The sequence below is a fragment of the Rattus norvegicus genome, chromosome 11 (assembly GCF_021556685.1).
Source record: "Rattus norvegicus strain SHRSP/BbbUtx chromosome 11, alternate assembly SHRSP_T2T, whole genome shotgun sequence".
NCBI lineage: Eukaryota > Metazoa > Chordata > Mammalia > Rodentia > Muridae > Rattus > Rattus norvegicus.
The window spans coordinates 56,609,524-57,185,730 of NC_141544.1; the positions used below are offsets into that span (position 1 = coordinate 56,609,524).

Sequence of the window (576,207 nt, forward strand, 5' to 3'; positions counted from 1 at the left end):
CCAGGCATGCAGGGATGGTTTAATATACGGAAAACCATCAACGTGATCCATTATATAAACAAACTGAAAGAACAGAACCACATGATCATTTCATTAGATGCTGAGAAAGCATTTGACAAAATTCAACACCCCTTCATGATAAAAGTCCTGGAAAGAATAGGAATTCAAGGCCCATACCTAAACATAGTAAAAGCCATATACAGCAAACCAGTTGCTAACATTAAACTAAATGGAGAGAAACTTGACGCAATCCCACTAAAATCAGGGACTAGACAAGGCTGCCCACTCTCTCCCTACTTATTCAATATAGTTCTTGAAGTTCTAGCCAGAGCAATCAGACAACAAAAGGAGATCAAGGGGATACAGATCGGAAAAGAAGAGGTCAAAATATCACTATTTGCAGATGATATGATAGTGTATTTAAGTGATCCCAAAAGTTCCACCAGAGAACTACTAAAGCTGATAAACAACTTCAGCAAAGTGGCTGGGTATAAAATTAACTCAAATAAATCAGTTGCCTTCCTCTATACAAAAGAGAAACAAGCCGAGAAAGAAATTAGGGAAACGACACCCTTCATAATAGACCCAAATAATATAAAGTACCTCGGTGTGACTTTAACCAAAAGAGTAAAAGATCTGTACAATAAGAACTTCAAGACACTGAGGAAAGAAATTGAAGAAGACCTCAGAAGATGGAAAGATCTCTCATGCTCATGGATTGGCAGGATTAATATAGTAAAAATGGCCATTTTACCAAAAGCGATCTACAGATTCAATGCAATCCCCATCAAAATACCAATCCAATTCTTCAAAGAGTTAGACAGAACAATTTGCAAATTCATCTGGAATAACAAAAAACCCAGGATAGCTAAAGCTATCCTCAACAATAAAAGGACTTCAGGGGGAATCACTATCCCTGAACTCAAGCAGTATTACAGAGCAATAGTGATAAAAACTGCATGGTATTGGTACAGAGACAGACAGATAGACCAATGGAACAGAATTGAAGACCCAGAAATGAACCCACACACCTATGGTCACTTGATTTTTGACAAAGGAGCCAAAACCATCCAATGGAAAAAAGATAGCATTTTCAGCAAATGGTGCTGGTTCAACTGGAGAGCAACATGTAGAAGAATGCAGATCGATCCATGCTTATCACCCTGTACAAAGCTTAAGTCCAAGTGGATCAAGGACCTCCACATCAAACCAGACACACTCAAACTAATAGAAGAAAAACTAGGGAAGCATCTGGAACACATGGGCACTGGAAAAAATTTCCTGAACAAAACACCAATGGCTTATGCTCTAAGATCAAGAATCGACAAATGGGATTTCATAAAACTGCAAAGCTTCTGTAAGGCAAAGGACACTGTGGTTAGGACAAAACGGCAACCAACAGATTGGGAAAAGATCTTTACCAATCCTACAACAGATAGAGGCCTTATAACCAAAATATACAAAGAACTCAAGAAGTTAGACCGCAGGGAAACAAATAACCCTATTAAAAAATGGGGTTCAGAGCTAAACAAAGAATTCACAGCTGAGGAATGCCGAATGGCTGAGAAACACCTAAAGAAATGTTCAACATCTTTAGTCATAAGGGAAATGCAAATCAAAACAACCCTGAGATTTCACCTCACACCAGTGAGAATGGCTAAGATCAAAAACTCAGGTGACAGCAGATGCTGGCGAGGATGTGGAGAAAGAGGAACACTCCTCCATTGTTGGTGGGATTGCAGACTGGTAAAACCATTCTGGAAATCAGTCTGGAGGTTCCTCAGAAAATTGGACATTGAACTGCCTGAGGATCCAGCTATACCTCTCTTGGGCATATACCCAAAAGATGCCTCAACATATAAAAGAGACACGTGCTCCACTATGTTCATCGCAGCCTTATTTACAATAGCCAGAAACTGGAAAGAACCCAGATGCCCTTCAACAGAGGAATGGATACAGAAAATGTGGTACATCTACACAATGGAATATTACTCAGCTATCAAAAACAACGAGTTTATGAAATTCGTAGGCAAATGGTTGTAACTGGAAAATATCATCCTGAGTGAGCTAACCCAATCACAGAAAGACATACATGGTATGCACTCATTGATAAGTGGCTATTAGCCCAAATGCTTGAATTACCCTAGATCCCTAGAACAAATGAAACTCAAGACGGATGATCAAAATGTGAATGCTTCACTCCTTCTTTAAATGAGGAAAAAGAATACCCTTGGCAGGGAAGGGAGAGGCAAAGATTAAAACAGACACAGAAGGAACACCCATTCAGAGCCTGCCCCACATGTGGCCCATACATATACAGCCACCCAATTAGACAAGATGGATGAAGCAAAGAAGTGCAGACCGACAGGAGCCGGATATAGATCGCTCCTGAGAGACACAGCCAGAATACAGCAAATACAGAGGCGAATGCCAGCAGCAAACCACTGAACTGAGAATAGGTCCCCCGTTGAAGGAATCAGAGAAAGAACTGGAAGAGCTTGAAGGGGCTCGAGACCCCATATGTACAACAATGGCAAGCAACCAGAGCTTCCAGGGACTAAGCCACTACCTAAAGACTATACATGGACTGACCCTGGACTCTGACCCCATAGGTAGCAATGAATATCCTAGTAAGAGCACCAGTGGAAGGGGAAGCCCTGGGTCCTGCTAAGACTGAACCCCCAGTGAACTAGACTATGGGGGGGAGGGTGGCAATGCGGGGAGGGTTGGGAGGGGAACACCCATAAGGAAGGGGAGGAGGGAGGGGGATGTTTGCCCGGAAACCGGGAAAGGGAATAACACTCGAAATGTATATAAGAAATACTCAAGTTAATAAAAAATAAAAAAAAAGGAAGCACTGGTCTAGAGCATAATAACACTACAAGCTGCCTCTACTTCACATGTGCCTTTAGTGGGAAGATGATAGGTGGAGTCATGAGTTTGGGAAGAGACCTACTGGCTTCTGGGACAAAAGGTAGAGAAGAGGCTGACTTGAAATTCTTAGAACCATTTAGAAGTGTAAATGATAAAAATGCTTTAAAATTTGATTCTTTCATCAAAGCTCCAGCAACAGTAGGCAGCATTACAGTCAGTGGGGAATTACAGTGAACTAAAACATACAAGGACAGTGGGATCAAACCAGTCATATTTACGACATTTGGAAGCCTTCCCTCAAAGGGACGGTGACTCTGAAAATGCAAATATTCATGCTTATTCCATATCATGAATAATTAAGAAGCCCGAATGCCTCTTTTAGCAGAATGGAAGTTCATGTTATTCTCTTCTATTGTTAAAATTAATTCATATCTCAAAGTACACTTTATTCTCAAACAAGCTTTATTATTTCAAAAGGCTATTAATGCATTATTATTACTATTATTATTAGAAAAAAGCATTATTAATTCCTAGAGATCGTATAATGAAATTTAAATTAAAATGGCCACGTCGTCCCATTTTACCAAGCAATTCAGAAGCTTCTGTGACACTAGAAAAGAAGTATATCTTGTCAACATTTTCCTCTGAGGCATCTAGAATTTTTCCAGACATTCTGCTTTCCTCTGGTATCTTACTTGAGGTAAGAACAGATTTTTATTAGAATCAAAAGTGCTTCCAATTAAAGCCCACACATCCCACAGGGAGGTATGTTTCACATGTCTTGTTAAAACTAAGACTAAAATTTGATTCTGTACTGGGCACCTCCAGATTAGTTCTCGGCTGTCAAGTGAGCAACTGACAGCAGTTTTCAGGTCTGTTCTCCATTCCCGGGATGAGAGAGACAAGCATGAACGCTAATGGAGCTTGTATAAGTCTTTGCCTTCTTGCTACCAATCACATTGCCTTTCTTCCCCCAAGACAATGATGTAATTGTCCTCTACTCCAGTGAGAGACAAACACAGAAAATATCGGAGGGCTCTGGGGTCAGCAGGACAGAGAACAAATCTCAAACCTCAGCGCCTCTGTTTCCCAGGCCTTGGGAATAACACCTTTCTAAGCTTCAGATAGCAGGGTGTGCGAGACAATGAGCTATCACTATCTCAGCATCAGATAAGAAAATGAAACTGCTTCAGTGGCCTTTATGCATTGACTAAACCAATCAGGGGTGCTCCTGGAGAAACCCAGCTTTACGATCTGGTATGTCAAGACCAAGGCTTTACTGTTGCTCTGGCTGGCTGTTTGCTGAAAGTACATCCAGCCCTGGGTTACAGTTCCATGCCTAGTCAGTTCCTCTCCAGCTTACCATTCTTACAGCGTTCAGATCACAAGGATGATAATCCTCATGATCAGCTTGGAATCCCACCCATCTCCCACTTATCATAAGAAGCAGTGAAGCTATCAGGGCTTTGTTGAGGCCCGTTGAGGGCAAGCTACTTCCTCCTAGTTAAAAGAATAAAATCTGAGTCCTACTCTTTTTCTTGTCCTTGGAGTAGACAAAACATCCCTGATCTGTCCCTCAGATTTGAACTTTGTGGCTATTGTCACTCCCTTACAAAGTTAGTCCAACTGACCCTGTCAATCAGTTGGCCAGAACATCCATTCTCAAGAAAGTTGATCCATCTGAAGATATGGTAAGCATATGGATGAAGGCATAAATTCTTTGAAACCTACTTTTAATAAGGGTTCAACCTCTCCTCTAGCACACCACCCAGCAGAGGTAGTAGAAGAGAAAAGTTATTAGGATACGGAGGAAGTGGACCTGTTCAGCAATAGTTCTTTGGAAGGCAATCTTGATCTTCTTTGGCAGCAGTTTGGTCCCATAGCTAGCACTAAATAGGACTTAGCAGCGGCAGACCAGTCCTATAGGCAGGCAGACACCAGGCATGAACCAGCAGCTACAGTCCAGTCCTATCAGCAAACCAGGCTGCCGCAGTTCACTCCTGAAACCACCAGGCTCGCCAACTGGCCCGAGGCCAGGCTGCAGAAGCAGCAACTGCTGCAGGAACTCAGGAGCAGTTCTTGGGCGAGTTTCTCCCAATAGTGGTGTTAATACACGTTGAGCTCAACAACACTATGTGTATCATTAGTGAAGAGTAAGGAAGCTGAGCAAACCAAGGCTCAGGGCTCATCTCCACTGTCTATGGGGTCATATTTATACTCCTTCATCAAGCATCCTGTCATGTGCCTGCTGTATCCAAACATCCTTTCACCTGTGTTTGCCTCAGAAAAACAGTTCGAGTGTTTGCTTTAGCAAGACAAACTTTCATCTGTGCGCCCCAGACAAACATTATTTACCATAACTGACTTTGCCAAAGAGCTAGAAGTTTCCACTTCATATGAAATGAACGATTTTTCTCTTAATTAAACAATGTACTTAACACATCCTAGGAGCTCCTCTAATTGGGGCAGTTGCTTCAGGGCTCCAATCGTAATCCTGACCACTTTTCGGAGTCTTATCTCAAAAAGCATAACTTCTTTTCTCCCTTTCTGTATCATTTTTTTGGACACAATTCAAAATCCTAAGCATGCTTGCTTTGACACTCTGAGTTTTCTGTTTTGTCTGAAGGCCATATCTCTTGCCCAATTCAGAAGGTGATACCTTTCTCCCTTCCAAGATTGACAGATTGCCTGCTCTGTTGTTTTTCTCTCAAAATCTAATGAAATGCTGTGGTGTGTGTGTGTGTGTGTGTGTGTTCTACTTCTTTTATCAATTAAAGTAAGAAATCACAAAAATAGAACCTACACTCCCCAGTAACATGTCCACTGTTCTCTATGTGTTTCTGGCATTCTTGAGGCCTTTCTGTCATAAAAATAGAATTTATCCTATCTTTTCTGACTCTTCTCCTTCACCAAGTTACACAAAAGAAGCTTCTAATTTACCTGGTCTGCAAGTCTGTGTATGTGAACTGAGATTCAATTCACCAATGATACTCACAGCAGAGGCCAAGATTTCATGTAAAGCTGTTTACAGAGTCCTGTGGTTCTGCTTGACCAAACACCTCCCTCTGGTGGCCAGAGAAATAATAGCAGTTCAGTAAATGGGCTTTGGGCAAGGTTGTTTTGGGTTTTTGTTTGGTTGGTTTTTGTTTATTTTTTGCCCCCATGTCCATCTCTTAAATTCTATGAGTCAGGACATGCTACTGGGGACTGTAGGTTCCATTTTTGTGATTTCAGAGGACAGAGATTGCTTGCCTTTGCTCTGTGTCTGGAGTTACAGATTGGGGTCAATCAATACTCACTACCTAGAATCATTTGGAGTTATCTTTATTTTACCCTGTCTTGTGAATGCTGACTGCTAGCAAAGACCTAAGCCAAACAGTGGGACAAGATACCCCCATGTTCTTTCCATGTGGTTACCTCTGCAGGCTTCTGTAGGTTTTGCAACAGCATGACACCTTGGATGCAAGTGAACATCCCAGGGGAACAAGATTAAACTGCTTAGAATTTCAGATTTCTAAACCTCAAAACTCACACACCATTTCCCTTGTGTTCTGCTGGTTGAGTGGTAATCTTCCACCAAGTTTAGGGAAGAGGAATAAAGACAGCACTAGTCAGTTAGAGAATCAGTTCTGACCAGTTGGGTGGGAAGTGAAGAGAAAGACGTCAGATGTTCTCCTTTGCCTTCCACATGTGCATATGTGGGTGCATACCTGCATACCTGCAGATTCGTGTGCATGCACCACAGACACATATACTGCCTACAACATCACACACACACACACACACACACACAAACACACACACACACACACACACACACACACACACACACCCCGCAGATTTATATACTTCTTAATGAACATGACATAATGGTAGAGAAAAGAGTCACATAATTGTAGGCCTAGCAATGGTAGCTGGTCATTACTGCCTCACAGTGTGAAGGAGCTGAGGCAGTAAATATTTACCAGTGCTCAAAATGTAGATACTGAGCAGGAACCATGGCTTTCAGAAGTAGAGTGGGGCCAGCAACAGGGTGAGGTAAGCAGGCATATAGGGGCATGTCTTACTTTGGATTTTATTGATGTGAAGAAACACCATGACCATAGCAACTCTTATAAAGGAAAACATTTAGTTGGGGCTGGCTTAAAGGTTCAGAGGTTTAGTCCATTAGTGTCATGATGGGAATCGTGGTGCAGGCCGCCATGGGGCTAGAGCAATACCTGAAGGTTCTACATCTGGATTGACAGGCAGCAGAGAGTGATACTAGGCCTGGCTTGAGTATTTGAAACCTGTGACATACTTCCTCCAACAAGGCCATACATACTCTGACAGGAACACTCCTAGTAGTACCACTCCCTATGAGCCTATTTGGGTGGCTTCCATTCAGACCCCGTGGCATGACACTTCAGATGCTTCTCCCTGTTTCATGCCAGTGCTGAGCAGAGAGTGGCATGATTTAGCCTCGATTTAGTCCTACCATTATATTAGACTGATAAGAATAAATACTGCACTTGATATTAGCCAAAAGGATGAAAACATCATAGCCAGGAGTCATCTTTCTCTTGCCCCTCTTACCAGTGCATCCAGTTCACAACCCCCCAAAATTAAGGCTAGAACTTGTGTCTCTCTTTTAGGGCATTGTCTTAGTTAGGATTTCACTGCTGTGAGCAGACACTATAACCAAGACAACTCTTTTTTCTTTCTTTCTTTCTTTTTTTATTAACATGAGTATTTCCTATATACATTTCGAGTGTTATTCCCTTTCCCGGTTTCTGGGCAAACATCCCCCTCCAACTCCCCTTCCTTATGGGTGTTCCCCTCCCCATCCTCCCCCCCATTGCCGCCCTCCCCCCCATAGTCTAGTTCACTGGGGGTTCAGTCTTAGCAGGACCCAGGGCTTCCCCTTCCACTGGTGCTCTTACTAGGATATTCATTGCTACCTATGGGGTCAGAGTCCAGGGTCAGTCCATGTATAGTCTTTAGGTAGTGGCTTAGTCCCTGGAAGCTCTGGTTGCTTGCCATTGTTGTACATATGGGGTCTCGAGCCCCTTCAAGCTCTTCCAGTTCTTTCTCTGATTCCTTCAACGGGGGTCCTGTTCTCAGTTCAGTGGTTTGCTGCTGGCATTCGCCTCTGTATTTGCTGTATTCTGGCTGTGTCTCTCAGGAGCGATCTATATCCGGCTCCTGTCGGCCTGCACTACTTTGCTTCATCCATCTTGTCTAATTGGATGGCTGTATATGTATGGGCCACATGTGGGGCAGGCTCTGAATGGGTGTTCCTTCACTCTCTGTTTTAATCTTTGCCTCTCTATTCCCTGCCAAGGGTATTCTTGTTCCCCTTTTAAAGAAGGAGTGAAGCATTCACATTTTGATTATCCGTCTTGAGTTTCATTTGTTCTAGGCATCTAGGGTAATTCAAGCATTTGGGCTAATAGCCACTTATGAATGAGTGCATACCATGTGTGTTTTTCTGTGATTGGGTTATCCCACTCAGGATGATATTTTCCAGTTCCAACCATTTGCCTACGAATTTCATAAAGTCATTGTTTTCGATAGCTGAGTAATATTCCATTGTGTAGATGTACCACATTTTCTGTATCCATTCCTCTGTTGAAGGGCATTCTTTCCAGCTTCTGGCTATTGTAAATAAGGCTGCGATGAACATAGTGGAGGATGTGTCTTTTTTATATGTTGGGGCATCTTTTGGGTATATGCCCAAGAGAGGTATAGCTGGATCCTCAGGCAGTTCAATGTCCAATTTTCTGAGGAACCTCCAGACTGATTTCCAGAATGGTTTTACCAGTCTGCAATCCCACCAACAATGGAGGAGTGTTCCTCTTTCTCCGCATCCTCGCCAGCATCTGCTGTCACCTGAGTTTTTGATCTTAGCCATTCTCACTGGTGTGAGGTGAAATCTCAGGGTTGTTTTGATTTGCATTTCCCTTATGACTAAAGATGTTGAACATTTCTTTAGGTGTTTCTCAGCCATTCGGCATTCTTCAGCTGTGAATTCTTTGTTTAGCTCTGAACCCCATTTTTAACAGGGTTATTTGTCTCCCTGCGGTCTAACTTCTTGAGTTCTTTGTATATTTTGGATATAAGGCCTCTATCTGTTGTAGGATTGGTAAAGATCTTTTCCCAATCTGTTGGTTGCCGTTTTGTCCTAACCACAGTGTCCTTTGCCTTACAGAAGCTTTGCAGTTTTATGAGATCCCATTTGTCGATTCTTGATCTTAGAGCATAAGCCATTGGTGTTTTGTTCAGGAAATTTTTTCCAGTGCCCATGTGTTCCAGATGCTTCCCTAGTTTTTCTTCTATTAGTTTGAGTGTATCTGGCTTGATGTGGAGGTCCTTGATCCACTTGGACTTAAGCTTTGTACAGGGTGATAAGCATGGATCGATCTGCATTCTTCTACATGTTGCTCTCCAGTTGAACCAGCACCATTTGCTGAAAATGCTATCTTTTTTCCATTGGATGGTTTTGGCTCCTTTGTCAAAAATCAAGTGACCATAGGTGTGTGGGTTCATTTCTGGGGCTTCAATTCTGTTCCATTGGTCTATCTGTCTGTCTCTGTACCAATACCATGCAGTTTTTATCACTATTGCTCTGTAATACTGCTTGAGTTCAGGGATAGTGATTCCCCCTGAAGTCCTTTTATTGTTGAGGATAGCTTTAGCTATCCTGGGTTTTTTGTTATTCCAGATGAATTTGCAAATTGTTCTGTCTAACTCTTTGAAGAATTGGATTGGTATTTTGATGGGGATTGCATTGAATCTGTAGATCGCTTTTGGTAAAATGGCCATTTTTATTATATTAATCCTGCCAATCCATGAGCATGGGAGATCTTTCCATCTTCTGAGGACTTCTTCAATTTCTTTCTTCAGAGTCCTGAAGTTCTTATTGTACAAACCTTTTACTTGCTTGGTTAAAGTCACACCGAGGTACTTTATATTATTTGGGTCTATTATGAAGGGTGTCGTTTCCCTAATTTCTTTCTCGGCTTGTTTCTCTTTTGTGTAGAGGAAGGCTACTGATTTATTTGAGTTAATTTTATACCCAGCCACTTTGCTGAAGTTGTTTATCAGCTTTAGTAGTTCTCTGGTAGAACTTTTGGGATCACTTAAATATACTATCATATCATCTGCAAATAGTGATATTTTGACTTCTTCTTTTCCGATCTGTATCCCCTTGACTTCCTTTTGTTGTCTGATTGCTCTGGCTAGAACTTCAAGAACTATATTGAATAAGTAGGGAGAGAGTGGGCAGCCTTGTCTAGTCCCTGATTTTAGTGGGATTGCTTCAAGTTTCTCTCCATTTAGTTTAATGTTAGCAACTGGTTTGCTGTATATGGCTTTTACTATGTTTAGGTATGGGCCTTGAATTCCTATTCTTTCCAGGACTTTTATCATGAAGGGGTGTTGAATTTTGTCAAATGCTTTCTCAGCATCTAATGAAATGATCATGTGGTTTTGTTCTTTCAGTTTGTTTACATAATGGATCACATTGATGGTTTTCCATATATTAAACCATCCCTGCATGCCTGGGATGAAGCCTACTTGATCATGGTGGATGATTGTTTTGATGTGCTCTTGGATTCGATTTGCCAGAATTTTATTGAGTATTTTTGCGTCGATATTCATAAGGGAAATTGGTCTGAAGTTCTCTTTCTTTGTTGGGTCTTTGTGTGGTTTAGGCATAAGAGTAATTTAGCTTCATAGAAGGAATTAGGTAGTGCTCCATCTGTTTCAATGTTGTGGAATAGTTTGGATAATATTGGTATGAGGTCTTCTATGAAGGTCTGATAGAATTCTGCACTACACCCGTCTGGACCTGGGCTCTTTTTGGTTGGGAGACCTTTAATGACTGCTTCTATTTCCTTAGGAGTTATGAGGTTGTTTAACTGGTTTATCTGTTCCTGATTTAACTTCGGTACCTGGTATCTGTCTAGGAAATTGTCCATTTCCTGAAGATTTTCAAGTTTTGTTGAATATAGGCTTTTATAGTAAGATCGGATGATTTTTTTAATTTCCTCTGAATCTGTAGTTATGTCTCCCTTTTCATTTCTGATTTTGTTAATTTGGACACACTCTCTGTGTCCTCTCGTTAGTCTGGCTAAGGGTTTATCTATCTTGTTGATTTTCTCAAAGAACCAACTTTTGGTTCTGTTGATTCTTTCTATGGTCCTTTTTGTTTCTACTTGGTTGATTTCAGCTCTGAGTTTGATCATTTCCTGCCTTCTACTCCTCCTGGGTGTATTTGCTTCTTTTTGTTCTAGAGCTTTTAGGTGTGCTGTCAAGCTGCTGACATATGCTCTTTCCTGTTTCTTTCTGCAGGCACTCAGCGCTATGAGTTTTCCTCTTAGCACAGCTTTCATTGTGTCCCATAAGTTTGGGTATGTTGTACCTTCATTTTCATTAAATTCTAAAAAGTCTTTAATTTCTTTCTTTATTTCTTCCTTGACCAGGTTATCATTGAGTAGAGCATTGTTCATTTTCCACGTATATGTGGGCACTCTTCCCTTATTGTTATTGAAGACCAGTTTTAGGCCGTGGTAGTCCGATAGCATGCATGGGATTATTTCTATCTTTCTGTACCTGTTGGGGCCCATTTTTTGACCAATTATAAGGTCAATTTTGGAGAAAGTACCATGAGGAGCTGAGAAGAAGGTATATCCTTTTGCTTTAGGATAGAACGTTCTATAAATATCTGTTAAGTCCATTTGGTTCATGACTTCTCTTAGTCTGTCTACGTCTCTGTTTAATTTCTGTTTCCATGATCTGTCCATTGATGAGAGTGGGGTGTTGAAATCTCCTACTATTATTGTGTGAGGTGCAATGTGTGTTTTGAGCTTTAGTAAGGTTTCTTTTACGTATGTAGGTGACCTTGTATTTGGGGCATAGATATTTAGGATTGAGAGTTCATCTTGGTGGATTTTTCCTTTGATGAATATGAAGTGTCCTTCCTTATCTTTTTTGATGACTTTTAGTTGAAAATTGATTTCATTTGATATTAGAATGGCTACTCCAGCTTGCTTCTTCCAACCAATTTGCTTGGAAAGTTGTTTTCCAGCCTTTCACTCTGAGGTAGTGTCTGTCTTTGTCTCTGAGGTGTGTTTCCTGTAGGCAGCAGAATGCAGGGTCCTCGTTGCGTATCCAGTTTGTTAATCTCTGCCTTTTTATTGGGGAGTTGAGGCCATTGATGTTGAGAGATATTAAGGAATAGTGATTATTGCTTCCTGTTATATTCATATTTGGATATGAGGTTATGTTTGTGTGCTTTTCTTCTCTTTGTTTTGTTGCCAAGAAGATTAGTTTCTTGCTTCTTCTAGGGTATAGCTTGCCTCCTTATGTTGGGCTTTACCATATATTATCCTTTGTAGTGCTGAATTTGTAGAAAGATATTGTGTAAATTTGGTTTTGTCATGGAATATCTTGGTTTCTCCATCTATGTTAATTGAGAGTTTTGCAGGATACAGTAACCTGGGCTGGCATTTGTGTTCTCTTAGGGTCTGTATGACATCTGTCTAGGATCTTCTGGCTTTCATAGTTTCTGGCGAAAAGTCTGGTGTGATTCTTATAGGTCTGCCTTTATATGTTACTTGACCTTTTTCCCTTACTGCTTTTAATATTCTTTCTTTATTTTGTGCGTTTGGTGTTTTGACTATTATGTGACGGGAGGAGTTTTTTTCTGGTCCAATCTATTTGGAGTTCTGTAGGCTTCTTGTATGCCTATGGGTATCTCTTTCTTTAGGTTAGGGAAGTTTTCTTCTATGATTTTGTTGAAGATATTTACTGGTCCTTTGAGCTGGGAGTCTTCACTCTCTTCTATACCTATTATCCTTAGGTTTGATCTTCTCATTGAGTCCTGGATTTCCTGTATGTTTTGGACCAGTAGCTTTTTCTGCTTTACATTATCTTTGACAGTTGAGTCAATGATTTCTATGGAATCTTCTGCTCCTGAGTTTCTCTCTTCCATCTCTTGTATTCTGTTGGTGAAGCTTGTATCTACAGCTCCTTGTCTCTTCTTTTGGTTTTCTATATCCAGGGTTGTTTCCATGTGTTCTTTCTTGATTGCTTCTATTTCCATTTTTAATTCTTTCTACTGTTTGATTGTGTTTTCCTGGAATTCTTTCAGGGATTTTTGTGACTCCTCTCTATGGGCTTCTACTTGTTTATTTATGTTTTCCTGGAATTCTTTCAGGGATTTTTGCAATTCCTCTCTGTAGGCTTCTACTTGTTTATTAATGTTTTCCTGTGTTTCTCTAAGGGAGTTCTTCACGTCTTTCTTGAAGTCCTCCAGCATCATGATCAAATATGATTTTGAAACTAGATCTTGCTTTTCTGGTGTGTTTGGATATTCCATGTTTTTTTTGGTGGGAGAATTGGGCTCCGATGATGCCATGTAGTCTTGGTTTCTGTTGCTTGGGTTCCTGAGCTTGCCTCTCACCATCAGATTATCTCTAGTGTTACTTTGTTCTGCTATTTCTGACAGTGGGTAGACTGTCCTATAGCCTGTGTGTCAGGAGTGCTGTAGACCTGTTTTCCTGTTTTCTTTCAGCCATTTATGGGGGCAGAGTGTTCTGCTTTCGGGCGTGTAGTTTTTCCTCTGTACAGGTCTTCAGCTGTTCCTGTGGGCCTGTGTCTGGAGTTCACCAGGCAGGTCACTTGCAGCAGAAAAGTTGGTCTTACCTGTGGTCCTGAGGCTCAAGTTTGCTCGTGGGGTGTTGCTTATGAGCTCTCCGATGCGGCAGCAACCAGGAAGATCTGCGCTGCCCTTTCCGGGAGCTTCAGTGCACCAGGGTTCCAGATGGCGTTTGGTGTTTTCCTCTGGCGTCAGAGATGTGTGCAGAGTGCAGTCTCTTCTTGTTTCCCAGACGTGTCTGCCTCTCTGAAGGTTTAGCTCTCCCTCCCACGGGATTTGGGTGCAGAGAACTGTTTATCCGGTAGGTCCCTTCAGGTTCTGGCGGTGTCTCAGACGCACCGGTCCTGCTGCTCCTGGGCCCTCTTCTACGGGAACCCAGAGGCCGTATACAGTTTCCTCTTGGGCCAGGGATGTGGGCAGGCGTGGGCAGTGTTGGTGGTCTCTTCCGATCTGCAGCCTCAGGAGTGCCCACCTGACCAGGCGGTGAGGTCTCTCTCCCACAGGGTTTGGGAGCAGAGAACTGCTGTGGGCCGGGATCCGTGGGTTTGGGACTCCTCGTAAACACCGGAAGTGCCCGGTCCTAGAGGAATTTTGCCTCTGTGTGTCCTGAGTTCACCAGGCAGGTCTCTTGCAGCAGAAAAGTTGGTCTTACCTGTGGTCCTGAGGCTCAAGTTTGCTCGTGGGGTGCTGCCTACGAGCTCTCCGTGGCGGCAGCAACCAGGAAGCAAGACAACTCTTATAAGGGCAACAGTTAATCGAGGCTGGCTTACAAGTTCGGAGGTTTAGTCCATTACCACCAAGGCAGGAGCATGGCAGCACCCAGCAGGCGTGGTACAGGAGGAGCTGAGAGTTCTACATCTTCATCTGAAGGCTGGTAGCAGAATACTGGCTTCCAGGCAGGATGAGGACCTTAAAGCTCACACCCACAGAGACACATCTACTGTAACAAGGCCATACCTACTGATAGTGCTGCTCCCTGGCCAGGCATATACAAACCATCACATTCCACTCTGTAGCCCCCCATAGGCTTGTCCAAACATATAAGTCTATGGAGGCCATACCTAAACATAACATAATGCAAAATACATTTAGTCCAACTTCAAAAGTCCCCATAGTCTATAGCAGTCTCAACAATGTTAAAAGTCCAAAGTTGAACGTCTCTTCTGAGATTCATTCAATCCCTTAACTGTCCCCAGATTAAGACAGGATACCAGCCGGGCAAACTCTGCATCTCCGTGGCTGACGTCAAAGCCGTCTTCAGATCTCTAACTCCTTTTTCATCTTTGCTGATTGTAACAAACTTCTTTATCCTGGACTGGTTCCACTCCCTGTTAGCAGCTTCCCTCACAAGATAGCCCATAGCTCTGGCATCTCACACATCTCCAAGGCAACTTCAGTGTTACAGCTTCTGGTTTCAATGTCTTGGATCTACACATGATCTTCTGAGCTCCTCCAAGGGCCTGGTGTGACTTCTCCAGCTCTGTCCTCTGTAGCACTCTAAGCTCAGATTGATCCACTCCACTGCTGCTGCTGTTCTTGGTGATCATCCCATGGTATTGTTTGCTGGGGCTGAAATATGGCCCCCTTGTTCTATTACATTATAACTAGCTTTCTGATTTCCAAATCCTTTACTGCCAAAGCTTGGCTGTATTGGATCTTGCTCTGTAGATTAACTTTAAATTCAGAAATCTGCATGCCTGTCTCCTGGGATTATCACCATGCCTGGATTGAAATTTTTCTTCACCTGGAACTTGTTCTATCATAGACTGCTCTTGAACTCGAGATCTGCTTGGCTTTATCTCCTGGGATTAAACAGCAACAAGGCCACACCTTCTAATAGTGTCACTCCTTGGGCCAAGCATATACAAACGATCACAGGCATAAAGGTAGAGAATGAAAACTGAAGCATCAAATCCAGAAGTGTGTTCTGTTCATATTGATTAAAACACACAATGCTTATAGGGACACATGGGACATGTTATTGGTTTCTTACTACTTTTATTGTGGATGTAGTGCAAACATTTAATACACTATCAAGGTACAGGGCTTTCCTGATTTTATTAATAGTGTTTACAGTATAGGAAGCCATGCTCCAAATAAGCCCCTGTCACTGTATTTATAGTGGGTGTCCTAGCTAGGGTTAATATTGCTTGTTGGGAACACAAAGGTCTTTGTACTCACAGGTATCCAGGGAAAACAGGAACGTTAATCCTGCAGGGATATATCCTCAATAGGGGAGATAAATATCTGCATTCCATCCAGAAAGCTGAGAGTGGATATTGTTAATAACCTGGTTGACCCTTTTGCTAACTGTAGAGGAAGACCTCAACCACCTTTTGCAATAGAGACAGACCTCATCTAAGTTTTCCAGAATGATTATCACAGACTCTCCCTCCCTACACCATTATCTTTAGCTTCTGGAGTTAATAGAACCTATCTTTAGAGGAGACGCCATATGTATTTTATGATGTACTGCTGATCTCTATGCTATCAGAGACCACATTAGAATAATCCTCATGGTCCCATGCACTTTGTAAAGGAGTTTCTAAGCAGTCACACCTTAAGCTTTACTGTGCACCTGGAATTGGAAGATTGTTGCCTGGAAACCTAGAATGAGAATTATTGTTGCTTGAGAACTTTCCCCCAAATTGCACTGCGTTTTAAATATGCTGACAATGAACCACCAGGCACTAGGCTCCCTGAAGTCTGATCCAGGTTGATTAGTTCCATCTGAACTGAATTTTCAATCTCATCTTTTCATGGGTTTGCTTACCTGCCCGGACACCTACAGAGTTCTGCTCAACCGGTGTGATGAAATACTGTGGCAAAACCAACTTGAGGAGGAAAAACTTTGTTTATCCTTCCATAGGATTGCTCATCATTAAAGTAAGTCAGGACAGAACTCATACAGGGCAGGAACCAGAAGGCAGGAGCTGACGCAGAAGCCATGGAGGGGTGCTGCTTACAGGTTTGCATGTCATGGTTTGCTCAGCTTGTTCTCTTGTAGAACAGACCAAAGTTGGCACCACCCACATTGGGCTGGGCCCAATCTTATGGAGGAGGCATTACCTCAGTCAAAGTTTCCTCCTATCAGATGACTGTAGCTTGAGTCAAGTTGACAATAAAACCAGCACCGTATGCCAACCTAGAACAGTCTCAACCCCTTTCCCTTTCACACCAATTTCTTCACATCATGGCATCCATAGGGAATCTTGACATTTGTACAATGTAAGGTACACAAAGCGAGATAAGGGTTGTTTCAACCTAAGGCAACAGGACAAGAGGCTCTGCTGGTTCCAAAGATGGGGAATCATTACCTTCCCCATGCTACATGGGAAGCTCTGCTCAAGTCTCTTATCTATTTTGAACAGTAACAATCATGCCATTAAGTTCTCCAACTGTAATAGTACTGTTCAGACTTCTTTGTATTGCACTTTAGATTTAGGAACCGAACTGAGAGAGCTCTCAGTGATCATCTAATTTATAGACCCAAGTCTAGTAAGGTTAAATAGTTTATTCAACTAAAATGACTTGTCATTTTAAGGCCAATTTAAATGACTTGTCTTCTATGATGGCTGCCCAGTTCAAACCCCTGAGAAGTGAAAGTTTCATACCTAAAATGTATAGCCTATTTGTTCATATGCTATACAGAAAGGGGACTCAGAAAAAGCTCCAGTAGTTGTTTCAGCCTTAGCTTCCCTGTGTTGATGAAGTGATCAGGTACTGGATACAGGGGTTTTAGGGTAGGCTGATTTATAAACGCAGATACCTACTTACTGGTAACAAACAGCTAAAGGAAAGACACAATTAGATTGTTTACTCAATATAGTTTGTAATTTTTTCTATAAAGGGTGATAGTAAATACATGAAGTATGAATGTTTAGATGTACCATAACAAAGCCACTCTCTGGTTAGTTTATTTTTCCAATGTGTTCTACTATAAAAGTAACTTATGAGCACCGGTACAAACAACCCAATGACTGCATTTGGTTGGTGGCCTTCCTGATCTCTAATACTTGTTGTCAGGCAAATGGCTGATGGAGCTGACAGAAATAAATGTACTGCTGAATAAAACATTATTATTGCTAGCATTCTGTCTGAGCTCCACAGCAACAGCCAGGCATGCCTGACACTATAAAAGGAACAGCTTGTCTCCTCCTCACTCTCTCTTGCTCTTACCCTCTTCCCCCTCTGTCCCTTCCCTCCCCATTCTCCTCCTCCCTTCTCTCCACATACTCTACGCTTCTCTTTCTCTACTTCTCTTCTTTTTCCTCTCTCTCCTCTCTCTTAACCCCCACCCCCCCCCCCCCCCCCCCCCGCCAATAAACCTCCTCCAAGTGAGACCCTGTTGGTCTGGTGTGTTTTGTCCAGACCCGAGATGCGATTTCCATTCCAACAATTATTACCATTACTACTACTACTACTGCTGCTGCTGCTGCTGCTGCTGCTGCTGCTGCTGCTACTACTACTACTACTACTACTACTACTGATAGGATCTCTGCAGAGCCTTGGGTGTCCTGGAACTCCCCTGTAGACCAGGCTGGCCTTTAACTCCAGAGATCCGCCTGCCTCTGCTTTCAAGAATGCTGTGATTAAAGGTGTGCGCCACCATGCCGGGGCCTACACCCGGTGTTCTATTCATGTTCCAAGGGTTATGGTGCTGAATGGGACAGATAACAATCCCAGTCCTCTACTAAAACCTGATTAAATATTTTAAATACGGAAGTGGTATGTTTCAGATCTCTAGGTCACTCGTCCCTCTTAAGTTGTACAAAAGAAGCAGCATCCACACGTACAACCAAGTTCTGATATTCTTCCTCAGAGACAAACTGCACGTGAGCCGGAACGCCAGAACACTGAGAACCTAGTGAAAACACACCCACGTGCTCGGGTCTCCTCCCGCGGTGCAAGTTCTTTGAAATTTAACAGAGAAAAGTTGTCTTAGCATCAGTTCTTGCACTTTCGACATCAGCTTTTCGGCCATAAACCAAAGTAAAATACTTAAAGATGTTAAAAGAAATGACCAAAACCGATAATAACATTTTGATTGTATGTTTTGTTTCGATAGAGCATTTATTTGGTGTTTCTAGGTCTATCTTGATCACCTGAGCCTGTGTGGAAACCGCGACACCCCTGGCTTCCGCAGCTGGAGGGGCGTGGCGTCTGTGACGTCATCTGCAGGGGGCGCAGAAGACCGCGTTCCTTGGTTTTTCCTCGTGCAGCGTTGCTAACGCGGACTCTGAAGCTGATCCCAGCGGTGCAGCGGGCCGCTTTGCATTCATCTGGTTGTCAGCTCGCGTCCGGGTCTCACGGAGATGGCAGACGATCTGGGAGACGAGTGGTGGGAGAACCAGCCGGCCACGGCCGGCAGCCCAGGTAAGCGTTCGCCCGCCTCCCTCGTTCCTCCTCCCTCGTTCCTCCTCCCCAGGTACTCGCCACGGCTCCCTTGCCGGTGAGTGGCAGTCGCGTTGATCCGCCGGGAGGTGGGACTCGGAGCCGAGGGTGCACCAGGCGGCGCGGGAACTGGGGAAGGACAACATCCTGTCACACGTGAAATGAGAGTGACTCCGTCGTTTGCTCCTTCCTAAGCTCTGATTTTTTTATTTTTGCCTTTTTCTTGAGACTAGATAGCCCGTTTTTGTACAGGGGCAGTTTGGCGTAGTGGTCACCAGTAATCCCTGAACTAGGTTTTCAAATCACAGACTCTGATACTCTGACACACTCTTCTTTTCCCCCACGTGTAAAAAGAGTAATTCTGACTGTTCAGAAATTTTAAGTTACGAACGGAACTTAAAATTGTATAGAACAGGGCTGGAGAGATGGCTCAGTGGTTAAGAGCACTGACTGCTCTTCCCGAGGTCCTGAGTTCAATTCCCAGCATCCACATGGTGGCTCACAACCATCTGTAATGAGATCTGATGCCCTCTTCTGGTGTGTATGAAGACAGCTACAATGTACACGTATAAATAAAATAAATAAATCTTTAAACAAAAATTGTATAGCACAGCGCAACTTTTGGCGTGTGGTACATGTACATTAATATAGCCTGTTCTTTATCACATGTAGTTTGAGCCAGCAAGGGGCTTAACTCTGCTTTTCAGATAAGGAATGTTAATGTTCATTAACATGTTTGTTCACTTAGCTAGTTTGTTTCAGAAACAAAACTAGAATTAAGTTAAAACAGCTCTAACAGTTTTTGTTATGGTCCCGCTATGTGTACCCATTCTGGGTGCAGTCCGCGTTTTATTTTCAAGTAAAGTAGCATTAAGTAACAACCCCAGAGTGGTCTTGAACATTCCAAGTCCCATAAGACTTAACATGCAATAGCTACTTCTATTGTCACCGTCTCAAGTCACCCTCCAAGGATCCACCGCCCACCTGTCAATAGTTTTTGATGATAGGGTCAAAGTCAAATTTCCATTTATTTTGACCTCAGAGCCATCACATGAAAATAAACACCGATGGAGTTGACAAGTTTAGGCGATTTCGGTGTGAAACTGAAAGTTACAGCATGTGTTTTGTAATTTAAGGGGAAAAGAAGAGTGGAGTGTCAATCCAGTGGAGTGTGGGAGTCTGGATCTAGTTGAAAGTAGATTAGAGCTATTGAATAACTGTAGGGATGACAGAAGTAGGAAACTAAAAGTAAAGTAAAAACATGAAATGGCTTGACCTTGGGAATCTGTAGCTCTCAGACTCCACATCGTTTGAGGAGTGTTTCTCAAACGATTCAGTAGCTCATTCTGAGTCTTAGATGCCTCTTCCCACCATACAAGTAAGAAGAATGTTCAGAAATACCAGGAGACAGTGGGTAGCAATGCCAGTTTCCATGTGTTGAACTTTTATTGTCATCTAAATTCTTAAACTCTTAATTCTCCTGCCTCAGTCTACCTATTATGTCATGTATTGTTTTTTGGTCGCTTTATGAGTGCTAGATTGTTATTTTGTCTTCCTAAGTGTACAGAGAAGTAGTTATTTCTTATCCCTGTTGTATACAGGAGGAAACAGAAGCACCGAGATCTATGAGATTAGCTTGGGATTCTCCTGTTGAGTGAGGTAGTTCTCCTTCGCAGTCAAATGATCCGAAATCAGTCCGTGCTCTTGCTCTTGTATCTTGCATGATAATTATTAAGATCAAAAATGAAAATCCCATCTCTAAACAAACCCATTATTGATTTTAAAAGTTACATGATATGGGCACATTATTATCGAACATTGTCTGTTGACTCTCAGTCTGATTTTGTTCAGAACTAAATAAGCAGTTTTAACCGTATGCTTTATCTTTTTGTCAGTAATTGAGATGTAATCCTAATATGTGATTTATTTTCAAAGTTCAAAGAACACTGGGATTGTAAGCTCTGCTTTTCTCATCCTCTGCTTTATCCTTGAGGCTCAGAGTAGTGATTTCATTCATAGAGGGCATTCATTCAGTCTTTATTAGTAAACTGCTAATATTTCATACCCTTATCTTGGCTGGAGACCTTATGCCTCTGAAGATGCTTACCTTCGTGGAAGAGTTGTCAAAATCCTGTGCTGTACAATAGTGTCTAATTAATCTTTATTAAGTTTATTTTATTAATTTTAAGATGGGATTTTCCTTTGTAGCCCAGACTGCTGGCCTGAAATTTGAGGTCTTCCTGCTTAGGTCTCCTTGCTGCTAGTTATAAGTACGCACTACCATGCTCAACTGGACTTGGTGTTATAAATTGTGTTGTAAGGGGAATAAGTAGACTCCTGACTCGGAAATGAGGCTGTAATTCACATAGGTGACAGCTTCTGTAGCCCAGAGTGAATGCTCAATTCTTCTCATGATTGCAGAGAGGAGCATTATAGGCATTGTTCAAATCATCTTGCTTTATCGATGATAAATCTCCTCTGGAATGACTTGGCTGGGAGCACTAAGGACCTTTAAGTGAATAGTTTGTTTGTCTTGTTGTTTACCTTTTTGACCAAAGTTAGACTGTTTAATGTACAGGCATTGTACAGCACTGTGAAGCATCATCTGTGCTGTATGACTCAGGCTTAGAATATTTCCTGGAGATGCTGGCCGTACGCAGAGAACCAATTCAGAGCATGATGTTTTCAGGGTTATTTATTGAGCTCAGCCCAAATGTTGACACAGAATTAGAGAGAGAAAAACACCATCAGTTTACATTATTGGATATGTGTATTGGTGTGTTTAGTGAAAATCCAAATAACATGACAGAATGTTTAAGGGCAAAATTCAGGATGAATAAACAGAAGGGAAAGAAAAGAAAAAGACTATATTGTCAATCACAGTCTGTACTTGAAAACAACTAGATGGACCATCAAATAACAGAGAAAACTTGGTAGAATTCCCACAATTTTTACAAATATTAAGATGAATAATTCTTGACGACAGTTTATGAAAGCTTGAAAGTACAGCTGTATAGATCTTCCTCCAAACCATACATACATGTCCTGCTATAATTTTACAAGGTATCCATGAGTTTTATGAAAAATACCCCTAATAAATATGGAAGATCTTTCATTTCCTCTCCTGTTTAACAGTAATACATATCATTACTTTGTACTACAAATCCTTGGTTTTGTCTTTGTCTTGAGTAAGGATCTCACAGTCTAGCCCAGGTTGGTTTTGAATTAGATGTTTTTTGCTTCAGCATGCCCATTGCAGGGGCTATAGTCATGGGGCACTTTACCTTCGACCTGTTGATGATCTAACCATTTGTCATTGAGTACTTAGATGTTATACATTTTCTAAACATTTTACAAACATCTTGAAATGTAGTTTTCTCATTTTCATCAGCCTTCATAGACTGCTGGATGGAATTCTTGAGTTGCAAGTGTTGCTTTGAGATATTAGATGACGGTGTGGTTAAACATTCTGTTCTGAGTTCCTTGCTAGTCTAGTTCATACGATCCCAGAGGTTAGCAGACTTCTTTCCTTATACTCCTATAAACACCAGAACTTTACAGATCCAATTGTCGTGTTTTAATTAATCAGCTTTGAACTTTTAGTGTAAAAGTAGATATAAACGATAAATATGTAGACAAAGAATGTAACTATGCTCCAGTAAAACTTTATTAACAATGAGATTTGAGTTTTATGTAATATTTTTGTCATAAAATGGTCTTATTTTCATTTCTTTCCACATATATAATTATCACAATTATGCATAACCTACTTGTCACATGAGCTGCACTATTAGGCCAAATTCTGGCCTACTTAGCTTGCAGATGCTGCTCCCACCCAAACGCAGGCTTTCAGCTATATATTTCTCCGGAAAGAATTTGAACTATAACTCAGAGAAAACTGGCTTTTATTAGTTACCCTAGTATGTGGCCCACAGTTGTGTCGATACCAGACCAGTTACATTCTGATTAGAATTAGTTAGTATGATTTCAAAAGTTAAGAGTAGTAAGCCAGAGATCACCAAAGCTGAATGAATAAACAAACAATAGGACTCTAACAAAACCTGTCAGTTTTTAGGAGTTTCATTATTCATTCACTGGGAATTTTATCTATTTCTCAAAATTTATTACAGTGACTCCAGAGTCTTAGAATCGTTTCCTTTCGGCATTTAAACATTTCTAACCATTTCACTTGTGTATTTGGTGTACTTTGTCCATGTCCACTTCACCCTCGTTGCCTTGCCGGCTCTCATTCCCTTCCACCCCTGTTAAACACATTCTTCCCAGTGAGCTGCCCTTCCACTTGCAGTATAGCTTCTTCTAGTTCTCATTTTTGACCCTTCAAGATGGCCAAGTTTCTTCAGAAGGGTCATGCTGGCATGGCAGGACTCTTTGTTTCAGTTGCTTTGCATGTCAAACACTGTGTTGTTGAAATCCACATCATGCTCAGTTCTTAGCTACATTCTATGTTTTGCCCCAGATTTATCTTGGAGTGAGCCTGTGTTGTAACTGATAAAAACCGATTCTTTTGTTAAAATGGAGCATTTTGTAAGGCTTTCGCCTTACTGAGAGAACTTGATTATCATCTGAAAGTGAATTACTGCTGGTGATCACAAAAATGTCCATAATTATTTTAGTGTAACAACTAATAGATGTATGCAGTAAATACAGCAGCTGTTTTTCTTTATTTTAGATAGTTCCCCAACAATGATATAGAAAGACCAAGATTTATTTATTTAATCAAGCTTTACCATAATACCTGGGCAGACATTGATCTATTTTAATCTTCTAAGCTAATCTGGCTACCTCCCTGCTAAAAGCCGTGAGATACTTACATTTTAGTATTGGTCTGGCTCTCTGGGCTTCAGATGTATTTTCCCATGATCTTTCCTCTTGTTCTTCCCCTGGCTCGGTCTGTCTTATCCGCTCTCTCTCCCCCTCCTCTGGCTGGCAGAAGTCCTGCCTTATTTTCTCTTCTCTCCTCCATTGGCTGATCATCTATCTCTTATTGACATGGCAGAGAGTCAATGGTAAGTACTGTTTACACAGACTTGAGACAGGAACCTTTTGACATAAGTGTTACAGTGCTGTGTGCAAATTGAAACAAGTCATGAAAGCAGAGGGGACATCATTTAAGTAACACAGGATCATCTATACACAGCAAACAAAACCGGTTTCATGTCCTTTTTTTTTTTTTTTTTTTTTTTTTTAAACTTACTCATGAAATTATGCCATCTTGACATAAAACTTACTTAGGAAAGTCCTAGCATGGTAGAAAATGTTAAAAACTTCAATATACAGTGTATTTTGTGTTACTTTTCAAAGTAAAACTTTCCTGGCACTTTGTTTTCTATTAATAGTATATGTTTATTTTTTTCCTATTCAAAAAATTCTAGTTTATGTTGTTTTTATGTGTATGGATGTTTTACCTATATGTGTATTTATTCAGCATGTGTGCAGTACCCATGGAGGCCAGAAGAGGGTGTCAAGATCTCCTGGAACTGGAATTCCAGATGGTTGTGAGCAGCCATATGGGTGCTGTGAATCTTCTGGAAGAATAACCTGTGGTCTTAACTGTGGGGCTACCTCTCCAGTTTGCTATTTCATGGGGTGTCTGTGTGTTGCTGGGAATTGAACCCAGGGCCTTGTGAATGCTAGACAAGTGTTCTCTCTCTCCCAAAGCTGTAGCCTCAGATCTGTGTTGGCTGTAGGGTTTGGGGAGACAGTTTAACAGCTCAGACTGGCCTCGCTCATAATCCTCCGCCTTTGCCTCAGAGTGGTCAGGTTATAGGCACATGCCCAGCTTCTTTTCTGATTCCATATGATCTTTATTGTTTTTTCACTCTAGGCATTCCAATATTTTATCTTTCCATTAGCGTAATGAACGGTACCCAAGCATAACTGCTTCTTCCATCCCTCCCTTACTTCACCGCTGTCTGTAAGCCTAGTTTCTCACCCATGTCTTGATTGACTGGCCCTTCTGTAGCTCTTTTCTCGCCCTGAATGTGGTTGAGATGTAGTGTCACAGGCATGCTGCTGTGCATGCTCTTTATGTGTCTTGCTTTCGGTGTTAGAGCTTCTTCACCTTCATTGTAGTCTCTTTTCTATTCACTTCCTGCTTTCCTTTAACTTTGACTTTCCTGTTTTCCTCCCATAACTTGTTGATCCTCCTCTATGTCTCCCTCTGCCACTTGCCTGATGCTGTACACAGTTCCTCCTTAGCTCGCATCACAGTGCTTCCCAACCTCCTCCTCCTCCTCTCTCTCTCCCCATCCCTCTCCTTATTAAATGGCCCCCAGGGTGCTCTGTACTGGCATCGGTGTACAAATTGAAACAGACGACCTGAGTATAAGGAAGGTCAGTTCCTTTGCGTCTGCTCAGGGGCTCATTGTAGAAAGCTAGCTGAAGTGTACTGTTCAGCCAGGAGGATTCTTCCAGGCCCACGCCTCTCATGTTCAGTGATGAGTCGAAGAAATCACTGATGCCCCTCAAACCCTGAGGATTTATGAAATTGTGAAATGTGTGTATTCAAATATGCCTCATCTACAAACTGTCATCGCGCCACTGTGTCCACACTGACTCCTTTCTCTTGATTCAGTGACACAGCTCTGAGTGAGATTAAAAAACAAAACAAAACCATGACTGCACGTTATTGCCAAGGTTCTGTATGCATCCTGTGCTGACTGAGTGCAGTGTTACTGCAGGAGTTAGTGTCATCCTCCTGGGCTCCTGAGCCAAGCTTTTGTTGAATCTGACAATTTTTTTTTGTGTAACATTGAGAAAGGGGATGTGAATAAAGATGCCCTATGAGATGATAACTTATTGCTCTTTTTTTAAGTACCCAGAACAACGATTTATATTTCCCTCTAAAGTCTTAGTAGTAGTGACCATTGGTTCTCATATGCTCTGACTACTATAGAAAGCCCCAATGCTAATCTAAAGACTCATCTTACATGCCAGCAGTATGATTCTGTGACTTCATCTTTAGGAGAGGAAAGCTGCTACAAAAGTAGGAGAAGGGCTAAATGTTAGTAGTCAAGTATGCACACATTAATGGTTGTTAGGGTAGGCCACACCAAGGACATAATCAGCAATTACTAATTCTGTTGTTCCTTCCTCCTTGTAGCTAAGAATTTCTTTTCTTTCTCATAGTCATAAAGAAGTGATTGTTTTTAGACCTTACACTTTTGATTTTGTTGATGCCACTTTGGTAGAACTCATCCCACTTTTATGAAGCAAGTTAGAAATTCTTTTTTTTTTTTTTTCTATTCTTTTTTTTCGGAGCTGGGGACCGAACCCAGGGCCTTGCACTTACTAGGCAAGTGCTCTACCACTGAGCCAAATCCCCAACCCCAGAAATTCTTGCTAGTACATTTCGTAGGCATTGTGATTATGTGGTGAAGTTCTATAGAACGAAGGATTACTTCTGTGCTCACAAAAAGCTCTTGAGCTGTCGTGGAGTCCAGTCTTGGGTTGATGCTACAGTCCAGCCTTGAGTTAGGTTAAGAATGTCATGGGGAGTCCAGTGGCTTGCAGGTGTGACACGGTGTGTATATATGCTCACAGAGAGTTGAAAATTGTGCATGTGCTGTTTGTTCCTTTGAGCATGGCCTTCAGCAGGTCCATCAACCTGTGAGCCATAGGATAGCTTGCTGCTTTGCTATTTCCTTGACAGTTGGCCATTCCTCTCTGGCCCTCCATAGTGGTGATTGTAGCTTACCAGACCCTTCTGGAGATAAATCTTCCTAGAGACTATCTAGGCATAACTTACCTTTTCCCTTTTATGTGGAGGAAAGTGTTAGAAGTGACAGTTCTTATGATGTGTAATTTCTCGCAGTCATTTTGATGACTAGCCTTATCCATCGATCCCAGGGGTGTGTTGGTGGAAAGTCTGCTGATGCCTGTAGATTTGGGTTTAGGGATCCTTGTTGGAACTCTCTGCTTGCATACTCCCTTGATCTTGAATCAGACAACAGCAACAACAACAAAGACAAAAGATAGTTATTGGTACACTTAGGAAATAAATGGGCATTTTTCAAGGCATGTAGTTATTTTTGGGGGGAGTGACTTTTGAAAATATTAAGTTCTGGGGATCTATCATATTTAAGATAGTCAGTTTGAGGGAAGATATTTCAGGAAACTTTCTGCAAACTCCATTGTGTAAATGTACATTTGATCATAGTGTATAAATGCAGAGTAAGCCTAGTTTTTCCTGCTGATCAGTGTGTGGTAAACAAAGGTAGTACTTCAACTATTGTTAGAGAGCTATGCAATTTCCAGAGAAAGATTTAATTTGAACTGTGCCTAAGAAAGTAGTATTTGACTTCAAATGTGAGCCTAGCCCAAAGACTTCCACTCGGAAACTGCTGTTGGTAATAAGACTGAATGCTTTTGCTTATGTCCCTCATGCAGGAAAACATCAAATATAGTTGGGAAATGGAGTGCTTCAGATGAGGCTGCTTATGAGAGGATGTAGAAGACAGTGAGTAGAGGTTGAAGATGGGTACACTGTAGAGGCAGAATTACCTGTTTGCTTATTGGTTAACATACGGAGGACTTTGGAAGGAGGTACATAACCGGAGTGATCTGTAGGCTGAAGGAGTAGATTAGCAGAGAGTTACATAGATTGCTAAGAACTATTTTTTTCCATTATTTTTAAGGGAGAAATGAGAATGTTTAAGAATACTTGCTGGCAATAGATGGGAAGTTTTCAACACTGGATCTCTTATAATCCAGTTGACTGTAAGATACATATTCTTTGTCATTTTTGTTTGTTTGCTTTCGTTGTTTGGTGGTGGTGGTGATGGTGAGTGTGTTGAGATTAGGTCTCACACTGTATCCCAGCCTGCTGTGAAGCTCACCATGTCCCCACTCAGGTTTGCTTTGAACTTGTGACAGTCTTCTGTCAGAGTTGATTATCCCCTCCCCCAGTTACATTATTCTTTTCTTGTTTTGAGTTCATAAATGTAAATATTGTTAAATATCTTAAAAGTTCATTGTATTCATTTGTTGTAAACTTCTAGTACTATTTTTGTGAGAGGCCATCTTAAAATTATTCTTCATCCTTTATTGTACTGACTGAATACATTGAAATTCCTTTGTGTATTTATGTTTATATTTACCCTAAAATATAGTATATATGATTCTCATCTTATTCCATTATCCCCAAAATATAGTCTGATACTATTGAGCTTTTTAACTTCTACATCACTGAGTATTTGATTTAAAAGTACATTAGATGTACCACTCCTTGTAAACATTTAAGTACAGTGAAGTAAAGAGTAGACTGGAATACCGAATGATATGACAAGTACTGTGTGATGAATATTGCCTCAGTGTGCGTGTGTGTGCGTGTGTGCGTGTGTGTGCGTGTGTGTGCGTGTGTGTGCGTGTGTGTGTGTATGTGTGTGTATGTGTGTGTGTATGTGTGTGTATGTGTGTGTGTATGTGTGCGTGTGTGTGTATGTATGTGTGTGTGCGTGTGTGTATGTGTGTGTATGTATGTGTGTGTATGTGTGTGTATGTGTGTGTATGTGTATGTGTGCCTGTGTGTGTGTATGTATGTGTGTGTGTGCGTGTGTGTGTGTATGTATGTGTGTGTGTGCGTGTGTGTGTATGTGTGTATGTATGTGTGTGTGCATGTGTGTGTATGTATGTGTGTGTGCGTGTGCGTGTGTGTGTGTGTGTGTGTGTGTGTGTGTGTGTTTGTGCACGCACTCAGTTACCAGCTGTAGCCTCTATTTGTTCTTAGGGCTGTGGATCATAACAGAGTTTGAGGCCTGCTAAACTAAAAGGGTGAAGGTGTTTGATGTGAAGCAGATTAGACATTTATTGCTGGAATTGCTAATGAAACTTAACACAGAGTTTTAGAACCGTTTTTTGTAAGGAAATACAAATATGGCCTTTAGATGCCAGTGTAAGCACTTAGAATGTAATTTAGTAGTAACGTGCACTCACGTAAGACAAACACATAGCACCATAAATAGAGTTCAAATACAAGTGCTGTGCAGATGTGGCTCCCGTCAGTGAAGGATAAACCATATTGGGATATACTTTTTCCTCTTTTTGCTATGTGTAGTCAAGTTTTTCTGTAAATGAGTACAGAAGGGTATTTGACTTTAATATTCTTACCACCTTTCTGGTGTTAATCCTAAACATGCCAGGTGAGATGGCAATAGTCCCATTCCAGCCTCACGGGTCCTGTCTTGGCTTCTTGGTCTCATCTAGCAAACATGCTGTGTCTACATTCTTGCCTCTCAGACAGGCAGGTGCTTGTTTATTTTAAATAACAACAACAATAATAATCAGTGTCCAAATGAGGGAAGGAACAACTTGGCACTGTGTATCAAGTACCTTAAAATTCATTCCCTAGGAAATAATCAGAGGGACAAGTAAAGGTAGTTGCTTTTGCATTAATCACAATGAAAAAGTGGACACAGATAACAATTCTTAATAATGAGGATGTAGGAAATGAATTAGAGTATTATTTTATAGACGCACTATGCTGTCGTTACATAGTAATGCTTTTGAAGTTAGAGAAATGCTTCCAAGAAAGTATAAGAAATGGATTTAAGACATGCACATTTAATATTTATGTGTGAAGAAAAAGAAGTATAGATTGACTTCCTTCTCTGAAACCCCAGGGATCAGAAGTATTTTTAATGTCTGAATTTTGGGGGACTTATCTGCATATACACAATGAGATCCACATCTAACTGCAAAAGCCATATATGTTTCACATATATAATTTATAAACAATAGAATGAATATAATTTTATACATTATTTTCAGTGTAACTGTGTAATGACCACAACGTGTCACATGAGGTCTGTGTGGAATTAAGACATTATTATGGCAGTAAAAACATTAGACTTAGGTTAGGGATGCACAACCTATCGATCAGTGTTTCTCAGCCTTCCTAGTGCTGCCTTCTCTTAATATAGTTAATAGTCGTGTTTTCATGACCCCCAAACATAAAGTTATTTCTGCTGCTACTTCATAAGTGGGACTTTGCTACTCTTGTGGGTCATAATGTAAACATCTGATATGCAGATGGCCTTAGGCGACCCCCGTGAAAGGGTTGCTCTACACCTGAGGGAATCGAGCCCCACAGGTTGGGAATCACTGCTGCAGGTGGACATGCGTCTGTGATATTTGTGGTCCACTCAGGTTAGTGGTATTAGTCATGTTCTTGGTCATTCTCAACACTTTGTAAATGCACACAGTTAAAAGATGCTATACTAAACTGTTAAGACATGAAAAAGAGAAATTCTCAGTGATAAGGACATTTCTATGAATGTCATCCCTAACGTCTAACCATGGACAATAGAAGCCTCAGTTGAAATCTGTTTCACCTTTTCCAGAATAGGTTTCTGTGAAGCCCCATAACTTTGTCAAGAATTACAGACATTTTCTGTAATTTAGTGCCCAGAGTCCTTGGTGAGAGGTCATTTAAGTTGTCCTGTAGCCATATGTAAGAATCCACATTTTTAATAAATTCTCAAGGGTAATTGGTTCTGATGCAGGTAAGGGTAGCCTGCCACTCTGAGAGAACAACTGCTGTAGCTGAAGCTACTATGGATATAAATGTCTCACTTCACTGGGCACGCGGACCTGCCAGGGCAGGGGAAGCCCCAGGAGGGTCCCGAGCATCCTAGGCAGGCTGCTCAGATCCTTTATGACTGTACTCGGCATGCCCAGAGACTATGTTAGAGCCGGACATGACTGTCTGAGAGCGGGCACACTTCATGAGCACCACAGGTCTCTGCAACACCCTCCTCACAGCAGCCATGGTGAGGGGGGGCTCAGCCGCAGCACTGATGGGTATTGTGAAGAAGAATGACAGCTTAACATGTTCAAAAGCTGGGCTCTCTTGGCTGATTTCACTACACAGTCTTTACCTCTAGGTGGCAGCAGAGACTAGTTGTTTTATTAGGCAAGCCAAATGTCATTCCTGCAACTGTGTTGGAGCAGAGGATAATTTCTTTTTTCTTCCTTGCGGTATGAATTTTATACTTGGACTGGTTTCTACAAATGAAATATGGAGCTGTGTCATCTCTTGGATCATTTTTATAGAATGTTACGTCAAATGGCTCCAAGAAATTTTCTTTCCAAATTTGAGTGCATATTGCAAGAGAGATTCATGTATGTGGCTCTTGTAAGACCACACAGGGACTGTTCTACTCGAAGGCTCCTGGGTTTCGTCAGAAAGCAGATGTCTGGGAGGGAATTAAGCAACTTGGAAAGTTCATTCATGGAAGAAAAAAGATTCTTTAAAAAACGTATTTAATCTTCAACTCAGCATGAAAGGCGCTCTTTGGATAACAAGTCTGAAAGATGATTGGCTCAGTGAAGAAAAGTTCTGTTTAGAAAGCAATAGAAAAGTATATTTATGAAGTAAATTCATTAAATTCTCAGAGAATTAGCTTGTTTTATCCGCTGCTTCTTGAGAAAGAAGCGTAGCACTCTGTAGACTCCGGTTCACCACCATCATTGAGACGGTTGTCTTAGTGACCAAAGAACTGCAAGTGCCTGTGATGTTTTCAGTTTGGTTCAGTCTGAGTCTCCAGCCACTTTCCTTATGAATTCTATTTTATTTTCTTCACAGAAAACAGACATCGGTCCATGGCAGACTATGGGGGTGCTGGTGGAGACAGCTGGAGTCGGGATGTTTCTCTTTCTCTCAAGGAAATTAGTGTTTAAGGGCTTTGAACTTTTTGGTGATGTATTGGCAGCATATTGTGTGAGGAGGGAGTGTTCCTTCGGTGGTGGGCTTGGTTCCAGGAACTGCAAAAGGCCCTTAATCATGCCGGTAGCTGTAGATACTGAGGACACTTGTAAAGATTTCAGGTCTGACCATCCTTAGGAGGTGGAAGATGAATTCACAGCATCCTTTCTCCCTGGAACCCAGCTCAGTATGCTTGGTCAAGGCTGTGTGTTTTCAAAGTGACTGTTTGCGCCTTGAAGTTTCTCTTTATTTTAGTGTTTGTTAGGAGCGTGCCTAAGTATTCTTGATAGATGTAGTGATGAAAAGAAGGAAACGCTGAGCCAGGACAAAGTGCCCTTGAAAAATGACTGCCTCCATTTCTTTTGTCTTATACTGCTTGGCAAATCACCACTAATTTGTGGGTGGAAGGAAGGCTAGAAATAACAGATAATAAATCTGGCAGATGGCCCAAATTTTCATATGCTGGTTTTTTTTTTTTTTTAATCTCTTGATTTTCTTAGAACTTTCCATTATTCAATGCAACTTTACCCTGTAAAGTTTTAGTTTTATATGGCAAGGGGCCCTTCATAGGGAGACTGTATAGCTTGGTTATCTCGTTTCCATTGACTTCCTATGAGAGAACATTTGTTTTTAAACAATGCCCCAGCACTGTGCTTTATACTGAAAGACTTGTTAGGTTTCTGAGGTGAGGGGTAAATTGGTACCTTTGTTCCATAATGTAATGTGGGTTTTGGTTGGACCTAGTCACTCCCAGTCCCTCTTTGTGGTAATTACATGTGGGCACAAGGGGTATTCCAAGAATAAGCATTGAAATATAGTTTTCAAATCTCTCCTAACCGAATTGCTCACACTTTGTGCCAAACACAGCATTACATTTAGAACTATGGTAGTAAAATAAACTATACGAACCTTAACTAGCTATCTTCATGTTTATCCTGTTCATTTGCTTTTCCTCTTGTCTCTGCTGTTTTATTTATATATTATTTATGTTTTCATTTTTGTTTGAGACAAGATGCCACTGTGTAGCCGTGGTTGGCCTGGAACCAGCTCAGTGGACAAGGCTGGTTTCAAACTCAGAGAGATCACTTGCGTCTGCAGTGCTGGGATTAAAGCCGTAGGTGTACTCCATTACCAACTTCTTTTTTCCTTTATCTTTTTTCTTTCGAATGTGTGAGAGTTTCGTGTACATGTATATGTGTGCTTGTGGTTTACTCAGGAGTAAAAAGAAGGCATCATCCTCAGGAGCTAGAATTCTGAGGTTGTGAACCACTTTGTGGGTGCTGGCAAGCAAATCTGGGTCTTTGCGAGTGCTCTTAACCACTAGGCTATCCCTCCAGCTCCTTCTTTTTTCTTTTTGATACCCTTTTGTTTCCCGTTTCCTTTTGAATTTCCTTATTTGCACTCCTTATATTAACTTTCAATACTTTTTTACTTGATCTGAGTTTCACATCGTTTAAAAGCTTTGGTTTTGTTATAGAGCCCAAGTCATTGAGCCAAACAGACTTGATTCTGTACTCTAGTTTTGGTACCAACTTCTCTTTCGTCCCTGAGCATTTGACCCATGCAGTCCTCATGTCCTGGCTTGTGTTGTTGTTGTCCAGTTCACACAGGCTGGAGTTATTGGAGAAGAGGAACCACAATTGAGACAAACGCCTCCGTTCAGAATGCCTATGGATAAGTCTGCAGGGCGTTTTCTAGGTTAATGATTGATGTGAGAGCTGCCAGGCCCTGGGCAGGTGTATAAGAAAGCAGCCAGAGCCAGTCATGAGGGAGAGCAAACCAGCAAGTAGCTTTCATCTGTGGCCTCTACTTCATTCAGTTTCTGCCTTTGGGATCCTGCTCTGAGTTCCTTCTGTGACTTCTCTCAGTGATACAGTTGTAAGCTGAAATAAATCATTTCCTACCCAAGTTGCTTTTGGTCATTGTGTTTTACCACAGTAGTAGAAACTTAAATTAACTGTAATCTTCAGATGGGGATTTACTTGCAAGGCTTCTTTGGGGAATAAAGATATAACGTAGGGTATGCCCTTATACAGCCAAAGTACCAGATACGCATTAGTTGTTAAAGTTGTTATTATCTTTGTCTTTTTTCTTATTTCTGTTCAAAAAGTACTTATTTCTTGGCCATAATCCCATAATATCTTCGCTCCATTTTTTTGTCTTTCCCTGATTTATCCTCTTGTTGTACTCAAATCTACCCTTATTTGTTGGAGGTAATGTTTTTAAATGGGAGTTAATGGAAACTGGATAATTAGTGACCATAACTGAGTTTTATTTCTTACCACCTTAGGCCCAGAGAAATGATTCTTTGTACATGTTCTTTCTTTACAATGCCACTTTATCTTGTTACTGTGGACCTTTCCTAGCCTCACGTGAAGGCATTCCCTATTCTTTACACCCTTTCCTAAAGCATTTGTGCCCTGTGGTTTGTAAAGTCCAGGTGTGTTGTTAGCCATGGCAACTTAGCTCAGCGCTTCCTGTGAGCAACATTTGAAATTGAATAGTGTGGGGCCTGGTTCTTAACAAGTGTGTGTGTGTGTGTGTGTGTGTGTGTGTGTGTGTAGCTGTGAGCACTGAAGTTTTGGAGATTTTAATAGAAAACCCTGGTAGAGAAATCATCATTCAAATGTGTAGGCAAGATTCATAATTTCTCACCACACTCTTTGTTCCCTCCTTTCTACTGTAAGTACTTCTGCATCACTTTCCTAGAATTAGAAATGAATTTTTGAGGAGCCCTATTTGTATCTGAATCTTTTCTACAAGTCTATACAACTTTATTGATAGTCAGTCCTGACAAGACCTTAAAAAAGCATTCTTCTCATTACTTGAATAATGTGCTGTGATTGAACCGTTATCCACACACTGATTGGCCTGCAGGAAAGGAAATCCTGCCCTCTCTGCCAGTGACCTTTCTGGCCACCCCCGCCATTGTGTCTGGACCAAGTAGACAGATTCCATAAACTTGGAGTCTGGGAAGATCTGCCATTTCTTGGCACTAAAGTATGCAGTGACGACAGGATGTTTGCCTCGAAGCAGATTTCCTTCCTCATTGGCAGTCTGAGAAAAGCCTGGAATGTGGCCATGGTTGATAGGTTTCACATGAAGGTAAAACAAAAACAAACAAACAAACAAACAAATCCATAAGTAACTGTCCATTGTTTCCCCAGGTTCTCATTGCTTTCTTTGAAGCTAAAATCAGCAGTCACAGAAGCATTCACATTTTCCAAAGTTTATGGAGTAAATTTATTATTCTAATACTCACAGAAGAACTTTATGTGAAGTACACGGACTGCTTATGAACGTGCCATGAGAGAAGTCCTCAGCATGATTGCTACCCTGCAGTGACTTCCTCCATTACCCCCTAAAGGAGGGTCATGGCCTGGATGTGTCGCAGTCTTTAGATGACATCCCTTTGACCTAAAACTTGTTTGTTTGTTTGCTTGCTTGTTTGTTGTTCCTAGGTGACAAAAATATCTGATACAATATATTTAGGCAAAAACGTCATCAAAAGACAAAACAGAAAAGGAAGTAACTTGCTTGTTTTCTTCCCTCCTCCGTCTTTAAAAAGAGAGAAAACCCACCAATAGAAAGGAATTCTTACGGAATTATTTCGAGTTGTTCGGAGGGTGGTTATGTGGAAAGGGGCTGTTAATTGTTATGAGGGGCACGGGAGGCCAAATTAGAAACAGAATTTAATGCTGATAGAATTGAACCATAGCATTTTCTCTGAGCTGGGAAAGTAGACAGGTTTTTTGTTTTTTTGTTGTTTTTTTAATGGCAGCATCAGTTTTGACACTGTTTGAAAAGTAGATTTCCTAATTTAGGGAATACAAACTAGGAATAACTTCTAGGCTCCTGCAAAGGCATTAAGTGTGGACTAAGTCTATGAGGCTTGTCTTTTTGGATGAGACCTTGAACCTTAATAGTCATTTCTATTTCCAAGGAAGTCTGGAAACAGCCACCTACTTCTAAATTCCAGTGTTTGTGGTTGTGATTCTTCTCCCATGGATGTGTTCACTCTTTTCCTTGCTATATTTGAAGCTTATGTAGTAAGTATGTTAATTCTCTACACCTATTGATGACCCAGCCAAACCTCATTCTTCATGCTTGGCATTTGTGTACTTTGCTTGCAGAATCATGCTTTAGGGTAGGATGGACACTGAGACAGCCCTGTGTTCTCTGAGGACCATCTCTAGATGATGATAACATGAGAGGTCACGTGGTCTTTCTCTGCCCCATAGAACATGCAGTCCTCCCACACCTGCTATTTGTGTGGGTCTTGACTTTTCACACTCACTGGCTATTGGCCTAACAGTAGCTTTAGGACTTAGGAAAAGTTGGAGGGAAAAGTAAATCACTATTGCCAGTAGCAGTCCTTGAATGTTTTATAAGAAATGGACTCTGGGCTAGGCCTCTCAGGGTAGATTGTTTCAACTGATGAAAATTGTATTATTCACATAGAACAGCGGTGAGGGAGCCCTTCCTGTGTTTACAGGGTGTTGGATGAAATAGTATATATCTGGGGTGGGACATCAAGGTCATGTTAGGCAACTGTGTCTGTCACCATAAGTAGTAGAATACAGTTTATACTGCCTCCCCTTGCATTAAGTAGTTTCACATTGTGTTGCCATGGAAAGCAAATGGGACAGTAAAAGGCATGTCTTCATGTCTTCACTATGTCAGTTTTGTCACATACTAATGAAAAACCAAGAAAATCTGTTCTAGTTTATCTCTAAGATTGACAGAATCACCCACCACCACCATTAGGGCTGTTACCAAAGGAAATGGACTCATTTCCTCTCAGTTCCCCTCCACTCCCCCATTACATGGCTTGATTGGCTAGAAGCCTTCTGTGGAGACACAGAGCACTTCCTGTTACTGTATTCAAGTCTCACAGTCTGACTGGTCTGTTCCCTTCCTGAGAACCTTCTCGGCCTGCACTACTTGTTGTACTTGAACAGTGGATGTCATCTTGCCCGTGTGCTCCATGTCTGCCAAGTGAGCATCTCCTAGGAACATCCCTGGGCCACCTCACCTCCTCATCCCTGGACATGTTCCACCTGTTCCTTAGCCCCAGCCCTCCAGTACCTGAAGTGCTTAATGTCGGTTCCTTCTCTGGAGCTGTGTCTACAATAGAGCTGACTTACAGAGTTGTTTCGTCTTTCGAATGTTAATAGCTTCTAGTGAGGGGCAGCTTTGGTCCCCATAGTCATTTAGCTATGACTAGAAATATTGGTTTCATGTGACATCTAATGAGTAAAAGCCAGAGGGTCCTAAACATCCTGTGATGGCAAAGAACAACCCTCGCAATTGTCCTCAGCAGAGAATTATTGGACTCATGCAGTCATCAGTCCTGAGGTCAAACACTGCTTCATTTGGAGACTTGGGGCTTATATAATGAAGGGTAAAGGAAAGTCATAGACTCTTAGGGAAGGAAACAGATGTGCAGAGGTCGCTGTCTACTAGGCCTCATGTGCCAATGAAAGAAGTCAGTTTTCTGAAGGAAAATAGTTGTCCAGTAGACTGTCTATATATCAACATTATTCCTAATAGCATTTTAAAAGGTTATAGAAATATGACAACTCTCAGATAATTCATCTAGTTTTAGAACTTAGAGCCACACGTGATTTTAAAATCTTAATCTCTTTTTCACAAAAGTTAAAAGACTTGTCCAAGGCCCTTACCACTAATTGACAAAGGCATGAGGTAGAATTTGGTCTTCCATTGAGTGCCTCTGGACTACCCTCTTCCTAGTTGTTCCACTTACTCATGCTTTACGAAGCCTGTTAGTCCACTGTAGTCCCCTTCCATTTCCGGTTTATTAGAAGTATTATATAATTTTCTACTCGTGAGTGCTGTGTGGTACTCATTCTTGTTCCATTTCCTTAGTAGGTTATCAGGGGATAAGCCTTACATGCAGTGTTGACTAGGATCCACACTGCATGTTTATTTGTCATGATCAGTGGGTTAAGATCACTTGTATCCATGCAGTGCTTGGAAGAAGAGATACCATATGCAAAGGCATTGTGTGTTACTGAGTCATATGAGTAACTTGTCTGTTAGTAAACCCATCTGCACCTATTCAGAGAATGTAGAAGACTTTGCGAGTCTTTAAGGCCTATGTTCGTCCATTTCTGTTTTTACTTAAACATGACTAGCCTGTATAAAAAACATAGCAAAACAGTCTAGGTGTGGTGGCACATAACAGTAACCTCAGTACTTAAGAGTAGAGGCAAGATCAGTTCAAGGTCATCCTCAGCTATTAATAGAGTGTGTTTTAGGCCAGACGTGAAATCCTGTGTCAACAAGCAAGCAAGACACACAGTCTGCAGGACTATGACCAGGGTTATTTCAGATGACTCCTCAGAGGTAATCATGCAGAATCATTTGCTAAGACGTCTTCCATGCTTCACCTTTCAATTTGAGTAATAATTTGAACAGAAATTTTAAAAAGAGGCTGTGAGTAAAGAGAATTTCCTTGAGATGGCTGATTGATGCCCAGAGTTAGCCAGGAGTACGTTCTTATGATAGCATTTTGCGTGTAAAGCCTGCTGTCTGATGAAATGTCAACAGATTTGTAAGTACTGCCATACCAACAGTGTTAATTCATTATCAAGTTATTACAGTACTCAGGTGTTACACAGTTCTCTCAGTTGGACTCTGAGGACTCTTTAGGATACCTGCTTCTCTGACGTATTTGACCACACAAAGGTACTTCTTAGCTTTGATAGTTTGAAGGGTACCTTAGAAAGGAAAGGGTTTGGTGTTTAATCTAAATAAAAATCAAATTAACAGAAGTTTTGTTTTGGGAACTTTATGGCAAGTCACTTGTCTGCCTTGTGTTTGCTAGGTTTTGTTTTTTCAGACTGCACTCTCAAGTGTGTGTTCTGGACCCAGGAAGTATAGGGATAAACTTGGGATTTGGGGAAGAAATGGAGCTTATTGGTGTCGGGCCATTTAATTATCTATACTTTACTAGTTATGAAACTGGGAACATTTCCACCTAATAAATAATAAACCTCGTGTTTCATTACAGGCTCTAGACGGCAAAATAGTCTTACTTCCTGGGACAGATATAAGATAGTCTGAGAGTAGGGGAGCACTTGCCAGTAGCAGCACACACATTTCTATAGCTGTGAAATTTCAACTTCAGGCTGCAAACCAAGCAGAGGATTTATTAGAATGTAGCTTAGGATAGATTCTTCGTTTTAGAAATCCAAATTTGGTACCATTTTGGGGTGGGGGCGGGGGTGGAAAACAGTGTTAACATTAGGAGACGCTCATAAGGATGTCTGGGATTTGACTTTGTTATATACAGGTCATAAGAAGGTTGCTGTGGTTAGGAGGGCACTAAGGTGGTAGAATGCGCCTTGTGTTTAGAGGGGACCTCCGCCACCACTAACGCCACAGGGGGAGAGAAGAAAAGAAAGGCATGTTTCAGTCCTCTATTTTTGCTATATGTGTTTTGTCCAATTATATTTTCTCTTGGCATTTCAAAATAAAAAATGACATTTTTAGAACATAAGATAGAAATAACAGAAATTAATGTAACTGGAACAAACATAGTCAGTCAGTATGAAAGAAGCTATAAAATGTTTGCAATTTAGAGTTATTTAGAGAAATAATAAGGATTATAAGGGTTTGAAAATAAAAATACCCTTCTAGAGGGAAACAAAATAGTTATAGGAGGCAGAGGCAGGAGGGCGCTGGGGGTAGAGAGGAGGGAGAGGGGAATGGGAGGCTGGATCAGGTTGGTGAGAGAAGTCCAGAGGGTCAGGAGAATGAATGAAAATCTGCCAGTGGGCTGGTGGGAAGGGAAAATCTTTAAAAAGTCCCTGAGAGCTTGGATAGGGGAGGTTCCCAGAAGGCAATGCTGGTGATCTTTGTCAGGATGCTTAACAGTGGGGATATAGAACCTGAAGAGGCCTCCTCCTGTAGCCAGGCAGAACCCCCAGTGGCAGGTTAGGGATACAAACCCACCCACAAAATTTTCGTTCGACCCAGAATTTGTCCCATTTGAAAGAAATGCAGGGATGGAGCAGAGGCCAAAGGAGAAGCCAACCAATAACTGCCCCAACTTGAAACCTATCCCCTGGGCAAGCACCAGTCCCTGACACTATTAATGATACTCTGTTATGCTTGCAGACAGGAGCCTAGCATGACTGTCCTCTGAGAGGCTCTACCCAGCAGGGACTGAAACAGATGCAGATACCCACATCCAAACATTAGACAGAGGTCAGCCATACGTCCGAAGAGATGAGGGAAGGATTGAAGGCCTAGAAATAGATGGGAGCCCCACAGGAAGACCTGCAGAGCCAACAAACCTAGACCCCTGGGAGCTCTCAGAGTCTTAGCCACCAACTAAAGCACATATACAGGCTGGAGCAAGGGTCCCTCTACTCCCACCCCATATGTACTTCTGTAGCTGACAGGCAGCTTAGTCTTCATGGCTGCCCAGGCTGGCCTCAGTGGAAGAGGATGAACCTAATCTGTCAGAGACTTGATGTAAGGGGATACGGGGAGGGACTCAAGGAGGGAGGGATGGGGAGCAGTGTTTGGGATGTAAATTAATAATACAAAAGTACCCTTTTAGGATCTCACAAACCTCATGCCTCGGCATTTCAGAATAGAATTGTGGGGAACCTTCCTATTAGAATTTATATAGTCCTATCATCATTTTGCACAGGCATAGGTTGAAACATCTCTAGTTGGAAAACTTGAAACCTGAAATACTCCAAAATAAAGAGCACTCGTAACACTACAAGTAAACAAACCCTTCATACTATACAAGTTCATTTTATGCATAAAATTATCTTAAAATAGTGTGTAAAAATTATCTTTAGGTTCAGTATATAAAAGGTGTTCATGAAGTATAAAGGAGTTAATGTTTTGACTTTGGCTCCATCTCCAAGCTGTCTTACATGTATGTGTGTCTGCATATCCTTAAGGAAAAAAAATCAAATCTGAAATCGGAAACACTTCAGGTTCCTTATTAGAAGTCCTTTTGAATATGTAAAGATGCATTCCTTATAATGTGATACCCTTTTAGTAAAGATGGTAATGGTATTTTTACCATTAAGAGCAGTGACATCATCTTGGGAAAGGTTTCGCCTTTACTTGCTTTTATGTTTCGTTAGGTGTGTTTGTTTGATTGAGACAGGCCTTTGTCATGTAGCCCTGGCTGGCCTGGGGCTCCTCCTGCCTCAGTCTGCTGACGGCTGGTGTTAAAGCTGTGTCACCCTCTGTTCTGTGTATTCAGCTTGCCATTACTTGCCGTTGCCTCACCATGGAAACGTTTTCTAAAGATGTGTTTACTTATTTTATGTATGAGTACACTGTTGCTGTCTTCAGACCCACCAGAAGAGGGCATCCGATCCTGTTACACATGTTACATGTGGTTGCTGAGAATTGAACTCAGGACCTCTGGAAGAGCAGTTGGTGTTCTTAACCATTGAGCCATATGTATTTGTTTTGTTTTGTTTGTTTTGTTTTGTTTTGTTTTAACTTAAGACTTTGCTACACCTTTTAAATGACAAACAGAACTTGCTAGGATATTTAAGTATGTGGCCAATTCTACAGCTTAGAAAGCTAACGAAATCAGTGGGACTGAATAAATGAAATTTGGCTTTGAAACAGGGACTCTGACCAATGAAAGGAAGTAGGAGCTTTTCATATCCTCTTGGGGCTGAGGAGATGCCTCAGGAGTTCTGAGCACCACAAGCACTTATCCATACAGAGACATGCATACGTACACACACTTAAGAAAATAACAATAAAAGTTACAAAAACAATCTTTAGCCAGCCATTCATGGATAGCACATCTCCTCCACATATTTCTTTTGAAGATTTCCCAGCATCACTTCCTTCGTCCTTCTGCCTTTGAGGGAAATTCTGTAATCTCACACACTCTCGCTTCCTCCCTCCTTCCCTCTCCACATGCACGCAAATGTATGCCTGTCACACATACGTACAGTTTATAAGGAAGTTAAAATTAAAGCCAGGAATCTATATTTATGTTTAATTTTATCGAAAAAGAATCCTTTGACTTTAGATAGTAGTGACACTTGTAATAAACTGTGTATGCTTTAGTAATGAGAAGCTTCCAAATTCATTTTGATGTTTATATGTTAATTATTGAACTCTTGTAAATGAGAGATAATCCTTAGAGTCTCTTCGAATTGCAGTTAATAGAGATTAACTCTCCAGGAAGCCTGGTTATAATTGAGGTCTGCAAGAGGTCATAAAATGATGATTTCTACCTTGTCACAGCAGAGCACATAGATAGAGCTTTCTAAAACCTTACTACAAAGAATTCTATAGATCTCAAAAATAAAAAAGCTAGAAGCCTCACCAACTAGTTGGGCTGATGGACAGCTCGTGCTTCCAAACTCTTCCTAGTTACTGTAGGCCAAGAGTGGACGCCCCTCCCCAGCGTGCTTAGGACATCCAGGTGGAAGCTGGGTGGTAAGAATCCCTCAGCTCATTCGCTCTGCTTGTTTCCCCGTTGCTATGAGAATATGTTTTCAGTCTGTGCTCTGATGTAACAAAGTGAGGAAGGTTCTCGAATTCTTCTAGTTCCCATTCATAATTTTGTGATTAGTTGGTTGGTACCATTCAAATATCACATGTGCCATCTCTGGTTTAGTGACTCTAAAAGGATCCCTTTTTCATTGTCGACTTTGAGAGGACTGCACTGAGCTGTGTGGTTCCTTTCAGAGTTCTATCCTAACAACTTAAAAATAACTTTGAAAACATTTAGACCATCATGTATTTTGTAATACAGTTGGGTCTCTGCCGATTCCCAACCTCAAGATAAATGTGTTTAAACAGAAGCTTTCTCCTTCATCATCTGCCTCAGCTTTTGTCCACATTTATTTAATCACGATGCAAGCCCACAGTCTTGGTCTTGCAGTTCATCACCATGGAAGTGTTTCTGTCAACAAATCCTTACTCCGCTATCATAAAATTGATTTTACAGGGGAAAGGAAGATACCTTTTACTTTTGAAAAGTCTTCACAGTTTGCCTGGATGTTGATGATGACGAACTGTATTTAAAACAATAACTGGCAATAAAAACTGGCTACACTAAATTTTAACAGTTAAGCGTGTGGAATGGGAATGAAAAAGGGAAAATGGCGAATTAGCTGTTCCAAAGTCATCCTTTTAGAATGTGACTTGGGGACTCGATGTGTAATTTAAAATGTTCCTTTAAAAGCTGTGCAGCGTGCTCGGGGGCTACGAAGAGTTTGGTGTCGATCTCTAGGAAGCTTTGGCCGAGATTTTTTCATGTACCCTATGAATGGCATAACGATCACAGAAGAAATCAGTCACTCAGTACCTCTGCTGCTGCGCTGCACGGTTATTTTTAAAAAGGTCTTTTAGCTTGTGTTCCTAACTATCTGCAGTTTTTATTTGCTTCTTGAGAATTCTTTCAGAAATATAAATTGTGTGCTTCTGATTGTAGCCTTACTCACAAGAAGGGTAAGAGATCAGTACCCACATTAAGTAATTTTGGGAACAAAATAACACAGAACAAGAATGATACTTTTGTTTTGAAGCTGAGTGTCCAGAAGTTTATGTCATAGTGGCTGATTCCAGATTTAGATGTAATATATGCTTTATGGGGATTTCAGTCTGCTGGAGAAACGTAATCACCCCTTAATAGGCAAGGGAACTTGTATTTCCAAATGTGCTTTCTGGCTTCCTGTCACATGTCAAAGCTTTTAATTTTTGCCATTAGTCTATTTGTGTGCTCACTAATAGCAAATTATTTAATATTATTTTATCCTGCTATCTGAAAACATTTTCTGGCTTCATAACTCTCTTTTGGGTTCTAAAAATATTAAGGTTCATATCAAGAACGGCATTAAGTTTGCCATAGTTATTTCCCTTCATTTTGAAGTTGTGGAGATTAAATTTTTATTTGAACCATTTTCCCCTCCTATAATATGTGACTAGGACTATATGACAAATAGGTCCTGCTTATTCTTTAGGAAGAAGTATTGGATCTTTTAAACAGGAAATAAAATGATATTGTACATGCAGATATATAACACAAAATGGTCAAATGAAAATTCAGCAAGCAGTGGCAAAAGTAACAAACTATTTACTGTTTTATAATGTTAAGTGATTCACCACGACAAGCTGCAGTCAAATTAAAGTGAGTTATGGAAAATGAAATACATAAAGATGTATTTATACAAGTGCAGACTAAATATTTTCCATACAGGTATGTAAATAAGGAGATATACAGTAAGTGCACACTCGATATGACTATGCAGGCAACACATAGTTAGTTCCAGATACTCTTGGACAGTCCATGCACCATCTTCCCAAAGTACAGGTTTAGTCATTCTTTTAAGGGCTTTGGAGGGGTGATTAAAAAGGGACTGAGTTCCTTGCAAGAATATCAGTATGAACTAGATGAGGGTGAGGGTGGTCAGTTATATATATTACTTACTGTAATTTGTGATTGTCGAGGAAGAGGTGTGGCTGTTGGTGTGATAGTAATACTGCTGGTGACTTTATTGGTTGTTTTGTTTAGTGCCCCATTAGTTAAGCCTTGAGTTCTGTTATCCTGCAGTGAAGGGCTGGCAGGTCTCACGGGGCCAGCCACAGCTTGCATGTAAGGACTTCCTAAGTGAATGTGGATTTTATTATCCTCAGTAGTTATCACACTTGAACTGTTACTGTTTGAACGTTGAAACTGCCATGATGACTGCCGGTCTGGTGAGACTCTGAAAATTGCATGCTTGGCACTGATCTCTATCGGCTCTGGAGAGCAGCCTTGCTCAGGAGAACTAGGTGAACCAGTCATAGCCAAAACCTGAATAGGTGACATTGTCCGTTCTGGGGTCACAGAACCACAGGACTCTGGGGTCTGTGCTCTGGCAAAGGTTGCCATGGTAACCGGGGGCATGCTTTGCTCTAAGTTCATAAGGCTTTCTGTAGAGCTTTTGGACTTAACTGGTGTGATAGAGGCATTTTGGAGAATGGTGATCCTTTGCTTTGGGGTGCCACAGTTTGGTATCACTGCTGTGCTGGTGTAGGAGTGAGGACTCTCTGTGGTTGGACTTGTGATCTCAAGAGTGGCCGTATTTTGCGTGTGGTCCGGAGTAACCTTTATGTGAAGTGGCTGCCCAGGTGTGTGACTTAGAACTAGATCTCCAGGTTGTACAAAGTTGCCATTGGACCTAGTTTGTATTTTTCCATTCTGAGGATGGCCCTCCTTGGATTTCATCCAAGGAATCCACAGTTTCCTGTTCATAGGAAGAGAAGTAGATGGGCTGCATCTGAAGGACAGCACGGCCTCCTCCTCGTTAGGGTCGTCATCCTGGTCCTCCTTCTCCTCATACAACTGACCGTTGATTACTGGTCTCTCCAGAGGAATGAGGCTCTTGTAGTCTGGAGGCTCACTGTCTGCTGCTTCCGTTTGAACTTCTTTAGAAAATACTTGTGGGTCACAGATTCTTCTTCCATTGGGACTAGGCCGGAGGCTCTTACTAAAATGCCGATACCTTTCTAACTCTTTAGTGAGGTTTTCAATCTCTCTTCCCAAATCTTTGTTCCTGTTTTCTTGTTGGTTTAGTTTCTTTTGCAGAACAGAGTGGTCTCCCTGGAGGTGACAAATGAGGTCCTCTGTTGCCATGTACTCGTGAATTTTCTCCTTTAATGCGTCCACTTCTCTTGACAGGTGGCCTGATTTCGCTTCTTCTTCCTGGAGCCTCCTGAAAAGCCACTGCTCATGGCTGGACTCTGTCTTTTCCGCTAACTTGTACTTGGCAAGTTCCATTTTAGCATGTTCCAGCTCTTGAGACAGAAACTGAGCCTTGTCTCTCTCGTTAGCATACCTCCGTTCTAAGGTCTCATACTCATCCTCTGTTTTCATGAGGTCATCCTCAATGGCTTTCATATCCTTTAGCTTCAGTTTTAGCTTTTCCACTTCTTGAGAGAGCTCCTTGATCTTATTGTTTTCTTGGTGTAATGCTGCTGTGGACTTACTGGAGTCTTGGTTTAATTTGTTTTTTACGAAATCTTTCTCAATTGCTTCCAGTGACTGAAGCCTGTTTTTCAGTACAGTAACTTTTGACAAGAGATCGTGTCCTTTCTCTTCTTCTGCTTTGAGTTTATTTCTGAGGTCATCTCTTTCCTTTGTTACACTGTACATCTTCTCTTCTGCATCACTTTTGGACTTGAGTGCTCTCTTGGTTTCCTCAATTAACTTCTCAGTCACTGTTGTCACTTTATTTTGCTCCGCTTGGAGCTGAGAGGCGGTGGTTTGTAACTTATCTTCTGTTTGCTTTAATTTTTCACTCATTGTTTTTCGTTCATCTACAAGCATTACAGTTAATGTTTTCAGTTTAGTTAAGTCATCCTTTAGTGTGATTTCTGTCTTTTCCAGCCGACTTTCGATGGCTTCTAGTTCTTTGATTCTGGCATTTAAACTCTCCAGCTCTTCAGACAACTGCTTTGTGGTCATCTTTTCTTTCTCTAAATTGCATTTCAGAGAGTAGCATTCTTGTTTGCTTTTGTCTAAAGCATCTTCTAATTTTTCCAGAGCCGTGATCCTTATACTAAGTTTGTCAACCTCTAGTTTGAAGTCTTTACTCTGTACTGTCTCTTTCTCAAGCCTCTTATTGAGGTCTCTGCACTGCTCCTCCATTTTTATGAGCTCCTCATCTTTCCCCTCCATATCCAGCACGCGCTTCCTGAGCTCATCCACTTCATCCATGATACCAGAGTCTCCATATTCTCCCTTGTTTATTTTTTCTTTTATATCTTGCAGCTCTTCCTCGGCTTTTCGTAAAGACCTGTTGGTCTCTTCTAACTCATCAATTTGCCGGCTGAGTGCTGCCAGCTTCTGTCGGAGTTGGCGGTTTTGACTGTCCTCGTTGGTGAGCTTTGCCATAATTTTGTCTTGGTTTTGCTGAAACTCTGTGGTCTGTGTTTGCAGTTCTTTTTCTAGCCTAGCTGCCTTCTGCTCTTCTTCCTGAGCTCTGGCTTCAGCAATGGCTAGTTTACCCTGTGTTTCCTTTGCACTTGTGGCCAGATCTTGGATTTTCTGTCTTTGAAGGGCGAGTTGAGCTGTAAGCCGTTGTTGTTCATCCACAACCATCAAAGCAAAAGACTTCAGCTTGGTCAGCTCCTCTTTCAGGGCCCTGATCCTCTTCTCCTTTTCTTGCTCCTTCTTTTCCTGGGACTCAGTTTCTTGGTCAATTAGTTTCTTTAATCTGAAAATACAAGAGCACAGATTGCAGTTGGTGCTTTAGGACTTCATAATCAATTTTGCCGTGTAAAGTAATCGCATTAGTTCATAGATAACATCCAGAGAGTTTCTGAATTTGAGGGAGGAAAATTCTTATTAAAAAAACAAAAAATAAAAAACACCAGATACCTTGCTAAGGTATCTTTTAAAATTTGTCTAATATTGATTAGTAACAGTTGAAATTCATCGTTAGTGTTAGAAGAGTATAGGCAAGAGTATTTGTTCTAAATTGTGTAGCATAACCACTGGAAATTCCAACCTGAAAGCTGTAAAGGGAGGTACAGACTTGAGATTTCGGTTAGACTTGGCTTTGAAACTACACCTGCCCTGAGCAGCTAATTAACCTTCATAGTTCTCCATTTCCTCACCTCAAATTATCTCAGGGGCTTTTTGTGAAAAGGAGGCAATTCATCTAACACTATCTCAGTCCTGGCATTTGGTAAACATTTGATAACTGTTGCTATGGTGCTTTATAAATTGCTAATTCTTGCCCTGTATTAAGTGGCTTGCTTGAACCATTACCTTTATGCTATATTACTAGTTACTGTTTAACTCCTTGGTTATTAGGTAAGATATATATTACTAGTTACTGTTTAACTCCTTGGTTATTAGTTAAGATAGCATTTTATTCAACTTGTTTAGAGGTTATGGAAGTTATAGACAGCACAGATCTGTGAATTCAAATGTTGGTTTGCTAGTTCACATGTTGTTTTGCACTAACAAGATAGTATGCTGAGAACCACTTCATGTATCTTATCTGTCTACTGATTGCCATGTAAGAGGGGAACTAAGAAGCAACTGAGTTAGGATGCTCCTAACATGTCCAAGGGCAAGGAGCTTGACAATAAAGAGCTTTCTGATAAAAAAAAAATTTCAGTGCTAGAAATGACGAAACCCTATTAGTAGGAACATAGTGAATCTCTCTTAAATGACTCTAACGCTATTTTTCTTCATTTAAAATTATCCATCATAACAGGAAGACATTTCCATGCAGAATATATGGCCTTTCCCATGCACTTGGACCTCTGTAGTGATAGTACAGTTTTAAACTTGTGAGTCTTTTAATTATACTGGGAATGGGCTAACTATAGAGTTGTAATTGCAACTCTGCGGTATGGTGCAGAAGCTAAAATAGAATGGAATTACTGAAAAGTAAAAGGACTAACAACTTGAAAATGAAAATATGTGCTTTCTAATCAAGCCTGCAGAGTTCATACTATGACAATAAGCCTATTTAAGCCTGCCCGTCCATCCATCCATCTTTTGTTCAAATGGGGACTCCCTGTGCAGCTTAGGCTGGCTTCTAACTTGTAGTTCTGCTGAGGCTGGCCTTGAACATGTGGTCCTTTGTGCCTCACTTAGGATTATAGTACTTTACCATGCCTGGCTTAATCAATCTTCTCTATTTGTTAGTCAATCTGTTGTCTTTTATCCTTGTTCCCTTTTATCCTTGTTCCAGAACACTTGTAAAATTAAGAATCTAAGAAAAAATTTTTAAAGGAAACGAATTTAGGGCAGTCTGGAGAAGAAAGACTTCTTTATGAGATCCTAGTCAGTTCTTTTTGTAATTATATTACACAAGAAAGGAAAAAAACATGTTTAAAATAACCACATAAGGTAAGCATTCTTAAGCTTTTTGGGTGATAGGATCTCGTTTTAGTTTGTCCTTTTGAGAACTTGACAAAAGGCTGACATGTAAAATTCAGAAGCTACTGGGCAGGATGCTGGGGTGTGGTTGCTGGTGACCTCATCTGTGGTCTTGGCAAGCGACTTCATGCCTCTCCCTGCTTGAGACACCTGGAAGCCTGAGAAACATGGCAGCTTCTTCCTGGTGGGTAGAGAGTTTTGCAGTTCACCGGAAGGGTCGGGGTAAACTGCCTGGGTGGTAGAACAGCTTCACAAACCTGAGCACTCTCTGCCCGCACCTTGGCTTTCTTTTCTTGTTTGATAGTGAGAACAAGGCATTGTGGCTCAGTCTCTTTCACAACTCTCAAGGATTTCTTCTCAGCTTTTCAAATAAGAGCACATGCTGTCACTTTTTCCCGAGAAGGGGCTAGGTTTTCTTAGTATGTAAGGAAGGGAAGATTTTTTTTTTTAAAGTATAATAAAAGACCCATAAAGTGGAGTAACTGAATCCTGTCCATATAGTAACCAACTTATTGTGCTCAGTGTTTTTGGCAGCAAGCGTGGTGCACTTTTTTTCACCATGATGCAAGTGTCAGTCACCTTTTTCTTAGTGTTATAATCTCGTTGATTTCCCTCCTTAACCTCTACCACAGACACACAGACCTGATGAGGCCAGGAAGTTTGCTCTGATCTGAATACATTTATATCTAGTGATACTATCCTCCCTGCTGACTTAATTTTTAATCTTTACACCTAATTTTTACATGATGCAGGTTCAAACCAGATTGCAGACCACATCCTGGGATTGATCCAGCCATATGGTATCTATCAGTGAAACTCTCTGAATTGGAAAAAGGAAAGATGTCACTTGTCATTGTTTGGAAATCTATAATATATATGTATACATATATACACACAACAGGTACAGAAGATACATTTTAATCTCTGCCATTCAATCTAAAAGTCCCCATTAATAAATTAGGCCATGAAATCATTCTTTGGGAAGAGAGTCTAATTTTTAAGTGATAGCGGTTTAGGAATGTGTCCTAAGGTGTCCCCAGTATTCCCAGGTGAGCTCAGATAAGTACTGCTTTCCATCCAGAGGCTGTTTCTTAAACTGCTATTGTTCCTGTGCTCTCTTGGGACTCTCTGTAGCTGTTCTAGAGGAGCTTTAAGCCTAGGAAAATTCCTTTGGTAAGATTTTGAAAGGGTTGTTGGAAAGGGAGAGCTCACTGGACACAAGCTTCTTAGGCAGATGAGATTTGGAGAGTATATAGGAATTGTGAGTATAAGCATTGATTTCCTTTAAGCTCCCTGTGGTCGCAGCTCTGCAAAGTTTGTGTACCTTGGGTGTACATGTACCTGTGCTTGAAGACTACGGTCTTGGAGGGCTCATGTTCATACTCCATACTGACATTACAGGATCACAGGAACATTGTGTCCAATAAAAATGGCTTGTAGAAGCTGATTTTATGGACACAAATGTGAGGTAAATAAAGACTTAAAGCAATGTCTTATAGTTTCTTTTATGGTTCAAAGTTGTCTTTAACTTACTGTGGTGTATCACTATTATTATGTGCAATGCCAGTTACTTGCTTTTTCAAAAATATCACACCTGTCAACTTGAGCAGTTTTTTTTTTTTTTTGTACCAACCATAATGCTGGCTTTTCAATATGAACGATACATTCAGAGGGTCAATATGCATCAGTCTGTATTTTATCTCCTCAGCGTGACATGGTTCATCATATGCAGCATTTAATGTACACACAAAACATATAGGGCTACATGCTAACGGGGCAGCCAGGCATACCCGCAGAATTTTACAGTTCTCGCCATGTTTGGTTTTATATTATTTATGTACATCATGACCAACCCCACTAAAATATTGACTTCTTGAGAATACAACATGCATGTAAGGGGTTCATTTATGTTTTTCACACTGGTTCCTGAGAAGTCCTAATGAAGGAAGCAAGTGAGTGAGTGTTTGAATGAATGACTAGAACAGTGAACAAATATGCCATCCTTTGGGGAATACGTTAGCATTGCCCTATGCAGGTGATTTCCAGTGTTTAACATGATGGGTTTTAGGTGTTCAAGTAGTATAACTGGTTTCCTCCTCAGTGTTTTCTAAATACGCCATTGTCTCGATTTCATAATTCCGGAGCCTCTAAAAACAAGAGCGCTAGAACCACCCCCTCCTTTCTTCTTCATGTCCTTGCACCCAGCTCTGTCTGGTCACTTGGTTAGGAGAGTTTAAATGGTCACATGCTAGCCCATCACGTTCCTTTGATCATTTCGCCTCTGCAAAAGTGGAGTAGAGGCTGCTTTGTCACCTTTTGTTGCTGAGCTGATGCAGTGATCGGAACACAGAATGCCGCACGCGCCACCCGCTTTACTCACTTTCGTGTCTGCTCTCCTGGTGATCAGCTCTGCTGTTTTGGTTGTGTTATACCCCATTTTATGTTTTTTTTAATTCTTGTTTTAATATGTCATTATAATTACTGTATTGTACTGATAACAAGTTCTAGCAATTTGAAAAGTAATACATGGAATTTGTTGGAAAGCTTCCTCCTTTTAAGATAATTTATGGTTCCTGCTCTGCTCCTGGCCTTTTCAATGGGACTTTTCACTGTTTAGTCTAATTTTTAGGAGCATTCATAAAAATACTTATGACCAGCCTTTTTTATTCTATGTATGCTACTTCCTTTTATTTATCTTACAAGTCAAAGGGTTGTTCTTTTTCCCTCTTTTAATTACAGTTACCGCATACCACAGCCATGGTGTAATGCTCAGTTCATCTGACTTGGTCAGCAAGATCTAGAAGAACAGTCAGAATTTTTTTTTTTTTTTGCATCTGCTAGCCAAGTATGAGTGTACATCTGTGTCTGCTTTCTGTCTTTGTTACCGAAGATCCTGTCATCATTGCTGAGATCATTTAGAGATACCATAAATGGGCCCAGATTCAGCAAGCTGGGTTACTATTTTCCTTCACTGTGAAGTAAGAATTAGAGTATGAAGTAAAGCAGGTTGTTTGGGTGTATATGAAAAAGTGAGCTAGGACAATCTTACTTTGTACCCCATTTGTCTGGGAGTGTGAAGTAACAGAACTTAGGAAATGTCATCAGATAAACAGGGTTCTGGGAGGATCTCAGAGAAGAAACTGGTATGGGTGAAATCCTTCTGTTTTAAAATTGACAAAAGAACAAAGTTGGACTGAAGTTTCCCTTAAAGAAAAATGCTAAAAGTTAGATTACAGAATTAATAGAAGGCCAAGTTCACAGAACTGGAAAGGAAAAGGCAGACAACTACAAAGAGAATATTTCATCTGGAAGCCAAAGGAGGTACCTGTGAAATCTGGGCTAGGAAAGGTACTCCCCCACCCCATTCCAAGTGGCCACTTGGAAACCTTGGGCTGGGCCTGGGAGAGGCAATGGGAACAGGGACAGAAGAATACCTTATTGAGTTTTATCAGCATGAGCCTGAATTGTGTGTTGTCTGCTTCTGAGCTATAGTATCAGGAAGTTAGAATATTTATGGTAATGAGTGTCTGCTTAATAACACTGATGTGGGCCTGGATGTAGCATTTGTCTAGCATGCCAGAAGTACTGGGCTTAAACCCCAGCACTATAACAAGAACAGGTATAAAACACAGGATTTTAAAGTGTCTCAAATCTTGTGACCCAGCCACCTTTCAGTTCAAAATTTTTATACTAAGAAATACTTAACCAGTTTTCCTTTTTGCTAGGGAAGGTAGCAGTAGCAAGAGGGAACTTAAAAAAAAGAAAAGCGTATACTACTGAACTTGTGTGGAGAACCTACTCACTCTGGGGGAAGAGGACAGCTTCATCTTTGCAATCTCTCTTCTGGAATGTGGTTCTTTGCTTTTTGGAAAAGACTCCTCAGATCAAAAGTGTTTTCCTCTTCCAGACTTTACATTTTGATTGCTATCATGTTCTCTGTCTTTCCAAGTGAACAGGTTTTTCAATCCTCCCCAGACCAAGTTTCAGGTAGATTTTTCCTTCAAGCTCCTACCTAGGTCTACTTGGGCCTGCCACAGCCATGACAGGACTGCTCTGTGGACTTCTCTTCCAGGGATAAGTGATCAGTTACTTGGCATGAGATGCTTTGGATTATCATAAGCATGTGCCTTCCCAACAGTGTTGTAGCACCTAGCAGAACTCTACACGTCGGGTGCGAGTGGTGTTCAGGTTTCTAACACTGTGACTGCTCATTCTCTCCCTTCCTACCCTCTTCCTGAGCCTCACTTTTTACCTTCTTTTATTCCTTCACATCTGCCTTCGTTTACTTAGGGCATGTTCTCTACTGTCCTTACTAGTATAGCAATAAGTAATGCAGGAGTTGAATGCCAGTGGCCTGTGCTCTGGTCAGCCCTGAAACATGCACTAGTGGTCTGTACCAACTATGTTGGCAGACATTATAGATGTTCCAATGCTTTGGGGTAGAGATGGAAAATTGTCTGGTTAAGAATTACCATTTAGGATGAGTTAATTTGTGGGAAAACTTTTGTAAAATATTCTTGTAGTAGTTATCTCTGTTATTCATAACTCTTCTTTATCCACTGCTCAAATGTGTTTGAGATCAGCCATTAGTTCTCATTTCTTTTTTAATCACAGTTCTACTCTTCAGCTCTTTTCCCTTCCCAGAAGAAAGCGAATGTACAATTTCCAGTGCAGTGCAGCGTACCAAATGGATGTCACTAGCCGACCTTCCCATAGCCTGTCTGACACTCAAGTCAAACTTACTCGCTGGGCTCACAACTCAGACTTGGTCTGTTTGGGCATGCAAAGGTGGCAGGGTAGGCCAGCTGACTTAGGACAGACCTGAAGGCACAGCCTTTTGGGTTTTTGTTTTTCTGTAAAATTTTGTAGACTTTGCGTCTTGAGTTAAAAAGAAATTGTTAAGATCACTAAGATTATTTGTTTTGTGATCTGTTAAAAGAAAAAAAAAACAGGTTTGGAGAATGAAGCTATAGAGAATGAAGCTATGCAAAGCTGCCTTCCTGCTGAGAACATAAGAGGTTGAAAGATATGCTGACTTTTCTTAGAAACTGATAATGTAAAGTTTTTATATTGGGAGATTTTTGACAGGATCTCCATAGAATAGTTCAAGCTGTACTTGACCTTGTAATCAATATCACTGTCTCAGCCTCCAAGTGACTGCATCATCATCAGTGGCAATATTGTTCCATTATTGAATTTGTAGTTGATTTTATATGCTTTTAATTCTTTGAGCAATATGGATTTTTAGTCTTTGTTTAGATTAATATTTACAATAAAAGTTGGCATTCCACTTTATTCTTTATCTTCCAAACTGTAACTACTGATACTAATTTCTTACTGTACCTTCAAGACTAGAGTGTCTAGAAACAGACAAGCAAATATAAGTTTCTCTCCTCCCACACAACATTCTCTCCTCTTACACAAATACTACTTAAGCCATCCTTTTTGTCATACAGTTGGTTTTCAGATTTGTTCATTAGATCACTGTCCTCAGGCAGGGGCAGAAAAAGTAAGTAGAAATTAATCTGATTATGAAATTAGTCTCAAAAGTTTTATGGCAAAATTTGCTAGAGTTTAAAAGACAAAATAATGGGTAAAGTTATGGGGATTGGAGACTTTCACCTTTGTAAGTTTTTAGTAGGAAAATAAATTCTAATAGTGAGATTATTGATTTAAAACAGCACCTGCCTGTAGATTCCTACCGTTGCAGCGCATAGCTGTTTGGTAGTCTTGGAACTGGACTCTAGTTCCCAGTGTGGTATGTGGTACCTGTACAGGACGACACAGACAGACTGAAGGTCTTTATTGTGCCACCTGATTTTACTTAGTTTTTTTTTTTTTTTTATTCATTTATTATATATAAGTACACTGTAGCTGTCTTCAGATACACCAGAAGAGGGCATCGGATCTCTTTACAGATGGTTGTGAGCCACCATGTGGTTGCTGGGAACTGAACTCATGACCTCTGGAAGAGCAGTCGGGTGCTCTTAACCGCTGAGCCATCTCTCCAGCCCCTTACTTAGTTCTTTTAACTGTATAAGCAAGCACGTATTTTTACAGGATGGGGAGGGACTAAACATCTAGAATTTCGAGCAGTTAACTTACTGAACAGCACTGATAACCAAAGCAGAATGAGAATATATTGGCAGCAAAACCTGTGCTTCACATAGTCACACACTCACTCCCACTTAGCCATGTCATATGTGAGAGAACCCACATAGACCGTAAAGAGCTTGCTGTTTCTCGCATCTGGCCTACTGGTCTCCCCTCTACTCAGTCTGCTCTAGTCATACCAGGTTTGGAGTTTCCCCTTGGGTGGTACAGGACTGTCACCTTATCCAGTCCCATTTACCATACCATCTATGACTTGTTTATGTCATTATTCCTTAGAATGTAAAATTCAGGGTCTGCAGGAGTAGCTTAGTGATTAAGTGCTTTGGCTGCTCTTGCAGAGGACGCAGGTTCAATTCCCAGCACCTATATGTTGGTTTACCTGGAGTTATCGGTACCGCCAGCTCTAGGGGCTTGGATACTCTTCTAACCTCTGTAGGCACAAGGCATGCGTGTAGTGCATAGACATACATGCCACAAAAAACTCCTTACAGTTAAAGTAAAACTAAAAACAGGACATAAACTTGAAGTGTGTGTGTGTGTGTGTGTGTGTGTGTGTGTGTGTGTGTGTGTGTGTGTGTGTGTGTGGTGTTCATGCATGTGCATTTTATTTAGTAAACTGTTATATTCAGAAACTGTTCATTTCTACCTTGAAAGCAGTTCATATTTGAACGAACAAATACCGGTTCTACTTTTGTATCATTTAAGATATTAGGGAGTTAGGGGATAAGTTTAAATAGCAGACACACAGTGGTCCCTTCCTTCTATAGTGTGGAAAGAATAGAAATGCTTGAGCAATTGTTTTATAGCATGTAGAATCATTACTCAGAAAAGTTTAGTAATTTGTCAGAAATCCAGCTTGGATTAGCCGAGGTAGAATGTCAATAGAACTGATGCTCTGACCTCTGTTCTCATCACTAAGTCTCATCCGTAAGACACGTTTACACCTATATCCTGTGCACCATCCTGCCTCTGACTCTGTGTGCTAGAATATTCTACCTCTCAGACAGGAAAGTCACTACTGCTGCCAGCCATCGGTTTGTTCTCTATTGGTCCGTGGCACTTTCAACAAATATTCTCTTCATCAGTGTAAAAATATAACACGTTTAGTCAGTCAGCATAAATTTGTAATTATTTTTGGATAGTTTTAATAATTGTGCCAGTAATATCTCACAGTCCCTAGAGGAGGTAAGTGTGTCATAAGTACCATTTCCATACAACATTTTGAGGAACTTTTAGGTTCTCGGAAAATATTTTTAACAGACAGTGTTTTCTCAGGCAGAAAGGGCATAATAACTGTATGCTCTTGGAAATGTTTGTATCATTTTAGCTTGTTTGTAATATTTATATGTATTTCTTTTAAGTAGGAATGAATTTTCTATTCTAACATTGGTGTTATTAAATTTTTTAAAATCTCATAGGTTACTCTTTTTTTTTAACTTTTCCAGACCTTAATATTTTCATTCAGACATTAGAAGTATATATTTGAAAGATGAGCATAATTCCTTTCAACACTCATTTATGGGTTGGCTTTGTTTCTTTTAGTCTCCGTTTAAAAAGTTGTAAGGAATATATTCTTCTTTGGGTGTTTTTGAGCATATTGCCAAAACCATAACCCCAATATCTTTTAGACATTTTTCCTCCCTCCCTCCCTCCTTTGTCTCTTCCTATTATCCTCTTCCTCAATTCTCTCTTTTCTTTGGCCTTCTTACATGAATTTATTGGCATTAAAACATCCAAGCAAGGACCAGGTCCGTGCCAGAGTGGATGAGTTCACTGGTTTTCACCTCCTAGTAAGGAGCCTGACTTTCCACAGAGGCAGTGGCTAACATGGTATGCTTGGGAAACCAAACATTTCCAAAGTTGTTAGAGGGAAATTCAGACTTCAGAAAATTTAAAACCACCACAACAGAGGCTTATGGTTTACTGCAACTACTGAAATCATACAGTTTGCCATGGAAACTGGTAGATAAGAATACTGAGTGTAAAATGAGAAACATTTTCATTCTTAGAGAGGACTTGGGGTTTTTGATTTGGTTTCATTCTTCATCTTAACTGTAATAAATGAAGGAAATGGGGCCATTTACTAGTATTTAGAGGGCAGAGTAGTTGAAGAATGAGTTGTTACTCTGTAACCTGTTTTCTTGTTAAACTAATTACAGACTAGAGTGGGCATCCTCTGTCCGCCCTTACCAACTTTTCTTAGCTTCTGAGGACCTTAGCATTGGCTTTTGACCTTGGAAAGCTGTAGTTTGAGGCCATGTGTAAAACCAAATTGCAGCCAGGCAGGAAACTGTGTTTTTTCTTAAAATATATTGGGACACAGGTAACTATTTTCTTGTGGTTCTGTTTGCATATCCTTTACACCCATTGCATAAATTAAAATGATGTTGCTTGGACCAAGAGTCCAGAGCAGTTTGTGCTGCGTTTTCATTTTCTATCATCTCTGAGCTCAGAAAACCCAACGGTATAAGCACTGTGTTGCAGGTGACGGCTCAGGCTCATGATATGAGTGTGTGCGAGCACTTCCGTCAAGATGTCAGTATCTGCAGTAGTTTTCCCACACACATGACCACAACTCGATACTTGACTTTTGGCTGACTCTGTATGTGAGTAAAATGTTAGTCACTTCAGTTATGTGTCTCTCTGTAAGGACTGGTCTATTTATGGCAGAATTAAAGAGAAGCCTCAAAGTGTATTTTATGTTTGCTGTATGAATACTCATCCATAAAACTACAGTTTACATTAAGTTTGAATTTTAAGAGCAGGCAAACTATTTCATGTTTTCATTAGCGGCAGGGGAAGCAAAACTAGACTTTGTAAACAGTTGGAAAACCAATTTCAAAAAAAAAAAGAAAAGAGAAAAGAATGCCTATAGACTTGCCCACAGCGCCCCGCCCCCAACAAAAAACTGTATACGGTTTGGGAATCAAAAGATGTGAGCTTATTCGATAAATCATGTGTTCATTAAAAAAGGAAAAGAAAAGAAAAAACAATTTTAAGGTCCCATTTCAATAGGCAGCGAATCTGGACCAGAATCCTCTCAAGATCTACTCCTCTCTTCTCTCACCTGCCTCCCACCTCACAGGAAGAAGGCAGTACAGCTCCATGACTAAGATCTGGATGCCTTGGTCAATCTTCAGACCTCCGCTCCATAAAACAAAAGCCTCCAGCAACCGTCAGAGTTTTCTTCCTTCCTTTCCTGTTTAATGTTGTACACAAGCTAATGTGTCAAGAGATGGCACAGGTCATCAAGCCTTAGTGGCTTGTAACTATATTGAGAACCTTATTTGGAACTTCATGACGCTCAGATTTTCGTTCCTTTCTATAGAAAACATTTGTAGTCAAAGTTACAGCTGTAGTTAAAAGGAAAGAAGTAAACCTTAATGTTCTGACACTTAAAATGTCATGCTAAATTGAAAATACATGAAACTGAGAAACTAACACCCAAGGGAGAGGCACTTAGACTGTTAGTTTCCTAAAAGAAAACGTAATTGTCTGTGTCTAAATCTGACCATAAGCCTTTAGCCCAAGTTTTACATTTCATTTCACAGACTTTTCATGTGTGTGTCTCTGAGGCTGAGGCTCAGTGAAGTTTCAAGATAAAACAGCTTCCAGGATAGTTTTTAAGCCTTGCTCTCTTCCATATATTGATAGCTCGGTAACTTGGGTCTTATTTTAAGCAATGAGACACCTTTAGGAGAGCTGTGGCTCTTTTCATGGAGTGAGATTGTTTCAGTAGGGGAATTGGGATCAAGGATAACTTCTCTCTCAGTAGCAGAGGTTAGGTCAGAAACAGACTTTCTCTATTAAGCTCAGTCCTTTGCTTTATTGCTTGTGTCAGAGAACCCAAGCTCCTCTGGGCTGCATCCTACAAAGCATTTCCTGGGTCTTGAGGCAACCCCTCTGTCCCAGCCTGGTGGAGGGTAACAGTAGGCCCAGGCAAGCAGGGAGCCTTGTAGGAAGACAGGCCTAACTTAGTCATAGGCAGCATTTACTGAATATCTACTCTAGGTGTGGAACTATGCAGTCACTCCACAGCACCCAGCTCCCTTCACCTTACACACTGAACTCTTTTAAGTTGCCTTCCTGTCAATGGAGGGCTAACTAGTGGGTTCAGTAATCACTCTGTGTGTCTTGACCAGATTTTAAACTTGTGTTTTTAAGTTTTACTTTAGGCTCTTCCTAGTAGACTTCCATGGAATAAAATATCTCTCTCTCTCTTTCTCTCTCTCTCTCTCTCTCTCTCTCTCTCTCTCTCTCTCTCTCTCTCTCATTTTTTTTACTCTTGTTCACTTCTATTTGACAGTCTTCATAGTCCTTAGTTTTATGTGATCTATTCAGTATTGTCTTTTACTGCTTTTTAATTTATTTTAATATATTGTTTGCTCTTAAAGGATTGATACTTCTATACCCTTCACTAGGTTTGAACTCCATATACCCAAAGGGGGAAAAACATTTTCTTGGATTATAATAACCCTCTTAGAATGGGTGGGCTAAAAGTTTCAATTTCCTTTTGTATTAGAACACAAGAAACAGGGTGCTCTTGTACCTGTCACTTCTCCGTTTACTGTGAGGTGAGGAACACTTAGAGGCAAAGCAGATGACGCCCAGGTAGGAGGATTTGGTCAGGAAGTCTTACCTTTGCCTTCGATTCCTTGTAGATAAGCTCTACCTAATGTGCTCAGTGAGACTGTAAGAAGACTCCTACAGAGTACAGTGTGGAGAGAGCTGAATGGGACCATAAATCCCTTGACAAAGTTGTCACCTTTATTTGATAGGTCCCCATATGTTATATAAACATGCGTGTGTATGTGTTTGTGTGTGTGTGTGTGTGTGTGTGTGTGTGTATACACACACTATAGGTGTTTACAATATAAACTTTTATGTATTATACATTTTCTTTATATTTCTATAATGCCTCCTACCTCCCTGAGGATGCTATGCCATTTCATACATCATGGATTGAGTGCTTATGTTAATACTGAAGAAGTGATACTATTTTTAAATGGTAATCTTCCCTTAGCTAATGTGGATTCATTTCCCACAAATTCCAGAATGATTCACCTCTTTTGCTGTTCCCAATTAGCAGACTTACAAGCTAAGGCTAAGCAACTTAGACAGCATCTCTGCATTCCTTTAGGTTCAGGAAAAAAAAAAAAAAAAAAAAAAAGGACATTTCCTAGCAGTTCCTTTCTTCAAGTTTAACAGTTGCAGACAGTCAGTCCAAATGCAATGACTATTGTACATTCCTCTTATGATCTGCGCAAGAGATTGTTTTTGTTTTGATTTGCATTTTTAAAAATTTCAGAGAGGGGGAAAAAAATCACCTTTAAACTTTTGTTCCCAGACTAGTGGGCTATGAAACACCATAAATCAGGCAGTTCTGCTTTTGTCAGAGCAGCCTATTTCAAAGACTTCCCTTATCCTGAGGCTGCTCCATAAATGATTAGCTCTTGCAGGGCTAATGCCCTTATGTTAGTCCGAGATGCACTAATCTATTTGTATTGACAGATCAATTTTTAAATAAATTCTCTACTTAATCAGAATTTCTATAAGAACTATTGCCCACTCTTCAGTCTTTCCCCAAATACTGAATACTCAGGTAGGTGACAAGGTATGAGGTTGGGGGAAACAAGGGTATAAGAGGCTGGCCAAGTGATTGATGGCAGAGCCTGTTATTCTTTAACTCTCTGGTCTCACCAGTGAGACAATACTATTTGTCTGTACCAGTAGCAGCACTAGCTACTCAGCAATGAACTATATTCTGTTGTTTAAGTTTTTTGGTGGGAAGGAGGTAGCCAAGGTAAGGGCTGTCCAGGTTGACTGTGAACTGGTTTTTAACCAAGGATGGTTGTAAATTTTTGACTTCCCTTCCTCTACCTCCTAAGTACTGGGATCAAAAGCATGTACCCGACCACACCAGACTCTGTTTTGTTTCTTTTTTTTAAATTCCTGTATTGTTTAATTTTTATAAACAACTAATCTCTGTGATCTACAGTCTTTCACCAAATTCCTTGAGAAGCAGAGATGGGACCAAGGACAACTGAAGCCTGTGTGTAAGAGGCTATTCTTCCTCATCAGTTCAAAGCTAGTCAGTGCTAGGAGGTTAGTGGCGTGGTGTGGTGTGTCACTTGTTTGCTGTCCCACCAGCCCATCTTATTCTTGGCAAGGTTTGCTTGCCGCTTCTGAAACAAGACGTAAGACCTACACTGGATTCCTAGTAGGCAGTTAGGTTGCCTAACTATGGAATCAGAACAATGCCTCCCATGGAAATTTGGATATAGGAAGTACACACAGAAACTCTAGAATCAAAGTAGGTTCCTTTCCAGTTACTTGGAGGGTTAGTTGTTTGACCACAGCCAAGGCACAGAGATCAGAGATTCAGAGGAATCCGAATCCCTTCTTCATTAAGGAGAAGCCACCGCACTACGCTGTGTTCTTTCATGCCCTACAGCCATTCACCTGGTGCTCTTTCACCACTTTCAATCTCATTATTTGGGGGAAGGAGTTAAAGGCGATAGAGGGACGGGCCAAGAGCTAGGAAGCAGTTGACTCAATCTGTGTACACAGTCTATCTGAGACAGTTCAAAGCAGTTTCACTGCCTTGACTCCATTGACTCTCGTTTGCTTTCTGGCCTTTTTATTTCTTAAGTCAATTTGTGGTTAATTCAAGTAGTGTCAGAGTGTGATCAGAAGGTAGAAGGGCCCCTCCTCAGCCCATCATTGGCACAGTACACCTTCTCCCCAAGTCAGAAGCTTCTGAGTTGTAGGTTGTAGAAGGGCCCCTCCTCAGCCCATCATTGGCACAGTACACCTTCTCCCCAAGTCAGAAGCTTCTGAGTTGTAGGTTGTAGAAGGGCCCCTCCTCAGCCCATCATTGGCACAGTACACCTTCTCCCCAAGTCAAAAGCTTCTGGGTTGTAGGATCATTTATTCATACGTTTATTCAATGTCCTTCTTGTCCTGGTGACACACCTAGTGACAATAGCTAGCTACTTCCCCAGATGCTGGGGAGAAAGCTGGTTGTAAAAGTGATAGTGAAGTACTTTATAATCCCAGATACAGACAATAAACTAGTTAATGTAGATATAATGTTAAAGTGTGTGGTGTGAGGGTGGAGGAAGCAAGGTGTCACCAGTCATAAATGGCCTTCAAAGGTGACTTTCCTGCATTTTATGGGGAGAGTTTTTTAAAGGTATCAAGTCTCTGGTTTTTGAAAGAGGGCTTCTTGACAGCCAAGGAGGTTGTTGTTTGATCCTAACAAGTCATTTGTCAAGTTAGTTCAATATGATGTCAGCACATACTCTGTCCACAGCATCTTTCACCTTCACATCAAATAAAGGGTGGGCCTTGCCATCCAGATGGGCTCATCTCACTCCTTTCCCTCTGGTCTCTTACTGTGTATTAGTGAGAACATAGCCTCCCGTCTTGTTAATGAATTTCATGTCCAAATTACCACAGACAGTGCGGAGGCTATTTCTGTGGCCTCTGTTTGCCTGTCTTTTGAGCACTAATTAACGGAGAACGCAATAGTGGGCTGCGGTCCAACAGTGGAGGAGCCTTGGCTCTCCTTGAGTTGCTCAGCAGCTATCAGTGTCTTCTCTAATGTCAGTCATCGGGATCAGATGATTCCTGCCACATGCAGCTGTGAGGGTCTGCTGGCATTCTTCACTGTGTTACTGGCAGCGCGCACACACACACACACACACACACACACACACACACACACACACACACGAGGTATCCTATTGTCCATTTAGAAACTACTAATGCCTGTCTTAAGTGCACCTCTGTGGTGTTGGATGTCTACTATTCTGTTGTCTATATTTTGTCATTTGCTGATAACTGGCCTTTGGACTAAAGTAAGTAATTCCAAATTGAAACAAGAAATTGGCTATGTCTGCACCTGTCTGTCCCAGTGATCACCTGCCTATCTCCTCTCTGACTTATTTAGGAACCGGATGAACATAGGAATGCGAGGATGGTTAGGTTAGAGAAAGAACATGACTACTGTGATCCTCACTGTTCTTGAACTCAGAAGTACAACTGCTTTGTGATCCTATCTTAATCTACTAAACCTTTGACACAAGCATGAAGGGGGAAGTTTTGTCTCATGGCTAAAAATGTTTGCTTGGCAAAGGCCCTTCACCTTTGTTGGCCTAGCTTTTCCATCAGAGGCACAGTTAATGCAGATTAATGAGGGAAAGAGAATCTTGAGCCTGTTTCTTAATGAAAAGGAAGGATGTGGAAGTGTTTACAGCTTATTGATGATGATCTATCAGTAATCACTTAACCTCATAGAAGGATGAGACAAATGTCACGCACACCTCACTTCGAATAAACAGCCAGAGGAGAACCTAATAGTCTTTGCAGTATATAGCAAACTCAAGTAATTGGGTTGGTGGCCCAGAAATGCTGTGATGATGACAGAAGCAGCCATAGGAATGCTGCTTTGAACATCTGTGAATCTCTTCTTTAAAGACCATTTAAACGTAGTTCACAGAAACTAGGTAATCAGTCGAAAGTGAAGCAGCACTCATAGTCCATCACAAATTACATAAACTTAAGTTCATTTGAAATTAATAATATGCCCAAGAGGATAAGGTGTAGGGTATGTTAGATAATTTTTCCAACATAATGATTGGATGTATGAACAGCAGGTGGCACCTTTCAGGTCCCCAAGGAGGCTGAGGCCAATGTTCTTTCTGTCCTGATCGGGACTCTGCCTGGCCCACCCTCCTTTTTCCTGTAAATGAGAGAGTTTGTGGTTTTGTTTGGTTTTTGTTTTCCTATTTACTTTGTAAAAACATACAATTAGTGAAAATTTATTCTTCCTCAATTCTCACATTTAAAACTTCAAACTCTGTTTATTACGAGAGGTACTTGTTTGGTGGGAACAGGTCAGAGAGAATCTTAAAATGAAGTCCAGAGAGAGAGAGAGAGAGAGAGAGAGAGAGAGAGGAGAGAGAGAGAGAGAGACAGACTCTCTCTCTCTCTCTCTCTCTCTCTCTCTCTCTCTCTGTGTGTGTGTGTGTGTGTGCGCGCGCGCGCGCGCGCATTATGGGAAATTAGTTGAAATCTCATCAAGACTGGAAAATGAGGAAAACAAGGACAAACCATTTGATTTATGTATCACAGCATTAAGAAAATACAATGAAAACTCACTGATTAACACTAGGTTAATTGCAATAACAGGGGAAATAAATTCACAAGCCTAAGACTGCAGTGTGCTCTATCTGAAGTGTAAAAAAGACAAAAAAAAAAAAAAAAAGGAAAAAAGAAAACAAGTCCCCATAGTGTAGATTGTCCTAAAAACTAAGAAATGCTCACCTAAATAGCCCACTTTGAGATTGTGTATCCATAAATGTGGTTTAACTTTCAGTTTTAAAAGAGGTCTTAACTTTTTAAAGCATGTTTAAAGTGTATATCTGAAAAAATGTAATGTTGTAAAAATGTTTGTATACTCAAAACCAAAGGCAGACTCTGGGACACAACCTCCAGGGCTTTGACAGAGGCTCCTGCTTTTCAACAGTTGAGCTATAGTTTGTTACAGATGGTATGATATAGCCGAAACAATAATTGATGGCTTCTGGTGTCCCTTCTAGTACTTTAGAGAATGCAAATACCTTTTCCCAAGGTAGTGATTTTTCAGCTACCAATCACTGTCCATACAACACAGACAGACAAACATCTTCCTCCTTCCTTTACATATCCCGAACATCTTCACTGTGACCTGGCTGCCGGCCACTCTCTCCATGATGAGAGACTTCCCTTGGACTGAAGTAAGGGTTTGGAGGAATCTATCTTCTTAGACTGCAGTTTATCTATCCTATCTTCAGACCTGATAACATGTAGTTTATTTTTGGAATAGAAAAAAAATCAGCCTTTTACTTCTCCAAATAAAAGTAACACAAAACAAAAAATCGTATAGGCAGCAAAAATGGTAGGTGTGTCATATTCTTTTAAAACTCAACTACAAGAACTAAAAAATTTCTCAATTTTTGATCACATTAAAAAACCTTTCATTTTAAAATCTCATATTTAACCCCCCCCCCCCCACTGACAAATACAAATAAAATATACCTTTGTGACTCAAAAATGGTTGTAGTTCGTCTCTGTAAAACATTTGAGCAGTAGCTGGTATGGTCTTTCTCATGCCAACAATATAAAAGCGTTTTCAGCTTTTCAGCCTAAGTCAATAGAAGTGGTAGCCCGTGGATTCTGAGCTTGTAATTGTGTAAATTTGGAAAACAGAGGCTTTTAAAAGGGGGAAGTGATTCTTTCAGTTCCTAAAGCTTTGTTTCACATTGCGTTCAGATCATATAAAGGTACAGAAGTTTCCCACCACCTTTAGTGTGCAAAAGTTGACATTTAAAAAAATTTCTCTGCTGATCTTTATTTTGAAAGGTACAGTAAAGTATGTAGCTTCTCAGTATCTGCCAACTGTTCATTTGTACTGTGAGCCTTTATTATTAGCTGTAGCCCTTTTAGGTTTAGGTGTAATTATTGATGGTTAAAAATGCCAGTGACTAAGATTATTTTGTAGGTGCTCCCCTCACGATTACTCTTTAGATCTAGTTAGAATCTTATTCTAGAGAGGAAAGCTTCGTCTTTTAAATGCAGATCGTCCTCCACAAAGTAGAGCTGAAGTAGAAAGAACTAGAACCGAACAAACTTCCTGGTCCAGATTGACACGCTTTTGAGCCAGAATAGTTAACGATTTTTTGTATCATCACAAAGTTATTTTAAAGGTTAGTTTCATTCCAATTCCAACCGTATTTCTGCTGTTTTAAAAACACCTTTATATTAATATTTTTAAGGAAAAAACTGGCGTTAACAAATCCAGCCCCATGTGGCAGGATTTCGCACTCTGCTCTTGGAAGAGCTGAAAGTTTTAAGTCCTGAGGAGATAAGATACTGGGCTAGAACTGTTACTGTGGAAATCCACAGTCTTTTAGATTTCTCAGTACCTGCAGCCATTTGAGAAGCCTTGGAATCCATACCCCACACCTCCCATTTAAACTTAAATCCAGTCTTCTTGCAGCCAAGAACTTTGAAGTCCTTTAATTAGGAAAGGGGTTGGTTGAGGTTGGCAATCGCAGAGCGTGCTCTGTGAAACCTGCCTGCTGCTCTGAAGCTGAGCGGGTGCTAGGCGCAACCCACACACTTGCCCCTGGCCCGGGGGCGGCGGCTGTGCGGGAGCCGGAGCGGCGGCTCTCTCGGGCTTACCTGAGCTGCAGGCGCCGGGCCGGGCCGGGCGGGGCGGCGAGCCGGGCCGCGGTTGCGCTGCGAGCGGCTGTGCGCGCTCCGGGAGCCTCCCGAACAATGCGAGCGGGACGCCGAGCGCGCCGGCCTTGGGGCGTTACGTCACCGCTCAGCCTTATAAGGCGCGCGGCATGTGCGGCTGGGCGGCGGGGCCACGACAGCCCAGACCCTCACGGCTCCGCAGACAGCGGCGTGGATGCCCTGTGGGTTCCCGGCTCGGGTCCCAGTGCTGGTCGGATGGGCCTGACCCGCACCCTCCTACCAGACTGCCCAAGGCCTTGGGGGTCAAGTTTGACCCTCCTCCTACTGGGTCTGGCAACTTTAAAGTTGCAGCTTTAAAGTCTTAAGTACACATCCTGATTCTTGTGTAAACTTTTGTAAATACATTTTGTTACATTTGTTTTGGGGTTTCTGGAGGAGGCAGGAGAGGAAAAGAAGTTGGGAGTTTTTGACATACAAACTTCAAACTTCTTTTCTCTTTGTAGAGAGTAAGGGTCCTGAGAGGATAGTATTTTATTTCCTGATGATGTAACTACCAAACAATTCTTCAAGTGATGATGGGAAGGCCAGATGAAGTCTTAGTTTTCTGTGTTTTTATGAAAAGACCTCCTCTCTTCTCATTTCTACGTGCCTGTGTTTTAACGAAAGCAGTTAAAACTAATCAGATATTTTGGCAGGGAAAGTATTTTTCAAGAGATTAAATGTTTTGTCCAGTACTTGCAGGACAATGTATAAAAATAAAACTTCAGAACTAATTTTAATCTGTCTTCTCCTACCGACCAAATAAGACAAAAAAGAAAACCCAAAAACTCAAGACACAAGAAGAAAAACATTGGCCAAATATGTTTGAATTAGATCTGTTACTCTTTGGTGTGAGACAGATTTCCTTGTATAGAAATCTTTATAAATGAGCGCTGACCTCCTAGTTACCTTTGAACATCAGTAAGAGAGCCTCCAAAGCCATATCCCAAATCTGTGAATCTGCTAAATAAAATTAGAGCTGTGGCAGGCTCATCTACAGGCTTCAGATGGGTAGCTTTAGTAGCTTAAGTCTATTTAAAACCTCTTTTTAAATCATGCTAAAATAGGATTGCTTCCTATTATGATGTACGTGTCTATGGAGTTATTGTTCCCATATGTCTGTCAAGCAGGAATCATGAAAATAGTCCTCTTGTTTCTTTTGGGGGTGGTGAGAGAGGATGGTTACAGAGTATCCAGTTAGCGAAGTGATGTGGGGAGCAGCCCCCACCCCAGTAAGCATGTGTCCTCTGCTTTACTGGGGCTCACTGGACAAGGATGTTTCTATTACAGCTCTTCCTGAGACAGCCTAACTGCCTTTCATGTAGCAATTTAAAGACAAGTGAATGAATATGCCCTTCTTCGGAATATTGAATTTAATACTTGCTTCGCAGGACTGTCTTGGTACTTTAGATGTTGGCTTGTTACCTTTACTGCTTTTCTGTTTTCTGTTTTTGAGAAGCACATTATGATCATTTTCGCGTACTGTATGCACCTCTGCTTATGAACTGTGATGGATATGCTTTTTATTTTACATGAGATTAAAGTGACCGATGAAAGCCGCACGCAGAATATGTTTATCCAGGACTGAGCCATTCCTAGTTTGCTGTGCTTTTTCCTGTTAAGAGTTTCCTAACGTTTGACACTGCCCCCTATTTCCTCCTTGCTCGCTGTTTTGTGCTCAGTCTCTCACTCTCACTCCCATATCGCTGTAAAATCATCCCTCCCTCTCTCTAGTTCTGTTGTGAACATGGAGGAGCTGAACAGATCCAACACTTGCCTACAGCTCCTGAAGCAAGTCGCAAGAGAAGGAAGGCTCCTTCCTGTTCCTTGTATGCCCTGTTGTTCTCTGAGGCACTGGTCTCTGGCCACTATGATTCAGCTTTCCAACTAAGGTCATGGTATTTAAGCACTTTCTGCAGTAGCCAATAAGAACCTCTTTTTTTGAGCTTTTACATCATGCCAGTGGCCATCCTTTGAGTTTTATGTGCATGTCATCATTTAATCTTATTTACAGAACATTTGAGATAGGATTATCCATAGTTTGCAGAAGAAGAAACACCTTCATTCTCTTGTCTGTGGTCACACAGTAATCAAAGTTTCGATCCAAGGACTTAAACAATTTTTTGGCATAATCTTGGACTTACTCTTCAGAGGCTTATTCAGTGATGTCTGTCATTGGCAAGGGACTACTGTGATTTACTTGAGAGACTCACAACTGTTTTTCCCAGACTAGGCAATGAACTGGGGGAGCTAAGACTCTCTCTTTGCACATTTCACATCAGTGCTACCCTAACTGCATTAACTAACTCTATGGGCATCATGGAACTGTGTAGCTGATGCTTTTCTAGGAGGTGACAGCAACTTGACATGTTCTAATACAATTTGAGCATCAGAGTGATTTTCTTATAGGTTTTGACCTATTGTGAGAAATGGGCTTTCTCTGACACAACAGCCACCTCCCTGCATTGTATCTGCAAACTCCAGCCAGCCATTTGTTGTGCTTCATTGATTCATGAGCTGATGAATAGAATTTTATCTTTCCTTCCTATGAAATCTCTTCTTGAACTGTAATTCTTCCCTTCTTACATATACTCATAAAATAGTAGAGCTAGGATTAGTGCACTTCAAAATTGGCTGAGGAAATTTCACTTTCTTGTCTAGTTCTGCCTAATTATCATATGCTTCTCCATCTATCATTGTGAGTTTCCTGTAAATAAACACGGCAGCAAATTAAGTTAAGGCCTTTTCTACAATTAGCAATCTGCATTTGTAATCTAAATAAGCACTTCGTTTAAGGTGTTATTTAGAAAAGGAACAGAAGAATTTTCCTGCAGTTAATTACTTTCTAATATGAGAAAAGAGGTTTCTAGATAAAAGGTCTGAAGGCCAGGAAGGATTAACTAAATTTTACCATAGATGATTACCTTTTCCTCTCCTCTTCTTCCTTCCTTCCTTCCTTCCTTCCTTCCTTCCTTCCTTCCTTAAACACTCTTCTGTAGTCTTGGCTCCAACTGCTATCTAGCTGCGAGTGGCTTGACTGGCCGGTCTCCTGACTCTCCCTGCCCAGGATTACAGCATGTACCGGCTTACACAGTTCTGAGGATCAAACTCTTGCAGCCTTCTGCATGCTAGGCAAGCATTTTACCACCTGAGCTATATTACCAGCCTGAAAATTACTTCTTATATAGTCACAAATAGTTTCCCATGCTTTAATTTCATGTAGTTCAAGCAAATGAATGCTATTGTGATAACCACAGCAACCCATGTCTTTGGTAAAGCCAGTCCTTGTAGCCATAGCAACAATACATCCTTCTTGATACAATAAATGGCTTAAGCATATCAAGCCAGTTCTCTCTGACCTGGTCATATTTCTCAGGTAATATTTCTCCTTGCCTCTGTTTCTTCTTTGTCATCCAAATATGTGCTGCAGAAACAGTGATTAGCAACCATTTTCAAATGCCCACAATTTTCAGTGATGGTTCTTTATCCTAAATGGGTAGTATACTTGGCTACCTATGAGCCTATCGTGTGGTAGTCACACCTCTGAATATAATGTGTTCCTTTTGCCCCAATATAATACATAGGAAAACACTACCCTTTCTTAACCACGGCTTTGGTGACCTTAAGTGGAAACAATCCCAAAGCCTTAAAAGGTTTTACTATATTATATTGGTGTACTTTTGCTATTTTATCTCCATTTGCTGTTAATCTCTTGCAATACCTAGTTGATGAATTGAAATCGATCAGAGATATATGTGCATATGAACAACATTTATGCAGAGTTCAGTATGACCCACTACCCTTGGCTCCAGGCATGAGCAGAACACATTGGAGCTGAATTCTCTGAAGATATGGAAAGATGAATGACAGGAACAAAGGAAAGCGGTCAGTTTATCTCATACCTGGTCCTGAACGGAAGGGATAGGCTTGGATGGCTCTGGGGGCAAAGCTCCATGGCCCTCTGATTGGTTTTGGTTGAATTTGGATTGGCAGCAAAACCACCCTCAGTCCCAATGTGTTATCCTCATGACGCCTTTGTGCAAAGCCCCCTTGCCCCTGAGCCTCAGGAAGCTGCCATGGATCTGGAGTGTGGTACGGGTCCCTCTTCTTGCTCCTACACAAAAGAGCCAAGGGACTGAATACTGTACAAGCAACCATAGACTCCCTTCACCCTTCTTTCTGTTCTCCGGCTGACACCTTCCTGGTTGGACCATGTAGATACCCTCAAAAGTACTTTTGTACTTTTTGTACTTTTGTACTGTGCTCCAAGAGCCTAATGGCAGAAGTTAACAGATTGAACCCAGATTTACATACACACTGTGGAGACTATATACATGCCTTCTTATGTACAGCCTGTATTTTAGTCCATGAAGTTTCCAGAAGCCCTTTGATTATTTCTTTCCTTCCCTTTCCATCTCACCCTCCCTCCTTTCTCCCTGCTCCACTTCCCTTTTCCTCCCTCCTTCCCTTCCTTTTCTTCCTGTCTGCCTGCCTGCCTTCCCCCGTCCCCTCTTTCTTTCTTTTCTTTTTTTCTGCTGTCCTGGAACTCCCTTTATAGACCAGGCTGGCCTTGAACTCTGATAGGCCTGTGTCTGCCTCCAGAGTCCCGGGATAAAGGTGTGCTCCACCACTTCCTGGCGCCCTTTGATCATAGTTATCTGGAACAGCAACCTATAGACCTTGAGAACTGTATGACACTGAGTGCTGCAGCAGTGAGGCTGTGGGGGAAAGGGCTTTGTTAGTGGGTGGGGTGGGCTGTTTGGTGAGGGAGAACTAGGTTTTAAGTAGTTCATGTTTACTTTCGTTTTAGGATTAATAGGTATCTTCACAATTTGAAAAGTCAAAAGAGTAATTGGACACGTAATTCTGCCAGATGAATATTTCCAATTGTTTAAAAATTTGATATTTTCATATTGTTTGTGTGTGTATATGCAAACTTAAACATTTTAATTGTGTTGGTCACAAAACCAGCTGCATCCTACTATCCCCTACCATTGCAAGGCTTCGTTCTTCACTTTATGAAGTATCTTGTGTGGAACAGAGATCTGTCCCTTTCCCCCATTCCTATGAGTAAGCATGCCAAGTAGGTGAGCAGACTGGCTGGAGAGAATGGAGAGGCATAAACACGATGCCACCACTGCATGGGAAGCAGGAAAAGCCTGCGACTTAGGGCCAACCCATTGGCTTATTTATTCTGACAAACATTTTGTTTCCTTGGCAACTAATAATAGTTTTGAGAAATTGTTGGACTCACAAGTCTTACTGTAGGAGCATAAAGCCCTCAAATCACAGAAATTAGAGACGGAAAAGACCTATTAGTCTTCCTGTCTCTTGCCCGTACAGCTTTCCTCAGTGTTTTATCTGGTCCATTCTTCTAAAGGACCTTGTCAAATACATGTCACTCTGTGTCTTAAGGGAGTGTGTTTTTAAAGAAACTACTTGACAGAGATTGTAGGTGTAGAACTTGTTATCAAGGAAAAATACTTACAGAGAAAGAATAGCCCTTTTCTTGTATACAGTTTGTACTTAATAATTAAGTTCTCAAAGAGGTTACTTTTTGTAAGAGTCGGAAAATACCAGTATCATTTGGATCTCACTAGTTTTTCTGCCATCTGCTCCACCTTTGCTGTGCATGAAGGATATATTTAAAACACATTACAGTGCAGGGACGTGGCCTGCACTTTTTTTTTTTTTTTGGAGCTGGGGACCGAACCCAGGGCCTTGCGGTTGCTAGGCAAGGGCTCTACCACTGAGCCAAATCCCCAACCCCTTGGCCTGCACCTTTAATCAGCACTTAAGGTGTAAGGCAGATCTCTGGCCCTGAAGGATTCATTTAAACTTCATTATAAATATATTACATATCTAAATATATTAGATTTAGTCGTTTTATTTTATGTGTTAAAAGTTTGCCTATGTGTGTACCGTGTGCATGCTTGGTGCCCAAGAAAGTCAGAAGAGGGCGTCATTCCCTGATGCTGGGAATTGAACCCTGGCCCTCTGCAAGATCAAGTACTGATAAATGATGCCTCTGGCCTCAAGGCAGTTATTTAAAAACAAAATCCAACGATTCTCATAAGTTAAGAATCTGCCCCCAAGTAAGAAACTAACCATGTTTCGTTTAAAAAGACTATATATATACTATTAGTGTTTGGGAGCCCAACAGGAAGGCAGGTATAGGGCTGTACTTCTGAAGTGTCAGCACTAGAGGAGTAGGAGAAGATGGAGAGTCCAAGGCCAGTTTGGGTTCAGTAGGAACACCCTGTATGCAAACCAAGTCAGAGCAAACAAAGGATCCAGCAGGCGAGCAGCCATGTTGTCTGTCTGGAGGATGTCTGCCTACTGGATGAGCAGGTACTTCCCAGGAAGCTGTCAATGCCTACCATTGCAAGTCTCTGTACTTCTGTTTATCTTCACAAATTTCTCATAGCCGTCAGTGGCTTCCTCCTTAGTGGGACATTTGCAGTTGGGAAAGGATCACTCAGGAATTATTATTTCAGTTTTTCATCTGGGATCAGTTTCTGTCAGCACTATGCCTTCTGAAGTTTTAAAAAGTTGAAGTCGGAGGGGTTGGGGATTTAGCTCAGTGGTAGAGCATTTGCCTAGCAAGTGCAAGGCCCTGGGTTCGGTCCCCAGCTCCGAAAAATAGAAAAAGAAAAAAAAAAAGTTGAAGTCGATTTCATCTTCTCTGACCTCTGGTGTTAGGGCTTCTCTGTGTGTAGGTGTCTTAGATGGCACTGGTTTTCTCTTAGCTCCTAGAGAGACTCTCATATCAGGTACTTCTGGCTTACCATGTTATCTATTGAATAGTTAGTCATCAATTTAATTGTTATTCCTTTAAACTTTTTTGGTTGCCTTTATGATCTTTACTGTTGTAGTTTCAGTGTGGTGTACTTAAGCACACATTTATTTTGTTCTCCCCAGTTTTCATTGGAAATTCACTGATTCTGCAGGTTGGTTTCTTTAGTTCTACAAAATTCTCAGCCAATATTAACTCTTCAAATATGGCTTCTGAAAAATGCTTACTCATTTCCCCTTAAAAACTTCCTTAGATTAGATGCGTGATTAGCGTTCTTTCCTGATCTTCACATGCCTTTACCGCTCTTTCCCTCTCCACTGTGCTCTGCCTTTCAGATTGTACTGTTAGCTCCTCCACAGGAGATTGGGCATGTTCCGGGTGTTACGTCTGTAGACTCAAGTGTCCTGTTTGCTCCTCCCATTGCTTGATTGACAGTTCATATACCCAAATTTCCAAAGGTCTCTCTTTTTCACCCCTAGGAAAGCAACTTTCGGAGGTCGCTTGTCTAGGCAGCTGCTATCCACTCCCTTGCTGTTCTTTAAACAGATGAAACATGGTTCCTGTGTTGCTTGCTACATGAGGACTTTATCGATCTACTCCTTGGGCTTCAATCATTCATATCATTTTCAAGTGTGTGTTTCTGATTTTTAAATGAGCTTATATTTGGAGAACTTTACATTTATGGATTCTTTGAACCTTACGTTGAAAGTATTGTCTACAGAGAAGAGTTCCACTTGTTCGTACCAAGGGCTATTTTTAGCCCCAAAGCTCTGTAAAAACTTCAACATGTGCTATTGTTGTTTTGTTCTTTTTTGTTTTGTCTATTTTCTGGTTTTAGTATTACATCAGCCAAATAAATATGAATTTGGCTGCAGATTCTCATGTGGGTGACATTGTTCATACCTACTTCACTGAGGTTACTAGGTCTTTACAACCCAGCCTCATGTTGAAATAGGAGGACTGTGGGATTTATCGAACTTGGCCTGTGTTATTGTCACACTGCAAGGTTAAAATTGAAGTTCCTATACTTTAAAAACTATTCTTAAAGAAAAAGTCACATTTGGTGTTTTGTTTGCCTTGCTAGGATTGTCCCATTACTCTTTGGTCACCCTTAGTAATTAATATATTTTAAATATTTGTTTTTAAATATTATAAGGTGTGTGTATGTGTGTGTGTGTGTGTGTGTGTGTGTGTGTGTGTGTGTGTGTGTGTCTTTGAGCATAGCTAGTCTGTCTCCCAATCAGCAATAGATATTAGACTCATAGAGTCCAATACTGAATATTCAGTCTGAAAACTATGGTAAGAAACATCCAAAAGTTAGTATCCTCAAGCCTTTTATATGGCCATAAGGAAGTGGACTTTAGGCTGCAATCTCCAGGGTTTGGCTCTCAGCTTTGTCATTCCTTATTCAGATTAGTAGTAGACAGTTAATCAGTGATTTTTTTTTCCTACATAGCATTGTCTCAGTTATAAGCCCATTGAATAGGATAACTTCTGTGTTTTAGTCTTTAACATAAAACGATGAGTTATGAGAGGCCAGGAAGCTTCTCCTGGACTTTGTGCTGAACCATCATGGATAGTAGGTTGTTAGAACTCCTTCCGAGCACTTCAGGGGGAACTTCTCATGTAACAGATGCTTCCTGCAGGAAGACACTTTGAGGTGGGCAGCTTTTCACAGAGCCCTAGATTGTCAGGCAAGTGTCTAGTTTTGTGTAAAGTATTATTTAGTGCAAAATGGCTTCCAGTCTCTGGAGAGTTCTAGGCTTTGGCCTCATGAGCCTGTTTCCCTCTCCTGAAACTATCCTAGGTATAGTTTACCCGATGCCTTGGTGTTCCACAATGTAAATGTCCAAACAAGGGGCAGCAGCAAGTATGCCTGCAGCCACAGTTAGCAGATTAGACAGGCTTCTAGTGGCTCAAACAATGGTGACCGTACTGTACCCCAGTCTGACACACACACGCACACACGTACACACACACACGGGAGAAAGAAAGAGATGGTCCCATGCTCCAGGTTTGCCAAGTTGTTCCTGGTTTTCTTGTCCGCATGGCTCTGGCCTTCTTCCTTGATGGTCTTAATGTCTCAATGTTGGCAAAATTTTCTCTGTAATTCCCAACATCTCATCCAATAGAAAGTACTCCACCTCTTTCTGTTATCTTAGGAGTCAGGAAACTACTGCCTTCATCTCATATTATCTAAAACCGCCAGAAGACAGGAGTGTAACTCGACTGACGTGTAGGTGAATTACATTTTATTTGCAACCTGCCTGGACACATGTGCATGTTTTTGCAAGTTCTGTGGGCCTAAAGCTATTCTAAATTCTCTTTTGTATAAGTTCTAAGTGTTAGATTGCTCTGTCACTTTCTTTATAAGGAGTATGGAGACCCTGTTGATGCTGACCACAGAGCTAAATTAGAGATGATAAAAAAGGGGAGGGGGAGAGGTGGGAAGGGACGGGAAGCTTTGTGGAGGGGTAACCTGGAAGGAAGATATCACTTGAAATATAAATGAATAAAATGATTAATAAAAAATAAATATGACTGACCGTGAAGGGTAGCAGTGCCTTTGTTGGGTGAAGAGCCCAGGATGCTCTGTCTGTTCCCTGATGTGTCCTGGAGGAGACCCGAGGCTGTTCAGACACTCCCCTTTGTAGTCAGCGGAAGTGTCTAATATCGCTAGTGGACAGTTTAGCATTGGACATTTTTTTAACCATAAACTAAAGAATATTGCTTTCTTTCTATAGAATTTTAACTTTTTTTTTTTTTTTTTTTTTTTTTGCCGACCTGAGTAAATAGATTTTACCTCTTTAAAGTATGAAGACTTTAGGATTTTTTCTATTGTAGTAGATCTCTAACAATTAAGTTGTTTGTCTAATGAAAGTAGATAGCTAATTATTGTGCTTATGCAAAATTCACTGCCTTCATAAAAGACTCTCCAGTTGTTTTAATCTCCACAAACACTTCTTGTCTCTAATTAGTTATTTTCATATTGAAGTAGAGTTCCGTGGTGAATGAGGATGATTTCTGTTTCATAGGATCCTCTTTATAATATATATATATATATATGTATATATACATATATATATATATTTAAAAATAAAATGAAATTTTACGGCTCACCAAGACACTTCAAAGGTAGAAAGAGCCCCACTCCTTCTTTACCAGGTTTACTAGTTGCTGTACAGATTTCTTCTTGAAGCTGGCTGACCAGGCACTAGGCATTCTTGTTTAGTGCATGCTGTAGGGACCAGTTTTAGGTGAAGAAAAGCCAAGTGTCCCACAGCCAGCGTGTCCCACAGTCAGCGCGTCCCACAGCCAGCGTGTCCCACAGCCAGCGTGTCCCACAGCCAGCGCGTCCCACAGCCAGCGTGTCCCACAGCCAGCCAGCGTGTCCCATAGCCAGCCTGTCCCACAGCCAGCGCGTCCTACAGCCAGCGTGTCGCACAGCCAGCCAGCGTGTCCCACAGCCAGCGTGTCCCACAGCCAGCGTGTCCCACAGCCGGCGTGTCGCACAGCCGGCGTGTCGCACAGCCGGCGTGTCGCACAGCCAGCCAGCGTGTCCCACAGCCAGCCAGCGTGTCCCACAGCCAGCGTGTCCCACAGCCGGCGTGTCGCACAGCCGGCGTGTCGCACAGCCGGCGTGTCGCACAGCCAGCGCGTCCCACGGCCAGCGTGTCCCACGGCCAGCGCGTCCCACGGCCAGCGCGTCCCACAGCCAGCGTGTCCCACCAGCGTGTCCCACGGCCAGCGCCGTCCCACAGCCGGCGTGTCCCAGGCTGAGCAAACTCAGCTCCTTGCATCCCTACACCTTTCATGTACTGTTGGTTTATAACGTACCGGAGTTCACTGTGTGGTAGAAAGTAAGACAGATCCCTAGTTTAAGACACTTACAAGCAGATATGGGCTGGAAAGGTGTGAATATAAAAACAACAGATTGGATCCAAACTAATTCAGTTACTCATCGCATGGAAACCATTTGATGTCTTCCATGACGAGGAAGAAGTTTTGTATCTGAAAAGTACAAAAGAGAGTGGCAGTGTGTTCCACAGGGTGTGTCAGCTGTTGTGGATGTGGGTGTGTGCTCATTCTGGGGTCAGATCTTGACAAAAGCATTATTGACCCCATTAATCTTGTGACCTGGTGAGCCATTCCCTCCTTCCCAGTCATGATTACTACGTCCCTTTGTTCCTTATTATTAATAATATAATCTCATGTCCTTAAAGGTTAGCCCCCCCACACACACACACTTTCTTTTGCTCATGGAAGAAACATAAGCAGTACTGAACTTAGTCTCACTTTAGATCTTAGGGCAGTTTGCTTTCTTATAGCAGGAGGCAAGTAAATCCTCTTCCAAACTTAGGAAGTTAACTGTTTTGCAAAAGACCATTAGAAAGGTTCACTTGCAAGGTATTTCCCCATGACAGCGGCACTGTTAAAGGGTAGAGTGGATTCTAATGCTAGTAGAAGACACATTCTAAGGCCATGTTAAAACGGAGACCTTATCCTTGGGTAACTGATCCTATGGTGACTTCGTAGCACAGCGATAGCCTAATTCAAGAGATTTATCCATACTGTGGCAATCACAACGTGCACGAGAGGACAGTATGCTTGTAGATGTAAATACAATGTAATACAGCTTTAAGCTGTATTTTGGGTAAGCAAACTCTTTGTGGACCAGCTGAGAGCCCACGTGCTTCATAAAATATGATATTTATTAGCAAATGTGTTCCAGGTTCCCTGTTTGGGTTCCAGGTGAATACCTCCCCGTCATTTCCACGGCAGCCCCAGGCCACCTAGGCCTGCAGAAAATTAGGTAGCTCTGGAAATGATCTTGCTCTTCAGCTGTCACCCTTTTGAATGGGGTTTCAGTGGGCTTTTTATGTAGAAGGAACATTCACAAGTCAGGTGTTCGGAACCCAGAGAATGTGTGTGTGAATAGTTTGCATGGCCAGGATGACGGAACTTAACTGTGTCTTCGTATTCGCTGTCTCAGGCAAAAGCATCAACTCAAGTCATGTTCTTCTCCACAACTTGCAGTCCCCAGTGCTCATAAACTAAAGCTGCTGCCTTTGTCTAAGGGATGACACGGGCTCAGTGGGTCTCACTCAGCAGGACTATTTCGTTCGTGTGTTGTACCCTATCTCTCTACATTGAAGCGGTGGTATCTGTGAACTGTCTGAGGCACTGCACTGTACTTGGATTTTCCTCATGAACAAAGCCTGATGTTTTGGCTGACAGTTTTTCTACCAGATCAAATTCTTGGTAGTGTCAGCTACTTATCACTGAAGGGTTGTGTTGTGTTATTAGTATAATAACATAGCAATGCTAGTGTTGCTTGTCCCCCTACTGATTTCAGTATGTCAAAATAGCACAATTGATGCATACAGAAATTAACATGTATTCCTTACTACTGTAGATGCAATACTGGACTTCTTTATTTTATCTCCTTAAATCCCCTCATCTTTGGGAAAAACCCCTTACTCTTATCTAATCTCTTCCCTATTTTCCCCACTGCTGCTTGAGCCCCTGCAGCAGGTGCCCGACTAAGGCCGTGAGTTAATATTGGGTGACTTAACTGTGTTGAGGCTGGTGGGGGATGGGCACAGGAGCCCGTCACCCATGTTTGATCACGCTCCTGTTCGATATGCTCCTTTTGTAGAAGAGGCTTGCTGCTTTCTAGCAGGAAGGAGCCATTTGCTTTTTCAGGAAATGACTGTGGTTCCATATTCTAAAGCATGAGTCACGGATGTTTTTAAGATTACATATCCCTCCTAGCATATGAGGAATAAACTAGAGAAAAGGAAGTTAAGAGAAAACAGAAGTGTGAATAACTGCTAACGGGGCTGTCTCTGGCTCCATTCCGTCTGCCATTTCATCATACATAAAGAGTAGGTCAGAGATTCCTTTCCTGGCAAGTAAGTGGCAACATGTGTTTGAAACAGCAAATGGAAACTATAGAGGGGAGATGGCGGGCATATGGCAACAGGAAGACCAGGGAAAATTTGTTGCCTGATGTTAGCCACCTAACCGCTATGCTTTTTCAGTGGTTCAGTTTTACTTTTAAAAGCCAACAGGTCCCAATAGTGTGACATTTTTGTATATAAAACTTGTACTTTCTTAGTCGGGCGGAGGTTGTTTACTTCTCTGTTCATGAGTCGCAGTCACCTTAAGCCTTAGGCATCTCCAGAGTCCTTGAGTAAAAGATTCCCAGAGGATAGAACCGAGTGAGGAATGCTCTGTCTGTACTCACAGATTCCTCATGTCAGGCCTAAGTTCTGCAGCCAACCCTCTTCCAGCTTTGTGTGGCCCACAACCTTTGAGTGAGATTGTGTGTGTGTGTGTGTGTGTGTGTGTGTGTGTGTGTGTGTGTGTGTGTTCCATCTCACTGGTGGGTAACTAGTCCTTCCAGTATTAGCGGATTCACTGATGATGGATTCCATACTCTCCCAATCAGCAGCTTGTGAAACAGGAACTGAAATGGAAAATCTTTGGTTACTGGTCAGAAAAGTGGGATCTGGGTCCTGGCTCTGGGTGAAGACATGGCATTCTAAATTATCTAAAAGGGCACAATAGATTGTCTAGTCTGAGGCTTTCTGTAAGGAATAAGGAGGTACCATTGTCTACTGTCTTACATGCTAATCCAAATGGGCCTTTAACCATATGGGCTGGAAAACCTCTCTCGGGAAAGCTGTCTGTTCTAGACACTTTAGAAAAACAGTACTGACCCTACTAAAATCTGTTTATCAGCACAATGGTCGCCTGGGTAATTGTGCACTCTCACCCTGTGAGTGTTTTGTATTCTTCTCTGAGGATCTCATCTGTCCTCTTAACTGCATTCTTGGTGCTGCTTTTGCATTCTTCCTGTGGCTCTCCAGAACAGGGGCTGGGGAAGATCCTGGAAACAGTGAAAACAGAGCAAGCGCTGGAGAACAGTCGTTTCAATCACTAGAACTGGTCCACAAATGCTCCATATTCAGGAAGGCTCTATGTAAATAGTATTTCTACAAAGACTTTATGGTTTCGTTTTATGACTGTCGTAGCAACTAAACCTTTGTTGTATAGAGATCCAGATTCTACAGTGTACTTAAGAAGAGAGGTTCCACATAGTAGCGCGCGCGCGCACACACACACACACACACACACACACACACACACACACACACACACCCGAATATACAAAAGGAAGCCAAGGCCCATTCCAGTCATCTGTCAGACATGGCAAGGAGAAAATGTTTCTAAATTTGATTGTAATTCATAAAGTGCTTAGCGCTAGAAACTTCTGAAAGGAGCTTTTTTTCTTTTTCTTTCAAGCAGAAGTGACCGTAGTAAAGACCATTAGTAAGTGTCCTATCTCTAAGATTTAATAATATTTAATTTTAGTTTTAATACAATTTAACTGCTTATCTAAAAACTTGCCAATTGTAGGAAAAAATTTACTAGGTATTACTGTTGATTAAGGTCTTATCTAAGATAATATTAGCATGATTGAAAGACTTGCTCATACTAATACTATGTGTATTTAATATGCATATACCTAAATTGTGATTTATGTCAATACTGTAGAACCTCAAAACTTTGCCTGCTGCTTTCTTCCCTGCCTTATTGTGGTTATTAGTATAAATAGCGTGTTCTAAATTTTCATTAGCATGCCTTAAAACTAAATGTGTAGCCATTAATTTATGAAGGCCTCACTAATTTCTATAGTTAGCCCACTGTCAACTATAGGGCCCAGAAGCTAAGAATAGGTTTTAAATTTGCAGATTAAGAAAACATTTTTCAGGGTTGGGAATTTAGCTCAGTGGTAGAGCGCTTAAGGCCCTGAGTTCGGTCCCCAGCTCCAAAAAAAAAAGAAAAAAAAAAAAAAGAAAGAAAGGAAACATTTTTCTCCCATTAAAAATGACCATTGTATAAAACATAGATTTCAAGGTCCAAAAATAAAGTACAGAGCCACACCCCTTTGTTTACATGTCATCTGGCCACTTCCTGCCGACCAGCAAAGTGGACAGCTGCACTAAAAACCATCTAGCTCACCAAACCTAAACTGGTTCCGACCTAACTCCTAACAGAACTTGGCTGGGCCGTTCTGAAGTTCAGATAATGAGTACAGAGTCATAGCAATACCTACAGTACATGGCCATCGGCAAGTGTCATTCAAAACAAAACATCAACAACTTAAAGTTTAGATTCATATATTTCAATGAATTTATATTTGTATACCTGACTTCAAAATTTGAATTTTCTGTTCCTTTTTTTTTTTTTTTTTAGTATTTCAGTAGTCTGTATTTTCTAAAGGTTGATACTGTTGCCAAAAATTGGATTTTTTTTTTTTTTGTGGTGTGCTGAGGTACTTTGTGTAATATAGGGAAAATCTTGCATAGTGAAAGCTGAAAACCAAACTTGTTGAAGACTTTCAGGAAGCAATCAGATTCTGAGCTGGGTTCTTTAGTTCCTCATTTCTTTGTTGTACCACTTTCCTCAGCCCCCTCAAGATGGGTTGTGACGAGTTTAGAGATCCCATGACAGAGGACCTGTAAAAGTTGAGCAAATACTCATGGATGTTTAGTGCTGATGCTTAACTAGTTGTTTGTCCTTCTGATCACCATGACTAATTAAAAACAGATTATACTTGCTTTTGTTTGAATGTGATTGGATGGTCATGTTAGACTGTCCAGAAAGGACTGGAGGGATGGCTCAGTTGGCATTTGCAAGCATGATGACCAAAGTTTGATGTCCAGCAGCCATGCGAGAGCTGAGCAAGGTGGCATGTGTCTAAGCCCAGCACCGCAAGGAGGGGAGACTGCCCGATACCCAGAGCTCACTGAGCTTTGAGTTCAGTGAGGGACCCTGTCTCATCAAATAGGATGGGGAGTGATTGAAGAAGACACTTAACTTCTGACCTCCACATGCTCACTGAGCACGTGATATCCACACTGAGATATCCACAGAAGGTGAAGGTAAAAGACACTGCTCTGTGAACAGAGTCTAACGAGCTCATAGACGTTTACGTGCACTTTGAGCTATTTTTGCTAGATAATTATTAATACTAATGTAAATCAGATTTCTACTGCAATTTCATGCCAACTAAGAGAGTCTGAACATTCATACTGAAAAAAGGTATACACTTCTTTTTTACGACAGCTCCAGTGAATATGCTTTTGATTATATTTGATAGGGATTTTTATGTGTTCATTTCTTTAGAGGCTGAAACTGAGAAGTCATTTCTTTTCATCTAAAAATATCTTTTAAAAGAAAATAATGTCTGATGTTTGTTAATCTTTATTTACATCACTTTTATTTTAAACAGAACATTTGGTTATGGTTTGAAAAGCTCATTTTTTGTTTCCTGTATCACATGATTATACTTTAGGGGTGTTTTGGTCATTTTGTAGCACATACTTTAACCTTAATAAGGATTATTAATACACTAGACTTAAAAGTAAAATTACATCTTTTAAAATCATTGGAAATAGTGCCCCTAATTCTTTTTACAAAGTTTTCCACAAATTAAATTGATTACACAATCTGAATGATCAAAAGCAATTGCATGTACAGAATTTGTGTTTGTGAAATCTGTGTGATCCATATTATGATTTTGGTCACTTTTCCCGTAGAAGTTCCCTCACTTCTTTAAGGCAAAGTGTGAGGACTTATATATGAAACGTAGTGTTTCTGGAACTGGAGGGCAGACATTTGGAGTCACACCTCATTCTTGACACTGATTCTGTTACAGTTTAGCTTCCACAAACCAAGGTAACTCCTTTGCTGTGGACAGAGACATCTTAAGTTCTTTGTAGTCCAGTTGTATAATGCCTTTATTTCTATTTTCCAGTTTATAAACTGAGGATACTGGGGAGTACTTTCCATACAGGTTGTTATATTAATTATATGAGGTATATAGCATATAGCTGCTTACAAAAATGTGTTTATAGGGTAAATATTCAGCTAGCTAGCCATCAGGAGTCTTTTCTCAGTGGTTATTTGTGGTGTTCAAATTGTGCTGGGGCTATGTAACCCTGGATTGTAAAGACAAATCAAGTTGTCAGAACTTTAGAATGAAATAAATGGAAAGCTACAGGAACACTTTGTTAAAAAAAAAAAAAACAAAACTAGACAACAGGTATAGAGTTATGTTGCACACATAAGTGCTTAGTAATTGTTTGTAGAATGAATAGATTAAATATTTTGTAAATAAAATCCAATATCTTAAACTTCTAGAAATCAAGACCTTTCAAGTGTCTTTAGTTTAACTCGTTTTAAAGAGGTGTGAAGCAAAAGATGGTAATAATGAGGATATTATCAAGTAACATAGTGGTCTTCTTGTGTGAAACACCATTCTTAACACTTTATGGTGTAGTGTGATGGAGCTTAATTCATTGAGTCTTTACAGCAACCCCAAAAAGTAAGTACTTTTATTACCCTCATTTGATCAGTTAAGAGACTTCAAGAAACCAAGTCTCTGACAACACTGAAGTTTGACTTCTGACTCTGTTTAAGTTTAGCCCTGTGTTATAAACTGTCATTTCCTAAGAGTTTAGTCAAACCTCGTCTTCCATCTCTTAGCTCTTGCCAAACATACATAGAGCATCGTCACTGCCCCACTCGTCCTCTCCGCCCTTCCATGCAAGTCTGAAGCGCCAGCACAGACTTTGCAGCACACTGGGATTGCAGAGAACTTGGCATTAGTCTCCTGACCGAATCTACAGATTCTGACCTGGTTGCTGGACACTGGACCTCTGGTGATCTTGGTGTACAGAGAAGTTTTAGAACCATGGTCCAGAGGAAAATAAAATGCCCTTGCTTAGGTCCTCCAGCATTTTTGAAGCATGAAGTGTGCAGATAAGGAGAATCTATCTGCAGTATCTAGGAGTTAAAATTCAAGTCAGTCTGGCCTTTTTGTTGGAAATTGTGAACACATGCAGGGAATAAGGGATAAAAATGCTGGATGACACTGGATTTGAAATTTACCAAAGATTTGGCTGTAGAGCATATAGGTACTGTGTAGTGACCATGTTGTAGGAAATAAACACCGTGATAAGCTTTAACATTGCTTTAGGGACAGGGCTTCAAATGACTACTAACATTTTCCTGGAAGGTGGTTTTAGGGGGGAAAATGGCTCCTAATTAGAGTAGGATAGGTAATGTTTTCTTTGGGACTGCATTCTTGCTGCTTCGTGAAAAGAGTGGCCTTATTTTACTAAACTGTTTAGGAAAAACTGCACTTATTCAAAATGTTTAGGTTCTCTTTCTCAGAAGATTAATACCAAATCCTCAAAAATGTAGTGACAAGCAGTGACTCACTTTAGCTCATGTCAAAACAATGTGCTTTTGTAATTTTCCTGTCCCTGGAGAAGCTATTAAACACTAAACAAAATGCCCTGGAAAGAAACTGATTGAGTGTTTTAAATTATGTACTTTTGCTTGGCTATTAGCCAGCCGTTCGTGGGGAAATCTCACTGCACATGGAGATCTATGATCTGAGCAGACAATAATAGGAGAGTTTACAAAGAGTAAATAACAGCAGTGTGTATTCTGAAGCCGAAGTCAAAGAGATCTCAGCTTTTTTATATAAACAATTTATATAACTCTGCTCTTTGAACATTTTTCTTTGTTAGCCGCTGGACAGTATGCACCTATTGAATTCGCTCCACTTTATCTTGTTGATGAATAGCACATATTCCAGCAAGGATAAGAAGACGCTTAAGACGTAAGGCATGTATTTGCTTCTGTATAAGTAGCAGTATGCATTATAGTACAGTACTGCTCAGCATAGTGTTGCACAAGTATGCAAAATATGTGTTGCTTATAATAGTGATAAAGTGGCTTTTGCACTAATTTCCTATGCATTGTTGACCTTTTGCCAACTATAATTAATATTCTAGGAACAAAATACTTAAGTGATTACACTACCTTCACTGACCTAAGCAATCAAGGGATACTTACGATGTTAGATTAGACTTTGTTTTCCAAAACAAGGTTTCTCTGTGTATCCCTGGCTGTCCTATGTATAGGTCGGCCTCATACTAAGAGGTCTGCCTGCCTCTGCTTCCAAAGTGCTGGGATTAAAACATGCATCACTACCTTCCTGCTTAGATTGGCCATTTTAAAAAGGTGCTTTTTATCAATGTAAGTGACTCAATGTCAGTTCCCAAGACATCTTTAGTACCCTGCAGTAGCATGTTCTTTGAATAGCACTTTGGGGCTTGGTCTCCTAAACATGGGCATTGCAAGGTTCCTCAACAGACTATACCATGCTCATCATGTAAGAAGAAATGGGAACCCCATAGATGGTTGCTGAATTGAACAGATAGACATTCTCACCTGCTCATTTCTGAAAGACTCAGTATAAAGAGAAGATGTGAAATTGGTAGTGAAAATGAGACGAACTGGGGGGACTCTGTGAAACGAAAGTATCCAGACACCAAAACGTGTGCTTGTCAACCATTCGGAGATGGCAGATAGTGTGGAAGGAAGTCACGTGAGACATCTGAGAACTTATTAGGTACAAGGAAGGAGTGTTGGACCCCATTGCACTGTCTAGGAGAAGTTAGCAACTGAAAGCAAGTCAACAAAAGTCAGGTCAGGATCTAGAGTTTCACACTAAATGACACTGTTTCGAGATATGTCACTTTCACATGTCAGTTATATTCTAGGTATCTGTTTTAACAGAATTTGGACTTTTCACACGTGTGTAAACAGAATGAAATAAGGAGACTTCCTTGGGAAGGTAGTTTAAGCCTTGGAAAAACTGGAGGTGGAAAAATGAGTATGATTAAAATCTATTGATTGCACGCATTGTGACGGGGAAACAAACCTGCTGGTGTAAGCCAAGATCAGCAAGAGTCTGATGGCTCCTAGTGGTACAATTGTTTCCATTTCCTCATCTAGGAAGGAAGGGCTTTTCCTCACAGACCAGACTCCTCTTAGAATTGAGGGCATTAATATGTGGTCAGCACACTCAGCCACACTGTGGTTCATTTCCCCTCCCTGCCCTTTTCTAGCTGACTTCCTAGGCAGCTCATGCATGTTCTCAGGCAGTAGTTTCTTAATCCATAACACTTTGCTGATAAACATACCTAGGATTATTTTGGGAAAAAAAAGGCAGTAAGCTGTGACCTCCCTCCCTTTCTCTCTCTGTGTGTACATACAAATATAAATCTGAACACATGTGCAATTTTAAAAGTATTAGGTTTAAAATATTAGGTTGGTAGGCGAAAAATAAAATTTAGAAAAATTTTAATTGATTGATAAATAATGGAAAATTTCCATGCATCTTCATAGGTTTCTATGTATAACATCCTTTGTAGATATCATGAGAAAAGTGTTCTTGCAAAAACAAAACAAAACAAAACAACAACAACAACAAAACCTAAGATGTTTCACTTGGATGTACTCTTTTCTCAGGTCAAAAGAATGCTGGAGTTAAGGTCTCCCACTGCTTCATTTACTTATACTAATTTTTCATAAATGAACAAATCTTCATTTGGTAATAGAAAAATATGACCTCCAGCAATAGAAAACAAGCCTGAGCTAATTGAGTTAAGCAAGACTCTTGGCTAGGAAAAGTAACTGGAGATATGCATCTTGTTTTCCTAAGCAAATGCTCATTTCAAAATCTAGCTGGCCCTTAATTTGCTTACCTGCCTTGAGCTGCCCAGCTTTCAGAGGAGGCTTACAGTGTTGGCAGCGCCGGCAAGAGTGGCAAACCGAATGCTTTTCTTATTATTGCTCCTAATGATAGGTGCCTGGCTTTTATTCCCACAGCAAACAGAGGTCTGCGGGGGCAGTAGACCTACTGCTTCAGCATTAGAATGTTTCTATTTTGTTATTTTCACCTTTTGTAGCATGGTACCTAATCTTAGAATGGATCTTTCAATGGGAATGGAAAGCCATTGTGTTTCAGTCCAGCATTGTAACCACTTTAGGGTAATTTTACCTGCATGGTAAGAGTCTTCTTTTGTTTGTTTCTTAGTTTTGTCTTTTGGTTTTTTGTTTTGTTTCTTTGAGGCAATATTTTAGGTTCTAGAATAGCTAAATTTAAATAGAACCTTTAAAATGTATTCAGTATGCTCCTACAAAATTGGATATTTATTAATATAACTAGCAGAACCTTCTGGATATTAATTTTTGTTAGCTGGCTATCTTCCTCCTATTCCAAACCTAGGCCCAGGCCTCAAGTTTCCTTCATATTTAAAGCTTTCTTTTTGTAGTTACTGGCTGATCTTTAGTCTCCTGCTTATCCTAACTCCCCTTCACTGCCATCACCCTCCACCACCGCCATCCCAAACCCCTAATTGGCCTCCGCCATGACATGGCTCCTGTGACATGTCTGGCTTCCACACTGCAGTCTGAACACCTCAGTCTCACTGATGACATTCTCCTCAGTTTCCCTGCTTCCACAGGTGACAGCCCCCTGCCTTTCTTTCCTGTCCAGATTTCCCCAGACTCTTCCGACAGAAGCCTGCTGTCACTGCTTACCATCCAGATGAGATCATTCACCGCAATGCGGTGGGTGCCTTCGTTATCGCGTCCAACAGGTTCTCTTTGGCATCCTTGTCACTTTCTGTGCCATTTACACAGTTGACTGACTGCCTTGTCCTTTAGGTTTTTCCTTTAGGCTTCCAAGACACCAGCCTCTCTTAATCACACATCTCATAGAGCAGTCCTTCCTTAGCATCAAACACTGGTCTCTTCAGACTCTGCCTCATGTGATACTCCTTCCTAAGTTCATGAGCACTGGCCTCTGAGCCTCTGTGCTGTGCACTCTTTTCTAAGTTGGTTTTCTCTGACTGTGCTCCTGCTGCCAGCACACGCACTCATCTATTCCCTGCCTGCTCCCCACTTCACGCCCGCATCCAGACTTGTAAGCTTGCCCCTTTGTGCTCAAACTCCCAAGTCGTTATCATTAGCCTTTGCTCCCCCAACTTCTATCTCACCTATGTGTGTACATACTCCCGGATAACTCACCAGTTCCTTCACCACAACAGTCCAGAGCTAAACTCATCTGCCCTCCATATTGTCCAGCTGCTGTCAGAACCGGACATGTCAGCAGTGCTCAAGATTGTGGGGTTCAGGCAATTCTTCATGCCCCCATCCTAGAGTGGGTGGTATAGACTCTTTTTAAACCCTCCAGTTTTTATCTTCTTTCCTTTTTTGGATGTAACCAGCATTTTGACCTTTGTTACCTTAGGTTATTTCTGTCTGTCTCAGATAGACCATCGGTGGACTCACAGTAATGGAATGATATGCCTATAAATAGAATTTACAGTCTCTAGAAATGCTTGCAATTCTCCTCGCTCTACTTTCTCTTATCATTTAGTAATGTCTCTTTTTAGTTCAAACTGACCTGGAATCCTCTAGCTCAGGTTAGTCTGATATTCTTGACAACTGAGCTTCCCGAGTACTCTGATTATAGGTATGAACCACACACCAGCATTACGGTGTTCTTCTGATTTAATCTTTTCTGTTAGGCTAAGTATGGATTGGGGTGTTTTGGTTTTTGGTGGTTTAAGTTAGGTTTGGTTTTTTCTGTTTTCAGTGCTAAGGTAAGGCCTAAGGCTTTGTTCATGCAAAGCAAGAACTCTAGCACTAGAGAGCTATTACCAGCCCATATTTTAATATTCATGCAGAGAATTAACAATACTGAGCTCACTGTTTACACTTTTAATTTCCTCTTTCATAAGGTACCTCTTCAAATCTTTGCCCTTTTATAGTGGGTTATTAGTCTTCTTGTGGTTGTTATTGCTCTGTGGGTGCTGTTTACATATTCTGAGTCTGTTTTTTTTTTTTAAGTTGTATATTTTCAAATAGATATTTTCTCCCAATCTGTCTTTTCATCCTATTATTTTTGCATTTTATCAAACAGAATTTACTAATTTAATGAAGTCCACTTTTTAATCTAAGTGATGGTCTTATGTCCTTTTAAATTGAATCCCTGGGCCTCACGTGGTAGAGAGAGCAGTGTCCAGAAGTTGATCTGCACCCATTAGACATTACACTATTGGAATCCACTTTGATCCGCACAGATCCCACCTCTACCAAAATAAATAAGTACATTGTAGTAGAACTCAGCTACAGAAAGCTTAGGATGCCCAGAGATTACAGTTGATTAGCTACACTTAAGCGTCAATTGTCTGCTTCCTGCTATGCCCAGAAGACATTGCCTGCCCTTCCTACTTTGTGAGATTGTTATTTTAATCTCAGTTAAAACAGTGGAATGTAGCAAGAGATAACAATTGCTAACTTGAAGACACAATACCTTTTGTGATCTTTGCCCTTTTTTTTATTTTATTTATTTATTTATTTATTTATTTATTTATTTATTTATTTATTTACATCCTAGTTGCAGCCCCCTCTCATCTCCTCCCAGCCCCACCCTTATATACCCCTCCCTCCATCACCCCCTTCACTGCTCCTCGGAGAAGAGGTATATAAGCCCACCCTGGCACATCAAGTTGTAGCAGGACTAGATGCATCCCCTCCCACTGAGGTCAGACAAGGCAGCCGAGCTATGGGAATGGAATTGAAAGGTAGGCAACAGAGTTAGAGAAACTCTCCCCTTCAATTGTTAGGGAAACTACAGGAAGACTAAGCTGCACATCTACTACAAATGTGTAGGGAGCCCTAGGTTCAGCCCACGAATGCCCTATGGTTGTTTGTTCAGTCTCTGTGAGCCCTCAAGAGCCTAGGTCAGTTGACTCTAGGTCTTCTTGTGGTTTTCTCATTTTCTATTCCTTACCTTAAAATCATTGTCTTCTCTGTCTTTTTAAATCTATTTTTCCTCCATCCAATACATCCTGACCACAGTTTCTTCTCTCTCTACTCCTCCCAGTTCCTCTAGATACCTCCCCTCTGCTCCAGATCCACTCCTCCATTTCCCCTCAGAAAAGAGCAGGCTTCCCAGGGATCTAAACCAAACTTCATAAAAAGATACAATCAGAGTAAGCACAAACCCTCACACCACGGCTGGGTGAACCAACCCAGTAGAAGGAAAAGGGTCCTAAGATGAGACAGAAGAGTGAGAGGCAGCCCTACTCCCACAGAGAGGGGTCACACACAACCAAGGTAGCAGCCATAAATTACAGAAATAATGTCTCCTAACACTGACAAAAATATAGGCACTTTAGTTTGCAGTGCAAGTGTTCCTTCGACTCAGACCTACTGTGCTCTCTCACTGTCTTTGTGCTTCTGAAGTGAATCTTCCTCACTCAGTCTCATAGTCACAGCTCTTTGTTCTTTGACCACTGTGACATAGCAAGGACTGATTCTATATCAGTCCATGTTACCCATACTTACTCCAAAGCATATGCCACTGCTTCCCGAATATGGCTGCACTTTTGTCTTAATCTCCTTCCTTTATGCCATCGAGCCCAACCATAATGCTTTCTGTTTCCCAGTCTCCTGTTTTTCTATTTGAACTGTGCCTGTCTTTGAAGATGCATCTCAAATGCTACCGTCTCACAGAGCCATTCCTGATCCTGTAATCAATGATTATGTCATTTTCCATTACCCAAACGCTTTGGGAGTGGAAGGCACTCAGTAAATATTTTGAAATAAATAGATAAATGAACTACAAGTATGAATTTTTTCAGAAGCGTAAACTTTATGTTGACTATTTACAGATGTTGACCTGGTCCTGCAGTGATCATTGTCAGGGATTTAAGCTCTATCCGCATTGGTCCCCATGCCTGCTGTCCCAGTAATGTTCTGTTGTGTGTGTCAAGTCTTCTGTAACATTGCTCCCGCAGAGGTGTGTTTTGTTACTGGCTGGATACTGGCTGCTGACATATTATGACCGTGACCTCATTTAGCCCCACACTAACAAGCCCGTTTGACCATTTGATAGTAAAGAGGTTTGTGTGCAGAGATTCTATTGCTATTCCAGGCAGATGATTTGACTTAGACAACTATTCGACAACTGGCCTCACTCATGTTTCTTGGCATTTTGAAAGAACATCTGACCCACAGTTGAAATGCCATTGTGCTGGCACCTCTGACCACCACCATGGGGAATCTGCTTGATCATGTTTTAGGAACTGCCCCAGAAATATGCCTTTCTTTATATCTTTCCTGGCAAACATGCTCACCTAGGTTGGGGAACCACTGCAGACAAAGGGTTAAAAGCACTTAGAATAGGAATTGCACCTTAGGTCTACTTTCCTTTACCATGGCTAGCAGTGTGACCTTGGGCTAGTGTCTTGTGGTCTTGAGAATGACTGAGTATTCAGCGGACAATAATAGCACCTACCTCATAGTTATGTTGACTAATGCAGACTAAATGAGGGAACTCAGCTCAGCACAGGAGTGTTTGAAGCTAACTGTAACTGTTGCTGTTACCACTGTTACAAGTTATCCGCTTCTTTTAAGGAATCTTTTTATTGATGATGTATAAAATATACAAAATGGAATTTACTAACTCTACAACAAACAAAAATAAATTCCATTATTTCTGCTTTTAACCCCCACTGAGATGAGATTTTACTGTTACTTAAGGGAACGTCCTGCCACAAGCCTCATGAGGTGTAGAAGCACAGTCAGGAGCTCTCAGTGCATCTGAACCTGTCCTCTTCCTGCGTGCTCAGACTGTAGGCATAAGGTACTGTGCAGTGCTTCACGTGGAGCCCAGGGCCTCACATGCTAAGCAAGCACTCCAGCAGCTGAGCTGTGTCCTAGCCCTTAACAGTCTGTGTGAAATACTCTGAACCTTTTCCCTCTACTCGTCAAAAGAATAATAATAGAAAACTATTTCTGTCTGCACTATTGCAGAAGAACTTAGAGAAAGCTCTCTCATTTCCAAAACAAGGTGATGGTTAAAGTGGCATACTATAGGCAAGTGAAAGTTCACAAGTATAAGATTGTGGACATCATGAATGTCTGATTCGGAACCTTTTAGCAGGAAGAAGCAAGGTGAACACAGGGAAATCCACCAGCATCAAAAAGTTTTAGGACCACTCAGTTGTATCCTAATTATGTGTTAAGCGTTTGCTCCTAAGGGTAACAATAAATGATGAAAAATCACTTTGGAGCAAAGGTGGGAACACACAGCTGGGGCAGTATTTGTTTTAGGTGAAGCAGACGTTCCCAATGGCAAGAGAAAAGAGGACAGGGTGGGAATATGGGAAGAGTTTCCTTTGTATAAAGAAGCAATAATATGGCTAGCAGTGGACTGTTAAAAGAGAAAGTGATCCATCCTGTCATTCCTCGTATAGGTTAAAAAGTCCCCCACACTGCACTTTTCAGTCAGCTTTTATGACCTACAGTTGCTATCAGGTCAGTTAGGGGGGCTCTTACCACATTTTTATTGCATTTGCATTCAGCTGCCCATTGGATTCTCAGGTTGCCTGCAAAGTAGGTGCTGAGAGTCTTGGTCTGCAACCCTTTTCCTGTTCTTTCACTGGAGTGAGCCCTTCAGACTCAAAGTTCATTTATCATTGTCAACAAGAGCTGTCGTCATCCAACAAGAGTGAATGAGAAATTTTACTTCTTTAGGCAAGAAGCCTGTTAAGAGCAGAGATTTTAATTAAGGAAAAGGTTGATTATTTAATAGTTAATAGTTTCAGTTTCGGATCAGTTTACCTTAATTGCTCTTTATAGTATTAAATAGTCGTAGCTATCCAAAATCCATGGAATTTTTAATAGTTTGTTTATATATAATTTCTGTTATTTAACTCAGATGAACTTAAATCTAGCAAAGCTCACAGAGAATTAAAGTCTATAAAAATTCAAATAACTTCATCTAGGGAGCATGTTTACCTTAACGTGTCATCAAACTTCTCAGTTTTCTGGTTAGAAAACTGGTTTGGAATAGACTGACTCACACTGTGGACTGATAGAATGCAAACACAGTTAGCATTGTCTCAGTAAACTCAGTGCAGACACAGTTTTCTGAGCTTTTGGGGGCGCCCAAATCGTTACCCAATAATAGTCCCAAATAAGCTTCAGGCAGGAAAGTAGAGCACAAGGCCATTTGTGTCCATTTTGCAGATGGAGAGTTTGTGTCACTCATTTTCCTCAGATCGTCCAACAAACATAGCGTTCAACTCAATGGATGGCCAAAGACAGGCTCTCTGAGGGAGATTAGCCGAGATGCTCTATTGAGGATGGGCGATGGAGACTGAAAAGCCTCAGTGGCAGAGCTCGGACATATTTAAAATAGATAGATGCTCCCAGCCCCGCTTGGTTTTCATTAGTCTAGATTTCATTGCCTTTTGCTCACATGTTGCTGTAATTAGCTAATTTTGGGTCAGGCAAAAAGGATTAGGTAGCATATTACAACAGCTCCCTTTTTATGATTTAGGATAAAATGAGATTTAATTTTCCATTTGCTTCAGCCAAATGGAAATGTATTTCTCCAGTCTCATTTGGCCGTAAAGTCGTTATCAGGAATTTGTACAGTAATGGGATGGCATACTTGGAACCCATTTTGAAAGAGCTCTGCTTGACTTTGTTCTGATTGCTAATCTTGTTGTTATGCTTAGTTTCTCTCCAACTTTGTGTTTAGACACTTAAAATGCAATTATTTGTATGTACTGTGGATTCTCTGACAAACTGGGGTGTCAGGTTGAGACTTTTGTGCACGGTATGAGTTCAGAATAAAGAGGAAAACCAAGTTTATGGCATACAACCTAATGTGTATCTGTCCTTAAGGGACACAGCATTTCACAATCTTCCTTCCTTTGTATCTGTAGATATAACGTCTGCAAGCTAAGTGCCTTCAAGCTAATTGCTGTGTGCCAGAAGGCCTTCCCTCACACTTACTCCTATGGAACTAATAATCATTCCTCTGAATCAGCCCCTCTCAGCCTTTCAGAGAGGTTGTCTAAGACCATCCACACATCAGATAGTTACGCTAAGGTGAAAGTAATTTATGGCTGGAGGTGAGCACAGCATGAGCATTGGGAAGGTTGAAACCCGCTGCTGTTAACTTTTAGAATTTTTCCCTCCTCTCTTCTCCTTTTCTTCCCTTCTCTTTATTCCTCTTCCCACCTTTCCTCTTTCTTGTCTTCCCTCTTCTCTTTTCCCTCCCTCTCCTCCTCCCTCTTTTATTTCCTTTCTTCCAACAGAGTCTCGTGAATACCAGGCTGATTGAGTTCACTGTACAACCAAAGGTCCTCCTGCATGCACCTACCTCCATGTGCCAAGATGTCGGTTTGTGTCACAGTGTCCTGTTTATTCAGTACTAGAGGACTGGACCTAAGGCCTCATGCAGGCTGGACAAAGAATTCTGCCAGCTGAGCTGCACTCCCAGCCCAGTAAGGGTTCTTTTAAAATACACACCCACAGAACTATTAACATATAAAATATTGGGAATAATTCTGTAGTATCACATATTTTGTATAATATCCAAATTTTCCTTCTCTCTCCCCCTACCTGAGTGTCCTCAAATCATGATTCAAGGCAGGTGCAGGGTATACTCGCCAGTAATCCTAGCTCTCAGACAGTATCTCAAGTCAAGGCCACTGCATTGGAAGACCTTGTCAGAACAGAAGAGAAAAGATGTAGGCAGTTCGTGCACTAAACTTGGTGGGAATGTCTAAATTTATTTAACATTGTATATTCGTCCCTTGTATTTGTTAAACAAGGTTGTCATGTAGAATCCTCACCATGTTGACTCTGCCCCTGTGATCTCATCTTGTTGTTTTGATTGTCAAACTCTTCACGCAGTAAGATTTTGGATATTTTATATTTATATCTCTTCAAATTGGAAGAAATGTAATGTTTCTGTATGCATACAGCTTCTTTTCTGCATTTTCCTTTATTTAAGTATATTCCCATGTTTATTAGAGTACAGCATGCCTTGACTATCGCTAGAACCCAAAGTATAAGTTATAAAATGCAAAACAAAGGTAGACATTCCTTATTTTTAAACAGAGATCACAGAAAACATCTGACTCTCATAAACTCTGGTCGTGTCACTTCTGAAACTGTTGCCTGCTTGTCAGGTAGCCCAGTTATTTCAGGGTATTTTTGAGACATTCAGGGAAGTAAGAAAGTGTATGAACATGATAAATATGAAGGGATAGCAGGAATACGCTGGCAGCAGAAATGGAGTTAGTTTCTTGAGGACTCACTCTCTCTTGGTCCTGTTTGGCTAATCCCTGTACTAACCAGAGCCCTTGATACCGCATTCCCATGGATAGACACTGAAAGCGTTTGGTTTCTCTCCTTGATTTCAGTGGTTGAAACAGGTGGCAGAACTGCATGAGCAATGTATAAGGCAGCGCTGGCTGGGAGCTCAGCCTGTGCTGGGCATCTTCTGACCTGTTTTCTTCATTACATGTGCCGTGTGTATCAACATCAGCTGAATTATTAGAGGAGGAATTTGATGATGTGCTCCTTAAATCTCATACTGGGAAACAAAGTAGGTTTGTTAGAAACATGTAAGGTCAGTACTAAGTATTGTTTACTATTGGCAAATATGTCACTTTCTAGGAAAAGTGAGCTGGGATCCTGGATTTGGCCTTAATGGCATGATATAGAATCTGTAAAATGTGAAGGCTTTCAGAGAAGGACCAACAGATGTGGCATCTTTCTATGGTTGCTAGATGTAAAACCTGAATTTGATGGAGAATGGGAGTGGGAATATACTGAAATCATACTAAGAAGATCAAAATACTCTTTACAGAAGAATGTTGTAATCCTTAAGTGTGTTTTTGATGATGTATCAGGGTTTTTCCTCAATAAATAACTTCAGAAATCAAAGCCCAAGTCAGTGGGAAAGTCTGATTCATCTTATTGACATTCAAATATAAGCATGTTTTCACATCACATGTTTAAATGAGGTCATAGTCAAGATTATTTCCAGATAAATTTATAAAGTATACAACGAGAAACTCTTTATTATTGTTGATAGTAGTATAAATATCTGCAGATGGCCATTCAGCTGCAAATTTCAAACCCCTAAAGTAGAAGAAGTTTAAAACTTTGACCCAGTAATCTGCACTAAGAATTTATACTAAAGCAACAGTGAGGAGTTAGCGTGACTTAATTGGAATGTGAAGCTATCACTGTTCTTTATAATAAAGTAAGAGGAATCTAAATGCTCACGAAGAGGACTCTTAAACTGTAATGTATCTGCATGCCATAGTTAGGGACTTAGAAATATGCTCTTGACATTTTTGTTACTGAAAAATTCTAAGGCACAAAAAGTGCATAGTATAACTCAAATGGCTTTTTTGTGGCTTTGTTAATTTTTGGTAGCTGCTGTTTTGGTGTGTGTGACTTGAGCGTGTCTCCTGGGGGCCATCCTTTCCTCTAGTTCCTTTATAAAGTGCCAACCTACTCTGCAGGTCTCACACTTATTCTGTTTTTCCCATCACAACTGATTGTCTTCTATTCTGTTCTCCTACAACTGTGCTAAGTGGCGGGGCTAGCCTATGAGACAACATCAATGGGAAATCATACATTTTTTTTTTAAAAGGCCCAGAAACAGGATTGCCTGTTATGTCTCCTGTGAATCGTAGTTTCTAACGTTAATATGTAAGAAGGGAATGAGAATGGGTATATGTGAAAGTAGAGGGCTATGGAATGGAATGGCTTGCGTTGATGAAGCAGATGCAATAGACGGACATGTGACATCATCAAAGTGGGAAGGAGGCTACAGGCTGGTTGAATTGGAGCAGAGTGGGGTCAAGGAGATAAAGAAGAAGAGGATGGAGGGCCAATATAAAGCTTCTTGAGAATGCCAAAATGAAGCCTAATGTTCTATATGGCTGTTAACTTTCTTAGTGAAATGTTTAAATGTTTTAATGCTTTAGAATATACATGAAAGGAACTATCTCCAGTATTTTGTGGTGTATCTGTGGTAACAGAAGTTACATTTGGAGCAGTAACCTGAGCAGAATGTCTGGCAGTCCCTAGCATTGGAGTACACCCTTGAGAGCAGAAAGGAGGAAGTTGAATTCTCTCACCTAAATCACTGAACTGATAGTTAATCATCAGCCTTCTGTGACCTGTGTCACTCCTGGTTTATAGTCCTGCAGATCTGGACTAGAATTTGAGTGATCTGCTCTCAAGTTTTCAGATTACATTGCTGCTTGTCCCCATCCAACAGTTTGCAAATAGAAGACCATGGGACAATATAGTGTTTATAATTATGTGAGTCAGCACATTGAAATAATTGTCTTTCTGGGTTCATAATATACATCTACATGTAATGTCATACTTGTCTGGAAAATGCTAGTCAACCCAGTGGCAATATTTCCTTAGTGATTTCTATATGGCAGTAGCTATTATCACACTCCCTGTACACAATATAACTTAATTATTACCTGTAAGATCCATAACTTTTCCCCCCTAAAGGAAATTCAAGGACAATTTTATTGGAGTTTTAGAGAAAAACAGCAGGGAAAGCAAGATGAAAATTTTGGCAGCGGCTAGGAAGAGGGGGATGGAAAGGAAGGAAGAGCTGGTCAGTGCTAGTCAGTGCTAGTCAGAGCTAGTCAGAGCTAGTCAGTGCTGGTCAGTGCTAGTCAGTGCTAGTCAGAGCTAGTCAGTGCTAGTCAGTGCTAGTCAGTGCTAGTCAGTGCTAGCCATTCCTTTGTACTAGGGTCTTAGAAGCAGGCAGGTTTAGCAGTGGAGGTGAAGAAGCAACCATGTAGCAGAGGGAGGTGGGTGAGCTTCAAAGAATACATACTAACCCAAACTGTCAAGGAAAGCATGCTTTAGTCAGCACATGAAAGAGAAAGCCACAGAAAGAAGAAAAGGTAGTCCTACACTTTAATGAGTAAACAGCTTTTAACATTAAACAGCTGCCTGGACAGAGGCTCCTTAATCAGCAGCTGGAGAGACATACCATTTATTTTCTTTAGAGATCAAGGTCAGATGAGACTGCACAGGACAACAGCATCCTCTGGTCCACAGGTATCCTAACCCAAGTGTCTACTGTTAACATTGCTCCCTTGGGCTTCAGTGAGCCTGTCTGTGCATTGAAACCTACTCACCACCATCCTGATGGCCAGAAGTTCATATTCACATCTCGGGTTAATATGCCTCCCTGGAAAGTTTACTTGCACATTATAGATTCAGGATACAGTTCAATTCCAACATACTACCTTGAAGTCTACGTTTGATGCCGTAATTGTCATTGTGGTATACTTTAATACTCCTTCCTCTTCGTATTTTATAGTCTGGGTGGAAGGGAAGTTTGAGGTGGACTTTATACATTCTGTCCTTGGCTTCCCTTTTTATAGGGCTGTTAAGCTGGTAACTGTGAGGGAGTTACTAGATGTATTTACCGGCACTCGCTGTATGTCCTGCACTCTCTTAGGACTCTGCTGGCTGTTGAATAGTCACAGTTCTGAATTTCTCCTTTGCCTGACCCTTTATAGTCCTACAGCTTTGGTTTCTATACCATAGAATTAGCAGGTAAGTTCTTCCTGAATTATTCACAAATTATTTTGTGACATTATGACATTGTAGTATTGTACTTAGAGCTTCAGTTTCTTCTGGCTCTCCTGTAACATCAAGCCCAAGGTTAGGCTGCCTGGTGATGATCCATGCATCTGGGAGCAGGGCATTGAGTATACTGTTAGCAGGCCTGGACCAGCTCTTGCTTTGGATTTATTCAGCAACAAGATTTTAACTTCTTAGCTGAAACTTGGCAGGTCCCCCCGCCCCGGTTTTTTTTTTTTTTTTTTTTTTTTTTTTTTTCTTCAGTTCAAAAATCTGAAGGTTGATCTCTAGGTCTGTCGTAGCTCAACCTTTAGGATTCTGAGATTTCTATAGCTTTTGGAATGTATCTGAATAGCAGCACTTTAATTGTATTGGCCCTATCAGGAGTAGAAAGATTCTGCATGGCCTGGATTTGCAGACATTAGGTTCAGTTATGAGTACATGATACTTGAGAAGAAGTGGAGTGCACCGAAACCTAGAAGGCCTTTAAGAAGGGAAACACAAATTTCCAACATTTGTGGCATCATCACTCTCACCAACCTCTTGAAGAAGTGAGTCACACTTCACATTGCAACTGATCTGATGGCAAACCCGAGTCCCCACTTCCCAAGCTCCTGGTTCATCTTCAAACCACACTCAATCCTTATGGCTTTTTTTTTTTTGCAGCCTTTTAATATTTCTAATCTTTTGAATAGGGTAAAGTTGCTAATCATTATACATCCAAATTGTGGTGGGTCTCTGTTTTGTTCTGACAAAGAACTAGATACCCATGACAAAGGTCAAGTGGAGCTCTGTCGTCCATGTTACTACGTGTTGGATATATACTAGAGAATATGTAATACAAATAACTCCTTGCCAGAAAGTTGAAATGATTGCATTTGCATGCAGTGTACTCTACAACAATAGTTTAGTGTGCATGGAATTTAAAACTTTCCAAATACTACTTTTTAAAAGTGGGTTTTAAAGCATTGTCATGGGGTGTTTTCCTTTGTGAGATGTTGGGAAAGCAAAGCTGATGTTTAAGACCAAAGATGCTAAAAATCCTCATGGTTCCAGTTGCAAGTTATAAAGTTCTCATATGAAGTTCTCTAGTTTAGTGAGCTGATTGGCTTCTCCCAAACAGTTGGTCCTTGTGAGCATCACACATTATTTTATTATATGGTGACTTATTCATATGTATTAAAATGACTTATAAGCAACATGAATCCAAGGCTGCTTTGTGTCTTTTTTTATGGTAGTCGTATCTGGGTTTTAATATAGATGAAGCTCTCCCTCAACCCCATCTAGCACAGGATTGCTTGTAGGTCTTATAGTTATGTGCTGTACAAGCTAAGCAGCTAGGTACACTTAACTCATTTACATAAAATTTATGTACTTGATATACTCATTCATTGGTGTATTTCAAGGGCCTGTATGCAAAGCCTCCAGTGAATTTGATGTTTTTGAAGAGGAGTTGAAAGCAGTCTAAGTTTCTATTGAATGAGTGAGTTAACAGTAAGATCAAATAGGACTCAACACATCAGTTGTCTTGCCTGAAGCAAATCTACTTGGTAGGCTTGTCATATTAGAGAAGGGGACCTAATGGACTTAAGTTGCTTCCTGTCAAAGGAAAAATGGAAGTGGTTTGCTCTTCACTGAACCGAACAGTGAAGGCCTAGTGCAGACTGATCAAAGCACCAGCCTTTGACTGTAGACCCCGGGTGACCTCCTCCAGTAGCGTGCACATCCCCCAGTCACTAGCTAGTCAAAACTGGGTGGAAAGGGGATAGAACTCAGTTCTTGTGATGCCTTCTTCCATGTAGCTTCTAAGAAGATAACGTGAGATTCTGCTCTATAAAGTAGGATTATCAGTGCTGAGTGTCTTGGCCAAGATATTTTGAAACCTAATTTAGGGCTTTAGAAACTTCTTGAGTTAAAATCACCTCTTCATGTAGTCACTATAACATTATCTGCTTCCTGACATAGTAGTCCTTTCAGAAGCATAAATCTAGTAATAGATGTGGTTTGATTTAGTCATAGAATGAATGGTTTTTAAAGAAGATTTTTTTTTCTTTTGAATCCCCCACTCCCCATTTACACTAAAGAATTCTGCAGGGTTTTTTGAAAGCATATATGCTTGGCATTTCACTCACAGGAAATTTTTGCAAAATTACACTGACTGAAAATGATTTTTGCTTGGCTCTCCTGTGACACAGTTCAGAAAGGCCAACAATTCCTGGCATTGCTTTAGTGTAAAACTTTCACATAGACTGCACTTTGATTCAGCCAAGTGTACAGAACCCAGGTCAGTGATACACATGCTCCCTGAGCCAAACCCATTGCTGAGCAAGAAGCTGTCATAAGACACGGTATGATAAGGTGGTGTGGACCCACCAAACCACACAGATTTCAGCAAGGGAACCTTTGTTAGTCAACAGGCTTGGGAGCATGCTCTTCACAACTGATTCCTGCCCCCACCCACCCTCAGCAGGGAAGCCAATTACTTACTGATTAGGACAGCGACATCACTTAGCAAACATTTTGGCCTGAACTCAATGTGTGACATCAGGCTCCTTTAGGCTTTTTCACATAAAATGAATTCTCCAAAGAAAACACAAAAATTGAGCCTTCATTTGAAATCCATTATTGTATCCTCTAAGGACTCATTAATTACTTAATTTTTTTCTCTGTAGATATTAACTGATACAATGAACGCTAACCCCTCACAGTGTTTTGTTTTTCCAGACTTTTTAATCAGATAGTACTCTCCCAGCCTGCTTTGAAGTAAGACTTATACCTTGTTTTACTATAGTATGAGAGCCCACAAATTCTGGACTGACTTACAGCACTTGGATCGAGGAAGTAAACACTATTCTTTGTTCCTGTAGAAAAAGTAGTCTTGCTTTTTTGTGAATGGGTGACTTTGTCACCACAGTGTAAAGGATTCAGTGATGGTATGTGCCTTTCCACGCCACTTGATGTCTCATTTTCTTCTTTGTAAACATTGTGTGTGTTGAACTGAAACCACTGGGGTTTCTCCCACTGGAGTTTCTCCCACTGGAGTTTCTCCCACTGGAGTTTCTCCTATGCTCTGTTCTGTCAGATTGCGTTCACTCATCATGTTCGTGTTCATGGCCTTAAAGTAGGTGCATGTCAGTCATGCTACAGGAAGCTTGCAGCCTTCCTTGCAGCAGAGTGGAGCAAGTGTTGTGGGGAATGTACCAACAGGGCCAAGAGTCAGGAATTATACAAACAGGAAAGCAAAGGAAGAAAGAAATTTCTGTGTTGTGTGAGTTGAGAGTAAGTTTGACATTCCCGCATCCAGATAGTTCCATCTGGAAGCTTTTCCTTCGCAGTGGAAACAGGTGACTGCTCACTTACCTGCCACACTGGCCTAGCAAGGAGAACGCCACGATCTAACCTGTTACCTTTTCTATTTATTTTCAATGCCCTGTTCAGTTTGGTTATCCTTTAAAAATTTGTATCCTGTACAACAAAAAGTAGTCCATTAAATTCTTCCTCTTGAGCTTATTTGTGACCAGTAGAAATGCCATCTGTAGCAAATTGATCCCAAGGTGTACACTTACCTCTGTTTCATACCCTCTAACCTGTGTCCTATTTCTACTGATCTTTAACTCACATTTCTGTGTTATTCCTCTTTGCTCTCCGGAATAAAAGAGCCAGGTACACCTACCTCCCGGTGTTAGTGTTATTCTGGATGGCTGCCCTAGCCTTGCTCCAGAAGATGAGAACAACTGTGAACACGAGAACCGTACCCTGTCAGCCCTTCACATTCTCAGCCCAATCTCTGTCCTCTTCTGTCTCATGTGGTCAGCCTCTGGATAGGGTCAGCCTACACCTCTTTGTTCTCTGCCCGGTAACTCTCTGACCATGCTCATGAATGTTCACAATACGGGGAGATGAAAGAAAGTGTCTGTTAGCAAGTCAATGCCAAGACAGTATGGGGCCAAATTAGGCCACTAGTGCCAAACCACAGGCCTTCAAAAATCATATTTAATATAACATTGTCTCATTGAATAACAAATTGTATATTTGTAATGTCTGAGTTGAATCTTCCCTTAGTGCCAGATTTCTTAAGCTTTTAAAAATCCGTTCTTGCAGATACCTCAAGAGTTCATAAGGTTCAGATTCTCCAGGATATGCCTCACTTTTCCTCCTATGTTTTAAATAAAGAACCTGGAAAGGACAAGAGTGTGTATAGGGCACAGGGATGCTTAAGTGAGTGTTTGTCAGGACATTCTCTAAAAAGAAATGAGACTTCACCATTAGCTAGGACACCGGAGAAAGCTTGGTTTCCTAACTAGAATACTAACTGATATCTTCCCAAACTAAAATAAATATGGAAATTTATTGGTTCAGTTTGGTAGTGTAAACCTTTAGTCCCAACACTCTGGAAAGTGAGCCAAGGAAGGTTGTCTCAAGCTGGAGGCCAGTCTGTGACATAGCAAGACCGTGTCTCAAAACCAACACAAAGCAAAACATTTTTTATGCAAAGCAGTTGAGATAGGGTTTTGATCCTTTTTTTTTTTTCTGCATTATTCTGTGGTTGTTAGACTTCAGTGACAACAGTACGACTCCTGCAAGTACATCTAGAAAGAAGTGAAGCAAGTGTCTGTAGAAGTAGACATTGCACACATCACCTGTTTTCCTCCTTTGCAGTTTCAGTGGAGTGGTTGAAGTTGACTGTCCTCTTGCGTAATGTGGACGCCGATGAGAGTAGGCCAGAGTAGAACAACTAACCTCCTCTGTGTACAGTGGTAAAAGATTTGCCAACCAAACCCCATTCTGTTAGGCATACGTCTGTTAGGCATCTCGTCTGCTCTTCAAAGCCCTGTACTGGATTTTGCCCCATCTCAGTTCCTGTGGTATCTTCATGTCTCTGAAACCTCGGGCATTTTCTGTCCTTTCCTGTATGCTTTTGACTGCCCTCTCCCTTTTGTTTCTTTAAGTTTTTCGTTGGTTGGCTTCATGAGCATTTTCTTCTGGTTCTCCCATCCCTCTGCTAATTTTTCCCAGCTTTCTTTTTCTGACTTCCCAGAAAACAGCGAAGCACTGACTCCAGGCTCCCATTGTCAACATTTTGTGTCCTGATGGCACCTATTCACACAGCGTCAACTGTACACATTGCAAATTCACACATGCGCCCATACTTCTGACCATAAATATTTATACATGTTCTTTCTACCAGATTTTGGAAGACACCAAGACCTTCAACGTGTAAGTCAGGCTTCACCTCCATGTATTAACCTTTCTCTTCAACTGAAATTCCACAACCAAGAGCTGTGCCCTTCTCCATATTTCACATCTTGGTGAATAACCAGAATGCCAGCTACCCTCACACAGCCAGTGCACATCTCTCTGGTCTCAGCAGTCACTAGGTAGACTGTCCATCCTAACTATTTCCTGTTTGCACCCCTCATCGCCCTTATCTGGGTAGTTGCCTCCACAGCAGGCTTCCTGCCTCCAGTCTACACTCTTCCAGACTTTCCTCCACGTGGCTTTCTTTGTTCTTTAAGAAAGCATACCTGGTGACCTCACTTTCCTCACAGGCTTGTTTTTTTTTTTTTTTTTTTTTTTTAATTGGCTCCTTCTTGCACACTGTATTGTGGGAGAGCTGGGTGCTCGTCTTTGCTTTTCTCCTCCTGAATTTGTACCCTCTTCTATAGCCGTGTAGAAGCCTCCACTTCCCTCAGTGGCACTCCCTGAGAGAATTGGGAACTCAGTATGTATAGTTCCATAATTATTATTGTGCTGAATTGATAATACTGTTAGATATAAGCTTCCCTCACCCTGTACCCTCAGATGGTTGAGACCAGAATATGTTTCGTATTAACCCTTGCAGGGCTTCCAGACCACGGTAACATTTATAACACTTTGCAGAAGGGGCCATTGTTTTCATCCCGTGCAGCTCTTACCTCTCACATTCCTGTTCCAATAAGTTTATGAATTCATCACTCCTCTCCATATATTCTTTGTGTTTTCTCTTTTCTTCCTCCATTTCCATTATGGTCTGCCGGTGGGACTTTTCTACCATTAAGAGTTGTTCCACGATTCGCCTGTCAGAGTCTTTATGCTTTTCTATGACTTTATCCAACTACAAGAGAAAATGTATTTATTGCTGTTAATTGCAGATTACTCACAGTGCTTTCTTCTTTCAGTTTAACCTATTTTTCAGCTTTTATTAATTAACATGATAGTTTTCTTTATTCCTTGGATAGTTTTGAAAACGTGATTTTACAGATTAAATGCAAGGTATAGCAACTGATAAAAATACTGATTTTTGCTTTGTTTTATCATGTAAGATTGAAAAATTGTGATTTGTGAATGTAATGCTATGTACCATTTTATGATGTTGAATGCACATCTTAAAAGGCATGCAATTAACTGAAAAAATCCAAAGCACAAAGTAACCAAGCGATTTAAGAAAAAAATAAGTGAAAGTAAGAAGTAGTTTAGAACCTGATGCATTCTCTCTGACATCTGAATTCTTACATTGGCTATTTAGTTTTCTTACTCTGGCTTATGATGGCAATTTATCAGATATTCTCAAAAGATTTGATTATGTCATTGTTGATGATTTTAATAATCCTGGCCAGTCATTTTGTTACTATTAAGTTGTAGTGCCTTGCTGATGTCTAGTTTCTGAGCAGGCAGTGCTGAGGGTTTTCTTAACCACTTACAGACATTTGAAAACTCCATGTTAGTGACGTGGAGGAACCAAGAAAGATTTGAATTGAATGTGCTGATATTTCCCTAGGAAGGTAAGATAAGCCTATGAACCAAATGGGAAGAGTGTAAGTGCTAAGACTAGCACACAATGACGCCTGCCCTCTCTTTTAATTGGCTTTGTAGACTGACACTGAGAATGAAAACGGTGATACTTGGTAGCCATTTCAGGGGCCAGCAGAAGTAGTGATGTCAAGCTTGCTTGCTTGCTTTGTTTGGTTATTTATTTATTGTATAGAAGATTTAAGTAAGCTGCTTTCAGAGTTTTTAAGAGTAAAATAATGATAAGATTAACCTAATTTAAAAATCAGTTGTTGGAAAAACATTCTATTAAATTTGGCTCTTGAATTAGTTCAATGAACAATTATAAGTATTTAATAAAGTGGAAGTGAATGTCGTAAAGAAATTCGCTAACTGCAAAAGAATAAAATAAAAATAAGTCTGTTCTTAGGTAGATGGTTGTAATTGTAATTGTCTGGATGTGTTTTAACTTTAGTCAGCTAGCATACAATATAGATTTATATGAAAATGTTCTTTGGTTGTACAGTACCATGTATAATGAATATATACTAGGAAAACTTTGCTTTATAGGAAAAATTATCATATAACGTATCATCATCTAGTTTGTAATGAACTAAAGTAAAAACCGTATTCATTGCAAAGAGGGGCTGAAGATGCATAAACTTGTGATTTCTGGTGCGCATCTTGGTCCACCTTGCGCAGTGATGTTCTGACTCGGGAGGAGGCTGGGAAGAGTCAGTGCCGTGCTTTGTTACACGGCCTCCCTCCACGTCTTCCCGTCCCACGGCCGACAGTGCCATCCTTCACCAGTAGGAATGCCCACTCAGTCTATCCCAGGAATGCCCACTCGGTCTATCCCAGGAATGCTCACTCAGTCTATCCCAGGAATGCCCACTCGGTCTATCCCAGGAATGCCCACTCGGTCTATCCCAGGAATGCCCACTCGGTCTATCCCAGGAATGCCCACTCGGTCTATCCCAGGAATGCCCACTCGGTCTATCCCAGCAATGCCCACTCGGTCTATCCCAGGAATGCCCACTTGGTCTATCCCAGGAATGCCCACTCGGTCTATCCCAGGAATGCCCACTCGGTCTATCCCAGGAATGCCCACTCGGTCTATCCCAGGAATGCCCACTCGGTCTGTCCCAGGAATGCTCACTCAGTCTATCCCAGTGGTTCTCGCCCTGTGGGCTTGGGACCGCTTGGAGGTCAAACCACCCTATCACAGAGGTCGCATATATTCTGCATATTAAATGTCTATATTATGACCATAACCAGCAAACTACAGTTATGAATAGCAACAAAAATAATTTTATGGTGGTGTCACAGCATGAGGATTAAAGGGTCCCAGCACTGGGAAGATCGAGAACCACTGCTATATTCAGAGTCAACTGTACCTGGTTTAACTTTTGTCTCATTTTCATTCCAGTCTCCATGTGGCCCACTCAACTTTGAACCACATTGGGTTCAGGGAGCTCTTAGAATACACAGTGATACAAGATTGCTTTATCATAATATTAAGACCTAGAAGCCTTCTGCGTGCCCGCCCACCCCTCGCAGACTTTTTTTATTCTCCCATTTGCTCTTTGACATAGCTGTTTGCATCTTCCTATCAAAGCCCAATTCCCTGAGATGTCCTTCCCTCACATCCTGTGACTCTAGAATGGTGTGCATCTACTGCATGCTTTTAATCACCAGACAGTTTGCATTTGTGACAGTGGGAATCAGAAAGCCATTGCATAATGCTCTCCTAGAGAAGATGCTCCCTGAAGAGGCTTGTTGATTCTGGACATGCTTTAGTTTGTGTCTGAAAGTTTATCCCATGACCTAATATGTTGGTATGTCTCTTAGAAAATATGCCAGTGCTTCTTGTGTCAGTCTCTTTGCACTCCTGACAGGTCACACAATGGACCTGAGCACATGGAATTCAGCAAAGTCACTTTTCTAGTTATACTTGAGATTCTTCATTTATAAAGTAAATGAACGGACTTGGTAATTTCTAAGATCAAATCTGGTGCCTTAATTTTTACAAGGTGACAAGTATTCAAGTGCTTTTTCTGCCATTTGAATGTCAAGTCCTTCTGCTTTCACTAGGAAGAGAAAACCAACTCTGGCATTACCAGGGACCGTGGTGAGGCACGGTGCCATTAAGTGCGGAAGGCATCAGAGACTGCTGCTTTCTTTGTTGTGTCCTTCTCTGTAGACTGAGGCTGGGTTGAAAACAGTAATACTTATTGGCCATTTGGGAGGGTAGAGAATTTAAGAACTGGCTTCCCATGTTTTATGTGCATTGAGAACTTCTAGTTATTAGTAAGCCTGACTCCTGCCCCTGGATCATCACAATCCTGCTGACCGGGTTGGAGTTCTCCTTTCCATGGTCAGAAAAATAGAACAGAGAGAGTTTTACTATGTTTTGTTTGTTTTTAGCTACTGCCTTTTAAGAAGGAAATAATGATGGTCTTTGTTTTAATATATACCAAGTAACAGACCACCCTGGTATGGGTTTGATGGATGGATGTGTGATTCTTCTTATTCTTTTCATTTGGCTCTTGGCGCATTGTCTTTTCTTTAATTGTCCTTCTTTTATTTATTCTAAATATACTAGTTATAGATAAAGCTATTTTAGACGGCATGGAAATTGTTTGTCCAGTTTAGTAAATTGAAGGTAACCAAGTCTACTATTCATAAAACAGTACCCTTCTTCCTTGTCTGGACTGATTTTCCTTCAGGACGCTGAGATTCATCGTCTCTGCAGTACAGACCCTGGTACTGGGCATGGCTCTCTGGCCTCCGTACTGCTACTCCCCGACGCCTCTGAAAGCTCTCCTTTGTTTCATTTTCTTCCCCCTCCGGCCATTGTCAAATAAAGTCAAAAGGTCACAGGTTATATTTCAAGTTGATTTTGTACTTTTATGACCAATGTGGGAAGTTTGTGGGTTATAGAAAAATATTCAAAATATACCAAATGAAGTGTCAGTCTATGGAAATTTTGCCCTTGGTTCTTACTTTCATTTTTATCTTTCTTTGATGTAGCTAACCCATGCATTTGGGAATGGTTTTATATTTCATCCAGCATTTTATTTTAATCTTTAATGGTGTAGTTTCATGATATAGTCTTCATTATTGCTGAGGATGGAACTGATTATGTTCTATCTGACTACTCATCCTTTGGATCTTGGCTTTCTTGGTCCATTTTATATTCTTCCTTCTGTTACAGCCCCTCACAGTACTCTGTTGTGCTACCCTGTGAGGTCATATGTCATCTGACCTCTTCTAGATAGGAAGCATCCTGAAGGCAGGAACCATGACAATCTTTATATATTAGCTTTTTAGTAAATATTAATTAAGCAAATGAGTAAAGTAGTAAGTTAAATACTGCAAAATACTTTAAGAATTATCTTAAGACAGATACTTTAATTGAAGTATCTTTGAGAGTCTAAATGTTAAATTTTCTGTGATGACTTGGAGAAGGACTAGCAATACATTAGGCATCAACTGAAATACTGACTTCTAATACAAAACTCCAAATTAAAAAGAAACAGGAAGTTTCAAAGTTTCTGGAATGAGTTCTGGTCCTTTCTGCCCTCTTATTCACACTGCACCACAAATCTGCTCTATCTTTTCTTCAGGCTCAAATGCCCTCCTGTTGTCATTTGGTATCAGTGTTCATTCCACTTCCTCTAAAGAGAGAAGTTGTTCTTCTATATTTTATTCTTTAAGAGTTAGATAAGCCGCTTCTAGATTATCTGACACATGTTTTTTGTTTGTTTTTTTTTATGCAGATTTCCTACTGTGTGACTAAAACTCAACTCCCTCTCTTCCTTTTCTTCAGCCTCATCTAATGAATTCGTGTCAGAACTCCCCTTTAGTTTCTGGATGTCTCTTCTCATCTTACCTATTATAAACAGAGGAGAGTTAGATAGCTGAGCCATGTAAGTAGTTATGTGGGCTTCAGGAAACTGATAGCCAAGGACAAAGAAACTTAGAAGGGTGAAGTAGAAAACATTAAAGAGAAAAATTGGCAGAACATGGAGGTGGCACTGTGTGACAAATTGTGTGTGGATGTTGGTAGGTAAAGGGATATCCATAGAAGTGGCCATTAAAGAATGTTGGATTGGTAAAGCAAGAAGAGATTAAGAGCAACATTCAGGGACACTTTACAGGGACAGGACTGCTAGTAGGATGAGTCCTATTCAGCATATTTTCACCAACCATGGATTTGCATTGTACCTCATGTAGTGTGGGCATGTTTGTCAAGCCTAGCAGAAGCATGTTGGGAGCCAGGATAGTTTAAACGTTGTTGACTTGCATGCAGCCTCAGTTCCTTTTGTTTAAAATTTGGATTAAGGCATAAATCAACAGACTTTGGGTGGTCTCATCCTCACCACTTAGAAAAGTACATTCACATGACCAAACTACTTCAGAATTTGGCAAGACAGTAGTCTTCTCTCATGAGATTCCCAAGACAAGAGCATTAGAGGTCAGTCCTGAGCTACATTGCCAGAGCAGCGGGGTGGGAGGGGGTAATGTGTCCAAAACTTGCTTTCCTTCTTCCTGCCTTGACTCATGTTCTTAGTTGTTTCCTTTTGTTAAAAATGAAAATATCTATTTAGGCCTCTGAGGAAAATAGAAGAGTAAGAAAGGATATCAGGGTTTTAGAAACTTCAACCAAAAAAAAAAAAAAAAAAAAAAAGAGGAAGAAGCATCTCCTCTGTAGGCAGCAAGGGCCAAGTTTGTGCTCCTTGCCCTTGCTACAACAGGATGCAGAGGGTGGGAAAGGTGTTCACTGTCAGTGTTTGAAGAACAGAGGTTCTAAAACTCTGTTTCTTGGATAGTTTAGATAATGTCTTCTTAATGATAACATTTTGTATGACACAATACTTCACTTTTTTAACCTTGATAATTGAACTGGACCTGCTTTTTATTATAGCCTGGATAGCCATCAAGGTCCCAAAGGAAATGCATATGCTTGCAGGGTTGGTGCATATGTGAGCTCGTCCATTTTATGTTTCAGTGTGATTGTAAGAAACAAGAAGCAAGCCAAGGTAGAAGTATCTTGGCTGTCGTTCACCTCTCTCCCCTAAGAACGTGTAGTGTTTATCTGTAGTATTCGGGTCGGTTTTGAGAGCATCAGGAAGTGGAACTGTGAAGACCTGAAAAGAGGCACACGTTATGATCACTCGCTAGGCCCAGGCTCTTGGCCGACAGTGTGCTGCCTTCTGAGTGCCCATGCCCGGTGTGATGCTTACCTCGTTCATGGGTTTCTCATAGATGTCCTCCTGCCACGGGGCGGATTTGACTTGAAAAGCATCTCTCTGGAGAGCCTCCAAAACCTTTTTTGGAGTGACAAACCCATAGTGAGCTTCCAGCAAAGCCAGGTCTATTTTTTCAGCCCGTAAAATGCCTATGACTTCATCTCGAGCCTAGAAGAACAAACAGAATTTCAGGAAGATTGCTTATCTACCCCCAGGCTCAGCATACAGTCTCTGTGACAGCTGATAGGATTTTGTGTGTGCTTTCAAATATAAGTGAGTGCTTTATTTGGTACCTTTTGGAGAAGGTGACCAATCATGTCCCTTCATTCTTCTTACTCTCCACTTACACGTTAACAGTATTTTACAACATGATCACTTTACTTACTACTCTGGGGGCCGTTTCATTGGTTTCCAACAGGAGATGAGAACCCTCAGTGGACTGTCATATGGGTTTTCACAAGTTAGGAAGTAAGATTCTTCTTATGTGTAGCAGCTGTTTTTAGATTTTTATATAAATGGTGTGATTAATGATGCAGAGGATCTGGTTTACTTGGGATGCAGGATGCTCATTGTTATGTAAACCAGTGTGGAAGGGATCTGGCATGATTACAGAGCTAAGCAGAAAATGTGCCCTTTCACAGCATGCATGCCCATTGTATGTCATGATGACAACCCCCTTTTAGAGGTGATTAATGGTAATTATCTTTTGAGTTGGTAGAAGAGAATTTTGTCTGTGTAGTCAGGCTATGAGTATGAACCATAGCTATCAATTTCTCTAGCAGCAAGCACGCCAAATTCATGAGCAGGCTTCCCCTTAGGTCGTGGTAGGGATGGCCCCAGCCCTGCTGACCTGCAGCTCTCCCTCCAGAATGCTGAGGAGAAATAGTAAGTCATCTCTTGAGAGGTCTTCTGTTTGGTGGCCTTTGCCAGAGCATGACTTCTCTGACACAGGACAGGGAAGGGCCTCTTCTGACTCACTAGAGGGGTCCCTTTTTTGTGCTCTGTGCTTCATGTCCTGGAAAGTGTCCTGGAATTTGCTACGTCTTGAGATTTGCTTTGGGGCTAAGCCCTCAGTGTTGCTGCTTCTGGAACGCATTCTTCAAGGACTGGAAAAAGAGAAGACAATTTGTAACTCTTACTAGACATAGAGTTTTATAAGTACCTATTACGCCTTAACAACACTACGTTCTTGTAATATTTACCACAGCCCCAAACTGGATCTTTCTAATATGTACACGAGAGAAGGGTATTACCAGATTCATAAATCATGGTCTTATTTACACTTCTCCCTTTAATGTCAACATTTTAAAAGCTTGTTCTGCTGTGATTAAAGCCACTTATGTCCATGGGTAAACAGACCGTGTTTGAACTTCATCCACCACACATTCCACCACAAGAACCCAGGTCATACCTCCAACTGTGGCTGAGTGCTTACTTACATGGAGACATACTTAACACAATTGTGAGAGGATGAGCGTGCTAATGATTTTTTCTTTAGCTTCCTATTACTTCCTTTTGAAGTTGTTGCTACTTATTATAAGTATGTTTTTGTCTCGTTAACTTTTTAACTTTCACTGAGAAAGGAAGGTCAGAACTTCTGCTAGAGCATACTTTAGGTTACTTTGTTCTTAAGGCAAACTTTAGCAATAAAAACCTCCAGGCTCATCTCCTTGACTGTATTCCTAACAGCCTACCAAACTTCCAAAAGTATCGCTGAGATCAGTAAGTCACAGCTCATATTTGGTGTTCTCAGTTGTTGAGCAACGGCATCTGAGCAAAATAACTGATTGGACATGGACTATATGAATTCCATAGCTGAGCATAAGGTAGCCAGATTATGGACAACAAGAAAAGCTATTTTCCCTTGGAGGTTTCTGACTAGATGGAAACTTATAGTGGGCTCTAGTAGCTCACATACAGGCCGATAACTTTCCGGTGTTCATTTTGTTCAGGAAGTATCCTCACTATATATAAAACTCACTATGTAGACCAGGCTGTCCTCAAACTTGTGGCAACCCTCCTGCCTCTGCCTCCTGGATACTGACTGAGATTGCAGTCATGTGCTACCACATCTAGTTGAATTCCCCTCTCTCAAATCATTAAATCACTGGTGCATACTCTCAGTATCCAATAATATCCTTTAAAATCTGAGGGGGAGGGGAACAGTGCAACGTTAACTGCTGCCATGTGCTACCATGGGTACTTGTGAAACGTTAGTAAGTTACTGTGCACAAGAGAACACAGTTCTGCATATAGTATTGTGGAAGCAGGAAGCCCCTGTGTGTCTCCTGTGTTTATCTGCTTTCCTGCCACTCTAGAAGTGGTTGTCATCTTAACTTGGTGTGTAACATCACTATATGTTTTATTTTAAAAAATATGTATGCGTTACTGAACAATATATAATATTGTTTTGCATGTGTTTAAGCCAATGCATGTAGCATGTTGATATGTTTCTGAAACTAATCCTATATTTTAAAAATTCATCTTTATTCCTTTTTCTGTAGTTTATATATTTTGCTTGGTATATAGAATTTCACTGTGTGAATAGTATATACCATTCACTCACCCATTTTCTCTTCATAGATTTTTAAAATAATTTACCCTTCCCCATCAAACAGACACTATTGGCAATATGCCACTTAGGACATTCTTGCTAATACTTTTTCTAATGTATATGCATTTTTTTCTTAGAAATATTTTAGGTCAAAAATATAAGAGTGGAATTTTGAGCTGTGAAGTGTAGGTGTCCTAAAGTGTCACTGGAGATGGCTCTTCCTCTACATGGTGCGTTATGAAGCATCTTTTATAGCTACCTCAAGACCCGTGGCAACACCGTGAAGAACAGAATAGAATCTTCATTGCGTAGTAAGAGTAGGGAAGTACAGGGGACTTTCTGAATATAGGAGTGAAAGCACACGTAGTCATTGAGCTCACATTTAAAAAAGAAAAAAGTAAAATCGATGCCAATGCCAATACGCTTTATCACTGAGACAAACACAGAACACCTGTCCAAAGATAAAAAGGGAGACGGAACACTTGCTGCCTGGCTATAGCGAGTTCCTAGCATAAATGCCCCATCGCTGAACAGTGATCTGTGGATGGTTCAGTTACTCGAGAAAAGCAGAAGTATAGAAGTGTGTGTGTGTGTGTGTGTGTGTGTGTGTGTGTGTGTGTGTGTGTGTGTGTAATAACATACATATAATATATTTGTTACTTTGTTACTTGAATTGGCTTCAAATACCTGGACTCTGACAAACCTTTGTCTCAGCCTCTGAAGTTACTGGAACTAAACTATACCAGGTAGACAGACATTATGATGAGTGGGAGCTGTGACTATGAATTATTCATAGTCATATATTAATTGTAAATTAATATATATAATATTCATATATTAATTGTAAATGATGTTCATGTACTCATATTAACATAGTATCGCCTTATGAAAATGTATTTAAAAATAAAAGGGGGAATGTAAACTGGGTTTCTAATAACTTTTCTCCAGTCCCTGTATTTTCTTGACTACCTTAATGACACCCTTCCTCCGCACTGTAGAAACAATGGAGAGCTATTGCATAGATGAGATACAGTCTGTTCTCTGAGTTACATTTGCACATGAAAGCTGAGGCCACCTTGCACCTTTTGCATGTTTTTATTTTACCATATAATGTATACATTGGTAGGGAGAGCTGCTGAGGCTAGTGCCAATTATTTGTTCTACTGGGCTGTGCCCAAGCCCTGATACTGTTTATCACTGTTGTCTCCTGGGATGGACCTTGCCTGATGCTCCGTTTCAAGTGAGTCTTCAACAGGGTGACCGATTTGCTCCTTGTCCTTTGCGGGCTTTCTGTCTCAGGTATATTCCATTGCTCTAAAGTATTCTAAAGTCCCAACAGTAATGGCCACCGTGACTCAGAACTCTGCAGTTCACTGTGAAGCTTCATCCGTCTTGCATTGGTCTAAGATGCACTATGTCACGTGCATCTAGCTATAGGCTATTTGGGATGCTGGGGCTTTAGCCAGATTGCTGTATGGAGTCTCTCTCTATAACAATAGTTCTGGTCTCATGCTGTAGTAGGCTAGTCCCAAATTCACCATTGTAGTGTCAGCGCAGCATGGTAACAGTGTGACAGCTGAAACTCCACTCTCCATTTATAGCTGATGTGCATCACAGGACCAGCCCCAGATACCAGAGTGAGAAAACAGATGCCTCTTGTGGTTGGAGGAAGATGCAGAGACAACAGAATCAGAGGCATTTAACAAAGTCCACCTTACCTACACAATAAAAAAAAATTCAATTTAAAAGTGATAAAATATTTACCTCTTTAGTTGTAGTTTTCTTAAAGGCTTTCTATGTTGTATTCTTATGATCTTGGATAACATACTCTTGTAGGGAATAATTGCCTGTGAATAAGAATCACCTTGCATTCTGTTATTAATCAATAAGTGTTCCTCTTCTCTTACCATTTTTTCCTAAGGTTGCCCTTCCATCATAGCAAAATAATGGAGGCTGCTTTTAACTGAGAGCTTGCTCAGTGCTGCTCATGAAAACGCTCTTTTCCTTGGGCCGCCCAGGCTGCAGCAGAATCTTCTGTGCCTGCTGTTCTTCCCTCACTCTAAGTGGCTAAGCCGAAATCTGCCAAAAGAGAGCCAGCGACAATGTGCAAATAGAAAAACAGCTCCAAAATTTTGAATAGCTTGTTTTGTTCTTTTAAACATGATTGTAGTGTATTTCTTGTTTTTCTTCCGAGACTACCAGGTCTGTTTGGGAACTAGGGTGCGTAGCTATATGATTGTTGATTAATGGAGCAGTACACACATTGATTGAGAACAGACCCAGCATTGCTGCATAGCTGCCCGGTCTACTCAGTGCATATGTCTCTACATGCTTACAGTGGTGGTGTTTCCTTCCCCCTCTGCCAACAACCACAGCACGATCAGTAATGAGAAGTAATTATGGAGAGGAAGAAAACAAAGGCCTGGATTTCATGACACTCATGCTCTGTGCTATCAGTGACTTCATTGTTTCTCTTGGCAGTTTTTTGATACATCTGTGCATGGCCCAGAGATACAGCCTGAGGTAAAGAAAGATGTATTTGCAGTGGTGGCTTAGGGTTTTTTAATGTCACTTCCCGAAGCCTGCAGGGAGTGGTGGATAACTGCTTTTTTTCTTTTAATACTGAATGCCATATAATGGTGACTTGCTTCTTTCAGAAAGCAACAATGGACACTACTTTAGCTGTCCTTCATATGATTGCAACCTGTGAGTACATAGACGGAGGATCAGGAAACTGACTTCTGCTTCCAGTTCTTCCCTTAATTAGGCAGGCCTGACTTCCCGCTTACAACATGAGAAATTTGAGTTATGTTGACCTATAAGATCATTCAAGATGGAGCAAGAACCAGGGCTTCTTCCCCTTGACCTCTCCTTTATTTCTTGCTCAATAATGGATCCCCTGACAGCAGGGCCAGGGCCTGAGACTGGATGAACTCTGAAGTCTTGGGGCTTCCCGCACTAAAGTTTTGTGATTCTCTGTTGTCTTGTATCTATGGATACAAATACCATGTAGTTGGCAGCGAGAAGTAGTTTGGATTGTGTTTTCCTATGTAGTGACCTCGGTCTGTTTTTCTTTGGTTTAAGCTAGTTGAAATTATGGCATATTTTGGTAAGAATGTATTAATGCAAGAGAACTACAGAGAATTCACAGGCTTTTTTTCTTAATTTAATTATAGGAAATAGACATTTAACCATAAAAGTCCTTACCCATAAAACTTTTTGAAGTTACTTTTTTAATCTTATATATCAAATGTTTATATAACTGAGTAGTTATTCAGAAATACATTTAGTATTAATGTATGATTAATTTCTCATGTGAATTATGGAAGAAATATGATGATAATATTTTATCTATATAAAGTAACTTGGGAAAGGCTCAAAAAATCAGTTTGGGTCTTTGTCATTTAATATAATATTGAGTAACCAATCGAAAGTACTTTGACTTAAAAAACAACAGTAGCAGTGATGACTGACATTTATTTAGTGCTTACCCTGCACCCTATTCAACATGGTTTTCATTACTAACTAACTTAATTATTTTTTTTTCCTCTCTCCATTTTGTAGGGAAGAAAACTAAAGTTTGGAATTGTTAAATAACTTGTCAAAGGTTATACTTCTAAAAAGTATAGTAGCAAAATTGAATTCTAATTTGACCATCTATGTCCAGTGCCCATAAACTCACCATCCTGTAGCTTCTTAGAAGTTCTAAAAGTAGAAAAGACAATAGCAAAGGAAAGTCCTGGTTCAATACTGTTAAGAGTCCATGGTGCCACCTGACTTGTTAATTCCCGAGGATCCGGACTTACACAAAACTCCATGTAACATAAATCCACAAGCCTTTGGCCTTGGAGCAGCTGGTGCGTTCAGTAAGGTTTGTTTTCCTTTGTGCATTTTGCATATGCAGAAACACATCTGAATGTACAGTTGTTCTTAAGTACGAGTTTTCCTTCCTACCACCTTGCTAACATTCTGTAATGGCAGGAAACATGCTTCAGCACAGAATACAAGGTTGGTAGAATTTGGTAGCTCTGGGACTAAACCTTTGCTCCAAGGGGATGATTCTGCAGCCTTGGATCTGAGTCCTCCCTATGAAATGAAGGTAGTGGTACCTTCTAGTGGATTTATGGTGCACTCCGTGAGCGCACAAGACTCCTACTGTTGATGCCTGTGTCCCCATATTTAGAGGGGTTGAACCTCAGCAGGATGTACTGGATGACTGAATCGTGCAGTTCTTCCTCAGCAGAGCTGGTTGGGTGAGAGCTGCTCCCTGGTAAAGATGACTCGTCCGTAAACCACTGGCCAAAAGTGCAGAAAGAGGTACTACGAATCTACGGAAGTGGCAGGTAGCCACTCTACATGCCAGGTACCAAGTTAAGTGTGCCATGTGTTATCTTAAATAAACTTAAAAGACTTGTAGCAAAAAGTAAAATAAAACTGAAGTAGGAAGAGGCTTGATGACGATGAAATGAAATTGTAAGCTCATGCCATCAAAGACAAAAGAGCATGCCTACCAGAAGTTGGGTAGTAGTCGTGTACACCTATGGTAATATGCTAGGTGGACGTGGCATTGAACCCTAAGTGCACACTACCAGTCTCCTTTTACTCTCCGTGAGTTTAGAAAACGTTGGTGCCACTTCCCCTGACCGTGGGGAACTGTCCTCCCTAGATACATAACATGGGCTGAATGTCCGCTATACTTTTTATTTGATCAGCATTAGCTTTGTTTTGGGGCATGTCCTATTTTATTAATAGTATGTTCTTTACACTGGATTTAAACATGGGAAACTTTATGTGAAGATTGTTTATTTTGATGACTAGACAACTGCATGTAATACAGAACAATTCTATGCTACCTCATTGCTGGGAATGACCCCAAGTTTTAGGTTTGGATATATTTAATAGCTCATATTTTGATGATTTTTATTATTAACATGTCTGATAGCTTTTTGATTTCCACCTTTCTGCATTGAGCCATTAAGGTAAAACTTTCCTCAAGGGAAAAGGGACAGAGCTGCAGCAAGAGTGCAGGGTCTCAGCAGAGCCTCTTAGGTTCTTAACATCATCTGTCTTATGGTAAATGTGATTCACGTATGAAAGGGCTTTCTATAAATAGATGTTAACAGTGCTAAGTCACAGAACAGCCAGGCCATGCTTGCATGGCCAGATTGGGGGAAAAATCCTGTTGGAATTTTATTTGGTCTCAAAAAAAAATTTTTTTTTAAAGTTTCTTTTTATTGCCCTAGTCACCATCATTGAAGACACTGAAGTCAGCCAGCTTTATTAAACCTATCTGACAGCTGCCAAGACAAATTGAAAATCAGATAACCTAATTTAGCACTCAGTTCTCTTTATCTTTTTCTCCCATTTTCAATTAAAAGAAAATCACCCACACATTCTCCTACTGGTGTTTTTTTTCCCTGTAGCACATGGACATGGTTCAGAGAAGGGAATGGAAGATGGAGTCTGTGGTTCCCAGCCATTCCTATCGATACAGAGTTCTAAGAGCAGACATAGACTCATGTGAGCAGTCCCACAGCACCAGGACCTCTGGTCTTCCATCACCACCTGCTCGGTGGCACAGGCAGAAAAGGGCAGATGCAGCCAGCCCCCAGTGTGGTGGGGTCATGTACCTGGTTCTTCCTCAGAACTAAAGCAGAAAGCTCCTTCCCCCATTACAGTGTCATGCTTCAATGGGAAGGATTACTCTCTATTCTAAATGCAGTTTCCAGCCTACTCCTTGCATCGTCGGGTTTCAGGCCCTGTCACCCAGCACACAGACATTATGATCATCCCTGATTAGGCCCATCACTCTTCATTAGTCCTGAGTCATTCTGAAGAAATGTATAGATGCTGGACAGTCTCTCAGATCTTAAACACCAACCCCCCAAAAGAACAACAGCAACAACAACAACCACACACACACACACCAACAACAACAGCCACACACATACACACACATACACACCATCACCAACAACAACAACAGCCAGCCACACACACACACACACACCCCACCAACACCACCAACACACACACCACCACCAACAACAACAACCACACACACACACCAACAACAACAGCCACACACACACACACACACACACACACACACACACACACCACCAACAACAACAACAACAACAACAACACCAGATTGCTGGGTTGTGTTTGTAGGAAGAGTTTAGCAGCTCTTCAGTTGTTAGCTCTCAGTTGGAATTTACATACAGACTCCAAAATTTAATAAGGGGCATTAATACTTTCTCTAGGTTAGCCTACCAAGTGATTACTTATAAATATCTTTTATGTGTACACTGTATGAACCATCAGATGACAGCTATTCATCCTATTGTGCCAACGAGGAATTTTAGATTTAGGAAGCTTAAAGAACTTTAGTCATCAAACACTGGGCCAGCAATAAAAACCTTAATACTCTCCTAAAACCCCCTCCCCCTGTCCGTCCATCCATCCATCCATCCGTTTCTCTGTCTGTGTCTGTGTCTCTGTCTCTGTCTGTCTCTGTCTCTCCATCTCTGTCCTTGCTTGCTTTTGCTAGACCCCCTGGCATTTACAGTCTCCATTTAACTTGAAGTTGCTCTGTGGTTCCTGTGTACTAACTGTTGCAGTCCCTGAAGCAGTGAGGCTGTAGGTACTGAATAAATAGCCCGCTGATGAGGTCTTACAGGGCAAACTTACATCATGGCTTTTCTTAGCTCTGTGTTATGGAGAAAGGACAAAAAGAAATATAAAAATCTCTTGAGTATAAATAGTTGATTTATCCAAGTTTTCCATTACAAATCAGTGGCTCTTTAAAGAGTCTTTTCTCATTTAAGGTTGAAACGGGGCTAAGAATCATTTCCAGATCCTGGTGGAATAAAGGAGAAAAAAGAAAATTGTTTTCATGTAATTCAAGTTAGCTTTAAATGCCATACTCCCAGGCCTAAATCAGGGCTCTCTTGAAAATCATAGGATTCTTTTAAGTTTTCAAACTACATCACTTATATATTTCTTCTTGCTCAAAGTTTTCTCAGGAGTGAGGTGATATCCTGACAGTCATTTAATCTTTCTCTTTGAATTTTTTTGTCTAGTCAGATCAACATGTCCAGTCTCCTTATCTCTGTAACTAAGGCCTTGTGAAGTTAGCAGATGTGCCTGAGGTCACACATAGCACCAACACCAGTACACAGGTCTCCTGCCCACAGCTCTGTTGCTCTGTCTGTCTTTTAAAATATTCCTGAGTCTATTAAAATGGTCCTTTCTCATAATCCAATCTACATTTCCAACTCTAAAAAGATAGAAATCCTCAAAAATAAAAACCTGTCTTTGAGAGTACTCAGAGTCTCCCACAAAGAACTGTTAGCTTTCTCAGCCATCTTCTTCATCCTTTACAAAGCTGGCCAGGTCACCACAGTGCCTTTGCGGTCAGATCAGCCCAGCGGAGCAGACATGTAGGGTGAACAGATTTAGTAGGCCTCAAGAGTTCCCATCAAGAGATTTCAACATGACAACATAGTGTCTTTCCTTTCTCCTATTTAATCTAAGGTAGTGTGACTACACAAGAAAAGAATGTATTACAGGGAAAATGTCACAACCCATAAGGCTGAGGAGCAACAGGAGGCCTGTGAACCGCTGACGGCCTCTTACCCAGCATTTCTGGTGCAACACAGCATTGTCTACCCTGTACCTGGGAGAGAACTGAAGAGGCCTGACTTTAGGCATGTGGGTCTAGTCTGAGATATTCTGATTCTGATTCTTATTTTCTTTATGAGTAGTAAAATAGCTTTGCAAAATTTCTCTTTTGTATCAGAGAGTGTAACTGATAGTCTCTGTTCTTTGTGCCTTTTAAAACACACACACACACACACACACACACACATATATATATTATTCCTTTTTGGCAAATGTAAAGATTGAAAAACTGGGGTGTTAAGAAACTCACAGTGTGGTAGAAATGTGGGCTCATGTTTGAATACAAAATGCTTAGAAACACAATAAGTAGTCTTCAGTATACAATGTAAGTGATTCGGGAGTATTGAAGAGGAAGAACTAACTCTACATGGGGACTTGGAGGGTAACTTTGGGTGCAAGCTGTTTTTTGAAGGATGAAGAAGAGTTTCCGGGTCAACTGTACAGGAAGAAGGTGGTGTCATCCCCTTTCACTGCATGTGTCTTTCTCTTCATAAGAAAATAGCTTTAGCATAATGAGGCAAATATATTTTCTCATCCTACTCCACCAAGTGGAATTTTTTAGGTCAAAGCTAAATAAGTATTTTAAGAGTATGTGTTTATGTAACACATATGCAGCTTGGTCTTATGTAGGTCCCTAACAACTGGAATGGGGGCTGTCCCAAAAGCTGTTGCCTGTAGGTGGTATATGTTCTTCTAGATGGGCTGCCTTGTCTGGCCTCAGTGGGAGAAGCAGCACCTAGCCTCACAGAGACTTGAAGAGACAGGGTGGGGGATACCCAGGGGGCGCCCACCCACTCAGAAGAGAAGAGATGGAGGATGAAGGATGAATTGTGTGTAGGGTTAACCTGGAGGGAGTCAGTGAGCAGGATGTGAAGTGCATAGGTTAAAAAAATGTAGTTTACATTTAAAAAAAAAGTGTTATTGTGTGCCTGTCAAACTGAAGGAACTGGGATTTGCCCAGGAACCAACTGCTGCTGTCCAAGAGAGAAGTAATAGTGAACTCTGTCCCTATAGAAGGGCTTGGCATGAAGTGACCCTGGGGTCCACACTGGCCAAACTCTAGACGTCTACTAAACAAGACAACGGAGGCCGCTGCCTTAAAACAGTGTGCTCACCAGACTCGATGCTTGGAGAAGACCTTCTGAATCATCATATGAGTAACACAGAGCTTACTAGCTCCAGGTGCCATGCTAGGACACCTGAAATGCATGGTTTCCCTGGAAAGAAACCCTGTGAGGTCATGTTATGATTAATTTGTGTTTTAATGTGGGTTCTAAGAACCTAAGCCTTATGAGGTTCTGTTAGCTTGCCCCAAGCCACAGCTATGTTTAAGTGGCAAAGCAGGAACTTTTACTAACTTCAAATCTCATCCAGTCTCTATGTGCCTTATATGTTGCATGAGTTCTTTCTCATTAGAATTAATGGCCTAGTCAAGTTAGGACAGATACCTTCTCCTCCAGACTCTTAACAAACAACTCTCTGTCAGCAAAATGAAGGTGGCCTGTCCTGTTTCTTGAACTGCCTGCCACTGGAAGCAGTGAGAGATTAAAGCAGTATGGTTTACACTCAAAGCCCCTTTATTCGGCTGTCCTAGGCAGTGGGAAGAGACATGTTCCAATCAGGAAGTCTGTATAAGTAAACAGGTGCACAGGTATACCAAGGAAAGCATATTAGCCATGTCAGCATGGTAAGGCATCATTGCTCCAGCTAGACCCTAAGAGTTTGGGTCAAGGGCTTGGCTTTTCCAACTGATGTGTTTTCTTTATGTCCTCACTGAGGAAGTGCCAGAGAGGACAGCTGGCCTTTGGTAGAATCCGCTCCATCAGAAGAGATCTTTCCCTGTGCTGCCACTTTCTAGCCTGTGGAGTGGAACCTTATCTCTTACACTCTGAAGTCTATGCAGCAGGTCGTCTGAGGCTGAGACACACGGAGTTTGAGGATTCTGCCTGTCCACCGTGTGTGGTTCCATGAAGCCCTTTGTTAGAAAGCATTCAGGGCTGCCAAGAGTGTGTGTTGACCAGGAAGGTGGCTGCTGCTAGGAGCTGTAAGTAAATAAATGGATGTCAGCCGCTTACAATTAGGGGGAAACAAAGAACGGTCCCCCTCCCTGAACATGTCGCCTTGGATGTTTTGGGTAATGATCATGAAGCCTTTACACACAGACTAAACTAAGCTCTTTGTATTCTTTGCAAGGTGGAGAGCCTGCCAAACCAATTTCAGCATGCAAAACACAGACAGTTATTCTCTTGGCATTCAGAGGCCGCCCCTGTTTTTACTGGGGGAGGGATGGGTGGCTGGTTGATAGAAGAAGGCTTTATAAGGAAAGGCAAGCCGACATTATCCCGTATTCCCTTTAAAAGAAGCCCCATTCCACTCCTGTCTTGTTCCTTGCCTGTCTACTCAACCCCTCATCACAGAACCAACAGGAGGCCTCAGGCCCACAAGTGTCATACTCACTGATATTGATAGTGTATTACTTACTGTGGCTGTTTTCATATCTTTTGTCTAATAGCTCTCCATGCAATTATGCTCTTTCTTTTGTGGATGTATGGTTGCATGTAGTTAGTGAGTAACCAATGAAAAGGCAAAATCCTTGATTCTGGTCTAAGCCCATTGTGTACCATAAGTGTTATGGTAATGGTAGTTTCTGTTCCCAGAACTGCTGTAACACCCCCCCACCCCCCAGAGTTTTCAAAGGGCCCTCCATCCTTACTCCCAAAGTATGTGAGAAGACGAAGGTTGCTGAGGCTAAGCCTGTGAAAACTCTAGGCATCTCCTGTCCAAAGTGGGAACTGGCTTCTTGCTTAAAAACTTAACTGTCCAAAAATTTTGGTTTCTGCCCTTGGGTTCTGGCTGAAAGGTCAGTTGCATAGCATGCTGAATGCATACAGTGTCACCTTGAGCAAGCCACTACATTGCCTTTATCAGTTGGTATAAAAACAAACAACCCTACGATGACCTTCCTTCTCAGAGTGCTAGCAGAGCTGTATTTCAAAGTCCTTAATGTTTGCTCAAGAAGTACAAAGAAGTACACTACACCTATTTTATAACTACCTAAGCAAAGAGGAACAATAGCTAAAAGGTTGAACAATGCCACATTTTCAAGTGGTGCTCTTAGCCTTTCAAGTCTGAAGTTTAATTTTTGTTTTGTAATTGCTTCTAATTTTTGAGAACTAGATTGTATATTATTTCATATACAGGAATAACTTTTTATTTTGATGTTGCTAATCTTTCTCTTTAAAGCAGATACAGTGACAAACAAGGACACTCTTAAACAAAGGAACATGTGTGCATGCAGGAGTACATGCATTCAGGGAGGAATTCAAGATGAGTTTTGTTGGTGTTTTTAAAGCTTAAAGTATCCTCATATATATCCCTATTTTCCATAATAACCCTAATTCTATAATTATATTACATTTATATCTTTGCTTTTATGCCTTTGTGACCCACCGAGGATGTTGAAGATAAGGTCATTTTAGGGTATTAGTTATTTGAAGCAGTTAGGTTAGAAAACAAGTTTGTAAAGTTTGCCAGGCAGAAGGAGCTGACTGCAGATAAGCGAGCCCTGACAGGAAAAGACTCTACTCACTACCTACGTCTTCTCCTGCCATTGAGGGAACTTCCCCATATCCAGTGATGTGCGTCGAAATATAGAAGGAAGAACATTGCACTAGAAATTCTGTTATAAATCAGGAACTTTGCAGACTCATGTTTACTCTTATTTAAATTCTAAAGATGCCTTGCTATCTGACTTTACAGATAGGAAAGCCAGAACTGAAAAATTAACTTGCTTGAGTTCACAGCTTCGTAGGTTCCTGGGCCATAGCTCACATGTTTCCCTTCCTTATAGGACCTTTCACTTTTTAGGTGCTTCCCTTGGTGACTTTCTTGGCCTCTTAGCTACACAGTGCTGTTTATGCAATGCATTATTGACCAGCATCTAAGAACGGGCTGTTCCCAGCAGGAGGGTACACATAGCTGCCCATGCCCAGCAGGAAAGGAGCAGAGGCTCCTACAGGACTCTCTATTCATGTTTGACACATTCACAAAAGGCTGTTCTGTACATTTTCTGTTATCATAGTTTCTATTTTGCTTTTACTGATTGATTACATTGATAAAGACTTAAGGGAATGTTCAGACCATTAGGTAAAGAGTAAAAAGCAAGAAAAAAAAAAACTAATCATAAAGATAGTAGTAGCCTCAGGCAGGAGGATTGTCACCCAGGGAATATTGGGTTTAACATTCCTTTTAGAATAACTCTAAACTCGTTCATAGGGATCCGAGGTGCTGCTTGATTTGGCCTGCAGCCTCACCTCATTCCCCTCCCTCTTCAGTCCATTCTCCTTGAGTGTGTGGCCTTCGGTTAGCGACTTAACACACACCATTCTCCTTTCTGACCCTGGGTGTCCTCTGTGGCTGGGCTCTCTGCTTAGGCTCTTCCTCTGCCATCCGGCCTTTTCACCACAACCCTTAACTTCAGCAACTCCTTTTGACCTCCCTCACTGACTTCATAGTGCTATTATATGCCCTATGGGATAGCACCTTTATACATCCTCCCACTATGTCATCAGTGAGTGACATAGTCTCTTTGCTTAAGAACCACAGGCTTACTCTATCAAGTAGATGGAAAAGTTCATCTTGCCATCATCAAATGACCAAATTTCCTTTTAGTCTAGTCTCTCTGGTCTAAGTCCTTCAGATTTGACCAAGCAAAGGTTACATATTCACTGAGATGCTGGATATTAATTTGAGGAAGATGGGCAATAGCAATGAGCAAAGTACATGTATGACAAACACCATTATTCCATGTCAATCTTGCCCCCAGAACCCTGAGTTTCATCATCTGACATCCCTTTCTGAGTGTATTCATTAATACATTGGACCAACATCTCTCCTTAAGTCAGAGTTCAGCATACTTTGCCTGTTAACGGCCACACGTTTTGCAGCCCACACAACTTCTGACACAACTAACACTCTCTCTCTCTCTCTCTCTCTCTCTCTCTCTCTCTCTCTCTCCCTCTCTCCCTCCCACTCTCTCTCCCTCCCTCCCTCCCTCTCCCTTTCTCCCCTCCCTTTCTCCCTCCCCCTTCCTCTCCGTCTCTCCATTCATCCATCCATCTTCAGCAAGCAGCCATATGTACACAAATGAATGGCAGTGGCTGTGTACCAGTAAGACTTTACTTTAAAAAGGGAATCTAATTGGGGGGAATGCACAGTTGGTAAGGTCTTTGTCACATGCACGTGATGACCTAAGTTTGAATCATTAGCACCCATTTAAAAATCAGAAATGGCAGCACACCAGAACTGGCAAGGTAGAGATGGGTGGATTCCTGAAGTGCATTGATCATCCAGTCTGGCTGAATTGTTGAGCTACAGGTTCAGTAAGAGACTCTGCCTCAGAAAACAGTGTAGTGAAGTGACTGGGGAATATTCACAATGTCGGCCTGTGGCACATGTACACACAGACAGACAGACACAGCTACATGTATACACATACATGACTGTGTACACATACCTCTCTCTCTCTCTCTCTCTCTCTCTCTCTCTCTCTCTCTCTCTCTCACTCACACACAGACACACACCATGTTTTTCATATCTCTGCCTCAGATGATATGGAATAATAATCAGGGAACCTATAAATAAGCCAAGATGAAAGAATGGTCCCTCTGCCTCTTAGTTGATACATTGTTTCTTCTACGTGGATGGGAGTTAACTATTTATGACCTGGAGCCGACTTGGCAGCAGTTAGAAAGAATATGGACATTTGGCATCGACATTACCAAGAGCTATAAAAATCTCTGGGCCACAGTCTCCTGTAGATATGATTTTGTTATTGACATAATGAGAGAAATAAGGTCAATTCCTATTTGAGATTCCATAGTTTCTGATCACAAAATGTGACTCCTCAGTCAATTGAGATCAGTTTCAATATGGTTACTTGATTCTTAACAATAATGAGAAAATTACAATTTTGCACTGTAGAATTCAAACATTTTCTTCAGCTGTTCTTCAGCAGCCTCTTTGTCTGCTCAAGTTTAAAAAACAAAACAATTTTTTGGCTGATTCTGCTTCTGGTCCAGAAATGTCCAACTGTTAAAAACAGCATAAGGAATTTAGTATCGTGGGAGTCTGTTCATGCTTAGCTCGGCTGTGGTGGAATGGACGCTGTGCGGAACAGACTGTTCGCATTCTGTCATTAATGTTATGCTGTGAAGGAACCCTCTCCTGGTTTCTTCAGATATGTAGCTTGACCTGGGAACACAGAGGAGATAGATTTGGGTTTTGCAGTGGAGTTCCATTACCTGTGCTTTCCTAGCTCTGAGTGAATTAGAGAAAAAGAAGAAAAGCAACACTGAGGCTTACTATGAAATTGTGAATATTCCTGAGAGGAAACAAGACAAATGCCTGTGTTAGGCTTTAGTTGAATTGGTTGAGGACGGTTCTTATCTTTCTACTTTTAATTGGTTTTCTGGCCCTTAGTAGAAAAGAGAGTGCTGTACAAGTGTGTCTGTAAAAATGGGCAGCAAGTATAGCTTTGACAGACGTCCAGAGTAGTAGAATTGACTTGAGTTTTTTGTCACAAGCTGAGTGGCCTGCAGAAATGAGTTTTCTGAGAACTCGTGCTTTTCCTTTTGAAATGCCAAAGGCTAATTTTATTTGTTTTATTAACCACTTTGAGAAACTTTTAAAGGCAGTCCACACTTCTCTGTGTAAGTAGTGGTCAGTGTTATGCTTCTGACCACTGTTTGGATCAGAGAATGCTAACCTATTTTCTATTTTGTTTTCTGCGTCCTCTCAGTCGTTCATCTGATCTTCTCGATTGTCCAGTTTGAAGTCTTAGCTGCTGAGTGGCCCTGTGCTGGAAACTGAGAGATCACATGGACACACAGGCCTATGTAGGCATAGGCTTGTGTGCTAGGTGCGTGTGTCTGAAGGGAGCTCCCTGATGGACAGGGCATTGCCTTCTTTGGTCCTCAGTGAATCTATATGAAAATTATGTCTCAAAAATGTGGTCATTGATCTGTTTCCTGTCATCATGACCTATTCTGCCTTTGATTGGGGTTCTAAAAGAATTAAGTGAACGCTAACCATCCTTTTCTAAATAGTACTTATTTAGTATCTTTGGAGAACTGTGAGGGCTTATCTTCCTAAGCCTATGAGGTGCAAGTGTTCATTTTCATATTGTATAGTGAAGAAATTAAAGCTCAGAGAGCAATGTATTTGCCCAGCATCACAGAGCCAACCAAATATCCAGTTCAACTCCAAGTTCAAGCCACCTAACTTGTGCAGCCCAGGCAGGTTTTCTAATACACCATGCTTCCAGGAGAATGGAAAAACAGATTTATGCTAGACATACTTAGGGTTATTATATTAGCTCATATAGTAAGCCAGTCAGCCTGTGAAATAGCTATCATAATTGTTTTGATTTTACACACAAAGGATATCTGGTCACATAATTTGATCACAAATCCGCTAATGATAAAATCTGGGGCAGAATTGATTGGCCCTCAGCTTTTCTGAGGCTCCATTTCCTCACGGCAAGATAAGGTCAATAATAACAGCAGTCTTTAGGATTAGTGTAGGACAGAATGGAACAATCCTTGTCACTGCCACCGTGCCTGACACACAGTGGACCCTCAGTAAGTCTTAGCTACGGCCCTCTACCCTATGTCACTTGCAGCAGGTAGGTGAAGTGCTGGGCAGTTTGTCCTTCGTCATCCAGGTTGGTACATCAGTGGTTTTGAGTCCTCTTCCAATTTCCTGACTGTGTTAGAGTTTTGTCTTTCCTGACAGGAAACTTTAAGGATCAGTCTGGTGCTGCTATCCACAGTGCTGTATCCAAGACCTGGGTACCCATGCCAAGTGAATTCTCATGAACACCAGCTTTTGTTGTGCAAACCTGGCTCCCCAAAGATATCCCTCATCGGTTTATAAAGATGCCTACAACCTGGGCTGGGCAGAAGAGAGGGGGCAGAGCAGAGGTTTCCAGGGTTGGCGTCTGAGGTAGGGTCCAGAAGAATGAGAGAGGGGAAGGAAGAGAGCCCTCACAGGGTGGATGGCTCGTGAGCTCATGGCCATAAGGCCTGACCTGATGGAGTAGGAGCGGCTCAGGTAGAACATGGCAAGGGATAGCTCGGGGATCGCCACAGGGAAGTAGACAAAATAGCATAGAGGGTTGATATCTTCCCCACTGTAGTGCTTTATAAGGGCATTATAAGTCTAACTGGTTTTATGTCTTTTATTTGGGAACTAAATGATCTGAAGTCAGATAGAAACCCCTACTAGATATTTAAAGGCAACAAGGGGGTGTATTAACACCCAGAATAATAATTACCACAATAGAGGCCTTTACATATTTGTGTCTTGAGAATAGGTGCGATACCTACAAAAGCTCCAGATAATAGAAGCAAGTGAGACAGTAGATTTTTGTTGGATGGACATATTAAAGAAAATATTTTCTTGTGTTTACTGCCAGGGAACCAAAGACCACAAGTGATTTTTAAGCTGGAATATAGTGGTGTGAGTTGACTCAGAATACACTCCAACCCACTCAGTTGTACGGAATAAATCCCAGCCGTGCCTAAGTGAGCACAGTGCCTAAGTGACAACCACAGCCAGCTTCGCTGCTAGCAGAGCTGTTTGCATTGCTCCCCCGCCTCTCCAGAGCTCTTAGCCTTGTGTGTCTTCTGCACTGGTGACTGGGAGAGTCCATGCCCAAGCACTGGTGGTCAGGTGTCTGTAGTCCTGTCATATGGAAGAGCTAAGCTTCATGTTGAATACACTGCACACTGTCCCATCATTTCGTGCCAGAAAGTAGTAAGTAATTTCAACGAGTTGTTCTCTGTTCTCAGAGATTACAGATAAATACCCTTCAGCAGCTTCCCTTCCAGAAAACACCCACCATTCCCTGATTAAGTACATTTCTCTCTTCCATACATCTCCAACATACCCTTACTACTTTGTGTTGTGTTCCTGAGTGAACCCTGGAATCCTTGGTCAGTGCTGAGAGGTACCAGCTATCTCAGTGTTACTCACCAAGTGTTTGTTGACTGATTGACTGACTGGCTTGCTTGCTTTGTGGTTTTTCTGACTTAAAGAACATGACTATGATATGATTCAGATATACCTCCCATGAATATATACCCCAAATACTCTTAAGTGAACCAATAGAAATACATCCATGTTTACTGAGGCACTGTACATAATAGACGTGTCATAGAATCAGCCTTGATACATGTCAGAAGACGAATAGATAATATGAATATAAACACAATGGACTTGTACATAGCCATAAAGAAAAATGAATTAGGTCATTTGTAGAAAAATGAATGAAACTAGAGATTATCATGTTAAGTAAAGTAAGCCAGATGCAGAAAGACTGTGTGTGCATGTGTGTGTATACATACATATATATGTATGCATGTGTGCATGCTCCTGCAGTACCAATAGAAGGAGAACTACACAGAAGGGTGGGTGAATATGATGAAATTATATGCGTGAAAATGTCCTAATGAAGCCCATTGTTTTATATAATAATATATACCAACATGCAAGATAAAGGAACTTTTAAAGAGCATGGACCCCTAGTACAGTAAGTTCCATCTGTTAAGCCACATCTCATTGCTTTGTTTCTCATGCCCTCCCTCCTGCTGTCTGCTTGCTTCCTCAGCTTCAATTTCTCCTCCCTTCTTTACACATGGTTTTCCTCCCCAGTCGAAGACGTGCATTCCTCTTAGCTGTCTGGTGCTCAGCTGACTCCAATGTGTCCTCACTGCTCCCCTTTCACATAGTCCTGATTGGTTCTGTCCATGTCCCATGCTCTGCTTCCCTGCACAGTCCCAGCTTCGTCCTCACTGATGTCTTCACATTTATAAATCTAGGAACTTCCTTGTAGATGCCATATTTCTCTGCAGACTGTCACAGAACTCTTTAATGCTATATTTTCCACACCTACCCCTGACTCCCCTTAACATATTTCCTTCTGTAGAAATAAAAATACTAGTTTTCCTGTTTCTAAGCTTCTTTTTCATTTAGTTCACAAAAATATAAAGCAGAGGAATATCTTGAAAACACCCATCAGGCTTTCTGATTCCGGAGAGAACTTGTTAAATGAGCCAAGGGCTAAGCAGCGAAAAGGAAAGGAAAGCAGAAAAGTAGTGAATGAAATGCATACATTGTGTGCAGGCAGCCTTTGCTGGGAGTCTTGTGTTTGGTCCCACACACCCTGAACACTAGGAGAAGGTATCTAGTTGAAGATCGGCCAATAAAACCAAGGTTCAGAGCCAGAATGTTCTAGCTTTTCACAAAACTATGATTTTTCTTTGAAAAGCTAACCATAACTTATGCATTTATATGTGTATTCATGCACAATAGTTATATATCTTACATATGATCTTTATTGTTTCGGTGTGGTTTTACCAGTAGAACATGTTTAAGGCACAAAACATGCTTTTAATCACTTCCTCAGTGCCAAGTGTAATTATGATTCCCACTCTCTGGAGTGACTATGAACCTCTGCAGTGGTCCAGCCCGCAAACTAGAAGCTAAGCACCATGCGTGGTGTGCTTGTCACTCTTTCTTTCCACTCTTTCCAAAATCGTCTTCTCTACACTCTTAGTCTTGTTTGTGCCAATATTCTATGCATCTCTTTTTCTTTAAGTAGAATGGAGGTTTAGTTTGAATTCACAAACGTAAATAAAAAGAGAAGAGAGAAGAGGGGACTAGTTAGCCATCTGGTGTCAATTTCTACTGCTCTTTTCTGGGCTGATTCATGAAGATAGAGAGCTAGGACTTAAACCCTAAAGAATCCGCTCAGTGGGTGGTGTGCTACTGAATTCCAGCACGATGCTATCCGTGACACTCAGTCCTCAGCTAGCCAGTAGGAACTATACCATGTTATATGTGCCACTGAAGGGTAGGAAGGCTTCTGGCCTACAATTAGTTTAGATAGTACTTCAAAAAATACTCATCAAAGTTGGGCATGCTGTTCATTCAGGAAAAAGAGAGTTGAGGCTACTGGGAGCTGTGCGAGGCACAGAGGCATGAGCCAGCTGGCCTTTTGAAAGAATGAGAGTAGATCCTGGAGCTCGCTAGTTAGTGCAAGGGGCTGTGTCAAAGTGTGTGACATGGAGGGAAAGGTAGGAGAAGGGACATGACAGGCAAAAGAACAACCTGGAAACAAAGCCATGCATAGGCTCATGGTGGGGTTTGACTGTATGCTTAGGCAGTGGGAGGTAGTGTGTTTGTGTAAGCCAGTTATGTGTGTAACAGAAAGTGTAACTCCATGGTACTCATTTTGTGTACCAACTCCAGTTGGGGCTGGAGAGGGAGCTCATCAGGAGAGAAAGCACAAGTACCACATAAGGGCCCAGGATTGGTTCCAGCACCCACATAAGAGCCTGCCTTAGAGCTCTGGAGAGATGGCTCAGTGAGAAAGAACACTTGCTGCTCTTTAAGGGGTCCCAGGGTTAAGTTTCCAGTACCTCCGTTAGCTGGTTCATAGTTGCCTGTAACTCCAGTTCCAGGGGCTCTGTGTCTTCTTCTGGCCCACGCGCGTGCGCGCACAAACACACACACACACACACACACACACACTCACACAGAGAGAGAGAGGGAGAGGGAGAGGGAGAGAGAGAGAGAGAGAGAGAGAGAGAGAGAGAGAGAAAGAGAGAGAGAGAGATCAATACTTAAAAGGCATGTGCTCTAGGTTCAGTGCTAGATCCAGTCTCAATGGATAGAGAATAAAGAAGAAAGTGGTCGAATAGAGGACATGATGTCTTGCTCTGTCTGGTCTCTGTGTGTGAGTGCACAGGTACATGTACACTCATAGGACACACACTACACCCATGTACACATACACATAGAATACTCCAGCTTATTGTCATGTCATGATAAATATTCTGTATTTTTAAATAATAATCTACTGAAATAGATTATAAATATAACAAGTACATAGACTATATTTGCAACTCTGAGGGAATATCACTGTAAAAATAATCAAGTAGTTTCTATGCTACCTTTATAATCTTAAACACACCATGAAGAATTGAGTCCTTTAATTTTTATCTAGATCAATTCATTGTATTGGCTTTATCACATATTTAGTAAGCTTTAAGTCAGAATGCAATGACCACTTAGAGATAGCAGGAGAAGTGAGAGCAGCAACATGTTCTAACACACGAAGTGAGAGTGACCTCACAGCACATTATCACATCAGCACCCAGGGCATCGGGGGCAAGTGGATAGAGAACAATTAAAGGAAATTACTCATGTAATTCTTTACAAAAAAAAAAAAAAAACACCCAGCATTGAGTCTGTGATTGTGGTCTTCTGTGTAACCTCAAGCACATTCAGTCAAGAGTAAGACTAGGACAACTCCCACAGGGAGAGACGAGATAGCAGTGCGGGTCTGCCTCTGTCAGACAGGCGGAAGACATGCGAGTACGACTCCCTCCTTCCTTCATAACTGTCTACAGTGTGTACAGTGTAATAGGATATATATTGTATAATACAGTAATTATGAGGCTCTACCATGACCCAGGTTAAACTCATTTTCAGCATTGAAAAAAAAGATGTAGTAAAACAGGGCAGATTTATTTTTTTTTTTAATTCCAGTCAACAAGCAAAATCAATAAAGATTTCTTTCTGTCTAGCTAGTCAACTTTACTCACCCGGTTTTAATTATTTCTCTCAACAACTAGCATGAGGTAGATGTCTATGGATTCCCATGTTAGAGAAGAGAAACTAAGGTTCCAAGAAATCAAGGAGCAGGACTTGAACATGATCTAAACCTCACAGCTCCCTACCCAGCCCTTTTCCACAGCTGCTCCTCAGTTAGAGAGGCTGGAGGAGAAGTCCTGGATTCGGATGCTTGAGGAAGCAATATTCCTGAACAGGTCCATGAAGGGCCCTGGGGCTGCCCCAGGTTTCATTGAGAATTGGAAGCATCTCCTCTCTCCTCCCCAGACCTTGCAAATCTTTAAAGTACTCTAGTCCCGTCTGCTCTCCTGCCCACCCATGCCATTGGCTTGCTTTCCTAATGGTCAGCTTGTCCCATGCATAAGGAGTCAGTCAGCAGAGTCTCGCAACGGGGAAGATCACTTTCGCCACAAAGCTATTGTTCATGCTTCCTTTTGGATGATGTACAAGTTTCTGTTATTCCTCTCATGTTTACTTTCTCTCTGAATCTATGTCAATTTATGTGCCCTTGGCTCTAAACGCAGTTTATATATTTTCATGTTGTTAATATTTTTAATTGGTGTTTTTAAAGTAAATGTACTCTGTGTTTGGCAGGCCAACAAAGTGGAATAAAGAAAGAGTTGGTCTTTAAAAGTAACCATATAAGGTGAAAAGTCCTGTTTTGCGTGGGTGCGTGGGTGCATGTGTACAGACTGCAGGTTTTATCAGGCCTGATGTTCATTAATATTTATTATAACAGTTTACAGTGCAGCCCCTTGAGTCCCTCTGGATTCTGCATAGCCTCAATGACGTAACTGTGGAAAATGCAATAAATCTACAGTTGAAACTACTTCTAATGGGAAGTTTCTTTAGAGTTGTAAAGTTAACGTGCCTCCTCCAGGATGAGTAGTGGTGTGGACAAAGCCCCAGCTGACCTTGATATTTGGGAGATGATGCTGTTCAATGCACTGAAAAGTTGCATTGTTTGTGAGATGTTTTCTTTTTTGCTGTATTATATTTAAAATTCTCTGTGTTCTTTGCTAATATTCAATGAGGTGACAGGCCTTTGTAAGTATTAAACTACAACCCTTGATATTGTTCTTAATGTATCCAGAATTATTATTTCCCTACTTGAATAAGCAATTCCATGAAAAACAATTTAGACTAATTTGTTATAGAATTTAAACTATTCAAAGATCCTAGATATCATATAGTTTATTTTTGCCAGCCTCTCTGTAAACCACTTCAACGGCATGTAGCTGAATATCATCCAAAAAAATTTCGTGCTCTGTATTTTAGGAAGTTGTTTGGTGTATTATTTCGAAAGACACTCCCAGAAGCTACTCACTTGGCTGTTGTGGCTCCTTTTGAAGCTACATAGAATAAAATATTCTTTCCCTTCCATGTTATTTGTGGTGTTTAAAGTTAGAGACTATCTTGTCTTACCTCTTTACTGAGGGTAGTCTGTTCTCATATGACAGTTTATTTATATTCCTGGTTTGTGTGCATCAGATGCAACTAGACACAAAGTACTGAGGACAAAGTAAGCCATGTCCTTGCCCTAAGGATCTTTGAATCTCATAATGGTAGAATGCTGAGGTGGGGCCATACATATGTAGGTCACCGCAATTAGTGCTGGGAGTTGGAAGTGTTAAGGAATGGTCCTAGAGAACACACCACAAGGCACATTTTGGAAGGTGTCGTGAATGACCATAGGAATCTAGATAAATGATGGGAAGTGGAACCATGTTAGAAGGCCAAAGGTGAAAGAGTACACGGTGAGGTTAGCAGTGAGGGCAGTGCAGTTGGGAAATGACACCAAATGGCATTTGGGAGAGGAGAGATCAGGAAGTGCTAGCACTGAAAGTTGAGCTGATGGGTGTGGCGGTGAGGTCAGACGGGAGGGAGAATGGAGAATAATAGGATGTCCTGATCAGATGGATATTCATTGTTCTCTTAATTACACAATTACTTGGGCAACATAGAAGGCTCTATATGAGGTCATTTAGGTTTGGAAATATTTTAAATATTGTGTTTTGTTATTTAGAGCCTAAATGTGTTGTCACTGGAGGTAGGTAGATGTGGGTCATTTAGTAACTTAGAAATTTCAGAGAAGGAAGAGAAAAAAAAAAAAAACACTGTTAAATACTCTTATGGCCATTGAAAGGTGTTGGGGACTTTCTGCACCCAACATGACGATGAATAAATGTTCGTGGGAGTGCTTCCTGACCTTGGAGTCGGTTGCAGGATTCTAAGTTGACTGCGCAGACTGGATTGAGAGGCTGTAATGCTGGGAGCTGGAGGGGTCAGGTCTAGGCAGCTCCTCCACCAGTGGCCTTTCTTGAGTGTACCCCTCTATACACACACATGCACACACGCACACACACATACATGCACACATGCACACACGCACACCTATTCTTCAACTCATTGCTCTTAAGAAGAGGTTAAAGCATGAAGATGTCGCTTAGCTGTACTAGCATCTTGAATCGAGTTGAAGCTAGTAATTGCAGCCCCATTTGTTGAATCTAACACTGAGAGTCTAGGATCTATAAATCCAGAGTGGTGTACTCATAGTTCGTCACTGGAGGGACGGTTCAAGTTCTTGAAACAGAGAAATGGACACAGCTAAGTTGGCTATAGTTGTTTCTGACCTTAGTCCACAGTAAGTGGGATAGGGACAATGCACTTGCAAAGAACAACTTTTTGTAACCACAAATCACCACCTGCTCCTGGTGTGCCTACGGCATGAATCCAGTGAGATTGGAGCTGACCCTTACTAGATAGATCGTGACTGTTTGGAAGGACTGCTTGGGCTCATCTTTAAAACACAGTTATCAACACTAAATCACTTTAACTTGTAATCAAATAAACCGTTTTTAAAGCAAAGATAGCAAGTACTCAACCCCTCGTTTCCCAATTTTTCACTGCACTCGGTGTTTACTCGTGCTCCTGAGCTTATTTACATCTCCGCTCTGCCCAGCTCCACATTCACGGATACCGTGATGATAGCTTCCAAGCAACCATTTTAGAAATGCACACGCTTCCAGTCAAGGTGTATGTTTTTTCCAGAGAGTCAACTGTTACTCATTCCCCAGCACACCGCCGGGCATGATGCTGGGCGTGATGATCATATGCCAGTCAGTGGTAAGAAAGGGTGTGGTCTTTGTGACAGTGAAACACAGTCACTTGGCCTAGGTCCAAGTTGTCTCTCTCCAGTCTAGATGGTGCTGCCTAGCTGGACTGGTGTTGAAGGAAAAAAAAAGAAAAGGACAAAACATGGATAATAACTTTCCAGGTATCTCCTTGTCTGGCTTCTACTGCATGAATACTTACCAACAATTAAAGTCGTTACCTCAGTGAAATAAGATGCTGCACTTCTGTTCAGTTTTTGCCCCAGAGCACAACTAGTTTTTATGCAGCTGTTGAAGAAATGAGTTTTTCCCCCCTCTCATACAATCTAAACATGTCAGTGCTCAGAAATAATAACTAAATGCATCTTCACACCTCTCCTTAAATGCAGGAAACAAATGTTTCCTTTTGCTCCCCCTTCCTTTTCTTTCTCCTCTTTCTCTTCTCTTCATTTTCTTCTTTTCTTCCCTTCACATTGTCCTCAAACTAAACCCTGAACTCATCTAGAGGAATGTGACTTTTGTATGTATGTGGCTATTTTTCAAGCAGATTTCTGCTCTTCCTAAATGGTTGCTGTGGCAGTTTTGGAGTTCTTGGTCTCTAGAATAACATGGGTTGCCTGTGTAAGACATGGCTATAGAGAATGAGTTCAGTAGACCATGCTATGCATGGAAGACACCATAAATACCATAAGTGAATTAACTGAAGCTGATAGGACCCTAAACTGCCTTGCCCTGCGATCCTGAAAGGAAGAAGGTCAAGTGTTCCTGGCTGACCCTTGATACTTCCCAGATGCTATACAAGTTGGAGGGCCACCAAGTGATCGTTCTATTCTTTATAGTTCCCCATTGGGAAGAAAATCATAAGAATATGGAAGAAGGCAAGAATAGTCTAGAAAAGAATGAATAAAGTTCTTAGAGACTTTTCATCCTCTCAGAGCAACTATTTGAAAAGCTTGGATTAAGTTTGGCAAGGGATGTAAGCACTGAACTCTTGGAATATGTTCTTGGCTCTTACACTCATCTCTGACTTAGAGCAAATCAGCTGACTTCTCTGCCTGTAAAATAATACTCCCTCTGACATTAATACTTACCTCATGAGGTTATCTACAGGATAGTGCTGTGTTTACGTCATTTTGTTCACAGCGAGCTCAATGCACTTTTCATGCATTGAAAGTGAAGTTTCTTCTCAGGAGTGAATATGAGAATTGACTCTTGAGAATTGAACTTAAGCCATGAAAGCCTGACTCCAATGTAAGCAGGAGGAAATGTAATACATTGTGATCTAGTGATTCAAATGAATTTCCACTATAAGTCCTGTCTTTTTTGAATTAAGGAACTATGGTGAGTCCTTATACCAGGATGGGAGATCTCACTTAGGCAATCAGATCTCCTGTGGTACATCCAGAACTTGGAGAACAGTCAAGACATTTTTTTTGACTACACACCTTTGTACCTGACAATAGCTCAAAGACATCTGGGAAATCTTCATTCTCACCAGTAGAACCACACCAGACAAAGAATCCCATGCCTAGAAGACATAATGACATGGAGATGTTTCTCTGTTTTTTAGACTTCACTATACCCAATATTGAGTGCCTCTTGTGTACATGATTTTGAGGGATGTGAAAAAATAAAAGAGATAGAGCTTGTCCAGCAAAAGTAACTTGGTATGAGCAAGGAGATGAGGCAGCAAGATCTATAAGTAGATATGTGTGGCCATTCTCAGGTGCTCCCAGAACATTATAGAATATAGGTGTTCTGTGGGGAAAATAGCAGCAAGATCTATAAGTAGATATGTGTGGCCATTCTCAGGTGCTCCCAGAACATTATAGAATATAGGTGTTCTGTAGGGAAAATAGCAGCAAGATCTATAAGTAGATATGTGTGGCCATTCTCAGGTGCTCCCAAGAACATTATAGAATTATAGGTGTTCTGTGGGGAAAATAGCAGCAAGATCTATAAGTAGATATGTGTGGCCATTCTCAGGTGCTCCCAGAACATTATAGAATATAGGTGTTCTGTGGGGAAAATAGCATATCTGGTTGGCCAACCACAGGATTACCCATCTACCAAGGAATATGTTGCTCAGTGGAGAGACATCGTCTCTACCCTGAGGGTCTAGACAAGAAGACATCCAAACTGATGGCTTGAGCACATTCCAATGAATTCAGTGATGAAAGTATAGGGCCTTGGTTAGAAATACAGTGAAGGTTTTCTATGGAATGAAACTTCTTCTGAAGTCTAAAAAATTGAAAGAAGTGTAGAAAAGGAATTTCAAATGCCCCAGTGTTTGGACTACTATGACAAACTGTAGAAAGTTTGGCTTTATCATACTCTGAACTGTGACTGGGGGAAGCAGTGGAAACAGAATTGAAAGTGTCTGTCGGGGTTGGGTGGGGAAAAAAAAAAAAAAAAGAAAGTGTCTGTCATTCTCTCCTGAGTCCTGTGAAGTCATCTGGAGTTTGAGAGGTAAAATTAAGTGAATGATGACATACGTGGTTTAAGTTTTATGTAAGATCTCGTGGATATGAGATAGAGAGTAGTTGAAAAACTGGACCAGGAATGTAGATTTGGATTTTTTCCGTATCATTAGTATTTAAAATCAGTAGCAGTGAAACTGGATGAGAAGAGTGTATAGAATAAATAATACACAAAAAGTTGAACCCTCTAAGAGCACATACGAGAGAGGTGAATGAAAACCTTTAGGAGAGTGTGGGAATCTGGCAGAGAAGTGAGGAGTTTGCTGTTCTCATCGCAGAAGATACCCTGCGGTGAATCCGGCAGAGGTGAGGCCGAGACTTCTTGCAGAGTTAGTAGGAGGAACGAGTTGGTAAGATCTCTCTTTTAGTGGTTGCCATGGGACAACCCAGGATCAAAAACCAAATAAATAATGGATAATTTGATGAGTTATTAAACAGGTTTCTGGGCTTAGAAAAAAGTAAGTAGGCCACAAGAAGTTGAAGATTTGGGAACTAAATGGGTTCATTGGAACACATTCTTGGGAGAGATGAACAAGGGTCAAAGCCACGGTGGGAGGTCCAGCCTTTCACCTGGAAAACATCTTTTTCCCAAACTGGAAGGAAGCATAAATGTAAGTGTGGTGGTTTGAAAGAAAATAGGCCCATAGGGAGGGACACTATTGGGAGGTGTGGCCTTGGAGTAGGTGTGGCTTTGCTGGAGTTGGTGTGTGACTAGGGGTGGGCTTTGAGATCTCAAAAGCTCAAGCTTGTTCTCTTCCTTCTGCCTGTGGATCAAGATGTAGAACTCTACTTCTCCAGCACCATGACTGCCTGCCCTCCACCATGTTTCCTGCATGCCATAATGATAGGGAGCTAAACATCTGAACTGTAAGCCCAGCTCCAATTAAATGTCGTCCTTCATAAGAGTTGCTTTGGTCATGGTATCTTTCAAAGCAATAAAACACTAACTAATACAGTAAGTCCAAAGTATTCACAAAGGAGAAACAAAAAAACAATTGTTAAGATTTTTGGGTCTCGGGCAACTGAAAAATCATGTCACTGATGGAGAAGGGTGTGACTACAGTTGGCATCGTGTGCTTGGCGGCAGTTTGAAACACTGCTTAGAGCAGTAAGGGCTAGGGACTCAAGCAGGGTGGGCAGAGTGAGCACAGTGGCTAGTGCTAGGCAGAGAACTGCAGCTTTCTGGTGACCCCAGCCTGAAAGCTGGGGGTTTTCCCTACCAAAATAGACTATATGCATTTTAAAAATTATCTTGGAGCTTTATTAAAATATTAGGGGAAAGGACTAGTGCTCAGTGTAATTTAAGATTTTGGTAGCAGAATGGTTTGGGCCAAGACTCTGTATGATGTCATCATACCGTGATAAAGTAGTGGGACTAGGAGAGGGATCAAGGAACTGTCAGGGGTTTTTTTTGTTTGTTTGTTTTGTTTTGTTTTGTTTTGTTTTGTTTTTCTCCTGCCATTAGAGAGCATACGTAGCAAGAGAAAAAGGCACAGGAAGACTAGAAGGATCTGATAATCGTAAACCAGTTCAAGGATGAACTGGGATGTCGGTAATCAAGAAGTTGAAAAGAATGAGGATTTTTAGACCATCATGTGGGTCACTAATACTGTGTGCTAGATAGTATAAGGACAAAGAGCATGTTCCCCAGGTCTCTGAATAAATGTAAAGAAACCAGGTCAGTAAGAGAACATCCATGGGAAAAGATACTCCAGCAATTCAGAATTCCAAGTGGAGCTGTTACACCATGAATTAGGGAATAATAATGGCTTAGATTGGCAGCCCTGAGATGGAATGATTTCCAGTTCTAGAGCCCCCTGCTATTGTTATTGTGTTACATGTTTGTTTCAAAGGTTGGACTAAAACACATGAGTTTTTGCTATGTGACCTATAAAAACGGCAGTTGCGTGTGGCTCACTGTCACATGGCCTGTTCACTCACTCTGACAAATGCCCTTAGACGTGGGCTTCCTCTTTATAGCTGAGGTCGTAAAAGCACTGACACCAGCAATGATTTCCTCAAGGTCAACTATGGAGCCCAGTTTCAGGCCTATTCACTGTAGTTTTAGAAGCCACAGTTGCTGATTGAGTGAGGAATGCCCCACTGCCCCTGCTGCCTTTCAGACCTTGTGGTATGAGGTGATTGAATATGTGATTAACTGAGCTAAATACTGCAAAAGACAGAAATGATTTCCAAGTCAGTCTTTTTCGAAACACATTTTAAAAATTATTTTTATTATTGTGAGTATGATAGGGAGCTCACACAAGCCAGCACACATGTGAAGATCAAGGGACTACCTTGTAGAGGTATATCTCGCCTTCCATTTTCATGTAGGACCAGGGATCAAACTCAGGCCATCACACTTGTACACCAAGGGCTTTTATCCACCAAGCCATCTCACAGTCTGCTAGTCAGCCCTGAAATCTCATCTCATATGCTCTGTGCTTCATATATATCCCTGTCTAGTTTTGTTCTTCGCTCTCAAATTTCTTCCATTTGATTGATTACAGAGTCTCTGTCTCTCTCTCCCCCCGACCCCCGCTCGCTCAGTTGAAATCTACGAGGAGGCAGGCATTGCAGATGATGCTTGGCGATGTGAACTGTTACACATACTATGCCACAAAGATTTAAAGAGCAGCAAGCAGCTGCTCTGATTTGGAATGTGAGTCAGGATCGGGGCAGAAGTAGGCTAGCGGAGAATCAGGAGCTCAGTTAATCTTGAAAGAATTGTACCATTTTATAGAGCTAAGCATTATCCTCTAAACTAAAGACAGCCATTGAAAAATATGTAACAAAATATTGTGGGACAATGAATGTTAGTAAGAAGACAACTGAAGGGGAAACACAGTTTCTTTGAATAGTTCATTCAGTGACCGAACCATGAATAAATGATGGGGCCTCAAAAACTACCTGTATTCTTTTTGTGGGCCTTGTTCCTGACCTTGACATATAGAGTCATGATGGCAAAAGTGAACTAGTAATGTAATTACTATACTCACAAGGAGTATATCCAGCAAATGGGTAAATTAGTTAAATACGGATAATCTGTCTAAGAAGTAAATGAATTAGTAGGAATACTATTGAGAAGAGCATGGTTGGGACAAAGAGTATAGTAATGCAATAAATTGTATAGTCTCTTATGCAATGTACAGGACAAGGCGCAGTTGAAATAAGTCTTTTCAAGGTCTTAATGTGTTTGATAATGAAATGGGAAGATGACTCATTGCTTCTGGTCCTGATCCTATGGCTACCCTAATTTTGTTCATTTGCAAAGTTGACTTAGATCTCAGGGGTTTGCATGTGGAAACTAATGCCCTGGTAGGATTACTAGGTTGCAGATTCACTGGGAAGCCTGAGGGCATCCCAAGCCATGAGGAACCCATGACCTGCAGCAGCAGTCAGAAACGTCCCAGTCTGAGTAAGCACTGGTAATCCATTTTATTCCTTTCCATTAGCTATTAAAATAATAACGGATTGGCAGTGTAGTTCCAGCTTCTACCTCTAGCTCTGTTTGCTGAGCACAGCTGTTCCCAGTCATTCTTTCCAGTGTAAATAATGGTTCGTGTTTCCATGGGCTGTCGCAAGATCTTTCTGTACTGTAAAATGAGCCCATGTCACCACCCTTTTGGGGAAGATTGAAGGTTTCAAAGAAGCCAAGGAAGGAGCTGCATGAGAGGGCCAGACTTCACCTCCCTACGTTTTCTGCTCCTGAGGTTGTTCCTACTGCCTGCGTGTTAATGATGGGAACCTCCGTGGGCGTGGGCAAGAAAATTCTCTCGTGTCTTTTGATGCAGACGTTGGACTTTGTGACTTTTCTTTCATGTTTCATGTACATAATGGCCTTCTTTGTTGTGAGCCGATGTTACAAGACACTGAGCACTTCAGCAAAAAAGCCTCTTTTGATCTTCATGCCTTTGACAATAAAAGTTAAAGCCAGAAACTGGCTGAAGAATTTGAGAAGCTACTCAAAGCCTCCTTTTATCTACTCATGAGATCAGGTGCACAACTACATAAGTAGTGAGTGACAGTTATTAAGAAAGATGGAGAACAGAATGAGGCCACTTGGATAGTAAAGGGTTTGTTCTCCGTCTTCCCAAGATCCTTAAGAAACCAGTGAATGTTTTAAAAGTCTTTTAATTCTAGTGTGGAAATACAATTCTGAATGTGTTCAGGCTAATAGGCAAATACTGGGGAGTATTGATTTTAAAACATAAATTTTCCTAAATCCCATGTGGAACATTGTTAATTAAGTCACACAATTCTATATTTATATAAAATAAGCCATTAAAATACATTTGGAACTTCTGGGTTGGGTTTTTTTTTCCTTGCTTACTTTGAAAGTGTAAGTTGCAGTGCTGGGTTTTGTTGGTAAATATCTAATTTCTCCTTGATAATTTAAAGCTTGTCAGCCTTCCTGCTTCAGTTTTCAGAGTCCATACCTGTATCCAGGCCTTGAGGCAGGGATAGAGGGACCCTCTCAGAAATGGCAGACATACTTGAATCCTGAATGAATAGCTGGATTTATACTTACATTCCTGTTTAAGGCATATTGTTTTCCAGTGTGGGTAGCAGTTATGAATACAAAGATTAGAGACACCGTGCCTCCTGTTCTGTTTCCGTGGACCCAGCGTTGGGGTGGGAATAAAAGGACTGATCTAAATGGGATTATGTAGATTGGTAATATATGACTGACAGGTTTTTAAAAGTCAGGCACAGTTCCCACCCAGTCCTTCCTTTCTTAGTCTACAGTTCTTCCTAGACAACTGAGTGGATTGTTGTGATAAGAAGGAAATCTGAGACTATGTACCCGCTCTCTCCAAGTATAAGAGCAGCAGATCTCTCCGAGAATCGTTTTCAGAGACAGACTGGATAAATGAACTTCATGTTCATGGCCTTCAGTCTGAAAGTTGAACTCACTCCTAATTGCTTGTGAGTATTGGACACTATGAGTGTTTCCACTGGATAATGTAGAAGGGACAGTTTATCACAGAAGGTCTGGTCACTTTTATCTTGGTTGAGTCAGCGCCAGTACACACAGTTTGTGCTGTCACACCTTGGTAGATTCATTATGGTTTGAACCTGCAGTTTTTAGGGCTCATACAAGGATGTTTTGAAACTTCAGTGAAGCCTGCTTTCACTTGGTTGACTTTGAAGCTCTAATTACCAGGTCAAACAGAAAATTAGTTAAAACTTGGATATAATTCATACTCGTTCAGTTTTATTTCAACTGAAGATGGTACGTTAGCTGTTGTGAGATGAGCTACTATGTATGGGTGAAGTGAACTTACAGGATATTGAGAGAGAGCATTTCAGCACTGTCTTTCCCACCCCTTGGCATGAACTCTGGTGCTGGCTACACCCGGATCGATTCATCTCTACCACATCTTAATTCTGTAAACAGGGGTGCATTGTTTGCTGTTTTGCAATTGTAGAACCAGGAAATAATACCATCCTAACAGGCTTGCTCAGACAAGTCCATGCGATAAGAAAAGCAATGAATACCTACTGTGCCCACTGATGTTCCAGCCTTTGTGCGGAAACTGGCTGAGCTAGGAGAAGCAAAGGGAAGAGCCCTATTCACAGTGTTCTACCTTCTCCCCTTCTTCTCCCCCGTGAAGGGCATTTCTGCCTCCAACAAATCCATGATCAACTCTTGAAGGTTCGGGGAAATGTTCTAGATGTTGGGAATGCAGCAGAGACTAAGAGAGAAAGTCCAAAGTGCCATGCATTCTAGTACAGGAATGAACAACTAGAAGCCAATTGATGTTATATGTCATATGAGAATGAATTCTATGGGGGAAATGGGAAAACAAGATAAGGTGACTACAGTATTGCAATACATGGAGAAAGAAAGATTTCTATTTTAGAACAGCGAGTGAGAAGCTGATTTAGTAGAATCTGAAATGAATACATATATGTGTAATATATCTCTGTTACACACATACACACACACACACACACACACACACACACACACACACACACACACACACACTATACTCATTCCAAGATCACACCAAAAATATATTCTCACTCATAAAAGTCAAACATGCAGTGAGCTTCAGCAGGTCACGATGAACTAATGCTGTATATTTATTATCTTTGGAGTAGCCAACAGATAGTAAGACAGTACCTGACTTAATAGGTCTAAAGTACTACAGCTCTCCAAATGTGTGCTGATGCAAGTCTGCTTAAAGCAGCAGGAAACTGTGGTCTAGGTGAACTTCTTCCTGCTTGTCTATAAATACGCATAAAGAAACTACATGTTACAGTTGGATGACATTTGATACTCAACTTCTTAAAAATAATTCTAAGATCTTCTTGGTTGTATTGACTTTGGGTCTGGCTAATTTTGGTGTGTGATGTTTTTGTTATTTGTAAGGTTTTCATTTTAAATTATTAAACAATGTCCAAAACAGACAGACCCTAAGACAGTAGCCCTGTGAGACAACTGTGCAAGACCACACACTGGACTTACGTTCTACCCAGTTTTCAACAATCACTGTTCAAGTCAGTGTTTTCTCTAAGAACCTCAAAGATTGCACATTATTATCTTCCGGCTTACATAATTCGTATCAAAATGTTTGTTATAACTTTTTTTTTTTATTCTGTTTCTAGTTAATGCCACCGTCCCCTCTTTCTCGGCTGCTCCATCAGTTTATTTCAGTAGTTTGAATACGATGTGCCTTTGTTGTTACCCATTCTACTCGCAGCTCTGCCTTTAGGAAACCTTGTTTCTTCTGTCCTGTTTGCATCCCTGTTCGGCACTTCTTTTCCTGTCTCCCCGTCTTCTCTCCCTGTTGCTCATGTGCCCATGATGAAGTCCATGGGAAGAGTTTAGTAAGTTGGCTTGAACTGCCCTTGTGATGTCCGCACTCGAGTCCAGTACTCTTACTCTGGCCTCTCAGTGTCTCTAAGCCACAGCAGAGCCCTCCTTAAGTGCTAGAAGTTCTTTCTCAGTCACAGTTGCAGGAACTCACAGTCAAGGTGTTAGGTCTGCCTTGCTGTGTAGGAAAGTTCCTAGGTTATACTCTTTTTACAGTATTTTTACTTTGATGTTTATAGATTATGGTAGTGTTCTTAAATAATTTTTAGAGGGAAGAAGATACTGTGTTTTTTATTGTTTTTTTAAAGTAAAGCAGAATTTCCAAATGATCCTGTCACTGAATCATATATCAACTCCAAGATGACTAGAATTTGAAAAGGCTTTAAAATTCTGCTTTTTAAAATTTTTGCTCTCCTGCTTTTATACAGAATACCCAAGACTGGGTAATGTATAAAGAAAAGAGGTTTATTTTGGCTAAACATTCTGGAAGCCAAAGAGCTTACTGCCAATATTGGCTTCTGGTGATGGCTTCAGGCTGCCTCTTATCTTGGTGCAGAGTATGAAACGGAAGTAGTTATAAGAAGAATCACATATGCAAGAGAACCGAAAGAAGGTGCTGGGTTCACTTGACACCAACCCAATCTCACTGTAACCCAGGCTGAAAGAAACTACATTAATCCTTTCAAGTGGGTGGATCACTCATAATCCAAGTGCTTCTTAAAGACCCCATCCCCAGTACTGCTATATTGAGAATCACATTTCACTATGAGTTTGGGTGTGGAAAATTATATCCAAGCCATAGCATAGTTGGGTTTTATTTTTGTTATACATGTGGAGCAAAAAGGTGGGACAGCCTCGGTGTATATCCTACTACTGTGTATTCACTCTGTATCTCCATACATCTTCATTCAGACTGCTGGAAGTTTGTCGTAGACAAAAACATCACAAAATAGTTTTTAAAAGGACAATTTCTAGAAATCTATATTTTACATGAAACATCAGAAATGTTCTCATCTACTGTACTAGATTTACAATCTTCAAGCTCCTTAGGGTTAGAGGGCATGTTATTTGTCCATTGCTGCAATAAAATACCAGGACAAGGGAGATTATAGGAGGACATTATGTTGGTTCAGTTCCATAGAAATAGAGTCCATCATGGTGAGGAAGCATGACAGGAGGTGAGCACGATGGCAGGGACAGGAAGCAGAGAGCTCACATCTCAGCCATAGGCAAGAAGCAGAGGGTGGAAACTGACATTTTCTACATTAAGAAGGTCTCCAGTCCTAATATGACAGGGTTTTTTTCTGTGAACTATGCTCCTCCTCCTCTTCCCCCTCCTCTTCCTCCTCCCCTCCTCCTCTTCTTCCCCTCCTCCTTCTCCTCCCCCACTCTTCCTCCCCGTCCTCCTCCTCTTCTCCTCTTTCCCCTCCTCCTCCTTCTCCTCCTCCTCCCCCTCCTTCTCCTCCTCTTCTTCTTCCCCTCCTCCTCCCCTTCCTCCTCTTCTTCATCCTCCTCTTCTTCCTCTTCTTCCTCCTTCCTTCTTCCTTCTTCTTTCTTCTTCTTTAACATTTTCCATGGGGATTTTTTTATTTTTATTTTTTTGCTATAGTAACTCCTTTCAAATAAGGGTAGGGAAACCTCTTTATATTGTGTGCCTTTACTAATAAATGAAAAATTCTATGATGGTGTAGTTTGCAACTCTAAATAATATAGTGTGTGGAGCAAGTCAGACATAAGAGCAGGAAATGCTTACACCTGAGCTGGTTTTAAATCCCAGCAGTTAAGGGCTCTCCTTCAGTGGGCTTTTCCTAATCATGGACTTCTCATTACATGTCTGACTTTGAGGACATTAATTAAAGTGATTACTATGAGTTAACCAGTGACAGACACCAATAATAATCTCATCACAATAACTTGATCAGAGAAACCCGAACCCGGACCTATCCAGTCAAATGTCTAAGTTCTATATCTTTGATCATTAAATGTTGTCATTTGCTGATGTTTCTTGTCTCCTGGACAGTGACACAAAGGGATGAAACAACCTGCAGGCATGGCTCATGATTCCTTACAAGCAGGGGAAGGTTGGCGGAGCAGGCAAGCAGCATGGCGTGGGAAGAAAGCCTGTCATACAGTGGAGCCTATGCCTTGTCGTGGGGCAGGAAGGAACCGTAAGGGTAGTGAGACACAAAGTAACATCAACGGCTTTAAATGTGAGGCATGTAGCCGCTGAGTTGGGGAAAATTGGGAGAATAGAGAGATCCAAGGCAAAGGAAAGTAAGGTCCTGTAGAGGTCATAGTGCAGTCATGGGCTTAGATAGATTGGTCATAAGGGAAGCCTAAGAGGAGAGTGAATGGGTTTCAATTGTTTTTGAGGTTATTTTCTTTCTTGAAAGAACAAAATTCTTTGATTAATCCATGAAATTATTTTAAACAAGAAAATAATTATCAACACTAGGCTCTAAACTGAGTAGCACAAATATATCTTAATCTAGGTTACTGAACCTGGACTGGTGGTGGGTGGGGGGAGTTATTACAAAATAGAGTCAGTGGATCTTGTTGGCCATAACATGACACTGCAGAAGCCGGCACTCTTGGCTCCATCCTTTGTAGACCGATAGCTTAGGGGTTTGGCCTCAAGCTAGCCATTCCTTCATGGCCTGGGAGATGGGGAGTCCATTACCGTTACACAAGAGTCAGTTCAAAGAACATAAGATGCATATAGACATCAGAATCCCCAAAGAAAAAACTGTAATGAAAATAGAAACAGGCCAAAATTCCATGTATAAATTATTATTCCAGCTGGTCCTCCTTAAGATTAATAAAGCTATGTTAAAGTTCCTTATAATTCCACCTAAAGTCTTTTTACATAAAACAAGAAATAGACATTTCAAAAGAAAACATTTTATGACTTTACCTCTGGAAAATATTATAAATTCTTAATAATAGTAAAGAATTTAAAATTTATAGACCAGAGAACAGTATATAAAAGTAAAATATTATCTTCAATAATTCCCTCATGGAAAGAGAATTAAAAATCTTAAATCCAATTGTCTCTAACAAACCACTCAGGCTTTTAGAGGATGAGAGCTGAGGAGGAAGCTTGGGGGTAAGAGCATGATGACCTTGAGCTTGAGGCCTCTGCACCCAGGGAGAGCCACCTGTGGCAGTGCTAGCCCCAAACCTCAGCACTGCAGGTGAAGACAGGAGCCCATCTAGGCTGGGCAAACCAGTGAGCTCCAGCTTCAGTGAGAGACCCAGGTTCAAGGCAGTAAGGTCAGGAACCATGACAGAACATCCCTCACATTCTCCTCTGGCCTTCACAAGCCCACGCACTCACCACACCACACACACATTAACTAATTAAATAAATGACAAAGACCACTTAAAATTTCATTCTAGACTCTGATTATGGGCATCTTTAAGGAAACATAAAAGGGACAAAGTCTGAGTTAAAAAATATTAAGCAAATGCATCAGAAGAAAAAGGATTTAATGGTGCAATATATGTTCCTTTCTCTAATGAAGTAATTTCTCTGTGGAAACTTACATTTTGAAAGAATGAGCTAGTACTGAAGCCTAATGATTCATACTGTATCCCCTTGTAACCCCCCACCTTATTTTTCTTTAAAGCTCAGCATCATGAGATATGAAGCCTGTTTAATGAGAAGTCCACTTGCAATTGTCATGTTTGTAAAAGAAAAGTATTAAACCTGTCAGCACAGGCATGTTAAGCATCACTTCCATATGCCAATACAGAAAGCATTAATTGAAATATGTTAGCCTTTTCTGCTTGCAGCCAACATTCATGGAACAGTGATGTAATTCACAGTACCACTCTGACGCTGTGGGGATCTGATGAGGAACGAGATGTGGGCTCGCCTTGCCCAGCAAAGAAAGCACAGTTTGGCTGGGCAGCGAGTTCACAAGCAGCCATAAGGTGGAATTTGTCTCCTACCCTGTCAAGTGAGAAGCCAAGTACTGTGAAGCATGAGGTGAAAACTTCATTCCTGAGGAAGCCAGGAGCATGAGTTTGAAGGAGAGGATAGTTAGTTGAGCCTTAAAGCTGGAGAAGAAATTGCTAAAGCAACATGGATTACTTAGAAATTGGAAAATAAAGGGTAAGTCCTTAGAGAAATGGATGCCTGATTGAGCTGACCTGTTTAGAATAGTTAAGGGGAAGAAGTGAGACTCACCCTTAGAGCTCTCTTTAGAGGCTGCTGGGTTTATTGGGCATTCAGCAAGTCTAAGTAAATTTGACAGTCTGGTAGCTAGTGGCAGGTTCTCTAAGTCTATTGTTATTCTTAACTTATCTGACTTTGGAAAAGTCACCTAATATCTTTCTTTTAGTTTGCTTATAACCAGTGTATTTGTATTTATATGGGAAACGATTTAGGACTGTATGAGAAGTGAAATAAAAAAATAATAACATATACTCCTATATGCTTTCAGCATCTTACATAAATGAGAATGTAACACACTCCTGAAACATTGCCAGTTCCCTCTGTGTTCACATTTCTGAGCTGTGGATTGGGTGTGTGCTTTAAGTCCTCTAGGGTCACATGACGTGGTCCAGAACATCACCGGGGACATAGTAGTATGTAGTATGCTGCATTTCCTACTGACTGACTCTCTGCGAGCCCTTCTTCCCCTCTCTCTGCATCATTTTTTAGCTCCAATTGTGACTTGTTACAGAAGAGCCAATGGATGGAGTGGAGTTTCAAGGTCTCCAGCTGCCGGGGGGAGGGGGTTCTTCCCTCCCACCAGGCTAAGTTCGTTACCGGCTCAGTGCTGTGCTTATTAGACATCTGGGAGCCATTCAAACAACGGCGGCATAATGAAGATGTGAAAATTGGGAGAATCATGACAAGGAAAAGCTACTGAGCTTACCAGTAAGAGATGGGAGTAACATTTCCATCTCATGTGGTTCCATATCCCCAACACTTTCCGAACACTGCCCTACACCCATTACTGAACCTCACAGTCACACTGTGTTAGAGGGTAATACTCATGGTCCTTTGGCCACAAACCCTGGTCCTTTCATGCCTCCTGCATAGGTTTGACTGTGCTCTTGCACCTTGCCTTAGTTTGCTGACAAAATGCTACATAATCTTGGTCCTCGGAGCTAAGCTCTCATCAACCCTCTGGGAAGCTTAGGACCCCCCCTCAGCTGTCTGCTGGACTCTTGGCTACACACTGAAGTGTAGCGCTTCCACATCACAACCAAGTGTTGATTCACATAAGCCAATGTGTAAATAAAGCAGGGGTACCTGAGAAGGCATTTAAAAACCAAGCAACTTTTGGCCTTTTCAGTGGTTGTCAACTAGATTTGTGGTTTCTTTAAAATCTCATGTGGTTGTGAGTTTAAGGATCTAAAATAAGGTAGTGAAGGGATACATGTTTGGTGTGTGTACTTTGGGGTATTTTATTAATGTGTGTGCTTATGTGTTTTCCTCTTATACCGAAACTTTCCTTGGGCCTGCCACACTTAAATATTGCTCATCCAGCATTTTAATAAGTAGCTGTGTAAGTAAGGATGAAGCACACATTTCATTCAGCAAATGTTCAAAGCTATTTGAGTCACTGAGATGTTTAATCATGGAGGTGCCCTGACCACCATTCATTCTCAAACCCTATTAATACCGTGCGCAATATTTCATAGAATGTTCCTTTTTCATTTTTCAAAACTGTGCCTATAAAATTTGATGACAATTAAACAGACCTACGCCATGAAATAGTAATTTATGCAGCCATAAAAGTAAATAAATCCATGTATTGTAGGCTTGCCACCGAAGACAGCTGTTTTAAGCATGCTTTGTAGTCTGTTACATCAAAGTCATACAGTGCTTTGCAAGAATTTGTGGGGCTGGTGTCCTCCAAGTATCCACATACTGTGCTTTTGTCCCTTCTATGTGACCATGGGGGAGTCAATCTTTTACCCATCAGCAACAGTAAAAAATATCAACAAACCAATCAAAAACTGCCTTTTAAGTGGCTGAAACCTTTGTACAGCCATATTTCCCTTGCCTCTCCCAGGATTTGAGAAATTTCTAGGGACAGTGCCCCCTAATTTCTCTAGTAAGGAAGCCAAGAAAGAGATCTCCAGTGCTGTTGCTAGAAGATGAAGCCCTGAGTCACCAGGATCCTCTTTGGCAGTGCTCCCTAGATTCCACTGTCCCGCCAATAAAGTGAAATCAGGAGACAAAAAGCTAAGAAACAGGACAATTTCAGAACACAAAACATTTCCCAAAGCAAGCATGCAGATTTGGTTAGAAAACAAGCTGGAGTGTGGCCAGAAGAAAATATATGATGTACATAAGTTATCTGAAATATTTTTGTCTTACTGATTAATCTCTTACCTTTTATGATATTGCTCACCATGAGAAAGGTGTGTGTGCATGTGCGTGTGTGTATACAGAAAGTTATAGAAAGTTCAGGATAAAAGAATATCAGGTGTTCCAGTACAAAAATTAACCCGTATTTCTGTAATTTGGCCTGTGTTGAATTGCTAAATATTCTATGAAATATAGTTTAGCTCTGTTTCTTCATTTATTCATTTGTTTTAGTAAAGCTGGAATTTGTTTGGGAACAAAGATGTATTCTTTACTAGTAGCAGTTAACTTATTTATTATGTAGAATGTCATGTCTTTGCAAATTAAAGGTTATATTTTGTCTTTTTCACATGTGATCTGGAGCCAGGACTGAAAACTACACGATATATTTTAGAATTAAACCTTTTGCTAGTAATAGATAAGGACAGGCTAGAAGCAGGAGCAGGCCCCGTCAGTCTACATTAGCTCATGAGCCCTGAATCGCTTTCTTAAGCTCCTTAAAGACCTTTGCCAGTCTGTCACTTGCACCAGGTTTCAGGTAAACGCCTGATGTGGTCAGCTGACCTCTGCCTCTGGGAACTGAGAACCATTCTGCACACTGTGCAGGGGCTTCTATACCTAGAGTATCTTTGCCAAAAATCCCCTTCTTCATGCACTAAGGAAGAATGAACATGTTTGTGAAAACTGTACCTTGTCTCTGGCCACCAAGGGGAAGCCCTCCCTCCCAGGGGTGAGGAAAGATTGGGAGGGAAGAAGTGATCAAGGAAGGGAGGGAGGGTGGGAGAAAGACAGAGAAAGATCTATTGACCACTCCTAATTCTTTCTGATTAACTAGGTCCACACTCAGCTCACATTGAGTACCTCGCTTATTGAACACCAGTCCCAGACTACAGATATAGATGAGGGATCCAATGCAAGTTCCAAGAACATAAGGGATGGTGCGTTACCATTTTCTTAAGGGTATTTTAACAAACAAATGACCATCATGACCAAGGATTTTAACCATTACAGTTTCAGGACCAAATAAACTGATGGTTTATTGGTGGGAATGAACAATATCAGTCTTTTAAGAATTACACATAAGGGCATATGGAACGGGGCTCATGTAATCAGAAAATGTATATTAAGCATTTTATAAGGCACGGATTATCAAAAATAAAGGGCACAGGTTAATAGAAAGAGAGAAATTTGAGTAACAAATGATCCTAATTTTTAAGGCATTTGGAACCTATTAAAATAATATGTGTGAAGAAGCTATCTAAACCACATTCATAAAATTAAAGTTGGGCCTGGGCATGGAGGCACAAGTCTTTAGTCCCAGCACTTGGGAGGCAGAGACAGATGGATCCCTTTGAGTTCAAGGCCAGCCTAGTCTATATAATGAGCTCTAGGACATCCAGGGCAATGTAGAGAAACCTGGTCTCAAAAATCAAACAAATGAAAAAAATGGAAGTCTGAAGTTTCTCTTCAGTCTTCTGGGTTTTCTTATAATTATCACGACATGGACTAAACATGGATTTTCAAGCCAGTGTGACTGACTACCCAGCACACAGTTGCCTAGCACAATGCTTGACAATGAGAGGATCTCATACGGTGCATGGATCTATGCATGGATCTAAAGCAGTAGCGGAAGTATGTTTAAAGTTGTTGTGAGACATTAAAGTTTTATTTCACACTTTTATACCCCAGTGTTGATGTTATAAAATCTAAAGACAGCCTTCGTCAGCAGAGAGAGGGATTAGGAGATTCTGTGTCCCTGTGGAATTGCATCCCAGGATCAAGTTTCTGCTTTTGTTTTCCTGTCTGGTGGAGTGTGCGTGTTGGGAGAGGGGCGCTTTTGTGATTGTTGTTTTTGTCTTCATTTTGTTTTTTGATTTTCCAAAAGAGGATCTCTCTGTGTAGCCCTTGGCTGTCTTGGAACTCACTCTGTAGACTGTCCTGGCCTCTAACTCTGAGCCACGTGCTTCTGTCTCTTGAGTGCTCAGATTAAAGGTGTGCGCCCCCGTCGCCCTGTAGTATGATCTTTGTTTTTAACAAAGAAGTAGGAGCTGCTACATTCACTACATGGCTCTCCATTCTATGACCATTAAAGGATGCCACTGTTAATTTTTCAAAAATTGATTCTTATTATGCCTATTGACCTTTACATTTTTTTCTTTTTTAAAGAAAAAGCACATCCTTATCCGAGGGTATTTTTAACAATTTAAGAATATGAGAAGGATGTTGGGGTTTTTCTTGTTTTTGTTTTTGTTTTTTTTTTTTCTAAAAGTTCAAAGGGAAAGAAAAGCAGCAAGACAGTATCTTCCTTAATGAGAATTACAATGTGCTTATGCTAGCTGAGCGAGACCCAAAGAAATGATAACTAAGTTCACGGCACGTCCCTGAACTCAAGGTAGAATGGTTCTTCTTCTTCTTGTCCTCTTGCTAATGACAGGACTTGCTCCTCATGAGACAGTCAGCAATGTCTGGAGATATTTTGGGCTGTTCTACTTCTGGTTGGGAAACTTCAAGGTATCCACTCAATAGAAGCCAAAGATCTAAGTAAATACCGCTCTCTGCACAGGACATTCCTCTACAATAAATAATCATAGCTCAAACCGACCATAGCATTACAGTCGAGAAACCTTCGTTTCGTTAGAATTTCAAGAAACATTGGAAGAACCAGGTATAGTGACACATACCTATCTATAGTCCTAGCACTCAGGGAGTTGAGCAAGCAGATCCCGAGCTTAAGTTCAGTCTGGACCATATAGCAAGACTGTCTGAGAAATCCAAAATTGAAAAATAAAATATCGACTGTATACAAACAAATATGTAAGTGTAAGAGGTGATCTGACCTCAGCCTGATTAAAATAGAAATGGCCGCATGTCCTCCAAGACCAAAATTCTGTTGCCAAAGTGAGCCAAAATTAAAAATTGCTTTAACACAGTCCTGAGGTCTGAGTTATTTTCTCCATGAATGAATGTAATAAAAGTATTTTGAAATTCCATTTGAAATTGCATGCACATGTCTAGCAAGCAAGACTCAAGTTAACTATTGTTAACTTAAAATAACGCTCTACTGGTAAACATTTCATTAACTTGATATGGAAAAAAAACATAGTAAATAGACTTTAAAATAGACAGATTCACCAGTTGCTCTGCCTACTGGGCTTCCAAAAGATGGCGAGGGTGGTGTTTTCTGGGACATTATTTCTGTTTCTGAGGAACAGCTCTATGTTTCTAATCAAGTCAGCATTTCAAAGGAAGTGTGGTCCGTGGGAATGCAAAGCCGAGCTGTGACTTCACTCTTGTCAGGACATGCTTGAATCTTGTTTCAACTATGGTAGCATATCAACAACTGTTTTGTCTTATTAAAAAAATGACTAAAAACTAAAAGAATTATCATGATATTCCAAGCCAGCCTTTTTTAAAAGGCAAAAAAGGAAAACGAAGTCTGGAATTTTTCTTCAGTTTTCCTTTTAAGAGTTGCCCTGTCAAAAAGACCTGAGACTTGTTTTCAGCCTTGCTTCCGAACTCCTACCATGCAGGTGTATTTGTATTTAGATCAACAGTTCAAAGAGACGGACAACAGCAAAGGGAGCTCTTTCTGCCTTCTCCCTCCCAAGCACGGAGTGGCAGGTTTCTGGAAGGGCTGTTTGGGTTGTAGTGATGCCAGCCAGCCTTGCCGGTCCCGGGATCACTTTTTCCATCTTGTCAGTTTGCTCCTCGCTCTGCCTTCATTCTCCTGGCCACTTCTTCCTCGGTTTCTATTAAAATTTGTTCTAGAATTCTAAACAACTGCGACTCTCTGTGTTTCCTGATTCTATATGTAATTATTAGAAATGCGCTGTAATGCGCCCTTAAGGTGGGTACAGGTTTTTGTTTTTCAAGGACTCAGTAGAAAAAATCAGTGATTTTTCTCAACAGATTTTTCAGTCTAGTGGTTAAAACAGTTTGTAGAACACTTTCATATATAGTATCTATCTCTTTGGACTAGAACAATTGAACAAAGTGAGTATTATTATTCTCCTTGAGAGAGTGGAATGGGCAGAGCACCCCTAACCATACCATGCTGGCCTCAGATTTTTAGAGATCCACTTGTCTCCAGAGGGTTGGGATTAAAAGTATGTACTACTATGACCAGCCCAAAGACTTTCGAGACAGACAGACAGACAGACAGACTGACCAACCGACTGAACAACTTTAAGTGTCATTCTTCAGGAGCTCTCCACTATTAGAAACAGGGTCCCTGACTAGCCTAGAACTCAAGTTAGTTGCCTACGCTGGCTGGTCAGTAAGCCCCAAGGATTCACTTGCGTCCCTCTCCTGTGCCAGGCTTATTATTATGTGCCTCATAAGTAGCCTTTTATATGGATTCCGGGTACCAGACTCAGGACCTCATGCTTTCAAGGAAAGCACTTTACCAACTGAGTTGTCCTCTAAATCAACAAAGGCTATGGAATATTCAGTGACTGCCCTATGAAATTTTTAGCAATGATAACATTAAATGTTCTAAGAAATAATCTTATTTGAAAATACACAAAATAATTTCATTTGTTATATTGTAATATGTTCTCAAAAGCATATTATTGAGAAAATGAATCCATGTCACTATTAAAGGGACAAAACCAGGTTCTGAACTGTTACTCGAAACCTTGGCTGCACACTGAAATCCTTGATAATGACTTCATCATTGTCCAACTCTGATCACCACTAGTCTCTGGGAAGCTGAAGAAGAGGGCAACAGGAAAATATCTCTGCTTCCGGTGGGGAGAATGATTCAGTTTTCTTTACTATCACCTCCTTGAAAGAGAATAACAGAAACTCATTAATAGTTTAAAACTTAATATATAGAGCTATGAAGCTAGACCTCGTCTGTGAGTAAAATAGGACATAGCACGTGGTAATGGTCCTGTTTCCCTTCAATACCAAACACTTGGCAATCAGACCCATCTGTTGCCCTCCAATAATGTCAAACTTTGTGAAAATAATAGGCAAAATATCATGTGTTGTCTAAAGTATTCATTTTTAAAATACAAGCTACTGTTTCAATGTGTGGTCACAATGGAGTTGAATACAGGTTTTCAACTGAGTTAATTCTGTTTGCTATACAACAGAGTTAAAGCCAGTTAGTCCCAGATGGAGTTCAGACTATTAGAAGAGCATTTAACATAAGGTGGATACCTTTCGATATAAAAAATCATTTGCTCCCTAAAACAATGTCAATTTGTACAAAAAAACAGTATCATGGGTATCCTACTTCAGATCTGAAAATGATTATTTTCTTAGACAAGTTGGTCTACCAGCTGTTCTACAAAGGTGTTTTAATGTCTGTCTGCTAGCACCTTCTCTGACTGGAAGTGTACTATTTATATACATGCCTGAGGAACATGCATTTTTGGAAATAGACATTTACCAGCAGCTGGCACGAGAAGTGGAGCTGTGAGCTCCACCTCTGCTCCAGGAGAGGCACCTGCCACCTGCTCACAGTCCTGGAGCTCAGTAGTTCCACCGCTCTCTGAGGTTCTAGTCTTCCCCTCTTCATCTCTCAGCTACCTGTTGAGTGCACAGTTCGCTGATATTTCTGTGGTCTACTTAAAGGACGACGGAACATTAAACTCTCAGTGTTCCATACAGCCACATGTTACCCTGTCTCTAAAGAGATAAGAGCTCCTCTACCCAGGGTAGACTCACTCCATTTGCAATCTACACCCAATCATTGATCTCCCCTAGAGCAGACTCCTCACTGGCCCTCTTACCTGTGTTCCCAGCCATCCCTTTCAGTCCTAACTTTCCTTCCCTTCAATGTCAAGAAATGCTAGCACTCTTCTGTTTAACAATAAATAGGAGGGATGAGCAGTTCCCTCTTCCCAACCATTTCCTCCCCTGTATCTGCCTGTCCTTGCTTTCCAGAGGAACTGCTCCCTGTCCACCACCCTGTTCACTTTGTGTACATTTTCACGTCCTAGTCCTACTGTGTAAGCACAGAGGGAATCCTACAATCTCACACACAGATGATCCCCTAGCACACACTCATCTTCCTGAGCTTTCCAGCAACAGCTCCAGCAGAAGCTACTTTATCTGTCTTGAAATAATTTCTTCTGTGGGCTTCACTCATCCCTTTTGCTCCTCTTGGTCCCCCCGCCCCCTCCCCATCTCTCCATTCCGGCCTCCTCTTTATCCATTCCTTAAAGGCACACAAGGACTTCCTAGCCCTCTTATCCCGAGGACTCTTTGCTTTTCATTTGTCCCTTGATAATTTTGTTCATCCTTGGCCTCAGCCACAGTGGGTTGGAGCCAACGCCTAAGAGCCAGTGTTGCACAGCTCTTTTCTGCTCCGTACCAACTGTCATGGACAGCTAAAGAATCATCCAAAGTAAGAATATCATTGGCTCCCACTTCAGCAACAGCCACAGCTCAGGGCTTCATTCATACAGCCATGTTAGCAACAGAGCCCTGGCCTTGGCAGGGATGCTCACCAGTTTCTGAAAGTGTCTCACACATTAGTAATGTCTCTCCAGACATTATTTCCAGCTGATTTCTAGCCAGCTCCTCTTGAACACCCAAATGTCAAATGGAATTCATTTTCTTCTCCTAAAGCAATCCTTTCCTGTACTAGCCCATCATTTGGCTAACAGGCCCATTGCTTTGCTGCTAATACCCTCCTCTTGTCCACCTAGCCACTGTACCCACTCAGCTAATAGGTATGTGTCTTCACTTCATTTCATAAGGATTTAGTTCAGTAAGATGCTCAGTCGGGTACCACAGAGGAAATTCTCTTGCGGTGATCGTAAAACGGGGTGTTCGAGCAAAGAATGAGTACCAGAAGAGCTGATGAATGTGGAAGTGAGATGGGCATACAGAACACATGTCATGGAGACCAGCCAGCCACATGGTGCCACTTAATTCAACATCCAGAAGTACTTTGAATTCATCTGTGCCAGAAAATGCAGTATCGCAGCCTCTGTGCCCTCCAACTACATGTCTACCTCACATTCACTCTCCACTGTACTTCTAAAGAAGTGATTCCCATCAGACCCTGCATCCTTTCCCCACAGTTGAGATTTCCTGTAGCTCTCCAATGCCTTTGAAAGAAAGTTCAAGTGAACACCCAGAGAAAACCTCCTGCCAGGAGAATTTCTGGCCTGCCCTTTAAGACTCAGCATTGATATCAGACACTCTGAAGCCACCCTTGGCTTTCTTAGGCTGCTGCTGTACTCACAGTCTGATTCAGGACGTAATTATTGAACATCAGTATCATCAGTTCTGCTTGCACGGAAGAGTACCTTTGAAAAGGTAATCCTTTTTAAAACATTTCTGTTTGAGAAAACATACTTAAGAAATTATACAAAACACAAGAATTTCAGTATTCAAGAGGGTGAGCCAGGAAGATCCCAACTTTCAGGCTAGCCTGAACCAAGACCCTATCTCGAATGAATGAATGAGGAATGAATGAATGAATGAATGAATGAATGCTAAAAGAATAAGAAGGGGAGCTGGATAAAGCTTTTCTACTTAGCCTATATGATGTCCTAGTGTCAATCTTCAATGTCTCAATGGAAGGAGAGATGGAGAGATGAAGGGATGGAGAGGGGTAGGAAGGGAGGAAGGAAGGAAGAGCGAATGATTTCCACACTGGAAGAGAGTAAACAAGAACAAAGTAGAAGACAGGAAGAAAGGGGGCGCTGTGTCATGTACAGCATATATTACTCTGTCGTAAGATATTGGCTAGCATGCTTTCCCAGCACAGTGTCTGACCTGAACCACAGGTTGAGATACAAAGTAGGTATGCGATAGTATCTGTAGGATGGGCGGAAGCAAATTGTAACAACTGCCCAAAACTCTATAAAAGTCTTTCCCTTATTTTATTTACATGTGCGGGAGCGGGGAGATGGAACCATGGGAGCATATATCTTTAGTTTGTATAGGCCACATTCCTGCCCTGGGAATTGCTTTTTGTGGTTCACAGAATGAATCTGGTGGTCTCCAAGGACGAGCTCATGGCCTCGCCTATTCAGTCAGCCTTTTGGTAAACACATGGAAGGAGTCTACCACTTGATGGTTCGTTCACTTTACAGTTTGCCAGAGGCTCAAGCAAAAGGTCCTAATTAAAAGATCTGTTGTTTCTGTGGTCTCTTGCTCAATGGTAAGGAGAGAATCCCCAGGGCTTCATCCCATCCCCACACAGTGAATCCAGTTAATCTTCTAGATTAAAACAAAACATGCACTCCACCCTCAAAATTTATAGTTGAGTCTCACACATAGTGTAGTTTCCTTTACTCTCCGGAGGCCCTCTCTACATGTGGATATAAAGATGTTGGTCAGTCTCTCAACTCCAGTGGTTCTCAGTCCTGGAGAGGAGCGGGCAGATTCTGGCCTGCACGAAGTCCAAGCATGCCTGTCTTTTGAAAGTGTTCCTGACACTGTCCTAGAGTCAAGACAGTGCTCACTGCACTCCTCCCTGAATTGCTTCACATCCCCTCTCCATCCTTCGAGCCTCTGCCCCTCAACTTGGCTGATGCTTTCCAGCACCCTTGCTTATAGAAGGAAGACAGTTGGCCAGACCACCACAGCGCACTTCCCACACTCTGAACGACGTGTGTCTGTTTTCTTGTTTATTATCTGTCCCTCTCACTAGGTTAGGAACCTGATGATCTGTTGTTGGCACTACTGTCGAGCCCTAGATCTAGGAATGTGACTGCTGGGCTGAGGCAGGGGGAGAAGGAGCCGCAAGGAGCAATTAGAAATCTGAAGGAAAAGTCATACTGACAACAACAAAGTCACAGAATGCCTTCGGTGAGCTATTCACGCTAACAGTACTTACTAATCACCACATCAAAGATTACCTACTCTTGCTATTTCTTTACAAAAGAAAAATTAAACCCACAAAACAATATATGCTTACAGAAAAAAAAATGTTGTTAAAAGTGAAAGTTCTTTGGTGTTTGTTATTTGAAGTATTTTATATTACAGAATTAACATATAGGTTGATTTTAAAGGAACCAAGCTATTTCAAATTTCAAATGTAGTATTAAGTAACTGTGTTCTCTATGAACATGGTGTCAACACCTGAAGTTTGCCCTGTAGCAAGACATGGATCGGGGTAGGTCAGGGATTTGGTGGGAGCCATATTTTCCTAGACAACCTGTCTTCTGAGTGTTACCTGTTTCAGACGACTTACTTTTCATTAAATTATCCCATATTTCTATTCTTTCTCTTTATCCAAAATGAGGTCTGATTATGTATATTAATAATAATGTTACTTATTACAGACGTCAGTTCTCTAAATGGAGGCTTATGATTAATGTATGTTAAGGTTGATAGATTAATTTGGTGATAGTTCTGATAGCCTCTCACTTACCAGAGTTCAGGCTTAGGCATATTCACTGGCTTAGAGGCTAAATTCCACCTGGTTTTTCTAAACAAGTCCTAATGGAACATAGCTGTATCTGTTCATCTGTATATTGTCTGTAGCTGTTCAACATGCTACAACCACAGAAACCATATATCAGCAAAGTCTAAAATCCTATATGAGACAAAAATTGGCCAATTTTTAGTTTAACTGACCAAAAGAATCATACTATCAGACATTAGAATGAACCCAGTGAGCTGTGGTGGGGGTTGGGGGTAGGAATGAGAGTGCTGGGATTTTTGTCTGTAATGCTGCACATGTCTAGCTGCTTTTGGTAGAAAGAGAATCAGCAAGAAAACAGCACTGCATGGGCCAGGGAAAGGGTATGAATGCATGTTCCATCAGCAAGAGTCTCAACAAGAACACGGTACAGGATGGGGCAGGGAGAATGAAGGCATGTTCCATCTAGTTGGGTCCTGTCTTCCCATCCAACAAGTCACATCTTCTCCCTTTCTATGATGTCCCCTCCCAGGAGGAATAGTGCTTGCTGAAAATGTGGCCAAGATTTTCAGAATACCTATCAGTTGGAGCCTTTAAATTTAAACCAGTCTGCCCTGTCTTTGCTGCCAAACTTCATAAATCATTCATCTGAACAATTAAAGGCTGGGCACCTGCTGAATGCTGGCCCAGGTGCAGCAGGTTAACCCCCTCCTCCCAGCTGCTTACCATGAAAGGTAGGGGGACCTCACACCAAGTCAGCTGGGAAGGAAACAGGAGGCATTTGGTTTTCGTCTCTGTTGAGCTTGTATTTCCCTGGAGTCCCACGTTACTTAGGGAGCACCCTCTGGAGACCCACTGCAGGTGGAAAGCATTACAACCAACAGGCTTGCTAAAGCTAACCCCTTCCCTTTGCTGTGTAGACCTGGTTTCTAGGAAGTTTTTCCCTCTGTAGAGCTTGGTCTGTGTGATCACATTCTGTCAGACAAGACGCTGGCTGTGTCATATAAAGGTTTGCTTTAGAGTTGGGCTTAGAATATTTCTTTTCATTTGAACATTGCTACACACTCTTCTAAACTCAGTCTGGGTTAAAAGCAGCCTAAACATTGAGTGACCTACAGAATTGAGAGGAAACAAGTTAATTCTGTGTCTGGCTTGTTTATCTGCCCACTGTATGGCTGTGATTACCCTGAATTTTTAATAACAAAATTGCAAAGCGAAGAGGGACCTTCAAGACTATCTAATTTTAGCGATGTAGAAATGGGGCCTGCAGACCTGGAGTAATTGTCCACAGTGATGACGTCTATTCCTTTAGGCCTTCAGACCAAATGGCTTAATCCTTAGTTAGGCATCCCACTTGTAAGACTGCCCCACTAAAGCATTATTTAAACAAAAGGAAATGCCAGAAACTGAGTTTGCGTTCAGATTGCTTTCTTTGATGAGTGTGTGTATGTTCTGAGAATGCTGCTTTTTGCAAATCAGACATTCTTGCTGGATTGCATCAGAGTCCAGGCGACATGATTGATGCATAAAGGGCAGAGGAGGGATGACGTAATGGCTCGGGTGGCCTTTACCTGAGAATTATCTCTGGCTGTATATTGCTAAGTGTCTGTGTGACTCATGCGCTGAGGTGCTGCCATCCCTGTTATTCAGCCCGATAGCCTCACACTTACCTCACCCTATGTCTCTCTGCTTTTCTTGCCAGATCTGATTAGAAGTACTTTTGTCTTAAGCTCATGTTTATGAAGCCTAAGTGCACTTTGCACCAGTGACCACAGTGACTCAGGCAAAGAGCTTGATGTTTACATCAACTTAGATCAAGAAGTACTTGCATAGCACCTACTATGTGCGCCCCACACTGTCAGTGTTCTCTTACATAAGTTTTTGGTCTTTTTTTTTTTTTTTTTTAGTTTTTTGGTCTTTCCACATCAGTTTGACAAACTCATTCCAAAATAAACCTGAAACAAACACCTACTGTGAGCCGAGCCATGATTATAGCAGATGCTTTCAAATGCCCTCTTTTCTTGTTTGTTTTTGTTTGTTTGTTTTGTTTTTTGCCCCAACAGTGTGGGGCAATTATTACCTGTACCATTTTAGGGATGAGGACACTGACCCAGCTAACTTGGATAGCTGAATTGAGGTTGAAGCCCTACTTTCTTGGCATGAAGTTCAGTACTTTTCCCACTGCATCACAAATGTTTCTAATCTGTGGGGGCTTTTCAAAGTGTATGTATAGTTCTCTTGAGTTATATTCATACTTGATTTATGATCTTCATATTTGATATACTGTCTATCACTCTCTTTTTCATTGGTGTGCTACAAGTCAAGAGAACAGGAATACATTTATTTATCAAACAATAATTAGTGAGCTGTACAGTGGAGTTTTATCATAAAACACTAATTTACTTGAATTTAATTATATCTGCTCAGCAAATGAATATAAAAAATGTAGAATGTGTTCAAACATGTCTCCTTAGCTTATGTTCAATGAGTCTGTACTGTGGACCTAAGATTAAAAAATATACTTACTGATTTTCCTCAGACCACATGTATTCCCATTTGCCTCTCGGAGTAAACATCTTGCCTTGCCCAGTGTAATGCCGTTTTGTACAGCGTGTATCATGAACACATGCCAACCATTCATCTTTTATGCAACCAACGTCATGTTATCTATGCCAGAGCTCTAGGGGAAATCCATCTGGGTCTAGCCTACTAAGAAACATTATATTGTCTTCCTGCAGGAGGCCATCCTAACTCAACTTGAAGGTTTTTTCTTTAAGTACTCTCTAAAAATCCTAACCTCCAAATGAAAGCCACCTCTTTGGGAGTTCAGTTGTCTATATTCAAACAGGAAATTTTAACTAGGTATTCTAAAATTTTCTTAGGCCAAGAGCATATGTCGGTTGCTGAATGTATTGTCTGTTTTCTCTGTATTATGCCAATCCACTAGGGTTAATATTGAACAGACAAAATATCAGTGTCCCTATAACAAAACTGTTAGGCCAGCTGTGGTAGCATATATCATACTAAGTATGGATAGCATATGCCCAGCATTTGGGAGGCAAGAAGGTTAGGAGTTCGAAGCCAGCCTTGGCAACATGTTAATAAGATCAGCTTCCGCTACGTAAGACCCTGTCTTCAACCATAACAATAAAAACTGTGTTACCACTGAAAGCATAGGAGAGATGCCAACAGAAGGAAACGGAACGGTGAGAACTGCCGTGATCGACTGCCCTGTCAGAGAAGTGGAGAGAGAACTAAGAAAACTACCCTGGGTCGAGTGAGGTGGCTGAGTGAGGGGAAGCTTTTGCTATGGAGCGGGATGATGAATCCCAAGCTCCACATGGAAGGATAAAGCAAATGTCTGCAACTTGTCTTCTGGCCTCCACATGTGCTGCGCGCGGCATGCGCGCGCTCACACACACGCACACACACACACCCAAACAAGAAGAATAAACATTTAAACCAATTCCTATGTATCCATAGAAAGGAAACTTAACATTCTAAAATGATGTTATTTACAATATATATCTAGGAATTCTTAAATTTTCATTTAAATACAAAACACAAGATGTTAACAGTAATAACATCACTTGAGAATGGGAGAAAGAGGTCCTTAACACATTCGGCAAGGTTTTGTGTTTCTTCACATTTTTCTCCAGTCCTGAGAGGAAGAACCGTAAGGATGGAGAACACAGAGGGAGGTTGCCATGACGTCAGACTGGACCTTTGTCCCACTTGCCTGGAGTCTGCAACCAGTTCCTACCACAGACCCTTTGCTCCTGCACAGCCATGTCCCATCCTTGCCCACCTCCAGGACCATTTTACAGCTCACGTGCCCAGACCCAGAGTGGAGAGTGGTCAAAGAGAGACAGAAGAAGCCAACAAGAAGTAGACATTTTTATAAGAAAAAGGGAAGCAAATTCTAAGATATCCTGCAGCAATGGGCCAGAATGCCTTTAGCAGTAACTCCTCAGCTAACAACTGGAGCCATACAGCTGTGCAGGCCGGAGAGCACAGAGGCTTCTAGAGGCCATGCTTGTCTTTGGGTTATTTCCTTTGGGTAAGTCGTTTCCCTAAATAATTTCCAAAATTGTTTATGACTGAAAGAGTTACATGCTCCTTTTGAGTGTCTGCCAGCACCCCCTTTTCCTCATGTCCGGGACCCCATCATTACCATAACTGCTGCCCGAAGATGGCTGAGTGTTGACTCTTATCTCTCAGTCTTTTCTGTGACTGTCTGCTCCAACGGCCCCTGTGACAGAATACACAACAAGAATCTCCCTTCTCCATAGCCACCGAGGCCATCGTCAGATCCCATCGAGTTTGTTTTGCCTCTTTTATTGTGTGTTATTAAAACTCAGCTCTGGAATGATGAGAATCCAGCTTGTTTATTTTATGTCTGTCCTTCCCGTAAGAAAATTTCAACTTGGGCTACACTTGGTCTTCAGACACTTAGAATTTTCTGTGTAAGTTTAAGAAGCTAAAGCTAAGAGCAAATGTTCCCGATGATGTTTTGAATCAGATAAACAAAATAACAGTTGCAGCATGTGAGCCAAAGTAAGCAAAGTAACGCAGGGTAGGACCCTGCATCGTGTGGAGCTCACTCTGCCATGCTTCACCACCCAGGGCCCTTTTAACTGAACTCTACGTGGTACATGGTAGATGACACAAAGTGAATGTACTGGTCTTGTTTATGGAGACTTGATACATGTTCATCTTCATAGTTCCTTGAGCATTTATCTGCTTCTTTAGTGCTGTGCACGAGAGTTTGTACATCAGGCCGACACCTGCTTGTGCTGTGACTCTCTCTGCTGGGCTTTTTCTCTGTCCTTGGTCTTCAGTACCCATTGGTAGGTGTTGGAAGTTGGGAGAACAAGTCGCCTGGTTGTTGTCAGCTCAGAAGGCTGCTCTTGCTTTCTGACTTTCTCTGTATGACAGTGAGCGTCAATTTGAGTCTATCTGGTTACCTTCTACTCATTGTGAGGAAAGTACATTATGGCTTGTCCTTTCCATTTAACTAAGAGCAAGCCTTAGTGACCTAAAAACAAAACTAATTCTCAATAGATCATTCTTGTGTTAATTATGGAGTTTTAGTAACCTGTATTGAATGCTCCCCACCATAAGGCGAGGGGAGGGAGGAAGGAAGGAACAAGATCATTTAAAAAAACAGACATGTGTCAAGGACTGGAGAGATGACTCGGCAATTAAAAGTGTTTGCCCTCCTGCTCTTACAGAGGACCTTTGCTTGCACTCACACACAGTGGCTCACAACTATCTGGAACTCCAATTTGAAGGAATCCAGTTTCTCATCTGAAGACTCCTTCTTTGCACAAAATGCACACACAAACATACAATACATAAAAGTTTAATTTATTATGCAATAAAGAAGAGTATCAGAGACAAAATCCATTCTCAGTTGGGTGACTGGCACTGAGCAGCCTAGAGCTGACCCCCAATTTACCCAGGTTTTGCTGTAATCACAGTTCAAGGCCATCCTTAGAGTGATTTTGTTTTTTATTTACTTTCTAATCCAACATGTTTAAGAATTTCATATATTTTATCACATTCTCACCCCCACTCAACTCACTAACTCCTGCCACATCCATGCCGACCCAGCCTCTCCCTTTCCCTGACTCCCTCTTCTCCTCCATTCTCCATTAATTCCAGTTTGTGTTAGCCAGCTACTCTTGGGTGTAAGGCATAGTGAGTGTGGTTAAATACCACAAGTCAAACCATTAAACAGAACTGACTATGCCTTTCCCTACAACCATCAAATGCTCCTCAGCTAAGGGTGGGGCTATATGTCCACCTTCCCCTCCCCTGTGATTTTGTCTGGTTTAAGATTATGCAGGAGATATATATATATATATATATATATATATATATATATATATATATATATATTACTGTATCCATGGATAGTTAACCTGACATTGTGGCTTGTGATTGATTGATATATATATATATATATATATATATATCACAAAGTTTTTTTGTTTGTTTGTTTTTCATTCATTTGTTCATCTATCTGCACTGTTGTGTTCAGAAAACACTATTACCTTAAAGTCATCCACCACCTGTAACTCTTACAATCTCTCCATCCCTTCTTCTGAGAAGATTCCTGAACCTTCAAGGGAGGGGTGAATATAAATACCCCATTTAGGGCTGAGCATACTAAGTCTCTTATTCTCTACATGTTCACCAGTTATGGGTTTCTGTGATAATCACCATTTACATTAGAGAGAGCTTGGCTATTGAAGGTTGAAAGATGCACTGATCTATGGGTATAATATTAAGACATTTGGTATTGTTTGATTCTCTGTCCATTTTGTAGAATAATAGTATTAAGCTCTCCTCTATAGTAGCCTATCTTGCCACAGTTCCATGGCCTCCATAACAGTAGAGCCATCCTTAAGCCAGAAAGTAATTGGTGTTCCCTTACATCTGTACCACTATTGCACAAGTGAGCCTATCTGGCCAAGCAAATCATTTTTGTATATTGAAGAATTCATGGCTAGGTGAGATTACTAAATTTTTTTTTGCTTTAGTTATGTGAGTAGAACTTTGCAGAAATATGAAAGCTAGTCAGTAGAGGTGAATCATCCAGGTCACTACCCACTTATGAATATGATTCATATGGGTGTTTTCAGCAATTGGGTCTTCTTGATTTCAAGTTCTAGAGGGTGTCCAGAAGGAGAGTAGCAATAGCCTGTTGTAATGGGGATCTCTATGACCCCAATGGTGAACAACTCACTATAGAAGATATAATAACAACAGTCCTTTCTGTCCATTGTGCTTCCCATGTACTTCTGGGTGTGGTCTACCTACCTACCACTGCACCCTTAAAGAAAAGTTGACTCTTTTCCCCCCAGAAGCCATCAGCTCTTTATAGTTCCTCAGAAGTCCTTTCACCACTCCATGCTAGAATGTTGACTGGTTTGATGGTGTGCAAACAACCACAGTTGCTGACAATTCGCAGCCATCCTGTAATGTCCAGGAGATATTATTTAACTCCCGTCCTCCTCAGCCCTGCTCTTAGCTGTCTTTTTGTCCTTCTCTTTGACATGGACCCTAAGCCTTGTGGGTGAGGAGAAGGCATAAATATAAATGTTCCATTTGTAGCTAAGTATCCCACTTAACACTTCTCTCTATGCTTTAACTGACCAGCATCCAGTGTGCACACATACTTCTCTGATAAGATCTGAAAGCTGTACTAGTCCAGGAGTACAGAGATTGAAGGGCAGTGTCAGCTATGTTCGTTTACAAGGGTGATAGTAGGGCCTATGAGCTCCCAGGCAAGTTCCTTGCCATATTTTCAGTACCATACACGTTTTCTCCTGTGGAGTGGACCCTAAATTTACCAGCATGCTACTGATTAACCCTATAAGCTTCATTTCACTCTTGCCACACTGGTCATTACTGTAGTTCACAGTGTCCACAGCTGACTGAGACTGTTGGTGATCCCTTTACTCTGTACTCTTAGCCTACTTAGCTGGCAATACTGTGAGAGCTAGCCATCCAAGTGCTTTAAATCAGACAAGTTCTTCATGAATAGAAACTAGAATGTTGTTTAGGGAGACTGCCTTGTTGCTTCGATTGCTATTATTAAGATATAGGACTGACAAGTGATACTGGAAATGATACAGAGAGAGCTAAGTGTGGGAGGGAGGGAGGGAGGGAGGGAGGGAAGGAGGGAAGGAGGGAAGGAAGGAAGGAAGAGTGAGTATCTGTCAGGGCCTGCATCATATAGCATAGCATCTAGTTATTAGCTTTCTAACTGGTTTCTAATTGTCTTGGGATTTGGGAACCTGAGACTTCCCTGGAGATTAGGTTAGATTAGGTTCATTTCCCTAGCACCACCTTGCCTGGGACCTGTGCACAGGGTGTGGCCCACCTCTAAATCGTAACATTTTCCAATCCCTGATGTTTGTACTAGCATAATTACGATAAAGTGCTGCTGGTTCTGGAGATAATCTCTGCGCTCACATCTGGGTTTCAGGTTCTTTTGAGTAAGGCTGCTGAGGTAGAGGGGAGGAAGGAGCCTTTCCATAACATTAAGGCCATTCCTGATAGAGGTGATTGCTCCACCTTTCCCCGTTAGATCCCCTGCCAGCAACAGCACAGGCTTGAGCCAAGGCCAAATGTTTTAATACTGTATGGCCTCACTTGATAAAGTCTGTGCATGGCAAAGGGGGGGAAACAAGCCAAAGTTTCGCAAACTTAAGTTTTCCAAGGTTCCTCTCTGTGATTTAGGCAGCTCGCGCACCCTCCTTCTAAGTATTACCATGTGTTTGCTGGAGTCACCGGTAGCCTGGGATCCTCATTTCCCAGTGTTTCTAGAGATTAGAAATTGCAGGAAGTGCTGGTCACGTTAAGATGGAAATCTACTGTAACTGAGCAGAATCGTGGTGTCTGACAAAGAGGACAATGGCAGAGACAGGGAGCAAGCGAGACGAATGCTGCGATCTTTCCAAGTAACACTGAGCTATTATGGTCTGTTAGTCAACAGCCTTCAGTGCTAATGCTTTGCATGTGTTCTCCGGACTCGCTCTCCCCACCGCTAGAAACCCTGGACTAGGAACTCTGGTCTGTGTCTGCCCCGTGGATTTCACGTGGATAACTAGCATGGGGAGGCCAATAAATAGCTGCTGGGCATCTGAGTAGTTAAAGCCAAAGCATTGCATATCCCTTGGCAAGAAGGGGACACTGATAACAACCACATGCCCGAGCGGTTCCCCAACCTGGAGTACCTGCAGGTGTAGGAAGGAGATGGTCTTCTCCATTTGCACAGATTTTCAAATTTTGTATGTACTATAACATTAGCCTTAACGTCTACCAAACCTTTACTGTAACTACTAACAAATGACAAAATTCATGGATAAGCTTAGTAGAATGAAAAGGAAATGAGGTCTCAGGTTTTAAAGACTCAACTGTCTCGGAAGGAGAACTCAAATTCATTTTAGGTGACTGAATTTGGTGAAGCCAGTTCCAATGCGATCACTCAAAGTTTTGGCTCCTGTTTGAAGCCAAATTAATGGATATTTACCAAACTTAGAATATCACCAAGGATATGGGGTCTATCTTGAGTTCAATTTATTCTTCCGTTGTTGTGAAACAGATTGTCAGCAAATAGAAATTATTCCTGAGGGATCAGACCTTAGTAGTATGAACACTAATGACAGCAGCGAAGCAGAAACTAGATTGTCTGCCCTGGTTAGCCGCCTGTACAGTGAACGACCTTAATGGACCATGAAGACTGGAGGGCTGGGGTGATGTGGGTCACAGCGCAAAGAGCTTGGGCAAGCAAAGCACAGGGGAGCCTTTCATCGCCTCTGTGGACATTGAACATTTTCTGTCCATAGAGCAGGCGCTCAATTTCCCCAGGTTGTTAATCTGGCACCTTTCATGAACATCACTGTTCACTCTGGGAAGTGAAAAAGCAAACAGCCAAAACATCTAAGTGTTAAGGGGAAAGAAAACTAGCAGAGGAAGTTACCGTAGCGCTTGGTGTACTGGCGCCTTTCCCTTGGATCTGGGAAGGCAAAGGTAGATTAAAACTTGCAGCTTTGGCAGTCTCTTTAACAGTAACCAGCGGTCTCGGGAACAGAGGTGCTTGCTATAAACACACACAGAGTCCAGCCCTTGAGAACCAAGTAATGGACTAGAAAGTAAAAGGCTCATCCCACCATGTATTGATTTTGCCATGTTTGCCTTTTCTGTTCTAAAGGGACTGGTGTTTCCCGACCTGGTGTAATGTGCTCCTTTGCGTTGCCCACCAGTTATTAGAATATCCGCTGGTCTTAGTGCACTGAGGCTTAGGCGTAATAGTGCCACGTCCTTACTTTTGTTTTCTGTCTCTTTCTTTTAGGTAAGTCCTCTGATTGGAGTGATACTTCATTTGATGGAATTTGCGACTTGGTAACGTATTACTGTCTGTGTCACATGGTGTCCACTGTCCCTTTTGTGATTTCTCAGCCTGCGTTTCCCTACAGCATTACATAGTAATATACTCTGCTGTGGAAGGCAACCATGACAGTCACGAGAAAGTGAGGAGGCCATGAGGGGCATGGAGAGGCATGGCACTGCATGCATTTGCTTATGAAAACAGATCATGGAAAGAAACCTGTCTATAGCTATTGTGGCCAGCTCTGTCTGTTAGGTCCTGAGGAAGCAGAAGACCTTTTACGTAGGTCTGATTGGACTCCCATGAGACTGGAAGCAAGTTTATTGTAGTGATTTCTGTTCGTGTCTGAGGAGAGTCTGCCATTTCTCCCAATTCCTCAAAATGCTGCTGTGTGTGTTCCAGGAGGCATCCATCCTGTGTCTTATGAAATAGAAATTGTCACAATTTGTCTTAAAATGTCTATTCACTTAACGCACAGTCTTTCATAGACAGAAGAGAAAACGAGTTTCAAAAGTACAAACTTGGGCTCCCAGGCTTGGAGATTGTACGGGACTGTATTCTGTACGTGTTGGAGACGAAGCCCCTTAGAGTGAGCAGTGTGGCTGGATGCATAAGAACAGCAGTTGCCTCTGCCAGCTCATTCTGGATCTTTCCAGTAATAAGAAGGATGTCTGTGTTTGGTACAATTTCTGAAAAGTAGGTAGGTCCTGAATCCCAGCAATAGTTTTACTTCTGGACTAGTTCTCTGCTTCTAGAACGAGACACCTACTGCTTTATTGAATAATGCATAACCAAAACATAGCTTCCTTTCTCCAAACATCACCTTCCCAAAGTATCTCTTGGCATGATTGGCATCACATTATTTTCTTTTAGACACTAATTTGGTAAAATGTTATGATTCAAAATACATGGAGGGCACACAACGCCTGTCCTTCCAGTCTTCTTCGTTAGTGTGTTCTGAATTTCTTAGTCTGCAGCGTCTGGCATCCTGTAGTTGTAAATCACTCAAGAGTGTTGAGTACTGTCATATGCTGTCGCTGACTCCAACTGACTAAATAACACTGTCCTCAATTAGATGCAGCAGTGATAGGCTTTAAAACACTTAGTGCCGTGGTTCTCAACCCTCCTAACGCTGTAACCCTTTAATACTGGTGTTGTGATGACACAACCATTACATTATTTTTTTGGTACTTTATAACTGTAATTTTGCGTAATATAAATATCTGCTATGCCAATGATCTTAGATGTCCCCTGTGAAAGAGTCATTTGATCACCCCAAAGGGGTTGTGACCAGCAGATTGAGAACCAATAACTTAGTGGTTGAAGCAAGTCTCTCCTTGCACAGGAGGCAATCTCTACTCAACCACACGCTCTTTGATCCCCCAAGTCCCAGGAGCATGCAGTGGTTAGCACTTGCATGTAATTCCAGCATGTGGATGGCTGAAGCAAAAAAAATTGACAGTGAATTTGAGGCCATCGTGGGCTACATAGGGAGTTGCAAGTCAGCCTGGGCTAGAATGACAACCTGCAGTCTCAAAAGAAACAAAAGGTACTGTGCGTTTGGTGAAGTAAATGAATAGATGGATGATGGATCGGATAACCCAAGTGCAAACGCACATGACAGGGAGAGTGTCTGAATTATCCCTGGTGGTGATTGACAGCCTATGATGTGAAAGGATGTTTTCCCATTCAAGATGCTGATCATGACCATGTTGGATAGCATGGACCTAAAGTAGAGCTATATAAAAACCGCTGTGATGATGAAGTACATGGGAAGCAAGGGATGAAAACTGTTCTTTAACTCAAACTATTCATAAAGCAGTCCACAGTCTACACAATTGCATGGTGGTTGATTATATACTTGAATAGAAATCTTAGTATTCTCACCTGCCTTTAGAATATAAAGGGCAGACATTTCTAAAAACTCTGTCATAGTTCTAAACCAGGAAAGAAACTAGTAGAATTGATGGTATGTAATTTCTCATCAGTAGTCATTGAAAACAAAACCCAAGGCAAATAAGACTTTTTTTGTTTCTGTTTCTGTTTTGTTTCTTTTTTGTTTGCTTGCTTGTTTTTCTAAGAAATGGCCATCAAAAAACCCTCCACCTTTCTAACTTAATGACAGAATTAGGAGCCCTTTAAGAAATGTGGGTTTCTTAATGAGTAAGAATCTCCCTCAGTATTGGGAAACCTGGGAGAAGGTCAGGGGTCCCATTGCACCGCCTAAAAGGACTCTCACAGGCCAGCTCAGTTTCTCTTCAGACAAACTGTCCTCAGAAAAGGCAGGCACATGTGGTTGGCTAGTGTCAGTAAGTTGATGATCAAGTTTGCTACGGTACATCTCCAGTGATCGATTGATTCCTGGCTCTACTAAGCCCTTTTTGATAGCAGAGTTTCAAAATCAGTAACTTAGAGTACCTGGAATGTACTCACAGTGCTTGAAGGTAAATGTAACAAAGATGGCATGTCCATATGCTTTTTCTGTTTTTAAGTGTGTATGATTGTGGGCATCTGTCACACTGCCTGGTACAAAAACAGCACTCGATGGGTAGATGACAAGTGGAGTCAGTAAGCGTACAGTAATCTAGTTGTATATGATGATTATAAAGATTTGAGAATACCGCTTATAAAACCCAATTTCTGCTGACCACTTTTTTCTATGTCTCTTTCCGTCATTCATTCTCTCCTCCCCTTCCCTCCCTCCCTCCCCTTTCAACCTATGGTGCCTCTGTTAATTTGCAGTAGATGACACGTTATACCTTATTCCAGCCCTGAAATTCCTTGTACCCATTTATCCTTCCCTGCTAACAGTTACATCTACTCAGGACAGGCAGCTGCACTTTGAAAATAAATTGCTGACAAGAGAGTAACAGAAATAAACTATGAGGCTGTTCAAGTTTCCTTCTTTATTTAAGGTTTTTATTTGAAACCCAGGCCTTACTGTCCTTGGGTGATGCTTATACCCTGGCAGGCTCTATAAAATACTTCACTTTCTGTTACTTTATGACGGCCCTCATAATCCCTTAAAGCATTATTTCAAACTATGCAGAAGATGTATTTGCATTCATCTTTCTTTTTTCCTGAGACAGCGGTCTTACTTTGTAGCTCACACTGACCTGAGTTGAGTATTTCCCACCAGCCTGCCCCTGACTTTCAGTGGTCCTCCCACCCGCCTCTGAGCTGACGTATTTGGGACACAATTTGGAGCAAAGGACCATAAAGATGCCTGGAGAGGCTGATGGTTCACCCATCCTGTGGTTTTTAAATTCCATTTTCCTTTCCTTTCCCCAGAGTCTCTGTATAATTAAGAATTCCTAAGTCCACCATCCTCTTCACCCTCTGTGTTTGAACCCTTACCTAAATGATATGACCTTTAAAAATAAGTCTCTCATTAAAAATCATACTTGCAAATATTTGTTATATCACATGGCTCTGATTACCAGTTGTCCTGGAAATGGGTTGATGACAGAAAGAGGTCTAAATTAGTCAATCCATTATATAAAACAGAAAGAATTGTTTAAAATGTTTAGGTCAGCCGAGAAGCTGAATAAAAAGTTTAACTCCTCCCAGCAATCATGCTAATGGTGTCTAGACCACAGTTACGCACCACATCCCTCCAGACTTCCTTTGTCTTCCTTACCCCTTCTCGTATTTGCAATATCAGACAAAGTGGGAATTACCACAATACTCAAAGCATGGTCTTAGAATTTTATATGTTCATTTTTATTAATCTAATTTAAAATTTTCAAAGGTACATTTATGTGGCTTTTTTTTATTAGTTCATTACAAAGACCATTTTATTAGGGACTAACGGGTTTGGGGTTTTCTTAAAGCCAGTGAACTCACTGTTTCAAGCCTTCCTAGACCTCTCATCACAGTGCAGAATTCCCCAGCTTATTGCGATTGCACTCAGCACTGAAGGATGCCTTTTCCTGACATCACTGCTTCTCAGAGCAGTGAACAAAACTGTTGAACATACTTGAGTTGAAAGTTCCTGGTAACACTGCACCTTATGCATTAAAATGTACAAAATGAAGGCTAAAAGTTTGTGGGTAAAAAAGAACTTAAATTTCCATGATTTCATATTTGTCTGTCCGCTTGCTCATTATTATTTTCCGAGCTGATAACTTAGCACTTTTACTCTGAAAACCAGGCTAAGGATGCACAGTGTTAAGAGTTCTAGAGAGCAGGAATCTGCCCTGAATTTCAGAATTGCCCTATGGGAACAGAAGCTTCTATAATGTTCTGTTTTACATAGGAGTGTCTGAAAGAACAAAGACAGGATGAGGACTCTAAGGCAAGATCTGAATCGTGACCTCGTGGAAGACTGTTGTTGCTCCATGAAGCAGGGCCTTGAACATATCAGTGAATTTTATATTGAACATTTTGGTTGCTTGTATTTTTAAGGTCTTAGAGTAGACGTAAAGATCTAAATTGAATATATGGGAGTTTCAGGGAATCTGTGATTATTAAGGAAATTATAAATTAGAAAAAAACAATGATTTGCATGTTAAAGAAGAAATTCGGTCATGTACAGAACTTTGCCCTTTTATATACTTATTTTTAAACTTATTTTATTATTTGGTTTTGGTTTTCGTTTTTTGAGACAGCATCTCTATGTAGTTCTGGCTGGTCCTTGTGGACCAGGATGGCCTTGAATTCACAAAGATCCCAATACCTTTGCTTCTCAAGCACTAGGGTTAAAAGTGTGTGCCACCATGCCAAGGTTGTCTGTCCACCCATCCATCCATCCATCCATCCATCCATCCATCCATCCATCCATCCATCATCTGTCTGTCTTCCCGTCTGTCCATCTGTCCATCTATCCATCCATTTACTTGTCATCAGACTCCTGGCATCCTCACCCTCTACCTTGTCTGAGGCAGGTCTTATTTGCCACTCTGCTGTGACCTCCTGCCTAGTTGCTCTACATGTTTGAGGAGTAGAAATGCTGGGGTTACAGACACAGGCTACTGCACTGTCTTCAGATCTTACATGGGTTCTGAGGCTCCAGACTCAGGTCATCAGGCTTTAACCCACAGAGGCAACTTCTACCTCCTTAATTTTGTTGATTTTAATGCAGATGGAAATTTTAATGCAGATGTTGATTTGGGGCTGGAAAGCTGAGGGGAGGGGCCAGAGGAATGGACTGGGAAAGACACAGAGACAGGCATCAATATATTCATTTTATTTTTCCATGAAACATTTACAGCAGCTGAAAATCAAAACTTAAGAACTTTTAAACAAAAATAGAAGGCAGGCCATGGGAAAATGGTGTGAGAATAGCTAATGTGCTTAGGAGTCCTACAGGCCTTTTGATTCAGGTTCAGTAGCAGCAGCACCAGATTATAGCATAGAGTTGCTTAGAAACAAATGAGCCATTTCCATTGGTGTCCCTCCAAAGGCAGCCTCAGCAGGGCCAGTGCCAGGTCCACAATTGGCCTTGGGGCTTCCTGGCTGTGCATCCACCTAGTTCTGCCTTTACCTGCAGATGTGACGTGCAGGGCTCCACCACCGCATTTGCTCCACTGCTTAGGAAAGGCTCTGCACCCCTTTCACACGTCACTGCAGACAGCGCTGGGCAGAATTTCGGAAGAGTAGCACCTGCATCTCACTAAGTCTCCCAGAGACCTTCAGCTTTCACCCTTCCTGTGTGAGTCTTGGCGTCTCAAGTTCCCAGAGGATCGAAGACACTTGGAACAACCCAGGACCCAAGGAAAGGAAAGTCAGTTCGTCCTAATTCTGGGTAGGTCCAGTGAGAGGTTCTTTTCCTTCAGGGGTCAATTGTTTGCTAAGCCCATTGCTCCCTTGGCTATTTCTGCAGCCAGTTGTCGTTTGCACTTATTCAAAAGCGTCAGTGAATGCAAGAGGCAAAAAGACTTGAGGTGGTAGATCAGAGGCTGAGAATATTGTAGGTTTTTGGACTGAAGTCCTACCTCTGAGCTCAGGCTTTTTATTACTCCATATTTGGCTGAAGATCTGACAGTAGGAACACCGTAGCCATCTCGAAGATCACAGTGTTGCTTTGCAGCTTTCTCCCGGGCATGCTTGCACGTCGTTGGAGCTGCCCCTTTCCCTGGCTTTAGATGCCTTAACCATGTAGGAGAAGATGATGCTGTGAAGACAGGACCTGGTAATGAGAGGGTCCCTCAGGATGGCCAGGTCACAGTGAAAATGGAGTATGTGCTACTTTCTGTCGCAGGCCAGGTAGTTGGGTGTGGATGTCATGAGTGTCCCCAGTGCGGTGGTAATTCTCCCAGTTTAGCCACAACACAATATTGTTCTTTGTTTTCCTATAGTGCTTGTCAAAATGCTATGACAACTGGCTGGTTTTATGCAAACAGAGCCTGGCTCTCTAGAGACAGTGTGTCTGAAAGTCAAACATGGATGGCAGCCATTGGCACGAAGAGGAGTCAGAAACCACAGATTGTTTTCTCGTTGGATGAACAGCTTAAAGCAACGTAAAGTTAATTGAAGAATTCCTTGAAAGTGAAGTCAGACTAAAGAAATGCTCTGAGTCTATAATTTCGTAAATGTGAAAGATCTGTAAGTGGTAGGAAACTAAAAGTTTGGGGGTAAAAAAGAACATTTTTGTAAACAGACCTGGCTTTCGTTACTGCCTAGGCCGTTTTAATTATTTGCTCTAATAGTGTAGATCTGCAGAGGAATCTCTAATTAGGTAAGGCTTGATTTATGGAGTTGGCCTCATATAAACCATGATGTCATAGTGTGCTGCAGAAAATTACAGGCCCGGTCTCGCCGTTGAAAACTATTATTTTACCTAGGACTGTTCCTGCTCTGTGCGTCTCATCCTCAGCAAACCAAAGCCTTCTTTGCTCTTCACAGTGGGGTAAATTTACCTGAAGTTACTTAGTGAATAATTTATCAGAAAAAACAGAGAGGGCCAGGGAAAACCTTCTGCCCAGTTAAAGCAATTTTGACTTGATGGGAATTAATGACTCTCTACAGAAGTGAACTCTGTTCCTTCTAGCTGATGAAGGCAAGGACGTGCCAGCCAGCCTATCAGAAGTAGTATCTGCCCTCTGCGCCTCCCTCTACAGCTTTAAGCCCACCCTCCCTCTCCATCCCCTTCCTGGAAAGCAGCTTTCATGTCCTGTCTCCAGTTTGGTCTGGCTTCACACATGAACCAGGGCCTCTGTCTAACTCCGCCACGCTGCACTCAGTCTCTTCCAGTGTGGGAAACTCTGTGGTAGGCCTTCTTTCCGATTATAGGTCGGCTGGTTGCAATTTCCTAACATTTTTCCTACATTAATTATATCTTAATGATTGTATTTTCTATGGTTTCTTATTTCAGTTTTGTTGAATTCTTGCTCTTGCGGAACAAAATTGTAGCAAGAATGGTCCTGGACTTTTTTATAAGCACTTCTTAGCACTTTTCCTGCCTTGCACAATAATGTGTAATCTACATCTACACCGATAGCTTTTAAGTCTTTTTTCCTTTATCAGGCTGCCAGATTGTACTTATTGGGTTATTATATATAAATTATATATAATAAATTTCATTATGATACTTTCATAAATATGCAGATTATTCTGATTGTGATCTCACACACGCACAACTGTTCCTCCCCTTTGCCCACTCTGAGGTGTGCTTTTCATAGAGATCAACTTCCGCCTTATACCGTCATACTCCACCAAAGCATAAAATATGCCAAAAACTATACTAACAAGTCCAGAAGGCACAAGCAGATGTAGGGACAAATACTCCCCGGGGAGGGTGGGAAGTGCTTGGGCACTCTGGAGAGCTGACCCTCTCGCTCTCTGTGGACTCAGTCCCAGGTTAGGCAGCGAATGGCCAGATAAAATGGAGGCCCATTTGGGAAGCTTCTGACTCTATACTCCCCACACTGACTTCATTACCCAGATGGCAGTTAGGGGTGGTTACGTGGCCTATCCAGGGTGAGAAGCCGGTCAGTGACTGGACTGACTGTGCTAACCCCACGCTAGGGTCCTGCCAGAGAGAGCACTGACATCCCACCTGATGGCTGCAAGTGGCAATGCCAGTTTGAGTCACCACCAGCCATCACCTTGATAATTATCTAACCTGTACTTTTAATGTAATAGCCAGCCCTTTTGCAATGTAGTTTTGCTTTCCAAGGCATATTATTTATGGTCAGGTATGGTATAAAGTTAGTAAGTGGAAAGTTCCAGAAATAAACATTGCATACATTTTAAATAATTTTCTCACATTATACCATCCTATCTTTTTCTGTGACTGTTAATTCCTTACTCTGACTGATTTACAAATTAAGATGTCACATATATATTATGTTAATTTCTTACTCTGTTTCCATGATAAAATACTGCCCAAAACCAAGTAGGGCTTTGTTTGACTTGACAGGTTATGACCCGTCATTAAGAAAAGCTGGGGGGCTGCAGAGATGGGTCAGTGGTTAGAGCACTGACTGCTCTTCCAGAGGTCCTGAGTTCAAATCCCAGCAACCTCATGGTGGCTCACATCCATCTGTAATGGGATCTGATGCCCTCTTCTGGTGTGTCTGAAGACAGCAGCAGTGCACTCACATAAAATAAATAAATCTGAAAAAAAGAAAAAAAGAAAAAAGAAAAGCTTGGGGGCAGGAGCTCAAGCAGGGCCCATGGAGGAACACTGCTTCCTGGCTTATGACTTTCTCAGCATGTTTTCTTAAACAACTCAGGCCCACATGCCCCAAGGTGGCACTGTGCACAGTGGGCTGTGCCTTCTCACACCAATGATTAATTTAAAAGGAAAAAAGGAATTAAACACAGGACAGTCCTATGGAGACTGTCCTGAGGGGTCCTCTTCCCAGGTGACTGTAACTTGTGTTAAGCTGACGGAAGCTAAGCAGCACAGATTTGCATGTACAAGAAAAGGGGGGGAAATACCCACAGTCTGTGGTAGGGGTGGGGAAGAGATCTTGGAACATATGCCTCGTAGATTACAGGAAGCTACCATACCAAGTAACACACTTCTCTTTAAATCCGTTCTGTCGTTTTGCCATGGACAGGTAACTGGGACATGAGATTTGTCACTCATATCTGCAAATGACCACACAGAGTTAAAGAGAGAGCAGCCATGTGAAGGAATTGCCCCAGCCACTTCTTTTTCTTGCCTGCCTACAGACCCACGTTCCCTGAGAAATTTACTTTTGTTGATGTAAACCCAGTTTCTAACAGGCATAGGCCACTAATGCAGGAGAACGATGACATTTCTATTTATTTAATAACTTTAAGAAATCACCAAATCCTAACTTTGTTGAGACCACGGTGGGTGGGTTAATTCTTTCTTTTTTTTAATCATGCCCCTTGCCCCGTCTTCTGTCCAGTTCTTCCCTCCTGTTCTTTTTCCATAGGTGAAATTATCTGTGGCCACATTGATGTTAAATGTTTTCCACAGTGAATATTCACGGGAGAGTTTGGGGCAGGACCTAAACTCCAACTGTGTGCAGGTATCAAACAGGCACAAAGCTGTTTATCACTAGAAGGCCAGGTATGAGACAAGGAATGAGTGCCTGTGTCCTGTCCAAAGGGCCGGTGGCTTCTTCGCTCCTGCTTATTTTTGTCATGTGAAGAAATGCACCTCTGTGGTTGACAAGAATTTACATTCTTTTGAGAGAAAAGTCTGTATTATTCCATTAGACCTAATTTCACAGGTGAGCATCTTCTTGCTTTAAGCCAGAAACCTTCAAGTTGTCCTTGACTCCTTGTGTTCTTTCAGAACGCACATGTACTCTTGCTCTTGCTTCTCTGCTCTCTTCCCCTCTGTCCCTGTCCCTTCTCTCCCCCCCACCCCACCCCCCACCTTCCTCCACATGCCCTTGGCTGGCCTCCTTTGTTCCTCCCTTCTTATACTCTTCTTCTCTCATTAAACCCCTCCACATGGGGGGAAACCTCACATGTACTCCACCAGGACATCCTGTTGGTTCTGCTCTCAGACTCTGTTCAGAATGAGATCACTTCCTGTGGGTCTTTACTCACTCCCGGTCCAGGACCGCTGCAGTGACTGTCTCCACACAGTCAGGGTTACTTCCCCCAAGCCAGGAGCTGAGTCAGATCATACTGCCCTGTGCTCACAACTCTCCAGGGTCTCCCAGTCTCAAGTAGCCTGAAAGCCAAAGGCCTGGAGAACCGTGAAGCACTCTGGCTTATCTCTGCAGCTAAGTGGCCTCCTGCCTCTTCCTCCCATACACCAGTTCATTCCTTCCTCATGACCTCTGACATTGCACTTCCTTCTTCCCAGGTATCATCATGACCCCTTGACCCCTGCAACCTTCACTCAGAAGCATCTCTTCAGTGAGGCCTCCTTGGACAGCCTCTGCTTCTGTTAGACGCATACGTTCATATGACTCTCCCCTCCCCTCTTCTTTGCCTCTCTCTTTAGCACGATGTCATAACCCAGGATAGTACGTACATATTATCTTCTTTATTTTGTCTTCCACATTAGCGTGTGGATTACACAAGAGCAAGGAATTCAGATAGTCCGTGTTGGGTCTATGCGTCATCCCCGCCTTCTTAATAAATATTAGGTGACTAAATGAACTTATAAACAACTTTTCATGGTTAGTCAAACCAAAACTCTCCAGTGGACTAAACTCAGCATATTCCCTTTGCGCTGAGATCAAATAGTAGAGCAGTTGCTTCTCTAATGGCATCCTGTAGCTTGGGGACAGACTGTTCGGCCTCATGTACTCCTGCCCTGTTCTAGAAGGCACAGAAGAGCCTTCTTCCCCTTGGCTCACATTCAGCCCTACTACCCCTCAGCTAGACTCCAGTGCATATGATAGGCATATCATTCCATCCACCAAGATTGTTTCCCAATTTATTCATGTTTAAAATATGGAGAATGGGAGCTAATGGCTCAGTGAGTGAAGATACTTGCAGCCCATGCTAGGGATTTGATTCCAGTCCCCTAGCCCATGAGGTAGGGTGAGACAGCCATTCCCCTATGTTGTTTACTGACCTCCACCAGTACCCATGCCATGCAAACCCACAGGAACATATGCATACAGTATAAAGGAATGCTAAGAGGAGACTTTTTTTGAAAGGGGGATATGGAAAGTGAATGTGAATGAACTTCTAAATCTCCAAAAAGGGGAAATAATTAAAGAATTTGACCTGCTTTCTACAACACAAAGTTAGTTGGATTAGAGGAAGAACATTGCAAGGTAAAGATACTCAGGCAGAAGAATCTTGATGAATTGGAAAACAAAGGGAAGCTAGAGGGAGGAGGGAGCACTTAAGGAAGACACCAAAGGCAGGGGGGCATGGACAGGAAACTGCTAAGAGTTTTAAACTCTCTGAATGATAAGACTTGGGTTGAATTGATTACATCTGACTTTTCACATCACTCGGCCCATTGTCTGACATGATCCCTTTTTTGCAGGCAGGTACACTGCAACTCTGAAGCAACATCATCAGCCTAATGCTTTTGGGTTAACCCAAGCCATCCTTTCAGCCTTATAGTAAGCCAGGAGGCTTTACCACTTCCCCTCATCATCCAGAAATTCCTTAACCCATTCGTGTGCTTCTCCTTTATCCTTAGGCCATTCACTCTGAGCCTGTGGCTTTCAGTTATGTTCCAGGGGAAAGAGAACACTTGTTCAGGCTTCCTTTTAATATTTGTTTTCTATTGGGAGTTAGAACTTTTATCTTTTTAGATATGATGGGATTTAACTCCTGTGGAGATTAGATCTTAGCCATCACTGTACTTCACTACTGATGTTAGAAATTTTTTAAGAATGCCTTTTTGAAGAGTGTCTTCATTTATTCTTGAATAATTTCATACATGTATTCAGTGTGTCTTGATACATCCATTGTCCATTCCCCCCAGACACTTTCCAGCACTTCTCTCACCCACCTTCAAATCCTTTCTGTGTGTGTGTGTGTGTGTGTGTGTGTGTGTGTGTGTGCCTGTGTGTCTGTGTGCCTGTGTGTGTGTGTGTGTGTCTGTGTGCCTGTGTGCCTGTGTGCCTGTGTGTCTGTGTGTGTGTGTGTGCCTGTGTGTCTGTGTGCCTGTGTGTCTGTGTGCCTGTGTGTCTGTGTGTGTCTGTGTCTAATTAGTGTTGACTAATCTTGTTAGATTGGTTTTGTGGTGTCTTATGTAAGTAATCATATAATAAAAGAATGCTTTTATTGAATGTTTACCTCTTAAATGCTGCACTTTCATCCAGGAGTTACTCAATAGATAATTTTACATTATAAATAGACAGAGAAAAGACAGAGTGGTGGTGTCAGGTTTATTTAAAATGATGAAAGGGATACTTTCATTGATGCATGTAGTTAGAAAACAGTCTTGACTCTTGTGCAGGGATAACGGTACGACAGCCGTGAGTTCGTATCTCCTTAATAAGAAGACTCTAAGCTATGTGGCACTTGTGATAATAACCTTCAGGAAGCTATCATACAATGACAACAAGCTCAGTACCAGCCAGGGCTACTTTGCAACGGATAGGGTCAGAACTCACTACTGTGAACTCCATAACGATTATTTTTGTTTTGTAAGATACCTTTTTGCAGGTGACTGTGACACAATTGGGCTTCCGTCTCACACACACCCCACACACACACCCCACACATCACACACCACACACACACTCACACACACACACACCCCACACATCACACACCACACACCACACACACACACACTCACACACACACACCACACCACACACACACACACCACACACACCACACACACACCACACACACACACACACACACACCACACATACACCACACATACACACACCACATCACACACACACACACACACACCACACCACACACACACACACCACACACACCACACACACACATCACACACCACACACACACACACACACACACACCACACATACACCACACATACACACACCACATCACACACACACACACACACCACACCACACACACACACACCACACACACCACACACACACATCACACACCACACACACACACACACACACACACCACACATACACCACACATACACACACCACATCACACACATGCATACAATTTTACCAAAGTGCATCATAAATGTATCCCTTTTGATGTTTCATTGACAGATCAGTCATTTCTTAGCTGTTGTTTCAGCTCTTAGACTCAATTCATTTTATTTAAAACAATGGGGGACTTATTTGGCGTAAAAAAGAATATTTGTTTTCATTTTTACAATAAAAGAATAATCAAGTGCCTTAAAGGTAAATGCATGTCCTTGTGCAGAAAATAAGCCTGCTTTAGTCATATAACCTGGTAAATTTTGATTACAATTGCTCTCCAACTAAGATTCTACCAAAACGCTTTAAGTTTGGTTACATATCAGATGCTAAGTAGTTATTCATTTTGCTATTAGTTTTACAGTTTCAATTACCATCATATGGTATGTAATGGTTTTGTTCCTATAAAAGAATCAGAAATGTTACAGTGAAAGCCATTACTTCATAAAATTAATAGGCGTGAGTATTTTAATAAAACTTTTCAAAGAATCAGCACTGAATCTCTTAGTGACTACTGTTAAGCCTTACCTTAGTATAAGAGATCCCACACATCTCATAGGGGTTTTTGGTAATGTCAAAATTCTACAATACAAACTGCTTCTAAAGGGCTTTTGTGTCTCAGTCTGCCACTAATCGCCAAAAAGTGAGATTCCCAGTTATAAAACATTTCAGAGTGCATCGGTCAAAACAATGCCAAGGCTGAGGTAATCTTGAAAGCTGAGATAGGCTGAGTGTTGGGGTGAGGCTTAGGAAGTGTTGGCACCTGCACATGCAGCCCAGCATGATGTAAGCAAGGGCTATAGGAAGGCATCCCAGCTCTTTCTAATGCCTTTGCTGCTGCCTTTCATGTCTGTGAGAAAAGGTATAGGGGAGAAGTGCAAACTGTGAATGATCAGAAAGACCCTTTCTGTAAGAAAGCTTACAGTAAGGAAGGTTACCCACAAGTTGCTCTGGGTCCCATGAGTTAAGGGAAAGACCAAAAGTAAATTCGGAACCACTATTTTGTAGTTCAACATTCTTTTCTCTATTCTTGGACATTTTGACCACAACTCATCAGACATCAGAGCTGTGCCTAGATTAAAAGAGCTAGTTTGAGGAGAAAAAGGTCTCTCATTCCCAGAAGTGAGTGGGTGGGTGCGTGGGTGGCCGGACCATGCTATTGTTTGTCTTTTCCACAGTTTTTGTGCTGTAAACTAAATCCTGGGTTCAGTGGTGTTGAGAAGTGGGACCTCTAAGATGTGAGTGGTGTGAGGGCTCTGTGCACTTAGGTGAAGCCTGCCTTGCCTGCCTTCCCTGCACAGGTGACTTTCCCGATGAAAGAATGGGTTTGCTTCGCTTGTTTGCATTTTCCTTTCCAGTGCTCTCTTGCACCTCCGCCTTAGAGACTTCTTTACTTCCAGAAGGTTGAGAAGTGTACGTTTCTATTCTAAATTGCCCAATTTGTGGAATTTGCCATAGCGGCTGAAGACTAAAACAGTAAGCAATGACCTCATGAAGTGCCTGTTGATTTTCCAGAAAAGAAACATGGACTCTAGTCTCCTAAGAAGTTCCCACCTCTAAATTTGAGCTTGGATCATATTCACAACAGTAATAATTTTCCCCTTTACTTAAATATTTTTTAATTCTCACTCATGCCTATTTTATCTACTGACTTTTCTTAAAGCTTGTTTTCCCATTAATCGTTCCAGAGTGTCTTAGTAATACACTATGACCCCAAAATCAAACCCTGGCTCCCAAGCTCTGTGCCCACTTACGCCATGACTAGCCTGAGTGCCCAAAGCCAGCTTTCTACAGTGGACCAGTAGCCAATAACTGCAGGTTTTCCTCTGCCATAAAATACAAAAAAATTCATAATTAGCAATGAAAGATCTGTAATAATGAAGCCAATCAGCCATCCTTCCAACAGCAAAGTCATGTGTGGAAGAGCTTACCTTTTCATGACCCAGGAAGGTATAAATCCTTTAGCCGTTTGCTGTGCGACTGTATTCCTAGCTAATCTTGGTGTTCTTGGGTTGTGTAAGAACCTTAGAGAGCAAGCAAATGAGCGGCACACCTCCACGGTCTCTGATTCGGATGCTGCCTCCAGCTTCCTGCCTTGAGCTCCTGCCCTAGCTCACCTTAATGATGGACTGCGACCTGTAAGCCACATGACCTTTCCCTCATCCAGGTTGATGTTGACCAATGGAGTGAACCCCAGGAACAGAAAAAGAGCCTGAGCACCTCTCACTGTCTGGCCTTCAGTGTCTGAGATCTTGCTTTCATATTGTAATTCAGATGGCATTTCCCTGGACATCAGCATTGTTAAACTGTGTGCTGAAATGGCATTTTTATGATGGGGAATTTCCAAACACTAAGTAATTCAGTACCATTGCTCTAAGTGCCCTATTCTCCAGTGGAGGCCTCAGTGAATTATTCATTTTAATCACTACATGGTTACATTACAGTGCTATCTCCATAGGTTTAGACTATGGAGGGTTTTAATTTTAAATCAGTGTATTGGGAAGGTTTACAAAATCGTCTCCCCTCCTTCCTTAGATCTTGGGCTGCCTTGGGACTGACAGGAAGAGAGAAGATAGCGGTGAGAGTCTCATATTTACCATAATGATCTAGGGACTGAGTACGGGATTCTTTTTTCCAAACGTAAGCGAAGTTGAGATCCCAGCAAGGGAAAAGTGAGGTTGTAGGCCTAGAAAGTCGAGAGCCAACATAAAAACTCAGTATCTAAAGAAGAATGAGACCCACACCTTCTGGTCCCCACACCAGTTCTCTTCTTGTTGACCTATTCTGCTGCCAGTATCCAGCTAATCTTTCCTTCCAAGCCTGGGCAACTGAAACAGTGAAGCCAAGAGGAAGGGATGACAGTGACAACGTAGGCATTTGCTTTGCTTCCATGGAAAGGCCTTTCATGGCAGAGTCAACAAACCTTTTCTGTGAGCAGTCAGTCAGTACATCTTACAGACTGCACTAAAGCTACGTCACTGAAGCACTCAGCAAACTCCACCACCGTAGCAGCCACAGTCACAGAGTAAATGAACATGCATGGATGGCTATGCCTTCATACAACTTTATTTGTTGCCACAAAAAGTTAGTCTTGATTTTCATGAGTCTTCCAAATGTTCAACTTACTACAAAATATAAAAGTCATTCTTACAGTTGACTCTACAGGTTTGGGGCAGATTTGGCCTACTGGTCATTGCTTGCTAACCCTGCCCCAGGGAGCCACGTGGTGAAATACGTGGGGACCTGTAGATGTGGATTCATGGGGTGGGGAAGGAGCATTATGCATGATCACCAAAGCACAGGTGACTTGAACGTGGTAGGGCAAGTATTGGTGGGTAGGCAGATGCCGGGCGGAGCCAAGCGCCTTGTATCCCGATTCTATCTTAAGTTATCTTGGTTAGTGCTCTGTCAAATTCCAGGCTGGTTACTTTGATTTACTCTCCTAAGATTTATGAAAAGCAGGTTTTAGCTAGCCGTAAAGAAGAAAAGCAGAAGGGAGAAGAGGACATATGACTTACAGCTTGCCATAAGGTATGCAGGGCCAGCCGAGGGGAGGGTTTTATTAGGAATGGCAGCTGATGGTATTCGTTATCAGTGAATCATCAGCAAGGCTGGCGGAGCCGAGGAGGAGCCTGCTAGCCATATCCCCCTTTAGTAAAATCGACTACAGAAAATGTCTCCTACCGTACTGACAGAACCCCCAGAAGATTCCTATTTTGTGATATAAAGGCTATCACGATAAACCTTATTTTATGAATAACCTGTAAACTCAAAAGCATAAAGAAGATTACTAAAACTAGTATTGATTATTTACCAACAGACGAATGCAGTTTTTCTTGTTTTGTATGATAACTTTACCTATAACTACATAGAGGGCAGCTACTCGTAACAGAACTTTAGTAGGCGTGGCACTGTGACAGCTTACTGTTTCAGTATTCACCATCTGCTACCACACACAATCCATCATCTTATTTCCCTGCCCCCTTGCAATGATCTTGCTACATGGGTCTGACTCTCCTCTAGAAAATAAAACTGAAAGCCTAGACAGATGGATCAGCAGTTAAGAGCACTGGCTGCTTTTCTGGAGGTCCTGAGTTCAATTCCTAGCAAGCACATGGTGGCTCACAACCATGTATAATGGGATCTGATGCCCTCTTCTATGTACATGGAGAGAGAGCATCATGTACACAGAACAAATAAAATCATAATAAGAAGAAAGAAAACAACACTGATGTCCCATCACATAGCCAGGAGATCAGGCCCACATACAAATCCACACCCATCTAACATGGATTCACCCCTTCCGCTGAAGAATCATTGCTGTCCCGGAGAAAGAAAGCATGGCTCCCTAGTCCCTACGCCCTCTTTCCCAAAAGCTAGCCTCGGTTATGTCACTGGGCAGCATTGTTTTATACTTATTATTTATTCAGTGTAATGGTTATATAGTAGTAGAATGGTCTCAGCTGTTAAAACTTTGGAGAAAATCAAACCAATTGTGCCTTTTAACATTTGTGGTTTGTGTGTCATTCCCTGCTCCCAATCTCATAGCAGCCTGCAGCCTTGAACTATTCACTGTCTGAACCTGCCCTCAAAGAATTCACCCTCCTGCTTTCCCCTATCAAGTGGCAGCCAATGAAAACCCACAAGCTTGGCAGCTGCTGCCCTGAACAGCTTCCACTGAGACCCTCAGTCAGATCCCTTGAAAAACCGCAGTTCTTAGAGCTTGCAGTTATCTTCTGAAAGCTGGTGACTAATGCTCGCAACATTGTAAAACCCACAGCAAAAGCCGTCTGCCAGTCTTGGATCTTAGCTCCGACCCTGGAACTTGCCTGTATCAGGATGCTTACTGCCCAGTGCCTTCTCTGCACTACACTCTTCCCCAGTAACCCAGGAAGCAGGTGTGAATGGGCGCCTTTTAGACTGCAGAGAACTGGGTACATTGCATAAATTGCCTCTGAGAGACCAGAGCTGAAGTCAAACACAGAACTGCCATATGGCTAAGAGGCAGACTCAGCCCCATCCCTGCCTCCCTAATGCTGTTCTTTTCATGAGTTACTTTTTAGGATTTGGTGGTCAGGCGTCCCATATCCCTCTCTCAAAAGATAATTTTATTTACTTCCGAGTAAGATGGGGAAGTATGGTGGAAAATGGCTGCTTTGTGTATGACTGAACAGTTCCAAAGTCCAGGGTTTTTTGCCAGCCATTGTATATGTAAAACATATTAGTTCATTTGCGTTTCTTTGAAACAACCAGACTCACAGAATGAACATGGAGAACAATCAATGCTATTACTTACACGCTTACATTAATGACCCATTATTGCATTTAAGCAAAATAAATTTTCATCACCATCCACTGAAATTGGTAGACACAGACCCCCATACGGAGATGATTTCCTCGTCGGCATCAGAACATTGGTTTTTCTAGATAATCCCAAAAATATGTCCAGTAACTCAGAGGAAGTAGGAAAAAATCAAAAAGCTGCAGCCAGGAGACAAGGATGTGCTAATGCACCACTCTCCGTCTGGAGAGAATGTGTTCGCAGGGCAGATGTGGGGATTATCAGCTCCTTCCTTTACAGTGTGCGAGCTGCTCGATGGTAGTGTTCTTACTGTGCTCCATGTCATGGAAAGAATCCACTACGTTTTCTCACCCACTTAAACAAGCAATGCACCTTTTGAGTTGACTTTGGATTAGAGGCCAATGTGGAGGTGAATAACCCCCAAAATTCTGAATAATAGAGGGGTTATGCATGGCCTCAGCTGCGGTCTGAACTGACTTGCTCATTTATGAATATCTTATCAGTAAAACTGAGCAGACACATATTTTTTTTAATTTGACAGAAAATGTCTACTATTTAGGTAAGACAACAAGCTCAGATTTGTGGTACAGAAACACTCATAATTCAAATTAGGCTTTTGTAAGATGATGCTGATAAAGAATATCAGTGTTGGCTTTCACAACTGGGGCAGAGGTGCAGTTCTTAGAAGGCTTTCTGCAGCAGGAGAAAGTCTGCTCTCGTTAGAGCAGTGCATGCACACAAGTGTGTTTACTTAGCATGCTTTCTCCCAGAGCAGGGTGTCCAGGACTGCAGTTTTATGCTCTCTGTTTGAACATTTTGACTAGATATAAGGTAATGACTTGGTATGTCAAGAAAAAGCATCTTCACGAAGTCAACAAAGAGCTGGGTGGGTGCTCCTCAGAGGGTCCAAAGGTCTATGTGTACAGGTTGACTGATATCTCAGGTCCATACTCATGCCAAATTCATATTTTCTAAGGTAATTAGACCAGTCTATCTAATAATTAAATCTGTGGACATCTTCAAGTCCCTTAGACCAAAAGCACTAAAACCATGAACCCCAGAGCTGACAGGTAATGGCTTCTTGCAGGCTACCTATGAAGCCTCACATCCCTAAGGCCCTGGGCTTTGCCCAGGTGTTCAAACATGAAACAAGATCTTTTTCAGCATCAGAAAAGGCTGTGTGTAGAAATATGCATGTTGTAAAGAGCATGCCTGAAGCATTCATCCAGCATATGGACCAAATGGAATGAATAAAATGGTCATCAATCACCTGGAGAAGTTGTTCATGACAAGTGATGCAGTAGCTATTTCAAGAGCGGTAGAAACATGCAGCACCCTGCTGCAGAAATTATTATAATGGCCTCCTATGAGAGAGTCAGAGGTTTGACGGGGCACAACCCGTACTGGTGTGTGTTATTTAAAGACCATTGTAAGAATGGCCTATTAGTTTTAGATGCTGGGGCAGGGGTCTAAAATAGCATACTGAAAACTGGTGTGATTCTTGATGAGTCCTCTGTCTTCTGCCAAAGCCTCTTGAGGTGCCGATGAACTCGTGCCTCTGCTTCTGTGTCACCCTAATGTTAGCAATGCTTCCTGCTAGCATATGTGTATCTGGTTTTCCTGATTTGAGCAGTTTCTGTGTTGCCACAGTGATCAGACGCAGCTAATACATCCAGCTATGGCTGTCACCCTGTCATGGAGACGTTTATAATGTCGGAACTTCTTTATCCCACACTGGATTCTTTGGAAGCAAGTCTCAGACACAGAGACTTCTATAGATTGTGTGTTGTGAGATTTGAAGTTGGTTAGGCCTGGAGAATGAGTGAGAAGACAGATGTGGGATATGATCCTGTTCTCAGGGATCTTGTCAGAGCTGTCTACAGTAATTAATTACGTTTAGCAGTCAATGCAATAACATGTCTGTTGTAACACAGAACCAAAACCTGTAATTTTTATGGCTATACACGCCACTAACCTAACTTAAAACAAATTATTTTGTAGAATAATCCTTGAATTTAGTTTTGTGACAGCATGTTAAAACATGAAAAAGTCCTCTGTCTGTGGAGAGGGGCCTGCTACTTTATAAACATGAGCCCACACGGCATCAAAAGCCTATCAAAAGCCTTCCAAGTCTCACCGCCTATGCGACAGTCTAGGGCTTGTTGCAGAAATAGCTGACTCCATAGACAGTGAGGAAAAGCACATGAACTTGGCTCTCTTTTCATGCTAGAACATTAGGAAGCTTCCTGGGAAATAGCTTTGGAATAAAGAACCTACCAGTGACCCCTTAACCAAGTGACTGCTGTCCCTGGCACTGACATTAGGACAAACTGAGTCACGTGCACAGTGATGTTATGAACTGAGAAAGAGGTCTCACTAAAGTGCATAATCAATTTAGTACTAAAGCAGAGGTAGATCAGAAGTACTTTGAAGTGCAGTCTTGGTCCAGTTTTTGTTGCTATAAGAAAATACACAAGGCTGAGTAGATTCATAAAGGAAAGAAGTTCATTTACCTCACAGTTCTAGAGGCTGTAAATCAGAGGCCAAGCTAGGACCTCACACTGTGTGACAGGCAGAAGACAGGCAAACTGTGGAATTGAAAGACATGAGGAAGCAGGCCTGCTCACTACGGCATCTCACTCTGATGGGCATTAATTGCATCCTTGGAGGATCAATCCGCTCTAGAAGGAAGACGTTAGTCCCTTTTAAGAACCTAACCAAGTGGTTCCATTTTACCTCAGCACCCTGCCCATGGGCTTCTGGGAACAACACATCAGTGAGTGATCCTCTGTCTCCTTAGGAAACACACGTTGACTTATCATGACAAGGCACATGATCTCTGTAATGTACTTGAATGGGATCTTTAAAAAGCAGTGTGTATGTGTTGAAAGAAAATAAAGTGCAAGAGGGTTAAACTTTTAGCAGTTTGGCAAGTGTGGGGGAAAAGAATCAACTAATTAGTACCCTCCCTGCAACTTTGAAGCTGGGACTCATTTTTCCAATTATTAAAATTAGACTAAAACAGTAAACACATTTAAAGTTATCTTCACTATAGAGCCAACTCAGCAGAAATCTGAAAAGCATCCTTAGGCAAAATTAGAGAGCAACTTCTATTCCCTCAGCAAAGAAACTTATCCATTAATAGTCTTCATATTACAAAATGTGTCAGAAATAAAGTTCCCAACTGTTCATATATTACCAAGGCACACCTGTGTTCTATGTCTAATCCGAATCCATCTGTCTAAAGTGGTTGTGTGTGTCGTTGTGTGTGTGTGTGTGTGTGTGTGTGTGTTTGTGTGTGTGTGTGGTTGTGTGTGTGTGTGTGGTTGTGTGTGTGGTTGTGTGTGTGGTTGTGTGTGTGTGTGTGGTTGTGTGTGTGGTTGTGTGTGTGTGTCAGAGCTTTGTACTGATGCCGATGACAACTCCTGCAGCACCCTGAGCCTATGTCATTTGAGCGCCTTCTCAGTCACAGGAAGTTGGTTTTATACCAGTTCCCTCTGCACATCTGGCCCCAGAGTATTGGGTTTTCCTTCATCCCTTTTCCTCATGATAAAAATATTACTGATGTGAGAATATGAACAGTAGTGGAGTGAGGAGTCCCTGATACCGAGACTATTCAAAAGAATGCTGTTTTACTAATGATAAAGAAGAAAAAAACATGCAATTGTCCAAATTGGTACCAGCATAGTGCGATATTCCTGTGACAACTTGACCATGTTTTGGGGGGCACCGTGGAGGACTTTGGAACTTCGAGCTAGAAGAGCTATTAGGATGTTAAGAGCTTCTGTAGAAGCTTGGAAGATAATGTTGAGAACAGTGCAGAAGATGGAGGCCTGGCTTGTGAAGTTTCAGAGGGAAGATTAAAGACTCTTGTGAGGGCCATGTTATTTTGATTGTGACGATTCTGTGGTTTTGGTTATCTGGGGCTGAAGAATCAGCTGTGATTAACAAGATACCAGAACTACTAAAGTGAAACCTTTGCATTACTGGGACTGTTGATGCTGGTTAGCTGGAGCTAAGTAATTAGTGGTGATTAAGAAGAGACCTGCATCATTGAGGTGAAATCTTCTGGGAAGTGTTTCTGAGAGCACAAAGAAGCTATGTTCCAGAGATAGCCACGGTTGTACCTTGTGCTGTGGCTGGACTTGGTAATGTGTAAGAGTCACCCAGGTGGTACTGGTTTTGAAGGCATGAAGGGATCATGAAGAGCAGCTGAGGCTGGGCACTGTGAGAGGCCATGGAAGGCCACTGGTGAAGGTGCACCCTCAGTTGCAATCAATGGCCCAGGACTGAAGGGGTCATGCAAAGGAGTTGAGGCCTGGCACCATGAAGAGAACCTGTGAGAGGCTATTGGTGAAGCCTAGCTGCAATGGAAGACAGCAGTGTTTTGGAGATGCCGGTACCATGAGATGACCACTAAGAACAGCAGCAGCAGTGGAGTACAAGCATCTGGAGCCTAGAAGACAAGGTGTGTGCTACAAAGGGAGAGCTGGAGAAGTGACCCAAGCCCTTGGAGAAGCCTAGAAGATTATGAGTGGATCCCATACGTTGGACAGTTAGTTTGATTTCGCTTTCTAATTGTGACTGTGCCCGGATATTTTACCCTCTTGAAGTAGGAAGTATTTTAGTGAAGTCCACAGTTAAGAGACTTTGAATTTTAAAAGATATTGGACATTTTAAATGGATTGTACTTTTAATATGTAAAGGCTGTGTGACTTGTAAAGTTATTTAGATCTTGGGGATGAATAAGAAAGTAAGGGTTGAGGCTTAATAGTAATGTGTTTGTGTGTCAAGTTGAAAAGGGGTCAATTGTACTGGCTAGTTTTGTGTGTCAACTTGACACAAACTAGAGTTATCACAGAAAAAGGAGCCTCCCTTGAGGAAATGCCACCAGGAGAACCAGCTGTAAGGCGTTTTCTCAATTAGTGATCAAGTTGGGAGGACCCAACCCATTGTGGTGTCCCTGGGCTGGTGGTCTTGGGTTCCATAAGAGAGCAAGCTGAGCAAGCCAGGGGAAGCAAGCCAGTACGTAACATCCCTCCATGGCCTCTGCATCAGCTCCTGCTTCCTGACCTGCTCGAATTCCAGTCCTGACTTCCTTTAGTGACGAACAGCAACTTGGAAGTGTAAGCTAAATAAACCCTTTCCTCCCCAACTTGCTTCTTGGTCATGATGTTTGTGCAGGAATAGAAACCCTGACTAAGACCCTAGATAGACACATCCCTGTGTGGCCCTTTTCCCTCACTGTTTTGCTTTTCACAGAGAATTTGAGTAAGAAGTACAAATAGACAAAAGTAATCTGGCGATTCGTGACTGCTTACTGTTTGGTCTAATAGACATTACATGTAATGTCAGGGCTGGTTAAATAAACAAGGTATATTCCTATGTAATCAGATTCTTTATGTACAGTCATAAAAAGATCATCCAGGCATATTGTTAAGTCCTGAATGCACAGTGTAGAATATGATATCTGCAGCGTACTCTGCAGATTTGGTACCATAGAGGGAAAGAAATAAGTGCGTATTTGCTTACATGTATTGTGCTGACTACTTTTATGTCTGTTTGACATAAGCTAGAGTCATTGGAGAGGAGAAAGCTTCAACTGAGAAAATACCTGTTTGATATCCTACTCAAAAATGAGGGACTGAGATCTTGGCTCAAGAATGGCTTGAAGAATATCAACCTTAGGGAAGCTACTCTTCTAGACTCTATTGGATACCCAAGGCCTTCCTGAGATCCTTCTGCCACTCCAAATTACGGCAAGATTGAATCAAGTGAAATGGAAGTGTAAGCCAACTAAACCCTTTCTTCCCCCAGGTTGCTTTTGGTCATAGTGTTTCATTGCAGAAATAGTAACCCTAAGACATGTATCAGATAATCTCTGAAACCATACACATGAAAATGCTCACCCAAAGAATTTGGTGTTGGGACATTTCCTTTTGTTTTTGCCTTTTTAAGACACGGTGTCACACTGTAGCTTAGGCTAGACTGGAACTCATAACAGTTCTCATGTCTCTCAAGTGTAGGACACAAAGTTATGACTTTCCATCACAAATAGATATTGTAAAATTCATAAACGTAATGCACACAACAAACAAGGCATTATACTTTTCACTCCTCTGTTTGTATTGTGGGGACTTACTAAGCTACCCAGGCAGGCCTTGACCTTGCAGTCCTTTGCTTCAGCTTTCTAAGGAGCTGGGAATACAGTTCTATGCAAGGCTTGGCTTTCACTAGTGTTTAATTTTATGGAAATTACTGGTCTAAAATTATGATTCATGAAACAGAGATTCTCTTTGCTTTCACTGTAGTGCTGAAAAACATCACACATTCTATCTAATTCAGTTAATACTCTTTACTTATTAACTTGGCCTCAAAACATGGACCAGCTTCTTTCTCCAAGTGCTTTTGATAATACGGGCGAGGAGGCTGTTAATGGACACAAGACTTTCCTGCTACCAGAATGTTAAAGAGCTAAAAGGTATACATTTGATTTGGGGGGGGGGGGAATCCTACTGAAACAGCAGTAGATTAAGATTCAATCTTGCCATAATTTGGAGTGGCAGAAGGATCTCAGGAAGGCCTTGGGTATCCAATAGAGTCTAGAAGAGTAGCTTCCCTAAGGTTGATATTCTTCAAGCCATTCTTGAGCCAAGATTTCAGTCCTTCATTTTTGATATTAAACAAGACGGGTAAATTTCTTCTGATCGCTCTCTTTGTAGTCAGCAACTTTATCTGTCCACATCCTTTTTATGGTTGGACAACTAGAACCTCTCTGAACTCTCTGAATGTTCCTTTTCTTCCTGCCCCTTACCACAGTTGATGAAAAGTACAAACCTAAGACAGTCTCTGGCCTGTAATCACCTGCAATAAAACTAAGTCGAGACAAATCTCTGCGGCCTGTTCGCATATTTCATGGTTCTCCTGTTTAACTTCCTCTTTCTAAAGAATCATTAATTAGTCAGTTAAGCACTCAGCCTGTACACAGTAAACGAAAGCTCTCTCTCCTGAGAATCATTTGTATCATTTCTGTAAACAGCATTTCATTTTAATGTGCTAGAGTGCACAGACGTGACTATAGCTTCCTCAAAGATAGTTTTGGTCACATTGGGAAACATCTGCATGGTTTGCTGGCAGCTTGAGTGACTCAGTAGTGACTCCTGGGAACTTCTCTGTGCCTGCCCTTATCCTTTCCTGTTTTCAAGGTGAATTCACATCCAGGTAAATAATGCATTCAATCCTCCCTTAAATATTCACCTTGACAGCTACTGCGCACTATCTGGGTTAACAGTGTACACACAGTCCATTGTTGTTTGCATGAAACACCCCATTTGGGTGTCTAATTGGGCTCATTAGGATGTCCCCTATCTGGGGTTGTGACATTTGTAAGAAGATGGTGCTGGCAGCCATGTGGGAATCTAGCCATCAAGTCCCATTTGTAGGATTGTAGGATTTTTTTTGTTGGATTTTGTTGGGCTATAGAGAGACAGACTTTGGGTCATTGCTAAGAGTGTCATCCCTTCAAGTCTGGGCTAGACACTTGAAGAAATGCCTTTTATGACTTGGGAAGGGAAAACATAAGAGTTTTAAAAAGAAAAACACAGTGTTCATAGCCACTTCATTCATTCTGCTGTGGCTTTTGCAGAAAGCATGTCTCTGCTGCCAATCCCAAGTGTCCCAGTTACAGAGCAGACTCAGTATGACCTGTTCTGTTTTCCTTAGACGGTGGGATATGATCACACAAGGCTGGTTGCCAACATTTTATTTCATCTCAGATGTGGCTAAATGTAAGAAGTCACTTCCTGACACCTTTCCCCTCTGACCACCCCACCCTAAAATCACCCATTTTGAAACAATTTCTAGGGTCTACAAAATGTTCTGCCTATGTTCCAAGTTAATTTGGAGAGTGGCTTTTTATGGCTGGTTTATAATTTTTAGAAAAGCCAGGCTGTGATGGAGACACTGTGACATCCTAAGCTGTAACAAACGGTCTGTTCTTGAAGATAGATGTAACCTCGCGTCTGGGAACCTAAATATTTACTTTCCAGATGATTTAATGTGTCTTTGTTCCTATTCTCACTAAGCTTTTCTTTCGTGCATCCCTTCATCTCTAGGTTCCTTTTTTTGTAGCCCTGTTATATCAGTGTTTTGTGATGTTACAAAAAAGCAAAAAGTGTGAGGTCAAGTTTTCCATTACAAACCTCAGCAAGAATGCCAGGGAATGTAGCCAAACTCAGGCTACAAAAAAATAAAAATTACAGGAAAGATGATTCATTAGTCAACAATTGCCTTCCCAAGAAAATACAATTAGTTATATGTAGCTAGTTTGGGGAAGGCGGGTGAGTTCACACAGACTAATGGGGAAAGGGAGGGGGACTTTATCTTATGAATCCGTAACATGGTTTTAAACTCCATGATATTTTAAAGTATAACATCAGAGAGAAGAAAGCTCGGTTTGTGTGCTGATTCCTCTCAGTATCTTTTTTTTCCTTCTGTTCACCACATGTTGCCCCTGACTGCAATTTGATTTTTTGTTAGAGAGGCCCAGCCTATAGCTCAGCCTGGGTAAGAGGGAGTACAGCATTCCCTTCCACTCTTTCCTCTGTTGTCTGAGCCAACGCTCTTCTTCCAGTTCATTGCAGGTCTCCTCTCTTTCTTCCCCTTTGACTGCTTTGACTATAAGGTGAAAAATCTCTGACCTTCTCTAAAATATTATAAGATTGATAGAAACCCTAGAACTTTTGCCTTTAAAATATAGTTATTACTACATATTCAAGGTCTAAAATTATGACAATGGGGGTGGGAGGTGGGGTGGGATTTGCATCAAAGTTAAGAGAACCCCAGACTCCTACTTATGAATCTTATGAAGAAAATTTTATAATTTTAACACTCAGTGTTTACTCACAGTGAGCCTTCTTTGAAAAAGAAAAAGTCTAGTGAAAAAACCAGCCAGTAACAATAGCCAGGAATAGATATGGTGTCTCTGTTGTCTGATGCTTCAGCCAGTAAGCACCATGATTGATTAAGCTTCTATCTCCAGATACTGTCAGATCCACATTTACCTCTAGCTCACCAATTGAAAATGTTAAGGCACCCTCGTTTATTTTAAATCTTTGAAAATTGATAATTTGTGTGTGGTTTAGACACTGTAGCCGGATTACATAACTGTGCATTCCTAACTCCGCTGGATAATACTAAATTCACTGAAGAATTTTATTTCCTTTTATGGAGAAAATGAGGAAAATATCAAAAACAGTGTTTTTTCCTTTTGCCAAATAGTAGATAACTCAGTTGCTATATTACCATTTCATCCACACAAAGGGGTTAAAACATGAGAAATAACCCTGTTAAAGTGACTTACACTCGAATGTTTTCTGGGGACAGTTCAAGGAGAGAAATGGACTGAATATGAGAAACCGAGCCAGCGTCCCCAGGCCTTGAGAACTGGGACAAGTGTAACAAGTCTACACTCACCACAGAAAAATGTGAAGCCTTGTACTTCAGTAGCAAGACCTGACAGAGCAGAACAAGGAGGACAAGGAACAGCAGAACCTGTGCTGCCCATGCTCTGTGTGTTTGTTGCCACAGCCTGGCCTGAAGATCAGTGACAGACCACCCAGCAGAGGGGGTCCAGTTGTGATGATGGAAGCAAAGTTCTGGATCTCAAGTGGAATTCTCTAGGTCTCAAACCTAGAGAAACATTCTTTAAAGCATTTTTAGCAGTCTGTTCTTCCCTCTGTCCTCCTTTCTCTGCACCTCCTCACCCCACCCACGAACTACCCAGTATGCCTGTGTGGGGAGGGAGGAAGGGAGGGAGGGAGGGGGAGAGAGAGAGAGAGAGAGGGGGGGGGGAGGGAGAGAGAGAGGAGAAAGAGAGGGGGAGGGAGAGAGAAGAAGAGGAGGAAGAAGAAGAAGACGACGACTGGGGCATTGTTTTCTTCTGTTATGAAAGATTTGTTTTGTCTTTCCAAAATCCCTCTGCTTGTGTTCCTTCCAGTTAGATTACATAAAGATCTTTATTATAAGAGTTTTGGGTTGGGGATTTAGCTCAGTGGTAGAGTGCTTGCCTAGCAAGCACAAGGCCCTGGGTTCAGTCCTCAGCTCTGGGGGAAAAAAAGAGTTTTATGGCAAACACCACAGCTCCAGGAATTCCATCGGACCAGGTCCCAAGTAGCCCCAAGTTGCCAATTCATGAGATGGAGGGCAAGGAGGACAGTCAACCAATCTAGCCATCGCAAGAAGGCGAAGGACTAGCTTCCTCTGCCATGCCTTCTGTGAGTACTGACATTAACTCCCAGGTTATGTAGGAAGGGATTGAAGTGGAGGGTCAGAAGCATGCATAGAGAAATGGCCTTAAGTCAGTCTGAGGTCTAACTAATCATTAGTTCAGGATAATCAGAGATCCTTGACCAGAAGCTGTAAGAAATACTTGGCTGATCAATGAGGTAGCCTCTATTAATGTCATAACTGTTGATGGACCTAGCAGATCTATGGCTCTGTGGAATCCAAGACAGAAGAGAATGATGCAGATCAAGGCCACAGATGCCAGATGCAGGGAAGTGTTTTCAGTTAGTCACTGGACATCTGCAGGCCCAAATTGAGAGTTGATGCATTTTAGCAAAGGCATCCTAGAAGTCCTTGCTGCAGATTGTCTGCTTAGTTCCTGGCCCTCCTTTGTTCAGGCTTACTGCTGCTCAGCAGACTTTAATGAAGTGGTCCTCAACTTTCCTAATGCTGGAGCCCTTAAATTCAGTTCCTCGTGTTCCAGTGACCCCCCCCCCAACCATAAAATTATTTTTGTTGCTACTTCATAATTGTAATTTTGCTACTGGTACAAATTTAATGTAAATATCTGTCTCTGGATGGTCTTAGGGGACCTCTGTGAAGGGATCAAGACCCACAGGTTGAGAACTACTGCTCTAAAGTCTCCTTCTCTTGTCCATACTCTGTGCATTTATTCCTCCACTGGGCTACCATGCAGGCCAGTAGATGCTGGTCATGTCACAGTGGTGCGTAAGAGATAGCTTCCCTGCCCTGCCTACCATTCCCAACAGTCTCTGCCCTTTATCCACTTAGTCTCCGAGCACGTGGGTGAAGGAGGACTTTGAGACTTCAAAATTTACATCCCTAAAGCTTACAGAACTCATTTGCTTGAAAAAATATTAGAAAGGAATATGTTTGAGGGTGTGGTGGGAAGACCTGACTGGGCATGGTGATTCATACCTTTAATACTAGCACTCCAGAGGTACAGGGATCCCCTTGAGTTCAAGGACATCCTGGTCTATATAGCAAGATCCTAGAGAGCCAGAACTATGTAGACAGAATAAACAGAAAGCTAAGGCTTTTGTTCAAATCCTATAACATTGAACAAATTTCTTTAATGATATGACAAGTGCTGATTGAGCGCTTCACATGTCCTAAGCATTCTGGATACAACAAAAACTTGGTCGTTGTCCACATTAAGTTGGTATTTAGCTGGGCAAGGTATGTAAACATAACCTTTAATAAAGAGTATATGAGCGTTTCAAATGCAAAAGTGACAGAAAGAAATGGGAGAGTCAAGAGGCAGATGAGGCTATTCTGTAAGTAATAGTTAAGTCAAGGCCCTCACAGTGGGCGGGTGCCAACCAAGCATAGGGGGTAAGAGGTTGTACGACAGCCTATTCTAAGGCTTTAATGAAGAAGAGGAACTGGGTCAACAAAGGAGCTCAGAGGCTGGAACCCCAGAACAAGAGGAAAGCAGAAAGATACCAGATTTAGCAAGACACTGAAGGCATGGGCAATAATTTTGGTCGTTTCTAATAGCAATGATTAACCATTTAAATTAAATTACATGCACACACATGCACACAAACATATATAAGACAGTTTCAGGTTCTCAATGTACAGGATGGGATCTTAACTTATGAACTGAAGTGATTCTCCCATCCCTGCCTTTTGAGTAGCTAGATATTAGGCAACATTCTGTACAACCACCATATGAACTGGAAAATATTTGGGGGGTAGCGGTATTTAAATTCCTCTCATTGTATCTAATCAAGTGGGTAGATCCAAGACAACTCAGGGGCATGGTTGGCACACTTGCTTTCTCTCTGGATTGCAACGTAGGAGGTGGTACTGAAGAGTTGCACTCTTCTAGGATGAGATACTATTCTCCAAGGGGAAAATTCACTTCTGAGCAGCCAAGCAGTAGTCCAGCTTCAGTTTGTCAATTACCCAAATGGAGGCATAGCAGAGCCATTGTAAAGGCAGTCCGGAGCTCAAGATGTATGTCTAGGTTGCAACCCAAGTTGGGTAGCAGTTTAGAGATATTTAAATATGAGCACAGATGGGCTTAGGAAGAGGTCCTGCCTCTAGGAGAAAGCTCAAAGACCCCCAGGCCTCTGTTGCCACAATGGTAGATTCGATATAGTAGTCTATACAAAAAAGGTCGTGAGCAGTTCTTAGAGAAGACATCCTTGAATCCAGCTAGTAATAAGTGTTTGGTATATAGTAACTATCAAAACACTACAAAATCTTAGCGCCTTATTCTGTGGACTAAGATGACATTGGCAAACAGTGGAGTTCTAGTAATGAGTGTGTTAAAGAATGAGCATGTGTGTATCTGTAAGAAGTGAGGTAAAGGCATTAGCTTTCAATATATATATTTCTCATTTCTGTTTTCCATGGCAGTTCTCCTCTTGGAGACAGCCTTCTATTATTCTCCTGAATAATCAAGGGTTTTCATTTTTTGTAGTTGAAGAGATTAGATCCCGGTAAGCCTTGTAAGGCTGTGTGACCAGGGTTTTGGGTTTCTCATTGCCCAGGCAGTGGCTGATTGATTTGTTGAGAAATATCTGGGTGTTCTTTTGTAACATTAGTTTTAGGAAGGCAAAGCCTTTACAATTGCAGACAGCAGCTCCATTGAGTGTGGGGAGACCACAAAGCTGTAACACGTTGCACATGTCGGCAGGGCCGTCTGGGCTCCTTGGCATCCCTAATGATGGTAATGCTCCCACTTGGTGCAGGCAGACCCTCCCTGCAGCTGCTGTCCTTTCTGCACAGGGATGAGGTCATGTGGGCTGGGGAGTGGGTGGAGCTGGAGAGGAGGAGAGAAGAGAAGGGAAGTTGTCCCTGTCTGCATTCCTGGTGGAAAATGGAAACATATTTACCACATGCTTGCTTTGTTCAGTTTTTAAGGAAAAGAAATTAAAAGACAAAGGGGACAGCAAGGGGCTGTAGGAAGGTGGCAACTTGGTCACCCCACACACACACACCCCCGAAGGCTGCACAGTCAGTGCCCAGGAATCTTCCAGGACACTGATAACCCTATAGGTCCAATCTCACAGATAGTTAAAACTGCTCAGAGCAGGGGATGGCAGCCCGTTAGATGCCAGAACTACTGTAAATTGCAGGTCATGATTCTGCGCACCGTACTGATTACTCTGCTTCGGGTACGCTGAAAACTGGGATGGTCAGAACTCCATTTTGCTTGACAGTGAAGTTAAAGGTACCTGACTGCACTCCATCAACATTGCCAATGAAAACAGAAACACCCTCTCTATGGTTCACTAGTAGTCCAGCCCCTGCCCCATTTTCCCATTCCTAGAGCTCGCTTACTTAGTACTTGTGGACCTGCAGTGCCCTGCAAGTTCTCAGCTTGGCACTATTGTTGTAGTAAGTGGTTGTTTGAGATTGTGCAGGGACAAGGGGCAAGGGGAAAATGGGAAACACTCTGGCCTGTGTCAAGTTAGGTCCTCACAGACAGCCACTATGTCAACGCTGACCAACTGGAAGATGACACAGAAGCTTTGTGGAAACCTCCTGAGTGCCTCACATGGAAAGCAGGTCTAGTTCACCTTTGTGTGCTCAGTGCTTCATCCAGGTCCAGCCACATAGTGAGAGATGAATGTGTGGTGTCAAAGTATCTTTTATTCTCCTGGTGTAATTGTCTCTGAGGCTTACTGCCTCACTATGCTAACCTGGGCCTAGTCCTGGAAGCCTCTAGCCTCCCTACAATCTTTTCTAGGCCTAGAATGTTTTCAGCCTCTGAGACTTGCTGCTGAATAAGCTCACTGTTTTTTGTTCTTTCTGAACTCTCAGCTCTGACTGGTTCAACTCAGCTCTTCTGGCCTAAACTCCTCTTCCAGCTGACTTATTCAGTCCAGCTTCTCTTTAAGCCTCTGACTGACTTCACTATTTGACCTCAAACTAATTCTGTCAATCTGTTCTAATCTGTCTCTTCGCTCTCTGGCTTGTTCTGTCGTCACCTGTGTCTGGCTTGTTCTCTCTCTGCAACCTGTCTCTGTAAAACTGTCTTAGTAAAACTTCTTTCTCTTTTTCTGCACTACAGAAGCCCTCAAGTAGCTTCCCTTTCCCTTCTCTTCTCATGAGAGTGGGGCATATCCTATTCTGTCAAATCTGTCTCTGATTCATCACTTTGTCTGCCACTCAATTAGACGTCACTTTCAAACATGAGTGCTTCCTTCTACAAACAAACTTTCCCTTCATCGTTAGTGAATAAAGGGTTGTGCTAAGGGTTGAGCCACACCACAGCTAGAAACCAGTTGTTGGGTTTTTTGTTTTGTTTTGTTTTTCCAGTAATAACACAGTCTCTGGGTTCACAGTGTGATCAGATATTCTGCAACAATGTGGGGAGCCAGTTTACCTATTTTTCACATTGTTAATCACTACAGCAAATGAGCATGCATTACAAAACACGCCCCTTAATGCTAGAGAAAGACTTGTTAAATAATAACCAACAGTACTAACTCCTGGCTTGGTTTTTTGGGGGTTTTTTTTGTTGTTGTTGTTGTTGTTGGTTTTTTTTTTCAGTAAATACTGTAAATAATGCTGTTCCACAGTTGCAAAGGTCCACAGCTTTACCCCTAAAGTTTTACAACCTAAGTTTTGTTTTGTCTTTGTTGATTTGTTTCATTGTCAGTAAAATGAGAATAATGATATTTTCTCTGCTTACCTACTAAGATTATTTTCAGGATTAAATATTGCTAAAGAAGTGAATCTTGTATGAACCATAGGTGGTAAGGTGTCAGTTGGACTTCAATATCTCTGAGTAGTTTTAAAAGAAAATGAAGTGTTCATTTGCAGGTGCCCATCAGGAGGCACTGAGGGCTCTCCTGCCATAGAACAGTACACTCCAGTGGCAGAAACATGGAGTGCCTGCACAACCCTCTCGCTGCTACCCATCAAATCTCTCGCCGTTCCAAACTTAGAGTCCTTATTTTCTAACTGACAGACCATTTGATTGCCTGACCTGGGGACCTTCCCTGCTCTTCCCGGAAGGTGTTTGAAAAGACAGACGGCATATATTTTGGTTGGCAAAATGACAGAGCAGATTTATTGTTTCCATCTTGTACATCAAGGTAGATGTGGTACATAATTCCTCACTAAGAAATGCTGGGCTGTAGCTTAAGAAAGCAAAGGAGGTCACAGTTGCTAATACAAGAGTGTCTGAAGCAGAAGTGGGGTTGGATCTGTGAACCATCTAGCCACATCCAGATCTACTTTTGTTTGCATCGTCTTTTCTTTCATAGCCTGTCTCACAAACATAAGCTCCGGGCCATGCTAACCTGAGTTCATAACTCACAGAGTGGGACCATCTAGGCCACACCATACTGTACGTTCACCTTCCGCCGTCTTGAAACTGAACTATGATGCTGCCTCACATTTTCACCTCTCTAGTGCCAGAGGCTCCATTGGTTTCTCCTTACCCTCAGAACCGTGGGCTCAGTGAGCAGTCCTGTGGCAGCTGCCTTCAGCATTTGTTCAAGGTGGGTGGGGGACGAGAAAGAAGGGAGAGCAGAGCCAGCGCTTCCCTGCAGCTGGAGCTAACCAAAGCAAGCTGCAGACACAGCTCACCCCACTTCAGTCAGTGGCCACCCTGAAGTCGTATGTGTGGGTGCAAAGTTTCTGTGGCACATTCCTCATCGGGTGGAAGGGAAGAAGCTGTGCATGATGGTGGAGATGCCAGATGGTTCTTAAACCACTCTGGGAGGCTGTCATTTAGAGAGGGAAAACAAAACAGAAATCGGGAATGCTGCCTTCTGGTCACCTCAGCTGCAGGAAGCAGCAGGTGCAGGCCCTTTGGTTTCTTAGCCCTGTCTATGGACAAAACTACATTCCAGAATTGTTTAGCGCTGGGTTCTTCTCCTACTTAAGTATACCTTGAGCTTCCTAAATTGTATTTTATTCTTTGAAGAAAGTCTGTTGTGCAGAATTGTATAAAGCTTGACATGACGTCCTAGAGTAGGCTAATTGTTCAAATATGGCTTAGACAATAGTTGAAAAGCACTTTTGTTTGTATCATGGAATGAAAGTTACCACATACACAATAGTCTATTTTCAAACCAAAATGGATTTCATCTTAAAAGGGATTAACAGAGCATCGCAAAAAGAACGTTAATTTTTGTAGGGTTTTATGTGTGTGTTTATGTTTGGGGTGAAGTGTGCATGCACATATGTGTGCAGTGGGTAGAGGCAAGAGTTCAACATCTGGTGTCTTCCTCAGCTGTACTCCACCTCATTTTATGAGACAGGATATGCCCTACCCTGGAGTTCATTGACTGAGCTAAACTGGCTGCCACTGAGCTCCAGGGAGCCATTTATCTCCCCTCAAACCTCGCCCCAAACACACATACACACACATGTACACGCACACATGGACCTCATGAGCTAGGATTACAGGCATATATCACAGCACCTGGAATTGTTGTGAGTCCTAAGGACCAATGCTCAGGTCTTCATGCTTGCAAGCAACTTTACTGACAGAATCATCTCTTTGGCCCAAACATTAATTATTTATGCTCAAACCAAACTTGATATCTAAATTCAGCTGGACAGAGATACCTGGGCTCTCTGGTTGCTTCTGGCTCTCCTAGTTCATCTTCCCTTTTCCTTGGGGTCAGAGGCTGTCCCTTTGGGATTGCAGGGCTTCTCGACATGATAGAACCACAGCTCACTCCAATCGTGAGGCAGGCAGGCTCGCCTTTGCACCCAGTCCATGCCTCTTCCAAGACTGGCATGCACCTGACTTTACCAGGAAACCCAAGATCGATAGAAAGGAAAGCATTAATTTGGAGACAATGTGGATTGTTTTGGTGTGGTTTGTTTTATCACCCAGGATTATAAGGAAGATTAATAAAGTACCAAAATGTCCTATTTTTGGAGTGACTTTTCCTTTTACTAATTCATTTTTCCTTATCCCTAAAATATATGTGGTACAATACAACATGGTTCAATGCTAAAGTTGGACAATAACCTAATTATGATAAGATCTAAATTAAATCATAGTCATTTTAATAGTTCTTTTTTTGGGGGGGGTGTGGTGTGTGTGTGTGTGTGTGTGTGTGTGTGTGTGTGTGTGTGTGTGTTTAGACCCAAGGTCGACATTAGGTACCTTCTTTGACCCCTCTCTACTTCTTTGAGGCAACCTCTGTCACCTAACCCGGAGCTTACCAATTTGTCTAGGTAACTAGCTCACTCTGGGAGCCCATCTCCGCTTTCCCAGCATGGTTAGTGCAAATGGGCCATCACAGTCATCCAGCATTTACATGGGCACTGTTTACCCAGATTCTGGCCTTCCTCCTTGCCCTGCAAGCACTTTGCCCACTGCACCACCTTAGTCCCTGATTTTACTTTTTAAGAAGTCTGTAAATTTCCCCAGGTTGTGTGAGTTAATTTTGGAGCACAGAGCTAGCTCCTCATGTTGAGTCTTGACTCTCATAATATGGTCAAAGGAGAGTTTCGAAATTCCTTCTGCCAAAGTTGCTGTCTCCTCGTGTTTTTGGTAGCAGAGGCTCTTAAAAAGTCACCTTCACACCCTCCATAGAGAAGCACATAGAAGTAATATTGCTTCACGTTCCAGTCGGTTTGTTTGAAATAGGCTCTCACAGTATGGCCTAGGCCGTCGTGGAAATTACTATGTAGCCCAGGTTGGCCTCAAACTAACAACAGTCCTTTTGTTTTAGCCTCAACCTCTGAAGTGTTGGGTAGCAATTGTGCAATATGTTTATTTTTAGTCACATAATTAATATATTTATTATGAAGATGGGCTAGGGAAGCTAGTGAAGCTTTTACTAAACTTGAACCAATGACAATTTTTCTAGCATCTTGATTTTTCCTACGTTTTGTTGTAATTTTTTAAAATTTCGTTTTCAAACTTCAGTATACATCTAGTCTGGAGGGGACTAGTTTGGAGGGGAAATTGTTTATATTACACTGTGAAGTAATTAAAGTTCAGAAGTGAATAGTAAATGCTAAGAGCCCGTGTTGCCAAAATATTTATAGCATATTAGACATTGTTAAAGTATAATTTAATGTAATGTGCCTTATATTCATAATTGTTTTGTTAGATTATATACTCATGGTGTAAATATTTTACATATTGTTAATAATAAATACAAAATATATTAAACAAGAAGGACATACAAGATCCCATTTGTCCTTAAATGATAGGTCATATTGCCACAAAATGTGTTTCATGTCTCACAAGTCACTTAGACTCCAGTGGCCATTACTTGTGACCTGACCATGGTGCATGAGATGTCCTTGTCATAGGTAGCTAAGTTCAGGGTTTTCTTGGCGTGTAAATAAGATACCAGTGTGCTATGGTAATAACGGTGTTGGCTATTGGGGTTTATGTTTATGAGGGATTCATATCTGAGCACCAAATTTGTAGAGGTAACTTGTTTCAGGGTCTTTGTAGTGATGGCAGCTGAGTGTTGGGTGTGGTTCCTGTAGAACTGAATGCACCCCATTAGAGGTGAATCCCGTGCACTGTATATGTTAGTGGCTGGATTAACTGAAGGTCTAAGTGAGTCAAGTAAGGGCTTGTCTGTCATCTTGGGCTCAAAGTAGAGAAGTGGGCTGTTTACAGCCTGAATCTTGAAGGAATAAAGCCTACATCAAATTACTAACAATGAAAATCCTTGACTAAATTAATGTTATGTCTCTTTCTCTAACAAAATTTGTAATATTGTATTACCTCTTTGCAAAGGTAAAATGGCAGGCACCTAGGCCCACAAATTCATACTTGGTCTTGTTTTTTAGGTGTAAAAGATCCCAAATCTGCCACATCCTTTCATCTCATTCTACTCCAGTTGAAAGCAAGAGAGTTAGGCCCTAGCCAGGGGTAGGGTAGAAAACCAGCAGTGTATAATTTCCCTTAACTAAAATTAGTTCAACTCTGAGATAACTGCTACAGGCGGCAAGCTTGCATGTGCTCCAGAATGCTAGAGACTGCGTGTGTGTTGGGAGGGGTATAAACACACATGCAGAGTCTACACTTGGAGGCCAGAGAAGGATGTTGTGCGTCCTTCTCTGTAACTCTTCATTCAGTGCAGTTGAATGTAGACTTCATAAGTTTTGGCTGGGCTGGCAGTCAGCAAGCCACAGCAGTTTGCCTGTCTCCGTCTTTATGCAGCAGAAGGGTTTCAGGTGTGCCCTAGACCAAGCACAGCTTGCTCCATGGGTATTGAGATCCAAACTCAGGTCAAAGTTTCCTAAAATACAAGCTTTGATGGACAATCAGACTATAGTATTCCTCAGTTGGAGTCTCCCGAGACAGCATATTTGCCCTTTTATGACACATAGTTCCTGGGCCTTTATGTCTTATTACCTTAGCTGTTGCACCAACTTAGTGTGATTGTAAGTCTTTGTATAATTCATGCTATAGCCTTCTAGCCCAACAATATCTTGAAAAGACATCGCTCTAGAGCTTCACCCGTAAATTATCATAGGTGGCTTACAGCACAGTACAGAAGTTTGGAGTCATAGTGTCAGCTAGGCTGACCTCTACCAAAGGCCCGAGGGTGAATGCTTCCTTGGCTCTCATAGCTTCTGGTGGTTGCCAGCAGCATTTAGTGTTCCTTGGTTGTGGCAATGTAGCTCTACAATCTGTCTGTGTGAAAAGTTACGTCATCTTATAAAGACACAAATCACTGGATTGGGGCTTACCCTAATCCAGCATGGTGTTATTTTTAACTAAATTGCATCGACCACGATCCGGTTTCCAAATAAAGTAACATGCACAGATCTAATGCGTAAGCAAAAAACAGTGAACGACCTGATAGTTGGGTAGTTTGTGTATCTACTCTCAAGCAAAGTATCCTTGAGCTCTCACTGTTGATATCTTTCTCACCTGAAACATTTTCTAATGCCACAGAAACCCTAACTAATCAGCTGCATAGTCACTGCCATAGCACTTCCTAAGCATGTTTCATTTATAAACTTGGCCCTCAGGCCCAGAGTTTTGTTCCCCCGCATTCATAATCAACTTCCTATTAGAAGCAAAGTAAATTACATCCAAGTGTTTTCAAGCACTGACTCTGGCCCACACTTCTCAAACCCTACACTTTGTTCTATAAATCCGGATGTTAGGCTTACGGCAGAGTGTACTAGAATCTCCCATTCTAAAGAGCTACTTTCTCTCAGATTCTCTCTGCCACTTGCCCCTCCCTAGGATGCTAAAGGCTATCCCGGAGTCAGATACCTATGTGCTCTCAAGACCATGCCTTGGATATTTTGAACTCTTCTTTAATTAAAATTGTGATCATTAGAAGAGAGTCTCAAAACAGCTGTCACACTAGCTCAAGTACCATGTCCATCCAGATGTAATTTCTTTGACTTGCGTGATGGCCTTTTTACAAGAAAATTATTTGCCAATAATAGCAAAATTCACAAAGAAATCAGACTATCTGGCTTTCTGTGACACCAAGGGTCTACAATATGGGAGGCATATTTCTGCATTGACTGGAGCTACAGAACAGCTACCTAATAAGACACAGCCATAGGCCATTCCACAGGCCACAGAACCACTTCCTCCTGACATGGTACTTGTAGTGCCATGTGTTAAGAATTCAACCGAATGTTCTTATTGATGTAGCCTGGGGGCAGGGGCACATTAACACACTCAGACAGTTAAAGGGAAGGCCACCGGCTTCCTCTGCTTTACACTGCCTTTTGGTGAGTTCCACCAGGACCTTCACGCTCCACAAGTCATTGCACAATTTCAGTGAACACTTTGAATCACAGTGTCCGGATTCCAGACCTTTTCTCCCTAACATCTCTGGTGTTATCCACAGAAGTGAATTGTTCAAACATGAGAGGCTCAGTCTCCTGTGGCTCCATTAACCTTGGGTCATTGCTGTAGCACAAACCATTCCAGAAATGTCTTTCGATAGCCAGTCTTGCCTCTTAGGTCCTTTCTTGCTTCCGTGCTTCACCCTTTACCCCTTGGCTTAGAGGATTTTTTTTTTACCTCAGACTAGAACTATTTCTATAGAAATTCCATGCCTGAGATTCTTACCAACATCTGTATGGTTTCGCCATTCAGAACATCTCTGATCAGCCCCTCCTTTATCTTGTCCTATTCTGTTCATTTCCTGTAGAGGTCTCTTATCTCAAGCAAAGACCTCAGCATCCCAAACAAGGCCTCTCTAGCCTTCCCCAGAATCTTTAGCATCCACAAACACTCCCTTGGCTTTCCATTATCCTCTACAACATTGGCATACTCCAGCCAGCCAAGCCACAGTCATATTCACTGCGTCAACATACATGACCACATGCTCTGCTCAGGACGTCATAGGACATATTTAAAACATGCACAAATGGTTGTGTTGCAATAGCTCTATTTAAAATGACCGAGGGTGTGGATTGTTGTTGAAAGCTGTGGAGCTAGTCAGAGAAGGTCAGACGCAGGCAAGGCCAGTGTTTAACTGTATGGTCTTCACATATCCCATAGTTTTCTGCCCCTGCAGGGGACTGGGTAATTCCATAACTCCTCAGTGGCTGGTTCTCCAGTGTATACAATCAGTTGATAGGACACCGAGTAGGTAGGCACAAAGATGGTTCTTGAAGAAAGATAACTTGATCTTTAGGTGCAAGCTTCTCCAGTCTAGTCAAGTCAGTTTCAGATACTTATTACCTGATCATGGAGAGGGGCCAATAAAAGCTCAGATCTTTCAGGCCATGGAACTGGCTTCTAAATTGGGATAGACAGAGTAGCTGTAGTTTCTCCAAATTTTGAAATGTGGCGTGTTCTTTGGTAACACTAACGTGTGTTCTGTGTTCTGCATCTTGTTAAAATTCTCATGCTGTGTCCTCGTAAGCCTGCTGGCCTGTATGCAGGGAACGTGTTGCTGGTTATCTGTCACCAGTTAGCTCAGCTGGGTGAGATCCAAGGCTTTGGGATCGGGCCCCACATGAGACAGTTGGCTTCATGCACCCCAGTCCCTGCCTGCCCCCACTGTCACTTAAGTGAGTGCACTAGATCAAGGAGCACGGTGTGAGCAGGACTTAGCACGCCGCCTCTTGCTACTCTACTCACTCAGGCCTTATTCTTCTCTTGGGGTCTCCGACCTCAGCCTTGTTTTAAATGACCAATAGCTAGCATAGTGCTGAGCCAAATTCTGTGTTCCTCAAATGTCCTGATGACCTTTCACCCACCTGACCATCCTCTGAGTCTTTATTAACATTGTGAAAACTCCAATAAATACGGCATTCTCGAGACCGGCTCCAAAGTGCTGTGCTATGTGAGTGAGTATATGCCCTCACTCATGTCCAGATAATGTGTAATTTATACTTCCCTGTTGCAAAGAAGTTGGCTAAGGACATTGCTTGACTTCCTTTACAGTTTGGTTTACAAAGCAGGGCTGCTTTCATTTCTGTCAGATCCAAGAGTCTAAGCTGTTACCCGGTCTACCCAACTGCCTCTCCCCCAGCACAACACAGGATACTGAGCAGAGCCGGGGTTTCAGAAACTTGATAAGACCTGTTTGGGGAGTGAAACTGCCCAGTTCCACTCTTATATGGGTATGGTTTTCATGAGGTCACTCCCGCAAGTAGGCGGAGACAGTTTGCCCAATAATCAGTGAGGGCGATGTTTGTTCTTGGATGTTCCTGCAGACTTACCATTAGTGACCTCCTCTCTGTCCTGGCAGCTGGAGCTATGCAAACCCAAAATGCTAACTGCTTGGGCATTGGTTCCTCTGGCTTGCAGTTCATGTACAGATTTCCAAAACAAACAGGTCAAGAAGTCTCTATCATCTTTTTATCCTCTGACATCTTGAGCACCTTGTCACCACCTCAGTTCAGTTGTCCTCAAACTTAGAAGCGCTGGCCCTAAAATTTCATCAGAAGGCAGATGCTGAAAAATGTCTTTCCTTAGAACACAGTTAAAAGCAAGTCTTCTCTTGAGTCTCAGTGTCATCAGAAGCTAACAGGATCAAACCCAGGACTCTTTGCAAGCTTGGGGGGAGCAAGGTTCCACTGAAGTACTCGAAGTTCCTTCCCTTCTTTGGCGAATGAGCTTGACTATATATATGACTCCGCCTGTCCTTGAACTTGGTGATCTCCCTGCCTCAGCCTCCAGCGCACTGAAATTGCAGGCAAGCCCCAACATTCCTGGGATTCTCTGAAGCTGGTGTGGTCCTGAAGCCTGTTTAACACTGAGGGAACCCTGTCCTCCTAACCCAGCTCATACTTGAGTGCCATAGTCAGCTGCAGCTGCAGCAAGGCATCTGGTAGAAATCCATGGAAGGTCTTGAGCAACATTCTTGCAATTTTCCTTTGAGATTTCACAGATAGATGGGAAATAGGACTGCTTTGGGGCAATCGCTCTGCTACTTCGTCAGCACTGCGGAGTACAGCTTGAAACTCCACTTCATCGCCGAAAGACTGAAACCCACCAGGGAGTCAGGGAAGCTAGCATTCAAACACATGGCCTTTTTAAATCCTCTTACAGGGATTTAAAAGTTACCGTCCTCTGAAGCTACAACAGAACAGGGTCTACCCTTCGACATCCGTTTGGAGACAGTGAAAAGCACGTTTGTCATTTGCTTCTTTTTATCCTCATTTTTATGATCTGTCACTTCTAAACATATGCTTCTTTGCTTTTGAACTTTGAGGAAGAAGTGCTTTCACACCTGACACATCAACAGCACTGTGCTAGACTCCAGGAAGATGAAGACAAAGGCTTTGTCCTCTGTAGATGTAGAATACAGGTCAGAGGTCACAGATCTAAACAGCCGTAAGAGCAGGCGTTCTGGGAGTGAGCAAGAAGGAAACAGGCCCAGGAGAGACTGGGACAAAGTCAAAGTGGCAGCTCAGTCACATCTGAAGAGCCTCAGGTCATTTGAAACAACCCGGAATGCTGGCCCAACAGCATTAGAGCTTCCGGTTTCCCAAGACACATCAGAAACCCAGATTTTGTGTGTGTTCCACCTCCTGATTCTGGGAGGAAGCAGGGGAGGCTAGCAACTAATTCCAGTTCTTCAAATGCATCAAGTGGGCCAAGCAAACATGTATGCAGGCTGAATTGAACCAGTGAGCCTCCATTCGCAAAGTTACTTTCTGGTTAGTGAGGTAGATTACACATGTATGAAGTCACTGACTTAAAATGCAGCCCACATGACTAAGAGCCTCAGTGTGTGGCTCAGTGTGTAATGGAGGAGGAGTTCAGAGAAAAGGAAAGGAAGGCTAAGGAGGGGAGCATGCACTCCAGGCAGTTAGACCTCAGCCTGCCCGGGTGGGGAAGGTGTATCCTCAAGATGAGATTGCAGGGGCCTCGCAGAGGACCCTGAGCTGTAGTTGTAACGGAGACTTGGCTCCCACTGTTCTTTCTTTCCTCCACATTCACTACTCGCTGACTCTTAAGCCAGCTCACCCTAGAACTCCACTTGTACCACCTGTTTACAAGTCACCCATACTACCTCCTCTTATTTTTCTTTTTCCTCCAATATAATTTTTCCTTTATAGGAAATGTAACGTTGTCTCCACTCTCAGCAGAACAGTAATCATGGCCTACCATGAAGAATGAGAGGACTGTTACTGTATACGTGGCTGTTTGTGCTGTAAATGATAGTGTGTCTCTACCATTTTGTGAATTGGCAGCATGCCATCTGACGAGCAACTCCAAACATGGTGATTGTGATTTCTCACTTTAAATTCCTTTCTTCTTTATAAGCAAGTCTAACCAGAGTTAAACACCTTTGAGCTTCTGCCTCACCCTGAACAGCTATAAACAATATTCCGATCAGAATATCTACTAACCCAGAGTCTGACCATCTTGAAGGGTTACTTTAATTTGGAGACTTGGCTCATGGTCGTTATTTTATTTATTAGATATAGTTTGCAAGATTAGAAAAGAAGTCACCCATATAAAACTTCACCAAAACTCTGAGCATGAGGCAGAAACAAAACAAATTTTGAAAACATGACATTTCTTTCTGTAAAAATGGAGCATTTCAAGATGGACTGATGTGTTCTGGTATTTGAGAATACGAATCAGTCTAACCAGATGTGAAAATCATGCTACATGTGTGTCCCCAGAACTTAGAAGTGAGATCTGTCAGAGCCCTTACTGCCGGTACCGAGTGTTCACACTGGAGGGTGGAAAAAAAAAACTGCTTCTAAATTCTCTCAGACCCAACTGACTTACGCTTCTGGAAGGGCTGGTGGAGGCATTGTTCAGAGTTGTTTTTCTTTCAGCCTGTCTGTTCTCTAAGGCCCAGAAACAATGGGGACTTTGAAAGTGAGTCTGAAGTCTGCTCTCAGCCTCCAAGGACTCTTTCCTTTTAAGGCTACTGAGCTGTCTTCTGGGAATGTATTTGGGATTTCATGGATTGGGAAGGAGGAGGATGTATCAAAGTAAACATTTCATGAATTCTGCTGTGCAGTTTAACTTACTAAACAGACAGAAACCTCTGAGTATTTCCTGTGTATCTTAAAGGACCAATTTGTCACCAACTCTGGGCTTCCACTGGCTTTTTCCAACTTCCCTTCCCAACAGCCTCACACAGATACAGTACATGATGCTTCTTTTTCTTTAACTTCGACACCACTTCTCAGGTGTAGGACCAATGTAATTTGCCAGGATTCAGTGCACTTGGGCTGTTGACTTAGTTTATGGCATAGCTGGTTTCCATTCTTTTAGTTTTAATCATTACATCCCAGTATTAGGCTCACAGAACGTCCTTAAGGTTCTCCTAATTCTCCATAGGCCCGGAATGAAGGAAGAAAGACACTGACCAGAGACTTGGAAAACGTTCACAATTCATATGGTATACATGATTTCCTTTTGGTGCTTTTCTCTAACGTCACAGTCATTAAGGGCAGGCTGGCAGGTGGCATTCATGTATAAGAATACTTCTAGTAAGTTCCATGTTGTAATCTACCACATATGACTCACATGACCAAACAGCTAATTTTTGAAGAGATTCTGCTGAATTTTCACATAGTAAATAGTTTGGAAATCAAACGTTTGAATAAAAAGTAAGGAACCCAAATAAACAAACAAAAATCTAATTTTGATACTGCTTGTGCAAGGTCTATCTACAAATATATGTTATGCACACACCCAAGCCATGTGCATAGCAAAGTCTGGTGCTGTGTGCTGTGTGTTATGAAGCCTTACATACAGTGTCTAATGACATTGAGGAGGATGAGATTAAAGGAATACACTGTAAGGTGGGGATGTATAGACAGTACTGTGGTGGAGAGACACATTGAGCAGTTCGTGTGATATTTTACTGGCAATTTGCTGCGGATGCTGCCTCTTTGTTGCTCAGAATGTGAGCTGATCCTGTGTGTATCAGGTATCAGCATCAAAAATGCACATTATCCAGGCCCATAGTTACCACTGAATCCAAATCTCTGGGGTGGGAATGAGCTAGCCAATCTTTTTGCCCCTGCAAGTTGAAAATCACTACTCAGAAATCCTCTAGATGATTCTAAGGCATACTTTAACCTCCACCATGGACAGTGTGGGGAACATACCTGACTTTTACACCGAAAGAAATTCTTGTCTCTCTTCCCTCCCTATTTCTCCACAGCTGCATTGTATCTAGTCTCGTGACAGTTAGGAGCTGCCAGAGCTCTCACGATTTTCTGTGGCATGTGTGTAAACCCAAAATGTCCTTCCACAACTTTTTTGGAGATTTTATTGCTCCTCCTCCCTTTGTGAATGAGAGTCAATCACTCACTTATGAAATCACTTACAGAAAATTCAGTATGGTTCAGGTAGCAGTTACACATTTCTCTCCCTCCAGGGGTCTCCGTTGCAAAGAATTCGTATAGTGCTAAAGTGTTTTGTTTATGTGGGCAGTCATTGCCATGTGGTGAGATTAAAAACAGACTAAATAAATGTTTTGGCGATGTCGTGGGTAGTGGTGATTAAAGCAAGAATAATGTGAAACTGCTTGTTAACCACCCGGGGTCCAGATGGAATTCTGAAATCCTGGGGTAGACCATGAAGGTTTCCTTATGACTATATTCATAGACGGTCATACTATTTACTCCAAGGATATTCTGCTTCAAGAGACTGTTTTCTTTCTACAGAGAAACACCTGAAAAGTATGTGTCCCAAACAGACTTCTTACTCAGGGGCACTTTTGTGCAGAAGGGCAAACATGGAGTCTGATTAACCCTCACAGGCCCACTGAGAAACAGCCACACAGAATATGGGAGTTTTTCACCCAGAGTCTGCCTTCATTTCCAGATATCATCTAAGAAATGGGAAAATTTCCTACGTTCACAATTTGACCCAAAATAGGGGTCCCTCTTCAAACAGAATAAACTGTGCCATCGCCCCCTCTTCCTGTCCCTTCTTAGCACTTCCACAGGCTCCTGAGTGGCCATGGGCTTGTCACTTTGCTGTTGCTATATAAAGCATGGTGACCAAAGGCAACTTAAGGAAGAGAGTGTATCTGTGTTTGCAGTTCCAGAGAGATAAGAGTCCACTGTGGTGAGGAGTGGCAGCAAGCAGCCAGCACACCTCCCACAGCAACCAGACCAGGAAGCTGTGCGCTCACATCTTCAATGCACAAACGTGAAACACAGAAGGCACATAGGAGCAGTGATAGCCTTTGAGTCTCAAGGCCTGTGCCCAGTGATATTCTCTCCCCACAAGGCCACACCTCCTAACCCCCCCAGAAAAACACCAACCGCTGGGGACCAGTTAGTCAAATGCCCATACTATGGGGAACATTCATCACTCAAACCACCACATCCCCCATTGACTCTGGAATCTTTGTTGAGCTACAAACTCAGTTAATGCCAGCAACTGCTCACACAGTTCTGGGTTGAGTCTATCAGTTGTGAGCTTCTGATAGGATTTTTCTCTCAAAGAAGAAAAACTTGTGTATTATGTTAAAGGTTAAGTCAACATTGCTGTGAACATAGATTAGTTTCTCCTCGTCTTCACTTTCTAGGAGGGAACATAGTACTTTGTGGCAGTTTACCATGTTCCGGCTGAGTGATTAATGTTTTCCTGAAAGGGGGTTAGTTATGAGTATAGAGTAGAATATTTCTTCCAAAAGGAATATTTTCAGGTCTCTTACAATTACCTTTTAAAGGACATAATTCAGATGAACCAGTTATGGAAAACAGCATGCAATTAAGTATTCAGCATGAGAGGACCACTATCAAGTACATGGCTGCAGGGCACTTGTTTAGATACCTTAAAGGACATGCTCACAACAAGGCTGTGGGTGACCAGAACAACAGCAAAGATAAACCAGACTGTGCCCTTTTTTTTGCAAGCACTCCAGCATAGAGAACACTATCATAATTCCATAAATTAATAATGTAAAACCATTGTGTTTTTGTGAATCCATAGGTTATCAGTCCCAAGAAAAGTCCAGCTTGTTCTTGCCCTCATCCAGCAGGTGGCGCTATGAAATAGAAGGATTGGATAGATCAGGGACTAGTTTGTGGTCCACAGAGCCAGTCCTGACATTAGCAAGTATCTACATGACTGTCACCAATAGCAGTTGACACACTCGAAAATCTCCACAAAAGTCCAGTGCCTCCACACTTTGGTTCAGTTTAGTTTCTCATCTTCTGTAAGGCTGCTGCCTCCATGAAGACCGGCAGTGTTAGGCACTCACACAGCCATTAGCAGAGGCTCTTGCACTGCGGAGTCAGTGATGGCCTTTAAAAGAGTGCAGCTGCGTTTCTGCACCTGGCTACTAGAATGGAGCCCTTCTTCCATCTGGGGAGAAAGTCACAGTTCCCATGATCCAGGTGTAGGACTTTTTAGCCTCCCTGCTTGAGAAAAAATCTATTACCTTCTTGGATGAATTATCTTATTTATGCAACACTCTTACCTACACCAGCCATTTGCTGCCTACTGCACTCTACTCTAGGCAAGCAGGTGATTAAAAGAAGGGAAGGGAATTGCCCACTGTGTCCCAGATCTTTCCTTTTAGAAACACAGTCTACTGGTGTGGGGGGGAGGGGGGAGGCAGGACATGCAGACAGTTGAAACAGTGGCCCAGTCAACAGGCTAGTGGCTGCTTGCGGCTGCCTCCTGGGTACCAGACAAGCTTGTACTCCTAAGAACTTTCACTCCTGTTTCACAGACCTTAATAGTTTCCTGGCACTGCCTCTCAGGGAATGTCGTCATGGTCTGGGGAACCAATAAAAATACATTGAACCTGTTTTGTTTTGACAGATTTCATTTTTGCCAGAAACTTCACAATTTGGGGTGGGGTTGGGGGGGGCAGAGTAGAGAGCTAGTCCATTTGTGAGGGTGTAATCAGAAGTTCACTCTAAGAAAGCAGGAACGGCTACACTGGACCTGGCAGGGAAGACACAAGGCTGTCTAGCTCATTTTGACAAACTCACGTGGCAGCTTGTATCTGCTCGACCCTGGAGGTGTGAGCATGCTCTCTCCTGCTCCCCCCCCCCGCCCTCCCGTCCCCCTTCTCAATCAAAGCACACTTCTTAACTCTCTTGATCCTCAAATAGAAAACCCAGGCATTAAAATTAGCCTCAGTTGGTTATGGGTACATACTTGACCATAAGGTCTTTGGAAGGAATTGAGGTAATTATTACCAAATAAATACTAAAAACTCTGGGCTCACTGGTGTTATGACCGAGCATGGTCCTGAATCTCATTAACATGAGAAACATTGACTTTTGCCTGCACAGTGATAGTTGGGATTTGATTTGGGGAGGAAGGGACTCAAATTTTTTTTCTCTTGCAAATTTTGGAGAATCTCTATCACCATGCGACTAAAATGGATGAAGAAATTAGAATAAAGCTAATAGAAACATCGGTAGTAGTTATGGTCTCTTCTTGAGTGTGTTCTTTATCATGTTAGTGAAGAGTTGGCACACTCTGCTCCTCCTTAGGACCAGAGTTCAAGTCCCATGGCCTCTCTCTTCACCACAGTTTATGCTTCTGCCTTATACACCACAGAATAAGCTTAGAAATTAGCTCAAGGGAATGACTTCCACCTCAGCACCATCGAAAACTGCCCATGAATGGAGGCTTTATCTCGGGGATATTGGGTATCTCTGTGTATGATTTTCCTTTTTAAACTCCTGTATGATCCCATCTTTTGTTTCTGTTTCTTACGCTTTTAGTTCTTTTTACAAAGAAAAGGTTTGTTTGAGGGGTTTTTACTATGAATAATGATGTTTTATTGTTTTTATTTTGCTTTTCTCAGACAAGATCTCGTGTAGCCCAGACTGGCCTACAATTCATGATGTAGCCAAGGATGTCCTTGAACTATTTCTGATCTACTGAGATCACCGGCCACAACCACCACTTCTTTTCTAGTTTTATAAAAGAACATGCTTTCTTACTTACATGGACCTGCATCTCCAGACTTCCATTTTTTGGCTTGTCTCCTGTTTCAAACATGTCGCACTCAACTTATGCTGGAGAAGTGGAAGAAAAATACACTGTTTCATCCTGATTTTCTCTTACTCCATCTGTAAAGAATTTGCTTTTCTCCAACTAGCTGGGCATGATGGAGAAACACGTAGGGTGGAGAAGAGAGTGAGGGACAAGGCCCCTGACCTCCTGACAACAGTCAGTTTCCTGCTGTCCTTGTTCCTCTGCCTCCTGCTGCAGTTGGGTCCCTCCCTAAGAGAAAGAGGAGGTGTGGGTACTGGCTCCTCCCTGCAAGTCTACTGGGGTTCCCAAGCATTCACTAGAACATACCAAATAGAGAGAAGAGAGGAAGTTCAGAAAAGCCAAAACAGGAGGTTTCTATACTAACATCTAGGCGGGGGCCAGGCCAGCTTTAATGTTCTGGAGTCTGGGATGGAAGCCAGACTCTCGACAGATCTTTTAGTCCATGTTTAGACCTTATTTTACTAAATTTCAAAAGTACCCTTCTCCAACCCAAACTGTTTCTCGTGAGTGGTCCTTGTCCAGTATCCCCTCCTTATTTCCATTGCCATGTTGTTCCCCCTCTTGGTGTCTTCCCCTCCCTTGCCTCTGGTTCTTAGCTTCCTCGTTGGCCGAAACCTCTCCAACAGCTTACACCCTTGGAGAAGTGACTAGAGTTCTAAAGGATTCAGAGACCAGGGGTACCTAACTACATTATTTCCCAGCTGTGGGCCATGACCCTTTCTTTAGTTGATGCCCTCAGCAAAGCTTTGCCAGGTGTGATAATTAAATTTTTGAAATTTGACATCTTGACCCATAGACCAAAACTGAGCATAAACACCTCTTTCCTGCAGAGGTCCATAGGATCATCTGTCCCTATAGCAAGCGAATGAGCTCCGTGTCATATTTCCATCCTTGGATGTTGATCCAGATGAGCAGCTTGGATGCATGTGTGGCCCTCTTGAATGTTGTATGGATCATACTTTAGAATTAGGCCCTAAATTCCCACCAAAAGTACAACTGATTGTGAGCCTAGATCTTTCACCCCAGTTTTTCAAGCCTGTGCTTATGGACTGGGTCTGACACAGGCGTGAGCACCTGGCCTGCTGGTTCCTGTGAATTCCTTGATGCAGGTGTTTGCTTGGCTTCAGTTCTGAGAGCTTGGGAGGGAGCTGCTTTTGGTCCTAACTCACCGACTCCTAGTCTCCTCTTGTGACAGATTGCATTGACTCAGAGTTCTCGGCAGGACTTTGCTTACAGTGGTTTGTAAGCTGTTTCAACGTTCTCTGGCATCCAGTTCCAGCATCTCAATGTCAGCCATCTACCCATACTGCCTCATTCTGCCTCCAGATAACACCGTCTCCTTTGCAACAAATAAAAACTGTTTCTTGCTTTCCAAAATGGCATAGCATAGCTGAGCTAAAACACAGGAAAAGCAGGATGGGAAGAACTTTTATCACTGGTTTCCTGTAATAATGTGTCCTTATTTTCGATCCTTTCCTAAGAAACAAGGCAAGAGACCTATGACAGTTTAATTGGAGAAATTATCTTTCCAAGTAACTGTTTTCATTCCTGTTGCAAATACTTAAGAAAAACTAGCTAAAGGAGGAAATGTCTACTTTGCCTCATGGTTTCAGAGGTCTCTGCCCACGGGCAGCCAGCTCCATTGCTGTTAGGCCTGTTGTGAGGCAGAATATCATGGTGGAAGGCCGGTGGCACATCAGAGTGGCTGTCTTGGCAGCCAGGAATCACAGAAATGGCATTCCGGTGTCCAACTTCCACCAATCGGGCCCACCTGCTAGTAGTTCATCCATGAATTGATCAGTGGTCCACTGATGAATGGAGTTATACCCGTAATGACCCAGTCACCTCTCAAAACTCTTCTCAGTTGGCAACCATGTCTTTAACACATCAGCTTTCAAGGTACGTTCTTGGATTCAAACCATAACAACCCTAGCCTGCTTCTTCTAACTTACAACTGAAAACTAGACCAGAACGAGTGAACATTAAGGGACAATTCTGACACTAGCACATGTTTGAAAGCACATCTTAAGTTACATCAGAAGCAAAGTATAATGTACATGTTCATAATGCATATGGATATGTATGGAAATTACCATGTTTCATGTATCTGCCTACTACTTATTAAGAACCCTTCCATAGAATAGAGGCCTCCCCTTTTCAGAAGAGAAAGTGGACTATGGGAAGAGGTAAGGTGGGGGAGAAAGTACAAGGAAGAGGGGAGCAAAGTTAATTAATTAATTTAAAAGAACCCTTCCATAGAGTAAGAGAGAACTGCTGGGCCTGGAGTTACATGCCTTCAATCCCAACTATTCAGACTAAGTAGGAAGACGTGGAGGCCTGCTGGCCAACTCTGAGAGACACTTTGAGAGTCTCAAAATCAAAAATGGGCTCAGCAGGAAAAGACACTTGCCACCAAGCCTGCTAATCTGAGTTTGCTACCTGAGCCCATGTACTAAATGGAGAGGACAGATTATCTCTAATCTCCAAACACCTTCTGTGGCATGCAAAGGGACACACACACACACACACACACACACACACACACACACACACATGTAACTTACAGAATTTTAACTAGAAAATAAAAGAAACTTGGCACATTCACTTGGGTAGACACAAGGGCAGTCACTACAATCTATGACTTCTTGGTGCAGCAACCACAGAAGTCGAACCATTCACCGTCCAATATTTAAGCATTAAAGTTTGCTGGATTGGGACCAAATGAAGCCAACACAAATGTGGTAACTTCTATCTGGATCTTCCTCTCTTTCGGGGTCGAGACAGAAAAGGGAGAGGGGCACTTGTAGGCTTAGTTTAAGATCAAGAAATCTGGAAGTCTTTTTCCTTCATACTTGCAACTGTAAGTTGAATAAGGAACTCTGGCCATTGGGAATTCTATGAGTGCCTTCATTTAGTGTGTTTGGTCAGCCTTTCTCAAAAGCCAGAAAGTCTCATTGCTACTAAGTACCCAACTCGTCATGTTCTTGCTACTGTGACAGCCAGGGCTCACATTCTGCACAGAACAGGACACATGACAGTCTGCAAGACTTCCCATTTGGCCCTCCATGGACTTTATTAAGAGCCTTCCTACTCTTTTAACCTTGTGTCCTTTTCCTATTAAAACCCTAGAGCCCAGCATTCATTAACTAGCTTTCTCCACCGTGCTTACACACCAGTGTTCACACACAGAGGATGTAATGGTTTTCCTGTTTCCGTTCGGGCGTCATTTGCACACTGGTGATCTTTCCGCTTTCTTGGTCTCGCATGCATTAAAGCAGATCGTCTTCCACAGTCAACTGCAGTGAAGGGTTTGGACAGGCTTTCCCCCTCCACAACTGGAAAATATGAGGCAGATCCTGTTTATGTATGTGTAACCTCCAAAGCAGCTGATATGCTGTTGTCATTAAAGAATCAGAGCTGTTTTCCCAGCAGTGGAGTGTGGAGCTCGAAATCTGAAAGGCCCCTTGGGCCCTGCAGGCAGACAAGAGTCCTGTGCCACTTTCCCAGGGCTGCTTCAGACCGGCCAAGGTGCTGCTTCCTGGCCTCCACACTGCACTCCAGGGATGACAAGATCTCAGAGTTGCGACTTTATCAAAAATTGAGGCCATCTTCTTTTTGCATTAAATAGTTTTTAAAATCTGAGGGATTTTTCCACTCTAAAATGTAACCAAAATGTATGTATATCATCCGTTCACTGTTTGCTCTGAGTCTCTTATCACAGTCCAGAAATCCTTTTACAAAGATATGCTATAGCCAATATGTTCGTCAAATTGTTTAAAACACAAAACCAAAAACTTTCTCTTAAAACAAGTACAAACTATACTTAGAAATATATGTGTATGGGGGTTGGGGATTTGGCTCAGTGGTAGAGCGCTTACCTAGGAAGTGCAAGGTCCTGGGTTCGGTCCCCAGCCCCATTTAAAAAAAAAAAAAAGAAATATATGTGTATTTTTTGAAGTTTAGTTTCTATTTTTTAATCTTGTTTTTTATGCCAAATAATTTTATTTTTCTTTCTAAAATGACTTTTTATAAAGCTTTGTTTATAACTTCTGTATCTTTCATGATTTATTTCATTGGCTTTTATTGGTTCTTTTTGTTTAGTTTGCCTTGGGGACAAGCCCAGATTTCCCTAACAGGGATATTAGTTGATTGAAACCATTGAAACCAGAAATGGACAGCCTGAAGCACTCCCTAGCCAGTTTTCCCTAAAAGAGGCAACATTAATGCAACGTAGTTAACAAATAGCAGACCCTCAGTACCCTAGGGAAGAAGAGAGGGAGGGAGGGAGGGAGGGAGGGAGGGAGGGAGGGAGGGAGAGAGAGAGAGAGAGAGAGAGAGAGAGAGAGAGAGAGAGAGAGAGAGATCCACATACTTAGGTATGGAGAAAAGAGGTCCATGTTGAATATCTGTGATCCCTGTACCACACCTTGTCTTTTGAGACACGGTCTCTCACTGAACGTGACACTGACTAATTAGACTGGCTGTCAGGGAGCTTCAAGGATCCACCTGTCTTAGTCTTCCAGCTAGGATCACAGAGGGAGACCACCTCCACCCCCAAACTCTGGTCTTCATTCCTGTATAGCCTGCTCTTTTCTTACTGAGCAGTCCCCACACACCCAAACATTTTCTTTTTTTAGTCCTGGGGATTGTATTTGGGTCTTGCTTTTAAAGCTTCTCTTTCATGGGAAGCTTGATAGTTAACACTGATAGATGCTAAAGAAGACAGGCAGTAGAGCTTATTAGGAATCAAAGAGCCTAAAGGAAGTTGTCCAACAGTTGTAGGGAATAAGAACATAAAAGATTTGACATCTTTAAGAACTCTGGCCAGCAATTCTTGAGTTGTTGAAACAATAAGTCTGGGAGAAAAAGCTTAAAGAGATACATTTGAATAAGGACCCGCACTGGTTGATTCTTCTGTATTCTGCTAGTTATTTTGCATTTAGTTACAACTTAAGGCCGGCTCAGAGGGTCACTATGGGTAGAGGCCTGATAGCCAGAATTCAGTCTGCAGAGCTCACCAGCTGGCCAGAGAGAATCCACCCCCAAGGGTTGTCCTCTGACCTCCCCACACATGCCGTAGCGCGCGCGCGCGCGCGCACACACACTCACACACACACACACACACACACTAAATTTAGAAGTAACTTAAGATTGGAAGAGGTTGTCCTTGTGGGGTACCCCAGAGATTAGCATTTACCTGTCTCATATCCACCCCCACCAAAATGGCAAACTCAGACTTGAGACCTAAGGAAGCACAGCCTTTCCCCTTTTAAGATGAATGCTTGCAAGGCACATGGGAATGCCGGACTTGCTCATTAGCCGGGGGTTACTTGTTGGGCCAGTTGCTTTTAGAGTGGTTTCCCCCTCAGTATATGTATTTGGCAGGGAGAGTAGAACAGACTGAATGGCCTCTCAGTGTGTGAGGATATTATGTCATCCTGTCCAAGGGCTACTTACTCATTCTGTGCTCCTGCTCCTGGCTTGTCTGACTTATTCCTCTTACTTCCTCCTCCTGCACTTTTTTCTCTGTTTTCTTTCATCTTACCTCCTTACTACACGGGAACCAAGTGAAGGCATGTCTAGAATATGAATTGAGTTATTAGGAAACAATCACATAATGTGATAATAACTCATCTATGAAGATATAATTCATCGATTTAGAGAATTTCAAACCAAAGGGAACAGAAAGCAAGGCCCATTAGTGCCTGACTGTGGACCAGTTGGCTCTTCATGTCTATAAAGAGAGTATTTGAACCATAAGCTTCTTAGACTGGTGCTCCTGAGTATGAGGATTTCGGAGGGCCGAACTGGAGCCCAGAATTCTTCATTTCTGATCAGCTCTCCAGGCAGCTCCAAGTTGGAGGCCTTCAGACCTCACTTTGAAGGCAGGATGCTGTGTCGTCTCTTACACCTCTTCTGTGTAGACCCCTCTGGGTCCTAGTCTTCTTTCAGCCACATGGCTCTGTGCAGAAACTATGCTTCCTGGAAGTGGACTGTTTCATCCACCCTATGAATAGCTGCGGAGGATGGATGTCTGTGAGTCATCTTGTCTCTAGAACCGTAACCAGTAATTTTGAGCAGAGTTAAAAATACCTAGTTTTATCATTGGTGAGCAGAGTTGTTTAACTCTCGCCATATGCTTCTCTGCCTCCGTACATACGCTTTCCCTGTTCCAAGTTCACAGGTGCTCTGCACCTTCCTGAAAGAAAGCATGATGCCAAGCAGAACTCCAGAAGTTCTTTCTTTTTTGATACACACGCACCAGCATCAGCATCTGCCCAGGACTTCTGGTGGCCAGTCCAATGTCAGTTCTCTGTCTTGCTGTATTTCTCTTTCATTACAAAGTCTCATCTGATTTGTGGGGTTGCAACAGTCACCCACTTGCTTTTGACATGCTTTCGAGGTTTCTTCCACCCACTGACTGTCAGTCTTCTTGGTTATTTTTTCCTAGATGCTGTACTCCATATTTTTGCCAGACTGAACTCCATGTACTTTACTGTCCATTTTTATAGTCTCCATGGTTCCACTAATACTGTCTGGCCTCACATGTGTCTCACCTCCCAACATCACATTTAGTGTCAGCTGAGGTACTTGTTAATATGATGTTCACTGGCATTTCTGTACCATTAACAAAGCTATTTATTAAGGCCTTTCCTACATGCTGGCCGTAGCTAAGCTACTCAGTGTTTCATGCCCTATCACAGATCCTTACCCAGCACTGTAGCCAACACTGTCACGGATACAGCACCAACAAAGGTTACTCTGCAAATTGTAATTTACATAGGAAATACTTCTTCCCAGTACATAGTTTAATGTTCCACTTGAGAAATAAAAACTCACTTAGTCGGGCCTCTGAGTACAAGGCTGGTCAGGGTACGCTTACATAAGTGTGTTTGCAGATTCCCATTGGGTCTCTCAGGGTCACAGGCAGCTGTGTTTTGGATGCTGTATCCTTTGAAAGAATAGGTGCTTGCAAGCTCGCACTTGGCAGCAAGACCTTAGGACAATAAGAAATCCGTATGTGCTCTCACATTCCCAGCACACAGCACACGCCCTGATTAACTTCCCAAACACTGACGCACGGTGTTTTTAGGAAAAAGACTGACTTTTTTAAAAACTCTTTTTCTGCCTCTTGTAATCTGTGAAACGGAAATGCTTTCACCTCACTTGAATCTCTTAGGACAACCACCAGATTCAAATAGAAGCTGTCAACAAGAAGGTGTTTAATGGTGCCTGCCTGGATGCAGCCTTCAGGGAACTTATACAATAGAGTTAGTTTAAGAAAATATGCTTTTAGATACAGAGAGTTTGCGCAAATGAAGAAGAAAAAATAACATTAAAGGTAGACGAATTGCAAGGTGAGCTTCATTTCTAGGATAGTTCCTTAGAACATGAATAAAACAGCAAGATGCATTCATGAACAATTACTGCACAGGTTAGAAACACCTAGTTCCTTATATTTTGACTCTAAAATACAATGCCAATAGTTTGGTAGCCTACTTAAAGGGTATTGCTTTTGTCAACAGTATTGTTATTTTTATCTGTCATGTGGAACTGAGTTTTTAAAGATGCTGTGTTTTATATGTGGGTTTAATAACCATTTTCTCTCAGCATTTTAAGATACAAAACATTGAGGGATATAAATATTCAGTCTCACTCCCCAACTAAAAAAAAAGAAGAAAGTAAGTTATTTTTCAGTCTCCAAATATATTAGAAAATAGCAGGTCTTATCAAAATGTGATTTTTCACTGTAATCTTGATATAATCTTTAGTATCAATGTGTATGTGAAAACCTGCTGAATAATCCAGAGCAAATGTAGAAAGTTATCTAAATTTTTCTCTGACTTGGGTCTAAGATATAGAATAGTGACTAAAACAAGGGGCGTTTTGATCCTGTGTTGCTATGTAACAAACCATTCTGAAGCACAATGACCTAAAACAACCACAGTTCATTGTTTACTGGGGCTGGCTACGTGGCTCTTACCCACACGCCATGCTAGGCTGTGGCGTTGTGTTGATATTTCAGTTGAGGTTAAAGCATACAGGACGACCCCTCGTCATCAAAGGTCTCTCCCCACAGCCCCTCAGCCATCCACAGTCTAGGACAGATCTCTTTACAGCATGATATCTGCCTTCCAAGAGAACAAAATCCAAAGTACTCAAACTATTGCAAGGCCTACACTCAGAAGTGTGGAAAGATTTTCCCCCTTTCTCTGTTGGTCAGAGCCATCACAAATCCAGCCTACATTCAAGATGAAAAATCCTTACTCCTCCACAGGATGGCTTACAACATCTTTTAGTTTTAGTAAACTAAAAACAGTTTACTTAGCAAGCTTTTATTAGGTAGTCATAGGAATATTGCCTTTGAAATTTTTTGTGTCCTTTGTTAAACTGAAATGATATTTGTTATCATTTTGCAGAAGAATTTACATTGTACCTCATGGAAAAACAAGGGATATTTTATTGTGTCAGCAAAAAAAAATAGTTTTTTTTTTAATCTTTGGATTATTACTAGAACTGTATCACTTTTAGTAATGAAAACCCGACACAAGTGTATAAAATCAGATCCTTCTGTGTTTTTCTTTCCTGTGAAGTTCTATGATTTTTTATGAGATTATACAATTCCAAAACCACATATTTTTGAGCAAAAATAAGACCATGGAGAGCCTCAATTTTTCAGGTAGGGGTTATTGCCAATTTATAATTCCTACACATTTTAGCCTTATAACCTTATGGCTCAGTAGGAAAAGGTGCTTGTTGCCTAGTCTGGCCTTACTTCAGTCCTGGAACTCAGAAAGTAGAAAAGAGAACTGACTACACAGAGTGCCCTTTCAACTCTACATGTGTGCCGTGGCATTTGCACACCCACATTGTCTGCAAGAATGATATGGAGGGTTCTTTCCTTTTGTCAAAGTACAACAGATTTGCAGAGTGTGGTGGCTCATACCCGTGTAAAAAAGAAAAGAAGGAGGGAGAATGAAGACAGATAAGTAGTCAACAAAAGGGAGGGGAACACCAGGCACTTGGGAAACAGAGAAGGAAGAGCTCTGCGAGTTCAAGGACAGCTTCAGCCTCGTACATGCTGAGTTCTTGTTCAGCTGGGACGACAGAGAAAGACCCTGTCACAAAGTGGGGAGGAAGGAATATTGCCCACTTTCTGTTGTTATGCCAGAACGCCTGAGACTTGAAAAAGGCAGGACCTTATTTGGGGTCATGACTGGATAGTCTGAGGCTGTATAGCTAGGTCTGATGAGGAACTCATGCTGCTTCAGCTCATGGGGGAAAGCAGGAGAGGGAAAGGCAGAAAAAGAGAGCAGTGCAAGGCTCATGCAACATTACTAGTCCACTTCCGTATGAAGAGGCTTTAATCTGTTTATAAAGGCTCTTTCCTCTATAATCCAAACACCCTCCCCTCATTCCCACCCTGACACTGAGGATCAGGGCTCCAATGCATGAACTAAAACCATGGCAGATGCACAAAACAATGTGAATCAAAGGTTTCATCAGAGAAGAGTGGCTTGGGATAGATGGAGCAAGAAATTCAGACTTTACAGTGTGAGAAATTAAGTTCACCAACTTTCATCCCTGCTGAGTATGCTAGCCATTGTTCTTAAAGCTCTCACATACTAGCTTAGGGCAGCCAGGAGGAGAGTGCTGCTCTGATTTTCCCTGGGACCTTTTATAAAGGGTTTCTCAAACTTCACTGACCATGAAAATTACCCAAAGAATGTCAGCGTGCCTATACCTTAGACTCATTCATGGACATTTTCAATTTCATAGTAGATTTTTATGGTTTGGATCTGAAATGGACCCTGAAGACCTATGGGATCGTGAGTGCTGACCTCAGTGGATCAATCTACAGATGGATTCATAATTTGATGATATTACTGGGAGTGGTGGAAATGAGTAGACAGGGCCTCATGTGGGGAAGAGGGTCCTAGTGCAGCATCCCTTGGAAGAGCGGATTTTGACCTGACTTCTCTCTACATCCTGTCAGTCCCTCCTTAAGCTTTTAAAAGATAAAGAAGTCACATATTTGCCAGCCTTCATTAGTTTATTCAAGAAATGTTCATTGAGGGTCTTGAAGGAGAAAGGCCTTGTTGTAGGACACTGTTTCTCCATTAGTCCTTGTGTTTCCAGCCCCCAGCTCTTGCTCTTTAGCTTTTTTTTTTTTTAATTCCTCCATGGTCCACAATCCTTTCTGCAGATAAAAGGTCAGCTGAGCTACCTGAGAACACCCCTGGTTGTAGTGATCTCAAGAGAAGGTGTGCTGTGCCTCCCCATCCCTGGGTGTCTTTTTCTATTGCTGTCAGGAGTAGACAAGGGAGACAGCAGCTCACCTTCATCTAGAAAGAGTTCTGTGTCATGGCTACTGCTCTTCTGAAGAGCTCCGGTGTTCACTTTAAATCCTGGAAAGCCTCATCGCGTTCTTTGAAAATCTACCATAATGTCATAGTTTTGGGAAGGTTTCAATAATGTTTCCACCTTAACACTAGACTCTTAGAGTAATCTGACCATAGTGCCCAGACCTGACTGTCTATAGGTATTTGTGGACAGACAACTCTTCCAGTAGCATGGTGGTTTTGACCTCCTGCATTTGGATCTGAGATCTTGACACATGGCCGCCTTAAAGCCTATGTGCTATGGGCTTTGATTTTATTAGTGTGACAATCATGGAAAGTTTCCCAGGAAGTGAGTTTTTATCAGTATGAGTAAATAATAGGATGTTCATAGGGATAGTTAAGCTGACTTGTGATAGTACATTTTGCTTTTGTTTTTATAGTTAAATGTTTTTCTTAGTTGTTTTAGGATAGGGTGTCTCTGCATGTGCATACGCTATTGACATACTGTGCTAGACGAGACCTAGACGACTGTCCTGTGCTGTCACATGATTAGCAGGATACCAGTATCTCTCTGGCAAACGTCATTTTGCAGTGATTCCAAACACTACTAACTGCCCCCCTAAAAACAAAGTCACTTCTTACTTAGAAATACTTGCTAGGGAACATGAGTGATAGCATATTTAAACATTAGGCCGCCCGAAGATCTTAGCAGTCTCCTTTGACAGTTCTCCCCATCTTCCATTTGATGCAGCTTAAGGTTCTGAGTGTGCTGACAGACACTCTTAGGGACCACGGAAACTTTGTACTGAATTGCAAAGTATTTGCACCTCTTGACTCTCCATTCTGTCACTTAGAACAGACCAAAGATACTGTTAAACTGAAGAGTCATATAAAATGTGCTGTATAGGATCCATGCTATCCTATACATGTATGTATCTGCTCCTTAACATATAGACCTAAGATATGTGTGTAAAAAGTAAATACCAAATTGTCATAACTCGAAGGCAAAAGAGCATATAGCAAAACCAAACTCCTTTATGCGATGGGGAGTAGTCAAGTGTTTTATTATTACGAATGTGAAAATCCATTCTCATTCTACTTCACGGCTTAGTATAATTGATGGCTGGTGGTTAGTAGATAGCTTTTCCATCCATCAAAGAGACGCTTCCATTTCCGGGGCTCTCATAGAGATGGCCCATAGCATCTGAGTGAGCCAGCTCTTCAGGCCGTAAACAGCACTGGGCATTCCTATTTCTGGTCAGAAGAATGCTGTTTTGAGAAAGGCAAACACAGGGTAGCCAGATTTGGCTCAGACTCAAGGTCCAATCAGTTTTCTTTCAGGAACCTTTCTAGACAGCACACCAACCTTCCCGTTTTTATACCCTGGCTTAAATTTATTGTTCCAAGTTTCTGATTCTGTGAGGTCCATAAATGACACAAACTCTGCTTGTCAGCATGGTAGTCAGGCTTACTCTTGTTGATGTAAGGAACCGCCTAAGTTGAAGAGATATAATTCACCCCTCAGGCTGGATTTTGTGAGAATGACCTAGTGTACATTCCACAGTCTGTAGAATTAGTTTGACTGTGGTTTCGAAAGAATAAATTGAGAACTCCTGTTTTGGTGGTTTTATTTAATGTTTAGAAAAGTTCAGGTTTAATCTGGTAATTTGGAATGTATACATTTGACTGACTGGGTATATTTATGAAATTATAATTCTTTAGCAGCAATTTCAAACTCTGAGAAATTATGTGTGGGTTTTATTGTTCGGGGTCAGGCATGTTGGCAGTCAGTACCTGACAGTGTCAAAGAAAGAATTTTTATACAACCCCTCAGGATATTTAACATAAGACTCCCCAGAACAGTTGACATAAGAATTAACCAAGTAGTTTTTCTTTATCTCAGGCATGCTTAAATGATTGAATCTGTAGCTACCTTTTTCTCCCTTAAACTTTGACCAACTAGTTTAAATAAGCAGCTCTTACTTTATATTTTCTTAAAGTATATTGCCTGGAAAAGAGCTTCAGTACCTCCTGGGAGCCTGTTGAAGATAATTCCTGGGCTCAGCCCCAGGTCTGCTGAGTCGTATAGCTATGGCATGGGTTATGGCTCTGTGGTAGAACACTTGCCAAGCATATGTGAGGTTCTCGGTTCAATTCCAGCTATGGATGAAGTGTGTGTGCATGGAGGTTAGGGGGAGGGACCAATAAAAGCACAATCTGTGCTTGAATAAACTCACCAAATGAATCCCATGCACACTAAGATTTGAGAGACATTTGTTTATATGATCATAATCACTGGGACATAACTTCCTGTTGGCCCTAATTCTATTGAAAGGACCTGGTTTGTCTAAGAAGTAAAGATTGTTTGGTCAGAAGCATACTCTATCTCTTCTGAAATAAGAAATCTCAGGGTTGGGGATGTGTCAGTAGCTAAACTGCCTGCCATACAAGGACCTGAGTTCATACCCCAGCACCCACAGAGAAGCTCGCCTAGAGACATTCCTGCAATTGCAGCACTGGAAAGAGTGGTGGGGACAGGAGCACCCCTACACCTCACTAGATAGCCATTTTGAACACATTGATGATCTCCAGGTTCATTGAGAGGCTCTATTCTAAAAAGTCAGTTGTAGAGACATCAAAGAAGGCACCAAATGTGAACCTCTAGCTTCTACATGCATGCGCATACAAGCCCACACATACATGAATACATACTACATTTGCTAAGGCTGAGTTCTCTTGTGTTACTTCTTCCTTTCATACAGTAATGCAATACTTGTTCTGAAACTCCCGTCTGCTGTCTCAGGACAACAAAAAGAGCTCACTTCTAAAACAAAGTGTCGGCCCATTAGGTCCACCTCATCTGCTACACAGATAGACTTCTGAAGTCTGCACCGTAGCCCGGCTAACTAGAAACACCATGCTGTGGTTTCGTGTGCATATATTGGTTTCCATCCCAGCCTTATGAACGATTCATTTCAGAACTTACTTATAGGGTGTAGTGTTGGGTCTGTTTTTTCTTACTATCCTTTAAGAGAATATAACTGTTAATGATCTAAAGTCGGCCATCATAGTTTATCTGTGTCTTCACGTAAATTCTGATCAAGACTGCTTGTTCATTCACAGAGAAGAGATAAAACCTTTCAAAGACATGTTGAAAAGGAGCAATCACTAAAACCTGAAAGCCTTTATAAGAACAGCCAGTGGTAGCCATGTCTTCTGAAGCTTTATAAACCAGAAGTGTATGTGAGTGAGTGAGTGAGTGAGTGAGTGAGTGAGTGAGTGAGTGGGTGAGTGGGTGAGTGAGTGGGTGAGTGAGTGAGTGAGTGGGTGAGTGAGTGAGTGAGTGAGTGAGTGGGTGAGTGAGTGAGTGGGTGAGTGAGTGAGTGAGTGGGTGAGTGGGTGAGTGAGTGAGTGAGTGAGTGAGTGGGTGAGTGGGTGAGTGGGTGAGTGGGGCTGTGGGGTGGTCATGAAATCACAACTTGGTGGTCTACAGAGCAAGTTCCAGGACTGCCAGGGTTACACAGAGGAACCCTGCCTCAACCCCCTTCCCCACAAATCATAGCATAGAAGAATTACCATTTATATTTAACATAAGCACATATGGATGTTACAAGTGAACCTCACTTTTTCTCCAAAATATGAGATGAAAATAATAATTATAAATTGTGGTTTTCAGCTGATTCGTAGTATTATCTGAAAATACTTCCCAGGAATCTGCCTCAGCCTAGCGTAAAGTGTCCCCCAGTGGCCCATATGTTAGAGGCTTGATCCCAAGAGCATTTATGGTAGTAGCAGGAAGTGGTAGAATATTTAAGATATAGTGAACAGTAGATGGACATTGGAGTCATGGAGTCATGTCTTTAAAGGGATTAGGAGTCCTACAGCCAACACACTCACACATACACACACACACACACACACACACACACACACACACACACACACACACTGCCTGCTTCCTAGACATCAGGAGACAGTCAGCTGAGACATTCTCCCTTGTAGAGGACCCTCAGGCATGGAGCTGAGTGACTGTAGCCCAAAACCCCCGGAACTATGAGTTAAATAACCTTTCCTCCGTGTACATTGTGAATGACAAGCGAGCCACCCCTCATCCTTTTAGTTGTGGAAAACGTGTTAGCACAGTAATAGGTATAACATGATCCCGCTTTAGAGGACACCTTTAAACAATATAGTTATTTTTCATTATGTAAATATGGATGTGTCTTTGTGCAGGGTTTGTGCACTTGAGTGCAGGGCCCATGGAAACCAGAAGATGGAGTCCAGTCCTCTAGAGCTCGAGTTAGAGGCAGTGTGAAGACCCAATACAGGTGTGGGGAACCAGTGTGGGTCCTCTGAAAGAGTGGTGTATGCTTTTAACTGCTAAGCCCTCTCTCCAGCCCCTGCAAACCCCTTGAGTAGTCCAAGAACTGTTTCACAATACCTCTGCATTCCCCTTCAGTCTCCTTTTCTTCACGATGTCTGTCAGGACTGTAGAATTGTGGCCCTTTAACATGTATAAAGATCTTGAACTAAGCCTTAGCCTCTCAAGCGGTGGGTTCATAGCCCCGGCTCCTCCAAAGCCTCAGAGAGAGGAACCACACACACATCAGGTGAAAAAGAATCATCTGTAATGGAATCGTCTTGGAAGTGTTTAAGTTAATGTCACCACACAGCCAGAGCTCATCACCTACAGTTTGCCTGGAGAAAGCATTACCTACCAGTGTAGAACAACTTATTATTCTACATAGCTTGATTACAGAGTAATGGAAACATGTTATACCAAGATGGCTGATACTCTGGGCACCGTACCTCCTCCTGAAGGAATTCATCTTTTACTGCCTTCTAATTCAGAGGAAAATGGTTCATTATGATAGTAGTCTTGTAATTCATGTTGCCCATTTGGGAAATATGCTTTTTATGTGTACTTGTAATTTTCCCAAACTAGATGTCAACCTTCAATTTCTTTTCTCTTGTCAAAGGAACAAAATTGTTCTCATTCCTTCTTCTCTTGTCACCAGGGCTGCACAGTGGTCCTCTTTCATGTGTCCTCTGAACACAGCCCTAAGATCAGGGCAAGCATCCTCAAAGGTAGGACTTCCGAGTCTCATGAGGAAACTGAGCACCTTTCTTCTGTTTCTGAAATATCCCTCGCCCACCTTTCATATATCGACATGTTTGTCTGCCTCCTGGGAATCAGAACTATGCGTGTGGATGACCCCTTCCTAGTGGCCGAAAAGAAGTTACATATGCATCCTGTTCACCACTATTTCTCTGGAGACCTCCACGAGAGGAAAGAAGGTGGTTATGTTGTCATGAAGAGTAATGCATTCCCAAGTTGGATTTTAATGGATAACTTAGCTCCAGGTTAGATTCTTTGGCAAAATAAAAAATAAAAAAAGGTCACCATTTTTAATATAGCAGGTCACCAGTTTGGTCACTGGGAGAGTTAATAAATAGCTGCTATGGTTCAAAAGTACATCTGCATCTGAATAAAATATGATTCATGATAGAGAGCTAAACTTGACATGTTTTCCCCCAGGTCATAAAATGGCTCTTAATGAAATAAACGTGTGCCTTTCCCCAGCAAACCTCATGGAGGACACCACACAGTTAACATTTCTTCCAGGCAATGGTAGGGAACTTTTGACCTAACCCAAGCTGCTTCTTCTTAATCATTCTTGGATAGTTATCAACTGTTAATTGACCTGATTGGCAGAAGAACCCATGGCTTATCAGTGCCAACTGAAAGGGGCAGAAGAATCTTGAAGTCCTTCTGCTTGTCAACAGGCATGGCTACAGTGTTTGAAGTGTTACTACTTAGACACACTCGTGACGTACTTGGCCTCCCTCTTAGCACGCCGGTTCACTTCGGCCTACAGCAAGAGCCAGGTTCGGCATTGCACCTGGACTTTTAAGCAGTGCATCACTCCTAGTTGAGACAGACAGCCATTACTTCTTATGGTCAAACAATATGGTGCCCAGAATATCATGCCTACTTCTGTGGATCACTGCAACCATTTAGTGAGGAGCCTCTTAGCATGATTAACAAATATCTCTGGGCAGCTGGAAGCCACGAGTGAGCCATTTCCTTGCTTTGTAAAGTAGATGCAGTAGAACTTTGGTCTAACTACTGCAATAACCGAAGTAGAGAATACTTCCATGGCCCCACGGATTGCCTGTTTTATTCAACTTCTCTCTCCATCCAAATCTTGGCAACCACTAAGCTAGTTGTGTCCCCTTCTGTGTCCCCTTCTCTAGTTATAATATGAAGAGATTGCTTATATTTCCATCTGCCTCACCTCCCCTACCAGACTGTATTGGAGATGCGTCAAAATAGTTCTCTTTACCAATACTTTGTTCCTTAAAAGGACTGTGGTATTCTGTCATACACAGGTACCGTATTTTTGCTTCTCCACCCTCCAGTTGATAACATTAGGTTGCCACCTATTTAGGGTATTAGGAATAAAGGCATTGCGGATGTTCAAGTACAGGTTTTAAGAGAGCATAACTTTCTGAGTGTTCCTCTGTGAGTGGAATTACTGTGATTTGTTCTACATGGATGTTTAACATTTTGTGAGGAACTCTGTTTTCTAATCTGCACTGTGCTGCATTCCTATCAGCAGTGTGAGGATTCCAGTTGCTCTCACCCTCGCTAACACAGAGCATTGTCCGTGGTATTTGGCTGGGGAAGAGGGTGTCTTGTTTTGTGCTGTCGGTTGGCTGAATCATGACTTACTGTTTACCCTTTTTAGTACTGGTATCTCATGAATTTAGTAGGAATTGTTTCGTGTTTGTGAATCCAGTCTATTTTTTAAGAGATTGTATGGAATGTACTTTGGCATCATTCTAAGAAATTGTTGCTTATCCTCCAAGGTCACCATGATTTTCTCCTGTGTTTTCAACTAGAAGTTTTGTTTTTGTTTTTTTGTTTTTTTTTTTTACTTTAGTATTAGTGTAGGCTTTTAAAGTGCAGTTTGGTAGCTCATTAATGGAAGAGGCGAGGCAAAGGAGAGGTTCTCAGTGTGTCTGTCCCTAGTCATCACTTAACTAAGTTAAAAGCTTGAGCTGGCACGCAAAAGTAATGTCATGACTGAAATTAATGTTATAAGTTACCCGAGTAACCTTTAGACATTGAATAAGGACAGCTTGATCCTTCTAAAGTTAACAATCATGCAAGTAACATGATAAGCATAGTTAATAATACATGGGCAGATACCTGTGTTACACGTATGGATGTTTTGCCTCCATGGACATCTGTGCACCATGATGTTGTCATGTAGGGACACCAAATCCAGAAGAGGACATCAGTTCTCCTGGGACCAGATTTATCGATGGATTCGAACTGCCCTGTGAGTGCTAAGGATAGAACCTGGGTCCTTTGGAAGAACAGCCTGTGTTCTTGATCACCAAGCCATCTTTCAGATCTCATGTTTCTGCTTATAAAATGGATTTCTGAGACAGAAATCATTCCCTTATAGGTATCCATGCTTTTGTGGAAGACAAATATTATGTATAGTAATTGCAGAACTTGAGATATAACCAATGTGTGGGTTGCAACCTTTTTCTCTTCAGGGGCCACATATCAGATGTTCTGCATATCATCAGATATTTACATTATAATTTATAAAAGACAAAGTTACAGTTATGAAGTAGCAGTGAAATGATTTTATGGTCAGGGTCACCACAGCATGAAAAACCATATTAGAGGGTCGTACATTAGGAAAGTTGAAAACCTCTGCTCTAGACTGTATTTACAGAGTGAGATCTTTTATTTTCCTTTACTGATGTAAATATTAATGTAAATATTTTTGACCCTTTGACTTATACATTTAGTTAAAGGAACCCGTGAAGTCACTGTTATCATGCATTTATCAACCGTGTTGTATACCTTCTAGGAGAGTAGCCTTTAATGAGATAAAGAAGTTTCTGATTCGTAGAGCACCAAGGAGCAGCATCATTGAGGATCCTAAAGCATCCCTGATTAAAGCGCTATTACAGCTTACATTAGATGTCTAGACATCTAGACGTAGGTACCTTTTAGTACACTCCAGTGGCCTTTGCTTCCTTTGTCGTAAAGGATGGCTTATAGATTTGCCTACTAGCTTTCCAACTTTGTTTGCCCTACGGGACTGGTTTTATTAAGTTGAGTTCAGCTGCATTTTCCAAATAATAAAACTTGTGTATCCACAACCAAACAACCCAAGGAAATTCCATACAGAGTATTAAATATGATATCAAACAATAATTTTCCATTCTTTCTCACCTAATACTACTTGTAATATTTTGAATTTGCCAACTTTATACAAGTGGTGATTGACTTAATGATGAACCTTAAAAGAATCCATGGAGATGCAGACGACAAGCTCTTTCTTTTTTTCACCTCAAATGAAGTTCAGCAAAAAGAATAAAGTAGAGAACATTCCTAAAATAATCCCTCTTGCTTAGGTGTACTGATATGGAATTAATGCCAAATCTTGATTTAGCAACTGATGCCTGGATAAGACTATTGATATGTAACATTTGAGAGGAAGGTGCCTATCTAGGGAAGCAATGTGTATGAATTCCTGTAAGTACATATGTAGTGTATGAATTTGTCATTCCAAAATGATCTGGAAGACAAGACATCCTGTGACAACAAGGACAATTTAGACTCATTGTTTCATCAGCTGGGAATGGAATGCATGGCTCTGTACGTTCTGGGCACATTGAGCACAACCTCAGGCCTAAGGACAAGCCTTTTAAGTATGTTCTAACAGAAACACCTGAGGCTGGAGAAATGGCTCAGCAGTTAGAGCACTGACTGCTCTTCCAGAGGTCCTGAGTTCAAATCCCAGCAACCACATGGTGGCTCACGACCATCTGTAATAGATTCTGATGCCCTCTTCTGGTGTGTCTGAAGACAGCTACATTGTACTCATAACATAAAAGAATAAGTAAATTAAAAAAAAAGAAAAGAAAAGATAACAGAAACAGCTAGATTCCAGTCTTCATTCTGTCACTTACTACTAGTTAGCAGACTGCAAGGAACAAGTGAGGTCATCTTGTCCTTCACTTTGTTTCCTGGGCTGCAGAATGTAGGAACTCTGTTAAGTGATCTCTAAAGTGTCACCCAGCTCTGAACAAACGTTGAGAGGAATACAAGTTACACTTTGCCTACCCAGCCATCTTTTCCCTCGGTCTGGCTGCATGCAGCCACAGTCACCCCTACGGTCCTTAGTGTCTGGTGACTCAGTCTCCATAACTGCCCACTTGAGCCCCATCTTTCTGTACAATACTTGCTCCAAGCCAGTTGTGCCTGGACTGTGAAATACTACATGAGCGCCACTTCTGGTAAGGCCCCGGCCTCTCCATCCACATAGGCCCACGTGCAGCTGTTGCTATTGGTTCTCCTCTCCCCCAAGAGCCACATAATTGTCCAGCTTTTCTAAGTCTTTAATATAGTCCAAGGAACATTAGCTCACCAAAAATAATTGAAAACACCTTGTAGAGTATGGCAGCTGGGGGTGCGAGCATGGGATTCAGTCAGGCTGATCAGGGGAAGGAAAGAAGTTGTTCATCTACCTTGTAACATTTTCCAATAAATTTACACAAAGCAGTTCTGGAGGCTAGAGTTTGGAAGCATAGACAAGTGTGGCTTACCTAGGCCCTCCTGATGGTAGGTGATTTCCCCACTCCCAGCCCCCACCCCTAAAACACACACACACACACACACACACACACACACACACACACACACACACAGCCACACCCCTGAGTGCTTTCTTTGCTGCACCAGCCTCTGGCTTGAGCTAAGACAACGCTGGATGGAGGTTAAGAGCTCTGGCTGTGAGGCCAGAATCCCAGGTTGGAACCTTTATCCTGACTTTTTCTAACTCTGTGTGCTAGACTACACTGATTGATTTCTGGATCTTATTTTGTTTGCCGCATCTGAAAAATGAATATAAAAATATTAACATCTTCTTCATGGTCATAATGATTAGTGATCTGCAAACAAATGTACTCCCAAAGGCTCGGGGGGAAACTGACAACTTTCTTAAACATTTTGAAGTTGGATTTAAAGGTTTTCATCATTGGTTTTAATATGTATTTTCATTAATAGGAAATAGAGCACAGTAAATATTCTTTAACATGTCTAAGTAAAAATTGGTTGTGGCTGAAATAGCTCCTACTCTGGCAGAAGATGTTCCTAATTAAACGTGGTATGGAAAATGGAAGGATGGAGTTCAAGAAGGGAATGACAGCTTGCTTTAAAATTACTTCATTTAAAAGCTCTTGATTGCTTAAAAATCTTGGGATTCATCTCCACATATCTTGAAACCAATAACATTTCTACTGGTAACATGTTTGAATTCCAGGAAATTTGCATGCCCCAAGACAGTAATGTACAAGACATATTAAGATTTGGATGCTGGCGAGGATGTGGAGAAAGAGGAACACTCCTCCATTGTTGGTGGGATTGCAGACTGGTAAAACCATTCTGGAAATCAGTCTGGAGGTTCCTCAGAAAATTGGACATTGAACTGCCTGAGGATCCAGCTATACCTCTCTTGGGCATATACCCAAAAGATGCCTCAACATATAAAAGAGACACGTGCTCCACTATGTTCATCGCAGCCTTATTTATAATAGCCAGAAACTGGAAAGAACCCAGATGCCCTTCAACAGAGGAATGGATACAGAAAATGTGGTACATCTACACAATGGAATATTACTCAGCTATCAAAAACAACGAGTTTATGAAATTCGTAGGCAAATGGTTGGAACTGGAAAATATCATCCTGAATGAGCTAACCCAATCACAGAAAGACATACATGGTATGCACTCATTGATAAGTGGCTATTAGCCCAAATGCTTGAATTACCCTAGATCCCTAGAACAAATGAAACTCAAGACGGATGATCAAAATGTGAATGCTTCACTCCTTCTTTAAATGAGGAAAAAGGATACCCTTGGCAGGGAAGGGAGAGGCAAAGATTAAAACAGAGACTAAAGGAACACCCATTCAGAGCCTGCCCCACATGTGGCCCATACATATACAGCCACCCAATTAGACAAGATGGATGAAGCAAAGAAGTGCAGACCGACAGGAGCCGGATGTAGATCGCTCCTGAGAGACACAGCCAGAATACAGCAAATACAGAGGCGAATGCCAGCAGCAAACCACTGAACTGAGAATAGGTCCCCCGTTGAAGGAATCAGAGAAAGAACTGGAAGAGCTTGAAGGGGCTCGAGACCCCAAAAGTACAACAATGTCAAGCAACCAGAGCTTCCAGGGACTAAGCCACTACCTAAAGACTATACATGGACTGACCCTGGACTCTGACCCCATAGGTAGCAATGAATATCCTAGTAAGAGCACCAGTGGAAGGGGAAGCCCTGGGTCCTGCTAAGACTGAACCCCCAGTGAACTAGACTATGGGGGGAGGGCGGCAATGGGGGGAGGGTTGGGAGGGGAACAGCCATAAGGAAGGGGAGGGGGGAGGGGGATTTTGCCCGGAAACCGGGAAAGGGAATAACACTTGAAATGTATATAAGAAATACTCAAGTTAATTATAAAAAAAAAAAAAAAAAAAAAAAAAAAAAAAAAAACTCTGTGAGGGCTGAAATGCAACCGAAGTTAGGCAGACAGGCTAGAACCAGAAGCAAACACAGAACTGTCTGCTCACTAGCTGTGCCAAATTAACCTCAATTCCCTGTGGCAAGGTATCTAGAGTGTAAATCAAATAGACTTGCTTTAGATATGGTGTATCTTGGTTTCTGTTAAATACTTAAAAGTAGTTCATGGTATCTTTAATAAAATGGAAAGATGCTGACTGCAAAGGCAAAAAAAAAAAAAAAAAAAAAGGTAGCATTTTGAAACCAATCGTGAAAGTATCAACTTATCTAATAAAATCGTCTGGCATTTTGGAAAAAAAAAAAGATTTGGATTTTAACATGTTTATTTTATAAAATAAAATAATCTCATATTTCAGTAGATTAGAATTTGCCTTCTGGTAAAATGAGAAAGCAATATGAATGTTGATAGATTCTTGGGCAGGTAAAAAAATACTATCCAAATAGAAATTAAGGTCTGAAGAATGATTTTTGCAGACATCTTTTATGTGCACTTCTTGCAAACATTTGCGTGCTGATATACATCCCCTAGTTTGAAGGTCACAGGGAGGAAATTATGTGTCAAGATTTGTTAATCTTTTAAGACAATGCCCAGGATACAGCAAGCACTGAGCAAAAAAGTGTTATTAGTACAGTTATTAATTATTTCTGCAGTTCAGAAATAATTACACACACCATTTTGAGTTCCTATCTTATCCTTACTTCCTGTCTGCATTTGCTACCTATCCTTCAGAATCAGGGAAGGATCAGGAACACCCGTTGCCTCTATAGAAGACCCAATGTTTATTGATGTTCTACTTAAGACAGCAGGGAACTTGAACCAACAGAGATGCCCATCAACAGATGAATTAGCATAGACAAAGCAAAATGTCTTTCAGCTATAAAGAAAAATGAAATGTGGGAAAGTGGGTGGATATGGAAAATGTAATGTTAACTGAAATGACCCAGGCTCAGAAAGAAAACAATGACATGTTCTCCTTCATCTACAGACTTTAGCTTTCAGTGTATACATGAAAGTAAGTCTGTGTGTGGGTATAGTGTAGGGAAGCATTAGAAAGGGAAGGAGACCAAGAAGGGATGCTGCTTGGTAAGGAGCAACAAAGTGTAGATGAAGAGTCCGTCGAAAAGAGGTCACAAAGCTTTTGTTTTTCAATTTCAGTTGTATGATAGTTTTCCCCCAGTTGGGCAACTGAGTTCAACTTTCTGTTGTTGAAATAGCTAAACCATTAAATAAACAAGTGAAGTAACTTAAAAAATGGTAATCTCCTAGAAGTCTTCAGCATGTATAGTTTTGGAGTCCTACCAAACAAACACCATTGGCTAGAGTCTCTCTTAGAAATGGCTTCCTTAAACTAGGGAAAGACTGTAAAGATCCCAGGTGATAAGACAGACTGTGCATTGCCCGCAGTTAGCGAGGTTGTAAATCAAATTCTGCTTAAGGCTGTGCTGGATCAGCTGGAAGAGAAAGAAGCACCTTTTCCTTCATGAGTTAAAAAAAAAATCATTAAATATTAAAGGGAGGTTTTCAAAGTGTCGTTCTGTGAATTTTATTAATCCAAGATAGAATTATTTACAGACTGTATGATTTTGTTTCTAAATCTCTCAGGTATTTATTTAGGAGAGGGAACATGCATGCTACTGCACACATGTGGACATCAGAGGACAACTTGTGGGAGTCACTTTTCCCCTTAAGTAATAGAAAGATCTCAGTGAGCCTCTTAGTCATATGGGAAAAGACCTCTTAAGATGGTCCAACTGAGCCACCTTCAGGAAGCCATTCAACTTTTCTCATATAACACAGGGAAAAATGTAATAATGTTTCTACCTACCTATGGTTATATTAAAATAAAATAGTGAGTAGGGAAGACAATTTAAGCTCAGAACACTTGCTGTGTTTTTCACTCAAAAATCCCTTTATAAATGTCCACACTGTACCACATTGCTAGACTCTGTCCTAGCAAAAAGGATAAAAAGCCAAATAAAATTGTTTCTGTCTATGGAAACATAGTTCACCAAGATGAGAAAGACATGTGGACCACTTCCTTAAATACAGTCGACTGTATTGAGAGCACAGAGGTGGAACCCTCCCAGTATGCCCAGCTGGAGGACTGGATTGTTCAGATAGAGGTGTGCCCCATCAGAAAGGGAGCTAGGAAGGGAAACACTGGCCCAGATGCCAACGTCCTTCTTAAGTAAGGAATAGGAGTAAATAGGTGTCAGGATTGAAGAGAATCCAACAGGGCATGAATACATGGCTCAACCCTTGAGAGAGGAGACGTGGTGACATGTTCATGGGAAGGAAGGTTCTAGAGGCAAGGGAAGTGCAGCTTTGGAAGAATTCTGCCAGCGCAGGCTTAAACAATGGCTCATGACCCTGGGGGAGCCTCTTTAAGAGGTTGAAAGATTGGGGAGGGTTGGACAGGAATTAGAACAGGAGCTGTGCTGTGTCTAAGAAGGGCAAACATTCGAGCGACCAATGATAGCAATATGGCTCATTTTAGACATTTAATCAACAGACTGCGTGGAATAGTTCCTGTCGTGTGGACTTTACTTCAGGAGGTCCATTTTAAATCACTGAACCCAGATCAGCCTGGCCGCAGAGCTGTGCGTTCACGGTATACTGTTTGCTTTTAGAGAGATTTGGAGAGTTCTCAAAGGAAAGGAAGAGAGGCCAGGAAGAATGGCGGCAGTGCAGTTGGATAACAATGGGGGCACAGTAGACAGGGGCTGTTGGCCTAAGCGTGGTTGTGAATGCCCAGGCTGTAAAAACGAAGATTGTTGATCTGTGGTGAAGGCCAGGCCTGTCAAGGTTAGCAATTGCTTTGTTGTAGGCTCGAGTGTAGCCTCTGTAGAGAGGGCATTCTGATGCCAACCAGAGAGAGTTCTCCCAGTTAACAAAGAGATTCCCTGGCTCTTCATTCCTGGCAGAGTGGTCAGCTGAGGCTCACTCACATCCATGCCAGTTAGTCCAATACATGGAGAGCAGAGAAAGAAATGTGGACGGGACTGGCATCCAACCTGAATGTGGTGCAAGAGGGCACAGACTAGGCAGTGCCTAGAAGATACTGCGAGCTGGATGAGAAGCGCACACATGTGTGGGCCCTTCCTGGCCAGCCAACAGGGTGCCCCGCCTCCCTTCACAGAGGCATCAGTACTCCAGCTGGAGAGCACCTCCCACTGGTAGCAAGTAACCAACTAAGGGCACAGGCCAGGAGCAGAGCTCCCTGGCAGGAAGCTTTGCTATTTGAGAAGAGATGTTCCACTGTTTGAGCAAGGTAAAAGTGGTCTAGGTCAAGAGAAGCAAGCTGAAAGCAGTAAAGGGTGGACAGCTGAAAAAGAAGTTCGCCTTCACAGCCTCCGTTTTACTGAATATGCCTACTGGTATCCGTCATTGTAGAGGAAGTAAATACATCCTTCAAAACATGTGCTGTCTTGACCATTCTCACATGAGGCCTGCGGTGGTGGGCGGATGAACAGATGCTCTCAGAAACAGCCTGTGAAGCAGAGGAGAGTGAAAGTAGTAGCTTTATTTGCAACTGAGTGTAGTGTCATAGGCCTGTGATCCCAACAGCCATGAAAGCAGACCAGAACAATAGTGAGTTCAAAGCCAGCCTGAGCTACATTTTGAGATCTTCTCAAGAGGGAGGAAAGTCGAGAGGGAGGAAGGGAGCAAATCCTTCATTTGCATAAAGTGCTCATGGAAGAAATCTGTGTGTGTGTGTGTGTGTGTGTGTGTGTGTGTGTGTGTGTGTGTGAGAGAGAGAGAGAGAGAGAGAGAGAGAGAGAGAGGGAGGGAGAGAGAGAGAGAATAAAGAAAGAGAGAGAGAAAAGAGGGAGTAGAGAGGCAGGAGAACTAGTACTGTTTATTGAACTCAGGGTCTCTCATGTGTTATGTAAACATTCTCCTACTTAGCTCTGTCCCCAGACACTTTATCCTCTATTTTGAGACAAAGTCTCACTGTTACTCTGATGGAACTCAGCTTTTCAATCCTCTGCCTCCAGAAGTGTCTGGGGTTGCATGGCTGTGCTCCCAGCCTTAGCATCTGTCTCCCTCAAGTCATCCTCTTCTGTGGTCTGGCTAATACTCCGCATTATTTTATCACTTTAGTGAAAAATCCTTTTACATCTTGGTTTGCATTCTGTCACTACTCAAAACTGTGTGACCATCCTCACCCATGGACACGTTCTTCTTCATTCTTCCGCTTTCTTCCTAGCTACTAAAGACAGCAGTTTGCAAAGTCTTCTCCTTTGGGGACTATCACAGACTATTACTTTTTAAGTATGTTTTGATTTTATCACATCTGTGTGGGACAAGGGGGTGATGAATGGGTACACGCCACAGTGATTATGTGACTGTCAGAAGACAGCTCGTGGGAGTTGGTTCTCTCCTTCCACCAGGGACCAAACTCAAGTCATCAGGTTTGGTGACAGGAGCCATTACCTGAGCCATTTTCCTGGTCTCTAGGTATGTTATGTTTAGTGCTTTGTAATGTTTCAAGTGTGTGTCTGGTGGGGGTGAGGATTCTTCCGTTTAGTAAACAGTCTTTCCGTCTCCTGTCAAGCTCTGCCGGGGTGGAGCCGGTTAGCAAGAGCAGTTCAGAGGTCAGAGCAGTGCAATGCCCTCTGTTCCAGGAGCTGGTGGAGGAAGAAAGGGTGTGGTGGAGGCTCTCAGACCAACTGACTGGGCGCAGACCCATGGCACACCTTCCTCAGGGTTTATGTATTCCTGTGCACCCTGTAATCCAGGTCAGGTATCTTTAAACGAAGCTGGTGATTTGTTGAAGTTTCCCCAGATAAACAGAGGAAACCAGTCCTTCCATAGGGCTGCTTTGACATGGGGAGGGCAGCCGCTCAGGACTAAGGAAAAGTCCAAATTTGGATCCCTAAAGTTGGGGCAGAGCAGTGATCTGGGCAAAGCCCCCCCATTCTAATGACCGTGTTGCTCCTCTGCCATGCACATAAACCAGTGGCAGCTGCTGTTCCAGCTCTAAGCGAAAGGCTGAGTGTGTGGCTAAAGATCTGGGCTTTTGAGAGGTTTACTCCTTGTGCGCATGCTTGCTTGTGTGAATGTGTATATTTGTGAGATAATCAGATTTCCCTCCCCCATGGAAATTGAATGTAATTATTTTATGGATAACTCCAACTATTCTTAGCTTTGAACCAGAACAAAGCAGCCCTGGGGAACTTCAAACAAGAGAACACGTGGATTCAGCATAACCAGCCTCCTACAGTAAGGATGCTTGCCGAATTAAAACGATGCCACAGTTAAGTCTGTACCTGTTGGCTCATACCCGTGAACTAGCTGAACTTCACGACTCCGTGAGCAGTCTTACTACTAAAGAGAGTCGCAAGCCTGGTTCTGCCAAGCCGACCAGCGACTCATTTTATCAGGCACCCTAAGTAAAGAGATTTTCAATTAGTTGAAGAGTCTATTTAAACCCCTAACTTCCCTATGGGACCAGAGCCCATGTCACCAAATTAGGGTGCCTAGCCATTTCGAAGAGGCAGCTTCTCACTCTCCTGCAGTAAAACCCTGCAGTAAAAGCAGCTCTTTCTCTAGGTTCCGGCCACAGTCACGGTACAGCTGGGGTCTACAGAACGTTTCCCTCAGGCAAAACACTGAGATGCCTGGCTGGAGGCTCCTCTGCTGGTTGGCTGTCGCTGACCTCTGCCTGAAGCAAGAAAGGGGGCCAGGATGGCATGCCTGTGGTCACATACAGCCTGTTAACTGCATCGATAGTCTTTATTTGTTTACTCAAGAACTCTGAGCAGCTTTTCTTAACAAGAAATTCAAACCACATTTTGTTTGAGATAGTCCAGAGAGCTGCAGCAATGTGGTTCCCATTTTATGAACTTTTAAATGAAACTGTTCACAGCTCACATCTTTGTTTAAAGAACAAGGACTTGGAACACAGACCTGTGTTCTCAAGACACGAAAGACAGTGACCAAGGCAGAGAAGAATCCCGGGCACAGCCACCAGCCAAAGCTTGCTCTGCATCGCCAGGAATTCAGTGTTAGTGTGAAGGCCTCTTCCTGTGTGCAGGAGTGCTGGTGAATTTGGCACTGCTGCAGTCGGTCATATTTGCACCGGTGTTTCTACTTCTGTTGTTTCTTCTCTCTGTAACTGGAAAACCTCGCCCAGACTTCATTGCCGCCTCTCTGCTAACACGTCAGCCTTCACTTTGCTTCCTCCCCAGACTCAATCTATGTTTATAGGACTCTCTGCTTGTACCTTGTTTTCCTTACAGTAGTTAGCTGTGGTGCTGTGTTCTTATTTATGTCTTAGAAACATTTCCTAAGCTTTCCTATAAACACATGCTGATATGATGCCTTCGTCAGCCTTTCCATAGGGTTTGCAAGGGTTATTTGGTAGATAATATGATTCTTCTAGGGAGTGAAGTTGAAATTATCTGTAAAGCAGTACAGCCAGTTCCAGGCCACATGAAACACGCACTAGTTAAGGAATTTAGACTAATACCTTTCAACACATATTTTTGAAAAGTCTTCCATTCTGTTTGGGATTAAATATATTTCCTATCTAGCAATTTTATAGTTTCCAAGAAAGATTATGGCTAAAATGTTGACTAATTCTAGGGCAAATGGACTTTTAGGCTTAATAATCATGTAACGGGGTAGTTGAAGGGCTGTGAGATTAGCCAGATTTAACCTAAAGCATAGCATTTCCCATGTACCCTTTAAGCAGCACTGACAAGGTATTTCCTGGAGATTAATGACAGTCTGAGTTAATGGGCAGAAGGAGGGCCACTAATCCCTTGCACAAAGGTAGTTCTGAAAGTAGAAATGAAAAACAACCACGAGGTCAAGGGCACTGGGTCTCTGGAGATGTCTCAGAAGATCGGTTACTTTCCCGAAGGCCATCCTGACTACTGTTCTCAGTCGCGTCTCACAGGGCAGAGCTCAGCCTCCGGCTGTCGCCTGCCTGGCACGCAAGGAGTGTCTTGTAACTAGTTGGCAATCTCTCCTTTCATCAGACAGACCTTTTTATTTTTAGTAAATATCTGCGCTTCCCGCTGAGAACTCAGCAATGCCATCGTCTTAGAGGTCATTCTTCACAGGCACCTTTTACTATCACAAACATGATAGGTGGGTGGAGCTGTGCTTAGGAGTCAAGAAACCAAGGCAAACAGTTATACAAAAACAGTTCTATGTGCTATGCATAGGATACACAGGAAAATCTGAAATGTGAATGGTTGGGTGGGGTTGACGGAGCAATTAAACAGAAGTGACATCAATAAATGCGATGAACAAATTATATGTTTGCAGGTGAAAAATGTCAGACTAAACCTTTACAGACTTTCTCTTGCCAGATTTAGTAGTCTCAAGATTAGGCGAGGAAGAATATTACCTCCCAAAAAGAAAGTCTCCTAGATGCCAGAGAGGCATAGAAACTGATACCAAGAAAGCCCTTGGGGTCTATAGGACAGCTGACGGCTGCAGATTTTCCCTTAGTTAAAAGCATGTCATGTTCATGCATGCGCCTCCTCTGTTAGTTTGTGTCCCTGGTAAGAGTTTGAGGGTCCAGAAGCTTCCCTGGGTGAGATGCTACTCACCCTTCCATTGTGCGTCAGCTTCTCTGTGAATCTAGAAAGTGCCTTAAACCCCATCCAATGCATGAAGTTATTCTGGCCTAAGACCTTATGCTTTCATATATTTGAAACAATCATGGTATTTTGCTGCTTAAAATAGACTTAAAACTCTGCTGATGAATAAGATAATATTCCAGTGCTAAGAAAGATGTTTTCTGGTCAGATGAGAGAAAAGTACAAATACAAAAATTCCATTAAAATAGTGGCCGGAAGGGAGTAGGAGAGGCAGAACAGTGCTTACACATGCTTACTGCTCTTGCCGAGGATACAGGTTCAATACCCAGCACCCACATGCCAGCTCACAACCACTCACAACACACACACACATACACACACACACACACACACACACACACACACACACACACCACAAATGGTGACTGTGTCTTCCCACTAAGAGGTATCTGATCTAATGCTGAAAGCTGTCATCCTCTGGATTTAAAGACAGACAAGAAACCTGCAGCTTCCTGTTCACACTGGTAGTGCATGAAGGTACTCCATGCTATTAATAATTCCGACGTTGTATGCACCCGGCGGCTATGGCAGACCTAGTTGGGCCTCAATTGAAGCTGCCTAGTATAAAGGAACTATCCAGATGTAGTTGGAGACTTAGCCAAATTATGTGCCGAGATAACTCGATTATTTGGATCATAATTGCGACTTTGTGGTTCTGAGGACGTGACTAAGTGCACACAGGTTTGAGTTGACGTCCCCCTTCCCTCAGTAGGCACGCTGCTCTCTTTTGACACTGTTGGTGGTAAAATGTCCTGGTCACTTTGCTTACTTTGGGAGCAACAGATCCACTGTAATCTGAACTGGTGTTTTCCACTTTCTGTTTAGCGGGTATTTAATGCCTCCGCACACCCTTTCTGAAACCTGATCCACTTTTTAAGTGATGGGATATCTTGTGTGTGCAAATGCTGTCTTTCCGAATAGGAAAGGACCGTGGCAGTGCCTGTTTCAAAAGGAGAAATTCAGCACTCCCGCACTGAGGCTCTTCTGAGACTGCTAGGCAGGAAGAGTCGTGTCCTCCTCTGGAGTAAAGGGAACACATCTGAGACTTTCACTGTCTACTCAGAATCCTCTGGGCTGTGAGGCTGTAAATTAACACCTTTCTGAGTGTGGAACGTCCAGTGTGCAGTTTCAATTTTATGACAGAAGTGAGCAAGAGAATGATAATTTATTTTTTTTTAAAAATGTGTTACTTGCACAAAACCAGAGATTCTCAAAGGAAAGAAAAAAATATTTCTGCTCTTTAACACCCATCAGGAAAATTTCAGGTTTGTTTTCAAGAGTTGACTTCCTGGGGATTTTCATAGTGCCCAAAACATGAACTTTTGCTTTCTAAACTCATGCCTGTTAGCAGGTGCATAGAGTGGAGCTATGATCATAACTTAGGGTTCAAAGAAAGCATCATTCATGTGCTTCGCTGACCACCCAGGGCTTCTTCAGTTGGTTCAGAAAATCTAAATTTTCCTTTGTGTGTTTTATATCCCATACCATTAATCAGCTTCTCAGAAGGTGTATACCATGTATTCACATTGGACTACTTAGACCCAAACTATAGATAGTGTCATGGTAATTTTCTGTATTAGCAATGTTGGCGATGCCAGCACCTGCTCACTAAGTACTTTTATGCCATTATAAATGTGCTCACTACCTTATATCTCCCCTTTATTGCTCTCAGCAAAGGCAGGTTTAGTTATTATCTCCAGTTTGTAGTTCAGAAAACTGAAGCCTTGAGCTGAAGTAGCTGTTGAGGGTGGAAGGGAAGTGAGTGGGAAGCCAGAGCTGCCCTCTGGGAGAGTCCATGCTCCAGACATTATACACTACGATGATGAACTCACCATTGGCTGCTTTCATTCTGACTTTGATTTTGGGGGGCATTCATATATTTTCAACTCATAAAACAGTCCTTACTCTGTTCTAATGGTTGGGCATGGCTCCATATCTACATGCTGATATGTTACAGTTCCAAGATCAACAGCAGACTGTAAGATCCAGAAGAGTGTTTGGGACATCATTTGTTTGTAACATAAGTAAGCAAGCAAAGGAACAGGCGCACCCTTCCAGGCATGGCTAGGGCCTTCTTTTGTGGTGTCCCTACACTGAGTACAGCGGGCATTGGTAGTTTCGATCTTCATAGATGAGTCAGGCATGCAGTAATGTCTGACAAGGAAAATCAGATCAAGTTTATTTGTGACTTGTTGAGAAGCCCGCAGCCTTTGGCCAATTACTTAACAGGAGAGCAGCTACTTGAAGAAAAAGTTTTGCATAGATCTTTGCCCCAGGATATTTTCATTGCACAGTACTTTATAAGTCAGTATTACACAAAAAGTATTTAGAGTTGAATTTCCAGGAATTCTGGAGGTTGATAAGTTTTATCTTTTAAAAACACTGGCAAATTTCTCTGCCAACAGTTTCCTCTGCCTCGGTTTTTCATCTGAGAACAAGGTGGGTAAACTTCATCAGACATTTTTCAAATATTCTTTTCCCTTTGTTTTAGCATCCTGACTTGGGAGGCGGGCAGTAGAGGGAGGGAAAGAGAGAGAAAGGGAAAGATATCTGACTTCTACCTTTTTTCTTTTTTATTGATTCTTTTTGGATTTCACATCATGCACCCCAATTCCATTCATCTGCCCTTTCCTACGGACCCACCCTCTGTCCTTGCAACCTCCCCCACAAAAATAAAAATAAAGTTAAAAATTAAAAAAACAAAAACAAAAACCATCTCAGTATGGAAGCTGTAGTGTGTCACAGTGTGTCCCACATCTTTATTTGCAAATATTCTTTGCAATGAGTCATTGGTCTGGTTGGGGCCTGTGGCTTCTGCTATATTATCAATACTGCATCCTCACCAGGACTCCTCCCTCTCAGACATCATGACATTGCCCAGTGGCGTAGAGATCCTGCAGCTTTGGCTCTGCATGATTACCCATTGCATGTGCTTTAGCAGTTCCCAGGGTAAATGTTGGGATGGACCAATTCATAGCATTGAATCTGGGCATGAGTGGTGGCTGGGTTGGTCAGCTCACAAGCTCTCCAGCCCTGCCCCAGCAGCTCACCCAATGTCAGCCCTGCTCTCAGCCCTGAGGGTGCTGTCCGGGTGAGATGCTGTGCCCCTTCTCCCCAGTGCAGCAGCCGATGAGGAATACAGACAGCTCTCCTACTCCATGACCCTGGAGCTAGCCCTCCTGCATGCTACAGACAGCAAGCGGGGTGGAGGGATGTCTCCCTCGCCCACACCACCTCACAACAGATGAGTGATGGGGCCAGCTCTCCTATGCTCATGCCCTCAGGGCCAACTATGTGCACCCTGCTACCAGGACCAGCTTACTGTGCTTCTCAGGTAGGGAGCAGAGTCTCTTCTCTCCTGAGAGCTACAGCCAAGGAGGCGTGGGACCATCCTAGCACAGCCCTCAGACATCAACTTGTTCCCAGTCAGCAGCCCAAATCAAGGAAGTCCAAATGGCCTTTGGTGGTAACATGAGCCATGGACATCTCCACCTGCTGCTGTAAGACCATGGACCCAGACACAGCCCTTACTGGCAGCACAGGCAGGAGGGACTTATGGCCTCAGGTGGCAGTGCAGGTTCCTCACATCAGGCCGCTCCTCTCCACGCTCTGGTCTCCAGCTCACCTCTCTTCATCATGCACAAACCATTCCACTTCTCTCCCATCTCTCAGCCACATGTTTGCACATGGCTCCCAGTACAGGTGGGACATGTGACAAGTGGGCCTCTGAGTGCCTTCCACCTGCCCATGCAGCATGTGACAGATGGACTTCATCCTAGTTTCTCTAAATTAAGACTTTATTTTATATATACTGTGTGTACCTACACGAATGTCTGTGCACCACATGCACGCAGTGCCTGTGGGGGTCAAAAAAGGGTGTTGGGTCCATGGGACTAGCATCATGGGTGGTTATAAGCTGCCAGATATGTTCTGAGAATTGAACTCTGGATCTTCTGCAAGAGCAGTAGAGCATTCTAAGCCACCAAACCATCCCCCAGCCCCCTAATTTTTCTTCAAATGCAAACAAACCTGTCAGGAACTCCATTATATCAACACCAAAGCAGAATATGATATTTAAGTTGGAGGCAGAAGGCTCTCAGTATTCAGTCATACAGATCTTTAAGATGTACTCTGCCAACAGTAAAATGTACCCTTCAGATAATGTTTAATTCTGCAAATCCTGATAAACATGGAAGATCACAGGTGCCACCATTACAGTCAAGACCTACAGAAGTTCCAGCACCCCAAATCAGCCCCTCTCACCCCATTACAGGAACTCCTCCACTAGGTCCTAGAAGCTAGCAGTCGCTGATCTGCTTTCTGTCCCTGTAACTTTTCATTTGCTACAATGCCGTATAATTGCACTTACTCAGAGTGTGGCTTCTTGAGTCTGGACTTCCCTTAGCCTAGTGCAGTTGTGGGTAGCATGCTGCTGTATTGTTAGTGCTGTAGAGAATTCCTCCTGAAGCTGTACTGTAATGTGATTATTCAGTCACCAGTAAAAGGCTGTTTGAATTGTTTCAAGCTCGAGGTGATTACAATGAAACTGCTAGAGTTATGACTGCTCAGTCATATACAAGTTGGCTATTAGATTAGAAAGCATCAAATTCAAGAATCATAGGAGAAGGAAATAACTATTCAATTCTGCACCAACAAACACATTTCTAGCCATCAGGGTACTACAAGCCTGTTATCCCAGCACTCAGGTGGCTGAGGCAGAAGGATCATGTGTTTTGGGCCAGCCTGGAAGTCCCTGCCTCAAAACACATCTCTCCAAAACCTTTTAGTTTGACAACTCCATCACGGTCACAAACGCAATCAAGATTGGAGCCCTTGGTCAGCTCCCTCCAGAACCACTCTTGACAGTGTTGGTGGCCTTGGTAAGCTCCCTCCAGAACCACTCTTGACAGTGTTGGTGGCCTTGGTAAGCTCCCTCCAGAACCACTCTTGACAGTGTTGGTGGCCTTGGTAACCTCCCTCCAGAACCACTCTTGCCAGTGTTGGTGGCCTTGGTAACCTCCCTCCAGAGCCACTCTTGCCAGTGTTGGTGGCCGTGTGCATTCTTGCTGGAAGAGTGGTTCCCGAAGTAGCATAGCTTCCATGCCCACTTTTCCCTTCCAACACTGTGTGTCCACCCTCACCTTCACAACTCTCATGATCTTATGTCCCTCTCCTCACCATTGGGGGCGAGGGTAACTTTTAGCAATAGTGTTATTTTGCCACTTTGAAAGTACAATTATGGCTCCCTACAAAGCGTGGCTTTTCTTTGGACTCACGCCTAAATGTGGCTCATCCTACAGAGGCAGCCTCTACTATCCACACAGATTGGTTGGGCCAAGTACACAGAATATCCATTGATCTCTTCAGGTTTTTTCCCAGCATGGCTTAATATACTATGCCAGTGTATGCACTAATGTCACTTAGTGAAGTCATCAACAACATCTAATGTAGCTGATGTCAGGCTGAAAGCAATCACTTAGTGCTGGGAGAGCAGGCATGTACCACCGCCGTGCCGGCTGGAAGAAATCATGTTTGTTGGGGCAGAATAGAGTAGACATTTCCTTCCTCAATGATTCTTAGATTTGATGCTTTCTAACCTAACAGCCAACTAGCATATAACTGAGTAGTAATATTTTTAGTAGTTTCATTTGTAATAGCCTCATACTTGGAATATATACATACACACACACACACACACACACACACACACACACACACACACACAATTAATATGATTTAGTGTGTTGTGTGTCAATCTATGCTGGTCTGTAAGCATTTAGGAGCTTTTACAGCAGTTTGACATTACTACAGAATCTTAGCCTGTGATCCAGATTTTTAAAAAAAAAAAAAAATGTTACAGTCAATGATAAATGGACCACAACAAAATTTTTGTTTCATGCCACAGGTAGGTGAAAAGCACAGATATAATATGCTTTTCAAATACTTACAAAGAAATCTCAAAGTGTAGACTGGGTTCTAGGGTAGAGCCTGTCAGTCTGCATTTTAAGCATACTGTCAAATGATGCCCACAGGGATATTCTGCCAGCAGAGCTGAGGAGTGGAAAATCAGGGAACTTGCACTTTATATAAACATCGCCTGTTTAGTTGGTTTAAGCTTACATCCGTGTAGTAAGTATTACATGAATGGCATCGAGAGAGCATCTCTATAATGTAGAGCCTTGCTTTGGGTTATTGTCGTGAGATGCTGGGCCTGCTAGCATGCTACATATCAAGCAGTATTATCAGTCCCTCCAGTCGACAGGGGCAGAGAAGCTCAGTAAATGGATGGTTGACCAAATCCCAACCTACTTGTCTGTCTCCTTGAACTAGGAGGCTGTTTGTATACAATATTCAAAGTCATGGACCAGTGTGCCTCATTTCTTATAAATGAATGGGTCCTTTACAGCAATAAACTTCTGCAACTTGATCCTGTCAGAGAAAGTCTCACTTCCCAAGAAACTCTTCAATCTTGGGTATGCCCACCCTATTGCTTACCTATTTCCCTTCTTTTTTCTCTCCAGTTGAACACAAGCATCAGATGTCAGCATATCTTTTCGTTGAATCTCCTAACTAGCATGAGTCTAACTTTTGAACTGTTGGAATAGACAGCTCGGATTTGGGGGCATGAACATGTGGGACACTTGCAGTAGATGGGGTGGGACGACCTGTATTTTAAAAGAGTTTGCAGATACTAGGCTTAAGACAACTCGGAATGATTTTGCTTTAAGTAGAGGCACGATTCACAGAGGATAAACTCTTCCCATCTCTGAAAGTTCAAATGACAAATCGCAGTTCCATACTGTCACACAGCCCTATTTGCCTTACGGTGTCCTCCACAGTCATATGCCAGGCATGAGAAATAGATCATAGAATAATCTTAATGGGTATTAGCACAAAGACTCAAACACTACACTAATTCAAGCCAAACTTTATATAGGTCAATTGTGTAATAGAACTAAAATCCATCCAAACAAAAACTATGGTAGAAATGACTGATACTTTAAAACAAGTCCTAAATAATGTTAATTAGATTTAAAGAATAACTTTCTGTCTTTTGTTTGTTTGATGTGAAATAGTCTCCCTCAAGACTCAGGATGCCTTGGAACTCCAAAACTTCGCAATCCCAGTCTTTATTTCATGCCTCTCCTAACATGAACTTATTTATGTCTTAATTGTTTAAAAAAATAGAATAATAAGATTTTTTTAATTTTTAGTGTTAACTGCACCTGCTTAGGATCTAAAACCAAAGTGGAAAACATAAGGCTTAACCCCACACGCTCCCTGATCAAGTGCGGAGTTGCTTAAAATAGCCTCAAGTGGAGATATGAGGAGCAGCTGGTGTCGGTGCTGTCCCAGGCACAGCCTGGCAGGCTCACACTGCTACACAGGCAGCAGCTCTGTGTCACTTTCAGGACCAGGTGCAGAAGCTCAAAGGAGAAGCACAGAAGCAGCTTCGCTTTATTATAACCCCTTATTTATATTTATTATATAATTTATTATATTAATTAATAAATTATGTTTATTATATTCATAGCACTTTGCTATGCACTCCTAATTTCAGTTTTGTGGTCATGACACCCCGGGGTCCATTTTGATGGTCTGGGATCCCCATTCTCACCCACAAACTGGATAGAAATTCATCAGAACATCCCCCGAAGAATTAATAAAAGTACAAAAAGGAAGAAAGGAAATGGGGAAGGAAGTCTTGTGACTTGGTCACGGTTAACAGTAGATAGTACTGGCTCTACGTGGTGCCATACACACATTCTCTGTGTTAGTTAGCAGCTGTGGTCGTGTGTCTGAAGGTCTTCCCATCACAGGGCAGAGGTGTTTAGATGGACTAAATGAGGAAGTCAGGTAAGCAGAAGGTTCCTCTCTGCTTCCTAGCCTCAGGAGCAATGTGACCAGGCCCCTCCCATTCCCATGCCCTCCCACCACAGCGGACTGCTCCCTTCTTAAACCGCGAGCCAAAACAAAAGTAAGAAATATAGCTGCAGGTCAGCGTACTCCCAAATGTCATCAGAAAGGCCAACATCCACTCACACACTGCTCTCTTCAGCAGTCTGCCCAGTCCTGCAGCTTGGTGTGTACACTTAGCACTTCCTCGTGTGTGGAGCTTGGTTTGTTCGTTTGTGGGTTTGTTTTCTTGTGCTGCTCTTTCTTATTCCCATCCATCTTCCCCAAGAAGTAGGATCTACAACAGGTGAGTTGGTGTTTGCCGTTGCTAAGCTGATGGCACTGATCATTAAATCCCATTTGCTTTTACATGGAGCTGAAGAGCCAACATGCCCTACTGTCCTTGTCACAGATGGTGACAGGCTTTTCTTCAATGCTGAAAGCTGTGACAATGATGTTTATTCTTCTCAGAATATTTTTATTTCACTATGGTAGTGTGGGAGGCTAAGTTCACAAGTAACCATCCTAGTTACCCAGCGTCCACAAGGGAAAAGCAGTAGCCTCTTTAGTGAGGAGGCTGAAGGGGAAAACTCTGGTCTAAGGAAAATGGAGACAGGAAAGGATGGTGGGGTGATAGGTGTTGAATCCCTTCCTTGTGGCATAGTTTCCAGTCTTCCAATACAATCCAAGCAGTCGGTACCCAGGGTATGTGCATTCATGTTGAAAAATTAGAATTTTCTAACCTTTCACTTAAAGAATTATTCTAAAGGCTTACATCAGGCTGAAAATGATCTGGACTAACCCCTTAAATGCCTAAGTCCTAGTTTGTGATCTGCTGAGCCACAACTTACGAATATCAACCTCCCCTATCACATAAGATCAACTGGTTCACTTATGAGTTCCATGTACAAAACAAAACTTTCCAGAAGTGTGACATTGTAGCATAACGCTTCCACAGCCACCCAAGGTGGGCAGCAGTATTGCAGTATAGACACAGTGACTGACTGCCACACGGGCACAAGCATTGTGAACATCTGTCCAGAGGAAACCCTGATTTCTAAGAAATACAGATTTTGTTCCACAGTGCTCCTTAAGGATTTTCCTGTCCAACCCAGTTCTGAAAAAAGCAGATTGTCAGTAAGTGAACCTTCTGTCAAGTGTCTTTTACTTGGTCCAAACATCAACATTTCTTCATGATCCTCAATTATTTGTGCAAAATGTATATTCTACCTTGCTTATTTGATGCTGAAATGGTCTCTGGGATTGTTTCCATATCTTACAGATACTAAATAATCCTTTTCAGAAACAGTAAACATCTCTGGGTCTGTTTTAATAAGAAATTAGGGTGAAAATTCTTAACCGTGGTAAACAATGTGCACAGTACTCTAGTGTTTCAAGTTCTGGTAATTTCCTTCTACAGAGATGCTCAGACCATCTGCCTCAGTGACCGTTGCACCCTAAGAACCCACTGGGGTCCTAGGACGGAGGCATTCCAATGGATAATGAATGAATGAGCAACTGAGACAAGTTAAGTGCTTTCCCAAGAAAGTGTTAACCCTGATATTGAGGAAATAGTATCAATCTTTGTTCAGTGTGAATAGTTGCTAAATACTTATAATCACTAATTCTAGACAACAGAAAATAAACAGTTTTAAACACTTTAATGCATGTGGTTAGGCAAAGCATATGGCTTGATAGTGAAACTTTGTTTTAGATTGAGATAAAGAATAATATGAACTCCGTTCTGAAGGAAAGAATAAGAGGTTCACTTACTCGGGTATTTTCCCCTTCCTTGGACCTGCCCAACTCTTGGCAAGTCATACTCTAAATCTCTCCAAATACATCCTCATTTTGAAGCCACGATAAAATATATCTAGTTACAGTGTTCCTGCCTGAGGTTAGTTCTTGACTGAAATCCTAGTTGAGTGAAGTTTAGAAAGAGACAATTACACATGAGCTTTAGTAGATGCTGGAGTCTGAGGATAAATCAGAGTCCTTTCTTCATAACCAGTGATTGCTTCTCTTGGCCATGGTATTTTTTGAGTGGTTTTCCATTGGCTGTAATCAAGATCCAAACCCAGCATCACTTTGGGAAATTACACAGGATAGTCTCCTCAGAGGACATATGTGTTAATTACACTGCATATTTGTTTTTAGAAAGTGAAAATAGCAAGTTAAAATTATTGATGCTTCTGGAAAATGTCAATAACAAAAAAAGCTCTCATCTTGTGCTGAGCTTTCAAGCATGAGGAAAGCTTCCTGAGTGTCACCTGGTGACCTGAGAGGTAACTAGTGACTTGGGATTTGTTTTTCAGGGGTTGACAGATAGGCCTGTGACGTTGCAGTAAGGCGCTTTATCTGCAGCAGTATCACACAGCAGATCTCATTCACCATGGAACGCGGGACTGTAGTTTGGCAATGTTTGCACTGTACCTGTTCTAATGTTTCCTGACACGTTTATTTTAAAGATGTGATCATTGGTCACTATGAAGGGAAAATAGATTGCATAAAATTCACCTTAAGTGAGCATACACATCTGTTAAAATAACTGCTATTCAATATACAAAATTTCCCAGCCATCCAGAGCATTACATGATACTCCCATTGCGCACAGAGCAGGGCCACCACAGTATTCTCTGCAGCAGCCTGGAGTCACGTCTCCTTTGCACCAGGGTGCGATGTACCTGTGGACATCCATCCAGTGCTCTGCATTACAGAGTCCAACCACTAGCAAAAGAAAGCCATGCACTCAAACCTCGCTCACTACTTTTACCGTCTGACTTACTCTTAAGAGGATAATAGTTTACTATTTCCTTCAAGGTTTCTTTCATTGCCCACAACGTAACAAAACTTGCCGACAGAATGTGACCTCTATTTTATAATTGGCTTTTACTAAACTATTTTAGCCTAAAATTCATCCTTCGTAAAATTTTAATCATACCTGAGACTTCCTCCCTCCCCTTACATAATCTCCCCAGGATCTTGCTTCTGGAGAGCATTTGGCCATCCCCAGCTGTTAGATAACACAGAAACATCTCAAGGCCCTTCTCGAGCAGGACAGAGACACTTAGCTTACCGTGCAGATACCTGTGCTTGGTCAGGCCTGGCAGTTTTCTCTTCTGATCCCTGCCAAAATCCAGTAGTGGAGCCTGAGCACCCAACAGCGTTTTCTTTTCTTTTTGGGCACCCTCTCGCTATTTGGTTTGTGGGTCTCAAAGTCACGGAGAGTATGTAACCAGGGACCAGGGATGGTTCTGCAAAAGGGGTGCAGCACGGAGCCCAGCACTGAGTGGGCCCGAACACTAAATATAACCTTCTTTCCTTGCCGGGCAGTGTCCTTCATGCTCTGAAGACAGGCGACCTTGCCAAAACGCTCACCCCACAGCTTTGCCGGTCTCCACTGAAGAAAGCGACTAGCAGAACTGGGCTATAAGATTAAGTGACCCTAAGGCCAAAAACCTTCTGCCCTCAGCAGACAAGTAGAGGCAGGTATCGGCTCTCGGAGTGTATTTGCGTGTGTGCGCGAGGGTGTTTGTGTACTTGAATGCCTGTGCCCAACAGCTGCTCTCCAGATTAAAAGACACCACTCGTTGGCAGACATCTCTGAAATCTCCTCCTGGGTCATTTCAAACTCATGCGCATATCCTAGATGAAGAGAGAACTGCTGGGCACAGCCTAGGACCCCTTCTGTGCCACGTTGCTGCCTCAAGTCCACTGTGAGTCAAACAGCAGTACCACCACATTAGGAGCAGATGCCCAGATAGATATTAGGTGGCCCCTGATTTTGTACCCTGCAGCTGTGAAGTGATGTAGGCTTTCCTTGAGATTTAACAAAGCTGTGACCCTTATTTGACAGCCATAACCCAAGGCACTGTGTGCAGACATTCACCATTATTAACGCAGTGTTGCTCTTTAATTTGAATGCCTGCCCACTCCATTTAGTGTTACAGAAGACAAGGGAACAGACTGCTAAGAAAGCTCTAAATGTATACCCGAGCGTATAATACACTTTTATTGTCATTATATGTTATTCAGGTGTTCGCAGAATTTCATATTTCAGAGTACTGAAATTAAAAGGCTCAACGTAACTTTCCCTAGTTGGTATCACTTGTTCTGGTGGGGTATGAGTGGGATGGAGAGCTTGTTCATTTCCACAGATACACATTGCAGCACTAATTAGATAACAGGTCCACCTCACATGCCTGCCAGCTGCCTGAAGTGCAGTCTGTGCGGGACCTTATTTAATCCTCATGGCGTTCTCTTAAATGGGCCTCATTCCTAGTGCTCAGCTGAGGAAGTCAAAGGCGACAGTCATTAAGTAACTGCCCGGGATGACAGAGACTACATTGGGAATTCAAAATGGGATGTGAGTCCCTCTAAAGAAACCATGTTCTTTGTCTTTGTGTGTGTGTGTGTGTGTGTGTGTGTGTGTGTGTGTGTGTGTGTGTGTGTGTAGGTCACAGGACAAAGTGTGAGAATCCATTTCTCGTATCATGCAGGTTTGAAGGATCAGATTCAGCCCCTTTACCCTCCAGCCATCTCAGGAGCCCTATGCCCTTTATTTTTAATTAATGACACTGAAATGAGTTCAGACTTAGAGAAAGTGCATGTAACATACATAATCTATACTAATTCTCTTCTTTTGATACTTCATATTTGTGTCTTCCCTCCCCCACCTGTGTGTTTTGCACGCGTATATTGTTTCCTGGATTGGTTCATATGCTTCAGTATGGTTGTCCTCTATAATCACAGCATAACCATCAAAATCAGTAACGGAACAGAGATTGGGTTCTCATCCATTAACCCCATTCAAGTCTTCACAAAAGCCTTAATGATATCCTTAATGATAGCCTTAATGATAGCCTTAATGATATCTTTTGGTCTCTTATCATGTCTAGTTCAAATTGAATTATGCTATGATTGTAAAATACCATGAATTTCAACAATTAACAAAAAATATAAAATGGCTTAATCATTTTTATGTGAATCGTATAAGTTGTAAAATTTTGATATATTAGAGTGCATTTTTTTTTGTCCAAAACCCAAATGCAATCTAAGTGTTCTCTAGGCATCTAGGTTAAGTACAATGTCATAGATACTTACAATGCAGAATCACTGTGGCTTAAGAAAGGAGACTGCAGTATAGGCAGGCTGCAATTCAGATGAGCCATGGAGACCTTTTCTTCACTGAAACAGTTTAGGTTCAGTGGACAAACCGTTAGGATCGTACATCGGTGAGTTGCTTAGGCTTATCAGATTGACAGAAACAAAGTAAAATGGTGTGACCAGAGACTTGGGAGAGGAGCAATGACAAGTGTTGTTTCACTGAATCTCATTCCAAATGATCAGAAAGTCGTGGAAAGTCACTGTAGCAATGGTTGCAGACAGGTGTGACCATCCATAATGCCACTCACTCCTGCACACAGATAGGGTCCTGTGGAAAGAGCTGAAGAAGGGTGTCTTTTTATTTAAAATTGCAATAGTGCTATGGACTCAAGAACTGGAAGTCGTCTGTGACGGCCACCATTGATTTACTTGCTTTGCATTCCCCCCCTGTGCAGTATCAGCTGAGCCTCTGGCCAAACACCAATAGTTGTCACTTTTTGTATACCTTCTAAAATGTGATGACTCTAAATCCTCATCTCGGGTTTAAGCGTGGAATTGGTATGTGTCCATTAATTCGAGTTTGAAACTTGAGACCAAGGACAAGTGCTCCAGCCCTTCCTGTAGCCTCCACATCATGGTAGTTGCTGAAAATGGGCATGTGCACAGGATGGGATTGCAGGAATGCACTGGGCTAATTCCTGGGCATCTGAAGGGATCGGGCATTCTCACACAGGCATAGCAGAAGAGGTTCTGAAGACATACGTCCACCTGCTCAGTGACCAGTCAGCCAGGTAGGCAAGAATCAAAGAAAAGGTGTTTACAGTCTTCAAGCGATGTCGTCATTAATTCTCTGCTCTTGCCTTCTTTTCTGGGGTAGGTTTGCACTGAAAATGACGACATCTTAGTTCTATTTTAGCATTATAATTTTCAAGTCTGTGAGTCAGTGATTTAAACGAGTCATTAAAGAGCCCTGTGCTTCTTACTAGACTTAAACAAGTAAGCACCACTACGAAGGTCCAGAGCTACTTCTCGTCCACCGAGCTTTAAACGACTTTGTTATCCATCCTTTTTCTTTCTGCGAGTTCTGAAATTCGGGGGTTTTGTCCTGGAGACAATTCCCATACGCCCTGATGCCTGATTTCTCTTAATTCATATCCTGCATCTCATCTTTCCCTTTGTCCACTCTGCACTGCAGGGTAGTTACGTGCCCGTCCTTGTTCTCCCAAAACCTGATATACACTCCCTCAGTCCCACCTAGTGCAATTGCCAGCATACTCATCTTTACCAGACTAGAAGGGGGTGAGCTCCTGGAGTGATTGCTCCTTCCCGGCCCCCAGCAGTCCCTGCCAAGGAGAGACTGATGGAGCATCACATCACACACAGGCAAACAAATGGCGTAACAACTTCAGAGCTAGAGAGCCTTGAGTCACTCTCAGGGCCGGGCAGGTGGCACGGGGTGTAGCACTTGTCCCCTGTGTGCAAGGGCCTGGTTTCTATCCCTAGCACTCATAAAAGGTGGCAGTTAAGCAGCATCTCAGTGACCTAAATAAAAAGTAAGAAATAAGGAAACTATGCAGTGTTAAACTTTTTTCTAGCAGTTTATTACCAGCGAACAACAGTGTGTTAGGGTAAGAGAGCCTCTGTCCTTTGGAATATACCTGAGGCAGCTTTTCAGAATGATGACTAGTTTAGGCTTCATGTCTTTCTGAAGTGGAAAATGATAATAACAGGTTAAGTTCTTGTTTTTTGATGAGCAAGATGTGTCCTTGACCTCTGAAAATTGTTGTTACAAATAATCTGCATACTCAGGTTTCCAAGGGCAATGTCTCCGTGTCCTTCTGGAACGCCAAGACACCAGGTGGTAGCAGCTTCAGCTCTGAGGCATTCCTCAAGTGACCTATTTCAGTCTCATTATGCAATGCTCTTCTCTTCGCATAGCCACCATTGCCCCGTAGCCTTGTACATTTGTGCCACTACATAGCTCTTTCCCATCTGCGTTCACACGCCCCTCCAGTGGGTCCTGGTTCGCTGAAAATTAGGGCAAAGAAAAGGAAGAGACAATGGGAGCAGCTCTTCAAAGTGAACCAGCATGTGAATACAAAAGTGCGTGAATTCAGACTCTCTTCCCTCCTCATCCGTCTTAAAATGACAGCTTTGGCTAGTCTTATTTAACTCTAACTCTCACAGATGATAGAGAAGCTGAGCCAGCTGAAACTTTTTACTTTTCAGAGCAAACCTTGCTTAACTCCTGTTGATTCTAATGACCAGAAACAGGTCTGCATGTCAATAAGCATCGGTTTAATTCACTTGACGGAGACTTACTGGCTCCCCATAACACAGTATCAGGAATAATTGTGCTGGGTGTTGACACTCCAAAGACAAAAGAAGATGTTGTCTTGTCCACCGTGAACTTGGTCCAGTGAGAGAGGCAATCGTGCAAATTCCAGGTCTTAATGCGTACCTTTCTGTGGGGGCTGAATAATGCTAGTTGAACCTCATAGAATGGGGTGTAAGTATTTGAGCTGAACACCCTGGGAAGAGGACCAGGTTTCTACCCGAGCAGTAGGCAGAGGACACAGTAGAAAACAGACACCCTGGCAGGAGCCATGCTTCAGCAATAGCAAGCTGGTCCTTTGCCACCTTTGCCACAGTAGAAAACAGACACCCTGGCAGGAGCCATGCTTCAGCAATAGCAAGCTGGTCCTTTGCCACCGTGACCAGCTTTGGACCGGTAAAGTCCAGTCTCTGCCTGCGTCAGTTGATTAAGAGTCTTTTATGTGCATGAAACCTCCTGTGCTGCGCACACAGTGAAAAGTCACCAGAGGAATTTTCACAGGAAGTTAGTCAAGGAGCTAAAAGAAGGAAACACATAAGATTAAACCCCCATGAACCTTTTTCTAGAACTCTGAATGTTTCCCCTGAAAAGGAACTTGGATTCCATATCATTCTGGTCTTCTGTTTTACTCAGGAAAATTGTATAACCATCTTCAGTACCACTGGGTGTCCTGTGTTTGGTGGAAGGCCTTAAGCAGAGACTTCCAGAAGAACCTCTTCACAGCAAATCCCTGATTAGCAATGTATAGTGACTGAAGGATGCTGATGTCTTAGAGGCCAAAGCCTGTGGAGACACGGAGTGGGTAAGGCTGGCGCAAGCAGGGAGACATGACATTCATTCTAAGTAGGGTGTTTAAACACCACAAGGAGACTCTGGGCTGGGGATGGCAAGAGCTGACACCAGGTCATATGTACTGTGGCCTAATGGAGAGCTTACTGACTCACATACACTGCAGCAACCAAGGGGAAGCCAGTGGTAAGGACTGGCCATGGTGTGGCCAGTCCGTGACTGAAGGAGAGGTGCTCGTCACCAGCACAAGTCCTCGTGGCCCCCTCCAGAGCCCTCCAGTGAGCACCCAAATGAGTGTGGACCTGGTGGCTGGGACCCTGGTAACTCGCCAGGCTCGGTGGACCCAGACCAGACCGAATACCGTCTGGCATCTTCCATTCTGGCCACAGGGCAGGACTGAGAGGCTGGCACCAGGGTGACACAGCTTACAGGCAACTTCACAAGGTGGTAGCCCAAGGCAGAGTGAGATGACAGCAACAAGGGTGTTCCTACAGTGGCCTCACAAGACTCAGCAATCCACTGTACCCTCTATTCTTGCTGGACTTTAAGTTCTTTATAATTTTTCTCAAGTCCAGGAACACCAGGCCACACACGTAATGGCAGGTTTGCTTTCAACCACAAATGTCTTTAAATAAGAAAGAACTGCCCGGTCCCCATTCTAACTATATTGTGTGCCAAGCTTGGTCTTTTAAAGCAGTCCTTTCAAATGCTCTAATTGTAGCCATACGTTAGGTCTCCATTCTCTCAGCCTTGAGTCAATCAGGGTGGTCCTAGTTAAAATGAAGCTATGAACAAACTCTCATAGAAATGCAAGATTTACAGTGGTATAATAATATTTGTGGTAGTCAAAATACAATAAAAAAGATGCTCTTTTGTCTCCCAAATTTATTATTTGCAATTATATTCATTCATCTGTTCAGTGTTACTTATTGTGCTTAGACACTGTCCTGAATAGTAAAAATATGTTTTAAGGAGACCTTATTCATCCTCACCATTTTGGAAATTCGAGTCTGTAAGAGGAATGAAATAAGTACCTGGGCTGCATAGGGTAGCTCGGTGGGTAAAGTGCTTGCTTAACATGTAAGAAGCCTTGGGTAAACCCTGAATAACATATACCTGGGCGTGGTGGTATTCTCTAATCCCAGCATTCAGGAGGTTCAAAAGTTCAAGGTCATCCTCAGCTACACAGCAAGTTTGAGACCAGACTGGGCTACCAGACTCTGTCTCAAAAATAAAAAGTAACCAGTAGTCAGATAGTTACAATTAATGAAAGTGCCGTGATAAAGGAGAAAGGGACATGCCTGCTCCAGTTGCCTGGGACTTTTCTAAAGAAGGTACATCTATAAGACCGGTGCTATATAAAACGAAGGAGGATCCTTCCAGGCAGAACTTGTAAGGTCCTGAGGTAACTAAGGGTTTGGCTCACTGTTGGGGCCCAGGGAGGTTAATGTAGCTGGAACACATCAGCCACATGTTAGTTAGGACACAAATGAGAGAGGAACTGCGGAACAAATGGAAGCTGAGGCCTGGGATTCCTTCCTGTAGCTCCTGCTAGGAATAATGGCCTCACTGTCACACAGAGGAACAGCTCAGCCAACCAAGACCCAGCCCTGCTGGCCAGCCCCAGGACTGCAAGTGTTCTTAGCAGTTATTCAAAGGCAGATAGGGACTGAGTCTTCCCCACACTGGGGATTCCTATCTCACAGTCTTTTGCAATTGGTTAGTTCTAAAACAATTAACAGATAGGAAAGCAATCAAGGAGGGAAGGATGAAACATTTGAACAGAGGTTGTATAAAGGAGGAGGGAGAAATGTCTTACAAGATGGGAATATTCCTCAGGGATTTCTATAGGCACAGTCCTTGTAGAATGAAGAGGGGTGAGGAGGGAAAGAGAATTTTTAGAGTGATGTTCAGACTGTGATCCAGCTAAACCAACAGTGACTGCCTATGAACAGAAACTCCAAACCCCAGTAGTTGTTCTGTCCACAAGGCTGGATGTCTCAGCTGGTCTTCTGAAGAAGTAGACTCTCATGCCAGTGAAGGATTGGACTTGTTAGCGAGGCCAAGAGCAAGTAGGCAAAGAACCAAGTCTTCCTCCTCCCACATCCTTTACACAGGCAGCCACCAGAAAGGGTGGCCCAGATTGAAGGTGGGTCTTCCCACCTCAAATGATTTAATTAAGAAAAATCCTCACAGCTGTACCCAGCTGCTTGGGCTTTAGTTAATTCCAGAAGGTGTCAAGTTTACAGCCAAGAATAGCTATGGCAAGCAGCCCCTGACAGCATGGCACACAGTCCTGGTTCCTTATGTCATGCTTAGGTTCCAAATTAAAACAATAACCAGGTAAAAGTATACTAACACGCTAGCTATCCTGTGTATAGTCATGTACATATTATCTATTTAACCAGGTCTTAATTATACATAACAAGTTGTCCCTTGTACAACTGCAAATGCATTATAAATTTTGGAAGGCAGTGGTTTGGGGTTTTTTTATTTTTTTGAGTAAAATTTTTGTGGGGTTATCTTAAACCTGATATTCTATTAATTGATGTTAAATTACCTAATAAAGAAATGGAGGAAAGAAAACACAAGTATCTTTACAAACATACTTTAACAAAATGTATCAGAAATACTTGTGCCAATTATAATCATCATTTAGCCTCCGCTGCTATTTATAACTCCCTTCCTCTCCCACCTATTCTGTATTCCCTCCACCCTCAGCAAGTACCTCAGCAGGTCTTGGTTCTTCTTCTGGGGGAATGAGCCATGTCATTCCTGAAGGGTCTATACCCTTCTTTATCCTGCCTGGACTAGACTGTCTGCTTTCACACTGACTTTAATCTCAGGGCATGGTAGCACCAATGTCTCCTGCACCCCAGACATAATCTTTCTAATTTCCCTTGTGGAGAAACGATCCAATTTCCCCCTTCATAATCTGGATTAGTCACCCTTTCAACACTGTTATTCCTTAGCCTGTTGGCTCACGTGCATCCAAAGCTCAGAGTGGCCAGAGGGGAGTCTGAGCTTCCAGTTGAATGGGAGGTTTGTTGTGGTTCCTGGCAACATGCTCCCCTCTGGAACTAAAGCTTCTAGGCCAGCAGAACATTAGGTTGCAGGAACAGGAAGCAAACATTCCCCTGGGGTCACTAGGGGTGAGAGTGAGGGAAAGCATTTCCTTTCCTACCCTTTGATTCCTGGACCCATGGATCCTGGCTATGGAAATAACCATTTTCTACCTTTAGGAGGACCCTGCCCCAGTCCTCATGCTACTGCCACCTAATTGCCACTGTAACTGTGTCTTCAAAAGGCCATACCATCTTTCTAGTAGGCCAGCTGCTTCAGGATGGTGGAGACCATGGTAAAAGCAGTAGATTCCATGATCGTGGGCCCACTGTCACACTTCTCTGTGAAGTGAGTTCCTTGATCAGAAGCAATGCTGTGTTAGATACCTTGATGGTGGATAAGGCATTCTGATGGTTTTGGTGGGTTTGTAGATGCATTACATCCAGAAAAAGCAAATCCATGACCAAAATAAGTTCTCCAGTAAGAAAAGTGTCCTTTCCATGGAGGAAGTGGTTCAGTGTAAGTCACCCTGCCATCAAGTCACTGGCTGATCACCCCAGGGATAGTGCCATATCAGTGTCTCAGTGTTGGTCTATGGTATTGGCAAATCAGCAGTAGCTGTAACCAGGTCAGCCTTAATGAGTAGAATTCCATGTTGTCAAGCTCATACATAACCCTCCTCTCTGCCACCATGGCCACTTTAGTCATAGACCCATTGGGCAGTGACAGAGATGGCTGGGAAAAGAGGCTACTCTACAAAATGGGTCATCCTATCTACTTGATTACTGAACTCCTCCTCAGCTGGTCACCTTTGATGACTACATAAGACACAAATGTCTTCACATTCTTCACCTATTTGGAGAGATCTATGTATTTCTTCTCTTGAAGTCTTTCTCATCAATTTTCCAATCATGTTTTTTTCAAGCCCCTGACCATCCAGCCAATCCATTGGCGACAGCCCATGAATCATTGAACAATCACATATCTGGCTGTTTCTCCTTCTGAGCAAAACTTACAACCATCTGTACTGCCCAGAGTTCTACCACTATTAAGATTTCCCTTTGCTTGTGTCTTTCAGGGTTGTTCCAAAAAGTGGTTGTAATGCTGCAGCTGTCCACTTCTGCAGAACTGTCAGTAAGCCAGGCCCTAGTCTTCTCACATAACAGACCCATAGGACACATCCCATGAGACTATAGATGCCTACTTGGCAGCAGATGGACTAGAAAGAAGAGTAGAAACATTTAGGTAATTTCTTCGTGTAACTTCCATATGCTTTCAGGACCTGCTTGAACTCAATCATGCCCATACAACTTCCATTTAATACTGTATCAGTGCTGTGCACATCCTACTTTATGGTTTGGTAGGTCATATAACACCCAGCTCTCGATGGGCAGCTCAGATCCCATGGTAACTTGGTGGCCCATTGTCAAACATTCTGTTTTCTCTAAGGTTCAGTCTCAGGTCAGGAGCTATCCCTCAAAGAGAGAGTAATTGCCTGCAGAAGATGGTTGAGGCTGCAAAATCCCAAAGGCCTCCTCTGTAGAGGCCAAGCAAAGACTCCACACAGCATCACTGTCTGCCACAGACTCCTTGCTGACATCATCAGGGCTGTTGGATCATATGGTCCAAGTGATAACACAGCCTGCTCATCAGCCTGAACATGTTGGAGACGTTCCTGTTCCAGCCCACAGAGTTAGCTTTCCAAGTGAGTGGTATATGGGGTGGAGTTACCCCAAGTAAGAAATGGGCTGCTTCCAGAATCCAAAAAGGCCCACTAAGCATTGTGTTTCTCTCTTAGTGGTAGGCAAGGCCAGGGATAATAACTTATGTCCACCTTAGAAGGAATACCTCTGTAGGCCCCATACCATTTGACCTCTTAAGTTTATAAAGTAGTTCACACACACCATGGCTTTTAGTACTCTCTGAGACTCTAGATGAGGTGTCAGTATATGTAAATGTTACCAAATTGGAAATGCTATTCCAGTTATTTTTAAAAACTCTTCCATAAACTTCTGTTGTTCTAGAACCACTTCTGGCCCCAAAATCTGTATTATTCAATGTTCTCCAGAGGAACAGAACTTACAGAATACACACACACACACACACACACACACACACACACACACACACACACGAAGGGGATTTATATGAATGTCTTGCTAGCCCAACAATGGCTGCCTACCAACAGACTTTCCAAGAACCCAGTAGTTGTTGAGTTCATAGGCTGGATGTTTCAGCGGGTCTTCAGTATATGCCAGAATCCCCAAGAAGTAGGCTCTATGGTGCCAGTGAATGTAGAGAGAATTCTGGGGGTTTGGGTTCTTTAAGAAACACAGAAATATTATAAGAATATGCTTTCATTTCCTGCCAGGTGTGGGGACGTGGCAGTGCTTTGCACCATCTGACTATAATTTGCCTTATGCTCAAGCAGAGGCTTGATAGGGTTTCTTTGATTTTGTGACATTTTGGAATTCTGGGAACTTTTCAAGAGGATGTATGTATGTATGATTGTATGTATGTATGTATGTATGTATGTATGTATGTATGTATGTATGTATGTATGTGTATTGGAGCCCTGATGGAGGGTTGGTTGTGGTTAGTACTCATGCATCCTCAAAGAAGAAACGAGAATAAAGAAATTAGGTCTTTAGGATCTCCCTCCCTCCTCTCCTGTCCTTTCTCTCCTATCTAGTGATAGGAGGTAAAAGCAGGGGGATAAAGAGTGAGAAAGAGAAGAAGCCACAAAATAGCAAGCACCCGCTGCAAGTGAAGGAGTGGACTTCCAGGGAGAGCAAGAGCAAGAGGCAACGAAAGCTCCCTTTCTCCATGTCCTTCACACAAGCCGACACAGAAGACATGAAAAGGGGCTCCTCCCACTTCAGAAACCATTCCTCAGAAGTGTACCTAGGTGCTTAGTTTTAGTCAATTCCAGATGTAGTCAAGTTGACAGTCAAGAATGGCCATCACAGTAGGGGAGAGAATTGATTTTCTTGTCATAAAGGTTACACAGCAGCCTGGCTGTGATAGCACACGCCTTTACTCCCAGCACTTTTGAGGCAGAGTGAGTTTGGGGCCAACCTGGTCTACAGAACTGTAGGTCCAGGACAGCCAGGGATACACAGCGAAACCCTGTCTCGAAGAAAAGAAAAGAAAAGAAAAGAAAAGAAGAAAAGAAAGGAAAGGAACGGAAAGGAAAGGAAAAGAGAAGAAAAGAAAAGAAGAAAAGAGAGCAAGGCAGGAAGGAAGAGAAAAAGGTTGACAGCAAAGACTAATAATGAATGTTTCTTACATAGATATCATCTAATTTCATTAGAACAGCCCTGTGATCATATATACATTTTAAATAGATGTTAGGATCTTAGGGCTGGGATTGTTCAGTGGTAGAGTACTTGCCTAGTGTGCCACGAGGCTCTGTGTTCCCAGCCATATATGCACAGCCCCCATACACACACACTTTGCATACTCGATGAGAGTGGAGGGGGTTACAGGTGATGACAACATTGGAATTAACAGCCTAAAGTCAACCTGTCGTTATCTGTGAGTATTGTTTGAGACCAAGTCCCATGGATCCCAGCCTGACCTGGTTCATTAAGGAGCACACAGGGTGTGAGCTCTGAGCTCTCCTGCCCCTTCCTCCGCTGGCTTGCACCTCAGTTGGTAAGAGTGCTTCCGTCACAGACACACCGCTTTTATTTTAAACACCCAAACCAGTGCTCCCTTTGCTTCCTGTCAGTAGAAGGAAAAGAATTACCGCTAGCTTTAGCACTCAAGTGGAGATCTGGTGTCAGCCTTTCTTATAAGGATCCTAGACAGATGTCATTTTCAGTTTGTAGGTTGATTAACTCCTTGCCAACTCCCTGCTGGTCTTCAGCACTGTTCCTGGCTCTTTTCAGTAAAAGTTAACTTGGATTCTCCATGTTACAGTGAGAAAAGGAGAATTGGGGAGGCCAATGGGATCCTCCTTTACTTCCTCTCTGGAAATACAATGTGTCAGTAGGCTATGGTGGCTGTTAAGGGTACTGTATTTCCTGTCTGGTAGACACATTTCCACCACTTTCTGCCAGAGTAAAGAGTGATGTGTACATGCACAAACTTTAAGAGCATCTGGTTAGAGTTTAATGTGGCTGAAACATTGCAATTTTTTTCATGTTTCAATTACTCAAATATGACTAAAAGTGTGCTTTGGAGATCTTCCAAAATAAAAGCTGCAAGGTGAGAGAAATCTCGGCCCCAACAATAACTTGAAAATTAGAACTTGGAACAGCAACTGATTTTTCAACTGTCTTAACTCTGTCACCAACACTACGTTGATTTGATCACATGTGACAAGTCTGGTTTCTGGCCATTAAGCTGTAGAATTCAGCTTCAGGCATCACTAGTCCCCTTTTCTTTTGAGGTGAATAAATTGGAGATCAGAAATACAAATGGGAAGAGAAAGCAAGACCTGGGAAACTGAGGCCTTTGCAATGATCCCAAGGACACAGATGCTGACCTTGATTGACCTCAGCAGCCTCATTATTATATAAATAAAAACTGCAGTCATAGGAAGTGTCTCTTCCCACGGAACCCAGTGCTCAGTGCTGTTGTGCAAGTGCCAGTAGCAATAGTAGGGGTGGGTATGCAGCTCCAGGTGGCAAAGCAGCCTCCTGGGACCTGTGCAGGAAGGAAGAGGATGACTCCTCTGAGGTAGTAGATAGACCATGGAGCAGTCAGCATCTGGTGGTTTCTCCTGGTTTGCTTTTTAGTCCTGATGGTGTGGTTTATAATGGTTAGATGTGTGAGAGTCTCGAACTATCAGGAACTAGCTTCACAGTGTCCTAACTTATTCCCTCTGTCCACAACTGCCCCTGTCCATAGCACTTGGCATTGTTTCAGCTGCTCCCTCTGGCAATCACTATTGCTTCTTAGTGTTGTTCTGAACCTTGACCCGCTGACCCTGTATTGCTCAAACCGTTTATTCCCTGGCTTCTTCCTCTTTCCTGAATGGATGCCTTTGTTGTCTCACCTCGGTGCTTCCCATGCTAGCACATACCCAAAGAATCTCTTCAGTTATTCTTTGCAATTTACTAAAGAGCTGTGGTCTGTGGCACCTTGTTTTGCTGGGAAAGGGAGAAGGTGACATATATGATCTCTCACTTAGGCAATAATAATCATTTCAGTTAGCAGCCTATTAGGCAGGTCTGTTTGTAAAAGGAGAGCATTGCCATTTATCTGGCTGTCTCCTTCCTTCCTTCCTTCTGCCCCTGCCCACTCTCAAGTCACGGCTGAGTGTCTCTCAATGAAATAAGTGTTGTAATGGCTTGAGTAATTAGCAGCAGAATTATAGTTGGACTGTAACCTGACTCTAATCGCTGACTTCAGAATTAATTCCATATGACATAGCTCCTTAGATGTGCGCTGCCTTCAGAGTTTCCACTTGTCTCTCCTTTTTAGCCAGATTGCCTTTTCTGTTTGTCCTGTCAGTGAGTCAGGTGGCCCCCAGACGCTTCCTGTGGCTGAAAGGGGCATCCTGACTTGGATATAAGTTCAACATAGTAAATTATAAAAAGGAAAAACTGTGTGTCTACATTTTGGCATGAAGGTAAGGGAAACTGGAGGGGCGAGCGAGAAGGTGTAAAGTAGCCAACATAAATAAACTCTAGCCCTAGGGCTTGGTGTACAACTCAGAAAACAGCTCGAGGGCATGCTTCCCTGTGTCAGAAGCAGTCAGTGTACAGAGCATGTGATGTCAAAGTAGTCTTAACCTTTCCACCAAGTTGTAATTACCAAGTTAAAATAACTTACACAGTAAGGTGAAACGTTTCTGGGCAGATTTATCTGCGCCCATGCTGCAGTCGGTAGAGAGAGACACTGTGCACATCCCTGATGTCTCGGAACTGCTTCTGAGGTCTGAACTACTGAGGTCATTGGAGTGGGGGCGGGGGGCTCACCTGCTTCCATTCCCATCAACGGCAGTTGCCAGCTGACTTCAAGGAAATGGTGTAGTATTTCATGTTCTTAAATGTGACAGCATGAGTTCTCTTGAACACTAAAACAGTGATCTCCAAACCAAATTCACCTGAACCCAGCTGAAAGCTGCTACCAGTCAGAGGAAGGCGTTGTACATTAATTATGGCTTCAGCTGAACAGCTTGTGATTCTTAGGTAAGAAATGACTTAAGGATTTGCTTGTTTTGGTGCCATCTCTGTTAACTGTAGCTCTGTCTGGGGACAGGGAGGGGTTAAAAAAAAGAAAGTTGGGCAGAGAGAGAGAGAAGTGAACTTCGAAAATAGTCATCAGAGCTGTGGCAGTGGCAGCAGCCATAGCCTCTCATTGTGAAATGCTACCCTTTAGCTTTTTTATGGCTCAAGATCATTTTTGAAGCAAGAACATGAGTATAATAGCAGTAGTCTTTCCATTGCTGTCGTCTTTCGTTGTATGCAGATGCCCTTGTTGACATCAGATCTCCTGTTCATGAGCACGTCCTACAGTGTTCTAGTGTGTAAGTCACCAGACAGAGAATGGCCTTTGCTTTTGTGTGGAGCTGGATTTTAATGAACAGCGTGCACACAGGTCTCCACCTCAGACAACCTCAGTCTGAGGTTCCTTCCAGTCAACACAGCCGCACACCCCGGGCAGCCTGGTCTATGCCAGCATTGTAGTCTCACACCACGTTTTAATTGCTTGCACACCCCCACCTTTTCCTCTATGTCGTCAGTGTCTTGTGGTAAAAGTCAGTTGTCTTACTTTTCTGGCTACCTTGAGGCACAGCAAGGCACCAGGTATGCAACAGGTGTCTATTAAATATTTGAGGGGTAAATGAGGTCATATCCATATGGCCATAATGGAGTCTTTCATCATAAGTCATAGGAAGGAGAGAAGGAAAATTCAGGAAGCCAACATTAACTTTGTTCTTTTAAAGAAAGAATTAGGTCATTTCCCCCAAATAACAATAATTGGATGCTTTTTAAGAAATGCTAAAGATTGCTGGCTGCCAACTGCCCCTTAAGAGAATACAGTGCATAATACAAAATGTGTGATCCTTTCAATTCAACAGATGCTTGGTTATACTAAAAATATCAGTGCTAGTAAAGTTTAAGTATGAAAATTTTAAACATGCTTCTTTGTCTGTTACCTGCTTCTAAGTATATCCGAGCAGTGTAAAATTCTCCCCTGGACTCCTAATATATTTTCCAGATATGCTTCTGTAAAAAATCCCTTCCATGGTATAAATGGTATTCATGCTGCTACTGGTGACTAGGGTTTCAGTTTCTGTACTTCTGTCTAAATTAGTGTCATCTTCACGTCAACTTTATTTAGCTAAAGTCATTCTCAGTGTAAGCAATCCCTGGTTCTTACAGTGCGTGTCTTCCCTGGAGTGCATACAGCTCCCTTTAGTTGCTGCCTCGTGTCTCTTTTCCTCCTCCTCTGTTCTGCTGTTTCCCTTCTCTCATCACAGTGCTGAAGTGACTCCGCTGTGGTCCATATCCTCTTCAGTCTGCCCACCAGGACGCTATCATACAAACCCCACACCCTTTGCCAGCTCCTCGTCACATTTCCCTAAGCAAATACATTTTCTCTGTATGCTTAGGGTACCCTTGAGCCCTGTTGCCTGTTTCCCCTTTAAAACAGAAACAGGGAAACAGCTGTCCCTCGGTTCCTATAAAGTGTTTCCTGTTTTATAGATCACAGTGGACAGCTCTATTTTGAAGTCTTTAGTATAACTTGGTCTTGAGATTGTGGAGTTCCTGGACTTGAATCTTCCTCACATTTGGGAAATAATGATTAATTCTACAAGCTGTTTCCTTGTACTGTGCAGGCCATAAGGTTTTCTGCATAGTCTGTTCTGATGGCTACTGAAGAGCCCACATAGGCATAACAGCTTCTTCCATATATCATACAAACATTAACCACTGACTTAGATTATGTGGTCATTTCATACAGGGTTTCAGCAAATGTTGATGGAAAATCTGCCACATTCTATACTGTCACATGTATAACATGCAAGGATAAAAGGATGCCCTGCCCGGTCCACAGTCCAGCAGGGAAGACAGCTATAGTATGTTGACTATTCTAGTTCATAGCTTCTTAAACTGTGGGTTGTGACCCATTATAGGGGCATATAACTATACCAGGGAATTCAAAAGAATTGTCAGTAGCACAAGGCTTCTGAATGTGCAGTAACCAAAAACTAACTCAGAATGTGACTTTGCCCCCCCACGGTGGCATACATCCATGCTGCAGTTTGCAACTTAACTGTAGCCTTTTAATCTGAACACTTTGCACTACTCAGACCTTCATGCCACATAACAAAAGCTCCTGAAACATTTCTGCTCACTTGTGACACTATTGTGTGTGCCTACTATAATACAAAGTTTTCTGTCCTAAAAGAAATACAGTGGATGGATAGAAAACAAAGACTTGAGTTTTTATCATCTTCCTCAGCATAAAAGTATCAGGCTAATGTGTCTTTGTACCAAATTATTCTATAATGTTTGATTTTTTTTTTAACCTCTTTGCTTGAGTTGCTAACTTCAGTTCCTCCAAACTTGTTAAGTGAATTTTGACTGGGGATTAGGACAGAATTTCAGCACTTTCTAAAATGGCCCTAAACTTCTGCAGTATTATACTATTTATACTATAAATATAGTGTTATAATATTTATACTATATTGATGTGAAGATCAACCACTGATAATTATAAAGTTCAAGTAGTAACTCTGGAAACTGTTTTAAAAAAAGGTATGTTCTGAAATATCAAATATTCAGACAACTTTTAATTCTTTTAAAAATATTTGTGAATTTACCAAAATGAGTATTTTGCCTGTCTTCATGAATATATGTACATGTGCGTGCCTAGTTCCTGCCGAGATCAGAAGAGGGCATTGGATCCCCTAGAACTGGAGGTACAGATGGTCACGAGCCACCAAAGGGGTGCTGGGAATTGAACCCAGGTCCTCTGCCAGAAGAACAAGTGCTCTTAACCTCTTAATCTCTCTAGTTCCAAAATTTAGTTCTAATGTACAAAAAACAAGCACGTCTGTCTAATTAGCTTGCAAGTTTGTTTTTGTCTTTAATAAGTGATAAGAATTGTATGTATACCAAAGAATTGTTTTAAATGTGTTTATGACTTACCATCAGTAAATGCTTGACTTGTAAGCCTGTATGTATGTATGTATGTATGTATGTATGTATGTATGTATGTATGTTTATACATGAATTAAACATAAAATTCCTGGGGCAAAGCTAGACCTGGTAGTTGAAGCACAGAACGTGAGACACTCAGAAAACTGAGGCTGGGGTGGAACTAAAGCCTTCTTGGGCCATGGAATGAGTTCAAAGACAATTTGGACATTTTAGTAAATCCATGTCTCAAAATTAAAAATAAAAACAGGTCTAAGGTTATAGTTCATTGGTAGAACATACCTACTGTGTTCCAGGTAGGAAAGAAAATTGAGAAGAAAAAATCTGATGCCACTTTAAGTAAGTTTAAGACTTTGTTTTAGGCCCACTGACAGCTAACAGCCCAGGCCTCAGGTTAGACACCTCTGCATTTATCTATCAGAAGAAATCTTCCAAATAAAATTTCAATAAAAGTACAGAATTATTTGATCTTAATATAGTTTAAATTTCTATACATCAAAATAATTTCAAAACAAAAATGAAACCAATTTAAAATGTTAAAAGACTTAAACAAATGGATACTGAAAATATTGGAATCTCTTTAGCAATGAACAATGGTTAAAATTTTCTCCTCATGCAGAAATGCACATGACTAGTAAAGTAAGTAAACGCTGAGCCTCACACACAATCAAATTAAAGTGCTCCGTTACTCTTACCTGTCGTGGTATAAAGACCATAACCACCATTGTTTGCTGGGTTAGGCTAACACTGGTAATTTTTTGCTGTGTTAGCCCCTATAAGTTGACCTATGTATTTTACAAAATGGAAATTAAGGCCTTGTTAACAGGCTCTTAGCAGTTAAGAGCACTGACTGCTCTTCAGAGGTCTTGAGTTCAATTCCCAGCAACCACATGGTGGCTCACAACCATCTGTAATGAGACCTGATGCCCTCTTCTGGTGTGTCTGAGGACAGCAACAGTGTACTTATATACATTAGGAAGGAAGGAAGGAAGGAAGGAAGGAAGGAAGGAAGGAAGGAAGGAAGGAAGGAAAGAAGGAGGGAGGGAGGGAGGGAGGGAGGGAGGGAGGGAGGGAGGGAGGGAGGGAGGAAAGAAAGAAAGAAAGAAAGAAAGAAAGAAAGAAAGAAAGAAAGAAAGAAAGAAAGAAAGGCGGGCCTTGCTTAAAGAATTCATGTCCTGTACAGCGTAGTTCCCTTCTGAAAGATTTTTATGAGCACATATAAAATATATAAGGAATTAAATGTAGTGGCACACTACCATGAACAGAAAAAGACATGTTTGTGTCTTTCGACAATTTGCTTTGTAGTCATGATTTCCCTCAATCGTTTGCCTTTGGAAAAGACAGGTTCTTTATTCTGATCATAACTACTAATATTTAATTCTTAGCTCGCTCCCTCCTTCCCTCCCTCCCTCTCTCCCTCCTTCCTTCTCTCTCTCCCTCCCTGCATTTGTCCATGTGTTGCAGAATGGGTATAGGAGGCCACAGCAGAGTACAGGGAGTGTCCTGAAGGCAAGAGGAAAGCTGAGGAATGACGTACCAAATCTTTCTCAGTAGTCTGCTGTTGTTGGATCAAGCCATGTGCTTGGGGTTATGTTGAACTTCGGAGTCCAGTTCAGCTGCCCAGGCAGGGTGCAAAACCATGGAGGCTGTAGCGACAACATCCAGGACCAGGACCAGGACCAGATAGTCAAATGAGTGGGCAGTTTGAGTCCACCATTTCAGCACTGGGCTTCAAGATGAGCCTGAAGCCCAGGAGTCAGTCTGGAGGTCTCCGACTATCTGTCCCCTGCCCCTGTTTTTCACTCAGCACATTGTTAAACATGACTTGTAAAACAGAGCAGCATGCAGCTTTTTAAAAAGACACCCAAGTATAATATGAAGTAACGTAGACCTGAGCACAGGCTGATCTCATCACACAGTCCCGGAACGTGGGAGACCGAAGCAGAAGGGTCATAAATTGGAGGCTGTCCTGACAGCGTAAGAAGATCTACAAAAGAAAACAAAAAACCATTTAGTGACATAGGAAAATGTTTATATATAATACTAAAGGGTGTAAAGTATTTGTATATAGTAAATAATTCTAGGTATATAAAATTGTGTATTATATAGATACACACTCAGAACAAGACAAAATGTGAAAACAAATACATCAAATTATAATTTTGTTTTATAATAAAACCACCTTTTTATACTGATAACAAATTTTTGTTCCTTTTAAGTTTTGTGTATTTTCTGTAATATCCATAATTAAAACATTATGTTCTTATATTAGAAGAGGTAAACAATGTTTTTCAAAATTTTGCTCTGATATTTTTTATTTCCAAGGTCTTTATAATAAATTTTAATTAATTTTTAAATGAAGACACCCCCGTTTTAACTTCATTGACAAACAGAGTTTAGGCCATCTTATCTGTTTCATTAGGTTGTCCATGTTGCTTTATCCCATGTTGTTGAGACCAAGGAACTGAGGTTCTGGAACATTCTAAATACTCTCTTACTACGGACTTGACAGTGGCTGGCCTGGCATCCTTAAGCCAGCTTAGCAGAAACTTTAAAGACAGAGCAGTAAAGTACCTTGTCTTGAACCCTAAGAAAGGGCTTTGGGGGAAGTATGAGTATTTATGGACTTTTAGACAGCTGGAATCTCTGTGAGGGCCATGGGGCAGTCCTAACAGAAACGTCCCTGTCAGTAATCTTTCTCTTCCCTGAGAGAGCGTGTTGTAACAAGCGGGTTACAGGGCTGACTGCAGACTCAGGTGTCTTTCTTAGGGAATTTCCATCTAGAAGAAAATGACGTAACTCACAGACCCACATAAGGAGCCATAGTCACCTGTATGTTTTAAAACATTCCCCTCCCTTCAGTGCTTCAACGTTCTATCACACTCTGGAAAGTTTGACGTGTCCAGGGTGTATACCATTCCAAAGAACTTGCCCTAAGCCAAAAGAGAATCATAATTCACAGCAGTATGACTTCATTGGTCTACAAATGAGAAAACTGCAGCATAAAGTAAGTGATTTGCCCAAAATCATAAAAGTTGGAACTAAAACCTTAGGCTTCCTAGTATTCTCCGTCACTCGTCTGTGCTGACACCTCTTAAAACAGCCACAGAGCACTGTTGTGGGAGCCATTAGAAGGTGTCCTGCTGAGGCCAGGGAGATGGCCCAGTCAGTAAAGTGCATCCTGTGCAAAGCCTGAGAGTCTGAGGTCAATCCCAGACACCAGAGTTAAAAAGCTGGATGTGGTGACATACGGGAATGGTGGCCTCTGTCTGTAATGTCAGAGCCAGGAGGAGGTGGCTAGACAGTTCACTGGCTACCTAGCATAGCCTACACAGTGACCTGAGGTGCATAGGAGACCCTGTCTCTAAAGGGCAGACAGATAAACAACCCTGAAGATTAATCTCTGACATGCCTGTGCTCGTGCATACACACACACACACACACACACACACACACACACACACACACACACACACACACAGTAAGTTCTCGTCACCATCCCTTCACTTGTAGAGTAAGTAGTACTCCATATTAACATGGAAATAAGCCTCTGTAGGACACAGATACTGAACTAGACAGATGATGCCATAATGCAGTGCTAGCCTATTTTTCCTACACATAGAACACAGCATGAGGGAGAGGTGCTGGCGGAGAACTTTGTTTTGGGGCTTTAGGGAAGAGAGAGGCTACCTGTTATGGGTAGTACCTTCTCCCTCCGATGTGTAATTGTTAAAAATCAAACAATGTACATGGTTATACTGAACTGTGTTCAGATCCCATAGACACTCATACCGCTGGAAAGGAACTTAATTTTCTTTCCAGCATAATGGGGCAGTTTTGCATAATGGGTAGGGCCTTGGATTCATACTGCTCTGTCTAAATCCTGGCACTGTCATCAGCCTTGCCTTAGGACAACTAAGTGCACAGATATTTCCGGGTGTAAAACAGACTAGAAAGAAGCATGGTGAACACACAGCGCTGAAGTTGAATCCACGTCACTTAAGCCAGCTCACTTTTTCCCTTTAAGCTAAAAAGATGATATGGTGGGGGGGGGGGGGGCTTTATTGCAGGACAGAAAGAAAATAGGTCATGTTTCTCCCTGCAAAACCATCCCCTAATGCCTGTATGATCTACTGTAATGTTTGCCACAAAGGTAGCGGAAGTTCTAAGGACCCTGGATTTTGGCCACTGAAGACCTCCTCCCTGCCACTGAGGCTAGATGGGAGCACAGGAGTTCACAGGCGAGGAGCCTTTGTTCTTGACGTAAGCTGGTGGCTCACAAGGAGCTTTTTCTGTGTGCATTTAGCTTAAAGAAATACACTGAAGGAGCTGGAGAGGTAGTTCGGTGGCTTACAGCACTTGCTGTTCTTGTAGAGCACCCAACCAACTTCATTTTTCAGCACCCACTTCAAGTATTGGCTTCCAAACAGCCAACAGTACATCTAGTTCTAGGGGAGCCATCTCCTTCTCCTGGACTCTCCAAGCATCTGCACACATGCGGTACACATATACACATAAGCAAACACACATGTAGAAAAATAAGTACCTGTCTGTCTGTCTGTCTATCATCTGTCTGTCTGTCTATCTATCTATCTATCTATCTATCTATCTATCTATCTATCTATCTATCTATCTGGAACATTATGAAAACCAGGCCGGCCTCAAACTCATAGAGACCCATCTGCCTCCCAAGTGCTAGGATCAAAGGCATGTGCCACTATGCCAGAGTTCACTTTTAATTTTTTTTAATTACATAATATAGTACTAAACTAGAGCAGTTAGCCTTTTTAGACAATACCCAGGGTTTAACTCGGCAAGGGCAGGAGAAGCATGAGCAGCTAAGCAACTCAGACTTCCCTTCAGCCAGGTTTCTCTGAGGTGCTCTTGCTGGTATCAATACTCTACGCCTATCAGTCCCAGGACCCAGCAAGCAATTTTATTTCATGTTTTGCTACCCTGCTCCAAATTTCTGGCTTTAAAGTTTCCTGTGGGAACAAGCGGCATGTTTTGTAAACAAAGCTCTAAATCTGTTGCTAGGGACATCTCAGACTAAAAATAGAACCATTACTGGGCTGTAGATGAAACTACCGTTGCCATTTGAAATGACAAAATAAATGGGGTAAAGGAACTGCCTCACCCCCCCCTCCCCCTTTCAGTTTAGAGCACCAAAATACCTTGTGTTACAGAGTGCCAGCTCATAGGCCTTTGTCCAAAAGCATTTTTTCTATCAGACTTTTTAGAGGAAGAAGTGACCTTAAGGAGCTTAAGAGAGGACTAGATCTTGCCCAGTTCTTTGCTGAATATAAGAGAATATCCATATAAAAGAGAAAGTGTAAGGTCCTGCAGGGGTGGGGCACAGAGTGGCATAGGCTATCCCAGCATAAAGCCTGATAAATCACTGCAAGCCGTCAGAAGACTTTGGAGGCTCCTATACACTGACACGTATACAGACTCTAGACCTGTGTGGCTAGCCATGGCTAGGCTGGAGACCAGCCTGCTGTCTTGAACAGCCTTCCCTGTCATAGCAGCCAGATACCCTGTGCCGGCATGATAGACTTGGGCTTGAGTTTGCGGCTCCTCCTCCACCTCCTTCCCTGGGTCTCCATCTCCCTAGTGTCTTCCATTGGGAGCTGCCATGCAGCTGCTGGCTACACGACAGCCCTAAGGCAGTCTTAGCTCTGCTTACAGAAGGTCTTGTACAACGTGAGGGCAGTGGTAAGATGCTGGAGAAAACAAGAGCTAGAACTGTTAAAAGACTGTCTCTGGAATAATCTGAGTGAGATGCATTTGCAGGTAAAAATGGTTCTTTGTTGAGGGGGCCCAAGTGGTGGCAAAGCCTCTGGTTTTAGTCACAGCGCATCTGTATGAACTGCTCTATGGATGTACAGAGACAGTGAAAGCATGGCACCTCCCTTATTGCAGGCCTCTCTTAGGGACACTGAGTGCCTCTTTCCTTAGATGGTTTTGGACTCCCTTGTCCTCCCCTTCCCCTCGCTGTGTCCTGCATGGCTGAAGTGCCCTGAGGCCTTCACAGAGTTCATTCTCCAGGTTCATTTTCGGATGTAGGAATGTGTGCTTGCTCAGTGACTCTGGTGGGAGTCTCTTAATGAGCTGGGAACATGGTTCTTGAAGAGAGTTCTGAGCCCTGGTTCTCCTGGCCAAGTAAAACAATCTGGCTCCAAGGGATGAGTAATTTTAGCGAAACTCTTTAGAGCGTTTAAGGCTCTGTACGCAGCATGACTTTCCAGTTTATGTGATGCAGCTTTCCCAGAGAACAGCCAAACACTTAGAGAAACATAGAGGGGTCGTTACAGCTCCCCACGTGAAAAGAGTCAGAGCATAATTGTAAGGAGCAATTCAACAGGAAGCCATAAAGGGTTCCTGAACGCCCTGGGCCAGTATTCCTAGGTTGTATGTAATTTACAAATTGTTAGAACGACTGCTAAAAACGGGCAAGTTCAAAATGCAATGAGATGTTCATATGATTGAAATTGGTTGATAGATAAGTGTTCATAAACAGAAAAGTTCTAAAAACAGAAAACAAAACAACAACAACAAAAACACATGTTCACCAGCACCTGGAGACAAGGCAGAGCCCTCTCAGGTAGTTCGCAGTTAAGAGCAACTGTTGCTTCTTCAGAGGACCTAGGTTCTGTTTCTAGCGCTCACGTGGCAGGTCAGAACCCTCTGCAACTCCAGTTCCAGGGACCCTTTTGACCTCCGGTGGCACCAGGCCTGTGCATGGCACACGCTCACACATGCAGGCAAAAATAAATAAATAAATAAATAAATAAATAAATAAATAAGCAAGCAAGCAAGCAAGCGAGCAAGAGGGGCACTAAGGTAGGGAGATTGTGAGTTTGAGCCCAACCTGTATGCCTAGTGACTCAGAGGCCAGCCTGCGATGCATAGTGATTTTGAGGCTAACCTGGTGGGTGGGTGGGTGGGTGGGTGTGTGTGTGTGTGTGTGTGTGTGTGTGTGTGTCAAGACCCTGACTCAAATAAACAAACAAAAAATCAAAATAAGCTTATCTCTGATCATACTTAGGTGCTCCTGTCAAGCAATTAGAAACCATGCTTCATACACACACACAGCTCGAAACATGTTTTTAATTTATATATAGTAAGTCAGTGTTTGGCAAACTGAGGGCCAAGACCAAATCCAGCAAAACTGAGTTACTGTAAAGTTTACTGGGACACAATTAATTGGATTCATTCTACTTTGCCTAAGACTTCTACACAGTAGCAGATTTGAGGAACACCAACAGTGGCCATGACCGCCGTGCTGGGAGTTTTTCTATCAACTTGACCAAAGCTACGGTCATCTGGCAAGATGGAGCATCGATTGACCAAATGCCTCAATCAGAATGACCTTTGGGGAACCTGTAGGACATTTCCTTAATTATTGCTTGATATGGAAAGGTGTGGGGCGAGCCATTCTGGGCAGATGCTCTTGACTTGTGTAAGAAAACAAACTGGGCAAGCCATGGGAGCAAGCCAGTATGCAGTGTCCCTCCGTGGCCTCTCCCTACTTCCTGCCTCTGGGTTCCTGCCCTGAATTCCCTTCATGGTGAACTACAACTGTAAACTGATATAAACCCTTTCCTCTCCAAGTTGCTTTTGATCATAGTATTTTTATCATGGCGATAGAAACCCTAACTAGCACAGCTGCTTTGCAGCCCAGCACCTACTCTCTGAACGCTCCTTTACTTAAAGTTTGCAGGTAAACAAAAAATAAGTTATAATAAATGTATATGAAATGTATTAGAGTGGCTTACAGGATGTGGTCCAACTAGTCCAGCAATGGCTGTCTACCAACACAGAGCCCAAGAGTCCAGAGTTCAGTCCACAAGCCTAGATATCCCAGCTAGTGTTTAATATATGCTACAATTCCAAAGTAGGCTCTCCTGCCAGTGAAAACATGAACTTGCCAGTGAAAGCAACCAGGCAAAGAGCAAAAGCTTTATCTAGGCTGCCACGAGAAGGTATGGCCCAGATTAAAGGTGGATCCTCCCACCTCAAGTGATCTGGATTAAAAATGGCTCTTCCAACTTCAAATGATTTAATAAGAAAAATCCCTCATAGCTGTACCCAGCAGCTTGGGTCTTAGTTAATTCCAGAGGTGGTCAGGTTGACAAGCAAGAACAGCCATCACAGTTGGAAAGGGTGGTTTAATGAGCATTCTTTCAACAAACTCTTAAAGGGCACTGTCAGCATCCCTCTTAAGGCCTGGAGGCTAGGAGATTGGATTTTCCATACTTAAGTAGAGATAAAGGCAAACACTGAGAGAAGGCCGGGCAATCTTCTGTTTGCAATTGATACTGTTGCCATGGGTCGAAAAAGGACATTGTCCTTGCCTCCTCTTTTGGAAAAATTCAGCCAATCCCATCTGGCTGTGTGGTTTTTAAATAGTCCCCAAGGAGCTGGAGAAATGCAGCCCCGTCTTGGTGCCTCTGCTTCATAGGCTGAATGACCCACTGGGACTGAGTGGGACAGACCTGGCGTCACCTCACATCCCAGCAGCCCTGAAGAACTGGCTAGCTTGGACAGCTATACTTTTCTTTCACTGTTCTCCTAATAGAAATCACAGAGCTACCATCCTTACTTCAGAACAGCAGTTTCCTCTTTGGAACCGAAAAATGTCAGACTAAGGAAACGGCTAATGTGTTCAAGCCATGGCGACAAGATGACCTCATTTTGTATTAAAGGTTTCAAAAGATGAAATAATTTTTGGAACAAGAAGTAACTCAGATTCAGAGTATTTGATTAACAAGTTATTTTTAATATTTCCCATGGGCATACGGACTTTTAAGTATATTACCTATTTTTCAACTAGATTAGCCAAACATAGACTATATTCTGCAGCGAGCAAAGTCTAAAGAATGGAGAAATACAGAGTTCATAACCCTCCCCCATCTCTGTTTGTTTGTAGGTCATTCTTTTTATCTCAAAGTTTCTGTTAAAGCTAACCATAGTATATGAAAATATTTATATTAGAAATGTAGCGCTGTCCTAAGGACTGTGAACCAGAGAGACGGCTCAGCCGTTAAGAGCATTTGCTGCTCTTACAGATGATGTGAGTTCAGTTCCCAGCACCCACATGATGGCTCGTACCATCCATAATTCCACTACAGGACCTCTGCCCTTTCTCTGACCTCCTTCCACACCAGATATTCTCAGGCAGACGGACAGACAAAAAACCTCGTATACATAAAATGACTTTTAAACTACAAATAAGGGGTTGGGGATTTAGCTCAGTGGTAGAGCGCTTGCCTAGCAAGCGCAAGGCCCTGGGTTCGGTCCCCAGCTCCAAAAAAAAGAAAAGAAGAAAAAAAAACGCAAATAAGATTTTTTTTTTTTTGGTTCTTTTTTTTCGGAGCTGGGGACCGAACCCAGGGCCTTGCGCTTCCTAGGTAAGCGCTCTACCACTGAGCTAAATCCCCAGCCCCAGATTTTTTAAATACTTGGACAGTCGTGCATATTCTCAGACAGTGTATGGTTCAGGTAGAGAGAAGGCCTAATGTGTATTTAATACCATCACAAGCCATGAGGCAGAATAAAATTATGTGCAAATCTACATGTTAAAGGCTAGAAACTATGTGAAAAGATGTGCAGAGACGAGAAAGGAAAGGGCTGTAGAGTCAGCCACGGCAGGAAGGATAAGAAAATGAGACCTCAGTGATGCAACCCAGTATAAGGATTTGTGCGTGAAAGACGAGCTTTAGTTCCTGGATTTTTTTTTTAATGCAAGCAATCATATGGCCTGCAAACGGGTGTTGTGTGTGTCCTTTCCCGTTGCGTGTGCTTTTCTTTTCTTTTCTTGCCAGGGTGTTCTTTGTCAAACCTGAGGAAAGCAGGCATCCTTGTCTTGTTACCAACTGAGAGTACAGTGTTCAGTCTGCAGTTATTACAGATGATGTTCACTGTGCATTGGTAACATTGCCCCCATCGACCTCAGGTCTTAAGTGTGGATATTTGGGAGCTGGAGAGGCTCAGAGGTTGGGAATGCTCGTAGCCAGACAGTGATGGCTCACACCTTCAGTCCCAGCACTGGGGAGACAGAAGCAGGCAGACCCCTTGAGTTTGAAGAGAAGGAGAAGGAGGGGGAGGGGGAAAGAGAGAGATTGAGATTTCACTGTTAGCATATTAAGCCCCTCATTCTCTGGTAAAGCTGTGCTGGTTGGATTTTTTTTTTTTTTTGTCAATTTGACAAAAGCTAGAGTTATCTGGGAAGAGGGAAGCTTGATTTCAAAAATGCCTTCATCACACTGCCTCTAGGCCAGCCTGGGGTGCATTCATGGCCCATGTGGGAAGACCCAGCCCACTGTGGACATTGCCACCCCTGGGCAGATGGTCCTGGGAGATGTAAGAGAGCAGGCTGAGCAGACTACGAAAGCAACCCAGTAAGCACAGTTCCCTCATGGCCGCATCTTCAGTTCTTGCTTCCAGGATTCTGCATCAATTTCCTGCGCTGAGTTCCTTCAGTTGTGTATTAGGAGTTGTAAGCAGGGGAAAGAAAAAAAATCTTTCTTCCCTGAGCTGGTTTTGGTCAGCATTTTATTATAGTAGAAACCTAACTAAGATAACTCTCTATTCTGATACTTGTGGGACTATTCTAGTGTTTCTTATTACCAATATTTATATGTTCTGTCTTCTAGCCCTTTGAACTTGTCAATACTGTTATATTTGATTTAAGTTTCTTACAAACACCATATACGTAAGTCATATTTGTAAGTCCATTCTATTAGTCTGTGTCTGAATTGGTATGTTTACACCATTCGTTTGTTTAAGGATTTGTCTTCTTTTCTTCATGTGTGTTTCTGTGCGTATGTGCACATGTGCTCACAGGACAGAAGAGGGCATCAGACCCCCTGAAGCAAGCGTTTCACATGGTGGTGAGCCACTGAATGTGGGAGCTGAGAACCGAACTCAGATCCTCTGAGAGAACAGCGGGGGCTGTTCGGGCCTCACACCATTTATTTGTAATATAATGATTGATATGTTGGAGTTTAAATCTGCTGTCTCATTTTTTTTTCCTTTTTGCTTTGTTTCTCTTGTTTTCTATGGGTATTTGATGATCTCACTTTGTTTTTCTATTTTATTGTGTATCAATATGTGTTCTTTAGTGGTTGCTGTACTAAGTTATTAGTATAGATAATTATAAGCTACAACTCAGTCGTGTGGGAAGTGCTAGCTCTGTTCTGTATCCTAACTTTAAAAAGTATAAATAAACAGGAAACTGCTGCCTCCCTGCTAGTCCTCCAGTGTCGCCCCAGTGAGGTGGGAAGATGACTCTTTGACATCATGGGGATTTAGAAGTCAAGGCTCCCGAGGAGTCTCTGTTGGTGCTGCAGAAGTAGATGAGGAACCATCACTGGGGGAAACTCCCAGTTCCCTCCATGATCGTCTCTGAAAATGCCCTTGTAATAGGTGGAAAAGAATTGAAGGCCTCTTTACAACCTACCAAGGTTAGAGTCTAGGCCTTTGGTGATAGGGATGGGGACATCATTTTTCTGTAGCATTTAGTTTAACTTGAGTCAAGTGATTATTGTATAAAGCTTTCATTCCTTCCAAGCCTATCCTCCAGGGAGGAGGGGCTAGTTGTACTGATCAAGCACACACCCCAGAGCCTCCTTTCAGAACTAAGGCCCAATTTCTAGATGTTACATTATATCTCACCTCTACCCCCTTCCCCCACAACCACCACCACCACCACCACCACCACCACCACCACCATCAGAAAGAAGGTCTCTCTTTGTAGTCCTGGCTGTCCTGGAGCTCGCTGTGTAGTATAGACCAAGCCAGCCTTGAAGTCATAGAGGTCCTTCTTCCTCTGCCTCCTAAGTGCTGGGGTTAAATGTGTGTACACCCTACCCCTACCCCGCCTCTTGTGGGGCCATTTCCTAATCACACCATAGGTGACATTTCAGACCCAAACTGTAACACATAATTAAATATTTTCTAATGCTATGTGATATTAGCTTTTCATATTCTAAACAAGACTGGCATTTGAATGCTTCAATTTTTGAAGTCAAGAGATTAAATCTCCATGCCAGCTCTACCAAGGTTGCATTGAATGGGAAAGGCACTCTAATTTTTGAACTCTGTATCCCCTTTCAGAGCTGTCAGGTGGAGAGGAAGGAGGAGACACGGAAATGACACAGAAGGACACAGTTCCGGTTCCTGAGAAAACCAAACAGGTAATAGTCAGTGTGAGCATTACAGCTCTTGTCTCTGAAGTCAACCTACATCCACTCCACACCATTTTCTTGACCCTAATGTCAGCTGTTGCTGGGATTGAGGAAGCTTTTACTTTCTTTGCCCATGAAAAGACCATGTTTTCCTATAAACCAGTGAGGCTTGTTTTCCAGGCTGCTTTTTACAATTTAGTAGCGGGGAAAAATGTATTTAAGGGGTTGGAGAAAAGCCTCAGTGGTTAAGAACACTTGTTCTTACAGAGGACCTGGTTCAGTTCCCAGAACTCACACAGTAGTTCACACCATCTATAATGCTAATTCAAGGGGCTACAACTCCCTCTGAACTCCACGGGCAGCAGGCATGCATGTGGTGCATATACAGACATGCAGGCAAGCGCTCATACAGGTAAAATAAACATAAGAAAATGTATACAATGTAAGCAATTGTGTTGACCTAGGATTTTCTATCACATCCCCATTAAAAATTCAGCCTTGTTCTTGTGGACATAGGTCTTCTAGTAGTACAACGTACAGCATAAGGAGATAGAGCCTCCCCATGCACACAAAAGCAGTATTACAGCCTTGTTATGACATAAGCTTGGAGCTGATGCCTTATTGTTTCTGCCATCTTCTGTTAATCTACTTTCAAAGGCAAGAGTCACAGAGGGGCCTGAAGACACTCCAGGATGATCCAAAATGGACTTAACAACAACAGTGGTGGAAAGGGCATAGGTTATTTTTGTTCACAAAGGGGAGGCAGGAAAATTAGCATGAGGAGTCATTGCTCAGAGGAGCAATTTAACAGTGTTTCTGTCTTTTTTATTTTTATTACATTTATTTTTGGTGGTGGTGGTGGTGGTGGTGGTGGTGGTGGTGGTGGTGGTGGTGGTGGTGGTATGTATGTGTGTGCATGCCACTACATTTAAATGTGGAGGATAACTTGCAAATTACTTCTTTCCTTCCTTGGATTCAGCTCAGGTTGTCAGACTGAATTCCTCAATTAAGTAGCGAAGCCCTGGAATAATTCTTCATGCCTTTGTTATGCTTAGTGTTATTTTTCATGTAAAGTACCTTGTATTTACAACTGAGCAATGTTTTAGTCTGCTTCCTGACCAGAGTCTAAGGATCCCAAAAGCTTCTTTATTTTATCCCCTGACCCTGTTAACCCAAGCTAGTAATGCTAGGAGCTATGTGAATCACTGGTGGTTTAATTCACAATAGAAGCAAAGTCTTTTCCCCATAAAAGGCTGTGTTAGGCCCTTGCTGAAACCTCAGAGAGCATATGGTTTCGGGGAAAGACAAATCTGTGAAGGATACCCCTAATTTTACTAAAGAGTTCTTATGTAACTGAATAATACATAAGTTCTCCTTTACTCATGGTTTTGTTCTTCGTGGTTTTAAGTAGATAAATCTAGAATAAGTTATATTTTTTCTTCAAGAATTTCCTGTATGAGTACAATGTAGTTTTGATCATATTCACCCTCAGTTTCCCCAAACCCCTCTTATATCCACCTCCTATGCCCCCCCACTCTGTCTTCATTTTTATTAAAAATAAAAAAATAGCCTATGGATTCCAATTTGTGTTGCCCATATACTCATGGACGCAGAGCAATCCACTACATGGTCAGTCGCCCTGGGAACAGATCTTAAGAAAAATTTGCTCTCCCTCCATCAGAAGCCATCTTTGCTCTCCCTCCATCAGAAGCCATCCGCTGTCAATAGCTTCTCAGTTAGGGGTGGGGGGCTCACGAACCCACCCTCCATGCTGGAGTGTGCTGACCGGCTTAATCTTGTGCAGATCTTGTACAGACAACCACAGTTTGTGTGAATTCATGAGCACAGCAGTCCCATGTGTCTGGAAGACTCTGTTTTACCATAGTCCTCGATGATCTCTCTCTTAGAATAGTCTTCTGTCCCCTCTTCCACATGATGGTCCCCAAGCCTTAGGGATAGCAACAGCATTCTATTTGCAGCTGAGCACTCTATAAACACTCATTCTCTGCACTTTGATTGTAAATTTCTGAATTAGTCACCATCTTCTACACAGAGATGCTTCTCTGACGAGGTCTGAGAGCTCCACTAATGTGTGATCATTGATATATTTAAGGAGCAGTTTAATACTTTGTCCATTTACCAACATAAGAGAACTAGGCTTACTCTTGGGGTCTGTAAATGCCACCGTTACACCTTTAAGTGGTATACCATCCCGAGTAACAAGATGCACTACCATCCTCATATGTGTGAATCTTCTCTTCGTCTGGTGGTGTCCGTGCATCCATGTGGTGTAAACTTGCTGTCCATCACTAGATGGCTTGGTTGTCCCATGCACTATGGTTGTCCCATGCACTATGGTTGTCCCATGCACTATGGTTGTCCCATGCACTATGGTAGCAGCACCATGCTTGAGTTGCAGTGTCCCTTACAGAGAACTTAAAATGTACCACAATGCCTATGCCATCCACCTCATGCCACACAGACATTATCACCCCACATTCAAGATGAGAGTACAGCACAACAAGAGAGAGAAACCACAGTTAACATGACTGTTTCATTTTGCTATTATTTTAATCTAACTGTGCCTGCTTTTAAACGTCACAGCTTTGAGGGATAGCTTTTCTGGATATGGTAACCTAGACTGTCAAGTGTTGTTCTTCAGAGCTCCTGTTTGCCTTCCATGCTGTCCCTGACTTTAGAGTTTCTGCTTAGAGATCTCGGGTTATGAGTGCGAACCGTTTCACCTCATTGTCCCTTTGAGGTGCTCTTGTTCCGTACACTCGCCGTGCTGTGAGACCACAGTGATGAAGTTTCTTTTCTACTGTGAGAGTTCTCAAATGCCTCCTCTATCTGGACAGTCATCTCCTTCCCACGATTTAGGGGTTTTCCCTTACAGTCTGTTTTCTATCCGTTTGTCATGACCTCCCTTTTCTTCTAGATTGATGGCATCCGGGGACTTTTTTATGTATTCTTGTATCAGTGCTTGCATTGTTTGACTTTGCCTTTAACTCCTGACAATCTGTCTTCTGCTTGATCTCACATCTGCTTATGAGACTCTCCTGAGTTATTTCACCTGTTGAGCTTTTCTCTCCCAAATTTCTGACATTTTTTAAAATCTCTTTATTGATTTGCTCTTTTAAATCCCACATTATCTTTCTTACTTCACTAAGATGTTTGTGTGCTCTTTGAATTCATAAATCATCCTTAACATCATCGTTTGAATTCTTCGTCTAGACTTTCATCCTCTTTGCTATTGGCAGGCCTTAAATCCACTCAGAAAGCTCTTAGACCCACGGTAGCCGTGCCATCTAGTCTGGCATGTATCAAGCAGCAGCGGCAATAGTCTTAGGGTTTCGGAATCTCAGGGGCCTCCCTGGCCAACAACCAGTATGAAGGTAGCCTACCCTTGGCACTGGGACTTTCAATGGACAACCTTTTAGCTTTAGCTTCTAAGAATGACCTTTTCCACCCATGCAAGGTGCGTCCTGTACTTAAACTCTTTAGCCATTGTTTTAATAATGTATTCTGTCCTTCCACCAGCTAAGCCTCGATAGGGTTGTCGGGTAAGGAGCAATACCATTGTATCTGGTTATACCTGCTTAGCCATCAAGGAGTGGCACCATTTGAGGAGTAGGAGTAGGAGTGGACTTGTTGGAGAAAAGGAGTCACTGAGGATGGACCTTGAGGTTTCAAAAGTCCAAATCCGCTTTGTCTCTGTCTCTGTCCTCTCTCCCTCTCCCTCTCCCTCTCCCTCTCTCTCTCTTTCTCCATGTACTCCACACACATCCCCACCATCCCCTATGGATCAGGTTGTAGCCTTCAGCTAGTGCTCCAGCACTTGCCTGGATGTTGCCATACTCCCCACCATGATGATAATGGACTAACCTCTGAAACTGTAAGTTAGCCCCCAGTGAAATACCTTGATCATGGTGTCTCTTCACAGCAGTAGAACAGTGACCAAGACTCTGTTAGCTCTCCTGTGACTAGACTTTACATGAGCCCAATGAGCAGCTACTTATTGGCACCTGATGGCAGATGGCTCATGCTTTGCTTCCTGATATCCAGGAGGAATCAGTGGACTGTTAGCTTCCATGTTGAAAACTGCTAGGGATTCTGACTCCTGTTGTACTCTGATATGTATCTCCTTTTACATCTGTTGTTCCAATAGATGTTTTGAGATGTACTCAAAAGCATGCCACTTCTCCTTTCCATTGGATAACCTATGAATTGAATTCTCTCAGTACAGACCAACTGTGAGGACAGATTATCCCAGGCCAACTCTCAGGAATCACTACTACACCTGTTGCTCTGAATTCAGTAGACTGGCTACTTTCACTTTCTCATTCCTCCAGCCATGAAGTCTCTGTGATCTTTGTATTGCTATAGCCACTCATTCCTGTCCTATGCTCCTGCTCGTGCTATCTGTGTAACCTGCATCTGCAGAGATGCGTAAGCTCCTTTCCCATGCTATACGTAGCTCGGCTCTTTGTTCAGTTAACAGGGAGTTCAGTGGTTTGAACGGACACTGACCCCAAGACATCCTGCATGGCATTGGTGATAGAGCTTGTAAATGCTATACCACATTGCTGGAAACATGCATGCCAACATTATAGGATTTGACTCTGTACTATCTCAGGAAAAGCCTTTGCCAGAGGCCTTCAATCTCACCATTCTTGGATAAGCTCTTTTTGTTGTTACTGAGGTGGGCCCAGTGGTGGATCCTACCTGCTGTAGTACTTTCTATATAGCCAGCCTTGTTTTTCTAGCATTGCATATTGAATTTTGCCCTGCTCGTGCCTGTTATTAAAACTCTATTGGAACCATTTACTCTGGTTGTTTTGCTGTAGTACCCATAGGTAGGTTTCTGAGCTCCTGGTAACCTCGCACATGAAAGGACATTGGTAATAGAACATTTAGATCTTATAGACATTAAGATCCTATAAAGACCTTAAGATGCTCAGAAGATTCTTGAGACATTTTATCACAATCCCATATGGCACCTCTGTTATCAAGTTTTCAGAGGATGAAAATTTGGGCAAGAAGGGATATGAAGGATTCCACAAGCCCCAAGAACTGCAGTTCTTTTACATTTACAGGCACAGGCTTCTCTAAGAGTTTTTTCCTAGTAATTTTGTCAGGCATCATACCCATCTTATCAGATGATAGTAAACCCCAGACTTCCTCAGTTGTGCCTGGCCTTTGCACCTGGTGTGGCTTCATCTGCTATTCTTTTAGATACATCTATATCTTTTAAATGCTATTCTAAACCTGTGAAATATTCAAAGGTGAGAATTATGTCATTGTCTTAGTTACTTTTCTGTTGCTTTGATAAATCACTATGAACAAACAACTTATATAGAAGAATGGGTTTATTGTGGATTAAGGTTCCAGAGGGTCAGAATCCATATGTCAGGTGGGGCAGCAGGCACCCATGGCAGTGTGGGTCTCACCACTCTCGTGGATCATCTGATGTGCTCCATGAGGGCAGTGGAACAAAGATGACAAGCAGGGGGTTCAAAAAGCCCTGTGAGCACGTATGGTGAATGACCACACCAGAACCAGCTATCAGGAGGCAGATCAACTTTACTAAGGGTGATTCAAGGCTTATAAAGTTTGTGGGACTGTGCTCCTGGTAGGAACATCCAGGATGAGCAGTGGTCATTGGTTGAGGACTTAGGGTATGGAAATGCCTCCTTAGCATGGGGAAGCATTTCAGGTAATTTAGTTGTTGGCTGAACAGGTTCTTATCAAGAGGAATGAAATTGATCCTGTAATTGAGGCTATGTAACATTGATTAGGTAGAGTCATATGTTCAGGGGTTTTGAATTCCTCCGACGAGGTTGGGGAAAGAGAAATCCTGCTAATGAAGAGAGTCACCCATTGGGCTCCACATGGCAGCTAGAGTAAGATGCTGAGAGCTCACATCTGTAAGCACAAAGGAGAGAGAGCACTAAGAATGTCAGGAGGCTTTCACACCCTCAAGCTCACCTCTAGTTTCACTCTCCACCAAGGCCACACCTCCTAGACCTCAATGGGGGCCAACTGTTCGAACACCAAGTCTATGGTGGGGGTGAGGGGTGCATTTCATTCAAACCACTACAGTCTTCTATATAATGAAACATTTTTGTAGAAGGTGGGCAAGACAACAAAACAAGGTCCAGGGCCACCATCTCACAGAATAGATCTGTGAACACAACCTCAGGAGAATACTCGGAAGGTCTAGTGTTGACCACTGAAAATAGAGATTGGATTGGAATCCAGTAGCTCAGGGAACTAAAAAAAAAATATGTCAGCAAAGTCTACAACAGCCTGTAAAGGCCCTATCACTTCTAGCTATTGTTCAGTCAGAAGAGCAGAGCTGAGCAAAGTGTCATGAAAGGAGAAACTACCTTATTTAGCTCTCTGGTCATTTTCCAGGAGCCATCTGTCCTCACAGGCTTCGGGCTGGGTGAATACTCTGTCTTCTAATTCCTCTGTTGCTGTATTTTTGTCATAGCTCCCTAGCAGTCTATACTGCTTGATCTGTGCCATGTACACACACACACACACACACACACACACACACACACACACACACACACACACACACACAGAGTACATAACTTTATAGAAAACCAAAAGCGGGGAGAGATGACAAAAGAAAGGTAAATGTATTCAGTCCCCAGGGTGACCAGTCATGTGGGAAGCCCTCTCAGTCTGCACCATTTCCCTCTGCTTTCATTGGCCACCTTGTCTGTCTCTGTACCACCTGACCAGAGGACGTTCTGCACTGTTCGACTTCCTCCTTCTTCCCTGTGGTGGTCATCTGTGGTTTGTAGATAGAGCTCTCTGTGATTACTATGGATAGCCAGGCACCTCAGGACAAAATGGGAAGAGGTGCAAGCTGTCTGTTGTCCGGTCCTAGCACTGTGGTCTTTCAAATGTCTGGTTAAAGGCAGAGGAAGCCTGTGAGGTTACAGTGATCTGCACTACAGTGGATGGTCACCTTCCTCATCCTCATCTGAACTTTCCTCAGCTCCCAGGAACACATAATCACTTCCAACCGCTTGATTCTCCCTCCCTGCCTCCCTCCTTTCCTCTCTCCTCTAGCCTCAGCCTTATTAACTCAGCCCTTTAGGCTACACTGGTCTCTGACCAGTGCTGGCTCTCTTGGTCAGCAGCTCCTCTTGTGCTCTCCCTCTTCCTCTCTAATCTGCTGGCCGTGTTCAGCCTGGACTCTTCCTCTGCCTGCTTTCTCTCTTATCTCTACAGTAGAGATCTTCTCCATACTGTAGGAGCAGTCATGCCCTCCTCCTTTTCTTTTACTTTTTTGTTCAGGAACCTCATGACTGTCGTCTTCCTGCCTCAGCCTCACAAGGGCCGGGATTGTAGGCCTGGGTCCATTATACGCTTTAAGAGCTTTACTAATTACACCCAGACCTTTGCTGAGAAGGAAGAGCTGAGTGCTCCCTTGTTCTGTAATTAGATGCTTATGGCCATCTGGCATCTTTTGTGACATATTAGTGGCCTTGGCCCAGTTTCTTATTGGCATGTACGAACATTAAGTTGACATTAATCTACATCCACAAGACAGCTTAACTTTCTAAGTAAGTGAGACAGTATCTTTATTTTCCTAAGCTGCAAGGCAATTAGTCTTTACAGGTTTTTTTTTGTTTAAACTGTAAAGAAGCTAAAGATTAATAATAGCCATGTTATTTTAATCTCAACCCTTTTAAATCCACTCTGCTTCCTGAAAGTGTCTAAACACTGCTGCCATTGGTCCAGTGCCTTAAGTTACAGTCAGTCATCATAGCTTTCTTAGACCTGAGACTAAAGGCATTCCTAATCTGCGGATTCTGTTGTTGTTGTTGTTGCTGCTGCTGCTGCTGCTGCTGCTGTTTGAGGCAGTGTGTCTCTTTGTAGCTCTGGCTGTCCTGGAACTCACTGTGTAGACAAAGCTGGTCTTGAACTCACAGAGGTCCTCTGCTTCTGCTTCTTGTGCTGGGATCATGCACCACCACGAATGGCTTCAACCTGCTCTTTTTCTTAGAAAGATTCATCTGTGATCATTTGAGCAGAGCAGTAGGGACATTGTTCCTCTAGCTAGTGGCTGACTGTTTAAACAGATATTCTCTGCTTGGAATGAATCTAACCTTCAATTTACATCTTACATCTGACTTAGCAACCTGCTTAAAATGTTGCGTAAACATCCAGCACAGGGAACATTTTATTTTGCTGCTTATGATTAATACATGTGGAACCTGCACATTCCGTTTTATAAATCAAGGCTTTAGTCCAAATTTCCTGCTTTTCTACCTTAAAAAACAAAAGTCACATTAAAAATAGCAGGGAACTATACATGGCTCTTAGGGTTAAGGCCACTGGCAAATCAATCTCTCGGTGCTGTAATGGGGAACCTGTATTCAGACCATCGGCAGGAACAGTCATTCTGTAGACTACACAGGTGCAGCTGGTTTGCACAAGCCCAAGTAAATGCATCCTACTTGGGACTCTGCGCTATTGGAAAGAGGGGAGGAGCGGGTACTACAAACATTACCTCTCGGAAGTGCAGGCTTCTGCATAGGCAGCGCATGGAAAGCTTCAGTGGCCCTAGTGAGCAACTGCCTTGCCACATCACCATTTAACCACATCTGTTTCTGCCTGCGTTTACAGACCAGTCCTTGGCTTTCATCTCTTAATAATCGGCCATATCAAGCACACATATACACTCACTCACTCACTCAAACATTTTGATGTCTGTTCAAAGATTTTTCCAGCCTTACATCATCTACACTTTCTGACTTTTCTCAAATTATGTCGCTTCAGCTGCTGCCTAACAGCTCCAGTGGGTTGTGCAGCGTCTCTGTGGAGTGTCACCAAGGTACTCTGAGGACACGCACAGCAGAAGGCGCTGTGGGGGTCATGCCACTCAGTGACACTCCATCCTGCAAAGATGAAAGCTCTCTCATTTATATTTCTTTACAGCCCACTGAGTGTTTCCTGTCACAGGTGAAGGAACCAAAAACAGAGGACTCCCGGAAGAGCAGGAAGTGGAAGAAGGTACCAGCAGCAGTTCGTTACAGTGGTGTGGCCACATGTGGCTTCCAGGATTCTTATGTGAAGCTATTGCAGTCCCCGACTTAGAGATTCAGAGTTTGTAAGGTTCAGTGGTTCAAGATTCTTTTAACTTTCCTAAGGTTACTCGGAATAAGTTTTCTTTAGAGGACTAAAATTAAAGTTCTTGAATCCCATTTCACTCCTGGAAACACAGGACAGCTTTCTCACCCACTGGCTGGGTTCTCTTTAAGACATCTAGTAGGAGCCCAGAGCACCTCCTGTACTCACCCTCAGCTTTTATCCAAGAAAGTCAGTCGCCAACCTCCTTTCTCATTCATTCAGGTTTTTAACCCTTCTGCTCAAGTAATAACAAAAAAGAAAGAAAGAAAGAAAGAAAGGAAGGAAGGAAGAAAGAAAGAAAGAAAGAAAGAAAGAAAGAAAGAAAGAAAGAAAGAAAGAAAGCAAGCAAGCACATCAAGGCACTGTGAATTATTTCTAACTCTAATCCAGGCCATAAATTAAGGTAGATGCTTCCTCTTCCTCTTCAATGATGTATCTGTACAGAGAGAAGCCTCTGGCTTCTGTACAGACTTTCTAGTTAGCTTTTCCCTTCTACGACAGCTGTGAGAACAGCAGTGTGGTTCACCCCCTGCCAAGCAGGGTATGTTGCTGAGGTCACAGGAGGAAGTGCTTAGCATGAGAGAAATGGGGGTCTCAGCCACTTAGCTATTTAACACAGGCGTTCAGAAAGGAACGCACAGACTATGGTTTCTTGTCTCAAATGGCCAAATAGGAAGGCAGGACGTGCCAGATAGGCTGAGGTTTGGCAGCCCCTGAGAGAAGCCCTTAACTTGATTTTGACAGTTCACTCCCTCTGGCCTTGAGGGCCTTAGGTTCTAGAGGTTTGAGGTCAGAGATCTAGCTGGTTTAGCTTGGCTAAGGTCATGCTAATTTATGGTGCTAACCACAGCTGACACCTTTGATGGAACCTTGGTACTTGTGACAGTGTTGTAGAAATGAGGACGTTGGGGCAGACAAGTGGGGAAGAAAGGCTCTTTCTGAGTCTTTGGAGAAGAATTACAAGGAAATAAGGGAAGTTTATAATAAAAACGGACAATCTTGCTTTCCTGTATTGTATGCATGTAATAAAAGTTCTATACAAAGAAGTCCACATCAAAAGAGATGTGATATCTGTTCTATTGTGTCTCTGTGAGGCCTTAGGATTGTCTCCTAGACTGGACCAGAAGGTCAGGTCCACTTGTCAGTGAATGCCCATGCTCAGCTTAATCTGCAGCCTGACACTCGACGTCTAAGCTGGGTTGCACAAATATTTCTCCAAATCCTGTTCTTTCAAGAGTGCAGATAATATAAGAGTAAAAAAGAAGTTTCCATAGAATAAGACTTCTAAGACTTTTAACAGAAAATATTTTGTGCTGAATGGAAATTTTTTCACTTGTAAAAGATACAGAGCAGACATTACAAAGAGCCCATTAGATCATCTCATCATTTTTCAAGTACTCACTATGTCTAAGAAGAATGCAGTATGGCTTCCCAAGGGGATTTTTTTTTAATTCAGAATCATACTTGGCTATCACCAAAAGCTATGTGCATTTAAATGCCAGAGAAATGAACCTATACCACGTGCCACTCTAAAATCTAGTGTTCTACTTTCTTTTTCTTCTCTTGTTTTAGAAGAAAATTTCTGATATTCTTGCAAAATCAGAGCCCAAACCAGGGACCCCTGAAGACCTTCAGAAGCTGATCAAGGGCCATTACAGCAGCAGCCGTTCTGTGATTGAATTAGAGGAACTGCACCTACCAGGTACAGGCAGGCTCCAGGTTCCTAAGGAGTGTGTAGTTGTGCATTCCACACTGGGAACTTAAACTTTTCACACTCTTAGTCCTCGTTCCTTCATCCACAAGTGTGTAACTGTTAGTGATTTTTTTTTTGGATATTAAAAATGTTTCTGCAGAGTTGAATAGCAAGATCTATGTATGTACATTGTCTTTCCCTAAAAAAGATTAATTACTCAGTACACAATCTTACCAGATGCTTCAAGGGTGAATGCTCTGATGAAGATATTAAACTCACAGAAGGACATTTCACATTGTTAAAAAGTATTGGTGTGGAAATTTGTTGACTCTTCCTACAAATAAGAACTTTAACCTTGGTTAAGTCAGTTTAGAGCAGGTCCTGAATCCCAGAACACAGGAGACCAGACAGTGTGATCATAAGTTTGAGTCTAGCCTGGGCTATAGAGCAAGTACTCTATCTTCAAAAAATAAAAATTAAAAAATTAAAAAAAATCTTTGTTAATTAAGTATTTTAGTTCTGCTGCTGTGGGGTTCCAACTGTAAAATAGTATTTGGATTGTATCCCAGACTCTTTCAAGCCAACTAGCTAAATGTACAGATAGAATTCTGCATTTTAACAGAAGCGGCTAATGTTTGAGGTCTGTCGCCTTACTTACTGCATGGGTAAGGTCGCTACTCTGAGCTTTTAGGTTATGATGCATCCTTAAGGCTCCTTCCTGGCAAGGATAGGAGAAAACAGGTGTTATCCTGAAAGCAAAGCGCGAGGAGCCTAGGCGTCTCTGTTGCAAATGAGCTGTCTCCAGGCTACAGGACACCGCTCGTGCAACATTGGGAAAAGGTCAACAGTAGCTGACTTTCCATTCCAGCGTCATGCTTTCTAGACGCCTGAGAAGCTGAAGAACAGCCTGTTCCCTGCATAGCTACAATTCTTCTGGGCTATTTTTTAACTGCTCTTTGGGGTTAGCAGAAGGAGCCCCCTCCCTGTTCCTTTCCAAGACAGTTGCCCTCTGGGGATCTGGAAGCATGCACTTGGATAAAAACAGGACCAGGATTCTAAAGTTTACTGAGCCCTGAGGGCTGCTCCTTGGGTGGGAGAGCTGGGTCCTGGCTGCTCTAAACAGGAGCCAGTGTGTCACAGAGGCTCTGGTCAACCTGAGGTCTAGTGTTCACTCTGACTCAGTTTCCTATTCTGTGATCTCAGAGGCCGTCAATAAACCTTGAATCCTCTGCTGAATTTTTAAAAGAAACCCTTGGGATTCAGCTGAGTTCCATAATAAATCTGGGTTATGTCATTGTTTTAAAGTTCCATAGCACAACTGGATAAGATCGTGGGCTCAAGGATGTTTTGGGGAAAGGGGATGGGGGGTGTTAGAAACAGCCAGAACAAAACAGGCTCTGTTTTCAGCTAAAAAATGACTACTCTGAGGCATAGGCAATTAAGGCATATGAAAAGCTTTCAGAGAAAAGGTCCTGGTTACCACACAAAGACCCAGAACACCTCTAGGAGTAGAAGCCCTTTTAGGTAAAAAGATAGAAATGCAGTTTGTTCAGAACCCTTTAAAGAGGGAAGTTAATGTTAAAAGTATTGTTCTAAATCAGTTTCTCAAGTGTCTGTCTTGATTTTAATCTGAGGTTTGTGTCTGAAGGGCAGGGAAGTGTCCTCTTAATTACTATTAATTGTGCTGGACACTGCTAACATCTTACATGTGGGAACTTAAGGCACTGGGAGCTAATTAACCTCTGCCGTCTTCCAAGAGCTGGTTTGGTTTAGATCGGTGGCCCTAAGAAGGCTAGCTGCAACCAACTCCCCCAGCAACACAAGCCACCTTCAAGGAATTCCACCCCGGAGAGTCTGTTCCTGCTCTGTTTTGGGTATAGCTGTCCAGATGAGCTGATCATGTCTCAGCTGGGAGTGTTCTAAGTTTAAAGTACTTCACGGGCTCCCTGCCTCTACAGAGGCAACAACTCTGCGAGTGTTACACTGTGTGAGTTCTCTGTATTACATTACAATACAAATGTCAAACTTAAGTTGGTAACAGTTCACTCCCTAACACTCTTATACTTAGAAACTTTTTTCATAGAGTTACGTTTATAACCATGTTGCACAAATATATACATATATATACACATATGTGTGTGTACCCATACATATATATGTGTATATATGTATATGTATGCTCAGAGTGAATAATTCTACTTAGAGTTAATATTGTTACATATTCTATGGCTGTCACAGAGCAACAAAGGTTCTTTTTATTTTGACATGTTACGTTCTATTTTACAGCTAGGCTGAATTGTGTTATATTTTGATACATTGTTCCCATCCTTTCAAAACCAATACTAGATTTCTCTTCCCCATAAGTATTTATTCTAAGTAGTCTGTATGTTTTTATAAATGTATTCTTCATACCATGTTATATCGTAGTACATTGTTGTTCTTATCTAAGTTACACTTGTACATCCCCCCATTCTGTTTCTTCACATCACACTGACCAGAATGTAGCCATGTGCACATCTCTGACATCTGAGATGCTACACAGCGCTCCAGCCCTGTCACAAAGCACTCACCCAGCTTCCCACATGTGGACACCTGTGTGGCTTCCCACAACTCAAGATCATAAATACTGCCAAATTTAATCTTTTTGTATATCCACTTACAGCACACACCAAAAAATTCCTGCTGTTGTTTATCCAAGAAACAAATCAGGCAATCACAGAGTATATAATCTTAATATTACTACTTTCCAAAATAGGTTGACAGTTCTTCCTGCAGTTGGCAAGTGTTACCATCACCCCCATTCTCCATAACTCTCACTGTTGTACATCTCGCTGATATTGATCATTCTCCCTCACTGCTGTATCCGTTTGTTCTCCTAGATAACTAATGGGTCTGAGGTTCTATCAAAGCTCTCGCCACTTCACCTTTCCTTTGCACACTGCCTCTTTCACAGATTTCAAATGTAAAGATGTTCCATCTATCTGTAAACTCTGGAGTCCCTGCCTCAGGGACGAGACTCAGTGATCCAGCACAAAGTGGCCAGCCCCATACACACAAAGAACAAACTGTGCTTAGCAGGTTACATGTATATATTTATGCATATTTGTATGTAATAATAAAAATAGCAGAAGAGACTATCAGTTTGAGAGTGGGGACATAGGAGGTGTTGGAGGGAGGAAACATGGGAAAGCTGGAGGAAGAAAGAACGGGGAGGGGAAGTGAGGTAATTACATTTTCAATAAAAATGTAAAAATAGAAATAAAATATTCTAAATGAGAAAACAAGTGTTGTTGCTACTGCTGCTATTTTAAATAACACTTTAAATAACTAGCCTCCAGATCGCTCACTCTTTATAATCCGGGTAAGAATGTGCCATTCACTTTTTAATTAATTAATCTGCCTTGGTTGTATGCGTGCATAGCCCTTAGCAAATTGTCTTTTTCTTCTTTCTAGACTCCTGCTTCCTCAAGTGCAATGACTTGACTCACAGTCTCTCTTCATACCTAAAAGAAAGTAAGTAAAGTCTGATTTTTTAAAAATTATTCAGCAGGTGATTATTCTAAAACAGAAAAGAGTTGAAGTCAGGCGCAAGAAGATCAACACTTGTTCAGAGCTTCATAGGAAAACTCAAAAACCCAAAATATATAAATAAGATTTGTTTCTCTAAATTAAAACAAAAACACTGTACCACATATAAAACTAAAAGTTTCTAGCTTAAGTGGAGATGGATTTAGTGTTATTGTCTTTTTTTTTCTCAGTCATGCTCTGTAGTCCAGGATAGCTTTGAACTCATGATTCCTCTGCCTCAGTTTCTTGTGTGCTGAGAATCTAGGCCACTCTAGCGTGCACATTATTTGATGTACAGTTTTAATGTTTAAATGTTTTCCTACTTTGCTCTGGGTTTGGGCTCCATTTTGGATTTATAATATATTAGAAATATTAGTCTAGAAGTCCAGAAAGTGGCGTCCTAATCTAGTGCCTCCTCTGAGTAGTCCTTGAACTTGGCCTTGTTGTTTGAATGGTCAAGAAACTGAGCCTGTGGTCTTTAACAGCTGTGAGAACTTCAGGTTCTGTTTACGTGCTCAGAATCCACACCTAGCTATTACTCCCAATCTGATTTGATATTTTGGTTTGTATTGTTTACCACTAGATCATTCATATCAAAATATCATCTGCTTGTTTCCAGCCATAGTAGTGACTTATGTAGAGAGATGAACTGTTTTCTTTCAGCCTTCCAATATGAAGATCCCCAGTTTAGGCTCATTAAAAATTTCTCAGAATTTAACTTTAAAAATAAAATCCTGAATTACAATAGGAATAATATCCTGGCATAAAATTTTAAAAATATTAAAAATTCTAAGCCTATTTAATAAACATAATACAAAATAATAAGTTTGAGGTATTATTCTCTGCCCCATTTTAGGTCATGCTGGATATCTCTTTAAAATTTAGCAAAGTCTCGGTGTGGTAGCTTATGCCTCTAATCCCAGGCAGGTGGATTTCTATGAGTTGCTAGCCAGCTAGAGCTATGTTCTGTCTTTAAACAAAGTATCAAAAAAGCTAAGCTAAACTAAACGTAACATAACAGAATCAGAATTTTCCTATTGGTCAGCATTGTCTTTAAGCATTAAGCCTGAATTTTATCTGCTTTCTAAGGTGGCAGAAAATGTAACACAGTCAGTGCTTGTTTATATTCTTATGCACTAAGAAATAAACAGTTGGAGAATATCCACCATTGGCAGTGCTACTTCGCTGTATTCAGAATGGCTTTTGTGGTCTCTCTCTCAGTCTGCCCTAAGTGGGTAAAACTTCGGAAAACCCACAATGAGAAAAAGTCGGTCCTGATGCTGATCCTGTGCAGCTCCGCTGTCCGGGCCCTGGAGCTTATCAGGTCAGTGGTCTTTCCAGTTGTGTCTCCCCAATGCACTGAAGAACTGATACCTGCCAGCTGCATATTCTGTGTGCAACAAGTAAAACAGAGCCCATGCCCTATGGGGTTGACATTCTTTTGGAGAGGCAGACAACCAGCCAGTAAAATGTATGACAGTATCCTGCACAGTAGTGCACTATGTAAGGAAAAGTAAGGCATGGAATGAGATAGCTATGCATGCCCTTCTATTAAAAGGGAATGTATTAGAGCAGACTTAAGTGATTCCAAGGACAGAGCAGAGTGGCTTTCCTGACCTGAAATCAGGTGGGCTTCTAGCTGTACAGTAGGATGCTATGGAAGGATTTGGGACAGAGGAGTGCTCTGAGTCATTTTAGAGGCCCACTTACACAGCTGTGTGGAGAGCCACACTGTGCGGGGCAAGGGTAAAAGCAATGTGGAGAAAGAGGAACACTCCTCCATTGTTGGTGGGGTTGCAGACTGGTACAACCATTCTGGAAATCAGTCTGGAGGTTCCTCAGAAAATTGGACATTGAACTACTTGAGGATCCAGCTATACCTCTCTTGGGCATATACCCAAAAGATGCTCCAACATATAAAAAAGACACGTGCTCCACTGTGTTCATAGCAGCCTTATTTATAATAGCCAGAAGCTGGAAAGAACCCAGATGCCCTTCAACAGAGGAATGGATACAGAAAATGTGGTACATCTACACAATGGAATATTACTCAGCTATCAAAAACAACAACTTCATGAAATTCATAGGCAAATGGAATGAACTAGAAAATATCATCCTGAGTGAGGTTACTCAATCACAGAAAAACACACTTGGTATGCACTCATTGATAAGTGGATATTAGCCAAATGCTCCAATTACCCAAGATGCAATCCACAGACGACAGGAAGCTCAAGAAGAAGGATGACCGAAATTCTGATGTTCCCACTCCTTCTTAAAAAGGGGAAAATATATCCATAGGAGGGGATATGGAAGCAAAGTTTAGAGCAGCAACTCAAGGAACGGCCATTCAGAGCCTGCCCCACATGTGGCCCACATATATACAGCCACCAAAACTAGATAAGATTGATAATGCTAGAAATGCATGCTGAAAGGGACTGGAAATAGATTTCTCCTCAGAGACACATCCAAAGCATGTCATACAGAGGTCAATGCTAGCAGCAAACCACTGAACTGAGAACGGGACCCCCCGTTGAAGGAATCAGAGAAAGGACTGAAAGCGCTTGAAGGGGCTTGAGACCCCATATGAACAACAATGCCAACCAACAAGAACTTCCAGGGACTAAACCACTACTGAAAGACTATACATGGACTGACCCAGGGCTCCAACTGCTATGTAGCAGAGAATAGCCTTGTTGGGGCACCAGTGGAAGAGAAATCCCTTGGTCTTGCCAAGGTTGGACTCCCCCCACCTCCGTGCAGGGGAATACGGGGGGGGTACAATAAGGGGGATATATAGGGGGAATACCCATATGGGGGAGGGGGAGAGGAGGGAATGGGGGCTTATGGACAGGAAACTGGGGAGGGGAATAACCTTTGAAATGTAAGTAAAGAAATATATCTAATAAAAATTTTTTTTAAAAAAATAGGTATCATATCTACTTTTTCATCTTGATCACAGGTACCTGGCTGTTTGCTTTAATATTACTATTTAGCATATATATTATTTTATGTACAGTTTAATACTTATAATAAGTTCTTTAAAAATGTTTTAATGTTAATAAAATCAAATAGTCATTATTTGGGTAAAAAATACATATATGAGTATGCATATAATGTATTTTCCAACAAATTGTATAGAAAATTTAAAATAAACATTGTTAGCTATGCAGTTAAAAAAATAAAAGCAATGAAGCAAACGGAACAATCCAACTCAAAATAACAAGAAAAGCAGAGTCCCGGGGAATGAATTTACCAAACCTATAGAAAGAAGCATCATAGGATGGAAAAGGTCTTAAACAAATTCACGTTGGTACCATACTCTTGAGAGAAGAGACTTGGTGTTGTGAATATGCCTGTTTTACTTGGGATCATCTACAAATTTCACAGTTTCCAAGTAAAACTCCAAGAAGATTTGTTTTGTTTAACTGAATAAACTGTTTTTAAACTTTTACAAAAACATACAACTAAAATGGCTGACAAAGGTTAGTAAAAACCACTTAGAAGAGGCCCGTCCCTTCCAGACTGTCAGTCCATGTATTACAGCGTCTCAGCAGTGCAGAGTGTCTGGGACTGTCACATGTAGGACGGGCACATGGGTCAATGGACTAAATTGAAAGGGAAGAAACAGGCCCAAGTGCGTATGACAATGTAGTGTACAGAAAAGGTGACAAATAAATCATCAGAGGAAGACAGACAACAACTGTGTTGAACAACTGATTAGCCAGCTGGAAAAATAAAGTTGGATTTAGGTCTCACCCCTTCTACCAAGATAAATCCAAAGAGACAAAAAATTTAAAGAAAAAATTTATATATTAAAGGTAAGTTGGTGCTTTATTAAGAGCTTTCACAGTTGTCTTCATTTGCTGAATTCTTGAAGAATCAACAAACAAACAAACAAACAAACAAATCCTCCCACTGGACCCGAGTAGCATTCAGGTCCAGAGAACAGAGGGCAGACACAGGAGGTGGCACTCACAGGAACAGGTCCTGTGGGAAACCAGGCTTTAACCGGAGACAAAACAAAGGAAGTCTGTGTCTAGAACCAGGAGCTTTGTCGAGTACAAAGGTGCGAGTGTGGGGACTCCATGGTGATTCAACATCTGTTTCTCTAGATGAATTAATCGAATCATGGTTTTAGGAAAGAAGTTGTTAAACTTTACCAGTCCTTCAAACTCGCTTTCTCACCCTCAGCACACACGTTAAACCGTGCCCCACATTCTCCAGTAAAGCAAGATGTTCATGTACGTCTGCTCCAAACATCATTGATCTTCAGCAACCCAGTCTACCTGGGTAGCATTTGTACTTGTGGGCCTGAAATCGGAGCGTTTCACCTGGCATTTCTGAGCATTCCGAGGGACACTGTAGAACCCAGTGCTAACTGAGATGCTAATGGCAAAGAAGCTGGCCTGCCTGTGACCTCTTCAGACCAAGTTGTCATATCGATTTGAGCTGTTGCTCTATATAAATTCCTTTCTAAGGGGCATGAAAGCACTGTGTGGTCACATTTCATTTACCAACTGTCCCAAGCTCTATTATGATCCATTTCAAGGTTAAATGAATTACAAAGTGTCCTGTGAATAAGCACCAAAAAAAAAGAGCCTATTCACAAAGACCAATGTTTTTAATTCTATCATAAGGACTTCTGTTCTCTTGAGTGCCACGATTCTTTTTTTCCTTGCTAACCTTGCAATGGAAAATGCTTATGTGTAATTAAGAATTTACTTGCAATACAAACTGGATTGTATGTCTCACTATCTTGCATATCAATACGTTCCTCCTGGTCAACAATATTTCTCAAAACGTAATGACACATAAGGGGGAGTGATATCTCTGTCTTCAATATCTGAACCTTAAATAAATATACTCACATTAACTCAAAACAGAATTCTAGGTGACACACAGAACTACACCAAATGAAAAACAAGTGGTTAAAATAAAGACAAAACCAAGAAACATCAGAAAATCAGATGAAGCTAGCTGGAATTCGTGGTGGTCGAGCCCTTCCACAAAGCCTTTTAGATTGTAGAGATGGGCCCAACTTCTGTGGACAGAATGTGTTGGGAAATTTCAGTTCCCACATCCATGGCATCTTGTGAGTTCAAATTTAAAAATAAAACTGGTCCTAGGTGACACAGTAGTACCATCATTAATGTCATCTATCAAACAACACAAAGAGCAGATGCTGTAATCTGGTTGTTCATAGAGCAACTGTTTGTTCAATCCGAGGCCCCACTGTCACAACAGTCCTTATAAAACCTGTCCTCTGAGGTACCAGCAGACCAGCTTGACCCTCAGAACTGATCATCTGAATTGATGTGGATAGATCCAAAGTGTTGAATACTAGAAGTAAATGGGCTTACCTTACTACATACCAGAGCTATAAGTCAACAACCTAGGCTGAGTCTACCCTGCAGCACTTTGGCCCTAACGTGTTGAAATGAATCTGCACACACTGCTGCCTGCATGTGATCCCAGCACTTGGAAGTGGCAGCAGTGGGGGGGGGGGTGTGCAAGTGTGAAGAGAGCCTGCATAACTGTTCATGAACAGTCAGGCATAGTGCAAGACCCTGTAGAGACTTGAAGGGTTGAAGGTGTGCGTGTGTGTGTGTGTGTGTGTGTGTGTGTGTGTGTGTGTGTGTATGTGTGTGTGTGTGTGTAGGTAGGTGGAGTGATTGATTTTCAGTTCATTGGACATATAAAAATATAGATGTTTGGCATCTCCAAAAACACTAAACGCTAGATCCATAATCTTTCACCTTAGTAACTGGCTCAACAACTGACGTCTTCAGGGTCTCTAGTTCCCCTCAGTCCTCACAGCCACAACCTAAAGAATCACCTCGTTCATGCACGATTCACTCCTGCTCTCTCGGGTCAGGGTCTACAGGCCCACATCTTTTTCCTTCTTTCCCTTCATTCCTTCTCATCCTCAGGCAGGAATGATCTGGGGTATGAAATTGTACAAAGAAATTCAATCTACAAAAAAGTTCTAGTACAAATGTGGAGGCCATTGTACTAGGACGCCAGTCCTCCTCCCTGGTGGGCTCGTCCTGTGCTTCTCTGTCTGGCCACATGCTCGAATTGTCAAAGAGGCCAAAGTAGGCTGACCTTGGGTTTGACTCAGAAGCACACCCAGATGGGGACCTGAACAAATAGCCTCCCCCATTTCTGATTCTTCTCTGAGATAGCACTTGCTCTGTCACCTAGGCTGGTCTTTATGTAACCACAATCCTGTCTCAACCGCTTGTACGATTTCACGTACATGTCATCGTGTCTGAAAGCCCAGTCCAGTTTCACTGCTTAGACAGACTTGCCTAACGGTCTTCTTGTGTGTAGATACAAGCATGACCGTCCACGTTTAGAACAGCGTTTTCAGTGATAAGCTATAATCTGTAAATAGTGCATTCTTAAGTGAGTAAGTTGTCGTAATCTATTAAATTTGTTAATTCATTCCTTTTTGTAGGTCTCTGACAGCATTCAAAGGAGATGCCAAAGTTATGAAATTATTTGCAAAACACATAAAGGTAAACAAGGCCATGTAGTTCTAATCAGAGATAAGTGGTCCCTAGTGACACCCAGGACCATCATGTCCTTCCAACCTCTTCAAGTCTCCTTGGAAACCATTGTCCTTTATCCATTCTTGGTGTGACAGAGCTAACAACTATTCGGGTTTCTCCTGCATTTCATGTCCCTCGTGGCTCCCTTGACCTACTGCGGTCATGCTCTCTACCTTTCTCAGCTCCTGAACAGAAGCCGAGGCTTCATTCCCAATCCCTTGGGTATTACTGATCAGTTTTCTTTTTGAAGAGTAGCCCTGTTTGATTGTTGATTTGGGCTGTTACCGTTGTTGTTTGCACAGAGATAAAATGGTCTAATATGACCTGGGATTACACTTCCTTATATATTTGGTTGTGAGCCTAGCCTTTAACGGCTGAGCCATCTCTCCAGCCCAGGGATTACACTTCCTTAACGGTTCATATGACCTGGGATTACACTTCCTTAACGGTTCCCCTGTTTTCTCCCTGTCTTCCATCTTGAAAAGGTCCAGGAGCAGGTGAAGTTGCTGGAGAAGCGAGCGATACACCTGGGCGTGGGGACTCCAGGGAGAATCAAAGAACTTGTCAAACAAGGTATGAGATGAGGATGCTGAGAACTCTGTTAAGCCAGCCCTTCCTTACCCTGTGTGAGTCTGGGCAAACACATTTGCGGTCCAAAAAGAAAAGCAAACCTCTGTAAATCGCCCAGTGCAAAACTCAGCTCAGTCTTTGATCTCAGAAGCCAGCAACTCGTGCACTGCTGTGGGAATGGGAGGGCTGTGGTCCACTGAAACGCATTTGCCCAACTAAACACGATCAGATTCCAGTAGCTGGAGTGCTGAGCGGTCCCCACAGGCTTCACCACCCATCCCCTGGCCAAGAAACTGGTAGAGCCCACTGTGCTGAATATTCCCTTCTTGGGTAAATGAGGCTTGATTCTTAGAGACTCCTATTCTGGTCATAATGGGATAGTAAACAGACTGAAATGAAAACATCATTTCTATAGATAAAACAGATATTCCAGAATATTCCTCCTGCATATATTTCCCTTTTAGTGCTTTGCACAGAAAGTATTCCAGGAACCTGCTGGCCTGCAGGTAATGTTAGTACCTGTTCTTACCAGACCTTCAGGCTTCGGGAGAGGGGGTCTGGGGTTGTTTTGCGGTGCTAGGACCTCATCCATGCTGAGCAAACACTCTCCCGCTGCGGCCTGTCACTGAGCTCTTTTCACTGTGTAAGTTGAGACAAAGTCTCTCTGAGCTGCCTGTGCTGGTCTCTATCAGGGTCTCCATCCCTTGCCACCAGGGCTGCCAAAGTTACCCGTGAGCCTGGAGGCTGGTTCGAATTTACTGATTTCATTCTTCGTTTTCAAATTACCTTGTCTTCCGTCGGGATCTATCCCTGAATTATTTTGTATTTGTCAAAGTAACACCCACAGCAATAACTGGGTATCAGAAGCATCAAATAAAGCCCTGCCTAGATGACAATAACCGACGGCCAGTTATACCCTCCCGACTGCAGGGTTCTGTGCAAATGGCAGAGAATGACCCTGGAGGCCTCTGATAGAGATGGGAGGCAAACAGTTTTTTGAATTCCTACTTTAACTGGTGTTATGCTGGACATCCTTGGTGTGCATTATCTAACTAGAACTCACAGCATCCTTACTGCCTAGGACTCAGTATTTCTGCAAGAAAACAGAGCCTCAGAAGAGGGACTCCCCCAGGCTCGGGCCTGGTCTTCTTAGTTTCAGAGCCTTTTCCTTGAGGAACCAGTGACTTTTTCTGTGTCACCAGATCCCCCACTACCTAACAGAACCTTTTTTGGATTTAAAATAGGAGCAGGGAGACAGACAGACAGACAGACAGACAGACAGACAGACAGACAGACAGACAGACAGACAAAAAGAAGCTGGCCAAGCTGTTGATTAGATTTCTAGAGTTGGAACACTTTGGTTTGAAAGTCTGTTTCATACAGAAAGATAATGTTAAGGAGCTTTTGGACATGTTATTATTGAAAGCCTTTACTTCTGAATCTGATTGGATAGTTTACAATATATTAGCTATAGCGTTAGGATACTTGTAAGGTGTTTATAAAAATAGCCTCACTCTGAGAACTGGGGTTCTGTCAAAGCTAGAGCAGCACCACCTCACTCATTTTATTACTGATTATAACCTAGCATGATGAAAAGTGTTATCTTCAACACTGGGATCTGTAAAACTATCCTCAGAATTTTGGTGTTTTCATTTCGTGGTTATGGAGACTTCCTGATTCAAGTCTGTGAGAAAAGCAAGGCGATAGAGAGGGGATGGACAAGGCGGCTTAGGTGGTAAGGGCTTGGCGCCTTTGTTCACACTTTGATTCCTGCAACTCCAGGTAGGAGGACTGACCCCTCCAAGTTGCCCTCTTAATCCATACTCACCTTAGCACACAGGCCCACGCACGTACACACACGCACATACTAAATAAATGCAGTTTTAAAAAAGAAAGGTGTGGACTTGCTTGTTAATTATAACTATTATACTGCCTTTCAGTCTTATTTCTACATAACTGTATATTTTTATGAAGCAGAGATCATATAACATCCCACATGTTTACAGTGTACATGTTATGTGTTTGTGTGTGTGTGTGTGTGTGAGAGAGAGGGAGAGAGAGAGAGAGAGAGAGAGAGAGAGAGACTTAATATTATAAATATATGTGTCTCGCTTAAATATTATATATTATGAAGACTTTCCTTGGCAGGAAACTGATTTACTCTCACCTCTGTAATATCTATTTATTACATTACTCGACTGCAACTCTTCTGGGGTTGATGCTTGGATTTTATGCAGTTTTTTTAAATATGCATAAAACAGTGACCATTGCAAGTAGCTCTAAGCTTCCGGTAGCTTTTTTAACTGAGGCATCACAGAAGAAAAGCTCTTCTGTGGATGCATGTTTTAAGGCTCTGGGTAAAGGTGGTTCCATTTAAGAGGGGGTTTCCCTGTCGGCTTTTCCAGCACTGGGTCTCTGTCCTGGAGGATCAACCTGTTATCTTTTCCCAGTTTCCTCTCGGAACTCCAGTGACAGTGTTTCAAATAAAAGTGTTGTAATTCTAAAAGGCATGAAGCGTCTCTGGGGCAGAGGGAAGGGCTGGACTGGGAAAGGCTGTGGGGAACAGCTGCATGAGACATGCTTCAGGCACTGTTCCCTCATGTGGCATGCAGGACCTGGGTCTTCTCCAGTCTCAGTGCACGGTAGTTCTAGGTAAAGCCTGTAGCAGAATGGATGCAGTCCTTACATGATTTCCCAGCCCCTGCTAAGGGTCTCCCCAACCTTGTCCTTCTCCCCACTGCCTCAGAGAACTCCTGTAGGTTCTGCTGCTCTCAACTCCTCTGCAGACCACAAGAAGCAGCTTCTCCATTCAGGAAGGAGACTCCAGTCATAAATGGAGGGAGGGAGCACCTGAGGATTGACGGGCTTCACCAGAGCAGCTTCTCTGTCCTCAAAAGCAGGGAGAGCTGCCCCACGTGTTTCCCATTAGGCAAGCATCAGTGCAGAGGTTCATTGCTGGGGGAAAGGACAGCAAGTGAGGCAGCCAGGAGGACGAAACCGTTTTAATACGCTTACGTCGTGAGGGCTTTACTACCGCCACTCTCACTGTGTCTTTCAGATGGCCTTAATTTGAACCCCTTAAAGTTTCTGGTTTTTGACTGGAACTGGAGAGATCAGAAGCTGAGGAGAATGATGGACATTCCCGAGGTACTGTGTAATCAGCACTTGTCTTTAATCTTTTTTTCTTTTCTGATTTGAACTTTGAGTTCAAACACAGTAATAAAGTCTTTGACATGGAAGCCAGCACATTTTCGCTTTGGAGATAGTTTCTGTCTTTAACACTGAGGTAACTGTTATGGAGCCGTCTCATCTGCTTACACGCAGCCCTGCCCTTTCCACCTGTGGTATAGTCAGCTCACTAAACGGCCATGGCTCCTGCCCCACAGGACGTCTGTACTTCAAAGAAGCCAGCCCATCTGGAGGACTCATCCTGTCCCTGTGCCTCCGGAAGCAGACATCTTTGCCGATCCTTCTTATATAGATGCTCTTGGCCAAAGAGGGGGAAGAGGGGATGATGATTGTTGGCTTCTCCACATCCCCACAAAACCTACTACATGACTTACAAAGACATTTTTGCTCTCCGTGGAGGGATTTTGTGTCGCAATAGATTCAAACTGAATGATCGAATGCCTTTGTGAGCACAGCTCAGCTCACTGTATATATATGAAAAGTAGTTCACTGCCCTCATAATGTAGAAATTTTATTCTGCCAACCACCGTGTTATTGTGCAACAATTTTTCAATCTAATCTGATGTGGGTGTGTGGTGAGGGGGAGGGCTACATAATAATAAACAAGGCTGTCAATCACCTACCAGGACTACTATCAAAGAGGTTTGGGATTATGCCTCTAAAGCACGCTGTGAGTTAGTGTACCACATAAAACTGCTTCAATGCACAAAGTGCATTATAATTGGTTGGCGAGTTGTATTGGGGATCAATTCAAGTTAAAAAAAAGCAAACCATTGCTTAGTTTCCTATGCATGCACCCACATATGTGCACAAGCATGCATACACACACACACACACACACACACACACACACACACACACACAGTTGTCTCTGCATCCATGAATAGTCTTTTTAAAAAGAAAATACTCAGCTGTCAGACATGAGGCCAGATTTGATGGTTTCTATTATAATGTTAAATCTGAATAATTAACAGTGTCAACATTTTACAGTCATAGCCATTTTGTTGCGTCCGTGCCATTAAGTTATCTCAGTCCTGTATTGGGTCTTTGCATGGCACTAAGGTGCCCTCACGGCACTTTACGGCATTTTCTTCTAGCTAGATGCAAACAGAGGGCCACTTTAATGAAACTGGTGTTTTGCGCAGTACCCCTCTCTCTTACTTGTGTGACCTTCAACAGGGAATCAAACATGGATTCTGCCTTTCGCCTAGGACCGTTGCCCTGTCTGATTCTGGCCACAGCAGCTGTATAAATACATGGGACCCCAGGGATTGGCTGTGTTCACCAGGACCATTTTTGTTTGATCATAACCTTTCTGTTGTTTTGTTCTTTTCTCTCATTTAGATAAGAAAGGAGGTTTTTGAGCTTCTAGATATGGGAGTGTTCAGCCTATGCAAATCGGACTCCTTGAAGCTGGGCCTTTTCTGAGCCAGGGTCCTGATGGAGAGTCCAGTTGCCGACATATTGCAAATACTCAGAATATCCTACTCTGTCGTAGTTATGTTAACTTCATCGCCCAGTGGATCACTGAAGATGCTTCATGAGGATGCTTTGACAACTGTGGGCCTGTCCTTTGGCTCGTACCCTCAGATAATAAAGCTCTGCCTGTGTATGTTGTCTTGTTGAGCAGAAAGTTTTCCTTCCTCCTCTGCTTTGACTATCAGGAGACAGGAAATAGCGGCTGAGACACTGAGCCACACCCCTCCCTGAGCTTTTTAGGCTGCAGAATAGGAATGCTATCTCACAAAACTGTCAGAGAGACCCTGAAATGAGGCATGTGGAGCAGCTTGATAAACTGAAGCACAGGGCTGACGCCATAGTCCGAAGCGGACTCCCGCAGTGGACAGCCCTCCACCACCACAGAAGGCTCGGGGTCCCAAGTGCCTGTGCTGGCTTGGGAGTGAGTTATTGCAGATCGGTCAGGTTAGACCAAGGAAGCGAGCTTCTGGGCTCACAGCCCTTGTCAGGCAGGTCAGCGGAAAGGGATCCCACAGTGAGGGAATGGAAGCCTGTTGGGTCTTTGTCCTAGCAGAAAGCAGAGCTGGAAGTACAGCATCTTGTGACTTCAGGCCTCCTCTCTGCCTGTCAGGTGATGCCTCCTACACTCCCTCACTGTGAAACATAGTCTTGGGCACACAGTGTGGCCAACAAAACTAAAAAGAGCAAATATACCTGGTGCAGGCAGATATAAATACAGCAGCCACATTCATTTATATGTTTTGGCTCTTTAATTTGAAATAATTCCTAATGTGCACAATTTTTGCAAAAGCAATGTAGATAATTCCTATGTCCCGCTCCCCAGGTTCTCACAATGTCACCACCTAAGATACCTAATGTACGGGCAACCAAAACTGGCACCCCAACATCAGCACGGTAGAGTTAAAGACGCTGTAGATGTCACTGACTTCCGGTTGGAGGGCCATGCCACACTTATTATTCTTCCTCACGGTGACAGTGCCTCATTCTTCACTCCTCTCATGAGCACTCATCAGCCCTGTTGTAAACGATCCTCAATCTGGACTTGTCCGCATCCTAACGAGGTTTTGTGAATTTGGGTCAGACCCACAGTGGCAGTATGTCCCTCTCCCCATGTCCTGTCAGGAATGTATAACATTACTGTGTCTTAGTACCAGTGCTAGCAGCCCTGAACTCCAGGTAAAGCTGGCATCTGTCGCTTCCCTGCACGGTAGAAGTATGTGCCATTTCCCCCTTTGCAGTCCATAATTATCTTGGAAGAGACACTTTAGACAGATAAGTAGCTTTTTCTTCAAGCCACCCAGTAATCTTTAGCAGCCACCAACTATTGAAGCCGCCATTACTGTGGTACCTTTCCTATTCCGTTCATTCTTTTGATCTTCATTGGGATCCTTGTGAAAGAGCTTTCCTCCTTCTTAGTTCTTTGCTCAGTAATTTACACCAGTGAGGACACATGAGTGTATGTTTTATCCCATTAGATTACAGTGTATTACTTTTTTATTGTTCAATATTTTTTTAGTTTGTGTGTTTTTTGTTTTTTTTCAGAAAGGGTCTCTCTATGTAGCCCTTGCTGTCCCGGAACTCACTCTATAGACCAGGCTGGCCTAGATCTCAGAGTTCTTTAATCCCAAGTGCTGGTATTAAAGGCATGTGCCACCATGCCTGGCTACTGTTAAGGCCTAATGTAACTTTTACCTGTCTAGCCTGCCATTTTGTGCTGTTACTGGGATAGTCTTTGTTTTGGTGTTCTTGGAAAACAATAGTGGTCAGTAGAACTGCTTTGTGTAGTTCACCACTATAAGCTTGAGCCTGAACCAACCACCCAGCAGCACTTCCTGCACCCATGTGTGAGCTTCTATGGTTTCTGGCCTTTATAAGCTGCCCCTGGGATGGACCCCAACATAAGAGAGCCACCGGCATCGATGTAAGAAGCTATTTGGAGTAAATCTTCCATTTTGAGTAGTGGTTGAGGAAAGTTTAAGTTCCCAAGATATCCCTGGGAAGGGACATCCTGCCTGACAGAGACAGACATGTACGTGGGTGTCTGACAACCTGGTTGGCAAGTCATGTCCCCCCAGGATAGTTGAATACCCCCGCCAATGGGAACAGGGTAAATATACAACAAGGACATGTTTCTAAGGAAATACTCTATCCCTAAATCCTGTTTGGTGGAATAACTTGGCACAGATATTTGTGGATTTTAGGCTTAAAACCCCTATAGGATCTTAACTCAATGTTGCAGCTAGCTCCCCAGCCTGGCCTGTGTCCCTGGCCAGTCTTTGGTGTTCAATAAACCATACTCGTTTGAGTAAGATTGGTGTCTGAATAGTTGGGTGGTGACCCCCAGACCCTAACAGCTACTGATCAGATTCCATTTATCACTCATAACGTTGTTGGCTGGTTATCTGTGTAAACACTGAGTACAACTCGGATATATAGTCTACATCTTCATTGAAACATTCCTGAAGGAAAGGCATCCTTCACATTTTAATCCATTGTTATTATTTTAAGATGAGCTCCCACTATGGAGAGCTACCATCCTCTGCTCCCCAGGTGCTGGAATTGAAGCATGCTCCGCTGTGTCCAGTTCTTACTCATATTTTATAGACAATAAAACTGAGTTTCACAAGGACCATGCACAGTTCAAATAGTAAAATGGAGGCCAGACCCAGGACTTGGATTTCTTTTAGGAACACAAGCCATCTTTGGGAAAAGAGCATACAACAAGCACATAATAAGGAAGTGTATGCCATTGCTCATAAAATCCCACATTCAAGTTATTCTAGCTCAAGGGTAGCACACACAATCCAGCAAAGCACTCACTCCTGCACTCCAGTGAGCACCTCTGGCTGACAGCTGCCAAGGAGCACTCAGAAAACAGGTGTGCACACCATCTTCAAAGACCTTGAGTGGAACCCAGTGGAGGAGGAGAGTGGAGAGCTGCTACGGAGATGAAGTTCATTGAAAGTATGAATTTATATGATGTCCAAAGCAAACCTGTTATCCTTATCCCTTGCTAATGACCGGCTTTTGAGACAGGCAGAGAGTCAGTACTAAGAGCCACTAAAGTGGGCGGGTCCAGATACCTACAGGGACTGCTGCCAATGGTAGCCAGTGATTAGAGAAGTTATTCAGCAGACTTTTCTCTGAGGGGACAAAGCTTGATTTACTAAGGCTGGTACTCCCTGTGGCCAGAGGAAAAACTATGAACTCTTAACTCCTTGGGCCTAGCAGGAAAGAGAAAATTCATACACATACATTGAGTGGACAAAACAAAAGGCAGAGTCCAATAACTTTATACACATATATATACATGCATACAGACCAACAGACAGACATGAGACATTCATACATAGAATGGTTAGAGCAAAGCTCCAACATGCAGCCTCCAAGCATTTCATGCATATACATACATACACACACACACACACACAGTCGGTGGATGGGGCAAGCTACAACACATGCCCAGACAAGCTTTACATATATACATACGTATACATAGTTCATGGGTAGAAGGAACAATGTGTAAACCCCCACTCACACAAATCTTACACATACACAGATATACACATAGTTGATGATATACACGTAGTTGAGGAATGGAAGGAACAATGTTCTAGTCACTCATTCTTTATTCTTATATATATAGCTTTCTTATATATAGCTTATATATTCCAAAATAAACTTTCAAGCAGTATAAAATTACATTTTAGTGATTAAATTTTAGTTTTAGTGATTGATTGTGAAAAAAAAAGTATGTTCCCCAATAGCTTTACAGGAAATAACATGTAGTACAGGTTAAAAAAAAAAGTTATTTGCTATAGAGTAACAAAGTGTAAACAAGGCAGTTTTCCCAGTCAGTTTCTCTTACTGGAAAGAAGCAATTTGTGATTACAAAGAAAGGAATAATTATTTTATTTATCTCTAAATGTAATCTCATAGGAATCTTAAAAGAATCACAAATCTAAACGTTTATATAAAAATCAGATGAACCTTATATTCTTAGACTTCATCAGCAATATTTAATAAATCATGTCAGGAAGGTGAGGGCAAAAGTGCTATAAAAATGGGTATCAATCAGCAGCAGCCCAGCCTCAGTGAGAGTCATGTCAGCCAGTGTTGCCATTGTTCTTGTTCCCTGGCCATAAAAGGTCCCTTGCTTAATAAGAGTGTGCCTTTCTGAACTTCAAATTGTTTCCTAAGGTTTCCTACATCAGAGGCAGTCATAAAAATGTCTCAATTTAGCTCCACTAATAATTTTATTTTCCAAATGTTTTCCAAGGGTGGTGGTCATTGCTGAAAATGTCTCTTAAGTTCTTCTCTAGGGTGGTGATGGAATCAAGCTGCTCCCGTAGCAATGCCTGAAAGAGACTGAGCATTATCATTGTGAGTGCCAGGGTTACTGTCCTGTGAGGGCTGGAAGCCCCCTCGGGGTTTCCATAGAACTCTTAGATTAGAGGATTTGAGAGCAGCAAGCAGAGCCGAACTCCACAACAGCTTGAAGTCCTCAGGACTCATGGTACCCCGGGTTGTGCCACACCAAGGCTCACCCATGTGGCTATGGTAACTAGTGGACCACATTCCATGAGTTCTAAAGCTATGTGTTGTTCTTCCTGTGCGGCCCTGGGCAATCCCTTAATCCTAACAAGTGAGATTTTCTTAGCCTGTGGTAAGCAAAATGAATCACATACCTTCAGAATCCAGGTGTGTGTAACTTTTTGTCAAGTGGCATATCTAAGATAATGTAGAAAACCAGACATAATTTCATATGGAGACATCGCAGTCTAAGTCTGTCAAAATTCAGAACAATCCACTAATTTGCCGTTAAAACTGAGACCATTATGAATACTGTGAGTGCCCACCCTACACACATAACCACATCATGTTTACCATATTTGCGTCCCTGCAGGTAATGCAAGACAGACATAAGGCAGTCCAAAAATGTAACGTGTGTGCTATTGCCAAGAAGGCATTGTGAACTCAACATTAGCAGACACCACTCTCTTCACCAGAACCCCTTTGTTGACATCCCAGCATAGAATAGGAACTTGAAGAGTCATAGACCGTCAACTAAAGATCATAACCCACTTTCCACACCCTACTCCCATCTGTATGTAATTCTGCCCCAACCTCATGTGGTTTTAGTACTTGCTAACATAGCTGGTAGACCAGTTAGTTCCTGAAGAGTGCACACTACCTAGGCAGCTATGACAGAGTTGACTTAAGCAATGTGGCTGTTTGGGGGTCAGTAACCCCATCCTCCTGCAAGTAAGGCCAATAGGCTCATTGATTTAATAAGCCACACTGCATTGGGATCCTTACTTTGGTCTGCCATTAGTTCCCTGTGTCCAGTGAGTAGATATGTATTCATATCTCTTCAGAGTGTACATACCACGGTTACACTATCATATACACAATTTACACCATGGTTGCAGAAAAATAAAGACAAGGGTTTAAGAAAATCCTTCAAGCTGACCATGGTGGCGCACACCTTTAATCCCAGCACTTGGGAGGCAGAGTCAGGCAGATCTCTGAGTTCCAGGGACAATCTGATCTACAAATCAAGTTCCAGGATAGCCAGGATTACATAAAGAAACTCTGTCTTGAAGAAAAGGTCAGGGTAGGGGGATTAAGAGGAAATCACTCTCCCAATTTTTCTAATGATACCACCACTACTAGCAAATAGGTATCAGGCCAGAATGGTGGTTCTTAAGCAGTTTCCCCCTTTAGGTTACATTTGCAATGCTTAAAATATGTTTAGCCGCACACTGAGGTAGAAGGCTACTGTTGGCATCCAGTGCATCCAGTGGGAGGTGGGACTGACACTTAGCTGGTAGAAAGTCAAGGATGCAGCTAAATATTCTGTGCCATACAATAGATAGCCAATACTGTTGGCTGTTGAGGAAACAAAGCACATGAAGTGTATTTTCAAGCATAAGTTGTATTGATTAAAATCAGGTTTGAGGCTCACTCCATGGCATAGAACCCATACACAAAACTGCTAAAGTGATCGAGAGCCTGAGACTAGGTAGGTCATGGGCCCTAGGGGAAAACCCACCACTGTTACTATTCTAAAGGGACAAAGCAATAAAAGCACTCCCAATGACATGCTACTAGACCATGGATCAGTACCTCACTCAACCCTCATCAGAAAAGATTCCTTTACATTAACTCTGTAGATGCAAAGACCCACCACAGGACAGTGTGCAGAGAGAGATTCGGTCCAAAGTGAGATATCAAACCCTCCCCTGGAAGATCAGGGATCTGTTTATGTGCGAGAGGAAGCAGGAAGATTGTAAAAGCCAGAGGTGGTTGCTGACGCTAAGGAAGCAGCATCTTCTAGGCCTGACAGGAGCGAAACACAAATAAACTCACAGAGCCTGACCTGAACTAGTTCACACCAGACGATGTCAGCGCTGAGAGTGTGAGCATAAGTCCTACCCACTAACCAAGAAGCTATTCGTAATTGATACCTGCTGGGAAAGGGAAATCAGTTTTCTCCCATGGAGTATCCTGGGGTACATCAACCATACTTCAGGGAAGGCTCCATGTCCAAGAGTACTTAGTTGGCCAACACCAACAGACTGGAGTTTGGGGGATTTGTCTCCTTTTGTTGTTATTGTTTTTGTGGGCTTTTTGTTTTGTTTTTTGTGGGTTTTTTTTTTTGGTCCATATTTTTTGTCCATTTTTGCTTTAATTTTTGTTTTCCATGACTTGTTTTGGTTTATGAGAGAATAGGAGGTTGCATGGTTAGGGTGATGGGGAGGAGTTAGGAGAGGGAAGAATATGCTCAAACTATATATGATGTGAAAAATCAATAAAAAATAAAAGATGAAAAGTTTAGAAAAAAAGTGACTATAATAGATAAATATAAAATGTGTATATGGTTATCTCTCTTGGAAATACTGCCCCAGAAAAGTTTGCACTTACTGCATATGATGAGATTTTAATTGTCTACCTGGCTGAAGCACATGGTGCCAGAGGGTTGATGAAGCACTATTCTGTGTGCTTGTCTATGAAAGAGTAACATTCAAATCAATGGATTTAATTAAAGCAGATTGCCCTTCATGGCCTAAGTGGGATTCATCCCTTCCTTTAAAAACCTGAACAGAAAGGCTGCCCCCTCCCTCCCTCCCAGTAACAGAATTCTAACTGAAAAACCGGCTCTTCCTAAGGCTATACCAGTCTCTTGGTCTTCAGCACTCAACTGGGACACTGACTGGACTCTGCTGATTTGGGACTTAGCCTCTATACTTGTGTGAGACCATTCTTGTAATACATATTTATGTATCTAGACATTTGATTCCTTGGAGAGCCAGGAGTAACAAACACACTGCCTGTGAGACTTGGTAGTTTGCGATCTTGTTTTATAAGAAGGCTAAGAAACGCTGTTCTTAATGGTTTGTTACAGGGATAACTCTTTTACTGAGCATTAACTGTTCCAGTATTGGAGCAGGAACTTGAGTTACAGACATGCCTAATGCCTTGTGGGACAGTTTAACACACATAAGCTAATCTTGTACTCAATTGCCGCCCTTCAAGCCCAATCCCTTAGCCAGGCTCATTTAACAAGGCAGCTAGTAGATGGTGACTGCAAGTGTTCCCTGATGTCTCTCACAGTGGACAGCGGCAGCCTGGCTCTCACTACTTGCAGGTCAGATTCAGATAGTATGCAGAAACTCTTCCACAAGCAGTTTGTGCTTGTTTTGCAAGTATAAAGGTTGATGCTGAGTTAGAAATCTCCTACTGTATGTATTTGCATTTTCTTTTTTTTTTAATTTTCAAGATTTATTTTATTTATGAGTACACCATTGCCGTCTCCAGACACACCAGAAGAAAGCATTGGATGCCATTACAGATGGTTGCTGGGAATTGAACTCAGGACCTTTGGAAAAGCAATCAGTGCTCTTAACCACTGAGCCATCTCTCCAGACCAAAAAGATCTCTCTTTTTTTTTTTTTCGGAGCTGGGAATCGAACCCAGGGCCTTGCGCTTCCTAGGCAAGCGCTCTACCACTGAGCCAAATCCCCAACCCTCCTCTGGCATTTTTAAATGAATAATTATAAATTGTCTACAGCCATGGCAGAAAACCCTCACACCAGAGGGTAACCCTCAAACCAGTACAGTAAGGCCGTACTTCAAGGCTGAATATCTGACAATACTTCACTAATCTCTAATGAGTAGATTTAAGAGACTTTTTCAATTTTTATGTGTATAGTTTGCCTGAATAAATGTCTATGCACTATGTGCATGTAGTACCCAAGGTGGCCAGAAGAGGGCATCCGATCCCCTGGGACTGGAATTACAGACAGTTGTGAGCTACCCTATGGGTGCTGGGAATCAAACCTGGGTCTTCAAGAAAAGCAGCCAGTGCTCTTAAACACTAAGCCATCTCTCCAGCTGCAAAAGGAGATGTTGCAATCTACTTGTTCTGCCTGGGTCTCTCCAATGTATGAGAAAAAGAAAAGAAAAGCAAAACAAAACCAAAACAGTAAGAAAGCCGTTGAAGTTAAGTATATGTTCTCCAAATCCTTGTTTGTTTTTCTCTCTGTATCATCACAAATGGCAAAGCTAGATGTAATTTCAGAGCATTTCCCCAGTTTAGTTCACGTTCCTGTTAGACTATAACCATATTTGGGGCAAAGTGGATAGCCCTGACTTTGTAATAATCGCCAAAGATTTACACATGTTTCTAAGGATAAATTTGGGAAGGTTTTGCCTTGACGTACCCAACAAATCTCTGAAACAACCCATAGCAACTGCTTCCGAGCGTGAGCAGATGTTGGTTTTTATAGACTCTCCCTGAGGAGAACATTTATAGGCATGGCATTTTAGCACGACAGGCTTTCTGAGCCTAAATAAAATGCACCCAGCAGAGCCTGGAGAGATCCGTGCTTCCTGTATGTGGCAGGTCTGCTTAAAGAATGAGATCAGAAAGCAAAAGAGAATTCACGACTTCATGTAATTCTTTATGTACCATTAGTATTATGTGGTATCACTATAAATATGAATGTTCTAAATGTCCCAAAAGCATGTGAATTACCGAGAGGACCAAAATGGAGATGGTACCCCAGTACGACCTGTCCAGACTGCCGGAAAATACAGCACTCAAGCAGCAAACGTTGCCCGCCCAACAGCTAAATTTATCTGCCTCCATCGTCCTCTCTATCTTCTTCGCCACAGGAGGATTCTGCCTCTCTGTGGGCGTCATCCTTCTATTGTTTGCGAAGAGCACCAAGGAAATTGAGGTTTGTCCTGTGTTACCGTTTTATTTCCAAAGGTTCTCAGTTTGGGACTTTAAATGGGAGTAATCGGTTTAAGAGCACAGCCCCTCCACAGGAAACCAGAAATGTCTGGATCCACCCAACTTTGGGCTGGGAGGGATGCAGATTGAAGAGCCCACAGCGGTGACTTCAGTCATTCCTATTTTCAAAGCTGGTTGCCTCCGGCCACATGTATGTACTCGAGCCTGGCTAAGTCAGATGGCATTAAAGAAGTGAGCAAGCGGGAAACGGGTGAAAGAAGAGAGACCAGCTCAAAAGACTGCCAGACCCCAGTAATCCCATTCAGATTCCGTGATAGGACACAGAGCACAAAATCAGAGCTTCTTAAAAGCATGTGCACCTTTAAATGTTACTCTTGTGAAGTTAACATGTCATGGTTGTAGTTGCTTACTGGGCACAGTGATTTCTTTTTTCAGTACATGCTTACATATATGTATGTGTGTATACACACACACACACACACACACACACACACACATGAGCAAATCAAGGGAATTATGATCTTTCTCTCCTTGTCACTTGTGACTACGTTCTAGTTCCTCTCTCCTAGATGTTCATGATGCATATAGGAAGTTACTGTGAACCATAGACACAGTGCTGTGTTGGGCAGCACAAGGATTGTACTTTCTGTACAAGGTTTGCATCGTCCAGCTACACTCTTTCCTCCCACTGCCCTTCCTAGCCTCTGGCTAAGGAACTATTCTGCCTGCAGATGAACCGTCTAAGATTTGTTATATAAGTGAGACCACGCAATATCTGTTGTCCTAATATTCCCCGTATCCATTCATCTTGCTGCAAATGACAAGATTGTGAGTTTATGACCAAATAATGTTCCACTGTAGATACATAATACCATTTTATTCATCTGTCAGTGGACAATGAGATTGATTCCATAACATTATGAATAGGACAGCAAAAAAAAAACCACATATGGGTATCTCTTTGATGTGCAAATTTCATTTTCTCCATCTATACACTTGTGAGATGGCCAGATCGTATGATAGGCCCACCTTTTTGAAGAATCCCTATACTGTTTTCTGGAGTGGCTATACTAATGTACATCTCCATGGCGGTATGTAAAAAGCTCATGTGTATCCAACAGCTGTGGTGCAAACCCTTGATCCCAGAACTTGGGAGGCAGAGGCAGTAGGTTTTCTGTGGATTCAAGGGCAGCTTGTTCTGCCTGCCGAGTTCCAGTCTAGTCCATGAAACTTGCCCATGCTGAAAGGGACGGGGACATCAAAGCTTGAAAGCAAGGCTGATTTTCCTTTTAAAAACAGCTCGTTTTATTTGCTTCTCCATCAGTTTTTTTCATAACTTTCTTCCTTAGGAAGGAGGATTTGGCAAGTGTGGGGGGCGGGGACATGGGCGTCAGTCTTCACTAAGAGGCAGTCATTGTTGAATTATGTCACCTATGTCTCATGATAGTGACCCCATCCGTCACTGGCTGTTGGCTAAGACTAAATAACTATTAACAAGATACTTCTGTCCCATGACATTGAAGGGTATTTTCCATTCTTTGAGTTCTTTTCTTATGTTTCGGACAGGGTTGCCTCTAGTACCTTACTGGGGAGCCAGGAACACCCAGAGGGTAAACCTCCCGTTTGCACAGAAAAATTTTGTTTTTGTTGTTGTTGTTGTTGTTGTTTTAATTTCACCATTCAGAGATTCAACATGGAATCTATGAGATAAAGTGCACTCCCATGTGACATCACTTGTAGACACTGGAATTCAAATATAACACTGCAGCCATAAGGGGATTTTGGCCACATGGGAGCCTCCGTTCCCTTGGTTCGGTTCAGTGTGCTGTCTGTGCTGGTTCTTGACTGGCATGCTATCCTGTTCCTTAGGGCTCTTTATATAGTTCTACACCCAGAAAAGGCATGAATATTATCAAAGTAATCATTCAGGCCATGTCATACATATATAAAGAATGGTGACTTAAAGCCCCCGTAGCACATGAGCGAATTTACACTTCACGTTCAGCTTCTGGGCCTTTGCAAGATTCAATGCTTCTTCTCTTTCCTGTTAGTTTTCTCTTCAAAAGAATCCTCCATCCTATTGGCACCTTACCAAAGAAAAAAGCCACGCCCTTGCTCCTCTGAGCTTCCATGGGCCCAGAATCCTCCCACTACTCTTCCTCATAGGCAGGGAAGAAGAATCTGCCCACAGGATTGGGGAGCATGCAGCCCCCTGAGCCCTTTTCTCTGAGCCTCCCCTCCCACTCTTCCGGCTGCGGCCTCCCAGAACTGACTGCCGGCTGCTTTGCCAGAGCACACAGGGATCACCCACTTGGGACATGTGACTCTTTTTTAAAAGAATTCATTATACAGTTTTTCAGAGGATTTAACTTTCAAAAGGCAGAACACAACACCTTCTCGAGCTGAGAACTATTCCACATACGTCAATGATATTAGTTTGGAAATGTTTGCCGTCCCGTTTGGTCACTTTCAGTAACTGCTTTCAGAGGACATGCAAAATAATTAATATGAATATTTTCCATACAATAAAATGGAAAAATGGGGAATGAATGAGTTCCCTGTGAAGGTGATTAGACTCGGGCTGTGGGCAGTTTTCACAAACCCTGACTAATACCTTCCAAGTAGCCTCTCCTGTGACTAAGAAGGACAGCAGCGTCATCCCAGCAGTTCACATAAGTGTGCAACAGACACATGGAGTTCTGGGCCAGTGAAAAATGCCTTCAGGCGAACAAATGAGAGGCTGTGAGAAGGCTTCCTCCCAAGTACCCGAGAAAAGCTTGCCCCCACAGCAGGCCTCTAGGCATGTCACAGGTTCCCTCTCGTGGGGGGGGGGGGGGAATAGAAGACTTTGGGGTGGCTCTCGCATTGAGTTTTAAGATGTGGACTCACATAACCTTTAAGTGAACTATTGTTTTTCGCTGCCTGACAGATAAATTACACGAACATGTGTGCAAATTGCGCTCAGCTACGGGAAGATAGTTCTAATTTTGACAAAGAATGCAACTGTTCTCTTCCCTTGTACCTTCCGGAGAAAATGGAGGTGAGTTCAGCCAACTTCACGCTCGCGTGCTTCCTTGTATCTCTCCGTGATGGGTTTGCAATTTCCATCAGATCCTCTCCAAAACCTGAAAAATACAAGAAATAAAGAGAGGTCCAGAATGCAGAGCACAAGGATACGCCTTTGAAATATCTTTGAGAAGCAGATACAATACATTTCTCAATTAAGTTTTGATTACTAGGTAAAACCATGGAGCCATTAAAAAAATCCGTTCTCAGTTCTTACTCCTGGGATCAAATCTAAAGGGTGACCGTAGCTCTATGCTCTGAAGTCATTCTGCACAAAGGTCTGGGTTCCAAGGGGCCTTATGAGGCAGGAACTGATCACAACAGGGTTACTAAGGTAGGCTCTCCCCAGGAGACGAGAGTACTGCACGTGTCCTAAGCCTTCCTGTTGGGCTGCTGAACAGTCTTACTGAGCCTACGACTTTCCTCTAGTCCTTACCCAGCTCCCTTCCCAACTTCTGAATTCCTCTTTCCTTCTTGAAGCCCCAGCATAGTTAAATTTTTGAAGGAAGAAAAAAAAATCTCAAAGATAAAACCTAGTATCAATTCCCATCTGTCTGTGTCTTTGCGGAAAGCACAGAACTTGCAGCTAAGCCGTTGGTCCTCTACCAGAGCCTGAGCCTCCGCGGGCTTCCAAGTGCCTAGCATGCTTTCTGACCTGCGCATGCTCAGTGACTACAGTTTCAAGTTACAGCACCTAGATTTTCTTTGAAACGGCATGACAGGGTCTGGGGCGCTTACATAATACACAAAATGTTTCCTATTGTACGTTTCTGAATGAAAGATAGAACTCACCACCAGACCACCGCCCGCAGCTTTGGCGCAGTACAGAGACAAGCACAGGCCCCCCTGCTCAGTCGTGTACACAAACCCACAGTCAAGCCAGCCAGCCAGCACCTCCTTCTGGTCACTCCAGACAACTCTCCCACAAACTCAGAACCACACCCCATACAGTCCTCTCGGTGAGGTGGTTCAACTAAAACCAGGTCACTATTGAAACACTCAACACACCAGACCCAATCCATCCCAAAATAAGCACAATAATGCTATCTACCCCATTGCTCCTAGACTACCATTTAGTACAACGAGACTAGAGGCCTCACAGGTTTTAACACATCACCACAAACAAGAGGTCGCTATCCTAAAGCTCAACAGCCGTGGCTGCTGTGGCTACTCCTGCATCCCGCTGTGTCACAGAATAAATATACTGCAGGTCAACACAGTCTCCAGCAACATCTTTTTTTCTCTCTCTCCATCTTTATTAAATTGGGTATTTCTTATTTACATTTCAAATGTTATTCCCTTTCCCGGTTTCCAGGCCAACATCTCCCTTACCCCTCCCCCTCCCCTTCTATATGGGTGTTCCCTCCCCATCCTCCCCCATTACCGCCCTCCCCCCAACAATCTAGTTCACTGGGGTCCAGCCTTGGCAGGACCCAGGGCTTCCCCTTCCACTGGTGCTCTTACTAGGATATTCATTGCTACCTATGAGGTTGGAGCTCAGGGTCAGTCCATGTATAGTCTTTGGGTAGTGGCTTAGTCCCTGGAAGCTCTGGTTGGTTGGCATTGTTGTTCATATGGGGTCTCGAACCCCTTCGGCTCTTTCAGTCCTTAATACCCAGCCTGTTCTTCACGAACAAGGTCATTAACCTTTGCCTGCTGCTAAGAACACTAGCAAATACTGGATGAGCAGCAGCTCCCTCTTAGTCAAGCCATACGTCCTCTTACCGGGGAAAATCACTGGGATGTTGTTGGACTTTAATTTCTCAAATCACATCAACTACACAAGTCTCCAGCTTCCTACTGCTGCGAGCCTTTAATACAGTTCTCCCGATGTGACTCCCCCCAACCATAAAATCATTTCCCTTGCTACTCAATAACTGAAATTTCGCAACTGTTAGGAATCTTAACATAAAAATCTGAGTTTTCCAATGGCCTGAGGCAACGACCCCTGTGAAAGGATTGAGCCTTGAAGGGGTGGGTGAGCCACAGGTTGAGAACCACTTCTCTACCTGGAGTTACCATACCCAAGAAGCTGCTGAGATAGCTTAGACCAGTGCTGCTGACGTCCCAACTGTTTTAGATTGACCAGGGACCCCGAAAAGAAACTTGCATTTCATCAAGGAAAAATATTGATATTGAAATCTTGTGAACAGTATTTTTAAAGCCTTAGAACATGGTATGCATAACATTTTTCCTGGTGCTACCAAAAAGAGACGATATTTGTAAACCTGAAGTTGAGGTATTGAAAGCAGGAAGCCTAAAACTGGCATGGTGGTGCGTGCCTTTAACCCCAGCACTCCAGAGGTAGAGGCAGGCAGGCAGGCAGATCTCTAAATTCAAGGCCAACTTGGTCTCATGCCACCCAGGGCTACACAGAGAGACCCTGTCTCTGTCTCTGTCTCTGTCTCTGTCTCTCTCTCTCTCTCTCTCTCTGAGTTTCTAGTTTCTACTTTCTACTTTCTAAAAAGAAGCTTCCATTTCCCATCAGTGTTTTGTGTAATGTTGTCTGTTTTGCGGGGGGTGGGGGGAATGAGTTGATCATGTTTACAAATATTCCAATGAATTCATCTATTTGCTCCTTATTCTTCTATGCAGGGCGATGTTTATATGTACTACAAATTGTACGGTTTCTATCAGAATCTCTATCGATATATTTTATCAAGAAGCAATAGCCAATTGGTGGGTAAGGATATTTGGGTAAGTTCCATTTGGTGTAATGTTCTCTTCTTTTGTGTTAAGCCAGGTGGTCATTTCCATCTAAAAGACAGACATGGGGTGGGCCTCGGCATCCAGGTTTTTAAAGGTAGAACTGTTTGCTTCATTCTTACCTGAGGCGAAGGGGCTGAGCAGGTTAGGTAAGCATTATCAGGAGAGAGAGAGAGGGCACTGTCCCCTGTAAACCAGGCAGTGTGGGTGCTAGGCAACCAAGTAATTATCCTTTCATGAATTTTGAGAGACCTTGGTCTCTATTTGGTTCACCTGCTAACCATGTTTGTCTTCCTTTCTATAATCAGAGCCCTCGATTCATCCTACTTAAAGGAGAATTTCCTGAATAAAAGCCTTTGGTTTAACTAGGTATCTTTGTGGACCCAGAGTTATAATTTTTTCACTGTTAGCAGTTCATATATGTCAGACATATATGTCTGTGGAAGTGTTAACCTAAACCTGTTTATCAAGCAACTTCCCTGTGATGTAATCTAGCTATGGAACCTGACCCCAGGGACTGTCTGAATCTGGTGCACTTTAACAGGAAGGTTTTAAAAACTGTTTTCATTTAACCTACTGCGATACTCAGCAAAGCAAGGTAGAAATCCTTCCTGCAAATATTTCTGACGTGCTCCGTGTTGTCAACAAGGAAACAACACATCTAGACACCCACAAGCACACATATCTCCAAAGAATGAACGTTTCCTGGTCTTAGTGTGTCAGAAAGCCCGAGGAACACAGAGAGCGGTCCGTCCATCCACTAACGAGGGTCGACGCATCTGGCCGCTGGCCTCTCTCTCAATAGTCTAAGAGTTTGCCAAAAGCACTTCTAATTGATACATCATCTTGCAAACAGGATACTACAAACTGTTCTCCATTCCAAGTGTCCAAAAATGACACTCCCATCATTCCCTGTGGCGCGATTGCCAACAGCATATTCAACGGTAGGTGACTTTTTCCTAACTCTTTCATAACTATGTGAGCCCCTCCACATCCGGGATGTTACCCGGGCAGCTGAGTGGCTGGGGTTTTTTTTCCCTTGCTTAGTGCCAAATATTTTATCCAGGAAAAGCCAGAGCATTGATGTCTGGCGTTTCATTTGTAAATAACTTTTCCCTCACCAGCAATCTGAAGGAATAGTCAGGAAACATAAGTTAAATGGAACCAAAGAATATTTTTCAATAATTGGCCCAGTGTTGGTAAAGGAAAAAATGATCTCATGAGTCAGCGTCGATGGCACGTGGGTGTGTTGAGTATCTGAAAAAACAAAACAAAACAAAACTACCTCTAATTTGTTTGTCATCTGGGTCTGGGTCTGGGTCTGCATTTTGAAAGGTGGCAAAATGACTACCTAACATGTCCACTGTAATTTTAAATTTGTTTCAGATACCATAACTCTTTCATACAACCTGAACTCATCTACACAGATAGAAGTCCCGATGCTAAGGAGTGGGCTTACATGGTGGACAGATAAGTATGTCAAATTCCGGAATCCGAGAACCAGCAACTTTACTAGTACATTTGCAGGTACGAACCAGAAAGATATCCCACCCCCATCAACTCTTTCTCCCTCCCCTCCCCCCTCTCTGTTTTCATGAGACAAGGTATTTCTGCATAGATGTCCTGAACTCGATGTACAGACCAGGCTACCCCAGAACTCACAGGGTTCTGCCTCCAGGGCACTGAGATTAAAGGCATATGTCATCATGACCTGTTCCTTGAGGTGTCTTTTCTGTTCTTTGACTCCTGTTGTTCTAACTTTCCCCATCTTGGGCACTACCATTGACTTCTCCCTATTAGAAATATGAAGTAATTGGTTCTGTGTTTTGTTCCCATTAACTGTTAAGAAAAAGCAAATGTCTTAGGAAGTTTGTGTTTAAGCTGTAATTTATTTTGTAACAGGATACATTTTTTTTCTTGTCTGATGTTTTGTGTGTTTTTTTTAAGACAAGGTTTCTCTGTGTAGCTTTGGCTGTCCTGGAACTCACGGTGTAGACTAAGCTGACCTCAAACTCAGAGATCTATCCGCCTCTGACTTCAGAGTCCTTGGATTAAAGGCAAGTACCACCATGCCTGTCTTCAACTGGATACACTTTTTAGAATAAAAAATAACTTTTTTCGTAATTGAAATTTTCATGTATTGATTTATAAACCAATATAGTATTGATGGGCCTATAAAATAGCTCTACGCAAATCTACTTTAAAAATTTTAAACCTACTTTGAACAATGCTGGTTTTTCAAAAATTTAAATATATAAATGTATATTAAACATCTTTTAAAATATTTCTTTTGTTATTATCAAAATGTTTGAAGATAATACAGAAGATAATTTTTTCTCCATCTTTATTAAATTGGGTACTTTTTATTTACATTTCAATTGTTATTCCCTTAATCCAAATATTTTCATGGGCTTTTTTTACTTCATAGGTGGTTTTTTTCCCTATTTTTGAATTTCTCATTAAGTTCAGACACTAGCATATAAATCCTGGACTTTCTCAATATCACTTTATTCTGGCACAGAAATCTTTCAACCAAAAGTACCAACAGTCTTTATAGAAACCAAAATAATTCAAGACCTAATTATGAAATGTAAAAAAGTGAGTCTTATTTGGAACTCTCACTGTGGAGTGTGTTCAATTATAATGTTCCCTCATTTGGAAACTTAGTTTTCTTTTTTTTTTTAGATTTATTCATTTATTTTATGTATATGAGTACAGTGTTGCTCTCTTAACACATACCAGAAAGGGGCATCGAATCCCACTACAGATGGCTGTGAACCACCATGTGGTTGCTGGGATTTGAACTCAGGACCTCTGGAAGAGCAGTCGGTGCTCTTAACCGCTGAGCCATCTCCCCAGCCCAGCTTAGTTTTCAATAAGGATTGTTCACAGAGTCTTTCTTCACATGGTATCATTTCCGACATTACCTATTTTGCATACTTTAAGAAAAGATTTTCAATTATCTTTCACAAAATGCAAGTTAAAGGGCTTGCTCATTAGAAAAGAAAAAGTCCGGGCTCAACATGAGTTGTTGGTGCGCAGAAGCGTTCCTTAACGCTTCAGGTCTTCTGAAAAGTCTGTTTAAAGAATGATAGTCATGCTGACGTGTATAATGTCTTGTGGCATTAATGTGATTAATGTATGCTCCATACCTGTTTAAGGACATTTCCTCTCTGTTGTTCTCCTATTTACTGAGGGAATTAGCTTCACTCTGGGTTTCTGCTCCACCAAATTTGCACATCTTCTATCACTGCAAAAGCAAACCATTTAAAGTTCCTAGCTGAGTTATAGTAACATCTATAAATGCCAGATTGTTATCTTAACGATTGACTTTCTAAGGGCCTTGCTTTGATTCTGTGAGAAGTTAAACCCAGGGGTTTAGTATTGCCTTCCTGAAGACATTCACGTAAAACTGGCTTCATCTGACTAACAGTTCACAGTTTATTCTTTGCTAATGAAGGCAACACACTAAGGCCATTTCTTTGGCTATGAAAAATATTTTAAATAAAAACTCAGAAACTAAGGAGAGAGCTCAGTGGGCAACGTGCCTGCTGCACAAGCCCGAGGACCAGGGTTCACATCCCAGTTACCCACATAAAGGCCGGGTGTGTCAGTGCCTACTTGTGACCACAGTGCTGGGGACAGGGAGCAGGAGGAAGCAGAGCTCCCAGCCAGACATTTTAGCCAATTGGTGTGCTCTAGGTTCAGGAAAGACCCTGTCTCTAAAGATAAGGTGGAAGATACCCAGTGTTGGTTATGAACATACGCATAATCATACACATACACACACATGTACACATATGCACAGATATAACAACATACATGCATACACACACATGCATACACACACATGCACACACACACACACACACACACACACACACACACACACAGGAATGGTGTACGACCATCCCAGGTCTAAGGAATCTGGAAAAAGAGGACCACAAACTTCAGGCCAATCTGATACACAGAGTGAGACTTTGTCTCAAAAGCTATGTAGACAAGAAAAAAATAAAAGTGAGTCCATTTCGTTCTTATTTTCTGGGAACAGGGTCTCACAGTCTCACTCTGGCTAGCCTTGGACTCAGACATCCTCCGACCCCTGACTGCTGAGTACTAGGACTAACGGTGTGGTCCTAGTGAAGGCGTGCCAGGGGAGGATATATGAATGGACGGTCTGTAGGAGGTAAAGCCATTGTCTGGACACAGTCCTCACTCACAGACTTTGCATAAGTTCAGATGTTCTCACTTACGCCTTCTGTTTCCACACGGTCAGCAGCATCACTGTTGCTGCCATGTGGGATGACGTCAACCAAACCATGTCATCCTCATCGACCGGAAGACAATGCACTTATTTTACATGGACCCTGCATTCCGGCTGCTGGCTCTTCACAGTTAAAAGGATTGACTAGCAAATAAAAGACTGGAACCAAATGATACCCAGTGATGTGTTCAGAGCCTACAGTGAAGTGACCGTTGAGAGTGCAAGCACACCAGCAGGACCGCTCAGCGTCTGTTTCCTGTGTAGGCTACATGAACACAGACCTGGACCTATCATTGCCTGAACTCCAAACCCTAACCGTCAACCCCTCTGAGTTACAGCCTGCTGACCTCACACATTTAACAGGCAAAGTCAGAAACTGCACCGTGGCTGGCTGGAAGGCTGAACAGCTGGCAGGGGTCACAGTGATCCCTTAGATTGTGTTTTGACTAAGAGGTCCCTGCTTATCTTTCCAACACAATCACAAGTTCAGGAAGTCACCCCATTCATTGCACACGAACATCTCACCATCGTCTAGGCAAGTCCACATCCAGAGGCTGTAAGAATGAAGTCACGTGCACATAGACTGCTCGGGATACATTCTAAATCGTGTGGACTCGTGCACACCAGCCATCAACTGGGGCTGTCCTGTGCTGACCAGGATGGATGGATGGATGGATGGATGGATGGATGGATGGATGGATGGATGATGGATGGATGGATGATGGATAGATGATGGATAGATGATGGATGATTGGATGATGGATGGATGATGGATGGATAGATGAATGGATAGATGATGGATGATTGGATGATGGATGGTGATGGATGGATAGATGAATGGATAGATGGTGGATATGATGAAAGAAAACAAATGACCCAAATTAACTTGGAAAATGAGAAAGTTGATACCGCAGACCAGACCATGTTTCTGACACCATCCAGACACATGGGAGGTGGTGGGATTGGGTGATAGAAAGTCCTTGGAACCAACATTTCTTTTTCTTTTTGAAAAGACTTATTCATTTTATGTCCACTGTCACTCTCTACAGACACACAGGAAGAGGGCATTGGAACATGCATTTCTTTCTTTTTTATAAGATTTTATATATTTGTAAGTACATTGTAGCTGTCTTCAGACACACCAGAAGAGGGCATCAGATCTCATTACAGATGGTTGTGAGTCACCATGTGGTTGCTGGGATTTGAACTCAGAACGTCTGGAAGAGCAGTCAGTGCTCTTAACCACTGAGCCATCTCTCCAGCCCAGAACCTGCATTTCTAACAAAGCTGCATCTGGCACCAGTTATCCCTGGCATACACTGTCTTGGGTCATGGGTACAAGACAAACTAGAAAGCAGCTGGGGACTGTAATGTGAGCCCCAAACACGTACTGTTTAACTAGATTCAATGACTGATGTCTTGGGAAGGGCCAAAATAGGTGGGTTCCAAGGTGTTTACAGAGGAGGATTCTCTAGCTCAGACTTCTTTCCAGAGGAAATATGTGTGGCTAAAGACATGTTCCAGCATGTGAATGTACTCTGCCACCCTTCATGTAGCTTTTATAAACACCTTTTATTTAAAAAGTTTTTATAAAAACAAAAAAATTATAAAAATGAGCTTACAAAAATTATAAACTCATGTCTGGGGGTTTCTGCGAGAAGCAAACAGTCACAGTTAAGAAGAAGTGATGTGGGGCTGGAGAGATGGCTCAGCGGTTAAGAGCACTGACTGCTCTTCCAGAGGTCCTGAGTTCAAATCCCAGCAACCACATGGTGGCTCACAACCATCTATAATGAGATCTGATGCCCTCTTCTGGTGTGTCTGAAGACAGCTACAGTGTATTCATAATAAATAAATAAATCTTAAAAAAAAAAAAGAAGTGATGTTTTAGTTTTGAGTTTTTGTTGTTTTTGTTGTCTTTGAGACAAGGTATCACTGCATAGCCTTGGCTGACTGAGAACTCACTGAGTCACCTCCCAAGAACCGGGATCGAAGGCATGTGACGTCACACCAACCCAAGAGGCTTCTTACTTATTTTTGAGTCTCCTGTAGGTAGAGGATCTAGCCTTATAATAGCAAAGAAGTTCCTCTCACAATTCGCTGTTGTTGGTTAGCTCTCTGAAATGTAGCATGGATTCCATCAACTTCAGCAGACTGAGTAAGCCTCTTCGGTCCCTTCTTCAAGCATTAATTTGAATTATGTTCCAGGCACTGAGGGAGTAAATGCTCGTGAATGGATGAGGGCACTTCTATTCACAAGGGTGCTCTGTAGGTGGGGACAACCATGTTCTCTTCAGAAAACAGACTTGTAAGAGTTGTGGAAAAGTCAACAGATGTGTCTAGATGTGTCTCCTGGCTTCCAGCACTAGGCCTGTGATTCCAGTGCTGGCCATCTCCCTCTTCCCTCTCCCCTCTTCCCTCCCCTCTCTCCCGTCTCCCTTGTCCCCTCTCTCTCCATTTATTTATCATGGGGTAAGTGTGGGTTTGTATACAGGGCAGGGAATGGGTGTATTTTATTTATATGCAAGAAGTCAGAAGCTCATTCTCTTTTCCCACTATGTGGGTTTCAGGGAACTCAGGTCTGCAGTCTTGACAGCGTCCATGTTGACCACTGAGCTACTCTACAGACCCTATATCATCTCTCATTAGCCCTACAAAATTATCTTAAACTCTTCCTTAGAATGCTAAAAGCCAATATAATTAATGATTGCATGTTAAACTTCTATGCACACTCGTTTTTTTAAAGTCAAATTCCTATTTCTCTTCCATTGGAAATGCAGTTCTTTCTCATAAGGAAGACTGGAGGTAGAACTGACTTTTCTCTGTCGTTCATTTCCCGCCTGCCACAGGAAGTTCAAAGCCTCTGCACTGGGCCAAACCTGTCTATGAACTGGATCTAGAAGACCCAGGAAACAATGGCTTCGTCAATGAGGACTTCATTGTATGGATGCGGACTGCTGCCTTTCCCACTTTCAGAAAACTGTACCGCAGACTCAGGCGTGAGGACTCTTTCGCTGACGGCTTACCTGCGGGCAACTACAGTTTGAGCATCTCCTACAGTATCCTCCTGGGCCATGCCCCTTTCTCTGAGCAAAGGCAAAATCTGGCTACTGGTTGTAGAATTCCTTTAGTCTGCGATGTCCTCCAGGCAGATATGTGGGACACTGGAAAACAGAGAGTGTGTTTTATAGGAATGAGCATAGGAGGAAACCACTGCCCCTTCCAGTGGGGGTCAGGGGTTCACAACTCTGGAACTGAGAGGTCAGGGGGAAATGTGCAAGTTTTCATTACATTACTGTATTTTGGAACTCTCCCAAGAAAAAGAGACCCGAAGAAGTGTTGACTGTGTGGATTTACATCCTTGTTTTAAAAGGAGTTATCAATTATGTAGGACACTTGAGGGTTGGTATAACCTCATTTGTTTGTGCAGATCCCTGATGGTAAAAGTATTTCTGCCTGCCTACTTCCTTCCTTCCTTCCTTCCTTCCTTCCTTCCTTCCTTCCTTCCTTCCTTCCTTGTGACACAGTCTCACTAGGTAGCCTTGGCTGTCCTAGAACTCTCTCTGTAGACTAGCCTGGCTCTAACCTCTTACTGCTGTCTCCCAATGCTGAGATTTAAGATGCTTATCCCCTCGCCTGACATAAAGTATGTCTTCACATGTCTAAGGACATTTGTCATCTCCCTCTACATTTTCAAGAGTAGAAGGTCAGAGTCCCCTCCTTGCTCTTAATGGCTTTCAAGTACCTTCAGCCAAAACAGTGTGCTGAAGTGGCATATGCGGGTTCCTCTGTTTCTTCTACTATCAAATGTCATCACATAACTGTGTCTGAACATACTTAACAGGTCTTTTGGTTTTCTTTCTTAAGGACCAACAGCCAGTAGCACTATCAGGTATAGACAAATAGAGGAATATTTTGTCCCCAAGAAGAACCAATAAAGGGTAGGGTCTATACATCTAAAGCATTGGGAGAAGGCATTGCCATATAGAGTGGGGTGAGATGGAGGAGTCAGGAAAGTAGAGGGGAGGGGTAATAGGAGTCCATTTGGAAGGGAGACTGGAACCGCAGAAACTGACAGGGACCATATAACTTTTAGACGAAAGTGTGTTAGAGCAAGGGAAGCCCATCTCCCACACTTACTGCCCCAGGAAGTGTGAAGCTTCTGTTCTTGGCCAAACCTACCTATGAACTAGATCCAGACGAGCCAGCAAACAATGGCTTGCTCGATGAAGACTTCTTGGTTCAGTCCATGCCAGGAATGCCGAGCTGTGTGCTGCAGATGTGTCTTCTTCCTCTCTTCAGCTCAGAGCCAGCCAGTGGGAGCTGATGCCTCAGAAACAGACATATGGGCCAAGTTAGGAGACATGTGTTCGAATAACAGATTGTGATTTTTCTCCCTCCAAATTTAAAAATACAAATGTGACTCTTGATTCAAAAAAAAACAAATGGAGATTTAACTATAAAGTGTAAGTCTTATCTTTAAGAAGTTATAAGTTTATACCTAATGTATACTAACCATGGTCTCCAGATTTCCCCAAAGTAGGTAGATTTCTTAGGCAGACTCTCATCCAGCTTTGAAACAGCCGCCCAATTAAGTACTCACACCTCTTATAGCATGCCAAGGTTACTAGCCGGGATTCTTCTAGAAGAATCCTCAGCAGGCCAGAGCTGCTCCACACTGAACTGACCACTTCTGCAGTCTCTCTAGCTCCCACCGAGGTTGAATGTGAAATTCATTCATATTCTCTCTCTCTCTCTCTCTCTCTCTCTCTCTCTCTCTCTCTCTCTCTCTCTCTCTCTCTCTCTGTCTCTCCCCCTTCCCCCCCCTCTCTCTCTTTTCTCCCAGGACTGAGCAAATGATCTTCATCTAGTACTGGGATGGAAAATACAATATGAAATTTCTCCTTTCTCCTAGATTTCTCCTCCTAGATTTCTTCTTTCTCCTAGAGCAGGTATGCAGACCTCTCCAATGGAAGAGTAGGGATGTCCCTCTGTGAGGTCCCTGCCAACTGACATCCCTGTCTAATCAACCTTTATCTTCTATTGCTTTAAAACAGGGATAGTTGCCTAGTGAGTGTCTCTCAAGTTGAATCTCCTGATCCTGTAGACCTTGTGTCTGTCGTAACAGTAAACATAGGAGAGAGGGCAGAGGAAAGAACAGACAATGCTGCCCTCACCCTTTGCTGGAATGAGTTTGGGATGGGAGTGAAAAAAGGAGGCCATGTCCTAAAAGGGAGACAGTGTTTCTAGTCTTCTCTCTGGACACCGCTCTCCCCCGTGACTTTGCTAACAGCCGCATTTGAATGCTGATCTCTAGATTGTCCATGTACAACCTCAGTGCTGAGTGTCAGCCCTCTGCTTGCACTACCCATGTACAGCCCGGACAGCAGCACTCCCTCCTACTGAAGAGGGGAAGGATGGCCTGTAGGTGAGGAGAGGACTCGCCCTTTCAAAGGAACTGGGAGAACACAGGCAGCAGCTGAGGCAAGGCAGCCCCCAAGAACCAAGTGATAATGAGGAATTCCAGTCTTATTAGAGGGGATGGGGGGTAGACTTGTTCCTAAACATGTTTCCTTGTGCCTTTAAATAGCTCATTGCCAAGCAATTGAAAGGCCTTTAAGGGCTTTGCTGGGAAATGCCTCTGTCCTCTGTGTTGCTATGAGAAGGCTTTGTTTGTTTATTAGTTTCATTTACAAAAGGCACCAGATGTTTAAAACCCTCAAGGCCACAAGCGTCATGAAGATGATATCATTAAAACGCTACATAGCAAACCCACTTCAAACACTTTCTCACAGGCAGCAAGGACACGGACTTTTCAAAACCCCGACAAATGCACCACTTTTAGATTTAGAGTTCTCACCAAAAATGTTTCTCTGTTCATCCTGACACTTTATTTATTGTTCTTGCTCCTCTGAAAGAATTGGTTCCATTGAAGGGATTAAAGCTGGCCAGTTAAGAAACTTGGCCATTCCTGAGTCTTCTGTTTCATGTACAAAACCTCAGGTTGGCTGTGAGCACTGTCTGTATCCTTTGTGTCACCTTGGACTCACTAAAGGGAGTTAGGTTATCCGTTCACTAGCTATGGGCAAATCCTCCAGATCGGTTTGTGTCGGCATCTGCTTTGTGCACTGTAGCGTTGTTGAGGGAAGCCTTGTTTTGACTGATTTTATTCTAGCAAGATAGAGTCTTATTTGACTGCATGGAAACACGTAAAACAGAATAACCACCTGGATTTTTTTTTGTCTGTGAAAAAGACCAATTTCATATAACTTAATCTAGTGTGTTTGCACGCGCCATGGTGAGGACAATAAATACTGAGCCAGGTCCTTAACAGATCTTCTTAGATTTTCCAGTGACCATGTTCCAAGGAGAGAAGTCCGTTATCCTTTCCACCCTGACATGGTTCGGGGGAGGAGGCCTTTTCTTGGGACTCACCTACACAGTGACAGGAGCACTGACGCTGTTGGCCTCTTTTGCCATCCTGGCAGTTCACTTGAAACTGAAAAGGAATAAACTGAGTTTTCTGTAGATTTAAAGAGAAGACATGCAGAAGGTGGCAGCAGATGGAGGAGTAATAGAATCAAAGGTCTCCGGCAAACCTTGAGATGTTTCTGAGCCATGTCAAGGAGAGGTGCTGGATTGACGGAATCCAATATAATCCTAACTACACGGATAAATGATGAGGTTCCCAGAGAGGGGCGAAGAGGAGAAGCAAACCTATATGTACAGTGAAATGTTCTCGGAATAAAGATAATACATGTTTGTGAACTCTATACCAAGTGCTAAGAATGTGTGTGAAGTCCAGAGTGGGTGAGTTCCCTAGGGGGTCTGCCCTTCAGGCAAGACCGAGCAAGCCAAAACTGTGTCCTTTTAGCTATCCAGTCAGGCCCAGTCTCCTGGCCTCCCCCCACCGCCGTCATGGGTCACACGCATGCTCCCAGGAAGGGCCTGTCCCAGTCGGCCCTGCCCTACCGCTGTAGCGTCCCCTAGTGGCTAAAGTGAAGGAACAGATTTACAAACTGACCAAGAAGACCTGACTCCCTCCCCAATAGGTGTGATCCTGAGTGACCCTCGTGGTGTGGCAAAGGTCTGTTTTGTGACTGTTAATAAAATCTTGAGAATCCTTAAGTCCAAAGGCCTGGCCCCTGATCTCCCTGATGACCTCTAGCATTTGACTAAGAAAGCAGTTGCTGTCCAAAAGCACCTGAGAAGAACGGAGACGAGAGGAACGCTAAATTGTGACTGATTCTGCTAGAGAGCAGAACTCACAGGTTGGTTTTTACAAGACTGAAGCAGGTGCTCCCACCCAGTTGGAAATATGAGTTGCCCAAGCCTCTACTCCAGTGGAATAAGCTCAACAGTGTACACAAAAAAATAATTTGGAGGAAAAAAAAAGCATTAGGAGTGACTGTTTCTTAAAACTGTGTGGAGCCTGTTGAAGACACAAAGCAATCCTAGGACTGGTACTAAAGTGACACCACCTTGAATACAGATGACAGCTGGCTGCAAACTCACTGTCAGTCCAGGCTGGCCTTGAACTCATGATCCTCCTGCGTCAGTAGCCCTTGTGCTAAGATGACAAGCATGTGCCACCACACTAGTTTCATTAGTTATTCACCACGTGGCTATGACAGAACACCTGACGAGAAGCAATTTAGAAAACAGTCCTGATGGTACACCATCTTTAATCCCAACACTCGGGAGGCAGAGCCAAGTGGGTCACTGTGAGTTTGAGGCCAGCCTGGTCTACATGTAGTTAGTTCGAGGGCAGCCAGACTTAAAAAGGAGAGGGAAAAAAGATGAAGGCAGCAGCTTTTAAGGATTTGTTTGTTTTAGGGGAGTTCAACTTATACTTCTATCATGGCAGGAAAGGAATGGCTATAGGAGCAGGAGGCAGCTGGCCACATCGCATCCATCAGGAGTCAGAAATCAGAAAGATGAATGCTGGTCCTCAGCTGGCTTTCACCATTTGTGCAGACTGGGACTCCAGCCCATGGAATGGTGGTTCCCACATTTTGGGTCTTCCACCTCAATTTAAGGTAGATAATCCCTCAGCTATTCCCAGAGGTTTGTCTCCTAAGCAAGTGTGAGTCCTATAACGTTAACGTCGGTATTAACCATCACACCCGGCTTAACATGGGTTCTACCCATAAATATAAAAGATGTGAAAGAATAAACGTGTTATTTTAAGCACAGAGGGGGTGGCAGCGTGTGGCAGTGGCAGTAGAAAATCAATACGCCAGCGTTTGGTCAGGCTGTAGCTGGTAGTTGTTTCCAGTGCTTGCGTGACCTGTACAGAGGACAGCAAAAGGAAGCACATGACTTAAAGTCACACCCACTAACTTCTGATCGTGTGTTCCTGGCCCTGTAGACCCTCCGTTACAGTGTTGATTAGGAAAAGCAAATACAACTATTGCATCTCAAACTCATAGGGCTATAAGGTGTAAAGGTGCTGTATCAGTCAGGGATCTAGCAATAAAACGGGAAAAAAATGCCTGCGTGCGTGCGTGCGTGCGTGCGTGCGTGCGTGCGTGCGCGCACATTTGGCTTGTGTGATTGTTGGGAACTCTATATTCTAATGGATGAGTCCTGCTCAAGAAAAGGGTTACAGTTAAAGTCCAAAACTTATTCTGCTGGGAAGAATTAGTCTGTAGGTAGATTCTAAGAGGCCCTGCTGAGCATCCCATCTTGTCCAGGGCCTCACAGGTTATGTAGGACAGTCTGCTACTAATCTTATGTCAACTTGATGCACAACCTAGGGTCATCTGAAAGGAGGGAACCTCAATTGAGGAAATGCCTCCATAAGACCCAGCAGTAAGTCATTTTCTTAATTAGTGACTGATGGGGGAAGGCTCAGCCCATTGTAGGTGGTTCCATCCCTGGGCTGGTAGTCCTGGGTTCTATAAGAAAAGCAATGTGACTGAGGAAAGAAATTGAAGAAGACCTCAGAAGATGGAAAGATCTCCCATGCTCATGGATTGGCAGGATTAATATAGTAAAAATGGCCATTTTACCAAAAGCAATCTACAGATTCAATGCAATCCCCATCAAAATACCAATCCAATTCTTCAAAGAGTTAGACAGAACAATTTGCAAATTCATCTGGAAAAACAAAAAACCCAGGATAGCTAAAGCTATCCTCAACAATAAAAGGACTTCAGGGGGAATCACTATCCCTGAACTCAAGCAGTATTACAGAGCAATAGTGATAAAAACTGCATGGTATTGGTACAGAGACAGACAGATAGACCAATGGAATAGAATTGAAGACCCAGAAATGAACCCACACACCTATGGTCACTTGATTTTTGACAAAGGAGCCAAAACCATCAAATGGAAAAAAGATAGCATTTTCAGCAAATGGTGCTGGTTCAACTGGAGGGCAACATGTAGAAGAATGCAGATCGATCCATGCTTATCACCCTGTACAAAGCTTAAGTCCAAGTGGATCAAGGACCTCCACATCAAACCAGACACACTCAAACTAATAGAAGAAAAACTAGGGAAACATCTGGAACACATGGGCACTGGGAAAAATTTCCTGAACAAAACACCAATGGCTTATGCTCTAAGATCAAGAATCGACAAATGGGATCTCATAAAACTGCAAAGCTTCTGTAAGGCAAAGGACACTGTGGTTAGGACAAAACGGCAACCAACAGATTGGGAAAAGATCTTTACCAATCCTACAACAGATAGAGGCCTTATATCCAAAATATACAAAGAACTCAAGAAGTTAGACCGCAGGGAAACAAATAACCCTATTAAAAAATGGGGTTCAGAGCTAAACAAAGAATTCACAGCTGAGGAATGCCGAATGGCTGAGAAACACCTAAAGAAATGTTCAACATCTTTAGTCATAAGGGAAATGCAAATCAAAACAACCCTGAGATTTCACCTCACACCAGTGAGAATGGCTAAGATCAAAAACTCAGGTGACAGCAGATGCTGGCGAGGATGTGGAGAAAGAGGAACACTCCTCCATTGTTGGTGGGATTGCAGACTGGTAAAACCATTCTGGAAATCAGTCTGGAGGTTCCTCAGAAAATTGGACATTGAACTGCCTGAGGATCCAGCTATACCTCTCTTGGGCATATACCCAAAAGATGCCTCAACATATAAAAGAGACACGTGCTCCACTATGTTCATCGCAGCCTTATTTATAATAGCCAGAAAATGGAAAGAACCCAGATGCCCTTCAACAGAGGAATGGATACAGAAAATGTGGTACATCTACACAATGGAATATTACTCAGCTATCAAAAACAACGAGTTTATGAAATTCGTAGGCAAATGGTTGGAACTGGAAAATATCATCCTGAGTGAGCTAACCCAATCACAGAAAGACATACATGGTATGCACTCATTGATAAGTGGCTATTAGCCCAAATGCTTGAATTACCCTAGATCCCTAGAACAAACGAAACTCAAGACGGATGATCAAAATGTGAATGCTTCACTCCTTCTTTAAATGAGGAAAAAGAATACCCTTGGCAGGGAAGGGAGAGGCAAAGATTGAAACAGAGACTGAAGGAACACCCATTCAGAGCCTGCCCCACATGTGGCCCATACATATACAGCCACCCAATTAGACAAGATGGATGAAGCAAAGAAGTGCAGACCGACAGGAGCCGGATGTAGATCGCTCCTGAGAGACACAGCCAGAATACAGCAAATATAGAGGCGAATGCCAGCAGCAAACCACTGAACTGAGAATAGGTCCCCTATTGAAGGAATCAGAGAAAGAACTGGAAGAGCTTGAAGGGGCTCGAGACCCCAAAAGTACAACAATGCCAAGCAACCAGAGCTTCCAGGGACTAAGCCACTACCTAAAGACTATACATGGACTGACCCTGGACTCTGACCCCATAGGTAGCAATGAATATCCTAGTAAGAGCTCCAGTGGAAGGGGAAGCCCTGGGTCCTGCTAAGACTGAACCGCCAGTGAACTAGTCTATGGGGGGAGGGCGGCAATGGGGGGAGGGTTGGGAGGGGAACACCCATAAGGAAGGGGAGGGGGGAGGGGGATGTTTGCCCGGAAACCGGGAAAGGGAATAACACTCGAAATGTATATAAGAAATACTCAAGTTAATAAAAAAAAAAAATACAGTAAATCTTAAAAAAAAAAAAAGAAAGAAAAGCAATGTGAGAAAGCCATGGAGAGCTAGCAGGCCCGTAAGCAGCACTCCTCTACGGCCTCTGTATCAGTTCCTGCCTCCAGATTCTTACCCTATTTAAGTTTCTGACATCCTTCAGTGTTGAATAGCTAACCCTAAGACACTTATAAAAACACAGATTTATCCAGGAGGAACTACTTTGAGGAAAAATAAGTGTAAATTTATGCCTTTTTCTTGCATCTTCAAAGCCAGTACCCTAAAGTAGTTTGTCTTTGCAGGACTCTCACCCTGGTATAGGCTGGAAGTCCTTGTTCACATCAATCCCCCCCAGTAGTGGGAAACTAGAATGATCTGACTTCCATTGTCTCCCTACCCCATGACTGACTCTCCTCCTCTTTCTACACCTTTCTAAAGTTGTCATGTATGTGTCAGGATCTCACTGTGTTGCCCAGGCTGGTCTATGCGCAAAAGATTCTCCTGCCTCAGCCTCCTCAGTGTTAGAACCGTGTCTGCCATAGTGCCTAGCTTATCCTTAAATTACTGTGAAGTCTTTGGCGAAAGCTTGGGAAACTGTGCTCTCTAACCTGTCTCTAATCCTAGCAACAGTGCTGAGAACAGAAAGAGAAGCTCACGAGAAAGAGAAGGAACAAACTGAAAATTCAGTGAGTGTTTGCCCGAGTGTGTTTGTGTGTGTGTGTGTGTGTATGTGTATGTGTATGGTGTGTGTTTGTGTGTGTGTGTGTTTGTGTATGGTGTGTGTCTGTGGGGTGTGTGTGTGTGTGTATGGTGTGTGTGTGTGTCTGTGGGGTGTGTGTGTGTATGTGTATGGTGTGTGTTTGTGTGTGTGTGTTTGTGTATGGTGTGTGTCTGTGGGGTGTGTGTGTGTGTATGGTGTGTGTGTGTGTCTGTGGGGTGTGTGTGTGTTGTGTATGGTGTGTGTGTGTGTCTGTGGGGTGTGTGTGTGTGTGTGTGTGTGTGTGTGTGCTGCATAAGAGTGCATGAAGATGACTGTTTAGAAACTAAGATCCTGAAGGCCTTTCTATTTTGGTGTGTATTTCATGCACAGGGACAGCCGTGTTGGGAACAGAACTGAATAGGATGGAGTGACAACAAAGAACTAGGCTGAGGATGTAGCTGAGTTGCCACTGGTGCTCTCGTGACCTGTCCCAGTAGGGCCCTAAGAAGGTCTGATTGAAATTAAGCCCTCTGACATCAGATTCTGGGCCTTTGTCCTTCTAGTCCTTACTCCTCCAATACAGTGCTAACTGGGAGAGGCATAACTACAGCTGTTAAATCTCAGCTTCACTTGTCCTAATATCACAATGCTGTTTCAGCATGAGTGAGGCCTTGAGCTCACTCACAGCACTGCATAACCCCCATATGTGATGGTGTATGTACGCCTGCAACCCTCAAGAGGTTAAGGCACAGGGTCTGGAGTTCAAGATCATTATCAGCTCCACTGTGAATTTAATGCCAGCCTGAGATAAATGATAGATACCCTGTGGTGATGTAGAGTTGAGCTTTATTCAAACTTTACTTATTTGACCCTTACCTTGTATGCCAAGCTCACAGGGATGAGTGAACAAAAGGGGCATATTGGAAGCTTGCTGGGAAGGGCTTTCCCTTACATTAACCCCTTCCATTCAACCCAACCTATCCCCAACCCTACCTCACTTTCAAATTGAGAGCCTCAGTGCCTTTATTATTGTTACACACACACACACACACACACACACACACACACACACACACAGTGTTGTATGCACAAATATATAATACAACCTGTTATGTCCATTTTTGTTTGTGTCAGGACTGAGCACTTTGTATTGGATAACCAATGAAGGGGTTCATCCCTGGGAGAGGCTAATTCCCCCTCTCTCAGTAGTCATTTCATTAGTTGCCTGCAGTGAGATTTTCTCCACTCCTCATTAGTATTAAATCAACTTCCATAGCCCTCCACAGATGTCCACATTCTCCTCATGGTTGACCATGATCCCCCCACTGTTCTAGGTTTCTCTCAGTTCCCTCAAGGTATGGCTTAAGGGAATATTCCCCCAGAACAGCACCAGTCTCCTAACTCCTTCCACATAAACCTAGGACACTGAAACTAGAAAACCCACTGACTTGGACGAGCCATCATTTTCCCAGCCAGCGTGCCAGCCATCCCCGTGAGAGCAGCCTGAGGAAGGTTGGGGCTCTCATCTTCTGTGTGACTTGGTGCTGCCTTTATTAATGCACTATTCATAAAAGGAAACAGCTTCAAACCGCTGCTGCTGGTTTTGCCTTTGCAGTGTGCTTTGCAGCATTCCCACAGTACTGTGGCCTGCGGTTGTCAGCATTTTTCAGTTTCTGAGTAGCCTTAACTGGTTATACCATGGAGCAGATCCTTGCTGGCTTCTCCACAGGAAAGCATTTCCAGTCCTCAGAGCCAAGGGAGCCACTCAAAGGTTCAACCCAGAGTCTCTTCACCAAGATTGGCTCAGAATCCCATTGCTAACTCTACTTTTGCTTGCCAAATAGAGAGTTGTCCTTAGAAGGCCAAGTACTGTTCAGTATACCTATAATCCTAGTATTAGGGAGGCTGAGACAGGAGAATGGACAATATGAGGCCAGCCTAGACTGTGTGGCAAAACCTTGTCTCAAAAATAAATGGCTTTTTAAGTTTCTCTGAAGTCTTTATTAAGCAGATTTCCTCAGAACCATGGTTTTGGTTTTTGTTTTTCTTCCTAGTTAACCGGTCAACACTTCACGGAGTCTGCATTTTGGGGTGATGATTTTAAAAAAAATCCTCATTCTCCTTTCTCCCCTAAAAAATGATTATGTGGTGAAATGACTGGGAAAGAAGGAAGTGAAATAATAAGGTTTGGATTACAGTGACTCACACAGAGTGGGAGCCGTTCATTCAGAAACAGGGAACTTGGCTGCGGCAGAGTCAAGTGGTCCAATGTCGCCATTCTGCCCTGTGGTCTCCATGATTCAGAACTACTCTGACATAGGAAGTCTTCAAAATCTAGAGAATGAAATACTGCCTAGCAATGGCTCTCCCTTCTGTGAGTCTGGAGCCCATGTCTCACTTCCAGAAGAAGGCTCCGATTGTCTTATTTATTCTCACCACAGTTGGAAGGGAAAAACTGACGTCATTGTTCTGATGGTAAAAAGTCTCCACGTGGCACTCAAGGCCACCAGTGGCAGAGACAGGCGAGAGAGGGCAGGACTCGCCTTTCTCAAGCCTTTCACTTCAGGCTAACGCTGGAACGACGCCCTTAATTGGTTTGTTTCGTTTATAAACATCTTCAGTTCTTGTTCATACTTGGCATCTGTGTATTAGGCAGTGAAAAGTGTATTTTCCGTTCTAAGGCCAGCGATTCTCTTGAGCTCTTGAGAAGAAGAATTGGGAGAAGGAGAAGAAGAAGAATTAGGAGAAGGAGGAGGAGGAGAAGAAAAAGGAGAAGAAGAAGAAAAAGAAGAAGAAGAAGAAGAAGAAGAAGAAGAAGAAGAAGAAGAAGAAGAAGAAGAAGAAGAAGAAGAAGAATTAGAAGAAGGAAAAGGAGAAGGAGAAGGAGAAGGAGAAGAATTAGGAGAAGGAGAAGAAGAATTGGGAAAAGGAGAAGAAGAATTGGGAGAAGGAGAAGAAGAAGAATTAGGAGAAGGAGAAGAAGAAGAATTGGGAAAAGGAGAAGAAGAAGAAGAAGAATTGGGAGGAGAAGAAGAAGAATTAGGAGAAGGAGGAGGAGGAGGAGAAGAAGAAGAGGAGGAGGAGGAAGAGGAAGAGGAGGAGGAGGAGGAGGAGGAGGAGGAGGAGGAGGAGGAAGAAGAAGAAGAAGAAGAAGAAGAAGAAGAAGAAGAAGAAGAAGAAGAAGAAGAAGAAGAAGAAGAAGAAGAAGCAGGTGGTGGTGGTGGTGGTGGTGGTGGTGGTGGTGGTGGTGGTGTGGTGGTGGTGGTGGTGGTGGTGGTGGTGGTGGTGGTGGTGTGGTGGTGGTGTGGTGGTGGTGGTGTGGTGGTGGTGGTGGTGGTGGTGGTGGTGGTGGTGGTGGTGGTGGTGGTGTGGTGGTGGTGGTGGTGGTGGTGGTGGTGTGGTGGTGGTGTGGTGGTGGTGGTGGTGTGGTGGTGTGGTGGTGGTGGTGGTGGTGGTGGTGGTGGTGTGGTGGTGGTGGTGGTGTGGTGGTGGTGTGGTGGTGGTGTGGTGGTGGTGGTGTGGTGGTGGTGTGGTGGTGGTGGTGATAGGGAACACTGAAGGGGACAAAAGGAGAAGTGAAACAAAGAAAATCAAGAAGGACCCAGCTCTTTCCATGTGTGGTAAATGGAAGTGCCTTACCCAAACGGCAGTGGTTAGCCCCATGGCAGCTGCACATAGAATGCCTGTTTGAGGGACTGTTTGCTTACGGTCTGCCCTCCTGCTAGAGCTCACCTTGAAGTCCAATAGACAGAGAAATGCTTGGGACATACTTCACCAAGTGGTGCAGTTCTCTGTGAAGTCTGTTGATTGAGTCAGAACCTTCTTTCTCTAAATCAGAAAACTGAAGGGGAAGAAGAGAGGGAGGAAGAGGAAGAACACGAGGAAGAAGCACGCCTAAGAACTCTCTCGTAGAGACTGTGGAGATGGCTCAGTAGGGAAGAGCATGTACCTCTAGCACCTCTGTGAAAAGCCTGGTGTGGCTGGGTGTGGCTGTAACCCCAGGGTGGTGTGGAGAGGGAAACAGAACGATCCCGGGAGTTCACTGTCCAGCATAAGAGAAATGAGCTTCGGGTTCTGTGAGAAACCCTGTCTCAAAAACAAGGCGGAGAGCAATAGAGGGAAACAATGTCATGTGTACACATACTACAATACACACATGCACGCATGCACATACATACACACACATGCACACACATACTCTACTAAATATATTTCATTAATTAGGCCAGAAAAATCAATCCACTGGTTTTTGCAGAAAAATTAAAACATGTTTATAATCTATCCAAAATAATATTTTTTGCAGTTTCTATTGTATGCATTTCTTCCTCAGTGTTCTTCCTGTGTTGATGATAAACATTATGGCCCAGGAATTGATTGTGTACCCCAGATGGTGACATCACTAGCTGTTGTCATGTCTTACAACCAGGAGCTAAGTCTGATGGTAGTCCTCTAGCACTAACCTTATAATTTGGCCAGCATCCCGTCCTAACAGAAGACAGAGACTGATATGAGCTCAGAGGCTGGTGCCCTGGAGCCAATGGAATTCATTACACTATGGTTGCCTACCATGGTGATGATACTGGTTTACACTTTGGGATGATTCTCAAGATGGTTCCTAGCAAAGCCATTGGCCACCCATAAGTGTCTAGTCACAGAGATGTTATACACTGTATAAAATTCTCAAAGAAAACCTAGAGTTGAATTGCTCTAATCTTGATTGTAGTAGAGGTTTCCTTGATCACATGTGTATATGCATTTATTATGCATCAAAAGATCAATTTTACTACAAGTTAGTTTTTAGAAATAAAAGTGACATTATTCCATTAAAAATGGCTCCTAGTCAGCTGTCAGCATCAATTAGTCCAAATTGATTTGATTTCCCCTCCAGTTCCTATTAAGAAAGGAAGCTGCCCTCAGCTATTACTAAACTTTGCTGGGCACATGAGGGAAGGAAAATACATTGATCTTACTGCTGCTTCTGATAACAGTGCGGGGCCTCACCAAGAACTATGAGAAAGACCAGTTTCATACAGCAATTATCATTTCCAATATGCTAAGGCCTTTCTCAGTTATCTTTACACAAAGCCCATGAATCAAAGCCATGGTATATGATCATTTCTATTCATGTAGAAAGAGATTTTAACAAATTTCAGTTACTTTCTTGAGAAAAGGCCTCGAAAAAACTTAGGCTTACTTTTGCTGTGATCAAATACCATGATAGAAGTGAAATTATTCCATTATATAAGGCAACTTAGAGAAAGAATGGTTTATTTGGAGCTTATGTATGATTCAAAGGGATAATAGTTCATCACCATCATGGCAGGGAGCAAGGCGGCAGGCAGGCAGGGGGGCAGGCCGGTTCGTGGAGATGGAGCAGCAGTTGAGAGCTCACATCTCTGTCCACAAACAGGGAGCAGAGAGCACACTGGAAATGGCACGAGTCTTCTGAATCTTCAAAGCCTACCCTGAGCGATGCACTTGCCGCAGCAAGGCCACACTTCCTAACCTTTCCCAAACGATTTCATCAACAGGATCCTACATGCAGAAAAGATTTCTCATGCCCGTGCACACACACCAAAACTAAGAAATTCAGCAAAGCTGCCAGATGCAACATACACACAAAAAAACAGCTATATTTTTTAAACTTTGGCAATAACAATTCCAAAAAGGAATTTACAAAAATTTCAACCCACAGTATCACAAATAGGAGGCAAAAACAAGGAAATAACAATTTTACACTGGAAACTATAAAACACTGGAAAAAGACAGCAACAAGTTTATTGAGTAAAAGGCTTAATGTTGGGGGCTGGAGAGATGGAGTTAAGAACCTTCTTCCAGAAGTCCTGAGTTCAGATGCAACCACATGGTGGTTCACAATCATCTATAATGAGATCTGATGCCCTCTTCTGGTGTGTCTGAAGACAGCTACAGTGTACTAATAAATTTTTTTCTTAAAAGGGTTTAATGCTTATTAAAAGATTATTCAAGGTGATCTGCTGATCCTATCAGCACCATAGTGGCATTTTGTACAGAAATAGGAAAATCTAGCCTAAATTTACATAGAATCTCAAAGAGCCTTAAATAGCCAATATAATCTGGAAATAGAAGAGGAAGGAGGAGGAGGAGAAGGAGGAGGAGGAGGAGGAGAAGGAGAAGGAGAAGGAGAAGGAGAAGGAGAAGGAGAAGGAGAAGGAGAAGGAGGAGGAGGAGGAGGAGAAGAAGAAGAAGCCGCCACACAAAAGAGGTCTCACATTCTGATTTCAGATAACCAAAAAGAAAAACGAAAAAGAATTCACCACCATGGTAATTCCTACAGACACAGATCATCAATTCAATCGTTGAATATATAACCTCTCACATATATGATTGGAAGACTTGCAACCAAAGCTAAAACTGTTTTGTAAAGGGAAAGAGTCTTTTAACAAAGGGTGTTGGGGAAACTATGTATCTGCATTAAAAAAACAAAACAACAAAACAAAAACAGAAACCTCTCCCTGACATTCTCGAGTGATGTGCCTCCTTACTAAATCGCTTTCAAGAGAAGCCGAGTGCTGTGTAGTGGTTAACACGACCAACTTGACACACCTAGGAGACAAGCCTCCACTCATACCTAGGCGGGACGGAAGTGTAGGCTAGCCTCTAGAAAAGCCGGTGAAGGCTTTCTTAGGTTAATTGAGGTAGAAAGGCTTGGCCACGGCTCCTGGCAGTGTTCCCCAAACTGTATAAAATGCAGGAAGTGAGCTGAGGACTCCATTCTCTGTCTCCTGACTATGGGTGCAATGTGACCAGTTCCTGCGGTTGACTTTCCCATCATGGTGCACTGTATACATGAACTGTAAGGCAAAATAAAGTTTTTATACCTTAAGTAGCTTTGGTCAGAGTATTTTATCGCAGCAACAGGAAAAGGAACCAAGACAACTTGTCTCACAAGACTGGTGAAAAAGCAAGAATTTCATGTCAGAATAAATGACATCTAAGATGAGGCCAACAGGTACAGTTATCACCTGCGTGATTTTCTATGGCCTTTTGAAGACAATTTTATCTATAAATTGCAAACCACCTATACACATAAGTTAAAAAAAACTATTAGAAAGCAATATCTGAAAACACATTTTCGTGTACATGCTCATAGCAGTGGCCAAAAAGTTAGCCAGGTGTCTGTGCAAAGAAGTGGGAGTGAGTTCTTTTTTTTTTTTTTTTTTTTTTTTTTTTTTTTTTTTTATTAACTTGAGTATTTCTTATATACATTTCGAGTGTTATTCCCTTTCCCGGTTTCCGGGCAAACATCCCCCTCCCCCCTCCCCTTCCTTATGGGTGTTCCCCTCCCAACCCTCCCCCCATTGCCGCCCTCCCCCCATAGACTAGTTCACTGGGGGTTCAGTCTTAGCAGGACCCAGGGCTTCCCCTTCCACTGGTGCTCTTACTAGGATATTCATTGCTACCTATGGGGTCAGAGTCCAGGGTCAGTCCATGTATAGTCTTTAGGTAGTGGCTTAGTCCCTGGAAGCTCTGGTTGCTTGGCATTGTTGTACTTTTGGGGTCTCGAGCCCCTTCAAGCTCTTCCAGTTCTTTCTCTGATTCCTTCAATAGGGGACCTATTCTCAGTTCAGTGGTTTGCTGCTGGCATTCGCCTCTATATTTGCTGTATTCTGGCTGTGTCTCTCAGGAGCGATCTACATCCGGCTCCTGTCGGTCTGCACTTCTTTGCTTCATCCATCTTGTCTAATTGGGTGGCTGTATATGTATGGGCCACATGTGGGGCAGGCTCTGAATGGGTGTTCCTTCAGTCTCTGTTTTAATCTTTGCCTCTCCCTTCCCTGCCAAGGGTATTCTTTTTCCTCATTTAAAGAAGGAGTGAAGCATTCACATTTTGATCATCCGTCTTGAGTTTCGTTTGTTCTAGGGATCTAGGGTAATTCAAGCATTTGGGCTAATAGCCACTTATCAATGAGTGCATACCATGTATGTCTTTCTGTGATTGGGTTAGCTCACTCAGGATGATATTTTCCAGTTCCAACCATTTGCCTACGAATTTCATAAACTCGTTGTTTTTGATAGCTGAGTAATATTCCATTGTGTAGATGTACCACATTTTCTGTATCCATTCCTCTGTTGAAGGGCATCTGGGTTCTTTCCATTTTCTGGCTATTATAAATAAGGCTGCGATGAACATAGTGGAGCACGTGTCTCTTTTATATGTTGAGGCATCTTTTGGGTATATGCCCAAGAGAGGTATAGCTGGATCCTCAGGCAGTTCAATGTCCAATTTTCTGAGGAACGTCCAGACTGATTTCCAGAATGGTTTTACCAGTCTGCAATCCCACCAACAATGGAGGAGTGTTCCTCTTTCTCCACATCCTCGCCAGCATCTGCTGTCACCTGAGTTTTTGATCTTAGCCATTCTCACTGGTGTGAGGTGAAATCTCAGGGTTGTTTTGATTTGCATTTCCCTTATGACTAAAGATGTTGAACATTTCTTTAGGTGTTTCTCAGCCATTCGGCATTCCTCAGCTGTGAATTCTTTGTTTAGCTCTGAACCCCATTTTTTAATAGGGTTATTTGTTTCCCTGCGGTCTAACTTCTTGAGTTCTTTGTATATTTTGGATATAAGGCCTCTATCTGTTGTAGGATTGGTAAAGATCTTTTCCCAATCTGTTGGTTGCCGTTTTGTCCTAACCACAGTGTCCTTTGCCTTACAGAAGCTTTGCAGTTTTATGAGATCCCATTTGTCGATTCTTGATCTTAGAGCATAAGCCATTGGTGTTTTGTTCAGGAAATTTTTCCCAGTGCCCATGTGTTCCAGATGCTTCCCTAGTTTTTCTTCTATTAGTTTGAGTGTGTCTGGTTTGATGTGGAGGTCCTTGATCCACTTGGACTTAAGCTTTGTACAGGGTGATAAGCATGGATCGATCTGCATTCTTCTACATGTTGCCCTCCAGTTGAACCAGCACCATTTGCTGAAAATGCTATCTTTTTTCCATTTGATGGTTTTGGCTCCTTTGTCAAAAATCAAGTGACCATAGGTGTGTGGGTTCATTTCTGGGTCTTCAATTCTATTCCATTGGTCTATCTGTCTGTCTCTGTACCAATACCATGCAGTTTTTATCACTATTGCTCTGTAATACTGCTTGAGTTCAGGGATAGTGATTCCCCCTGAAGTCCTTTTATTGTTGAGGATAGCTTTAGCTATCCTGGGTTTTTTGTTATTCCAGATGAATTTGCAAATTGTTCTGTCTAACTCTTTGAAGAATTGGATTGGTATTTTGATGGGGATTGCATTGAATCTGTAGATCGCTTTTGGTAAAATGGACATTTTTACTATATTAATCCTGCCAATCCATGAGCATGGGAGATCTTTCCATCTTCTGAGGTCTTCTTCAATTTCTTTCCTCAGTGTCTTGAAGTTCTTATTGTACAGATCTTTTACTTGCTTGGTTAAAGTCACACCGAGGTACTTTATATTATTTGGGTCTATTATGAAGGGTGTCGTTTCCCTAATTTCTTTCTCGGCTTGTTTCTCTTTTGTATAGAGGAAGGCAATTGATTTATTTGAGTTAATTTTATACCCAGCCACTTTGCTGAAGTTGTTTATCAGCTTTAGTAGTTCTCTGGTGGAACTTTTGGGATCACTTAAATATACTATCATGTCATCTGCAAATAGTGATATTTTGACCTCTTCTTTTCCGATCTGTATCCCTTTGATCTCCTTTTGTTGTCTGATTGCTCTGGCTAGAACTTCAAGAACTATATTGAATAAGTAGGGAGAGAGTGGGCAGCCTTGTCTAGTCCCTGATTTTAGTGGGATTGCTTCAAGTTTCTCTCCATTTAGTTTAATGTTAGCAACTGGTTTGCTGTATATGGCTTTTACTATGTTTAGGTATGGGCCTTGAATTCCTATTCTTTCCAGGACTTTTATCATGAAGGAGTGTTGAATTTTGTCAAATGCTTTCTTAGCATCTAATGAAATGATCATGTGGTTCTGTTCTTTCAGTTTGTTTATATAATGGATCACGTTGATGGTTTTCCGTATATTAAACCATCCCTGCATGCCTGGGATGAAGCCTACTTGATCATGGTGGATGATTGTTTTGATGTGCTCTTGAATTCGGTTTGCCAGAATTTTATTGAGTATTTTTGCGTCGATATTCATAAGGGAAATTGGTCTGAAGTTCTCTTTCTTTGTTGTGTCTTTGTGTGGTTTAGGTATAAGAGTAATTGTGGCTTCGTAGAAGGAATTCGGTAGGGCTCCATCTGTTTCAATTTTGTGGAATAGTTTGGATAATATTGGTATGAGGTCTTCTATGAAGGTTTGATAGAATTCTGCACTAAACCCGTCTGGACCTGGGCTCTTTTTGGTTGGGAGACCTTTAATGATTGCTTCTATTTCCTTAGGAGTTATGGGGTTGTTTAACTGGTTTATCTGTTCCTGATTTAACTTCGATACCTGGTATCTGTCTAGGAAATTGTCCATTTCCTGAAGATTTTCAAATTTTGTTGAATATAGGTTTTTATAGTAAGATCTGATGATTTTTTGAATTTCCTCCGAATCTGTAGTTATGTCTCCCTTTTCATTTCTGATTTTGTTAATTTGGACACACTCTATGTGTCCTCTCGTTAGTCTGGCTAAGGGTTTATCTATCTTGTTGATTTTCTCAAAGAACCAACTTTTGGTTCTGTTGATTCTTTCTATGGTCCTTTTTGTTTCTACTTGGTTGATTTCAGCTCTCAGTTTGATTATTTCCTGCCTTCTACTCCTCCTGGGTGTATTTGCTTCTTTTTGTTCTAGAGCTTTTAGGTGTGCTGTCAAGCTGCTGACATATGCTCTTTCCTGTTTCTTTCTGCAGGCACTCAGCGCTATGAGTTTTCCTCTTAGCACAGCTTTCATTGTGTCCCATAAGTTTGAGTATGTTGTATCTTCATTTTCATTAAATTCTAAAAAGTTTTTAATTTCTTTCTTTATTTCTTCCTTGACCAGGTTATCATTGAGTAGAGCATTGTTCAATTTCCACGTATATGTGGGCATTCTTCCCTTATTGTTATTGAAGACCAGTTTTAGGCCGTGGTGGTCCGATAGCACGCATGGGATTATTTCTATCTTTCTGTACCTGTTGAGGCCCGTTTTTTGACCAATTATATGGTCAATTTTGGAGAAAGTACCATGAGGAGCTGAGAAGAAGATATATCCTTTTGCTTTAGGATAGAATGTTCTATAAATATCCGTTAAGTCCATTTTGCTCATGACTTCTCTTAGTCTGTCTACATCACTGTTTAATTTCTGTTTCCATGTTCTGTCCATTGATGAGAGTGGGGTGTTGAAATCTCCCTCTATTATTGTGTGAGGTGCAATATGTGTTTTGAGCTTTAGTAAGGTTTCTTTTACGTATGTAGTTCCCCTTTATTTGGGGCATAGATATTTAGGATTGAGAGTTCATCTTGGTTGATTTTTCCTTTGATGAATATGAAGTGTCCTTCCTTATCTTTTTTGATGACTTTTAGTTGGAAATTGATTTTATTTGATATTAGAATGGCTACTCCAGCTTGCTTCTTCTGACCATTTGCTTGGAAAGTTGTTTTCCAGCCTTTCACTCTGAGGTAGTGTCTGTCTTTGTCTCTGAGGTGTGTTTCCTGTAGGCAGCAGAATGCAGGGTCCTCGTTGCGTATCCAGTTTGTTAATCTATGTCTTTTTATTGGGGAGTTGAGGCCATTGATATTGAGAGATATTAAGGAATAGTGATTATTGCTTCCCGTTATATTCATATTTGGATGTGAGGTTATGTTTGTGTGCTTTCATTCTCTTTGTTTTGTTGCCAAGACGATTAGTTTCTTGCTTCTTCTAGGGTATAGCTTGCCTCCTTATGTTGGGCTTTACCATTTATTATTCTTTGTAGTGCTGGATTTGTAGAAAGATATTGTGTAAATTTGGTTTTGTCATGGAATATCTTGGTTTCTCCATCAATGTTAATTGAGAGTTTTGCTGGATACAGTAACCTGGGCTGGCATTTGTGTTCTCTTAGGGTCTGTATAACATCAGTCCAGGATCTTCTGGCCTTCATAGTTTCTGGCGAGAAGTCTGGTGTGATTCTGATAGGTCTGCCTTTATATGTTACTTGACCTTTTTCCCTTACTGCTTTTAATATTCTTTCTTTATTTTGTGCGTTTGGTGTTTTGACAATTATGTGACGGGAGGTGTTTCTTTTCTGGTCCAATCTATTTGGAGTTCTGTAGGCTTCTTGTATGTCTATGGGTATCTCTTTTTTTAGGTTAGGCAAGTTTTCTTCTATGATTTTGTTGAAGATATTTACTGGTCCTTTGAGCTGGGAGTCTTCACTCTCTTCTATACCTATTATCCTTAGGTTTGATCTTCTCATTGAGTCCTGGATTTCCTGTATGTTTTGGACCAGTAGCTTTTTCCGCTTTACATTATCTTTGACAGTTGAGTCAATGATTTCTATGGAATCTTCTGCTCCTGAGATTCTCTCTTCCATCTCTTGTATTCTGTTGGTGAAGTTTGTATCTACAGCTCCTTGTCTCTTCTTTTGGTTTTCTATATCCAGGGTTGTTTCCATGTGTTCTTTCTTTTTTTTTTTTTTTTTTTTTTTTTTTTTTTTTTTTTTTTTTTTTTTTTTTTTTTTTTTCTTTTTTTTTTTTTTTTTTTTATTAACTTGAGTATTTCTTATATACATTTCGAGTGTTATTCCCTTTCCCGGTTTCCGGGCAAACATCCCCCTCCCCCCTCCCCTTCCTTATGGGTGTTCCCCTCCCAACCCTCCCACCATTGCCGCCCTCCCCCCATAGACTAGTTCACTGGGGGTTCAGTCTTAGCAGGACCCAGGGCTTCCCCTTCCACTGGTGCTCTTACTAGGATATTCATTGCTACCTATGGGGTCAGAGTCCAGGGTCAGTCCATGTATAGTCTTTAGGTAGTGGCTTAGTCCCTGGAAGCTCTGGTTGCTTGGCATTGTTGTACTTTTGGGGTCTCGAGCCCCTTCAAGCTCTTCCAGTTCTTTCTCTGATTCCTTCAATAGGGGACCTATTCTCGGTTCAGTGGTTTGCTGCTGGCATTCGCCTCTGTATTTGCTGTATTCTGGCTGTGTCTCTCAGGAGCGATCTACATCCGGCTCCTGTCGGTCTGCACTTCTTTGCTTCATCCATCTAGTCCAATTGGGTGGCTGTATATGTATGGGCCAAATGTGGGACAGGCTCTGAATGGGTGTTCCTTCAGTCTCTGTTTTAATCTTTGCCTCTCCCTTCCCTGCCAAGGGTATTCTTTTTCCTCATTTAAAGAAGGAGTGAAGCATTCACATTTTGATCATCCGTCTTGAGTTTCGTTTGTTCTAGGGATCTAGGGTAATTCAAGCATTTGGGCTAATAGCCACTTATCAATGAGTGCATACCATGTATGTCTTTCTGTGATTGGGTTAGTTCACTCAGGGTGATATTTTCCAGTTCCAACCATTTGCCTACGAATTTCATAAACTCGTTGTTTTTGATAGCTGAGTAGTATTCCATTGTGTAGATGTACCACATTTTCTGTATCCATTCCTCTGTTGAAGGGCATCTGGGTTCTTTCCATTTTCTGGCTATTATAAATAAGGCTGCGATGAACATAGTGGAGCACGTGTCTCTTTTATATGTTGAGGCATCTTTTGGGTATATGCCCAAGAGAGGTATAGCTGGATCCTCAGGCAGTTCAATGTCCAATTTTCTGAGGAACCTCCAGACTGATTTCCAGAATGGTTTTACCAGTCTGCAATCCCACCAACAATGGAGGAGTGTTCCTCTTTCTCCACAACCTCGCCAGCATCTGCTGTCACCTGAGTTTTTGATCTTAGCCAATCGCACTGGTGTGAGGTGAAATCTCAGGGTTGTTTTGATTTGCATTTCCCTTATGACTAAAGATGTTGAACATTTCTTTAGGTGTTTCTCAGCCATTCGGCATTCCTCAGCTGTGAATTCTTTGTTTAGCTCTGAACCCCATTTTTTAATAGGGTTATTTGTTTCCCTGCGGTCTAACTTCTTGAGTTCTTTGTATATTTTGGATATAAGGCCTCTATCTGTTGTAGGGTTGGTAAAGATCTTTTCCCAATCTGTTGGTTGCCGTTTTGTCCTAACCACAGTGTCCTTTGCCTTACAGAAGCTTTGCAGTTTTATGAGATCCCATTTGTCAATTCTTGATCTTAGAGCATAAGCCATTGGTGTTTTGTTCAGGAAATTTTTTCCAGTGCCCATGTGTTCCAGATGCTTCCCTAGTTTTTCTTCTATTAGTTTGAGTGTGTCTGGTTTAATGTGGAGGTCCTTGATCCACTTCGACTTAAGCTTTGTACAGGGTGATAAGCATGGATCGATCTGCATTCTTCTACATGTTGCCCTCCAGTTGAACCAGCACCATTTGCTGAAAATGCTATCTTTTTTCCATTGGATGGTTTTGGCTCCTTTGTCAAAAATCAAGTGACCATAGGTGTGTGGGTTCATTTCTGGGTCTTCAATTCTATTCCATTGGTCTATCTGTCTGTCTCTGTACCAATACCATGCAGTTTTTATCACTATTGCTCTGTAATACTGCTTGAGTTCAGGGATAGTGATTCCCCCTGAAGTCCTTTTATTGTTGAGGATAGCTTTAGCTATCCTGGGTTTTTTGTTATTCCAGATGAATTTGCAAATTGTTCTGTCTAACTCTTTGAAGAATTGGATTGGTATTTTGATGGGGATTGCATTGAATCTGTAGATTGCTTTTGGTAAAATGGCCATTTTTACTATATTAATCCTGCCAATCCATGAGCATGGGAGATCTTTCCATCTTCTGAGGTCTTCTTCAATTTCTTTCCTCAGTGTCTTGAAGTTCTTATTGTACAGATCTTTTACTTGCTTGGTTAAAGTCACACCGAGGTACTTTATATTATTTGGGTCTATTATGAAGGGTGTCGTTTCCCTAATTTCTTTCTCGGCTTGTTTCTCTTTTGTATAGAGGAAGGCAACTGATTTATTTGAGTTAATTTTATACCCAGCCACTTTGCTGAAGTTGTTTATCAGCTTTAGTAGTTCTCTGGTGGAACTTTTGGGATCACTTAAATATACTATCATATCATCTGCAAATAGTGATATTTTGACTTCTTCTTTTCCGATCTGTATCCCCTTGACCTCCTTTTGTTGTCTGATTGCTCTGGCTAGAACTTCAAGAACTATATTGAATAAGTAGGGAGAGAGTGGGCAGCCTTGTCTAGTCCCTGATTTTAGTGGGATTGCTTCAAGTTTCTCTCCATTTAGTTTAATGTTAGCAACTGGTTTGCTGTATATGGCTTTTACTATGTTTAGGTATGGGCCTTGAATTCCTATTCTTTCCAGGACTTTTATCATGAAGGGGTGTTGAATTTTGTCAAATGCTTTCTCAGCATCTAATGAAATGATCATGTGGTTCTGTTCTTTCAGTTTGTTTATATAATGGATCACGTTGATGGTTTTCCGTATATTAAACCATCCCTGCATGCCTGGGATGAAGCCTACTTGATCATGGTGGATGATTGTTTTGATGTGCTCTTGAATTCGGTTTGCCAGAATTTTATTGAATATTTTTGCGTCGATATTCATAAGGGATATTGGTCTGAAGTTCTCTTTCTTTGTTGTGTCTTTGTGTGGTTTAGGTATAAGAGTAATTGTAGATTCGTAGAAGGAATTCGGTAGGGCTCCATCTGTTTCAATTTTGTGGAATAGTTTGGATAATATTGGTATGAGGTCTTCTATGAAGGTTTGATAGAATTCTGCACTAAACCCATCTGGACCTGGGCTCTTTTTGGTTGGGAGACCTTTAATGACTGCTTCTATTTCCTTAGGAGTTATGGGGTTGTTTAACTGGTTTATCTGTTCCTGATTTAACTTTGATACCTGGTATCTGTCTAGGAAATAGTCCATTTCCTGAAGATTTTCAAATTTTGTTGAATATAGGTTTTTATAGTAAGATCTGATGATTTTTTGAATTTCCTCTGAATCTGTGGTTATGTCTCCCTTTTCATTTCTGATTTTGTTAATTTGGACGCACTCTCTGTGTCCTCTCGTTAGTCTGGCTAAGGGTTTATCTATCTTGTTGATTTTCTCAAAGAACCAACTTTTGGTCCTGTTGATTCTTTCTATGGTCCTTTTTGTTTCTACTTGGTTGATTTCAGCTCTGAGTTTGATTATTTCCTGCCTTCTACTCCTCCTGGGTGTATTTGCTTCTTTTTGTTCTAGAGCTTTTAGGTGTGCTGTCAAGCTGCTGACATATGCTCTTTCCTGTTTCTTTCTGCAGGCACTCAGCGCTATGAGTTTTCCTCTTAGCACAGCTTTCATTGTGTCCCATAAGTTTGGGTATGTTGTACCTTCATTTTCATTAAATTCTAAAAAGTTTTTAATTTCTTTCTTTATTTCTTCCTTGACCAGGTTATCATTGAGTAGAGCATTGTTCAATTTCCACGTATATGTGGGCATTCTTCCCTTATTGTTATTGAAGACCAGTTTTAGGCCGTGGTGGTCCGATAGCACGCATGGGATTATTTCTATCTTTCTGTACCTGTTGAGGCCCGTTTTTTGACCAATTATATGGTCAATTTTGGAGAAAGTACCATGAGGAGCTGAGAAGAAGGTATATCCTTTTGCTTTAGGATAGAATGTTCTATAAATATCCGTTAAGTCCATTTGGCTCATGACTTCTCTTAGTCTGTCGACATCACTGTTTAATTTCTGTTTCCATGATCTGTCCATTGATGAGAGTGGGGTGTTGAAATCTCCCACTATTATTGTGTGAGGTGCAATGTGTGTTTTGAGCTTTAGTAAGGTTTCTTTTACGTATGTAGGTGCCCTTGTATTTGGGGCATAGATATTTAGGATTGAGAGTTCATCTTGGTGGATTTTTCCTTTGATGAATATGAAGTGTCCTTCCTTATCTTTTTTGATGACTTTTAGTTGGAAATTGATTTTATTTGATATTAGAATGGCTACTCCAGCTTGCTTCTTCTGACCATTTGCTTGGAAAGTTGTTTTCCAGCCTTTCACTCTGAGGTAGTGTCTGTCTTTGTCTCTGAGGTGTGTTTCCTGTAGGCAGCAGCCATGTGTTCTTTCTTGATTGCTTCTATTTCCATTTTTAATTCCTTCAACTGTTTGATTGTGTTTTCCTGGAATTCTTTCAGGGATTTTTGTGACTCCTCTCTATGGGCTTCTACTTGTTTATTTATGATTTCCTGCTATTCTTTTAGGGATTTTTTGTGTCTCCTCTCTATGGGCTTCTACTTGTTTATTTATGTTTTCCTGGAATTCTTTCAGGCATTTTTGCGATTCCTCTCTGTAGGCTTCTACTTGTTTATTAATGTTTTCCTGTGTTTCCCTAAGGGAATTCTTCACGTCTTTCTTGAAGTCCTCCAGCATCATGATCAAATATGATTTTGAAACTAGATCTTGCTTTTCTGGTGTGTTTAGATATTCCATGTTTGTTTTGGTGGGAGAATTGGGCTCCGATGATGCCATGTAGTCTTGGTTTCTGTTGCTTCGGTTCCTGCGCTTGCCTCTCGCCATCAATTTATCTCTAGTGTTACTTTGTTCTGCTATTTCTGACAGTGGCTAGACTGTCCTATAAGCCTGTGTGTCAGGAGTGCTGTAGACCTGTTTTCCTCTCTTTCAGTCAGTTATGGGGACAGAGTGTTCTGCTTTCGGGCGTGTAGTTTTTCCTCTCTACAGGTCTTCAGCTGTTCCTGTGGGCCTGTGTCTTGAGTTCACCAGGCAGCTTTCTTGCAGCAGAAAATTTGGTCTTACCTGTGGTCCCGAGGCTCAGGTTCGCTCGTGGGGTGCTGCCCAGGGGCTCTCTGCAGCGGCAGCAACCAGGAAGACCTGTGCCGCCCCTTCCGGGAGCTTCAGTGCACCAGGGTTCCAGATGGTCTTTGGCTTTTTCCTCTGGCGTCCGAGATGTGTGTGCAGGGAGCAGTCTCTTCTGGTTTCCCAGGCTTGTCTGCCTCTCTGAAGGTTTAGCTCTCCCTCCCACGGGATTTGGGTGCAGAGAGCGGGAGTGAGTTCTTAAAGAAGGGATGGAAACTGGAAAAGAGGGTTGAGCAATGAGGACACTGTCACATCTGACACAAGCCAGTTACAGAAACAAGACACGCACTGGAAGATTTCCCTAATGAGATAGCTAAAATAGTCAGATTTACTGAGACAGGACTGTGGCTATCACACAGGCACACCATACTTTCCACTCTCAACACCCGCCCCCACTCACACACACAACAGAGGCAGGGGAGGATGACGATGAATATATCTTCCAGCTGTATATCCTAACAAGTTTGGGCAGCATACATTTTTTTAAGACTTCTGTCTTGCTAGTTTCATCAGAACTAGGCAGTCTTCGTGTCAATGGTAAGTCTCATTAATTAGGGTTTATTGGGTTCACTGAAACAGTCCTGGTCTTTAAGTGCTTAGAGCATCTTTTGGCCACAGACAAGACTCTATATCACTAGATAGAGCTCTGTGAAGGATTCTCTGTAGATAAGTTCTCAGCACAAGGATTGCATTCTCCTGAGAACATGCTCAAGTGTCTACATGGCTCTGAAGAAGACACTGACCTCTTTGAAACCAGAACTGAAAGGCCCAGTGAACTGGGGGGGGGGGGGTGACTCGTGGTTGCACAAATTCTTTTCAACTCTGGGTCTCAGAAAGGCTAAGTGAAAAGAGTCGTTGGAAGATTCAAAATAGAATCTGTCACATTCCGATCCTGTGAGATAATGCATGGTCTTGCAGAGGCATTAAAAAGGAAGACAGATAATCTAGGGCTCTGTTTAATGTGATTTATTAGCTTCTAAAGATTCAAAGACTATGAAAATAATTCACATATAAGAATTTACTGATGTATGCATCTACCCTGTTGGACTCTGTTAAACTGAAAAGAACGGTTAAATCCTGGGATACGTGAGTGCCAGAGGGAGGAGGGCCTTCCTTCCAGCCGGTATGGAGCAGAGTTTGTATTTAAAGATTGCTGCCTTTCCACTCCTTTTGTCTAAGAGGTAAAGTAACATAGCATGTTCAGGAGCTTTCAGACGCCTCATGGTTTCCTACAGACTTCTTTGGTACACAGCAGTAAGAATTTCCCATAAGAATTGAGGTCTTTTCTTGACCTCTAGAATTCTCAGTGTGTTTTCTTCAAGGCAGCTGCCTTCTTCCGAGCCTCTTATAAATTAGCTGTGTATTTTCTGGGATCAACCACATCCTCAGAAAACTGACTGCAGCTCATCCAAGAAACCTGACCTCCATCCCTCCCTCTCCACAGACAGCTGTGTGGAAGTTTCAGGAGCAATAACTCACACAGAGACTCCTCTGTGGCCCCAAATTTGGACACGTTTTTATGAGGATATTCACTGGCCTCAGCAATTTGGCAAATGTAAGAACTCCTAATTCCATGGGGTCAAATATCCTCCCCAAACTAAAACTGAAAAGTTAACTGACTCAAGGAAAGGACTTTGTGATATACCAAATGTCCAGCGGCCTCTTTCATGGCCTCCTCTTCTCGTCACCCATCTCCCTTGTTTGTGACCCTTTAATAAAGTCATTTTCAAGGATCTAATAAGAACTGTGTCAGTAGCCCAAATTAAAGACTCTAGGAAAAACAGAAAACTCCTCCTCTGCCCTCCTGTGCAAGTGAAATGAAATTGCAAATAAAAGGTAAGGAACAAATTGAGGACAGCATCAAGACAATGGTACCTTTGGTGCAGAATGGAGATGTTTAAACAAACTGTAGACCAGCGGCTGGAGAGACGGAGGAGCAGTTAAGCTATTCTTTCAGAGGATCCTCATGGTAGTTCACAACTGTCTATAACTCCAGTCCTGGGATCCAATGCCCTCTTCTGGTTTCTGTGGGCACCAGGCACACACAGGATGCATAGACATATGCATGCAGACAAAATATCCATACACATAACATAAAGAACTAAAATTTCAAATAGTAAATTTTAGACCAAAGGAGATGAGAGTACTAATTCACTTCGATAACAGTACCAGCATTATGGTTATGTTTTGTTTTTTACTCAAAAGACTAGTGTATTTATAGGTGAAATCACAATGTCTAGAATTTGCTCTTAAGAAGTCTAGCATAGAGCCACTGAGATGGCTCAGTGAATCAAGACTATTGCTGCCAAGACTAGTGAGATCCCTGGGTCCCACATGATAAGGAGAGATTGTTGTCCTCTGACCCTTATGTACGTTCTCATGCACACACACAGTAAATAAATAATATAATTTTTAAAATTATAAAAAATCATAAAATATAAATAGTGGCAAGAGTACAGATGATATACAATGGGTACAGTGTTGATACCAAAAATAGGATGATTTATTTACAGTGTTTGGATGACTTTAGACAATTAGATTTACATACATTCAATTTGTTGACTGCTAAATTTCCTGGCCTTGGTATGCAGTTAAAGTCCTCCAGGTTCTATAAATGGGAAGGAATTTGTTTGCTGTCTCTAGGTCTAAAGAATATAATTAGCTTTTCTGGGAAACATCAAGGGAAATTAGGAAACTTAAATTCAATCCACATTTACTTACTTGCAAATGTAACTTTTATTTGACAGATGTAATTGTCATCTCCAAGGCTTACTACTGAATTAACTCACCCTTTCTCGCTCTTTCTGAACACTGGCTGGCTAGTTCAACTCAGATGTTGTTGCTAAAACTCCTCTCCAAGCTGACTGATTCAAGCTGGCTTCTCTTGGCTTCTCACTGAATTGCTCTGTTTGGCCTCAACTAAGTTTGGCAATAAGTTCTAATCTGCCGGCTCCTTCTCATTCTCTGGCTTAGTTTGTCTTCACTTTTGTTTATCTTGTTCTCTCTGTTAGCATCAGGTGTATCCGTGTACAGCCAGAAACTCTCTAGAGCCAGCTCCCATTGCCATGGCTATGAGACCTGTCTAGGTGACAGTGCTGCCCCTCTTGTGCATGCACCACATGAATCACTACCCAGATAAAAGACATGTCCCCTGACCCATAGTCCCTCTTTCCTCCTCGTCTCTCTCACCCCACTCAGAGGCTGCCTCTACCAGTAAAATCTCACACGTGAGACTTGTTGCCACCATGATCTATCCAGGACTGCTTTGCATATTCCATTTTATCATTCTTTGTAAAATTGTCCCAGCAAAACTGCCTTCCTCACCCCACCTCCGGCACTGCTTTCTTAAGTCACCTCTCTTTCCTGTGCTGTTCTCATGAGATATCCTATCTCTGACTCATTCAGTCAGATCTTTCTCTGATTCGTCACTTTGCCTTCAGTTAGACGTCACCTTCAAATACGAACTCATTTCCTTCTACGAACTCATTTTTCTTTCATTGTTTGAGATTAAAGGCATGGATGAAGGGTACCTCTGTATTCCAGCCAGAGGTATTAAAGGTATGCCATTCTAGCCAGATCATACAGACCTAGGTCTTTGGATGTCATCGTTGCCAGAGCAGCCGTGTTGCTGGATTAAAATTCCTCTACACTTACTCTTACACAGGCAATGCCTAATAACGACGAGAGTGGTGGCTGTCTGAAGACAAGCTGCTAGTAGGGAAGCTGCATGGACAGTTCTTCCAGAGAACCCAAAATTCCTCTGCAAGACAGAGAACGAAACTGAAAACCCCCTCGAATTTTATATATATATGTATATATATATGGTTGATACGCATACTGTTGCATGTGTGTGGAGGCCAGAGGACAATTCCGTGGGAGTGGGGTTTTTTCTCTACAATGTGGGGCCCTAGGATTGAACTCGGTAATAACACTTGCTTGGAGGAGGCTCAAAGGTCTTTGTGCTCACAGACATGCACTTGGGTAGCCTGGTTGGTTGAACATACATGGTTCTCTCTTTCTTTTTTTTTTTTTTTCTGGAGCTGGGGACCGAACCCAGGGCCTTGCGCTTGCTAGGCAAGCGCTCTACCACTGAGCTAAATCCCCAACCCCATGGTTCTCTCTTCAAAGGAAGAAATGGGTAAACTGTTATACAAAGCCCAGAAGGCTGGGAACAGATGTGTTTAATAGGCTGATGACTTGCTCTATCTGTGTAGCTAGAGACTTTCCTAAGACCAGGCCCTTGCCATAAGCTTGTTTTTCTCAGTCAGTCTATAGAACCTATCTTTATGGACTTTACAAGGCGTTTTGATGTAGCCACCTCCAATCAGTATTTAGTTTATGTTCCTCAAGAGGACTTGTGTATGCTTTGCTGTGTGTGTAGGATTGAGTTCATTGTCACCAGTATAAGTTTTCACCAAATACGTTGTGCTTTAAAACTAAAATAAACCACTCAGAATCAGACTCCTGAAGGTTGAGCTGACACCTGCTATTTAGTCATGTTGTACTGAACTATATACCATCTTGTCTTCCTCAGATTGTTCCTCTGCAAGCTATGGATGACTGCATACACTGTGCAGACAAGTGTTTTTACTCGGTGACCTGAAATTATTTAATGTACTAAATAGCAACAGAGAAAGCATGATGTATTGTTAAGAACATGACACAAGCAGATGTCTGAAACTTTAGTCTTGGAAGGTTAATTGGATCAACTATTTTGAACATTTGTTTGATAATATCAAATCAAAGCCAAACATACATTAAAAGCTACAACTGAGCAATCCCACTCATTTGTGTGTACTGACATGTATTTGTTCTCTAGTTCAAAACAATAAGGGGGGAAAAACTATCCACATGTATGCTAACAGAGAAAATTGATAAGCCAATTAAGATAAATTTCCTAACATTGATTACTATACAATAAGGAAAATAAATAATCCACAATATTGCCCACAATAGTATGAGTGTATCACACAAACAATGCTTGGTGAGAGAACTATGACCCAAGCAAAGTACAGTGTATGTGCTACCGGTCATTCCTCTCTCAGGATGTAGAAATCAGGACTCTCAGTTGTCACAGAACAACATACCTTGTAAAAAATCAAGAGATATAGCCAGTCATGGTGACACATGCCTGTAATCCCACCACTTGGGAGAGACAGAGGGATCAGAAATCCAAGGCGTATGTGCAAACAAACACATCCAAAGCAAGGGGTTTGAAAGATGGCTCCGCAGGTAACATGCTTGACACACCAGCATGAGAACTGGCATATTGATCCCTAGCACCCATGCAAAATGCCAGGTGGCTATGGTGACCTGTCCATCATCCCAGAACAGAAGGCAGGGACAGGAAACCCTCAGAACAAGCTGGGGAGACACACTAGCTCAGAGTGCTCTGGGTTCAGGAAGGGACACCTGCCCAACATTTAGAAAACAATTGAGGAAGACACTTAACATCAATCTTGGGCCTGAACACATATGCACATGAATACATGCATGTGCAGGTGTACCTCCAATATGCAAATACACACACATTCAAAAATAAAACCAAACCACACAGTGACTTGTGTAACCAGGGTAGGTAGGTACAGTGGAAGAGGTAAGAGGTGTGACTGGATCTAGAGTTCAGAGGATATTTCTTCTCTAGACAGTCCTTCCTTGATCTTACTGCAGCCAGCCTTTCTTCATGTGGCTACCAAGGACACCGTGATGATTTTGTAGTTCTAACCTTACAAGCAAGGGGTTTCCCCACAAAAATTCTAAAGCAATATTCCAGTAAGGACATATATTGCTCCTCTCTACACCAGCTACTGTGGACTATAGTGGTGAACAAACTAACTGGTCACATTGAGACAGGTATCTACCATGATATAGATTTTTAAATCATTACATTTTATTTACCTTGGGCATGGAAATATGCACACATGTATGAGTGTGCATGTATGTACTAGTGTGTATATGGTGTGTGTGTGTGTGTGTGTGTGTGTGTGTGTGTGTATACACGCACATGCACACCTACATACGGAGGTCTGAGAACTAGCAGGAGGAGTCAGTTCTCATTCCAACACTGGGTCCTAGGTCTTCAGGTTTCTGCTTGGCCACAAGTGCTTTAACCCATGAATCCATCTCTGCTGACTACCATCCATATTAAGTGATGGGACCTCAGCTGGTGTGTTTGGGGACCTGAGGATGAGGTACTTCAAAAGTGGTAATATGTAAATGTAGTAACTACAAAAAAATGAAAATAAATGTTAAGCCACAAAGCGAAGCATGGCATGTTTTTTAAATAACACCCAACAGCTCCTTTTATCTTTACATTACTGAACTTATTTATTTTTTGAGCTAAGTTTACTGTGTTGTCCAGACAGTTCTCAAAATCTCAGGGTCAACAATTCTCCCACCTCAGGCTTCTGAGTTCTGGGGACTACAGATGTGTGTAGCTACATCCTCTGAGATGTTAGTGTAACTGGGCAAGGTCCTGTAAGAGACGATTGGGTGGGTCATACAAATATGATAGAAATTATAACCATCGAACATGAAGCTGAGACTTAATTTTTTTTATACTGGGGCTAGAGAGATGGCTCAATGGATAAGAACACTGACTGCTCTTCCAGAGGTCTTGAGTTCAAATCCCAGCAACCACATGGTGGCTCACAACTATCTGTAATGAGATCTGATGCCCTCTTCTAGTGTGTCTGAAGATAGCTACAGTATATGTATATAAAATAAATAAATAAAATCTTTAAAACAATTTTATACCACGTTTACAAAATATGTAAGGAGAAAATTTATTTCTAAAATGCTTCACCCAAACTAGAAGTTCTTATTGAATATGCAAATTCTATTCTTAAATATGCAAATGGTAAGGAGTTGAAAACCGTGAATGAAGTCACACAGAACTGCACACATCCATTCTCACATAAGCTATTCCCTTTGGTAAGAGTATGTATCATATAGCACATGGATGGATAGCAGGTCATATGGATTAGGGTTGGACACTAGCTTTATAACATTGTCAAGTTACAGCCAGGCCTGAGCAACTCTCAGTTTAGTCCTCCTACATCTGATAGGCTTGTATCAGTTCCACTGCCTCAGAAGAAACTTTCAGTGTGCATTTCCATCTTTAAAAAAAACAAGCATTTGCCTTGGCAGCATCTGACTATATCTGAAGGGTGCATGAATAGGGAACCATAGGAAGTCTCCTCCAACTTTTTAGGAATATATTTTTATCATGGAGTCACAATTTTAAAGGCAATTTGGATTTACCTTCAAAGGTTCATGAAAATGCTTTATGAATGAGCTCACTGTTAGTCTTTAAGTGCATTCATGTTTACTTCATTCCATTATAGGTAATAGTGGGGATGGAAAGTCTGGAGTATCAATCACATTATCTAAGTCTCAGCATCTGCTTCAAATGTTCTCACATTTTTTGGGATCTGTGGGGTGTCTTAGAAGCTTCTTTCTGGTGCTAACCACAATGTTAACAGCATCAATCAGTGATTTCAGTTGACTAAAAGTCAAATCATAGAAGAAAGGAAGATTAAGGATTTAATCGTTCATAGAATGAACTAAGCAGGGCTCTTAGGGGCTCACAGAGACCCAAGAGGCAGTCACCGAGTCTGTATGGGTCTGTGCTAGGACCTCTGCATATATGTTAGGGTTGCTAACTTGGTGTTTTTGTGGGACTCCTAACGATGTAAGAAGGGGTATTTCTGAATCTTTTGTCTGCTCTTGGGACCCTTTTCCTCATCTAGCCTTGATAGGAGGGTTTGTACCTAGTCTTTTCTTTTTTTCTTTTTGAGAGGCTTTCTCTGTGTACCTGCCCTGGCTGTCCTACAACTCAGGATTATTGTAACGAGCTATGTCATGATCAGTGATATCCCTGAAAGGCCTGCTCCTGTCTGAAGGAAAACAGAGTGGGAGTGAACCTGGGGAAAAGGGAGGTGGGGGGAGGAGTGGAGGGAAGGGAAACTGTGGTATTGTGGAAACTGTGGAAACTGAAGGAATATATTGTATGAAAGAAGAATTTTAAACTAGCAAACAATCACACACACACACACACACACACACACACACACAGAGTTTAATTGTCTTGATAATCCCAGCAATCCTGCAGAGGCTCATGGACCATTTATTACAAGTGTGAGGCCAACCTGGTCTACAGACTGAGTTCATTACACTGAGATCCTGTCTCCAGAAATGTAACAAAATGGTCATCATTTGTATCTGTTAAAAGGTGGTGTGTGTGTGTGTGTGTGTGTGTGTGTGTGTGTGTCTATGCTGCAGCATGCATGTAGAAGACAGAATACAGCTGTCTTACAGAATACAGGGAGGGAGGGAAAGAAGACAGGAAGGAAAGAAGAAAGGAAGGAAAGAAAGGAAGGAAGGAAGGAAGAGAATAATGAAGAAACAATTATGATCATGTTTCATGTTTGAAGAGAAACAGAAAGTCTGAGAACTGACTCGAATGGTAGTAAGTACATTCTTTACAAGTAAGTGCCACTGCTTCTGTCACAATTGTGAGTGAAATGTGGCACTGGAGATCATGTCCTTCTCTGTCAGATTTGGTCCTTCAGTTGTCGCCTTCATGGTTGACAATACCCCATTTAGACAGAGCTAAGGGTGTGGCCTTCTTGCTGAGTTAGCGAGGGTAGAGGCTTGACGTTCCGTCGTTATTGTTGGCCCTGTTGTCTCTGTGTTCCCTTATCTATATTTTGTACTACTATGTATGTCAGATACACTGCCCAGGTAGCAGAGACAGGAAGCTCAGTATGGTGAGCAATACGTAAGAGACAAATGTGTTTCCGATGGGGCTATTAAAACTTACAAACGAGAGTGTCGGCAAGGATTAAGTGAGAGGAGATACACAAAACCTTGACACCGTCCTGAGCATAGGCATGCACGAGTTTTATTTTTTTTCTTCATTCAATTATTTATTCACTCAGGTTTCTGTGTGGTCAGCATTAAATATTGTGTTGTCAGCATTAAATAACTATTCTGGCATTGAACAAGAAGAGTTAGGCTTGTTCGAATAATAGCCCACCCAGCTCTTGAGAGTTACTACATAACAGTGAGAGGGAGAATGGGAGTGACTGTTTTTGAAGTACACAGATACCCACAGCACACACGGCAGTACGTGGCAGAACGGTGGGATGCTGGATGCGTGCTTTCCGAGCTACTCAGGCACGGGTCCATGCAGCTTTGTTCTTGGCTCCCATCGTCACTTAAAAGGGAAATTTACACAGTGTCTGGAGCCCTTGATGTCCTGCAAGTGAAGAGGAGGATGTCCTCAGATTCCTTGCTGCAGGAACCCACTTAGGTGGCACCAGCCTTGACTTTCAGATGGAGCGGTACATCTACAAAAGGAAAAGTGACGTTATCTCCATTATAAATCTGAGGAGGACCTGGGAGAAGCCTTTGCAGCTCCTATTGTTGCTACTGAGAACCCTGCTGACATCAGCGTCATCTCCTCCGGGAACACAGGCCAGAGAGCTGTGCTGAAGTTTGCTGCTGCCACAGGAGCCGCTTTACACCTGGCACCTCCACTAACCAGATGCAAGCAGGCCTCAGGGAGTCACGGCTTCTAGTGGTGACTGATCCCAGGGCTGACCACAGAGGCCTCTTATGTCACCCTGCCCACCATTGCTCTGTGTAACACAGGTTCTCCCCTGCACTACGTGGATATTACCATCCCATGCAACAAGGGCGCTCACTCAGTGGGTCTGATGTGGTAGATGCTGGCCTGGGAAGTACTCTGCCTGCGAGGTACTGTCTCTCGTGAACATCCATGCGAGGTTGTGTCTGATCTTTACGGAGACCCAGGAGATTGAGGAGATTGAGGAGCAGGCTGTGGCTGAGAAGGCTGTGACCAAGGAGGAATTCCGGGGTGAATGGACCTCGCCAGTACCTGAGTTCATTGCTGCTCAGCCTGAGGTGGCTGGTGGGTCGGAGGATGTGCAGGTGCCCTCTGTGCCCATCCAGCAGTTCCCCACAGAAGACTGGAGTGCGCAGCCAGCCACTGAGGACTGGTCAGCAGCTCCCACAGTGCAGGCCATGGAGTGGGTTGGAGCCACCACTGAGTGGTCCTGAGTTGCTCTGCAGACACCTGAGAGAAGGGGGAAAAGGTGGAAGGAAAATAAAGTTCCTAAAAACTAAAACAAACAAACAAACAAACAAACAAACTGGATACAGGAAGTGTAAGTAAAAGCTCTAATGGAACAGCCTATCAGGTGGAGTTTACTATGCAGAAGATTAACATGAACTTCTCCTTAGGGCACTCTCCAGTTTCAGAAAGGGGAATGTGGGAATGACGTCACAGGTGAGGCAGGTACGAGATAGAATGAGGCCGGTCATTGGACAAGAAGGATGGGCGGGAGAAAAGTTTGAGGGAAGGGAGGAGACTGGAATGGAAGGGAGGAAGAGGGGGAGGGATGGGAGAAGCCGCCAGGAGACAACATGGAGGCTGACGTTAAGATTCCACGCTGCACCTTTACAGGTTGGTGTGAATGTTCTTAAGGGATGGACGTGTACAGGGCTTTGTATGTTCAGGTGGGCAATTATAGCTTATCAACTGGATCAGAGGTTATTGTGCTGTGTGTTCTTTCATGTGGCAATTTAAGAAAGTATGTGGCAGCTGGGACACTGAGTATGCGGTGACGAAATTGGGTGTGTGCTTCTGGCAAGATATCTAGCAGGTGTCTTGGGGCACTGGGGTGCCAGACCTAGAGCGAGTAAAAAGACTGTTTTACTTTTTATATTTTTACAACAACAGTGGAATGTGTGTGCGTGTCTGTGGTCCTCCCACTCTGGAGGATGAGGGAGGAGAACTGCTGTGAGTTCAAGGCCAGCCTGGGTTACATGGCCATTTCTGTGCCAGCCTAGGGTATGGTAAAGCCTGTTTCAAAACCAACCAACCAATCACCACAACAACACAACAGACAGAAATCAGTCTGCCAGGCATACAAAATAAAGATCTAATGACCAGGAGAAGGCAACGTTGAAATGCCAGCCAACTGAGTCCCAAGTAGTGAAATTTGCTTGAGAGAGAGAGAGAGAGAGAGAGAGAGAGAGAGAGAGAGAGAGAGAGATCAGAAGGAAGTAATGCTTTGTCATGATGAGGAGAAAATAGCACACATCTGTAACCCCAGGAAGATCAGGAGCCTAAGGTCACCCCCAGATACACAGTGAACTTGAGGCCAGCCTATCTGGAAGCTGGGTAAGAAGTTATTTCTTGGAAAGAGGAAGTGGAGGGTACAGCTGATGTGTGACACAAGTGACAGGGAGCATGACTCTCTGTCTTGAGACAGTTACAGGATGTATCTCAAGATCATGACTTTCAGGGCTGGAGAGAGGGCTCAGTTAAGAGCCCTTGCTGTTCTTTCACAGGACCTGAGTTCAGTGGCTACCGGTCATGTCTGGTAGTTAATAGTGGCCCGTGCTCCAGCTCTAGGGAGACTGACGCCCTCTCCTGCCCCTGCAGGAGCCCACACAGCCATGGCAGACACAGAGACACATGTTTTTAAATAAATGTAAAATGAATCATAATGCACGGAGTTTCCTTTCTTGTCCACTCGCACTCTCAGATCAAACACAGCTCTCGTTTTCCCCTCTTTCCTGTGGGCTGATCCTAGGACCCCATACTGGAGAGTAGTCTACCGCTGTGTTCTCTGCCCTTTTTGTTTAAGGGACCTCCCTCCACACTCCTCTCCTCAGTGGCTGGGCTAGTTCACACTCTCACCAGCAGATAGTAGAGACAAGGAGTAACACCGAGAAGGACCAGTGGAAGACACAATTGAGTGCCTGCCGACATTTGTAGAACTGTCATGGAGATGAAAAACAAAGACACGAGAGAAATGCAATCCCGTGAGGAAAGCATCCCACTTTGATGGAGGAAAATCACTACAAACAGCTGAGCTGAAGAGATGGCTCGGAAGTCAAGAGCAAGCACTGTTCTTGCAGAGGATGCTCACACTTACCTGTGACTCCGGCTCCAGGAGATCTGACACCCTCTTCTGGCTGTCAAGGGCACTATACTCACCTGTACAAAACCACACAATTAAAACTCAAAGCAGGGGGATGGAGAGATGGCTCAGCCTGAGGTGCACAGCTCAAAGGTGTCAAAGTCAGAATGTTCTTCTCCGACTCTCAGAAATGAATCAGTAAGATGGAAATTTGTGAATCTCTTCTTAGATCTGACAGCTATACCCCCAAATCACTTCTTGTATGTTTGTTCTTGTTCCTAGGTCTTTAGTCTTTTTTTTTTTTTTTTTGGTCTTTTTTTTCGGAGCTGGGGACCGAACCCAGGGCCTTGTGCTTCCTAGGCAAGTGCTCTACCACTGAGCTAAATCCCCAGCCCCGTTCCTAGGTCTTTAGCTGCTGCTCCCATGGTTGGGGACAGGAGGACAGTGGGACAGGTGACTTGGATGGCGTTGGCCAGTGAAGAAAGGGTCAATGCAAGCTGTTAGTGGCATGAAGTTTCAGGGGTGAGGTATCTGGGGTGTGAAGTGTGTTAGGGTTACTATAGAGGGCTCGAAGCACACATGTCTGCTCACAGATGAAGGGCTAGAGTCACCTAAAGCCCACTTCTGAGCATCAGTGGCATTTGGGCTGACATTTTGGGATGTTCTGATTTGGTTGAGCAGGACCGAATTCCTGAGAAGGATTAGAGTCAGGAAAAGCTCTCCTGGGGACTTCAGATGCCTGGACAAACAAATATTTAGGGACGAGACTTGGAACAAGAAACCCATCAAGCTGACCCTGAATGAGAAGGCAACTTGCTGACCCTGAATGAGAAGGTAACTTACTGACCCTGAATGAGAAGGCAACTTACTGTGTCAAAGAGTACGCAGCTTTCTCTAGAGGAATGGGTCTAAAGTCTGCAGTTGGTGCAGTGAGGCTCTCTCAAGTTACAGGTGAGTGGCGTGCTACTGGGAAAGCTGAGTGATTGCCAAAATAATGCTGTATGCGCTTATGTCACACACAAAATTGTAAACTAGATGGGCTATCTGAGTACCTGGGTGGCTAAGACAAGATTTCTTTTTTTTTTTTCTTTCTTTCTTTTTTTTCGGAGCTGGGGACCGAACCCAGGGCCTTGCGGTAGCTAGGCAAGCGCTCTACCACTGAGCTAAATCCACAACCCCAAGACAAGATTTCAAATATGAGACCAGCTTAAGCTACATAGTAAGACCTGGGCCGAACATCAAACCTAAAAAACAACATACTAAACATGGCCCAGCCAGAGAAACAGTTTCTATTCAACGTCTAAAAACTTCAGGTGGTAAGGGGATAGGACTATGAAAGCAGGGTGTAATTAATAAAATAATCTGGCAAAAATACTACAGGTTATCACAGACCCCAAAGTTCCTAAGGAAAGGTCCGCCTGAAACTGTTATTTCCCAAATTGTCCCTGGCAGATCCCTGGGTCCTCTAAAGAACTGAAGGATCCTGACAGCCAACCAGCTTCAACTGCTCCCCACTGAAGCTCCATGAGTGCCACCTAGTGTCGCTTGTTAGAATTGAAGGGGGTTAGGAAAGTGAGGTGGGAGCAGAGGCGATCTAAATAAGGCCACAGGTGAGTCTGGCTTGTGACCATTCTCGATCTAGGGATCAGGTGGCCTGATTTGGAGTCTTCTCACCTGGTAATAGGTTCAACTTGGGATGCCTAATAGCTGGACAGTTCGGAAAACAAAACCCAAATCTCCCGGGTGCCTCAGGAACCCCCATCCCTTAACACACTGAAATAATATTTACATACTATTAAAGTCTTTAAGTCATGTGAATTGCAGAGAAGGGAACGTCTGGGTCCCTATAGTTACTGTGTCTGCTCCTCTTTATAACAACTGTCCCCAAACCATCTGCACATGTAATCAAATTAGTCCCTACAACCAGCTGCTCTGATTCAAAGTCATCAGCCTTAAGTCAGAGGTTTCCTCTGCCACGGTTTCCTGCCTTCAGCCTCTGTCAGAAGACGCACCATCTGGAGACCAGTTGCAAGGCAGTATGGAACCAGTTAAGTGTTCTTCGGTTTTCCAGATAGAGTTGCAACTTCAAGATTACTTTCCGCCTGTGAGTGTCCATATGGTCTACACATTGGAAATTGCCTGGGGAAGTTTTAAACAGCACTTGGGCAGCAGGCTGTTTGCTGTTGTCTTGACTCCTTCTATTATTCAGATGTACAGGGGACCGTTGCGGAAGTCAATAACCTACTGATGATTTCAAGATTCTCTTACAGCCCATGTGAAAACCATCCACAAAGAACCACAGATGAACTTAAAAGTCAAAGGAGAAAGCCAGGTGAGGTGGCTCACACCTATAATCCCAAGCCTTGGGAGGCAGAGGCAGGTGGGTCTCTGAGTCAAGACCTGCTTGGTCTACATAGTGAGTTCCAGAACAATCAGGGATGTAAAGGGAGACCCTGTTCCAAAAGGCAAACCCAAAGAGAAAGAAACAGGTAATGAAGAAAAGAAGAACTGTTGTAAGACATAACTTGTGTACTGCCACTCATGTGAACCACTCTCATTTCCTCTTCTCCAGGTTTAGTTTCTTGACTTCTCTACTCAAATCACATCTAATAGAGAGATACACAAAGTAGTAGGCAAACGGAGTCCATGACACTTCTCTGAGGAAGCTGAGGTCTGGAGAATAGTGGATAACTACACTGTACTCATACTGAGGCCTGTGGAGTGGGGGAAGTCTCTGAAGGAAGAGGACAGGAAGGTCAAGTATGTGTTGAGAGGTGGAACTTACTCAAGGGACAAAAGGGAGGCAGTGTGAGAAGGAATGGAAAGGGATTAGAAGGCCTTAGAGGTGCCCAGCCAAAGAGGGTCCCTCCCGTTCACTTGTGTATACTTAGATTCTACTTGCCAGTGTCTCTCTTAGATAAGTTTGCCTGCCTTCTTCTAGCAAAGTGTCTCATCCTCAATATCAGTGACTTACTGATAGCCTTTAAGTTCGTAACTGATTTCCAAAACTACTAGTTTCTTTTTCTTAAAGGAGCTTTCTAATATTTTATCCTCATTACAAATCCAGTACATGTTTATTGGGGACACATTTTAATCAATTTATAAGTGTATAAATCTTTTAAATCAGACTCATCAGAGTTAACATGTTGAATATATTCTGTTGCTGTTTTGGGACAGGGACTCACTACATAAATCAGAGATCTGCCTGCCTTTCCCTCTGCCTCCCAAGTGCTGTGATTAAAGCCATGCACCATCATGCCCGGCAAACAAATATATTCTTTCAGACCTTTCTATGTGCATGTGCAATTTGAGGTGAAAACACGGTTGTACTAGGTATGCTGTTTTAGAACTTTCTTGTTTTATTTTTCATATTTAAAACACCTTTCCACATCAGCTAGCACAGCTGCAACTTATTTTGTTTTAGCAACAACCTGGCAGTTCATTGGGTAGATGAGACATTCAATGATGTACAATTAGACTGACCAGCTTTGTTGTTTTGGTTTTGGCCACTGCAAGCGAAGCACAACCATCTTCATAAAAAGATTCCAGTTATCCCATAAGGTAAACTATTAGGATAGGATAAAATAGGACAGGATAGGATTGGATAGGATAGGATAGGGTAGGGTAGGATAGGATTGGGTAGGCTAGGGTAGGGTAGGGTAGGATAGAAAGATAGTCCTGAAGCCAGGAGTATATATCTGAAATTTTGAAAATATTTCCAAATGTCTGCTTCCTAAAGGTTGACCAACTTGTGCCATTTTCCGTTCCTTGACTAAATTAGTAGATTTCAGGATTTAAATCTTTGGATGTTATCCCTGTTCTTATCTGCATAGTTTGCACTTGGCAATTGTCTCATGTACTGCTTTTCTATCACACCTCCATTGTGAAGCAAATCTCCTGAGGAACATTATCTGGTCCACCCTTGCTATCCCTCTCCTGAGTCTCGTAATGAACTGGGAAGTCTATCTTCTTTCTGCTCTGTGACCATTGTCCTAGTTTAAGACCTTATTTTTTTTAAAAAAAAAAGTGTGTGTGTGTGTGTGTGTGTGTGTGTGTGTGTGTGTGTGTGATGTGTGTGTATCATGTGAGACTGCAGAGGCTGGAAGAAGGTATCATATTCCCTAGAACTGAAGGTACAATTTTGAGCCACCAATGGGTACTGGAAATTGAACCCAGGTCCTGTGGATGAGCTTAATTTCTGAGCTATCTCTTTGCCTCCTTTAGGTCATGTGGTTCTATCTTATTTAAGAACTTCAGCCATTCACCATTCTATCCCAATCCCAACTGAGTTGCATCTTCCCCTCACTTCTATAGAAAGCATCTCTCTCCAGGCAAGAGGGACTTCTATCCCCTGCAACAGAATACCTGGCTCTGAAATGCACATGACTATGTCATTCAATATCTGATGTTCTTTCCTTTCCCCTACCTTTGGCTGTCTGAACACTGTTTACAAGTCGACATGAAGGTAAGGAACATTTCATTTGGAAAAAATGTTATGGTTACAGGCTAACTAAGGTCTCATAGGCCAGTGAAAAGACTGTGGGCTGGAAAAGGTTTACTTGTTATGTTATACACAAATAGAGCCTTTATCTCAGCTGATTGAATGTCATTCACCTAAACATAGTAAAAGCAACATACAGCAAACTAGTAGCCAACATGAAACTAAATGGAGAGAAACTTAAAGCAATCTAGACAAGGCTGTCCACTCTCTCCTTACCTATTCAATATATTACTTGAAGTCCTAGCCATAGGAATCAGACAACAAAAGGAGGTCAAAAGGACACAAACTGGAAAGGAAGAAGTCAAAATATCACTATTTGCTGATGATACAATAGTATACTTAAGTGACCCCAAAAGTTCCACCAGAGAACTACTAAGCCTGATAAACAACTTCAGCAAAGTGGCTGGATATAAAAGTAAGTCAAACAAATCAGTAGCTTTCCTCTATTCAAAGGATAAACAGGCTAAAAAGGAAATTAGGGAAATGACATCATTCACATTAGTCACAAATAATATAAACTACCTCTGTGTGACTCTAACCAAGCAAGTGAAAGATCTGTATGACAAGAACTTCAAGTCTCTGAAGAAAGAAATTGAAGAAGATCTCAGAAGATGGAAAGATCTCCCATGCCCATGGATTGGCAGGATTAATATAGTAAAAATGGCCATTTTACCAAAAGCGATCTCCAGATTCAATGCAATCCCCATCAAAATTCCAACTCAATTCTTCATAGAGTTAGAAAGAGCAATTTGCAAATTCATTTGGAATAACAAAAAACCCAGGATAGCAAAAACTCTCCTCAACAATAAAAGAACTTCTGGGGGAATCACCATCCTTAACCTCAAGTTGTATTATAAAGCAATAGTAATTAAAAAAAAAACTGTATGGTATTGGTACGAGACAGGCAGGAAGATCAATGGAATAGAATTGAAGACCCAGAAATGAACCCACACACCTATGGTCACTTGATCTTTGACAAAGGAGCGAAAACCATCTAGTGGGGGGAAAATAGCATTTTCAACAAATGGTACTGGTTCAACTGGAGGTCAGCATGAAGAATGCAAATCGATCCATTATTATCGCCCTGTACAAAGCTCAAGTCCAGGTGAATCTAGGACTCTACATAAAGCCAGATACACTCAAGCTAGTAGAAGAAAAAGTGGGGAAGAGCCTTGAACACATGGGCACAGAGGAAATTTTCCTGAACAGAACACCAATGGCTAATGCTCTAAGATTAAGAATCGATGAATGGGACCTCATAAAATTGCAAAGCTTCTGTAAGGCAAAGGACACTGTCAATGGGGCAAAAGAGCAACCAGCAGATTTGGAAAAGATCTTTACAAATCCTACCTCTGATAGAGGGCTAATATCTGAAATATACAAAAAACTCAAGAAGTTAAACTCTAGAGAATCAAATAACTCTATTTAAAAAATGGGGTACAGAACTAAACAAAGAATTCTCAACTGATGAATTTCAAATGGCTGAGAAGCACCTAAAGAAATGTTAAACATCTTTAGTTATCGTGGAAATGCAAATTAAAACAACCCTGAGATTCCACCTCATACCAGTCAGAATGGCTAAGATCAAAAACTCAGGTGACAACGGATCCTGGTGAAGATGTGGAGAAAGAGGAACACTCCTCCATTGTTGGTGGGATTGCAAGCTGGTACAATCATTCTGAAAATCAGTCTGGAGGTTCCTCAGAAAATTGGACACAGTACTACCCGAGGACCCAGCTATACCACTTCTGGGCATATACACAAAAGATGCTCCAACATATAACAAGGACACGTGCTCCACTATGTTCATAGCAGCTTTATTTATAATAGCCAGAAACTGGAATGAACCCAGATGTACTTCAACAGAGGAATGGATACAGAAAATGTGATACATCTACACAATGGAGTACAACTCAGTTATTAAAAGCAATGACTTCATGAAATTCATAGGCAAATGGATTGAACTAGAAAATATCATCCTGAGTGAGCTAACCCAATCACAGAAAAACACACATGGTAGCACTCACTGATAAGTGGATATTAGCCTAAAAGCTTGGATTACCCAAGATACAATTCACAGACCACATGAAGCTCAAGAAGAAGGACAACTAAAGTGCTTCGGTCCTTCTTAAAAGGGGGAACAAAAATATTCATAGGCGGAAATATGGAGACAAAGTTTGGAGCAGAGACTAAAGGAATGGCCATTCAGAGCCTCCCCCACCTGGGGATACAGCCCATATACATACAGCCACCAAACCCAGACAATATTGCTGATGCTAAGAAGTACATACTGACAGGAGCCTGATATAGGTGTCTCCTGAGAGGATCAACCAGAGCATGACAAATACAGAGGTGAATGCTTGCAGCAAACCATTGAACTGAGAATGGGGTCCCCATTGAAAGAGTTAGAGACAGGATTGAAGGAGCTGAAGGGATTTGCAACTCCATAAGAACAACAGTGCCAACCAACCAGAGCTCCCAGGGACTAAACCACCACCCAGAGAGTACACATGAACAGATCCATGGGAGGAGAAGCCCTTGGTCCTGCCAAGGCTGGAGCCACCCCCCCAGTGTAGGGTAATATCAGGGCAGAGAGGTAGGAAGGGGTGGATGGTTAGGTGAGGAACACCCTCACAGAAGAAGGGGGAGGAGGATGGGATAAGAGATTTATGAACAGGAAACTGGGAAAGGGAATAACATTTGAAATGTAAATAAAAATATTCAATAAAAACGAAAATAATATGGTCATGGCAGAAGAATTTATTTTCCTTGAGGTTAACAAATATGGCACTAGGTTTTGCCTTTGCCAGTGAGAATTTCATCACGTAGAACAGGAAGCAAGCTGGACTTCTGAGAAATTGTTCTTACTTCTTATGATGAAAGGACTCTGAACTCATGCCCTCTCTCGTTATTTTGTTTCCATTCGCCCTTATCACTTAATACAAACACATAATACGCAATCTCTTTCCAGAGAGATTCTTCTTCTTAAATCATGAGGAGAGTTGAAGTTGGCCTGCATATTCCTTCCTTCCTATTATGAGTTTGTTGACAAGATTGCATGAGTTAGCAGTGCTTCAAACAACACTTAACGAATAGTAATTGCTCTGAGAGTGTTTATAGAATGTATCTTATATCCCTTTATCCATACAGCAAATTATAATTATATGTTGCCTTACTGTGCTAGGCTTTAGCAATGTAAAAACTAGTCTGAAAGATATCACATGTAATGGGGAAACAAATATAACACTAGGTTGACAAATAAAATAATTGATGTGTGTTAATGAACGGTGGTAGCAAATGTAGGCAAAGGGTAAAGGAGGAAATGCTGTTCAAAACTTACAGTTAGTGGACTGCAACGTGCAGAAGGTCGAGGCTATGGCAAACCGAAAGTCCTGGCACCAGTGTACATCTGGGTCATTTGATACACAGTGACTTGTGGGAAGGTTGAAAGGGAAGCTGGGGGGGTTGGGGATTTAGCTCAGTGGTAGAGCGCTTGCCTAGGAAGCGCAAGGCCCTGGGTTCGGTCCCCAGCTCCGGAAAAAAAAAAAAAAAAAAAAAAGGGAAGCTGGGAAAATACTTGAGGCAGATTGCAAGAGCACCGGTATCAGTGGTGAGGAATTTGAAAACCCTTCCCTAAAGAATGTCACATCATTGAAGGATTTTAAGTCGACTGTCATTGTAGAAAATGTGCAGCAAGCAGCACAAATGCATAGAGTTCCATTGGACAAAGCAAGTAACAGATGTGCAGCCTGGAGTCTGCTCTAAGGTGATGGGGGAGTGTCAGAGGAAGAGCACCGACTTATGAATGGAGACAGTCAGGGGAGGGCAGACAACAAAATAAAAACTGCTGTGGACATTGATCCTGAGGGCTGCATGTTCGAAATCCCAGAGTAGAGGTCGTGTTAACTGCTCAGAATGTGGAAGAGAGTAGAGGCTAATTAAGGAATTCGTGTAAACCGTGATGAGCAAGGGGGGAAAGAAGCAGCATGGGTGAATAGGAAGAACCCAATATAATAAACATTTAGGGGGCAGACATGCACGGTCCCTGATTATTTACGTGAAGGAGAAGGAAGGAAGGCAGGCAGGCAGAATAGTGTCTTAGCCTCTACTTCATAGGCAAATTCCTTGACGATGTAGACAGCAGGAAGAGCCTCACGTGAGGAGACAATGAACTTTGGTTTAGAAATGTTAGTCCAGAGCATCTGTGAGTCATCTCAGAACACCCACCAAGTGGAAGCCTAGATATATAGATAAAGAACACAAAAGAAAGGCAGAATCAGAAATACAAATCCAGTTTTTTTTTAAAATCAGTTTTTAGGAGAGAAATAGTGGTAAAAAGTGAGTTATTGATCATCAGAAAATTTTTAGAGATTTATTTATCTTATATGTGTCTTAGTTCGGGTTTCCATTGCTGTGAAGAGACACCATGATCAAGGCAGCTCTTATAAAGGACAACAGTTAATTGGGGCTGGGTTACAGGTTCAGAGGTTCAGTGCATTATCATCTAGGTGGGAAGCATGGCAGTGTCCAGGCAGACATGGTTCTTGTGGAGCCAAGAGTTCTACATCTTGGTCCAAAGGCAACCAGAAGGGGACTCTTTCTTCCACACTGGTTGGAGCTTGAGCATAGAACCTCAAAGCCTACCCCTACAGTAACACACTTCCTCCAACAAGGTCACACCTTCTAATCGTGCCACTCCCTGTGGGCTGAGCATTCAAACACAAGAGTCTATGGGGCAAACTTATTCAAAGCACTAAACTGTGTATAAGTATTTTGCCATGTGCTTGTATATGCACTGTGTGTGTGCCTGGTTTCTGAAGAGATCAGAAGAGGGTAATGGGTCCTCTGGGACTGAGTCCTGGATGACTGGGTGCTACCATGTGGGTGCTGAAAACCAAACCCAGCAAGAGTGAGTGCTGTGTCAGGTCCAGAAGTGCTCCTCACAGCACTTCTCACCCTTCACCCTAACCTAAACTTCTCCAGCCCAGGGCCCAGCTTTGTCTCTCTTCCCCCAGCTTCTCATTTCCATATAAACCTGCCATTTCACCCGAGTGTTTTCTTTTTTTTTTTCTTTTTTTATTAACTTGAGTATTTCTTATATACATTTCGAGTGTTATTCCCTTTCCCGGTATCCGGGCAAACATAACCCTCCCCCATCCCCTTCCTTATGGGTGTTCCCCTCCCAACCCTCCCCCCATTGCCGCCCTCCCCCCATAGACTAGTTCACTGGGGGTTCAGTCTTAGCAGGACCCAGGGCTTCCCCTTCCACTGGTGCTCTTACTAGGATATTCATTGCTACCTATGAGGTCAGAGTCCAGGGTCAGTCCATGTATAATCTTTAGGTAGTGGCTTAGTCCCTGGAAGCTCTGGTTGCTTGGCATTGTTGTACATATGGGGTCTCGAGCCCCTTCAAGCTCTTCCAGTTCTTTCTCTGATTCCTTCAACGGGGGTCCTATTCTCAGTTCAGTGGTTTGCTGCTGGCATTCGCCTCTGTATTTGCTGTATTCTGGCTGTGTCTCTCAGGAACGATCTACATCCGGCTCCTGTTGGTCTGCACTTCTTTGCTTCATCAATCTTGTCTAATTGGGTGGCTGTATATGTATGGGCCACATGTGGGGCAGACTCTAAATGGGTGTTCCTTCAGTCTCTGTTTTAATCTTTGCCTCTCTCTTCCCTGCCAAGGGTATTCTTGTTCCCCTTTTAAAGAAGGAGTGAAGCATTCACATTTTGATCATCTGTCTTGAGTTTCATTTGTTCTAGGCATCTAGGGTAATTCAAGCATTTGGGCTAATAGCCACTTATCAATGAGTGCATACCATGTATGTCTTTCTGTGATTGGGTTAGCTCACTCAGGATGATGTTTTCCAGTTCCAACCATTTGCCTACGAATTTCATAAAGTCGTTGTTTTTGATAGCTGAGTAATATTCCATTGTGTAGATGTAACACATTTTCTGTATCCATTCCTCTGTTGAAGGGCATCTGGGTTCTTTCCAGCTTCTGGCTATTATAAATAAGGCTGCAATGAACATAGTGGAGCACGTGTCTTTTTTATATGTTGGGGCATCTTTTGGGTATATGCCCAAGAGAGGTATAGCTGGATCCTCAGGCAGTTCAATGTCCAATTTTCTGAGGATCCTCCAGACTGATTTCCAGAATGGTTGTACCAGTTTGCAATTCCACCAACAATGGAGGAGTGTTCCTCTTCCTCCACATCCTCGCCAGCATCTGTTGTCCCCTGAGTTTTTGATCTTAGCCATTCTCACTGGTGTGAGGTGAAATCTCAGGGTTGTTTTGATTTGCATTTCCCTTATGATTAAAGATGTTGAACATTTTTTTAGGTGTTTCTCAGCCATTCGGCATTCCTCAGCTGTGAATTCTTTGTTTAGCTCTGAACCCCATTTTTTTTGGTTCTTTTTTTTTTTTTTGGTTCTTTTTTTTGGAGCTGGGGACCGAACCCAGGGCCTTGCGCTTCCTAGGTAAGCACTCTACCACTGAGCTAAATCCCCAGCCCCTGAACCCCATTTTTTTCCAAGGTAAGTTTCTTTTTTTTGGAGCTGGGGACCGAACCCAGGGCCTTGCGCTTCCTAGGTAAGCGCTCTACCACTGAGCTAAATCCCCAGTCCCCCTGAACCCCATTTTTTAATAGGGTTATTTGTTTCCCTGCGGTCTAACTTCTTGAGTTCTTTGTATATTTTGGATATAAGGCCTCTATCTGTTGTAGGATTGGTAAAGATCTTTTCCCAATCTGTTGGTTGCCGTTTTGTCCTAACCACAGTGTCCTTTGCCTTACAGAAGCTTTGCAGTTTTATGAGATCCCATTTGTCGATTCTTGATCTTAGAGCATAAGCCATTGGTGTTTTGTTCAGGAAATTTTTTCCAGTGCCCATGTGTTCCAGATGCTTCCCTAGTTTTTCTTCTATTAGTTTGAGTGTGTCTGGTTTGATGTGGAGGTCCTTGATCCACTTGGACTTAAGCTTTGTACAGGGTGATAAGCATGGATCGATCTGCATTCTTCTACATGTTGCCCTCCAGTTGAACCAGCACCATTTGCTGAAAATGCTATCTTTTTTCCATTTGATGGTTTTGGCTCCTTTGTCAAAAATCAAGTGACCATAGGTGTGTGGGTTCATTTCTGGGTCTTCAATTCTATTCCATTGGTCTATCTGTCTGTCTCTGTACCAATACCATGCAGTTTTTATCACTATTGCTCTGTAATACTGCTTGAGTTCAGGGATAGTGATTCCCCCTGAAGTCCTTTTATTGTTGAGGATAGCTTTAGCTATCCTGGGTTTTTTGTTATTCCAGATGAATTTGCAAATTGTTCTGTCTAACTCTTTGAAGAATTGGATTGGTATTTTGATGGGGATTGCATTGAATCTGTAGATCGCTTTTGGTAAAATGGCCATTTTTACTATATTAATCCTGCCAATCCATGAGCATGGGAGATCTTTCCATCTTCTGAGGTCTTCTTCAATTTCTTTCCTCAGTGTCTTGAAGTTCTTATTGTACAGATCTTTTACTTGCTTGGTTAAAGTCACACCGAGGTACTTTATATTATTTGGGTCTATTATGAAGGGTGTCGTTTCCCTAATTTCTTTCTCAGCTTGTTTCTCTTTTGTGTAGAGGAAGGCTACTGATTTATTTGAGTTAATTTTATACCCAGCCACTTTGCTGAAGTTGTTTATCAGCTTTAGTAGTTCTCTGGTGGAACTTTTGGGATCACTTAAATATACTATCATATCATCTGCAAATAGTGATATTTTGACTTCTTCTTTTCCGATCTGTATCCCCTTGACCTCCTTTTGCTGTCTGATTGCTCTGGCTAGAACTTCAAGAACTATATTGAATAAGTAGGGAGAGAGTGGGCAGCCTTGTCTAGTCCCTGATTTTAGTGGGATTGCTTCAAGTTTCTCTCCATTTAGTTTAATGTTAGCAACTGGTTTGCTGTATATGGCTTTTACTATGTTCAGGTATGGGCCTTGACTTCCTATTGTTTCCAGGACTTTTATCATGAAGGGGTGTTGAATTTTGTCAAATGCTTTCTCAGCGTCTAATGAAATGATCATGTGGTTTTGTTCTTTCAGTTTGTTTATATAATGGATCACGTTGATGGTTTTCCGTATATTAAACCATCCCTGCATGCCTGGGATGAAGCCTACTTGGTCATGGTGGATGATTGTTTTGATGTGCTCTTGGATTCGGTTTGCCAGAATTTTGTTGAGTATTTTTGCGTCGATATTCATAAGGGAAATTGGTCTGAAGTTCTCTTTCTTTGTTGTGTCTTTGTGTGGTTTAGGTATAAGAGTAATTGTGGCTTCGTAGAAGGTATTTGGTAGTGATTCATCTGTTTCAATTTTGTGGAATAGTTTGGATAATATTGGTATGAGGTCTTCTATGAAGGTTTGATAGAATTCTGCACTAAACCCGTCTGGACCTGGGCTCTTTTTGGTTGGGAGACCTTTAATGACTGCTTCTATTTCCTTAGGAGTTATGGGGTTGTTTAACTGGTTTATCTGTTCCTGATTTAACTTCCGTACCTGGTATCTGTCTAGGAAATTGTCCATTTCCTGCAGATTTTCAAGTTTTGTTGAATATAGGTTTTTATAGTAAGATCTGATGATTTTTTGAATTTCCTCTGAATCTGTAGTTATGTCTCCCTTTTCATTTCTGATTTTGTTAATTTGGACGCACTCTCTGTGTCCTCTCGTTAGTCTGGCTAAGGGTTTATCTATCTTGTTGATTTTCTCAAAGAACCAACTTTTGGTTCTGTTGATTCTTTCTATGGTCCTTTTTGTTTCTACTTGGTTGATTTCAGCTCTCAGTTTGATTATTTCCTGCCTTCTACTCCTCCTGGGTGTATTTGCTTCTTTTTGTTCTAGAGCTTTTAGGTGTGCTGTCAAGCTGCTGACATATGCTCTTTCCTGTTTCTTTCTGCAGGCACTCAGCGCTATGAGTTTTCCTCTTAGCACAGCTTTCATTGTGTCCCATAAGTTTGGGTATGTTGTACCTTCATTTTCATTAAATTCTAAAAAGTTTTTAATTTCTTTCTTTATTTCTTCCTTGACCAGGTTATCATTGAGTAGAGCATTGTTCAATTTCCAAGTATATGTGGGCATTCTTCCTTGATTGTTATTGAAGACCAGTTTTAGGCCGTGGTGGTCCGATAGCACGCATGGGATTATTTCTATCTTTCTGTACCTGTTGAGGCCCGTTTTTTTGACCAATTATATGGTCAGTTTTGGAGAAAGTACCATGAGGAGGTGAGAAGAAGGTATATCCTTTTGCTTTAGGATAGAATGTTCTATAAATATCCGTTAAGTCCATTTGGCTCATGACTTCTCTTAGTCTGTCTACATCTCTGTTTAATTTCTGTTTTCATGATCTGTCCATTGATGAGAGTGGGGTGTTGAAATCTCCCACTATTATTGTGTGAGGTGCAATGTGTGCTTTGAGCTTTCGTAAGGTTTCTTTTACGTATGTAGGTGCCCTTGTATTTGGGGCATAGATATTTAGGATTGAGAGTTCATCTTGGTGGATTTTTCCTTTGATGAATATGAAGTGTCCTTCCTTATCTTTTTTGATGACTTTTAATTGAAAATTGATTTTATTTGATATTAGAATGGCTACTCCAGCTTGCTTCTTCTGACCATTTGCTTGGAAAGTTGTTTTCCAGCCTTTCACTCTGAGGTAATGTCTGTCTTTGTCTCTGAGGTGTGTTTCCTGTAGGCAGCAGAATGCAGGGTCCTCGTTGCGTATCCAGTTTGTTTGTTTTTTTTTTTTTTTCTAAATGTCTGCTATGCAGGACCCAGGGCTTCCCCTTCCACTGGTGCTCTTACTAGGATATTCATTGCTACCTATGGGGTCAGAGTCCAGGGTCAGTCCATGTATAGTCTTTAGGTAGAAGTTGGACCGCAGGGAAACAAATAACCCTATTAAAAAATGGGGTTCAGAGCTAAACAAAGAATTCACAGCTGAGGAATGCCGAATGGCTGAGAAACACCTAAAGAAATGTTCAACATCTTTAGTCATAAGGGAAATGCAAATCAAAACAACCCTGAGATTTCACCTCACACCAGTGCGATTGGCTAAGATCAAAAACTCAGGTGACAGCAGATGCTGGCGAGGATGTGGAGAAAGAGGAACACTCCTCCATTGTTGGTGGGATTGCAGACTGGTAAAACCATTCTGGAAATCAGTCTGGAGGATCCTCAGAAAATTGGACATTGAACTGCCTGAGGATCCAGCTATACCTCTGTTGGGCATATACCCAAAAGATGCCTCAACATATAAAAGAGACACGTGCTCCACTATGTTCATCGCAGCCTTATTTATAATAGCCAGAAGCTGGAAAGAACCCAGATGCCCTTCAACAGAGGAATGGATACAGAAAATGTGGTACATCTACACAATGGAATATTACTCAGCTATCAAAAACAACAAGTTTATGAAATTCGTAGGCAAATGGTTGGAACTGGAAAATATCATCCTGAGTGAGCTAACCCAATCACAGAAAGACATACATGGTATGCACTCATTGATAAGTGGCTATTAGCCCAAATGCTTGAATTACCCTAGATCCCTAGAACAAATGAAACTCAAGACGGATGATCAAAATGTGAATGCTTCACTCCTTCTTTAAATGAGGAAAAAGAATACCCTTGGCAGGGAAGGGAGAGGCAAAGATTAAAACAGAGACTTAAGGAACACCCATTCAGAGCCTGCCCCACATGTGGCCCATACATATACAGCCACCCAATTAGACAAGATGGATGAAGCAAAGAAGTGCAGACCGACAGGAGCCGGATGTAGATCGCTCCTGAGAGACACAGCCAGAATACAGCAAATACAGAGGCGAATGCCAGCAGCAAACCACTGAACTGAGAATAGGTCCCCTATTTAAGGAATCAGAGAAAGAACTGGAAGAGCTTGAAGGGGCTTGAGATCCCAAAAGTACAACAATGCCAAGCAACCAGAGCTTCCAGGGACTAAGGATTTTTCTTTAAATTCTTTTCAAGTAAACTTGGAATGTAGACATGATGATGATAAGCTGCCCAGTTAGCATGAGCATTAAAGAAAGCAGCTAATAAATCAGCATATTTGTAGAAACCAGGGTATGCATATTTTGAAAGCACATATCATATAACTCACTCATTGATAACTTTCTTATTTTGAAGGGCATCTGTCTAAAAGAGAGGCTGCCTGGGGTTAATGAAGACACTCCTTAAATATGTACATAAACACAGTACTGCCGTGTTCTAAAGGACATTATTCATACATTTTGTGTCTCTAGAGGTATTCATTCACAAAAACCCAGAATTTAACTCTTAGAAACAAGTCTACTTCCACTTGATATATGGTTTACTACCCCTGGTTCCAACCAGGAGTGGCTCAAACCCATGAACAGGAACATTTTCTTAGAACGTTCTGGAATACACGGGATAAAGAAAGAGTAAAACAGATCCACACATTAGACACCCCAAACTCAAGAATGGATCAGTCTCTTTCTAAATGTCTGCTATGCACTCATCTACATAGTCTATTAAAGAGTCAACTTTAATTGGAGAAGCCAACTACTAGAAACCTAATGGAAAGTACTGTGGTTTCCAGATAGCTGTTTTAACCACTGTTTGCTTGACACTTTTAAATTGATTTAAAACAGACATTGAAATTGCTGCCAGCTATTTACTGCTCGTCTGAGAATGGGAATTAACTTGGTTTTGGTCACTGTTAAAATTAAATGGTGAGCATCAATAGTTTAAAGTGTCTTGGCATGTAACTTCTTGATGGGATTTCAAGGTTACAAATACTTGAAATTCTTTTGATAACTGTGAAAATATTTGTCCTTATTAGATAAAAAAGGAAAATTCCCGGAAATGTTTAAATTCTTGAAACCCCCACACGATGTCTTCACAAACAAAAATAAAAATTTTGGTATGTGGCCAGAATGTTGAGTGACATGTACAATTTCAGCTTTGTATTTTGAGTTCCCGGAATCTAGGAACTTAGAAATGGTTGTCATTTTCAGAGTTAAAGAATTCAAGATGCTATCTTACAAAAGAGAAGAAACAACAAGGAACTCAGGATACCGTGTATGCCCAGATGAAAGGGCTTGATAAATAATCTTATAAATTATAAACATAATAAGAAGGCTGAGGTGATACAAGCAGGGACCTTGGTAACAAACCTGATGGAATAACGACAATGTGCGAACTTAGAGAGCAGCCAGCCTCACATATGGGGATCCTTGTTGTTAGCATCTAAGCCCCATGTAGTTTCCCTTCACACAATAGAGCTGATAAATAGGATATTGTGGATAATGACTACGATATAATGGAACGCTGACATCTAAGGCTAAATCATAAAAAAATGTGGTTTTGATCTTGATTTCTGTTCAATTCTTTTCCTTTTTTTAATTAAATTTATTTATTTATTCACTTTACAACCTGATATCAGCCCTTCCTCTCCTCCCAGTCTCCCCTTATGTAAGTCCTTTTTCCATCTCCATTAGAAGGAGAAGCTCCCTCTAGTTGTCAGCTACCTCAACCTCCTCCTTAATTCTTTTCTTATTTTTTTATTACATGGTGTGTGTGTGTGTGTGTGTGTGTGTGTGTGTGTGTGTGTGTGTGTGTGTGTAGGTCAGAGAACAACTTGAGGGAGTTTGTTCCCTCTTTCTCTGCTCTTAATCAGGTTGTGAGGGTTGGTGGTGAACCCCTTTAGCCTCAGAGCTATGCTGCCAGAGTTATTCTTAGGGGACAGCAGTCCACATGTTAAAAGGACATTCAAGAAGGCCATGAAGAAGCTCATGTTGGGTGGGTCTAAGACTTGTCAGCTGTGTGAGTGACCTACCATGGAAGGGAGTGACAGCTTAGCCCCACTGAAGCCTTCCTTTGACTTCATGATTGCCACCTTGTGGGATCTTGATCATGACTTCAAAAGACTCTGTAATCCTAGCACTCAGGAGATAAAGAGGCAGCTGAATCTCTGTGAGTTTCAGGGCAGTCTGGTCTATGTAGCCAGTTACAGGACAGCCAGGGATATGGAGTGAGACCTTGTCTTAAAATCTGAGCCTTAACATGCAGCCAAACTGTATCTAAATTTCTGATGCACAGAAATTGAGAGATAATAAGTGCTTCTTTCAAGTAATTGAGGTTTGAGGTAATTTGCTATGCGGAGTAGACTACTATATCTTATGTCATCATTACCTGAGAATGTTCATGAGTCACAAGAGCACTCTATGGATATGGGATAAGTGATCAAAAGTTATAATTCATATGTATATGTATATATATATATATAATAGTATAATGAAAAGCAAAGAATGAAAATGTGATAGAATGGGCTTAAATTCCCAGCTACTCAAGAAGCTAAAAGAGGTGAATAATTGAGCCTAGGAATTTGAGGCAGACAAAATCTAACTTCAATAAGTCGCTAAGTAAATAAATGAATGCATAAAATTAATAAATGAAACTACCACATAATTCAGTTACTATGATCACACAAATCAGTTCATGATTCTAGTTGACCTTGACTCCAACTAGTCATTTCTAGTTTAATGGTTTCATCTACCCAAAAGAGTACCCCCGAATTCCTCAGTTTATCTAACAAATATTTATTGAGAATTTGTTGTTTGTTATAGAATATACACTTATGAGTTAAGTATATATCATACCACATTCACCAAATAATAAATAAAAACATTCCTATGTTTTCTACAATTCATGTAAAATGCTTCCTTTGAAAATAAAAATTTGATTTTCTCCAAGGATAATGTGAAAAGTATTATACCTTTAGGATGTGAAGACCACAATTAGATGCATAAATGCAGGCTGGGGCCACAACATCCCATTGGCTGGTGTTGTGAGTGGACAGAATTAGGTACAGGTCACCACTGTCACTTCCACATAAGCATAGCACTGGGTTTATGGAAACCTCAGAAAAGGACTCTACACTCCTCTGTTACAGAGAAAGATATATAAATAAAATGTTATAGTTAGCAGAGAAAAATAGTGTAAGAAAAGTGTATGGTACATGATTTCATTATGACGTCTCCCTTAAAAGTTTTATTTTTTTGGTTGGGTGTGAGGAGAGTTCTATTACTAGAACTTATTGCACTTTTCTTGTGATTTCCTGCTCATGTATTAAACATGGAATAATTCAGGTAACCAGAAGGACCTTTTGAATAATGGAAAGGACACTCAGAAAAACATGCAGCCAGCTAGAAAATGTTCTGTGGGCAGTAAAGGCTTTGTCACCTCAGAGAATGAGGTATGTGAGGAGACATGGGACACGAGTCAGAGCCAGAGCACGAACAAGAGCAAGGCCTTATGGTGAGAGAACTTACAACCAGAACTATCCACACTCAGCTACCTCCTCACCAATGATCCAGTTGGGGATTTGGATTTTCAGAAGACCAAGCAAGGTACAGGAAGATGGTGCTGAGAAAGAACAAAAGTAAGATTAGAAAGGGCAGAAGATCTACCTACATTAGCTGAAATACACGCTCTTTCAGCAGCTTGGATCTTAGCATCTTAGCAATGAGGCAAACACTAGGGAGAATGAGTCAGAGGAACCAAAAGCATGTTAATGTTGTGAGAAGTTGACTTCAAAAACATTGAAGGAGATAGGATTCACTATGCACATCAGGGTCTCAAAATGAAGACTATAGGAAACTTGGAATGGGTAGATGAGCAATGAGGAAATGCCATCATTGGCCATATTGTTAGCAAAGGAAAGCCTGCTCCATTAGATAGTAAGGTGTTCTTTATTTTTACCTAGCAGCATCTATCCTTACTGCAAGGACTGGTGCAAATGAAGTGGAAGACTCAGCTTGGTCTATGCCTTTAATCCCAGCACTTGGGAGGTCAGCCTGGTCTACTAAGTGAATCCCAGGACAGTCAGGGCCATACAGAGAAAACCTGTCTCAAAAAAAAAAAAAACAAAAACAAAAACAAAACAAACAAAAAAACAACACAATAAAACAAAACAAAATGAAAAAAAAAAGAAGGCTCTTTATTCCAAGCATTAATTTCAAGATGGCAGCAGCAGACCATTCAAACAAACACAGCGCTTGTCTGGGCCTGGGTCTCAGATTTGCACATGTTGAATGCCCACATAGCTGGTTCTGAACAGGTTAAGGAGAAGTCTAAGGTTTAATCTACTTGCTCAGAGTGAAAGAACTATTTGAAAATATTGTTATATATATATTCATAACCTCTGTTTATCTATCTATCTATCTATCTATCTATCTATCTATCTATCTATCTATCTATCTACCTACCTACCTACCTACCTACCTACCTACCTACCTACCTATCAGTTTTTCCAGACAGGGTTTCACTATGTACCCCTGGCTGTCCTGGAACTTACTTTGTAGACCAGGCTGGCCTGAAACACAGAGATCTGCCTGCCTCTGTCCCCCTAGTGGTGGGATTAAAGGTGAGCATCATCTCCATCTGAGATAAGTGATATATGCTCAATTGAATATTTTACCAAACAGACAATAGCACAGTCACTAATTTGATTGCAACTTCGGTTGAAGGCTAGAATCGCCTTGACAGGTGAACAATTGCTTGCATGTCATGAGTAGTTTTTGAGCCATTTTTCTGAAAACCTTTCAGAACAACTGAAGGGCTCCATCAGAGGATATGTGTATCAGGATGATGATCTGATCTAGAGTCACACCTTCTATTTTATAATGGCCATCTATAGCCACATGCTATGTAAAAATGAATTTTCACAATGAAGAACTGAACTTTATAATGTACTCCAGGCTTGGAATGGACTGCAATGATGCTCAGATTTTTATGGTCTTTTAAAGGAAAAGTGGTCTTTCCTTTTTGAAAGGAAAGTCATCATGTTTTGGTTTATAACTGAGACAGCTGCAATGAACTGTTTAAATATATTTTTTAAACTATGGAGCATTTTAGGTACCAAAGTATATTTTATAAAAATTGATGGACACCCCTAAAGGCACCTCTGAGCTCCTAAAAGTAAAATATTAAACATTAGAACCAACACATTGGCAAATACCTGCCACACTACCTATTTGAGAGGCTGAGGCAGGAAGAATATGCGCTTAGGAGCTCACAGACACCCGCCCCGAGTCAAGACAAACCTGGATAATACAGAAAAACCCCATCTCTAAAACGCATCGCCATGAATCTTGCCTGGTCTTCAAGGCAAATTCCAAGCTCCTCAAGGCCCCTGTCTCACAAAACAAAACAAAACAAAACAAAACAAAACAAAACAAAACAAAACATAAAAACAACCAACCACTGAAACAGACACTTACTTTACTTAAAGCTATTTCTGGTCATTTCTGCCCCACCTAAAAGTTAATTGTTTTCAGATTTTCTCCACATCGCCCCTGCATTTTTCAGTGCGTATGCATCTATTGCTAAAGCACTGATTTAAAGCAGAAATGATGCCGTTCATTTGTAATCTGGTTTGTTCATCTAACAATGACATCTTCAGATTTATCCATATAGTTCATGTAGTTAACTGTTAAAAGTATTTCTTCAGGTCCGTCCTGAATCTGTAGTAGTCAAGGTAGCCCAGGGACCAGTGTTTTGGTACTACTGGTGCTGTGGATGAAAGCTGGGTGTGGAACAAGGAGACCCTTTTAGGAGGGACATATGGGACATAGGATAGGAAGGGAAGGATCTCGTCAGCTTTCTCAAACTGATTTTTAAACTGAAATTTCAGTTTCAGAACTAGAGTCGATTCTCCTGGCTGTTAGAAGGCATATTTAAGGGAGAAGGAGAAGGCTAGAGTATAATTGTCTTAACTGAATAGCTTAACATAGCCCTTCGTGTATTTTTACTTTTCTTGTAGCGTTGGTGACTGTTCAATTGAGGATGCTGGGTAAGCGCTGTATGGTTGCACGAAGCCCCTGGCCTTTTTTCTTTGAATGGTCCTTACAAATGAGGTGGTCTGTTCTTTCCTTACTTTCCATTAAGCCTACCTTCTCTGTGTGAATTCGTACTCGCCTTTCTCTCTCATCACTAGCTGGGCTTTCACCGACAATCAAATAGGGACACAGCTGCTAAGAAGACGCCAAGCCAGGATGCTTCACATTCAGAGCCTCCTCTGATTCGAGCCTGGCTGCCGCTCCCAACAACCCCACCCACTCCTTAGGGGCCGGCCCACCTGAGGCCCCACCCACAAACCTTGTGCCCCTCCCACTTCGTTCGCCGCCCTTTGCATCCTGGGATTTGTGGTCTTCCACAGCCTCACCCGATTGCAAGCGCCGGGCTCCGCCTTTCGCCCTAGGGACGCGGTGACGTTGCATCCTTCTAGTTCCAAGCTCTTTAGCTCTGGTGGAGTCTCAAGTCTCAGACTTCATAACTCCTTTTACGACACTGAGTCTCTGAGGCAGTCTCGGCGCCAGGTCCACTTTTCGGCTAAGTGACGTGGACGTCAACAGCAATGGCGGAAGGAGAAGATCTTCTGCCACTGTCAACGTCGGGCGGGGACAGCTGGTGAGTGCGAGCCCAGGTTTAATTCCCACTGGCCCCTTCTCTTCCTGTTCTCCATCCAGCCTGTCCCCGAGGTGCTGGCTGGCGGGGCGTGGAGCAAAAGTCACCTGTCCTCCTCCAAGCCCCTGCCCCGCCCCCTCTGCTTCAGGGTCTTCCCTGCCCGCGGGCTTCTCCGGCGAGGGAGGAATCCCGGGGACTCAGAGGTAGTCCTGGATCTGCGCCTAAGTCAGGTCCTCCTGCTTGGTCCAGCGGAGAGGGTGGCTTCCACAGAGTCCCTAGCCAGGGAGTTGGAATGGGCGCACTAAGGAGGAAGTTCTTGGATGGAGATCTCAGATCATTCGAAATAAGATCTTTTGAAATAACCACCGCGACCTTTGACAGTGCAGAGGTTGTAAGATACACCCAGCAGGATTCTGCCTACGAAGTTGAGGGTTTAAATATTATTATTATTATTATTATTATTATTATTATTATTATTTATTAGTCTCCCAACAGTTTCCAACATTTGTTATTTTTCCTTCCCACCACTTCCCTCACAACTTAATTTCATGGCTTTGTATAGTGTATTAAACTTTGTTATCGTTTATCCCAAGCATTTGCATGTCTCTCTGGGGGTGTGAGAAGATTTTGTTTTTAAAGGAACTCATGTAGCCCAAGGCTGTCCTCGAACTTTCTGTGTGGCTAAGGATGACTGTGAACTTCTGATGTTCTGGGTTATAGGTGAACTCCATCCTACTTGTTTGTGAGAATGAACCCAGAGCTTCATGCATGCTGGGACAAGCACTCTACCAACTGTGATACATCCCCAAGCCTCCCAAAACCTTTTTGGTAGGCATTTTTTCCCACTGAGGGTCATTAATTTTTGGCGAACACTTCTACCTTTGAAATAGTGTGTGTGTTACGTGTGTGTGTGTGTGTGTGTGTGTGTGTGTGTGTGTGTATCTTACAGTTGATCTAAGTGTATTGACCAGGTGTAATACTCAGGGATTTTGTTGTTCACAGTTTTTCCTAGTGATTACTGCTGTCACTGTTTACCTACACACAATGCAAGCCTTCGGTAAACTTGTACTTTACTGATTGGAGACAATGAAAATATCAGAAAGGGATACATAATACAGCAATTGAGTAATTGGACTTGGGGGGACTGTGATAAAGTTAATTTTGTTCTCTGAGATTGTAAATGAGTGTTATGGGAGTTCAGAAGAGGCAGAAACCACATCAGCATGCATTACAAAAGCTTCATGGAGGCACTGGTGTGTGAGTTAGACTCTGAAGAATTAGTAAGCTTTATCTTAACATTATTCAAAATAATCACTATAATGTGAGCTACAGAAGTAGTTAAATTTTTTTCCTTTTGCCTCATTGAAAACTAAAAAACAACAACAAAAAACCAGATATAACTTTTACTCATTTAAAAAAGTATATCCAACACCAATATGTTATTTGAACATGTACTCATTTTTAAAACAGTTTTTCATGTATTTATTTATTTTGAGGCAGGGTTTCACTGTATAGCCCTAGGTGGTCCAGAACTTGCTATATATCCTTGGCTGACCTCTGTCTCCCAAGCTCTAGGATTAAGGGTGTATATACCACTGCAACCAGATTTAGTTTTTAATTTTTACCTATATGAAAAAGTCTATGTACGCTTTACATTTATCATGAATTTCAGTTGTTCTAGCCATATTTCTAATATTAAATACCATACATGGCTATAAGAAATGCACCTTAGGGTCTTGTACATGGTAAACAGGTGCTCTACACTGACCTATATTGTCAGATCAGTAAAAAGACTTCAACCTGTTATAGAGACCGTTTAAAAATCAATGAAAAGGGGATGGAGAGATGGCTCAGTGGTTAAGAGCACCGACTGCTCTTCCAGAGGTCCTGAGTTCAATTCCCAGCAACCACATGCTGGATCACCACCATCTGTAATGAGATCTGATGTCCTCTCCTGGTGTGTCTGACAACAGCTACAATGTACTTACATATAATAAATAAATCTTTAAAAAAAATCAATGAAAAGAACTTTCTATAAAGTGACCTAGCTGGTTATAGCATGAAATTCGGAGTTTGGGAAGATTGAATTGTATTATCAACTGCCTTTAGTCAGTTGATTGAGAACCGTAGGGGAGCAAATTTTTCTGAGTTAAAACCTTGTTAGGAAGTTCTTAGGTTGGGGCACTCGTGTGTGTGGTTACTGGCAAGGCCACTCTAGTGGATAGTTCCCAGCAGCACATTTGTTCTCTTAAAGGTTCCCTTAGGCCTGTGTCTTTTGTTGATCTGTTTGTTTTCGAGATAGAGTTTCTCTGTGGAGCCCTGGTTGTCCTGGAAATCTCTCTGTAGGTCAGACAGGCCTCGAACTCACAGAGATCTTCTTGCCTCTGCCTTCCAAGTGCCGGGATCAAAGGAGTGTGGCACCACTGTGAGGCCAGGTCCGTCTTAGGGTTACTATTGCTGTGATGAAACACCCGTATCAGATAAACTTGGGAGGACAAGGTTCGTCTAGCTTGTGCTTCCACATCATTGTCACCACTGGAGGAAGTCCGGACAGGAACTTCCCCACAAGAGGAACCTGGAGGCACAAACTGATGCAGAGTGCTGCTCTCTGCCTTGCTCCTCATGGGTTGCCTGCTTTCGTGTAGAACCCAGGACCACCAGCCCAAGGATGACTTTTTCTACAACGTGCTGGGATCCCCTGTCAGTCAGTAATTAAGAAAATGCCTTTCAGGCTTGCCTACAGCTGGATCTTATGGCGGCATAAGATCTCACCTCTCAGATGTCTTCAGCTCGTATCAAGTGGACCTAAAACTACCTAGCACCGTTTGGTGTGGGTTCTCTCTTTTACTTGTTTTATTTCCATGAGCGGAGGAGCACTGAGCTATTCATTGCAATTTCCAGTCTCCCTCTATCCTCTTCTACCCATTCTTCCCTCCAGTCTCACTCTTCCCCTGACCAGTTTCCACAGAGTGAGGAAATACTTTGGGAGTGGGAGCCACAGCTTGGTAAACCCACTTTTCTTTGAGAGTTCGGTAAATGAGATCATTACAGAATGGTTTTTAGTTTATGTTGTGTTTTAATTTTGACGTTGTCACTTGTAAAAGTTTTCCACAGTGCATTTTGCATGTTACCACCAAACTCATCTTAATGACTAAGGACCGTTCAGTTCACAAATGGAAGTGCATACGAATAAAACTAGGCTGGGTATGGTGGCTTACTCCAGCGTTATTCACTCAGGAGACTGAGGCAGAGGAATTGCTGTAAGTTCAAAGTTAACCAGAGCTACATTGTGAATTTTAGGGCAGCTTGGGCTGTCTCAGAAACATGAAATAGCTAAAGTGAGAGGAAGAAAGGGGTCAAGGGGTTGGGGGATAAGGGAAGAGAGAGGGAAGGGGGAAGGAGGATAGGGAAAAGAGCTGAGAGAAAAACCTAGGCTCCTGTCCTCCAGGAATTTATGATCTAAATCAAAAGGCTCATTTAAGAACATCAACAAAATTGGGCCTGACTGGGTATATCTTTAATCCCAGCACTCAGGAGGCAGAGACAGGGTTTGACACCACCCTGATTTACACAGTGAGCTCCAGACCAGCCAGGGGTACATGGTGGGATCCTGCCTCAAACTACTAAACAACAAAAAGAACATCAGCACAGTGTAACACAATGAGACGTTTGGGGCTCTTCTGTAGCTGATTAGTGCTACCTTAAATAGGCCAGCACTGCCATCCCTGTTTGAAACTGCTTTTCACTATTTTATTCTGTCTTTTTCTCTTTGTGGATAGTAAGTAGTATTCTTCAGTTTCTTTCCTAATAAGTGGAACTAGCTAGTTGAACTTGTTAAAAATATGTATATACTCTTTAAAGAGCTCCGAAAGGGGCTTAGAGTCTTTTTTTAAGGGTTGGAGAGATGGCTTAGTGTGGTTAAGAGCACCTGGCACTCTGAAGAGGCTGGATTCAGTTGGTAGCATCCAAAAATAACGCTCTGTAACTCAGCTCCAGGAGAGCCAACACCCTCTTCTGGCCTCTGCTGGTTCTAGGCTCCACGTGGTTCACACGTTGCAGGCAAATGCTCATCCACATAAAAGTAAAAATTAATAAATCTTTGAGTACTTAGATTCTCTGACATCACTTCTGCCTACTTAGTGGGTTTTAGTTATGTTTTAAATCACCAGCTCTTCCTAAAATTGAAATGCGTTGCAATTCCCTTGAAGCTTGTTAAAAATGCCAACTGATTCAGTAGGTGTTAGGTGGGGTCTCAGAGTCTCTATTTCTGAATAGTTTCTATGTGATATCCGTTCTGTTTCTTCATGAACTGACCGTCAGCTAACAAGGTATGGATAATCTGTATCTCAGAAGGGAAGTCAGAGGAATTTGTCTTTTTATATCATGTTACATCGTATAACTCAATATGCTATGATTTATATCATCACACAGCTCTTTACTTATTTAACGTTTTGGTGTGTGTATATGTGTATTGTGTGCTTAATGTGTAGGGGGAACATGTGGATGTCTGTCAAGAGTCTTTCCACCATGTGTGTTCCAGTTATTGAACACAGGAAATGAGGCGTGGCAGAAAACCCATTATGTGCTGAGCTGTTTCACTTATTGCTTTATAGACAGTGAGCTTGTCAAGGGGAATGGCTGATGGCAGGACGCTCAGTAAATATTTGTTGCATGAATGTATATATATATGAGCGAATGCCAACGTTTGTATAACCACGAGCGATGCATACCAAGCCACTGTTTCATATACAGTACCTAACCTTCGTGTTCCTACGAGCTAACTGCAGACTGGTGCTTATCCCCTTGGAAAGGCAATCAGAAACTGTCTCAGCTTCCACCTCTTTAGACCTTTAGCCATGTGACCTCAAGGTGTGGTAAAAAACTAGTCAATTTAGATTGATAAAGTTAAGGGTTTTGTTGTTGTTCTTTTTTGTTTTTCATGACGAGGGTTTTTTTTGTTTGTTTGTTTTTGTTTTATGTTTTGGGGGCTGGTGGTGGAGGCGTAGCCCTGGCTGTCCTGGAACTCTGAGATCTGCCTACCTATTAAAGGTGTGATGTACCACTACCACAAAGACAAAGTTAAATTCTTAAAATTTGAAAGTTGGTAATGCCCTCCTTGATATATTAAAGGAAGAAGCCTTGGATTTGTACATATGCTTTTATTTTCTGAGTAATTCTTTATTAAATAATGCTTAGAGATCCAAAGCCATAGTCAACCTTTTTCTCTTAATTTTATAATTGTTGGCATTCTGAACTTATTTAAATTTATAAATTTTACTCAATAAGCACTTTAACATAATTCTAATGTTTTGCTCAATTCTTCTTAAATTCTTTTAGTAGTAAAAGGATCAGTTCTGTACGAAACATCTGTATATACCATAATGTACAGTTGGTTATGAAGAGGACAATTTTGAATAGAGTTGATAAACTCTATTCTCTGTACTCGGCAGAGTAATGCTGAAATGTGGCTTCTGTTTGGTGTCAGCCAAAGACAATAGCTGCCCTTACATATCAGAAAGCAAAATCGTTTAGCAAAGCATTCATGGCTCAGCAAACATCTACTCAGTAGGCTTTATATTCAGGCTGCTGGGTAAGGTTTTAGGGGGAAAAATGGAAGCAGTGTTAGAGCCAGAGCAGGGCACTGTAGTGCTTGATTTGCTTGAACTCATCATTTTGTCAGAAGGAATAAGACAAAATCATGCCACGGTTTTGCGGACCAAGTGTTCAATTGTGAGCATGTGAAAAAGCATTCAGGGCCAAGCCAGACCAGATGATATTTAAGAATTTTAGCAAGGAGATATAAGAAATGTTGTTAAGCATTTGCATAGAGCTTTTTCAGTTACATACCCATGTACACACACACACACACACACACACACACACACACACACACACACACACAGACACACACACACGTGCATCTTACAACAGCTTTTTGAGACAGGAATTACGCAGAATTACTGTTAATGCTTTCTTGGGGGTGAGAGGATGGCCTTAGAGTGGTAGTGGTTCGGCAGATCCTGGTCATAGAAGACCAGTACTAACTCAGCATCTCTTTTCTGCAAGCCCTGTGTTCCTTGTAATACTGATTGCATTTATGTTATAAATGTCACATGTCCCTTAAGGGACTCCTAAAGAAAGTCCTCTTGAAAATGTGGATCAAATGTTATATTTTGGAAAGCAATGTATTCAAGGTTGTGCATTGAGCATATATGTGTATATGTGTTGAGCATATATTGACTATTTGTGGACCCTATGTAGATATGAGGATATGTATGAGCTGTGTACATCACTAACTCTCTTATATCCATGAGAAGATACAGTTTATGACTGATATGATAGGATAATAAGGAAAAATTATATATATGTATACTATATATATCTTTATAGACCTTTTATTTTCATAACACTATGTTCTCATATCCCTATCCTAAATCACTGTTGTTGTTGTTTTTAAACTTTATTGTATGGTTATCTACATCATCTAAATAGAAATAAATTATTTAATGGTATATATTAATATATATGATTAAATAAATACATGTAATGTATTTATATTATACTATGTGCTAATATGGTAAGTAATCTACCATATATCGAAAGATTAGTGTTCTTTTATTTGTGGTAAGTAAGTACACTGTTTTGATAGCCTTAACAACTCAGCAGTTTTTCTGTCGCTTTAATTCAACCATAGGGAAATAAGTATCTTACTGTGTATTATTTCCCCTGTAGAGTTTCTATTCTAGTCTCTCTCTCTCTCTCTCTCTCTCTCTCTCTCTCTCTCTCTCTCTCTCTCTCTCTCTCTCCATGTGTGTAACTCTGTGGAGTTGGTTCTTGCCCGCCTTCCTGTAGGTTCTGGGGTTGAGCTCAGGTCATATTTATCAAGCATCCTTACCTGCTGAGTCATCTCCATGACCCCCTTTCTTTGTTTCAAAAGATAAAAGTTATAAAAATGCTCCTTAGGAAAATGCGCCCTCTTAGGAATATGCAGTTGAATACAGGAATTCTTTTCTGTTTGAGACAAGGTCTAGGTTGGCCTAGAACCTGTAAGTAGGCCAGGCTGACCTTGAGCTTGGGGCAGTCCTCCTGCCCCAGTTCTAGGATAATGTGGGAACCATCATATTCAATGAACCCTAGACCTTGAGGTTTGTGAATTCCATAGGATTTGACAGACACAACGAAGATAAGTGAAAGTATCTTTTATCACGTAAATCTCTGTCATTGCTTGGAATCCAGTTTCCAAATGTAGATCTGCCATATACTTCTCTTGCCAAAGAATGATTTTTTAAGTCAATAAAGTATCTTTGTGAAAAATTGCCCAGATGTTGCATAATGATGTCACCTTTTATTTTTCATGCAGACTATTGTTTTCTAAGACCGTTTTTTTCAGGAAAAATAATACTTTGAAAAAATCATTGTATTTGTAATAGAGCTGCTCATGACTATTCATGCCTTTAATCCCAGTACTTGGGAGGTAGAGGCAGACGGATCTCTATGAGTTCGAGAACAGCTTTGTCCACAAAGTAAGTTCCTGGATATCCAGAATTGTTAGACAGAGAAACCTTGTCTCCAAAATCAAAAAATGAAAAAACGGAAAAAAAACCCTCCAAAAAACAAACAAACAAAAAACAAAAGAAAGAAATTTATAACTGATACACATAATGAATGTCTCTGCAGACTTTTGCTATTTTCATTCCATTCTTATTTTAGGCAAACAATTTGCTGTTTTTAAATTTCCATGTACATGACTTTGGTTGGAAAGGGCTCTGTGGAGAGCGAGCAAGTGAGGTGGCTCAGCAGGGAAAGGGGAAGGACGCTTGCTGCCAAGCTTGACTTCCTGAGTTTGATCCCCGGGACCTCTGTGGTGCAACAGAAAACTGAAAGTTGCCCTGTTGCCCCACACGTGTGTTGTGGCATGTGAACACTCACATACACGGTAAGCCAGTAAGTAGATGAACAGGTAAACAGGAGCATGCTGGGGACTTTTATCTTGAGAAAGCGTGGGACAGAGAAGCTAGAGCAGCCGGAGGCTACAGTTCGTCAGTGGAGAAGCTCTCCTGTAGTTCAGCATGGGGAAACCTTACAGCCGCAATAAACACGTATCCTTATTACACATGCAACTGTTAGACCCCCACCCCACCCCTTGCAAGTAGTAATCCCTGAAGGTTTTTTTACACATGCAACTGTTAGACCCCCTCTACCCCCAGCAAATAGTAATCCCTTGAAGGTTTTTCTTAGAAGAGGAAGAGCTACTGTGGGTACCATTTGGTAAAATGTGACTTGTGGATTAAAAAAAGAATATTTTGAAAAATACTTCATGGCATTTATTCTATTTATAGTTAATTTTTAATTTTACAGAACTTTTGGGCCCTCCATATCCTTTTCCTGTCACATGGTGATGAAATCTTGTAGCTGTCACATTTGTAAGGGATGTCTGACCAAAACAACTATATTTAGCATCTTCTTTACTCGATAGAGGATTCTGGGAGAAATGGGACGAGAGTGTGATTGGGGTCCATTGTGTGAGATTGCCAAATAATTAATGAAAACATGTTTGGGGGGGGAGAAAAGGGAAAGAGAAGAACTTTGGGGCTGATGTTTCCTGAGTTGTGCAATAGGAAAAACTCAGCAGTACGGGGTACAAATTAGGCCATGGAACACTTGAAGCAAGTGCCAGTTGCTCACCGTACTGTGTGCTGGGCTTAGAGGGGTTCGGTAGCTATCTCAGAAGTAAGAACACTGGCCGGGCCTAAAGCCGTCAGGGAGGACGATGGGATGCATATGTGGAGCTGTCATGGTTTACTCTGGGCGCAGGGTGCCTTACCTTTACACATCGGAATGAACTGCACGCCTGTAAGAGAGCCTCTCCCGTCCGGTGAACACTCCTCTGCAGTTTTTCAGGATAAACTGTACATTTAACCAGTTGAGTTCTGGGGTGTTTATTTTTAAGTTTAATAAGTAATCATAATATCCAACTTGAAGCAGTCCACCATTAGATGGTAAACAGAATATCTGTAGTCATGGGAAGGAAGACTACTGGCAGTAGAAGCATGTGCTGATACATAGATTATAATAGGAGCAGAGCTGGAAACAACGCTGATGAACCAGGCAGTAAAGCTCATGTGCCATCACTGCGTTTATGTGAAGTGTTCCGAATAGGTAGATATGGAGAGTCAGGGAATAAGTGAATTCTTATTACAGGCTGGGAGCAAGGTGAGGAAGGGCTGGTGGGAGGAAGTAATCAGTGAATTCTAATGGATGTGATCTCTTTATTTTTTACTCATTTGCCTCTCATAGATTATAACCAGTGGTGGTTTGAATAGTTTACAGAACTAAACTTGTGACCTCCATATCCCTTTCCTGTTGTACAGTGAGGAAATCTTGTAGCTGATGAAATCTTTTGGCTACCCCCATGGACTCACATGTTTGATTGCTTGGACCATAGGGAGTGGCACTGTTAATAGCTGTGGCCATGTTGGAAGAAGTGTGTCCCTGTGCAAGCAGGCCTTGAGGGCTTATATATGTTCAAGCTATGCCCAGTGGAGCATAGTCTCCTGCTGCTGCCTTTGGATCAAGATGTGGACCTCTTAGCTTCTCCAGCACCGTGTCTGCCTGCATGCCACCATAGTCCCTTCTTGATAATAGTGGACTAAACTGCAGTGGAACCCTAACTAAGGTGCAACCCAAGGCGGTTTCTCCTCTCTTCTCTCCTCCCAGACCCTCCTCACCACTCCTTCCCCTCTCCCCTAGAACCACTCCTCTAGCTTCCCAGGGATACAACCAAACAAGGCATATCAATAAGATAGAATACAGTAAGACTAGTCACCTCCTTCATATTAAGGCTGGACAAGGGAACCCAACAGGAGAAAGGATCCCAAAAGCAGACAAAAGAGTCAGAGACAACACCACTCCAGTTGTCAGGAGGCCCACAAGAAGACCAATCTACACAAATATAACATATATGCAGAAGCCTGGGTAAGACTCATGCAGGCTTCCTGCCTGTTGGTTCAGTCTGTGAGCTCCTATGAGCCCTGGTTAGTTGATTCTGTGGTTTTCTTGTGGTGTCCTGACCCACCTCACTCCTACAGTCTTTCCCCCATCCCCTCTCCCATAGGATTCCCAAGCCCCACCTGATGTTTGGCTGTGGGTGTCTGCATCTGCTCCCAGGATGTGATGTTTCTTTATATACAGAATGTACATGAAAAGATAGGCAAAACAAGTCTCATTTTCCTGAGGTTCAAATAATGCATTATTAAACAGTTTCTATAAGTTTTGAAATTGTGAGTAGAAGTCTTTTGAACATAGTTGGGAGGGAAAGTAATTTAGAAAAAAAGCTTAATTGCTAATCTTTTTTTTCTCCTAGTGGGAGATTTTCTGTAACTGTTCTTTTAATTTTTGTTAAATTTTATTTTTTAAAATGTTTTTTTTAATTAAAACAGGATGACATCACTCCCCCCTCCCTTTTCTCCCTCCAGCCTCTTGCAGTCACCCTCAAGCCCCTCCGACTCCTCCAAGTTGATACCCTCTTTTACTTTGGCTATTACTGTTGAGTGCATGTGTGTACGCATGTACACAGAAATATATGTGAGTACAACCTGCTGAGTCTTTCTTTGGTGGTATGTATATGATTTCAAGGTGGACCATTCTGGGTAGGATAACCAATGAGGGGGCTTATCCCAGAGAGAGGCTAGTTATCCTCCTCCTAGCAGTCAATCGTTGCCCCAAGTTCTTTATTTAGGAATAGGGAATTTTCCCCCCTTCTACATTACATGTCCATTGATAAAGTCATCATTCCCTTCTTGTTTATGCATCCATTTCTAAGAGGGACAAGCAGAGTTCTTGGTTCTTAGAATCTTTCCATTCTGTCTTCCATGATTTTGGCTGAGTCATAGATGCAGAACCTGTGAAGTAGTTGTATCTGCTGAGGCTAGGCCCTACCCTGATCTGTTCTCTTTGCATTGTATCATGTTGTGGTCTTCTTCTTCTTCTTTTTTTTTTTTTTTTTTTTTTTTGGAGCTGGGGATCGAACCCAGGGCCTTGTGCTTGCTAGGCAAGCGCTCTACCACTGAGCTAAATCCCCAACCCCATGTTGTGGTCTTCTGTGATGATCATTTGCTGTAAAGAGAGGCTTCATTGATGAGGGGTATAGCTACATTTTTATATGGCCATAAGGATAAGGTTTAGAATGTAGGAAGGAATTATGCTGGTCTAGCAAAGTGGCAACAGTAGTCGATTCTTTGCTAAAGTCCATGGCCTCACTAGCCCCAGAAAGCTGGCTAGATTCCAGTACCAGGCATGATTTCCCTCCTGTTGAGTGTGGGCTTTAAGTTCAGTTAGATAACACCAAGATGTGAGTGCATTTATGCACTCTTATGTATATCTTATCATTCTGGTCATTGTCATGCTTCATAGGTGCTGCTCCTGGGTACAACTGTTTAATTTCCCCTCACCTTCAAAGCTTGCATAGTATTTTCTTTTTTTTTTTTTTTCTTTTTTCCGGGACTGGGGACCGAACCCAGGACCTTGCGCTTCCTAGGCAAGCGCTCTACCACTGAGCCAAATCCCCAACCCCGCATAGTATTTTCTAGAACCTTGGAGGTAGACAGGAAAGATGACTGAGTTCAAATCATCCAAGTCCTGTGTTTTAAGTGTGTGTGGTGTCTTCAGCAATAGGGGCTTACCGGTAACTTCTCAGGAACGACCAAGAGTTACCTTGACCATCTTTATTGTTTTGGGAGTCAGAGTTTTCAGGGGATTCATTGAGTGGCTTATTTAGAAACAATTATAAAACTTCTAGTTGGATTTAATAATCCGAGAAGCATTAGGAATGCATATTAAGTTTGGAAGTGGCTTGAGTTCATGCTTTTGTCTCTTGCACAGTTGTGCACGAGTTCCAAATGTTCTAGTTCCTGTCTGATGGAAGAGACTCACTCAGCCAATAGCTGGAGTATAAGTCTGTGTCTGCCTAGAGCAGCTTGGGTTAGAGTGCTCTCATGACTTTGCCACAAAACATCTGATAAGGGGAAATTTTATTGCATTTTATTCTAAAGGTAGTTATTACTTTATTTCTAATTTTAGGGGTTTTTGTTTTTGTTGTTTGTTTGTTTATTTTTGAGACAGGGTTTCACTCTGTAGTTCCCTGGCTGACCTTGAACTCCTACACTCCTGCCCTTTAGCCTGATGATTCCTGACATCACCCATTGCTGGATTTTTACTTCTTTGTTGTAAGCATGTTATTGGTAGCTCATTGAAACACCCTGGTGTGTTCTAACATGTTATAGTTTTAGAATTACAGAGCCAGGAGGGAGGTGGTATTCAGTTTCCAGTCACAAAGCCTTGTATTTGCTGTATCTTGAACTTGCTGGGCAAAGGGGGTGTTTATTTTTATGAATAAAGCCTGTACTTTTCTATTTTGGGACCTCATCTGCCTAGCTTGAATGTTTGTCTAAGCTTTAGCTTGTAAGGTCAGTTCTGAGTTTCTTAGAGCCAAAGACGACTAAAAAGCCTACAGCCCACCACTCACCAATTAAGCCTGTAGATAGTGTGTGTTCAAAGGCTGAGACGTGAGCCTGCTTGCAGGCTGAGTGCTGTGTAGAGTTCTCATCTCTTCGCACCCTTCTGTCTGATCTTTTTTTTTTTGGTTCTTTTTTTCAGAGCTGGGGGCCGAACCCAGGGCCTTGCGCTTCCTAGGCAAGCGCTCTACCACCTCTCCGATCTTTAACTGCAGTGTTTGCAGCTCTTTTGCAGTAACAGATGTTTGTGTATAAAGTCTGAAAACTGAGGCTTTGCCTTCCCCAGAAGGCACGGTTATTTAATTATTTAGGTCTGTGCGAAGTGTCTTCTACTACTCGAAGTATAGTATTTTCTGGTCTCTGCAGTACTTGGCGTGCAGTTGAAATGCTGCCACAGATGGTGGTCTCGTGGGCACAGCATCAGAGTTCAAGCCGCAGCTCCTTTACAGATGTGCTTGCACATTTCTGTGACTCTGCAAGCACTTGGAGGCGCTTGCTGTGTTGTATGGAGTAGTAAGGTATTTGGCAGCGCTCCTTCAAAAAACAAATAAGATTTTGCACTAAAATATTAGAACAATTCTAGCTCATTTGTGTTATAAAATTCCATCTCCAGTAAATGATATTTTCCTGATTTCATTTTCACAGTTGACAAACATGGTATTTATTCCTCAGCATACATTATATTAATTGTATAGTTATAAACCTTATTTTAAATTCTAATCATCTGTCTCATTGAGCTTAGTTAGCATGGACTAGACAGACGCTTGTCTCCTGAGACAGGCAGGCCTGAGCTATCAGCCCTAAACTTCAAATTGCTCATTCTTTTTCCTCGTCTTCCAACTTTTTTAGTGACTATTTGCAAAAGACCAGAATATGTCTCGTGTGGTCACCTGTGTGCTCACATGAATTTGGACTTTGTTGAGGGACACTTGGCCAGTGCTTTACTGTTGATTGTACCCAAGCGATTACATTTTCATCTATCTAATTCCTTTCTGTTAAGAGAACGATCTAATAAAGCGTACACACTCAAAGGGCAGCCTTAGACTCATGTACAATAGGGAGTAAATTAGGCAGCATAATTGATTTTTTCTTTAAAACTGTAGCAACTGGTTCTAGCAACTTTACGTTTCTCCTTAATTGCTTTAAGAATGTTAGAAATTATCTGCCTTATTACTTTTTTTTTACATCTTTACAGATTTTAATGTATGCTAAAATAATAAAGTATTGGGACCTCAACCTCTGGAATCCATAGGGAATTGATTTACCAGTATTTTGAGCTACAGAATAGTTCATACCCCGTGAAAGTTCTTAACTGACCATCTTAATCATGCACAGTGGAAAGAGAATGAACGTTACTTTTCTCCTCAGACATGGTAGATTGAGTGTAATTGCCCTCTAGTTTGCTTAATGATGTTTCCTTATAATTTTGCTTTAGCGTAACAGTGGGGTCTTCTTTGTTCCACTGTCATTTATCAAACACTTTCTGTACATCAGGCTGTGCTCTGGGCATAACATTGATATAATTTTGTACTAAATAGTCTCAAACTGCTGGGCTTTGACTTCTCACTTGAATTTTAGTGTTTTTCATTTTTGCTGCTGTTTAGCATAATATTATGAGCATTAATTTGGGAATCCAGCCTGCTAAAATTTGGCTCCTGAGTTTGCTATTAATTATGGCCATGTGATAATAACTCATTAAATGAAAAGAAAGGGATTTTTAATACCATGGGATGGTTGTTTCATGTGTCTCAGAAGTGTCCATGACCCATCTTGTGTCCTAACTGCAGCCAGTGATGTGTGTCAATGTAGTGAGGATTAAAATGGACACATGCATATTGGGATAGTAATGCTTGGTAAGTCCCAGCTCTTGGAAGATGGCCGGAGAAGGAACATGAGTTTAAGTTCACGGCCAGACTCCGGTATATTAGATTCAGCTTTTAAACAAACAAACAATAAACAAATAAATAAATAAATAAATAAACATCTGTAAAATCTTCAGAACAGTACCTGGCACATGGAGAATGCTACACCAAGCCATCCCTACCACCAAGAACAAGTTACTGGGATTTGTCTCCATGGACTCACAGTGCTATCAACATGCCTGTGCACCTCCTAGTGAACAACTCTGATTGATAATTTCTGAAAAATAATTTACACCAAGGCAGAATTGTATCCCTGAAGCAGAGTGTATGGAGGCTGCATGTGCCTTGTACTGTTGCATTCTGACTGCTGAGAGCCTTGTCCTCTGAGATGTACCCTTTAACTGGCCAAGTACATATACAAGGGGAAAAGGAGTCGGACAGTTTTTTTTTCTTTTTTTCTTTTTTTTTTTCTTTTTTCTTTTTTTCGGAGCTGGGGACCGAACCCAGCTTGCTAGGCAAGCGTTCTACCACTGAGCTAAATCCCCAACCCCAGAGTAGTTTTAATGAATTTCTTTTCTTTCTTTCTTTTTTCTTTTTTTTAGGGAAAAAGACCTTGAAGAAGCCCTGGAAGCAGGAGGTTGTGATCTTGAAACTTTGAGAAATATAATTCAAGGGAGACCACTGCCTGCTGAACTGAGGGCCAAGGTTTGGAAGGTAACTAGAAACTAATGAGTAAAGTGTAGTCACTTAAAAGAATTTTTAATAATTGGTTTTCAGCTCTCTGAAAAGACTTTATAAATATATTGCATCAAGAAAATTGATTTGAGTAACTTTAACTAAAAGTGTGTTTCTGAGCCAGGTGTATTCGTACATGCGTTCAATGCCTTTCTGCTCTGGGAGGCACAGACAAACAGGTCTTGGTGTATTTGAGGCCATGCTGGTCTATATAGCAAATTCCGGCTAGCCAGGAAGACATAACAAGACTCTCAAAATAAATGTTTCTGCAGTGTTTCCTATACTTAATAATGTTTACAGTGGTAATAATTTATAGCCACTAGAAATGTCTGTGATCCTTATAAATTGTTCAGCAAGTGGTAACAAGTGAGGAAATAAAAGCAGAAGGCAAAATAGAATGAGCACAGACTCCCAGGGAATGATCTTAGGAATGCTAAAGGAAATATGTTGGGCTGGAGAGATGGCTCAGTGGTTAAGAGCACTGACTGCTTGCTCTTCTAGAGATCCTGAGTTCAAATCCCAGCAACCACATGGTGGCTCACAACCATCTGTAATGGAATCCTCTTCTTGTGTGTTGAAGACAGTGACAGTGTACTCATAAAATAAATAAACAATAAAAAATACGTTAAAAAAAAGGAAATATGTCTATGGGTGCTGGTTACAGTTTTTCTTTATTTTCCTTCCCAACTGTTCTCTAATGTTTGTGGAGGTTTTGTTTGTTGGCTTTTATTTTGTTTTTGTTTTTGTTTGAAACAGAATCTTGCTAAGCCTAGCCTTTCGATCCTCGTTCCTCAGCCTCTGCTATGTAGTGCTGAGATGACAGGTGGGCAACACCATACCTCACATACATGGCTTATTTTTTTCACAAATGCTCAGCCACTATACCATCACACTGAGCCTGCTAAACTTGAAGCAATCCTACTAAGATCAAAGCCTACACAAGGCCACCCACTTTCTCTCTACCTATTTGATATAGTACTTGAAGTCCTAGCCCAACAAAAGGTTAAAGGAATACAAATTAGAAAGGTCAAAGTCAAATTATCATTATTTGCCAATGATATGATAGTGTACTTAAGTGACTCCAAAAGTTCCACCAGAGAACTACTAAGCCTGATAAGCAACTTCTGCAAAGTGGCTGGGTATAAAATTAACTCAAACAAATCAGTAGCCTTCCTCTACTCAAAGGATAAACAGGCTGAGAAAGAAATTAGGGAAATGACACCCTTTACAATAGTCACAAATAACATAAAATACCTTGGTGTGACTCTAACCAAGCAAGTGAAAGATCTGTATGACAAGAACTTCAAGTCTCTGAAGAAAGAAATTGAAGAAGATCTCGGACGATAGAAAGATCTCCCATGCTCATGGATTGGCAGGATTAGTATTGTAAAATTGACAAATGGGATCTCATAAAATTGCAAAGCTTCTGTAAGGCAAAGAACACTGTCAATAGAGCAAAACAACAACCAACAGATTGGGAAAAGATCTTTACCAATCCTGCATCTGAGGAGGGCTAATATCCAATAAACACAAAGAACTCAAGAAGTTAGACTGCAGAAAATCAAGTATCCCTATTATAAAATGGGGTACAAAGCTAAACAACAAATTCTTAACTGAGGAACATCAAATGGCTGAGAAGCACCTAAAGGAATGTTCACATCCTTAGTCATCAGGGAAATGCAAATCAAAACAACCCTGAGATTCCACCTCATACCAGTCATAATGACTAAGATCAAAAACTCAGGTGACAACAGATGCTAGTGAGGATGTGGAGAAAGAGGAACACTCCTCCATTGTTGGTGGGATTGCAAGCTGGTACAACCACTCTGGAAACCAGTTTGGTGGTTCCTCAGAAAATTGGACACAGTACTACCTGAGGACCCAGATATACCTCTCTTGGGCATATACCCAAAAGATGCCCCAACATATAACAAAGACACGTGCTCCACTATGTTCATAGCCTTATTTATAATAGCCAGAAGCTGGAAAGAGCCCAGATGCCCTTCAACAGAGGAATGGATACAGAAAATGTGGTACATCTACACAATGGAGTACTACTCAGCTGTCAAAAACAATGACTTCATGAAATTCATAGGCAAATGGATGAAACTAGAAAATAACTTCCTGAGTGACTACAAAAGAACACACATGGTATGTACTCACTGATAAGTGGATATTAGCCCAACTACTCAGAATACCAAGATACAATTCACAAGCCACATGAAGCTTAAGAAGAAGGAAGACCAAACTGGATGCTTCAGTACTTCTTAAAAGGGGGAGTAAAATCCTCACAGGAGGAAATACAAAGTGTGGAGTGGAGACTGAAGGAAAGGCCATCCAGAGACTGTCACACATAGGGATCCATCCATATGCAGTCACCAAACCCAGTCACTATTGTGGATGCCAAGAGGTGCTTGCTGACAGGAGTCTGATATAACTGTCTCCTGAGAGGCTCTGCCAGAGCCTGACAAATACAGAGGCGGATGCTTGCAGTCAACAATTGGACCGAGAACCCGGTCCCCAGTGGAGAAGGTAGAGAAAGGACTGAGGTAGTTGAGGGGGTTGCAACCTCACAGGAAGAACAATAATATCAACCAACCAGATACCCCAGAGGTCCCAGGGATTAAACCACCAACCAAAGAGTATACATGGAAGGACGCATGGCTCCAGCTGAATATGTAGCAGAGGATGGCCTTGACAGGCATCAGTGGGAGAAAAGGCCCTTGGTCCTGTGAAGGCTCGATGCTCCAGTATAGGGGAATGTCAGAACTGGGAGGCAGGAGGGAGTGGGTGGGTGGGGGAGCACCCTCATGGAGGCAGGGGGTGGGGATAGAATAGGGGATTTCCAGAGGGGAAACTGGGAAGGGGGATAATATTTGAAATGTAGATAAAGAAAATATCCCATAAAAAAATGGAAGAAAAAAAAAAGAATAGGTTCACCAACCAGCCAGAAATGGAGGACTTGAAGCCCTACCCTTCTCTACTGAACTATTTCTTAGGAAAATTTGAGGCAATGGGGGAATAAATGCCATCAGTTATATGTCCACTGGTGACCCCACCAGGGCTTCAATGAGCAGTTCACACAGATGGCCCTGAGTAAACCAAATGGATCCTCCATCAAACCAAAAGTCATGAATATGGGAAAGGGACAGGTAGGGAAGATGAAGGGGTGATAGGTGGGAGATTGAAAATAAGAAGAAAGAAAAATTTGAATTAAGATGTTATGTATTTGTAGCCAGGCGGTGGTAGTACACACCTGAGTTTGAAGCCAGCATTATGTAAGGAACAAGTTCCAGGACAGCCAGGGCTACACAGAGAGACCCTGTCTCAAAAAAAAAAGTTACATATTTGTGTAAATTATAAGTACAAAAGGATGAAATAAAGTTACTACCAATAGGTAAAGAATGTAACAATGTGTAAATGTATGTTCTGTCCTTTCCTTATTTTTCCAGAGCATATATATTTAACAGAAATGGAATTATTACTGTACATAGCATTCTAAATGCCTTATTTCAGGAATTTAAACATGTAAAATAGTGTGTGGCACATGTAAAATTATTCTTAGTGTGTACATTTCAGAAATTGGCCTTCGACATTCCTACCATTATGGCTAAGTGACTTAGATTTTGTTTTCACAATTTCTCAGTGCGATCAACTTGCTCGTGTTATCTTCTCTGTAATGGTTCCTCTAATCTGATAATGTCTGTGAATGCAGAATGTCTGTCTCCTGAAGCAGAATTTACAGATGGTACATGTGCCTTGCCATCAAAAAATGTGGAGATTCATGTAATGAACTAAGTTGTATCTGTAACCCAGCTTTATTTAACTTTACTAGCATCTGACTAGTCTTGTTTGACTGACTATTTTGTTTGACTGACCAGTCTTGTTTTAGTAGTATACTCATCCTCCTGACTCCTTCATGCTGAATTGTTTTAAAGCAAATCCCTTGTGGCATACTAAAATACTTGAATAAGAAATTTCCAAAATATAGTTTCAAAGTAACTCTACGACCATTAGATACCAGCACAGTAGTTCTTGCCTCTTATCAGTGCATTTTAATTATACAACAGTGCTTTCATTGTGATAGTTTCACACGTACATATTCTACATTTTGATCATGTTCACCTCCACTACCCCTCTTAACCCTTCCTGTTCCTGTTAATCCTCTTCCTCTTTTCTACTTTCTTGTCCTTTTTCTCCTTTCGGTGGGGGATGACACAGTGTTTCCTTAGAGTTACTTACAGGAGCTCGAACTCTTCACCAGTGACTCTCCCCACTAACCAATAACTAAAAACAGTAATTCTGAAGTATTGAAATAATTTCCTCAGTTGTCTATAAAGGTCTTTTGATAGGTGACTCAAATTCAAATGCAGGAAGGACCCCTTGTTGCACTAGGCTGAGTCGTCACTTGAGTCTGTTAATTGCACACCTGTAATCCCAGCACTCGGGAGGCAGAGGCAGGCGAATCTACAGAGCAAGTTCCAAGACAGCCAGGGCCATACAGAACAAAACCAAAAACCAAACCATACCACAGCAATACTGTTGGCTGGGTGGCACAGCCACATCCACTGGACACAGTGGAAGTCAGGAAGCCAGCACAGCTGCTTGACACGGTTCCAGCAAAGCCGAGCTGAATGCTGCGATGGTTGTCACTCCTCCCTCCCTTTTAGGTTTCCGTCTCTGCGTGTCACATTCTTAGAGACTCTCTGCATTGTGAGCCATTTTCTTTCCTGAAAAAATTGTGTTTGAGTCTTTTTAGGAAACCTCTAAATTTAGTATCCCTTCTGCTCTTAGGGAAATAACTTTAATGTGGCCCTATTTGGAAGTCTTCCTTATGCCCTGGAGAGCATGCAGCACAAAGATAGGGCTTTCTAAAGAGGCCTTGACTCCAGGGATCTTCTTGGGGTATTCTTCCCTGAGCAAACTCAGACTTATAATTGGAACAGGATAAACTTAGAAATAGTTGACAAACCTGACTGGCCAGGAGAATTGGTGACAGATTCAAGGCCTCCTTTATATGCTTAGAGCTCTCTACAAATGTTGTTTAAAGATAAGGGATTATGCAGGGTACATACACTCCTGAAGGGATACAACTCAGTAAATAAAGTAGCTTGACTAAAATAACCTTCTCCTACTTAATAGCTTGGGTGATCAATGGATATAAATGTAAGGAGTCAGAATTAGTATTTGCTATACATAAAAAACTGGTTCAAATATTTTTTCTATGTGTCTGGAGCACTTTAAAACTTCAAATACTGCCAGTCTGAAAGCAGGCTGTCATATAATGGCTGTGTTTGCTTTGGTGGAGACATTCTTTAGATTCTTTGAAATGGAGTTATAGGGCTAATAATAAAATTAAGTCTGTTGTATTTGTCTTTTCTAATTGTGGCTGCACTTGTAATCCCAGACACGTAGTGAAAAATCAAACACATGTCTCCAGACAAAGTAATATAATTTGTACTTGTTGGATAATCATTAGTCTGTCTTTGTTCTGTGAAACTGTATAAATAAAGGAGCAACCTGATTGCTAGTCAGAGTTGCAAGATTCCCCGGACCACTGCGCCTGACTCAACAGAGTAATTTCTATGATAGTCAGAGCTACACAGACAGACACTGTCTCAAACAAACAAACAAACAAACAAACGAATGAATGAATGAATGAGTAAGTGAATAAATAAAATAGTTTTTATACATACTTGAAAAAATTTACAAAATAACATTTTCTCAGTTCATTAAATATTCTTTATATCTTTTAAATTGTATATGGTATAGGAATATTTTTATTTGACAATATTATATTCTTAGTTTTTATATTTCAGAAAAGTTGGCTTTAAATAAAGCCATGTTTGTAAATACACAAATATTTTGTAATTCATTCTATCTGCTGAATCAGCATGAAGTCAGAAAATCTAATATAGGAGCCTTTTGTTACTTGGTGGTGGCGGCACTTGCTGATGTGCGGATACTTAAGCTTGTAATCTTTTGTTCTTATTCCTAAAGTCTTGCTTTCCTTAACACAGCGTATTTTACAGGAAAAGTAACAATGATGCTAGTTGCTTTCAATATTTTTCTTCCAGATTGCTCTGAACGTTGCAGGAAAAGGTGATAGTTTGGCATCATGGGATGGTATTTTAGACTTGCCCGAACAGAACAGTATTCATAAAGATTGCCTTGAGTTTATTGGTAAGTTTAATAACCATGGAAAATATTATCTAGTTATAATTTGGGATATCTTAAATTTGTAAATGTCTCGTAAATAGTTTTGCCCTTTAATAAACAGAATCTTGAGATACATAATTTTGAGAAAGAGCCAATTTTTACTGTTCATTTTATATTATTGATTTTTCTTATACACTTATAGTTTTGCTCTGCTCTTTACCTTGTTTCTCATAGACTTGTGGGCCCACATGATTATTTGTAGTCTTCCATTAGAAGAGATTGTGTTCTGAAAGTTTATATATAAACAACAGATCATGATCTATTGTTTCCAGATTATTGCAAATCATAGATGAATAGTTTTCCAACCACTCTATAAAACCTGTGTTAATTCATGGTACAGATTAAGTTAATTCAGTTTATGCCTGTCTTCTCTAATTCGTTTATAGTACCTCGGACTCTGTTTTCCTGTTACATTTTAGTGAACTAACGCATTGGTTAAATCGGCTTCAGGGCACTAACTCTTTATAAACTAAGGTTTCTAGATTGTAGCTCAGTGGTGGAACGCTTACCTGGGGGGAGGTATATATGCATGCAAGATCCTGGTTCTATCACCAGCTCTATTGACAGTTAGACAGACTGACAGACTTTATTGCTAGTGTGGACAAAAAAAGTAAGTTTGGACCAGAGATTTGAAGACTTTATATGATATGTATCCTATATTTCTGAGACCTCGATCTAAATGATAATGGTATAGTTGTATTCATATTTAATTTGTATTTTATCTGTTTATTCTGTATGAGAGCTACCAGTATGAAAAGTCATAGGTAGTTTTGCATGTGGATGCATGATTAGCTTTATTATAAAATAAAAACTAAGATTTAAAACAAAGAAAGGGAAGGAATAAAGTACTGGATTCCAAAGTAGAGAATGAATTGCCCTTCTACTTGCCAAAGCTGTCCATTGCAGAGCAATTGGCAGTCTTGTTAGGAAGCATCCTTTGGCTTTCCAGCAACTTGAATTATGCCTGCCACCCCTACTGCCCTACTTAAAACTGGTCACTCCTGTGTTTAGAATGGCCATGGTCAATATTACTGAGTACCATTTGTTAGTGACTGTCCTCTGTCTTCCCTTTTTCTCTCAGGGCTGGGTAAGAAAACACACACCTTGTTTCACTACTTGAAACTGATAAGTTGTTCTGTAACATATGTCTTGCTTTAAGATAAAAAAAAGAGGGCTGTAGAGGTGGCTCATTGGTTAAGAGCACCAACTGCTCTTCCCAGGGTCCTGAGCTCAAATCCCAGCAACTACATGGTGGCTCACAACCATTTGTAATGGGATCTGATGCCCTCTTCTGGTGTGTCTGAAGACAGTGACAGTGTACTCATATATAATAAATAAATCTTTTTTAAAAAGAAGATTGGGGAGAAGATATTCAATATACAGTATATCACTGTATGATGATGTCCATATGTAACATAGTAACATAGTACCATGAACAATGAATATCCATGATGACAGCTTTCAACATTAAAACTAGAATGTTACAAAGAGCGCTGACGACGTTTCCTTATGTTTTGCCAGCCAGTGTCTATTAAATATGAGAGCAGACATAGCTCAGTGATGAAGCATTTACCTAGCTTATGTAAAGCCATGGTTCGATCTCACTACTACAAAAAATAAAAAGGAAACAGACAATCAATCATGGGAAAAAGTGCTCAGTGTTCCTGCTTTTTCATAGTGTAATGCACTCACATGATGAACGTGTGACGTAGTATGCCCAGTCGCTAAGCCCTTGTAGTACCCTGATAACTTTAGTTTGATGCTTTATTCTAGAGCAGCTCTCAGTACCAGAGGAGAAGGCAGCAGAATTACTCCTGGATATTGAATCTGTAATTACTTTTTACTGTAAATCACGCAGTGTTAAATACAGCACATCCCTGAGCTGGACTCATCTACTGAAACCACTGGTCTGTCTCCAGCTGCCTCGCAGCGACCTATACAACTGCTTCTATGCCATCATGAATAAGTACATTCCCAGGTAAAATATGATTTGGTTGCGTTGTAAAAGTCCATTTCACTTTGAAATAGAGTTTGTTAGGTTTCTTTTTATGGTAAGGTAAAGCGGTCAAGTAATTTTTGAGGTTGCCTGAGATGTATTGGCTTCTTGACTTTGTTCTTGTGACAGATACTTACAGGTTTTATTTATTATGTGTATGGGTGATTTGCCTGCATGCATGTATATACCGCATGAGTGCCTGGTGCTTGAGGAGGCCAGTAATGGGTGTCAGATTCCTGGAACTAAACTGTGCTGGAAAAATGTGCTCACAGTGAGCTATACTCCAGTCTTTTGATGAGATTCTTTATTGGATAATGATAGTAAGCATCTATTCCTATGTTTATTGGTAAGTCTTTGGCCAAACAGATCTATAAGAAAAAAGATGTAGAGTAGAAAAACAATTTTGATTTGGCCAAAAGTCCCCGGAGTTTAAGTCCCGGAACACTAGACCCACGTATATATGTTTTTGAAAGCTCCCCAGAGATTTATAGTTAGACCAGAGCAGTGAACCGCTGTGCTTCCTAGAAGCCATCCTCCTCGTAGAAAGCAAACAGGCCCAAAGGTGTTACAGGAAGCCACAGTCATACAAAGCTGAAATTGGGATCCCCAGTTAGGAATAACTGCCATACTGTACCCGTCATCTGCCTGATTACTTCGTATGGCCGTCTCTCGTTGTAACAGCTGATGGTGGCACAGCACTCAGAAGGCAGAGCCAGGAAGATTTGTTAGTTCAAGGACAGCCTGGTCTACAGAGTGAGTTCTAGGTGAGCCAGGGCTACACAGAGAAACCCTGTTACAAAAAAACAACCAATTAATCAACAGCAACAAAACCAGAGAGACGAGAGAGAGAGAGAGAGACAGAGAGAGAGAGAGAGAGAGAGAGAGAGAGAGAGAGACAGAGAGAGAGAGAGAGAGACAGACAGACAGAGAGAGAGACAGAGAGAGAGACAGAGAGAGAGAGAGAGACAGAGAGATACAGAGAGACAGAGAGACCTAGCCCTGTAAGGGTGACAGGAGTAGTTATGTTGATGTGTGTCACACTCTGCCTTGTCACATTTTTCTAGTTCCTTTTTCTGTGAGTTCTGCATTTAACATGACACTCTAGCTATTGCTGGTAGATAGAACACTGAACATCGAGCCCATAGAATGCTTATAGAAGAACCCCACTTTAATGTATCCTCTTAGTGCTGACTGGGTGGAAGATGGGTAGAACTGCATCCAGCACAAACCCTTGTAGTGGAGAGTAGCGTTGCAGTATACAGTTCTTCAATGAATGCTGCCTCGGTGGCTCATTCCTAGGGATGCTCACTGTTCCAGAAGATGAGGCCTTTTCCCTCATGTTCCCTGTGTTTCCTGCCTCTGTGTTCAATGCTCTTAACCACTGAGCCATCTTTCCAGCCCATTTGTGTTCTTAAACCTCAAACCTGAACAGTTACCTCATGGCAAAATAATGTATCTCAGTATTTCTGATTTTTAGTATCGTGATCGCAGTTACCCAAGGGACAGCACTATTTTTTATTCACTACATCTTAAAAACAGCAAGAACAACTACAAGCCACACTGACACATGGTTGCTTTGCTGGGTGGTTTGGTAGAGTCAGGTGTTGTTATGGAAAGTGGGGACTAACTTCCCTTAGGCCTGGAGGTTCCCTTTAAGAGTCAGTCTCCAGAATCTGCTTCAGCTACTGTAGTGAGATATGTCCCACTTACACAAAGGCCCGTGGTAAGACTGTGCTCTGATGTGACATTTTTAAAGCCCAGGGCATCATAATAAAAGCCAATTACTTATTGAAGAAACATTACCAAACACTGTAATAAGCATTTCACAGACTTATTTTATTTCATCTTCATAAACAACCCTACTGATCCCCATACTCATTACAGCTGAGGTTGGAGGTCATGTCTGTCACCGAAGGCCACACAACCAGCAATAACAAATTGGAGAACTATGACTCGAACACAGAAACTAGGCCTTAGGTTGTTATGCAATGTGGCCATCTTTCCACATGTAAAACTTTGTGCATAACTCAACAAGCTGTTTTGCAGGGATACAGTCTTTAAAAGCAAACTATAAAGAAAGTGAAGCAGAGTAAAAAGTTGTGCTTACAAAAGCCACTAAGTGACTATCACAACCTTACCATGGAAGGTTCATTATGGCTCAGTGGGTAACGCCCCTTGCCACTAAGCCTCATGACCTAATTCAATCCCACATGATGGGAATCCACATGATGTGAGGAGAGATCCATATCCCCCTGTCCTGTTTACCATCTTTTTTCTCCTGTGGTGTACTAGAAGGGGGTTTGAAGCATTTGGGAACCCTTATTAACTGTATTTAAAAAAAAAAATCTATCCTGGGTTGGAGAGGTGGCTCAGCAGTTAAGAGCACTGACTGCAATTCAAGAGCAGGTCCTGAGTTCAATTCCCAGCAACCACATGGTGGCTCACAAACATCTGTAATGAGATCTGATGCCCTCTTCTGGTGTGTCTAAAGACAGATACAGTGAACTTATATATAATAAATAAATCTTAAGAAAAAAAAGAATACAAATACTCTAAATAAAATGTGACGACCAGAGTATTGCCAAATCTTTAGCATTTCACTGATGCTACCCAGGGCAGACTTAAAGATGTGGCTTCTGCGTTCCTGTCAGAGACACACGTAGTCAGGAAGAAGCACTCTGTCTCCTGAGTACTGAGCTAGCGTGTTGACCAGTCTGGCCCTGCTCCAGATGGAGCAGATGTGTGGCTACCTTTTGAGGTCAGGGTTTGGGTGGCTCCCATGACCACCCTAGGCTGGTCTTAAAGCTGAATAGATGAGAAGCTTCCTGTGTGAATAACCAGAAGCCTCAGCGGGGGGTCAAGCATCAGAACATGTTTCTTTCCTTTACAATTACTCCTTTGAAGTATGTGCACAGCAATGTAATATTCCTTTGGGGAAAGGCCCTGTAATAATAAAAATGGCAGAGTATATGTTTAATGACCTTAACTTTGAAACAGTATATAAATTAAACTTTTCATCTTATTTGCATAACAACCATTTGAAATTGGGTATTTTTTTCTGGGATTTACTCTGGGCACCTGGTGTCAAGGCCACTTTGATGGATATCTCAGGCTCAGTGGTTCATGACATTCTGAAATGTCATCTGTGGTCTTCAGACTTACACTTTGCAGGGAAGTCATTCCTGTATGAATATATAAACTGTGGTACAAACTTGAAGTAGTCCAAGGAGTTTCTCCTTACTTGGCAAGGAGGTAGGAGGCTGGACTCATGAGGGCCATCTAGATCTTTGGGGACCTTAACTGCATCACAGTAACCTAAATGCTAGTTTTAGTTACCCCTGGAGTCCTCTTACTTGAGTGCTCCTGGGTTTGCCTAGGAACCTTCCCTTAAGTGACTGTGCTGTCTGCACGGCAGGTCTGTTGGAAGGTGTTAGAAGAGAGCTCTGCTGGCTCTCAGGTGGGCTTGCTGTGGATGCTGGAGTGTCCTGAGGGTGTAGACAGGAAATGGGTCTTTCAGGAGGACAGAAGACCAGTGTGATCATGTCTGATCTAGTAATGAGAAACTTTGCTTCTCTTTCTCATAGGGATTGTTCCCTGAAGGGGAGGCCATTTCATCTCTTCCGATTGCTCATCCAGTACCATGAGCCTGAGCTTTGTTCTTTTCTTGATACAAAGAAAATCACTCCAGACTCCTATGCACTCAACTGGGTAATAAAGTGAAAGTAGGAACATTTAATGAAAAATAGTTTATATAAAACTGTAGTTGGGCTAGGCTGGGCTAGTAAAACCTGAATCCCCAAAAGACCACAGCATTAGTCTTCTGTTACTTTATACATACATGGAAATAGAAATAATAATAATAATAATAATAATAATAATATAATATTTCATGTACATTAGTGAATATTTTGTATTTATTTACTTACATGTGATATATCCAAACTAATAGCTGTATTTTGTAAATATACAATATTTGTAAACATGTATGTATATGTGAGCTCTGCTTACAGGTTTCTGTGTTCAGACTGTTGATAGTGTCTGTAAAAATGGGCAGACAATCCCGGGGGAAGCTGCAGTTACCATATGGCTAATTAATATAAGGACTATAAAGTACAGCTGATGTCTTGGTCTAGCTCTCACGGTTTCTGAAATCTCTGCTTCTCCAAACCCTCTGTGCTCTTCCTTTTTTTTTGTTTTTGAGATTCATTGTTCATATGTATTATACTGGATATGAGCTAACACTAAAGAATTTTAATGATTTATCTTTAGTTCATTAAAAGTAATGTTAAATTTATTGTGTGCTATAACATAATTAGTTTACCTTACAATGAAAAATGGCTGCATTTCCCAAAAGTGAGTAGTGGGACGAGTGTAGTTATTTTATATTTTCCTGTTTCCTGTTGTCTGCTGAAATCAAATGCAGATGGGCTCATTTAACTGCTTCCAAATTTATTTAGTTGGCATTGTTATCTTCTACTCTTCTGAGAATTCTGCTCACTAGTGAGGGAATGAATTTGAAATAGGCATGTAAAAGTTTTAAGAATTATTTTGGAAATAGTGAGGTGTTACAAATATCTCAGTATAGAATCTTGGGATTTCTGGATTCCTCAGATCCCACTCAAGAAGGCCCTACTGTGCCAATGAAAGGCCTTTCTACAGAATTGGTTAAGTGCTGGTATTAAGGAGTTAAACATATTCTTTGGTCATTTTCCCCTACCATTTCTTTAGGGAACTTCCCATTTCAGCCTCTTGGTAACTGTGAGCCAAGACACTTGGCTCAGAGCTTGTTTTTTTTTTTTTTTAAATCTGTAAAATGGGAATAATAATATAGTAAAATCTCAGGGGACAATGGGATGCAGTTAGAGTCATAAATGGTAATTCAAGCATCCTAACTGGTTTCACTCCCAGACACACTAAATCTCAGTAGCCTCTTCTTTAGTTCCTTTGGCTGGTCTTGTCATTTTGAGTTAAAAATGACACAGTTCTTATAACAGCATCCCTGTTTATATGCTGCCAGTAAATCAAGTTATTTTTATTAAAATAAGGAATCATTTCCTAAGTGTTTTGATGTGAATGTTGGTCTCTGCCTAGGAGATGGCATCTCCATCGCCAGAACTCGAAGTTAGTGCTCTGCTGATTTAGAAGTCTACTGTGCAGTTGGTCTGCCAGATAGTTTGTTCTTGCTGCTAGTGCTCTGCTGATGAAGCTCAAGGTTTTGTTGTTGTTCTTTCTGTTTTTATCATGAGACAAGGCAATTGAAGTTACCTCCAGAGCGCATGACTGAGGAAGGTAATGGCGGCTTTAGTTGAGCTGAGGTTAAGGATGGCTGCACATTGTCCCTCAGGTTATAGTCACGCCTTCTAGTCTCCATTTGTCTTGCTGTGCTCAAGCCTTCTGGTTGGATGCTCAGGCATGGGCCATGGGTTCTTGGTCCGTTCCTGCTCCCAGCACACAGCTCAGCCCTGTGAACAGAGCATATCATCCAAGTCTAGTCCTTGTCTAGGAGAGAAGCCCACGCGTGAGGCCTGCTGTAAGAACTAAAGATAACTCATGAATAATACCTAGTAGTCATTTAGCGCCTGATACAAAATCTGTACTACACTTTTATGTTCCCTTTAGCCATGAGAAATTTTAAATATGATCCTTTAGATGTAGTTATTTCTGATTCTAAGGAAAACTTAGTAGCCAGTAAAATTAGGTCTTCATATGCTTTAAAACACAATTAGTTAGTAAAGAAAGTTATAAATTAGTAACTTCTATTTTTAAAATATAAAACCCAGAAAGCCCCTTAAAGCCAAAAAATTGAAAAATCTGAATTTTGTCTGGTGTTTCAGTGAGTGATTTCTAAGTGAGCTTTGGAAGCAGCTAGTTGACATTGGTACTGAGCTGAGGTTTGATTAACACCCTTAAACTGCTTTCCCAATCCTCATAATTATCTTTTCAGCTGAATGCTTGCAGTAATTAGTAATAGTGTGCTAACTAAGCTTATGAAGTTCTAAATACCACTTGTTATTCGATGGCAGAGACATAGCTCCTTCCCTCGGATATGCTAAGCTGGTTATCTCTCAGCACTGGGAACAATGAGTGTTCTCTCTTGCACTGTTTGTCTTTGGAGTTCACAGAAGTAGAAAGGGAAGCTCTGACGAAGTTAAGTGACATGCGCTAAGTCACACGGCTAGTTACGTGACCCCAGTGTTCTGCCTTTGGATTTCATGTGCCCAGGTGCAGATGATATCATGTGCTGTCACTGACTGTTTGCCTCAGTAACTAAGGCAGCTCCAGTGGTTTATCTCTCTCTCTGACTGTAGCTCGGAAGCCTTTTTGCACATTACTGTTCCATCGACGTCACCCAGGCCATATGGGACGGATATCTTCAGCAAGCGGATCCGTTTTTTATTTATTTCTTAATGTTAATTATCCTTGTTAATACGAAGTAAGTACCATGTTGGTTAGACTTTTGTCAACTTTTGATGTGGAGCTTTAATATGTAACTCGAATTTACTCGATTCCTTTTCACAGAGAAGTTATTTTAGCACAAGAGTCTGACAGCAAAGAAGAAGTTATCCGTAAGTAGTGTTCAATAATATTTGAGGTCGTTTCCTCTCAGTCAGTACTTATTCGGGTTGTGGCAAGATTGGTGTAGAAGAGTTCTGAGGTCCTGGCCAGGTCTCACATTGTTAAACGTCCTAGTATCCACAAGGCCTTGGGTTCGGTTCCCAGCACTGGGTAAGGAATGGAGACAGCTCGTGGAAGACTCACTGCTGAGATCTTACTTACGGGATGCTTCTGCTGGAGCCGATTTCCCTTTAAACTTAAACAGTGCTAGTGACCATCTTTCACAAGTAACTTGTTAATTGTTGTCATATCTGTAATCACATTTCAGACTTTTTGGAAAATACTCCATCCAGCTTGAATCTGGAAGACATAGAAGACCTTTTCTCTTTGGCTCAGTATTACTGTAGTAAAACGCCCGCTTCTTTTAGGAAGGTAAAAGACAAGAAATGGCCATTCGGTCTGTGTTGGATATTTTGTGTCATTTTCTTATTTACTTCCACTGTATTCACTTTGGTTAAAATACTTCAATTATGGTTCTTTTCCAGTCTTTCAAAACTGTGATGGTTTGCTTTTCTGATCTTTCATTGTAAATTCTCTCACTAGTAGAGAAATAGACTAAATACTGTATCAGCTGAAGGCATGGCTGCTGCTCTATAGTCTGGTTAAGAGGAAAGCTTTTATTTTAGATATGAGAGAAAGAACAGCGAGAGACACCAGAGAGTCCAGAGCAGAGACGGAAAGTAGTAGATGAACATGGCCAACAGGCTGGACCTGGCCATGAGAGAAGCAGAACAGTGCAGACAGGGGGACACAGGAAGGAGTGTGGGAGAGCAGAGAGTGGGAGGATGGACACACACACACACACAGAGGGAGAGAGGCAGAGAGTCGGAGGTGGTGGGGAGAGAACACGGGAAGATGGAGACAGGGGGGAGAACAGAGAGAGTATGACAAAGAGAATGAGCGTTCTCATAGCATCAGCAGAAATAGCAGGGTTATAAGGAAAGCCAGTAACTTGCAGGGAGGGAAGCTCCTGGGCTGGAAAGAGTTTAGGGTAGGGAAGGGAGTGGGAAGAGCTAGGATGCTAGCAGGAACTTTGAAATGTGTACCAGGTCCTTGTGACACTGAAGGAGCCTGGAGGCCAACAGGGGCAGTAGTATGCTAATAGGCCTCACAGCCAGCCATTTGTCCCTCCTGCCCGTGATAAGTGAGATGACTCCTTGGTAGAGGAGATTGGCCTCACAAGTGCCTGAGGAATGCTGACTTGTGTTGGACTTCGGGAATTTGGGGAAGTGGAGTTTCCCTTAGACCTGACAAAAATAACAACAGGAAGCATCTTGCCCTTGTTCTGATTCTTAGTCTCTAGTCATGTGGAGATTGTTTCCTCAGTGTGTGCATCTGTAGCTTCAGAACTTGTCTGACAGAGATCCAGTGGCTGGGAATGTAGTTGGGTTACTGTTATGTGGAGCTTAGCCTGGGTGACATAGATCTGCATGATATGTCTTATTAATGACAGCAGGGTCACTTTGCCTCTTGGAGGCACATATAAGTATATAACTAAATAGGTAAGTACAACCTGGGCAGCCCATATCATGCTACTCTTGTGTGTATGTTTTTAGGGCTGACCACTCAGCATGGATAACTAATAGGTGTCCTGTTCCTTGGGGAAGGTTCTTTCTCCCACGCTCAGCATTCCTTAGTTGCTGGCGTTTTGGGAATTTTTTTTTTAAAGAGTTAAGGTCTCACGAGCTTTTCCACATTAGTGCATCTATTTGTGTCCTCATTAAGGTGATATCGGCAGTCGGTTGCTGAGGGTTCATGGGTATAACTTTGAACATTTCCAGGAAATACGTTTTCGCATCAGAGAAAGTAAACTTTCTGTCCCTTTGGCTCTTACATTTTTCGAGATATTTCTTAGCCATTTTTCTTTATTCTGTTTAGAGTCCAAGCTATTTTTTTGAGTTGTTTATTGTTTTTGAACCTTTGTTTTCCATTAGCTGTATAGCTGGTAAGTTCCCTCCCATTCTGTGGCTCCCCCACCCCTCAAACCTGGTTGGATTTTTAGCTGTGGAGAGCTTTTTAATTTACCATGTCCCACGTGTCACTTGTTGACCTTAAATCTTGGGCAAATGGAGGCCTAGTCCTTTCCTACACCTGTTTCATGGACAGAACTGCCTACGAGTTCTTCTTGCAGCTTTGGTGTTTGAAGCTTCATGGTTAGGTTCTTGATACACTTGAAGCTAGTTTTTGTGGCAGGTAATAGATATGGGTATAGTTAAATTCATCTGCATGTGGACATCCAGACATTTGTTAAACATGCTTTCTTTTCTCCAGCATATACTTTTAGGATCTTTGTCAGTGCTAAATGGCTGAAGCTCCGTGCACTCATGTTTGGGTTTATTCTATTGGTTTGCATGTCACGTGTGCGTGCGGGTGTGTGTGTGTGTGTGTGTGTGTTCGCGTGTGTGAGTGTGTATGTGTGTGCGGGTCTGTGTGTCTGTGTGTCTGTGTCTGTGTGTCTGTGTGTGTGTGTACGTTTGTGTGTGTGTGTGTGAGTGTGTATGTGTGTGCGGGTCTGTGTGTCTGTGTCTGTGCGTCTGTGTGTGTGTGCGTGTGTGTGTGTGTGTGTGTGTGTGTGTGTGTGTGTGCATGTGTGTGTGTGTGTACCACTACCGTATTGTCGTTATTACTATGGCTTTTTAATATATTTTGGGATCTAGGATGGTAGTCCCTCGAACATTGTTCTTTTTGCTCAGGAGGGTTTTGGCTATCTAGGGTTATTTATGATTCCTTAGGAATTTTATAATAGCTCTTTTTTCTCTTTGATTCTATGAGGAATGAAATGAGGCTTTTGATTGGGATTGTGTTACATCTGTAAATAGCTTTTGGCAGAATGGTCACTACCATATTATTTCTACCAATGCATGAGCATGGCGAGTCTGTCCATTTCCTGGTGTCTTTATCATCATCATCATCATCATCATCATCTTCTTCTTCTTCTTCTTCTTCTTCTTCTTCTTCTCCTTCTCCTTCTCCTTCTCCTTCCTCCTTCCTCCTTCCTCCTTCCTCCTTCCTCCTTCCTCCTTCCTCCTTCCTCCTTCCTCCTTCCTCCTTCCTCCTTCCTCCTTCCTCCTTCCTCCTTCCTCCTTCCTCCTTCCTCCTTCCTCCTTCTCCTCCTCCTCCTCCTCCTCCTCCTCCTCCTTCTCCTTCTCCTTCTTTTTCTCCTTCTCCTCCTCCTCCTCCTCCTCCTCCTCCTCCTCCTCCTCCTCCTCCTCCTCCTCCTCACAGGTTTAAAGTTTTCGTTGGAGAGGTCTTTCATTTCCTTGGTTAGGTTGATTCCTAGACATTTTATTTTCTTGATACTGTTGTCAGTGGAAGTGTGCCCATGATCTCCTTCTCTGTATATTTGTTCACAGGGGTCTCTGTGAACAGACATTACCCACAGAGTAATGATCTGGGGGAGGCAAGATGATAGTTCAGATAAAGTCTTCTCAGTAGCTGGTGTAGATTCAAACTCTGGGAGTCTACCCTAAGCAGTTTATTTTACACATAGTAAGCACAGCACGATTTTTCCTGGTGATAGGTAACCGAATGCTGTGTGCACAGTAAACCCGAAGACATGACTACATTAAAACTTTGTAAATTACATGCGATACCTTCAGTAAAGATGGCCTCTATAGATTGACTAAATGTGACACCTTCGATAAAGATAGGTTCTACAGAGTGACAAACTCACTATAAGGGTCTGAGGAAGGATCCAGTGTGGTCTCGGCCACACAGATAGCACAAAGGTCACCAGACTGTTAACCATGTCCACTCCTGGCCTTCTGGGAAGAAAGCACCTCTCTCTATGAAGAGACAGCCCATATTTTTAACATCTCTGGTTCCTGTACTGCTTCTCTGTGCACATAAGAACCTCTGCTCTTCCTGCATTTGGGGTTGACACAGAAACACTGCTGATTTGTGCAGGTTGGCTCTGTAACCTTCCATGTTGTTGAATTGATCATTTTTAGAAGTTTTCTGGTAGAATTTTGGGGCTCTCTTATATATGTCATCTGGAAATAGGTCCGGTTGACTTCTTTTCCTACTGTATCCCTTCAATTTCCTTCTCTTTCTTTACTGCTGCAGCTAGGGCCCGAGCACAGAGTTTGGTTAATTGGGCCAAAGCTCTTTCCATCTTTATATCTTCTTAAAGAACCCACTCTTAGATTTGATGATTCTTTGTATTGTTTGCTGTTTCTAGTTTATTTATTTCTGCTAATTCCTATAATTTTTGCTAAGGATTTGGTTTGTATTTGGTCTTTTCTTGTTCTTCCAAATTTTTGTTTGTTTGTTTGTTTGTTTGTTTGAGACAGTGTTTCCCTGTGTAGCCCTGGCTGTCTTAGAATTTGCTTTATAGACCAGGCTGGCCTTGAACTCAGAGATCCACCTGCCTCTGTCTTCCAAGGGCTGGGATTGAAGGTTGTGTTAGCACTGCCTGACTCCAGATTTTTAAAGAGCATCATTAAGTCTTCTATGTGTTCTTTTGATTTTTTTTGATAATGCAGTCAGAACTGAAGGTTCCCCTGTAGGACTGACTGTTTTCCTGCTGTCCCAGAGGCTTTGCTGTGTTGTGTTCATTTTCATTTATCAGGAATGATAAATGAAACCAGGAATGCTTTCATTTCTTTTTTTTGATTTCTTCCTTGACCCATTCATCATTGCACTCTTCCCTCAGTGCTAGAGCTTAAACTCACAACTTTTTATATCCTCTTTTGGGAGAGATCTTGTTATACACCCTTCCTAGCCTGACACTTACTATGTACCCAGGCTGGTCTGTAACTCATGCAGTGCTCTGGCCTCACCTTCTCAATTAACAGTGTGCACCCAGATACTAGGCAGACCCAGTCTTGAGCATACTGGGTAAGCTTATTCTTATTGACATTTTCAGCTCCTACAGTTAATATTTAATGTGGGTATTGATATAGAACTGGGTAAAATTATTTTTCTTAGTCTTTTGTTCTCTGTGAATTCTGACAGACCTTGACTGCAACACACACATTCCTATAAAATTTGAAATTATATGATACTAAGTTTTAAAAGAAGTCAATTAAACTCAAGTAGTAACAATTATTTTACATTTTATTATGCATACTAAAACGTTTTCAGGAAGAGCACCTTGATTTTTCTTTGTAATGTTTACAGTGTTCTCTTTGTGTAGGATAATCATCACCTCTTTGGTAGTACTCTGTTGGGGATCAAGGACGATGAGGCAGATCTGAGCCAGGCTCTGTGTCTGGCTGTTTCAGTATCCGAGATCCTTCAAGCAAATCAGCTGCAAGGGGTAAGCAAAGTAACCCCATCTGTCGGTCACTGTGCCCTTTGAATGCAAGGACCTGGAGCACGGGTACAGCTCAGGGTTAGAGCATGCGTTTCACATGCTTGAGGCCCTGGGTTCAATACCTGCCACCAGAAATAAATAACAAACATTCCCTCACTGCCATCGATTCCTGCAAAACTAATTTGCCATTACATCACCTTTGTGGATTAATATGTTATTAGTATGTTATATCTCCTGCCTGTATGGCCATTTTCAACATCCATCTTGTGTGCTACTTTGATTGCTAACAATTATTTTTGTGTCTCTAGACACCAATTTTACAAATTGCTCTTTCTGCACATGTCAGAAAAGCAACTGAACATAGCCCTATGTGGAGAACTTAAAGGGGTGTGCTTAGCCTCCGACAGATAATTCTGAACAGCTCCACAGCTTGCTGAGTCACATGGTTTAATGCCATAAAGAAAGCCATAGAAAATTTTGAAAGTATGCTGTAGCCAGGCAGTGGTGGTGCAAGCCTTTGATCCCAGCACTCAGAAGACAGAGACAGGCAGAGCTCTGTGAGTTCGAGGCCAGCCTGGTCTACAAAGCAAGTTTCAGGACAGCTAGGGCTACATAGAGAAACCCTGTCTTGAAAAAAAAAGTCATAATTTTCTATTAAGCTCTTCATCGGTATATGAGTCGGTTTGATGGGTGAGCTTTCTCGGTATGTGCTAAGATATAGTGCTGTAGCTAAGCTTTCGAATGTCCTGTATTTCCAAGATTGTGCTGAGACGAGGCTTGGATATGCAAAGAATGCCCCTCATAGCACATCACAGTTAAACTTCCTATTGTAGAAGAAGGGTTTGAGGGAAACCCTGTCTTAAATGAAGAAAACAAAACAAAAGAAGCACATATGAGCCTATCTCCTCCACATATAAGAAAAGTTATTCTTTGGATTGCCTATAAGTTTATGGGCCTGGAAGTAAGCTTGCCTAGCATTGTGTTTAAGCAATAACGTGTTTATTCCTAATATATTTAGAATTTTGTTCAGATTGCCAGACTCCTGGTACATATTGAGACTTTCAAGCTTAATACATAAGAAAAATGCATTTAGATCCTAAAGGTTACATTTTTGTGTGTGTATAAATTGGGTCCTCCTAATTCCCTGTGAGATCCATTTAAAAACAACCTGTTCCCCCTCTTTTGGTTTCTTTTTACCATCCTGTCATGCGATGTGAACTTTATGTCTAATGTTGACTGTCGTTTCCCTTTTAGGAAGGAGTCCGGTTCTTCGTGGTGGACTGCCGTCCTGCAGAACAGTACAATGCGGGCCATTTGTCAACTGCGTTCCACTTAGACTCAGACTTGGTTAGTATATGTGCACATGGAGTGTTGGGAGAGACAGAGTGGATCTTTCTTTGGCTTATACCTAGATTTACATGATCTATGGGGATGCTTTCTTTTTGCTTCTGGCAGTCGCCCTATGGGAAGGGCTTGAGTTCCCTTTTCTTTTAGGGTCAGAGTCATAAAGAGTCAGTGACATCTGCTAACTGTGGCTCACTGTTCTTTCATTATTATGTCAGTAAATTCTACACTCACTATGAGCTATCTCAAAGGTAGATCACTTAGCATTGTGCCTTGCACCTAGTAAGTACTGTAGAAATAGGGGCTCCTAGCATAATTGGATAAGAATCCCAGAAGTTTTTGTTATTAGGCATTTTTAAACTTTCTGAGTATTTTAATAACTAATATACAGGAAATGTTGTTTCTGATATATAAATGCTCAGCTGTTAGTCACCCTGTCCTAGGTAATTTGTATTGTAGAAATGGGTAAAATAAATGTCATAAGAGATGCTTAGCTGTGGTAGCCCCAAGACTGGCACCGTGCAAGCCACTCTGAGGTTAAAGCCTCAGAGGTGGGAAGCACCTCCCCTCCAGCTAAATACACAGCCTTTTATTCCCCTCCTCATCCGGTCTGGAAATGTTTGGTCCTGGAGCCAGAAGGATGTGTTTAAGGGTTAGGTGGTATGGAGAGGAAACCAATAGAAATGAAGGTGGTTGAGAAAGGACATGCTAGCCTGTCTGTGTCCTCTGATGAGAGCTGTGCCTGTCCCTCCTTTCGTGCACGTTCTTAAGCTTTACTCATGATTCATGGGCACCTTTATCTTCATGAATTAACAGCCAGAGAATGTGCTGAAAGCACGGTCATGAGCTCGCTTAGTCTTCACCTTTAATACATATTCTCCCTTAATGTTTCCTGGAGGGCCATGGTGCAGGTATGACCATAGTTTGTTGTTTGGTGAACGTATATTTAGATTACTTTCAGTTTTTGTTACGAAGCTGCTGCTGAAAACGTTACATGTGTTTCGTGTCGTTTTCCAAATAGTTCTGTGAAGTGGACTCTTTAAAGAAGAATTCCGGGTTGGGGGAATGGACATACAAATGCTAGTACTCTTAAAACCCTGGAGATGCTTATGCCTCAATGCTGGGTAGGATATGTTCTGTATCATCAGCATTCTTGGGCATTATCCACCAATACACTGAAAATAGAGATACTCAAGCAAGGTGCAAACATCTTCTTTCTCTCTTCTTAAAGTTGCTTTTCCCTCGGGGCTGGAGAGATGGCTAAGAGGTTAAGTGTGCGAGCTAGTCTTGAAGAGGACCTGAGTTTGTTTCTCAGCACCCATGTGACAGTTCACAACTGCCTGTAACTCCAGTTCCAAGGGCTTGGATCCCTCTTCTGACCTCCGTAGATACCTGCACACATTGGTGCATGCACATACATGCAGTCACGCAGACTTAACAATCTTCAGAACTAATAAATGGTCTTTTCCCTGGTCTGCCCAGTTTTCTACTGGATTTTTGCTCTACTTTGAATGGGATTTTAGTGACCATAGCTTAGAATTTTTGTAGTAATTGGTATACTTACTTCATTGAAAATAAGAAATGAGTTTTGATTTTTCTTTTACCAATACCTAAAGTAAATGGTAAGTAAATGGTCTCTGCTGTTTCTGATGTCTGCTCAGAAATACATGGACTGCCTTGGAAGAGGAAACTGAAAATCAGAGCTGTCTGGGTCTGCACTTGTTCCTTACTCTGTTCAGAGCTAAGCTCTGTTTTGTCTCATGACTCAGGACTCCTGTAGCTGCACATTGTTCTATGTGAAACAATTCTTCCCCTCTGACTGAGCACTGTTTTTCTCAGTCTTTGCTCCAATATATACATAAACATATCTCTGGAATTTTACTCATTTACACCTTTTCATTTTCCATTCCTTTAATGCTTGGTTTTTAATGTTGGTAGTTTGCTTGGACATCTTTTCCGGTTTTACAAATATATGCTTGCCAAGTTTTAATTTGTAAAAACGCTCCAGATGCTGCAGAATCCATCCGAGTTTGCACAGTCAGTAAAGTCCTTGCTAGAAGCGCAGAGACAGTCCATTGAGTCCGGTTCCATCGCTGGTGGGGAGCACCTGTGTTTTATGGGCAGTGGCAGAGAGGAAGAAGACATGTATATGAACATGGTCCTCGCACACTTCTTGCAGGTATGCCCAGAGCCCACATTGATGATTCCATCTTGTTTGGCTGTTGCTTGAAGAAATCCACAGCTAATGTTCTTTTATATCTGTGTATCCATATGTTTTATAAGCTTCTTGATTTTACATATTATTAAGATCTTTTTCTCAATATTTTTCTTACATGATCATAGGATACTATTTTAATTTTAAGTTATAAACCATGTGAAGTAGGAAAATTATGTTAATCACTTTGTTGATAAGTTTTCTTAGTATATTGGATTTCTCTGTGCTCAGGATGTATTCACAGATCACTCTGTTGGATTAATCTTCGTTGCTTCATGTTCTAGAACTTTTAATAGCAATGATTTATTTTGAGCCCTTTACTTATTTTGGTTATATGTACATATACCCATTACCCATGACAAATACATATACATACATATATGCATATACATATTTGTTACCTATGACATACTTTGCCATGTCCCCCTGGTTCTCTATAGCATAGCTAACTTGGGTTGGTGATTTTATGCAGTCTGACCCTCTGTCTCAATGCCTTAGCCACGATGGCTCTTTATAAAACCAGCTGATTGTTCAGTACTTTTGCGGAGTCCCCACACTGAAGTCTGGGTGTTGCATCCACAACCGTGGGATCAGGAAGACAGTGGTCTTGATCCTCCAAGCCACTCCATCTTGAACAATTTCTAGTTCCATTGTGTTTTCCAAGGAATTTGGTTAGAATAAAAAGTTGGAGGTGGTAGTGTGTACCTGTAATCCCAGACTGATGGGAGGGAAAGACAAAGACAGGAAGATCCCTGAAGCACTCAGCTAGATGCAGGTTCAATAAAAGACCGTGTCTCAAAAGAGAAGGCAAGCAATTGAAGAAGACTATCACTGACTTCTGGCTTCTACCTGCACATGTATACAGAGTCTTGCAAGTGTATGTTGGGGGCACTCACAAGTGCTTGTATATGTACATCTGGGTCATGTGCATGCACATATATATACCCACATTCAACGTACATGCATACATATGAACACATATATACATACATACATACATACATACATACATACATACATACATACATACATAAAGAGAAATAAATAAAGAGAAATAAATAAAGAGAAATAAAAATAGAAAGTAGGGGACCAGAGAGATGGCTCAGTGGTCAAGAATGAGGGCTGCTGGGGGTTGGGGATTTGGCTCAGTGGTAGAGCGCTTGCCTAGGAAGCGCAAGGTCCTGGGTTCGGTCCCCAGCCCCGAAAAAAAAAAAAAAAAAAAAAAAAAAAAGAATGAGGGCTGCTCCAGCAGAGGACCTGAGTTTGGTTCCAGGCACACATTTCAGACAGTTTGCATCTTCCTGTAACCCAGTTCTAGGGGATCTGATGTCTCTGCACTCCTCACAATCCACACCAATACACGTAAGGTTATTCTTTTTAAATCTTTAAGTTTTTTTAAGGCTGGATCTTTCTACCTAGATCTGGCTGCCCTGGAGCTTATTATCTAGACCAGGCAGGCCTCAAACTGACAGATATCCATCTGCCTCTGCTTTCCAAGTACTGGCATTAAAGATGTATTCCACCACACCCAGCTAAATTTTTTTTAAAAGTGGACAAAAACTGTTGTAAAATCTTTATAACATGATCTTACTGTCATACCTTAGTATGAGAAGAAGAATCTAGTATTCAAGTTTCCTTGCTTTTCCTAGGTTCTAAATTATGACATTGCTAATGTTTTTTTTTTAAGATTTGTTTATTTATTATACATAAGTAGAGTCTAGCTGTCTTCAGACACACCAGAAGAGGGCATCAGGTCTCATTACAGATGGTTGTGAACCACCATGTGGTTGCTGGGAATTGAACTCAGGATCTCTGGAAGAGCAGTCGGTGCTCTTAACCACTGAGCCATCTCTCCAGCCCCCATTGCTAATGTTTTTAATGTATGGGTTCCCAGTTTGTGGTTCTATCCTGCATGCATTTGCCCATTGCTAATGTGTTTAATGTATGGGTTCCCAGCTTGTGGTTTTACCCTGCATGCATTTGTTGACACCCAGTTAATTGTGCAGCTTCCCATGTTCAGTGCTCTGCTCTGTGTGTTCATCCAATGTCATTTCTTCTCCACTCGTCCCTGGCTTGCCATTATAGATCCATTATGTTTCTTGTTTTTTAATTAAAATATGACATTTTAATTACTGTATTGTGTGTGTGTTCACAAGCGTGCACATACCTGCAGGACATATCCCATAGTAGAACAGAGGACAACTTGTGAGAGTCGGTTCTCTCCTTCCATCATGTAGGTCTGGGACCCAAAATCCAGTCGTCAGGCGTGGTAGTAGTGGCCTTTACTTGCTGAGCCATGTTTCTGGCCCGAGGTTTTTTGTTATTGTTTTGATTTTTTTTCTTTTATGTAGACCAGGCTAGACTCACATTTGAGATCCTGAAGACTCAGCCTTGAAAGCCACACATCTGACTTTAAGTTTTTAGTAATTTGCAAAAATGGTAATTTTGTCACTTTCTTTTTTTATGATATTTTTAATTTTTTTTAGTAAAGGACAAAAATATTTGAAACTTTAAAAACCTACTTTGATTGCATTCTAAAGTGTTATTCATTGGATTTGGTTTGACTCTCGTACTGTGGAGACTGAAACGCAAATACAAACACAGTCTTGATAGCCAAAAGCTGCCTCGAACCTTGACTCAAGCACCAGCCCCTGCAGTGCGAAAGATCAATACATGTACAACTCTATGTGCCTAAGTCCATTGTGTCAAGGAAATGTGCTATGCTAGACATTTAATACATAGCTATGTGTTATAGTATATAAGTATGTTAATATATAACCATGTGTTACAATATATATGTATGTTAAGATATAACCATGTGTTATAATATATAAGTATGCTAATATATAACCATGTATTATATAAGTATGTTAATATATAACCATGTGTTATAATATATAAGTATGTTAATATATAACCATGTATTATAATATATAAGTATGCTAATATATAACCATGTGTTATAATATATAAGTATGTTAAGACATAACCATGTGTTATAATATATAAGTATGTTAATATATAACCATGTGTTATAATATATAAGTATGCTAATATATAACCATGTGTTACAATATATAAGTATGTTAATATATAACTATGTACTATATATAAGTATGCTAATATATAACCATGTGTTATAATATATAAGTATGTTAAGACATAACAATGTGTTCTAATATATAAGTATGTTAGTATATAACCATGTGTTATAATATATAAGTATGCTAGTATATAACCATGTGTTATAATATATAAATATGTTAATCTATAACTATGCCAATGCTTTAGGACTATCTGGAGCTTTAATTAAACTGCATTTTGCAGTAACTTAATTTTGTCTTTTATTACAGAAAAACAAAGAATATGTTAGTATTGCCAGTGGAGGATTTATGGGTAAGCCTATCATGCATTAATTTAATTGTGTCTACTTTTCAGACAAAAAAATAGAGTGAGCTGATTAGTGTTAGGGAGCTGTAACGTGTGCCTTCTATCTCCAGTCCTTTAGTACTGTCAGAAGAGAGAGGCAAGTAGAGCATATAGGTGACAAAGAACAAGGACAACTTGAGATGAGTGAACGCAGGCTATTTACATAAGTAATTGGGTTTATTTTCCTTAGCTTCTATTTCAAAACTTTTTTGTTTTTATTTTATAAGGTGCTTGGGATTGAAACCAGGGCTCATACATGCAATGGAAGCATTAACCACTGAGCTCACCCTCTAACTCCAAATCCTCCTGCCTTAGCCTTTTAAGAGGATCAGGAGTTTGAGGGCCAACTGACTCAACTACAGGGTGAGTCTAGGCCAGCCTAAGCTATATAGCAAAACCCCACCTCAAAAAACAAACAAGAGCTCCGCCCCAAAGACCTGAAACAAACTCAGCCACCATCAACAACAAAAAGGTGTGTGTCTGTGTGTGTGTGTGTGTGTGTGTCTGTGTGTGCCTGTGTATGTATGTGTGTCTGTGTGTCTGTGTGTATGTGCATGTGTGTGTATGTATATGCGTGTTGTGTGTGTCTGTGTGCCTGTGTGTGTGTGTGTCTGCGTGTGTGTGTGTGTGTGTGTGTGTCTGTCTGTCTGTCTGTCTGTCTGTCTGTGTGCTCGCGTGTGTGCGTGGGTCTTAGGGCTATAGCTCAGTTTTTGGAGTGCCTGCTTAGCATGCAGAAGACCCTTGGATTTACTCCCCAGCCCAGCCCAACTATAATCCCAGCATTCTGGAGGTGGAGCTAGGAGGACCAGGAGTTTAAAGGCATTCTCTACCACCTAGCAATTTGAGACCAGCTTAGGAAAAATGAGACCCGGTCTCAAAACAAACAAACAAACAAACAAACAAACATACAAACAAACAAAACCAAAAAACCCCTAAAACCAAAAGAACTTTAAAACGACATTGTTGCCATTCAAGGTTGGACAACTTTCAGTGCAGCATTCCAAAGTTAGAGCAGGTGAACCTCTGTGAGCTTGAGGCTAGCCAGAGCCACATAGTTAAATTCTGTCTGAAAAAAAAAAAAAGGATATTGTTAAACAAGCCTTAACCTCTTGCCTGTTGTTATTAGAAATCTTGATAACACAATACAAAAGTTGGTTACTAGTCATATAATTCTCAAGAATGTTCAGGAAAAAAGCATTATTTTATAATATAATTTTCAGGAGTAAAAGCATTTTACAATGTATTCTTGAGTTAAAAAGAAAATAAAGGTCTTGGTCTGTCTCTAGTCTCAGCTGCCCTGACACAGGTATTCCAGATGACTCAGGCTCATGCTCTCCCCCACCTCAGATCCCTGAGAGCTGATCATTAGTGCGCATCACCATGGCCACAATCTAGAGTTCTAGAAAGCTTTTTAAACTATAATGTGTTTTTTTCCTCTCCATTAATCTTTCTCTTATTAATGCCCAAGTCTACATTGTTATAGGAAAAAACTGATGTCTCCTAGCTTTTCTGTGAGTTGTTAGTACTTGAGAGACTGTTCTCTAGCTGTCTCTCTGGGGACTCTGAAGGGGCCATAGACAGGTGGGAAGGTTTCCTGTGGCCTGGTGTTCTCAGTGGGGGTGCAGGATGGACACATGGTGATTATGTCCTGATCCATTTTCATTTGGCTGTGACCTCTCTGGTATTTGGTCTTTGCGGGGAGCCTCCTGTCCAGCTTTTGTTTGGTTTGTCTTGTTTACTTTCAGCCCTGCAGCAGCACCTGTCAGACATAAATGTGGAGGGACCGGAAAGTGGATACGGCCATTGGATTGCCAGCACCTCAGGGTCAAGGGGCAGCATCAGCTCTGTGGATGTAAGTAATGTGCGGAGCACGCTGGATCAGTTTCCAGAACTCCCTACTCCCAGCATAACAGGAAAGATGTCAGAAGTGTTTAGTGTGCAATGAGGAATCACTGTTGCGGGGTTAAGGACATGCTGGCACCAGCAAGTAGAGAAAGTGAACAGTTGGCCAGCCTAGTGTACCTGATGTTCAGTGATTGTCCTGTGAGTGACTGCGGTTTTGCTATAGGGAGTAAGTACATTTGGGCAAAGCGTCTTGACAGTTGACTAGGTGTCATTACATCAATTTGTTGACTAATAGTAGTCGCGCACCAATGTTTAGTCTATACAACAGAGGCAGAAAGCTGCTGTACAGGGCGACAGTTACTCATTTGGACTTAGGTAGAGACCATTGTTGGTCCAGAGTTCATCTGTACAACTTCCCCCTTTATGATTTCCAGTAAGACCTTCCAGCTGTGCTTTCACACAATAAAACGATAACAGCGTTAACCCTCAGGAGGGCCTGAGGAGAGCAAGAATATGTATGGTAGAACACTGTCGGTCTGTGGTTTATCCTCAGCCACGTGATCAAAGCAGGTCGTTGGTACATTATTTGTAGATAAGGCTTCTCTGAGAATCTGCTTTTACCTCGATCCTCTAGGTATATAAGAAAGCTAAGTAATATCCCATTGTGTGTGTTCTCATTTATTCGGTTAATACCTTGTTGCAAAATACTTACATTTCTTTTCACCTTTCACCTTTTTCTTTTACAAATTCTACTCCATGTGTGCACGCTAGGTCAGAGGTTGACATCTGTCTTTCTTAGTCACTGTCTGCCTTACTGTTTTTAAGACAGGGCCTGTTACTGAACCTGGGCTGACCAGTTCAGATAGATTGGTCAGTGACAGGCATCCTCCTGTGGGTCCTGCCCCTCCCTATCCCCCATGCTGGGGTTACAGATGTGTAATGTTGGGCCTTGATTTCACATGGGTCCTGGAGACCCACACTCAGAATGTCCTGCTTGGAAGGCGAGCACTTTACCCAGCTCCCCTCCTCCAACTCTTACCATGGAGACAGATTTGTGTGTGTAGAGTAAAGGCCATATGAGGTAAGACGGAAAGTTGAGTACGTACATACACATGGACACATGGAAATGTACACTTTCCCCCATAAACAGAACTGAACCTACCCTGACCTAATTTAATTGCAGTTGTTTCTCTAAACACCCTTTGTTCAGATACAGAGGTTTCTGAGGTACACTGAATGTAGTACTCAGCGGTGGAATTTGGTGGGGATACAAGTCTGTCCATAGTGTAGGTACCCTTTGGCGGTCATGTATGCACTGATTATGTAGAGTGGTTCATCTGTGTTCTTGTCTTTCAGGGTGAATCTTGTAACGGCTCAAATGATAGAGGGATGAAGTCCCTTGTCAATAAAATGACTGTGGCTCTAAAGACAAAATCTGTTAATGTTAGGGAAAAGGTCATCAGTTTCATTGAGAACACGTCAACTCCTGTGGACCGGTGAGTTTCTAATGCAGTGTGAACTTAGGATGAGTAATTAAATTGAAGAAATGTTCTGTCATAGATCTCACTTGGAGTGCTGTAGAAGGGGGTCCCACATCTATGATGTCACCATGCCATCCCCACTGCAGGCTGGCTACCGTCCCTGCTCATGTTTGCTCCGCAGAGCCTTTCTCATCCACAGAGGAAGGTGCATCTGTGTTTGTCCCTCATCCCATTCATTACAGATAGGCCGTGTCCTGGGCTCATAGTACATAGGGCAGCTGCTCCCCGACTGCCAGCAAACAGTGCACAGCAGGAACCTCTGCTTCGAGAGTTTAAAGCCTAGATTCATGCTCAATACAACAGAACCACATGTTACCAAGTTCACATCTTAAAGGAATTTGTTTAAAAATATAAACAAACACCATTTTTCCATGAATTAAAAAAAGGAACATGGTGAACAACTGGCGAGGATATTTAAGACTTCGTTTTGCTGTCTGTTCTGAGTGTACGGTGTAATAGTGTTAGTCTAGCTCGGGCGCATGCATTCTGCAGCCTGGAATAGCATGGGTGTGGCCAACCCCAGATTGTGAGCTTACAGCATGATGAGTCCTTTGTGATGAGGTACTTGATTGCACAGTTCTCAGGGTGGACTCATGTGGACTAACGTCACAGTGACAAAAGCAGAAGGATTCTGACTCAAGTATGGAATTTGCTTCTCAGCATTTCCGATCGTCAGCATATGCTAGTGATTGATTTCCTCTCCCATCTTCCTGGCGATATCCTGGGAAAGCTGAAACATTTGATTCTAACAATGGAATGTCCCTTCTAGTATAGTGCGTATGCATACAGAAGTATGTCCCATTTAGTAAGTACAAGGATGAAGAACGGGTTACCGTCCCTAACCCCCAAACTGTCCCTCACCTAAAATGGCCTACAATACATACTAAGGCATTTGATGGAGCTTGGAGGATTTGTTTGCATAATGAAGTTACATCTGCTCTCCAAAGGGAAACCCTCCTACAGTGCTTCTGAGTCCCCAGACTTTTGCTGCTACAGTTTGGTGAGAACATTAAAGTTTGGTTTTTTTTTTGTTTGTTTGTTTTTTTTTGTTTGTTTTTTTTTTTCGGAGCTGGGGACCGAACCCAGGGCCTTGCGCTTCCTAGGTAAAGTTTGGTTTTAAAGTGCACTCGTTTACCTCTAAGATTGACCACTGATAACTGTAAGATAAAAAGATTGTTGTCTGGTGAAGTGTCATGTAAAACTGGCTTTTCTTCATTCTCCTTCGTGCTTGAGATGATTGAAATAATTTCTTTATAATGTATTTACTGGTTGAAAACCCGATTTTATTGTGTATTTTCTAAGGCTGCTGCATTTTTTTATAATCATTTTGTTCTGTCCTCTGCCTTGATTTGCTATAGAATGTCTTTCAATCTTCCTTGGCCAGACAGATCATGTACAGAGCGGTAAGCCAATGAGTAGTCAGCTCACCTGAACGGTCTGTTCACTCCCTCCAGCATGCTTCGCGCGGTCTGCGAGCCTCGTGCCGACTTGGCTAGACTTTGGTGCTTCTGCTTGTGGAGTTGCCCTTTTTCCAGTCTGCTCATGGGAGTGTACCATGCTGACATCGTGCTTTCGTTTTGTCTTGTGCCTGATTTTTCTCCCTTGCATGTTCCTATCTCCTTGTTCCTCAGATGGAAATCAAACATGCTCAAACCCAAGGACTTTATAAATTCTGCAGTTTTTATTCTGAAATAGTGAGGGGTGAAATGTCCACTGACCTGGGGGTCAGAGGAGCCTGAGTCGTCTCATAATTGACGAGTCTCCTGCCCTTATAGAAAATGACAGCACCCAAGTCCAGAAACAGTTCGTGGTCAGAACCTGATGCTGGAGTTAAGCCAGGGTCGTGGACATTCAGATACTGTTCTTCATCAGTGAGCCATGTCTCCCGAATCGGAATTTGAACATGAACTCTATGCAAATTTATAAATTTTCAGATTTTACTTAATGAGGTGTATGCATTGACATTGATGAGTTAGCATATATAAATCTGTTTGAAAGAGCTAGAGTTCTCGGGTTCTGAGTTTGGGTTTTCCATGAAGGAGATCGTGGGAGACATGGTCTCTACCGTCCAATCCATTTCCTCCTCTGTCCTCAGTAAGATGGTGGTTGACGGATGATACGAAGATTTGATTTAAGGTTTAAAACGCTGAGTCTTCAAATTAGTTTAAGCAGACAAGCCCTGCCAACTTAATAACCTCATGCAGCATTGTAGTTTATATCTAGCAGAGATTTTCTTCACCTTAAATTGGAATATTAATATAGTGATAATTGAACATTTACGAAAGAAAGCATAGTCGGTGAGGTGGCTGAACAGGTAAAGATACTTGTGGGGCCTGACCTCCTGGATTTGGTCCCTGGGCCAGCCTTGGAGGGACAAGAGAAGCAGGTGCCACCAGCTGTCCTCTGACCTCCACGTACACTCCATGGCTCACATACAAGTCTGTGCACACACAACAATAACGAGATATATTTTTTTAAAGAGTCTTGCCATACTTTGAATAGAAATTCAGCCATTTTGGGTTAATTTTGGGTTGACTTTCTCATCATTTCAGTGTTCGCACTGATTGGAAACAGCATTTTTAAAGTACCGGTTGAATAATCTGAATTTTTTTTGAACTGTTCCTACACAAGGCAATTATAAGACAACTATTTAATTTTACCTTAGTCTGTAAAGAAACTTGTTCTTTTTGAGAACTATAATCTGCTTGTAGATCATCCTTCTATAGGACCATTGAGTTCACCTCTGGTCAGTTTAATTATGTTTTTCTCTCAAATTCTTAACTTTTTCTTTACTTTTCTCTCGTCCACATATAGGTGTATTTGTTTTGAATGAGTAATTTAATTAGCAGTTTGAAAGAATCAAATTTATTTCTGAGCAAGCCAAGTTAAAACTTGTCCAAACTATTTCTGTAGATGTTTCTGAAAATATCAATATACTTCTTTTAAAAAAAAATAGTCCAAACAAACAAGTGTAGATTAAAAGAAAAAGCAACATTGAATTGTATTAAATTTGTGAGAATTTGAAGAAATGTCACAGAAATTTTTATTATTTGTTTCAAACAAACTTTTCTGTATAGGGTGGGGGAGAAACTTAGTAAGATGCTTGCCTTGCAAACACGAGGCCCCTAATTCAATCCCAGAAACTTACATTTAAAAAACAAACAAAAGTTGGGCAGGAGCTGAAGAGATGGGTCAGAGGTTAAGAGCATCTGGTGCCCTCTTCTGGCCTGCAGGCACACATGCAGGCAGAACACTGTATACATAAAGAAGGAATAAATAGATCTTGAAAAAAGAAGCTGGGTGTGGTAGTTTGTGATTATAGTCCTAGCCCTAGGGAAGCAAAGCCAGGCGGATCCCTGGGCCTCTGCATGACCAGCCTGGCTATTTGGTAAGCCTCAGTCTAGTGAGAGACCTTTATCTCACAAAGCAAGGTAGTTAGTACTTAAGAGGAACGGCCAAGATTGTCCACTGGCCCTGTATGCATGCACATATAGGTGTATATGATGTGCACATGCGCACTTACAGCACACACACATATACACAGAGAAGCAGGGAGACAGAGACGTAGAGAATATGCCCCAGTGCTTGAAGGCTTTTCATTAAACCTTGCCTCTGGAACTTTCTACCACCTTCCAAACAGCACTACACCAGGAATAAGCTTCACCACAGGCTCCTTTGGGGACATTTCAGATCTAAACTCTGACACTTCTTAATGATCATAGTTTGATAGCTTACAGGATAATTTTGCATTATACATGTGTTAATCAACAAAATTTTAAGTATAGGTTAACCTAACTTGTACTTCTAAGAGGGTCTGTCATACTAAGCTCAATTAGTGTTTGCCTGCTTGCTTGCTTTAAGGAGGCTTGGTTTAAAGGTAAATATTTAAGTCTACTCAAATGAAGATTTTTAAAAAATTTATGTATTTTTTTTTAATGTAGGAGTGCTCTGTCTGCATGTACACCTGCATGCCAGAAGAGGGCATCAGATCCCTTTGTAGATTGTTGTGAGCCACCATGTAACGGTTGCTGGGAATTGAACTCAGGACCTCTGGAAGAGCAGTCAGTCTTCTTAACCACTGAGCCATCTCACCAGCCCACAGTGATTTTTCTTTCAAGATTAAGATTCTTGAAAAACAGAAGACTCTCAGGTGTTTATGTTAGGTGAAGAAAGAACAAATCTAGCCTTCTTTGTATTGGGTAGTTACCTAGCAAAGGAAACAGTTTTTCCCCAGAACTATGCAATATTTTACTGAAGCACTTTAATTTATGCAAAAGAAGTAGAATCTTGGTATGGATTAAAACAGAAGCAGCAGTAATAAAGGCGGAAGAAAAACTCTGAGAAACTTGCAGCCTTCCTGTTCTTGCTGCTGGGTTTGTTCTGTGCAGTAAACTGGTAGTGCACGTTTACTAGGTGCTGTTCTGAGGGCTCCACAAAGGGGAGAGAGAGAGCTGTTTAAGTTTCACAGTAATCCTGACAGGCGAAGTCTCTCGTTACTACTATATTTCAAATGAGGAAACAGCAGAGGGCTAACTTCCGAAGGTCCAGAAGCACCTAACCCCTGGCTTAACTAGGAGCGCTGAAGCTGTTTACCGTGGCTGGATGCGATGGCACATGCCTCTTTGCTTACAGAATTTATCTCCTTGCAGTTTTCTTAATGTATTGTCCTAAAGCTGTGGGTGCTCTGTGACGGGCAGAGAACATTTACATTGTGTTCGAACAGACAGATGATGCTGAGTTAAAAATCTCTGATTACTTCTTCCTAAACTTGTTTTAATACAGGCATGTGAGCAGCAGTGACAGAGTGGGCAAGCCTTACCGTGGAGTGAAGCCTGTGTTCAGCATTGGCGATGAAGAGGAATACGACACAGGTTGAGTAATAATACACTCTCTCTTGTTCAGCCCTCAGGGCTGGTCATCCTGGGACTAGCAAGCAAATGCTTCCCGGGACAAACTTCCACAGCAGGAATTGTCTATGGCAGTTGTTCTCACTCTTGCTAAAGCTTTGACAGCCCTTCATGCTGTGGTGATCCCCAACATTATTTCTCTTGCTACTTCACCTGTAATTTTGCTACTGTAATGAATTGTAATGTAACTCTCTGTGTTTTCCAGTGGTCTTAGGGAACCCAGTGAAAGAGCCATTTGAACCTCAGAGGGGCTTATAGTAATGCTTTGGTTTTAGAATTCATGAATGGTGCCCTCTAGAAATCTGCACAGAAATTTTGCATAGGCCTCGACCAACAGTCATCAGCTGAGGAGCAAGCAGTTTGTGGAAGTTGTATTTAAGCCCATGTGATCATATTTTAATCCCTTTGAACACTCACCCACCTGCTGCCTGAGAGTTGTGGGCCTGTGAGAAGGTGCTAAGGTCCTAAAAGGCCACCAGATGGCACTATAGATTAACTTTCCCTAGGATTGCCTTTATGTTAAATCAAAATCAATTTATAATTTTAATTTATAATTCCACAGCCTAAATAATGTAAGTAGTCATAGTTTATATGCATATTAAGTTGGAAAAGGTCATGTTAGTAAAAAAAAGTTGTTAGTAAAAGTGAGAAGATTATAAATGTGAATGTCACCGTCCTTCCCACTCAGCAATACCCATACATCTGTTTACTCTCTTATTTTTTAAAATTGATGTAGTTACTTTTATGTTATGTGCATTGGTTCTCTGCCTCAGTGCGTGTCTGCAAAGATCCCCAGGAACAGGAGTGACAGACGGCTGGGAGCTGCCACATGGGTGCTGGGAACTGAACCCCGTCCTCTGCAAGAGCAGCCAGTGCTGTCAGTGCTCCATCCCAGCCCCCTGTCAGCCCAGTGTGCCCTGTCTGCTGTGGATATTCCCATTTGCCCAGTCTGAGGATTCAACTCTGGAGTCTTCTGCTTAAGTTTTGGGCGGCTCCAGTTTTATACATCCATCACGAAGAACTTTGAAAGTCTGTCCATAGAGTTAGCCCTTAGCAGTAAGATTGCTCAAGAAAAGCAGTTGATGTTTCAATAACATTACAAATTTGACTGCTAAAACATTTGCAGTGAAGTAAATATGATATTTCTAGCTGTTTCTTTTTCCTTTGTCATCTCTGTTGCCGTCTTCCTGGTGCTATGTACTTCTTTGTCCTCCTGATTATTTTAACTTCCTTCTTGAGCAAAAGGGAGAGAATGAGTGGACAGTGGATGAGCCCACTGTGGTCTATTTGACACTTCCCGACAAACATGCCTACGTATGAGATGGAAAGTTGGACATAGCAAAAGGGGGACACTGGAACTGTATGCGTCAGCATGCATGACTGCTACAGTGTTGGGAGACGGGTAGCAGTCCCAGAAGACTGTGTTGTACTTCACTGCCTCTCTCAGATAGATGCAGATGCTTCTGCATTCTGAAGATGAGCACATTGATTACAGGAAGGACCCCTGTAGGACTGTTCACACGGGAAGTCCCTATTGGCAAAGAGAAGGTGCCCAGAGGAGGGAATAACAACCTGAAGGCTGGAGGGTTGACGCCTGACATTTTCTTTAGCGTTGTCTCTATCGTGAACAAGTCACTGAAAGCAAAGGTGCCGGGAGATAGCCCACTCAATAAAGTGCGAACCTGAGTCCAGTCCTCTCTTCTACTTCTGGAAGAAGGCGGGGGTGGCACTCGCCTTTAATCCCAGCACTTCAGAGGCAGAGGCAGGGGCTGTCTGTTCGAGACCAGTCTGGTTTATAAAGTGAGTCCCAGGGCACCCAGGGCTACACAGAGAAACCGTCTCACCAAGAAAACAAAAACAGTTAACTATGGTGGCTGACAAACTTAGGTTTTCAATTGCTGGGATAAAACACTATGACCAAAACAACTTAGAGAAAAAAGGGTTTATTTCACCCTCCAGTTCTGCGGTCATACTCCATCTCTGAGGACAGAAACAAAGCCAGATCGTGGAGGGAGGGGCTACTTACTGCCTTGCTCAGCCTGCTTTCTCACAGCACTAAGAACTACCAGCCATGGGTGTCACCACATAGAGTAATCTGGTCTGCCCGTATCAATCATCAATAATAAAACACGCACAGGCTCCCTCAGGCCAATCTAATGGGGCATTTTCTCAACTGAGGTTTTCTTTCATAATTACTTTGTTAAGTTGTCATGAAACTAGTTAGCAGAGGGGCCCATGCTGGCAATACCACCCACCAGGATGAAGAGATGAGTGGATCCCCGGGGTTTGTTCACACCCAGCCAGCCTAGTGAGCCTATGAGCTCCAGGGCAGTGACAAACACTGTCTCAAAACAAAGGTGGATGTCTCAAAAAAAAAAAAAAAAGAGGGGCAGGGGAGGGACGGGGAGGGGTGGAAGGGGTGAGGAGGGGAGCAGGGAGGGGGAAAGGGAGCAAGCTGGTCAGATGGTTCAGTAGGTGAGGGGCTTGCTGCCAAGCAAGCATGGTAACTTGAGTTCAGGACACACATCATGTGCAGGTAGATCTGATTCTTATAAGAGAACCTCTGCCTCCATACCTCACACCCACACATGTGCGCATGCGCGCGCGCACACACACACACACACACACACACACACACGCGCGCGCGCGCGTTAAGTAAGGCTGAGAGATGGCTCAGCAGTTAGGAACACTCACTTCTCCAGAGGACCTGAACTTGCTTCCAGCATCACGGCAGGGAGCCCTCTAGGGAATCTAGTGTTCTCTTCTGTCCCACGCATGATATAGACTGACACACACGCTCACATAAATAAAAATACAGAAATATAAAAATTCAAAACTATAAAGAGCGGTTGGCTTCTGAGGAGTGATAGCAGCAGCTGTCCTCTGGCCCCCACAGGCATATGCCCACACTTGCACTCTAGGAACACACACGCAGACAAAGGGGGAATTCTTAACCCGAGGCACTGCAATTCTTAATTTAGGAAAACAAAATTAGAATGTTTATTTCCATTGAAAAACATTTTCTGATGTATGGAGACCGAACTTAGTGTTATTTTCTATCTACAAGTCAGAGACTTCCTCCCCTGCCCCAAGACAGCTGCTTCTCACTGACGCGTCAGACCATAGTTGCTCATCTTTTATCAAAACCCTGCAAAATGTACTCCCAGTAGTTTGACTGGACTAAGGGGTTGTTTCCCAATGACCCTGTAACAGAGCCAATAGGGTTCAAAGTGCTTCTTATGCGGTTCCCTTGGTGCCCTGTGTCCATGGTGCTGACGCCCTTTAACACTTCTCTGACCTCAGATGAGATCGACAGCTCTTCCATGTCAGATGATGACAGAAAGGAAGTCGTAAACATCCAGACCTGGATCAACAAGCCAGACATCAAGCACCATTTTCCTTGTAAAGAAGTAAAAGAAAGCGGGCATATGTTTCCCAGGTACTTTTGAAAATCTTTTTGCAAGTAACTCGAATTAGGAAAGGCTAATATAAAAGTAAATTGCCAGGGACCTTTATTCAAGTGCTAAAGGCCTAATTTCTCACTGTCAACCCGCATTAAGTGTCTGTTTTTAAAGGTCTTAGGCACTTAGTATTTTGGAGATTCTGAGACAGGCTCTGATGCCCCTCTCCTGGACACGTTGGCTTGGCAGCTCTTCACAGTCCCCACAGTAAGTGTGGCACAGTCAGGCTGTTCAGGCCACCTCACCCTAAGTGCTCAGCACGCATGTCCCAAGGATATGGGCAGTTTCTGTTGTAACTCCAGTGCCATCGTTCACCAGAATGAAGGTTACTGAGTTAATGCTGCCCTAGGTCATCCCCAGTGTTTCCAGTGTTCCCGAGTCAGCCTTGCCAGTTTCCCTTCTCTTCTGGGTCCGTCCTGCACTGCCTGCTACTGCCTGCCTCTTGTCACGCAGTGTCTCGTGGGCCTCGCCCTTTCTCTTACATACCTGTTCTCCTCACAAAGCTAGGCCAGGGAGCAAAATGGTTCACGTTCTAGGCCTGTTCAGCAGTTTGCCTCCTGTTTGTTATGCTGGAAGACAGCTAAATTCTGAGAGTTTTGAGGTTTTCTCTTTTAATTGCTTTTAATCTGTGCCCATTTTGCCTTCAAGATTTAGTTGCAGAATATTACAAAATATGTAAGGAAACCCAACAGTTGCCAAGTGGGCTTAGACGGAGAGTAGTTTTGGATACATATAATCTGTTAAAAATTCTGAGAATGGCAGGACAGTCCATTAAAACTTAAACATTATATATTATACTCAATTTTTCACTATTAAACATACCTTTACTCTTAAGTAATGTGGTATTATCTGTTAATTAAAGCTATTTTACATAAAATTAAATAAAAATATATAGCTTGTTCATCAAATATATTCATAGGTAACTCAAAATAATTCTTTAAAGCTGAATTTGTTTACAGTTGGAGCTGTTGAACTATGTCTGTTGGAACCCTATTCATTTAAGCTTCCTTTTTTTTCAAGTCATCTGTTGGTTACGGCCACACATATGTACTGCTTAAGGGAGATTCTTTCGAGGAAAGGACTGGCTTATATCCAGTCTCGACAAGCACTAAATTCTGTAGTTAAAATTACGTCCAAAAAAAAACATCCTGAGCTAATTACCTTCAAGTATGGAAACAGCAGTGCTTCCGGGATAGAAATCTTGGCTATCGAAAGGTAAGATTTTATTATTATTATTATTATTATTATTATTATTATTATTATTATTATTATTATTATCTGAATCAATGCAACCCATTAAGTGCAGGCTCCTTCTTGATTTTTCTGAGTGGGTGTTGACTGAGGTGCTCCGCTCTGGGAACACCTCATCTGTAATCTTCCTAGAGTGCTCATAAGTGGCTTCTACACTGGTGCATGATTTCAGTTACACTGTGGCAGACGTCACCTCAGAGTCATTAAGAATAATCTAGGCGTCAAGAGGGATGGCTTATCAGGTAAAGGCACTTGTTGCCAAGCCTGAGGAGTCGAGTCCCTGAGCTCGACTTAACACTCTGACATAAGTACCCTGCACCCCCACTAAGTAAGTGTAATATAGAAACAAACAAGAAGAAATACCGTAACAGTCTAGAGACTCTGTCATGAGGGCCAGACCTCAGTTCCCAGCATCTAGAACCCACGTGCAGTGGCTCACAGATGCTATACTCCCCCTCCCCGCCAGGCAAGACAAGCTGGTCGGGGTGGCACACTTCTTTAATCCCAGCACTAAGGAGGCATGGGCAGGTGGATCTGAGTTCAAGACCATCATGTCCTACAGAATGAGTTCCAGGACAGCCAGGGCTACACAAAAAAACTCAAAATCAAACCAAAACAAAAAAAGACATGCAGTGCATGTGCACAATGCATATACACAAATAAAACATTGTTTAGAAAAAGAATTATACAACTGCTATATTAAATGCTGATTTGTGGGGAAATAAATTTGTCTTAGAATGCTAAGTTGGTGTTTTATTTTCTATCATCAAAACTTCCCACCCTAGAGATGGTTTGAATCTGTTTTAGACAACCTAATGTTTTGCTTGAGGTCAGACTAGCAGGTCCTGGAGCTGTCATTGTCTGTGGAATTGGATGCCATCAAATCCTAACTGTAGCAGCTTAAATGACATCTGTACAAGACAGCAAGCACAGTGGTTACCTGTGTTTTCTTTGCACATTACACATGCTTAGATACTTAGGTAGTTCAGAGAATCTTAGCTGTGTAACATGAGAAGTCCCTGGCTTTGACTTTTGGATTTTCAAGGAGCAGTTTGATCATCTGCTGAGGGAAGTTTATGGAGCACATAGCAGGGCATCTTTGCTACCTTTATGTGACATCTCAACAGAGGTCTGAAGGGAGCGTGCTGTATTAATACATATGTCTGTCTTTCCTCCATAGGTATTTGATTCCCAATGCAGGAGATGCTACCAGAGCCATAAAACAGCAGATCATGAAAGTGTTGGATGCTTTGGAAAGTTAATGTAAAAGAAAGTTATTTAAGAGAAATTAAGGCAACGAAGAGAAACATGAAAATATATTTCCTGACTCAATACTAACCAGAGACCTTTGATTTGCTCACGGGGTGCCTGAGGAGAGGGTCTAAATGCAAATTATTGTAATCAATCTCGGGATGGGTACACTTTTTTAAAAATTTCTTTTGCATCTTTGGTTTTATATGATGATTTATTATAAAGGTCAGTTATTAAATGACTTTTAAGTAACTGGCCTTGTGCCCTATGGATCAAGGGCTTAGAATGCAGTTCTGTTTTGAAGAGCTGTTTTAAAGACATGCATCATTTTCGGTTCTAAAACAACTGTACACATACGTATTTGCAATGTCTTCACTGAAATTTATGGATAGAATTAGTTGAAGAGATTTAATTGCTACATTGAGTTTTACTACAATGAGCATTATTGGAAAATAAATGGTTAGATTCATAATTAGCTCACTGTTTCTGTTCTTAAAAAGATTGAAGTCTGTTTGATAGAATGGATGGAGATCATAGCAACTCCAGTACAGTCCCTAGGAGACCCTGAAGTGTCAGCTTCGCCCCATCTTTGCTCCAGTGGGTAATTATTCAGAGACAATTGACTCAGAGACAGAGAGCCTCATCCCAGGGTTTGCTAAGGAACAGTTAACAGCATTAGAAGTAAGTAGGCATGTTAGGTTAAAATTAGCACTCGGGGGACAGAATTGTATCTGTAAGAATGTCATGGGTCATTTGGTCTAGGCTGTTTCAAATGTTTTGAACACACTGATTATCCTCCTTGAAATGATCACCTGTGACCACACTAATGTCCAGTTTAAAAATAGATAATCAGAGAGCTATAGAAATTTTATTGTTTTTCTATCACTTTCTAAAAAATTTTTTGGTTTTGTCTTCTCAGTAAAATCTCAGTAGTTGAAACTTTTTTTTCATTCTTGTACTCTGGGAAAAAAAAAAAAAAGCCAGAAGCGGCCTGCTTGTTTTGCAGCTTGCTCAGATTAATTTCTGTGGCCCATATTAGCCACTGTGCTGAGAGATCCAGAACATCTTTGGACCATGGGATGATTTTTATAAAATCTGTTTGAAAAATAGTAAACATAACCTGCCAAGTCATACAATGTCATAGATTTTCTCCAAGGGGTTGGTTGATAGAAGTATCTAGGTGTACCCCACTAGTAGCCAGTGTTTTAATTTGCATAATGGAAATCAAGTGAATAAAAGATAACATAATTAAAAGAACTCTATTCTGATATCTAAATAAAAACAGTGTATTTGAGTGGTTGAAGACATTTGCATGAGATTGCACCCTGTGAGGTACTTGATATTTATAACTCTTCTCCCAAACTGTTGTATTTCATTTCTTCCATTTTCTTGACACCCTCTTTGAAATGTCCTGAAGTCTCATTTTTCAACCATCTCAGCTATGGGACTTTTTTCATAATATTAATGTAAAGATGTTTGTGTTACTGTTTATAAATTACAATTGTAAATAAACTGATACAAGTTTGCTCAAAACTTCTGCTCTCGAGGCTGTTTTGTTCTCTTTCTTTTATCGGTATTGTATCTGCAGATTAAACGTTTGTCATATATGCACCTTAGGCTAAAACTAATGACACTAGTTGGGGGTTGGAGTGATCACTGAGGCAGGGGGATCACTTGAGCGCAGGAAGTGAGGCATTCCCTCTTTTTTTTTTTTTTTTTTTTTTCTTTTTCTACTAAAGCCAGTCAATAGATTTGTCTCCATAGACCTGGCTTTTTCTTCAGGTGTTGCCATGGCTACCAGGCCAGTGTAGTTTCTAGTGCAAGATGGAGGTGGGTAAACATGTTATACCTGCAAGACATACGGCCACCCATCCCACACCTCCCTCCAGCACACACATTCTTTCTTCACCAGCTTCCACAGTGTTCCCAGATCCTCTGGAAGAGCAGTCAGTGCCCTTAACACAGAGCCATCTCTCCTGCCTGCTTTGTCTTTTTTAAAGACCAACTGTAAATTGGGCAGTGTTTCATTTTCCTTTACAATTTAAGTACTTCTTGATGACTGCACACGGGGTAAGGCTAATTCAGAAAGAGCACAGCGGGGAAGTCCCACACCGGCGGATCCCGGACCGCAGCAGCTCTCTGCTCCCAAACTCCGTGGGAGAGAGACCTCACCGCCTGATCAGGTGGGCACTCCTGAGGCTGCAGAGCAGAGGAGACCACCAACACTGCCCACCCCTGCCCACATCCCTGGCCCAAGAGACAACTGTATAAGGCCTCTGGGTTCCCGTAGGGGAGGGCCCAGGAGCGGCAGGTCCCTGCGCCTGAGACACCGCCGGAACCTGAAGGAAACAGACCGGATAAACAGTTCTCTGCACCCAAATCCCGTGGGAGGGAGAGCTGAACCTTCAGAGAGGCGGACACGCCTGGGAAACCAGAAGAGACTGCACTCTGTGCACATCCAGGCGCCAGAGGAAAACACCAAACGCCATCTGGAACCCTGGTGCACGGAGGCTCCCGGAAAGAGCAGCGCAGATCTTCCCAGTTGCTGCCACAGCGGAGAGGACTTAGGCAGTACCCCACGAGCAAACTTGAGCCTTGGAACTGCAGGTAGGACCAACTTTTCCCCTGCAAGAAACCTGCCTGGTGAACTCAGGACACACAGAGGCAAAATTCCTCTAAGGCCGGGCACTTCCTGTGTTTACCGGAAGTCCCACACCGGCGGATCCCGGACCGCAGCAGCTCTCTGCTCCCAAACCCCGTGGGAGAGAGACCCCACCGCCTGATCAGGTGGGCACTCCTGAGACTGCAGAGCGGAGGAGACCACCAACACTGCCCACCCCTGCCCACATCCCTGGCCCAAGAGGAAACTGTATAAGGCCTCTGGGCTCCCATGGGGGAGGGCCCGGGAGCGGCAGGACCCCTGCGCCTGAGACACTGCCGGAACCTGAAGGAAACAGACCGGATAAACAGTACTCTGCACCCAAATCCCGTGGGAGGGAGAGCTGAACCTTCAGAGAGGCGGACACGCCTGGGAAACCAGAAGAGACTGCACTCTGTGCACATCCAGGCGCCAGAGGAAAACACCAAACGCCATCTGGAACCCTGGTGCACGGAGGCTCCCGGAAGGAGCGGCACAGATTTTCCCGGTTGCTGCCACAGCGGAGAGGACTTAGGCAGTACCCCACGAGCAAACTTGAGCCTTGGAACCACAGGTAGGACCAATTTTTCCCCTGCAAGAAACCTGCCTGGTGAACTCAAGACACAGGCCCACAGGAACAGCTGAAGACCTGTAGAGAGGAAAAACTACACGCCCGAAAGCAGAACACTCTGTCCCCATAACTGGCTGAAAGAAAACAGGAAAACAGGTCTACAGCACTCCTGACACACAGGTTATAGGACAGTCTAGCCACTGTCAGAAATAGCAGAACAAAGTAACACTAGAGATAATCTGATGGCGAGAGGCAAGCACAGGAACCCAAGCAACAGAAACCAAGACTACATGGCATCATCGGAGCCCAATTCTCCCACCAAAGCAAACACGGAATATCCAAACACACCAGAAAAGCAAGACCTAGTTTCAAAATCATATTTGATCATGATGCTGGAGGACTTCAAGAAAGACATAAAGAACTCCCTTAGAGAACAAGTAGAAGCCTACAGAGAGGAATCGCAAAAATCCCTGAAAGAATTCCAGGAAAACACAATCAAACAGTTGAAGGAATTAAAAATGGAAATAGAAGCAATCAAGAAAGAACACATGGAAACAACCCTGGACATAGAAAATCAAAAGAAAAGACAAGGAGCTGTAGATACAAGCTTCACCAACAGAATTCAAGAGATGGAAGAGAGAATCTCGGGAGCAGAAGATTCCATAGAAATCATTGACTCAACTGTCAAAGATAATGTAAAGCGGAAAAAGCTACTGGTCCAAAACATACAGGAAATCCAGGACTCAATGAGAAGATCAAACCTAAGGATAATAGGTATAGAAGAGAGTGAAGACTCCCAGCTCAAAGGACCAGTAAATATCTTCAACAAAATCATAGAAGAAAACTTCCCTAACCTAAAAAGAGAGATACCCATAGGCATACAAGAAGCCTACAGAACTCCAAATAGATTGGACCAGAAAAGAAACACCTCCCGTCACATAATTGTCAAAACACCAAACGCACAAAATAAAGAATATTAAAAGCAGTAAGGGAAAAAGGTCAAGTAACATATAAAGGCAGACCTATCAGAATCACACCAGACTTTTCGCCAGAAACTAGGAAGGCCAGAAGATCCTGGACAGATGTCATACAGACCCTAAGAGAACACAAATGCCAGCCCAGGTTACTGTATCCTGCAAAACTCTCAATTAACATAGATGGAGAAACCAAGATATTCCATGACAAAACCAAATTTACACAATATCTTTCTACAAGTCCAGCACTACAAAGGATAATAAAGGGTAAAGCCCAACATAAGGTGGCAAGCTATACCCTAGAAGCAAGAAACTAATCATCTTGGCAACAAAACAAAGAGAATGAAAGCACACAAACATAACCTCACTTCCAAATATGAATATAACGGGAAGCAATAATCACTATTCCTTAATATCTCTCAATATCAATGGCCTCAACTCCCCAATAAAAAGACATAGATTAACAAACTGGATACGCAACGAGGACCCTGCATTCTGCTGCCTACAGGAAACACACCTCAGAGACAAAGACAGACATTACCTCAGAGTGAAAGGCTGGAAAACAATTTTCCAAGCAAATGGTCAGAAGAAGCAAGCTGGAGTAGCCATTCTAATATCAAATAAAATCAATTTTCAACTAAAAGTCATCAAAAAAGATAAGGAAGGACACTTCATATTCATCGAAGGAAAAATCCACCAAGATGAACTCTCAATCCTAAATATCTATGCCCCAAATACAAGGGCACCTACATATGTAAAAGAAACCTTACTAAAGCTCAAAACACACATTGCACCTCACACAATAATAGTGGGAGATTTCAACACCCCACTCTCATCAATGGACAGATCATGGAAACAGAAATTAAACAGAGATGTAGACAGACTAAGAGAAGTCATGAGCCAAATGGACTTAACGGATATTTATAGAACATTCTATCCTAAAGCAAAAGGATATACCTTCTTCTCAGCTCCTCATGGTACTTTCTCCAAAATTGACCATATAATTGGTCAAAAAACAGGCCTCAACAGGTACAGAAAGATAGAAATAATCCCATGCGTGCTATCGGACCACCACGGCCTAAAACTGGTCTTCAATAACAATAAGGGAAGAATGCCCACATATACGTGGAAATTGAACAATGCTCTACTCAATGATAACCTGGTCAAGGAAGAAATAAAGAAAGAAATTAAAAACTTTTTAGAATTTAATGAAAATGAAGGTACAACATACCCAAACTTATGGGACACAATGAAAGCTGTGCTAAGAGGAAAACTCATAGCGCTGAGTGCCTGCAGAAAGAAACAGGAAAGAGCATATGTCAGCAGCTTGACAGCACACCTAAAAGCTCTAGAACAAAAAGAAGCAAATACACCCAGGAGGAGTAGAAGGCAGGAAATAATCAAACTGAGAGCTGAAATCAACCAAGTAGAAACAAAAAGGACCATAGAAAGAATCAACAGAACCAAAAGTTGGTTCTTTGAGAAAATCAACAAGATAGATAAACCCTTAGCCAGACTAACGAGAGGACACAGAGAGTGCGTCCAAATTAACAAAATCAAAAATGAAAAGGGAGACATAACTACAGATTCAGAGGAAATTCAAAAAATCATCAGATCTTACTATAAAAACCTATATTCAACAAAACTTGAAAATCTTCAGGAAATGGACAATTTCCTAGACAGATACCAGGTATCGAAGTTAAATCAGGAACAGATAAACCAGTTAAACAACCCCATAACTCCTAAGGAAATAGAAGCAGTCATTAAAGGTCTCCCAACCAAAAAGAGCCCAGGTCCAGACGGGTTTAGTGCAGAATTCTATCAAACCTTCATAGAAGACCTTATACCAATATTATCCAAACTATTCCACAAAATTGAAACAGATGGAGCCCTACCGAATTCCTTCTATGAAGCCACAATTACTCTTATACCTAAACCACACAAAGACCCAACAAAGAAAGAGAACTTCAGACCAATTTCCCTTATGAATATCGACGCAAAAATACTCAATAAAATTCTGGCAAACCGAATTCAAGAGCACATCAAAACAATCATCCACCATGATCAAGTAGGCTTCATCCCAAGCATGCAGGGATGGTTTAATATAAGGAAAACCATCAACGTGATCCATCATATAAACAAACTGAAAGAACAGAACCACATGATCATTTCATTAGATGCTGAGAAAGCATTTGACAAAATTCAACACCCCTTCATGATAAAAGTCCTGGAAAGAATAGGTATTCAAGGCCCATACCTGAACATAGTAAAAGCCATATACAGCAAACCAGTTGCTAACATTAAACTAAATGGAGAGAAACTTGAAGCAATCCCACTAAAATCAGGGACTAGACAAGGCTGCCCACTCTCTCCCTACTTATTCAATATAGTTCTTGAAGTTCTAGCCAGAGCAATCAGACAACAAAAGGAGATCAAGGGGATACAGATTGGAAAAGAAGAGGTCAAAATATCACTATTTGCAGATGACATGATAGTATATTTAAGTGATCCCAAAAGTTCCACCAGAGAACTACTAAAGCTGATAAACAACTTCAGCAAAGTGGCTGGGTATAAAATTAACTCAAATAAATCAGTTGCCTTCCTCTATACAAAAGAGAAACAAGCCGAGAAAGAAATTAGGGAAACGACACCCTTCATAATAGACCCAAATAATATAAAGTACCTCGGTGTGACTTTAACCAAGCAAGTAAAAGATCTGTACAATAAGAACTTCAAGACACTGAGGAAAGAAATTGAAGAAGACCTCAGAAGATGGAAAGATCTCCCATGCTCATGGATTGGCAGGATTAATATAGTAAAAATGGCCATTTTACCAAAAGCAATCTACAGATTCAATGCAATCCCCATCAAAATACCAATCCAATTCTTCAAAGAGTTAGACAGAACAATTTGCAAATTCATCTGGAATAACAAAAAACCCAGGATAGCTAAAGCTATCCTCAACAATAAGAGGACTTCAGGGGGAATCACTATCCCTGAACTCAAGCAGTATTACAGAGCAATAGTGATAAAAACTGCATGGTATTGGTACAGAGACAGACAGATAGACCAATGGAATAGAATTGAAGACCCAGAAATGAACCCACACACCTATGGTCACTTGATTTTTGACAAAGGAGCCAAAACCATCCAATGGAAAAAAGATAGCATTTTCAGCAAATGGTGCTGGTTCAACTGGAGGGCAACATGTAGAAGAATGCAGATCGATCCATCCTTATCACCCTGTACAAAGCTTAAGTCCAAGTGGATCAAGGACCTCCACATCAAACCAGACACACTCAAACTAATAGAAGAAAAACTAGGGAAGCATCTGGAACACATGGGCACTGGAAAAAATTTCCTGAACAAAACACCAATGGCTTATGCTCTAAGATCAAGAATCGACAAATGGGATCTCATAAAACTGCAAAGCTTCTGTAAGGCAAAGGACACTGTGGTTAGGACAAAACGGCAACCAACAGATTGGGAAAAGATCTTTACCAATCCTATAACAGATAGAGGCCTTATATCCAAAATATACAAAGAACTCAAGAAGTTAGACCGCAGGGAAACAAATAACCCTATTAAAAAATGGGGTTCAGAGCTAAACAAAGAATTCACAGCTGAGGAATGCTGAATGGCTGAGAAACACCTAAAGAAATGTTCAACATCTTTAGTCATAAGGGAAATGCAAATCAAAACAACCCTGAGATTTCACCTCACACCAGTGAGAATGGCTAAGATCAAAAACTCAGGTGACAGCAGATGCTGGCGAGGATGTGGAGAAAGAGGAACACTCCTCCATTGTTGGTGGGATTGCAGACTGGTAAAACCATTCTGGAAATCAGTCTGGAGGTTCCTCAGAAAATTGGACATTGAACTGCCTGAGGATCCAGCCATACCTCTCTTGGGCATATACCCAAAAGATGCCTCAACATATAAAAGAGACACGTGCTCCACTATGTTCATCGCAGCCTTATTTATAATAGCCAGAAACTGGAAAGAACCCAGATGCCCTTCAACAGAGGAATGGATACAGAAAATGTGGTACATCTACACAATGGAATATTACTCAGCTATCAAAAACAACGAGTTTATGAAATTCGTAGGCAAATGGTTGGAACTGGAAAATATCATCCTGAGTGAGCTAACCCACTCACAGAAAGACATACATGGTATGCACTCATTGATAAGTGGCTATTAGCCCAAATGCTTGAATTACCCTAGATCCCTAGAACAAAGGAAACTCAAGACGGATGATCAAAATGTGAATGCTTCACTCCTTCTTTAAATGAGGAAAAAGAATACCCTTGGCAGGGAAGGGAGAGGCAAAGATTAAAACAGAGACTGAAGGAACACCCATTCAGAGCCTGCCCCACAGGTGGCCCATACATATACAGCCACCCAATTAGACAAGATGGATGAAGCAAAGAAGTGCAGACCGACAGGAGCCGGATGTAGATCGCTCCTGAGAGACACAGCCAGAATACAGCAAATACAGAGGCGAATGCCAGCAGCAAACCACTGAACTGAGAATAGGTCCCCCGTTGAAGGAATCAGAGAAAGAACTGGAAGAGCTTGAAGGTGCTCGAGACCCCAAAAGTACAACAATGTCAAGCAACCAGAGCTTCCAGGGACTAAGCCACTACCTAAAGACTATACATGGACTGACCCTGGATTCTGTCCCCATAGGTAGCAATGAATATCCTAGTAAGAGCACCAGTGGAAGGGGAAGCCCTGGGTCCTGCTAAGACTGAACCCCCAGTGAACTAGACTATGCGGTGAGGGTGGCAATGGGGGGAGGTTTGGGAGGGGAACACCCATAAGGAAGGGGAGGGGGGAGGGTGATGTTTGTCCGGAAACCGGGAAAGGGAATAACACTTGAAATGTATATAAGAAATACTCAAGTTAATAAAAAAAAAAAAAAAAGAAAAAAAAAAAAAAGAAAGAGCACAGCGATGGTGTATTCCTCACAGTGTGTAGTCTTTGGTAGTGAGTGGAATGACTTGTATGATGCCGTCACTGTCAGACCAGCAAGACTGCATTTACACACCCATCGTTTTCAGGATTGTTGGTAACTTGAGCACACTTTCCCCAAGTCACCTTGCCTCTGTGTCCCAAGGCCCAGCTTGCTCACATTCACATCAAGGACTGTGCCTCTGGTGATCTCACTCAGGGTTGTATGTAATGGGGAGAAGGGATTCTTTTTCACACAGATAATAGGTGGGCAAAAGGTAGTATTCAGCTCAGAGTGTGAAAGATGGGCTTTTTTGCAACGTAGGCCCATTGGCCTAATGAACCTTTCATATTTAGGTGGTTTTCTTGTAAAATCACCAACAAAGCAGACTAGTAACTATTCTCTTCCCTGACTTCCTTTTTCTTTTTCCTGTTCAAGTAACTTTCAAGCTTCTGTTTCTCCTTAAGCACGAACTTTGGGTAGAGGAACTTTTCATTTTCCCGCCTTTCTTTTTGTTACTGCTTTTCATGTTGGAAAGTACTTTTGTGCTCTACTGGCCCTGTGTCCAGCAGATAGGCAGGGATTGCTCCCTGTGGAGTTTTCTCATCATCCTTCTGCTTGGTGTTTTTCTTTTCATGCATCCTTTTCATTTATATTTTCTCGGCTGGCGCTGTTTGTGGTAGAGCTTAGCCTTCAGGCCAATCAATTTTTTTCTTTTTTCTTTTTGTCTTCTTTGAACGTTCATGGGTCTCCCGACCTTCTTTCTTTCTTTTTTTCTCATGGTAGTTCAAACTATATCCATATCGTTTGCGGTGCAATTCAATATATTCATTTTGTGGCATGATGACAGCCGCGGGACAACCGTCCACGACCTCCCGGGTTCCAAAACCCTCTTAATTTCTGGGTGTCACTGGCCCACAAGCCTGCTTCACCCAGGCCAGAATGGGAAAGGGTGCACTGTCCTTTAAACTGCTGTTTATGGCTCCTTTTCCCTCTCGCCCTAAAGTGCCACACCCATAAATTTGTAAAAAGCTCAACCACCACTGAAGAAGACTTTGACTGAATTTTCTTTGGGGATCTGATCTGCAGGCTTTGTTTCCCTTGCCTAGCTCTAAAATCCTCGTTTCCATGCTCTGCAAATGTGACAAGGTATGGACCTTCACTTGCAACCACGGCAAAGCTTAGAAAGCAGTGGAGCAAGGTGTGTGTTGGTGAATGACTCAATCCCTACATTTAGGAGTGGGAGCAGGATTAAGAGTCAAGGTGAGCCTTGGCTACATAGTAAGTTAGAATGCAGCCTGGGCTACCGGACATCCTGTCTGAAAACCAGAAAAGCTCAAAACAAGAAATAATAATAAATATTTACATATATAAATGATAATGAAAAATAATAAATACTAAGGTCAAATCATAGACCTTAACACTGCTTAGCACCAACTCTCTCCATCTCATTCCCCAGCCCATTTAGGAGCAAGCTCCTGAAATCCTGCTAGCCTAAAACAACCAGGTCACGCCCTCAAGCCAGTCAACACGGAGCATCAGTCATATCCTGGCCACTGCTGTGATCCAACCTGGAATTTACGTCCTTCGTGTCGTAAGTAGGGCCTTTCTACCCCAAATATTCCACTCCTTAGCCATTTATGGCACATCACTTTTTTGACCTTGCTTTTGAAGGCCCTATGTAAAGAATTTGAAATTATCACTTCTTGGTGTATGCAACCGCAAAGGGTGAGCCATTTGTAGTACGGGGCCCAAGCAAGAATGTAGCTCAGTGGTAGACTGGAACTGAATGTGCACAAAGTCAGAGGCTCACGCACCAACACAGCACAAAACAAAACAAATCTTCAAAGCTCATCGAGGCTCCGCCCCTCGGCCCAGCCCCGACCACGCCCCTTCCGCGCGCCCGCGGCTCCGCCCAGCCTTCCGCGCTAGGCAGAGGAGATTGACTGGCTGCAGTCCTTGCGGCGTCTGGCGCTCCGGGGAAGAGCCATGTCTAGTAAGTGGCTCGTGGCCTGGTTGTCCAGCTCCCAGCAGGAGCGGAGTCCTCGGTACGGCGGTGCAGATGAGCCGGCTGGGTCCGTGCGTCCGCCGATCAACCATGCGGGTGGCTCTTGTCGCCGGCGTCCGCGGCTCGGGGAAGCCCAGGGGCGGCGGGCCGAGCGAGCACAGGCCTCTGCCCAGGGCATCCTGCACTCTAGGAGCTGGTCGGCTTGCGGGTTGGGTGGTGGTGTCAAACTCGTGACTCCGACTCCCTCGCCTCACAGAGCGGTGGATAATCGGACCTCTCACCGATATTCGGACCTCACTCCGATATTAGCCTGATTGTTGCGCCACTTTGTCCAGTGACGTGGTGCGGCTTTTCTACAGCAGGCTTCCTCGTCTGTAAAAGTTTATGGGTGCAATGACCTGTCATATTCATGTCAATATTGTTCCCATAATGGGCCAGTCACTCGCGGTGTTTTCGTGCCTTCCGCCCCCTCTTGTTCATTTTCAAAGTCAACAGCTTTTTTGAGAAGGTGAAGCAACAAGTCTTGCACGCTCAAGACCCCAGTGGAGGGGTTTCCCTGTGTCAGCCTGCAGAGGGCGCTTTGCACCAGCACCAAACCTGGGTCGGGACTATACCTCGAGGCTTTTGGGAGAGGAGAGGCTAAAAGCAAATTAGTTTTATCCTCCCCTGACTCAGGAGCAGAGATAGTCTAACTTCTTAGGGTTAGGAGAGATATGAGTTTCTGTGATACTCTGGTGATAGCTCAAGGTCAGCCAGGGTTTTGTCACTGTTGGAGATAAGCCTTTAGATTGCCAGATTGGGACGATCAAAAACCGTGTATGTTCAAACAGTGCTCGAAAGCCTATTTGAGAATCCTGGTTCTGGGCGAACTTAGTGGGCAGATCTGACGACTTCTTGTTTCTTTGTCCTCAGCTTTCCGCCTGGCCCTCATCCAGCTTCAGGTTTCTTCCATTAAATCAGATAACATTACCCGGGCTTGTAGCCTAGTCCGGGAGGCAGCAAAGCAAGGTGCCAACATAGTTTCTCTGCCGGTAAGTATGGGGGCAGCCTGCCCTTCCTTAGAGCTGTGGGCCCACCACAGTACTGCTTGCTGCCAGTGGTCCTCTTGTGTCCCTAATATCTTTTAGAACCCTAATATTGATCCGTACTTGTCTCAACTTACACGAAGACTAGCAGCGACCTTTGTCATAAGATGTCTAACACAAGTCTTGAACAAGATCACCTACCCTGTTCAGACCAGGAGTAAGAAGTCCACTGGGGGACTTCCTTGAAGATAACACACTCAGGGCCTGTCCGGTTGCTTGGTTCCTTACATAGTTAAGGAACTTACTCTATACAACAAACATCAGTTACAGGACTCATCGGTACCTGGTCCCTAACCTTGGTCTTTTGTTAGTTTATGTCGGGTCATTCTTCAGCAGAATGCCTGGTTCCTAGACACTGACCTTAAATGCAAAATGAGTGAATTTAAATTGAAATCCAGTTAATGTTTTCTGACTATTAACCTCTTGTTTTCTGACTTGTCAGAGGATTGCTGAAGGCAGATGTGTGTTTCTGTTAGTGTCATTGTCATTTTTAGTGTCTGTGTCCTATCCCTGTTTTTGTTTCATCCTCACCCATTTTCTCTATCCATGAGAAACATCATAAAGGTGTCAGAATGGAGTAGGAAACAGCTTACTTACAATTAATAAAACAGTGTGACTTCTGTGGCTCTTAGAACTTTTAATGCATAACTTTTATTGCTTTACCTAATTAGTGGTAAAATTTGGGGTTCCAGAATCATCTCAGGATTCCAAGTCACAGAGTAAGCATGATTTGTGAAGGGCCTGGATGTCCAAGAGCTGGTAATTCCACAAGCCGCAGGGCTAGCCTTCTGCCAGGTCTCCAGGGCTGGTTGCCTGTCTGCCCTCAGTATCACGTTCTTAGTTCCAGCCACGTCTTTTCCTGCTGGTGTCTTATCTGCTCCAAGCAGACCTGGAAGTGCTGTGCTTCTGCTTTCTGCAGGAGTTTAAATGTGTTGTCTGGTTTCTCCCCTCTTTTCTTCTCTAACATGACTCTAGGAGTGCTTCAATTCTCCATATGGAACTAACTACTTTCCTGAATACGCAGAGAAGATTCCTGGAGAGTCCACAAAGAAGCTTTCTGAAGTCGCAAAGGAGAACAGCATATACCTCATTGGAGGTAATTTCTTCCATGCAGAGTGACATGTAAACATTAAAGAACACTAGGATGACTTCTGTTACACTTAAATATTTAAACATTAGCCCTTGATAACAGTGAGGTTGCCGGGGGTGGTGGCATACACCTATAATCCTAGCACTTAGAAAGCTGGGGCAGGACTGTAAGTTCAAGGCCCACCTGGAATATACTTCAAGATATACTAAGTATGAAAAATGCAAGTCCAGCATGATTATAATAGAACTTAGATTAGTCCTCCTTTAAATGATGGTTGTACACTTTCTCATAGAGATATAGATCTCCTAGTAAATACCATAGAAATGCTCCAACCGGACACTGATGACATCCCCATCAAAGGACTGGTTAAAGAGCTAGATAGAATATGACAAGAGAAATTTGACCTGTGTTCTATGTGCTGATTACAAACAAAGATCTCAATAAACCTCCAGAGGTTCAATAAACATAACGAACAAGGTTATCTGGTGTCAGCTGATCATGATAGTTAGGGACCAGAAATGACTAGGTGCTGGCAATGCACGGAGCATGTACTGGATTGGCTCTGTGACGAAGAAAGGCTTGTTTGTGTCTCAACGTTCTCGTCCCAGGGCCGTGGGATTCAGTTTTGTTCGAAGATGTGGTGGACTCAAGCAATGGGGAATTTGAGTTTGCTCTGATGTTACATATTAACTGTTGCTCAAGGGCCTGACTGAATTTCAGGGCCTTTTGGTTATTTTTTAAACCTTTCTCTGACATCTGGACTAATTATATTTCATCAATAACTTGGAACTTAATCACAGAAAGAATTATTTAAGGGGAAAGAGAATGCTTAGAATAAACTTTATTATTGGGCCCAAATGACTAGTTACCAGGCCTTTACCTACCCTCACAAAGTTATTGGGCTATTTATTCCTTTTTGTTATTGTTTTGTGTGACTGTATGCTTCTCTCAACGGAAGGCTCCATCCCAGAAGAGGATGATGGGAAACTGTATAATACCTGCGCTGTGTTTGGGCCTGATGGAAATTTACTGGTAAAGCACAGAAAGGTGAGTAGTGCAAATCTCATCGTCTTCATTTTCTGTTTCGTGCAAGGATGTAGATGTAATTAATCTTTACATCACTGGTTTTGCATGGTTCAGCCTTGTTGAATTTGTTGCTCCATGTAGGATCTCAGACACACCATTAAATAGTAGGTGCTCTCAGGTGGGCGGTGCTAGCACATACCTGTTTGTTTTTTTCTCAAGAGAAGGCTTCTCTGTGTATCTTTAGTTGCCCTGGAACTCACTCTATAGACCAGGCTGGCCTCAAACTCAGAGATCTGCCTGCCTCATGCCTTTAATCCTACCCTGGACACAAAGGTGGATGGATTTCTGAATATGAGGCTAGCCTGGTCTACAGAGTGAGTTCCAGCCAGGGCTACAGAGAGAAATCCTGTCTTAAAAAAATCAAGAAAGAAAAAAGAAAGTGTTTTTGTCTCATTTCCAGTCTCAGAAGGAACATGTTCACTATTTTACTCCTAAATACTGTTTTAGAATTGCTTACTATGACTTTTACATGAATAGCATTCCCTTCATAGAAAGTGTGTGTTTTGTTTCGAAAACCATGGTTGGCTGTAGAAGCTCAGCAGACATAGGCTGGAGGTAAAGCTCAGTAGTAGATGCTTTCATCCACAGGCAAGGCCCGGGTTTAGTCACTGTCATTGCCCTGACCCCCAGCCCCTCATACACAGCATACATTACTGTCACTCAGTATATGTCTTTGAGATCATATGGCTTTTTCTTTTATTATTGCAATAAATTACATTGGTTAATCTTCTGATATCAAGCCACATTTGTTGTGCTTAAAACAAAAATCTTACTTTAGCTAGGCATTTGGTGGTTCATGCCTTTAATCCCAACACTTGGGAGGCAGAGGCAGAGGCAGAGGCAGAGGCAGAGGCAGAGGCAGAGGCAGAGGCAGAGGCAGAGGCAGAGGCAGAGGCAGAGGCAGAGAGGCAGAGAGGCAGAGGCAGAGGCAGAGGCAGAGGCAGGTAGATCTCTGACTTGGGACCAGCCTGGTCTACTGAGTTAGTTTCCAGGAGAGTCAAGACTACAGAGAGAAACCCTTTCTTGGAAAAGGAAAAGGAAGGAAATAAATCTTATCTGTAATTGTTTTGCAAAATTTTACCTGGATTTTGTATTTTTCTTGAGACAGGCTCTTTCTGTGTAGCCTAAGCTGACTTTGAACTCCAATAGTGCAGACTGGCCTAGAACTTGTGGCAGTCCTTTCAGAGCATTTTTAGTGCTAGAAAATTCCAGACATGTGCCACCATGTCGACTTACTTGTTCTCAAATGCTGCACATACTTTTGCTTTCTTTATTGGTGGTGTTTTTAATTTTTTTAAATTTTTAATGTGGGGTCTATGTAGGTTGACTATCCTTGTAGACCGGTCTGACCCCAGACTCACAGACATATCTGTGACCTGTCCCTGCTTCCCAAAGGCCTTTTCTTCTTTTGCCAGTTCTGTCAGTTTGATTCTGATTCTGAGAAATCTTCCTTAGCATTGAGAGTGAGTAAAGGCAACACGCTACGTCCATGAGGAGCCTGCACGTTTTCACAGATGGAGACGACAGGGGCTATAAAACCCACATCACCTTCCTGTTTTCCTGTAGTAGAAGGGATAGGCAAAATTGTTAACCTGTTCCTTCAGGGACTGAAAACAAGATAAAGACATTTATGAAGACTATGCCTAAGATCCTACACAGAGCAAGAAGATAAGTGGTCAGATGTGGCCAGTTGTAGGTACAATATAGCCAAAACCAGGGATGGTGTTTGTGCTGTCAATCCCATGCTGTCAGTCCCTGTCATCACAGCTGACACGACTGCCATGAGGCCTGTGGGAAAGTGGTAACCAAATCAATTGTTTGTGGTGCAGATCCATCTGTTTGACATTGATGTTCCTGGGAAAATTACATTTCAAGAATCCAAAACACTGAGTCCTGGTGATAGTCTCTCCACGTTTGATACCCGTACGTACCGGTTAAGTTTGCCTCTTACAGCAATCCCAGAAAAGAGGAGCAGGTATTTTCTCTTCCATGTCTAGCTCTAAGTTTTTCATATATCCACATTAAAGGTTCAGAATGGAGTAAGCTGTCAGAGAACTAGAAAGTCTGGAGAGAGTGAAAACCTAGGATTTTGACGTTGCTCTTCCATTGGGTTACAGCCTCCTGACCATGGTGTCCAGGGCGTTCCTGTGGGCCACCACTGACACACTGTACTTAATAATGCACTGTTTGGAACAAATTCCTCAAAGCTATCCTGAGGCTGTGAATGTTGTCTTTGAATGATGTCCCAATAGGATTGAACTTACAAACTGTCTGTGTAGGAGTCCTGAGTTAATTCTTCCTAGTCAGTGTTTACGATCGGAACTTTACTCTCCCGTCCTATGCCAGAGTTTCACGTATCTGTGCATTGCTCTGTTTGGAAACAGCTTACTGCAGAGTGGGCCTGGGCATCTGCTACGATATGCGCTTCGCAGAGCTTGCACAAATCTATGCACGAAGAGGTGAGTTAGGGTCACAGGTGGGTGACAAAGCTGCTCGGAGGTTTGATTCTGGGGTGGTATCTATGGTATGAAGATAGCCCCTAACACAAAGCTGCTTAAAAAAAAAAACCCAAAACACAAAGAAGTTTGCACAAAATGTCAGAGGTGGTGTTAATGTCTCTGCGTCCAGTCCTTCCACAACTGGCTACCTAGACTTGTGCTGAGCAAGGGATAATATGGTTACAGGGTGGGTATGTAGGATCTCACACTTTATGTAGCAAAAGCTTTGTCTGGAATATCCCCTTTACCCTTTGAGTCCCCAATACCACTATACTTGGAGTCACATGAGGCCAGGTAGAAACGGAGCCATGATCTCATGGATTTCCTCACTCACATACACAGTAATGATTTGCTTTGGACAACTTACTGCCTGTAAGTCAGAGTGAGGTAAGTCAGAAGACCCGAGTTCTGGCTCTAACTCTTCTCCTTAGCACAGTACTCTCATCAATCACTTTACCTCTCTGAGGAGGTGTGGTTCCCTCAGAGGACTGGTGTGACAGGAATGGGAGAACTTACAAACTTCTGATGCCATTCAATGAATAGCAGTGTCCTTACTAAGCTACTGAAGTCACTGACACTTAACTGAGTGGCATGGATGACCGACAGCTGTTTAGCAGAGAGGTGCATATACCTGGGCTTAAGAGTGTGTGAAACTGTACTGCCCTAAATAGGTTGGAAAGTCACATCGTCCATCTCTTCACTATGTGGTGCTGAGTGTCTGAGGCCAAGCCACATTTTGATAACAGCACTCTTTTTAAAAGTGAAGGCACAAGTCTGACATTAGCCATCCATTGCACTTTTCTTGCGGCTGTTTTAGAGGTATATGTCTAGAAATGTTAAATTCAGAGCCTTGTCTGTCTTACAGTCTAGTAAGACTTTTATGTGGGTGGGAAAGTTTGAGTTTGTTTGTATTTGATGAGGAATAAAGGGAGGGAGTAATTGAGTGCTCACCACTGCACTTTGTCTCCCCCGACACTGGAGGCTGCCAGCTCTTGGTGTATCCTGGAGCTTTCAATATGACCACTGGACCAGCCCACTGGGAGTTGCTTCAGCGAGCCCGGTAAGAAAGGAATCAAGCATCTCAGTGTTGATAGAGCTATCAGCCTTAAATGGAACGCTGCCCTTGCCCCAGCTTGTCCTGGTACCCAGATGCACTTAGAAAGGATGACAGATGCACTTAGAAAGGATGACTGCATAGAGCTCTGCTTAGGTACTGTCTCCGATGCCATAGCAGTTCCCTCAAGAGATGCTGGGGTTACATGTGCTACAGTGACTTCCAGTTCCATCCATTCTGCAATGGCCGAATGCCACTCTAATATTGTACATGGGTACAGTCTTTTACCTACTCAACAGTTAACAGACACACAGGATGTTTCGTTTCTTGGCTCCTGTGACAGTCCATCAATGCTGGGTTCAGATGATGTCTTCCCATGTGGCATTGTTTCCTTTGGACTTGTACCTTTTAGAAGGATTTCTGGACCACATGTCCTGTTTTTACCTGTTAAAGACAACTCCACTGCTTTCCACAATGGCTATACTAATTTACTATAGTGCACTAGGGTTTTCTCACAGGGACTTAAGCTTCTTGATAATGACCATTTGAACTACAGTGAGATAGTGCTGTGGTTGGCCATCCTGGTTTTGAGTTGCCTGATGATTGGTGGTATTGGGGCCTCTAAAAGTGTGTTGGTCGGTTGTGTTTGCCAGCTGTCTGTCATTGTGACAAATGCCTTAGAGAGAACACAGAGAGCTGGGAAGTCTAGTGGGCTGTACTTTCACGTTTCATGTCTCACCTGGCTGGAGTCTACTGCAGTCTTTTCACCTGAGGGAAAAAGAGAGGCCAAGGTTCAGGGGTTCTTCAGGGGTACCCCCAACTGCCTAATTTCTTCTCTCTGTCCTACTTCCTATAAAGGTTGGGCAACTTCCCCTTCTAGTAGTGCTGTAGACTGTGGACCAGCCTTCAAGTACGATTTGCTTGATTTTTTAAAATGTCTCGCTCTGTTGATCTTCCTTAACAGAGTGTCACTGAGTAGCCAAGGCTAACCCTGAACTTTGATTCCTCTTGCTTCAGCCTCTTGGTTGGTGAGATTGGACAGACTTTGACTTTTTGCTAGTTTTGAGTGGAGCTGTGTTTTTGTGACACTGAGCTTGTCTAGGTAGAATTATTAGCTGCATACCTGCAGATATTTCTGCCACTCTGGAGGTTTTTCTGTCCATTCTTGGTACCTTTGTTTGCTGTACAGAAGACTGATTATAAGCCCATGTGCCTCTCTTGTGTTTGTTTCTGTTTTAGTCCCCCACAAGTCTTTGCTCGTTTCAATGTACCCAGCCTTTCCCTGTGTTTTCATAGTTTGTCTTTTTTAAAAGAGCTGTGTACTTGGCTAGAAACATGTTGCAGGTCTGCAATGTGCAGTGTATTTGTTTTCTGTCTGCCGACTGCAGAGCTGTTGATAATCAGGTGTATGTGGCTACAGCCTCTCCTGCCCGGGATGAGAAAGCCTCGTACGTGGCCTGGGGACACAGCACTGTGGTGGATCCTTGGTAAGTATGTCTTAGGCTGAGCTCAGCTGGAAGTTGAAGAATGATATAGGATCATCTTCCTGCAACTCCTACCCACTTTTATCCACGTATCCTGACAAGCATGAGGAAAGCTTTTACTTGCAACCCACAGGAGAAGGAGTTGGCTCTGGTCATCTTTGCTTGTCTAGGTAGTCTTGGCAATCATATAAATAAACAAGGCAGCAGCATGGACAGGTAGTTGGTATTAGGAAGAGATTCCAGAATTCTTAGTTTGCATTTGGCTAAAATTTAGGCTGAGTGACTGGTCCAAGGGCAGGAATGAGAAGCATTACTTCCCATGTAATGATTAGAGAATGGGGGAATGGGTTAAAGCAGTTCTCAATCTGTGCATCATGACCTCTCCACACATATCAGATATCCTGCATATCATATATTTACATCATGATTCATAATAGTGGCAAAATTACAGTTATGAGGTAGCAACCATAATTTTATGGCTGGGGGATCACCACGACATGGGGATCATAACATTAACAAAGTTGAAAACCACTGGGTTAGAAGAAACTGGCTGTCCCCCTGTGAAAAGTAAAGCATTTTACCACTGACTAAACACAGAACATCTGTCCAGTCACACAAATGTTTCTCCATTGGACAAATCACATGTTTGGCAACTGTGTCATTTGACAGCATACATTCACACATAGCATTTCAATCAGACATGTATCCTTACTAGAACTTTGAACTTCAAAAGTTGGCTTTGGTCCTACTTCTGTGTATGTACACACACACACACACACACACACACACACACACACACACACACACACACACACACACGTATTTCTACAAACTCAAACAGAACACTCTCCAACCCAAAATAAAAGACCTTATAAATAATCCGTCAGGGGTCCCAGAGAGGAGTGGGGAATCCCTCAGTGTATGTGTGATTCTCAGGTCTATGGGCATTGGAGAACTGGGTTAGACTGGTTTGTCATGTTCCTGTGGAGATGTTGGTGACAGAGGAATTGCAGGTGTTACGTGCTCTTCCTTTTTATTTCTGAAGGGTTTTGAGGCCTATGTTAGTGTGGTTGGTGCCTGGGATGGGGTGACATTAGAGAAAGAACTTTGAATTCAGCAGGACAGATGGGTGGAAATTAGAGAAGGATTTAATCAAATGAAATTAATAGTATTGGTATCTCATCCTTAGCTGATAAGTACAGTAAGTTACTGTGCCTGATGGCTTGTTTTGACATATTTGGAAATTAATCATTTCTCCAGATATATTACTGAGGCTCTGCATTGGGCCAAAGGCTGGGTACTGCAGTTTTCCAGAACAGAACACCTGGACTTTTGCAGGGCTGTTGCTCCTGTCAGCACACTCTTAGCACGTTATTCAAGCTCTGGGTAAAGTTTTCTTCCAATCTGAAACTCAAAAGCACAGGGAGCCACATAGGCAGGTAGAGGTTGTGGTAGATCTGGGCCTTCGACAGGCCTAGCCTCACTGTCCTCAGGTGTGGCTGCAGTTTGGGGGGCTTGAGGAACAGATGGAGACCTTCTTTGGAAGGGGCCTCTCCGAGTAGTATTGGGACTTCCTGTTGACAATTGGTATCTGTTTTCAGATACTTATAATCATGGACAAGCTATAATTTTCTAGCAATGTGCAGTTTATAATACATATTCCACACTTTCCTCACTAAGATTCACAGGATTCTCATTTCTACACGATATGCCAAAAGTTCTTGAACCAGAATTTATACTATGTCCTTATTTCAGACCTTAGAATCTTTCTTTTGGCCTGTTATACAAGGAGAAATTACTAGATAGATGTCGGTGAATCTCTATTCTTTCTCTGGATTTCCTTCAGGGGGCAGGTCCTAACCAAAGCTGGCACCGAGGAAACAATCCTGTACTCAGACATAGGTAAGATTTGCCCTGTTCTGGTTCAGATTTCCGGTGTCCCCACTGCTCTGAGGCCACATTTTGTGGCTGGTCACTTGGAAGAACCCCTTTGTGCTCTGTGTATATCCTGGTGATACTGTTTTTGAGGATGATCTCTGGGGCTTTGTCTCACTGGGTTTGTTTAGTCTGAATTGACCCAGAGACAACCCAGGTCACAGCATCCAGACAAGGCAAACTTTCCTGGCTCACTTGCTGAGACTCTGGTTGTTTTTAGTTTGGGGATGAAATTTCATTGTTCGGTAAGTAGTTGCAAATTAGTAATCATGTATATTTCTTGTTTTACAGACCTGAAGAAGCTGTCTGAAATTCGGCAGCAAATTCCCATTTTAAAACAGAAACGAGCAGACCTCTATTCAGTGGAGTCAAAGAAGCCTTAATGGCTTTCTAACCTGTCACAAGCAGAATGATGTTCTGTAAGACGAGCAACTCTACCACTCTACCAAATCATTTTTGGGATAGGGCCCTTTCATGTTAATTCTACCAATGATCTGTGACACCAGGCCCCCTATTTTAATTAAAAGATCCGTCTTCAAATGTGCTTGGTAACAATGTTCTAGCTCTTAACAAGTTAGCCTGATGGTTCTTAGGCATTTTAGGCTCAAGATCTTTTGCACAATTAAAATCCGAAGCCTCTAAGCACTTTGGTTCCACGCGTACCTTGTGGTGGGCTGGTCCTAGCTGTCTGAGAAAACGTACATTCACAGGAACACTAACTTTCATGGTTCTAATAGCCCATCGACATGACACTTTCAAAATTTTTTATTAAAAATTATTTTCATACAGCATATTTTGATGTTTTTCTTCCCCAATTCCTCTCTACTCATCTAAATTTATATTCTCTTTCAAAAACAAAAACTCCATAAAATGAAAATCAAAATTAACAAGCAAAAGACCAATAAAGACAAAAGGAAACAAAAAGACCACAAAAAAGAAAACAATGGAGCTTAACGTGCCACTTGTAAACAGAAACAGATGTGCAGCTGGGTCCTGTGACCTATACAATATTGCTTTAGCACTGGTTCAATACTGGTAAATCAAAGCTTTTCTAATATATAAACATATAGACTATATTTTTCTTACAGAGTAAGAAAACCAAGTGACTCTTAAAAATAAATGAAGTATACAATTTGGCAAGATTTGGCACACATACACATACATCTTTGAAATACCAATCGAGAAAGTGAGTATATGTACTACCACCAGAAGTTTCCTTGTTAGCATTTTGGAAGATTTTTCTTGTCTGTGTGTGGGTATGTGCAGGTGCTGAGGTCAGAAGAAATACCCTAGGCCTGGAGTTAGAGGTATTCATAAGTTGGTCAATATAGGGACTGAACTCAGGTTTTCTCCCAGAGCAGCAAGCACTCTTAACCACCAGACCATCTCTTTGGCTCCTCCCTATAATTTTGTAAACTCTCTAGCTATTCAATCGCTGGTAAGCTTTATCACCATAGAGAACTATGAGTTTTCTAGAATTATGTAAAAAGTGACTTACAACCTAGTACTTTTATTGGGTGTTTACCTCACCTGTATATCAGCGATGTATTACTTGTTGATGGACATTTGAGTTCTTTCTGCATTTGAATGAAGAAGTTAGAAATGAACAAGCTTTTCATACCTGAACAGTAGAGCTGTGGGCTTACATAGCTATGTCACTGACAAGCTGCTTGCAATGTGGCCATGCCATTTTGCAGTGCTGCCAACAACGGTGTAAGTTCTAGCTTTCCCCACTCCTACCCACTTCAGCCTAGTATGGCTAAACCCCACTCCTATCCACTTCAGCCTAGTATGGCTAAACTTTAGTGTCTTTCCTTTTTGCAGATGGCGCCTTGCTACGTAGCCCAAGTAGACCTTGAACTTGGGATCAACCCTCTTACATTAAACTCCCAAGTGCTAGGATTATAGGCACAATGCCAGTACCCAGCTTCCTCTCAGTAAATTGAGTATTTCTTGGGCTGGTAAAATGGCTCAGTGGGTAAAAGCAGGTCTCTTCTGCTTTGTACCTGATGACCCTATGATGGAAGGAACCAATTCTATAAAGCTGCCCTCCACATGTACGCTTCGCACAACTAATAGACAATTAAAAAGTGATTAGCCACTGATACTGACATCTTTTCTTGTGTATCTTTGCTGAAATCAATTGATAACCTTTTGCCTATATTTTATGGCTTTATCCTCATGGTAAGTTGCTTATATATTTTGATGTACATGCTGTGTCATAGTCTCCCGCTCTAAAGGGGGAAAATGACATTTACCCGTCCTCACACTGGGGATTAAGCCCAGATCTCCCATGCTAAACATCCTCCTTGCCACAGTTACCACTTCACTTATTCTTAGTGGTTACCATTTTCCATCTCGTTAGGTGACCCCATCTCTGCCACCTGAGAACTGAGAGTACAGGCTTGTGCCACCATGCCTACGAACTTCAATTTTTTTTAAAGTATTATTTGAAGAGCAAACTGTATATTTCCACAAAGGCCAACTTACTTTTTATTCCTTTAAAATGACTGTTTACGTTTAGTCATTTTGAAGAGGGAGAAGGTGTCAGATCACCTGGAACTGGAGTTACAGGCAGTTTGTGGGCTGCCACACGAAGTCCTGGGAACCAAACCTCTCCAGCTCTATTTTCCTTTAAAGATGCCCTTCTTCTGGGTCCTCTGAAGTTTATGGCTTTAGCTTACTTACATTCTCAAGTTCTCTCCATGGTTGACACTATGATTAAACTCCCTTGTGGAATCAACTTGAAGAACATGATAACATGACAGATGTTTTCTAGGCTGCTGTACAAGCCTACGACACAGATAAAGAACCAATTCTCACTACTGCTCTTCACAGAGCTTTGTTTCATTCTTAGAGGGATGAATATTTGCAGGAAATTTCATGACCACACCAATAAAAACTTGTATATGCCTATCTTCAAAGTTAGTTTGAATCAACAAGAAACTGACTGAAGGTTTCAGTTAATAAACAAACAAATTTCCTATCGTTCTGTTTCAAAAATGGATAGAAAAGCTTGAATGTAGTATTTATTTTGTGAATTTACATGTGAAGCCATTTACAAAAGTAAAGATACAGACAGATGCAGCTTTCAGTGCAGTTTCAAATATGTTCACAACAAGCAAAAACGTTTTTGAGTATTCGGAATGACAGTATTGAATGGCACATGCTTCAGTGTTTCCTACCCAACCCCAAGAAGGAGGGAACAGGAGAAGATGTCCCTACTAATGTAAATACAACCATGCAAATAAAGACTCTTAAGCGAAGGGTCACATTCAGAGGTGTAGGACATTTCTGCATTTAGGGCTATCATCACCGGAGAATTATTTCACAACACAATGGAGAGCTCTCCAACTGTCCATTATACCAGTCGTCTCAAACTATGTTAAGTGCTCCTATTGGCTTACCAGCATTGTCCAAAAACTGACTTTAGAAGGAGTCATTTCTAGTATTTCCTAAAAAGACAGCATCTGTAGACAAAATCATTTGGTTTCAGTGGGATAAAGCACCCTTTTAAATAAGAGTGTAAAATGCTCCTATACTCTCAACAATGTAAACTATAATTAGACTTTGTCCGTAAGTCTTAACAGGCTTGCTTCTTTTTTTATCATTTCACTTAAATAAACCTACCTGTCCTGGATCTTGGAAACAGACTCAGTAAGAACACATCCCTCCCCAACCAGAAAAATCCAGCATATAAATAAGTAAAAGGATAATCTTTAAAAGTGATGAATAGCAACAACTTAGAGATTCAAAAGAGAGGATGAGGTACAGATAAAAATGAACAGAACAGGAGTAAAATCAGCCGTCAGTATCGCTGGAGATGTGGGCGTGGACCATCAGTCCTTAGAGGACAAAGTCACCTCAATACAAAAGTACTCTGTGTATCGGACATCTCTGAAAATACTGGCTCAAATCCCTTAAGTTAACAGCCACAGCTACACCACTAAAGTTTTTATTCCAAAAAAGTATGCCCTGGCTCCAGGACTGACATCCTTTTTGAACCTTTACCAAATTTCTGTCACTAGAAAATTCAAGCTAATTAAATATTCCTATATATCACACATGTACTCCATGGGTATGTGGGTTGTTCACATACACCCACATTCTTTAAAAAGCATACTATTGAATAGTACTTACTATGGAATAGGCACAGGCAAGTATACACATGTCTCGTTCGTCTTACCTTCCTCGTTCAGTCCCTCATTAAGTCTTCCTGTACAAGTATCAATCAGAATATTTTGCTTCTGCATAATTTACTAAAGTTCTACAGAATCAGAGGCACTGTGCATGCTGACAATAGCTTAGTCTTTCAATTTTACTGAAATCCATATTGAAGCTTTTCATCCTTCAAAAAAATTAAAAAGGATTAATTGAATAAAAAAGAAGTCTATTTTACAGCACTTACTATGTTAAAGACTAACACACTATAAAACACTCACATATTATACAAACAGCTATAAAAACAAAATAATTCAGAACATAATCCCCACCCCAATATTAAAAAAAAAAAAAAACCAAATCAACAAATCAAAGTTTTTATTTGCATGGCCAATTACTGTTTGTATTCTACAACTTTGTTTTAATATCCCTTTAACAGGTTCTAAGCTTTTGTTGCACAGGGAATAAAAGCTGCAAGACTGCAAACTTCCTTGAAGGCCACGCCCACTACACCTAAACATGAAACAGATGTAATGACAACATCACAAAGGGAATACTGAGTTCCACCATTCAACAATTCATGACAGTGTCTTCAGGATTCAGTTGAAGAGGGGGTAAACTTCTTTTAAAAGAGTCAGTCTGTTTCCCCTGGTGCTTATAATGTCGGTGGTTTTAATCCGTATTTCTTTGCTACTTCTGTCTGGGCATGGGCAGCATCACAAAGTGAGTACAGATGAGCCATCTCCATTTCCGACTTGGCCAGGTTGATAGCTTTGTTGAACATGTCAATGGCTTTCTCCATGTTTCCTCTAAAGGAACAAAAATTCAAAGATTCTTCAACAAGCAGTTCTCAATAACCAATAAAGTTTACTGTGCTGCATGAAGTCTTTAACTATAATTCTAGTAAAACGTTTCTTTCATAATAAAGAATGCCTAGCACAGCATACTGAAAACACCAATGAATTTACCTTACATTCCAATATCCACCCCCATCTCTCCTCCCAACCCCTCTGTCCCCTTTACCCCAGAGAAGGGGGATGCCCCTGTGAGTATCATTCCACCCTGGCATGTCCAGTCTGCAGGGATAGGCACATTCTCTCTCACTGAGTCCACCATGGCAGCCTACTCTGTCCACATTATCTTGAATCCTTTGTTAAATACAGGCTGACTAGGGCAACTAAGTTGGTTACTTAAAAATCATAATTTTCCTGGTTCCTAAGCCTATTTATTTCTGATGAAACATGTGTCTTCCCACAACACAGAACACTAGTAGCCCTCAAACGCTTGCCCCTTGAAGGCCTGAGTCCACACTCTTACTACCTCATCTCTTACCCCAAACGTCCAAACCTGAGAACTTCCATGCAGTCAAGGGTCACAGTCAAACCTGATCACAAAGAGCCTCGGATTGTTGCCTCTGCTTACCTCTGATCAAATCCCTACCTTTTAGGGTCCACTTCAAGTACAGTATTGTATATTCCCCCACCTTTTCTTCCCAGAAGAATGAAATACTTCACTCTTAATATTCCTTACAGTTCTATTAGCCCTGTATACAGAGGCAGATGCAAGTTTGCACTACCTTACTAGCTCATTTGTGGGTATCTTTCAGTTCCAACAGCTAAGTAAAGGTTGGTAATTTGTGAGTAAATGGATGAATGTGCTATGGCTGATAAAATTTACCTCTTACACTCCAGTGTGGCTAAGCTCTACAGTTACTAAGAAACAACTGTGTAAGGTAAGCAGTATTATCTATGTGTGCATGCATGTGCATAATACTTAATTACATGTGTGTAATCCTGCAACTAAGAGCAAGTCTAGGTAACTCAGTGCCACTAAAGGTGACCATTTTAAATTCCCATAGTATATGGCTAACATAATTAACTATTTTTGGTTTATATGGATCTGTTTTGATGATAGCTAAATGATCTGCAAAATATTAGTATGACCAGCAATGCCAATCTGTAAAATATCAGTCTAACCAGCAATGCCAATCATCTAACTTTAAGAGAACCTCTAACTTCCCTATTCCTCCATATCAACCTTCAGAGTTTGTGTAGAATCTGCCGCATGCCCAGCTGTAGTGCAGGAGAATGAACTCGGTCTCAGGCAAGCTACCAAGCACTCTATCAATGAAGCACAATCCCCAGACCTACAACTGACTTTTTAAAAAAAAAAAAAAAAAAAAAGTTTCCCACGCATTGGTGTTCTGCCTTCATGTCTGTCTATGTGAGTATGTCGGATCCCCTAGAACTGGAGTTACAGACAGCTGTGATCTACCACGTGGGTACTGGGAATTAAACTCAAGTCCTCTGGAAAAGCAGCCAGTACTCTTAACTGCTGAGCCATCTCTCAAGCCCCTAAAATGGACTTTTATGGTACAATTTACCATACAAAGAAAATTCCCTTAACCCTCATCCTTTTAAGGTAATCTCTATGAATATACCTTAAATTAAATATCAAGTCTTTTTATTTGCACTAATCTAAGAAGAACCAGAGCTCTGCTCAAGCATAGTTATGAACCACTGTTCTATCTTAGTAAAAGAATTATTTTTTATTACAAATTAACATAAGAAATGGTATTTGTATACCTGCCATCAGAAGAATCTGGCACTGGCTAGAAGAATCACATTTTTTTGTCAGTCTTTTGGAGGAAAGAGAGCCACAGGAAAAGCAGACTAATAGGTAGTTAAGAGGACTTATGCTGATTCCTGACAAGTGATGGTGGCAAGATTAGTGCCTTGACGTCAGGGAAGTATGGACTCGAGTCTTGCCCTCAGTAATGTATCACAGTGGGACCTTGTCAGCCTCACCGGCCTGGGCATTTGTTTCTGTACACTTTAATTATACACTGCAATTGTTATAAAGATGGGTTTAGGTCAACAGAACTGAGATTTGAAAGGTACTGAAGACCAGTATTTAGTCTACAATACATTCTGGAGGAAATGCCAACATTAAGAGGGCATAGTCCACGACAAATATAGCTGTCAACATTAAATGTAGACCTTAAGTGCAACTCTGGGTAAATATTTAAACAAAACAAGTTAGGGAAATCAGAAGTGTAAAAAGTTCAACCAAACCAGAGGTTTCACGAAAACTCAGCAGCTCAGAAGATGTGTTACAACCCATCCAGTTTCTTGGCTGGCTGCTTTCTTGTAGCGGGATCCAGGTCCCACAACAGCCTAGCTATCTGTTCCTTGTTACCTGCACTGACTAAACTATACTTCAGGTGTTTCTGGTCTTCCCATGGGAAGGATAAAAATGAAAAAGGAAATCATACACGATAAAGACCGAGTCTCACTTTTTTTATTTCAGAGCTGGGGACCGAACTACCATTGAACTAAATCCCCAACCCCGAGTCTCACTTTTTAAGGCACAAGCCTGACAGCTTTTATAAGTGTAACTTTTAATTTGGAAAAATAATGAAATGAGGCAAATTCGAATTCCCCAATTTTTAGGGAAGCCTGCATTAAAAGTACAGCAAGCTTTAAAAATGCAATCGATACTGATTAATAATCAAATATATGTAATGAGAACACAAAGCAGTAACTATATCTGTAGGAAGCAGCTTGAGAAGTTACCTCTGCACTTCAATAGTCCCCATGGTCTCATACGCAAAGTCACATTTGTTGTCAATTTCAATAGCTTTGCTGATAAGCTCCAAACCTTTATCCAAATCTTGCTTCCACTGAAGTTGAAGTAAACTGGATTTGGGATGGGGAGGTGTGAGAGGGAGAGAAACAGTTAGATGGACCCAGTACTGACAGAAATATAAACATATGATTTGGGTTCTGACCTCCATAAACAAGTAACAATTTATAAGGAAAGCAAAGACTACAGCAGAACACACGCTGGAGGCTTCTGGTTTCCATCTCTGATGTTGAGTACACGGCCACAGAGTTATAAGTCATGCTCCAGTACCCTTTCTTTCTGCATTTCTAAGAAACAGAGACAACTGATTTTGAATGCAAATACCAACCCCTGTTTCATTCCCTTCCAACTCCTGTCCTACGACCAGTTTTGACTGCTGGAAGGTCCTAGAGAAGAGTTCTGAGGGCTAAAGTTTCATATTTTTGGTCTCATTTCTACTCTGCTACTGGCACTGGCTAATTTCTAGTTGTATACTCTGCTTGTTGTCTCAGTTGTGTTTGGTTCCATTTCATGGAAATATAATGTTAATACCCATTGTGAAAAAGTTGTTCTGTAAATTAAGGCTGCTTCTCCTTTTACTCTGATAATATATTTTATCTTTACAAAATAAAACTGTTGCATTATTTTAAACTTATTGAATATATTATAAATTCTGAATCATTCCATACAATCATTTCAAAAAATTAAATGTAAACAATACTTGCTTTACAGTCTTTACAGTTTTTCACATCATGTGTTACGTATGGTTGTATAAATGTATGGTGCATATATTCAAGTGCTAGTAGAGAAAGGGACTCGGATCCTGGACCTGGAGCCACAGGCGGTTTTGAGTTGCCTGACACCATGCATGCTGGGGACTCAACTCGGGTCCTCTAGACAATAAGGACTGCTGAGCAATCTCATTTCTCCAGTCCTTTCCAGTCTTTAATTTCAAGTCACCATTTTTTTCCTTAAACCTCACCCATAGATGTGTATCATAACAAATACAGCAATTATTTTAAGCTTTTTAATTTTTTGAGAAAGGCTCTCACTAGCTCAAACTCAAGATCCTTCTGCCTCAGCTTCTCAATATTTTAATCTTTATATAGCTTACTTTCCTGCATGCATACATATATGTATTACAAATTAACCTTACAAATGGCCATTATGGTACATGCTTTAATCCCAGAACTTCCAGGGAAGAAGAAGAGGAGAAGATGTGTTCAAAGTCAGCCAGCAAAACATAGTGACACTGACTCCAAGCACACAGACTTGCATTCTTAAGAGTTCTACACAATGGATTATAATTAAAATTACTAGAAACAGAAATACTATGAACTTACAAACTCACTGGTCACCTTGAGAAGTAAAATAATACATATTTGTCTGAATGACACCATTAGGCTGAATATCACGTAACTCTGCCACCAATGATTACATATTTTGTTTCATCTCTATTGTGGCAAGCATGTATCCAAATTCATACATGCACACAGATATAACAGATTCATATGCCCAAAGATTAAAAGAAACCCTACATAATGTAATAAATTCATCAATTAATTGATAGGTCTACTATATCTGAATCGTTTCTGTAAGGCTGGAAGAAATAGTATACTACTGTGAAAGAGATTTAGTATTTTATTGAAACCAGGAAAATACATACCCTTTATGAACATAAGTTGTAGCATTATCTGGTTCCAAATCAATACATTTATCATACATTTCATCAGCTTTACCAAATTGTTGTTGATCTGTTAATGCCTATGTGAAGAAAGACTTTAGTTACAATGTAATTGCTGACAATTTAAAGTGTACTCTTTATTAAGTATTAAAATTTATTCACCACCAAATTACAGCTTGAAATTAATTTAAGTCAGTTTAAATTTTATATCTTAACAGAATCAAAGGGTTTGGGAAACAGTAGAATATAGAAGAGCCTACTTTTAATGATAACTATACTTGTATTTATAATTTATCACACTATTATTAAGGGGATTAGTCTGAGGATTAGTCATTTTAAAGGGTACATTATAAATATGGTAACTGTTATTAGTCATCCCAAAACTACTGACGTGGCTAAAAACTTACTTTCATAGACATTATGTCTGGGTTTAACTTCGGAGGTGCTCACATCTAAGCTTTGAGAGTTAAACAATATATACTATATAACTTTTATAGAAGCTATGGAAAATAAATTTTAAATGTAAATAGATGTATGTAAAAAGTTATATTAAATTTTCAGTGCAGTTATGCCAGTTCATATTTTTGAAGAAACTTTCTAAAAATCAAACCCATCCAAAGGGAAAAGAGAAATGTGCAATTTGGAAACAGGCTGCAGAAAAGATCTTCCTGGATTACTTTCACTAAAGGGCAGCGATCCTTCGGTTTTCTGTGGGGTACAGAAATGTATACCCTGAACTCCTGATCCCATGGCAAAGGTGCGGATGAGTTCGGGCCGTTACAGCATAAATGGTCACTTGTCACTGTTTACCTTTACAGGTCACAGCAGATGCTGAGTTAGTTTACAGTGTAGTGAGCCATGTTTCATTTTGATAAAGAAATGGAAAGAACTAAGACTGAAGAGACAGCAACTTCTAGGTGGTTTCATGTCCCAGATCATCAGCTGTTGCCCCATGATGTTGTAGGACAACTTCTCATAGGCCTCCTTCAATAAACCCTCCAAGTCTCTATGAAAGGTCACTAAAGAGCATGAAAGAAAATAAAACTACCAATCTCACAAAGGGATTAGGATTAGGGGAGGAGTCTAACAAAGACTGCAACAGTTTAATATTTTCTATTTCTGTGATAATTTGGCAGTATTTTGTAATTAAGAAAAAATCTGGGCACAGTGGCAAAGGCTTGGTACTTTGGAGGCCACTTCATTCCCGATTATGGTTTCAAGGCCAGCCTGGATTTAATGTTGGTTTAAATCTTGCTTTTTGTAGTTCAACTCTAAAACAATAAGTAAATCTTCAAGAATTGTTAAAGGAGGCTTGGTGGTGCATGCCTTTAATCCCAGCACTTGGAGGCAGAGGTGATGGATCTGAGTTCAAAGCCAGCCTAGTCTATATATGCCAGCCAAACCTACATAGTAAAATAAGCAAAGAAATAAGCAAGCAAGCAAGAGATTGACTGAGGGAGTGAGCGCCTGGAGAGATCAGGCTAGCATAATTCCATGCTAGATTACAGTTTACAGATGCAGTCCTTAAAATTTTTACACTTACCTGGGCATAAAGTGCATAGCCTTCAGCACACCTTGGAAATTTCTTTATGACTTCTTCAAAACCTTTCATAGCTGCCTGGACTTGCGAAGAATTGTTTGCTGTATATGCCTGCCGATACTAATTAAAAATGAAAACACTCCAGTCAAAGAGCTAAAAAAAAAACCCCTCTGGAATCTTAACATATTACACTAGACACAGAACATTACATAAGCATTTCCAGAAGAGCAGGTGAGTCACCCACCCACCTACCTCCCTTCCTTCCTGTGTAAAGGATTAGGAAGTGTGGCTTTTTTGGAAATGGTATGTTCCTGGGGTGGGCTTTGAGGCTAGGCCCGCTTTCTCCTACTTAGGATCAGAGGTAAGTTCTTAGCCACTGCTCTAGCTTCATGCCTACCTGACCTTTGACATACTCGGACACAATGATAATGTGTTCACCAAGTAAATGTTTCCTTTTATAAGCTGCCCTAGTTATGTTGTCTCTCCACAGCGATAGAAAACTAAGACATGTTAACTGAGCACATAGATGTCATAATTTTGATGTACTTTTCTGTAGTGCCAGAATTCAAAACAAGACTTTACACATGTTAGGCCTCCACATGCTCTATCACCAAGATACATCCCACCTATAGACTTTTTAATGTAGTAATTTCATTTTCATATTAAACCTATAATACTTATGATACAACTTTCTTTAGAGGGAAAATTATTTTAGGGTTGGCCATAGGAAAGCAAAAGCAGTTAAGTCTTGTCATTACTATGACTTATTTCCTCAAATTATTTTTGACACTTTCATACTAGGTTCTGGTAGAGATATAATTCTGCTGTAAACTCAGGAGCGGGGTGTGCAATGCACAGCTATGATAGCACCAGCAGGAGGCTGGGGCAAGAGGGCTGTGAGTCCAGGCCAATCGCACAGTGACACATGCTTTCAGATGCTTCCTTCTTGAGTTCACTGTTCTGAGAAAAAAAACCAGATGATTCTGCAGACAATATGATACTCACTTTGCTGGATACTATGAAATACAAATGTGTACAAAATCACAAGTTAAAAAGGTACCTACCAATGCAAAACACTTCTGAGCCTGTGCCAAAGCAAACTTCGGTCTTAGTCTGATACATGCATCAAAATCTGCCACTGCTTCTTCAACTAGATCCAGCAGGATTTTCAGCTAGGGAAGGAATACATGATTAAATGCAACAGAACAAGAGGCAGAGCACTTAAGCTTATACTGTGCTTCTCTTCTGCTGTCAGTTAACACTCAGCGTTCATTATTATTCACCGTAACATTGCTTTGCAGTGGGGAAAAAAAAAAAAATCAAGCTGCAATTTTCAAACCTTAAAACTAGTGTCTGATTAAAAATAAAACATAATTTTCATTGTAATTTGAATAAAAAAATAAGAAATTAAAAAAAATTAAGGGCTTCAGTATTTAATTTCAAAGTTGGTTAGAAATTTATACAAAGAGACCTCACCGCCTGGTCAGGTGGGCACACCTAAGGCTGCAGAGCTGAGGAAGACCACCAACACTGCCCACCCCTGCCCACATCCCTGGCCCAAGAGGAAACTGTATAAGGCCTCTGGGTTCCCGTAGGGAAGGGCCCAGGAGCGACAGGACCCCTGCGCCTGAGACACCGCCGGAACCTGAAGGAAACAGACCAGATAAACAGTTCTCTGCACCCAAATCCCGTGGGAGGGAGAGCTAAAACTACAGAGAGGCAGACACGCCAGGGAAACCAGAAGAGACTGCACTGTGCGCACATCCAGACGCCAGAGGAAAACACCAAACGCCATCTGGAATCCTGGTGCACGGAGGCTCCCGGAAAGAGTGGCGCAGATCTTCTCGGTTGTTGCCACAGAGGAGAGGACTTAGGCAGTACCCCACGAGCACACTTGAGCCTCGGAACCTCAGGTAGGACCAACTTTTCCCCTGCAAGTGACCTGCCTGGTGAACTCAAGACACAGGCCCACAGGAACAGCTGAAGACCTGTAGAGAGGAAAAACTACACGCCCGAAAGCAGAACACTCTGTCCCCATAACTGGCTGAAAGAAAACAGGAAAACAGGTCTACAGCACTCCTGACACACAGGCTTATACGACAGTCTAGCCACTGTCAGAAATAGCAGAACAAAGTAACACTAGAGATAATCTGATGGCGGGAGGCAAGCACAGGAACCCAAGCAACAGAAACCAAGACTACATGGCATCATCGGAGCCCAATTCTCCCACCAAAATAAACATGGAATATCCAAACACACCAGAAAAGCAAGATCTAGTTTCAAAATCATATTTGATCATGATGCTGGAGGACTTCAAGAAAGACGTGAAGAACTCCCTTAGAGAACAAGTAGAAGCCTACAAGGAGGAATCGCAAAAATGCCTGAAAGAATTCCAGGAACACACAATCAAACAGTTGAAGGAATTAAAAATGGAAATAGAAGCAATCAAGAAAGAACACATGGAAACAACCCTGGATATAGAAAATCAAAAGAAGAGACAAGGAGCTGTAGATAGAAGCCTCACCAACAGAATACAAGAGATGGAAGAGAGAATCTCAGGAGCAGAAGATTCCATAGAAATCATTGACTCAACTGTCAAAGATAATGTAAAGCGGAAAAAGCTACTGGTCCAAAACATACAGGAAATCCAGGACTCAATGAGAAGATCAAACCTAACGATAATAGGTATAGAAGAGAGTGAAGACTCCCAGCTCAAAGGACCAGTAAATATCTTCAACAAAATCATAGAAGAAAACTTCCCTAACCTAAAAAAAGAGATACCCATAGGCATACAAGAAGCCTACAGAACTCCAAATAGATTGGACCAGAAAAGAAACACCTCCCGTCACATAATAGTCAAAACACCAAACGCACAAAATAAAGAAAGAATATTAAAAGCAATAAGGGGAAAAGGTCAAGTAACATATAAAGGCCTATCAGAATCACACCAGACTTTTCGCCAGAAACTATGAAGGCCAGAAGATCTTGGACAGATGTCATACAGACCCTAAGAGAACACAAGTGCCAGCCCAGGTTACTGTATCCTGCAAAACTCTCAATTAACATAGATGGAGAAACCAAGATATTCCATGACAAAACCAAATTTACACAATATCTTTCTACAAATCCAGCACTACAAAGGATAATAAAGGGTAAAGCCCAACATAATGAGGCAAGCTATACCCTAGAAGAAGCAAGAAACTAATCGTCTTGGCAACAAAACAAAGAGAAGAAAAGCACACAAACATAACCTCACATCCAAATATGAATATAACGGGAAGCAATAATCACTATTCCTTAATATCTCTCAATATCAGTGGCCTCAACTCCCCAATAAAAAGACATAGATTAACAAACTGGATACGCAACGAGGACCCTGCATTCTGCTGCCTACAGGAAACACACCTCAGAGACAAAGACAGACACTACCTCAGAGTGAAAGGCTGGAAAACAACTTTCCAAGCAAATGGTCAGAAGAAGCACGCTGAAGTAGCCATTCTAATATCAAATAAAATCAATTTTCAACTAAAAGTCATCAAAAAAGATAAGGAAGGACACTTCATATTCATCAAAGGAAAAATCCACCAAGATGAACTCTCAATCCTAAATATCTATGCCCCAAATACAAGGGCACCTACATACGTAAAAGAAACCTTACGAAAGCTCAAAACACACATTGCACCTCACACAATAATAGTGGGAGATTTCAACACCCCACTCTCATCAATGGACAGATCATGGAAACAGAAATTACACAGAGATGTAGACAGACTAAGAGAAGTCATGAGCCAAATGGACTTAACAGATATTTATAGAACATTCTATCCTAAAGCAAAAGGATATACCTTCTTCTCAGCTCCTCATGGTACTTTCTCCAAAATTGACCATATAGTTGGTAAAAAAACGGGCCTCAACAGGTACAGAAAGACAGAAATAATCCCATGCGTGCTATCAGACCACCATGGCCTAAAACTGGTCTTCAATAACAATAAGGGAAGAATGCCCACATATACGTGGAAATTGAACAATGCTCTACACAATGATAACCTAGTCAAGGAAGAAATAAAGAAATTAAAAACTTTTTAGAATTTAATGAAAATGAAGGTACAACATACCCAAACTTATGGGACACAATGAAAGCTGTGCTAAGAGGAAAACTCATAGCGCTGAGTGCCTGCAGAAAGAAACAGGAAAGAGCATATGTCAGCAGCTTGACAGCACACCTAAAAGCTCTAGAGCAAAAAGAAGCAAATACACCCAGGAGGAGTAGAAGGCAGGAAATAATCAAACTCAGAGCTGAAATCAACCAAGTAAAAACAAAAAGGACCATAGAAAGAATCAGCAGAACCAAAAGTTGCTTCTTTGAGAAAATCAACAAGATAGATAAACCCTTAGCCAGACTAACGAGAGGACCCAGAGAGTGTATCCAAATTAACAAAATCAGAAATGAAAAGGGAGACATAACTACAGATTCAGAGGAAATTCAAAAAATCATCAGATCTTACTATAAAAGCCTATATTCAACAAAACTTGAAAATCTACAGGAAATGGACAATTTCCTAGAAAAATATCAGGTACCGAAGTTAAATCAGGAACAGATAAACCAGTTAAACAACCCCATAACTCCTAAGGGAATAGAAGCAGTCATTAAAGGTCTCCCAACCAAAAAGAGTCCAGGTCCAGACGGGTTTAGTGCAGAATTCTATCAGACCTTCATAGGAGACCTCATACCAATATTATCCAAACTGTTCCACAAAATTGAAACAGATGGAGCCCTACCGAATTCCTTCTATGAAGCCACAATTACTCTTATACCTAAACCACACAAAGACACAACAAAGAAAGAGAACTTCAGACCAATTTCCCTTATGAATATCGACGCAAAAATACTCAATAAAATTCTGGCAAACCGAATCCAAGAGCACATCAAAACAATCATCCACCGTGATCAAGTAGGCTTCATCCCAGGCATGCAGGGATGGTTTAATATACGGAAAACCATCAACGTGATCCATTATATAAACAAACTGAAAGAACAGAACCACATGATCATTTCATTAGATGCTGAGAAAGCATTTGACAAAATTCAACACCCCTTCATGATAAAAGTCCTGGAAAGAATAGGAATTCAAGTCCCATACCTAAACATAGTAAAAGCCATATACAGCAAACCAGTTGCTAACATTAAACTAAATGGAGAGAAACTTGAAGCAATCCCACTAAAATCAGGGACTAGACAAGGCTGCCCACTCTCTCCCTACTTATTCAATATAGTTCTTGAAGTTCTAGCCAGAGCAATCAGACAACAAAAGGAGGTCAAGGGGATACAGATCGGAAAAGAAGAAGTCAAAATATCACTATTTGCAGATGATATGATAGTTCATTTAAGTGATCCCAAAAGTTCCACCAGAGAACTACTAAAGCTGATAAACAACTTCAGCAAAATGGCTGGGTATAAAATTAACTCAAATAAATCAGTAGCCTTCCTCTACACAAAAGAGAAACAAGCCGAGAAAGAAATTAGGGAAACGACACCCTTCATAATAGACCCAAATAATATAAAGTACCTCGGTGTGACTTTAACCAAGCAAGTAAAAGATCTGTACAATAAGAACTTCAAGACACTGAAGAAAGAAACTGAAGAAGACCTCAGAAGATGGAAAGATCTCCCATGCTCATGGATTGGCAGGATTAATATAGTAAAAATTGCCATTTTACCAAAAGCGATCTACAGATTCAATGCAATCCCCATCAAAATACCAATCCAATTCTTCAAAGAGTTAGACAGAACAATTTGCAAATTCATCTGGAATAACAAAAAACCCAGGATAGCTAAAGCTATCCTCAACAATAAAAGGACTTCAGGGGGAATCACTATCCCTGAACTCAAGCAGTATTACAGAGCAATAGTGATAAAAACTGCATGGTATTGGTACAGAGACAGACAGATAGACCAATGGAACAGAATTGAAGACCCAGAAATGAACCCACACACCTATGGTCACTTGATTTTTGACAAAGGAGCCAAAACCATCCAATGGAAAAAAGATAGCATTTTCAGCAAATGGTGCTGGTTCAACTGGAGGTCAACATGTAGAAGAATGCAGATCGATCCATGCTTATCACCCTGTACAAAGCTTAAGTCCAAGTGGATCAAGGACCTCCACATCAAAACTGATACACTCAAACTAATAGAAGAAAAACTAGGGAAGCATCTGGAACACATGGGCACTGGAAAAAATTTCCTGAACAAAACACCAATGGCTTATGCTCTAAGATCAAGAATCGACAAATGGGATCTCATAAAACTGCAAAGCTTCTGTAAGGCAAAGGACACTGTGGTTAGGACAAATCGGCAACCAACAGATTGGGAAAAGATCTTTACCAATCCTACAACAGATAGAGGCCTTATATCCAAAATATACAAAGAACTCAAGAAGTTAGACCACAGGGAGACAAATAACCCTATTTAAAAATGGGGTTCAGAGCTAAAGAAAGAATTCACAGCTGAGGAATGCTGAATGGCTGAGAAACACCTAAAGAAATGTTCAACATCTTTAGTCATAAGGGAAATGCAAATCAAAACAACCCTGAGATTTCACCTCACACCAGTGAGAATGGCTAAGATCAAAAACTCAGGTGACAGCAGATGCTGGCAAGGATGCGGAGAAAGAGGAACACTCCTCCATTGTTGGTGGGATTGCAGACTGGTACAACCATTCTGGAAATCAGTCTGGAGGTTCCTCAGAAAATTTGACATTGAACTGCCTGAGGATCCAGCTATACCTCTCTTGGGCATATACCCAAAAGATGCCCCAACATATAAAAAAGACACGTGCTCCACTATGTTCATGGCAGCCTTATTTATAATAGCCAGAAGCTGGAAAGAACCCAGATGCCCTTCAACAGAGGAATGGATACAGAAAATGTGGTACATCTACACAATGGAATATTACTCAGCTATCAAAAACAACGGCTTTATGAAATTCGTAGGCAAATGGTTGGAACTGGAAAATATCATCCTGAGTGAGCTAACCCAAACACAGAAAGACATACATGGTATGTACTCACTGATAAGTGGCTATTAGCCCAAATGGTTGAATTACCCTAGATGCCTAGAACAAATGAAACTCAAGACGGATGATCAAAATGTGAATGCTTCACTCCTTCCCTAAAAGGGGAACAAGAATACCCTTGGCAGGGAAGAGAGAGGCAAAGATTAAAACAGACACAGAAGGAACTCCCATTCAGAGTCTGCCCCACCTGTGGCCCATACATATACAGCCACCCAATTAGACAAGATGGATGAAGCAAAGAAGTGCAGACCGACAGGAGCCGGATGTAAATCTCTCCTGAGAGACACAGCCAGAATACAGCAAATACAGAGGCGAATGCCAGCAGCAAACCCCTGAACTGAGAATAGGACCCCCGTTGAAGGAATCAGAGAAAGAACTGGAAGAGTTTGAAGGGGCTCGAGACCCCATATGTACAACAATGCCAAGCAACCAGAGCTTCCAGGGACTAAGCCACTACCTAAAGACTATACATGGACTACCCTGGACTCTGACCTCATAGGTAGCAATGAATATCCTAGTAAGAGCACTAGTGGAAGGGGAAGCCCTGGGTCCTGGTAAGACTGAACCCCCAGTGAACTAGACTGGTGGGGGGAGGGCGGCAATGGGGGGAGGGTTGGGAGGGGAACACCCATAAGGAAGGGGAGGGGGGAGGGGGATGTTTGCCCGGAAACCAAAGAATTATTATTAAGTATTAAATAAATTAAAAAAAAAAAAAAAGAGGTAAAGGCAGGTGACTGCAAGTCCCAGACTAGCCTAGGCACCTTATATAAACAAGGAGACCCAGTCCCGTAAAAGAGAAAAAAGTCACAAGGAGACAAGGTGATGGCATGAGATGGTGGCCTTCTAAAACCTTCCATAAAATTTACCTGATGTTCATGTGTGTCTGTGTGGTATGGGAATATAATAAATGTTTTCAATTAAAAAAAAAAGAAATTTATACAATTACCAACTTTATATTAATTTCAAGATATTAAAAATAAAGATGGAGGGTTAGGGATTTAGCTCAGCGGTAGAGCGCTTGCCTAGCAAGCGCAAGGCCCTGGGTTGAGTCCCCAGCTCTGGAAAAAAAAAAGAAAAAAATATGGAAATAGATGGAAATAGCCAGAATTTTTAAAATGCTATTTCAACCTTTCAGAAGCACTGGACAAAATTCTCCCCTTCAAAGAACTTCAAACCAGGTCCACCTATAATCCCAGGACTCAGGTTGTCAAGGCTGGAGGGGAGCTCAGATGAGCTTGCACAACAAGTGAGACTTGGGTCTAAAATAACTGAATATACACACATTCAGTTCTTATACAGACCTTCCTGCTCTACTACACTGTAGTAAAAGAAGGCATGCTGAGCAAATCAGACAAGACCAGACAATTCTGGGTGTTTGCTCCCTGCATATGTAGTAGGTATTTTACAACTCTGTGGAGCTCCAGTTCGGGGGGACCTGATACCTCTGGCTCACTGGGAGCCTACAGTCATGTGCATATACTCCTACAGACACGTATATTAATTACAAAGAATCATTAAAATGTCAGGATTGGTGTTTACCCACGGAAAGCCTACAAGCTACAGATGAATACCCCAAAAGACAAGCTGATCTGTTAACACATTTTTTGCCTTCCCTTTCTTCAATAATATCAATATTATTATAAATTTTCAAGATGTAAGTAAATAAAGGCCAATTCAGGAGTTCACATGTTGTAAGAAAACTTTAAGAATCTCTGAAGAGTAGTCAGCAATCACAGCTCTAGAAGGTGAAATCTACCCACCTGTCCTCGGTGGTGATAAACATCCGAGTTCATAGGGTCGATCTCAGCAGCCATGTTGAAGTCCTGAGTAGACAGCATAGGCTGCTGCTGCTGCATGCACATGGTGCCTCTTTTGATAAGGGCATTTGCTCGAAGCTACACACCAAAAGCGAGAGAAAGTACCTGGTTAATTTTAAAATCTAATTTAGATTAAGAGAAAAAAATTCTGTAATGCCTACTACAAAGTTCATTAAGGACTACATAAGTTTTTAAGTATAGTAACTAAATATTGTTAAAGGTTGGTTATTACAGATTTCAGAACATTTTTATTGTTCCTAAAGAACACAGCACACACAAGCACAACACCTCTAATCCAAATGCCCAGAAACTACTTACCTCTAGTCTATTTCCACACATTTGTATATTCTGAATGCTTCATATACACTATGGCCTCTTCTGGTTTTCATGTAGTGTTTTCAATGTGATATGTATTAATATTCCTTTTTATGATAAAATATTTCAGTGTAGATATTGGACACGTGGGTTATTTATATTTTTTGAGTGTCATGATTAACACCGCTATCAACATTCAGGTCTGTATGTGTGTCTTAAATTCTCTGGAAGCAGCGTTGACAGATCACATGGCAACTACACGTGTTAACATTCTAAATAACCAAACTAGTCCCCAAAGAATCTTTATCATTTTATATTCCCGTCAGCTACACAATGTTCCAATTTCCCTACATTCTTACCAGTACTCATTACAATCTGTGTTTTTGAGTTAGTTTTATTGCCTGTGCTTTCAACTTAAAAAAAAATTTATAGTCATGATACTAGGAAAGAAGGGGTACTAACTGTCCTAACAGGCAATGGTACTGGAACACATTTTCATGCTGTCATTGCTCATTTGTAGAATAGTCTTTGGTGAGTTATGAAATTCTTTTGTACATTTTCTGATTAGGTTTCCTTTTTACTGTTGGGTTCTAAGTTTTTTTTCCTTGATTACAATGAACCTTCCATGAATTTTTTTCTACTCTATGGAAGGTGTTTTCAGTTTTCTGATACTGTTCTTTCAAGCACAGCCTTATTTAAAGCAATCCTCCAACCTCAGCTGTCCAAATACAAGATATCATGGCTGGCTCAAAGCTGCTATTTCTCTTTTCACATCCATTTACTTATGCCCACACATATTCACAGGGGCATCTGCCACAAGAGGGCATTTGCTTGAGTCCATCCTTTCTTCTGCCATTTGGGCTCCAGGGTCTGAGTTCAAGTTTCAGCCCTGACAGCAAGTTGATGGCACTTCTTGATTTGTGAAGCTAGACTTTAGGTGTCTTGTCTCAGAAACCCCTTCCTAATACAAGGCAATAGTCATTCCTATGCTTTTCCTAAGATCTTGTTTTACTTTTAGTTCTTACATTTAGGTTTCTGGTTTGTTTTGAAGTAGCCTTTATATACAGTATACAGTAGATATTATTACTCTTTGCTGTTAAAGCTAAAAGTCATGATCATGAACACAGGCTTCTTCTTCAAAGCAACAGCACATATACTTTATAGCAGAATAGAATGAAGAAATGCAGTAATTTGGAAATCAGCATGAAAAGAGATTAAGGAAAATTTTATAGGGTAACTTTGGTATGAAAATTTCATTTCAAAAGCATTTTAAGAATACTTAGAAGAGTGTCATCATCCACACCACTGTCACCGTTACCCAAAACCAACCTTTTACAGTATGCCATGGCCACAAGGGATCTGACAGTACATTAAATGCTGTAGAAGAAAGCTGTTTATTTCCTTGCCATGTATTACTGCTTCGGATTCACTACATCAATATCATTAGACATAGATTCCTCAAAATAAAAACCAGCCTTTCATGGAAACGCGAGTGACGTGCTGAGGCTTCGGGCAAAGCGACTGCACAAGTAACCACGCTGACTTTCTAACTTCCACACGCACACACATTTCAAGATGTACCTTCACGTTAGCTTCCTTCAAACTGATGACCTTATCTAAGTCAGGCTTGGCCGCGTTGGCACTGCCAATAAGCAAGTAGAAGGTGGCTCGTAGTAGTAATGCCTCTGCCATGTATTTGCCTTGAGCATCTATTTCCTTTGAGCATTCACTTATGATTTTGTCATAGTTTTCTTCTTCCATATATTGTTTAGCTTTTAAATATCCAGAACTGAAGACAAAAGCAAACATAGGAAAGGAAAATAATTACTAAGCAAAGAGCAAATACTAAAACCTGCTAGATATGGCACTCTGAATCATCCTTTCCTTCTCTACTCATCAGTCAGTATGGGACTGGAGCTGGGGTTAGAGATGAAACTGACAGGAGTTCTTAACCAACAGGATTTTCTTGATACCCTCAAGAAACAGTTTTCAAGTGGAGACAGCAGTCACTGGCAGAATTCTTACATTAGTACTTTGTTCAAACACTAGCTAATATGAGTGAGCCGATTAGAAAGTCGCTCTTTTGAGCGTAGATGAGGACCTTGTCTTACTTTCTGTCTGGGGCATTAGAAGTACTTCATTAAGGGATAAGAGAATGAAGGAAGTAGACAATAATCAAGTAAAGACAAGTAGCCAGATGTGTGTTTTGTACAGACCATTGTTTTGTCCAAGACAGACTGAGTAAGGAACAGGACTAAGTAAGGAACAAAGACTAGAAGTTAAAACACTGAAGTGCTTCAAATAGATTTATCATTCCACCTTAAAAGGTAGACCTAGAATTAACTCACATCAGGGGACTTTTGTTTACCCAACAAGCTATCTTGCAGAGCCCCTAGAATAACCTCTCCTTTTAAAATGCAGTGAGTACAGTTTTCTTCTGCTATCTGTTGTTGTTTGCTTTTGTTTGAAACAGGGTTTCTCTGTGTAGCCCTGACTCTCCTGGAACTCGCTCTGTAGACCAGCCTGGCCTCTAAACTCAGAGATCCTCCTACCTCTGCCTCCCCAGTGCTGGGATTACAGGCACGGGTCACCATCATAGCCCAGCTACAACATTTTTCTAATATGATGACTGCTATGGGAGATTCTGAAACAAAAAAGTATTCTATGGAATTTCTAAGACATTTGATATATGACAGTTATACATTAATTAGCATGGTGTGAAATGATATACTTTAGAGGTAGATACTTCAAATTTTTATCTTGCATTGGGTTAGAGACACATGATACAAACCCACAGGATTACAAGGGTAAAATACTGATTCTTTACTGTGTGCTATGTTGCTCAGTAGTTAGATAAAGTAAATGCATATTTGAATTAGCATATTATCAACTCACAATGTGTTTATACGGGTGTAACCCCTCAAAAGTCAAAGAGCATCTGTATTAAAGAGCACTGTAAGTTAAAGTACAATTTCTCATTTTAGTTGTTATAGTCTAGACAGAGAAAACTGGTATGTAATTTACACAAAAAAAATTATATCAAATTCTTCTAACTTCTCTAACTTCACACTAACCATTTATTCTATATTTTGTTGCTCAGGTTACCAGGGTAAGAAAGCAGGAGCAGTAACACGAAGATCAGACGCAACATCGAGAGTTCCCACTCACTGAAATCATGGTAAATAATTACACAGGCTTCTACATCTTAAAGGAATCCGATAAACTAAGAATCAGCGGTACTAGTGTTTTCAAAACGTGGTGACACCGAGGTGTGGAGTAAGATGGAAATACAAAGTACAAACTGCGCAGCGGCTTCGGCTGAGAGCTCCTGTGAGCTTATGACTCACATCCTGTCATCTCTCGCCACAGCTCATAGAATGTGATTACCTTTGCTCTCGTCGTTATGGGATGAAGACCGTTTACTGCTTCTGTCTCACTGTTACTAAAGCTATGTGACATCTGAAATACTTATTTTCCAACTATGACTTTCTGAAACATTATATACCAATTAAAATGTACATGTCTTGGTATAATCATACAGATTTCCTTAAAATTCAGTTGTGTTTTAGTTCAGGGAACACTATTCCCCTTCCTTCCATACGTATTAATAAATACCCAATCAGTAACACTACTTACTACCCTATATCAGGGAGGAGTTACCCTAACTGAAAAGCACACGCACTGGCAAACAGGAATGTGCAGGCTTTGATGGTACATACATTATATACCGAGGTCTCCCTCCAGCCATAAAGGCATGTGACCTTTGACTGCACCTTTCTATAGTATAAAACACAAGACTGTCACGTCCTGGACAAGTAGAAAAAAATCTCAAGAAATTAATAACATGGTACAACTCCCCCCCCCCACAGACACTGTGTTTGGCATACTTACTTTTCTTTTACTTCTAACGCTTCTCCCTCCTTGTCCTTATCTTCGTCAGACTTCTCTCCTTTAAGCATTGGCTGAGAAATTATGTCATCCGTGAAAGAACTGAAGTAAGATTTAATAAACTGTGGAGATGGCATCAGAGGTTCCCGGTTCTGAAATTCAATCACGTTTAAACTTCTTTTTAAAATGAGAAAATACTAATCAAAGAGCAAGTATACTGCGGAACGAAAATGACTTATAATAAGTAGATTTTCATTTTTAAATTAACAAACAACATTATGCCACAGGATAAGAGTGGAAATCCAACAGGTTTCACAGGTGATTTTAAAGAATTCCATTATGAATTGCGGAAAGGCAACAAAGTTTTAAGCCCTAGTACAGTTAGTCTTGGATTCACAGTACATGCTAATACATGAAAGCCCACGATAATGAAACCTGCTAAGTGTTGTTCTGAGACAGGGTCTCTGTGCAGACTAGCTTGTCTTTAACCTATAATCCGTTTTGCCTCCCAAGTAATGGAAATATAGGCATGTGCCAACTGAGCCCAGCTGTATAGATTAGTTTCAGAGATTATCATATCAGTAATGGAAAAGACAACAAGTGCTCTGATATTCCTGAAATTTAGCAGTCAATCTTTGATGATTTTTAGCTAAGCTCTCACTCTCCCAGCACTCTACTTAAGTTTCCCCTCGAATGCTTAATATCAGGTCTTTTATAATTAATAACATCTGTTCCACTAAAATGAGCCCTCTAGAAGGCACCATGTCTTTACTCTCTCCCCTTTTTATAGCGTGGGTGGGCCACAAATTTGTGGTGTTCCTCCTACTCTAACCTTCTAAGTGCTTATGTTTTAAGAGTCACTTAGATCTGGGACCATGTGCTTGTTGTATCCATTGCTCTACCACAGAGCTTAGTTTAAGCTATGCCACTAATGTCTATTGATATAGTTTACCTTTATGTTGAGATTTGCCCTGGAGTTATCTGTATTTTGATGTTAATTCCACCACCCCAAGGACAGCTGCCTAGTCATGTGCTCAGGACTCAGGTGACTTCACCAGAACCTTCTCCCCATTGAATTTGTAAAATACAGGTGAGGGGTAGATACAGGATAGAAGGAGGCCTGTCATTGGAGGAGAAGGAATGATGGGCGGGAGAGAAGTTTGAAGGAAGAGGAGGAGACTGGAATGGAAAAGAGGAAGAGACAGGAGGGAGAGGGAGAGAAGCCTTGGCAGGACAATATGGCGGGTGACATTAAGACTCCACACTGTACCTTTACAGGTTGTTACAAATGTTTTTAAGGGATGGATGTGTATTGGGCTTTGTATGTTTAGGTGGGCAATTATATCTCATCAATTGGGTCAAAGGTTATTGTGTTGTGTGTTCTTTCATGTGCAGATTTGGGATGTGTGTTTCTGGCATGGAAACCTGCCTTGAGAACTAGATAGGTAGAGAGATTGCTGCCAGGTTCAGAGAGAGGCATTCGGCAGTGTGATATGGGATGGAGCAAAGCGGGTGAGAGGCTTTGCTGATTGAGAATTAAGATATCCAGCAGATATCTTGGGTATAAACCAAGTGGGGGATAAAAGACAGTAATACTTTTTTTTATTTTTTATACTTTTACAATACCTTTAAAAGCTAATGATACAGAGCAAGAGTTGGCAAGTTTTTTTTTTGTTTTTTTTTTTAACAAAAGATCAGGTGATAGTTTAACATTGTATACTCTATAGACTTTGAATACAACCACTCAACTGTGGAGTAGCAGCATAAAAGTAGCCCTAAGCACTATGCAAGCAGCTAAAATATAGGAAGCAGATTGGAGTTGGACTTTGGGCTGCTGACTGACAATCCCTAATATATAATGAAACGAACTATACTCTTTGAGTACAGTTTTAGATTTACTGAAAAATTGGTATGCTATAATAACCAAAGAATATAGGAAAAAGAAACAACCAATTTTACTTTCAGTTACCATACACATTATGTCTAGGTTCAAGCAGCACTGAACTATTACCAACTCACACTAATTTACCTTATATTTTTCTTTGGCATTCTCTTTCCCGAGAAGTTTAAGAACTTTATCAGCTAACAGCATGCTCTGCTCATTTTGAAACCCTTCTAATATACACACAGCAGTGACATCTGGAAATGACAGAAAATAAGCATTACGGAATTATTCTGATCAGCAGTATCAAATAGGTATAACTGAAATACAGAGGTGAAACAACTTAAAGCAAGGTGGAAGTGTTCAATTTTCAAGGAACTGTCACCACTGTACTTCGCTGGAGTCTGTTTTCCTCACCTGTGAAATGAATGTGCTTATCCTGTTTAATTTCTGATGTCTCTCAATGGTCTAACATTGTGTAGACAGCAAAGAAAACAAGGAATCCAGAATATTTTCTTCTGGCTAGTAACACAAGGCAAGTGAACACAGTAGAATCACATCTTGCTCTGCTGCTTAGGCTGTTATCAAACTCCTCCACCCAATAAATCCTCTTGCCTTGCCTCCTAACTTAGCTTTTTAAAGGCCTTCAACTTATTTTGTCTCCAAAGCTACTTCGACACAGAGCTCAAAAGCATCCTCAAAACACCACTTCCCACTGGTTATGCTCCAGACAGCTCACAACAGAGTGGTTTGAAATTTGGAAGATCAGAAGTTCCCTCAGCATGTATTCGCCATTCCAAGTATTCATGCAACAGTTGTGGCCTCTTCTCCTAAGCTCCACTCTCCACAACCCCAAGTCCTTCTCTCCCAAGCAAGTCAATCAGCGTCACATTTAACTCACTCACTCACTCACTCACTCACTCACTCACTCACTCACTCACTCACTCTGACTAAGCTCCTTTCTCATTCCATGCCTTTGATCTGAAACTCCACTCAGCCTCTTCTCTGACAGTTATATCTGCCAGTAACTTCAAAACTTTGCTTTTCCATTTTAAAAACATTCCTTCAACCATCACAGAACATCACAAAACTTTTACATTTTCTAACATGATCTAAAACATCCTCATTCTTTAAAAAGACTCATTCCTTTAATAAAGCAACAAAAAGGCACTGTGCGCTCTGCTCAGGACAGTGAGCTAAGTGAGAACCCGGGTTTTACTCCCCACTATCAACCACAAAGTTATCAAAAGAGTAATTATGGCTAAATTTTATTGCTGACGATTTTAAAGGATATGCAAACAGGCACTGAAAGTACTTTTAGACCATAGAAATTATAGTTTGGTTTAGTGTTTCATCACTTAGCCTATGACCCGCACTTTAACTGCACTTTTGGAAACAGATATGGTCAATTAGAGGTGGTATATTTATAGTATTTTCAGAAAATGACATTTTCGTTTGGATTTTATAGCAATTACACTCTGCAATTGTGTATAAAACGTTTGAAAGTATGAAGGGAAGAAGTGACTTCCTTAATAACTCATCTCCAAATTATTTCACATTTATACAAGAAAGCAGCTGAAAATGTGTCAACACTAACCTGCTAAAAACTACTTTTCTGATTTTCTTAATCTTATACTCATGAATAATCCCTCGGTTGTGCATGTGCCTTTAATTTTAGCACTTGGGAGACAGAGGCAGGTAGATCTATGTGAGTTTGATGTCAACTGGTCTACACAGTGAGTGCCAGGACAGCCTATGAAGAGAAACCATGCCCCCCAAAAAAACCAACCAACCAACCAACCAACCAACCAACCAACCAACCAACCAACCAACCAATAAATATTCCACAGTAGCAAACACAGAGAGAACTTATGTACCAGTAATTTCTATTTAACTTAGAGAACACGGTCTCACCTGTGGCATAGTTTAACACTGAAAGACAATGGACTGATCTCTACACTCACAAGGCAGTAAACATAAATGTACCAGTGACTACAAAGCCTTCAGTAATTTTCCTAGGAAAATACAGAAATCTCCTCACCTTCTAAACACTCCTTCTTATTGTCTAGCTTCTCATGGGCTTTTGCACGTCTAAAGAGAGCTTTCACATATTTGGGATTAAGTTCAACGGCCTTTGTACAATCTTGGGCCACTTCTTTCCATTTTTGCTGTAAGTGAAAGCATGAAAAGAAAAACAGTTACACTGAAAACAACTGTTCAACAGAATTGAGTTTTCAAAACCCGACAGGCCAAGTGTTAAAGAGTTTCTCAATAAAAGTATTTCCAATTCAAAGAATACAATATATAAAAGACAACCCCCGAGCCCCAAATATGAAATAAAGAGTCTACACTAGATTCTCAACACTAGGCAATGAGATCTTGGCTGTTTTCCCACCTGCCCACGGCTGTGTGCTCTGGGCAGTTTTCACTCCTTCAGCACTACTGATCTGGATCCACACAGTCCCCTCACCAGGGTCTTTGCTCTTTCACCTGTTCCTTCTCTGCCAACAGCCCTCAGTTCTACTGCATCCCACGACGAGGATGCATGTTCAGATGATCCTTCTCACAGTTACTAACCCACTGACCAGAGACTTGCCATTAGTCCACCTTGCCACCTGCCTGTTATATACCTATTACTACTGGCTGCCCACTCTCAACTGATTTAGCTGAACCCGTCTGTCTACTTGATTGCTACATGCTGCAATCTTCAAGCTCTCACCTCTCTCTTCTTCCTAGATGATTGTCTGGCTTTACACAACATCTCTAGCCCGGCTACCCTGCTAAATTACAGATGTGTGTTAAACTATCTGCTTTTAGCTGTCGCTCTCTTCCTCCACCCTGATGGAATTAAAATTCTTGTCTTTATGTTTCACGGGCAGTGCAATAGCAAACCTTGCTGGTCTTTAGCTCTCCTTTCTGTGCTGTGCAGACCACTGCAACAATATGCTTCCCTGCCACCCCTTCTGATTCCAGTATATCCTTGACAGAGCAGGAGGAAAATATTTATGATATTCCTCCCCTGGAGGGAGGCCCTTAAACACTTCTACTGCACTCAGAATGAACTGCAGATTTATTTGTTTCACTTACTCGTCATCTTCGTCAGCCCAAGTCTTGCTGTTACACACTGGCCACCAACTCATGCTCCTCTACCTCCTCAGTGCTGAGAGACGGCCGAGGCCAGCACACTTAGCTCAAAGGGAAACTCACTGCCTACAGGCTCTCCTTACTTGATCCCTGCTTCCTTCACTTCCATGTCTCTGTACTCAGGAAACTTTTACTGTTTAAAACACTAGATGCTGGTCTCAGAGCAACTTCATATCTTATATAAACAAAGAAACAAAAATTAAACAAATGGTCTCAAACTTTTGTGGGGGGAGTAGGATTACTATGCAATTTTAACTTAAACTATCTAGTTTTATTAAAATTTATAGAATTTTGGTCTACAGTTTGGCTAGCAAAACTGAAATGAGAAAGTGCATTACATCTGAATAGAATTAACCAAAACTTTTAGCAGATAGACAGAGGAAAAGCAAAGGAGTACATTGGAAACAACCCAGGGTGCATACCAACTGTTCAAAGGCAGCAGCTCTGTTCTGATAAAATGTAGAGAGGTCTGCATTCTTCTCAGTAGGGCACAGACTAATAGCCTCGGTATAGCACTGAATAGCTTGCTCATATTTTCCTGCTTTGAAATATTTGTTGCCTTTATTTTTGGCTGCTTGGGCTCTATCCAGAGAGCTCTGAAATGAGAGAAAATAATTATTAAGAACTAAATGATATTTAAGAATAAATGCAGATAACAGTGATAAACAAGTTGATGAAAGAATATGGGAAGATAGGATGGTTGTTTATAGTTCAAAACCACCCAGACTTCTTCCAAACACACTAACACATTAACTACCATTTCTCTATCATTTCTGTCAACATTATAAGTGGTAATTTATACCAAATAGGTATAAAGACATGTTTCTCAGCCCAGGTAATTTAAACCCCTTGTTTTGGAAAAATCTAGTTCCAGTATATAAAAACCAGTCTCCATAGCTGGGTGTGGTAGCACAAGCCTGTAATACCAGCACGAGAAAGTCTAAGTCAAGAGTTCAACGCCAATCTGAGCTAAAAGCAAATAGCAACAACTACATTAAAAGGTCAATAAGTGCCTAAACTTCCTACTTTAGGCAGTAGCAAAAAGGATCTTTACATCAAAGCACAAGGGGCAGGCAAAGGTAGGCTCAAGTCAACAGGACACCTGGCTTCTCTCAAAATCATTATCATCACACACTTAAAGGAAGTCTCTGCGGGCAATGGGTAGTTATGGCCAAGATGACGGACAGGGTCACGTCATATAAGCTGAACCCCTTACGTACCAGAGGATTTTGATAATGCCTGGAAATATAGACACTAGTTACTTCCCTTTTGGAGGTATCTAGGGATCAACCCAGGGCCTCTTTCACGTTGCCAAGCTCCCGGCTTACTCTCTGTGGTTCTTCTTTAGCATCATTGCACCTATAGGCTTGTTGTTGTTATTTCTAGTATAGTGTACAAAGAAAGATTTGTATGTAACTCAAACTGTCTATTATACATAGAAGTATAACCTAAGCAATTTAAGCTAGATAGTGCTAACAAGAAATGTATCTTAAAAATCAGGATGTAGGATAAAAGGAACCAAGAACACAAAGACGAAAAACCTTCCATTTGCCAACAGATTTAATCAACTTCTAAAAGCTTTCCATGTCAAAGAGCAACCATGAAACATACTTTAAGGAAAAATAGGTTACAAAACTGTCGCACCTGCTGCAGCCCAGGCCTCATGTGCCCAGAATAGCTATGAATAAAACCAAACAGAAGCTTACTTAAAACTTTATGATTTTTATTGGGAGGAAGAGAGGAGGCACATTCATAAGACAATGGAAATATGCTGGGACCAACAAGAAAAGACAAATGAGTCAGGTGCAGTGGTGCACGATTTTAATGCCCACGCTCAGGAGGAAGAGGCGGGTGGATCTCTGGGTTGGAGGCGAGTCTGATGTACCCACTGAGTTGTAAGTCAGCCAGGGCTACACAGAGAAACTCTGTCTTAAACAAACAAACAAGCGGGGTTGGGGATTTAGCTCAGTGGTAGAGCGCTTGCCTAGGAAGCGCAAGGCCCTGGGTTCGGTCCCCAGCTCCGAAAAAAAGAACCAAAAAAAAAAAAAAGAAACCAAAAAACAAAAAAAACAAGCAAGAACAAAATCAACAAGAAAGAAAGAGAGGGAGAGGGAGAAGGGGTGGAGAGAGAGAGAGAGAGAGAGAAGCCAAACAAGAACTCTAGTATGGCTTTAGGAAGACAACCATCAGAGTGATAATTAGCTTGCATTTAGGATGCCCTCTTTAATCCAAAAACACAAGTCAGACTGCAATAGGGCTGTGACATCCTGAAGGGAGAATGGTCCTTTCCAAGAGCCCACACAAAGAGGAACTGCTAACACTGAAGTAAAGCCAGTACACACAATGAGGCACACGACTCAAACAGAAAACTACTATCTGATAAAGAAACCGAACAGCAAAAGAAAGTGTGGTGGGGAGAAGCTGCTGGGCCTTTATACACAAAGCACAAATTCTACCACTGAACTATAAAACGCCTACAATCCACAATTAGACATCTTGAAAGAAAACAAGAACTATAACTAATTTAAGAGGGGCTGTACTACAACAAACATAGCTGAGGAACAAATGAAGTACAAGGTTTGACCAAGGAAACTTCCAGAATGCAATGAAAACAGGATAGGGGTGAGATATTTGAAGAAAATAAATAAGTTCCAATATCTATCCAGCAAGTTCCTAGAAGACAGTTAAAGAGGGATAAGAAATAATAGAGAAATAAAACAAAATGATGTGCTTTTAAACACATTATACTAAAATTTACAGCAAACATCCTGAAGATGTTTAAGTAGAAAAGAAAATCAGATTACCTACAAAAGAAAAAGAACAAATCAGGTACAAACTGTCAACATTAGGTCCTGATAAATAATTAACAATCACAAAGTTCTGAAGCAGGACCTCCAACATAAACTAGTGTTTGAAGTTAAATACAATATAGACATACACTACAGCTTTCCTGCTCAAACGTACCTGCAGCAGAGGAGTGACCAATATAAAAGCAGAAAGAAAAAAAGACTGGCACAGGAACAACCACCACTACACTTACCAGTAACAATAAATGTGAAGAGGTTGAGGCTTTGACCAAAAGATCTTCAAATTGTTTAAAAGTAAAGCTAAATGTTATCTAAATAGATGACTTAAAGCAAAATGACACAGAAACATCTTAGAAAGGAAAAATAAACATTATAAAAGGCAGGTACAACACAAAAAAGGCACCATCTCAGGACTGCTCTTAAAAGCAGCAAATGGTACATCACATAGTTCTATTGGTAAAAGTACAATCTGACCAAAAGTATAATTATTGATCTTTATACTTAATTAAACTTTTGATTGTTTTTGATAGCAAATGAAAGTTTAAAAAACATTATTTTATTTAGTACAATAAATTTTCATTGTTTCTGAGTCACTAAAAGCCTGCTCAATACCCTGAAACATTAGGGACTATTTATGTGGAAAATAATGTGGCTAAACTATCAACACATTTCAGTTACTCAGTATTTTAACAAAAGATTTTCAGAGTAAATAAAAAGAACATTCACTGTCCAAAGTACAGGAAGTTGTTTCATTAGCATAAGCAGGTAATGAACTCTTCTTACATCTATCTTACATCTAAATAAAACACAAGAGTCCAGGAGGCTGACAAAGGAAAAGGACGGAGAGGAATCTGGACAAAGGCACAGAGTTCCCTCAAGAAAGAGGACTGCACTCTTCACTTAGCAAAGTCTAAATGTGCTAAGCCCGACAAACTGAATCTCAACTAGCTACATTTTTAATTTAATTTTATGTGTATGGCTGAATTGTATGCATATATGTTTATGCACTGCATGAGGCCAAAAAAGGTATCAGATCTTTTGGAACTGGAATAAGATGTGGTTATCAGTCACTGTGTGGGTGCTGGGAATTGAACTTAGGCCCTTTTTCAAGAGCAACAACTGCTCTTATCCCCTGAACCATCTCTCCAACCCCCTCAATTAAGTTTCATAACAATTTCCCTTTTAAAAAAATTCTAATTTCTTAAGTCTACTTAATTTCTTTAATGTACTACTGAAAATAAATGGTGTTCTGAAGACAGGTTGAAAAGGAATACAACTATATAGACGAGTGATGAGCTGGCAAATTCTCTCCCTTTATGATTCCTCCACCTCTCCACCTTGGCCAGCCACCTAACTACAACTAGCAGTAGCACAAAGGTCACTGACATTGCCTCACCTTCTGATTACCCCAACTCCCATTATTTTCTGACCCATAATTTTCTTCAATAATAATGCAGAGAAAAATAGCACCACAAGAATAGTAATTAGAATTTTTTACAAAAAGCTGGATATCAACAAATAACTAGTTTTCTGCTATACCCAAAAACTAGGCTTTTCAAGCAAAAATTAATTTAAAAGAGGGAAGAGAAGATCTTAATGGACATTATAATCACTGTTTTACTACAAGGGGTTTTAACTCTACCACACAGAAATTTTTTCTACTGCTTTTCAAAGACATTTCCCTCACTGTCTACCCTCCCAAGTTATACTAAATATGTTTAGAATTAAAGGCAGAAGTTAGAAAAAATACCACCTCAAAACCAATTCTGAAAGTATATGTTCACAAACGAAAAATGAAGACAAGATGACCTCAAACATATTGGGATCACGAGAAGCTAGTTCAATCTTTTCATGTAGTCTATTAGTCTATTCAGAAGCTAACAAAGTTCTTAAAAGAAATCACAAACTCATTTAACAATATCGGAAGCAACTTGACTTTGGTAGTCTTTTTGGAGGCTATAGATTTCATGGTTAGATTCTATGAAAAGTTATTAGTTCTGAGACCTTTATTACAATTAGTTTTACTACACTCTGCATACATGCAAGTCCAGCAGGTTTAAAGAGCATTAACCTTGGTGGCTCAGTGCACAGAGGGCATGCTGTATGAGCACAGTGAACTAAGTTTGATCTTGCACACAGCTGGGCATGCTGCACATGTGCAACCCCAGAACAGGGAGCCAGGGACAGAGGACCAGGGCTTCCTGGTTGGCCAGTCAGCTTAGTCTAATCAGAGGCCCAGGTCCCAGTAAGAGAAACAAACAAGGTAGACTGTCTCAACAAAACAAACAAGGTAGACTGGCTTCTGAGAAATGAAACCCAAAGATGACCTCTAACTTTTACATCCATGTACATACACAAACATTAATCTCACCATATGCTACCACTGGTAGTGCCACTAGGGAAGCTTGTCTAACACCACTTGCTACCAGTAGAATGGTGGCCAGCTTGGTCACCTTGAAAACAAAGCTGAAAGCCCCTTAGTCTCTCTGAGGAACTCAGATTTGAAGAGACTAAGTCATACGCATTCTTTTCTTCAAGGAAGGCAGTACATGGACATACATTTAAGCTCTGTGAATACTGGAAAGAACACAAGTAATTAAAAGATGTTCCTTTCTGCCCATTATATTATACTATCAATTGCTTAAAATTATAAAATTTAGCATTTTCTACCCCAAATTTGAATAAGTTTTTCTCCTGATAATGACTAATCAGCAGCAGTTCTGCCAATGTGATTCTGATAAATCAATACAACAAATGTCTGGATCCAGTGAGGATATCATAGAAATGATGCATGAAGCAAGTTATCAACCAATTACTGTCAAAATTGCTGAGGGAATGTTTTTAAGAGCTACACCCTAAAAGCTTTACATATTATTACTATTTATATATATTTTTTAGCTTGAATTTATGGAGGATGCTTTAGGACAATTAAGAATCTTTATCAACAGAACAACCTTTGTCATACCCATCTACCTGCCTGTACACAGCCAAACCAACCAAACAACAAAAAGCTCAATGCTTACACTCTGGACACCAACAAAGGAAAGATTAAGGTACAATGCTCACTATACATTTACTCCATACAAATGGGATCACCAGCACAACCAGATATTTTCCTCTTTGCTGGGAAAGCACAATTTAGTTCCCTGGGTTTGTGTGTGGTAATCAGAGGGTAATGTTGGGACATCTCCCTCAGTTGCTTTTCTACCATATTTTTTGAGACAGTGTCTCTCACTAGACCTGATATCAATTTTGCCTACATTAGTTGGCCAGTGAACCACTAGAAGCATGCATCTCTTTCCTCGATGCTAGGGTCTACAATGCATTTTACGTGGCACTAGGGACCTAAACTCATATTGATCTGTAAGCATATTACTCTCTGAGCCAGATATTCCCCAAGCCCTAAACTTACCACCACACATTTGGCTTTCTGTGTCCATGAATTTGAACTATGGAATAAAAATAATCAAGGGAGAAAAACAACAACAAAAACTTAACTGCTGCTGACAAATACTGTGATTAGGCCTAAAACAGATCTGAATCAGACCTTGAATCTATACTATACATATACACTCTTTATTTTTATTATTCCAAAATAATTAATAAGCTAACATCTAACATGTGTTCTTCAGCTTGTGATCATGTATGATGTACACTTTATTCAAAACTATAATTTACATACACACATATAAGGTTCTCAAGCATCATAGATTTGGCACCTATGGCACCAATTCTTTGTAGACACAGAGATTCAGACACAACTATACAAAAAACAACAAAGTAGCTCTTCCTAAAGGAACATGCTACATATCAGCATAGAAAACAAGTAAATGACCACTTTCCAATGAATTATGACTAATCAAATACTGAAATCCCAATCTATAGATCAGACCACACAGCTGGCAAGAAAATTATCATTTCAAGGAATAGTAATATGCACATAAATCCAAACCTATGGGGTGAAACAATCAAAATAAGTATCTCAGACTATACGTTTAGGAAATGAGGAAAAGCACCAAGCATGTCTTTCCTCTCTTCAACAAACATTACTATTCGTTAGAATTTGTCAAGAGCAAAAATTGCCCATCATGTCTCGAAGAGGCGGTCCTCTAAAAAACAAGTTACAGTTTGCAATAAAAGGTTTAGTAAAGTTTCAGTAATTGTTAATGAAAGCTGCTTATTATAATCTTCTCTGAAACCAAATGGCTAATGAACAATCAAGAAAGTATTTCAGGGGGGTTGGGGATTTGGCTCAGTGGTAGAGCGCTTGCCTAGCAAGCGCAAGGCCCTGGGTTCGATCCCCAGCTCCGAAAAAAAGAATAGGAAAAAAAAAAAAAAAAAAAAAAAAAGAAAGTATTTCAGGAAGGAAAAGTATCAACCCCAAAGAATTAATAGACATGTGCAAAACACTAGAAAAGGACTGGCATCTAAACAAGTCTTTTGACATGGTTATGTTAGAGCATGTTAAAACAAAACAAAAAAAAAAAATAAAAAGAAAATATCCCAAGTAAACATGCATGTAGTGAACCTAAGCTAGCTTAGCATCACAGTAAAATACAGAGTGCTGGTGGTTTACCCACAACCCTATACCTGTGGTGCTCTTCTGCTGCCCATAACTGCAGAAGATTATTCTATAGGACATACCACCTCACCTGGGACAAGATGAAAATTCTAAAGTGTCTACTGAAGGTTTGTTGCTTTCATACTTCATAAAGTTGACAAATTTTAGGTTGAATCATTCTAAATAAGGAGTCAACAGTCATTATATATTTATGCCTATAAACTTATACTTGAAATTAGTTTCAAATATCTGCTGTATGCTAGGCACTTCATTAAGTTCTGAGAAAAGAAAATAGAGCCAACCACAGTTTTCACAGATTCAAGACTACAAGAGTAATAAAGGTGGGAATAAGAAACTCTAGTACTGGGCTGGAGAGATGGCTCAGTGGTTAAGAGCACTGACTGCTCTTCCTGAGGTCCTGAGTTCAAATCCCAGCAACCACATGGTGGCTCACAACCATCTGAAGTGAGATCTGATGCCCTCTTCTGGTGTGTCTGAAGACATCGACAGTGTACTCACATACATAAAAAATAAATAAATCTTAAAAAAAAAAAAAAAAAAAGAAACTCTAGTACTCTAAAAGTGTTGTATATAACCCGGGGAATTACGGAATTACACAGAGCAGGATTTCAGCAAAGGTAAGGTGACTTCACTGTTGTCTTTTATGAGACTGTGTGAGAGGAAATGCCCACAGACCATCCAATGACCAGACCAGAATCAACAGCAAATGGCTGCTGAGTGTGGTAACATATTCCTGTAATTCCACTACTCAGGCATGAGGATAGAGTAGAAAGGTTACAGAGAATTAACTCCATTGAGAAACATCATTCAAGATAAAAGGAACTTTATCTGCACTAAGGAGATTTATCATTTTAAGCATGGGACTCCTGGGATCTAATCTAATAGGGACAATGAGGTAGAAGACTACAGTTGTTCTTCAGTAGCCAGAGGATTAGTTCTAGAACTTCATCCCACAACAAAATCTGTGGATATTCAAATCCCCTATGCACTATTTGCCTAGTACTTGGGTGCATCTGCTAGCATAACTGTTTTGTTTCAGCAAGTCATGCTCTTCTGGTCTCCTGGCCAGATTAGTTTCAAACTTGTGGACTCAAGTCATTTCCCAAGCAGCTATGACTTTATATGTACTGTTCCCTATGTAGTACAGGATGCTCCTCCTCCTTCTACCTCAAGCTAGGACTGTAAGCACATGCCACACCTGGTTTTATGCAGCACTGGGAATCAAACGAAGGGATTTGTGCAAGCTTAAGCTAACCAAGCACTCTACCAACTAAGCTACTATGTCCAGCCCTTTCCTGTGTACTTTCAACCATCTCTAAATTACTCATTACCTAGTAAGATGTGAGTGCTATGTAAATCATTACTGTGTGATCTGGGAGTGGTAAAAGTGTCCATGTTCAATAGTTGTTCAATCCTCTGACCCCCAGTATCTTTGATTCACCATGTGCTGAATCCAAAGATGGACGGAGACCTGGACAGAGCTGACTGCTTTAAAAAGTAAATATAAAGAGACAGCAGCCATTCAGGTGAGGAGTGACAGCAGTGGGAGTGGATCAGTTAGCTGGTTAAGATATGGTGGAGAATATTCTGCTTCTATTTACTGATTAGATATAGAGATCATAAGAGTGGTAAAGAGAGAGAGAGTGATGACACCCAAGGCTCTGCTGGGGACATCTGATGAGACACATCATTTAAGAGGAGGTGTGATTAGGAAAAGGAGGAGACTAAAATACTTGTGAGACAAATGAAGATTCCTTTTAAGTTAGACCTCGTGAGAAGTCTGGCTAACATCCATGGAAGTAGTAGAGTATGTAAGAATTCTTACAACAGAACCATGAAGGTCATTAAAAGGAAAAAAGCAGAAGAGACTGGGAAAAATACTAACAATTGGTGATATTGAAAAGCAAATAAAATCAGTAAAATGTGTTTTAGGAAGAGAAAAAGTTATTAAAAGGGCAATATAAAATATTACTAAGGTTAAGAAAAGTATTTATAATAAGAGGGTCACCAGTAATCCTTGATACTTTTTTTTTAATTACTAAAGCTAGGTCTGGCCATGTATGTCTTTAATCCCAGTACTTCGGTGTCTAGGCCAGCCAGTGCTAGACAGTGAGACACTGCTTAACAAGAGGGTGCAGGGTGGTGGTAGAGACCACTCCACAATACCACACACTGACTGCTCTTGGACCAACCTGAGTTCTGTTCCAGCACCCATGCTGGTCTGCTCACAAACGCCTCTAACCCCAGCTCCAGGAGAATCTGATCCCTCCGGTCTCCAGGGGCATTTTCACTCAGGTGCACATAACCATATGTACAATCACTTAAATAAAAACAAAAGACTAACAACAGCTACTTTCTCCTTACCACTGAACTTAAAATTTAACAGAATAAAAAGTTACAATGAAATTAATAAAGTTATGAAATTGATACTGCTCTTAAACTAGTGCATATTTATTAGTACAACCTAGGCCTAGAATACTAGGCTTAGTGTGTATTGGCTAATCCTTTGTGGTAGCTCAAATTTGGAGTGAGAAGTATCATGGAAGATCTCCCAATTTTGAAAATCTGTAATTAAAATTTGAAAAACCTACTAAAGTAAGACAGAACACTGGTAAATTCTACAACTACTTAAATGGAACATGGTTTAATACTTTACCTCACTCAGAAACTTTCAACTGTCAAATATTTTGAATGATATCTTGAAATTTTCATTACTCAAAACCAACAGGAACAGCTTTGCTGATCTTCCAAGCTTTTACTGCCTCAAACAACTGATAACTGGATGTGGCCCACCTCACGCAGGGAACATCTATCACTACTTCATTTTATATTCGGGCAAACGTTAAGCCCAAAAACAAAACTAAACAGGTTTTCTATTCAGTTGGCTAACACTGAACCCTGAAAAGATACCTGGTGATTCCTTAATTCTGTTAAAGATGTAGGTTTTGCTCAGCTGGAGAATTAACACAGCACCCAGAAACCCTGGTTTTCCTTCAGCTGGAACAAACGCTAAGGCAGAGCAATTCCTCCAACTACAGGTAATACATATTAGGATGAGCGTCAATAGACACTCTTAATGATGCTAAGGAAATTCATTTTTAAAAGTCAAACATTCTCAATATTTATTGTTTACCAACAGTTAAGAATATACATTTCCATTAGAAAATATGAAGATTTTTAATGTTGCTTTGCTAAACAATAATTTAGTAATTCCAAGCAAGATTTCAGGAACACATTCCTAAATTCTACATGGTGAGTGAGGTAAGAAAATGGTATATGCAAGTGTTTTGCTCAGTTTTAGTTTGGAACAAATAATAATCTTTTTAAAGCAGTTCAAGTACTCAGAGAATTTGACAGAAGTCAGGCCAAGCAAAATTATTCTTTATAGAAACCACACGCCACTTACAAATATGGAAATCATTAGCACTGCTGCAGACAATGCTGCAGTTCTGACAAGAGGATTTACTAAGCATAGTATAAGAATGCCTGAGGTAAGGGATGTGGCTGAAACTGCAATGTAATGCTAAAAGACTCATTTGTAAAACTACTCTTCTTTATTTATCTCCGTTCTGTATGTGTGAACGCACGCTTGTGCTTATGTGCAACCAAGTGAGGGTGTCCTTGAACACTGCAGGTACTGGATCCTCCTGGAGCTGGAATTACAAGTGTGAGCTATCAGACAAGGGTCCTGGGAATCAAACTCGTGTTCTCTGCAAGAGCAGTATGCACTCTAACTGTTAAGCCAGCTCCCGTTAGTCTTAATGAATTCTATAGAACTAAAAACTTTTGTGTAATGTTCACTTTTCTACTATTCCAGATTAAAATGAAATAGAAACTTTAGATATGAAATTTCCACATGTACAAAATCTCATATATATGGAAGTGATACAAGACAGTAACTGAGTCGAAGAAGGCTCGTGACACCCACCTACGCGGGCACGCATAACTGCACCATTTCTTAAGAGGCACTTACAAGTTGCTTTGCTAAAAATGCCCTTAAAGGGGTTGGGGATTTAGCTCAGTGGTAAAGCGCTTGCCTAGGAAGCGCAAGGCCCTGGGTTCAGTCCCCAGGTCCGGGGGAAAAAAAAAAAAAAAAGAACCAAAAAATGCCCTTAAAAATCTTATTTTGGCCCATTGATGACTGAAAATAGGACAAGAGCTTAACATCTCTGCATTGTGTCACCTTCAGCTCAACTAAACGCAGAGATTAAGCCATTGTCCTTAACTTGGATTCCAGAGAGCACCCCTCAGACTAGGGTAATTACCCTGGAGGTTGAGCTGAGTCTCCACACCCTGGGACACACTTAGTGGTCTTGTACGAACCAGACCAATCCCCTTAGTAGTCTTGTATGAACCAGACCAATCCCCTTCATTCAGCCCTCCCACCATCCCTCTTGCAGGATCAGAACTGCCACACCATTTCTTGACCAGAGCTGCTTAATTTCCCATACCTCTTGCCCTGATCCTCCCCTTATTTAAACCTTAAAGTTCTGATGAGTAACCTAAAAATTTGGAAGTTACTGGAACCAACTAATTGCCCCTCTTTCCAGTGTGGCAACACTAAACAAATCTTTGCATTTTACCATTATTTATCTCTGTAAAGGGCTTCTTGGAGTTTGGTAGCTCATCAGTTTGCTGAAGCGGCCAGTGCTAGGCTTTCATCCTAAAAACTTTGCTTTAACATTTTAGCGCTGGATGAAACAGAAGGGAGCTAATATTTTAATCCTCTTAGCCTAGTAGGATGACAATGACATAAACTGAGCTTACCAAAACAAAATGCTGGACAGGACAATCTAGAATGGCATCTCAAAGATCATGGTTCCTTCCAACACTGTAAATTCTGGTTAGAAATTGGCCGTTTAATTTCCTCAGAGGAGAGAACAAGCAGCTTTTTTGCTGGCTAGCATAGTGACTCACACACAGTAAGCAGTATCCCTATAGTCATATATCAGAACTTCTGAAGCAACTTAGTAAAAGAACAATGTGTCTTCAAGCTGGATGGGATGGAAAATCTGTCATTCATTTAACTGTACACTTTTTCTCATAAACGTAAGTGCATACAGGATGCATGTGTATAAAGAATAAAGAATGTATGTGCATATACCTGGGAGTTATTTACCCACTGGTTTCTCTGAACTCGATTTATTCTGGTAATACCACCACAGAACTCCAGACCCAGACAATGTCCCTTATCTCACTCAATCTCAGACCATGCCAATTCTCCCGACAGCTGTCAAACTTGTCAAAAAGATTTAATAGTCTGACCACCAGATCTGATAAAGCAGTTCGTCACTCCAATGCTTGTTCTAATACCAGAGACTCTTTATGAGGCACTATCAAGCTTGGACACGTGTATATGTCCAGATGAAATAGAGCATTTTAAGATGTGCTGCACGGGCGGGGCGGGGGCGCAGTTCCTTAGAAACTGGCTTATTCCCTATATACAAAGCTACTTAATGATACTTTATTTTCAATTTTGTAACTATAGTTGTTACCCACCCACCCCCCCACACACACACAAAACCAGGAGAGAAGTAACTCCAAAAGAAGAATGGGTTGTTAGTTATTAAACGGTTCTTAGTAAAGTTTTGGTTTTGGGAATCACAGTAACAACTCACATCACAACTCCAATCGTTCCGTGAAATTTGCCTTTCTTCGCTTAATGGAATTATTCTATTTGTGCATGTTTCCCTTACCTACACCACTAGGAATAAATGCTGTGTCACTGAGAAGAAAAGCAAAGTATTCTGTTGGATCCCAAAGGAAATCGTCAAAGAACGTCTCTATGCTAGCCAGCCTGGAGCTGCTATTCCATTCCCTATAAAGGCAACCAGAACGACTTTAAAGTCATATGCGGCCACTCGGCAGTTTCCGACCGGTGGGAGGGCCCCCACCCGCACAACGGGTCAAGGAAAAGCTGCATCCGCTCCTTTTCACCTCTACGGCCCGGGCGGCTTCTCACCATTTCCAGGGAGTCACCAGAACCGTCGGGGCCACTGCCCAGGGCCGGACTGGCCCTGCCCTCTGGGGTCTTTCGTTCGCTGTTGCGCTTCAGGCCGCTGGCGTCGCCCCGGCCTCCGGCTTCCCGGCGCCTCCGTCTTCGGCTCCACAGGTACATGGCCCCAGCACCCAGCAACAGGGGCGCCCCGATGGCCAGCGCCACGTGCCATCGCGGCAGGGTCCCCGCGCCCGAGCCGGGGGCCGCAGTCCCACCGCTACTGCCCACTCCATTTCCAGAAGCGGGCGCAGCAGCCGCCGCCATCGCCGCCTCTACGGGCTTAGAGGCGGCCATGACGACTGTCCTCCGCCGCCGCCGCGCCGGTCGCGGGCGCCACGGTCACCGGGCAGCGTGGAGAGGAAGCCGGGAGCGTGGAGGAAAGCAACGCGCGAGCGAGCACGCTAAGCAGCAGGAGCGGACGACAGAAAAGGGCCAGAGGTCACCGGAAGCCCGGAGCATGCCGGGCTAGACCTGCGGTTGTGCCCGCCCCTATCGAGTGAACAGGGGAGAACCACTTCCGGGGTCAGAAGGATGGGTGTGCGTCTGGCGTTTCGGGTTGCTTTCCCCTTTCCTTTAGCAGGCAGTTGCTTAGAATCTCTTGGGAGGTCTTGGGCCTTGCGTGATAGTAGACCTCTTCTCCAGGATGGAAGGGCCGGTGGCACTGTTGCCAGTGCAGCGTGGACGGGGTTGTTGTATACAGCGAGTGCAGAGGGACAGCTCCCAGTAGCTTTGTGAGTAGGCGGGATTGCAGAAGCACTGTGAGGATAATTGGCCAGTAGGAATGGTGGGCCTCCCACTTGATTGGTAGGTTTGGGGAGAGGGTGTGGCTATGTTGGTGCCAGTTAAAGACTAAAACTGTAGGAGGAAAAAGGTGAGATCATTGTGTTGTATCTCTGAAACATCCAGATTAGTTTGGACGAGTTTATAGTTACTGGAGCAAAGACTAGATTGAAACTGGGAAAGCTAGGTTGACTCATCGAAGTGACTTGAGGATGCCTGTGTGCTCCAGCTCCAATAATTAGAAAGGCAATATTGTGTGTTAGAAGGCTTTCCAAGTAAGGGCTGTCTTGGAGGACCGTGGATAACTGCAGTCATCTTTACAAATCTAGAAATGGATTCCAGCTGACATTCAGCCCATATAGCCTTCCCTGGAGCACATAGCCTTTCATGACACTTTAGTTTGCTCACTTATTTGAAGTAACTTTCTTAAACCTTCACAAACACTGGGCCAGGTCTCAAAGCATTAAAATTACTCTGCTGGGTGTTTGGAACTTCACAAGAAGAAAAGACAAGGCATGAATAATTAAATGTTCCAGGCTGCGGCCCTTCATTTCAGGTTTGAACATCCTTTTGTCAAAAACAAACAAACAAAAACATAAATGGCCATTTGGCTTTTAAGTACCACAAGGTGCTTGCTCACCATAACAACACTACATGAAAATGCAAAGGTCAAGCTGTGCCAGCATGGACTGATTAAAATAAATTGTTCCAGCTTGAAACTTCGGGGCCTTTTCTCTTGTATCGTGTTGGCTCTCACCAGTGAAATGTTTGCACTAGCAACAAACTCAAAATGGTTGCGTACTTGAATTGATCAAATAGGTTGCTCTAGGCACTGTTCCCATCCCAGGACTTCAAAAGAGGAATCTCTTGCTCTCTGAATAATCTTGGAGTTTTCAGAATAACAACAAAAGGATTCTCCCCCTTGTAACTTCACATTTTTCTGTGATATCGTGGAGGATTAGAGGCTCCCAGTTTGAATAAACCATTAAAACTAAGACACACTTGAAAGATTTTTTTCCCTTCATTAATTTTGTATATGTATTCGTATGTGTGCACCCATTCCACAGATCATGTTAGGAATCTTTGTGAGTCCCTTCTTTTGGCTATATGGGTCTTGGGATCTTTTATAGCACCAGCAAAATGCTATCACACACTAGTTTCTGTTTCTTCCCCAATTATTACCAAATTGCTACAGTTATTGGTTCTCATATCTGCTACTCAAGTTGATTTTGATTCCTTGAAGAGTAGGAATCATGGTATAGTAATCTTAGTTCTCCTGAACCTGTTAGTAAGTTAGACATATGATGGGTACTTGTTGGTTTATCCACCTAATATAATGCCTGAAACAGTTAATGCAGGATAAAGAGCTGTTAAGATATTTAATGAACAAGTTCCTGGCTGCTCCAGCTTATCTACGATCCTTGCCAGTCCAGCACCAGGATTGCTGAATACCACTGATACTGTTATCGGCTAGGAATCAGCACAGTTGCTGTGGCTGTACCCCAAACAGCCCTCTTCCTTCACAACCACCACCACCACCACCACCATCACTGCTAGTTCCAAACTCTAGTGTGCTGTGAACCCTGCCCCTCACCTTCACTCTGGCTGGTTCCTGTGGGATATTATTTATCGCATTGTTTTGTATTCTACTTATGTGGAATCCCCATTTTTTTTTCTGAGCCCTCCTGATGATAATTGTCTCTTGATCCTGATGGTTTCTGCTTTATTAAACTTCCATCAAGTCTTCAGTTGAGTAGGTGGTACTACTTTTCTTGACAGGGGAATGTCATGTCATGATTCCATCAACTGGCTTGCTCATTCTGCTGTCAGAAGCAGCCTCTGCATTTATCGGCAAGGAGCCATGTATAGTAACTCTACTTCCCCCTCTTTCACCATGACTGATAACTCATGTATAATTCAGACACTCATTTGCCACCTTCCGGCCCACTCAGAGCTTTATAAGATCTTCTCATCCCTATTGACTTAGTTCATAAGATTTTGTTATCTTTGGGAAATGTAAAAATGCTGATTGTACTTCAATTTTATTTTTGGAAAAATTATTTACATTTCTGTGTTGTTTGCCTATGCACACATGTATGTGTATGGACATTCAAGTCATGGCACACATAGGGAGGTCAGAGGACAACTTGCAGGAGTTAGTTCTCTCTACCATGTAGGTCCAGGCTTCAAATTCAGATCGGCAGGCATGGTGTGTGGAAGACAGAGGTCAAGTTTGGGCATAATTCCGATGAAAGTTCTCCACCTTGTTTTTTGATATGGCTTCTCTCACTGAGCCTAAAGCTCTTCTGTTCTGCTAGATTGGCCATCTAGTAACCCACGGGGATCCTCCTGTCTGCTCCTGAGGCACTGGGGTTAGAACTATCCATTCCTAGCTTTGTATTGACACATGGGAACCAAGAATTCAAACTCGGATTCTTACACTTGTGTACCAATCACTCTAAAGACTAGCCATCTCCTCAGCCCACTTAATGCTCTTAATTCACCTTTATTTAATAGCTAATGTTGAAAATCTTTTCATAAACTTATTTTTCATTTATTTATTTTTCTCAGTAAGGTGATTGTCTTTCATGATTTTGGCTTATTTTATAATAAAATTGTTTGCTCTTTTAATGTTGAAATGTGAAATGTATAGATTCCAGATACTGTTCCTTTGCTGAATGTATAGTTTGTGGATATTTTTACCTGCCTTTATTTATTTTGTGTTTCCTTCTAAATAAATTTCAGTTTTTACTTACAAGTTTTAAAATTAAAACATTAAGTTACATTAGGACATTTCAAGTAAAATTTCTATGTATTTATGTTATTCTCCATCTTTTCATGCCTGTGTTTATCTCCCTTATAATCTTCCACAGCCTCTTTTTCTTTTTTTTAACTTTACATGTCTTGTTGCCCACCCCCTCACCTTTCCTCAACAACTGTATCCCTCCTCTAGTAGCCTCCTTACTGGCTTCATAAGCTACACCGGCACTGACCTCTCACTAGTACATGGAGACATTTTAAGCTATGAACCACATATGAGAGACAATTATAATATACTTTCTAGATCTATCCATTTCTGAAATTTTCATGATTTCATTGGTTTTTACAGTGAGTAAAGTGATGTTGTGTGTCTATGTACCACATTTTCACTAACCATTCATCTGTTATGGAGATCTAGGCTGTTACCATTTCCTAACTATTTTAAGTTATGCAGCAATAAACATGAATGTACAAATGTCTTTGTGGCAGACTATAGAGTCCTTTCGATCTATCCAAACATGGAATGGATGGATAACTGGTTCTATATTTTTTCCAGAACTATTCATATTATGAATATGTCATTCATCCATAATGGCTATATTTGTTTACACTTTTGCCAACAGTGAATAAGAGCTCCTCCTTCCCCATATTCCCACCAGCACTGGATGTTGTGTCTTTTCTTTATGGTAGCTATTCTGACACAGGCGATCTAGAATCTCATTGCTTTTAACTGGATTTCCCTGGTGGCTAATGATATTGAACATGTCTTTTGCTTATTGGCTTGCTTTGTTTTGTTTTAGTGGAGGTTTAATATATTTTAGTTATATTGTAGGTATTAATCCCTTGTTTGAAGTATCTCCCATTCTATAGGCAGTCTGCTTACTTTGTTGATTGTTTGCTGGGCAGAAAGTGTTTAATTTCATGAAGTCCTATTGTTAATTCTTGGGCCACTTCCTGTACTACTGGAGTTCTGTTCTTAAAACTCTTGCCTATCCCTAAACCTATACTTTGAAGTGAATTCTCTATGTCTACAGCAGTTTCTGAATTTCAGGCTTTATGTTCAATTAATTTTGAATTTATTTTTGCATAAAGTTAGAGATATGCAGTTAATTCCATTCTTCTACAGATGGATATCCACTCTTCCTCCTTATAGTGCTTTTTTTATTATTCAAATAATTCAGAAGTCAAAGATTAAAATAATTTACTTTGCTTCCTTATCCAGGGTCTCCAAGACCATCCTAGGTTTGGTGATTTGTTGAAAGGACTGAAAGGGCCCATAACTAATATTTATTATCAGGAAAGGATATCAAGAAAGATTATCAAGTTTGACAGGTATATAGACAAAGTCATGAGGAAATCCAACTCATGTTTCCAAGAGCCCTCTTCAAGTCTAGTCACAAAAGATATGCTTAATTCCTTAAGCAACAAATCATGACATGTCAAGTTAGCTGTTTATTGGGTGGGATCATTAGAGATGTAACACCTCAAAGTTTTATTGAATACTACTATTAAAGGTATTCTTAACATGGCAAATACCCAATTTCTAGGCTACCAAAAGAAAATCATTTTTTACAGCATGTTCTAATTTAAATGGCCCCATGTAACAGACTACATGTTAAAAGCTGGGCTGCCATCTTGTGGTGCTATGAGGAGGCAGCAAAACTTTCAGGAGATCTCATTGAGACCACACCTCTGAAGCACTTACTGCAGTACTGCTCCCCTTCTCTCTCATCTATCTGTCTGTCTGTCTATCTATCTATCTATCTATCTATCTATCTATCTATCTATCATCTGTCCATCTGTCCATCCATCCATCCATCCATCCATCCATCCATCCATCCATCCATCTGCTTTCTGGCACCCATGATAGGTGAGCAGATTTATTCTAAACTATGCTGTCTGCAATGATGTTCTGCCTCATCACAGGTTCTAAGACAGCAGATTGAACCAGCAGTGAACTGAAAGTCCTAAAGCCATGAGTCCTAAGGAATTATTTCTTCGTTTTAAGATGGCTATCTCAGGTATTTTATCACACGATGCACAGCTGATGAATACACTATGCAAACCACACTGGGTCATATAAAAATTTAAGTTAGTCTGATAATTAAGGAAAAATTACATTACTGCAGGAACTCTTTTATTATGTGAGTTCTCAGAGGCCAGCAAATAACCATTCTTTTGTGATCAGTCTTTTCTATAGTTAGTCATCAGTATACTTAAGTATGGTTCAATCCCTTGGACAAGATGTTTATATCTTTATTATCAATAGAACCCCAGATAACAGGATGAAATCAACGTACAGTATTGATTTCATTTGAAATGCAAGAGTTGCGTATTTAGACTGCTGAAAAAATCCCATTAACTGTAATAATTAATCTTAGACATTAGATTCTTGAGTGGGGGAGTGAAGGCAGGCCACCCAGCCCTGCTGCTGCATCCACAGCAGTATAAGGTGTGATCCTAGGTTCTGCTGTTAGTTTATGTCACAACCTCTTCTCCTGGTATTCGAGAGCTGTTGTGAAAAGCACATCATGTCTTCTTTAGGGAAGACATCTGCAGCTCCCCAAGTTCTGGGATATTAAAAAATCTTCCATCACAAAATCAGTTCAGAATAGCCCTTTTAATTTCATAGAAGTTCCCTGAACTATATATAGTTTGGGACAGGCTAAGTGTTTGAATGGTTCTTCAAACCAGCTCTATGATATTTTTATTACTGAGTTAATTAGGACAGAGTGATTTTATTAAGACAAAAATCAGTATGCTTCATTCAAAGTCTACCACTTTACCCTTTTACAGTGATTACTTTTCTTATCTTTTACTTAGAAAGGTGGATTGCAAGAAGAATGAGATGATTTATACAGGAAACCTTTCTTCAGGTAGGTCTGATGACAATTGAAGCGCACAAGAGGCTGAGGCAGAAGAAAGGCTACGAGTTTGAGATTGGCCCGGGGTAGATAGTTTCAGGGTAGCCTAGCTGCAGAGGAAGACTCCTCTAAGGAAAGGAAAATTGTGCATATCTTTATACAGTCTGGCCACTAAAGCATCATGTTCTGATTAGGCCCAAATGCCTAATTGTCAAAAAGTTCAGAGTGTTCTCTGAACTCTGTCCTGCCATTTGTTTAGAAATTCAGAAAACAGCCTGGAATTGTGAGTCTGTCTGAATTAAGCTATATTCAGTTACCAGACTGATGAGAAAAATGAGTAAATTTGGTTCTCTCTCCATTGTTATTTGGAAAATCTAGAGAATCGAACAGAATAGAAGCTCTGAGACACCTCAAAGTAGGAACATTGTGTAGTCATTTCCTCCAAATTGAAACATTCATTAAGGAAGATTCATTAAGACTCAGAAAATAAATGAAACTCACAAGACATAGGAAGTTTGTGAAAATTACAACATATACAAGACCCCCTCCCCAAGGTTTTTTTTATTGCTAGTAGTTGCTGGGTAGAAGAGACTTCTCTGACCTGGTGAAACTACTTGCCTCCAAGTCATGTAGAGAGTTATAAGAATTGAGCTGAAATGAATTGTCACTCATTCTGGGGTGGGATTTTCATCATTGCATCTGTCTTTGAGTTGTCTGTGCTCCTGTGAATGCTAAGTTTCCTAAGCTAGATGTGGATGAGAGCCTTTCTTTGACCTGTCTTTGGTGTCTTTATCTGGGGTAAATAAAGTGTTTGCTCATGTCTCTACGGGAATGTTACATAATAGGAGTCAACTGTCTCATCTGGTAAGGGTAGAAAAAGAGACCCGACTCCCCATGAAATGTTCTTTCCCATCTTGCACCTTCTAAGAGGGAGCACAACCTGAGATAGAGTTCTTGTGAATGTGAGTACATATTGTATTAGTTGCATCTGTATTGTTGTGATAAAACACTGTGACTAAGCCAACTTCCAGTTCTCGAGGTTTAGAATTTATGATGGTGGAATGAGGGCATGGCTGGGGCAGACACTGAGGGTTCACATCTTGATCCTTAAGCAGGAGCCAGAGAGCACGTTTGAAAAGGTTCAAGTCTGTTGAAACCTCAAAGCTTTCCCCGAGTGACACACACACCTCCAACAAGGCTATATTTCTTAATTCTTTCCAAACAATTCCACCAACTGGGGACCCTAGTATTGATGGGGGGCAATTTCATTACAACTACCACAAACATGATCATTAATGTCATGTGCCAACTTGATGTTGTGCATGAGTTACTCAGATTAAATATTGTTTTGTGCTCTGTCACTAAATGTGTTGATGGAAATATTTGAATGGGTTGACTTAATAATGAAACTTGCTCTCCCAATCTAGATGGTCATCATCTATCCACTGAAGGCTTGAATCTACCAAAGGTATAAAGTCAAGGACGGAGCAGTCTTTCCCTCTCTATTTGCCTCATTGACCTGGAACATCTCATCTAATTTTCTCCTGACTTTGAGTTGGCAATTACATTTATTTACCCTGTTCTCATGCCTTTGAAAGTAGACTAAATTACTCTAACAACTGTTTTTCTGCCTGCAGATGGTAAATCTCAAGAGTTCTCAAATTCCAAAATTATTGTGAGTCAATTCTCCAGTTGTTTATATTTCCCCTCTCTCTGTCTCTGTCTCTCTCTGTCTGTCTCTGTCTCTGTCTGTCTCTGTCTCTCTGTCTCTGTCTGTCTCTCTGTCTCTGTTTGTCTCTGTGTGTGTGCGCGAGTGTATGTTGCAACTCTCCTACCTGATAGTTCCCTGTCCAAATCAGTTGAGTGCTTGATTTTCCACTGGGTGAAAGGACTACCCAGTGACATTCAGTATTTTGGTTCTGTTATTCTAGAGAATCGTTGTAAAAGGGTTTATCTACATAGTTTTATAGAGAGGGCTGGTTTTGCTCCCCCAGGAGATCCTTCCTGCTTTCTTTACTGAGGTAGACAACCAACAATGAAGATATAGTTGTGAGTGCTGTTGGGCTTTTGAGAAGCAGCCCTTCACTAGCATGAGGTAGAAAGCACACATTTCCTCCAAAACAAGAAACAGAAGTGTCAGAAGCAATTTGATGCTTTAGTTCTTCTAACATAAACTGTGGTGCCATGCTGTAGGAACATTGACATGGTTTTCAAGACTATCGTCTTACTCATTTACAAAAGAAATTTTTTCTATGGTAAATAACCAAAACTCACCTGTCTGAAAGATCTCTTGGAGGCTGGCCGGATGATCTAAAGAACCTTGCTTCAAACTTGGGTGTGAGGCTTAGTAGTAAATTTCCTTGGATAAGTGATGACCTATTTGAATCTCAGTCTTCCAATTCAAGATACAACACCAGTCACCCAGTCACAAGATGCTTATGATGGAAATAGCATTTACCCACCCTGAAAATTAAACTATTTTGCTCATAGAACATTTGTTTTTGCTTGTTTGTTTTGTTTGTTTGTAAAGAACAACTCAAATGAATGCCCCAAATAATCATACACTAAGCTTTTAAACAATGGGGTGCTCATGCAGTGCAACGGTATACAGAATGAATAACTACTACTGAAGAACTATGAATACTTCTCAGAGACCTAATGTGGATAGTACACCAATCATCATCATCACCATCAGCAGCAACAGCAGCAGCAGCATTCACAATGTCATTGCAAGAAATTTCAAATACCAGCAAATTTGATATTCGGGGGCAGAGGTCAGAAGTGGTAACTTAAGGGCTTACAAGAGAGTTGGAAGACAGAGGAAGCCAATTTAGGTGCTGCAAGTGTATCCTCACCCACAGTGGTTGGTAGTGTAGGGACATGAATATGCAAAATTCATCAAGCTGATGATTAATATTTATCTATCTTAAATGCATATATTATCTTTGTGTATGTATAGGAAATATTTCAACTCAAAGTTGCCTTTGTCCCAGGATCAGTATGTTAGAAGAGTGTTCTCTTCAATGAATGGCTTTCAAATTGCAGTCACCCACCCTTTATCTGTGGTCATTTTATAACTGGCCTACAGCTAGGTCATACTCCATCGTTATTGACAACTGGAGATGTTACCACATGCTACTGGCAGCAAGGTACAGGGCAATCCAAGCAGTAGGCTGTACTTCTACCTTTAGCTGCAAGCCAAAAGCCCTGGAAGAATTGTTTGAAAGTTTTGCAATTTAAACAGACAAAGGCAAGAGGAGTGTGGGTTGAACAGTTTATAAATAGACATTGCTGAAGGCTGACTGATGATGAAATGGTTGTTTGGTAGATCTTTCTCCTCAAGGATGATAAAAAAGATTTTATCAGCTAGGCATGGTGGTACAGGCCAATAGTCCTAGAATTTGGGAGGCTGAGGGAAGGGGATCACAGGATCAAGACCAGCCTGGACTAGCTAAAGAGATCCTGACTCAAATAAACAAATAAACAGTGATGCTATTTTCAAAAATTATTTTAAAAATACTAGTTTACTCTGATCTCTGGGACAGATCCTGAGTTTTCTCAAGTCAGCCTGGCTGAGTGATATTTTTCTCTGTCTGACTTAGGCACAGACTTTTTTTTTTTTCCGGAGCTGGGGACCGAACCCAGGGCCTTGCACTTGCTAGGCAAGCGCTCTACCACTGAGCTAAATCCCGAACCCCAGGCACAGACTTTTAAGATTTTATTTCACTGTTGCAAAGAGTATAGGTGATGATGATTGTGATGTGTCTTTTGCCAGTTGGACAAGAAGCTTCTGTGATCACAGCCAGGAGGACAGGGATGACACCACACTTTGGAACCACAACTTGTCTAAGATACCAAAGATGCCAGTTATAGGAAATTCTCCCTGTCCAACCCACTGAGTTACCCCAGAACTGGAAAAAGCTGGAATGGGATCAGGAGACTCATCTTAGAGAATGTTTAAGGAAACTGTTGGTTTAAAATAAGTACTTCCAACTCTGTTTCGCCCTTTTTTGAGTCTTTATAGTATCCTGTAAAGAGCTTAACTTTTGTATACTAGGTAATGACTTTTTCATTTTTTAGTAATCAAAGCTAACTTTATTGTTCATACAGCTCTGGATAAGACAAACCATCATACTGAGTGACAAGGTTCAGACCGACAGAAAGAAAGCTGTTGTGTGTGAAAGCCTTTCAGAGGCAGCTGTGCTAAGCTATGCTAACTACAAATCAAGGTTGTTTTGTTTTCCAACTGGATGGGCTCAGGAAAGACATGACTGCCCCCAGCAGAAACCTTATCTAGTTATGTCATCAGGAGAGTTACTGCAATTGTTCCAGGGCACTGTGACATTGAAATATTGGCTGAATAGTAACCCTTAAAATAAAACACTCCTTTAGAATGTGCTATGCATTTTATCTCCACTGTCTTGCCTGCTGTATATGTACCCCAGTGTAAACCACCGTTTTTGTGTCTTGGTGAATGTTTTCATTACCTGCTCATTGTTACCACTATCCCACACGGCATTTGGATAGTCAGGAAGAGGGAGTCTGTCTTGGCCACTTATTACTCTGGTGTCTGTTGTTCATGTAAAAGCCATAGCTTTTGTCTTAAAGAGGATAAGAGATAGTTTGTTTATTATGGATCCGTTTTGAGTGAACATGGCCCAGGAGTGCAGATTTTGTTTACTCCGAATTCCTTGTTCTAACATGGAAGCAGCTTCATGAAGTTTTTATATTTTAACAGGACAAAGGAAACCATAAGGTAAAAGCATGTAACAGACGCTCACAAAGACACTAAGCAAGACACTTTCTTCTCACTGACCTTCCTCCAAGACTGATCACATATTAGGCCACAAAGCAACTCTCAACACATAAAAGAGAATTGAATTAACACCCTATAACCTATGATTATCATGGACTGAAGCTGGGTATCTCCAACAGTAGAGATGGCAGAAAGTATAAAACACATGAAAGCTGAAAACTCATCACTGAAAATTTAGCCAAAACAGAAATCAAGAAGGAAATTAGAACTTTTTAGAATTATATGAAAATGAAAACAAAATATACCCAAGCCTATGGGACACAATGAAGGCAGTCCTAAGAAGCAAGTTCATAATACTAACTGCTTATATTGCACACAGACAAACAAAACAAAACAGAAACCTATGGAGAATTCATATTAGAAACTTTACAATACAATTGAAAACTAGGAAAACAAGAAATAATAACCTAAAAGAGTAGATAAGAAGAAATAACCAAACTCAGAGCTGAAATCAATAAAGTAGAAACAAATAATCAGCAATGGGAAAAGACCAAAAGCCAATGAGCATCCTCGCTCGTTGGTTCTTGAAAATATTGACAAGATTTCTCTTAGTCAATTTAGCCAAAGGTTGGAGAGATTATAAATCACTAAAATTAGAAATGAAAAGAGGGACATTACAACAGACACAAAGGAAATTTAGAGAATTATACGACATAGTTTAAAAAACATCTGTACTCCACTAAACCGAAAAACCTAAAAGAAATGAATAAATTCCTTAATCTATTAAAGTTAAATCAAGATGAATCAAACAATCTGAATAAACCCATAACACCTAGTGAAATAGAAACAGTAAATTAAAAATCCCTCAACCAAGAAAAAGCCTAGGACCAGATGAATTAAGTGCAGAATTCTACCAAACTTTTCAAGCTATTCTACAAGACAAAAACTCAAGGACCCACCTGTGTCCAGAGCTGGGCCTTTCCCACAGAAGACTCTCCCTCTCAAGCCCTCAGCCCACAGGAGAGACTCACCAGGAGAGCACATGGCTCAGGAGCAGGGCAGCCTGGGACTGGCCCCTTCTGGTCTCCATCTGTGTCTAGAGCAAACCTGCCCACAGAAAGCTGATCTGACAAGAGCGATCTCACTCCTAAGATCACAGGCTCACAGGCCCACAGGAGATACACGCTCCAGTCGAGACTAGACCAACTAACACCAGAGATAACTAGATGGCAAGAGGCAAGCACAGGAACCTAAGCAACAGAACCAAGACTACATGGCATCATCAGAACCCAGTTCTCCCACCACAGCAAATACTGGATATCCAAACACAGAAAAAGTGAGATTTGGATTTAAAAATCACATCTCATGATGATGTTAGAGGACTTTAAGAAGGGCATAAATAACTCCCTTAAAGAAATATAGAACAACACAAGTAAACAAGTAGAAGCCTTTAAAGAGGAAACACACACAAAAAAAATCCCTTAAAGAATTACAGGAAAACACAACCAAACAGGTAAAGGAATTAAACAAAACCGCCAAGGATCTAAAAACGGAAATAGAAACAATAAAGAAATCATAAAGGGAGACAACCCTGGAGACAGAAAACCTAGGAAAGATATCAGGAGTCATAGACACAAGCATCACCAACAGAATACAAGAGATAGAAGAGAGAATCTCAGGGGCAGAAGATACCATAGAAAACATCAACACAACCATCAAAGATAATATAAAAGGCAAAAAGCTCCTAACCCAAAACATACAGGAAATCCAGGACACAATAAGAAGATCAAACCAGAGAATAATAGGTATAGAAGAGAATTAAGATTCCCAACTTAAAGGGCCAGTAAATATCCTCAACAAAATTATAGAAGAAAACTTCCCTAACCTAAAGAAAGAGATGCCCATAAACATACAAAAAGTCTACAGAACTTCAAATAGATTGGACCAGAAAAGAAATTCCTCCCGTCACATAATAGTCAAAACACCAAATACACAAAACAAAGAAAGAATATTAAATGCAGTAAAGGAAAAAAAGTCAAGTAAAATATAAAGGCAGACCTATAAGAATTACACCAGACTTCTTACCAGAGACTATGAAAGCCAGAAGATCCTGGACAGATGTCATACAGACCCTAAGAGAACACAAATGCTGGCTCAGGCTCCTATATCCAGCAAAACCCTCAATTACTATATATGGAGAAACTGAAATATTCCATAAAAAAATTTATACAATATCTTTCCACAAATCCAGAGAGAGAGAGACAGAGACAGAGACAGACAGAGATAGAGACAGACAGAGACAGAGAGGGACAGACAGACAGAGAGACAGAGACAGACAAAGAGAGAGACAGAGAGAGAAGCTGAGTGGGTAGGAGAGTGGAGAGAAATTTGGAGGGGTTGTGGGATATGAACAAATATGATCAAAATATATTTTATGAGAAAAAATTTAATAAAAAAGAGGAGTTAAAATTTTCTACATCAGAAACTCTGCATATTCCTGTGGACCACTTGGAGATGGCATTTTCTTTTCTGGTGGGATCCAGTTGAAAGTCATCCTCAAACATGTCTAGACCCTAATGGACAAGATTCTTTTTTCACTTTCTCAGTTCTCAATAGGATTTTACGAGCTTCCTCTGCTGACTCAAGATCCTACAGGACCAAGTGGATTTCAGGGACTTAATCCTGGGCCTATATATCTGGAAAGAGTTAAATTGTCCCTACACTGAGAACATTACTTACTTCAAGCTATGGCCCCTGATTTTATTCATATTCCTCAATGTTGAAGGGCTCTTCTCCTGGGAGTGGGATGTATATTCTTTCTGATTGTCTATCTAATGGACATTTATTTACCTATTCCCAATATTCACTCTGTGGTGTCATTTAACTATTCTGTCTTTTTTCACTCTGTCTCTCCTGTTTTCAGGCCCCAGAGCCTATTACAATTTTTTTTTCAAATTTACAAATTTGTAAATTTACAAATGCCAACTACCTTCCTAAATATTGAAATTTGGTTCATAGAAGACTACTGGCTTTGCATACTTTTAATCCTTCATTAGACTTCCAATGCTTACCCTGCTGATTAACAATTTCTCCATATATTTTTCCAGTGGATCCATATCTTGCTGGACTTTACACCATTTCCAAGGTACTCATGATGAATATAAAATCAAATTATGCTTCTTTACACAAAGACTCCAGCCAGTAATGTAAACTGAAGTGTTTCTGGTAGTTTTTCTTGACAGTGCAGCCATGATGACAAAGTGCACTTGGGTGTTCAGAACCAAGGCTGCAGAGAAGCCGTGTGGTACAACACATGTGGACATGAAGATAGATTCATTTCACACTTTATTTTAAATTAATCTTTGGTTATTGTGTACTCAGAAACAACTTCTTCTTCTTCTTCTTCTTCTTCTTCTTCTTCTTCTTCTTCTTCTTCTTCTTCTTCTTCTTCTTCTTCTTCTTCTTCTTCTTCCCCTCCTCCTCCCTCTCCTTCCTTCCTTCCTTTCTTTCTTTCTTCCTTTCTTTCTTCCTTCCTTTCTTTCTTTCTTTCTAATGTGTGAAAATACACTGTCACTCTCTTCAGACATACCAGAAGAGGGTATCAAATTTCATTATAGATGGTTGTGAGCCATCATGTGGTTGCTGAGAATTGAAGTCAAGACTTCTGGAAGAGCAAGCAGTGCTTTTAACCACTGAAGCAGCTCTCCAGCACCAGAAACTTCTATACTATTGTCAATTCTACCATGAACTCTATGACAAATTACATTATAACATATCAAGTCATGACTCACAGTTTAAGAAGCTATGCTATAGGAGTAGATTCAGTGAAACTCAAAAATGGAATATTTTAAGCTTCAAAGAGTTTTGTCTTACAATCTTTGTTTAGCTAGCTTATGCTTTATGATTGGATCTTCGTGAGTGCTTTGCATTGGTTTATTGTGAAACAGCAGTCAGAACAGGACCTGCCCATTTCCTGCATTAGAAAAAGAATTCTGATCATTGTAAAATGTGTTGTTCCCTAAAAGGATGTCCAGTGCATGGTGTTGAGCTTATCTTTATCAATTATGAAAGTTACTGCTTAACACATCGGACACTTGAATTCATTTTTCTTAATGCTGTTTCAATATATGACTAGTTGATTCATTTACAGTCCTCTTGGCTCTAATGATAGCATAAAACTATGCTATAAAATTTTCTGCACATAAATATTTTAGACTAATTCCTAAACACTTACTGCTGCAGGTGACTGGGGCCATAGCTGGTTGATACATGATCCTGAAGAGAGGAAGAAGAGTCTCTGTGATTCTCAAGGCATCTGTAGGAAGCTGGCCCATGGAGGCATACATCCTGCCTACTGCAGAGCTGCCCTTCCACAACATATGCACTCAGCACACTGAGAGACCCAGAAGACTCTCCACTGCAATGGAGGTTAGAAGAGAGAAAGGTCCTGCAAATGACTGGTGCCTGGTAGCTTTCACAGGGGCAGGGGGTTCTGCACAGGCACCTGAGGATTGACTCATCCTGAAAACAGAGGCAGAGTAGGGTACTGTGGGAACAGGGGAGAGGTGTGAGGCCCACCTCAGGCCTACCCATCAGCCTGGAGTGTGAGTTCAAGGTGCTGGCTGGGTCCTATTGGGAGGATGGGCAGGGATGGAGGAGCCCCTGGACTTGCTCAGGCATGGGTCAGCAGATCAGGCCCAGGTACAGGTTCAGTGGCTCTGGCCCAGTATAGTCAGGGCACTCATATTCCTTCTAAGGTGAAAGATAGGTTATTGCACCTGGCCCCTCCCACCACCGAGAAAGAAGCATAACCTTTAGTGAGTTTATTTGGATTCTGGAGACAGCACATTTCTTGCATTTGTAACTCAGGTCCAAATACCAAATGACTCAAAAGCTCCTAGCTTTGTGTGGGGCCTGGAACAGGAGGAGGCTCTTCAACAGGTCCAGGCTGTCATGCAGGCTGCTCTACCACTTGGACCATATGATCCAGCAGACCCAATGAATGCTACTTGAGGTAGTGGCAGATAGAGATACTGTGTGGAGCCTTGGCAGACATCTGTAGCTGAATCACAGAAGAGACCTTTGGGATTTTGGAGCAAAGCTCTACCATCATCTGCAGACAACTATTCTCCCTTTGAAAAACAGTTCTTGGCCTGCTATTGGGCCTTAGTGGAAACTGATACCAAGTTATCATATGACCTGAACAGCCAACATGAGCTGGGTGTTATTGAACTTACTTAAGTTATAAAGTAAGATATGCACAGGAGCAGTCTATTATCAATTGGAAGTGATGTATACCTGATCAGGCAGAGACCCTGAAAGCACAAGCAAGTTACATGAAGAAGTTTCCCAAATGCCTTTGCTTTCTAGTCCTGTTACAATGCTGTCTGCTGCCAAGCATGAATCTATTGCCTCATGGGGGTATTCCCTATGATTGGTTGATTGAGGAAAAGAAGACTAGGACCTGGTTTACTGCTGGTTCTCCACATTATGTAGGCGCCACCCAGAAGTGGACAGCTGAAGCATTACAACCCCTTTCTGGGACAACCTTGAAAGATACTTCTGAGGGGATATCTTGCAGTACTCATGGTATTACAGTTTGGAAGAAGAAATGGCCAGATGTACCATTGTTCACTGACTCATGGGCTGTAGCCAATGGATTGGCTGGATGGTCAAGGACTCAGAAAGATCATGATTGGAAAATTGGTGAGAAGAAGTATGTGGATAAATCTCTCCAAATGGGCAAAGGATGTGAAGATATTTGTGTCCCATATAAACGTTCATCAAAAGGTGACCTCAGTTGAGGAAGAGTTCAATAGTTAAGTGGATAAGGTGACCCAGTCTGTGGATAGTTAGCTTCTTTCCCTAGCCATCCCTGTCTTTTCTCAATAGGCACATGAACAAAGTGGACATGGTGGCAGAGATGGGGGTTATGCTTGGGCTCAGCATGTACGTCCACTCACCAAGGCTGACTTGATTACAGTTGCTGCTGAATGCCAGATCTGCCAACAGCAGAGACTAACACTGAACTCCAGATATGACACTATTCCTGGACCATTTCCTCCATGGAAAGTGGAGTAGAAACTTATTCTGGCTATGGATTTGCCTTTCCTGCACGTAATGCTTCTGCCAAAACCACCATCCATGGACTTACAGAGTGCCTTATCCATAGTCATGGTATTACACACAGTATTGCTTTTGACCAAGAAATGCATTTCACAGCCAGGGAAGAGCTACAGTGGGCCCACGATCATGGAATCTACTGATCTTGCCACGTTCCTCACTATTTTGAAGCAGCTGGCCTGATGGAAAGATGGAATGGCCTTTGAAGACACAGTTACAGTACCAATTAGGTAGCAGCAGCATGGAGGGCTGGGGCAGGGTCTGCAGAAGGCTTTGAATCAGTGTCCTAATATATGGCACATTTTCTCTCATAGCCAGAATCCATGGGTCCAGGAATCAAGAGGTGGAAAAAGGAATAGTTCCACTTATCATCACTCCTAGTGACCCACTAGGAAAGTGTTTACTTCCTGTTCCCACAACTCTAAATTCTGTTGGACTAGAAGTTTTGGTTCCAGAGGTGCAAGTCCTCCTTCTAGGAGTCACAGCAAACTTTCCATTGAAGCTCAGACTTCCTTCTGGTCATTTTGAGCTTCTAATCCCCTTAAACCAACAGGCTAAGAAAGGAATAACAGTGTTAGGAAGAGTGAGAGATTCAGATTGCTTGGGGAAATTGGATTGCCTCTCCATAATGGAGGTAAGAAGGATTATGTCTGGAGTGCAGGAGATCTCTTAGGGTATCTCTTAGTACTACCATATCCTGTGATTAAAGTCAGTGGGAAACTACAACAGCCTAATCCAAGCAGGATGACCAAGGATACAGTTCCATCAGGAATGAAGGTATGTGTCACTCCTCCAGGAAAAGAGCCAAGACCTGCTGAAGTGTTTGCAGAGGGTGGAGGCAATACAGAAGGGATAGTAGAGGAAGGTAGTTAAAATACCAGCTAAGGCCACCTGACCAGTTGCAGAAAAGAGGATTATAAGTAGTCTGAGTGCTTCTGCTTTATTTTGTAAAGAACACATATATAGTTATTCGTGCTTTCTTCCAATTTCTTTAATTAAGAGAATATAGTGACTATTCCTGGTTGTCAACTTGACTATCTCTGGAATGAACTACAGTCCAGAATTGGAAGGCTCACCTGTGATCCCGATCTTGAGGCTGGGAGATGCAAGTTTCTGACCTGGATCTTGGTATGGAGATCTTGAGGCAAAGTGGCTCTGAATCCCAGGAGCCTAAGGCAAGGAGATCTCTGAGTTCAATGTCACCTGGGACAAAGCAAGCCCCAGATCTAGGCATGGTGGTACACACCTTCTGCTGGAGACTTACATGACATTGGAAGAAGGAAGAGTCTCTCTTTTTCACATGCCTGCCTTGTGGGATTGAGCCACCTCTCGATTCTTGGACTTCTATTCACAGCTGCTGCTGAGTTGGACTACAGACTGTAAGTCATCAACAAATTCTTTTACTATTAGAGACTACCCATACATTCTGTGACTCCAGGGAACCCTGACTAAGACAGACTATCAATGGTTATTTAAGTCAAGATACTAAAAGAATGTTTCCCAAGGGACATGGACCTATTCTAAATTACAATGCATTTGCAATTGTACAGGGATTGTTATATCACGTTAGGTGTATTTATGACCTGATTATTGTTTCCTTTGGACACGAGATACAATTTGTGTTAAGTTGATAAGGGGTGGTGGATTGTGATGGTTATGCTGGTTGTCAACTTGACTATATCTGGAATGAACTACAATCCAGAAATGGAGTGCATATCTGTGATCCAGATCTTAAGGCATACTGACCATAAAAAGTTTAAGCCCAGGCAAGGTAGTGCATGCCTTTAATGCCAGGTGACAGAGACAAGCAGATTTCTGAGTTCAAGGCCAGCCTGGGATACAGCAAGTTCCAAATCCAGGTGTGGTGGTACACACCTTTAATCTGGGCCGTACCTTGTATTGGAGGCCTTGTAAGGACAATGAAAAAAAGGAAGTGTTTGTGCTTCTTCACTCCACTTTCATTTACTTGCTAACACACCCGTTGGAACCTACTTCTGGGATTCTAGCTTATACAGAAAGCCAGCTGAAACACCTAGCCTTGTAGGACAGAGCAACTATTAGTTTCTTGGACTTCCTATTCGCAGCTGCCCATTGTTGGTTTAGTTGGACTGCAGACTTTAAGTCATTCCAATAATTTCCTTTAATATGTATTCCAAAAGTTCTGTGACTCTAGAGAACCCTGACTAATACACTTACCTATTATTATTATTATGCTTTTGTAATAAAATTGTTAAAATTGGCACCTTGTTAAAAGTCACACCGTAGGCAGCCTCACACAGAGCTAGACTGGAGTCATTGCTGCTGTTAAATATAAAAGGTTTGGGATTGCTAATTCAGGAAGAAGATGTCAAATGCTCAGGCATGTCACTTTATCATCATAATAAAGCCATTAGTCACATAACTCAGGGAAGGTACTTGGCCTCCCTAAGAGAATCCTTTTTTGTGTGTTAAGTGGGAGCGACAACTCCACTGTTGGACTTCTCTCTGTGAAGTTAGATAACAAAGCCATGGCTCCCTGTGTGTCTGGAACACTCTGCCCTCTGGTTTGTTTCACTTTTTATTGTCCTGGGACCTGGAGTTTTACCTTTGTTGAGTCTCACATTCCTGTCAGTCATTTACTCAAGGGTAGAAGGAATACAACTGAACAGCGATTGGAGGTAGAGCAGGAGAACAGGTCCATCCATAGGTGAAGATAACCATTTCCCCCATTTCTTTTACGTTTCAGGCACATTTATTTTAAAAGATTTTTAAAAAAATAATATTTTATTTTGAGACTATGATATAAGTACACAATTTACCCTTTCCTTTATCTCAAACATCTCTTGCTTTCTTTCAAATTCATAGTATCTTTTTATATACATACATACATATACATATAATATATTAATATAATAATATATACAAAATAAAGACTGAGCAGGTGGTAATTATATATTTAACTAAATATACGAATTACAACATATAATTATATGTAATTAAATGCAATTATATATAAATATAATTACCACCTGCTCAATGTTTACAATGTTACTGGGTGCATGCTTTCAGGGTTAACCATTTGAAACTGAGTACCCAATTGGTGTGTTCTTCCCCGCTGCTCTCTGACTTCATTAGTTCCCTGAAGTTCTTTGTGCAGGGTTGGGGCCTGGTGAACTTCCATATTAAAGAAACTTGTTTTGCAATAGGCAGAAACTATTACAGAAAACCACAACTAACCAAAACACAAAGTTGTGGAGCACAGTCCTAACTAAGTACATTTACAACTCATTTCCTGTTCCCAAGGCTCAAGGATCCTTGTGTGAGAGAAAGGGAAGAATGTAAGAACCAGGGGAACTGTCTGCTATGAGACTGTGTCCCCTAGAATTGTCAGGTTTTACAACTTTACAGTAAAATCTTTTTACAGTAAAAGATCAGTTTTACATTTACAGCAATATTAAGTAGAAGATACAGATATTTCCCATTTTACAACCATGCACAGGCAGGAAAGCATAAGACACAATTTAGTTCCGTGAGACCCCATTTGTTTTTGGTTACACACTCCCCCCTTGTAATAATGCACTTGGCAGATCAATCCCTTCACCTACATGTTATGCGCATGTGCATGCATGCACACACTCCTCTCTACACAATCCCTGGAACTCCCTGGAATCTCTATCTGCATTAGCAACCCTATCTCTGAACAAGAGATTAACTCTCTTAACCCTCAGAAACAATAACATTTAGACAGTTTCTATTCCAGTGTACCCCAGTACATTCAGATATAAAGAACAGAAGTTTCAGTTTGGCCAGAATTGTTTTGAGGTGCATGTATAACAAGACAAGATTATGACATCTAGTAAACTTGTAGGGAAACTCTTTTATTTAATATCTCATTCTCATGCATCATTAGGCATGCATGTGATTAAAGTGAGGTGCATTATGGGAAGGGACATGGGCAGCAGAAAAGTAATCTTGTTTATTACTCTATATCTTTTAGTGACCAATCTTACCTCTTGAACCCCATAAAATGAAGGCTCAAGCAGTAACTGGGGCTTTTAAGAACTCCTGTTCAGGTGTCTGGTCCACTGCCAATCTCGATGGTCCATCCTTCTCTGATCTGTACAAAGATTGCATTTCTCTGAAAAAAAAAAAAGAGGAACTCATTTTGCTTCGTTAGCAAATTTGTGGGAGCATTTCCTTTCAACTCCTTGGATAAGAACTTTATCAACATCTCCCATCAGAGTGGTTGGTCCACCTGCCACCATCAGAGAACGTCACTACCAATGTTTTCCCTTAGACTTCACTTTTGGTTTTTTTCAGTGTGTAGTTTACACTGACATACTCCCACTATGAGATAGCTTGCAGTGTGGTTTCCATGCCAATTAACTGACTTGTAATTTAGAAAATTCTTTGGCAATTTTGCTAATGTGGTATAATGCATTTTGATAATTTCTTTTTTTTTTTATTAACTTGAGTATTTCTTATATACATTTCGAGTGTTATTCCCTTTCCCGGTATCCGGGCAAACATCCCCCTCCCCCCTCCCCTTCCTTATGGGTGTTCCCCTCCCCATCCTCCCCACATTGCCGCCCTCCCCCCAACACTCTAGTTCACTGGGGGTTCAGTCTTAGCAGGACCAAGGGCTTCCCCTTCCACTGGTGCTTTTACTAGGATATTCATTGCTACCTATGAGGTCAGAGTCCAGGGTCAGTCCATGTATAGTCTTTAGGTAGTGGCTTAGTCCCTGGAAGCTCTGGTTGCTTGGCATTGTTGTATATATGGGGTCTCGAGCCCCTTCAAGCTCTTCCAGTTCTTTCTCTGATTCCTTCAACTGGGGTCCTGTTCGCAGTTCAGTGGTTTGATGCTGGCATTCGCCTCTGTGTTTGCTGAATTCTGGCTGTGTCTCTCAGGAGCGATCTACATCCGGCTCCTGTCGGCCTGCACTTCTTTGCTTCATCCATCTTGTCTAATTGGATGGCTGTATATGTATGGGCCACATGTGGGGCAGGCTCTAAATGGGTGTTCCTTCAGTCTCTGTTTTAATCTTTGCCTCTCTATTGCCTGCCAAGGGTATTCTTGTTCCCCTTTTAAAGAAGAAGTGAAGCATTCACATTTTGATCATCCGTCTTAAGTTTCATTTGTTCTAGGCATCTAGGGTAATTCAAGCATTTGGGCTAATAGCCACTTATCAATGAGTGCATACCATGTGTGTTTCTCTGTGATTGGGTTACCTCACTCAGGATGATATTTTCCAGTTACAACCATTTGCCTTCGAATTTCATAAAGTCATTGTTTTTGATAGCTGAGTAATATTCCATTGTGTAGATGTACCACATTTTCTGTATCCATTCCTCTGTTGAAGGGCATCTGGGTTCTTTCCAGCTTCTGGCTATTATAAATAAGGCTGTGATGAACATAGTGGAGCACGTGTCTTTTTTATATGTTGAGGCATCTTTTGGGAATATGCCCAAGAGAGGTATAGCTGGATCCTCAGGCAGTTCAATGTCCAATTTTCTGAGGAACCTCCAGACTGATTTCCAGAATGGTTGTACCAGTCTGCAATCCCACCAACAATGGAGGAGTGTTCCTCTTTCTCCACATCCTCGCCAGCATCTGCTGTCACCTGAGTTTTTGATCTTAGCCATTCTCACTGGTGTGAGGTGAAATCTCAGGGTTGTTTTGATTTGCATTTCCCTTATGACTAAAGGGAACATTTCTTTCAACTAAAGTTGAACATTTCTTTAGGTGTTTCTCAGCCATTTGGCATTCCTCAGCTGTGAATTCTTTGTTTAGCTCTGAACCCCATTTTTTAATAGGGTTATTTGTCTCCCTGAGGTCTAACTTCTTGAGTTCTTTGTATATTTTGGATATAAGGCCTCTATCTGTTGTAGGATTGGTAAAGATCTTTTCCCAATCTGTTGGTTGCCGTTTTGTCCTAACCACAGTGTCCTTTGCCTTACAGAAGCTTTGCAGTTTTATGAGATCCCATTTGTCGATTCTTGATCTTAGAGCATAAGCCATTGGTGTTTTGTTCAGGAAATTTTTTCCAGTGCCCATGTATTCCAGATGCTTCCCTAGTTTTTCTTCTATTAGTTTGAGTGTATCTGGTTTGATGTGGAGGTCCTTGATCCACTTGGACTTAAGCTTTGTACAGGGTGATAAGCATGGATCGATCTGCATTCTTCTACATGTTGACCTCCAGTTGAACCAGCACCATTTGCTGAAAATGCTATCTTTTTTCCATTGGATGGTTTTGGCTCCTTTGTCAAAAATCAAGTGCCCATAGGTGTGTGGGTTCATTTCTGGGTCTTCAATTCTGTTCCATTGGTCTATCTGTCTGTCTCTGTACCAATACCATGCAGTTTTTATCACTATTGCTCTGTAATACTGCTTGAGTTCAGGGATAGTGATTCCCCCTGAAGTCCTTTTATTGTTGAGGATAGTTTTAGCTATCCTGGGTTTTTTGTTATTCCAGATGAATTTGCAAATTGTTCTGTCTAACTCTTTGAAGAATTGGATTGGTATTTTGATGGGGATTGCATTGAATCTGTAGATCGCTTTTGGTAAAATGGACATTTTTACTATATTAATCCTGCCAATCCATGAGCATGGGAGATCTTTCCATCTTCTGAGGTCTTCTTCAATTTCTTTCTTCAGAGTCTTGAAGTTCTTATTGTACAAATCTTTTACTTGCTTGGTTAAAGTCACACCGAGGTACTTTATATTATTTGGGTCTATTATGAAGGGTGTCGTTTCCCTAATTTCTTTCTCGGCTTGTTTCTCTTTTGTGTAGAGGAAGGCTACTGATTTATTTGAGTTAATTTTATACCCAGCCACTTTGCTGAAGGTGTTGATCAGGTTTAGTAGTTCTCTGGTGGAACTTTTGGGATCACTTAAATATACTATCATATCATCTGCAAATAGTGATATTTTGACTTCTTCTTTTCCGATCTGTATCCCCTTGACCTCCTTTTGTTGTCTGATTGCTCTGGCTAGAACTTCAAGAACTATATCGAATAAGTAGGGAGAGAGTGGGCAGCCTTGTCTAGTCCCTGATTTTAGTGGGATTGCTTCAAGTTTCTCTCCATTTAGTTGAATGTTAGCAACTGGTTTGCTGTATATATGGGTTTTACTATGTTCAGGTATGGGCCTTGAATTCCTATTCTTTCCAGGACTTTTATCATGAAGGAGTGTTGAATTTTGTCAAATGCTTTCTCAGCATCTAATGAAATGATCATGTGGTTTTGTTCTTTCAGTTTGTTTATATAATGGATCACGTTGATGGTTTTCCATATATTAAACCATCCCTGCATGCCTGGGATGAAGCCTACTTGATCACGGTGGATGATTGTTTTGATGTGCTCTTGGATTCGGTTTACCAGAATTTTATTGAGTATTTTTGCGTCGATATTCATAAGGGAAATTGGTCTGAAGTTCTCTTTCTTTGTTGTGTCTTTGTGTGGTTTAGGTTTAAGAGTAATTGTGGCTTCATAGAAGGAATTCGGTAGTGCTCCATCTGTTTCAATTTTGTGGAATAGTTTGGATAATATTGGTATGAGGTCTTCTATGAAGGTCTGATAGAATTCTGCATTAAACCGTCTGGACCTGGGCTCTTTTTGGTTGGGAGACCTTTAATGACTGCTTCTATTTCCTTAGGAGTTATGTGGTTGTTTACCTGGTTTATCTGTTCCTGATTTAACTTCGGTACCTGGTATCTGTCTAGGAAATTGTCCATTTCCTGAAGATTTTCAAGTTTTGTTGAATATAGGCTTTTATAGTAAGATCTGATGATTTTTTGAATTTCCTCTGAATCTGTAGTTATGTCTCCCTTTTCATTTCTGATTTTGTTAATTTGGACACACTCTCTGTGTCCTCTCGTTAGTCTGGCTAAGGGTTTATCTATCTTGTTGATTTTCTCAAAGAACCAACTTTTGGTTCTGTTGATTCTTTCTATGGTCCTTTTTGTTTCTACTTGGTTGATTTCAGCTCTGAGTTTGATTATTTCCTGCCTTCTACTCCTCCTGGGTGTATTTGCTTCTTTTTGTTCTAGAGCTTTTAGGTGTGCTGTCAAGCTGCTGACATATGCTCTTTCCTGTTTCTTTCTGCAGGCACTCAGCGCTATGAGTTTTCCTCTTAGCATAGCTTTCATTGTGTCCCATAAGTTTGGGTATGTTGTACCTTCATTTTCATTAAATTCTAAAAAGTTTTTAATTTCTTTCTTTATTTCTTCCTTGACCAGGTTATCATTGAGTAGAGCATTGTTCAATTTCCACGTGTATGTGGGCATTCTTCCCTTATTTTTTTTTTTTAAAGATTTATTTATTTAATTTATGTATACAAGATCCCATAGATGGTTGTGAGCCACCATGTGGTTGCTGGGAATTGAACTCAGGACCTTTGGAAGAGCAGTCGGTGCTCTTAACCGCTGAGCCATCTCTCCAGCCCCATTCTTCCCTTATTGTTATTGAAGACCAGTTTTAAGGTCGTGGTGGTCTGATAGCACGCATGGGATTATTTCTATCTTTCTGTACCTGTTTAGGCCCGTTTTTAGACCAATTATATGGTCAATTTTGGAGAAAGTACCATGAGGAGCTGAGAAGAAGGTATATCCTTTTGCTTTAGGATAGAATGTTCTATAAATATCTGTTAACTCCATTTGGCTCATGACTTCTCTTAGTCTGTCTACATCTCTGTGTAATTTCTGTTACCATGATCTGTCCATTGATGAGAGTGGGGAGTTGAAATCTCCTACTATTATTGTGTGAGGTGCAATGTGTGTTTTGAGCTTTAGTAAGGTTTCTTTTATGTACGTAGGTGCCCTTGTGTTTGGGGCATAGATATTTAGGATTGAGAGTTCATCTTGGTGGATTTTTCCTTTCATGAATATGAAGTGTCCTTCCTTATCTTTTTTGATGACTTTTAGTTGAAAATTGATTTTATTTGATATTAGAATGGCTACTCAAGCTTGCTTTTTCTGACCATTCACTTGGAAAGTTGTTTTCCAGCCTTTCACTCTGAGGTAGTGTCTTTCTTTGTCTCTGAGGTGTGTTTCCTGTGGGCAGCAGAATGCAGGGTCCTCACTGCGTATCCAGTTTGTTAATTTATGTCTTTTTATTGGGGAATTGAGACCATTGATGTTGAAAGATATTAAGGAATAATGATTATTGCTTCCTGTTTTATTCATATTTGGATGTGAGGTTGTGTTTGTGTGCTTTTCTTCTCTTCGTTTTGTTTCCAAGATGATTAGTTTCTTGCTTTTTCTAGGGTGTAGCTTGCCTCCTTATGTTAAGTCTTTACCATTTATTATCCTTTGTAGTGCTGGATTTGTAGAAAGATATTGTGTAAATTTGGTTTTGTCATGGAATATCTTTGTTTCTCATTTTTGTTAATTGAGAGTTTTGCAGGATACAGTAACTGGGCTGGCATTTGTGTTCTCTTAGGGTCTGTATGACATCTGTCCAGCATCTTCTGTCTTTCCTAGTCTCTGACGAAAAGTCTGCCTTTATATGTTACTTGACCTTTTTCCCTTACTGCTTTTAATATTCTTTCTTTATTTTGTGCATTTGGTGTTTTGACTATTATGTGTCGGGAGGTGTTTCTTTTCTGGTCCAATCTATTTGGAGTTCTGTAGGCTTCTTGTATGCCTATGGGTATCTTTTTTTTTTTTTTTTTTTTTTTTTTGTTCTTTTTTTCGGAGCTGGGGACCGAACCCAGGGCCTTGCGCTTCCTAGGTAAGGGCTCTACCACTGAGCTAAATACCCAGCCCAGGGTATCTCTTTTTTTAGGTTAGGGAAGTTTTCTTCTATGATTTTGTTGAAGATATTTATTGGTTCTTTGAGCTGGGAGTCTTCACTCTCTTCTATACCTATTATCCTTAGGTTTGATCTTCTCATTGAGTCCTGGATTTCCTGTATGTTTTGGACCAGTAGCTTTTTCCGCTTTACATTATCTTTGACAGTTGAGTCAATGATTTCTATGGAATCTTCTGCTCCTGAGATTCTCTCTTCCATCTCTTGTATTCTGTTGGTGAAGCTTGTATCTACGGCTCCTTGTCTCCTCTTTTGGTTTTCTATATCCAGGGTTGTTTCCATGTGTTCTTTCTTGATTGCTTCTATTTCCATTTTTAATTCCTTCAACTGTTTGATTGTGTTTTCCTGGAATTCTTTCAGGGATTTTTGCGATTCCTCTCTGTAGGCTTCTACTTGTTTATTAATGTTTTCCTGTGTTTCTCTAAGGGAGTTCTTCATGTCTTTCTTGAAGTCCTCCAGCATCATGATCAAATATGATTTTGAAACTAGATCTTGCTTTTCTGGTGTGTTTGGATATTCCGTGTTTGTTTTGGTGGGAGAATTGGGCTCCGATGATGCCATGTAGTCTTGGTTTCTGCTGCTTGGGTTCCTGCACTTGCCTCTCGCCATCAGATTATCTCTAGTGTTACTTTGTTCTGCTATTTCTGACAGTGGCTAGACTGTCCTATAAACCTGTTTGTCAGGAGTGCTGTAGACCTATTTTCCTGTTTTCTTTCAGCCAGTTATGGGGACAGAGTGTTCTGCTTTTGGGCGTGTAGTTTTTCCTCTCTACAGGTCTTCAGCTGTTCCTGTGGGCCTGTGTCTTGAGTTCACCAGGCAGGTCACTTGCAGCAGAAAAGTTGGTCTTACCTGTGGTCCCGAGGCTCAAGTTTGCTCGTGGGGTGTTGCTTATGAGCTCTTCGTGGCGGCAGCAACCAGGAAGATCTGTGCCACCCTTTCCGGGAGCTTCCGTGCACTAGGGTTCCAGATGGCGTTTGGTGTTTTCCTCTGGCGTCAGAGATGTGTGCAGAGTGCAGTGTCTTCTGGTTTCCCAGGTGTGTCTGCCTCTCTGAAGGTTTAGCTCTCCCTCCCACGGGATTTGGGTGCAGAGAACTGTTTATCCGGTAGATCCCTTCAGATTCTGTTGGTGTCTCAGACGCAGCGGTCCTGCTCGCATTTTGATAATTTCTATCTCCAATTGTTTCCCCATCCCTATGCAACCTTCTTTCTGTTCCCCCCGAACCCCCTTTCTTCTCAACAAACTCCTTTTTTTTTTTTTTTTTTTTTTTTTTTTGGAGCTGGGGACCGAACCCAGGGCCTTGCGCTTGCTAGGCAAGGGTTCTACTGCTGAGCTAAATCCCCAACCCCAGCAAACTCCTTATTTTCATGTTTTTGAGTGACCCATTTAGTTTGCTGAAGGTTACATAGCATGGGAAAGGGGTTATTTATTTATTATTATCATTATTTATTAGTGCATGGATGACTCCTCTGTGGTTGCACTTCTGAGGAAAAAATTCCTTCTTCCGTAGTAGCCTTTAACTGTCAGTAGGTTCTTGTGGAGGGGTGGGGCCCCATGAATCCTTCGCTCATGTGTTTTGGAGCGTTGGTCAGTCCAGTCTCAGGGAGGCCTTGGACAGGTGGTCACAGCTGCTGTGAGTGCCCAGTCTCAGGGAGGTCTTGGACAAGTGGTCGCAGCTGCTATGCGTTCACAGGTGCAGGCACGTCATGTTCACAGAGCAGTGTGGAAACTGAATACTGTGTCAGGTAGAACCTGGACACGGAATCAGGGCGGGTGCAGGATCTTCCTTGACTGGAGATTCTCCGGAGTACAGTGCAAACAGCACTTCTTTGTAGTTCAAGGCCCCTTCTGGTGTGTGTGCTCCTGGCTGTAGTGTGATTACTCCTCCATTTGGGAGTCAGTACAACCATGTAGTCACTGAGCCAATAGTGGCAGCCACTGAGTACCGAATACAGGGTCGAGTGGCCAGGGGCAGTTCAGCATGTGAGAAAATTCTGACCTGAGTACTGTGGCTCTTTTATTTATTTATTTATTTATTTATTTATTTATTTATTTATTTATTATTATTATTATTTTTTTTTTACAGTCCTGTAGTTATCCCCCCCTCCTGGTCTGCCCTCCAACAGTTCTTCATTCCATTCCTCCTCCCTTGTCTCCAAGAGGAGGTCTCCCCCATCCCCTCACCCCACCGTGCCCCCACTCCCTGTCTCTTGAGGGTCTTCTCTCACTGAGGTCAAACCTCTGCTATATATGTGTTGGGGTCTCATACTAGCTCCTGTATGCTGCCTGGTTGGTGGCTTAGTGTCTGAGAGATCTCGAGGGTACTGGGGCCTTTTCATAGTGTGCAGGAAAGACAGGTAAAGCTGTTAAAAGCTATTTAGGATATGGTATTATGACCTTTGGAGGCCATATATTTGGAGAGAATAAAAATTACAATATAGCTTACTAGCAAGCAAATATTTTTAAAGAAGTGTCTCTGTCATCAGTTAGAGTTGTCTTTTATGCCCATTTTCCATAAACAGCAAAGCGAAGAGATGGAAAAATCAGTGATATAAAGTATAGGCTTTATATTGCGACCAAAACTCTTGACCTGTATTTTCAGGGTTCTTGATGGAAAAGTCCATTCATATAAATACCTATATCTTACTCCAAATCTCAATACTTAAGATATCGCCTACTCCCAATACTAGGTCACTGCAGAGACCTAGGAGAATTATTTTAAAAAGGGAAGGAAGAAAATATTCCCATGGGACAGAAAAAAGGTAGGATATTAGCAATTTGTGGTATGGCTCTTCAGGAAATCCCTGTGTCTCCCCACTCCAGCTCTTCTCTTCTCTCTTAGATTCTCTCAACTCCTCAGCCCACCAGGGTCTGTTTTCCTGCCAGCAAGTTCTGTTCTATGGCAGGGTCTCTGCTCCAAGGAGAGCCAGCTTCAGGGAGAGAAGTGGCCTGTGCTCCCTACTGAGTCCCTCAGACTGGAACTTGACCATCAATTCTTCACAGAAGTCCCCCAGTACACATCTGTCCCCTGTGAAATGCCAGTGTTTGTTAAAGGTAGACACTGAGCCTGCTTTGCATTCTCATGGTCCCCAGCACCAAGGATGACCAGCAGCAGCTGAACTAACACATGCAGATTTACTTCAGGGATTGTAGTAGTTTTACAAATCTTCAGCCATTATATTCCTGCTGAGAACAATTTCTATACAAGCAAATTAGCTAGCTAGGTTGCCATAGCTACCACGGGGTTGCTGAAGCTAGAGGAATTAGCATCTTAAAGTCCTGCAGCCTGGAAATCCCCCAATTCCGTTTTCCCAATTCTCCCTATTGTGATTGCAGAGGATGCTGCTTGTTGCCTTCAGGTGGCCCTTCATTCCAGAGCAGGTGGCTGCTGTCTGTCTGTCAACACAACCTCCCCCTTCTTATAAAGCCTCAGTACATTTCAGGTAAACTCCTCTTTACATGTCCTATTTCCCCTTAGCTTCTGTAAGACCCTACTGCTAAACACACTCATATTTGATGCTATTGTGTCCTCATTACAGGAAGCTTTCGGGACTTTGGGGACTATGGCTCTGCTCATAACAATGTCCAGTGGATAGATTTAAGCAGGTGAGTGTTTTAAGCTTACAGACACCTATAGCTATACCTTTTGGGAGCACTGTACATATTTAAAGTCCCACCAGCAAAGGATGGTAGATCTTGTTTCTCCATGGTCCTAACATGATGATATCCTTAAAGAACTCTGCATCAGTGTGGTGGTCTTTAGAAGGCTGATTCAGTAAAATTGCTTGAGTGCAGGAGTTTGAGTTCAGTCTGGACAGCATAATGAAATCTCTCACAAAATAGAAGGGGGTTGGGGAGGGGTGTGACTTTCTACAAAATTCTATAGATTAACTGAAAAGGCAAAATTTTCAAGCACTGATATGCATACATCTTCTTTGAAATCCAGATGTTTTATTCTGTAAAACAAATATGCAAATCCTTCCAACGTGGGAAATAAATGAGAATGGCATATCATCACAGAACAGCCGGTAGTGGTCAAAGAGACAGAGGTAGCCTGGCTGTCCCACCACCCTACAGTCCCTAATTGAGGAGAACGAAGCATCATGAGTACCTATTCATTGAGGGAAATGCAACAGAAAGGCCAATAGGCTTTGGAACAGCCATGTTTCAAAGGTAGGTTGCTGACCTCTGACTGGACCTCCACTGGAAGTGTGAGGATGAGTCATTACTGCTACTGAGGTAGTGATGGTGATGCCTCACCGCAGAGGTCACCCCTGAGTGGCCAACGGGTTGGTCTGTGGTGTTTTAATATTGGGATCTGAAGACTGGCCCCTGTGTATATACCCAAATCTTAGGTTTGTGAAGAGGAATTGCTGCTTGAGGCTGTGAATCTAAGACACGACTGGGCTCAAACATCTTTATTAATCAAAATAGGGGTCATTATAATTAACACATTTAAAAAGTTTTTAAAATTTAGATTTACCCACTTTATATCTGAGTGTGTTTGCCTGCATGTATGTGTGCACATTGGGTACATGTGGGAGGTTAGGTATACGCACCGGAACTTCTGAAACTGGAGTTAAAGATGGTTGTGAGCCATTATGGGGGTGCTAGAAATCAAACCCATGTCCTCTCTGTAAGAGCAACAAGTGCTCTTAACTGCTGATCCTTCCCTTCAGCCCCCAATGAACACTTTTTTATTTTGCTAGTAAGAAATAAGTTTGTTTATTCACGTAATGTAAGAATCTATGGTTTTAAATTTGATTGATGAACTCTTGAAACCATTCTGCACCCTGCTGGTTATGGAAGTGTTTTTACAGGAAAAAGTTGTCCAGATGCCAAAGAAGTAGTAGCCAGTTTGTTAACAGTCAGGTGAACACGGTGATAAAACAAAATTCTATAGTTTGACTTGTTCGACTTTTGAGGCCTTAGACAGGGGAAGAATTCAGCCTTTCCTGTTTACAGATGCAGGATACAGGTCCTGCAATTTTCATTGCTTTTTACTAACTAGTTGAGCATACTTCTCAGACATAAAAGTTTCACCAGGATCAGACTGGCAGGAGACTACAAACAGTGGTCATGACTTTTCTTTCTTTTTTTTTTTTATTAATTTTTTTTTATTAACTTGAGTATTTCTTATTTACATTTCGAGTGTTATTCCCTTTCCCGGTTTCCGGGCAAACATCCCCCTAACCCCTCCCCCTCCCCTTCTTTATGGGTGTTCCCCTCCCCATCCTCCCCCCATTGCCGCCCTCCCCCAACAATCATGTTCACTGGGGGTTCAGTCTTAGCAGGACCCAGGGCTTCCCCTTCCACTGGTGCTCTTACTAGGATATTCATTGCTACCTATGAGGTCAGAGTCCAGGGTCAGTCCATGTATAGTCTTTAGGTAGTGGCTTAGTCCCTGGAAGCTCTGGTTGCTTGGCATTGTTGTACATATGGGGTCTCGAGCCCCTTCAAGCTCTTCCAGTTCTTTCTCTGATTCCTTCAACGGGGGTCCTATTCTCAGTTCAGTGGTTTGCTGCTGGCATTCGCCTCTGTATTTGCTGTATTCTGGCTGTGTCTCTCAGGAGCGATCTACATCCGGCTCCTGTCGGTCTGCACTTCTTTGCTTCATCCATCTTGTCTAATTGGGTGGCTGTATATGTATGGGCCACATGTGGGGCAGGCTCTGAATGGGTGTTCCTTCTGTGTCTGTTTTAATCTTTGCCTCCCTATTCCCTGCCAAGGGTATTCTTGTTCCCCTTTTATAGAAGGAATGAAGCATTCACATTTTGGTCATCCTTTTTGAGTTTCATGTGTTCTATGCATCTAGGGTAATTCAAGCATTTGGGCTAATAGCTACTTAGGTCATGACTTTTAGGAAGTTCTTTGGCGCTTTACCCAATTCAACCCCTACTCTGGGTGCTGCTGGTTTTCCTTCACGACCCACTCTTGGTCAGATGTCATGTTCCAGTGGGCAAAAGGGCTCACGACTGCTTCATAGAACAGTAGAAAAAGACAGCTCGGAATGACAATTTTAAAACTATTTGGTCAGGTCAGGAGACACACCCTAACTGAATTTATTCATCCTTTCATTGTATTGAAAATGCTAACAACCTTTGGATGGTCCAAGGTGTGTCCTCTGGCAAGTTCTCACAAGATGATTGCTCTCAGCTGGTCACTGTCAACTTCCCGCTGCCAGCAGCTATGATCTCCATCTTCAAGGCTTTAGACACCCTTGCAGAATTTGACCCTCCACAGCAGTATTTATCTGTTAGTAGTCCCTGGGACACAGGTAGTGTCGACGCTGAGAGTTGTCCCTAACATTTTACAGCCTACTTTGAACTCAAAGAAGGAAATAGCTCAGATTTCTTTTTGTCTAATATTACCACTACAATATAAAATAAATATAATAAAAAATATAGCCAATGACTATGGTCCAAAGGTAAAGCAAGACATTTGGATATATAGTATAGCATAGTCATGTTTGTTAAGAATGTGTTCTGATAAGTTCACAGTGTAGCATTCACAATTACTTTTCGCTAGCCTAATAGCAGGTGTTTAGTCTCAGTTCCTTGACCCCGCTGCTTAGGGCTCTTGGGCTCTACATTTTACCCCATGGCGAATGCTGTTTTATTGTGTGTGTGAGTTCAGCATAAATCATATTGTTTGAGCATTTGGGGCTCTCCCTCTCTGCAGGCCTAACAGTGTTTCTCCCCATGGCTATTGACTCCAGCCATGTCTAGTCATCACAACTCGACTGATTAATAGCAACACACTCTGGACTTCACAAACCAGTGAAAGTGGCTCTTTTTGCTTGTCAACTTCCTCTTGTATCACTCTGCAGGCTGGGGTCTATTTTTATAATCCCACGTCACTAAGATATTTAAAAATATATTTTATTTATTTTAAATGTGTATATGTATACACATTTAAATGTATGTATGTATGTATGTATGTATGTATGTATGTATGTATGTATGTATGTATGTATCTGTGGTGATAGTGGAGAAGTCTGTGCCATTTGAGAAATAGGCCTGCAGAGGGCAGAAGAGGACAACAGATCCCACAGGCTGGGTGTTATAGGTCTTTGTGATCTGCAGGGCTTACTTTCTAGGTAAGAAACTACACTAGGTCCTCTGCAAGAGCAGTATGCACTCCTAACTGCCAAGCCATCTCTCTAATCCCTTCCCTGGGACTTTGTTAACTAGTGGTGGCTTAAATCTGAAGTCTGATGGTCCCAGGGACATGTTTGTAAAGGCCAAGACATTCTTTTCTCAATCTTATCATCAAAATCTGAACATTTCTAAAGAGAAAAGTAAAAAATAAATTAGCCATCTTCTAAGAATTCATATCATACACCAAAAACATGCCCCAAAATAGACAGCCATCTACCAATACTCCAGCACTACTTGGAAGAACACCATGTTCTTAGGAGAACACATGTATACACCATGTATATACATACACACACACACACACACACACACACACACACACACACACACAGAGAGAGAGAGAGAGAGAGAGAGAGAGAGAGAGAGAGAGAGATCAGTCATGGGCAGTTGGCTAGAATAACCCAACATAACCCAACATTTTAAGAGTAAGTATTCACATAATGGCAAGGCCCTGGTTGTCTCTGCAGGGGTTGGATATGGCTCCCCCAGACTTAGAAAATGAAGAGTTGTGGGATTAGGCTTTGGTCAAAGCCATTTTCAGGATTCAAAATTCAGGATTGCTCTGATGCAACTTTCTGGGTCTGTCTTTGGTAACAGCATATCAAAATATTATCACCATCATGAAGTGGAAGTAATTAGTGGACAATAGGTGTAAATTTATTAACGAGTGGTTTTTATCTGGAGTAATAATGGTAAATTTGGAACTGAAAATGTGGTGGAATTTTCTGATTGCTCACATTATAACACTTGAAAGGATTGCAGTCTTGAGACCATTTAAAAAAAATGATTTTACTTATTTCTATTTCTTCTTCCTGTCCCTCTTCTCCCCCTCCCCCCACTCTCTCTCTCTTTGTGTGTGTGTGTGTGTGTGTGTGTGTGTGTGTGTGTGTGTGTGTGTGCATGAAATACAGGTGCTTCTGTCATGATATGTGTTTGGAGTGTGTCTTAGTCAGGGTTTTTATTCCTGCACAAATGTCATGTCCAAAAAGCAAGTTGGGGAGGAAAGGGTTTATTCAGCTTACACTTCCACACTGCTGTTCATCACCAAAGGAAGTCAGGACTGGAACTCAAGCAGGTCAGGAAGCAGGAGCTGATGCAGAGGTCATGGAGGGATGTTACTTACTGGCTTGCTTCCCCTGGCTTGCTCAGCTTGCTTCTTTTTTTTTTTTTTTTTTTTTTTTGGTTTTTTTTTTTTGGAGCTGGGGACCGAACCCAGGGCCTTGCGCTTCCTAGGCAAGCGCTCTACCACTGAGCTAAATCCCCAACCCCTCAGCTTGCTTTCTTATCGAACCCAAGACCACCAGCCCAGGCATGGCACCACCCACAATGGGCTGGGTCCTCCCACCCTTGATCACTAATTGAAAAAACGTCTTACAGCTGGGTCTCATGGAGGGATTTCCTCAAGTGAGGCTCCTTTCTCTGTGATAACTCCAGCTGTGTCAAGTTGACACATAAAACCAGCCAGTACAGAGTGGGCACGTACATTTGTGTGTACGTATGTGTGTGTACTTGTGTGTATGTGTATGTGCATGTGTGCATGCCTGTCCTTGTATGTGTTTTTTGTTTTTCGTGCATGTGTGAAGTACAGGTACTGTTGCCATGATATGCATTTGGAGGTCAGAGGTTAACTTTCTGGAGTTGTTCTCTCCTTCCACCATAAATTCTAGGGAATGAACACAGGTTGTCAGGCTTGAAGGACAAGCACTTTTACCCACTAAGAATCTTTCTGGTTCATGAGCATGTTTTGTGTTGGCATCTGTGGTTGTTGTGAAGATTTTCTTTTAACCAGAGCATGGCATTGCTGTATGTGCCCGGAGTACGGTGGGTGACTATATTGTGCCAAGGAACACACTGGGCTGTGTGGGAACTGCAGGCTGTGAGCACTACCTATTTGAAATGGTTTTGTAGGGTGTAGTCGTTGGAGTAAAGCAGTGTAAAGGTGACCTCTGGAAGCTGGTGTGTGGGAGATGGTGATAGGCAGAACTCTGGCTTGCTTCCTGGTCTTGTTCTCCCTCCCAACCTCTGTGTGTGCGCGCTTGTGTATCTGTTTGTGTATGTGAATGTGTGTGTATATGTGTGTGTCTGTCAGTGTGTGTGTATGTGAGTGTGTCTGTATGTGTATGTGTGTGTGTGTGAGTGTGTGTGTGCATGTGAGTGTGTGTGTATATGTGTGTGTGTGTGTGTGTGTGTGTGTGTGTGTGTATACAGTGTGATTGTAAGGATTATTCAGTATCTTATTTTCTAATGCACACAGTTTCAAGTCATTAAAGTGCAGCAGAATTATTCCAATCCTCTGGCATTTAGAGCCATAGTCTCCTTTATTGAAGAGAAAGCCCAGGGCCAAGAAGGCTCTAACCATTGAAGACAATGGTCATGAAGGGAAGGGCAGCTGCTGATGTAACTTCAGATTCTCCAGGGACTAGATCCTCAACATTGTTTGATCTGTGGTAACTGCCCTGTAACTGCTAGAAGTCTCTGGCATCTCACTGTTATGCAGCAAGTCCAGTGCTGTGGGCAGCAGACTCCAACTGTGTCAGGGGGTGCATCCAGCTTAGGGTAATACAAGGATGAAAAGCCAGTCTGGAGTGCTGAGGGCCAGCCCTGGCGGGGGTCTTGTTTCTTCCTGGTTCTTCTTGAGACAGCGGAGGGGAAAGAGCATCGGTGGAGGGTAAGACTTTGTCTTATGAGATATTTAGGGTTGCTGTGTAATAATAAAAACGTTTATTTATCTAAGTCTAATTTACCATGCTGCTGTGGCTGACCAGCCTTTTGTGTTCCACTGAGGTCAGAAATGGCAGTCTCTGGCACTTAGCATCCCTTCCTAAAACAGCAAAGGATTAAGTAAATAGCTTTTGTTCTATCTCAGCAGGAACTGCTCAACTCTAACTTTCAGCCTGCTAGCTGGAAGTTGCAGGAAGAAAAAGGGACACTTAGAAAAGTGATTATAGCATTTATTACTAAGTTGTAAAAAGTTTCCTACGAAAGCTATCTAAGGGGAAAAGCAGAAAGATCCTAAGCAGGGAAAGGGAAAAAAATTCTTCTCTAAGCCGAGAAAGGCAAAACATTCTAGTAAGGGAAAAATTTCTCTCTAAGCAGGGAAAGGGAAAAAAATTCTTCTCTAAGCCAAGAAAGGCAAAACATTCTAGTAAGGGAAAAATTTCTCTCTAAGCAGGGAAAGGGGAAAAAATCTCTACTCTCCCGTCTCATCTTTTGTCCTCAGTATTATACATCATTCAGAATACATGATCACATGTTACAACGTTCATCACAAGTTCACACACAAAATCAAATCATACACTGAAATAGTTTACAACAGAGAATGTTTACATACATATCCATTTGGAGTAATTATCTGGCTAAACATCCATCACCTGTCTCACCGCCACAGGTTCACTGAAGGTTTAAAACCATAACTAAGCTATTTGTGAAGTTTCGTACAGATAAACCTAGTCAATATTTTATCTACTGTCCTAGCACCTATAATAAAATCGTTAGTTTCCTTTTTATGACCTTGAGTTAATTGTTTTACAACCTCTTAGAATGTGTTCTGAGTAGGAGAAAGTCTGGCTTCTTCCTTCCTTCCTTTCTTTCCCTCTCTCTCTTCCTCTCCCTCTCCCCCCCCTCTCCTTTTCTTTTTTCTTTCTTTCTTTCTTTCTTTTTTTTATGGCAAAATAAATGTATTCTCACTTCTCAAATTAGGCAGAAACTTCTCCAAGTTTGGAGAAACAGAACCGCCCCCCCCTCCCTGCAATGCACTGGAAAAATCCAAACGTTAGATTAGCAAGTATTTTTAAGGGGTTATTTGAAGAGGCTGTTCATCCTTTATTCTTTTCTTTTCTCTTTTCTTTTCTTTTTTTTTTTTTGAAACTGGGGGAGTTAGAAAACATGAATTCTAACTGCTACTCAAACTAATAGGAACTCTTGTGCTCAAGGGATCCTCCTGTCTCAGCTCCAGAGTAGCTGGGACTATAGCCATGTGCCACCCATACCAAGACTGTTTCTCAGAACTGAAACTAAGGAATGGTTACAGGGCTCAGTGGGTAAAGGTGCAGTTCAACAGGCTGTCCATCAGGCTGTCCATCAGGCTATCTAACAGGCAGCCCATTAGGCCGTCCACCATGCTATCAGGCCGTCTATCAGGCTGTGAATCAGACCTTCCATCAGGCTGTTCATCAGGCTGTCCACCTGGCTGTCCATCAGCCTGACCATCAGCCTGTCCACAAGGCCATTCATCAGGATCTCCATCAGGTTGTCCATTAGGCCGTCCATCAGACTGTCCATCAGTTGTCCGTTAGGCTATCCAACAGGCAGCCTATCAGGCTGTCCATTATGCTATCAAGCTGTCTATCAGGCTGTGAATCAGACCTTCCATCAGGCTGTCCACCAGGCTGTCCATTAGTCTATCAGTCCAACCGTCAGGCCACCCATCAGGCTGTCCATCAGGCCATCTATCAGGCCATTTTTCAGGCTGTTTGTCAGCTGTCCGTCTGGCCCTCCATCAGCTGTCCAACAGGCCATGTATGAAGCTGTCCATCAGGCTATCAGGCTGTCCATCAAGTTGTCCATCAGGCTGTCAGGTTGTCCAATAGGCTGTCCATCAGGCCATCTATCTGGTTGTCCATCAGGCCATCTATCTGGCTGTCCATCAGCCATCCACCCAGATGTTTATCACACCATCCATCTGGTTGTCCACCAGGCCATCTATCAGACTGTCAATCAAGCCTGTATACCAGTCTTTCCATCAGGCTATCAGGTCATCCACCAGGCTTTTCATCAGGCTGTCCATCAAGCTTTCTATCAGGCTGTTCATCTGTCCATCAGGCAGTCTATCAGGCTGTCCATCAGCTTGTCCATCAGCCTGTCCATAAGTCTGTCCATCAGGCTATCAGGCTGTCTATCAGACTGTGAATCAGGCTATCCATCAGGCCATCCATCCAGTTGTCCATCATGCTGTCCATCTAGTTGTCTACCAGGTCCTCCATCAGACTGTCCATAAGGCTGTACATCAGCCTTTCCATCAGGCTATCAGGCCATTCACCAGGCTTTTCATCAGGCTGTCCATCAAGCTTTCTATCAGGCTGTCCATCTGTCCATCAGGCTGTCCATCAGCCCATCCATCACGCTGTCCATCAGGCTGTCTGTCAGGCTGTCCATCAGGCTATCAGGCTGTCCATTAAGTTGTCCATCAGTCTGTCTATCAGCCTGTGAATCAGGCTCTCCATCAGCCTGTGCATCAGACTCTCCATCAGCCTGTCCATCAGCCTGTCCATAAGGCTGTTCATCAGGCTATCAGCCTGTCCATCAGGCTGTGAAGCAGGCCATCCATCAGGCTGTCTATCAAGTTGTCAATCCTTTCATCAGGCCGTCCATCAGGCTGTCCATCAGCTGTTCATTGGCCTATCCAACAGGCAGCCCATCAGGCTGTCCATCATGCTTTCCATCATTTTGTCCATCATACTGTCCATCAGGTTTTTCATCAAGCTGTCCAACAAGCTGTCCATCAGGCTGTCCATGAGGACATCCTTCAGGCCATTCTTTAGGCCGTACAGCAGCTGTCCATTATGCTGTCCATCAGGCCATTCATCACATTGTCCATCAAGCTGTCCATCAAGCTGTCCATCAGGCCATCCATTAGGCTGCCCATCAAGCTGTCTATCTGGCTGTCCATCAAGCTGGAATACTTGAGCTCAATGTTTTGGACCCACTTGCAAGGAGAGAACCAATTTCTACATGTTGCTCTCTGACCTCCATGACACTCACCACAATATCAGTGTGCACAAACACACACACACACACACACACACACACACACACACACGCATACATGAACATACACACACATGCACATGGACACATGCACACAAATGCTCAAATTCAATAATCAAGAAAGAATTTAACCTAACAAGATAATATCTGAAAAAAGAGACATATTCCAATAGATTCAAAAAATGTTTGTGTTTTTCTTCTATCTGAAAATGTATCTCTCATCTGTTCTATGAAAGAGTAAGCCCAAATTTCCTTATCAGGAGAACTGTTATGGGACAGAAGTAAGACAGAACATTATTATATGCTCTTTTTTATTATTATCATAAATATTTTTACTATCATTATTACCATATAAAGTACAAGATGGGTAGCTGAGCTTTAAAAAAAATTTTTTTATCCCTGGACTTGGGTCTATTTCTTCAATTTCATAGGCAGCTTTTTAGTTACTGCTTAAGGTAGACAGTTCAGATGGCAAGTAAATAATTTATGCATTATAATAGTGCTTGTCCATTAACGTTAAGCATGTAACATTTTAAAAGTATGGTCCACCAATCATCGTGCACACCTGTAATCCTAGACATTGAACGGTGGAATTAAATGGATGAGGAATTCAAGGCTAGTCTTAGCTGTGGTGCAAATATAAGGTCAGCCTGGGCTACATGAGAATGTCTTCAAAAAAGAAAAAGGAAAAAGAAACACACACACACACACACACACACACACACACACACACAAATAAATAAGCAAAAGATAAGGAAAGGTCTTATGTTTTAATCACAAATATTAGTACTTTAAATTCTGGGCCAAATTGAACCTCTCAATTTAAAATATAAATAGTAGAAATGTGACATAGGTGTTGAGTTAAAATGTAGTGACTTAAAATCACAATATATCAGGAAAGACTAGAAGTAACTTTTACATGTTCTTTTCTGGTTATTATCCAATTTCAAGTTTTAGCTCTGAATGAGAAGAAATTCCATTCATTTACCTTCCTGTATTTTCATTGGTCCCTTTTATCACCCACATTAGTAGGCAAAAGTTGCCTATGCTTTTACTGTTCACAGTGGTTATTTACTTGGAGCAGTGTGGCTCCAGGCCAAATATTTGAATTCGGGATCCTTGGCTTGACTAGGTGTGAGGCTCAGTTTTGTTATATGTCCTGGTCCCTCTGTTTTTCCCTTTTATGAAAAGCTTGACCTCAGAGGATCACAGTGATGCTGCTTTATGTTAATATATATGAATAAAGTATTACTTTATTACTGCTGTTATAATTATTGCTGTTACTCTCTTTCAAGATGTGTTCAAGGTTAGGAGGTACACTTCACATTTCCTCGATGTATGAACTGTAAACATTTGCTCACGAGAATTATTATGCAATCAAGAATCAAATTCACTGTAACACCCCAGCTAAAACATCATTTTCTTTCCATTTGCCAATGAGTGAGGCACAGCCCAGGCTAGTTCTGGAAACTGGCTCACCATACTTGATGCTAGGTGGCAGCAGAATTGGCTCATCAATGCGGTCCCAAGTGGCTGGTTTCCCACTTCCATCCAATCAAACAGAGAACACCTGGGCTCCGAAGAGGAGCCGTAGCAGGCAGGAGTGACCTGCCTCTGGTCCTGCAGGAGGACAGAGCTTAACAACACTCTTCACCTGGTTCCCACCACTTCTCACCAAAAGTAATGAAAGCTGTTGATAGCATAGCACAACTCTAAAGGCCCCAGTCACAGAGAAAGACAAATAGAGTAATAATAGAATTCCTTGAAGAAAAATGATGCACCGGGGTATAGGTCCAGCAGAGGCCACATCTATTTTACCGGGTTGGTGAGCACCTGGGGTTGGGAGGGCTTCTCAGTTTCTATTCCTGCAGCTCCTTGACCAAATCTGGACGTGGCAGAACACTCTCCTGCCTGGGCAGCTTGGCCTCTGGAGTCCTCTGGCCAAGAAACAGGTCCTGAGGAAGCCATGTCTTGCGGCCAGAGCACACCAAGGGGTCTCGCTGCAGGGAATCAGGGCTTTCTGGTTACTTTCTAAGAGCAATTAAGTGGTGACACATGGAGGTGGGGGGACTAGCAGAGTTCTCATTGCAGTTTTGACTATCAGAAAAGGACCTAATAGCAGTTCCACTATATAATAATGATCACTGATATAATTTTAGGAATTCTTACAGGATCATCATTAAGACTTAAGAAGTCATCTATTTGTCTATATAGCAACACTACAAGACAGTACATCTTCATAGATCTGCAGAGATCTGCTCCAAAGGGGTGGGCTACTACTTAGTGATTGTTATATATGTTTAACACTAGCAGGAAAAACATATTAAAAGCAGGAATCTTTCCTAAAATGAATTCTCCTATGACCTAGCCTCATAAGAGCAAATTTGTCGCAGATTATATTATAATCCAAGGCAGACCATCTCAGGAAGATCATCTGTTAGTTATTAGCTCGTCCTATTATGGTTCCTGACACTGGTGCTGTAAATAGCACAGGCAATTTTACCATTTGGAATTTCCTTTTCTTTCATACCCCACACATCCGTGCATTCAAAATGCATTAGAGAAGCTATGGTGCTAGCAAGGAAGGCCTGGATACTTGACAGTGAAACCCAACCCTTGATGTGCTGCTGTCCACACATTCTAAAGGAGGAGGGAGACACTGAGCACAGTTACTGTATTTTGATTGCAGATGTACACGAAGTTACAAATGAATAATGCCAGGGCCTGGGAGAACATCTGTTAGAGACCTACAGCAGTTAGACTGTTGGGCAAAGGCCTTAGGAGAGGTGCAGATTCTGATAAGAAGTGAGGAATGATCGGCCCTGTCAAGGCAGCAAAGAAATGAGAAAAAAAAATTGCAATGCCGAATGCTTATCTTGGCAAGCCAGAGGTGTACAGGAAGGAAAGATTTTATTAGTAAAAAGGGAGAAATTCACTTGAGCCTCTTTGCTTAGTATAAAGTCTGCTGATCTTAGCACAAGTGGGAGCTCCCTATTGCTCCTTTGCAGAGGTCCCACTGCTGGTCAAACATTTTCTCTGGGGTGAAAAAAAATGTGTGTCTCTGTGTGAGGCAGGCAAAAGGCTTTTTCTGGTTTCAATTATTTATTTATTTTTTCCCATACAATATATTTGGAACATGTTTCTCAAGAGACAGTTCCCCCTCCCCTCACAAACATGGTTTCTCTGTGTAGCCTGCTTCTGCTTGTCCTAGAACTCACTTCATAGACCAGGCTGGCCTTGAACTCACAGAGATACACTTCCTCATGCTCCCAAAGTATGCCTCCAAAGTGCTAGGTTTAAAGTCATGTACCAAACTGCCCAGGACAGTTCTTATTATAGACAGGCAGAACATGAATTCATGTTCCTTATATCTTCTCTGGTTTGAAATGTTTAGACTTGGCAAGGGGGAGTTCATTTTGGTATTAGTAATTTTTTTGTAGCCATTACAAAGGAAAGATGGTGGTGGCTAATGAGGGTAAAGTAAGATCTCTTGCCTTAGAGCCTGGACAGATGTGAGATGGAGGATGGCTAGGAACTCTGCCTTTTCAGGTTTCAACTGCTGTGATAAAACACCATGACAAAAGAAACTTGGTTTATTTCATTTTAGGCCTTACAGTGAGTACACCATTCAGGGCAGTCAGGACAGCAACCCAAGACGGGAACTGATGCAGAGGCCATGGAGGAATGCTGCTTACTGGCTTCCTCCTCAGCTTACTTTTTTATATCACCCAAGGTGACACTGCCTACAGTGAGCTCTAGGTCTTCCCACATCGATTATCAATCAAGAACATATCCTACAGATTTGTCCACAGGACAATCCAGTCAGGTAGAGGCATTTTCTCAATTGAGATGCCCTCTTCCTAAATGACTCTAGCTTTCATCAAGTTGACATAAAAGTAGCCAGCACATAAATTGAGGCTGCCACTGAGGAGAAGACTAGCCAAATGAAAAGGTCACAGGGGTGCGTGTGTTGCCATTTGGAGGATTTTTGCCTGTGGGATCCATTACTGTGAGAACCGCAGCACCAATGGATCTGGAAGGTGGAGTGGATCCAGGGTGTGCACTTCTAAGAAGGCGGCATTAGGAAACCACTGCTGTAATTTCGGTAGAAGGTAATGTTGACTTGGCCTAATAAAATGGAATGTCTTAAAAGATGTTTGAGGAGTGGAAAATACTGACTGTACATCTGTGGATGGAGAGTAGCTCCAGAGTTAGTGTCCGGAAAAACAAGATCTGCCACAGTCAAAAGAGATAACGAACCAAGTTGCCTTTAGTTTCAATTGTTGCATTTGGAAACATTCCTATCTACGGAATAAAGAAATAAAAAAAACCCTATCATTTGGTTATAAGAACCCATTTTAAAATAATAATAACAGAACATAAGCAAGAAAGAGATTAAAAAAGTAGAAAAAGAGAAACTGACATAAAACCTTTATTCTCTCTTTCTTTTTTTTTTAAAGATTTATTCATTTATTTTATTTTATTTTTTTTACTGTATATATATATATATTTATATTTATATAAAAAGACCAATAATAGCAGTGTGTTATGCATCAACAGCAGCAACAGCTTTTCCAGGTTCTGCAGTCATCTGAACAAAACTGTAGAGACATCCAGCATACTCCATTAAAAAAAAAAAAAAGTAAAAAAACAAAACCGGAGAAAACAGCACAGTTCTGTTACTCTTGTGGTACCTGGCACCATTTTTTTTTTAATTAGCTTCTCAATCATCATCTGGAAAGAAAACATTCTGAGCAACATCATTAAAAACAGCTCTGATAAAGCACGGTCACTACTACGTATCATAAAGCAGGTACAAGCTATTTTACATCCACAGAGGTATGATACAGTACTGTCCTACATCTATAATACTAGAGGATACAATTTAAAAGGCATTATTTGAGACTTGATTCTACTTTTCCAGCAGAGGGCCCAAAGGATGGTGTGACACAGCTTTGTAAAGAAACATACTCTAGACAGGATTTCCTTTCACTAGTGGCACAGTTCTAAGGATTCATTCTCTCCATGAATGTCAGCTAAAACCATTATTAAAAAAATGAAATATCCCTAGAACAAAACCGTATAACCACCGGATTCACATGAAGATGACCTAGTGGAGACAAGCTGGACCTCACCTTACCAACAAGCTATCAAATCTGTTATGTTTAAACAGTGAGACCGCCAAGGAAGGAGATGCCAAGTGGTGCTTCAAAGCTTCGGACCACAATCAAACACAGCATCCTTTTCAACAGAAGCAGAAGCTCATCTGAATATGCTCATGGATGCTGACATCAACATTTAATCATCTCCTCACTCATCCAGGAAGAGGGGGAGATCAGTTACTACTGTACTTTATTGTGTTCAACCAAATCACCATGTTACAAAAATAGCAAGCTGCCATAATAAAAAATAATGCTCCTCTATCCAGCACCAGATAGCATCATTTTACTTTCAAGCCTAGATATTGCACACTTGTATATAAACCAATCGAAGATGAGGATTGAGAGTTCATCTTGGTGGATTTTTCCTTTGATGAATATGAAGTGTCCTTCCTTATCTTTTTTGATGACTTTTAATTGAAAATTGATTTTATTTGATATTAGAATGGCTACTCCAGCTTGCTTCTTCTGACCATTTGTTTGGAAAGTTGTTTTCCAGCCTTTCACTCTGAGGTAGTGTCTGTCTTTGTCTCTGAGGTGTGTTTCCTGTAGGCAGCAGAATGCAGGGTCCTCATTGCATATCCAGTTTGTTAATCTATGTCTTTTTATTGGGGAGTTGAGGCCATTGATGTTGAGAGATATTAAGGAATAGTGATTATTGCTTCCTGTTATATTCATATTTGGATGTGAGGTTATGTTTGTGTGCTTTCATTCTCTTTGTTTTGTTGCCAAGACGATTAGTTTCTTGCTTCTTCTAGGGTATAGCTTGCCTCCTTATGTTGGGCTTTACCCTTTATTATCCTTTGTAGTGCTGGATTTGTAGAAAGATATTGTGTAAATTTGGTTTTGTCATGGAATATCTTGGTTTCTCCATCTATGTTAATTGAGAGTTTTGCAGGATACAGTAACCTGGGCTGGCATTTGTGTTCTCTTAGGGTCTGTATGACATCTGTCCAGGATCTTCTGGCCTTCATAGTTTCTGGCGAAAAGTCTGGTGTGATTCTGATAGGTCTGCCTTTATATGTTACTTGACCTTTTTCCCTTACTGCTTTTAATATTCTTTCTTTATTTTGTGCGTTTGGTGTTTTGACTATTATGTGACGGGAGGTGTTTCTTTTCTGGTCCAATCTATTTGGAGTTCTGTAGGCTTCTTGTATGCCTATGGGTATCTCTTTTTTTAGGTTAGGGAAGTTTTCTTCTATGATTTTGTTGAAGATATTTACTGGTCCTTTGAGCTGGGAGTCTTCACTCTCTTCTATACCTATTATCCTTAGGTTTGATCTTCTCATTGAGTCCTGGATTTCCTGTATGTTTTGGACCAGTAGCTTTTTCCGCTTTACATTATCTTTGACAGTTGAGTCAATGATTTCTATGGAATCTTCTGCTCCCGAGATTCTCTCTTCCATCTCTTGTATTCTGTTGGTGAAGCTTGTATCTACAGCTCCTTGTCTTTTCTTTTGATTTTCTATGTCCAGGGTTGTTTCCATGTGTTCTTTCTTGATTGCTTCTATTTCCATTTTTAATTCCTTCAACTGTTTGATTGTGTTTTCCTGGAATTCTTTCAGGGATTTTTGCGATTCCTCTCTGTAGGCTTCTACTTGTTCTCTAAGGGAGTTCTTTATGTCTTTCTTGAAGTCCTCCAGCATCATGATCAAATATGATTTTGAAACTAGATCTTGCTTTTCTGGTGTGTTTGGATATTCCGTGTTTGCTTTGGTGGGAGAATTGGGCTCCGATGATGCCATGTAGTCTTGGTTTCTGTTGCTTGGGTTCCTGTGCTTGCCTCTCGCCATCAGATTATCTCTAGTGTTACTTTGTTCTGCTATTTCTGACAGTGGCTAGACTGTCCTATAAGCCTGTGTGTCAGAAGTGCTGTAGACCTGTTTTCCTCTTTTTCAGTCAGTTATGGGGACAGAGTGCTCTGCTTTCGGGCATGTAGTTTTTCCTCTCTATAGGTCTTCAGCTGTTCCTGTGGGCCTGTGTCTTGAGTTCACCAGGCAGGTTCCTTGCAGGGGAAAAGTTGGTCCTACCTGTGGTTCCAAGGCTCAAGTTTGCTCGTGGGGTACTGCCTAAGTCCTCTCCTCGGCCGCAGCAACCGGGAAGATCTGCGCCGCTCTTTCCGGGAGCCTCCGTGTACCAGGGTTCCAGATGGCCTTTGGTGTTTTCCTCTGGCGTCTGGATGTGCACAGAGTGCAGTCTCTTCTGGTTTCCCAGGCGTGTCCGCCTCTCTGAAGGTTTAGCTCTCCCTCCCACGGGATTTGGGTGCAGAGAACTGTTTATCTGGTCTGTTTCCTTCAGGTTCCGGCGATGTCTCAGGCACAGGGGTCCTGCCGCTCCTGGGCCCTCCCCTACGGGAACCCAGAGGCCTTATACAGTTGCCTCTTGGGCCAGGGATGTGGGCAGGGGTGGGCAGTGTTGGTGGTCTCCTCCGCTCCGCAGCCTGATCAGGCGGTGAGGTCTCTCTCCCACGGGGTTTGGGAGCAGAGAGCTGCTGCTGGCTGGGATCCTTGGGTGTGGGACTTCCGGTATTCATTTATTTTATATAAGCACACTGTAGCTGTCTTCAGACACACCAGAAGAGGGCATCGGATCTCATTACAGATGGTTGTGAGCCACCATGTGGTTGCTGGGAATTGAACTCAGGACCTCTGGAAGAGTAGTCGGGTGCTCTTAACCGCTGAGCCATCTCTCCAGCCCTATTCTCTCTTTCTCTCTCTGTTTTGTGTGTTTGTGTGTGTGTGTGTGTGTGTGTGTGTAGTCCAGCCTAGTTATCAAACTCAGGGTCCTTCGTCCTTAGGTATATGAAGTTCAAAGGCCAGAAATCAGATTAAACTTGAGTCTAGACTACACCAAGTCTCCTCTGTCCATCTCTGCCTCCTGTTCTGTTAGTGCCTGACCTTATTGTATGCCAGATATAAGTTAGTGACTTGCATTGCCATCCTCTCTCTCAAGCATAATGGATTTACCAAGTTCTCTTTGTCCCCACCTTTAGGGACCAGCTTGTTTTTAATGAGCAGCTGCATTAACTTAGTTAACTCTTTGTCTGTAGGATGGTCTTGGGATGTTTTCTCGGGAAAAAAAAAGCCATCCACATTAGAAACAAGAACACATACATAAAAGATCACTAACCCTGTACATATGTCTTTCAGCACGGGTCTCATGGAAGCCGGCCAGCCGGCCTGTTGACACTGGCCTTGCTTCTTTGAGCTCTTGTCTATACCCGAACAGGTCCACTTGGCTGTGCCACACTCAACATCGAGTTCTTTGTTTCTCACCCTTAGTTTCCAGACTTTCTGCTTTAGCTCAAACATATCTGCATCATCCCTGTCTTTTTCCATAGTGACACATGAGCAATTTGCAGCTTTCTCCAAGGCCTTTCCCTCTGATGACCTTCAGACGATAACTTCCATCTCATCACTAGTGAGTTCTAGACCTTTCAATGTTTTCTTCTTCTTCTCATTAGTATTTCTTTCAGCTCAAAGAATTTTCTTACTACTTTTGGAGAATGTGCCTGATGATGATTGATTCTCTCAGCAGGTGTTTATCCCTGTCTTTACGTAAAAGGAATGCTTCGAGGGCACGTTATTCTTTTTTTTTTTTCTGCATAAAAAAGAAAACATACAGCATTTTAATCTTGCTCAATATGATTTTCAGTGACATCCATTTTCTTGGCAATGGCATTATTTCTTTGTGGCATAAAATTCTGTTCGTATATGTACCACATTTTCTTTGTTCATCTTTCTCTTTTGTTGATGAACAAAGGCTGGTTTCAATTCCTGTGTATTGTGAATGAACCAGCATTAAACTTGGATACACAGATAAATCTATGGTATGATGATGTAGCATCTTTTGAGTATATTCCCCAGATAAAAACAGCCATCTCATATGGTAGTTCTAATTTAAACATTTTTATAACACCTAAACTAATTTCCATAATGGCTACACAGGTTTATAAGTCTATCAGCATGAATATTCTCTAGCATTTGAGGTCGTTTATTTTTTCATGATAGTCATTCTTACAGGAATGAAATGGATTGTCATAGCAGTTTTCATTTGTGTCTTCCTCATTTGTCAGGTTAGTGTTTATTGAACATTTGTATTTCTTTTATTAAGTACGGTCTACTTAGTTCACTACTCCATTTATTAACTGGACTATTTCAGTTTTTTTAATTTAAGTTTTTGCAGTTCTTCATATACTTCACTGAGATGATAATATTTTTACTGTGCAGAAACTTCTTTGTGTAGTCTCGTCACTTAACTCTTAGCATTATTCTCTGGTCTATTAAAATACTTTCCAGAGTGCTTTTGCCTATGCCTGTATTTGCAGGCGATGTGTTTATTTTGAAGCTTCATGTCTTACATTAAGTTCTTGGATCTGTGTTGATTCTATTTTCATACATTTTGAGAGATCTGGATTTATTTGTGTGAATTCAGGTTTCCAAGTTTAACGGATTTTCTTCAATGCTATATTGTTAACTTTTGGACACAATGATGTGGTATAGCTGTAAGGGTTATTTTGGAATCCTCTCTTCTGCTCTATATATTGGATTTTTGCCAGGACCATACAATTTTGTTACAATGGCTCTATCATACACTCTGTGATTAGGTATTGTCATATCTCTTAATTTTTCATTGGAGCTTTCATGGTAATTTTATTTGATCTGTAAGACAACTTTTGATAATATATATTTTAATGATGTTAATTCTCTAAATTATGATAATCATATTCATTTCATATTCATATCATATTCATGTCAATCATATTCATAATCAAGGGCAGTCTTTCCATCTTCTTTTTTTTTTATTTTATTTTTTTTTTATTATCTTGAGTATTTCTTATATACATTTCAAGTGTTATTCCCTTTCCCGGTTTCCGGACAGACATCACCCTCCCCCCTCCCCTTCCTTGTGGGTGTTCCCCTCCCAAACCTCCCCCCATTGCCACCCTCCCCGCATAGTCTAGTTCACTGGGGGTTCAGTCTTAGCAGGACCCAGGGCTTCCCCTTCCACTGGTGCTCTTACTAGGATATTCATTGCTACCTATGGGGACAGAGTCCAGGGTCAGTCCATGTATAGTCTTTAGGTAGTGGCTTAGTCCCTGGAAGCTCTGGTTGCTTGACATTGTTGTACTTTTGGGGTCTCGAGCACCTTCAAGCTCTTCCAGTTCTTTCTCTGATTCCTTCAACGGGGGTCCTATTCTCAGTTCAGTGGTTTGCTGCTGGCATTCGCCTCTGTATTTGCTGTATTCTGGCTGTGTCTCTCAGGAGCGATCTACATCCGGCTCCTGTTGGTCTGCACTTCTTTGCTTCATCCATCTTGTCTAATTGGGTGGCTGTATATGTATGGGCCACCTGTGGGGCAGGCTCTGAATGGGTGTTCCTTCAGTCTCTGTTTTAATCTTTGCCTCTCCCTTCCCAGCCAAGGGTATTCTTTTTCCTCATTTAAAAAAGGAGTGAAGCATTCACATTTTGATCATCCGTCTTGAGTTTCCTTTGTTCTAGGGATCTAGGGTAATTCAAGCATTTGGGCTAATAGCCACTTATCAATGAGTGCATACCATGTATGTCTTTCTGTGAGTGGGTTAGCTCACTCAGGATGATATTTTCCAGTTCCAACCATTTGCCTACGAATTTCATAAACTCGTTGTTTTTGATAGCTGAGTAATATTCCATTGTGTAGATGTGAGGGCACGTTATTCTTAGTTGACAGCTTTTTTCCTTTAAGGAGATCTCACACCACTCCTTACTGGCCTGTAAGGTTTCTGCTGAGATGTATGATGAATATTAAAACACCTTATTTTTTTTTCCCATCTTAATCTGACAGTTTTCTTTTTCACCTTATTTTATGTATGAAGGTGTTTGCTAGGAGGTGGTGGTACAAGGCTTTGATCCCAACACTCAGGAGGCAGAGGCAAGTGGGTGTCTGATTCGAGGATGGCCTGGTCTACTGAGCAAGTTCCAGGACAGCTAAGGCTACCCAGGGAAAGCCTGTTTCAAAAAAAAAAAAAAAAAACCAACAAAACAGTGTTTGCTTACATATGACATATGTGAAGGTGTACCGTGTGCAGGCCTGGTGTCTGTAGAGGTCAGAAGAGGATGTCACCTCTCCTGAAACTGAGGTACTGACACGTGGGTCACCGTGTGGATGCTGGAAACCAAACTCAGGTCCCCTGCAAGAGCAGGAGGCACTTTTGACTCCTGAGCCCTCTCTCCAGCCCTGGTGAGCTTCTGAGGGCTTAGTTGTAATATGTCAGGGAGCAGATCTGCTTGAGTTGAACATGTCTTACTCTAGACTAACGTTGAGCAGAAGAATCTAGTTTGTGACTTTCCACCATGTCACGCGTGGGTATTTGTATCTTCTCTATGTTTAGTAAGCCTTATTATTATTTAACAAACTGTCTGCTACTCTGGCATTTGAAAGCCTTCTTTGAAACACTCAAAAGTCTGCTTTCTTAACATGGGCAGGAGTTTCCGTAAGCCTTTGCAAGGTCCTTCAGTCTTTATTTTTACCTCTTCTGATTGTGCGTTTTCAAGTAGCCTGTCTTTAATGTCACAAAATTTTCCTTGTGTTGGATCTATTCTGCCATGGATACCTTCGACTGTACTTTTAATTTTGCTTATTTTTTTCAGCTCAGGGATTTGACAATCCAGCAATTTATGCGCCACACTATGTTAATAAGAGCTAAAGAAGCCAGGAAAGAACTCCTAGGGCCTGGTTTTTAGCACAACAGGAAAAAAAATCTGCTGAATAAGGCAGGAAGGTGAAAGTTGCTGATGAAGACCTCTTCCAACTCAAAGCACTATGAGCACTATGACGAATAGTTTAGATAAATACCATTCCTGTTTGAGGGTTAGAGATTGAACTTAATCCTTTTTAAATACTTATGACTTTGCTAACTTAAAAAGTTTATAATGGAGTTAAACTCTACCTAAGGCTTGGAGCCCTTCATTTTATAGTGCTGTTATAGAGAAATGATAAAAATAAAAAAAACTAGTCTTGCTATGTTCCACTTACAGTTTAACCAATAATTGTGATTTTATTGTAGAGGGAGACTCTTACTGATGAAGAAAATGCAATTTCACTTACATATATGTCTGTTTAGTTAAAGATTTTATAGATATACCATTTCTTCATTTAATTTTACCCAGCCTGTTTATACTGCAAGGTTTTTGAAGAATTTACATTCTTATATATGGGTATATGTGTGTGTACTGGCATGACCCATGTGTGTGAGTGCATTTAAGACCAGAAAAAGATGTCGGATTTCTTGGATCTGGAGTTACTGGTAGTTGGTAGCCTGACATAGGCTGGAACTTGAATTCTCTGGAAGAGCAGGAAGTAAGCCATCTTCTTGTGCCTCTAACAATTGCATAATTTGTCTGCTGCCTTTGCAGGCATTTTGGAGCAGGAACTGTACTTGCGCAAGGCATCACAGGAAATGTTTAGTGGGTAGGTGATTGAAGAGTCACTGGAATCAAAAGGATCTCATTAAACATTTAGAAATTCTTAGTCTTTTGAATAGAAACTGTGCTTTGAGAGCATAACTTGAGTCTCTGTACTGGGTAAGAGAAATATCCAGGTAAGCAATCTTCTGGTGCCTGCCTGGCATCCAGGTACCCCAGCAAGGCAGCAAGTGGGGTATACGACTGGGGCCAAAAGCTGATTACTTTGGTAATCTAACTCTTTCTCTCTCTGGGGCAGAAGCTGATAGCTTGTGTAATTTAACTCTCTCTTGAGATTCTGGGGCTAAAAGTTGATGAGTTTTGGCAATAACATGGAGATGGGAAAAAGAAAGAAAGAGAGAAAGAAGAACTCTCTCTCTCTCTCTCTCTTTCTCTCTGTCTCTCTCTCTCTGGCCAGTCCCCACCACCTGTGTCATCATTTTCACAAGTGTACATTCATACTTATATATGTACATATATACACCTATATATACATATATATATATATATACACACATATAGACAGACAGACATATATACATATATGCATCTGGTAGATGGAGCAGAGCCACAGCAGCCACACCCATTTTTTCTCTCAGCCTTTTTATACCTTCCTAGACACGAGTTCTTTATAAAATTACCTCACAGATAAAATGTTACTCAAAAGTGAGATACAGAGGGATGTCCAAAGTAAGTTCAAAGCAGTGTATCATTCTGTAAATTCATTAGGAATTCAAAGCAACCCTGTTACTTGGCCCTGCCTTATCACCTGTGGCTGTATCCTCGGGCCTGACATAGAATGAATGTCTTTACTTGATCACAAATATATCCTAAGCCTATTTCTCCTCTCGGTGCAATTTATGAAAATGTGTTTTTTTCCTTATTATGCAGTCTTTACTTACTATTCCATGAGGAATAGCCACACATCCTATTCTTGATTCTAACTTTATTATATCTTCCTACCAAAACGACTAAAATCATCGCTTAAAACTTTCCTCCAAGTTGGAATTTAAAAATTATTTGAATCAACTCAGGAATTCTATAAAGTCATTAATTCATCCAGACAGCATGAACTCATGAAAGTCTATAGGCAGTGAGGGTCTCCCAGTGTCCACTCACACCAAGCCAAATGAATGAGGAATACGGCAATGACAAACATAAGAAAGCACATCGGTAGCAAGAAGCAACCTTGGGATGATGTCTCTGGGGCCATGCCTTGTCAGAGTGCAGCCATGGCAACTGAGTAAGACAGTGGGCCATCTTCAGGAACCCACTTGTTTGTCATAGCCATTCCTAGATTGCTTTTGTCAGCAACCCTGTCTTCTTCAAGCCCAAGCACAATTTTTAGAGATCTTTTTATAGATTTATTGTGAATTGTAACTCAAGCACCCCAAACCCATTCATCTTCCTGTCCCTCCATATTCCACCCTCTGCCTTTGCCAAAGCCTCACCACCAAAGGAAACAAGGAACAAACAAACAAGAGAACTATCTTGCCACAGAAGTTGCACTGTGTCTTGGTGTTACACAGTATACCCTTTTGCCCAGGTAGCTTTACTTGCAAATGAGTCATTTGTCTGGTTCGAGGCTTCTGGCTTCTGCTATACTATCAGGACTGGATAATCACTAAAACTCCTTTGGGGTATCCTATTGTTCCTCTGGGTCATGGAAACCCTGCAGGTTTGTTTCTGCAGTATCAGCTTTTTCATCTGCTCCAACCCTTCCTAGATGGGATAGGTGTTGGGGTGGGCCAACTCAAAGCCCTCAATCTGGGCTGAGGTAGTAGCTGAGTTCGTGCAGGTTGTCAGCTCTCCTACACCTATACCACTAGGGCCTGCATTGCCTAGGCACTCATGCTACCAGGGCCAGCTCTCCAGCACCTCTCAGGTGAGGGGTGGGGCCTGCACTCTGGTTCTCACACCCTGGGGTAGGGTGGGGTGGGTGAGGCTTTACCAAGCCTCCCCCACCAGGGCCGGAGCTATTGTGCTGCTCCGGGTGAGGTGTGACATGGTTTCCTGGGTACTGCAGGTGCTAAAGGGTGGGGCCAGCTCTTCTAGTCTGATCTCAAGCCCTCAGGGCCAGCTCTCCCATGATGCCCAGGTGAGGGGCATGGCCAGCTCTATGCAGTTTTCTGACATCAACGTAGTGCCAGTCCAGACTGGGCGTGTCCACATGGTCTTTGGTGGTAATATGAGCCATAAACAGACCCCTGTTGCTGCATGACCACAGACCCAGTCATAGTCCTTGGTGGCAGCATGGGCTGGGACATCACCATGGCCTCAGGTGGCAGTGCAGGTTACTCATATCAGGGTGTTCCTCACCACCCTCAAGTCTCCCTATCTGCCTCTCATTACTGTTCCCACACCAATCCACTTCTCTTTCTCTCCTATCTCTCCACCTGCTCATCTTCGTGGTACCTAGGCTCTGGGTGTCCTCTGCCTTGCCCCTGCTGCATGGCCGTGGTTGGAGGTCTCCATTCAAAACTAGAGAGGTTAGTGCTTTGAAAATGAAACCTAGTTTATTAGGATAAATTAATTTACAACTAAGCATTTTACTTACATCACTGTTTATAGGCTATCTTATAAAATTTACAGTAAGATAAAAAAGTAAAATGTTGACTGTACAGATTATTTTAAACCTTTCTTATATATTTATATACTTTAGTGGCAGTAACAGCAATATTAAGATAAACATATTTGGTGTCCCCAAGTTACTGATCCTAGTAACTACCTTAGTATATAAAAAATCCACAGATTGGGTTACTTCACTCAGGATATTTTCTAGCTCTATCCATTTGTCTGTGAATTTTATGAAGTCATTGTTTTTAATAACTAGGTAGTATTCCATTGTGTAAATATACCACATTTATCATCTTGAGTGAGCTAACCCAGACACAAAAGAACACACATGGTATGTATTCACTGATAAGTAGATATTAACCCAAAAGCTCACACGGCCCACAATACAACCCACAGACCACATGGTGCTTAGGGGGAAGGAAGACCAGGGTGTGGACGCTTCAGTCCTGCATAGAGAGGGAAACAGGATGATTGAGAGAGGTTGGGGGGGGGGAAACTAGGAGGGAGACAGGTAGGGGAGGAAAATGTGGGACAAGATACTGGAGAGAGGTACAGAGAGTTAGGAAATCAAATGAAAATATATAGGAGTGGGGAGGTGAGAAGGAAATGGGGATAGCTACTTGAGGGCCTCAGACAACAGGGAAGCTAGAGGCTCCCAGAACCCAACAGGGATGATGTTAGCTGAAATGAGCAGGAAGAGGAAACAGAACCTGTGGAGACCACCTCCAGTGGATAGGCAATGGTTGAGGGATGAGGCCACCCACCCATCTCAAAGTTTTAACTCAGAAATGCTCCTGTCCAAAAGAAAAACAGAGACAAAACTGGAGCAGAGACTGAAGGAAGGGTCATCCAGGGACTGCCCCACCTGGGGATCCTTCCTATCTGCAGACATCAGACCCAAGAGGCACTTGCTGACAGAAACCTGTTGTGGCTGTTCCTTGGGAGGTTCTGCCAGTAACTGACTAATGCAGATGCGAATGCTTGAGGCCAACCATCAGACTGAGGTCAGGGACCCCAGTGGGGGAGCTGGAGGAAGGACTAGATAAGTGGAGGGGTATTGCAACCCCATAGGAAGAACAACATCCAGCTGGCCAGCCAGTGTTCACAGGGACTAGACCACCAACCAAGGAGAGTACAGGAGGCTCCAGGGCTCCAGCTGCGTACGTAGCAGAGTATGGCCTTACCTGACATCAGTGGGAGGGGAAGCCCTTGGTCTCGGGGAGGTTTGATGCTCCAATGTAGGGGGATGCTGGAGTGGCAAGGCAGGAGTGGGTGGGTGGGGGACCCTCATAGAAGCAAAGGGGAGGGGAAGAGGGCGGATATGGGATGGGGGGTTATGGAGGGGTAACTGGGAAGGGGAATATCATTTGAGATGTAAACGAATGGAATAATTAATAAAAAAACTCCACAGATTGTCAATTGTTGTATATAAAATGGTCTAGTATTTGTCTATGACCTTTGCATACCCTTGTGTATTCTTTAAACCTTCTCTATATTACTTATACTATTTAATACAATGCAAATTTTATGTAAATAAT

General features: G+C 41.8%; 6 protein-coding genes and 3 pseudogenes across 43 annotated transcripts; 6 read left to right on the forward strand and 3 right to left on the reverse strand.

Moving 5' to 3' along the window:
- The first annotated feature begins 18,681 nt into the window (after window positions 1–18,681).
- Cmss1 (cms1 ribosomal small subunit homolog) lies at window positions 18,682–316,441 on the forward strand. Of its 22 annotated transcripts, none has more exons than XM_087575871.1 (14): window positions 18,682–18,892; window positions 258,903–259,009; window positions 259,640–259,767; window positions 260,816–260,971; window positions 265,557–265,725; window positions 290,018–290,097; window positions 299,053–299,127; window positions 300,817–300,946; window positions 304,391–304,450; window positions 305,726–305,828; window positions 310,965–311,025; window positions 311,544–311,631; window positions 314,687–314,775; window positions 316,162–316,429. In XM_087575871.1, the coding sequence occupies exons 6-14, from the start codon at window positions 290,053–290,055 to the stop codon at window positions 316,243–316,245; spliced, it is 735 nt and encodes a 244-aa protein (XP_087431997.1). In that variant the 5' UTR covers window positions 18,682–18,892; window positions 258,903–259,009; window positions 259,640–259,767; window positions 260,816–260,971; window positions 265,557–265,725; window positions 290,018–290,052; the 3' UTR covers window positions 316,246–316,429. The 22 variants fall into 22 exon arrangements, with proteins under 22 accessions (XP_087431997.1, XP_087431999.1, XP_087432001.1 ...); XM_087575873.1 differs by having other exon boundaries at window positions 260,816–260,967; XM_087575879.1 differs by lacking the exons at window positions 18,682–18,892; window positions 265,557–265,725 and adding exons at window positions 86,580–86,682; window positions 176,549–176,803 and having other exon boundaries at window positions 260,816–260,967.
- Window positions 21,588–261,028, reverse strand: Filip1l (filamin A interacting protein 1-like). 4 transcript variants are annotated; one of them, XM_087576330.1, is made up of 7 exons: window positions 260,559–261,028; window positions 114,595–114,766; window positions 110,984–111,239; window positions 110,128–110,301; window positions 104,047–104,225; window positions 44,095–46,864; window positions 21,588–26,866 (listed from the first exon to the last, which is right to left on the reverse strand). In XM_087576330.1, the coding sequence occupies exons 3-7, from the start codon at window positions 111,227–111,229 to the stop codon at window positions 26,675–26,677; spliced, it is 3,561 nt and encodes a 1,186-aa protein (XP_087432456.1). In that variant the 5' UTR covers window positions 111,230–111,239; window positions 114,595–114,766; window positions 260,559–261,028; the 3' UTR covers window positions 21,588–26,674.
- A 6,982-nt stretch (window positions 316,442–323,423) lies between the features above and the next one.
- On the forward strand, window positions 323,424–342,288 carry Tmem30c (transmembrane protein 30C). 2 transcript variants are annotated; one of them, NM_001105889.1, is given in 8 exon segments: window positions 323,478–323,549; window positions 325,325–325,541; window positions 328,488–328,598; window positions 331,220–331,321; window positions 332,187–332,274; window positions 332,717–332,857; window positions 338,444–338,653; window positions 341,939–342,288. In NM_001105889.1, coding segments are annotated over 7 exon segments (1,029 nt in total). In that variant the 5' UTR covers window positions 323,478–323,549; window positions 325,325–325,349; the 3' UTR covers window positions 342,124–342,288.
- A 145-nt stretch (window positions 342,289–342,433) lies between these two features.
- Window positions 342,434–343,015, forward strand: Rps13-ps3 (ribosomal protein S13, pseudogene 3; annotated as a pseudogene).
- A 31,286-nt stretch (window positions 343,016–374,301) lies between these two features.
- Rpsa-ps2 (ribosomal protein SA, pseudogene 2) lies at window positions 374,302–375,382 on the forward strand (annotated as a pseudogene).
- Window positions 375,383–398,964: 23,582 nt separating this feature from the next.
- Window positions 398,965–457,131, forward strand: Tbc1d23 (TBC1 domain family, member 23). 12 transcript variants are annotated; one of them, NM_001371895.1, is given in 19 exon segments: window positions 398,965–399,161; window positions 414,135–414,246; window positions 420,345–420,450; window positions 422,260–422,464; window positions 426,067–426,190; window positions 428,791–428,915; window positions 429,002–429,048; window positions 429,366–429,469; window positions 434,235–434,357; window positions 435,609–435,701; window positions 437,707–437,877; window positions 441,267–441,309; window positions 443,088–443,194; window positions 444,544–444,683; window positions 446,087–446,131; window positions 449,511–449,599; window positions 452,939–453,074; window positions 454,117–454,311; window positions 455,528–457,131. In NM_001371895.1, coding segments are annotated over 19 exon segments (2,100 nt in total). In that variant the 5' UTR covers window positions 398,965–399,108; the 3' UTR covers window positions 455,610–457,131.
- A 7,675-nt stretch (window positions 457,132–464,806) lies between these two features.
- LOC108352326 (ribosome biogenesis protein NSA2 homolog pseudogene) lies at window positions 464,807–465,580 on the reverse strand (annotated as a pseudogene).
- Window positions 465,581–466,684: 1,104 nt separating this feature from the next.
- On the forward strand, window positions 466,685–477,518 carry Nit2 (nitrilase family, member 2). The gene is given in 10 exon segments (NM_001034126.1): window positions 466,685–466,734; window positions 467,659–467,777; window positions 468,807–468,927; window positions 469,880–469,968; window positions 471,837–471,930; window positions 472,392–472,466; window positions 473,487–473,565; window positions 474,948–475,046; window positions 476,890–476,945; window positions 477,270–477,518. Coding segments are annotated over 10 exon segments (831 nt in total). The 5' UTR covers window positions 466,685–466,727; the 3' UTR covers window positions 477,362–477,518.
- A 2,476-nt stretch (window positions 477,519–479,994) lies between these two features.
- Tomm70 (translocase of outer mitochondrial membrane 70) lies at window positions 479,995–519,927 on the reverse strand. Of its 2 annotated transcripts, none has more exons than XR_015632781.1 (12): window positions 519,461–519,916; window positions 506,532–506,705; window positions 505,007–505,133; window positions 503,113–503,222; window positions 501,087–501,235; window positions 498,777–498,984; window positions 496,824–496,958; window positions 489,052–489,159; window positions 487,991–488,947; window positions 486,430–486,527; window positions 484,715–484,837; window positions 479,995–481,948 (listed from the first exon to the last, which is right to left on the reverse strand). XR_015632781.1 is itself a non-coding variant. In NM_212519.2 (12 exon segments), coding segments are annotated over 12 exon segments (1,833 nt in total). In that variant the 5' UTR covers window positions 519,791–519,927; the 3' UTR covers window positions 481,501–481,794.
- Window positions 519,928–576,207: the final 56,280 nt, after the last annotated feature.

Bases quoted from the DNA above. Each gene is read 5' to 3' on its own strand.
- Cmss1 (NM_001013866.1), top strand. From the start codon at position 18,832: ATGGCAGACGATCTGGGAGACGAGTGGTGGGAGAACCAGCCGGCCACG. The intron at 18,893-290,017 runs GTAAGCGTTCGC...ATCCCCTTTCAG, and splicing joins GGCCACGGCCGGCAGCCCAG to AGCTGTCAGGTGGAGAGGAA. The intron at 314,776-316,161 runs GTACTGTGTAAT...TCTCTCATTTAG, and splicing joins GAATGATGGACATTCCCGAG to ATAAGAAAGGAGGTTTTTGA.
- Filip1l (XM_087576328.1), bottom strand. From the start codon at position 111,229: ATGCGTTCCAGAAGCAGCAACACTGAGGGCTTAGCCCCAAAGCAAATC. The intron at 110,302-110,983 runs GTCAGCAGGGCT...TTGTTCTTCTAG, and splicing joins TTCTGGAGGGAGAGCTGCAG to GCTCGAGATGAAGTCATAGG. The intron at 26,867-44,094 runs GTAAGTAATATA...GTCTGATTCAAG, and splicing joins CTCGACAATCACAAATTACA to ATCAAGGGAGTATGCAAGCA.
- Tmem30c (XM_087575868.1), top strand. From the start codon at position 325,350: ATGGAGATGGTACCCCAGTACGACCTGTCCAGACTGCCGGAAAATACA. The intron at 331,322-332,186 runs GTAAGTTCCATT...TCTTGCAAACAG, and splicing joins TGGTGGGTAAGGATATTTGG to GATACTACAAACTGTTCTCC. The intron at 332,858-338,443 runs GTACGAACCAGA...CGCCTGCCACAG, and splicing joins CTTTACTAGTACATTTGCAG to GAAGTTCAAAGCCTCTGCAC.
- Tbc1d23 (XM_087576317.1), top strand. From the start codon at position 422,445: ATGAATAAGTACATTCCCAG. The intron at 426,191-428,790 runs GTAATAAAGTGA...CTCTGACTGTAG, and splicing joins ACTCCTATGCACTCAACTGG to CTCGGAAGCCTTTTTGCACA. The intron at 429,049-429,365 runs GTAAGTAGTGTT...ATCACATTTCAG, and splicing joins CAGCAAAGAAGAAGTTATCC to ACTTTTTGGAAAATACTCCA.